We start from the raw sequence: 576,716 nt of genomic DNA, 5'->3' as shown, positions 1-576,716 counted from the left end.
CTCCACAAGCTGCTTGGGCAAGAAACCAGGTGGGGGAAACTGAGATTATAGAGAAAGTGTGGTGTGCAGACCAAGCATGTGGAACCAGGAAGGCAGATGACTCAGAACAGACTGTCAGCATGGGACATGTGTGGGTCTGCCTGGCACAGCTGGGCCTGCCCCTCATTCTCTTGCTTCATGCCTACTTCCTCCTTTGCTTTCACATTGCCTTAGCGCTTTCCCTCTGGCTGTCAGATCCCCACCACCCTGGGGAAGGTGCGTGGTGCTTTCAGGTGAAGAATGAGGAAACATTGCACACTTAAGAAACATCCAGGCCTGCGCCATCCACCAGCAGCACTGAGCCTGAGGGTAAGGACAGGTGGTCGCGAGCCGCACCCTGGAACATTGTGGTCTTGGGGATACAAGACTGGATGTGGAGGCTGGCATCCTGGGTCCTATAATTGACTTTGCTGTTAATTATTATCACTGTACTTCCTAGACTCTATGACACCATCGATTGTTAGATGCACCATCAATTTAATAACTGCTTTTAGGGAGAGAAAAAGAAATGTGGCCATATCATATGCACACATCAACTCAAACAACCATCTTGATTTCATCTTGCAAATGGCCTTATTTTTTTAAAAGCAGAATTTACTTAGAAAACTAAACAAGAGGAAAGGTGGTCTAATTCTAGGGTTGAGATGCAAAACCAATTCCCACATTTTGGAGTATTAATATGAATGGGCTTTTTATATATGTCATTGCTATGTTTTTGAGAGGAAGAGGGTGAGTTGACCTGATAGACACTCACTCAAAAGGATGGTATATTAGTAATATTTATAGTCAGTGAGCAGTGCAGGGTTTAAATTGGTTACTAGATATTTGCATTTTTTAACTACCCAGCTGAAATAAGAGAACTAAAGGATATTTCAGTTTTAGAATAATAATGGCTAGTGTTTGTGGAGCATTATTTCTGTGCAGCTGCTCTTGGTAGCTCGTTTAAGCCCACAGATATCCTATGAGAAGATGCTATGATGGGGACAATGAGTCACAGAGATTAAACAAGGTTCTTAAGGTCCAGTAGAGAGGATGTAGACCTGAATCCAGGTGGTGTGGCTCCAGAGCCCACCTCTTGGCTGCACTATACAGCCTCTCTTAAAGCATTAAGGGAGGGAAATAACCAAACAAAATGGATAATTTCTAGTCATTGCCTATGGGCAGAAGGAAATGTTGGGTTGGGCTAAAAGTAGGTGTATGCTGGTAACCTGGCTTCCCTCGCTCCCCTGAAAAAGCCCTGGGTCATAACATTTGCCAATTTCTTTGGCATAAATGCTTCTACTTTGCCTGATTTCAAGATTCCAACTCACTGGTAAAATTCCCGAGTGTTTAACAATTGCCTCTCAGGAACTGGCATGAGCCGACTCTAACATACCACTGGCTCAAAGTAATTTTTCAAGTTAATGTAGGGCAGTTTGGCCAGGAATGTGTTTTGCATGATTTCAGTTAAAACAACCAGGGGCAGGACTTGGCATTTGTGTTCAGCGCTTGGAAATGGCTTTTCCTCCTCTGTGCCCCACCTGCTAACCAGGAAGTCAGCCCCTTGCCGGCCTCTGGGGGGTAAGTACATGCTTGTCACCCCTCCCAAAGCATCTCAGATGAACGCCAAGGTTCCCATTCAAAGGGAGGCATTTGGCTGGGTCACACTGGAGAAGGAGCATTTAGTGGCTGCTTAAGTGCCTCCTTCCTGGAGCAGATCGTCGGTGGTGACACAAGTGCAGGGTTAGGAATTGGCAGGTGAGTTTTGGCCAGTGTGGGTAGAAGGGAGAGAGCATGCCTTATATAGCTAAATAACTGGAAAATATTTAGGTTACTGTCAGGACAGCTCCAGAAACAGTCATGAAGTAGGAGTCACAGATGCCTACAGAGGCCAGGTGGACAACCTAAGTGGGAAAATTAGACAAGGTATGAAAAAATAGGGAGTGGCGGGACCTGTGGCAAATTGTGAGTACATGTCCAGCCAGAACACACTGAAGTGTTTTGTTTTATTCTGTTTTTAACATTATAGGCCAACCAAAATAGGTTCACGTGCTGGATGCAGGCTTCTACTTTCTCGGTTCTGTCACCAAGCCTCTCCTTGCAAGTTTTAAAGGCCAGACTCATAGGCTGTCCTGCCAGTATCCAGGGGCTACAGTTACCTCTGCTCCTGATCTGAGCAGTGGGCAGCAGGGATGGGAGGACAGTGTAATCTGTCCATCCTAGGCGCGTGTGTGCTGTGGCAAATTTTAAAACAATAATAAACTAAAATTTAGTCTGCTTTTTATTATCAACATGTGCGGGCAATTCTGAACAATGCCATTGATAAATAATACCTTCCCTGAAAAAAAATCCTTTTGTTGGTCTATGTTCTAAATAATTGTTATGGTTACTGTTGAGTTTTAATAATACATATGTAAGCTTCAAATGAACACATTTAAATAATTTATGTATTAATGAACACGGTATTCTGCACAAAAGTGAATTTGAGAATGAACCCCTGACTCCAGTGAATTCACCCACAAGCATTTGTTTCCAGAATAAATACCTAATGATTAGGGGTCCTTCAGTTCCAAACCCTGTGGAACCACATATTCCTGTGTTTAAATAATAGATGAAAAATAAACAATGGTAGCCCATGATTGTAAACATGGAACAGAATCCTGAGTGAGTTCAATTTTGTTTTTCTATGTGACCATGCCAGAACTCAAAAGGGCACTGTTTAAATGCTTGGATTGTTTTCATCAAGAGCTGGATGCTTGTTCTCAAGCAGTGTATCAAATAATGCCAGTATTCATGGTTACTCAGCCATTTTCTCTGTTTTTTTTTTTATAGAAGCAAAACTTCAGAAGTTTACCAACTATAATAGAAATTTATGGTGAGTTTTCTGAAGGTACATTGGCAAAAATTTTTGACTGTTGGAGACATTTGAAAGCAGCTAAAATTGATCCCAAGGAAATAAATACACAGACAGTATTGCAACTTCTAAAATTAATTGTGACATGGGATTTTTACGAATCTCTGACAAACCTATCCTTGCACTCAAGACTTCCTACCTATTTGTGTATCTGTTGGTTCATGAAAAGAAGTTTTTCTAAGTGAAAATTGATTACTAGGAGTGAAAATAGTTCAATAAACTTTCTATTGAAATGAATTTGTGAAGATAAGTTTTGACAACTTCATTAATAAATTTATAGAGGTTAAGCCTGGAAAACAGAAAGTAGAATATTCACTGCAACAGACCAATATGTAGGTATGCTTGTTTGAGTTTTTTTAAAAAATTGATGTAATTAAAATGTACCAATGCATTGCTTTTCCTCTTTTTAAAAATTTTAACACGGATTGATTTATTACTGCCATATTTATAGAGAGGAAGCTCAATAAAAGAAAACCTTTACTGTCAGTGTTCCTTTTCTGGCCATTATTATTATTATGTTTCATTTCGTGGTTATTACTGAAAGTTCTCATGCAGAGGAGGAAGACGTTAAAAGTGATTTGCCCATGGTGTCCCTGACATGCCACTGCTCTGAAGTCTGCCTTAGCCTTTCAGGTGAGGATGGCCTCCAGGCAGCAGGAACACCTGGGTCTCTCTAGGAAAGAGACCATGTGCAGAGAGGGTTTGTCCTCAATATTTTATTTAAAACTTTTTCCTACACTGGGATGGTTTTGAGACAACTGATCCTGACCATTTAATGGCTTGATTGGAGAGTCTGTCCTGGCAGCCCAGAATGGGTTTTGGAGCAGCCATGGAAATCCAGGTATTTAATTTTATCCCTGGCCGAGGAGTGGTGGGTCTTGTTCCCACTTGAGAATACAAATATTGTGGTGGTCTTTCTTGCCACGGTTCCAGAGAGAGGACATGGGGACTTTCATAGGCACAATGCCCTGACACTGGTAAAATGATGGAGGTGACCTGCTCTCCTGCTGGCTCCTGGCCCCCAGCCAGACCATTTTGCTGCTGGTTCCATCCTGGTTGTCTTTGCAGAATGGGAGGCGGAGACTTGTCAGCTTGATAAAGGGGCAGAATTCAGCAGCGAGGATGACCCCTAAACCAGCCGTGCAGACAGGGCTGGGCGGGGGCCTACTGCGGCCAGCCTGAGATGGGCAGAGATGGTGGCTTTCTCTGAAGAATAACTTGAAAGGTAGCTGGTCCAAGAGAGGAACCTTCCGCCCACCTCAGCCCAGCCCTCCCCATCCCCTACCCCCCACCTCCCAACCCTACCCCTGCCTAGGCCCTATGAAGTCTGGAATTCTCACCATTGAGGTATTACTACTACTGATATTACTACCACCATTTTTATTTTGCTTCTTAGATATCCTTGTGAATGCATAAAAGTACCATCTGGAGGGACAACTACACTCACTCTCAAAATGACAAGGCAGACCAGCTCCTCAGTAAACAGCCTGGTCACTCAGGGCCCTGGAGGCCAGGGCTGTGGAGCAGAGATGGATTTGCAAGGAGTCTGGGATGAGAGGAGATCTGGGGACAGGAAAAAAAGAATGGTAGGCGGGGAAAGGCCTGGGCTGCCAGGGCTGGGAGGAGGGCCCAGTGCCTGGGGATGGGACAAGCCAAGGGACTAGTTCTCACCACTTGGCCTGGTTTAGTGCAGGAATCTAAAATTGTTGTGTGTCAGGGAGAGCAGGAGGTGACATGGAGACGCTGCAAAGGCAACTGATTTCCTCTTGGAAACTGTTAAGGTTATTGATTTAAGTCATGATAGGCTCAAGGGCACTAAGCGATTCTCTCAAAAGGAAATCAAACTGCTTCTGCAGGTGAACATTTCTTTTTATTTAGACAGGGGTCTGAATCTATTTAGGTGAAAGCTACTGGGTCTCATTTCTGGAGCTATCTGGAGAGACCTATAAAGTTTATTGATTGGACTTACTTAACTTACACGGGTTAATAATAGAACAACCAGACCCATCAATCTGTCCCTAGACCCCCCAAGAGAGTGATTAGAGGGTGGATTTCTTCCTCCTCAGAGAAGTTGGTTTATGGGGAAAGCCCTGAGGGGGTTGGGACAATAGATGCTGCACGGTGACATTCAGGGGCAGCATACCAGGGAGGCCACGTCTCAGCCAGGTGAGGATTGTGGGGCAGGGACCCAAGTCCTCTGGGAATAGTCTGCAGGGACCTCTCTGGACAACAGAGTTGGACAGCTGCAACAGGAAGGTGCTGGGAAGCTGCATGATTTATGTTTGCCATGTGAGAAAGGGCAAGAGAATGAGGATACTGACGCAGGGCAAGGGAGGAGCAATGACTGGAGGGGGCAGACAGCCAAGATAACTGAGCAGTCAGCACACCTGCCTTCAAGTCTGGAGCAGGGCTCTCTAGAGCACATGCTGTGGGTCTGCCTTCGTGACAACTGGAAGGACTCAGAGAAGTTATTCGATCTGTCAAGTACTTCTCTTGCCTTGAGAAATAAGACATGTCCTTACTGGGGTCACTTGCAGTCTTGTTGGAGAGACAAGATATTCTCACTTGATGAGATAACGACCTGAAACTTTGGATGAAATGCCAAGTCCATGGCACATGTAAGCACTATGGGAATTCGGGAAAAGGCAAGCTCTGTGAGGGCTGGACGGGGTGAGGAGGGCCTCAGAGGGAGGGTGAGACTTGAACTAGGCTTTCCTAGTTCAAGAAGAGCAGAGGGGAGTTGGATGAATAAATCCTGTCCTAGAAATATAGCATTCATTGTCTAACTGGGCAAAGAAATACTTTAGGACTACGGGGTAATATACATAGTGGTTAAATGTGAGAGCTCTGGAGTCAATGTTTGCTTCCAGCCTGTGTCTCACCAATTACTACCCATATGGGCAAATAACTTAACATCTACAAGTCTTAGTCTCCTCATCTATAAAATGGGGATAATAATAGTATTTATATGGTAAAGTAGTTGTAAAGATTAAATGAGACTAGTGTTTGTAAAGCACTTAACACAATGCCTGGAGCATAGAAAACATCCAGTAAATGATAGTCTAGTCTACCATTATTATTATTAGTGGTGGTAATAACTATTCAGACAATGGCCACTTCTGGAGTGTTCTGATTCCATAGAGACTGCTTAGAGGGGTGGATAAAGGGCAAGAAGAGATTTTCTATCTTGAGGGAAATCACATAGGGAACCATATTCAAAATTTGAACATGCTCTCCCCCAGTAGCCAGAGCTTCCATGGAGCTCCATGATGCTATTTCTTTACCTTCTCAGAATGTCCTCCCTGACATCTGCCCTGATCAACCACCCCTCCCTCCCAGGGTCCACTGGAGCTCCTCTCCTCATGAAAGCTTCTCTTACAACCCCAGCCACCAGGTCTCTCTTTCCCTGAGCCCGTTGCCCTTGCCTCTCTGTGAGTGTGAAATCGGAGGGCTGACGCATATCTTGAGTCTCTTTCATGGCTGTGCTGCATTTTCCCAGTAAGGTGTGTGTTTCTCAAAAGTGGAAACTGAGCAGTGCATGTGCTCCCCAGACCTTAGAAGACTCAAATCTCACTGAGGCTACAGTGTTCTCCGCTGAGACTGAAGGGTCTGTGATCTCTCTATCCCATCCCACCTCCATTTTTTTCCACCAACTTTGTGCCTGTTGCTCAGTTCCTGGACCCAGGCACTCTGTGGGGTTCTGCTCTGCACCTCTGTGAACTTCCCAGGACGCCCGAGTTGCGCTGGTGAGGAGCCCCGCTAGGAGAGAGCAGTGCTGCTGGCCAGGCTGTGCTTTTGTGAATGACCAGGAGGGAACAGCTGCCAAGGCTCCAGGGCCAGACTTTGAGCTAATGTCTGACCTTTTTGGGCTGTTCCCAGAGAGATGGCCTCTCTAGGGCCAAATGGGTCGTTATCAGTTTCCAAATGAGAGTTGAGTCCCAGTCCAACCCGACAGGGAAGGCAGACTGGAGTCTGTGCTGGGAGGGCAAGGACTCACCACACCTTCCTGCTTTTCATGTGGCTTTCCTTCAGGGCTGGGAATTCCCGTAAACCACGTTTTGTATCTTGGTTTTCAACAATTGCCTGTTTGGGAAGCAGATCATTGTAATCATTACTGTTCCTCCTACCCCTGTTCTCCCACTCAGTGGGTTAGGCTTCAGTTGGGGGGAAAATTAATATGTAGGTAATATTGCTGGATGGAGAGAGAGGCTTCTGGGCCATCAGGAGATGACAGCTGAATGGGGGACAACTACGTCAGGAATAAATCATTTTAAGTATCATACAAGGACAGATACAACAGGTACATCATGCAAGGACAGGTAAGCAGGACAGGGACAACCAGTCGTAATAGAAATGACAAAAAACTCACATCTGGCCTCAAGGAGAGGCATTCTGGCCCAAATGTCATGCAGATTCTCTATATGGGTCCTCCAGTCCTGGCCTATGCCAACCTCTTGGAATTGTAGGTGTGGTCCTTACCTACAACCTGAAGGGCAGGGAGAGGAAGCCCAGGAGCCCACGGAGGAGGTGAGCATGGTGGTACCACAGCCAGCAGCCAGCCAGCTTAGCACCCACAGCGCAGAGGTAAGTGACCCCTGGCTTTCACAGGGCCTCCCTGAAAGGCTGGAGAGCTGAGAAAGATGTAATGAGGAGAGAATGCAGCTCTGGGTTTTAAATTTTATGTGGCTTAGAGAAAAAGTAGCTTGAAGAAACTCTGAGAGAAGATGGTCTTCTTTCTTGAGGCATAGCCAGGAGTGCTGGCTTCCCACAGCAACAATTACATAAAGGGCCTCCTAACCCTTGGAGGGATGAAAAAGAAACCAATACCCAGGGCAATGCCAGAGCACCTGAGTGACACCGCAAGCACGTTCAGGGCTGGGAGAAGGAGCAGGGGTTCCTCGCTGACCCGCTACCAGAGCTCCTTCGCTTTTCTCTGTGCAGACACAAGTCGCAGGACTAATAAGCTCCCAGAACAGGAGGAAATGGTATTCCCATATGCAGTATTTTCCACAGTTTGGTAGAGATTAGCCAGGATCTCTCAGAGATCAAGAGATACAGGGGCCACTTTCATTTTTTAAGGCTCCTGGTTGTATTATAAAAAAGAGAAATGTCAAAACAATCACAAAAATTGGGATTTTTTTGTAACTTTACATTTATAAATTGGTATAATTTAATACCAAAAGCGCTGAGTTATTCACAAGATATTTATGGACTTTGGAAAAATGTTAATTCATAATGTACTACAGGCAGTCTTATCTGGTAATTGGGACACATGTTTTAGCTGGATAAGGAACGCCATCTTCTTTCAGTGCTATCAGTGTGGCTCAGAGACTATCTGTAAAATCTCTTTTGGAGATGAGACAAAATATTGAATTTGAGGCCTTTAGCTGTCCTGGGATAAATGGTTTCCCCAATGCAACCCCACCCCTTGCTCCATCCCACCCCAATGAGAGTCCTGAGTTTAGCAGAAGTAAATATTTTATATAAATGCATTTTATGAAGATTTGGAAGCCTTAGAATATGTAATAAAGATTTCTTTGTTGAATTAGAGAAATACTAAAGAAGAGATTATTATGGCTTCTGGGACAGCATTTTGTGTGGGGATGGGTAGGAGGGCAGTCCCTTTACCTCCAGGGTGTGAAATGAAAGCTTTGCTAATAAGATTCAGTTACACACATGTTATCTCCACGAAAAGCTTAAAAAGACTGAGATAAAATGCTAAAGGAAGGGAAATAGTTGTTTCTTACCAGTGGATATGTATGATAGCTCTTGTCACTCACTTCAGAGGTATGTCTCACCTCTCCCTTATTCCAACTGCGTCCAGTTCCGTGGGGTTCCAGCCCATTCCCATAGGTGCAGTGGGACCCAACTCAGGCCCGCTCTTTCTGCCTCCGGACCCTTGAATGACTGGGAGTGGCAGTGATGGTAGTGCACTTGGCACTCATGCACGGGCAACATAAACATCCATGTGGAGAACTTCTGCCCAGTGGCCCGGGGAGCAATGGAGAGCTGCTGTCCCCTTTGATGGGTGCTGAGACACCTTTGAGACAGCATCTCCATGGTCTCCTGAAATTGTACAAGCAGGAACCTGTAGACATGGTCAACTCCATAACATAGCTCCACTTTAGTCCTTTTTTCTTCCCTCTTCCCTCCCCTACTTCCTCACTTTTGCCCCTTTGATCACATTCCCCAGGAAAAAGATTGCACTGTCTTAGGCAAAACCCAAAACCCTTTTCATAAGAACTGGTGGTGTACTTGATCTTCCTTTTACTATTTTCTTGCAATTGATATTTTGAACCCAAATGCAAGATTTGACATGGAGATTTATTATGTGCTGTCTACTGAAATATGTTTGAATTCTGATTTTGTCCTTTAAGAGTGTTAGCTGCCCTTCCTAGCCTTGAGTTATCTACAAATTTGTTTATAAAGAGGCTTTATTGACTTAAAAAAAAAATCTATCAATGACTAGCCTCTGTAACCTCATCTCATGCGTCACTCTCCTTGATAACTATCCTCTGGCAGCCTCACCTCCTACAAATGCACAAATGGGCCAGGCTCTTCCCCCTTGAGGTCCTGCACTTGCTATTCTTTCTGCTTGGAATACTCATCCCTCAGGCTCTTTGTGTGGACATCTCTTTGTCATACTTTAGGACTCAGTTAAATGTCACTGCTCAAAGAGGACTTCTATGGCTAGGCCATATCAGAGCACTTATCCCAATCCACCCATTCGTTTTTTTTTTTTTTAGTTGCTTATTGCCCTAATTAGAATGAAATCTACAGGAAGGCAGGGATGTTGTTGTTGTCTGCATTGCTATGTCCCCAGCAGAGAGCCCAGGTTCTGACACCTGGCAGGAGCTCAGTGGACATTTGACTCATACTCTCCTAGATCCCATCCCAGTTCAGCTACTCCAGGGCATTGCTTCTCCAGTCCTCCCTCCTCTCTTCAGTATCATCATTGTCCACCTTTACTGAATCATTCCCATCAGCAGGCAAACCTGCTGTAATTTCTCCTGTTTTAAAAAGCAAAACAAAACAAACAAACTGCTCTTGGTCTGCGCCTTCTTTCAGTTGACACACTACATATTTTATTTATTGTCTGTCTCCTCACTAGATAAGAGGCTCCATGAAGGAAATTTGTATCTGTTTTGGTTTTTGCTGTATCCCTCGTGCTTCAAAAGTGACTGGCACATAACTGGCACTCAGTAAAATTTATTGAATGAATGAATCATTCTGCAAATTGAATGAGTAAACCAATAAAGCTCTTTTGAATTAACAGAGAAAAAATCAGTCTTTATCTTGAGTGATGTCTAAATAACTTAAAAGATCAACATTCAACTAAGAAAGCAAATATATATAAGACAGCTTGGTAGAGATATACCTTGGCTATCTAACTGTGTAAGTGATGTGGGAAGACTTCTCTTTCATTCTCTGGTGTTGCCTTGTAATGTGGAAAGCTCCACAGCACAGGCTAATGCAGAAAGACTCCTCGGCATTCAGGTGATGGCTTTACCCGAGGGATGGAAATGCTGAGGCCTAGAGATAGTGATTTTCCCAAAGTCTGTGTTCTCCCCTCTGATAGTCTAGAGCATAATTCTCCACAAAACATATTCACATAAATAACCAATGGTAAAAGGAAAGTTCTTATGCTTGTTAGAAACTGGGTACCAGGAACTGCTTTCTGGAAAATTGGAATGCAATAATCATGCCAGCCAGGAGGTGGCGACTTGCCTTTCTCTCCAGAGGACTACACTCTAGGCAGCCACCGAAGGGCAGAGAGCGAGTGGGACCTGGCCAGTTCAGCACGCTGGGTCAGCCAGGGACCTCTAGGGAGGAGAGCCCCCAAAACAGGGCTCTGCTCCAGAATGCCTCATTCTTGTTGGCTGGATTCCCCTGAGTGAAATAATTGTTGCTGAAAAAGATATATATTTTTAAGTCTTCAGATGCCAGAGCAACTACAAATCCAGGATGGTTGGCAGGTACAGTCAGGATATTTATCTCAGATTCAGGGAGCTTGAGAATCTAGGACAGCTCCTTGGCAACCCAGCACTGAAGGTCCTTTTGTTAGACTTTTCTTAGGCTTAGGCAACAGCCTCTGGGAGCCAACCAGCTTTTCTCCAAGATGGAGACTCAACCTGGCCAGCATTCTACCACAGGAATTAGTAACCCAGGCTGTGAGGTTCACCAACCCCTACACCTTTGGGTGTTAAATTTTGTGTGACGGTTGGAGGTGGGGGATATGTTGATAGATATTTAACAGTTTCTAGGGAGAAAGTCCATTGTTTTCATCTATCTCTCAGTTCCAGGATTCAAAAAAGGTTAAGAAACGACTCTATAAACATTTACCCAGATTTTCTCCCCTGGAAGCCTCACTGATTCTTTACCCCAACAAGTTCCCTGAGGTACTCCCACTATCCATTTTTCATTGAGAGGTGTATCAGTCAAAGACCGGCCAAGAGAAAGAAACATCATCAGTTAATTGAACAGAGAAGGTAATACAGTCATTTTGGCTAAGAAGGAAGGTGTTAACTAGGTAACTAAAAAGGAAAATAAAGGACAATAGTGTATCACAGGTAGCAACGGCGGGAAGCAGACACCACCCCTAGGGCTGGGGTGGGAAGAGGTGGGAATTACCAAAACTTAGGAACCTAGAATTCAGACTTTGAGGAAGAGGCCCTGCTCAGCTGAGCTGGTGTCTGCTGGGGGAGGGAATGTGATGAGCAGATGATGTAAGAGTTGGAAATACTGCAAACCGCCCGCAAGTGCTGCCACAAGAGGGAACGTCCCCTGCCAGGTGAAGAGGTGAGGTGAAGGTGACCTCTATAGGCCCAGGAAACGAACAGGAAGCAAACAGTAAGGAACTAGTCCTGTCTTTCTCTTCCAGCCTTGAGGTCCCCCTCTAGTGCTTCCCATTAAAAGAGCTAACATGGAACCAGCTGCGGAACCAAAGTATGGTTTGGAAAGTCTCAGCCCCCGCGTCACAAGGCTGGGTACAGAAGCGTGGGTTTGGAGCTAAGAGACAAGAAGTTCAGAACATTTCCCAAAACATTTTGTTTGCTGTAATATTCACAGCCATTATCTAATCTATTCATCCAAAGGGATTCAAACTCTTAATAGACTCATCATTGGGCAGTCTCTGGGGGCACATATAGTGGATTTTTAGAGTGTTTGGGAACATCAGTGGTAAGGCAATAGAAGCCATTTGCCTCCAGCATCTTGCAGCAGTAAGAGCAGCGGTGCCTCCCTCCATTCACAGTCTCTGGTCAGGATATGTTCTTAGCTGGCTGAAGACTTCTCCACCATGGCCCTGCAGTGGCTGTGTGCACTGGCCTATTTATCTAGCTGGTATCACCCTGCCAGTGAAGTTCTCTGGGATTCTGAATCAGAGTCCAACTCATAAACCACAGCCCACACTTTTCTTGGGTACTAGGAAATCTCCCAATATTGGAAATATGAACAGTCATCATGCTGAATAAACATGACTCATGGAGTGTAATCAAAGCAAATGTTTTAGTCTCCCACTATACTTTCTCATTTGTCCTGGGGAGCAAGCTCTTCCCCTGCACCATATAAACTTTAGGGCAAGTCCCATGACTCTCTGGTCACACTGAGTGATACCAACAATCCTCTGATCACTTCAAAACACAGTAGAAATTTAATAATTGAAATATTCAGTCTTGTAACTTCTTGCTATTTAAGGTTGAAGCTTCCTGCCCTCTCCCAGCTCAGGATTGTTGAAATGTGGAGAGAAAGGTCTCTGAGGGAAGGGATACATGGTCAGCTGCCAACATTTCTCTCTCTCCTTCCCCAGCTTACTAATCAGACCCCTGACTCTTTTGGAGTTGCAGTTCTAGAAATGAGAAGAGGTGAAGGGAGCAGGAAGAGTCTTGCTTGACTGGCCTTGGCATGTGGATTTAGCATCTGCCATCTCTGGACTTGCAGATGTTGAAAGCTGACTCTTACAGGCTCTTTTTGATGATCTTCACTCCCAGTCACTGAGGATCTCTTCTCTGAAGTTTGCTTCATAGGACAAACACTCTCTACTCCAGCCATTCTCTTACTCATTCCTGACTGGGCCTCTATGAGTGTGGTGATACTTCAGACTTGTCTCTTGAGAAGATGTTTGTTTACTCCATGACACTGTCTTGGACAGATCTAAAATCATCTCTTATTGCTGTGGTGGAGGGCTTAGGGGATGGGCTATACCTCTACCCTTTTATATTCAGTCACAGGGACCTGCAAATTAAACTGAAAAAAGATAGACTAACGGGAGAAAAGGCTTATTTTGTGTGCACATTGGGGGGCCTCACAGAAAAGAAGTGAAAATCCAGAAAAGTGGTTAAGCCTGGGGGATTATATACCATTTTAACAAATGGTGATAAAATGGAGAAATGACAAGATGAAGCAGGTAGTGACTGAGCAAGAAGGTCTCCATTTTGGAATGAGCCTCCATCCTGGGATGTATGCCTAATTTGAAAACATAGTCTTAGAATAGCACCTGATCAAGCCCAAGTTTTAGGTCACTTGACCTCTGAGAGTTTATTATTAACATTCCTTTTTCCTGAAAGCCTCTATTCTAGAGCATCAAAAGAAATCTTTTGACTAACAGACTGTGAGATTATAAACTGGCATCTCACAGTTGTGAGATGTCAAAGCAGTGCCTCACCTTGAGACATACTGGCACAAAAACATAAAGATCAATCACTATCATATCTCCAAACCTCTAGACCTGCAGAGACTGCCTTTATAAACCCCACACCTTCTCCTTTTCTGTGGGCCTGACTTCTTTCCATCAGTCCCTTGTATACAAGCTGTCTCTAATAAACTCTGTCTGCTGTTTTGCTTTTGAGTCATGTTCATTTCTCTATAACATTGAAACTCAAGAACCCAGTCTTTAGGGGTCTGGTAACCAAGACAAGTTAAAGGGATCTGGGCTTCTAGGGATGGTAAATTTTGGGAAGGAATGTGTACAGGGGAAACTGATGGGAGAGAAGTGTTATTTTAGTGAGACTTATTATGCAGGTTCTAGCCAGTGCTTCCAGTGATTAAGCAGGAGAGGGGAGGAGGAATATACGCCCTGCTTTTAAGAAGAAAGAAGGAGAGCAAAGAGTTCCTTTTGTGTCTCTGCCTTTTCTTACTTGCCTTTAGCTCAAAATAATCCTTCTGTTAAAGTGGAATACTTTGGGGTGGCATATTCTGATCCTTTTCACTGGCAACCCTATCTTGGATGAAACCCATGTCTGTCCGTGCACGCACATGCCTTCTGTTGTGACAGATCTTGGGAGAGCCAGCTGTGATAGCTACCTCCTCTTGACCTTCCCCTTACTCCACAGTCAAAGCCATAGTTAGCCCATCACTTGTCCATTAGATTTTTCAGGTGGGAATTGGATATCTGCACTGTGTCCCCTAAGCTACAAGGGACATATATGAAGCTTCTCAGTGGGCAAGTTGAATCTCCTTTCCCTCAGCCTGCAACAGGGCCCTATACTCCTCTCCCTCATGTGTGGGAGTGGGACTCACAGCACACCAGTAACTTTGTTCAGAAATCCTCTTTCCTCCTCTTCAACTCCCAGCCATTTTATCACCATGAATGAGGGGTACACACAGTCACAAAATTGCCTTCCTTCCTGCCAAAGCCTGCATGGTGGTCTGGAATGTGATCTCTATTGCCTTCAGGCTTTAGTAGAAACTTCTGTTAACATCATGTTACATGTGCACGTTGAAATAAATGCATAAAGTAACTGGGTTGCTTTATTATCTCCAAAGCATCAGTATTCTTAAAGCTTCCAAACCTGAGTAAGATGGCCAGAAGTGGTCTTTCTAGGTCCACTGGGGACTGTTCAGGTGGACGTGACTACAGCAGAGCTTCCGTCAGGTCCTCGGAATGATTTCTCAACAAAAAATCACCGAACGATTTCTTATCCCTGGTAAAAGGATGGAAAACTCTGGGTTTGCTACAGAGGACTGTCATCTGCCTCACTGACTTACCACTAGCATTAAATGAGATTATATAAGCAGAAGTATTTTTTGTGACATAAACTAGAAGACACAGTGCACAGATACTCATGGGACTGCCATGATTATGGATACTTTCAGGGGGCCTTGATTTTCTAGAGCTTCTAAAGACAGTTCTAAGCAGGCACTTCCAGCTCAAAGAGGAAATTTGCTCTTTAAAACTAGATCCAGAGCAAACAATAGCGCTGCTTGACAAGTGTTTCTGAGAAAAAAAATATACCTGGAGTGTACATTGGCAACACTGGGCGATTACTGTGTAGTTGGCAGGCAGAGCCCCACCTATGGGACCTTGGCCTACCTACCCCCGTGTCACTGCAGTGTGTTCCCCAATGCACCAACAACTTCCTGCTTCTTGCTGCCGGCAGGTGTGCTCTGGGCCCTGGAGGTGGGTGGGGAGTGAGGCCCCTAGAGCAGCCCTTACGCATGGCGGGGGTGGTATGAGGTCCTCAGGAACTGTTCTGGGGTGTGTTCAGAGGGTCCCAGGCAGATCGAGCCCCTCTCTCACCAGTGGTAACCTGCTTCCTGCTCCATTTATTGACTTGCCTCCCTTTTCTGCCTCACTTTCTCTCACAGAGCTTTCTGGGGTCACACCCCAATCAACTATTTGCAACTTAAATCTGCCCCAGAGGCTGCTTTGAGGGAAGGGACTCAAGCTAAAGTAGAGGGTCTGGAGGGCTTATCTTTGGCAGGAAAATGTAAATTGTTCTAACTGAAATTGGTGCTTCTTTGTAAATCTAGCTATTTTGTGTTACTAGAAGTTAAATAATAATAACTAGCATTTATTGACAGCTTCCTTCATGTCAAGTATGATCCTAAATGCTTTTCACATACCTCATTCATAGCAATCTTAGAAGTGGGGGCTGTTCTTCTCCCTTATTTTAAAGATAAGGAAACTGAGGTCCAGAGCCTTGCCCAAGGTTACATAACTTGTGTTAAAAAACAAAATTCATCCAAGTAAATATGAAGATCTAACTGGCTTTATGAGGCAATTCATAAATCAGGCAGCATTCCCCCTAGCAAGCAGAGAGATGTCTGGAGGAATTGTACAAAATGGAAGGTTTTTATATACAGGAAGGTGGGGGGAAGTTATTAGTAAAAGAAAAGAAGGGATTTCAGGTCAGGCCATTTCCTCTTAGGGGAAGAGCAGTGACCTTATAATGCAAATCACCCCAACTTCTTTCAGGGAACATGGAGAGGGTTCATGTGACAGCTTATCTTCTCAGTGATGTTGACCAGAAAATTCCTGACTGACACATTTCTGGGGGGAGGCTGAGACTGTAACAGAGTTTATTAAGGCCGGTGTGGTGACTTGGCTGAGCAGAAGGGACACCATCTTGGGCCTCTATCTTTCCTTTTTAACAATTGTATGTGACAAAGCTGGGATTCTGACTCTAGCAATTTGATTCTAGAACCCACACTCTTATCTACTCACTGTACTTCTCAAACTACTGATCACTGAGTAGGCAAATAGCCGGGGAACCTGGCACCATTCCTCACACTGTTTGAGAGGCCTTACTCCAGTTTGCTGAGAGACAGAAGGGTCTGAAAGACAGTGAAGACTGAATGAAGATTTGAGAATAGCAAACCTGAACCTGAAGCTGAATCCCACCTCCACTTACCAGCTGAGTGACGTGAACAAATCACTTCTCTGACCCTCATCTTAAGTATCAGTTGAAACATGGATGGTGGGTGGCGAGTGAAAAATAACACCTAATGCATGGGCTTATGGGAGGTTCCAACAAGATGATGCTTGCGGAGCACTGCAAAAACTCTGAGCATGATGGGTGACTTTGTTGTTGTGACATTGGCCACAGGCTCCCAACTGTCCTCTGCAGGTCACTGCCCTTTTTAGCCCACCTCCCAGGACATGACTCTTGCCTGCTGCTTCCTGGTAGGAGATAGTGTGATGTGGGTGATGGAGGGTGGAACTTTGGAATCTGACAGAAAGGGATTTGAATCTCAGGATCTTTGCTTTTTCTACCGTTTTTTTAAAAAAAAATACATTGCCTTGGGCAGGTTATTTAATTTCTCTGGGCCTCTGTTTTCTTATATGAAAAATGGGACAATAAAACAGGGCTGTGGAAAGGGTTCAATAGGAAATGGACATAGAGAGCTTTCCATAGGCCTGTACCTGTCAGTGCTCAAAACATTGCACGTGCCTGTTGTTATCATTGATTTTATGAGAGAAAAACTTGAGCCCCATCCGAAGATAGGAAAAGAAAAGGTTGAGTTGACTGATTTTAAATCATATATAAAAGAAGAGAATTATTAGCTGTTTACATCTAGTTATAAGAAAATTGGAAAGCTTTAAACTGTAATTGCAGTCCTGTTTACATTCATATTCTACACATCTTACTGGTGAAAAAGATAAAGAAGATTTGAGGAGAACATAGTTTTGGAAACAATTATTGAAAGCAACAGTGATGTAACACAAAAGATATAATCTATAGCAATGGATGCACATGGATTCCTTATACATAAACAAAAGCTTTTATTTTTGAATCTTGTTCCCTTCCAGAAAAAAAAAAATCGAATGAAAAGGGTGTGTGGGAGGAGAAGGGAACTGGGAAGATGCAATGTGCTGAATTGGGAAAGACACAGCAAAGTAGAGAGATCTCCCTCAGTGCTCAGTCATGGATTTTGAAAGGAGCAGGGCAGGGGGGACATGTGGGCAAGGAGGGCAAGACGACTGGGGACACAGGCAGGAAATGGTGAAAAAGAAAGCTGGTGCTGGCCTCCTATCTTGAGACAGGCCCTCCGATGGATTGATTTCCTCCTCAACCTTCCCAGGGGCTCATGGGAGAGACCTGCTTGTGTCATTGGGCAGTTCCATCTGGGGAGGTCTCTCCCTGAGCACTAGGTGAAACCTCAACCTGGACATGGGAGGGTTCTTGACTCGGATTGAGAAAGAATTCTCAAACAGGTTGGACAAGTGTAGGTAAGGAAGGAATTCATTAAAGCAAGGAAGAACTGAGGGAGGAAAGCAAACTTCATTGAATTCCTGCTCGGCATAGGGCAGATCCCATGCCAACTGCTGAAGCCAGGCATCCAGTGCCCACTTGAATCTGCACAGCATGGGAACTAAGTCCCTACTACCCCAGCCAGGATTTGGGGGAGCTGCAGAGCACTGGATGTAGTGAGATTATGTTCTGAGAACTTCCCAAAACAAAGAAAGGAGATTTTTGGGAAGGCTACTAAAGAGTGTGATCATACAGTTGCAGTCTTGTCCAGGTCATCCATATGATGGGAACTTGCAAGCCTAGATCAGAGATCTTAGTAGCCCTTCCCTATGTGTCTGAAGAATAACAGAGAGAGTGAAGACTTGTACTTAAGTCTAGAAAATTGAATGAAATAGCAAAGTAATGAAGACACCACTGAGAAAAGGTGTCTCTTTTTAACTTCTATAAAGAGGCTTGGAAGAGCACAGAGACAAAATGCAGTAAGTTGATCAGTGAGAAGACTTTATCATAGCAAAGTACGCACTTGAAGAAAGTGGTGAGGGCAACCTCAGAGAGAGAGGTGTGCTTAGAGGCTTAGGATTCTGCCTTAAGACTTTCAAGAGTGGGGCAAACGGCTGGGGGTGGACAGGTGCATAGGTTTGACATATGGTCTCACGATGTCTGTCTCTGGTGAGAGACATTATGTCATCACCCATAGTCTGTCCTCTAGATATTCTGTAAGATAAACCTAACACAGGAATTTCTCAAGCAGTGGGGACATATCATTTAAGACTACTTGCTCAGCCTTAAGATAGGGTCGGTTATTGGCTGACTACCATAAAATATGTTAGGAATCTTACTTCCTAAATCCCTGGTTTTTTAAAATGGAATCTTAGTCTTAAGATGGAGTCTCTCCTGTTCTTATAATACTTTTTATATCTTGATATTTTTCATCATAGGCAGGAAAACAAATCATGATGCTTGTTCCATGTCCCTACCCTACATCACTTGGTCTCCCCAACTCCGTGTTTAGGAGGGCTTAAGTGCCTGTTGGAGACTCAGCACTTGTTACCTTGTCACAGTATGAAAGAAGGGAGAGAAGCCTGACATTTGCCAATCCCTGAAAGTGAAACAAAAAAGGGTCCTTTGCTTTCAGGGCCACATCCTGAGTGACAGAGGTCAGTGTTTGCAGCTGATCCGTGTGGGCGCAGGCTTCTAATTATTTCCTGGATAACCTGTTATCTATTAGCCATCAGGCTGCTTGCCAGAATATGCTCATGTCTCCAGAGTTCCTGGTCTAGATTGTGAGTAGCAGATTTTTTGTCTTGTTTTTTGTTTCTGGTTTTTTAAAGAAGTAGAAATTGGAGGACAGGCCACTGTGAAACCTGTTGGCAGAAAGGTTGTCCTCTCCTCTGCCTGTAGGCCATGCATGAACTCAGGGCATGATGCCTGCCAATGCCCTTGCAGAACCCAGCTGTGTCTCCTTTTCTGGCTCCTTGATTCACATGCCTGTGGGAGACTCGAGTTTGTTGGAACCTTCTGGAAAAGCTCCTGAAAGAAATGTTTCCTGGATTGATATCGTTTGCTTAGAGAACAAAGAAACTCTTCAAATAATCTTTTGTCTGGGGAAAGGAAGTAAGGGAGGGTATCAGAATTCAATAGGCCTGTTCTGTTGAGTAGGGGCAGAACTTGGCTGTCACCCAGGTGAGCTCAGTGTCCTCAACCATCAGTGACACCCATGGCCTCTATGTTTGTATGAAGGCAGAGTGAAATGTCATCAAATAGGGGGGATGCACAAACATAGGGTACCATTTCTTTTCTTACAAGTGCAAGTTCATTATTTAAAAGTTTAGAAACTCTAGAAAAGAAAAAAGAAAAACCACTTGAAATTTAATTCCTCAGAGATAATCACTGTTGACATACCAAAGAAACTTCCTCTTTTTTCCCCCTAATTTATACCTATCTATGAAAAAGGGCTTTTGATTTAAAAAATAAAATAGTACCCTCTAATCTTGTGAAAGTCTGGAGGATAATATGTCTGTCAGCACTGGAGTTCGGGATTAGCTCTCTATAATCCTCAGAGGGTCAGTTTTATGAGGCTAAGATAGAGCAGGGTTCACAGTCCAATCGGATTTAGTGGTGGCTAAAGTCCAGGACCTTTTGTTTTAAGCAGTTGTTTTCACAGATGTTCATATGGAGAAGGAGGTTCAGGTGGAGCTGCCCCAGAATAGAGAAAGAGGTCATGTCAATTTATGTGATCAAAGAGCAAGCAGGCAGATACTGGACCAGCCCTCCCTCTGTAAACATATAGAAAACAAGACAAAGCATTCAAGGCAACTGTTTTCACACATTTCAGACATTTGTTTCAGGGAAGGAAAACAAATAAGGTGGTCCTTAGATTGCTCCAGTTTTCTGCCTAGAAGTACATTGCAGACCGCAGCCCAGGGATGGGAAACCAGGCAGAATACATCAGTCTTGCTGAGTTGAGGAGACGGACCGGGGAGGCTGTGGAGAGTAGAATTTCCCGGGCAGAGTACCAGGTAGGAGGGAACCACACAGAGAAAGACTTCTAGAAAGCTTTACAGGAGTACTCTAAGGATTTGGCTGAATGCAAGGCGTGTGAGTAGGCTCCATGAGTCTGGACAAAGAACACCTGTAGAGAAAAGAACAAATACGGGGAAGTTATAGACTGAAGACCTCCAGAAGCTTGTATGGAGCTGGGAGTTATCTGAGCTCTAACCAGCTGGAACAAAGGGACCTCGGTAAACATCTGGGATATTCTGCAGAGACCCCAGAAAAACAAGGCCTGAGGAGTGAGTCCAAAGTAGCTTTAGAATGAAGGTTACTGTAGACCTGCTAGAGTAACCTGTTAGTAACCTTACTAACAAAGTTTGTAAACAAGCCTGGAAAGGATCATGATGATCCATAAGAAACGGAAACTACTCACTGAAACAAATTCAATATTCATCGAAGGAAGACAAAAAAGTCAGACCTTTGACGATAACTTTGTAATAATCAGCATGGATTAAAAAGTTACCTGTCATGCAAAAAAGCAAGAGAAAAGTCAAGAAATGAGAAATATGACACAATTAGCAGGCAAGAACCTTAAAAGCTTTTATAAATATGCTCAAGGATTTTTAAGGAAAAAAGAACTGAATGGAACTTTTAGAACTGAAAAGTACCAGCATCTGAAATGAAGAATTAGGCACTGCAAAGGAAAATATCAGTAAAATTGAAGCATAACAATAGAAACTATCTAAATGGAAGCACACAAATAAAAAATGCACAGAATGGACAAAGTTTCAATGACCTGTGGGACAATACTGCAAGGCCTGGCATACATGTAATGGAGAACTAGAGTAAGTGGGGAAGTAGAAAAAAATATTTAAAGAAATAATGGCTGAAAGACTTTCAATTTCAGTACATAGATTCACAAAATTCAAGCATTCCCATCTAGGACAAACCCAAAGAAACCCATACTGAGGCATATCATACTCAAATTACTGAAAACCAGTGACACAGAAAATTCTTTAAAATGGCTAGAAAGACAAAGAAAGCAAATAAAAGGTTGCCTGAGGCCAGGAGGGGTATAGGGGATTAACTGCACAGGGACACAAGAGTACTTTTTGGGGGTGATGTAGTGCTTTGTATCTTGACATTGATGGTAATGGTTATAAACAGTGTGTTTTTGGATTTTAGAAATCATGACCTCATAGTAACACAAGCAATTCCAATCCAACCAATTCCATAACAGCATGTTCCCTCTTCCATGATAAGAACAGTTTTCCAAAGAACTCTGGCTCCTCACAACACCAACATATTTGCCCGATAGTTTCAGAATTGCTACTAAACTACTACAGAACATACTGCTACAAAAGATAAGTTTACTAAACAAGGTTCAAGATGTTTTTTTCCCTCTAGATCGAGTGTATATACTCAGACTGTTGTGTTAAAAAATTACTTGGGTTAGTTCTCTTCTCCTTCACTTCAGTGTGGTTATGTTATAAATTTAAAATACATTTATATATATCTGCCAAGCTCCAGTCAAGGGATAGAAACCACAGAAGTTATTTTAACAGAGATAATTTAATATAAATATTTGTTAACTATGTATTAAGTTGTTAAGCAGGTAACTGAACAAGTTAAAAAGGAACTATAAAGCAGCTGTTCCCAAACTCTTCCCCAACTTTTTGATTCCAGGAATTTTTCATACTTTTACAAATTCCCTGAGGACCCCGAGGAGGTTTTATGTAGCTTAAATCCATTGATATTTATCACCAATATTGAAATTAAAACTGAGAACATTTTTGCATTTATTTTTTAATTCATTTAAAAATAACAAGTGAGGAGTATATTTTGCTCTATAGTGTAAGTGCTTCCAGTTATAAGAATATTGAAATGATGTATACGTAAGGATCAATGATTTAACAAAGTTACCAATTTTTACTGCTTCATCAAGGACAATTCTTTAGTGTAACTGGATTTTTTTCCTGAAAGCTCATGGTGGTGAAAAATACAATGACTATGAGTACAGCAATGCCTTTATTCATGCTAAAGGGCCAGCAATCTTACTCACCATTGCTTTTACGCTAGCAGTGCAAATGCCAACACAGTGGAAAAGGAAAAGAATGTCTAATTATTATTACTATCATGAAAATATTTTTAACCTCATGGATCCCTTGAAAGGCCTCAAGGATATTCCACAGGGTTCCATGAAACCCAGCTTAAGAACTTTTGCTCTGAAGTCTCATAGTAGCAATTGTAGGAGACAGTTACCAGCCCCAGGGTTGAGAGAATAAAAGGAGGAAGTTCAAATTGTTAAGACACAGAAACTCAGAAGAAGGGACCAGCGGAACTGAAACCCAGACTTCCTGTGAGGAAAACGTGCTACTTGACTGGGGCTGGTTTCTGTGAGTTTGGAGGAAGAGGCCCTTAGAGTTGGAAATGAGAGCTCTGAGAAGGTGGGTGCTGGTGCTTTTGAAGTAGTGTGATGAGGCTGGTTTTGCAAGTGTTGGAAAAACTAGAAGCTGCATTTCACTGCTTGCTACGAGAAAGAACTGCTTCTGGTGGGGTAAAAAACAGTTGCTGGAGTGAGGCCCACAGGATTGCAACCAAGAGGCAAACAGAAAGGAACAAGGCATTTCTCCCTCCATCCTCGCAGTTTCTTCTCCTGCCTCTGGTAGGCAGAGCGCAACAGAGACTGCAGGCAAAACACACATGGTTTGTGGAGCCTTTGCTCCCACATCACAAAGCAGAGTATAAAAGGTTGGGCTGGGAACTGAGAGACGATAACAGGCATATTTGGGTTTATTTGCTCTTGTTTGTATTAATAGTCTTCTATTTAATTTTTAAATTAAATTTTTATTTTTTGAATAACTAGGTCGTTAATATGCTTCCCAAGAATCAAAACTAAACACAGAAGTATATTCGGAGAAGTATCCTCACTTCTCCCTTCAACTCATATCACCAGCCCTATAGGTTGTTTGCTTCCTTGTTTTCTAGTTTATTCTTCCTGTGTGTGTGTGTGGCTTTTTTAAAAAATTAAGTATATATTTGTGTGTGTGTTTTCTTATTCCCTTCATCTTTTATCCAAAAGTATTGTTTATAATTCTCTGCACTTGGCATTTTTCATTTACTATAATCTGGAAATCAGTTCATAGGGATTTTTCCACCATCTTTTTTTATAGTACTTCAACCAAACTCCATTTATTTAACTAATTTTCTATGTTTGGGCATTTAAGACAGTAGTGGTTTTCTTGAAATTACAAATAATGTTTCATGAACAACCTAGTGCATGAATATTTTTAAATTGTTGGAGGAATACCTTTAAGGTAAATTCCTAGAAATGGGATGACTGAGTCAAAGGGTGAATTTTCTGTGGTTTTCTTAGATATTGCCAAATTCCCCTCCATAGAGGTCATGCCATTTTTCATTCCCACCAGCAGTGCGCATGAAAACTGCTATCTTAGTATAGTTTGAATTTGCATTTCTGTTATTTTGAGTGAGGTTGAACATCTACTCACATTTAAGGGCCAGTTTTATATCTTGTTGCTGTTAATTTCCTATTCATGTTTTTGCCCATTTTTCTACAGGATTTTTTTATCTTTTCCCCTCAATTTTTAGAAATTATTTATATACTAGAGATTTTGGTCCTTTTCCTGTGACAGGTATTATAAATATTTTTTCTAAATTTCTCATTTATTAAATTTTGTTTTTGTTCTTGTCCTGCAAAAGATTAAATGTTTTAAAGTAAATTCAGCAATCTTTTATTTTATTGCAGGTTCATTTTGAGAACTAATTAGAAAGCTTTTTTTTCCCATGCCCTGGTTATAGAGGAGTTTACCCACATTTTCTTCTAATACTTGTGCTGTTCAAGTTTTGCATTTAGATCTCTGACCCATTTGGAAGCCAGGGTATATTTTTCAAAATGGCTGTTTTGGTTGTCTATCCACATATCACAAACTACCTCAGAAGTGCGTGACTTGCGACAAGATCCGTTTTTTTATCTTCCACAGCTCTGTGTGCAGATGGGTTTGGCTGAGCAGTTCTTTTGCTAAGCTTGCTTGAGTTTTCTTGTACAGTTGCAGTGTTTGGTGGCTGGGGCTGGAGCTGTTTGAAAGCTTGGTTTGGCTGCTGGGACGCAGGGTCTGTCACCTTCCCCAGGCAGTTCCAGGGCCTTTGCTCTCCATGCGGCCTCTCCGTCTGGTCTTTCCAATAGATTATCTGACTGTTTCTTTTTCTTTCTTTTTTTTTTTTTTTGAACAATTTTATTGTGATAGTGTTTGCATACCATAAAATGTACCTGTTTAAAGTTTATGCAGTTCAGTGGTTTTAGTACAAAGTACAATCACAGAGTTGTACAACCATCACCACAATATAACGTTAGAGGATTTTTACCATTCCAAAAAAAAAACTCTATATCCATTAGCAGTCGTTCCCATTCCTGCTGCAGCCCTCAGCCCTGCTCCAGCCTCAGAAAACCACTAACCTCCTTTCTGGCTCCATGAATTTGTCTACTTTGGATATTTCATATAAATGGAATGATACAACATGTAGTCTCTCTTGACTCACTTCTTTCACCAAGTGTAAAGTTTTCCAGGTCATCCATGGTGTAGCATGCATCAGAAATGCATTCCTTTTTATATATGAAGAGTAATTCATCACATGGTGATATCACATTTTGTTTATCCAGTCATCTATCGGTGGACATTTTGGTTGTTCCAATGTTTTGGCTCTTATGCATAAAGCTTCTATGAACATCTTCGTATAAGTTTTTGTGTGGACATATGTTTGGATTTCTCCTGGGTATATATCTAAGAGCGGGGTTGCTGGGCCATATGGGTTTTTCTCCCTAGAACCATTAATATGTGAATTATATTAATGGATTACTTAATAGTGAATTATCCTTGTGTGCCTAGCATAATCCCCAGTAAATTATTTCTTGATGGTATCTCTTTGAGTTTCAGTTTTGTTATCTGTAAACTGTGGATAATAATAGTATTTACCTTATAATAATAGTTGTGAAGATTTAGTGAGATATGAATGTAAAGTGCCTTTCACAGTACTTAGCATATAATAAATGCTTGATAAATGGTAGCTATATATTACTATCTATAACTACCTTCTCCAAAATAGAGGACATTTCCCACTCAGGAAGTCAGAACCACTAAATTTCTGTGCAGAGAAATTTTCTGTGGAGAGCAATGCACTTAGTAGTTTAGGGCTGTCATATCATGATATAACAAGAAATATATACTTGGTATTGTATTAATAACTTGTGTATTTCCTGAGACAGAGCTCCTAAAAACTTTCATACTTGCTGACTGATAGGGGTGATAAGAGAGTCTTTTGTTATTCACTCTAAGCCCCATTGAACCACACCCAATATTAGAGGGTTAGAACTTTCAACTCTACTTCTGAACTACAGTAATTGAATGTAGTTGGAAATTGAATTAATCAACAATGTTCAATGAATTAATCAATTACACCTGTGTAATAGAACCATAAAAGCCCTACATGAAGGGGTTGGGAAATCTTTTGGGTTGGTGAATGCATCTATGTACCAGGCGGGTGTCCCATCCCAAACTTAAGCTCCAGCACTCAGAACTGATCTTGACCTTACTCCATGGACCTCTTTATCTGGCTGCTCCTTTGTATCATTTATAATAAACTGATCATAGTGTGTTAAGTACTTCCCTGAGTTTTGTGAGCTGTTATAGCAAATTATTGAAATTGAGGGGAAGATTGTGGGAACCCCAATTTGTAGCCTAGTTGGGCAGAAGTGTGGGTCACTTGGGAACCCATTACTTTCAGTTGGCGTCGTGTCAGAATTGAATTAAATTGTAAGACACCCAGTTGGTGTCCCCAGAAAACTGGAGAATTGCTTGATGTAGAAAACCCACACATGTGCTGTGGGAAGAGTTTTGAAAGGCTCAGGTGCTGCAATTAAGTAGACATGGGTAGGAATACTGGGGTTCCCGCTTACCAGCTCTGGGGCTTTGAGCATGCTTTGCTTAACCTCTCAGAGCTTCACTTCTGTCATCTGGAAAATAGGGGTATTAATGTTGACTTCAATCAGCTAATGTATGATTAATTAAGTTCATTTACATGAAGCACTTAACCCGTACTAATAATAGATAGTGAGTTGGGCCTTGAAGCAGTGAAATAGTCTGGCAAAAGAAGGATGTTCCATGAGATGGCAATACACTGACTCCCAAGAGGAACCAACTGGATCATGATAAACCATCTCCTCTCCATTCTTCTCTCTTCTCAAAAACAGAATTAAAACTTCCTAGCAACAATCTGACTACGCTAATGGACAGTGACTGCAATGGGGTATGGTGGGGGGACTTGATAATAGGGTGAATGTAGTAACCATATTGCTTTTCTTGTGAAACCTTTGTAAGAGTGTATATCAAGGATACCTTAAAAAAAAAAAATTTCCTAGCAACATAAAGGAGCTGGTCTGAGGGAGAGAGCATTGACCAGAGACTTGGGTTCTAGTTTTAATTCTTCGAGGAATGGCTACTTGACCTTGGGTAAATTATTCTGTAACTAGATCAGTGGCTTTCAAAGTTTTGATCACATTGCAAAACAAAAATGCCTTTTACACTACGGTCTAATACTTAAATATCTATATACATAACTGAAAGAAAGTTGCATGATATAATACTTATCCTTACTCTTGGAGTATTGTATTAGCTTGCTATTACAGTTTAACAAGTTACCACCAACTTAGTGGTTTAAAACAACATACATTTATTATCTGAGCTTTCACGAGTCAGAGTCTAGGCACAGGTTTTTCTGCTCAAGTTCTCACAAGGTCGCAATCAAGGTGTTGGCTGGGGTGCCATCTTATATGCAGCTCAGGGTCCTCTCCAAGCTTACCTGGTTGTTGGCAGAATTAATTTCTTTGCAGCTGTAGAATTCATGGCAACCTGCTTGTTCTTCAAGGCTAGGAAGAGAACCTCTCTTTTAAAGGGTTTACCCTTTTGATTAGCTGAGGCCCATTCAAGATAGTCTCTTTCTATTATTTCCAGGTCAGCTGATTATAGACCTTATTTATGCAAAACTCCTTTCCTTTCCTATGTAAGTATCATAATCTTGGGAATGAAATCCCATCATATTTGCAGGGCCTGCCCACAATTAATGAGCAGGTCACATAAGGTCATTGGGGGTCATCTGAGAATTCTGTCTCCCACAAATAGGATATACTCTGATATTTTCTACTCTTTCTTTTCCTTTAAAAATTAAATTGTGCCACCAGTTAATGAGTGGGGAACACCAGTTTGAAAACCCTGAACTGCATGATTTTCAATGGCCTAGAATCCATGCTCTTAAGCACAGACTGGACCCTTGAGCATGTGGAGGCCTCTGGCCAAAGGCGCAGGGGACAATTGTATTAATAACTTATGCAGAGAGCTTGAAGGTACCGGTGCTAACTTGACTGAGTTTCTTTGGCTCTGATCCTTACAGAAAACTCTTGTCCTTCCAAGTAGGAAGGTGAGCCTCTCAGCATGCTGGCAACTTTATCTGGACAACTCCCAAAAGAAGAGGACAATCAGGACAAGTTCAGAAGCAGCCAGCTGTCATGGATTCTGCCTGGCTCATCAGCTCAAAGGAATGTCCGGGAGGCAGGGCGATGTGGGGAAATAGGAAACAGGCCCAGGCCAAGAGCAGCCACTGGCCGTGTAACATGCCCTGGACAGTTCTCCTTTCTGGGCCTCAGTTTGCATCTCTGAGACAGGAATATGTAAGGACCCATCCCATCCAGAACCTTTGTGACACCGAGAGGAGCCAGAACTGCCATTTCACTTGGAGGCTGAAGTAAGAAGGAGATCATCTCCAGCCGGTGTCTTCATTCTGCTGGCTGGTGACCAAGTGTGTTCCAGAAACGTTCAGCTGTTAGAAGCCAGACTATGAACTCCCCAAAGCAGGGATGAGGGCCTCTGCATCTTTGGGATTCTGCCCAGGCATAGAGCCTGGCACCTAAATCTTTGGTTAGCTGAACAGAGGACTCTGGAATGAGGATTTTTTGTTTCTGTTAATAAACTCTGGCCTCCTAGACCCCACTTGAAAGGCACCAGCTTGGCTCATAGAAAGGATCATGGTCACTTCAGCCAGTGGGGCTGCGAATGCTGCCTTCAAAGGAGTTTAAAAGAAATCAGAATTCTTTTAATTGAGATGTAGCTGGGACCATGGGATGGTGCCGAAGCTGAGTGACAAGAGACAAGAGCACTAGTTTGTTGGGTCTGTCTGAGACCTCAGGAATCTGCATAGTGTTATAGAGTCTGGTCTTCCTTTAGAACCACTCCCATCTCCTGCCTGGCTGGGGGGAGGTGACACAGGAATCCAGGAAGGGAGGGAGAGGACTAATGAGCTAACTGGGAAATGGGGAGGAGGGAAAGGAGGGAGAGAGAGAAGAAGCAGAGGAAAAGGATTGATTTTTAACAACAGATTTCACCCCCTTGGAATTTTCAAAGGCAAAACCTTCCAAAAAACAAAAACCCCACAAAATACAAATATCTTTCCCCCAACCCTTTCCTAATAAGAGTTGGTGAGCTAGTGCAGAGGGATTCGAGCAGAGGCCTCCAACAATCCACTTTGGGACTAATAAGGGGAAGTTTAAGAGATTAACCACCCATGTAGAAGGCCCTTCTGTACTTCAGAATTAGGCAGCTCTAAGACAGAAACATATTTGCTAATATCAGCACTTATTAGTAATAAATATGGCCTCTGTTTGCTAACTCATCTGTAATTCATATGTTCTCAGCTGGCAGAACACTTGATAGGGAAGAGGGCTATAACTTGTCAGAGCCCTCATTTGCCCCATATGGTGGAAAACCCTGCCTACCTCTGGGAGGCAGGAGGAAGATGCTTCCACAGTGATCCCCAGTGTAATACAAAAGAAACTCACTTTAGGTTGACTCTGGTGTAAGTTCATGTGGTCCCTCTCTCCTCAGTGACATCTTGCCCCTCTCAGAAGTGGCCACTGTGAGGTGGGTGGAGGGAACATGTACTGGCCTCTGGGAGCTGCTCAGTCAGGAGAATGGACTGGAAGGAGGCTCGTCAGGGACACCTTGGGGGCTCTGACCTCAAGGCAGAGCCAGGGGCCGAAGCTCAAGCACTCGGAGATTCAGAACCAAGCTGTGGGAGCAGCGCTGTGCAATCCCAGGGCAAGGGCACAGAGACCTGACAAGAGGGGGTGCTCCAGGCTCCCAGTGCAAAAGGGGCCAGTGATTGTGCAGGGGCAGGGCCCTGACAACTCTCTGGACCCCAGCGCTTGTTATCCACTCTGGGGGCTCCCCAGGGGGACTTTGCTCTTTAGTCTTCTTCTGGGTCTCTTGCCCCTGCCACTTGCATGTATGCTTGGAAAGGCTCATTATTCTTGATGTCAACATAAGGAAAGCCAATTAGGAAGGTGAATCCACTGTAAAATAAATGCCATGATGCATTTACAAAGGAATGAATTATCTATTGTTTGGGATTGTTCTGTCCTGCTTTCTTTCCATGCCCAGCTATAGTGAGCCAAACGTAAACTAAACTTGCTGTTCCATAATGGAATAGTCCGTGATGAGGGTCAAAGGAGTGCTATAGACAATAGGCACAAATTAACTCCAAGGAGGAAGGCATCATTTGAGGCAAGGGTGGCCAGAAAAGGTTTCAGGTGGGGACTGAGCTGGGCCCCGAGCCTGGCGTGATGCTCTGTGATGTAATTCGTCAGGGCTACTATGATTTAATAGTATGATTTTTACCATAATTTACTTAATCAGTTCCATATTGTTGAACTTTGGACTGATTTCCATTCTTGATAATATAAATAACACTATAATGAACATCCTTATACACACATTTTTCAAACTTAACCGATTTTTTTAAGGGTGGTTTTCTCAACACTATTTGCAAATGTCAAGTCCATGAGAGCAGGGACTTGTTATACCCTGAGGGCTTAGATAGGTGCCTGACTTACAGTGTTTGCTCAATAAATATTTGTGAAGTAGTAGATGAGATCACTCAGGGAAAGTGAGAAAAGAAAGAGGCCTCGAGGAGAGATGCATGTCAACATACAGGAAGGAAGCAGTCACAGGAGGGGAGGCAGGAGAAGGAGGAGGAGGAAGTGGTGGATAATGTCAATGCTGTCAAGAACAAGTCAAGGGCGCTACAGCTGTCCAAGGGATTTTGGTAACAAGGAGGTCACTGGGACTCTTGGTGAGGTTATTTTTACTGACACATTGGAAACAAAGGCCCCATTTCAGATGACTGAGGAGTCACCAGAAAGGATGTAAGGGTAGACAGTGGTTACACTAACTCTTTTAAGAAGTTTGACTGTGAAGTAGGTATAAAAGGAAGTGAAAATAAGACATTTAGAGAAAGAGATGGAGACAGTGTTTTCTGCGATGTTGAGAGAACAGCAGAGAGGAAGAGGTTTAAGATTCAAGAACAAGAGAGGCTAATTGTTAAGAGAGGCCCCTGAAGAGGTGGGAAGGGACTGGATTCCCATGCAGATGGAGGAATTGCTGCAGGTTTGAAAAGAGACAAGTGTTCCATTTTAACCAAAAAAAAAAAAGATGAATGTTCAGATTTGCAGATGGGAAGTTGCAGGTGTTTTTCTGGTGGCCTCTAGTCTCTCTGAGAGGCCACAGAGCAATGGTAGGATTGGCTACCAAGGAAGGAGAAGCAGTAGCAGGGTATTGTGAGGGGAGTCATGGGAAAAGAGAGGTCCACCAAGGAGACAGAAGAAGTCATCTGGGCACAGACCACAGAGAGCAAACCCTGAGGGCTGATGAGGCACAGGGTGTGGTACAGTGGAGATTATTCCTAACGTGAGAATTCTAGAAACTGGAGGGTGGACCTTCTGCTGCAAGGATTTAACAAGTGATATTTGAGAAGGGAAGGCAGCAGTTACATATAACTGGAGAGAATCCTGGAAGGGGGAGACAGGGGTGGAAGGAGAGATAAAGGTCATTTGAACTTAATCAGCATAAAAATATGCAGGAAGGTTTGAAGAGAGGCAGGAGCCACTGGAGAAGGAAGGTTTGAAATGGAGAAGGAATAGAAGAGCCATATTAGATGGGGAAAAGATTGGTGAATGAGTTAGCCCTCAAAATGTGGAGGGAATCCTTCTCTTTAGTGACAGGAAAGAAGTTGGAGAGGATTGGTACACCAGCAGGGAACGATTCTGAAGTCAAAGCATCATTGTAATTTACAGTAAGAAATATGTATTTGGAATTCGTCCTGGCTCCTGATGCAGAGCTCCTAAAACCCTTGGGATTTCTTGTGATGAGAGCAAGAAAGATGTCTTTGTTATGCTAATCAGTTAACTTTTGGGACTCCCCCCCTCAACCAAGTAACTGATGGATGGGGACTGGTTACTAGGGAAGCCACACACCTGGTTAGAGAGTTGGAACTTTCAGTTCCACCCCTTAACCTCGGGGCGGCGGGGGAGGGGTGGTTGAGGCTCTGAGGATTGAGCTCCATCTTCAATGGTCAATGATTTAATCAGTCCTGCCTTTATAATGAAACCTCCACAAAAACCTGAAAAGGGCGGGCTTCACAGAGCTGCCAGGTTGGTGAACGTGCGGAGAATAGGGTAGAGATGCTAGCTCAGAGAATTTGGAAGCTCCACGCTTTTCCCATATCTTGCAACTCTTCCATCTGGGGTGTTTCTGTTACATCCTTTTATGATAAAACCATAATCTAATGAGTAAAATGTTTCTCTGAGTTCTGTGAGTTGCTTTAGCAAAGTAATTGAACCCAAGAAGGGGGTCATTGGGACCTCCAATCTCTCTAAGATAATCTACCTAATAACCTATCTATCTGTGGTCTCCATTTTAGGCCAATGAGTCAGAAGCATAGGTGACAACTGGACATGCGATTGGCATCTGAATAAGGTTGGGGCAGTCTTAGTTAAAGATTAGGACTAAGCCTTTAACCTGTGAAATCTGACCCTATTTCCAGATCTGACCCTATCATCAGAATTGAGTTGAATAGTTCTTTAGCTTCCCTTCAAGCCAACTCAGTGATCCCATTCCTCTTGCCAGCAATTAGTTTAAGAATAGGCATCTACCCAATGCTGGTCAATGAGACATAAAGGGAATTCTACAGGGGAGCTTTGGAAAAAGTTTCTGTGCTTCTAAGAAATGGACATAGGAAGTTGTCTTTTTCTTTCTCTGGATTTACTATGTCTGTTGAAGATATCTTGTTACCACAAGGGGAGCTAGCTGGAGAACAAAGCCAACATCTGAGGACCGCAAACTAGAATGATGACAATCTGGGTCCTTGACACCTTGAGCCACTCATTGTACTACACTTGGGACCCACTACTTCTGGAATTCCCATTAGTGAGATAACATGTTTCCTTATATGTCTGAATATGGGTTTTCTACTATTTGTGGCTAAATCATCCTAACCAGTAGAACATAGAACTGGAACTCCCACTTTAGCTGGCAGGAGCTTAGAGCTAATACAATCTGGGTATTAAGGGGATATAACTGGTATCTTCACAGACTGGTAAAGCCAGAACAGTGGGGTTGTTCATGCTTCCATACATGTCAGGTGTGACTCTTACTTTATAACCCAGATGAGCTAGGTACATTGTATTCCTCTGCATTTTTTCCTTTAATCTAACTCTGAGCCCCCAGTCCTGTTCAATGGGAAAACGATTAGTTTGTTGCTGTGAGGTGGGGCAGGGACATGGGACAAGCATCACGATTAACTTTTCCTGACTATGATGAAAAATGCTGAGATACAAACAGTATAGTAAGAACAGGAGGGACTCCATCTTAAGGCTAAGATCCCATTTTAAAAACCAGGGAGTTAGGAGGTAAGATTCCTGACATATTCTTTGGTAATCAGCCAACAATCCACCCTATCTTTAGGCAGGGAAGCAGTCCTAAATGGTATGTCCCCACTGCTTGAGGGTAATGTGGGTAAAACTGCAATATTTCCAGAATCTGTCACCTGGCCTTAGTCCATCTCCACAGCAATAGGTGATTACAAGGGGTAGTAAGGGCACATCTGGACTGAAGAGATTGGGTGAGGTCCCTTTTTGCAGCCAGGGCATGAGAGAAGAGACATGGGTGAGCAGAAGTGGATGATGGCTTGTAATAAATGAATGGGTTTCTCCCACTTAATTTCTCCTTTTGACTGATTTTGGTTTCAAAGGTAATTTGCCCTGGGCTGGGAACATATCTTCCCCCCAGAGTTACAGTAACCACTATCTTGGAGAAGAACAGGATCAAGAAATTCCTTGTGTTAGGTTTATCTTACAGAATATCTAGATGATTATGAATGATGACATAATGTCTCTCACCAGAGGTAGACATCATGAGATCACATGTCAAGCCTAAGCCCCTCCCCCCCCTTTGCCCCATTCTTGAAATCCTTAAAAGACAGAATCTTAAGCTTTTAAGCATGCCTCCTCTCTGAGGTTGCCTGCCCTTACCTTTCTTCGAGTGTGTACTTTTGCCTTAAAACAAAGACTTCTTTTTGTTCAACTTCGTCTGTGCACTCTTCCAGTAGTAAGCATCTTTGTTACTTCACTATTTCATTCAATTTTCCAGACTTAAGTACAAGTCTTCACTCTCTGTATCCTACTCAGACAAGTAGGGAGGGGCTACTGAGATCTCTGATTTGGGCTTGCAAGTTCCCACCTGGATGACCCAGACAGGACTGCAGCTGTACAATCATGCTCTTTAGGAGCCTGCCTGAAAAGCTCTTTTCTTTGCCTTTGGGAAGTTCTTAGAACATAATCTCACTTCATCCAGTGCTCTGCAGTTCTCCCAAATCCTGGAGTGGTAGGGGCTTTGTTCCCATGCTGTGCAGATTCAAGCAGACGCTGGATGTCAAGTGACCCTTGCTTCAGGAATTGGCAAAAGATTTGCCTTATGCTGAGCAAGAGTTCAATGACCTTCCCTTTCCTCCTTCTGTTCTTCCTCACTCTCTGCTGCCTGCAAGGCAGCTGTCATTCTCTGCTACTCTCGCTTGAAGGAATTCCTTCCTTACCTACACTCATCAGATGTGTTTGAGAATTCTTTCTCTTTCAGACTCAAGAACCCTCTCCCACTCCAGGTTGAGGTTTCACCTAGTGTGCAGGGGGAGACTTCCCCACATGCAGCTGCCCTACAACAGTTATGGGGGCTCAAAACCCTGAAAGATTGTGCCTAATGGGGCAAAACTGTAGAGGTGTACCACCCACTCATCAGCCAATAGTCCACACTGAGTTTGCCTCAGGTCTCTTCCAGTTTGGTGATTTTGCTGTTTCTGAATCATACCTGAGGCTCAAGGAATTGGACAGGCTGGAAACCCAATGCCTACACCTCTGTCCTCTGAGATCTGGCCCTTACCCAGGACCCTGGAATGCATTTTGTTATCATAATCAGGGTTGTTTGGTATCTTGTCTCTGAGCTCTCTCCTTTCTCTTTCCTTGTCTTTCAAATCCCTCCCCATACCCCTTCTTCCTCGGGGTATCTGCATCTTCTCTTTTACCAAAGACAGGAAAATCTATTAGCTTCAAGCAACTTCTGCTTTCTGTCCTGCAGGAATTCCTAAGGAAAGAGAAAACAAAATGCCTGACTAGCAGTGTCTGCTTGGAAAGAGAAGGCAATGGAAAAACACAGCAAATGAGTTAATATCACAATATCTTATCACAGGTACCTCAGAGATGACATGGGAGAACTCAGCCCCATAGGAGGGCTGGCTCCATGATGAATGGCAGTGAGCCAACCAATGAGGGTGGGACAAAGAGGAAAAAGATAGGTCTTGAGCACTGCTGGGGAACCTTTCCTGTTAACTTGTGAAACCTGCCTCACAGCCTGGAATTGAGAGCCTGGGAATTTGACTCTTTTCTACCTCTTTCCTACCTGGGTGGTCTAAAGTTACATTTCCACTCCTCTAAACATTCTCTCTGTCTCTGCCTTGCAGTCACACTTTGGGGCTACTATAGATACTAACCTGTATGGGAGTGGGAAGGATCAAATGAGGTCATGCACATGAAAGGTCTTTGAGTTTAATGTGTAGGGAGGCACTGGCATCTCACCCAGGGCTGGAGCAGTGCCCAGTCTTCCCCGGGCTCCTCTGTGGAGTTCACCCTTCTTATGGCTGTTGGAATGGAGGAAATTTACTCTTCAAGATTCTTCTAGCTAGTCTAAGAATCGAATTGACATGAGACAGATTAACAGGAAAAAAAAAGTTTAATTATGTACGTATGGGAAATCCATAGACATAGATTCCAAAACTGTTTAGGGACAATCATATATATGTCATCCTGAACTAAAGGGAAGGGAGGTAAGGGTTTGAGACTTCAGAGGAAAAGAGAAGCAATTCACAGGAACATGAAATTCACAGGAATATGAAAGAACAAGGGTTTGGTAAACAAATACTTGATGAACCACACACAGAAACAATGGGGCAAAGAGTAATTTTTAACAGACTTAGCCATATCCCTCCTTGCCTACCACACCTAGCTCACATAATCACGTAAGTGTCTATGGTGATAGATCTCCTGAAGTAGTTCCTCCATCTGAATTCTTTTCATACAGTTAAGGTGAGAAAGGTCAAAGTTGCTTTCTGAGTCTTTTGGGCCTTGTTTTTGGCTCTGAAATAATCTGCATGTCACAATGGCACATCTTGGGGTGGCCTGCCCTTGACCCCTATGGCCTTGGTGACCCCATCAGCCTGTATCTGTCACAGCACTCCAGGTGGCCCAGAACCCCTGGGCTTCTGGACTTGTCTCAGAGGTAAATAAGAGCAGCAGAAATATATGCCTTGTGGATTTAGATAGTATCTTCCCACCATAGCTGAAAGGACCTTTGAGATCATAAAAGCCAACTCCCTAATTTTAAAGATAAGAGCCCTGAGACCAGAAGGCAAGGGGACCTGGCTGAAGTTATAAGGGGGAAGCATCAGGGTGCAGGCTATTTGTTCTCAGCCTTCCTTTATCACCCTGACCTCCCAGTCCTGGTTCTGCCCCTTCCTTGTCCCCTCAGGTGCTTTTGAATGATGGACCTGTGCAATTGTGTTTGTTTTTGAGGCCAGCACACCTCCTTTTGAAGGCTCTCTCCAGGCTGTTGGGTTGTGGGGTGATTAGTTCAAGGGCAGTGAAGGTGTGTAGAGCCCACTTGCCTCGTGCTTTGGGCTTAGCTCTTGTTAAATCTCACTGTCATCCTCAGAGCATTTTTGGAAAGGAAATGAATGGGACTGTGGGTTACTCAGAAGACAGCCCTGGGCTGTTATAGGTACCTTCTGGGCATGCTCATTTGTTACTTTCTGACCTGAAGCATTTTCAGCCTGGAAATGACCTTAAGTCAAACCATGAGGCAAACAGGTCTTGGGGTCTCTTGACTTCTATTGTCTTGATTAGTCTAACAAACTCAGGGGATTCTCATGCATGTACCCCATAGAGCACACTGTAAGAAACATGTACCCAGTGTATACTGGGTTGGCAAGCTGGGGCAAAGCCTTTACTCTCTATAAAATGGGGATATGGATGCCTACTTCATAGAGAGGTGGTGAGGATTAAATAAAACAATGGGTTGTAAAGTGCTGAGCACAACGCAAGGTAACCATTCAACATGTGTTAACTGTTATTGCTATTGCAATTATCTTAATGTGTCACTGTTCAGCTAGGCTTCTTGGTACTACTGCCGGCTTCAAATCTATGCTTGGTCTGAGAGATCTTCTGTTAGTTCTCTTTCTCAACCCTCTACTTCCCAATCCCATCAAAAAAATGTTTTTATCACTTACTCCCTCCCCAAGTGGACTAAAATCTAAGACTGCCTCCCCCTCCCCCACCTCTCAGCCACAGCCACAGACACACACAGACACACGTGACCTGTTCTCCAGCTCTGCACATGTCTCCTGCAAAATCTGGTTGTCAAGGTGTTAAGAGTGTTAACAAAAGTTGTCTTTGGGTAGGCAAGAATGTAGGCGTTTTTTTAAAAATTTCCTTTCTTTGCTTGTCTGCATTTTATGGTTTGTTTGTCATGGCATGCATTACATTTGTACCAAGGAAATAGTATTTTTTAATTTTTATAAACTCTCCCTATCTCTTGGTGACTTTCCCTGAGGAGTTCTGCTGCATTTGGAGCACTCCTTTTAACTGTGCACCCCCTCAGCCGTCCTCTGTGCTCTGTGCTACTTTCGCCTCTCTGGTCAGTTGCTCTTATAGGGGTTCAGTATCCCTGAGCAGGCAGGAGGCACCTTCAGGGTAGAGGCTGTGTCACTTTTGTAGAAAGAGTTTGAATGTTTCTGAAATGGACTGCAGCTCTCCATCCTTTTCTCTGCACCATTGAACCCAGGAGATTGAGAGAGCTCAAGGGTACATGGTTAGAGCAGGGTTTGATTACACCAGTTGACTTCCCCATTGTTCCCATTTGGCATCCCTGAACTAGGGCTAGCAGCAGAGCGCAGCTTCTGGGGAGCCCTGAGGGATACACAGGGCAGCTTTCAGCAGGGATTGGCTGTGTCACAGGCCCTGGAGCAATGTTTTAGCCGGGCATGAATTTAATCTAGATCTTGCAAAATCTCCAGACAGCTAGTCCTGTGACACAAAGGACAGAGTGAGTCTACAGTAACATAGCCACAGGGGGAAGGTAGTGAAATTCTCACAGTATACGGAAGTGTTGGGAGCATGATACCAAGGGGAGCAGAGTAGGGAGTCTTCAGAAAGAAAGAAAGTCTTGGCTGGAGAGATTGGGGTGAGAAGAAAGGCAGGGGGTAGGGAGCAGTACAGAGGAGAGAAGGCATGTGGGCTGGAGGTTAGCAGCTGGCTGATGGCACGTATGTAAGACTAATGGTTAAGAGCTTAAGCTCTGGAGTCAAAAGACCTGTATTTGAGTCATTAACTAACTCTGTGATCTTGGGAAGGTTACTTACCCTCCACAAGTCTGTTTTCTTATTTGTGTAATCCAGCTAATGTAGTTCATTCCTACTAGGATTTTTATGAGGAATTAATGAAATAATACTATAAAATGCATTTTAAACATCTAATATGCTAGCTAAGGTGATGGCTATAATTGTATTGTAATACTTATAAACCCATATTTGGCATTTGTTTTCCAGAAGAATCCCATTTCACATCCATTGAGGCCCTTCTTTTCCATGCATTTATTTACCTGCATTCATTTATCTAACAGATAATAATAAAATATAACAAATATATGATATATGTAATAATAATATAATAATAGCTCACATTTAAACAGCATGTTCTATGTGACAAGCATTGTACAAAGTACTTTATGTATATGAAACTCATTTGATCCTGCCAATAATACTATGAAGTAGATGCTATTATCATCCACATTCTATTGAGGATGAAACTAAGATACAGAGAACTTGCCCAAGGTCACACAACTAGTAAATGATGAAACTAGAATTTTTGGTTCCAAGGGATCTAGTTCAGAATCGAGGCTCTTAACTACTTGACTATTGCACACTCATGCAGTTTTCAGACTATAGGAAGAACTGAAGGACAACACTGTGAATTAAATACTAATCCTACCAGCAGGGAGATGGTAATCAGGAGGAGTGACAAGATACTAATAGTAAGATCAGACACACCCAAAGCAGTGGGAACATGGTTGCCTGGAGGTCTAGGTAGAGTCCATGTATGCCTCTTGGCATGCCTGGGTTGTCAGCTACAATCAGCTTAGGCCCAGAAGTCCTTTTATAGGCTCTCTAAGAAGACCCCATCCATTTAGCGTATTGCTGATACCGCTTGGCTGCCTTTGGTACCCTTTCCCTATGGAAGACCGGATGACATAATGTGGTTGGATGGGTATAAACACACTGCACTACTGATTGAAAAAGTAACTCAAAGTAAGAGCCTATCGAGTGCAGCTTGGGGCATTGTATCATTCATTATATTATTTAAAATAATGTGGCCACTTACTTTTTAGTAGTGCTCTGTGCTGGACTTTACACTCAAAACGGATTTTTTCCCCCTCTCCTGAGCACACTTCCAAAATCTCTAGGATTATTCCATTTGGCCCTTCTCAGCTTCAAATGGCTTATGCTTCAGTATAAAATTTAGAATGTTGGTGTTAAAAATATCCCATATATTGGCATCCTGGAGCTGTTCATACCAACTTGTAAGAACCAATTGCTAAATGTTCCAGAATTTTGAAAGCCAACTGCTAAACACAACCATTATCAAACACTGAATTATATGAACTTACTACTAAATTATATTAAAAATAAAGGTAATAAATGCTCAACATCCATTCACAGTTGCTTTACCATACAGCTATGCTGCTGTATGCCCAAAGCTGCATTCAGTGATGTGACACTGGCGGCTTGAATGCAGTCATGGTGGTAGTATTTACACCACAGAAATCAGCAAACACTACAATCAGCACTCTTCCTCCTGGCAAAGCCCACTGTGAAACATTTCCCTGCACATCTAGTGGCTTCTGCCAGGTTTCAGCCAAAGGGATGCACTGAGAGTCCTGGTTGCTGCCTGGAAGAGGAGGAAGAGGTGTTGGGCAAGACGAGAGAAGGTGGGGCTCTGCCCACCAGCCCCAGCCTTGAGCTAGGCTAGTGGTACTTTTGCTTGTTGTTTTTAATATGAATTATATAAGATTTTGTCTGAGTAAAGTTCTTTCCACAGTTAAAAACAATGGAAAGTGACTAATCTCATCTAGTCTTATTTTATAGTTCAGGAAACAGAAACTTTTTACAGTCCAGATCCACAGGAGTGCAGGGGCTTCACACAGCCTAGTCCACTGCCGGTATGAAGGAGCCGACCCAGGCGCCCCATCGGGCTCCTGTGGCACTAACTGGGGACTTCCCTGGCCCCCAGCCTCAGATAGTCTCTCATTGCCCCTCTCAGGGTCCTCCCCAGAGCACCATCACTGTGCCACTTTGCCCTGGAGATGGAGGGGCTCCCATCCAAGCTTTGCAGGTGTTTTACTCCCATAATAGAAATTGCTCCTGATACCTCAGAATGACTGGCTGCTTTTCTGAACCCACCTTCCCTGATTTGAGGCCAAGCTGAAAATCTTACTCTCACAAACAGGTTTTTAAACTTGCTCCTGACACTTGGTTGGGGAAATCTGCTTAAAGGCTTGAAAAACAAACAAAACAAAACAGCTATTTTATTTTTTATTGAGCAAAGCCAGAAAAGGATGCCAGGGCCTGCTGGAGGGCAAGGGAATGTGGTAGCAGTAGGCCGTGCAGATGAGAGGAGAGAGGGGAAGGAATGCGGAATGGGGAGGAAAGTGGTTATGGGAGTGAAAGACAAAAAGAAACATTTAAAATAATATTTTTTAGAGGTTATAAAATTATGTCAAGAAATACACAGTTTCCTGAGGACTTATCTCCTGTGTTATCAGTCAGTTGGGCTTTATTATTTAATCCCAATTACACAACACCCCATGAGTACATGAATGTGTGGCACAAACACATCCTTGTAACATGACAGTGAGGAATTCTATTATAAATGTTGTATTAGTTTGCTAGAGCTGCCATAATAAAGACCACAGACAGGGTTGCTTAAACAACAGAAATACATTTTCTCACAGTTTTTGAGGCTAGAAGGCCAAGATCAAGATGTGGACAGGTTTGGTTTCTCCTGAGAGCTCTGTTCTCGGCTTGCAGATGGGCAATCGCGTCTCATTGTGTCCTTACATGGTCTTTCTGCTTTGCATGCAACACATCTGGTGTCTCTGTGTGTCCAAATTTCCTCTAAGAAGAGGATTGGATTAGGGGCCATCCTAATGGCCTCCTTGACACTGAGAGGTTTTATTATCCACACAAATTCACAGCCATGCCTTGGGCTGAGAGCTCACTGGGTGAAGTGCTGTAAAAAAAAAAAAAATTCTTGTGTTGGCTTAAAGAATTTTGAAAGTTCTCCCTCTCCTTTAAATTGGCTTTTTGTTTAGTTTTTACAGGAATTGATTTTCATGGGTAGGAAGTATTTTCAATATTGTCAGAAGCTCCTGATGACATGGAAACAGGAGCAGTGGCTGAGCATGGCTGAAAACAGTAGCACGGAGGGATCATTGGTCAAGGTGGACACGAAGAGTGACTGTCAAACTGTCCCATCTAAAACAGGTAGTGAGTACTTCCTCTTGTGCTGTGTCACCTGTCCCCCATTCTTTCCCGAATCCATTAGTATTTGCTAGGCATCTGAAAGGGGCTGAGCAACTGTAGATACAAAGTTGACTGATGTTATCAAGTCCCCATTTTTATGAGTTTATAGCTCAGCTCTGTTAACTATAAAAGAAAATGTTAAGCACAGTCCTTGCCTTACAAGCAGAGAGAATCCTAAAGGGATGGTGAACAGCAATTCTCTTGGACCTGGAATAGTGGTTTCATTCAGTCTCCAGAAAAAGATTTAAAGGGGTGCTGTATAAGACTTTTTAATGAGCTGAAGTAAAACTCCTTCCTGTTTCCCAACACAGACACATTCAAATGATTCAGAAATGTGAATTTTAGGTATCCCTTTAATGATCTGGGTAGTGAAAAATAAACAAGGAAAAACATGATGTATACATGTCTTCACCTGACCCATTGGATTAGAAATCATTTGAGGATAAGAACCAAGGTATGTACTCTACAGTCCCAAAGGTTCTTTGCAGGCAGGGGAAATATACTCAATATATATTCACTGATTTGACCTCAATCTCCAGAGGAAAGATAGTTTAACAAAAACCACTACAATACTCAAAAAATGTCATCACTCTCTTGGACTGCAGAGGGAGGAGAGGCCTGATTACACCAGAAAAAAACAGCCTGAGTGATGGGAAAGTCAGCATTCTCCTTCCTTCAAGGGCACTGGCAGAAATGAGTTGGAGATAAGGGGTGGGTGGTGAGTTTCATCTGAATTTCCTATCACCATTCCAAGGTATGGGCTTCATAGCCTATGACTTTGGTGTGATTGTTCTGTGGACTGCTCTCTATAAGCAGTAACTTAACTGTGGATAGCCCCGGGCTGCCTGAAAGTGCCAGATTCAGAAATTAAATCAATTCGATTCAACAGACATTTATTGTGTAGGTCAAGACAAAGAGTGTTCTCAAACAGCTTAGATTATAAATGGAGAAGGAACCAGGAATCAGGAGAGGCAGATGAGCAGAAGATGGGCCTTTGTATGTTGAAGATTTCTTTCTAAGCTCTAGGCACAGGACCCCAAAACAGGATAAATAGAACCTGGGTGGCTAGCTGGGAAATTGTAAGTCTAGAAAAGTGGAAAGTTCATTGTTCCTCACAATGGTGACTTGAAGATTAGTATCATCTGGACAAAAACTTGGGTTCCCTTGGCCAGTGATGGTTTTAGGTATGGGCATTAGGTTTAGGCATTAAACACTCTAAGTGAAAAAGGATTTACTTTAGGAAATTAGGTATTTAAAGATACACCTAATTAAAGATGCTGGGCCACAGGAGCCAGTCCCAGTCTACACCTCCAGCAGTACTGTGGAAATGTGGGTGAGGCTGCCTGCTGCCTGTCACAATCCAGAAGCTGGGGGAATCAGGGAGCACCACACAAATATGGCTCCAACTACACCACTTTACCTCCACCCAGAGATCAGGAAACCACCTCCAGGGCCAGACTGAGCCTGCTTGATCTGCCTGGGCCAAACATGGGTGCCCTGCTTCCTGCTACTGTGAACCCAGGAAGCTGGTGATGGGCACCAGGACTGACAGGGCCCTGAAAGTCTAGTGCTGCTGTGACCAGGCTTGCCAGGAAACAGCAGACAAAACAGATCACAGTCTCCTCTCTGATGTGCACTCTTCCACGTGGGAGGAGCTCTGTTAGTGCAACCCTCCTGCCCTCCCCGCATCCCTTCACTTGCTCCTTCCCAGGTGAGATGCGGTGCCCTACCTGACTGGTAAGTTTGGAAGAAGAAACTTGACATGCATGGAGCAGTGTCCTCCTCTTCTCCTTTTTTGGGAGTAAGTTGACCACAGGGAGTATGTGCAATTCCAGGGACAAGCATTCCCCTTCAGGGGAGGAATGTGGTTTTCTCTGTGACTGGCCAGGTATGTAGGCCTAACACTGGAGTTCAGTATCAGGAAGCTCACTTGCTCACACTTACACTTATTAATACAGATTTACCAGGAATAAGGGTAATGTTTTGATCTCGATATGTCAACTTTTTCTTTCTTTCCCTCCCTCTCTTCCTTCCTTCCTCCCTCCCTCCCTCCTTCCCTTCCTCCCTCCCTTCCTTCTTTTCCTCCTTCCTTCCCCCTTCCTCCCTTCCCCCCTTCCTCCCTTCCTCCCTTGTTTCTCTGTTGATTCAGGAATGTGGTGAAGAAACTAGGGCTAGGAACAAGGAATCAAGCTCTCCTTGCGTTACTGGCTTACCCCAGGCATGTGAGCTGTCATCATGCCTCCTGTTTGTAAGATTATCAGCAGTTTTCAAAGCATTTCACACTTATATCTCATGTGATCCTCACAATAGCCTGTTGACAAAGGCAGGACAGGATTTATTAGCTTAGAAGCTAAGACTGCAACAATTTTCCATATCATGATACACATAGAAAATTGAAAAATAATATATAACACATACATATATACAAATATGTCTATATCATATCTACATATACCTATATCTATATCTATATCTATATTTATCTATATCTCACTATGGAAAAGAGATGAGGTTGCTGGTGCCAGGGTGATTAGCCCAGAGATTTGGCTTATTAACTTCTTATTTAAACTTAAAGCATATACAGGTATGTTCAGGCACTATTTTTTAAGTGTAGGATCAAGGCACTTTCTTGGAGTAGACTTCTATTAACTGAAGTTTTATTTTATCTTTCTTGTATTAATTGTACTAATAATCCATTTATTCTACATATATTTATTGTCTTCTTTCTCTGTGCCAGGCATAGTCTGGGTGCTGGGATTGCAGTGGTGAACAACACAAAGTCTCCACATTCATGGGGCTTACTTCCCATTGGAATCTTCCATAAGTAAGTTCCAGTTTAGGTTTCTTTAAAGTAGAGTGAGAATTTAAAGACACAGGCAATCTGAGTATAGAATTAACTTAAGATGTTTACGATTCTTTTTTTCCAAGTCTTTTTCACAAGTCTTTCCCACAGCAATTCAATAGTAACTTTTGGTATGACTTATGCTTATCAAGCCTTTCCAAGGCATACAAAGTCAGTTTTCATAGGAACAAGAACTCTTTTTTTTGCACTCACATTTCATTGGTTTTATAGAGGAAACTGAGCATCCCTTAACCTGGCAACTTGGTTAGATGAGGTCAGTTTTAAGAGCTTCTGACTCACCTGTCTTCTTCTCCAGACCAAATGCAGTGGACTTTGAGAGCTGCTTACACCACTCTTTACTGACAGGCTCAAGTACTTATCCAAAGCTTTACAAAGGTGGGGCAAACAAGCTGTACCTTTGTTTAGCTAGGTTCTGTTTTGTTTTCTAAAAAATTCATAAAGGGGAGAATATTTTTGTGTGTTGTCTTTTGTGTGACATCTCATGTGAATATTCTCCGTGTCTCCACAGTCCTACCTTACCTACCCCCCAGGCAGACACTGTGAGCCCTGCCTCAGGCACACCTCTTCTTCCCTCAGGATAATGTAGCCCCAGAGCCAGTCTTTTCTTGTGCCTTATAAATCCTGTCCTTTGGGCACCAGTTTGAGAATCTGTGCATTTTTCCTTAGCTCAGGCTTCTTCAGGCTCTGCAGGTGAAAGAGGTAAACCCAGGGACCTAGGCGGGAGTCAGGGAGGAGCACTGGGAAGCCTAGCTTCTTTCCATCTGAAAGCAAATGTAACCACCACCCTAAAAATGTAGATTTCTTCAGAAAACCAGCCGGTCTGGGCTCCTTTAATTTTCATGAAAAATGCATTTTCCCCATACATATGATGACTTGGCCCCTATTTTCCTGGCCTGATTTCATGTCAAAGAGTTCCTCCCTCACCCCTCCCATTAGTGAAAATGTCCCTTCCAGAAGGATTCAGACAAATGGCACTGCGTTCAAATTTCATATCTCTGAAGTCCAAGTTTCTCCCTGATAATAGAGGGAGTACTTAGTTCATCCTCTACAGTAAAACACCTGCTCTATGGGACAGCCAGTTGCCCTCCCATTTGTAAAGGGATAGGAAGAGAGTATGCGCCTATATATCCTGACAACAGCATGTCAAAGAGAGGAGGCCACATTAGAAACAAACAGGAAATAATAATGAGAAGATATCAAAGATAAAGATTGTTCAGTGTCTCTCAGAGCTCCTAAAATGTCAGTGAGATGATAGGGATTATTTAATCCAACCTCTTTATGTTAAAAATATGGAAATTAAGACACTTGAGTGAAAAAACTTGCAGAAGACAGCTGGCCTGAGGCAAAGCTGGGGTAAGAACCCTGACATTTAATCATTTACTGCAGCTACTCTACCTGCCGTTCTCAAAATGTGGGCCACAGGCCCATGAGGATTCCTGTGATACTTCCTGGGTATTCATGAGTTAAAACTGCTTTCATAACAATGGTGTAATGGTTTTTGTCTTTTGCACCATGTTGACATATGCTCTGAAGGTGCCAAAGCAATGGTGGGTAAATTCCTAGCACCTCGTCATAAATCCAGGTGGGCACCAAGCTGTACTAGTTGTCATTGTTACACACCCTCAGTGAAGCAGAAAAATGGTTCATCTTATTAAATGTTGACACTTTTCAAAATATTCTGTATAACAAAATGGGAATATGCAGAAAGTACTTTTATTGCATTCCAAAATATGACGGCTGCATCTAGGAAAAGCACTTAGGCCACAGAACTGTGAGTTGAACTAGCTATTCTTTTTAATGGAACATTTTTTTTTTTTTTTTGCTTGAAAAACTAAATGACAAAGAATGTCTTTTCTGACTGGGTATTTGGCAGACATCTTCTCAAAATGAACAAAGGGAGTCTGTCACTTCAAGGAAAACAACTGATGGTATTTGTTGCCAATGATAAAATTTGAGCTTCCAAGGGAAAATGAGAACTTTGGAAAACTTGTATCTGCTACTGTGAAGCTTGACAGCTTCCTAATATTTAATGACTTTTCTAATGAGATGGATGGTGATACTAATGAATGTGATTTTTTTTGATACTGTGTAATGAAGTGTGTCAACATTTGGAATAGCTGCATAACTCAATAAACCATGATTTCCCAATGACCAATACATGGCATTACCAAATCATACACAGGCAAAAGATCCATTCAAAGTACATAATAAACCAATGGATTTTAATGTAACAGAATTCCAAAAGTTCATTGATATGCTTTCAGATTCCACACTGCACCTAACCTATAAGAAACTTGTTACATTTTGGTACAGTATCAAAAAGAATATCCATAATGATTTAAAAAGGCTATTCAATACTGTTTTTCCAGTCATATATCTATGTAAAACTAGATTTTCTCCATCTACTTGAATAATATACTGTAACACATTCACTGCAGAAGCAGATATGAGAATCCAGTCACCTCTCTTAATCCAGACATTAAAAATTTTGCAAAAATGTAAAACAATGTTACTCTTCTCACTAATTCTTTTTTTTATTTTGGAAGATTTATATTTTTTCATGAAAATGTTATTTATGTTAGCATGTAATGAGGTTATTTTTGTTTTTTAATTAATCAACATTTTAGATTTTCTACTGACAGACATAATCCACATAAATATTAAGAGTGTAAAGTGGTCCTGCGACTAAAATGTTTGCAAACTACTATAGTACACCATTCTGCCTTCCAGAAAGTGGACTGGAGGAAGTACTTCTTTCCCCTTTACCCAAATAAGCCAATGCTGTTACTGTTTGTTTTAAAATCCAACCTGCCCTTTTATTCCAGAACCGTTTAGAAGTAAAGAAAACTGCAAAAGAACTACGGATTCCTGAAATTAAACGATTCGAACTGGAGTGAAGGCAAAACAAGTGAACAAAGGATTTTCTCCTTTGGCTCCTTGTCTGACCGAGGACCACCTACCGTCCTGACAGCCTGGTGGGAGTTGACTATTTCTTTTAGCTGCACTGGCCTGACCTCATGCCCATCCACCCATTCCCACCCCCTAAATCTCAATCCTATCCTGGAATGCTGCTATTCTCCCTGTTCTGCAGGGCATCAGAACATAAATAGACTTATTAAAGCTTTGGGCTGATCCCCAACCCCAGACCTCTTACTGCTGGCACCCTCTCTAGGGTAACTGTGCAGGAAAGGATATTCAGATTGTTTCCACCTGCCTCCTGTTCTCAGACTTAGGGCTGAGATAAAAAGAGAACGCTCCTGTTTCTAGACTGAAAAGGAAATGTTAATCTTCTCTGGCCACTTGTGAAGCTGCCAGGAGACCATTTCCCTGTTAGTAAACAGGGCCTCCCAGGCCATCTTTCTCTTCTTTAATAACCTGTGGGGCCTGCATTGATTGCACATGCTGGTCTCTTATAAATTAGAACAGGGATGCCTCCTGGTTGCTCTGGAGCTGTGTGGATGGAGAAATTGGCTCACTAATACTTCATGCTCATGGAGCACAGTGTACTGCACCACATAAACGTGAAGACTGTATCATCAGGCACTGAGGACACATGGGTAACAACTCCAGTGGCTGCAGAGGCTACTGGGCATGCTGCAGACTTTAATTAACAGTTTCTTCCACTTGTACCGGAGACAGACAGAAATGCTGATTGCATGCCTCCTGCTCCGTGTGCTCTGCTTTTAAATGGGAGGGAGCTCAAGCTCTGCTGGGTGGGAGGCAGGCCCTCTGCCACCTCTGCCCCCTCACCAAGGTGGGAGACAGCAAGTAAGAGGGAATGGTTGTCTTTTGTGCTGTGATGGAAAGAGCACCAAGTTAAGAATCAAAAGACATGTTCTAAACTCATGCTTCAACCACTCTGTGTCCGTGGGCAAATCCTTTCATCTCGCTGAATCTCTGCATCTCATCTGGAAAGTGGACAAATTCATAAGACCTAGTTGGTTGTGAGGTTTGAGGAAGATGAAGCCTGCCTGGTGCCCCTGTATGCTCTACTTGCTAAACCTGAATTTGAATCAATTAAAGGACCTGGTGACAGGTATAGGTCTGAAACTACCTCTTTCTCCCACATCCAAAATCTCACATCAGGAACTTTCCACCACTACCTCTAGCCAACACCTTGCTCTTTAAATAAGAAGTGAGACCATGGAACTCATGCTTGATAAATTGGAAATGTTTTTCTCATCCCTTCTGTCTTCCTGTGCTCCTCCTGACTTGGCTTCTGCATTTAAAATTCGTTTCACAGGGAACCTCTCTAAAGAGGATAGTAAACAGAACACATGTTAGCATAGCTTATCACTCTACTAAAAAAGCTTGGTACCCACATGCCCACACTTGGCAGAACTGTCAGAGTTTCTCTAACTTTAAGCAGGCCCTGAGCAATTGGGTCCACTTAGGCTTTCCCAGAGTGAGCACTGTCGCCATTGTCCCACCATGGTCCTTTTGCCATTGGTAATTAAGATGAATTGGAAAGGACAGTGTGTATAGCCCTATTTTCCACCCCTTCCCCTGGCACTGGAAACAATATCTCCTGCTCTGGAATGAAGTGTGTAGTGGGCTGAATGGTGGCCTAGCTTGCCGAGCACCTTTTGGAGCAAGGTGTGGGACAAAGTTCGGGCCAAGGAAGTTTAAGCGAAGAGATGTAGAAGACTTCTACAAAATCTTGTCGGAGAGTGTTAGGAGTTGAATTGTGCACCCCAACACCCCACCAAATTCATGTGTTGAAGTCCCAATCCTCAGTTATCTAAGAATATAACCTTATTTGAAAAGAGGATCCTTGCAGATGTGATCAGTTAATTAGGGTGAGAGATAATACAGTATGAATGGTGTCTTTACTAAAAAAAAAGGGAAAATTTGAACACAGATACATGCACACACAGGAGAACGTCCCTTGAAGACCCAGGCAGGGAATGCAGTGATGGTCCACAAAGGAAGGAATGTCAAAATTGCCAGCAAATTTCCAGAAGAAAGGGGAGAGGCAGGGAACAGAATTTTCCTTGTGGCCTTAAGAAGGAGCCACCCTGCTCACACCTTGATTTCAGACTTTTAGCTTCCAGAGCTATAAGATAATAAATAATTCTGTTGTGTAAGCCACTCAGTTTGTGGTAACTTTGTTACAACAGCCATAGCAAATGAATGTAAAATATGCCCTTCTTCACCACTTTTCTCATCCTGCTGCCTGGAATGCAGAGAAGAGGACTGATCCTCCATTAGCCATTTTGGTCCACGAGGATGAGGGCCACATTCTCAGATGGTAGAGAGGAAGAGTTAGAAGGAGACTGGGACCCTCAAAACTTAATGGAGCTGCATACTAGCCCTTTGGGCTACCTACCTTTGGGTTTGTTTCCCAAAAAATAAGTAAACTTGAATCTTTCGTTGTTATTGTTTTGTTTTTTTCTTGAAACATGTAGCTGAACATAATATTAACTGATACACAATTTTGATAAATTAGTTATTCTTTGGGGAGAGGACTAGGACTGGAATATCAGTGGGTAGGGGAATTTTAGCTTTATCTGTAATGTTTCAATTTTGATATGAGGAATGTATTCATGCATTCTTTTGTAATTAAAAAAACTTACTTTATAATAAAAGACAAGGAACAAAAGAATGAGAACCTAGGAAGTATATCAACAAATTACAATGTCTGAACATTATTTGGGTCCTGATTTAAACAGAATACATTTTAAAAAATCTATGACACAATCAGGGAAATATAAATATTAATTGGGCACTTGATACCATGGAATTATCATTAATTTTATTCATGCTAATAATATTGTAGTTATGTATTTAAGTTGCCCTTACCTTTTAGATTCTAAAACACAGTTTTTCAAACTCAGCCCTATTGTCATTTTGAGCCAAATAATTCTTCACTGTGGGGTGCTCTCTTGTGTACTGTAGGGTGTACAATCCCTGGATTGTACCCACTAGAGCCAAGTAGTACCCCTACACACAAGTTGTGACAAGCAATAATGCTTCCAGACCTGGTTAAATGTATCCTGGGTGGGAAAATTGCCCTGGGTTGAGAACTACTGCTTTACAACTTAGAGCTATTTTAGAGAAATTTACTAGAATATTTATGGGTGAAATGATTTATGGGTTTTCTTCCAAATAATCCAGGGGAAGGGAGTGGGCAAAATGTTCCATAACAAAAAGCTTAAAATAACACACAAAAATCTTTTTTTAAAGAGTCTTGTGGACTTCTCTTTCTATCAATTTGATGAACTCATTCCAAAATATTTTCTCACCATAAAATCTGAATATACTGGATAAAATAAATATTTCCTTGACTCAGGATCTTGTCTCATGTCTCCTACATGACCCTTATCACCCAAGGCTCTAAGTTCTGGATTGACTGTGGGCTGGGCAGGCCCTTCTTCCCCCACCTGTCACCATATCACTAACTCAGCTCCACCCTGGGCATCCTTAGCTAGGGGCTCCTCTTGGGTCTACTTAAGTTGCCTGCTGACCTAACTCCTCAGTGGGCCTCCTCCCCCAGTCTCCAAGCTCTAGCCCAGAGTGGGTGTGTTTATAGCCAGATTCACTGGGACCTTGCCCATCCGGATCTTCAGAGAGTCCAGCCCTTTAGCCTTCTGCTGACTGTTTGTGGAAGCCTTCTGCCTTGGCAGATCACCAGGCCAGCCCATACTCTTTAAACATGCACCACACCTGTGCCTATCATCTCCACTAGCTGCTTCACTTGGCCACCTGCTGCACCACATGGCCACCTGCTCAGGATATGCTAGGCCTCCACGGTGCTCACGGCCCCCAGGGTGTCTCTGCTGAGGCTTTCAGGCCCACCTGGTCCTCCAGAAGCCCTCAGCCATCAGCAATTTAGTCAGGATTGCACGAGGTGGGCTATGGGTTACCGCCCAAGTCCGCTAGGAGTTGGTGGGAGTGTGGGTGGGAGGAATGGCCTCTGAGCTGGACGCAGCTGGGGTTGGAAGTTCTCTGTGGAGGGGCCGTGGAGGGGCTGTGTGCTCAGCTGCCAACCTGAAGTCTGTGGGGCAGCCTGGTGTGCGCAGGGGACGCTGGGGGAGCCTGGAGGTGGCTGGGCGAAGTGACTTGGCTGGAGTAAACCAGGACTGCAGACATTTTTCGGCCAGAGCAGTGGAGCAGCTGGGTGAGATAGCCTGGCTATTTTTACACGGACACTGACTGTTCCAACCACAATGACAGTTTTCAGAGGTGGGCGGTATCTATCTGGTGGAAGGATCTTTGAGGTGAGAGGGCGGCAAGAGGCCTGAGCACCACGACTTCCTCTACTTTTCTGAATGCATTTTATCAAACCACCAATCCTGGTTCTGCTCCACGTTTCTGCACCTTAAAGAACTAGAAGGGGATGAAATCTGGCCACCTAACTGCCCGGGAGGCAGTCAGCACAGTGGGGAGTTCCCTGTGCTTTGAGAGCATAGATGGACTTGTGTGAGGCGCCATTTCCCTGTCCTTCACAGAAATCCAACAATGTGTGTGTTTACAGCAATGCTTAGGATTTGCAGAGCCCTGGTTCAGATTCTGCATCCTCTTTTATCAGCTGCGTGAACAGCAGGCAAGGTAATGAACATCTTTGTGCCTTGGCTTTCCCAGGTGAAATGTGAATATCTTGCTTACTTCACAAAGTTGTTGTATGAGTGTTATATGAGATTACATATATATCTAAAATATATTTTTAAATATATATTCATATATTATATAAAAATATAATGCAGAAGCAGGCTAGGAAAGGGTAATATGACCTCTTCCAGTTGTCCTCAAACTCCTGTTATTAATGAACGTCGTTTCAAGTCTGAGGTGGGGGACTGTCCTTAGTCTACACACCTTTCCCACCACCAGTTCAGTAGGTACCTACTTGTGATATTTTAGGTGTCAATAACGCACTTGTTATTTTTATCCAGAGCTATGTAATCATGGGCATATGGGCTGAGCCCATGGCTGTGGCTGTCTGTAACAGCAGCTTTGCCCTATTGGAAGCCTGCTCACAGAGACAAAGACCCTTCTCATCCTCAGGTTCCCTCGTCAAGCAAGTGAAGTAGACATGGAGAAGGAGGAAAGGGGACTGGCAACGGGGGGCACTGGGAGCCATTTAAGATGTTTGAGAAAGAGTATCATTGAAATAATCAAATATAGGCACAACAGGACTAAAATGTTTTGAGGGTGGAGGCCAATTAATTACCCAGAGATGTAAGGTGGGGTCAAGGATCAACAATGGTGCTCCTGGACTTTGGCCATACACACTTGTTGTTTTGCCTCCCCACCACCCTTCCCCCAACCTTAATAGCAAATGGTCCTTGGGGAACCACCCATTTTCTACTCTCTTGTAGTTTGGGGGGGACGACTCCTCCTGCCCTCTACCTCCAGGGCTGATGTATGACCCAGGCTGGGCTAACCACAGTTGTACTTGAATGGTTGAGGAGTAAGTCCTCTGTCCAGGGAGGGTCAGTACAAGTCAGCATGGGGACTTTTTCTGAAAGAGGCACTCTTTTCTGTGGAATTGCTAAGCTGAGGAGATGAAAGCCAAAACTACTGCTGGCCACCGTTGCCAGTACTTGGGCAGAGGATTGCCTGAAAATAAAGACAGCAGAGAGAAAAGGCAGAGCTGAAAGGTGGACACACTTTGATTTCTTACTGCCCTTGCTGAGTATCCGGAACTAGCCATTCCTGAAGATGTAGTGTTTTAAAGTACATCAACTAACATATTACCTTCTAAAGACAGCGTGAATTGGCTTTCTGTTAATGACAACCAGAGTGGTTCTGATTCCTCTTTCTATTTATTTTTTATTTTGATGAAAAATTGTCAGTTTTTACATTGTGACATAAAAACAGAACTCTGACATGTTTGGCAACATATTTTTGACAGTTCTGTCTGTTTCTGACAAGGACGTGCTGGGAAATTGTGTGAACACGTCCCCTGGGTCTGTCCCCCTCCTCTCTAAGTACACTTTTATTCAGAGCTATATAAACATCTGCTAATAGTCTCATGGTGATGACAATCAGAACTGTGTTCCAAGAAGACTACAGCAGTTGTGAGTAGGACTAGTAGGGAGAGACAAGAGGCAGAAAGACTACTCAGGAGGCCATTGTAATGAATCGAGTCAGAAGTAAGAAGGATCCTTATAAGGCGGTAGCCACAGAGGAGAGACCCTGCAGAAATGGGATTATCATGGTTTGGCAAAAGATTAGAAGGTAAATGCATAAATATAAAATGTTTTCATCTACAAGGCCCTCCAGGACCTGAATCCCCCTTTCTGCTTTGTTCCTGATTCATCTCTTACTACTCCTTCCCTTGCCTGGTCTGCCCAGCTCTTCTGGCCCGTGACTTCACCATGCCTAGTGGTTGGGACACTCTTTCTCCAGAGAGCCCCTGGCTTATTTCCTCCAAGCCTCTGTTCAGATGACATCACATCTGAAAGGCTTCCCTGAACTCATCCACACCCCTCTATTATTATAGCTCCCATCTTCAGCTTTCCTTATATATCTGCTTAATTTTTTTCTATTAGTACTTAAGTCCTGTGGACCCTGTATAGATTTTTCTGTCTCCCTTGACTAGAACACAAGTTCCAAGAAGGCAGTGACTTTTGTTCACTGCTAAGTGCCCAGAATCTAGACAGAATTGGGCACAGCGTGGGTGGAGTGGAGGAGGGAGGTGGTGAGTCAATTTAGTCCCCATGGAATTTAAGGTGAGATGTGCAAACAGCACTATCAGGCTGGTGGCTGAAGCGCTGGTCTGAAGCTCAGGAGGATCTAGTGCAGAATTATGCATCAAAGGCTGGTGGCAGCCATGGGGTCAGTGAAACCCCTGCGGAGACCATGAAGAGAGGGATAAGAATCCCAGAGAAGGCCTAGGGTCACCAACTAGTCCTGGTTTGCCCAGGACTTCCCTGGTTTGAAAGTCAAAAGTCTAGCTTGGGAACCTTTTTGGTCTCATGCAGACTGAGGGGGTTGGTCCCCCTAAGAAGGCCTTTCCTTCCTTTGAGGTAGAAGGAGGGGAAGGACTGGTTGGAAAAGATAAGGGAAAAGCAGCCTGGAGCTCCCTCGCAGAACGCAAGGGAGAGGAGGGCTCTGGCAAGGACAGGTCTCTTTCCTTCTCGCTGCAAACCAGCTTGGTTCTGACCTTCTGAGCCCAGGAAGGCTGAAGGTCTGTGATTCCCCTTCTCCCACCTCCCAGCAGCTTTCAAAGGCTTCCTGGTAAGCTGGGTAATTGGTTTGGTTCCTAGACTGGGGCCTCAGCTCAGATCAACTGGACCAAGTGTGAACACTTAAATTCTGGTGTCTGGGCGCTGAAGTGATATCCTGGGTAAGGGGCTCTCGGTCAGTGATCATTTTCTGCTTGTCCCAAGACAGTGTTTAAGAGGGTAAACAGCTAACTCTGCATTTGCCTAGCCACTGTGGCTGAGGAAACAGGAAGCTGCCTCTTCTCTTGTAAACAACAGTAGCCAAGATTAGTAGCACTGTAGGTACCAGCTCTTAGCAGTGGGCACTGAGTTGTGCCTAGGACTACCTTTCAAGTGAGGGAAATGGTTGCTGGGTACATAGAGATACAAAAAAAACTCTAAGGGACATTTTCAAACCTATTTCTGAACTTGGTAGTGGAGTGAGTTCTGAACAAGTATTTGGAACCTTGATTATTGTACGGAGAAAATGAATTAAATTAATTAATTAATTAAATTAGTACCTTAAGTTGTGTAATTTAATTACACAATTAAAATTGTGCAATTATTCTAAATAATTACACAAATACAAGGTCTTATTACTGGGTCTTAACTGAAAAAAAGAACTATCACTATGTTGTCTATAGAAAACATGGTCCCTGTCTTCAGAGAAATTTATGGCTTAGCTGTGGAGGCAGAGCATATACCAAGCTTATGATAAGACCTTAGCGCTATTTTACTAAGCAATATATAAGGAAGTAGAAATGTTGTGTCAACTCCCTGACTCTCTCACTCCTTCCCAGCTTCCTAACCTACAACACACTTATTTACCTTTCTAATGACCATGGAGAAAAGGCCCTAATTCTTCCAGGCCAGAGCACGGTAGTGTTTCTAGCCATCTTTCTTTATCCACAGCCCTGCTCTGGGAAGATGGGGTCAGGAATGATGTAAGCTTGAGCATAAATACATTGCCTGGAAGTTTAATTCAGGAAATACAGGCCATGTACTTGAGGCCTAATGCTACATTTGGCCCTGTGAGTGTCCTGCCTTTAATCCCACTGGAGGTAAAAAACTAAGGTCTCTTAAACGAAGTCCCATATTATTAAGTGCCACTGTCAGTTATATGTGCAATAAGATTCTAGAAAAGGGAAACATTAATATTTTAAGCAGACTTTATATCTCATGGATGCTGGCCCATGAAGTGGACAGAAGGAAACCTGATATGAGTCAAGGTGTAAGAGAATGAATGAGGATGCCATTTGGAAAAACAGTGGCAAGACTTTTGCTGAGATCTAGCTTGAGAATGGAGGGGAACTGTTTTACTGTTCCTTAAAAAATATGAATTGTGTAAAAAGATTTCTTAAGAAATCAAAAGGCTTAAATGGAGAGGCCTCCATACCCTAGGACGTAGGCAGATAACCTGGCACTTAGACATTTAAAACCCCAAGTCTTTCTGGAATCTGAAGGCTGACTGTACTGAGAATAAGCACCTGTAATAACTGATATGACTTTATAAATTCATCAGGATGCACAAGGCTATGCTGTAGTGATAATGAACCTCTAAATCTCAGTGCATTGATATAATAGATGTTTATTTCTAGCTCATGCTAGATGTCCAGTAAGGATAAGGGTAGAGTGGGTGGGGAGAGCTCTGCTCCATGGGATTTCCCAGGGACCCAGGCTGATGGAGATTCACCATCTTGAAATACTGCCATCTCATCATGTGGCTTCCAGGGCTGCTGTAGCAGGGAAAAGAAAACTGGAGTATCATGCAAGATGTTTGCAAGACCCAAGTCTGTGCTGGCTTGTATCGCTTCTACCAATGCCCAGTTGGCTCACACCTATGAGTGAAAGGAACAATGGGTTATATCATCTCCCTTCATTCCCTGGAACAGGGAAAATGATTAGGATTTGGTAAACACGTAGCATTATATTCATCATGATGTATGATCCAAAACATCTTCCTTGATTAATAATAGTTAACACTTATATTTTGCTAATCTTTATAATATTCCTGTGAGGTAGTTCTTATTATATTTAAAACTCTCCATTTTAAAGATGAGGAAAGTGAAGCAAAAAGAAGTTACATCACTCATTCAAGGTCCCACAACTATTAAGTAGCAAAATAGGGCTACAAACTCTAGTTTTTCTCCAGAGTCCACACTCTAAACCACTAGGCTATATTACTTTTGTCAAGGAGTTAGTCAAAATGGGAGGCAAGCATGACCCCATGTAGACCGCACCTCTTACACTGGGGTATAGAAAGCTTCCAGCAATGATATCAAGCTTGACTCTCACCAGATATCCTTGCCAATAGTCACACAGCGTCAGTTGTATAAATATATTCACAATACTCTTGACCTGCCTATCTTGGTATCCCATCTGTTCCAAGAGATGCAGATGGGAACCTGATTGTGTATAAGCTATATGTGTAGATGCTATGTCTAAATGCAGCACACTCTTGCATAGTCTCAGCAATTGTCAGAAGCATTGTGTTCTCTTTTTTTGTCCTTGAGTAAGGCATTCTAGTTCCCCTGTCCTTAACTGCTGTCCACATAAGTTCTTCTTCATTCTTTGGAGAACAGAAGTTAAGTGAACTATATTTTTCTTCTAAGTCAATGTAATGGAACAAATTATGTACAGACAAGTGGTGGGGAAGATGTTGGCAGCTGGCTCTGAGCATGGCTGAGTAATAGATGTACTAGGAATTCAGGTTGTCTCAAGAGTCAGACTTATTCAAGTTTCCTTATATAATCCATGTGTCCAGGTCAGCCTAGCCTGGAAATATTATGGCTATAATTTAAGTAACATACAGATTTTAAGCCTAATATGAGATAGGGTTTTGTTTATTTTGTTCATTGCTGTATAGTGAGCATCTAGAACAGAGCCTGGCATGAGTAGACATGTATGTTTGTTGAGTGAATCTGCTGAGTAAATTCTTTTCTCTTTGGAGACACTCTGGTACTTGGGAAGAATACTGACTTTGGAATCTAATAGGCTTGGGTTCAGCTTTCACAAGCTGCATGTCCCCTTATGAGTTATTTACCCTCCCTAACCTCTTTCTTCTTCACTGTTAAATGAGGCTAGTATTACCTACCTCTTGGATAGTTATGAGAATCAAATATCTTAATTCAGGTCAAACTCTCGAATGCTGTAGCTATGGCTTTTAACTCTACCAGAAGAATTCCCCAAAACCCCTGTTTTTCGTCATTCCCCTCAAACCTTTCTGAGTTTTCAGGGATATCTTAGGTATGTTCAGTAGTAAATCTTAGCTACCAAGTGTCACATTCTCCTGCATTCCCCACCAACTTTGTCCTCCACTGCTCTGGTTTCTTTTGTCTTGTCTGATGCTGAGTTCTCCACTGCCACTTTGCACTGCCTACCGTATGGGGTGCTAATGTCTGACTTAATGGCATCGCCTCCTACTTGAAGCCAATGATGTCAACACCGAGTTAACAGAGGTGAGGCCAACACGGGCCACCATCCCACAAAGCTTCAGGTGTTTACCAAAGGCACCACCACCACCCATTAAAGACTCATTGTGCTTCTCTGCTGGGCCACCTCCCTGGGCTCTTTCTTCCTAGGGTGAGAATGCAGCTGCAAAGAAGGAGGCATTCCTAGGCTGCTCCTATAATTCTGGTCCCAGATGGCTCTGCTAAGTGAGGAGTATTCCTGATACACACTCGCTTCCACTCGTCCCCATGGTGCTGTTTGTGCACTCCCAATGTCTTATGGACATTTTGTGTGACTGTGCCTACTTCAGTTCTCTGCCACCCCAGGCCCTTTCCTTAGGACCTAATCCCATCCTCAGGGCACTGGCTTGGGAACTATCTGAGGCATATACCAACTATTACCTACAACCACTTGTTCCTCCCAAAGTCAGGGACATCATCACCAGTGGCAGCTTGTGTCTGCCAACTTCCCTCATACAAAGAGTCCTTGCTTCATGGCTCCTCAGTCCCTCATACAAACAGCTTCCTGACAGGTCACCCCCCCGACCCTCTAGACAGGTCCAGCCATGTCTGAGCCCCAGTATAAACATGGCCGTCTCCAGCCCGGATCCTCTTCACTTCTGAAATGGACAAAATAGACATTAAAAAGTGGAATGTGTAACTTTTGTGGGGCCTTCAGAGCTGATCAACAGAAAATTAATACTGAGATTATAAAATAAGGACTTCTTGGATAAGCATTAGACAAACCAAGGAGGCACTGGTTGAGATGATTTGGTAAAAAGCAGAGGTAGAAACTCCCAGCCTTTAAGAACAGATGGGCGAAGGTGCACCAAAACCAGGAAGAAAGGAATTATCTGCAGAGCTGGCCTCCCATCTGAAAATGCTGATGAAGTGGAGAGCTCAGAGGATTCTGGGGAGGCCCCCTTTGGGGCAGTTTGATAAAACAAGGGCAATCACAGAGCTAGGGCCTGCTTAGGAGCTTCACATACCCTATATCTAATCTCCTAACAGCCCTGTGTTTCGGGAAACAACCACCCGCCCACACCCACTCCTCCCCCACTCACCGGATAGGGCCTGGCAGGAAAAGAGCCCTGTCTCAGAGTGAGTGCAGCCTGGCAGCCCTTACAAAGTACAACTAGTCATTTTACAGCTTTTACAGAGTCCTTGGACATGTTGGAGGAGAGCAGCATTTGCAAGTAGGGACTGGAGAGAGATGAATTGGTTGCATAAGATAATAGGAAGAATCTGGTTTTCCTCTTGGGGGTCGGGGCAGAGAAGAAAGAGGGCAGAAGAGAAACAAGAAGGGGTCTGTAAGAGGATGGTAGGAGGTGAATTGTGGGAGATGCCTGGGGACCTAGAGCCTGAGAGATGGAATATTCACTTTTCCATATGCTTGGCTGGAGGTAAAGCCCCCAGGTTCTATACAAAGGACTTGGGTGAGTGAGTTTTTGTTAAAATTAAAGAAAGGGCAGAGCCCCACAACTAGCAGACATGGTATAGATCTGAAGCAGCATGTGGGGATGATGAGAATTTAGTCCAGAATTCAAATAACCAGGAGCTCACAGAGAGATCATACACATCCCCAGACAGCTTTCCCAGGGACAGTCTGGGACTGTCTATACTTGCATGATGGGTGTTTGAACACATCAAGGCCCTAAAAATTAAGGGCCAAGAAGCCATTATGATTGACCTTTGCTTATTTATACTTGAACTCACATGGTATGTATGGTTTTTTGACAAGTTTTTCATTTTGCAAAACATTTGTTAACATTTCCATTGTCATTAAAATCTCTTTCCAGGAAACAGCTTTTTAAAGTTTTTGCACAGTCTGGACAACATGGATGCACCGTAGTTTTCTAACTCTTTAAAATTTGGCATTCTGGTTACTTCCTGTCTTGTTTTGTTTATGTGTAAATTTTGTACTGAACAGCAGTTTAACTATCCCAAAATGAAATTGGGTAAGCCAGTATATCTTGGGTTTCAAGTTTTGTCTGTCTTGGGGGACTGACTATATAAATGAACAATGGTTAGACCATATATGAAAACTGAACTCTGACCCACAAAACCTTTGCAGCAACCAGCCCAGCGAGCCAAACTACAACCTCTATACCAAGCAGCCTGTAATTGCCAACTCCCCCGAATTTTGCCCCTGTTTCCAACTCAGGACCAACCAGATAAAGTCAAATATGCTCCCAAACTGATCACATAGGATGCCCGGCATCTAGTTAGCCCACCTGCAGCTTCCTGGCCGGCGACCTCCCTGCTGATCAGGGCACACCTTCCCTAGTTTTGGCTGTGCAGCTTTCTCACTCCCCTAACTATCTTTGAGTCTCTGCTGAAAGCAAGTAATGGCAGCTGACTCCATTGCCATCAAATAGTCTCTGCTTGTTCTCATTTGGGTGGTCATTTCTGTGTCCACACTTCCCTCAAGGCTTGTCTCAGGTTAACTTGGTAGACGCTGAACCCAAAGGAATATCACAGGCAAAAACACTGCATCAAAGCTTTTTCCTCTGTGAGCAATTGGAAAACCCCTGGCTATTTCTAGAAGGACGTCTATGAGAAAAACACCACCTCCACATCCCACACCCGCCTATCAGACATAGATAGGTCCAGGGCCTGGTGTCTTCTCTGACTACATGATGCCTACAGTTGCACAGCAGCACAGCAGGAAGCCACAGAAGATAAATCAGCTGCTGAGTTCCAATTGCTCCAGTCTGTCACACTGCCACATCGCTAGCCTGCGGTGCCATGCCAATTACCACCACAAGCACCGAAATCACTTTTCAAAACATGATCAACACACCCCATAAGGGCCAGTCAGGCATTAAAACACTCAGACACAATTGTCAAAGAAAAGAATTATGTGCCAGAAAGTGTGAGTAGGGGCTCCAGTTAAGCAATCACCTGCATGACAGCCTGCAGGGTAGCCCTTTGTGGAGAGACTGGCCTGTCACCACTGCAGTGGGGCGCGGCTAGAGAGAGGCCAAGAAGGCATGAGGTGGGAGGCACCGGGCATGGGCTTCAGTCACACTGAAACTGGGGTGGTTTTCTGCGCTGTCATTGCTGGGCAACCACAACTTTGGGGGCTGTGGGCAACCCTGTCAGCTCCGGTCCTCTGTGAGGTAGGTGGAGGTGTTTCACATGCTTTCTTAAGACTCTTGGCCAGGCTTCACACAGTTACCCAGAACCATCGAGAAACTGACAAATGTTTCCTAACAACCTGCTGTATGCCCAGCACTGAGTTTCCTTTGTGGCTGCCCTTGGAGGCACATGACCAGAGCCCCACCTTTACCTTCTCCAGGATCCTTCTCCAGGGGTTTTATTACTGCCCCTGCAGAACCTTAGCTTACATTCTGGGCTCCAAGGAAAATTCTGAAAAGCTCCTTTCAATTCTGAGAAACATTTTAATAAGCTTTCGAAGTCTGTTAAGCACCATCTACAAAACCCTCTAAGTTTATCTCTGAAAATCTTCCAAGTTGGTAGAGTCATTGTTATTGGTCTTCTGAGACTCAGAGAGTTTAAGTAACTCATCCTTGATCACACAGCTAGGAAGGTAGACAGCCAGGGCTCTTCTGACTTGACTCCACAGTGCATACTTGTTGTGGGGCGCGGCGCGGCTGTGGAACTGCAGTGGTGGGGTGGTGGTAGGATGTAGAGCTCACACTAGAGCCAGAGCTGTTTGCCCTAAGCTTCCGGATACCACGGAGGGTGGCGAGTGTGGGGCAGCCGTGGGGTGGGGTTTACAAAGCTCACAGGTAGGCCCGAAGCTGGAAATAGCCTCTGGGTTCTCTTCAAGCCCTAGAAAGGGAGTGCCCAAGTGAAATCACTCTTCTGGTATTTTAATGGAACGAAAAGCAGGAAATAAAAGGAGTTAGCTAGTTGCTGGGGCGGCCCCTAACATACCCTTCAACTACAATGAACTGGTCATTTCCTGAACACAAGAGAAAGGTTTAAGTGAGGGAACAGCCTCCCACTCCCAGCCCCCAGCCCAGCCAGCTGCAGAGAGGGAAACAAATGAGCTTCTATAGATGGAATCCTTTGTTTCAATAGAGGTTAATTGTGGCTCTCTGCTTATAACCTGGGGTGGGGAGCTAACGCCCTAAAGCTTCCCCCAAGACAGTAGCCAGGGACCTCTGAGGAATGACCACGGTGGGGCCCCTGAGGGGATCACTTATGTGAAAGGTGGTGAATCTGGAGAAATCAAGGGATCAGGTAAGATGTTGTGAAGGGCAAGGAGCCTGTGAGTCTGGGAGACAGAGGACATTTTCCTGCAGTCTCCCCTCCTTGTCTTCTTTCCATGCTGCATTTGGGTAACAAGATCAAGTGATAATAAATGCCACCCCCCAGCCAAAGTAGGAGTGCCCAGGGTAGCAGGCAGCTTCTGCACAGAGTCCAGAGGTACTGGCCAAGTGCGAGGGTGCCCATGGAGGGGCAGAGCAGTTTCCCTGCACACCCTGATCCCAGCACCGCCACTCACCAATGTGGAGAGCGAGTGCCTCCAAGGGGCTGGGAAGGCAGAGACCCTACCCAGCTCTCCCTCCTGTCCTTGTCCTCACCCATTGCCTCTGCCTAACTTTCTCTCACCAGCTCCTCACACCGTGACAGGTTTTCTCACACAGGGGTGCCAGCAGGAGCAGTGCATAAGTTTAGACTGACTCTGTACTTTCTTTCTGACTATGTCACCTAGGACATGGTCTCCTCAGGGTACTAAACTCCCTCCTGGCCTGGCAACAAGAGAGAATGAGGAGCTGGGAGCGGTGGAAGCCATCCTGCCTTTCTCGTACTCTGTTCCGATCCTCCCCTGGCACCTTGGCCAGGTGGTGCCCCAGGAGTGGCAGCTTCCTGCTGGTCAGTGATTCTGGCTGTGAAACCAGCGTCAGGGCACTGGGCGGTGTGGAGGCAATGGTGCCCGGTGACGCAGAAGGGGGGAGGAGATCTCTCAGGGCCATCTTCACAGGTCCGGGTCACGTGTCTCAGAGACTGCTGGAGAGAAGGGAGCATGGGATGCTTGAGTGGGGGACTGAGTTCTGACTTGAAGACTTGAAATCTTTGGGAAGGGAATAGAAGACACATAGGGCAATGTACAGTAAACCCAGATTTGAGAGTCCGTAATGGTTTGGCAGGAGGCAAGAGCAGCTTTAGGGCAAATGGTTACTTAGTTATGGGAAAACAAATGTAATGACCCATTTAATTATGCAACTATAGGAATACAGTAGCTGGAAGGGAAAAGTGCTCTGGGTGAGTGAAAGAGTGCATCTCTATTGGAGTTTGATAGAAGTTTCTGCTATGCTTCCTTTGGAAAAAATTTGCTGAGAAAGGATTTGGCCTGTGCCAGGCTAATGCCCCACTGCAACTTACCTATGTCTTTCTACAACTCATCACAGATGAAGGACCTGCTCTGGCAAGGGCTTTATGGTTACTGGCATAAGCAACACAGACTTGGAGAGATTCTGTGCTTTGCCCAGGTTGCTCTGGTATCTCCAGGAAAGACTCCCTTGGCCAGGACCTTGGTAATCCAATGATGGGCACCATTAGCCAGAGAGCCCTTTTGAGGAGCTTCTCTGGTATTAAACATTCACTAAACTGGGTGCAGGAGGTCTCACCCTAGTCTATGGCCCCCAAAATGTCAGTGAATAGAATTCAGAGACTCTGTGTACTTGAATGGAAAAAAAAATATTTTTATGAACTTTTAAATGAAATTTAGCATTTCCTTTAATAATGATGTAGAAAATAAACTGTGGTAGTATTAGCAGAATTTGCAACTTTGTTGCTGTTATTTTGAATTATTTTTAATGCTCATCACTGTTTCAAAATTATAGTAACTATTAGACCTGGCATCAGAACCTGGCAGGATTCAACCAGCCAGCTCATTGGAAATCAGGTAATAGAATCATTTGTAAGAGACTTAGACTGGAGCAGACTGAATCCTTGGCTGGGGCCATCCTGAAGGGCATCAGCTACTGAACTGTTTGAGCAAAGGTACAAATAGCTACAAAATATTTGTAGTCAGTGCCCTTGCCTTGAACACAATTCATTTTACCAGTGAAAAATAATATCTAACATTTACTTGCTAATTAATAAGCCCTCTTGTGTTAATACAGATAAAGTAGCTGGAGTTGTAGTACCCATCTCTCCTTAGTCTTTTTTTGTTTAGAGTTCTGCTTATCTTTCAGAACGTATTCATTGCTGAAGAGTGCCTCTCGTTTACGGAATCCAAATTTTAATTAACTGCTTCAGTGCTGTAGATGATATATATCATATTAGCTATGCTGAAATTTTAAAGTAAATGGTAGCAATATAACACAAATCTAGGCTGACCCAGAAATTTGGTAGGAGTTGTAGGTTATCTGGCATCCCAGGAATACTTGTGCTTCTCTTGGGTAGCTAAACATCAATCTTCTCCATGAATTTACAGTATAAACCACTTGAGAGACAGCACCAGGTTCACATACTACTTTAACCCCGTGGACATGGTGGACTGCCTCCAGGTCAGGCTTGGCAAACTCTGTAATGTCAGGCTATTAGAAAGAGTATTCCAAGCTCAAGACCTCTGCTGCACCCCCTTGCCCTTTCTTTGGGAAGAAGCATAGTATTTCATAGAAAGTCAGTAGGTAAGTGCTGAATGGCTGCCTTACCCTGCTCTTAGCTCTGTATTACAAGAGTCCTATCCCAAAGGCACTAGATCTAGCTAAAAATAGTCCAGGTACTGAATATAAGAGCTGCGGATGCTAATCTTCACCACCCCTGGTATCACTCTCAAATGTAAAGAGGCTCAGTGACCTTGAGCAACTAGAGCTATAGGATTCAGCTTTCTACTTTCTGAAATGGAACCACTGCTTGACTAAAAAGAAGTTATTTAAAACCTTAACATTATTAATGCAAGAAGGGACTGCACAGAGCAGTTCTCCATTTAACAGATGAGGAAACAAAGGTCAAGGAGAGAGCTTAATAGCTACATAATAGGCATGCTGGCCAGTCTGAGGGGATCTGTCTCTCAACTCAAAGGTCTAATCCCTATTGAGATGAGACAGTTGGAAATTATGAAACTGAATCTTCAAAGTAAGCATATAGTCTATATACTAGCAATAACCACTCAGAAATACAGTGGAGAAAATAATGTCACTTCTAGTATCAGCAAAAATGATAAAAATCCTGTAGCTAGATTTCTTCTTTGTATCAACACAAAAATAAATTCTGGATGGATTAGAGATCTGAATGTAAAAAACATAAACAAAAACACTCAGAATAATAAAAGTGCTAAAAGAAAGATTGGAGAATATTTTCATAATCATTGAGTATGAATGAATGACTTTCCTAAGCAAGACAGAACCTAAAATCATAAATGAAAAGATCTACAGATATGTCTGAATAAAAATGAAAAATCATTGTAAACAAAGGCAAGTGAAATGCAGCAGTTTAAGAGAAAATGTTTGCTATATATATATATATATATATATATATTAAGCAAAGGGTTAATATTCACAGGACATAAAAATTTCAACAAAAAATAAAAATAATTCACTAGAAAAGTGGACAGAAGATATGAACTCGTCAATTATATAAGAAATACAAATTGTCACTGAGCATATGAACAGATGATATGATAGATACATCTATTTTAGGGAAATAGGTTTTAATTGTGGTTTCAGACCACACTAAGTTTCAGAACTATTCAGATCAGAGAATTAAGTCATAGGCAAGGGATGGTCTTCAGTGAAATGGGCTTTCTAGAAAGCTATAAAGGTGTAAGCAGAGATTATCCTGGGTGGGCCTGATTCAATCAGGTAAATGCCCTTTAAAGTGGGCCTGGGCCCTCCCTTAAGTCAGAGAGACTCCCTCTCCATTGCTGGCTTTAAGGAAGTAAGTTGCCAGGTGGTAATAAGGCCTAATGGAAGGACCGCTTGGCAAGGAACTGCAGGTGGCCTCTGGAAGCTGCCAGAAGCCTGCAGACAACAGGGACCCCAGTCCTATGACTACAAAGAGGTAAATTGTACCAACAGCCTGAGACTGCAGCCCCTGTTGGCACTCAGACTTCAGCATGGTAAGACTCTGAGGCAGAGAACCAGCTAAGCCAGCCCTGGACCACAGAAACTGAAATAAACAACTGGGTGTTGCTTTAAGCCGCTGGTTGTATGGAAACGTTGAAGAACAGTAGACCACTTGTACAGTTTCCCTCTAGCTCTTCTGCTTTATCCTGAGATGATAATAAAGAGGATGATGAGGATAATGAAGGAAGGAAGAGGAGGAGCAACATGAAACATTTGCTGATCACTTATTATGTGTCAGGCACATTAGTCATGATCCTGAAAGGCGATAAATGGGACACTCAAGTGGTAAAATGAGAGCATCTGCCAAACGGACTATATGCAGAAGTGTGTGCAGGATTAGGGGGCCTAACAAGGGATACTAGGCCATTGGCATCTCTAGGTGTGAAGGGGTAAGGAGGAGAAAGCAGAGCCAATGGAATGCTTAGAGAGCTCAGTTACAGGGGAGGGCAGCCTGGCAGAAGCTGGGATGGAAGTAGAGGTATCCAGCCTGTGATGAAATGGTGACCCAGCATTGTGAGAGCCCGGGGTATAAATTGCCTGGGCCCTTATTCTTACTAGCAGCCCATCTTCTGCTAATGTCTTCCTCTGGCTGAATCCAACCAGGAGCCAGAGTGCAAAGGTCACTGGTTAATAGTCTTAGAGGTCCATCTCCAGGGCACAGAGTAGGGATGAAGAAAGGATGGAGAATGAAACTGAAAGAGCAAAAGGAGGATAATAAACTGTCATGGGGATTATCAGCTCATTGATTTTCATGACTTTTGATACATGAGCACTGAAGCACAGAGATGTTACAGAACTTGCCCAGGGTAAGCTAACTAGTAGGTGGCATAACTAAGGTTGGAATCTAGGCATATCTAGTCTTGGAGCCTGGACTCTTGACCACTACAAATACATACCCAAGACTCTTGTCTGCTCCCTTTCTATTCTGGGCTTTCCTTTGGGGCCAGGAAATCCCTTCTATTCACAGCAGCTCTGCAGACCTGGGTATCTTTCTTCAAAGTGGCCACCTTCATTTCATCACAATCAGGTACTGGCATCTTGCTTGAGGATGAGCAGAACAGGCCCTGCATGATCAGCACGTGTGACCAGATGAGAAGAAACAAACCTTTGCTCATGAAATCTCGCCTCGTCATTTAGGACCAACAAGATCAAAAAACTCTCCAAAGTTTTAAGAACCACAGATCAAAGCCTTTGACATTTCCTCCCAGTCATCCCCAGATTACTCCAAAATGTTGGTCTACAGCTGGTGGAGGAAGCTCGGGACCATCTGGGGGGATGTGCAGCCTTCACTTTCATCAGTGAAGCTTCCCCCTTGGAAGAGTTGATGGACTCAGCTATTTCAGGAGAAAGAAGATGGATGTGACCCTGGCTCAGCTTCAAGTAACTGCCTGGAGTTCCCAACAATATCAAAAAGAAAGGAAAAGGCAAGTTAAAATGAAAATCTCTCAGCCTAGTTCATAAACCTACTAAATGCTTGATTAGCTTCTTTACAGGTGTGCAGCCCACTTTCTTGCAGAAAGTGTCCTGGTAGGACAGCAAGGATATGGGATCTGGGGTACAGAGGACTTGGTTCTAGTCTCAGCTTGGCCACATATTAGCTGGGTGACCTTGGGCAAGTCATTCATTCAGCAAACATTTATTGAGGGCTTTATCCTTGAGAATTACAGAAATGGAAGATGTAGTTTCTGTCCTGAGGGAGCACAGAAAATTGAGGAGAAAATTATACATAAGCAAGTAACTGCATCATGATAAGCAAGTGCGATAAATGCGAAGATAAAGATTCCATGAGGGGAGTTTGCAGGAGAAATACTGGATGGGTTGGCTGCTTAAACTCTCTGGGTTTCCATTTCTCTGCTGGGAAATAGGGACATTTTATGTATTTGAGAGGGGAGCAAATATATTGGAGTATGCCACACCTTGCTTCCCAAATGAGGCCCCTTCAGTGACATGCACCTGCTTCTATTTGTGAATGGGAAAGAAAGCCCCACATGCCCCACTATCTCTCTGTTCAGGATGTCGTGAGGAAAAGCTCTTGCCTCTCCCTGCCCCTGCCTCAGTTCCCCCTCTTGGCACCCCCCGCCCCACCATACACTCAAGTCTCCTCTTGGTAATCCTTGGGATGCTGATGTACTCTATGTAAATGTGCTAAACTGAGAGAGATGAGATTTGCTGGATTGGCAGAAGCTGCTGAACAAAGAGAGTCAAACCTTAGCTGGGACAAGACAACGAACAAGGGAGAGAGGACAGACTAGAAGGGAGGGAACCAGAAATGCTGGAGGAAAATGAGGCCAGCTCCCTTGAGAACTCAGGAACCCAAGCTGTGTGTGCCCAGACAGGAACAGAAGAAATGCCTTGATGGCTCTATGTATTCAGGACTGATCAACTCTTTATGAGGATGAAGAAAAGCCAGTGGAACTTTACCTTTTCAGAAGCCAGATTAGTTTAGCCAAAGCTCTGTCTTCTAAGGGGATAAAATCAAAATAATATTAGACTTCTTGAATAATTAGGGAGATGGTACAGGCACTGCTTTCTGTCAAAGGCAAAACTAAATCTCTGCATTTCTCATTCATTAATGTCCCCAGTGTTCATTTATTTAGAGGTGGGCACTGTATAAAACTCAGCTCCTGCCTTTAATTTTATTCTAACAAACATTATTGAGCATCCACTATGTGCCAGGCACTGGCCAACATCTTAGAATTCACATATAAAGCATAATTTCTTACCTCAAGGAGCTTATGATCTAGTCAGTTTGCTAATAAAATGTCTCCCCACATGCCAAATTCTAAACTCTGACTTGAACAGATATCTATTTCTTTTCTGTGATTCTGTCAGTCCTCTGGCCTTCTTGGCAGAATAAATCCTCAGGATTTATTCTAGAAGCTTGCCAGTTCAGTTCTGAGCTCACAATATTTATGACTGACAGAAGAAAAAAATGGTCTTTTTTCCTATCTCTTCCCAACAGGCTTAACAATCCACCTGACTGGACCGGGAACATCCACTTTGTTCTCCAAATGAGATGTTACACGCACTGAGTTATTTTTCTGGCTTTTTAAATAGCTCAGTTCAACCCTTCAATTTCCCACCTTTCTCTTCCACCTGCCTTGTTTAATAAATAGGTTATTTAATAAATGCTTTTGATGAGAAAGAGGTGGGAGAGAAAGATGGTCATCATGAGGGTTTACAAGTCCCTGGGGAATACCACAGCTGCTTCTACTGAGTCAGCACGTTCTGATTGTTGCCTGGGCATTTTGCTGAGTGAAAAGGCCAAAGACCTTTCCTGCTTCAGGGCCCAAGCTTGACTAACCTTAAGTCATTCTGTCCCCAAGGGCCCTGCCAAGGAACCAGGTTTGGCTCTTACCTTTGTTGTTCCTGCTCCTACCTCACCTTTCATTTTACTTACTTGAAGCTTTTACTAATAGCAGATGACCACTCCTCTTCAAGTACACATTGGGTTTGGAAGATAGCAGATTAGCCTGGGTATAGGTAAGGAAAAACTTCCATGCCAGTTTATGATGATGCAGAAGAGCCCAGAGGCCTCATGGGAGAAGCACATTTCAGTAGGACGGCACTCAAAGCATCCACCTCAGGAAGAGAAGTGGTAAGTGCCTATCCATAGACAAGCGGGAAACCCATGGCACACTGAGGGGCTACAGAGCCGAGGAAAAGAACACTGGTTGGAATTATAGGGATGTGGGCTCAGATTCCAACTATTCCACTTACTATATGATCTTAGGCAAGTCACTTAGTCTTCTTTGGCTTCAGTTTGGAGCTAGCTTCTAAAATACACATCCACCTCAAGATTAGCTCCTCAAGATGGAGCTAATCATACCTATCTCAAATAGTCATTGTGAGAACTAGTAAGAAAATATGTCAAATTATTTGTGTGCAGTAGGCACTCAATAAATGGTAGCTGTAGTTATCTCTTGGGTACCTATTATGTGTTAGGTACTTAGCTAGGCTTGGGGGATATGTATAGAAAGTGTGATGTGACAAGTAGGACTGACTGACGAATGATCCCAGGGGCTTTCTCTGGAGTTGCCGGTAATGGGCTAGCTTGCTCTTTCTCCAATAGGACTTCCTATGGGACTAGGAGACCTCAAGGCCTGTAGCTGAGTATTTCAAGCATTTCCCTCAGCAGTAGGCCCCTATGTTCATATTGCTTAGTCTCTGAACCCCCAAATATTTATCCATCCCTGCACCCCAGCAAAGCCTCTACCAAGCTGACCTATAAAAAGGAAGAGCAACAAAGGATTTTGCCTCAGGAGCGCTGCACTATGGTGTATGCAGCTGCACCCCAACCTGACACCATCTCTCTGCAGGATCCAAAGAGAACAGGGACCTGTGTAACTTTCCCTTTCTTTTCACCTTCACCAATGATGCTACTGTTAGTGAGTCCTTTGTCAGAGCAGAAAGGCATCTTTATTTAAGAAAACCACAACTCTCATGCTGTGTGGTAAGTACTGTGATAGTTATTTCACATGGTCCTATTGGAGCACAGAGGAGAAGCATCTAATTGCCTTTTGGAGAAGGTGTTACTTGAGCTAACTTGGAAAGAAGAGCTGGCTTGGCAGAGATGTTCATGGGGAGAGACATTCCACTCAAAGGGAAGGGCATATGCAAAGCATGGAGGTGAGAGAGGAACTCTAAGGAGTTCCATTCATTCAGAATTACGTGAGAAGTGATGTGATAGGAGATGATCTAGAAAGGTAGACAAGTCTTTGAGCACTGTGCTGAGAATTTGGAATTTATTTTGGAGGTAATGGAAAGTCACCAACATAGTTGAGGTAGATGTGCATTTTAGAAAGGACATTTTGCAAGTTATGTATGTGTAGAATGTTTTGGGAGGGGTAAGACTAGATGCAGTTGCAACAGTTCAGGTGAGAGGTGGTGGCTCCATGAAAGAGGGTGGAGCACTGGGAACAGAGGAGAAAAGATATGAGAGAGGGGGTTATACACATAACATGACATGTTAGAACTGCCAGAGAATTTCCAATTTTTAGTTCTTTCTTTTTACAGCTGGGGAAATTGAAGACCAAAGAGAACTTACAACTTCCTGCAAATTGAGTCTGAGCACCAAAACCCTCCTTTTTCTAAGGAATTTCCCAAATGGTTAGGAAGATGTGTCATGCTTTTTAGGGTCTACTTCCCTAGGTATGTTATTCTTGGTGTTTGGAAGTGTAAAGTGGGGAACGTCTAACAAAGATTAAATTAGGAAAGGAAAAAAAGCCAATTGTGGGAATCTTTTCCCTTCCTCTGACCTTTTAAAGCACCTTTCTTGTTAGAGGGATATGGAGTTTATTTGCAGAACTGCAACTCTTGTGTATTTGTTGAAGAATTGACTAATAGTGTTATTTCCTGAAGAATAAAACACACACAATTTATTCATATTTGCAAATGCATGGGAGTGACCCTAGAGTGTACACAAAGTGGCAGGAACACAATCTGACTCTGTGAATGTGAGATACTGGCAAAGTCTGACTGACCAACTAGGGGGCTTCCCAGCTCTGACAATGAATAACTCAGCATAATTTCTATAGCATGCAACTTAAAATGTGGACATGAAATAATCTTGTGGTATATGTACTGGTCACATTTAGTATAGAGGGAAACCAAAGCCCAGAGTGGTTAGGTCATGCCCATGGACCCAAATAAGTAGTGGTGCTGAGGTTCAAACCCAGCAGTGCCTCATTCAGTTCCCCTCTTCTCCCCACCACACCTGATGACCTTCCTGGAAGTTGGCACAGGACTTGCCATAATTTCTATTTCAGACCTATCATGTGTAAGCCCACAGCTGTCTGATTAGCTGCTCAGAGGCAGGGTAGGTATAGTCTTCTGCTTTTTGATCCCCTGACTCAAATGTGGACTGGGCCTCCCATGAATAAGTTTTGACTTGTTCTCAGGAACAGAAGATGCCATTCCTTGCAACACAGCTGCCATGCTAGTCCTTGGGAGGCATAGGGTTTGTATAGGGCCATGGGGACTAAACTCTTGGAAGGGTTCCTTCCTATCAGAGCCCTTCTCCCTTCTAAGGCCTGTGTCCCAAATACAACACAACCTAGACCTTTAACAATGCAATAACCAACTCTTTCTTTAAGAGAGAGTGGGAAAAAGAAATGCTAAATCCAGTTAGATTTTTTTCTCCCATTCTCCTTCCACCAGATTATTTATTTATTTATTTATTTATACTGAGGTATAGTTGACATATAACATTATATTACTTTCAGGTGTACAACATAATGATTTGACACTTGTATATATTGAAAATGATCACCACAGTAAGCTTTTCTTCTTAAATGTACCTTATAATGTTTTAATTATAAAATGCTGTGTAATATAAACATTATAAATATATATAACAAAAATAATGTTCATTTTAATATTGTATATATGTGTGTATAAACATTTACACAGATATATAGATATATGTTTCAGTACTGACATACATATATCTATGTATTTGTGCATGTGAGTGTAGATACAAAAAAAACTATCTATCTCTATACGTATACAGCCATACTTATATTTCTTTGACACAGAGGGGTTCACACTGTACAAACTTTCCTGCAATTTGCTTTTTTTCAGCTAAAAGTAAATTGATATTCTTCCTAAGATCGTTCTGTTGGCTTTCCCTGAGACAAGTTCTGGAGAGCTTCAGTACCACCACTATTTCCTGATGGCTCATGATAGTTGCACACCTTGACAAGGCTTGTGTGTAACTGGATCAAATAAGATAAAGTATCTGAGAGTGCTTTACAAACTGTAGGTTTGTAAAGTGCTATACTAATATTAGTTATCAAGATACATGTAGTGTGAAGACCACAGTTATACAGAATGGATTGGATGCTTCTCATAAGGTTCTTGTGCAGTAGCTAGGGGGAAATGTTTGCACTTTGGATGGGGGAAGAGCAAACGCTGTGTTTGATAATGGAGTTGGGCCTGCCTGCTGTCCAGTGCTCACTGAGGAAAGAGCTTTTAAAGCCTCCCTATGCTTGCCTCTGGCTGCTTCTGGTCTGGATACCTCTGTCCCCCAAACCACCCAGCTGATGAATCTGAGGAGGTTACCTAAGCACATCTGTTTCACCAAACCATAAGACTGGTGGCCACAGAGGGAGCAGGGATTCCTCCCAACATCTCCTGGGAGCCCAGGGGCTGAGGGAAGCCCTCACTGTCACTTAAGGAGGGTTGACTTGGTGGAGAAATGGGGGCAAATGAGCTTCTTATCTCCTTAAAACACCTCTCCCCAAATTCCAGATCTCTTTTGGGTTCAATTTAATATTTTACTTCTCTGGACTTCCAGTTGACAGCTTGAGAAAAACCAAATTGGTGGTTGGCTGGCCAAGTTTTTTTACCCTGATGACAAGTCTGGCTTAGAACTATTCAGCCATTCTTCAGCTCCCAATATTGTGTGTCTATAGATAAACAGGTATATATATTATCTACTTTTGTTTACTTCTCCCCAAATGGAAGTCCATTAATTTCCCAATATATTTTCCAGAATGAGTTGCCTGTTGCCAGCACTGGGAGGATGTATTAATCCTTAGTTCTGAAATGTTTAAGTTAGAAAATAATGGGAGCAGGAGAAATGAAAGAACCAAGATGACTCATTTATCTCAGATGTTTGCACTAAACTACTTCAGAAATGCCAACAATGAATTAAAACCAGAATTCTAGAGGAATGACCTAAATCACACTTCTCCGGAGAAACTCTTTAGTTCCTTAGCAAAAATTGTACTTTATGTCTAGAATGGAGGAGCTTGATGATGGCTTTAGTCAAGTAGCATGAACTTAGCTCCAACTGGTCTGGGGATAAAGAATCAATATAGCTTTTCTATGGGCAGAAACCTCTTTAGAAGACAAAGGGAAGCCACAGTCAAGTATAAGATACTGACATCCTGTGATATGTTAGTGTTAAGAAGCTGGCTTGGAGAAAGAACAAGATCTTTTCTTACTCACTGGATACAAATTTGCTCCTATGTTTTTTTGTGGTACTCCTCCTGCATTCGTTTTCCCACTGTCAGTGAAAGCGGTGTCCCAGCTGGCACTGGCCCTCTACCTGCTGATTCCATCTTATCAGTCCACCTGGCAGTGTGCAGGCTCTACTAGGGTAGACAGAAACAATACAGGGCACCCACATGAATTTGAATTTTAGATAACCAACAAGTAATTTTTTAGTACGAGCATGTCCTATACAAAACTTGTATTTGTACTTGTTAAATCTGGCAGCCCTATCCATTAATTAATTCACCAGAGGCTTATTTAAGATTCAGGATGCCAATGGGTGAATTCACAGGGCAAGGCTTGTGCACATTCCATGTATCAGAGCCCTGTGCCTATTCTTTGTATCGCTCTCTTCTAGATGTTTGGAAAACCAAGTTTGTCATCGTTTGGTGAATGCCAGCTGTAGTAAAGCAAGTTAAGTATTCTCATGGGCTGTGCATCCAGGCTGAGGCAGAACACGGGAACTCTGGGGTTCTGACTGCAGAGACACCACCCAGAACCTGAAATAACAATCCAGTCAAGCAGAGAGTATCTCTCTCCCTCAGACAATGCTGCAATAATGCTGCATTTCAACTCTACTTTTTCAATACTTATTTTTAAAAAATTTTTATAAGTCATCAGAAACTTATTCCTCATTATGTACATGCTATTGTTTCCAAGATATTTGCTGATTAAATCTTCTTTATATTGATCATGGTGCCATTTTTTAGGGAGTTACACTCAATATTTCTGAGTTTTAGGAAAGTTTATAGTTTTAATTAGTAGATATTAATTTTACAAGATAGTTTCAAATGTATGCATATGTACTTTTAATTTTCTAAGAACATAATTTTTATCAGGCTTCCATTCTATGTAATGCAGAAAAAATTCATCTAATAACTACCAAGGAGACTAATTCACACTCACTCTCTCTCCCTTGCTTTCCTTAAGATGGAATCCCAGTGGTAGGGGTGTGAAGCTCACTGGCAGGGGAATGGGAGGAGGGACCCATACAAGCACTACACATTCTGAGTCGGTAGTTCCCAAGATGAGTAACTGCCTTATCTTGTCCCTGCTCACAGAATCCTTCCCCCTGGCTTCCAGAATAATCCTCTAAGGTGGCTGCGTGTCCACCCAGTTTGCTCAGCTCGTGCTCCCATCTGTGGTGGCCCCTCCATGGCGTGACTCCTTGGAGCTGCTGGCAGTCACTCTCAGCTAACTTCTGAGCTCTTGTCAGGGTATGAGCGCAAGTGAGCCAATGTAGGGAAGACCAAGAGGGAATACATTTTATGTTAAACCTCCATCTTGGGGCTTAAAGGTAAAAGGTAAACTCAAAATGTCTTTTAAGAAAAATTTATGGTAAGCCAGCAGTATGGTCAACAATTAACTGACCCTATCTTCAGCCAGAACCAACACCCATGACGACCCATGACCAATCTCTGGTTTTTGCAAGGAAAATTATTGCCTTGGGGGAGAAAGAGAAATTCAACTTGTGTCATAGAAACATCAAAAAGGGAGGTCCCTGACCACGTTTGGGGAAAGCTAGTGAGTCAACATCTGCTGACCATGAAGTGATTGGCACCACGTGCTAAATGCAGAGAAAACACCATGAAACAATTCAGCAGTGCCTTTCCTCCCGAAACCCTCACCCTCTGAACCTGCCTTTACAAGCCTTATTCCCAAACACTCCACGAGCTTGATGTTCCTCTTTCCTGTTGACTCCCTTGTATCCAAGCATCTCTAATGAACTGCCTGCTTGCTTTCTTTTGAGTTCAGTGTTCATTTCTATCACACTGAAACTTGACCTGGTCTTTGGGGGTCTGGTAACATGAGGCGGGGGTAGAGCTATTCTATCACACCTCTTGGAGCCACAGGAAACAAAGCTGTCATTGAGTTCTCTTCTCTTATGACCTGTACAACCATTTCTTCTCTGTTGGCTCCATAATCACTGTGGTATAGGCACATCCGCAGGGTTAGATGCCTTCCCTAGACAGAAAGGAGACACAAGCCTCTGTCTTCTGTTTCCTCAAACCTTACCTGGTAGTCTAACCTCAACCACAGTTTCTTCTCTTCTGAGGGGATTTGTCCTGGGAAGATGATGGGGTGGGGGTTGGGGTGGGGCCTCTCTTGGAAGGCCCACCTTCCTACAGCCCACGTAACCTTACTATAGTGCCTGAGGGCTGTTATCACGGATGGAGAAGCAGGAAGGAGTTCTTCTGGACCTGTCTTATTTGCCTACTGGGTAGACCCAAATAGTTCCCAAATGTTCAGAAATTCTTTTCTCCAAGTCTAGCTTTTGTGTTTAGTAATCTCATTTGAATCTCAAAAGCTAAACAACTGACTTTCTTTTGAAGGCATCCAGCTCTGGCAATTTCACTTTTCTCTGGGGCAGGGCAAGTCTTGGACTGCAGAGATCTCTTAGAGAGGGCAGTGAAATGTGTGGTGTTGATGGTAGCAGGAAGGCCTGGTTAATGTCTCCAAATGTCCTTCTGCTGTACTGACAACGACTGGTCTCTGCACTAAGAACAGTTCCCAAAACGAAGTATTATCATTCGCATGTCCAGAAGAAGAAATGGAGTCTTAGAGAGAGGATAAGTAACTTGTTCAAAGATTCCAGTTAGAAGCGGTGTAGAAATACTGAACCTAGGATAGTTTAATTCCAAAGCCTTCATTTTAAATCCAGCAGCAGTTTCATTTCCTTGGTGAAAAATGGACTCTCCAGGGAGTTTGTTAAAAATAATTTTTATAAAGACCCATTCCAGAAGATCCTGCTCCAATTGGTCTATGATGGAGTCTGGTTGTCTGTATTTTGAACAGTCTCTGTCGGTAATTCAGAGGCACATTTAAGTTTGAGAGTAAGCTCTGCCACTTGTTAATTGTGTGATTTGGGATAAATTACTTCATCTCCCAGTGCCTCAGTTTCCTCATTTGTTAAATGGGCAATGATGACAGGACCCATAGCATTAAGTTATTGTGTGAATTAAATGAGTTTAAAATGAAAAGCACTAGAATGAGTACATGGGACATAATAGGTGCTCAATAAGCATTTAAGACAATTGCTTTTGCTGCTTCTTAGCAGGCAACTTACATTTTTTAGAAGCACTATTTCCTGGACAGATACACAAGTGCAATTACAAAAGGGTAACTGCCTACATTTACATAGATTTTGATAGTCTGTGTCTCAAAAAGCAACATTTTTTTAGCCCTTTTCTCCAAACCTGTGTTTATGCCTAATTTGGATCCCCCCTGGTCTCCTGTGTTCCTAACCATCAGGAGGCTATGTTGAAGGTAAATTGAAATTAGGCTAGAGACATAATGACAATGGCAGGTAAAAGAGGAGAAGATCAATAGTTTAAACCTTGACTGTGCCTTAGAATTTTCTGGAGAGCTTTAAACAATGGCCAAGTCACACCCCATACCATTAATATCAGAATCATTGGAAATAGGTCCCAGCCATCAGTGTATCTCAATCTCCAGGTGATTCCAGTGTATGGCCGTTGGGCCCCACCCCAGCTCTGCTGAAAAGAAACTCTGGGGGTGGTACTCAGTGATCTTTGTACTGACAACTATTCTACAAACCTCAGGACCTTGGTGGGAACCATCCATATTATCCCCATGTTTGGGCCCCTGTTTTTGCTTTTCTGCCCATTAGGGTGTGATATGAAGGCAAGGAAAAAGGTGTATTGACCCTTAGTTTCTTAAGAAGGTGCAAGCAGGTCAGTAGTATTTATCAAATTGGTATGTATTTGTTTTAGCCAGACCTGCCTAAGTCTGGGGGAACTGAGGATCCTTCAGCCTAAAAGTCTACCAAGTAAGAGAGGGCCTACTCTCTGAATGGAGACCCTGTCAGTATTTGCCTGAAATACACCTTCTCTCCATACCTAACTCTGCCCTGGAAGCTTCATGGAGGCGAATAATATGTAAACAAGTTTCAAACCAACCCATCTGCTTTTCAATTCCAGCAGAATGTTAAAATGAGTCTTTTAAGGTTGCTTAAAATGCATCCCTCTCCTCCCACCCTGGCCCAGGTAGTGGTTGGGGGGGATTTGCTCTGCGTCCTCAAACCACCTCAGCTCCTGCCTCCTCCACCTGGGTCCCTTCAGTACAGATTTGGCTTCAAACAATGATCACAGTTATTTCCAGCATTTGATTTTCTGGTTTAATGCACATCTGATATCTTTTTCTTCTTTAAGGCAGTGTCTTCATCTCCTCATCTGTCCCTTTCTCCTTAGCAAGTGTAATGCTACTGCCATTTAAAAGTGGCCTGGTTCCCATGAGTCTGGTAATTGGCCTTGGTGCTAGAATTAGCATGAGAGAACTATGTGCAGAAGCAAGGGCTTGGGCTAACAGGACCTGCTCTCCCAGGGCTCACATGCCCCACTTGGGACCTCTACAGTGTACTTGGGAAGTCTGCAGGGGTGGGACCTGGAGTTAAGTGTGAGTTTCCTCCCAAATTTGAGCAAGGACTCCCTGTGACCTTAAACAACTCAGGGCTTTGCTCTCTGCTTCTGTTTTGCATCTGTGAAGTAGAGACCTTTGCCACTAATGAACAAGAGAGAGGCCCTTTTTAGTTGCAAAGTACTGCTATATTATAAACAAACTTCTAAAGATAGTTCCCAGGGAAATTGTGGGGTAGGAGAGGTGCCCTTGTATTCTGTATCAGAGGGGTGCTGCCTTCCTCTTTCTCAAGGACTTAATTTGGATCCTCTTCTAGGGCAGAATCCCACCCTCTCCTAAATGTGCTGTGCTGTGTTGTCCAGTATTTCATCTTCTCAGGGTCCTATAAAGTACAGGTTAAGTAAAATGGTAACAACTATTGCCCTAATGTATCTTCCCTCTAAATCTGCCAGCAACAAAAACTGAGTGCCTTTTTTTATACCAGCCATTGTGCTTTAAGACTCAGCTCTGGCCCTTAAGAAGCTTGTTTCCACTGAAGATATATGATGTCTCTTTAGGCCAATCATGGCAATTTCTTGTTCTTGCCAGCAATTGGTTTAGAATGTGCTGGTTTAGGAATGGGCATGTACTACATTTCTGGACAATGGGACAGGAAAGGGAACTCTGGAGAAGGGACTGCTGGGAGATTCCCTAAGTCAGAGATTCCTAAGTGCTTACCTAAAGGGGTAAGGAAAATTCTGAAATGTCTTAAATTAAGTGACATTAAGGGCCAGAGGATGAGGGAGAGAGACAAAGGAAGATAATTAGTCAATAGCTGTAGCTAACTAGAAACTCCACATTCCTGGATGAAGTCATTTCAAAAATCCTCTAGAAGTTCCCCAAGATCACTGAGTCCCCTTTGCACATGACCAGTGTCTGACCATCACCACCAAGTAACCCACAGGCCTCCTCTGTGGACTAAACACCTACCCCTGGCCTTTCTCCACTTCTTGTTAGCTCTCCTTCCTTCTCTATAGCCAATGTGATTTTTAAAGAACTTTCTTTCTTTGACACCTGCTTTTCCCACAGCAGTACAACTCCTTCTGGGTTCCCGGACCCAAGTCTAATGTGTGTGTGTCAGAGGGGAGGGTCCCCACGCACAGCACCAGCATGGAGTCTGAGAACTCAACTCAGTTCCGTTGCTGTCTGCCCAGGGACAGCACCAGACTCCCCAGGTTAGGGGCTCCATCTCACCAGACTGCCCTCCACTGCCTATTCCAGACACTAGTTGTGTGCCCCAGGCTGTTCCATGTGCTTCTGGCCAACTTGCTACAGATTGGAGGTTTCCACAATCTCCCACTTAGGCTTGATTAATTTGCCAGAGCAGCTCACAGAACTCTGGAAAACACGTTTACCAGTTTGATAAAGGATTCTGTAAAGGATACAAGTTAACATCCAGATGAAGAGATTCATAGGGCAAGGTCTCAAATAAAGGAGTCCCTATCCTCCAGGAGCCTGGGGCCTGGCTCCATGGTCCACAGAAGCTTTCTGGTTCCCCAAGCACAGAAGTCCCTCTAAGAGGGAAGCAGGATGCAAGAGGCGGATTGGCTTTTCTCAGGGGGTTTGTGAGAGCTTACTGCATAGGCATGGTTGACTAAATCATTGGCCATTGGGTGATTCACCTCCAGCCCCTGCCCTTGGGTGGGGTCCAAAAGTCTCTCATCAACATGACAAGACACCCTTTCACCTTTAAGATTCTGAAATGTTTTGAGGAACTGTGAATGGAGACCAGATACAGCTGGAAAACATATGTTTGGTCACCTGAATGACCAAATATGTGTTTCTTATGACTCATTATATTGCAGGAGCCCTCATAAATGTGCTCTCTTTCTTGAGTCTGGAGGACAAGTTGTTTCTCATAACTGGCCTTGCTGATGAAGAAGCAGAAACTTCCTTATCTGGCTAGTGTCTGTAAAAGTCTCAATAAACCCTTTTATTTCAGAGACCTCTCTGTCTCTTGGGTGTTGGATTTGTCAAAGGACATAGTGGTTGAGCTGCTGTCACCATCTTGCACACATAAAGGGGGAAGCTGAGGTAAACAGCTGACATGTTGAGGGTGGCAGAGGAGAAAGGTTGGAAAAAGCATGGTTCCTTGAAGCCATTGTTGATCCACTGAGCTACCCAACCCTCCTTATATTCTTCTTTCACTCCCCAAGATTTTTTTCCTTGTCTTTAAAATTTTCCTTTCTCTCCCTCCTTTTGTCATAGATTTAAAAACATCTTCCTGGATTTTTTTAAACAAGACACTGTTAAATCTCTAACTTAAACTGTAGGAAACAGGTGTTTATATAATATTTAGGCTTCCCATCCAGGAACATCTATTTTTCCATTCATTCACGTCTTTTCAGACACATAGAATGTTTTGTAGCTTCCTTTGTAGAGATGTATGTATGTTTGCATACAGACTTAGAAACTTAGATTCGGTTCCATAGAAACAGCCTGTGAGATAGAAAGTTGTTCTGTAACAAGCTGGCCTGCAATGCAGTTACTATGGGGGCTTTAAATGAATCTAGGGGGGGCCAGGGTGATGGGGACTGGGAAAGATGCTCTGAAGCTGGTTTAGCAATTTTCAAATAAAATACAATCCTTGAGTGAATCATATGCTTAACTCACCTGACCATCAAATTTCTCTCTGTAGATTAGCCTCAGGGACAGCTTGATTATCAGGAAATACTTATATTGCCAAATTGCCTTTCATAGATTTATACTATTTATAATTCCATCAGTAACAAATGAGTATATTGGTTTGTCCTGATGATATTAGATGTTATCAAGCTTTTTGATCTTTGTCATTATGGAGATGAAAAATGGCATTTCATTACGGTTTTAAAGTGCATTTCTCTTTAAGAGTGAGGTTGAGTTTTTCATGTTTACCAGTCATTTTATCTGAAGTTTGTAGCATTGTATGATCTGGCCTTTGCATCCCAATTCCTGCCTTACAGAACCAGAATGTGCCTTTTCTATCTCTACAGCTTTTCCATCAATGTAGGTTCATTTTGATTGCAAGTAACATAAAATCCTGACTCAACTGACTTTAACAATAAGGAAAACCTTTTATCTTACATGATCTCATGCCCTGAGATAGAGTAGCTCTAGGGTTGGTTAATTTAGCTACTCACCAAGGTCACTGAGGTTCCTGGTTTTTCTATATTTCTGATTGCCACCCTCTAAGTAGATTACCTCATGGTCACAAGATGGCTGCATCACAGGCAGGCATCCTGTTGAGGCAATAGAGCATCCAGTAGAAGAAGAAGGGCTGTTTCTTACCATAAGTCTCTTTAAGAACAAATAAACTTTTCTTGAAATCCCCTACTAGAAGGTATGCCCTTGAATCTCATTAGCCAGACCTAAGGTTTACGTCCATTCCTAAACTAGTAACTGTCGAGGAGTGTGGGACCATCATAACTGGCTCATGTTAATTAGAGTTTCCCCAGGCATTATATGGAGTAGCAGTGGACACTCCCCCATTTTCCCCCACCTCCAAAGAACTGGGGCACTGCCAGCAAGGGACGTGTGGATTGGATGTAGAGTGACAATAAACTATGACTGCCACGACTTTGCACATGTTATTCACTTTGCCTGATACTCATCCTCTATTCATCCTCCTGTCTACCTAATATTGGTTTTTCAAGTAGAGGCTTGGAGTGGATCCTAGGAAACCATCTTTGTCTCCTCTAGGGTAGATAGATAACGCTCCTCCATTCCCATGGCAGCCTGTGTCAGGTCATCACACTGAATTGTCATTGTTTTCCTCTCAGTCTCCCACCACAACCCAGCTCCTTAAGGGCAGGGACTGGGGCTGATTTGTTTCTGTATCTCTACCCCTAGAACAGTGCACTTAAACTTGCCTAACTACAGAACAGACACTTAACTCGTGTTTGTATAATTTAATCCATTTGCTAGTTTTTTACTTCAGAATTTCAGGTCTAGATTCACAACAAAGATCACCTTATAATTTTGTGTTTGTGAATGATTTGTTTGTTGAGATCTGGAATTATATTTTTTCCACATAAAGCAAACTAGAGAGTTTCTACAAAATGTTATTTAACTTGTGGATTATTTGTTCCTTTAAAGCCTTATAGTTCAAAAAGTATTTCCTGAACACACGTGCTGGGCACTGGCCCAGTTGGCTATTATTACAAGAATAGTAGGAGAGCTTATCTCTGAATGTAGAGTTTATGCTTTAAGGCAGCATTTTTCAAACTGCAGGTCAAGATCTATTCATGGGTAATATCAATTTTGTGGGTTAAAGCCATCATTAAAAGGAAAAGGAGAATAGAATAAAGTAGAACAAAATATATCAGAATGCATCACTCTTAGTAAAACTTTTGGTCTAGATACATATGCTTCCTTAAATAGAGATATAAAGTTATAGATATTTGGGTATTTATTTATGTGATGTTCTGGGTCAAGATATTAAATGTGTTTTTGACTATAGAAGATGGTCAAAAAGTTCAAAGCCTTTGATTTAAGAGCCAGTATATTTTCTTTCTTTTCTCTCTTTAAACTGTGTGTTTTTTAATTCTAATGTCTAGGCCCCCTAAAAAGAGAGAAAGACAAGGCTTTGAGATTCTGCTTTGTCACACAACATTCACGCTCTGAGCCTGCCGCCGCCTGACGTCTGTTTAGCCTGGCACCAATTTTAGAGGCTGAGGCAAACGTTCAACCCGAGGCTCCAGGACTTAGGATCCAAGCAGCGTGAGCAGGTCACAGGGCCTTTTGGAACATCCGTTTCTCTCCTATGAGATGGAGGTAACAGCAATAGCTGTGCCACAGGGCAATTAAGAGAATCGAGGTAAACGTGAAAATGCTGAAATGCTGTGCTGTTTAGGAAACTCCCTCACGTTCTTCAGAGAAGAAAAGCAAAGTTAATCCCTGGGTTACAACAATAGTCTCCTGAGAAAAGAGGAAGGACCTCAGGGATGACCACCAGAGAAGGGTGCGAGGGGACTCCGGCCTCCCAGGGCTGCAGCTATTCATGTCAAAATGAGGGAGTGTCACTAGCAAGAGCAGGGCTCTCCCATTTCTCCAGGGACCATTTGTTGGTTCATTTCTCCACGGAGCACACATCGGGCATCTGGAGGTGCTGACAGCTCACACTGCGGAGCCGCTGGGGAGAGCTGCTGCTGATGTCCCCTGCATAAGCTTCAGGAGAAGGACTGGGCCCTGGACTCTGCCCTCACTTTACCTCTTGCCGGAGGTGTGGTGGGGGTTGGTGGTTGAGGGCTAAGGTGGGATGGGGTGGGGCAGGGTGGGCAGAGGGCTGAAAGGAGAGGAAACCAACCCATGTGCTTGGTCTATCTTGAGGGTCATTCCCCATGCCTTGGAAATTCTCTCTTGTGTGACAGTCTCTGAGCAACAGTCACAGAGGATGCGCTAGGCACAGGCTGTTGTGCCAGCTCATTTTCTCCAGCTATAAGCAGTCTGCTTCCCTGGAAGCCTCCACACTCTTCCTGGCCTGGGTTCTGCTGTTATGAGCTGTATTACCAGGAAGACATAGTTGTGCTTCCTTCAATAAGGAGTTATTTGTAGTTGTTTGCTGTTACCCCTGAATTGTTGGGATGCAGGAGAAAGATTCTGTAGGGGATCCTCCTCCCTCCACCCCAAAACACATGCACATGCACACACACACATACACCTTGAGACAAAGTAAAGAAAATGGGGAGTTGGTTTGCTGTGGCTGGCAGCTAGAGAAGTGGAGGCTGGTGTCTGGTGGGGATTTGTTCTGAACTGTCCCAAGACAATGCAGAACAAGAGGAAGGTGTAATTCCAAGGGTTTTAGGCAAAGACTGTGGATCCCCACGAACCTTGTGGTTCTCTGCTTGTTTGTTCAGTTGTTTTTTCCAGGGACTCGATCCTTGAGGAGTCCCATCCAGGATCTTGGCACCTCGTTCCCTGTGTCTCCAGACACATTGCAAACTAGTCTTGGCCCCGAGCGTTCCAGTGTTCACCAGCATGCCCAGTGGAAGGAGGTGGGGAAACAGGCAGGGCAGACATACCCACTGTCAGTACTGGGCAAGGAGGAAGCCCCAGCCATGTGTGGGCAGCTATAGCTGAGCAATACCCACAGCACAGCTGGTGTGTCTGCCTAACATGATTTGTCTCTAGTTGTGCTTTCCTCAAGTTTACCATTGACCTGTAAGTCACCAGGTCTGGTGGCCTGTTCCAGGCCTCATCTTCTGATAGCCTCTCTTTCTGAAATTCTCACCTGACTGAGCTAGTCTCACCCTATTTCTGGATGTTCTTTCTTTGTTCCCACCCCACCTTTTTTTCTGAATCCTAAATTTATGACTTCCCTAAGCCTGTCTCTAGCCCTTGAATTTCTCTACTCTCCCTCTCTCTGGGCACTGACTAAGCAGCATTTTGTTGAGACTTTTAAATTGTTTTTTCAAATAATAGTAACTAGCTTAGGCAAAGGGAGGGCCTTCATTATACTGTGTGTACAGAACCTAGTGCACAGGGGAGGCAGGGTCTCAGAGGGGGCTGACCCCAGGACCTTGTAGGCTCCCAGGAATCCAGGCAGTTTACTCAGGCACTGGTCTCTGTCCATCTGCCTATCTGCTCATGTTCTGCTTCCTGGATATGTCTTTATCTCTCCCCTCCTCTCCTTTCCTGGACGAGGCCTTCACGACCTGTTGAGGGCTTCCCTTCCTGTTGATTGTACCCTCCTTCTAAGCTGTCCTCTTTCAACAGTACTCCTTCTGCCTTGGGCCCCATATTTTAAGGGGGCCCCCAGTTTGGCCCACTTTGGTTGTACCTTCCCATGGTGTAAGGAACCTACAGGGACAATGGGATGTCCCCACCCAAAGCCCCTGCTCCCCTTCTGGAGCCTCTTTCCTGGGCTTAGGCCAGCCTTTTCTCCAAGTTCTTTCTAAGAATAGACCATACCGCTATTCTTCTTACCATCAGGACTCAAAGGTGCCCAAGGAGTAGTTGTTTATTGTAGAGGGGTATGGTGAGATGGGGGCAGGTGTATGGACGGAGCTTGGACATATCCACTGACATGTGCTCAAGGTCCCCTGTCATGTGGGACACAGCCTGAGCTTTGAAGAGGAGTGGGAGTGGGCCAGGGGCCAGGGACTGGCTTTCCCCTATTCCACCACATCACAATATGGAACTCTGAGAAACTGAAGAATTATATATTTGAAATTGGCCTCCCACATTGTTAACAAGGTTTATGTGTCAGCATAGGGGATGGAACATATTTTGTTTAATAGTTTATTAATTTGATTTATAACTTTGAGATGTGTGGCATGTGGGGCTCCATTTGTGCTCATGCCCTGGGACCCACAGATCTTCAGGGGAAAGTCTGTATTTTACTATGGCAAATTAAAAAAATATATGTATTCTGTATGCAAAGCTCTGTTTATATCATCAGGTGCCTCAAAACTTTTGATGATGACTGCAACTGCTTACTAGGAAGAAAGTGGCTCTGGTTGTTCATTATTCTGGGTCAGATGAAGCTCACAGTCAAGTGCGACCTGCCTTTCATCAGAAATAGGGTCAGGCCAGGTTTGAGTCAGCAAGGGAGCTGCATGCTGGTTGCAGCTCACTGGGGAAGCTGAGAAGACAGAAGCCAGGGCAGTCTGACAGCTAGCAATTGGAGCCTCAAGCAGAGATGGTGTAAGTTCATACAGACGAGTGATGGAAAAGCAAAGGCGAGTCTAAGGTAGGCTGTCAAGAAGTGAGTCTGAAGTTGTTGAGGAGGGCAGGGCACAAACCAAGGTAAGGAGACTTGATTCCTGAGGTCATCTTTTGTCTCTGTTCCAGATTTTTTTATAGTTGCCATTTCTATAGTTGCTGGAACTTGTCCTAGCCTAATCTATGCAAGGCCCATCTAGGGAGTGGGAGTGGACAGCAGGAACTCAGAAACAGCTTCTAAAGAGCAACTCAGAACAATAATGAGCATATTATGCTTATAATCAATCTCCTTTTGAGTATCTTTTAAGGATTGAATTTGGGAAACAATCCATTGAGACCAGGGAAAGGATAAGTGGGTGGGACTGAAGCCGGGGGAGGTAGACTAGGGGAAGATGACATCCCATAACCTTCTCTATGCTTCTGAGGCTGAGTCAGGTGCTTATGCTAGGGAAGAAAATGGAGGACTGAATCCAGGCTCGGCTTCTGTTGGGCACAGCTCCACCTGCCAAAACACTGCCACTTGCAATATTCTCCTTCCAGATGTACAAGGATCAAGAGCTTCACAGAGGAAGTGTTGTGGAGCTAGGGAGACAAATAGGTAATTTTAAAAACAGGGAATATGGAGGAATGTGTATTTTAGGAAAAGTCTTGAGTTTAAGACTTAAAAAAAAAAGTATGCCCAGCTTTCTTGGATGGCAAAAATAGACATTATGGACCAACTCTCCAAAATCCATCTATCAGGTTGTTCTTTTACATAAAATTGTTTTATCTCAAACTCATTGATAAGACCCCTCATGAGGGACATGCTGGTGCTTAGGAGGGAATGCTGATGTCCTGTGCCTTGTGAAACACTTTAAGGCCCTACTTAACTCAATGCTTCTTAAACCAGCTTGTTCAAAAGGCAGTTTACAAGAATATTTTTTCTTATTTATCCAGAATTATCTCTTGAAAACAACTATAGTAAGGGTCTTTTACCAAGCCAAAAATTATTTTCTATATTAAAATTTTTTTTAAAGCTACTTTAGCTTTACTAAAGGAAAATTTCACTAAAAAAAATCCCACTTGCAGAAGATTAGGAAAGGGCAAGATTAAGTTAAAAATTTCTTCATATTAATTTAGAAATAGTAATAAAAGCAAAATGTTCTAAAGGTTACAGCAGTCAGGGTGCTGGCCAAAAATAGCCTTATATTGACTCATTTGAGAAGAGGGTAATAAAGGATCTCTTTACAAAACATGGGCTGGGCTTAGACAAAGAAAAAGGGATGGTACACCATTGTTGAGCTGAAGTGCAGGAGCCATTGCCACCACTAGTCCTGAAGTGGTGAGGGGGGTGCAGAACCAGTCAAGGGAGCCTAGAAAGAATGCTGATGGAGAGGGAAGCCTGGCAGGAAGGAACCAGAGAAATAAACACGCCCACCTCATTGGCCAACCCTCCCAAAGGTTGGAGGGCAAAGGGAGCCTGCTGGTATAGTCACTGTGGCTCAGTTTCTTGGGGCAAAGAGAAGGTGGAGAAGGGTGGAAAGTAGATCCCAAGGGGCAAATGGAGTCAAATCCAACATCCATCAGAGACAGCCAAAGGACTGGAGTGGCTGCTGTGTATTTTCACAAGCACTGAGGAAAACAGTAAAGTGATTTCCTTTTCTGTCAGCTCGTTTATATCACCTGGCAGTATAAGAAACATTATTATCATTAAGTGTTCTGTGTTGGGGAGGGGGCAGAATCCTACACCCTATCTGTAGACCTACAGAATTAAGTCTTACTCCAGAAGGGGCCCAGAAGTCTAAACTTTAAACAAGCCTTCCAAATGATGCACTTCCAACATTCAGAACCACCAAACTACAAAGGCTGTAGTAGTTATCATCTTAGGAAAGTGGAGCAGTTATCTGTGCTGAGAAAACAACTCTACACCAAGTATACACACATGGACAAGAATGGGAGTGAGAACAATTGGTTAGTAAGCGTGTTCAGAGTTTAATTTTCTTTGTTTGTTATAATAATATTCATATAAGAACTTATTAAATGAAAAACACTTCTAAGAGAACTTGGAACAGGTGGAAACTTAGGTCACCACAAGGGTCTGACCCTACCCCTGAGGAGTCCCTGGAAATCAACCACGGTATCTAGGTTCTTTAGGTGCTGGTTAAAGTTGCTCAGAATCCCAGGCTCCCAAACCAGCTTTGTCCTGAACAAACATCTGGAGGGAACATGACTGGCCTGACAGAGGAAGGTTTAGACCCTAATCTGGCTTCACAGGGACCCCCAAGCCTTTTAGGTGAGAATGGGCAGGCAACCACCATTGGCAAGGCTCCACATTCCCCAGCTCCTGGGTGAGTGGCTAAGCTTAGGTACTTGGGCTGGGGAGACCCCTTCTATTGGTTTCCTTGTCAGCAGTTCTCAGATGATAAAAGTTACCTGCTTAAGGTAACCTTAGCTGCAACAGAAATAACTCTTGTGGCTAGAGACAGCAAGCCTGTACTGGAGGTTTCCAAGGTTGCATGGCTCTTGGGGCTGTGTCCCTATGGGGGTACTGGGCTGGGCCTTCTGCCTCTCCTTGAAGTGTTCTTTCTTTTTGTCTGCTGGCAACCTGTAAAGCTCAGGGCAGGGCATAGGAGGCCACAGGCGAAGCCTGGCTTCCCTGCAGAGGCCAATTGCCTACAAAGAGGAAGTTCAGCTTGCAGACCTCAGGCAGGGAGAGAGGCCCTCTCTAACCCCAGCAGCCAGGAAATGCTCATTATATTCTATGTAAAGGGACCCTCAGTGTTTTCTGGGCTGACACAGAAAGGACTATTTATTTCTCAGTGATGCTTGTCGGAATTGGCAAGCTTGGGCAGGAGCAGGCAAAAGCAGATCCAAGACAATCATGTGATGGAATTATACCTGCTGAAATAAAGAATGGTGCAGCTCCCCAAACAAACATGCTTGCAGTACAAACTCCGGTTCAGGAGGCACGGGGCTTAATATGTCTTTTGCCAACTAAAGGCAAATGAAGGCAGGCAGAGCCTGGCAGCTTCTTCAGCTGCCTGATGATTTGAGGATCACTCTAACTATTCCCCTTTTCCACCACTGCCCTCTCACTGCTGCTTAAATAATAGCTATGAATTTGCTCCACTTCATCAAGGAGCAAAGGAATGCACGTATCTATTTTTCCAAATCGACGGAAATTAAGTTCTGAGATCTTGCCTTGGCTCAATAGGCTGGTATGATCCTCAACATTATTATTGAAATTCCATCTTCCTCACCACTGAGTGGTGCTAGAAGCCAGGGGCCTACTTGGTAACAGAAAAATGGGACAGGGGTCTGAGAGTTAATAAAATAGCTACCATTATTCGTATTGCTTCCTTTGTTATTTAATGCAGCTATTGGACTAAAATGTTTCCAATCATAGGGTTTATTTTGCCTGTAAGCTCTGCTGCAGAGGGGGCCCTTGCCAATGTTTCCAAGGTCATATAGAGATTGTCCCAGAGGCATTAATTATGTGCCACGTTTGGGGGTGGGGAGAGTGGAAGGAGCTTGGAAACTTTAGACCTTCCCCCATAATCTGGGTCAGGGTCCCCCATTCTTCACTATAGATAATTAATATTTGCTCATTTCCATGTATATCGCCACACAAACAGCTTGGAGCCTCCTCCATATCTCTCAAGATTGCTGCCACCGAGACCCTCTTACACAGACGTTTTGGACCTGATGGCCAGACACCAACTGCCTCCCCAGAACCATGCACAGAAGAGGCCCAGGTTTTCACCACTGGAGGATACGCCCCTTGAATGTCCTCCCAGATTTATAGAATTCAACTCTCTCTCTCATCCAGGAAGCCCCAGCTTCTCTCCATCCTCCGAGCACCTTCAGCTTAATTCCTTCTTGGGCTTGACCCTTGAATTATAGAAAAACCATTGGCTAACTGCCACCACCACCCCATACCCCCTAAGACAAAACCAGGAGCTGAGACCCCAAACACAAAGCCTTGGTTGATTCGTGGGGCTAGGAGGCTAGTGAAGAGGAGCAGAAATGGTTCTTTTTTCTTTCTTTTTTTTTTTTCCTATAGCAGGAAGGAAAGTAAGCCTCATTCAGTTATCATGCCTGACATCCTGTCACCAGAGAGTCAGTCCTTTGGGTGGGATATTGCTGGGATCTTCAAGGGATTTTCAGATGTCCCCTTGGGAGAGGTAACAAAGTATCACCAGCACTTTATTGTAAGGGGTTCATTTGACACCATGGGATAGTGCACGTGGGAGGGGGTGGGTGGGGATGTGGTAGAGGACCTGTTCTGCCCTACTTTACAACCAGGTCCAGCAGGTGGCTTTGTGGTGGGCTGTATCAGGTGACACTGACCAGGAACCTTCTCTTTCTGTTGAAGATCAGCTTGCAAGTTTCCCATGGTTTGTCAGGGCTGGGCCACCACATCCTATGCAGGTAACAAGGTGGGGTGAATTAACTCAGACAGCAAACCACCTGGGAGTTATTCCTGTCTTGTAAGAAACAGAGACCCACAAAGCCAAATTCCCAACAAGGAGGGAATCAGAACACAGTTTCACATATCTGGCAGAAGCCCAGATGGCAGAGGCCTCCTTTAGTGCCCCCCAGGGTGGGGGTCGGAAGTGACTTGATTGAACTCACATGGTCAGGGGCAAGCACTGAGACAAGGTTCTCCCCAGGACTGCCAAGAACTGCTAGACAGCTCTTGGGTCTCAGCTGAATTAACAGAAGTCAGGAGCACGCTCAGTTGGAACCAGGTTCCTTCACTTCTGTCTGTGCCGCCTTGGGCCACTTACGTATGTTCTGTGCCTTGGTGTTTCCATCCCAAATATAGGGATAATGACATACCTACTCAATAGGGCTGTTGTAGGGGTTTGTTAGTATATTTAAAGCATTTAGAAGAGTGCCTGGTGCAGAGCAAGTATTACAAACGTGTTAACTGTTGTAGTTACTGTTGTTCCTGTCTAAAGTCAGGTGGATCACAGAGCCCAGAGCCTCAGGCAAACCTTTGGAGCTGCCTCTACAAACAATTATTTAGACTTGCTCTCAGGCGGCAGATGGGCACACAGCTATAGAATAAGCGGAGTTTTCCTGGGAGGGGCCAAACCCCCAGATTCATTACTAAAACCCAGGTAACAGAGGCTTTTACTTTTGAGCTCTGCGGTCTGACCCCACCCCTAGGTGATTGCACTACCAGCTTAATGGCCATGGCTTGAGGGGCTTTGAAAGGTTTCCTAGTCCCAGTGCATCTCCATCTGGGCTTGACTCAATGCCTAAAACAGTCTTCAGTGTTTCCAGGAGTTCTGAAGTGATAAACCAGCCAGACCCTGTGTGAATCCTGATGCTTCTCACTAGCTGAGAATCTTTAAGTTACTTAATCTCTGCACCTCAGTTTGCTCATCTGTAAAAGTGAGGCTAATGAGGAGTAAATGAAATAGTGTGCGTAAAAGTTTGGCAGGCTGCCTGGTGCACCCTGAACACTTAGTATCTGATGGTGATGGTGGTTTTGACTAGAGGAGGCATAAATTAGTGATTTAATATTTCTTAATCCATGAATACTCAATTTTTAAACATTTCATAATAAAATTACTAAATATGCAAAAATGTTGAAAAAAGTTATACAGTGAACATCTTTATTCATACCATTTAAATTCAGTAATTGCTTTACCTATGACTGGTATTTTTGCTGTTAAATTTGTGCAGTTTTGAAATTCTATTTCATTGTCATTTATTTGTGTGTTTGTCTAGTCTCTCCACCTGGGCTCTATATGCCCTCAGACTACCTGTATGAAAAATGACAAAAGAAGGATGGAAATCCACCATGAGCTGCAGCCAGCACTGGCCATCCAGCCCACTGTGAGGACAAGATGTTCAGTGTGTACAGATTTTCCTATTGTGTATATAGCTATTTCTCCCCCTCAATTATTTGAAAGCAAGTTGCAAGCATCAGAACACTTCACCCTTAAATACTTAAGCATGTAGCTGCTCTAAATAAGGAGATTCTCCTACATCATCACAATATTATTACTATGCCTAAAACAATTGACAATGATTTAAAAATATTATCTAATATTGAATCAATATTCACACTTTTTCTGTTGTCTTTGAAATGTCTTTTAGAGTTGTTTTTTCCAACAAGGAACCAGTCATAGTTCATGTGTACATTGTCTTTGGTTAGATCCCCTTAAATCTAGAAGAACCCCCCATCTTTTCTTTTTCAGGGGTACTTTTGAAGAGGTCAGGCCATCTATCTTATAGAATGACTCCTGGATTTGACTTATTGCTTCCTTGCAGTGATGTTTCCACCGAAATTTTTAAAAAGGATGAAAAACATTTGGAGTTTGAACTGAAGACCCTGGGCTGTCCCAAGGCCATATAACCTTCCAAAAAACAGGGTACACTCATTTTTAAACTTTTAAGCTTGTTAAACACTAACATCCCATTCATCCCTCCCACCAGCCACCAGCAACCACTGTTCATTCTACTTTCTGTCTTTATGAATTTCACTACTCTAAGACCCTCTTACAAGAAGAATCATGCAATGATTGTTCTTCTGTGACTGACTTACTTCATTAGCATGATGTGTTCACGGTTCATCCACATTGTAACATGTCAAAATTTCTTTCCTTTTAAAGGCTGCGTGTTATTCCATTGTACGTATACACCACATTTTGCTTGTTCATTATCTGTTCATGGATATTTGGGTTGCTTCTGCCTTTTGGCTATTGTGAAAATGCTGCTATGAACATGGCTCTACAAGTATCTGTTCACATCCCTGCAAGGCACACTCATCTTTACCCTTTGTCCTGAGGCTTGCCATTATGCAGCCTCTAGTAACTGATAATTTTAGAAATCATGTTTTAAATCCAGTTTTCCTTTACATTATCCACTCCCTCTACCAAAGTCCAACATGAAACTACTCCTTCATTCTTGCCATTATCTGGAGCTTACAGCCATCTGCCCCAACAAGAGAAATCTGGATGCTACTTAAAGCAAATATTTCTACGCTGCTTACTGTGGCAAGCTATTGATTATAATACCAAAGCAAGCCAAAAGCTCTCAGCTTCTAAAGCCACTACATGTAAAAGGCCAGAGATGCCTTTTTAAATCATTTAATGAATTTTTACTCTATTAGGTTCCCATATTTCAGAGGGCTGGTTTGTTAAAGGTATTTATTACAAGTTTCCAAATTAACGTGTGATTTATATCTAGCTACCCACAAATTATGAGAAGAACTAAGGTAAAGTAGAATGAACTCTGGACTGGATGAAAAGGGAGATGGGGACCCCATATCTGTTATAACCATGTGACCTGGGGCAAAACCTCAACTTTAAGTGCCCCATTTTACCCATTTGTCAAGCGGGCGGTTGGCTTATAACCCTCAAATGGTATGATTGCCTGTGCTACATCAATAATAAGGAGGCAGGTGTGAAAATGGGAAAGGCCTGAAGTTGAGTTACAACTTCTCAACAAATGAGTTGGGTGATCTTTGGCAGATCCCTTAATTTTAGGAGCCTAAATGTTCTCACTTATAACATGGGGATGATAAATATTACAGAGCAGTGATAAAGATTATACCTAAAGAAGTATGGTGGAAGGGCTTTGTAATTTAAAAGTGCTATAGGATCACATGAGAGTGATTCCATGGAGGATTTTAAGCCATCTGGATCTACAAATGTAAAGGATTACAATAGCAGTAAGGACATTATTCTTTGTGACTCACTTACGCTTATACAAACTCACAGTATTTTACGTAAAAAGTAAATTCTAAATTCTGCTCCTCTTTTCCCAAGAATCCATTCTCCATGGGCCCTGCTATTTTCTTAAATTGCTTTGGATGTTGTGGTAGAACCTCCCCCATCTCTACTTTGTAAACTTTCACCAGCTGTTTGAAAATGCCTGCTTTCTTTTGCTCCAGAACTTGTTGCAGCATATCTTGTTTCAACAACCCTCCAGCTTGCCAACGGAGCTTTGGTTTTGGCAGTTGCAATGACTCTAAAGTTCTTTGTCAATTCTTTTTAGTCCTGGAGCACTTGATCAGCTAGTTGGGTTGCATGTCTCTTCAACCACTGAAGAGCAGAATCCCAGGCTTTGCCATGTTTTACAATATGCAATCTAATTATGATTGTTTTAACAAGTGTTCCTCACCAGAGCTTCAAATTATCAACAGTTCTTATCAACAGTTGTTCACTCTTCTCTTTACAACCACGTAACCCTTCAAAGAGACTTGCTGTGTTTCCAGTTCAAAGGAGAACTGAGAAAGAGACAATAGCAATAGATGAGCTCAGAAATGAGCCAATTCTCAATAGATTATAAATTGTTTTATTAGAGTCAAGGATGGTATCCCAGGCTAAATAATTAGTAAGCATAAGAATCATATTTTCAGTTTCCAAGAGAGCTCTCATTTTCTGAACTTTGTTCTTTTCCTCTTTCCCTTCTTTTCAATAGAGTGATATCCTTGTTTCATGGAAGCAATTTTTCTCTTATCTTTCTGATGACAGTCATTCTAGTTTGTTGAGTTCTATTCTGGTCCCTTCATTGTTTCTGTTTCTTCTGAGTTCCTTTGTACCATTGGTTGGTTTTGCTTCTGTCTTTCCTGTCAGTGATGTTTTTCTCATGTCTGATGGTTCTTAGCCTTTGTTCCTATGTAAGATGGAGGCATTAAGAATTGGGGGTGGGAGATAGAGATGCCAGATAAGATACAGGGTGCCCATTTTAATTTTAATTTCAGAAAAACAGTAAATAACTTTTTAATAAATAGCTCAAATACTGCATGGTACATATTTATACCAAGAAATTTTCTGTTGTTTATATGAAATTCTAACTGAATTGGGAATCCTGTATTTTTATTTGCTAAATCTGGCCACCTTAGATGGGATCTGAGTCAGCAAGTGAGACTCCAGTTTTTCTTGAGCCTGGAAGTCTTCTCAGAGAAAAACTTTCAGTTTGCCCTTTGGGACTATAAGCTTAGCTGCTAAAGTGCCACCAACCAATTGTGGGGAAAGGAGCAGTGCTCAGACTGTCTTCAATGGCACCAACCACCTCTCTTCAAACCGTCTGGTGTCTCCCTCCTGAACATAGTCCTACGAGTGATGGGAAGGGGCAGTTGCCTAGCAGGGAAGGCTGGGGTGGGCAGTGGGATCTAAATGAGTTTGGTTTTATACATACTTTCAACCAATCCTCCTGTTTTCAGGCCTGCCTAGCACTCTGACTTTGGGAGGTACCCATTGCCCCAAGCGCTGAAACTTTCAAGGGTTTTTAGACTGATTGATTTGTTTCTCCTGTAGGTTTAGGTTTCAGCTTTCTCTGAATATTGTTTATTTCTCCCACTAGCTGTGACTTTGTCTAGTGTTCTTGTAGTCTTTGTGGGTTTATGTCACTTAAAAATTCCTTTGCTGAATTTGTTTTGTGAAAATAGAGATAAATATGTGTGTTCAATCCACCTTGTTTACTTGGACAACCATGATTTTTCCATTTATTTTACTGGTAAATATACCTGGAGGAGAAATTGTCTCTACTGTGTTGCATACTCAAATGTCCTGGGGAAAAGGTGTTTGGATAAACCTGGCATTTTTTCTTCTTCCTTTTCTCCCCTGCCCCCAGTGAAAGATCAAGGCTGACCCTGATAGAGGTTATTTGGCCTTCCAGACTTGGTACTTCGCACTGCTGTCTCCCCAACGAGAGCTAGACTAGAATGCCAATAAATCTTCAATCTTAACCACTGTGAGTTTTAAATCTAACCATTCTCTGTAGGTCTGTGGCTTAGAGCAATGAATTTAGATAAGGGCAAGGTTTATTGTTGTTTATTGCTTTGCAATAAGTGCTGTTTGCTCATGGTAATTGGTTTACAAAAGCTCTTCAGTCACTAATAAATAAAGACCCAGGGTCATTTGTTAAGTTGGAAGGTGAGGGTCCCGAGGCTCAGTGAGGAGTGAGAGCCCTGGTCTTTGCCTCATTCCTTAGACACACCATCTGAAGTGAGCCTAGGGAATTTCAAAAGTACTCTGATCACTTCCAAAAAGTTATTTGCTACCAACTCATACTGTCACAATTAAACTAGTTGCTACCAGTGGCAAATATTGTAGGCAATAAAATTCAGGCAGATAATCACCGTACCAAGGAATGGAAGTGAATAGCCAGAGTGTGGCAGGAGTACCAACAGCTCTCACTAGATTTGGCCTCATTTTACAGATGAAGAAATAGCCTCAGAGAGCCCTGTAGCAAGTTAACATTGCTACTGGTATTTAAATTCACTTTTGTCAGACACTAACTCTTAGATTTAAGAGGATTTAGACCCTCTTTGAATTTAGGAATCTTAAAGGCCTGTATTCATCCTGGGAATGCAAAGGGTAAAATCAAAGAACTTTCTGCAGAGGGAAATTTCCTATTCTATTTGCCAAACATCATTTTCCGCAATAAATTATTTCTCTAGCAGATATTGCAGGACAGTGGGGTTGGGAGGACAGTTGTCAAGAAGACTTCTGTTTTGGTGGTGGTACCAGGCAAACAAAATCAGGAAGAGTATATGGTAGCAAGAGGCAAGAACTGGAAATCTCTCTTGGTTCAGTCCACAGTTAAAGAGCACTGCTTTTCTTTTACAGCAGGCAAGCTCATCTTCAAGAAAACTAAGAGGCCTTTTCCCTTGATCAAAAAAACCCGAACAAAGCCCAAACTTGCTAGGACTCAGACCTGGAATCTTCTGTCACCTCTAGTTAGGGAACTATTGGAGGGAGAGGTGAGTTCCTATAAAGAGTTTCTTGTGAGGGGAAGAAAGATGGATATGTCAGTCATTCTCAGGTAGTCTAGAAGAGTCTGGCAATATTAGATATTTATGTTCGATTTAATTGTTTTGATGTCTTAATCTAGTAATAAATTGTCATTTAATCACTCTTATGCACTAATGGCAAGTGCATAAAATGTTAGTGTGCTTTCTGCTCAAGCCTCCTCCTCAGAATGGAGTGTTATTGAGATACATTTCATTCAGGTAAGTTGGCAATTTTATCAGAGTATAGAGGACACTGACAATTACCTTTTATGCTGCAGCGGACAATATAAAGAGCCTCCAATTCCCTCTGGCCCCAAGAAGGAGCAGCTGGGTGGACCTGGAGAGTCTGGTCAACAGGTTACATTATTTTGATTTTAAAGAAAGCCACATTCCTGCTTCATAACTTAGAGGCTAGGGTCAGTTGGATAGGATAAGTGATTAATAAATGTGATAAAATGGTCATTCTGTGTTAAGTCTAAGCTTCATGGTTTTTAGACCAGGTTTATATAAGAACATTCTTGAATTCATTCCAACAACCAGTGAGCGCCGAGTGCCCAAGGAAAGCCACCATGCACAGACACTGGGACACTGGAAAAATAGTAATTTCTGGTTCCTGCCAATGATCGCAGGATGTCCTTGTTTATGTCTGATGTTTTAGTCCCTTGGTTTAAGTGGAGAGGAGAACCCTTTTTACCAGGTTACCATGTAGAGCAGTCATTGTCAACCTTGATTTTGCAAAAAGCAAGCATCCTTCTGAGGTCATCGCAAATTCTCAAGAGATTTCAGTCTGTCCTATTGCACTTCTCCCACCAAGTGCATGACACCAGGAGCACCTGTGAAATTAAACAATAATGGGGTGTTGCAACTCCAAAGGTTTTGGAAATTCTTGGTAGAATAAGGTTGTAGAGCTACAGAGTAAAGGAAGGAGTGATGTGACTTTGGGATGACTGATATAACAATCTCAGCACTTCACTGGTTTGCTGTTGCCCAAGGAGGAGGGGCAAGAAGAAAAGGGAGATGAGGGGCACAGGGAGCATTGCCTCAGTTGTGACAGTTCTACTAGACCATAAATTAGGCTAATTATTAGTATCAGCTGTTACTTATGATTTAATTCAGTAGCACCACTCTGTAATTCTACAACTCTTAAACTGGCAAAGCATTCTGTAGTGGAGCTGTATGAGAGATTCTACATAAAATTAAGCTTTCTATTCTTGTTGTTATAGTTTAGGAGTCACCCTACCATGCTGGTATGGTCATGAATTAAGAGGGTTAGCTGCTAATGAAGAGGTTGAGAGAGAGCTGAAGTTTGTTTCAAGCCAGTTGTCTATAATCCTAGCCGCCAGGAACACGGGCCAGTGGATAAAGGTTAAGTCAGATGAAGTCTGTGATAAAGCCAAAAACTGAGGGTTCTATTTCTGATTCTGTCATCATTTTGACCTTTTAGAATGGCGATGAAATGAAAATGTTTGTCTTCTATCTACCCATTCAGGATGTAATAGAGAGGAACAGACTCTAAGAGAGAAATGGAGACTCCCCTAAAGAGATGCATTAAGAAAATGTCAGGTGATATTACCCTTGACGGAGTTCTAGCCACAACACTTTCACTTGAAAAGCTATTTATTTAGGAAACAGAGGATACAAAATCCTGGAGTTTCATATTAATATGCCCTCACTGTACCTATGTTAGAACACTTCCAGAACTATAGGCAAAGTAAGTCCATGGGAAGACTAGTGTGGATAAAATGAAAGTTCCTGTGGCCAGGATTCTCACCTGGCCCTGGTCAGCTATCTGACTACACACATGTGGGTAATACGTTGCTATTGACTCTATATAAAGAGCTCTGCCCAGTGGTCTGGGCGACATGGTGGCAGGGCTGCAAGGCTGCAGGAGAGCAGAGCAGAGGCTGGAGTGGTGGCAGTGCCGAGGATAGAGGCCCAGAGGATGGATGGCAGTGTGGGACGACTGTGCAGAGAGGTTCAGAGGACGGCTGTGCGGACAGAGAAGCCCAGAGGCAGAGACTGGCTTGCTGCATGCAAACTTACTTTGAGTGAATGGGATTTTAGTGATTGACCTGCCGCCATGGAAATAAAGTTGGGTATAACCCTTTCACCCCAAGAATGTTTACTGTTATTTTCTTTGGTCACACTGAATCCATAGCGAACTTGCCGGGGGGCTGAAACTCATTGGCAAGACAACTAGGCAAACATCTTCATGCCTACACAGTGACTCTTACAGCATCAATGTTTCTTTGACTATTCCATGTGTGGATAAAATGAGAGTTCCTGTGGCCAGGATTCTCACCTGGCCGTGGTTGACTAGCTCACTGCACACCTGTGGGCAATACATGGCTGTTGACTCTATAGAAAAGAGCTCCACCCAGTGCTCTGGGTGCAACACAGTGGCAGGGCTGCAAGGCTGCAGGAGAGCAGAGGCTGGAGTGGTGGCAACACTGAGGACAGAGGCCCAGAGGATGGCTGTGTGGGACAACTGTGCAGAGAGAGGGGCCCAGAGGCAGAGACTGACTTGCTGCCTGCAGACTCGCTCTGAGTGAATGGGATTCTAGGGACTGACCTGCCACCTGGAAATAAACTTGGATATAACCCTTTCACCCCAAGAATGTTTTGCTGTCAATTTCTTTGGTCACACTGAATCCATAGTGAACTTGCCTGGGGCTGAAACCCATTGGCAAGAAACCATGTAAAGAATTATGAAAAAGTATAGTAGCATGTTACAAAACACTTTACAAGGAAGTTTTAAAATAAAAATAATATGTGGAAACATGAGAAAGCAGGATTGTATGAGCAAAGTTCAAAGCTACAATAATTATCTAGTGAGTACCAACTACCTTATGTGCCAGGCACTGTGCTTCGAGCTGAGATCATAGTGGTGAGTGATGTAAACCAGGGTCCAGTTACCATAAAACTGTAAAGCCACATACTGTTCTGGGTTTAAGAGAGGGAGGGCTAATTATCTGAAATCTGTTTTTTTATATAGGCTAGACATAAATAATTAATGGATTAGGGATGAAATAAGGTAGTCTTCTAAGGCAGGGCCCAGAAATCTATGGCAAAGGGTCCAAGAGCAGCTTTGCAAAAAATTTATAGTGGTTCAGTATTCAAGCTGTGGAGAGCCATGTAGGAGTGCTGCTCTGTGTTCATCCCAGCCGTCTGCAACTTTACCCCTACCTCCACTCCCATTGGATTTGCGGCAGCTGAAGGATCATCCCTCTGGGGCCTCCCTCCTGCACCAAGGCTCATTCAGGCAGGTTGGTCAAATTTCCTGCCTTTCCTTGAAGTTACAGTCATTCTCCAACTTGGTTTTCTGGGATGTCAATGAAGGAAGCCTTTGGCAGCTACTTCTGAATTTACTGATCCCAATTTTGGAAAGTGTTTCCAAGAGAAAAGGACAGCCAGAGTCACAAGTTTCCCATCTAAAGGCTCCATTTGCATCTGGAAAATTGGAAGTCATCTACTTTGCTGCCTGCTTGCATGTTCCACATGACATGGGCAATAATAGGAGGGTCTGGTAATGTAGGGTGGCTTGGACTTCAGTTGATAATTCCTGAGCCCACACAATTAGAAAAGGTGGCACGGTGCTAGCCCTTGATGGATTTGTTTTACATTTAAAAGAAGAACTTAAAAATATGCATGTTAATTCCACTTCCTAAATATTTATTGATTGCCATTAACTGGTACCACTAGACACTTATCTCTTGAAACCCCATCTCTCTTTGCCCTAACTAATGGAGTGTTCTCAGTAATAGGCTTTTTCTCTTTCTTAAATGTTCGTCTACAGCTCTTTCCTGTATACTAAACTAAGGAGATATTATCATAACTGAAACCTTTTCCTATTCAGCTAGAAATGAACACTTAACTTAAAACAAATTTCAGGTCAAGCTTTAAAGCACCATTAATCAGTAACGGTACCAGAGGAGCAAAGTGACTAGATGGCTGAAACTGGGCAGAACAGACCTAATTTTTGTATCTTACCCCAACTGACACTTGTCCTTCAAAAGCACATTTAATTACTGAATGAGGTAATAACTAGGTAGAATTTCAGCATGGTGCTTGGCACACGGGAAGCTCTCCGTAACTGTTCTCAGTCCCGTTTCCTTCTCCCTTCCACCTTCTTTGCTCTCAGAGTGACCCATGCCTACCATCTTGTTATGAAAACAATGGCTTGAACTCCCTCAACTTCAAGCTTGTCTCTTTGGTATTCCTCTCCTGCTCTGCCCCCATCAAGATCTTAATGTCACCCCTGCAGTTTCTTCTGTTGTCCTGCTCTTCCAGTAAGATAATAAGCATTTTCATTCTTTCCCCCTGTAAGCTTTCCTCACTTCAGTCAACTTACATGCTCTGAAAGTTCAACATGACTCTCAGTCCTTTTTCTTCTTAAGTTACTGGTGTTTTCTCCTACTTATTGCACCAAACTTCTTGAAAGAGCAGTCTACACTCCCTCCAGTTCCTCATCTAAAATCTGCTCTGTGCCTATAGCAATCTGGCTTCTGCAGCTACTAAAACTGCTTTCCCAGAGATCAGTAATGGCCTTCTATTTACCAAATCTAGTGGCCTCTTCTCAGTCCTCTTCCACATGGCATATGCTTATCTACTCTCTCCCCATCTAGGATAGAACTTCTGCTATCTTTGTCTGTATCTGCCACTCTTAATCACCTACACTCTTTACTATCTGCATGTTCCCATGTTAGGACCTAAGTGCTGGTGTCAAGCGTCCATTCTTAGGTGCTTCTTCCTTGGTTTTGCTCTGGATTAGGGCTTCTCAATCTGGATGCATATGCGAATTACCTAGAAAGCTCTTTACAAATACAAACCCAGCTTAAGTGCAATGAAATCTGATTAAATGCATACCAATTAAGTCTGATTTCTGATCCCATCCACAAACTGGATTTAAATGATCTGGAGTTGGAACCTGGCATTTATTTTTTAAATCCTCCTCAGGTGATTCTCAATTACAGTCAGCACTGAGGACCATAGCTCTAGAGTATCTACTTTCATCTTCAGTTCTTATCTTATTCCTGATACATCGACCCAAATTTCCAGCATTTTGCTGAGCATCTCAGCCTCAATGCTCCATAGTACTTCATTTTCTTAATAGTCCAAATCAAACTCATGTTCCCAATTCTGTGAACCTCTTCCTCTATGTTGACAGAGATACTGTTTTCCCATTCTCAGAAGCTGGAGACCTGGAAGTCATCTTTAAAAATTCCTATTGCTCTGCCTCCTCCATTCACTTATTTGCTGTGCCCTGTATATTTTATTGCTACCAATATCAAATCCACTCTCCTACCACCATCTAATGCCGCACCTTAATGCAATAACTTCTTAACTGGTCTCCCTGTTTTCAGTCAGTTAGCCCTCTTCATTCCACCCCCTACAGAAAGATCTTTCTGGAACACAGATTTGACTGTATCCACTCAATAATCACCACTGGATTTCTCCTATAAGAATAAAGTCCAAATTCCTTAGTGAGTTCCTCATAATCTGGCCCCAATTCTCTAAAACCGCTCTTCTCTGTCCTAGATTTCCCATCCCATAATGCTCCCCAGAATGTAGCCGTGGTTCCCCAATCGTGAAATGTGTTCCTTTTGTCTTTGCTTATGCTGTTCTCCCCATCTAGGACTGGATTGAACTATCACTCAGATGGCTCAAGTGAAGAGACTATAGAGATACAGTCAAGGGTAATGGGAAGCCACAAGAGTAAGACATCCAGAGACTAGCTCTTACCTTCTGCAGGCCCGAAGGCCCAAGTGGATGAAACTGTTACCACAGCTCAATAAGAGCTGGAGCCACAGGAAAGGGGGCCATCAGTGGAGCTGTAGGCCCTGGGAGGGGGAGAGGCAGGAGTGGGGATTGCAGCCACTTCAAACCACAGTGTTGAAGCAGAGAGGGCATAGTGAATAATAAACACCTCAACTTCTCTCTCCTCCTGCCCTCTAATCTCTAGTTGGTGTCTTTAGCCAAACTCAAGTAGAACCCAGCCAACCAACAAGATGGCCAGATGATGTAGTCTATAGATTACAGAGCAGAGAGAAGCAAAGAATGAATGGTGGTGTGAGGAAGGCGGAAATTAAATGGAGAATAACTACATAATCCCCTTTTATATATAGTAAAATCCCTTGTATCTTATAGGACACAGTTCAGATGTCACTTTGTATGTGAAATCTTCCTCCTTTTCCTATCCCAGGATCCAGTTATTATTTTCCTCCTCTATGCTTCTTTAGCTGTTGTTGTGTCTTTGTTAGTGCAGCTATCAGTCTGACTTCTGATACAATTATTTATGTATTTGAATCCATCTCTTACACCATATTTTGTGCTTCTGGAAGAAAAGGCTAGTAGTTCATTTGGTACAGTGTCTTGCAGGTAACAGGCACTCAATAACTGTTGGTTGAATTTAATTGCATTTTCATGTTATTTCCTTCTCAGCCTCTGTCAGGGAGATTCATATACTATGTAACCATAGCCCTCACATTTTTTATTTCCCACTTTTCTTAAGAGTTCCTTTTGTTCTTCTGTTTCTTCCTTGATGTTCCTCTTCTTATCTACATTTCCTAGGTTAGATATTTCAAAGTGCATCTCACCAACAAATTGTTGGAAATACTGCCATCAATGATCCTGGCAAGAGTCTAAAAATCTCTAGCTTTAATCCAGATCCTAAGTGGAACATACAAATTTTTTTTTTAATTTATGCATGTGCCAAGCTTAAAAATGAACTCACAGAACCCAATTTTTCATTCTTCATTGGACTTAAAACTCTTCTGAATAGAAGTTATGCTTGGCTTAACATGTTTTGCATAGAAAAGCCATGTACTTCTCCTACTCTTTATAAATACCAATAGCAAGTACAGCTAACATGTTTTTACTATGCAAACATTCTACATTGATGGTTTTGATGCACATTGGTACATGACTTTTTATATGAAAAAGGGTATTTTTACGCCCAGTGAAAATATTATTTTACACTTATGGTGTTAATAATGATAGAAATAATGGCAAACATAATTAAGTTCCTTGGAAACAGTTTGATCCTTTTGAGGCTTTCATTTAAACTCTGATAGGTGGGTGGGGGGCAGGGCTGCCTTTATTTTAGGGCTAATTTGACCTGCTAATGATGCAATACTTTTGTGATACTCAATCCTAATGCCTGATGTGTTAGAAAGTTTCTCCATGCAGGCTGTTGGGAATGTGAACTATATCCAGCTCTGTGTGAAAGCCAGTAATTTCTCCTTCCTAATGTTTGCTGCCTGGCCTCAGTTGGTTTCCTCACACATGTGTGTTGATCAGTCTGCAGCTGATGACTGAAGGATAGGCCCCTGCAGATCTCTAGGACTCTCTACCTGTGCAGGTTCCGTCTCTCTGGTAATCTCTACAAATTCTAGCTGCCTTAGCCAGGCTGAATTCGCAACTCCATGTCTTCAACTCAGCAAAACTGCCAGGTTTTGTTGGGGGTTCCCTTTCTTGTGCTGTGGCCTGGGATCTCTCCAGGCTGTAAGCTGGGAGATTGTAGGTTCACTCATCTGTTTCTCTTCTTTCAGAGATCACTATCCAGTGCTGCATGTTGTACAACACCCGGAAACTGTTGTTTAAATATTTTGTCTGTTTTTCATTTAAGATAAAGGGTAAATCAAGTCCCTGTTATTCCATCATAGCCACAAGTGAAAGTCATAGCTTTAATTTTTAAATGGGGTATGTAGAAGTATATTGAACAAATTTTGTATCAGAAACATAAGCTACAGTACAGCCATGGCTCAGTCATTTATCCTCTTCTTAGCTTTACTTTCTTCATCTATAAAATGAAGAGGTTGGTCATTATGTTCTTCCCTGGCCCTTAAATTCTGTAATTCCATAATTAAGCACAGTTGTATCATTGCAGAGAGACTTGATATATAGTCTCCAAAGTGATAGTTTGAAGATTCAGAACTACCAGACTCCCATTTTGCCAAGTAAATTTAGAAGAGAAGATTTGTATTCAAATAGATTGAAAAGGAGTCTTCAGTTACAAACTTGGGAAAGACAGTACAAATCCTACAGCATACACATGTAAAATGACCAAACAATTTGAAGAGGGGGAAATGTATAGGAATATTTTTAGTTTCATTATTGTTTACAGTGCCTATCTGATATTCAATATAGTAGGTATTCAGTAAATATCTGTTGAATATCTCAGTGGTACTCAAAGCAATTTCCTAACAGAAAGAAGTAGTTGAAAAAGCTTCCACTATAACAAAAGTTGGAAACAAACTAAAAATCCATCATTTTTGGGATTGGTTGGTGGTATGTCGATATAATGGAATGTTATACAACAACCAAAAATACTGAAGCAGAGTAGAATGCTTTCAAAGATATATTGTTAAACAAAAAACCCAAGATCACTATATATTTTTTTATACTCCTTTTTATGTATTTCATAATTTAAAAATTTTTTAAGGAATAGAAAAGGCAATGTATATAACAGTATATTATATACGATATATCGTATATAATATACATAAATAAAATCTGTTTTCAGGCAATATATACATTCATGCTTATATAGTCAAAGAATACATCTAGAAAAATATAGAAACTGTTGACACTGGTGCCTCAGGGGAGGAGGACTAGGGGACAGTGTGGATGAGAGACTCACTTCCCTTTTTGACTTTTCATACACCCTTTGAATTTTTCATTATGTATATAGTTTCTGGTTTGTTTTTTCAGCAAAGTAACTGAAATTCACCAAAAGGGTTAGATTTCCATAAAGCAGTCTGGGAAATTTTCCCTATCTGTAGATTTTATGTTTAAAGGAGCCAGACCATACCCATTCTTTCTCCTTTCACTCCAGGAAACTACATGGCATCTCCATGGCTGTGATTAAGTTTTTGTTCCTTATGAAGGGAATCATCATGCTAGATACCTAAGTGACTGTCATCTGGAGCATAATGCTTGCTTGAATATGGGTGCTTAAGAGAGGAAACAAGGCCAGTTGTTTCTAAGGGTCCTATATACAATTTATGGCATTCAATTAAGCATTATAATCTAACTAACTCATCTTTCTGGCTTCCAGAGGAACTACCAAGAAAGCACAGAGTTCAGAAGCTGGACAATGAGGCTGTGTGATTCACAAGATGTTAACTTGTGGCCAGTTTGCTACTTTCAGTGCTTCAGGTAACATGTAAATATGTATTTGGAGGAGAGTGAAATAACATCCACCAGGTGGGGATGCTACCTTCTATGTTTTAGGCAGAGAGTTACACCCCTGGCAAGCTATCATAAAAGAATGACTTCTACCTATAACCTGTGTTCCTATGAGTATCTGATGCACTTCAGGTAAAACCCAACTAAGTATTTCCTGGAAGACATGGGGAGATATTTTGAAACCTATGCACAAGTCCAAAATTAAAAATCCATGGCTCATTATGCAAGTCAGAAAAAGCACTAGGATTTGCTATTACACATGTCCAAAGAATTGTCTTCTGCCTCTGTTATTTGCTTTCACACTTCTGGCACTATTGCTGAAATGCCAATGTAGCAAATAGATAATCTGTGCCAGAAAGATGCCTCCAATACCCAGCCAGCCAATGAAAGGATCTGAAGAATAATATCCCTGACCTCAAGAAACTTATTTTTGTCACATGGGAGGTATTGTTGTGTACAGATTGCTATAACATATGAATGATAGGAAGGAAAGCATTGCTGTTGGGAGGGAAAATGTTCTTAAAAATGGTCGTGTTTTTGGTGGATTATGCATTGGCGGGAAGACCCCTGCTTTCCCCACCAATCTGAGCCACAGATCAAGAATTTAACAAAAGGGAGGCCACTACTAGATTTAACAAATAAAAATGCAAGATGCTCAATTAAGTTTGAGTTCTAGATAAACAACTAATTTTTTGCATAAGTATGTCTTATGCAATATTTGGCACATGCTTACATGAAAAAGTGATTTGCTATTTATCTGAAAGTCAAATTTAATGGGATATCCTGTATTTTATCAGCAGTCCTAGCCCCTATACAGAGTAGGGGTAGGAACAGATGCATATATGTTGTCTTTCCATCACTTCTTGGCTTCCTCATGGTAAGACAAATTGCTACTCATACTGTCCACACAAGTAGAGTCAAATCTGGGGGTGAGAACACAAATGAATTCTTGTTATGCTGCAGGAGCAGACTATAGAGTGCATTAACTCCAGAACAACTGTGAGACAAGCCCCCTTCTTCCCTGAAAATAAATCAGATGGTAGTATCCTTGTAATATATAGAATGGAAGTTGAGCCTTTTAATTTGGATATTAAAGGAAAAGGTGATTCCAGAAGGCTGAAGGACTTGAAGAATTTCCTATAATGGAAATTCTTGGAATGAGTGAAGGTAGATGTCCCATAAGCTAAGTCAATGAATGCTGGATAGGAGATGGGATGCACTTGCTATGTGGAATCAGGCTGGGGGAGCTCCTGCCTTCATGCCATGCTAGCTTCCAGAGCTGGAGAAAACAGGGAGGTGAAAAGACACAGGTAGTGATTGGATTCATAGGTGGATTTATTCAACAAATTTTGAAGGGTCTCGGAGAGCATGTACATGCTTAATCCATGAAGCAGTGGAGCCCCCTCTGGGAGTTTCTGAGCAAGAAATGGCACAATCAGAGTTGTACTTTAGGAATATTAATCTGGAAACTCTTTATAGAAGAATTGTGAAGTGGAGGAAGAGTGGAGACAGAGTGATCAATTGAGAGGGAATACAGTCAGTGGTACTGTTAGTCCATATGGCATCTGTATATGAATGACAAAAGGCACTTCCCTGAGGGATGTGGACCAGCACACTTATTTTGGCAAATGACTGTGCCAAGGCACGTGGTTTGGTGATTAAATCAGGGGCTAGCTTTCTAGCCTCCTATTATCCTTTCAGGTAGCATAGTAGTTGTTAATGAACACTAGTAGTTTAATACAATAAAGGTTTATGTTTGCTCATGTCACAGTCCAATACGTGTAGGGTGGCTTTACTCCTAGTGGGCACTTAGGGATCCAGGCCACGTACTACTATTTTATAGTGAGACCATCTGGCATATGTTGCCTTCCAGATCACCAAGGCAGGGGAAGAAAGAGCTGCAGGTTCTCACAGGAGCACTTATGACCAGATTAAGAGGTGACTCACATCACTTCTCCATATCCCATTGGCTAGAACATGACTCCAGCCTGACTACCAAGGAGTCTGGGAAATAAAAGGGAGGATAGTACCTTGTGCTGCTCTGATTCTAGAAACCACTGGGAGATATTCTAGCAGTTGGAGAATATTGTAGGGATACTAGGGGAAATCTGATGCTCTTTATTCGATTTTCATTTTGACTATAATAAGAGGAGTAATATCCTTTCTCTTGCGTGAAGCAATTTAATGAGCATCCATATCTAGCAGTTTGGTTTTTCTACAGCTATGAATGTGGAAAATTATGAGTCACAAGTATGGGAGGAACATCTAGACATTATATGGTCCATGTTACTATCTCAGAGCATGACTGATGTAAGTCTAAAACCATTAAAAAATATATACACCCAAGTTAGTGTCTATCTATAAAAATATCTTCATCTGTGTGATAGTTGAGTTCTAGATTTGATGTGATGAAAGTGAAATTTATCCCAGGTCCTTTGGTGAGCAAAAGGGTAAATGGTAACTGGGAGATAGTAAAGGAAGGATACAATTCTATCATAAAATCAAAATTATCTCTGTGCAACCCTGTTTACCAGAGCTTCAGTTAGTCCCTCTGTTACTAAGTTCCTAGAGGACAAAGAAAGATATTCTCTGAATATTCAAGGCAGAGCCTAAATATTTCAGACTCATCCCTATGGTGTCCATGTGTCTTAGATGTTCTAGGAAAATTGAGATTTTTAAGTACCAGATTTAGTTGTTAGATTTATTTTCACTCCATTTGGTGAAAAAAATATCATCACCACAGCTATATCTATCTGGAAGGAGCTGGAAAATGCATTCCTTGTAAGTTGTAGAGGAGAACTAATCAAGCACATTTTGTTTTAGAGGCACACAGAATATTAAAAGTGAAAGGGCTGCATAGATTATTTTATTAGGCCGTTTTAAAAATGAAGAATACTCCTATAAAAGGAAAGACAAAGTTAATTGGATTTCTTCTATTATTTAAGAATGTGGACATTAAGTATGTACATATAAGGTTTCCTATGATACTTTAAAAATATCTACTAAAGGGTTTTGGAACTTTTTTGGAAACCATTTTCAGGATCTAACAACATGTAAAGACAAAACTTCTTTTCTTCAGTCAAATCCTTTCTGTTGAAATAAAGTCCACTTTTTTATTTATTCATTCATGCATTCATTCAGTAACTATTCATTGAGCATCTCTCATAGGCCAGGCAGTATGCTAGATACTGGGTATGCAATGGTGAATCCATCTGACTCAATGATCCTTTGTTAGGATTTTGCTTTTTTGTAAAATGAAATATTGAGCATGACAGAATGAGCAGAATGTTGGGTTTGGGATTAGAAGACCTGAATTCTAAATGTAATCAATAGAAGGAACCATGGATTATATTAATGGTATCAAAAAACTAGTTACCCAAGCCCCAGATCTCATTCTTCCTTAGTTTCCTTTTCACCTAAACATTTACCATGTCCATCACAGTTTGTGAAATTATCCTACTATCCATTTCATCTCTTGGTTATTTGTTGATGGAAGAAGAGAGGTAAAAATATCATGTGAATATTAGAGGGATTAGTAGAGTTGTAGAAAATTGAAGGAAAAGAAAGGGAAAGGAGTATAACAGGGGATCAGCAATGTCAATTCTTGTGTGTGCACACCTCCTACTTCTATGAAAGGGTCCTATATGCTCACATCCATAGCCCCTGCTGAAAGGGCAGCCACATCACCTTGATACAGTAGTTTGGACCAGAATTAATACCTGACTGAAGGCCAGAAGACCTCTAAGATGACTTACCAGAGAAACATATGAAGACCCAACAGAATTTCCATCTCTGGAGAGTGAACAAAGAAACTGAGAATGTGCAAGTTAAGATAGTGTCTTATGCCTTGAAAAAGATGAAATTATCAGGGAATAAAAATTAGGAGCAAGCAGAAGCTAAAAGCAGTATAAAGAATGGAAGTCAACTGGTACTAAGAGAAGAGCAGGAGAGTGGAAACAACACGGAGAACCTGAGAGAGTTGGAGACCTGGAGAGGCAGGCCTCCAGCTGCTTCCCTAGCTGATGGCAGGTTAGCCCCAGGGTAAATTTTAGTTCAAGAACAGAAAACAGTTCTCAGTCTTTTTTTCCTTGAAGTCACCTCAGTTACCCAGTTCCTTGCACTTTAAAGAGCTCACAGAAGTTGGATGGAGTTAGTTGTTTGATATAAGAGCTCAGAAGGTGGAATGTATTTCAAACTAAATGATCAGCCTTGAAATAAATATGCTAGCTCCACTTGACCCTATCTATGTGAGTTTAAAAGTCTACTTGTAAACTGTGCCAGCACGATTTATAGGGAGCTGTTTTTAGAACCTTTATTCTTTGTTTTAAATACCAACAGTTGTGTTGTACCATGTACTGCAGAACTGAAGTGACATTTGGGCTTTGGTCCAGGAGATCTTGTCAATCGCCTATTTCTTTTCCTTTTGAGATTGTTTTTTTCATGTTATCTTGACTTTGGATTTATATCAGATAATAACAATAGTATCCACAAAGGTTCACTTTAGCTTAAGGTTTTTGTTGAGCTATAAATGACTAACCTTTATTATGTACTTACTCTGTGCCTGGCACTGTTCTTCAGGGCCTTACACATAAGAAGTCACTTTATGGTCATGACAACCCAGTGAAGTAGATAATATTATCATTCCCATTTTCCATGAATGAAAAAATGACACAGATAGAGGTTTAAAAAGTTTCCCAAGGTCTCATCACTGTTAAGTGGAAAAGCCTAGATTCAAATATTGTTAGAATCTATGTTCCAAACCACATCTCTAAACTGTCTTGTTCCCATAGAAACTGTAGAAGATTCTGACTACTCAGAGGTTATGAGTTTCTTGAGCCCCTTGGCAGTTATATTGCAAGGAAAATTAATTAACTCATTCAACAAATACGATATATAGTGGTCAAGACAGACAGGTAGGATCTCTGCCCTCAAGGGGTCTTTTGGAGTTTCAGACTTTTGTCAATTTGGTTAGTTTTTCCCCTCAGATTCTAATTTTCCATCTGGTGAACTTATAGAATAGAGCTATTGCCTGTGCAAAGTACAACACTGGAACTCTGGTGACTTCAGCAAGGCTCATTCTTATTGGAGCAAGTATTTGCAACATACTGACAGTGGTAAACTTTTATTTTTTTGGCTGGAATTTTTCTGTCTCAATTTTTTTTTTCTTGTACTTATCATATCCTTCCCCAGTCTGTGTCTTTATTTTTGGACTTTAAGTATAGTAACATATACTTGTATTTGTTTCATTTCTTTCAAATCTTTTCATATCATTTTGGGTTTGTTTCTCTTTTTGTAGAGCATTAACAATCCAGCTTAACTCAGTATAATTTAGCAAACTACTATGGCATTGTATCAAGATTAGGTTCAGTGGCATGTAACAGAAAATCCTAAAGGATATCGGCTTGAATAAGATAGAAGCTTGCTTGTTTCTTTTTCATATAAAAGAAATTTTGGAGGTAAGCAGCTTAGGATTGACATGAAGGTTCTGCAGAGTTGTCAGGGAGTCAGTCTCTTCCTCACTATTATACTGTCCTCAAAGTATGGCTATTCTCTTCATGGTTCAATATGGCTGAAAGGGTTTCAGTCATCACATCATGTCCCAGTTAATATGACAGAGGGAAGGGATAAGAAGGGTATATCCTCTTCCTTTTTATGACTTAAAAAAAAAATAGAAGTCCCATACAACATTTCTCCTTAGATTTCAACAGCCAGAATTTAATTATGTGGCCATACCCATGCAAAGGAGACTGGGAAATGTTATATTTTAGCTGAGTGGTAATAGGACCATCTAAAAATTGGGGGTTAGTTATTATGGAAGAATGAAAGAATAGACATAGGGAAGATAATTTAAGTCTCTGCCACAGGTACTTTACATATACTTTGTATTTGATAAAAATTTATTTTATCATTTTTATAAACTTGATGATAATATTGTTAGAGGTATCTCTAAAATTGTTAATAAAGAGACTGAATCTACCCATAGATCAGTGGAACAGAATAAAGAGCCCAGATATAAGACCATGTATATATGGTCAGTTAACATACAATTAAGGAGCCATGAATATACAATGTGGAAAAGAAAGCGTCTTCAATAATTGGTATTGGGAAAACTGGGCAAGCTACATACAAGAGAATGAAACTGATTACTGTCTAACTCCATACAAAAAGTAAAATTAAAATGGATTGAAGACCAAATTTAAGACATGAAACCATAAAACTCTTAGAAGAAAACATAGGCAAAAATCTATTATTTTCAAATTGAAGTATCATTGATAAACAAAAATCTCTTGAGCATAGGCATGTGCAATTTTTTCCTGGACAATTTTTTCCTTGGGCAAGGGAAACAAAATAAAAAATGAACAACTGGGATTACATCAAACTAAAAAGCTTCTGAATAGCAAAGGGCACCATCAATAGAACAAAAAGCAACCCACAGGATGGGAGAATTTGTAAATGATTTATCTGAGAAGGGATTAACATCCAAAATATATAAAGAATTCACATGACTCAACCCCAAAGGAACAAATATCCTGATAAAAAATGGGTGGAGGACCTGAACAGATGTTTTTCCAAAGAAGAAATACAGGTGGCTACAGGCACAGGAAAAGATGCTCCACATTGCTAATCTTCAAGGAAATGCAAATCAAAACCACAATAAGATATCACCTCACACCAGTTAGAATGGCCACTATCCAAAAGACAAGAAATAACAGGTGTTGATGAGGATGTAAAGAAAAGGAACCCTCCTACACTGTTGGTGGGAATGCAAACTGGTGCAGCCACTGTGGAAAGCAGCCTGGAGGTTCCTCAAAAAACTAAAAATAGAAATACTCTGTGACCCAGGAATTCCACTTGTAGGAATTTAACTGAAGAAAAGAAAATCCTTAATTAAAAAGATATATGCACCCCTATGTTTATTGTCATATTATTTACAATAGCCAAGATATGGAAGCAACCAAAGTGTCCATCAGTAGATGAATGGATAAAGATGTGATACATATACACAATGGAATATTATTCAGCCATAAAAAGAAGGAAATCCTGCCATTTGCAACAACATGGATGGACTTAGAGGATATTATGCTAAGTGAAATAAGCTAGGCAGAGAAAGACAAATTCCATGTCATTTCACTTATTTGTCGAATATAAAAACAAAATAAAACTAACGAAACAGCAGTAGACTCATAGAAACTGAGAAGTGACTAGTGGTTACCATGGGGGAAGGGTTGGGATGAATGAGTAGGAAGGGTGAGGGGGATAAGCGGGCACAAAATTCTCAACCATAAAAAGTTGGTCTTGGGGATGATAGTACAGCATGGAGAATATAGTCAATGATTCTTTCACATCTTCTATGTTGACAGATAGTAACTGCACTAGAGGGGGTGAGGATTTAATAATATGGGTAACTGTTGAACTACTGTGTTGTACATTCAAAACCAATACAAGATTGTGTATCAACTATAGTTCAATTAAAAAAAACAATCTAAGATTTTCCTTTTTTAAAACTTTATATAAAAATATGGCATATAACTTTAATTGTATCTGATTAATAAACCCCCTGTAATTAGCTTATGCAAAATGGAGAATATATTATAAGGATATGGGGGAAATCCTTGAAAGAGACAAGCTTAAGTAGATGGAAGGTAGAGATTCTGCCAATGGTCAAGAAAACCTTAACTAAGAATTCCAGTATAACAAAGACAGTTTCTTCATTCTGCTTTCCTCTTCCATCGACTTTATTCTCTCAATGCAGAATGTGTTTCTCCACTTGGCAAAAAAAACATGTCCAATAACATCTACCAGAGGCTTGAGATGACCTCTATTCCAAAGTTTAAAATGGCTTCATTGGCCCATCTGGGGTTAGGTGTCTACCTTTTGACCAATTAGTTGGGGTTAAGGAACGGTCAGCAGTAACATACGTTTCTTGCTGTGATCATATGATACAAGTGTGGGAATGGGAGGAAAGGTGGGTGCTTGCTACACAATTGTATAGGGTACACTATACATGATGGAAAAACACAGATCAGTAGTCTGAATTAAATGAGTGATAAAGGAGAACAGGATCTATCCTAATACAAAAAATTGATGTAGCTATGAATAAAAATCATCTGATAGGGCTGAAATATATAGAATGTTTACTTTGTGTTAGGCCTTGTGCTAAGTGTTTTTTACATGTTCTGTAGTTTATTCCTCACAACTCTATGAGCTTGAGATTATTATCCTCTTTTACACAAAACCAGACCTCAAGTAGGTGAGGTAACTTGTCCAAGATTATATAGCTAGAAAGTAAGCTATGTTTACCTTAACTTCAAGTTCTTAATTATAAGGGTAATACAGTGTGTGGTCGCTCCTCTTGAGTTGGAAACTCTAGTCATTTTTGATGAAGCTTTTATTAGTTTTTTTTTTCCCCTTGGTTCTGCCATAACAAAGCTATGTGAACTGTATAAATCTTATAAAGTGTCTGGGTCTTAATCTCTTCCTTTGTAAAAAGACTGGGTTGAATCAAATTATTTTTCCCTTTGTTAATGCAGTTAATATTTTATTTCTGAAGAATGTGACCTATTATTTTTTAATATTTAATTCATCCCATATTTTTGAGTGCTTCTTTAGCTACATCTGTGTGAGGAACAGTGATGAAATTAAAGATATTCGAAATGTAGTTTCTGCTTACAGTTTCCTGGAAAAACAAACAATTATTATTTTGCAGAATTAGAAGTCCAGAGAAGAGTAACTTTCAGGATTTCAGGAGCAATATAGCCATCAGCTCAGTCCTATCTTCAAGGGTTTTTCTCTTTGCTATTCTCAGTGTGCTGACTTCGTTTTCCTATTAGTTCCTCTCATGATTGTTAAGATTGTTGCCAGTGGCAATCTGGGTTACAGGCTGACTCTTTCATACCCAGTAAGAAAGAGAATCTTTTCCCCTAAGCATGGACTAAAATTCCTTCCCTCAGTCTGATTGGGCCAGTTTTCCCCAGGACTATAATGGTTTTCAGGTATATCAGCAAGTGCCTGAATTAGAATTAGCATTAGAATAGTCTAGGACCTAGCATAACCTAGATTCTAGGTCATACTGCAGTAAAGCAAACAAACAGAAAAAAAAACCCACCCAAATCTCAGAGGCTTAAACAACAAAGGTATACTTTTTACTCAAACTGTATATCTATCCTGACTTGATGAGTGTGGAAGGTGGGCTGTTCCACATTCTTTTTTTGGGGACCTAGGCTGACAAAGGCTTTATCATCTTCAGTAATACCGGTCTTGAGAATGGGATAGAACAAACACTATAGGACTTACAGTTGCAATTAAATGTTTAACCTGGAAGTGATGCACATCAGTTCTGTCCACAACCTACTATAGACTAGTGGCTCTAATTAGTAACATGGTTCAGTCCACTGCAACAGTGGGTTTGGGTGGTCAGGATGTTAATGTGTGAAAATCTCTATACCCTGGAAAGGAAGGGTAAGCATTATAAGCCTATACTGTCATACAAGGAATTAATTTACTGATTGACTTGGGCTAATTGAGTTGTCTTTCTGTAGCTGAGAGTTGGTTACCTAAAAAACAAATTGAAACAAACAAACAAAAGGAATTGTATTAATAAGGATGGGATAGTAGTAGATGTTGAATAAGAAATCAACAGTGGGAATTACATACTTTATCCTGATGGAGAAGACAAATTTCAGTTATGGAGGCAAGTAATAAGAAGGGGGAGTTTAGCTAATTTCATCAGCCTTTAAATCAATCACTTTATTTACTCTTCTGACTGGAAAGACTGGCCCTGGCTCTTTAGTGAATCGGTTGAATATCTATTTACGGAGTTTGCTCAAAAGTGACTTAAAACATTATATTTGAAACTAGACTATTTTTGTATTATTTCATTGTTGTGATTACTGTCAATGGTATGTCACCTTTGGATTTATAGTTTTAGAACTGACACACAACTAAAGGTTATCTAGACCAATCCCTTTATTTTACAGATATGAAAACTAAGGGCCAAGTGGATAAAGTGATTATCTCAAGATCATATTGTCTTGCATGTAGCAGTAACAGTGCTGTCCTTTAGATGATTTCTTGGAAAATGGAAACCTCTTAAGTAAAATGTAGGTAAAACAGTAATTAGAAAACAAGCACAATAAAAAATTATTAAGACTTTCCAGGTTGACATTCAGTCAGTCCACATTGGTAGAGATGGAAAAATTTCTAAATTATTTGGTGAGCAGCTGCTGCTCAACTTTCTGAGGGCCTCCTCAACCCTTCTCTGTGTCCTCATAGATCTCCCTAATAAGAGGACCTACCTCAAACAGCTGATTTGAGAATTAAATGATGGAGGAAAGAGTTTATCATGGCTCCTGGCACTCTGCAATATTACACCTTGGCTATTGTTTTTATTATAGTCATTAATAAAATGGTAGTAAACTCCAACCTAGTTCCTACATGAACGTTCACAATTTTGGAAATGTGATAGTATTCAAGTTCGTTAACTTTGATCTAGCTAATCTCTCAATAAAGTGACTACTGGTGTACTCACTTTTAACTTTCACTTTCATCTTTTCCATATGGTTGACTCCTTGCCCCACCTCCAAGACCCCGTAGCTCTAGTTGATGACTAAGAATTTGACCTAGACTGTGTAAAAGAATATAAGGTGTTGACAAGGTTCTATAGCTTTCTGTACAATATCACATGAAGAATGTACTGTACAACATTTTTTTTAGCAGAACTTCTAAGTTTTTGGATAAGCAAAGATAAGCCTGAAGCCTAGTTGATGAGGGAGGGGTGGAGGAAGTGGTAGAGTCCTTCTATTTGCTTAGAAGACACAGTATCGGAAACTAGGAGTGATGAGAGGCAGAGTCAGGCAGCTGAGGTGAGAAGAGAGAGAGCACACCAGAGGGCTCAGCAGCAGTGCTGGGCAATGGGGTGGGGCTTGTGGAGAAAACATCCCTTGATAGAGCTGTCTTCTGGTGGCTAGTGATGTTTAGAACCCTTTGGGGGTACCTTCTCTTTCAGAAATTTAATCTGGCAAGAGAAAGGCAGAGTTTTTGTAATATTTCATTTTGGAGAGAGTAAAAGAAATGCGTTTTTAAAAAGCTGGGATTGTTGTGAATTCTCTGCAACTTTACTGGCCTGGAACGAATAAAAAGTTTATTGTAAAGACTGTTCTAAAAAGTCAGATGTTTAACTGATACTTCTAGTATGGGGGCAGCTTAATCCTGCACATGTTCTGGAATGGCCTTTAATAAGTGTTCTGTCCCAGGCTGAGAAGCACATTGATTCAGCAGAACACAAATGGAATCACTAAATAACTAGTTTCTGAGTGTATTCTAGAGAAACCAAAGTTGCATGGTATTTGAAATAATTATACTGTCCTATAAAAATGTGCTAAATCTTGGACAAACATCCCTAGGACAGTTTTTAATTTTTTTGAGCATTAGAAAGTAGAGAAAGTAAGTATTTTAATTCCAAGGCTTTTGGAAAGGAAAAATGAAGGCTATATAATAAACTGAATGGTTCCAGGCAAATGCAGAGTAGAGCTTTGATGTGTAGACCTTTAAGTATTACACAAGGTAACCCTTAAAGTTAAGCATGCTTGCTAAAATATTTTCTAAAATGTTTAACTAAAAAAAAAAATCCACCTCACTTCTAACTTCTAAAAATTATCAAAAGTATAACTAAGATTTTGGCCTTTAATCCATCTATGTCATAAACCTAAAATTTATGTTTATTTCCAACAACCAAAGTATGTGGCCCTTACAGCACAATTTTGTTGTTTGCAAGTTTAGTGAAGATACGTTTTTTAGTGGAGAGCAATCATGCACAATAAATGATTGTTGAATGATGACATCCATGTCCTCTAAGCTAGAACATAATTCTGGCAAAGAATATTTTTTTGTGTGACCTTAGATAAATTACTTTGCTTTTCTCTCAATTTTCTCTTCTTACAGGGAGATACCAATCATAAAAATGACTGTGAACTACTTTGTGGAGAGCTTTTTTTTAGAGGGTTGACAAATACCAGAGTCACAAGGTCCAGCAAACTTCCCTTAAATGCATCTGAGCTTCTTGAGGACAGAGAACTATTTTTTTATTTGAATCTTATTTGTATTTGTAATGCAGTTCCTGGCCTATACAATGTAGTCTCTATAAATACTGTAAATTTATGAATTTTATTAGGCAGATTGCAGTCTTGGCGGGCCCTTGTCTCTTAAATCTCTTTTCTGTGATCCTTTTCATACTCAGTATCTACAAGGCTGCCGCTATTTGCTCTGGGTTAAGTACCCAAAGCATTTACTTACAAAACACCAAGTCTAGAGAAATAATTGTTCGGTCTTTAGGGCACCATTTAGCTTTTCCGCGGTACTGAGCTCCAGGCTTGGGATCTGGGTCTGGAGGCTACAGGGAAGAGTTGGGGACGGGAAGCTCATCCTCCGGCCGTCTGATTGGCCGGTTAGCACTCCACTCACGCTGCTCCCGGCCCTGATTGGCCACTGTGGCACTCTCCCCCCAACTCAACTCCCCACTTCGGCTCGCGACTTTGTGTGCCCCGGCGGCGCGCTCAGGTCCAGGCTCAGCTTGCTGTATGGACTCGTCTGAGCTAGCCCTTCGGCCCACGGCTCTGCATCACGGGCGCCAGGAGTTTCCCGAGTCCGAGCGGGTAGGAAGCATCCTAGGGAGCCCCCACCCTCCAATGTTCTCTTCCTCGTACTGAATGAACTTCCGCTTCAGAGGGGCTGTCCAGTCGCGGGTCGGGAAAGAGGCCAGGCATCAAACTCAGGCTCTCGTGGGGGAGTCCTGTGGGGCGAATGTGGAAACAGCTCTCACAAGATACAACAGGGCTTCGCTTCTTGCATGTGGGTGCGATACCATTCTACGATCGCTCCGCGAGCTGCAAGCCGAGTGGCCAGTCCTAGGTTGCAGGGGCTGAGCAGCAGCGATCACCCCAAAAAGTAGCAAGGAGCCTACTCCAGATCAATAATACCTTGCTCCTCAGGGCCACGGGCTGAACTGGCACGGGCCGGCTGTTCCCGAGCAGTCGAGAATTCCCTGGAGATGGCGCTCCAGGCGGTGGGGAGTCTGGCTCGATTTGCGCCTTCCTCAGCCTCCGGCCTTCAGGCGGTAGAGGGCGGCCTACGCTCGTGTTGGAGCCGGCACCGGAGCGCAGCTGCTGCTCTGCTGGAAGTCTCCCGGTCCCACTGAGGCCCTCCCCTGTGCCGGGCGGTGGATGCTGCGGCTACGCTATCCACCCGCGTAGACAGGAGGCGGGCTCTACCCCTGGCATGTGCAAGGGTAGCCGTAGGTGGCAGCGGCCGGCGCATGCGCGCCTTATCCCAGGGGCCTGGAACGCTGAGGGGCGCGCGCCCCCATCCGCGCGCGCACGCTTGCGCTGGCCGAGGCTTCCCCGCCTGCGCTCCCGGTCAGAGCCACTCCGGCGCGTGCGCGCGTTATCTCCAGAGGACCGAAGTAGCCTGGGTTCCCTCAGCTCCAGGCCCCCGCCCCCCGCCGCCTCCTCCCAGCCCTCAGCCAACCCGTCCCCTTCCTCTTCTCGCGGAATGGGGCCGGCGCTGCTCGGGGTCGCGCGCCCGGGACCCGGCTCGCGCTCGGTCTCGCGCTGTCAGCTACTGCCCCGCTCGCGCCGCCTCGCGCTCTCCCTCAGTCAGTGGCGCCGAAGGCTCCGTTAAGCGGCGGCGGCGGTTCCTGTTTCCGTTTCTTCCTCTCCCTTCAGCCGGGAGTAGCATCCTCCACCCAGCCACCCCTCCCACTCCCCAACGAGCGGCAGCTGCGGCTGAGGGCTGTGGCGGCGGCGGCAACTGGGGACCGCGGAGACCGCTTCTGCTCTCCCCTCGGGTAAGGGGGCTTATGGGAGCCGGGCCCGCGCGCCTCGGGGGGCTGGGGCTGACCAAGCGCGGGATCTGAGGAGGCTCCGGGGATGTGACGGGGCTGTCGCTGCTCTTTCTCGCCAGGCGGTCCCCGGGCCTGCTGCTCCAACTGCTGCTTGCTGATCCCGCGGCTCCGGGAAAAGTGGGGTGGGAGCCCTCGGGACGCTCTGGCGGGTGTCTCTGCGCGGTCCGGGGGGCGCGGGCAGGGGGTGAGGGGCACCTGGCGCCCCTGCTGGGACGCTGATGGGCGCCGCTGCTGCTTTCGGCATCGCGCATCCCAGCTGAGGGCAGGGGCCGAAGCCAAGGAGAGGAGAAGGGGTGGGGGCGGGGGTGGGAGGTGTCCCTCCTCTCTCCTCGCCACCTACCTGCCCTTTCGCCAGCAACTCAGTCCCTGTAGTGGGCAGCGAGGAGGTCGAGGCAGTGCGTTCTGAGGGTTTCTCGGGCCAGAAATCCGGGAGTGGACCCGTACAAAGATCCGCTCCCGGCAAGGGGCCAATGCCCCGGCAGTTAAAGCGTGAGTGCCGCTGTCCGTCCCCTCGACCCCCGGCCCGCATTTGATTTGGAAACGATGAGCCGAGGGCTTTTGAGTAAACTTCATATTTATTAGTTATGGGAGGTTTGTCCTGCAAGACTGAGTGGATTGCCGGGTGCAGCACCTGTTCTCTCACTGTGGGGATTGCAATCTTCGGTCACACAGAGCGTCAGAGACGCAGTGTATTTCTTAAGCTAATACATGGCAATGTCATGGTTAGGGTTTATCCCTAGTGAACTTTCAGTATTTTGCCGCATATTCGCCTTTTGATTGAGGCCTTGGATAAAGGCAGAGAGAGGTGTTTCTTTTTCCCATGTTTGAATTAATTTACGGTTAATTTAAGCCAACTCAAGAAGGTAGACCCAGGAAAGCCAGAATCTACGCTAGATAACTCCAGACCTCAAGGTATTGCAGAACAGATTTCAACAAAAGTTTTCTCTCAGTTTAGAACTAAACTCATCACAAGTAATTGACTGAACTTTGACTTGGCTGTCTTTAGGAGTTGTAGGCAAGGTTTCATTAGTTTTTTTTTTTTCTCTTTAGTCCTGGGGTTAAGTGCACATTAATTTTCTTGATTAAATATATATTTCATGTTTTTATGCATGTTTCTTTCAAAGTATACATCGTATAGGAAAACATTTGGGAGAGAAATTAAGCACTACAGAACTATACTGAAATAATGGAGTAAGTTAAGTTGTATTCTTCCTTGTTTAAAGCAGTTTAAAAATAACCTAAAATCCTCTGCCAAACAGTAAGGCTCTGCACATTGCTAGCCCTGTGAACTATACCATAAAAATGTTATAGGAAGTCTTGATTACTTGATTTATAAGTATTAGAATAGTAAGAATAAGGTGGGAATTAAAACATTTGAAGTTGTAATTTTACAACTTAGTATGCAAAAATGTAGAGAGAAACAAATAGGCTATAAGGAACATAGAGGGTAGTTTGGAGGCATGGATTTTACTTTTGTTGCTTTTATAAAGTGAGGATTGTACTTGAAGAGGTTAACAGCTGGAATGAAACTTTCATAGATTGCAAAACCAGATGAAAAATATACCTTTGCTCAAGCAGTGAGTTAACATTAAGAGAATATTGTGTTTTATTAGGATAGTGATTCAAAATGATTTCCATAAAGTAATAGCACTATATAAATTGTATTGTAGCATATTTTTAAATTTAAAGAGTCACTTGAAGTTGTTTTCTGACAGGTCAGTTCTATGTGAGATGTATGGAATTGAAAAAACAATTGGAATTACATTCTGTAGTTTGGTTACAAGTTTTAATTAGTTAGTTTAGGAATTAGAATGTCTTTAAAAGAGGTAAATTTTGAAGTGTGCTAGTGGCTTGGAGAAACTTGTGTTCCTTGTTTATTTTTTTAAGTGCAGTTATGTTAGTAGGTTGGTCTGGAGGGGGAGCTAGTGCCAAAGCAAAGCATAGCTTAATATATTTTAGAACTTTTAAAACATGCAAAACCAGATTTTTATGACCAGAAGACACATATATTTTTAATTAAAAGAGTAAAGGAATTGATAGGGGCATATGTCTATCTATACATAGTTATTTGTGAAGTATATTTATTGTGTATTACAAATTAGTTAAATTTTTTTCATGATCTGAAATAATGGAAAATAAATGCTTAAGGTTTAGAATTTCTCATTTAAAATCTCTGAAAAATAAATCCTAAAACTTAGAGTGTGTGATAGTAGTGTCTTAACCTTGTGTATTGCACTGAAGGGAAGGAGTCTATTTTGACCCTTTGTGCATGTTGCATGTTCTTGAATTTTTTTCTTTGTTTTATCTACAGTCCTAACATTTCAAAACAGCTTTAAGTAGAGTCTTATTAAGTCAAAGGTATCATTTGGGTAGTAAGCTAGGTATTTATCAAAAGTAAAGATACTTTCAATAAAGAAATGGACCCTTCAGAGATTTAGAGAGAGGATCCCAAGGTCACTTCTTAACCTCTGTCGCCTGTGATATAATGCAGTATGTCCAGCTGACCTATTAAATGAACTTGTCCCTTTGAACATGCAGTTAATTTTTGGTCTTTGCAACTTTATTTAGATTTCTAACCTGTGATCAGTTAAGTATGTGAATTTATTTTTCACAGTCCATGTATTCTTCAAGGCTAGAAATTTATATATATATTAAAAACATTAGAATATTTAGTTTTCTGAGAGTAGTGGTTGGGCTGTTCTGCATTGCTCTTTATTATGTAAATAGAATCTCAATGCTGATAAAATAAAAATTAGAATCTTTGAAAGGAATGACATTACCTGTGAGATACATAATAGTGAGGTGATTACCGTGTTTAAGAGGTTATTGCTATAAATTAAACAGTTTTATAAGACAATGCCAGAATATTTTTATATATCTTTTCCCATTTCTTTAATGATTATTTTTTATTTACTATAAGCTAGTAAATTTCTTGTTTGATTAAGTGGCAAATAAACTCATTTCATGTTACAGCACATTTATAAAAGTGTTTCCATTTTATAATCACAAGATTAAGTAGAAAAATAAACATGTAAATAAGTTTTTTTAACTTAAAAATAAAGCAGATTCTAAACAACTGTGAAACTAAAAGTATTACTATTACGGTATTTTTATACCCTGAATCAATACTGGTGCTCCTATTAGTTTCATATGCACTATCAACTTCCAATCTTCCATTATCCACAGTAGTGTAGTAGATGTGGCATTTAGAGGACCAATACAAGATTTCCTTTGATTCTCCTCTTAGTGATTCTCTGGCTTGTATTTCTGTACCATATAGTATGTGGTTACTTTTTTGCAGTGTGAATCTTTTTTAAATTGTAGTTTCTTACAGTCAGGCAAACATATTTAAAAGCAAAAGATACATACAGCTGATTGTTAAAAACACCTTCTAAAAATTCCCAGCAGAAGAACATTACATGGGGATATGTATGCATTTAAGATAAGTTTTTAAACACATTAGTCTCAATCTCTACCTTCCTTTCTATTTACATTCTACTCACCTGCCTACATTTTCCCTTCTTCAAGGGAGATTGAGAGAGGCAGAGAGGATCCTTCCTCCTGGCTGATGAGCCTGCCTCACCATCCCACAACTTTTTCTTTGGAATAATTATGAATCAAAACAATAAAATGAACTATATCACTCACCTGGCATAGGTTTTTTTTCCTTCCTTAAATAATTTTATATCAGTCTTTACCAGTATTCCAAAAATATAAGCTATATAGACTTTATATGATATTGTACATTTTCCTTCTAATGGAAGAAGACTAAATAGGGCCTATGGGGTTATGCCTTACCTTGTATTTCAACATGAGTTACTCATACTCTACAGAAAGCAGACCTACTGGGTTCATTTCAATTAAGTTTTCTTTTAAAAAGCCTTTATTTGCCAAAACCTAATACCTTACTCATCTTCTTCTCTTTTAAAAAAATCTTCTTGTAATAGATTTTTGGTCAGAAAATGACATGTGAAAGGAAATATGTTTTGAATTTTAAGTTTTTTAAAAAATTGACAAATTATACCAATAAAAGGCTTGTACTGCTTGGTAAACTTGCTTTTACTATTATTCTCTTTTGTGTTGGTATTGTCTCCTCACTGAAGCACTGGAATAGAACTTGAAAGATCACTACTGAAATGTTCTCTGTTTTTGTTGTTTCTCCAAACTTAAAATTTTCAAATTAATTTTTCCAATGGGGTAAACTGAATTAATATGACAACATATCTATATTAGGAAAGTCAGACTTAACAGTTCTGCTTGTCAAGTTTTGATGGCTGATTAGTGTAAATAAAGTTCACATTATAAAATAAACAAAAGGTTGATAATTCATCTTATACATGGAAAATTAAGCTAATGTTTATTTTAGAATCTGAGTTTTGAGAAGTATTACATGATACAAACTTTAAATGATATATTTATGATTATAAAAGAAACAAAAATAAATGAAAATGGGGGATTCTTCTATTTGATTTATCTTAAACTAAAACGAACCTGTTTTGTGTCTACATAAATATTTTTATGCAATTAAGACTGTTAATGAACCATGAATAAGGTTCAAATTTTTACTAATTTTGTGGCTAGTTATTTATATTATACCCCTTAAATAAGATATAAAATCCCGTTAGTGCCTAGAGCCAAAATAAATTTGCCTTGAGTAAAAGCAGTATTTGCAAACCATAAACCATAAAAGCATACCAATGTTATTAGATGACTTAAGTCAGCATTCCAAAAGCTAATTTTTAAAATCATTTTTATAATTTTTAAAACATAATAATTGATTGTAATATCTTGGTTAGTGGTAAAGGTAGAAAAATATAATTTGTAGCTTCTGTGTTGTATACATTGTTTCCTACCTTAGCTATTCTTGGAGCAGTCGGGGAATGGAGGGAGAGACAGAGATCCTGCTGGTTGATGAGCCTGCCTTGTATGGGGGTGAGGGAGATTTCTTCTTTAGGTTTTCTTCAGTTCCTTCTTCCTGTTTGTCATCTTTCATCTCCCAGCAGTAGTAGGAAATGTGGGAGTTACCATCTTTATAGGATTTTTTTCTAGAGTTCATAGAACATTTCCTGGTAAAACATTAGTTTTTTTGTTACAAGAGGTTTATTACAATGATTTTATTTCCTTTTGAGGCAGTAGGCAAGAGACTAGAAGAACTTCAGCTGGTGTAGGATTTAATATTTTTTTATTAAAAAATGGTTCTGTAGCTATATTCTGTAACTCCATGTAAAAAGGGATGTGGGTCTGTTGTTGGTTCATTGTTAAAGGTCCTCTTGTATCAGTCACGTTATTGCTTTACTTCATATAGTGTAATTCCCTCTTCTAGTTTCCTGGAATGTATTCTTATATTTCCACTATTATTTCTGTCTTCATCCGTGGAATTTCTGACTACAAGGAATTGGTTTTTAGAACATCTCTTCACCTACTTTGTGTGCCTCATTACAGTAGTACAATGTGAAAAAAATTACCATGTCCATTGAAGAGAACTAACTCTTAAACTAAAATGAACAGCAATGTTCTCACATTCATGGGAATATTATTAGCAGGTTTGTGAGTTATGTGAAAAGTTCACAAGGAGGAAGTGTGTGTTTGATAATTAGGGCCCTAATAATTTGGAATCTGACTGATTCAGTTTCTCTAATGCATGGAATTGAACTTGTACCTGAAAGAGATTGGCTCACCTGAGGGGGTTTCAGCCCTGGACAAGTTTACTCTGGGCTCAGTGAAACTGAATAACAACAGTGGAACATTGCAGGTAAAAGGGTTTATACCAAGCTTTATTCTTGTGGTGGCAGGTTGAATGCTAGGGTCATGTCTGCCTCTGGCAAGTTCACAGTCTGTCTCCGTCTCTGTGTCTGGGCCTTTCCACCTCTGCGCAACCCATGGAGGAGAGCAGGGGCAGAGCTCCTTATACAGCAGCTTGCAAGCATTGCACGTGCATGAGGGCAAGTAGATTAGGGTCAGGTGAGGATCCTGGCCATGGTAACTTCCATTTTACCTACACTCCACCCCTCCAGGTTTCTTGCCTTACAGTCTGTGCACCCTCAATCTTCTGTGATGGTCCTTGTGAGAGTAAGCTGGAACATTGTAACTAGATTCCATAACAGCAACAGATGCTATAACAACATAAAAATAACAACATAATTATGATAATAATAGTCTTCCTCAAGCCTGAGAACTGATGATAAAAATTATGGAAGTCGTCCTCAAGCCTGAGGAGATTGATTGCCACAGTGGTCATTCCAGCTATATGACTTGCATTTTCCACAGGAAGCTGGTAGCGGAAATTGTAGGGAGCTCTGTGCACACCCAGCAAGCAGTAGTTTTTGCTAGGGTGTGTGCCCAAACCACAAACACATTAGAGGAGATTAACCTTAAGGGCCATAAGACACATGTTTTAATGATGCCAGAATAGTCAAATCTTGTCCATCAGGGAGGATGCATGTAAGAGAGTGCTCCTGTGATAGGACTGTGGCATGAAGTGGGTCCTATCCAGGTCTAATATACCATACCTTTACCCCTTTCTCTGTAGGGGTTAGTGAGGGATCAGTGTATAGTGCTACTGGATATGTACATACACACTGGCCATAACATAAAACTCCCCAGTAAGGTGTTCTTACCTTATGGCCATTTAGGGTACACTACAGTGATCTGTGGGGAACACTCTGCCATTATTCTAGAAATACATAGGAGGCCAGCCTCTAGGCCTTGTCCCCAAGTGTCAGAAGGTCCAGCCATCGCTGGTCCATGTGGTGAAATGTCCAAGGCCACGTCTATTGAACAGAGTCTCCAGGGGGTTTATTGCAGTTGGTGCTGGCTGCAAGATATTATTCTGGTGGCCAAACCTCAGCTTCAACAATTCTTCCTTGGTTTGCACTTGTATAGGGGAGGCAGCAATGTGTGTTAGCATGTCTATGGGGCTCAATGCCCCTTTCTGGGGCTTTTCAATCAAACACTGTCCCACTGTCCATAAGTGGACTAACCATCCCCATAGACTATTGGTGTCTGACCTCAGACCAGATTTTAACAAACTGTTTTATCCTATCATGCCTGCCCTGGTAGGATTATATGGTAGATGAAACTTTGTCCCTAACTGCTGCACCCATTAATGTAGTGCATGTCCAGTAAAGTGGGTGCCTCTATCACCTCTTAGTACCTGTGGTTGGCCATAAACTGCAAAGATAATGCTCCAGGCCTCTTTTGGTCATCTGATCTGCACAACATGCAGGAAAACAACCAGAAGTCCAGTAGCTGTGTCCACACACATCATGGCATATTGGTATCCCTTTGACACAGGCAAAGGCCCATTATAGTCTATCTGCCACCTGATGAGGGGTATTGTCCCCTTAGCTATTGCCCCATGTTGTTGTGGGACTTGGTATAAGTCCCTTTTAGAGCATACAGTGCACTCCTGCCAGGCTCTGACAGAAGGTCAAAGGCAGACCCCACTAATGGGCTGTAGCCCACATTGTCTTTTGCTCCACATGCAGAACATTGTGACCATTGGGCTACATCAGAGGCAGGCTTTCCTTCTAATCAATGTACCTGAGCCATTGTGTCACATGATATACTGTAACTATTTTAGTCTGACCAGAGGCCCATAAATCTTACCACAAGTCTTGCCTCCTAAAGGGGTCAGTGACCAACCAACCAGTTGGCATGGTACTGTGTCAAGAGTCAAGCTTCAGTAGACAGCCCAGCTATAGACTACTACTGGGGAGGGCTCCTGGCTGATCACAAGCCAAACTACCCATAACAGCCTTTAACTGCTCTTCCCCTCACCATCTTCCATCCATATTGTCTCAGTCTCAGGATGGAAAGCTATGGTCCTCCATTTCAGAGGGTGCCCATGGTTGGAGCAATTTGTGTACCATGCATCTTTGGGTACAGGGACTCTTCCCTCCTGACAAGGGCTGTCGCCTACTAATGGCTCTAAAGGAAATTTTTCCTGCCTTTCACTGGCCCCAATAAATGTTGGAGTTCTTTACTCACGGGGCTAGTAGAAAGGGTGCTATGCTGCTGTAGGTATGCGTCCCACTTGACCAATGTAGGCATCTGTGCCACACTATGCTGTGGCTTTTGGGTCCAGTCTCATACCCACCCATGACGGGATAGGTGGTTATTACCTTTATCAGGCCATTCTGGTGATGGGTTCTGTAGCCAAACCTACCTTCTAGGTCTCTAAAAGAATAAGAAGTAAGCATGATATCATCAATTTAGTGGTACAGCTGTGCTGTTGGCGGTTTCTCCCATGCTGCCAACTTCAGGGCTATGAGTCTGTGAGAGAGGGTGGGACTGTGGAGATACGTCTATGGAAGGACAGTAAATGTCCATTGACATTTTTCCTTCACAAAAGCAAACTGTTCCTGATTTTCCTGCTCTATGTCACTGGAAAAGAAGGCATTAGCAAGGTCCACAAAATAACAATATGTCCTTAGTTTGTGACTGAAGGTATCCATGAGGTCTGCAATGGAGAGTATAGCAGCATGCAGAGGGGGTATGACTTTATTCAGTTCTTTGTAATCCATGGTCACGTGCCAGGAGCCATCTGGCTTTTTTACTGGCCACACCAGGGAATTAAAAGGACTATGGGTGGGCTTTACAATACTCACCTTCTCCAGTTCCTGGAAGGTTTTTCTGCCTTCTAGGTAGTTTGTATTACTTGGTATTAGTCACTGGCTGAGGCACAGGTAAGGCTATAGCTGGTGGTTAGCATATCCACTCAGAACTGCCTTCACCACACATATCCTTGGTCTGAACTCACCTGCAACCATAGGCCCTGCAGGGTATCTGTCCCAAAAATATACTCAGGAATGGGAGAGATATACACAGTATACTCCTTTGGAGGTAGCTATTCCCAAAGGGATTTGGGCTCATTTCACTCTGATAGCTTTACCCCTGTATCCATCTATAATAGTGGGAGTCCAGGGAAACTGCTCAGGGTTGCCATAAATCAGCATGCAGCTCCTGTGTCCACCAGAGCCAGGACACATTGTACATTCACCGGCGACCAATAAATTGATATTTCAACATGTGGCCTCCAGTCCCCACCTGGTCCCCTAAGGCGGGTTCCTTGACCCTCTCCTCCATCAAACCTTATCTCCCAATTGTCTTCCTGTGAGGGTCCAGATGGGTCCACTCACTCCCCAGTAGAAAGTCCTGTAGTATATGGTCCAGACCATTTCTTGGTCCTCTTGTTAGCCAATGGCCAAAACTGCTGCTCTGGCTTAAGTTGTTGCACAGCCCCAGTAAGATTTTATTTGACTTCTCATCCAATTTCTCTGTCTGTTCCTGCCTTTATCAAATCAACACACATGTGGGTCCTCATGACCTTTATGGGGGCCTTTAAACTCTTTTTCTGAGTAGTGGAGTGCACTTCCTTCTATGACTGCATCGCTTTAGCATCCCCCAAATCTACCACAGTACAGGTGACCTCATTTATGGGTTGCTTTAAATGAGGAGCAAGAGTGGCCACTGGGGGCCCAAAGAGATATGGGCAAGCCATTTGCAGCACCATATCCCTCATCCCTGTGGTTAACACCTCATCCGGGCCATAATTTCCTGGGTTATAAATGGCATTTTTCATGCCCAACTCCCATAGCACCTGTTGGAGCTTGGCATATGTCTGCCATCTAGCAGGGGAAGATGGCAAATCACCCTGATTCGGCCATACAGTGAAAAGTGTGGCCATAAGCCAATCGAGGAGGGAGTTGTTGCTGGGGGTCTGGTATGCATTTTGTAATTGCTGCCTCAAGGCAGGATGAGTTGCCAGGGAAGCCAACTTTCCCATTTCTAACCTGGACAGAATAATCCCATCCACCTGTACATCCCAAAGATGCAGGAGCCAGGCTGACATGGACTCTGAGGGTTTCTGCTGAAACCAGGAGCCCAAGTCCACCAGCTCTGCCTGAGTATAGGGGAAGAGCATAGCATGCTCCATGACCTGGGGAGGGAGCTGCACCTCTCCTGGAGGAGCCCATGGTTGCTGCATCTTTATTTTCTTGACTACAGCTGGGAGGGCTTTCAATAGAAGGTGGGCTTTCAATCTCCTTGTCCTTCTCTGGTGTATCCTTTACTGCTTCCAGAGCTTATGACAGCTTCCTCACTGTTCCTCCGAGTGCCTCCTCTGCTGCATCCTTTACCTTCCCCACAGTGCCTCTCGGTGATGCTGTTTCAGCCTGCAACAACTCTCTTACTTTCTCAGTACTTCTCAGCTGGCATTCTCTTGCTGCCTCTTCTCATGCTTCACACAGGAGCATGTCCTCCTCCTTCATGGCCTTTACCTTTTCCTCAATGTTTTGCTGTGATGCCTTCTTATTCTCCAACAAATCTTTTTCCTCCTTCACGGCACCTTGTAGCTTGCATGCTCATGTTGCCTCTTCTTGTGCTTCTTGCAAGAGTTCTTCCTTCTCCTTTATGGCCTTTGATAATACTGTGAGGAATAGCCAACCCACAGTTCCTGCCACCTCGCAGGCACCCTATTTCTCTGAAGATCTCCCCTTCTTGTGGGGGGCCTCTATCACTGCCTCAGGGATCACCTCCAGTCCCAGGGAGGGACCTATTCCTTTAGGAAGAAAGCCACATTGGTCCACATGCCCACTGGGACACACCTAAATTCCTCCTCATTCATAATGGGTTCCTGCAGTATTTTTCCAGCCTTAAGGACAGCCTGCTGAAGCATCCCTCCCATGAGGGCAGTTTGTTTTTTCTCTCATTCTGCAGAGAATCCTGTCGACTACACCAAATGTCTCTCCTGAGGGGTATTTCAGCCCTGGGCAAGTCCACTCTGGATTTGGCGAGACTGAATAACAACAGTGGAATGTTTGGGGTGAAAGGGTTTATACCAAGCTTTATTATCGTGATGGTAGGCCAAGTGCTAGAATCATGTCTGCCTCTGGCAAGTTTGCAGTCTGTCTCCATCTCTGCATCCAGGCCTCTCCATCTCCATGCAACCCTGGGGGAGAGCACCAGGCAGAGCTCTTATATAGCAACACAGACAGCTACTGCTTACTGCCAGTGGGTGTGCAGGCATGCTCCTGCAAGCATTGCATATGTGCATTGGGCAAGTAGATGAGGGTCAGGTGAGGATTCTGACCATGGTAATTTCCATTTTCCCTACAGATATATTCAGTAGAGATTGTGTTATATTTTTCACGTCTTGAGTTCTTTGAATAACTACTTGATTCATTCAGTTAACAAACGTGAAAAGATTGTAATTTTGAGAAAACGTATGCTTTAAAATTAGAGCTTAAGCTAGGGTAAACATTTTGCTTTCTTCTAAAGTTTCAGATTTTCCTTCTCTGTCAGAAAGTTTAGTGAAACTCTAGAGCTTAGGAAGGTAGTGATGAAATTCTTGAAGCCACAATGTCTTTTCTTGGCCTTGGTAAGCTTGAGCAGCATGAGAAATGTAGGTTTATTGAGTAATCCTGACTACTTCATCTGACATAATTACAGACATCCGGGCCTTCATTAATTAGAACTCTGTTTATTTCTAAGGTCCAAATAGTACCAGTAGCAGCTTGATACTTCTCTAGCATTCACAGAAAGAAAGATATAACTGTTGTTTTTGAATTGTAAATAAATAAAGAATATGCTCTTAATGCTGAGTAAGCTGAAGGGAGATGTATATGTTAAGGATGCATAAATAATGAACCAAAGAAACTTGCTAATATGCAATTTGGAATGGTTCTTCTTAATGAAAGGACTCTATGAGTGTTTAAATTAAAATGACATGAAGTTGTCATGCAAATGAAATAACCAAAGAATTTTATTTTGGGGCATTTTGTCAGACCAGATAACAGATAAAGGAGTATATGCTCTATTCTGTAACTGTGTGCAGAGACTCCTTAGAGCAGGACAGATCATACCTAACAGGAAATAATGTGCTGTTATCAATAACCAGAGTTTTTACAAGAGTCATGCACATTTCCTATGTGTATATTTGTGCAGTACCTGTTATTTTCTGTTTGCATGATAAATGTAATGTTGGAAATAAGGTGCCTAACTTGTGGAAATTTTCAGGGGGAAAAAAATCTTATGTTTGGAAAACTGGTTTCTCTGTGTTTTAGCAATACTTTTTGGTGTAAAATTCCCTGAGAGCTCCACACTTAAAGTTAACATTTGAGTTCCTTAGTAATTTTTGGAATAGTTTTTGGAATAGTTATTGAAGTATAATTTCTATACCATAAAATTCACATTTTGGATTTTAGTAAATTTATATTAAATTTAGTAAATTTATATTGTGCAACAGCTATCACAATCCAATTTTAGAACATTTTCATCTTCCAAAAATTTATCTCTTTTGCCCACTTGCCCAGTTCCTGCTCTTACCCCTCTACCCCTATCAACCACTGATTTTGTGTGTCTGTTGTTTTGTCATTTCTGGAAATTTGGCCTTAATGGAATCATATAATATATAGTCTTTTGTGTCTGGCTCCTTTCATTTAGCATAATCTTATTTAGTAATTTGAATGAATGGGTAAAGTAGAAAAACTTTGAACTTGTAATTAGGAGACTTGGATATTAGTGTTGGCTTTGCCACCAAGTGTATACATTTCTGTAAGTCACTTGTCCTCTGGTGGAGGAGCCTCTGCTTCTTTCTCCATAAAATGAATTATTTTGGTTTCCTTCTGTTCCAGTTTTCACAGCTGGGTAGACATTCACTGACCTTTTCCTAGAATGTTCCTTAACTCTTCCCTTTTAATATAGTCACTGTGTTTTTTTCCTGAATCAAAAATGAGGCTTATGGTCTATGTCCAGCAGTGGACAAATTTGGGACTGTCCTGAAGAGTCAAGATAGCGACTAAACTTTTTCTTGGGCATATCTTATTCAATGTGTGCAACTTTGAGAATAGGGATAATCTTAAGTGCTGAGTTAATAATAAAGATATTTGAAGAGATTAAAGGCAAAGTTGAATAATTATCAGAATTAGAGCTCCAAAAGTGATCGATGCTTCTTATGATCATAAGAAAAAACTATGCTTTTTAGTTTGTTGTTTTAGGAGGTGGGATGGAGTGATTCTGGTTGAGTTGAGCAAAGTTGGGCTCAAGGTAGCCGAGTAGGATTAGGCTTAGTATGGCTGTCCTTGGGAATACGGTCCTAGGGCTCATTTGTTGGCAAAGCTGACAGGTAACATTCAGGTGACAAGCTAGGAGAAAAAAAAATCATATATATAGGAAATTAAAAACAGAGCTATACTTGTGTATATATATGTATTAGTAACAGGAGTAGACAACTGACTGAGTAGGCTGTTACCAGGTATAAGCCAAAGTGGTAATGTGCATTTTCAGTATAATATTAAAAAAGGGACTTGAATAGTAACTAGCTAAATTTAAAAAGGAGAGTGCTGTAATCTGTTCAAATATTCAACAAATTGACTTTTAAAAACCATCAGAGCTTCTTATATTACCTAAAATAGTAGGAAGTATGGCTATAAAATGATTGAACTTTTGTTTTTACCCAACATACTAGAATGTATGAGTGTAACCCACATTGTAGAGGCGGAGAATGTAAGTATATCTTTTAATGATGGTGTTATTACAGCAGCACAAGAAAATTTATTTCATGATTTATAGTCACACTTTTTGTTCAAAAGTGGTATTTCTAATTTACATATACTACTTATATAAGCAGAAATATCTCCAAATCAAACTAGTATTTAATGAATGAAGATTTGTCACTTTTTAATATAAGGATTATGTTCAGACTTTAAAGGAGTTCCAAAAGTTGAATCCCAAAGCTTTTTATGCAGTGGCAGCATTCTAGGAAAAAGTATAGCACTTTCTAAAGGACTGTTTTTATGGCAACTGTATTCTGTTGAATATATGCTATGCCATATTTATCTTTAAAGGGCCCACTGAATTTGCAATGCATATGAAGTACCTAAATATGAATTATGTAACTGGAAATATTTCATTGTAAAGGAAAAGAGACATTTCTTTGTATAACTTTTGAGGCTTCAGAATATTAAATATCATCATTCATATTTCCCAGGGAATTTTTATTTTTAATCATAATAATAAATGAGCAGCTGTCAGAAGTTATAGTCATTTCTAGGTTTAGAATTCCTATTCTTTATATAGGTCTCTCAAATACTTGGCTTTAAGAAAACAGACGTTAATGGTTTCTTTTTTTTTGATGTACAATATTATATTGGTTTCAGTTAATACAACTTAGTGATTCAATAGTTACGAACATTATTAAATGCTCACCCCAGCTAGTGAGTTACTAGCTGTCAACATAGAAAGATATTACTGAACTATTTATTGACTGTGTTCTCTATGCTTAACTTTCCCCTCCCCCATGGTAACCACCAGTCATTTCTCAGTGTCTGTGAGTCTACTGCTGTTTTGTTCATTTTGTTTTTTGTTTTTAGATTCCACATATAAGTGAAATCATACGGTATTTGTCTTATTTAACTTAGCATAATACCCTCTAAGTCCCTCCATATTGTCATAAATAACAGAATTTCTTTCTTTTTTTTTATGGCTGAATGATACTCCATTGTATATATATATATATATATATATATATATATATATATATATATATATATATATGTACCACATCTTTATCCATTTATCTATAGATGGACACTTGAGTTACTTTCATATCTTGGCTATTGTAAAGGATGCTGCAATAAACGTTGGTGTGCATATGTCTTTTTGAATTAGTGATTTTGTTTTCTTTGGGTAAATTCCCTGAAGTGGAATTGCTGACTTGCATGATCATTTCTATTTTTAGTATTTTGAGAAACCTGCATACTACTTTCCATAGTGGCTGCCCCAATTTACATGCCCATCAACAATGTAGGAGGGTTCCCTTTTCTCAACATCCTTACCAACACTTGTTAGTTCTTGTCTTTTGGATAGTGGCCTTTCTGACTGGTGTGAGGTAATGTCTCATTGTGGTTTTGATTTGCATTTCCATGATGATTAGTGATGTTGAGCATCCCAGTAAGGGCTTCTTGAGTAATCAGATACTACTTTGATATTTAAGCAAAGCATCAGAGCAAGACTAGGAGCCACAATAATGCAGTAAAAGTGATTAATTTAGAAGTTTTGTAGCATAGCAAGGGAAAAAGGAGTAATAAGCAATGGAAAAGAAGACATACAGAACATTTAACCTCAGGTTAAATAAAGAGTGCTGTCTTTACTGAAGAATTTGTGCCTTTCTACTAGTTAAGTGAAAAATGAGATGAACAGTTTATTAGAAAGTGTGCTCCAAAATACTTGCTTATATATGTTTGGCAAATTCTTTCTAATTGACTTTCTACAAGGACTGTTTCAGCCCTTTTCTGTCTCTTTCCAAGCCCCCAATTCCAGTATATTGCTCTCAGGCTTGGTACGTTGTTTCAGTTATTTATTTATTTATTTATTTTGAGAAGAGTAAGATTAAGACCATCAAACAGAAGCTTCTTCAGCTTTGCTTTTCTTCACCTCTAAATTGTATAATTTTCCTTCTGTCTTCCATTTGGTGTCAGGGATGTGGCTTTTAGGCTTTCATGACCACTTCATGACTACTACTTTTATCCTTTCTACCTGTTAGCATATATAGGTTCATTAGTTAACTCCTTTATCATTTTTATTTCAGTCTCCCCTAACAACAATCTTTAATGACCTGACCAAAAAAAAAAAAAAAATCTAAAACACCTTTCCATATTCTTTCTTTCTCCTTTTTTTGTATTACCCAGAAGCCCAAAGGAAGAAGCATTATGTCTATTGTGAAAATTTTGCTACTTTTTTTTTTAGTAAGACTATCTTCTGTGTTGTTCCCAGTAATTTGAGTTACTAAGTGGGGACTTTTGCAGTAGTATTTATTGCTTGTTAGTTCTTCACATTTGACACCGTGAACCCCTTTTCCTCTTCTCTTATTATAATTTTGTTGTTCTCCTGGCTCTCCTGTGTATTCTGACCAACTTGTTTCTTAAGTATTTGCCCTACACAATTTTCTTAATTGAGATTCTTTCCCTTGGGATGTTAACCTGGTTCTTTGGGTCCAATGAGTACCTCTTGTTTTCAAATGACTTTCATACTGTGTGCCTGAACTTCAGTTTCCATCTGGAGAGCTCCACCTGTTTGTCATGCCATTAAGCTCAACAAGCTCAAATCTGAATTTTCTTTCATTTTCTTTGTCCTAAAATGTATTCTTTTTCCAACTTAACTCTTTGTGTTGGTTTATCCTCCCATTGCCCAAACTTGAATTCTGAGGCATCTTTGACTTCCCCATCAAATCCATTCAGTTGTTAAAACTGAGTTCTGTTAATATGGTGTTTCTCTATTTCATCTGCTCTTTTCTGTTTCATTTTTTATCACAAAAGTTTAGATTCTTATTACCACTGGCATATAAATAATTTGAATTTGGTAATTACTGTGATAGAGAGGAGGTAGAGGCAGTTCTGTAAGGGTAAGAAAGGTGGGGAAGGCTGTATTGAAAGGAGGTGACATTTAAGTTTAGTATCAAATAGTAAGTCGAGGCATTCTAGGCAGACAACTGAAGACGGACTTTAGAAGTTTCTTATACGTTGTCAACTCATAAGACTTGCTTTAATCCTTAATTTGTGTGAATGTTTTTCTTACTGGTATATGCAATTGCCTTTCTTCAGATACTGATAAATGTTCAGTCAATGAACAATGTAAAGCCAGAGTGACACAAAGTAATACATATCTTTATTACCTAGCTTTGAATGAGTAGAGTGGTTAAACCTAAAGTGGTGAAAATTGAGTACTACCTGTACCTGCATTGAAGACTTAAAAACCTGGTTAAAATTTACAGTAAAAGCCATCTTTAAGGTTCCTGACATTTTGGATATTGGGATGTAAATCTTGAGAACTGTTTTCACTCTACTTATATATGCCTTTTATCTTTCTTTTTCAACCTCTTTTCACACATGTGATTGCCTACAGTAGGGCTGAGTACTATTTTTATATTAATAATCACTAATACTGAATATAGGTTAACTGAAGACCACAGTAAGTAAAGAGATAATTTACTATTTTTGTTCCCTTAGACAAGCAAAATGTTTCTTAGAGAAAACAAAATATGCTTCTAAAATTGGGAGAATTAAAAACAACAACAATTCTAAAATGGCTTAAACAAAAAAGTGATGTATTGGACTTTTAAGTAGGAAGAACAGAGGTGGAGCAGTCCAGGAACTTAAATGATGTTTTCAGGATATTCTCTATTTTCTGATGTGACTTCTTTCTGTTTATGTTGGAAGGCTTCTTTCATGGCAGATATGTATGGCCTCAGACCTCTGAGAACTTAAAGTTTCTGAAGGGAAGGCCTTTAATGAGGCTCGTTCATCGGTTAATCACTGTGGGGAATTGTCATTGGCATTGTCATCAGAACCACATAAACTGGGGGAGGGCTTAGTTCCACAAAGGATGGGAGTACTATTAACTAGGTAAATGAAGAATGAATGTGAAATAGGCAAAAGCAATCTATAGTCATTACAGAGGAGGTGGAAAGAAGGGAGTGGTAGACACAGGGAAAGAGAAATGCATACATAGGAGGGAGAAGAAGGTAAAGGGAAGGGAACTAGTATTAGTTGAGAATTTACTGTGTGGATGCCTTGTGTTAAGCATTTTACCTTTTATTTCCACAGCTCAGCAAAGGCAGATGTGTTAATTCCAGAGAACAAACATTTCTAAAGCTAGAACTTTTTAAAAACCTTTTCCTTTTCTTTCATCCTTTTTTTTCATTTGGCATATTTCCTTTATTTTTCCATGCATTACAAATTTTTTTGCAATTTTTAAATTAGCACACAGTAAAACTCACACTTTGTGTTATACAATTTTATGGGTTTTGAAAAAGGCATATGAGTATGTATCCACCACCATTATTAAGACAGAGTTTCTGTTGCTATTTTGTAGTTAGCCTCTCACCACTATCTTCAACCCCTTGGAAAACACTGATTTCTTCTCCATGGCTATTGATTTGTTTTTTCTGGAGTGTCGTATAAGTGGAATCAGAGTTATTCAGAGTTATGTAGACTTTTGGGTTAGTTTCTTTCACTTAGAAGATGCTTTTGAGATTCATTTATACTGTTGCATGTGTCAATGGTTTGTTCCTTTTCATTGCTAAGTAGTAGTCCATAGTATGCTTATACCAGGGTTTCTTTATCCATTCATCTTTGAGAGACATTTGGGTTGTTTCTAGTTTTTAATAATTATGAATAGAAATGCTGTAAACATCTGAGAACAGCTTTCTGTATGAACATAAGTTTTCTTTTCAGTTGGGGCAGACATCTAGGAGTGAGATTGCTGAATCATATGGTAAGTGTATCTTTGATTTTATAAGAAACTGCCAAACTCTTTTCCAAAGTGGCTGTACCATTTTGCATTCTTATGAGCAATGTATGAAAGTTCTAGTTGTTCTGCATCCTTGCTAGCACTTGGTATTGTCAGTTTTTTTTTTGATTTAGCTCTTTTGTACAGAATATCATTGTGGTTTTTATTTGCATTTTCCTAATGATGCTGAGTATATTTTCACGTGCTGGAAAATATTTTTTTAACATTTTGAGAATGCTAATCTGCTTTTTAAAAAATGATTGCAGTTTTTTTCCAAAACAGAACAGTAAATGGCCTTGACAAGGCTTTTGACAAGCATCTGGGTTATAACTGCTTCATTGCGCAGTCCAGAGGACACTATTCACATGAAAAAAAAAAACTTTCTAGAGTTGTGTATTATAGCAGTCTTGGCTCTATGTTTATATATTATCTAGAATTATTGGTGATTAGGCTGCATAGAAAGTTGAGTACTATCAAATGATGCATTTAAAAATCATTTTTCATTGTTGCTCTGAAATAAGATTTTGTCCAGGAGCAATTTGTGAAGAAATGCCCTATAGGCAGTATGTCTAATGGATCAGACTTGAGAGAGAGAAAGCCCTATTTCAGATACTCAGTTCCTCTATTTACTGCATGATGACCTTAGGCATCTTATCTAGCTACTTTGAGCCATTTCTTTATCAGTGAAACAGGGTTGATAATATCTCCCTTTTGTGGATGTGGTAAGAATGATCAATACCTGGCACACAGTAGACCTCCTCAAATTGCAACTGCTTTTACTTCTTTTTCTTAGCACTTCTTAGTGCTAATTACCCAAAATGCTACCCAGCAAAGGCTTACGGTACCAGCAAAGTAGAAGAAAAAAATTTGAAAAAAATTGAAAGCACTTAATATTTTAAAAAATTGGGAGCAGTAATCTGAAAAGAAATAAGAATCTTACTGGACTAAATATTAGCTGTTTAGAATTTAATAAGGAAGCATATAAAGGTTTCTGCTATTATATTTTCTATACTGGGGGCCTCTGAAAGTCTTAATTTGATCTTTAAACTATGACCATGGCCACCTCTGTATCATGCCTATGTTAAAGACACTTAGAAATATATTACCTAGGAGATTCAAGATGGCAGCGTGAGAGGTGAGACAAAGGACTCCTCCCAAAACCACAGATAGTGTGAAAATATAGTTAATACAACTAACCCTAAAACAGCAACAGGAAAGAGGGCTGCACCAGACTGCACACAGACCTCATGAACAGAGCAGACCTCACAAAACAGGGTAATGTACGAAAGCCTTGATCCAGCGGGACCTGAGCCCTTCCCCCACCCCAGCTCATGGACTGGAGGAAGAGAACGGAGCGGGGAAGGGGTGGAAGCCTGGGACTGCTGAACACCTGGCCCTGGAGATCTGCCTTGTGAGCAGAAACCTACATTGGTGGCGCTCTGGAGGATGGGGAGCTGGGACAGGCGGAGTGCTTGAGAGACAGATTCCGGCCGTTTGTTGAGGATGGGATCCACACCTGGCCACTCTGAAGGGAAAGGCAGGTGGTCTGACAGGCTCCCTAGCAGCAAGAGGGCTGCTGAAGGGGCAGGGTTTGCACAGAGCTTGCTGTGTGGGAGAAGGGACAGGGGGCACAAGGTTGTCTGGGCACGCTCTGCCCAGCAGATTGGGAACTTTGGGGAGCTTCAGACGCTCCATCCCCTGGCTGGCTACTCTGCTCCGAGGCCCCCCACTGTGATAAGCAGTCTGCCAAGCCTTCTTTCTGGCCTGACAGTACTGGTTCTCAAACCCGCAGTCATTGTGCTGGCATTGGGCCAGCTAGAGGGAGGCCTCACCTACAATAGCTAGAGATGCCAAGCACAGAAGCTTACACCTGTGTACTCAGCCCACTGGCTCTGATACAGGAGACAGGCAGGGCAGACGGGAATCAGGAAACAGATCTTTCCTCCCCCAAGGCACCAGCTCTGCTTGCTGACGACCGCCAACATCACTCTAGGGGATGAGCAGCTCCAGAGACTAGAGCTTCTGGGCAATAGAGGGCACCACACAGAAATATGAAATGTCAAAAGAACATGTTTCGGACGAAAATCTCACAAACCCCAGAAAAAGAGCCAAATGAAATGGAACTCACCAATATTCCTGAAAGAGAGTTCAAAATAAAAATCATAAACATGCTTATGGAGGTGCAGAAAATATGCAAGAACTCAGGAACAAGTTTTTTTATTCTTATTCTTTATTTTGGTAAAATTAATCTACAATTACATGAGGAACATTATGTTTACTAGACTCCCCCCATCACCAAGTCCCCCCCACAAACCCCATTACAGTCACTGTCCATCAGCGTAGTAAGATGCTGTAGAATCACTGCTTGTCTTCTCTGTGTTGCACAGCCCTACCCATGCCCCCCCTTGCATTTTACATGCTATTTGCAATGCCCCCTTTCTTCCCCCCCAGCTTTATCCCTCCCTTCCCACCCATCCTCCCCAGTCCTTTTCCCTTTGGTAACTGTTAGTCCATTCTTGGATTCTGTGTTTCTGCTGTTGTTTTGTTCCTTTAGTTTTCTCTTTGTTCTTATACTCCATATATGAGTGAAATCATTTGGTATTTGTCTTTCTCTGCCTGGCTTATTTCACTGAGCATAATACCCTCTAGCTCCATCCATGCTGTTGCAAATTGTAGGATTTGTTTTCTTATGGCTGAATACTATTCCATTGTGTGTATGTACCACATCTTCTTTATCCATTCATCTGCTCATGGACACTTAGGTTGCTTCCATTTCTTGGCTATTGTAAATAGTGCTGCGATAAACATAGGGGTGCATCTGTCTTTTTCCAGCTGGGCTGCTGCATTCTTAGGGTAAATTCCTAGAAGTGGAATTCCTGGGTCAAATGGTATTTCTATTTTGAGCTTTTTGAAGAACCTCCATACTGCTTTCCACAATGGTTGAACTTGTTTACATTCCGATCAGCAGTGTAGGAGGGTTCCCCTTTCTGCACAACCTTGCCAACATTTGTTGTTGTTTGTCCTTTCGATGGTGGCGATCCTTACTGGTGTGAAGTGATATCTCATTGTCGTTTTAATTTGCATTTCTCTGAGGACTAGCGATGTAGAGCATCTTTTCATGTGTCTGTTGGCCATCTGAATTTCGTCTTTGGAGAACTGTCTGTTCAGATCCTCTGCCCATTTTTTAATTGGATTATTTGCTTTGTGTTTGTGAGGTGTGTGAGCTCTTTATATATTTTGGATGTCAATCCTTTATTGGATCTGTCATTTATCAGTATATTCTCCCATACTGTAGGATGCCTTTTTATTCTCTTGGTGGTGTCCTTTGCTGTACTTTTCAGCTTGATATAGTCCCACTTGTTTATTTTTGCTTTTGTTTCCCTTGCCTGGGGAGATATGTTCATGAAGAACTTGTTCATATTTATGTCCAAGAGATTTTTGCTTATGTTTTTTTCTAAGAGTATTGTGGTTTCATGACTTATATTCAGGTCTTTGATCCATTTTGGGTTTACTTTTGTTTATGGGGTTATACAATAATCCAGTTTCATTCTCTTACATGTAGCTGTCCAGTTTTGCCAACACCAGCTGTTGAAGAGGCTGTCATATCCCCACTGTATATTCCATGGCTCCTTTTCATATATTAATTGACCGTATATGTTTGGGTTAATATCTGGACTCTCTATTCTGTTCCACTGGTCTGTGGCTCTGTTCTTGTGCCAGTACCAAATTGTCTTGATTACTGTGGCTTTGTAGTACAGCTTGAAGTTGGGAAGCGAGATGCCCCCCACTTTATTCTTCCTTCTCAGGATTGCTTTTGCTATTCGGGGTCTTTTGTGGTTCCATATGAATTTTAAAACTATTTGTTCCAGTTCACTGAAGAATGTTGTTGGTATTTTGATAGGCATTGCATTGAATCTGTAGATTGCTTTAGGCAGGATGGCCATATTTACAACATTAATTCTTCCTAGCCAAGAGCATGGGATGAGTTTCCATATGTTAATGTCCTCTTTAATTTCTCTCTTGAGTGTCTTGTAGTTTTCAGGGTACAGGTCTTTCACTTCCTTGGTTAGGTTTATTCCTAGGTATTTTATTTTTTTTGATGCAATTGTGAATGGAATTGTTTTCCTGATTTCTCTTTCTGCTAGTTCATTGTTAGTGTATAGGAATGCCACAGATTTCTGTGTATTAATTTTGTATCCTGCAACTTTGCTGAATTCAGATATTAGTTCTACTAGTTTTGGAATGGAGTCTTTAGGGTTTTTTTTGTACAATATCATGCCATCTGCAAGTAGTGACAGTTTGACTTCCTCTTTACCAATCTGGATGCCTTGTATTTCTTTGTTTTGTCTGATTGCCATGGCTAGGACCTCCAGTAATATATTGAATAACATTGGGGAGAGTGGGCATCCCTGTCTTGTTCCCGATCTCAGAGGAAAAGCTTTCAGCTTCTTGCTGTTAAGTATGATGTTGGCTGTGGGTTTGTCATATATGGCCTTCATTACATTGAGGTACTTGCCCTCTATACCCATTTTGTTGAGAGTTTTTATCATGAATGGATGTTGAATTTTGTTAAATGCTTTTTCAGCATCTATGGAAATGATCATGTGGTTTCTGTCCTTTTTGTTGATGTGGTGGATGATGTTAATGGAGTTTTGAATGTTGTACCATCCTTGCATCACTGAGATGAATATCACTCGATCATGGTGTATGATCCTCTTGATGTATTTTTGCATTCAGTTTGCTAATATTTTGTTGAGTATTTTTGCATCTATGTTCATCAGGGATATTGGTCTGTAATTTTCTTTTTTGGTGAGGTCTTTGCCTGGTTTTGGTATTAGAGTGATGCTGGCTTCATAGAATGAGTTCGGAAGTATTCTCTTCTATTTTTTTGGAAAACTTTAAGGAAAATGGGTATTATGTCTTTCTATATGTCTGATAAAATTCAGTGGTGAATCCATCTGGTACAGGAGTTTTGTTCTTGGGTAGTTTTTTAAATACCAATTCAATTTCTTTGCTGGTAACTGGTCTGTTTAGATTTTCTGTTTCTTCCTTGGTCAGTCTTGGAAGGTTGTATTTTTCTAGAAAGTTGTCCACTTCTTCTAGGTTTTCAGCTTGTTAGCATATAGATTTTCGTAGTATTCTCTAATGATTCTTTGTATTTCTATGGGTCCGTCGTGATTTTTCCTTTCTCATTTCTGATTCTGTTGATGTGTGTAGATTCTCTTTTTCTCTTAATAAGTCTGGCTAGGGGCTTATCTATTTTGTTTATTTTCTCAAAGAACCAGCTCTTGGTTTCATTGATTTTTTTCTATTGTTTTATTCTTCTCAATTTTATTCATTTCTTCTCTGATCTTTATTATGTCCCTCCTTCTGCTGACTTTAGGCCTCATTTATTCTTCTTTTTCCAATTGTGATAATTGTGACATTAGACTATTCATTTGGGATTGTTCTTCCTTCTTTAAATATGTCTGGATTGCTATATACTTTCCTGTTAAGACTGCTTTCTCTGCGTCTCACAGAAGTTGGGGCTTTCTGTTGTTGTTGTCAATTGTTTCCATGTATTGCTGGATCTCCATTTTAATTTGGTCATTGATCCATTGATTATTTAGGAGCATGTTGTTAAGCCTCCATGTGTTTGTGAGCCTTTTTGCTTTCTTTGTACAATTTATTTCTAGTTTTATACCTTTGTGGTCTGAAAAGTTGGTTGGTAGGATTTCAATCTTTTTGAATTTACTGAGGCTCTTTTTGTGGCCTAGTATGTGGTCTATTCTGGAAAATGTTCCATGTGTGCTTGAGAAGAATGTGTATCCTGCTGCTTTTGGGTGTAGAGTTCTATAGAAGTCTATTAGGTCCATCTGTTCTAGTGTGTTGTTCAGTGCCTCTGTGTCCTTACTTAATTTTCTATCTGATGGATCTGTCTTTTGGAGTGAGTGGTGTGTTGAAGTCTCCTAAAATGAGTGCATTGCATTCAATTTCCTCCTTTAATTCTGTTAGTATTTGTTTCACATATGTGGGTGCTCCTCTATTGGGTGCATATTTATTTATAATGGTTATATCCTCTTGTTGGGCTGACCCCTTTATCATTATGTAATGTCCTTCTTTATCTCTTGTTACTTTCTTTGTTTTGAACTCTATTTTGATTCCAGTACTGCATCACCTGCTTTTTTCACCCTATTGTTTGCATGAAATATCTCTTTCCATCCCTTGACTTTTAGTCTGTGCATGTCTTTGGGTTTGAGGTGAGTCTCTTGTAAGCAACATATATATTGGTGTTGCTTTTTTATCCATTCTATTATTCTGTGTCTTTTGATTGGTGCATTCAGTCCATTTACATTTAGGATGATTATTGACAGATGTGTACTTATTGCCATTGCATGCTTTAGATTTGTGGTTACCAAAGGTTCAAGGTTAGCTTCTTTACTATCCAACTGTCTAACTTAACTCGCTTTTTAATCTATTATAAACACAGTCTGATGATTCTTTATTTCTCTCCCTTCTTATTCCTCCTCCTCCATTCTTTATATATTTTGTGTTTTATTGTGTGTTCTTTTGTGTTTCCTTTTACTGCTTTTGTGAGTAATTGATTTTGTTTTATGCCTTTAGTTAGTATTTGGTTGGTCTGCTTTCTTGGCTGTGATTTTATTTTCTCTGGTGACATCTATTTAGCCTTAGGAGTGCTTCCTTCTAGAGAAGTCCGTCTAAAATTCCCTGTAGAGGTGGTTTGTGGGAGGCAAATTCTCTCAACTTTTGCTTTTCTGGGAATTGTTTAATCCCTCCTTCATATTTAAATGATAGTCATGCTGTACACTGTATTCTTGGTTCAAGGCCCTCTGTTTCATTGCATTAAATATGTCATGCCAATTTCTTCTTGCCTGTAAGATTTCTTTTGAGAAGTCTGATGATAGCCTGATGTGTTTTCCTTTGTACGTGACCTTTTTCTCTCTCTGGCTGCCTTTAATACTCTGTCCTTGTGTTTGATCTTTGCCATTTTAATGATTATATGTCTTGGTGTTGTCCTCCTTGGGTCCCTTGTGTTGGGAGTTCTGTGGGCCTCCATGGTCTGAGAGACTGTTTCCTCCCCCAGTTTGGGGAAGTTTTCAGCAAGTATTTCTTCAAATACACTTTCTATCCCTTTTTCTCTCTCTTCTTATGGTACCCCTATAATGCGAATATTGTTCTCTTTGGATTGGTCACACAGTTCTCTTAATATTCTTCCATTCCTGGAGATCCTTTTATCTCTCTCTGCCTCAGCTTCTCTGTGTTCCCCTTCTCTGATTTCTATTCCATTAATGGCCTCTTGCACCTCATCCAGTCTGCTCTTACATCCTTCCAGAGATTGTTTTATTATTGTATTCTTCCTCCCACCTTTATCCTTTAACTCTTGTGTATTTCTCTGCAGATCCATCAGCATGGTTATGACCTTTATTTTGAATTCTTTTTCGGGGAGATTGGGTAAGTCTATCTTCCCAAGCCCTCTCTCGGGCGTTGTCTGTGTAATTCTGGACTGGACCATGTTCTTCTGCCTTTTCATGGTGATAGAGTTAGCTGTAGGCGGGTTGCGCATGCATCAGCTGGGAGAACAAAGTCCTTCCCTGCTTGATGGTTGCCTTGCCCTTCTCCACTGCCTGTGTTGGTTATGCACACCCCTGGAGCAGCCTCTGGGTTAATCCCCTAAGCTGCTGTGGGCAGTTTCTCCATCAGGGTAGCACAGAACCCTGTGGGGTGTGGCAGTTGCACCGGGTGTGCTCTCCTGTGAGTGTGGTGCCCCAGCTGGGCAGCTGCACTCAGGCGGCGGCCTTTGGGTCTGGCCCAGTTGGCTGTGCGCCAGAAGAGATTCTGGGTGGCTGCTGGGGGCATGGCTGCTCCCAGGCTGCTCAGCTGCTGCCGCTGGCTCACACAGGCCGCTCCTGGGCCGCTCAGCAGCCGCCGCCACTGGCTCTTGCGGGCCCCTCCCGGGCCCATCTGGCGCCACCACTGTTGGCACAAGCGGTTCACTCCCGGGCTGCTTGGCCGCTGCTGCCACCCATTTGCGTGGTCTGCTTCTGGCCGTTCAGTCACCGCCATTGCCAGCTCACGCTGGCCTCTCCTGGGCCCCTTTGGCACTGCCGCCACTGGCACGCATGACCTCTCCCCGCCTCTGGTGCACGCAGCCGCTCTCCCGCTACTCAGCCAGTGTGTTGGGGTCCGCGCCAGCCGGGAGAATGACTGGCAGGCTGCTTATCACTGTGAGGAGCTTCAGAGCTGCGCAGTCACCCAGGGGGTTAGGTCACCTAGAGTTCCCCGGGATTCCCAGCTGCTTAGCTGAGTGTGCTGCGATGATTCTCTCCAGCTGTGAGGTCCCTGTCCCTTTAAGACTTTCAAAAAGCACTCACTTTTCTTTTGTCCCGGGTAGCCAGTTGTGGGGACCCGCTCTCACGTGTTGCTTTTCCATTTCTCTAATATCCAGCACACAATACACTGTGTATCTGTGCTCCTGTTGCAGATTACTAGAGCTGGTTGTTTAGCAGTCCTGGGCTTTCACTCCCTCCTCGTTCTGACTCCTGTCTTCCCACCAGGGAGCTGTAGTGCGGGGATGCCCGGGTCCTGCTGGGCTGTGGCTTGTATCATACTCCCTTCCTGTGATGCTGAGTTCTCACAGATGTAGATGTAGCCACTGGTCTCCCTTTTAGGAATAGTTGTATTTGTTGTATTTTTTTTTTTTTTTTTTTTTTAATAATTATTTTTTATTGAAGGGTAGTTGACACACAGTATTACATTACATGAGTTTCAAGTGTACAACACAGTGGTAGAACATTTATATACATAATTCTAGGTTCCAGCTATCACCCTACCAGGCTGTTACAATATCTTGACTATATTCCTTATGCTATACATTACATCCCGGTTACTAATTTATTTTACCATTGGAAGTCTGTCCTTTTTTTTTTTTTTTTTTTTTTTTTTTTGTGAGGGCATCTCTCATATTTATTGATCAAATGGTTGTTAACGACAATAAAATTCTGTATAGGGGAGTCAATGCTCAATGCACAATCATTATTCCCCCCCAAGCCTAATTTTTGTCAGTCTCCAATCTTCTGAGGCATAACAAACAAGTTCTTACATGGAGAACAAATTCTTACATAATGAATAAGTTACATAGTGAACAGTACAAGGGCAGTCATCACAGAAACTTTTGGTTTTGCTCATGCATTATGAACTATAAACAGTCAGTTCAAATATGAATACTGATTTGGTTTTTATACTTGATTTATATGTGGATACCACATTTCTCTCTTTATTATTATTATTTTTAATAAAATGCTGAAGTGGTAGGTAGATACAAGATAAAGGTAGAAAACATAGTTTAGTGTTGTATGAGAGCACATGTAGATGATCAGGTGTGTGCCTGTAGACTATGTGTTAATCCAAGCTAGACCAGGGCAATAAAACATCCACGTATGCAGAAGATTTCTCTCAGAACGGGGGGGTGAGGTTCTAAGCCTCACCTCTGTTGATCCCCAATTTCTCACCTGATGACCCCCCTGCGACTGTGCCTGTCTTAGGTTGTTCCTCCCTTGAGGAATCTTACCCGTCTCTGGCTAACCAGTCATCTTCCGGGGCCATACAGGGAAATGTGAAGTTGGTAAGTGAGAGGGAAGCCTTATTGTTTGAAAAAGTTAGCTTTTTACTTCTTTGCATATTTATGCCCTGTGGCTTCTATGCCCAGCATTTGTCTTGAGGTATCTTTACCACTTGGAAGAATTATGATACTCGGTAAATTTGATATGAGGCACAAATTCTATTTAAGGGTTGTAATTAGGAAGGAAGAAGAAAAGCTATAGAAGTAGCAGGCGGAAGAAGACATGGGAAGATTGATTATTTCTTTGATATATCTTCTTGTAGAGTAACTTCAGCATGTATAGGTTTTAAGCTACTACTTAAATTGCACACACACATTAACATAATAGGAGTATAGTTACATAACCAAAGCATATCTGTAATTACCAGCCATCTGCAGTGAAACCAAGAAAACCAGTTAGGCACCTTAGGCATTTGTGAAAACTTATCTATGATATGGTGGATATTGTCCAAATGAACTTGAACAGTCTGAGAGAAATCAGACAAATTAAAACAACCCATTCCTGGGGACTGTTCACATGCCATATGTTCTTTTAACAATAAATAGTTTGTAGTTGTAAGACTTTGGAGCGCTACAATTTGCACTTCTCCAAATTCTTGGTTGAGTTCCAACAGTATAGATCCAGTCCAATTTTGTTGTTTTACTGTATGCACAGGCCAGCTTAGATATCTCCTTCCTCATTCCCATGGCAGGTCCAGGAACTGGTGGGATGAGTGCATCTACAGCTGTAGCAGTGCGTGGATCTTTGTTGGGGTTTTTTGATGATCATCTTCTGGCATGAGTCTTCCAGAGGGTGCAGATGTTGGAAGTTCTTTTTCATATCGTATCTTAGTTCATTTTCGGGGTAGCCCAATTAGGCTTTGATCCTCTGTATAAACACAAACAGACCCTTTGCCTACACTTTTATATGCCCTTTATACCCTTGTGTAGAACTCGTTGGAGGTTACCACACAGGAACTGCCCTTTTTTTTTTTTTTTTGCTATCACTAATCTACACTTACATGACGAATATAATGTATACTAGGCTCTCTCCTATACCAGGTCTCCCCTATAAACCCCTTTACAATCACTGTCCATCAGCATAGCAAAATGTTGTAGAATCACTACTTGCCTTCTCTGTGTTGTACAGCCCTCCCTTTTCTCCTACCCCCCCATACATGTTAATCTTAATACCCCCCTACTTCTCCCCCCCTTATCCCTCCCTACCCACCCATCCTCCCCAGTCCCTTTCCCTTTGGTACCTGTTAGTCCATTCTTGAGTTCTGTGATTCTGCTGCTGTTTTGTTCCTTCAGTTTTTCCTTTGTTCTTATATTCCACAGATAAGTGAAATCATTTGGTATTTCTCTTTCTCCGCTTGGCTTGTTTCACTGAGCATAATACCCTCCAGCTCCATCCATGTTGCTGCAAATGATTGGATTTGCCCTTTTCTTATGGCTGAGTAGTATTCCATTGTGTATATGTACCACATCTTCTTTATCCATTCATCTATTGATGGACATTTAGGTTGCTTCCAATTCTTGGCTATTGTAAATAGTGCTGCGATAAACATAGGGGTGCATCTGTCTTTCTCAAACTTGATTGCTGCATTCTTAGGGTAAATTCCTAGGAGTGGAATTCCTGGGTCAAATGGTAAGTCTGTTTTGAGCATTTTGATGTACCTCCATACTGCTTTCCACAATGGTTGAACTAACTTACATTCCCACCAGCAGTGTAGGAGGGTTCCCCTTTCCCCACAGCCTCGCCAACATTTGTTGTTGTTTGTCTTTTGGATGGCAGCCATCCTTACTGGTGTGAGGTGATACCTCATTGTAGTTTTAATTTGCATTTCTCTGATAATTAGCGATGTGGAGCATCTTTTCATGTGTCTGTTGGCCATCTGTATTTCTTTTTTGGAGAACTGTCTGTTCAGTTCCTCTGCCCATTTTTTAATTGGGTTATTTGTTTTTTGTTTGTTGAGGCGTGAGAGCTCCTTATATATTCTGGACGTCAAGCCTTTATCGGATGTGTCATTTTCAAATATATTCTCCCATACTGTAGGGATCCTTCTTGTTCTATTGATGGTGTCTTTTGCTGTACAGAAGCTTTTCAGCTTAATATAGTCCCACTTATTCATTTTTGCTGTTGTTTTCCTTGCCCGGGGAGATATGTTCAAGAAGAGGTCACTCATGTTTATGTCTAAGAGGTTTTCGCCTATGTTTTCTTCCAGGAGTTTAATGGTTTCATGGCTTACATTCAGGTCTTTGATCCATTTTGAGTTTACTTTTGTATATGGGGTTAGACAATGGTCCAGTTTCATTCTCCTACATGTAGCTGTCCAGTTTTGCCAGCACCACCTGTTGAAGAGACTGTCATTTCGCCATTGTATGTCCATGGCTCCTTTATCAAATATTAATTGACCATATATGTCTGGGTTAATGTCTGGATTCTCTAGTCTGTTCCATTGGTCTGTGGCTCTGCTCTTGTGCCAGTACCAAATTGTCTTGATTACTATGGCTTTATAGTAGAGCTTGAAGTTGGGGAGTGAGATCCCCCCTACTTTATTCTTCTTTCTCAGGATTGCTTTGGCTATTCGGGGTCTTTGGAGTTTCCATATGAATTTTTGAATTATTTGTTCCAGTTCATTGAAGAATGTTGCTGGTAGTTTCATAGGGATTGCATCAAATCTGTATATTGCTTTGGGCAGGATGGCCATTTTAACGATATTAATTCTTCCTAGCCACGAGCATGGGATGAGTTCCCATCTGTTAGTGTCCCCTTTAATTTCTCTTAAGAGTGACTTGTAGTTTTCAGAGTATAAGTCTTTCACTTCTTTGGTTAGGTTTATTCCTAGGTATTTTATTTTTTTTGATGCAATTGTGAATGGAGTTGTTTTCCTGATTTCTCTCTCTGTTGGTTCATTGTTAGTATATAGGAAAGCCACAGATTTCTGTGTGTTGATTTTGTATCCTGCAACTTTGCTGTATTCCGATATCAGTTCTAGTAGTTTTGGGGTGGAGTCTTTAGGGTTTTTTATGTACAGTATCATGTCATCTGCAAATAGTGACAGTTTAACTTCTTCTTTACCAATCTGGATTCCTTGTATTTCTTTATTTTGTCTGATTGCCGTGGCTAGGACCTCCAGTACTATGTTAAATAACAGTGGAGAGAGTGGGCATCCCTGTCTAGTTCCCGATCTCAGAGGAAATGCTTTCAGCTTCTCGCTGTTCAATGTAATGTTGGCTGTGGGTTTATCATAGATGGCCTTTATTATGTTGAGGTACTTGCCCTCTATTCCCATTTTGCTGAGAGTTTTTAACATGAATGGATGTTGAACTTTGTCAAATGCTTTTTCAGCATCTATGGAGATGATCATGTGGTTTTTGTGTTTCTTTTTGTTGATGTGGTGGATGATGTTGATGGACTTTCGAATGTTGTACCATCCTTGCATCCCTGGGATGAATCCCACTTGGTCATGGTGTATGATCCTTTTAATGTATTTTTGAATTCGGTTTGCTAATATTTTGTTGAGTATTTTTGCATCTACGTTCATCAGGGATATTGGTCTGTAGTTTTCTTTTTTGGTGGGGTCTTTGCCTGGTTTTGGTATTAGGGTGATGTTAGCTTCATAGAATGAGTTTGGGAGTATCCCCTCCTCCTCTATTTTTTGGAAAACTTTAAGGAGAATGGGTATTATGTCTTCCCTGTATGTCTGATAAAATTCCGAGGTAAATCCATCTGGCCCGGGGGTTTTGTTCTTTGGTAGTTTTTTGATTACCTCTTCAATTTCGTTGCTGGTAATTGGTCTGTTTAGATTTTCTGTTTCTTCCTGGGTCAATCTTGGAAGGTTATATTTTTCTAGGAAGTTGTCCATTTCTCCTAGGTTTCCCAGCTTGTTAGCATATAGGTTTTCATAGTATTCTCCAATAATTCTTTGCATTTCCGTGGGGTCCGTCGTGATTTTTCCTTTCTCGTTTCTGATACTGTTGATTTGTGTTGACTCTCTTTTCTTCTTAATAAGTCTGGCTAGAGGCTTATCTATTTTGTTTATTTTCTCGAAGAACCAGCTCTTGGTTTCATTGATTTTTGCTATTGTTTTATTCTTCTCAATTTTATTTATTTCTTCTCTGATCTTTATTATGTCCCTCCTTCTGCTGACCTTAGGCCTCATCTGTTCTTCTTTTTCCAATTTCGATAATTGTGACATTAGACCATTCATTTGGGATTGCTCTTCCTTTTTTAAATATGCTTGGATTGCTATATACTTTCCTCTTAAGACTGCTTTTGCTGTGTCCCACAGAAGTTGGGGCTTAGTGTTGTTGTTGTCATTTGTTTCCATATATTGCTGGATCTCCATTTTGATTTGGTCATTGATCCATTGATTATTTAGGAGCGTGTTGTTAAGCCTCCATGTGTTCGTGAGCCTCTTTGCTTTCTTTGTACAGTTTATTTCTAGTTTTATGCCTTTGTGGTCTGAAAAGTTGGTTGGTAGGATTTCAATCTTTTGGAATTTTCTGAGGCTCTTTTTGTGGCCTAGTATGTGGTCTATTCTGGAGAATGTTCCATGTGCAGTTGAGAAGAATGTATATCCCGCTGCTTTTGGATGTAGAGTTCTATAGATGTCTATTAGGTCCATCTGCTCTACTGTGTTGTTCAGTGCTTCCGTGTCCTTACTTATTTTCTGCCCAGTGGATCTATCCTTTGGGGTGAGTGGTGTGTTGAAGTCTCCTAGAATGAATGCATTGCAGTCTATATCCCCCTTTAGTTCTGTTAGTATTTGTTTCACATATGCTGGTGCTCCTGTGTTGGGTGCATATATATTTAGAATGGTTATATCCTCTTGTTGGACTGAGCCCTTTATCATTATGTAGTGTCCTTCTTTATCTCTTGTTACTTTCTTTGTTTTGAAGTCTATTTTGTCTGATATTAGTACTGCAACCCCTGCTTTCTTCTCACTGTTGTTTGCTTGAAATATGTTTTTCCATCCCTTGACTTTTAGTCTGTACATGTCTTTGGGTTTGAGGTGAGTTTCTTGTAAGCAGCATATAGATGGGTCTTACTTTTTTATCCATTCTGTTACTCTGTGTCTTTTGATTGGTGCATTCAACCCATTAACATTTAGGGTGACTATTGAAAGATATGTACTTATTGCCATTGCAGGCTTTAAATTCGTGGTAACCAAAGGTTCAAGGTTAGCCTCTTTAGTATCTTACTGCCTAACTTAGCTCGCTTATTGAGCTGTTATATACACTGTCTGGAGATTCTTTTCTTCTCTCCCTTCTTGTTCCTCCTCCTCGATTCTTCATATGTTGGGTGTTTTGTGCTGTGCTCTTTCTAGGAGTGCTCCCATCTAGAGCAGTCCCTGTAAGATGTTCTGTAGAGGTGGTTTGTGGAAAGCAAATTCCCTCAGCTTTTGTTTGTCTGGGAATTGTTTAATCCCACCGTCATATTTGAATGATAGTCGTGCTGGATACAGTATCCTTGGTTCAAGGCCCTTCTGTTTCATTGTATTAAATATATCATGCCATTCTCTTCTGGCCTGTAGGGTTTCTGTTGAGAAATCTGACGTTAGCCTGATGGGTTTCCCTTTATAGGTGACCTTTTTCTCTCTAGCTGCCTTTAACACTCTTTCCTTGTCCTTGATCTTTGCCATTTTAATTATTATGTGTCTTGGTGTTGCCCTTCTTGGATCCTTTCTGTTGGGGGTTCTGTGTATTTCCGTGGTCTGTTTGATTACTTCCTCCCGCAGTGTGGGGAAGTTTTCAGCAATTATTTCTTCTAAGATACTTTCCATCTCTTTGCCTCTCTCTTCTTCTTCTGGGACCCCTATAATACGGATATTGCTCCTTTTAGATTGGTCACACAGTTCTCTTAATATTGTTTCATTCCTGGAGATCCTTTTGTCTCTCTCTATGTCAGCTTCCATGCGTTCCTGTTCTCTGATTTCAATTCCATCAATGGCCTCTTGCATTCTATCCATTCTGCTTATAAACCCTTCCAGAGTTTGTTTCATTTCTGCGATCTCCTTTCTGGCATCTGTGATCTCTTTCCGGACTTCATCCCATTTTTCTTGCGTATTTCTCTGCATCTCTGTCAGCATGTTTATGATTCTTATTTTGAATTCTTTGTCAGGAAGACTGGTTAGGTCTGTCTCCTTCTCTGGTGTTGTCTCTGTGATCTTTGTCTGCCTGTAGCTTTGCCTTTTCATGGTGATAGGAATAGTCTGCAGAACTGGGACGAGTGACGGCTGGAAGGACTTCCTTTCTTGTTGGTTTGTGGCCCTCCTCTCCTGGGAGAACAGCGGCCTCTAGTGGCTTGTGCTGCGCAGCTGCGCGCAGACAGGGTTTCTGCTTCCTGCCCGGCTGCTATGGAGTTAATCTCCGCTGTTGCTGTGGGCGTGGCCTGGCTCTGGCAGCTACTCCAAAATGGTGGAGTCGCGTTGGAGCAGGAGCTGCTGGGAGGATATTTATCTCCGTAAGGGGCCTCCCTGCTCCCTGCAGCCCAGGGGTTAGGGTGCCCAGAGATCCCAGTTTCCCTACCTCTGGATTAAGTGGCCCGCCCTGCCCCTTTAAGACTTCCAAAAAGCACCCGCCAAAACAAAACAACGACCACAAAAAAAAACAAGAAAAAAAATTTTTTTAATTAAAAAAAAAAAATTTTTTTAATTAAAAAAAAAAAAAGGTGGTCGTTCGTTTTTCTTTATTCTCCGGTGCCAGCCTCAGGCCTCTGCTCACCAGTCTTTCTGCCCTGTTTCCCTAATATTGGGGTCCCTGTCCCTTTAAGACTTCCAAAAAGCGCTCGCCAAAACAAAGCAGCAAAAAAGCAAAAAAAAAAAAATGGTCGCGCGCTTTTCTTATGTCCTCTGTCGCCCAGCCTCCAGTGCCTGCTCACTGTTCTTGCTGCCCTGTTTTCCCAGTATCGAGGGCCCTGCACTCTGGCCCGGATGGCTGGGGCTGGGTGTTCGGCAGCCCTGGGCTCCGTCTCCCTCCCGCTCTGCCTGCTCTTCTCCCGCCGGGAGTTGGGGGGAGGGGCGCTCGGCTCCCGCCGGGCCGGGGCTTGTATCTTACCCCCTTCGCGAGGCGCTGGGTTCTCTCAGGTGTGGATGTGGTCTGGATATTGTCCTGTGTCCTCTGGTCTTTATTCTAGGAAGGGTTGTCTTTGTTATATTTTCATAGATATATGTTGTTTTGGGAGGAGATTTCCGCTGCTCTACTCACGCCGCCATCTTCCGCCCCCCTTTGTTGTATTTTCAAAAATATATATGTTTTTGGGAGGAGATTTCCACTGAACTACTCATGCTGTCCTCTTGGCTCCTCCCTCAGGAATGAATTTAAGACAGAGATTCAATCATTAAGAAATTCCATATCTGAAATGAAACATACAATGGAGGGATATAAAAGCAGATTAGATGTGGTAGAAGAGGTGGTAAATGGAATAAAAATTAGAGAAGAATACAAGGAAGCTGAGGCACAGACAGAAAATAGGATCTCTAGGAATGAAAGAATAATAAGAGAACTGTGTGACCAATCCAAATGGAACAATATTTGCATAATGGAAGAATATTTGTATAATCAGAAGAAGAAGAGAGAGAAAAAGGGATAGAAAGTGTCATTGAGGAGGTAATTTCTGAAAACTTCCCCAGTCTGGAGAAGGAGATGGTCTCTCAGGCCATGGAGATCCACAGATCTCCCAACAGAAGGGACCCAAGGAAGACAACACCAAGACATATATAATTAAAATGGCAAAGGCCAAGAATAAAGACAGACTTTTAAAAGCAGCTAGAGAGAGAAAAAAGATCACATATAATGGAAATCCATCAGGCTATCATCAGATTTCTCAACAGAAACCTTACAGGCCAGAAGGGAGTGGCATGATATATTTAATGCAATGAAGCAGAAGGGCCTCAAACCAAGAATACTCAGCCCGGGAAGGTTATTATTTAAATTTGAAGGCGGGTTTAAACAATTTTCAGATAAGCAAAAGTTGATAGAATTTACCTCCCACAAACCACCTCTACAGTGCATTTTGGAGGGAATCCTATAGATGGAAGTATTCCTAAGACTAAATTGATGTCACCCAAGAGATAGACAAAGAGTACAGAATATCGTTCATAAAATACAAAGAATGGAGGAGGAAGAAAAAAGGAGGAAAAAAAAATCTTTAGGTTGTGTTTGTAATAGCATACAAAGTGTGTTAAATTAGACTGTTAGATAGTAAGGGAATTACCCTTGAACCTTTGGTAGCCACAGATTTAAAGCCTGCAATGGCAATAAGTACATACCTATCGATAATCACCCTAAATGTAAATGGTCTGAAAGCACCAATCAAAAGATGTAGAGTCACTGAATGGATAAAAAACAAGACCGATCTTTATGCTCCCTACAGAGACTCACTTCAAACCCAAAGACATACACAGACTGAAAGTAAAGGGATGGAAAAATATATTTCATGCAATTAATACCGAGGAAAAAGCAGGAATTCCCGTACTTGCATCACACAAAATAGACTTCAAAACAAAGAAAGTCACAAGAGACAAAGAAGGACATTACATAATGATAAAGGGGTCAGTCCAACAAGTTGGTTTAACTATTATAAATATCTATGCACCCAACACAGGATCACCTATATATGTGAAACAAATACTAACAGAATTAAAGGGGGAAATAGAATGCAATGCATTCATTTTGGGAGATTTCAACGTACCACTCACTCCAATGGACAGATCAAACAGACAGAAAAAAAAGTAAGGAGACAGAGGCATTGAACAATGTATTAGAACAGATGGACCTAACGGACATCTACAGAACACTCCATCCAAGAGCAACAGGATACACATTCTTCTCAAGTGCACATGGAACATTTTCAAGAATAGATTATATACTAGGCCACAAAAAGAGCCTCAGTAAATTCAAAAAGATTGAAATTGTACCAACCAGCTTCTCAGATCACAAAGGATGAAACTAGAAATAAATTACTCAAAACAAAAAAGCCCATGAACACATGGAGCCTTAATAACATGCTCCTAAATAATCAATGGATCAGTGACCAAATAAAAACAGAGATCAAGCAATATATGGAGACAAATGACAACAATAATTCAACACTGCAAGATCTGTGGGATGCAGCGAACACCATACTAAGAGGGAAATATGTTGCAATACAGGCCTACTTCAGGAAAGAAGAACAATCCCAAATGAACAGTCTAAACTCACAATTAATGAAACTAGAAAAGGAAGAACAAATGAGGCCCAAAGTCAGTAGAATGAGGGATAATGAAGATTAGAGCAGAAATAAATAAAATTGAGAAGAATGAAACAATAGAAAGAATCAATGAAAGCAGGAGCTGGTTCTTTGAGAAAATAAACAAAATAGATAAACCCCCATCTATTTTAGATCTGTAGTTTTGGAGTGGATTCTCTAGGGCTTTTTATGTACAATGTCATATCATCTGCAAACAGGGACAGTTCGACTTCTCCCTTACCAATCCGGACGCCTTTTATTTCTTTGTGTTGTCTGATAGCCATGGCTAAGACCTCCAGTACTATGTTGAATAATAGTGGGTAGAGAGGGCAACCTTGTCTTGTTCCCAATCTTAAAGGAAAAGCTTTGATCTTCTCTCTGAAACTTATCAAGGAAAAAAGAGAGTCTACACACATAAACAGAATCGTAAAGAGAAAGGGAGAATCACTCTGGACACCACAGAAATACAAAGAATTATGAGAGAATACTATGAAAAATTATATGCTAACAAACTAGATAATCCAGAAGAAACGGACAACTTTCCAGAAAAACACAACCTACCAAGGCTGACCCAGGAAGAAACAGAAAATCTGAATAGACCAATTACCAACAAATAAATTGAATTGGTAATCAAAAAACTACCTAAGAACAAAACACTGGGACCAGATGGTTTCACTGCTGAATTTTATCAAACATTTAGTGAAGACCTAATACCAATCCTCCTTAAAGTTTTCGGAAAAGTAGAAGAGGAGGGAATACTCCCAAAATTATTCTATGAGGCCACCATTACTCTAATACCAAAACCAGGCAAAGACACATCAAAAAAAGAAAATTACAGACCAATATCCCTGATGAACATAGATGCAAAAATACTCAACAAGATATTAGCAAACCAAATTAAAAAAAATATCAAAAAGATCATCTATCATGATCAAGTGGGATTCATCCCAGGGATGGAAGGATGGTACAACATTTGAAAATCCATCAACATCATCCACTACATCAAAAAAAAGAAGGACAAAAACCACATGATCATCTCCATAGATCCTGAAAAACCATTTGATAAAATTCAACATCCATTCATGATAAAAACTCTCAACAAAATGGGTATACAGGGCAATACCTCAGCATATAAAGGCCAAATATGACAAACCAACAGCCAACATTATACTTAACAGCGTGAAGCTCAAAGCTTTTCCTTTAAGATTGGGAACAAGACAAGGATGCCCTCTCTCCCCACTATTATTCAAAATAGTAGTGGAGATCTTAGCCTCAGCTAACAGACAACACAAAGAAATAAAAGATATCCAGATTGGTAAGGAAGAAGTCGAACTGTTCCTGTTTGCAGATGACATGATATTGTACATAAAAAAACCTAAAGAATCCACTCTAAAACTACAGATCTAATATCTGAATTCAGTAAAGTTGCAGAATACAAAATTAATACACAGAAATCTGTTGCATTTCTGTACACTAGCAGTGAACTAGCAGAAAGAGAAATCAGGAAAACAATTCCATTCACAATTACATCCAAAAGAATAAAATACCTAGGAATAAACCTAACCAAGGAAGTGAAAGACTTATACTCTGAAAACTAGAAGATACTCATGAAAGATATTAAAGAAGGTACCAATAAATAGAAACACATCCCATGCTCTTGGCTAGGAAGAATTAATGTTGTCAATATGGCCATCCTGCCTAAATCAATCTACATATTCAGTGCAATCCCTATCAAAATACCAACAGTATTCTTCAGTGAACTATAGCAAATAGTTCTAAAATTCATATGGAACCACAAAAGACACTGAATATCCAAAGCAATCCTGAGAAGGAAGAATAAAGTGGGGGGAATTACACTCCCTGACTTCAAGCTGTACTACAAAGCCACAGTAATCAAGACAATTTGGTACTGGCACAAGAACAGAGCCACAGACCAATGGAACAGAATTGAGAACCCAAATATAAACCCAAGCATATATGGTCAATTAATATATGGTAAAGGAGCCATGGACATACAATGGGGAAATTACAACCTCTTCAACAGCTGGTTTTGGCCATAAAGCTCTTAGAGAAAAACATAGGTAAAAATCTCTTGGACATAAACATGAGCAACTTCTTGAATGTATCTCCCCGGGCAAGGAAAACAAAAGCAAAAATGAACATGTGGGACTATATCAAACTAAAAAGTTCCTGTACAGCAAAGGACACCATCAACAGAACTGAAAGAAAATCCTACAGTATGGAAAAATATATTCATAAATGACATATCCAATAAGGGGTTGACATCCAAATTATATAAAGAGCTCTCACACCTCAACAAACAAAAAGCAAATAATCCAATTAAAAAATGGGCAGAGGAGCTGAACAGACAGTTCTCCAAAGACAAAATTCAGATGGCCAACAGACACATGAAAAGATGCTTCACATCGCTAGTCATCAGAGAAATGCAGATTAAAACCACAATGAGATATCACCTCACACCAGTTAGGATGGCCGTCATTGAAAAGACAAACAACAACAAAAGTTGGTGAGGATGTGCAGGAAGGGGAACCCTTGTACTGCTGGTTGGAATGTAAATTAGTTCAACCATTGTGGAAATCAGTATGGAGGTTCCTCAAAAAAACACAAAATAGAAATACCATTTGACCCAGAAATTCCCCTCCTAGGAATTTACTGAAAGAATGCAGCAGCCCAGTTTGAAAAAGACATATGCACCCCTATGTTTATTGCAGCACTATTTACAATAGTCATGAAATGGAAGCAACTTAAGGGACCATCAGTAGATGAATGGATAAAGAAGATGTGGTACATATACACAATGGAATATTATTCAGCCATAAGAAGAGAACAAATCCTACCATTTGCAACAATGTGGATGGAGCTAGAGGGTATTATGCTCAGTGAAATAAGCCAGGTGGAGAAAGACAAGTATCAAATGATTTCACTCATCTGTGCAGTATAAAAACAAAGCAAAAACTAAAGGAACAAAACAGCAGCAGAATCACAGAACCCAAGAATGGACTAACAGTCACAAAATGGAAAGGACCTGGGGAAGATGGGTTGGAAGGGAGGGATAAGGGGGAAAAAGGGCTATTACAATTAGCATACATAATGTAGTGGAGGAAGAATACAAGTAAGGCAGTATAACACAGAGAAGACCAGTTGTGATTCTCTAACATCTTACTATGCTGATGAACAGTGACTGTATTGGGGTATGTGGTGGGGACTTGATAATAGGGGGAGTCTAGTAACCATAATATTGCTCATGTAATTGTACATTAATAGCAAAAATATATATATATCACCTAATGCTTAGGGTCTTGGAAATGCAATTTATTTGTTTGTGAAAAAAGATATGTGAATGAATACTAGTTGATACTGTTCTGTTCAGTGAGGTGAGAATGTGTTTGTGGTCCCAGGGAATTGTTTTATAAGATTTTTTTGAACTTTATAATTTATGATTATTCTTCTTGTAATTCCACAGTGATTACAGTAAAATCCTTAGAACACCAAGGAAGAAGAAGCAGGGAGATTAGATCTGCTTTATGGATAGAATCAGAAAAGTTTAACAAGCTATAGAGTGGGTGTGGAGAGGAGCTGTTTAAGCTGAATTTCTGGATCTGGAAAGTAACGTAAAAGTCTTCACTGTAGAGGAACCATAGTATGATTTTGTTGATTTGTTTGGTTTTAAGCTGTCTCTACCTTGGTGTTTTCTGTTTGTTGGACATGTTGGTTTCATACCTCTATGCAGTAAGGAGGTTTCACAACTTGGAGCCAAATAATTTTGGCAGTAGTATGGGGAGGAGTAAGAAATAGTCTAACAAATAGAATTAGAGGTCCTCTTCTTCTTTCTCCATTTTTTCTCTCTCAGGTAAGAAATACATAAAAAAATTTCATTCTAGCTATTTTATAGCTTGAGATTGGAGAAGTAAAGTTTGCATTCATATCTCTTATATTCATCTGCCTTTCTTGCCTTTCACCTACTATGGCAGATTCTGTTTTCCTCAAATCAACAAACCTAGAATTTCAGTGGACACTGATCTCCGCTTGTTGAAAAGACTAAGTTTCTGAGGTTCTCTTGCAACTAGTAATAACCTTGTGAAGAGACTGATCAGTGATATGTAAGTGGAAGTGTCTGATACTTTCCAAAATTCTACTTAAAGGGAGAAGTGTACCTTTCTTACCTTTTTCTTCAACTGCCAACTTAGAACAGCAGGATGGGGACTATAATACTCTAGGGATGGTGGAATGGAGCACAGAATGATTTATGTGTTGATGCATGATGGTAGAAGATTCCTGGTCTGCCTAATTTTCAGATTATTTTATGTCAGAGAGAAAGAAATTCCAATTTTTTTGAAGCCACAGTTAATTTTGTTGTTGTTATGTATAGCTGAATCTGTTACCACCCCCTAGCCCTCCTCCCCCAACCTAGCACCTCCCTGCTAAGGCAACTCCCATTCTCCTATTTCCTGCTCTGTGGTTGAACTCTTAATGCCATTTCATTTCTCCACTTCTAAATCCCTGAAATCTCTGCTCCTAACATTTTCACAATTTTTGGGCACAGCATTGCAGTTAGAAGCTGCTGTAAATGCTAGCTTTAGTTTCTGAAATTTTAATTACTTTAAAGAAACTTTTTAGAAAGAAATATAAAAGAATGTTTAAGGGAAGTTACAAATATTTTATTTCCTAATGAGAAAGATATAATTTCTAAAAAGTAATGTGTAGCCATTAAGTCTCCTGTTCTCCTCTCCCCCAGTGGTGGTAGACCTAGATTGGTTTGGTTAATTGGCTACCAGCAGCTCTTTCAGTGATTATGTCTAGATCACCAATATCCCCCTTTTATCCTGCCTATTGGAGCACTCCTCCTACCCCTACTCTAGGCACATGTTAATGGAATAATATGGGGAAGCTTCCAAATGGAAGCTTATTACCAACACAGTTATTGATTCAAGGATGGTTATGTGAGATAAGCAAATACTAGTGCTGTTCTGGGATTTTGGAATTGCTCCTAGGAGGGAAAGAGGTCCTCTCTAGTCTTGAAGCTGTAGGATGTGGAAAAGCTGGTTTAGGAGAATCATACTAATTTTCATAGAGAAGCAGAAATGAGGGATGGAAGAAAACAATCAGTTTTCCTCAGAAAATGGACATTGTACCTCATTTGGGCTCAGTAGAATCTCTTTTCTAGAAACTTGATAACTTGCAGTTGAGACATAATTTCAAGTCAGATTGTGTTGGGCACTTGAACTAGAGGGTCAAATGAATGGATGGAAGTTTTCTTAAAACCATATTCCTAAATATTCCTGAATAAATAAATGCATTAAAAAAATTAAAGGGTCATAGAAACTCTGTTCTTTGTCACTTTAAAGAAAGTTCTTGCCTGCTACAAAATTTTTATTCTCAGTTATATAAGCAGATTACTAATTTGATAGACTTGAGTATTAACATGGTGAAGAAAAGAAAATGTAAGTTTCTTATAGGTGCAGAATATTTTTAAGGGAAGAAACCTCATGCCCCTCTAAACAACAATAGCAACAATAAAATATGCACAAAAACCTCCTAGTGCTAAGAACCATCCATCATATAAATGCTGAGTGCTTTAGTTGTACTCTTAGACTTCTTTACAAATAGAAAATGATCTTGTTTTTATTTTAGGAATACTGTGTAGAAAGTTATGAATGAATAGTTACACTGGTTCTTTGAAGTGTGGGATGGTAAATAATAGAATCTGATTAGGGCTTAACAACACTTATTTTTCTATTTCTACCATTGATAATAATACTGTCTTTTATAATTCATTTAATATTTATGTCTCTTTCCTAATATAAAAAGTATTTATTTTGTGGTAGAATCATCCATGGTTTCTGAAGCAGCATGATTTACTTTTCTAAATTACAACTAGAGACTTTTTCTAAAGTCTTTGCTGTTGATAGAATGATAGGCAAATGAAAGAAAATTTGTGAAGAGTGATGAGAATGCTTTTAGTGATGTCATATTGGTTTAAATATGGTTTAAATATGGCTGAAGAAAAATATAGATTGTAGTATAGAGAAAGAAGGCAATATATGAGTCAGAAGTTTTTTTGCTGGGTATCATCCTAAGGATGTGTTACGCCTATTCCAAAATGTTGTAATTTCCCATTGTGGTGACACTACATTTTCTTCCTGTTGTTCCTGGGCAACCTTTCCCTGTATTTCTGAACTTTTCCCACTTCTTTAATTAGAGTATATTTAAATAGCTTTTCTTTTGTCTTTGAAATTGCTGCTCCAATATTGGGCAATTTCTTAAACTTGTTATTAGTACTGCTGCCCAGGCTTGATAGAGTGGCATATTTTCTTAGAAATTCATTCACCTCCTTTGAATGGGTCACTTTTATATCTAAGTTGTCTGTTCTCCTCTTTGATGAGTCAGTTCAATAATTTGTTTAGCAAATGTTTGTTGAGGAAGTACTGTATGACATGTATTAGGTCCTGGCCATGTGGTCAACAGTAACTAAATTGCTTGAAGGGAAGACATTTTAATCAGTAGGTGTTAAAGTTTTACTTATTTTATTTACTCATTTTATTTATAATTTTAAGCCTCAAACAGATAGAGATTGTTTTGAATCCTCATGTGCCATCACTTGACTTTGAGTCTGCCGTTTCTCAACACTTTTTTATTGATGTATTTTCAAGAACATGGCAGAGATAATGCTATTTTATCCATTAATAGTTGAGGATAAAACTTAAATTTTTTTGTAGCATAATCACAATGCCATTATTATGCCTCAAAACAATTAACTGTTACTCCTTAAAATTAAATAGTCCATGTTAAGTGTCAATCATGTACAGAAAGTCATCTTATATTTGGTTTGTTTGAATCAGGATTCCAGAGGATCTACTACTCACTGTAATTGGTTGTGTAATGTCTGTTTTAAGTTTCTTTTAGTTTAGAATAGTCCCCTCCCTTCTTTTTTTCTCCTGTGCTATTAGCTTGCAGAAGAAGCTTTATTTTGGTGGTTTTGTTCTGATAGAATTTAGATTTGGAATAATTAGCACTTGCTGCAACACATTTGATTTGTATTATTTTTCCTTCATAAAACTTAGTTTTCTAAGCTTGTCAGTGAGCTGTAGAAAATAACTTCAGCATCTTAAGTGAATTGTCGAAACAACTACTTTTAGATGCATCCCTCCAGAGACCCTCTTGCTGGGGATGACTTAACTTCTTCGGTGAGTTAAGGTCCTTTTTTTTTTTTTTTTTTAAATAAAATCTTCTTAGATTGTATGACATCTGTATGTCATAAGCATTAGAATTTATTAGGGCATGTGAAGAACCAATAAAGGCAACAAGTGATGTGCCATAGTAAGAATTAGGGGAAAACTGTCTCATAGTCAGTTATTTGTTGTAGAGTAGATATACCTTTGACCTAAATGAGATTGAGGAGAAACTTCCTTACCTGTGCAAGGAAGTTATTTTAAATTTAACCAAGGTAACAGAACTAGAATTATGTTTCATAATGCAATCAAAACTACTTGTGCCATTTAAATAGAGGACAAAAATGAATAAATATAAGCAAGTTATATACCAAGAAATGTATTTTACACAAATTTTTAGTAGAAGAGATCAGGGTTGTTGACAGATGTCAGTTTAATTGTAGTTTATAATACTGCACCTTAAAATACTGGTGACCATTTCCTATTTTCATATCTTTATAGAAAAATATGAAATTTTTTATAATTTAAAGCCTCAAACAGAAAAATACAGATTATATTGAATCCTCATGTGCCATCACTTGACTTTGAGTCTGCCGTTTTTCAACACTTTTTTATTGATGTATTTTCAAGAACATGACAGAGATAATGCTATTTTATCCATTAATAGTTGAGGATAAAACTTAAATTTTTTTGTAGCATAATCACAATGCCATTATTATGCCTCAAAACAATGAACTATTACTCCTTAGAATTAACAAATAGTCCATGCTAAGTGTCAATCATGTACAGTAATTAAAAATTGATTGGTAATTAAAAATTTGAACCAAACTTTGGTTCATGATGAGATTTATTTAATGAGAACAATTTTTTAACTTTAAAAGTGAGTATGGTATAGAGGGACATAAAATATATTAACTGGTGCTTCTCAAAACTGTTAAGTCATTAAAACAAGGATAGTCTGAAGAACTGTCACAGCCAGGAAGAACCTAAAGAGACAGGACAATTAAATATAACATGGTATCCTGGATAGGTTCCCAGAACAGAAATAGGGCATTAGGTAAAACCTAAGGAAATCTGAATCAACTAAGGGCTTTAGTTAATAATAGTATAAGTATTTATTAACTCTGACAAATGTACCATACTAAGATATTAATAATAGGGGAAATTGAATGGGAGGGCATTATTTGGTAACTGAGTATTATTATCTTCTGAGTTTTTCTTTAAATCTAAAACTAAAAGAGAAAGGCTGTTTAAAAAAATGAGAAACTAGTTAATTTAAAAAATTGTGAATAATATAAACTGCTTAAGGGCAGGGTCATTTGACATATTAATATTTGTATACCTAAGGTCTAGTATTATGCCTAGCACAAAATAAATACTCCATAAATGTTGACTGACATCAATACACTTAGGTTATTTTGTGGAAGGAACTTTGGAAAGATGGGAAGAAGGAAGTTGAAAAAGAAGCCATTGAATTTTCTCTTTTTAGTAAAAAGCCCCTAAAATTAAATTTAATACAAGTTGAGTTCATTTTAATACATTTTTATATCTGACAAATTAAATAAAATTTCTATTATTGCTTGTGAGGCCAATTTAAATCCTTACTATTGTACATGATTATGAAAAGACATCAAGCTTCACTTAGTTTATAAAACTATTTCATTCCATTAACAGGCTGAGTGCTGAAATATTAAACATAGTCCTTTAACAGGTAGAATTCAATATAGTATTAAAAAAAACCCGAGTATATCAACATCATAGGCTGTTAGGGAAATGCAAATTAAACGCAAAAACTATGAGATTTTGTAAAGCTGACAAGGATGTGGAGCAACTGGAACTCTGACACATTGCTGATGGTAATGCAAAATTGTGTAGCCACTTTGGATAACAGTTTGGCAGTTTCTTGTAAAGTTAAAAATACACTTAGCATATGACCCAGAAATCCCATGTTTAGGTATTTGGGCAAGAGAAATATAACTCTGTTCCCTCAAAAACTAATACATGAATGTGTATAACAGCCTTCTTCATAATTGTCAAAAACTGGAAATAACCCAAATGGCAACGTGGGAATGGATACACCATAGGATGGAATTCTACACAGTAATAGAAAGGAGCCAACTGTTGATACATGCAACAACTTAAAAGCTTCTTTCTTAGTGAGAGAAGCCAGTCTCATGCTTCTATTCTTGAAAATACAAAACTGAAGTAATGGAGAACAGAACACTGGTTACCAGGGGTCATCAAAGGAGGGAGGAAGTGACTAAAGGGAGGTAGAATGAAGGAGTTTTCTGGTGTGGTGGAACTGTTCTGTATCATGAGTATGGTGGTAGTTACACAAATTTATATGTGTTGAAATTCATAGAACTGTATAGTCATCCCCTCCAAAAAGTTAATTTTACTACATTTTAATTTAAAAAGTAGAACTGAAGACTATATATATATATATATATATTTATACACATACACACACGGACAATATATGTCTGCTTTATAAAGTATTTGATTTAACTACTGGCTAAATAAACCTATGGAAGTACTGTTTGATTTTTTCTATTAGATTTTTTTTTAACTTTGAAGGATTTGTATGAAAAGTGACCGATACACAGAAAATCTTTTATTTTAAAATAATTAGTACTATTATCATTCTGTGCAAAGAATTTGGGTGATTACCTAGTACAACTTCACATTTTTGGATAGGTAATAAATATCATTTATTGAAATAATATTGTCCAGTGGGCACTTTGCTTAGCATTTTAAGTATGCTTTGCTCATAATTATGGTTAAGTATTATTTTCTCTATTTTACACTGGAGGAAATTGAAGCTTAGAGGTATTAGATAACTTGTCCAAGATCACACAATGGGAATGGATTAGAGCTGGAATTTCAACTATGTCTGTGAGACTCAGAATCCTTTAAAAAAAAAAATTTATTGCAAAATAAACACAGATTCAGAAAACTACACAAACAAATGTATTTAATGTATTATAAAGTGAACACAATTATAATCACCATCCAGGTCAAGAAGCAGAACTTTGTTAGCTCTCTTGAAGTTCTCTGTGTACTCTATCCGAATCATAACTGCCTCCTTTCCCAGTAGTAACCATTATTTTGATTTTTATGGTGATCCATAGTTTCATCACCCAAGTGTCTATCTCTTGAAACTATAATTTAATCTTATCAGTTTCTTTTTGAGTTTGATTTGTCTTTTGAGCCTCTTACCTACCTATAGGTTCCCCCTTTCATTTCTTCCTTTTTCTTAAAATTTAACTATTGTACCCTGGATTCTTTAATTTGTAGAGTTTCCCCAGTTTGGATTCTGTTGATTGCATGGCAATGGGATAATTCAGCATGTTTCTCTGTCTCTGTGTGTCCTGCAGATTTTCTGTGGGCTCCAGAGGCTTGATCAGAATCAGGTGTGATCCCTTTGGGACAATTACAGATGTTGTGTTCATCAGGAGGCACTTGATATTTGGATGAATCTTTTTTTGTGATGTTAGCAGCCATTGATATTTAATACCTAGATCTGATAAATCATTGGGGGGGGGTTGCAAAATGTTGATATTCTAAATCACTTCTCTTTATTTATGACTTAGGATACTTCCAAGGAATACTCTTCTTCATCTGCTATTTTGTTATTTGAATAGTACAATTTACTTGAAAGGAAGGATAAATACTTAGTTCTTTATTTTTATTTACCAGTTTTCAATATAATGAATTTGTTTCCTACAAACCCATGAAGGTGTTTTGGGTTTTTTTTTTTAAGGATCATTATGAACTCATGGATTTAGACATATTTGGATTTTAATCCACTGCAATTAATAACGTTAATGATGCTCAAGTTGTCCTGTTTTTGATCAGTGGGAGCCTCTTTGAGAGGTTTGTGAATCCTTTTACATGACCCTGGTAGTCTTTGATGACTTTCTTGCTACAGGTTTGACAAGTTGTTCGAGGTTTATTTTTTAATTTCCTGCTGATTGTGTGGGATCAGCCATTTCTCCAAAAATCCCTGCCAATGAAGATTATTATATTTATTATATTATAGAGTTCGTAGTAGTTGAGTAGAGCCTCAACCAAGAGCCACTGGTAAAATCAACTTCTTAAAATAGTACCTGAAACATAGTAGGAACTCAAGAAGTATTTGGTGAATGGATGTTAGGATATGTATAGGTTAAGGATTATGATTTTGTACCTCTTTTTTGCCCTTTACAATGCCTGGCTTCTAGGTGCTCAGTAAATGTAGTGAAGTGAATAAGATCATGGTCTTTGTTGGCAGACCTCATTTTACCATTTATTAGTTCTGTGACCTGAAGGGAAAAATTACTTTACCAAACTTCTGTTTCTCTGTCTGTAAAATGGATTAATAGTTAGCTCATAGGGTTATTGTTATGAGGCTTAAGTGAAATAATCTAACATTAATCAATAATTTAATCAACATAGTGGTTGGTACATGATAAATATTTAATAGAATATGGCTGTAATTATTATGACTGTTGTTACTGGGTTTATATATTCTGTTCATCTCATTATCTAATTATATTTTACTTAAATCAATGAAAAGCCAAATGTGTGGAGTATACATACCAGTTGGTGACTGAAATCAGCCAATCTGTATTCTCGGTAATAAAAATTAACTAACTTGGCGTTTAGACTCCTTTCGCAAATGAATGTAGATAATAGTCGCACAGATTAATAATTTAAACTGTAATGTTTGCCAGATTGGCTAGTAAGCATTGTATTTATATTTTTATGTTCCTCAAAAGAAATGGACAAAAAGGAAAGTAAAGGTGTATTTTCTACACACCCAATTAACTTGTAATACAGTTAGTGTTTGCCTTACAACACTGTAGATTTAAGTGCTGCATAGAATAGAAATTGCCTGGAAGTGAATAATCCCTGTGTAGAGGAATGCTGTCTCTCATGATTGTTCAGATTTTCCAGCAGACACTATTAATCTCTTGAACCCCAGATTCTGCTTCTGAGTCTATGCCTCTGTTGCAGGGCTGCCATGCTGCCATGGGTGTCAGAGACATCTCTGTTTTCACTGACAAACAGGGAGGCAAATGAATTCCTGCCATTACAGTTTGGAATTCAGTATTGATACACTCACCCACCCCCATGCACATACACATAGACACACACATGTGTATTTCCCTGTATTGATAAGTGGTAGCTAGATATAGTTGATAAATTACTGTTTAAGTGTACGATGACCTGGGAATAGAATTACCATTTTTAGCCATTGTTTTCATATGCAAGGAAAGTACATTCTAAGTTCTGAATAGATTTTGGTAAAGCCTGTTAATTCATGGAGGCCTGCCTATGTTTATATATGAGGACCTCATTGCTTGTACAGTGCCAAGCATGAAATGTTTGGTGTATTTTCTAGGTTGTAAATCATCAGGGATTATATATCTGAGTTTGGGGTTAAGCAGTGTACTGCAGATAATTTACATTTTTGTGTAACTGAGACTGAGTGATAGTGATATTTTGCTAAAGAGTGATTGAAGATTAACTTTCAGCCTGTAACTTGATAGAGTGGAAAAAACTTTTTTGTGTCAGATAAGAGTTCAAATTCTAGCTCCACCATTTGCTAACTGAATTTATTTCCTCAACTGTAAAATGGAGATAGTAATTACAGGGTGGTTTATGAGAGTTTAAATTATTTGACAGTAGCCCATCTAAAGTGCTTAGTTAAAACACTTAGTCAAGTCACTCAATAGCATACCATTAAATCTTTAATTCCTTGTAGTTAGTTCTTTAGAAACTTGACGTACATAAAAACATAGAATTATGTTTTAAAAGGCATACTGCTAAATAGATATGACAATATATGTTGAAACCTCTTTGGCTATGTTAAGTAAAAAGATGTCTTATTTTAATTGTTTGCATTTTTATAATGCTCATAAAAAGCATTTCTTAAGTGTTTATGTATTAAGGAAAGCTCAAGTAGCAAGTAAAAACAGTGAATAAAATAATGTGCATTTATTCTTCAGATTATTATTTTATACAGTGTTATTTGCTTTGGTAAGAAGTCTTATTTTATGGAGACACTGACTTACTTTATATTTTCTGTTACAAAATAGTAAAATTTTGAAGTGCATATATACTTCTGAAGTTCAAATGATAGTTTATAAATGGCCAATACTGACCTGCCAAGCTATTTCAATGAAAATGAAGTAGAAACCTTGGAATGTAAATAAATTTGGTAATTTTTACATGAACCTGATGATATAAATATAAAAGTTTACTGTAATATGTTTACAGTCTAGTTTTGGGTTAACAAGATAAGCACAATTAAACAAAAAGAATAATATTCCTGGCCTTGAATACTAAAAATGGTTGTGACCAAGTTTATCTTAGGTAAGAAATGCTTCTGTAGACTGTCTCAATTTGGCAAAAACAAAGTGACTTTTACATATCAGCAATATCTGCTGGTAGGAATTGTCTTCCAAACTCTATAACTAAGGATGTAAATAATCTCATCTTTTTCATCTCAGCTCAGATAGTAGTTTAAATTTTCTGTTAGTACTTTCAAAGTTACTGACTTAAAAAAAAAAGCGAGATATTAACCTTGTTGGTAGGCATTAATTATGATATTATCAGTGAAAATTAATCAGTATGAGTTTTTTAAAGACAAAAATGTGTATTTGATGGTATTATTTAAATAGCTACTTCTTAACTTGAAAATCTGATAAAGTTTGTTCATTTGTAGTTTTATATAGATCTAAAAGGATGATCATAATAGCCGCTAGATAATTGGTTTTGAACTTTAGAATTAATCCTATTCTCAGCAGTGCTAATTAGTAATACTTTAGGCATTGAATGTCAGTTTGAGCAGGGAGAGCTGACAATTTTATTTTCTTCTTTGAACTTTTTAAACATATTCCATTCCATCCAAAATTATTGAGGAATTTTCACTGTAAATGATACATTGGGAATAGAGAAATTCACAATGGGAAAATATTTAGGGATTCTAAAATTGTCTTTGTTATGTTTGAAAAAATAAGTTTGATTATTTACTGAGGGAAAATAATGTTTTAAGATAAATAGCATTGTTTAGTTAGTTATATTTTTTTTCTTTCTTTTGGTATCATTAATGTACAGTTACTTGAACAACATTATGGTTACTAGACTCCCCCTATTATCAAGTCCCCACCACATACCCCATTACAGTCACTGTCCATCAGTGTAGTAAGATGCTATAGAATCATTACTTGTCTTCTCTGTATATACTGCCTTTCCCATGTCCCCCCCCGCTACATTATGTGTGCTAATCGTAATGCCCCTTTTTCCCCCTTATCCCTCCCTTCCCACCCATCCTCCCCAGTCCCTTTCCCTTTGGTAACTGTTAGTCCGTTCTTGGGTTCTGTGAGTCTGCTGCGGCTTTGTTCCTTCAGTTTTTTCTTTGTTTTTATACTCCTTAGATGAGTGAAATCATTTGACACTTGTCTTTCTCTGCCTGGCTTATTTCACTAAGCATAATACCCTCTAGCTCCATCCATGTTGTTGCAAATGGTGGATTTGTTTTCTTTTAAAAGTTTTAGTTCTTATTTCTTATTTGTAGAAGTTAGAGTAAGTTTTTTGGCAAATCCGTCTACTGTTGTATAACATTGTTTCTCAAACTTGTTCTTAAGACCCATGTTATGGTCTTGAAAATTATTAATGGGGATTACAACAAACTTGCTTTTTGGGGTTATAATGATATTTATTTACCACATTAGAAATTAAAACTGAGAAATTTAAGATAATATTAATTCATTTAAAATAACAATAAACTCATTATGTATAAATGATATTTTTAATGAAAAAATAACTAATTTTGAAAACAAGTTGAGAAGAGTGGCATTGTTTTACATTTGTGCAAATCTCTTTAATGTCTGTCTTAATAGAAGACGTCTGGAGTTTTAGATCTGCTTCTGTATTCAATATATTGTGATATATTGAATGTATGAAATGTATGAAAATATGGCCTCACACACATGTTTTTGGAAAAAGGAGAAATAATATTAGCTTTTTAGATGATTATGGATATCTTTTATTACTACTATATCAAAACTTGATAAATGATTGTTTTCTAAACTGAAATCTGACTGTGTCTGTGAACCTTTTTACCTTACTACATTAAAATCCATGGCTATGTTGTGTACTTGGATCTTTAACCCATGCATGATTTTGTGGCATTAAACTTGGATCATTGGAAATATGGTTTATTGAGTTATACAGATCTTCCAGATTGTAGCACATTTCATTTTTCAGTATCAAAAAAATCACTGAATAGCACAACCAGTCTCATTAGAAAGGGAAGATGTTTAAGCTCATGAATGAATACATGTTTTTCCAACTTCTAATTTGAATTAGTTTGAATTTTATCATTGCGGCCGTCACATCAGTGATAGGCTGACTTTGTTTATTTTTAAGAAAATGTCTACGAAATACCCAAATCTGAATAACCATAGTTCCTTCAAGTAAAAACAGTGCTCCATGGAGAGTGGGTCTTTCAGCTTGCAACCCAGTCCCACAAGTAGTTTTAAGATAATCATTGTCCTTCCTTACAGACACAGAAATGCTTTATGTGTATTTCTATTTCCATACACAGAATATCAAAAATATATATTCTCAAGGGACGAGATGTTAAAACATAAAAATAATTCTTACTGTTTATCAAGGATACTGTTAAGCTAGCTCCCTCTCCCCCACCTCCCAATTGTGTTTCAGTCAAGCACACAATGACATCCAATATAGTTTTGTGCCAGTGTCTTAATTCATTTTAAATCACCAACATTTTCATCCACCTTTGTTTTTGCACTGTGCGTGCAAATGTCAACTGAAAGAGGGAAATAATTTCTCAGTGTTATTATGAAATAGTTTTGGCCTTGTGGATCACTGAAAGGATTTTGGGACTACCAATGGATTTGTGGACCGTACTTTATATACAATTTGTGTATATATCTTCTAGTTATTAGAGGATAGTTATTTACTGGTAATTTTATTTACCCAAATATTCCTTTTCCTCTTCTTGTCTTGAGATATAGCTTTAAGCTTCTGTGCATTTTTTATGGAATCCAGGTACAGAAGGGCCATAAGAACCAATCTTCAATATTGATTGTTTAAAAGTTCCTAAGACTTAGAACAGTGAAAAAGAAATGATTTTGCCTTGGGTTTGGGTGGTTCTTTGAATCAATCTTTTAGGAAAAAAAAGGAAAAGTTTGTATCAGTGGAGGATAGTAACAAAAGCTTCAAAATAAGACTATCCTTTCAACTTTAAATTAGGGAATGGGAGGGATTAAATAAGATGGTGGCATGAGAAGTGACACAGAAACCTTCTCCCAAAACCACATATAACATGAAAATATATCAAATACAACTAATCCTGAAAGAGTGACCAGAAAGAAGACTACAGCAGATGGCCTACATCTGGGTAAAAGAGAAGACCTCTTGGGAAAGGGAAAAGAAGCAAAGTCATGATCTGGCAGGACCCAAGCTCTCTCGCAACCCCAGCTCACCGACAGGAGGAAGAGAAATGGAGTGGGGAGGGATTAGAAGCCCAGTACTGCTAAACACCTGATCTGACCCAGGAGCATGAACGCACTTTACATGGTACTCTGGAGATTAAAAGGATTGAACAGCAAAAACAGGCAGAATACTTGGAGAGACAGATTCCAGCTGCTTGTGGAGAACCAGGTACCCATAACTGGCTACTCCAGGACAAAAGAAAGGCAGCCACTTTGAAAGACTTCCCAACAGCAAGAAGGCTGCTAAAGGGCAAGGCTTCTCTGCTCAGGAGAAAGGACAGGTGGACAAAATCGTCCCAGCACACTCAGACCAGCAGGTTGGGAACTTTCAGAAGCCTCAAGGGCTCCATCCCCTGGCTGGCAATGAAATGCAGTGCCAAGGCCCTCCACTGTGATATGCAGCCTGCTCCTCCTTCCTCCTGGCCAACACCAGTTTGCAAACCTGCTGCCCTCGTCTTCACATCAGGCCAGCTGGAGGGTGGCCCCACCTACAGCAGGAATAGGGGCATAATGCAGAGGCTTCATCCTGCACACCAAGCCCACAGGACCTGGCCGTGGAGGCAGGTACTGCAGCTGGGAAGCAGGAAAGAGCCCTTTCCTTCTGGCAGCCAATGGAGCTGCTCAACTGAGACCCCTGCCATCACTCCAGGGGCTGGGCAGCTCCAGAGAGTAGAGCTTCTGGGCACTATAAGGCGCTGGTTGCACAAAGTTATTATTCCATAGTAATCATTAGGGATATAAAGTGGCAAAAGAACCTTGTTCAAACCAAAATCCCTCAAACACCAGAAAGAGGATGAGGTGAAACCAAAATCACCAATCTTCTGAAAAAGATTTCAAAATAAAAATCATAAACATGCTCAGGGAGCTACAGAAAAATATTCAAGACCTCAGGGAGGACTTCAAGAAAGAGATAGAGACTTTGAAAAATACAGTGTCTGAAATTAACATACAATGGAGGGATTTAAAAGCAGATTAGATGAGATGGAGGGGATGGTAAATGAAATAGAAATTAGAGAAGAGGAATACAAAGAAGCTGTGGCACAGAAAAAAAAGGATCCATAGGAATGAAAGAATATTAAGAGAAACTGTGCAACCAATCCAAACAGAGTGATACTCGCATTATATAGGGGTACCAGAAGAAGAAGAGAGAGAATAGGGATAGAAAGTTTCTTTGAGGAAAAAATTTCTGAAAACTTCCCCAATTTGGGGAAGGAAATAGTCTCTCAGGCCATGGAAGTGCACAGATTTCCCAACACAAGGGACCCAAGGAAGACAACACCAAGACATATAATGATTAAAGTGGCAAAGATCAAGGACATGGACAGAGTATTAGAAGAGCTAGAGAGAGAAAAAAGATCACCTACAAAAGAAAACCCATCAGGCTATCATCAGACTTCTCAGCAAAAAAATTACAGGCCAGGAGGGATTGGTATGCTATATTTAATTCAATGAAACAGAAGGGCCTCGAACCCAGAATACTCCACCCAGCAATATTATCATTTACATTTGAAGCAGGGATTAAACAGTTTCCAAATAAGCAAAAGTTGAGGGAATTTCCTTCCATAGACCATCTCTACAGTGTATTTTGGAGAGAGTTCTGTAGATGGAAGTGCTCCTAAGGCTAAATAGCTGTCAGAGAGAAAATAAAATGGCAGTAAAGCTTGTAAACCAATTAATTACTAAGCAAATGCAAAAATAAGTCAACTACCCACAAAGTCAGTCAAAGGGTACACAAAGAGTATAGAATATAACACCTAATATATAAAGAGTGAAGCAGGAAGAAAAATGGAGGAAAAAAACCATTTACATTATGTTGGAAATAGTATACAAAGTGAGTTAAATTAGACTGTTAGATAGTAAAGAAGCTGCTCTTGAACCATTGTTAACCATGAATCTAAAGTCTGTAATGGCAATAAGTACATATCTATCGATAATCACACTAAATGTAAATGGACTGAATGCACCAATGAAAAGACATAGAGTTACTGAATGGATGAAAAACAAGACCCAACTATGTGCTGCCTAGAAGAGACTCACCTCAAACCCAAAGACATACACAGACTAAAAGTGAAGGGATGGAAAAAGTTATTTGATGCTACTAATAGGGAGAAAAAAGCACGTGTTGCAGTACTTGTATCAGACAAAATAGACTTCAAAACAAAGAAAGTAACAAGAGACAAACAAGAACATTACATAATAGTAAAGCGGTCAGTCCAAGAAGAGGATATATCCATTAAAAATATCTGTGCACTCAACATAGGAGCACCTGATTATGTGAAACAAATGCTAACAGAATTAAAGGAGGAAATAGAATGCAATGCATTCATTTTAGGAGACTTCAACACCCACTCAATCCAAAGGACAGATAAACCAAACAGAAAATAAGGACACAGGGGCACTGAACAACACATTAGAACAGATGGACCAAACAGATATCTATAGAACACTCCACCCAAAATCAGCAGGATACACATTCTTCTCAAGTGCACATGGAACATTTTCCAGAGTAGATCACATACCAGACTACAAAAAGAGCCCCAGTAAATTCAGAGGAATTGAAATTGTACCAACCAGCTTCGCAGACCACAAAGGTATGAAACTAGAAATTAATTATGCAAAGAAAACACAAAAGCTCACAAACACATGAAGGCTTAACAACATGCTCCTAAACAGCCATCGCAAGAGAAAATAAAATGACATTAAAGGAAGTAGCCCAATTAATTACTAAGCAAATGCAAAATTAAATCAACTACCCACAAAGCCAGTCAAGGGATACACAAAGAGTACAGAATATGACTATACAGGGTCTATGACCAAAGAAAATCAGAAACCAAGCAATATATGGAGACTAATGAAAACAACTCAACACCCCAAAATCTGTGGTACGCAGTAAAGGCATTTCTAAGAGGAAAGTATATAGCAATACAGGCTTGCCTCAAGAGAGAAGAACAATCCCCCCAAAACAGTCTAAACTCACAATTAATGAAACTAGAAAAAGAAGAACAAATGAGGCTCAAAGTCAGTAGAAGGAGGTACATAAAGATCAGAGCAGAAATAAGTAAAATTGAGAAGAGTAAAAAAAACAGTCAATGAAAACAGGAGCAAGTTCTTCAAGAAAATAAACAAAATAGATAATCCCCTAGCCGGACTTACCAAGAAGAAAAGAGAGTCTACACACATAAATAGAATCAGAAATGAGAAAGGAAAAATCACTATGGACACCACAGAAATACAAAGAATTATTAGTGAATACTATGAAAAATTATGCTAAAATTTGGATAACCTAGAAGAAATGGACAATTTTCTGGAGAAATACAACCTTCCATGACTGACCCAGGAAGAAACAGAATATCTGAACAGACCAATTACCAGCAATGAAAGTTGAATTGGTAATCAAAAACTACCTAAGAACAAAACTTCTGGACCAAATGGCTTCACTGCTGAATTTTATCAAACGTTTAGAGAAGATCTAATACTCATCTTCAAAGTTTTCAAAAAGTGGAAGAGGAGGGAATACTTCCAAACTCATTCTATGAGGCCAGCATCATTCTAATACCAAAACCAGGCAAAGACACCACAAAAAAGGAAAATTACAGACCAATATCCCTGATGAACGTAGACACAAAAATCCTCAACAAAATACCAGCAAACTGAATTCAAAAATACATCAAGAAGATTATCCATCATGATCAAGTAGAATTTATTCCAGGGATGCAAGGATGGTACAGTATTTGAAAATCCATCAACATCATACACCACATCAACATGAAGAAGGAGAAAAATTACATGATTATCTCCATAGATGCTGAAAAAGCATTCTACGAAATTCAACATACAATCATGATAAAAGCTCTCAACAAAATGGGTTTAGAGGGCAAGTGCCTCAATATAATAAAAGTCATGTACAGCAAGTCCATAGCCAACATCAGACTTAACATCGACAAGCTGAAGGCTTTTTCTCTAAGATTGGGGACAAGACAAAGATGCCCACTCTCCTCACATTTATTCAACATAGTACTGGAGGTCCTAGCCACGGCAATCAGACAACACAAATAAAAGGCATCCAGATTGGTAAAGAAGAAGTTAAACTGTCACTCTTTGCAAAGGACATGAAATAACCATACAGAAAAAACCTTAAAGAATCGACTCCCAAATTACTAGAACTAAAAACTGAGTTCAGCAAAGTTGTGGGATACAAAATTAATACACAGAAATCTGTTGCATTTATATATACTAATGATGCACTAGCAGAAAGAGAAATCAGGAAAACAATTCCATTTCCATTGTATCAGCAAGAATAAAATACCTTGGAATAAACCTAACCAAGGAAGTGAAAGACTATACCCTAAAAACTACAAGATCCTCATGAGAGAAATTAAAGAAGACACTAAGAAATAGAAGTATATCCCGTGCTTCTAATATTGCCAAAATGGCCCTCCTGCCTAAAGCTACAGATTCATTGCAATCCCTATCAAAATACCAACAGTATTCTTCAATGAACTAGAACAAATAGTTCTAAAATTCATATGGCACCACGAAAGACCCCAAATAGCCAAAGCAATCCTGCAAAGGAATAATAAAATTCAAGATCTACTACAAAGACACTGTAATCAAAACAATTTGTTAGTTGTATAAGAACAGACCAATGGAACAGAATAGAGAGCCTAGATATAAACCTAAACATATGTGTCCAATTAATATATGATAAAGGAGCCATGGATATACAATGGGTAAATGACAACCTCTTCAACAACTGGTGTTGGCAAAACTGGACAGCTACATGTAAGAGAATGAAACTGGATTATTGTCTAACTCCATATATAAAAGTACACTTTTTTTTACAGAACTTTTTGGTTTACAGAAAAATTGATGAGAAAGTACAGAGTTCCCACATTACAACTTTGCCTTCTTCCCCTCAGTTTCCCTTATAATTTATATCTTGCATTAGAGGGCCACATTTGTTATAAGTAATCAACCAATACTGATACATTATTATTAACCAAAGTCCATAGTTTACATTAATTTATGTTGTATAGTTCACTTATTTTGATAGGTATATAATGATGTATATACTACTATTGTATCATACAAAATAGTTTTACCATATCAGGCATCTTTTCTGACCATGGTGATATGAAGCCATGAGTCAATTACAAGAATAAAAGTGAAAAAGTCACAGATAAATGGAGATTAGACAACATACTGCAGTACATCCAATAGGTCAATGAAAAAAATAAGAGAAATAAAAAATTGACTTGAGACAAATGAAAGTGGAAGTACAACAAACCAAAACTTACAAGATGCAGCAAAAGCAGTTCTAGGAGGGTAGTTCATAGCAATAAACACATTAAGAAAAAAGAAAGAGTTCAACTAAACAACCTAACTGTACCTCAAGGAAGTAGAAAAAGAACAAACTGAGACCAAGTTAGTAGAGAAGAGGAAATACCAAACAGCAGAGTGCAAATAAATGAAATAATAACTAAAAAGACCATAGAAAAGATTTACAACATCTCAAATGGTGTTTTGAAAAGGTAAACAAAATAGACAAACCTTTAGCTAGAGTCACCAAGAAAGAAAGAGGACTCAAATAAAAGCTGAAATGAAAGGAGACATTACAACTGATGCCACAGAAATACAAAGGATTGTAAGAGACTGCTGTGAACATTATATGCCACCAAATTGGACAACCTAGAAGAAATGAATAAATTCCCAGAAACATTCTGCCTGCAAAGACTGAATCATGAAGAAAAAGAAAATCTAAACAGACCACTTGCTATAAGGATATTGAATCAGTAATCAAAAACCTCCCCCAAAATAAAACTCCAGGACCAGTTGCTTCACTGGTGAATTCTACCGAAAATTTAAAGAATTAATATGAGCCCTTCTCAGAATAACACTCCCAAACCTATTTTATGAGGCCAGCCTTATTATCTTTGTAACAAAGTCAAACAAGGACACTACAAGAAAAGAAAACTGCACACCAATATCCCTGGTGAACATAAATGCAAAAATCCTCAATAAAATATAAGTAAAGTGAATTCAACAATAAAAGGATCATACATCATGATCAAATGGGATTTATCCTTGGAATTCAAGAGTGGTTTAACATATGCAAGTCAATAAATGTGATAAAATTAATAGAATGAAAAATAAAAATCATATGATCATTTCAATAGATCCAGAAAAAGCTTTTGACAAAATACAACATCCTTTCAAGATATAAACTCTCAACAAGTTGGAGATAGAAGGAATATACACCAACCTATGGAATGAGAGAAAATGTTTGCAAATCATGTATCTAATAAGGGGTTAGTAGCCAAAAAATATAAAGAAGTCATACAACTCAATAGCATAAAAACCATTTTCTAATCTGAGTAAAAAATGGGCAGAGGAACCGACTAGACATTTTTCGATAGAAGACATACAGATGGCCAACAGGTACATGAAAAGATGACTAGCATTCGTAATCAAGGAAATCAAATCCACGAGGAGTTATCATCCCACACTTGTTTGAATGACTGTTATCAAAAATGGCTGTTATCAAAAAGACGAGGCAACAATGGTTGGTAAGGCCGTGGAGAGGAGAGAACCTTGTGAACTGTTGGTGGGAATGTAAGTTAGTACAGCCATCATGGAAAACAATATGGAGGTTCCGCAAACTATTAAAAAATAGGACTACCACGTGATTCAGCAATCCTACTTCTGGCTATATATCCAAAGGAAATGAAAACAGGATCTTTAAGAGGTATCTGCATCCCCTGTTCACTGCAGTGTTATTGACAATGCCAAGATATGAAAATAACTAAGTGTTCATCAGTGGATGAATGGATAAAGAAGATATGGTATAGATATAGAATGGAATGTTTTCCAAACATGAGAAAGAAGGAAATACTAACAACATGGATGGACTTTGAAGGTTTCATATTAAGTGGAATAAGTCAGACACAGAAGGACAGTACCATGGTATCATACAGAATACAGAATGCCTACTTGAACTGCATATGTGGAATCTAAAAAAGCTGAACTCATTGAAATAGAGTATAATGGCAATTACCAAGGGCTAGGGAATGAGGAGACATATGTTGGTCAAAGGGATTCAGACATCCAGCTATAGGATGAATAAGTTGTGGAGATCTAAAAAAAAAAAAAACAAAACGTTTCTTTTGATCTATCCTCAGGCTATTGACTTTTTCTTATATCATTTCCAATCTGTTTTTCTTGTTCTAGATAGTATTTAGCTGTTCAACAGTTTCTATTTGGTTCTTTTTTTTTTCTGGCTAGTATTTCTTTGTGAGCATATTTTCCTTTATTCATTGAGCAAAATTGTAACAGCTGTTTTAAAATCTTTGCTTACTAATAGCAACATCTGATTCCACAAGATGGATATTTATTGTTTATTTCATTTTCTTGGCCTTTGTACATAAAATAATTTTGGATTATAATTTTTTTTAAATTAATTAATTTATTTTGTTGTCATTAATCTACAATTACAAGAAGAACATTATGTTTACTAGGGTACCCCCTTCACCAAATCCCCCCCACAAACCCCATTACGGTACTGTCCATCAGCGTAGTAAGATGCTATAGAATCACTACTTGTCTTCTCTGTGCTGCACAGCCTTCCCCTTTCCCCCTCCCAACATTATACATGCTAATCGTAATGTCCCCTTTCTTTTTCCCCACCCTTATCCCTCTCTTCCCTCCCTTTCTCCCCAGTCCCTTTCCCTTTGGTAACTGTTAGCCCATTCTTAGGTTCTATGATTCTGCTGCTGTTTTGTTCCTTCAGTCTTTCTTTTTTCCTATATTCTTTGGGTTTGAGGTGAGTCTCTTGTAAGCAGCATATAGATGGGTCTTGCTTTTTTATCCCTTCTATTATTCTGTGTCTTTTGATTGGTGCATTCAGTCCATTTACATTTAGGGTGATTATTGAAAGATATGTACTTATTGCCATTGCAGGCTTTAGATTTGTGGTTGCCAAAGGTTCAAGTTTAGCTTCTTCAGTATCTTACTGTCCAATTTAACTCACTTATTGAGCTATTTTAAACACTGTCTGGTCATTCTTTATTTTTCTCCCTCTTATTCCTCCTCCTCTGTTCTTTATATGTTGGTTGTTTTATTCTGTGCTCTTTTGTGCTTCCTTTAACTGCTTTTGTGGGTAGTTGATTTTATTTTTTGCTTTTAGTTAGTATTTGGTTGGTCTGCTTTCTTGGCTGTGATTTTATTTTCTCTGGTGACATCTATTTAGTCTTAGGAGTGCTTCCTTCTAGAGAAGTCCGTCTAAAATTCCCTGTATGGGTGGTTTGTGGGAGGCAAATTCCCTCAACTTTTGCTTGTCTGGGAATTGTTTAATCTCTCCTTCATATTTAAATGATAGTCGTGCTGGATACAGTATTCTTGGTTCAAGGCCCTTGTGTTTCATTGCATTAAATATATCATGCCATTCTCTTCTGGCCTGTAAGGTTTCTGTTGAGAAGTCTGATGATAACCTGATGGGTTTCCTTTGTAGGTGACCTTTCTCCTCTCTCTAGCTGCCTTTAAAACTCTGTCCTTGTCCTTGATCTTTGCCATTTTAATTATGTGTCTTGGTGTTGTCCTCCTTGGGTCCTTTCTGTTGGGAGTTCTGTACACTTCCATGGTCTGATCGATTATATCCTCCCCCAGTTTGGGGAAGTTTTCAGCAATTATTTCTTCAAATACTCTTTCTATTCCTTTTTCTCTCTCTTCTTCTTCTGGTACGCCTATAATGCGGATATTGTTCCTTTTGGATTGGTCACACAGTTCTCTTAATATTGTTTCATTCCTGGAGATCCTTTTATCTCTCTCTGCATCAGCTTCTATGCGTTCCTGTTCTCTGGTTTCTATTCTATCAATGGCCTCTTGCATCTTATCCATTCTGTTTATAAATCCTTCCAGAGATTGTTTCATTTCTGTAATCTCCCTCATCCCTTCATCCCTTAGCTCTTGCATATTTCTCTGCAGCTCCATCAGCATGGTTATGAGCTTTGTTTTTAATTCTTTTTCAGGAAGACTGGTTAGGTCTATCTCCTTCTCAGGGTTTGCCTCTGTGATCTTGGTCTGTATCAATTTCTTCTGCCTTTTCATGGCGATAGATATATTGGTGGGGAGCTGGCACGTGTGTTGGGTAAGAGAAAGTCCCTTCTTGCCAGTTTGTGGCCTTCCTCTCCTGGGAGAACAGTGGCCTCTAGCGGCTTGTGCTGGGCAGCTGCGTGCAGATGGGGCTTCTGATCTTGCCCAGCAGCTATGGAGTTTATTTAGCATTGTAGTTGCTGTGGGCATGGTTTGCCTCAGGCTGCTTCTCCAATATGGCGGAGCTGTGTCAGAGGGGTAACAGGCGGGAGGCTGTTTATTGTGGTGAGGGGCCTCCGAGCTGCGCTGCGGGGGTTCGGGTGCCCAGAGTTCACCGGGATTCACAGCTGCTGGGCTAAGTTGTCCCAGGGCACTTCCGTCCAGCTGTGGGGTCACTGTCCCTTTAAGACTTTCAAAAAGCTCTTGCTTTTCTTTGTCCTGGGTGTGCTGACTGCGGGGACCTGCTCACAGGTCTTACTGTCCTGTTTCCCTAGCATCCAGCACCCCACGCCTGGGTGCGGATGGCTAGGGCTGGCTGTTTAGCAGTCCTGGGCTCCCTCTCACTCCCCGCTCCGACTCCTCTCCTCCCGCTGGGAGCTGGGCTGAGGGGCGCTCGGGTCCTGCCTGGCCGCAGCTTGTATCTTACCCCCTTCGCGAGGTGTTGGGTTCTCGTGGGTGTGGATGTAGTCTGGCTGTTGTCCTGTGTCTTCTGGTCTCTCTTTTAGGATTAGTTGTATTTGTTGTATTTTCAAAAATATATATGGTTTTGGGAGGAGATTTCCACTGCTCTACCCATGCCGCCATCTTGGTTTTTCCTGGATTATAATTTTTATGTTATGAATGTTATGCATTCTATATTATTTCTCTATAAAAGGGCTGATATCTTTGTGATAGCACGCAATTTGTTGTACTAATATTGTAAATCCCTTATCTTAGTAAGCAGTTCAACTTAGTTTTTTTTTTTAGTGATTGGCTGGTGTCTGTCCTGCATATATGCAGAATAGTTTGTCTGCCAATGATTTAGGCAGAGTTACACATAGGATTTTTGACTTCCTGTGTGTGACCCTCTTTCTCGCATTTCCCCCTCACTTTCCATTGTTGACAGTTGCTTTGAAAGCTTCCTGTGGTGCTGCAGCAAATAAAAATACCCTTTGTTGGAATTACAGTTTCTTTGTGTGGCCATTGATTGTGGCCTGCCATCAGGCTATACACAATATATTTGGAAACTTACCCTGCCATTTTTTTTTGCCAAGGATATATATAATTGCCCTCCAGAATCTGTTTCTGTTCATGTTCCTGTGCCTTAAGATTGTTGTTGTTTGTATTTTGTCAAGTTTTATTATCTGCAGTAGGATTGGTCTGAACAAGCTTATTCTACCACATTGGACATGGAACTTCTCTCTTCCCCCATTAAAAAAAAATACATAGTCGCATTGATTTTTATTTAATGTTTTACACTCATTAATAGTATTTTGATTTTTTTGACCAAATTTGGCCAACAGGAGCTCTTTCAAGCTTATTTTTGTATATTTGTTTATGTGTTCTGTTTTGATAGGCTTCTTTTAGGGTTTTCCACTCTTTGTTGGGCATCAAATGATGTCCCAAGTTCACTTTATATATTCCCTACTTCAGCTATGAGAACATGACCTGGGGTGCTAGGTTCTTTTTTTTCAGAAGCATCATTGCTTTTAAGACTTATTATTGGACAAAGCTAAGAAATACATCTTTTGAAAATAAATTCATATGTCAATTCAGATTTAACATTAGGGTCTATTTTGTCCTCTCTTCATTTTGTATTTCATGCTTTACTTACCATACTAAAAATCTTAGATCATATAATATATTTACCTATTTGATTTTTTCTACATCTTGCAGAAAAGGTATTTGCAAATCATAATGTCAGTATTACTACTAGAATAGAAACATAAAATTGAATTTCAGGATGTCTTTAGTATTTCTTTTTTTCCTTAGAATATATTCTACTAATACATCTTATAGCCTGAGTGCTGTCTTTGAAAGTTATTTAAAATAATTCTCTTGTATGTGTACTTATTTTCCCAACTCAGTATTTTTTTGTTTTGTTTTGTGGCTTTTGATTTTCCTTTGATTTATTTTTATTTTTGAATATTTAAAACATTCATTTAGTGTAGAAATCAAAACTATTCAATAATGTGTATTTTGATAAACCTTGCTACTTTTTTGCCTTTATAAATTTTAATTAATTTTTGATATTTCCTAGTTTAGATTTTAAAAAATATGTCCACTGCTTTTTCTTAAAAGTTGGCATACTTTGTATTCTGTCCTGTACCTTGTGTTTATTTACATGATAGTATATCTTGGAGAGCAGTATAAGCATAGAGATCTTACTCATTCCTTTCTTTTTTTAAGAGTGGTTAAATTTACTTATTTATTTTATTTAAGTATCATTGATATACAATCTTATGATGGTTTCACATGAACAACATTGTGGTTTCAACATTTACCCATATTATGAAGTCCTCACCCTCCCTGTTGCAGTCACTGTCTATCAGCATAGTAAGATGCTATAAAGTCATTACCTGTCTTCCAGAAGGAAACTTTTTTTTTCATTAAGGTATCATTTATATACAATATTTTGAAGGTTTCACATGAGCAACACTGTGGTTACTACATCCCCTCCTATTATCAAGTCCCCATCACATACCCCATTACAGTCACTATCCATCAGCATAGTAAGATGCTATAGAGTCACTACTTGTCTTCTCTGTGCTATACTGCCTTCCCCAAACCCCACCATATTATGTGTGCTAATCATAATATCCCTTAATCCCCTTCACTCTTCCTTCCCACCTACCCTCCCCAAACCCTTTTCCTTTGGTAACCGCTAGTCCATTCTTAGGTTCTGTGAGTCTGCTGCTGTTTTATTCCTTCAGTTTTTTTCTTTGTTGTTATACTCCACAAATGAGGGAAATTATTTGGTACTTGTCTTTCTCTGCCTGGCTTATTTCACTGAGCATAATACCCTCTAGCTCCATCCATGTTGTTGCAAATGGTAGGATTTGTTTTCTTCTTATGGCTGAATAGTATTCCACTGTGTGTATGTACCACGTCTTCTTTATCCATTCATCTACTGATGGACACTTAGGTTGCTTCCATTTATTGGCTATAGTAAATAGTGCTGCAATAAACACAGGAGTGCATATGTCTTTTTGAAACTGGGCTCCTGAATTCTTAGGGTAAATTCATAGGAGTGCAATTCCTGGATCAAATGGTATTTCTATTTTTAGTTTTGTGAGGAACCTCCATACTGCTTTCCACAATGGTTGAACTAATTTACATTCCCACCAGCAGTGTAGGAGGGTTCCCCTTTCTCCACATCCTCACCAACATTTGTTGTTCCTTGTCTTTTGGATGTTGGCCATCCTAACTGGTGTGAGGTGATATCCCTCTGTGGTTTTAATTTGCATCTCCCTGATGATTAGCGATGTGGAGCATATTTTCATGTGTGTGTTGGCCATCCAGATTTCTTCTTTGGAGAAATGTCTGTTCCAATCCTACACCCATTTGTTAATTGGGTTATTTGCTTTTTGGGTGTTGAGGCATGTGAGCTCTGTGTTAGTGCCATAGTTTATTCATCCAGACCCTCATGGGTATTTCTAATTTTTTTCCATTGCAAATGCTATCTCAAGAAATAACCTTCTACATATATTGTACTGTATTTGTGAAAGTGTATCTTCAGGATGGCTGCATAGTTGAGGAATTGATGGATAGAATATAAATTAATGCTCTCTTATAGAAATGTAATGTGGACCAGATATGCCTATTAGAAAAATTGCACATTAAAAAAATTTGAAAGCGAAGTTTTAATTAATTACAATTAACTTTGTTATAAATACAAATATTGTCACATATATTTAATGTATTAGCTAATGTTTAAACACTAGGCTATTATCATGATGTTATAAAAATAATTGATGAGATATTTTAATTCTTTATTTCTACCAGGACTTTAAAATCTTGTGTATATTTTGTACTTACAGCACATCTGAGTTTGGACTTGCCACAATTTAAGTATGTAGTAGTGCTTAGTAGCCACATATTTTCCCATGGTTTGGTTTTTGCCTTTTATTACAGGTTTTGGGTTTTTTTGGTCATGCATACTTTAGAAATAATTTTTATTGTTGAAATTATCGATTAAAATTATATAGTTTGGGAGGGGATTAAAGTTGGCAGCATGAGAGGAGAGGCAGAGGCTTCCTCCTAAAACTGGGTACAATTAGAAAATTTAATTGGCTCAAATAATCCTGAGAGAGCAACAGGAGAGAGGATGGCATCAGACTGCATGCACCTGGAGAAAAGAGCAGACCTCAGCGAACAGGGTAACGTACCAGAGCTGTGGCTCTAAGGGACCCAAGCCCTTCCCCTACCCCAGCTCACCAGCGGGAGGAAGAGAAACAAAGCAGGGAGGGAGTGGAAGGCTTGGGACTGCTGAACACCTAGCTCCTGATATCTGTGCTGGGAGCACAAACCTACATTTCATGGTGCTTTCATGAGAATCGCATGACTACCAGGTGGGAACGTTAATACAGGCAGAGTTCCTGGGGAGACTGGGATTCCAGCCGCTTGCGGAAAGCAGGGATCCATATCCGGCTGCTCTGGGACAAAAACTTATACCTATTTGACCGGCCCACTGGCTCAGGCAGTGGAGACAGGCACAGCAGCCGGGAGGCAGGGAACAGCTCTTTCCTCCCCGTAGGCACCAGTACCGCTCCCCTGCGACCCCCGACATTGCTTCAGGGGCTGAGCAGCTCCAGAATAGAGCTTCTGGACACTAGAGGGCGCCACATACAAACATGAAACACCAAAGGAACCTTGTCCAGAGTAAAATTATTAATACAACTCCCGAGAAAGATTTAAATGATATGGACCTCGTGACTCTTCCTGAAAGGGAGTTCAAAATAAAAATCATCAACATTTGAATGGAGGTAAGGAAAGACATCCAAGAACTCAGGAATGAATTCAGGTCGGAATCCAATCGTTGAAGAGCATGATGGAGGGTATTAAAAGCAGGTTGGATATGGTGGAGGAGACAATAAATGAAATAGAAACTAGAGAAGAGGAACACAAAGTAGCTGAGGGACAGAAAGAAAAAAGGATCTCTAAGAATGAAAGAATATTGAGAGAACTGTGTGACCAATCCAAGCAGAACAATATTTGCATTATAGGGATACCAGAAGAAGAAGAAGCGGGAGAAAGGGATAGAAAGTATCTTTGAGGAGGTAGTTTCTGAAAACTTCCCCAATATGGGCAAGGACATAGTCTCTCAGGCCATGGAGATCCACAGATCTCCCAACCCAAGGGACTGAAGGAAGACAATACCAAGACACATAGTAATTAAAATGGGAAAGATCAAGGATAAGGACAGCCTGCTAAAAGCAGCCAGAGAGAGAGATGAAATCACGTACAGAAAGGGAAGCCCATCAGGCTAACAGACTTCTCAGCAGAAACCTTACAGGCCAGAAGGGAGTGGCATGATGTATTTAATGCCATGAAGCAGAAGGGCCTGGAACCAAGATTACTTTATCCAGCAAGATTATCATTTCAATTTGAAGGAGGGATTAAACAATTTCCAGATAAGCAAAAGCTGAGAGAATTTACCTCCCGCAAACCATCTCTACAGCCTATTTTGGAGGGACTGCTATAGATGGAAGTGTTCCTAAGGTTGAATAGCTGTCACCAGAGGCAATAAAACCACAGTGAAGAAAGTAGAATTGCTAATTATGAAGGAAATGCAAAATTAAATTAACTATCCTCAAAGTCACTGAAGGGATAGACAAAAAGTACAGAATTTGATACCTAATATATAAAGAATGAAGGAGGAAGAAAAAGGAGGAGAAATAGAAAAGAACCTTTAGATTGTATTTGTAACAGTATACTAAGTGAGGTAAGTTAGAGTCTTAGATAGTAAGGAAAGTAACCTGGAACTTTTGGTAACCACAAATCTAAAGCCTGAAATGGGAATAAGTACATACCTATCGATAATCACCCTAAATGTAAATGGACTGAATGCACCAATCAAAAGACATAGAGTCACTGAATGGATAAAGAAACAAGACCTATCTATATGCTGTTTACAAGAGACACACCTTAAACCCAAAGACATGCACAGACTAAAAGTCAAGGGATGGGAAAAGATATTTCATGCAAACAACAGGGAGAAAAAAGCAGGTGTTGCAGTACTAGTATCAGACAAAATAGACTTCAAAACAAAGAAAGTAACAAGAGATAAAGAAGGACATTACATAATGATAAAGGCTCAGTCCAACAAGAGGATATAACCATTATAAATATATATGCACCCAAAACAGGAGCACCAGCATATGTGAAACAAATACTAACAGAACTAAAGGAGGAAATAGAATGCAGTGCATTCATTTTAGGAGACTTCAACACACCATTCACTCCAAAGGACAGATTCACCAGACAGAAAATAAGTAAGGACACAGAGGCACTGAACAACACACTAGAACAGATGGACCTAATAGACATCTATAGAACTCTACACCCAAAAGCAACAGGATACACATTTTTCTCAAGTGCACATGGAACATTCTCGAGAATAGACCACAATAGTAGGCCACAAAAAGAGCCTCAGTAAATTCAAAAACATTGACATTCTACCAACCAACTTTTCAGACCACAAAAGTATAAAACTAGAAGTAAATTGTACAAAGAAAGCAAAAAGGCTCACAAACACATGGAGCCTTAAAAACATGCTCCTAAATAGTCAATGGATCAATGACCAAAGTAAAATGTTGATCCAGCAATTTATGGAAATAAATGACAACAACAACACAAAACCCCAACTTCTGTGGGACGCAGTGAAAGCAGTCTTAAGAGGAAAGTATATAGCAATCCAGGCATATTTAAAGAAGGAAGAAAAACCCAAATGAATTGTCTAATGTCACAATTATCAAAATTGGAAAAAGAAGAACAAATGAGGCCTAAAGTCAGCAGAAGGAGGGACATAATAAAGATCAGAGAAGAAATAACTAAAATTGAGAAGAATAAAACAATAGAAAAAAATCAATGAAACCAAGAGCTGGGTCTTTGAGAAAATAAGCAAAATAGATAACCCTCTAGCCAGACTTATTTAGAGAAAAAGAGAATCAACACACATCAACAGAATCGGAAACGAGAAAGGAAACATCATGACGGACCCAACAGAAATATAAAGAATTATTAGAGACTATGAAAACCTATATGCTAGGAAGCTGGAAAACCTAGAAGAAATGGACAACTTCCTAGAAAAATACAACCTTCCAAGACTGACCCAAAAAGAAACAGAAAATCTAAACAGTCCAATTACCAGCAATGAAATTGAAGCGATAATCTAAATACTACCCAAGAACAATACCCCCGGGCCACATGGATTTACCTTGGAATTTTATCAGACATACAGAGAAGATATAATTCCCATTCTCCTTAAAGTTTTCCAAAAAATAGAAAAGGAGGGAATACTCCCAAACTCATTCTATGAAGCCAACATCACCCTAATACCAAAACCAGGCAAAGACCCCACCAAAAAAGAAAACTACAGACCTATGTCCCTGATGAATGCAGATGCAAAAATACTCAACAAAATATTAGCAAACCGAATTCAAAAATACATCAAGAGGATCATACACCATGACCAAGTGGGATTCATCCCAGTGATGCAAGGATGGTACAACATTCGTAAATCCGTCAGCATCATCCACCACATAAACAAAAAGGACAAAAACCATATGATCATCTCCATAGATGCTGAAAAAGCATTCAACAAAATTCACCATTCATTCATGATAAAAACTCTCAACAAAATGGCTATAGAGGGCAGGTACTTCAACATAATAAAGGCCGTATATGATAAACCCACAAACAAAATCATACTGAACAGTGAAAAACTGAAAGCTTTTCCTCTGAGATTGGGAACAAGACAGGATGCCCACGGTCCCCACTGTTATTCAACATAGTACTGGAGGTCCTAGCCATGGCAATTAGACAAAACAAAGAAATACAAGGAATCCAAATTGGTAAAGAAGAAGTCAAACTGTCACTATTTGCAGATGACATGATATTGTACATAAAAAACCCTAAAGACTCCACTCCAAAACTACTAGAACTGATATCGGAATACAGCAAAGTTGCAGGATACAAAATTAACACACAGAAATCGGTGGCTTTCCTATACACTAATGATGAACTAATAGAAAAAGAAATCAGGAAAACAATTCTTTTCACAATTGCATCAATAAGAATAAAATACGTAGGAATAAACCTTACCAAGGAAGTGAAAGACCTATACCCTGAAAATTATAAGACACTCTTAAGAGAAATTAAAGAGGACACTAACACATGGAAACTCATCCCATGCTCTTGGTTAGGAAGAATTAATATCGTGAAAATGGCCATCCTGCCCAAAGCAATATACAGATTTGATGCAATCCCTATCAAATTACCAGCAACATTCTTCAACGAACTGGAACAAATAGTTCAAAAATTCATATGGAAACACCAAAGACCCCGAATAGCCAAAGCAATCCTGAGAAGGAAGAATAAAGTTGGGGGGATCTCGCTCCCCAACTTCAAGCTCTACTACAAAGTCACAGTAATCAAGACAGTTTGGTACTGGCACAGGAACAGAGCCACAGACCAGTGGAACAGAATAGAGACCCCAGATATTAACCCAAACATTTATGGTCAATTAATATTTGATAAAGGAACCATGGACATACAATGGGGAAATGACAATCTCTTCAACAGATGGTGCTGGCAAAACCGGACAGCTACATGTAAGAGAATGAAACTGGATCACTGTCTAACCCCATACACAAAAGTAAATTCAAAATGGATCAAAGACCTGAATGTAAGTCAGGAAACCATAAAACTCTTAGAAAAAAAACATGGGCAAAAATCTCTTGTAAATAAACATGAGCGACTTCTTTATGAACATATCTCCCCGGGCAAGGGAAACAAAAGCAAAAATGAACAAGTGGGACTATATCAAGCTGAACAGCTTCTGTACAGCAAAGGACACCATCAATAGAACAAAAAAGTACCCTGCAGTATGGGAGAATATGTTCATAAATGACAGATCCGATAAAGGCTTGACATCCAAAATATATAAAGAGCTCTTGCACCTCAACAAACAAAAATCAAATAATCCAATTAAAAAAATGGGCAGAGGAGCTGAACAGACAGTCCTCCAAAGAAGAAATTCAGATGGCCAACAGACACATGAAAAGATGCTCCACATCACTTGTCATCAGAGAAATGCAAATTAAAATCACAATGAGATATCACCTCACACCAGTAGTGATCGCCACCATCCAAAAGACAACAACAAATGTTGGTGAGGTTGTGGGGAAAGGGGAACCCTCCTACGCTGCTGGTGGGAATGCAAATTAGTTCAACCATTGTGGAAAGCAGTATGAAAGTTCCTCAAAAAGCTCAAAATAGAAATACATTTGACCCAGGAATTCCACTTCTAGGAATTTACCCTAAGAATGCCGCAGCCCAGTTTGAAAAAGACAGATGCACCCCTATGTTTATCACAGCACTACTTACAATAGCCAAGAAATGGAAGCAACCTAAGTGTCCATCAGTAGATGAATGGGTAAGGAAGTGTGGTACATATACACAATGGAATTTTACTCAGCTGTAAGAAAAAAACAGATCCTACCATTTGCAACAACATGAATGGAGCTAGAGGTTATTATGCTCAGTGAAATAAGCCAGGCGGAGAAAGACAAGTACCAAATGATTTCACTCATATGTGGAGTAGAACAACAAAGAAAAACTGAAGGAACAAAACAGCAGCAGAACAGAATCACAGAACCCAAGAATGGATTAATGTTTACCGAAGGGAAATTGACTGGGTAGGAGGTGTGGGAAGGGAGGGATAAGGGCAGGGAAAAAGAAAGGGGGCATTATGATTAGCATGTGTTATGTGGGGGGGCATAGGGAGGGATGTGCAACACAGAGAAGACAAGTAGTGAGTCTACAGCATCTTTCTGTGCTGATGGACAGTGACTGTAGTGGGGTTTGTGAGGGGGGACTTGTTGAAGGGGGGAGTCTAGTAACCATAATGTTCTTCATGTAATTGTAGATTAATGATAATAAAATGAATTAAAAAAAAATAAATAAAATATACAGAAGTCAGTAGAAAACTGACCCATGTTTCAAATTTTAACCAGATATAATTATTTAAGAACCTATCAATGATTAGCTTATAAGACCTTGGCTACTTGGCCCATAGAAAGAAGCATGAAAAACTTTCAGAATCAGAAGATCTATATGAGCCTATTTATCTACACCACTGTGTAAGGAAATGATAATAAATCCTCGAAGCTTTTATGTGTGGTTTGGTTCAACTAGCTAAAAGTCTTCCTCAAAGGTTTTTATTTTTCCTTTGCCAAATAAGGGTATAAATAAAATGAATCCCCCCCCCCAAAAAAAATTATATAGTTTGCTTTTGGATTTTGAATCACTGCTAGACTTTCCTCATTTCCAGATTATTCTGGAAATCATTTGTGTTTTTTTCTAGTCCTTCATGGTTTTAATTTTTGTATTTTGATCTCTGATCCACTTGGAACTTAACTTTTTTATGTATTCTACAATTTTGGTTTCTGTTTTCCAATTCATTCAAAAGTTGTATGACAGATTTTTTTTGAACAGTTTCTTATTGAAATTTTGTTTATATACAATATTATATTGGTTTCACATGAAATAACTTAGTGATTCATCAATTATGTGCATTATTAAATGCTTACCATGGTAAGTGTAGTTACCATCTGTCATCAAAGATTTTTATAATATTGTGAGCTATATTCCCTGTGCTGTACTTCCATCTCTGTGACTAAATTATTTTATAATTAGAATTTTGTACCTCTTTGTCCCTTTTCACATATTTTACCTCCTCCCTCCTCTTATGGTAATTGTCTATCTGTTCTCTAGAGTATTTCTGTTTTATTTGTTCATTTGTTTCTCAGTTTCCACATATAAGTGAAACCATACTGTGTTCTTCTTTCTCTGACTGACTTAATTCACTTAGCATAATAACCTCTAGGTCCATCCATGTTGTTGCAAATAACAAGACTTCGTTCTTTTTTATGGTGATATTCCATTGTATATGTGTACCACGTCTTTATCCATTCATCTATCAATGGGCACTTCCTTATTTTGGCTATTGTAAATAATGCTGCAGTAAACAGAGGTTGAAGGTATCTTTTTGAGTTAATGATCTTGTTTTCTTTGGGTGGATTCCTGAAGTATATTTGCTGGGTTGTATGGTATTTCTATTTTTAGTTTTTTGAGAAACCTCCATATTATGTTCCATAGTGGCTGTACAAATTTGCAATCCTACCAGTTTATATTTCCAGGGCATGAGGGTTCCCTCTCCTCCATATCCTTGCCAATATTTGTTATTTCGTCTTGTTGATGCTAGGCATTCTGACTGGTATGAGGTGCTACCTCATTGCAGTTTTGTATTTCCCTGATTATTAGTGATGTTGAGCATCTTTTCATGTGTCTATTAAACATCTTTATATCTTCTTTGGAAAAATGTCTATCTTCAGGTCTTTTGCCCAGTTTTTAATCAGATTCTTTGTTTTTTTGGTTCTGAATTGTATGAGTTAATTATACCTTTTGGATATTAGCCCCTCATCATTTATATCATTTGCAAATATATTCTCACATACAGTAATTGCCTTTTCGTTTTGTTGATGGTTTCCTTTGTTGTGAAAAAGCTTTTTAGTTTGATGTAGCCCATTTATTTATTTTTGCTTTTATTTCTCTTGCCTGGGGAGACATCCAGGAAAAAATTTCTAATGTTGATGTTTAAGAATGTATTGTCTATGCTTTCTTCTAGGAGTTTTATGGTTTCAGGTCTTATATTTGGGTCTTTAATCCATTTTGAGTTTATTCTTGTGTATGTGGTAAGACAATAATCCAGTTTCATTCTTTTGTATGTAGCTGTCCAGTTTTACCAGCACCATTTACTGAAAAGACTGTCTTCACCCCATTGTGTATTCTTGCCTCTTTGGTCATAGATTAATTGACCATATAGGTATGGATTTATTTTTGGGCTCTCTGTTCCATTGGTCTATGTATTTGTTCTTATGGCAATAACCATACTGTTTTGATTTCTGAAGCTTTTTGGTACAGTTTGAAATCAGGGAGTGTGATATCTCCAACTTTGTTCTTTCTTAAGATTGTTTTGACTCTTTGAGGTCTGTTGTGGTATTTTGATAGGGATTGCATTGAATCTGTAAACTGCTTTGGGCAGTATGACCATGACCATTTTAACAATATTACTTCTTCCTGTCCATGAGCATGGAATAGCTTTCCATTTATTTGTATCATCTTCAATTTCTTTCATCAGTGTTTTATAGTTTTCAGAGAACAGGTCTTTCACCTCCTTGATTAGATTTATTCCTAGGTATTTTATTCTTTTTGATTCATTTGTAAATGGGATTGTTTTTTTAATTTCTGCTAATGTTTTCTCTTTCTGCTAGTGTATTATTTGTATATAGAAATGCATCAGATTTTTGTATGTTGATTTTGTACCCTGAGACTTTACTGAATTCATTTATTCTAGTAGTTTTTTGGTGGAGTCTTTAGGGTCTTCTGTACATAGTATGTCATCTGCAAATAGTGACAGTTTTACTTCTTCCTTACCAATCTGGATGCCTTTTATTTATTTTTCTTGTCTGATTGCTGTGGCTGGGACTTCTAGGACTATGTTGAGTAAAAGTGGTGAGAGTAGGCATCCTTGTTTTATTCCTGATGTTAGAGGAAAAGCTTTCAGCTTTTCACCATTGAGTATGATGTTATCTGTGGGTTTGTCTTTTATGGCCTTTATTATGTTAAGATATGTGCCCTCTATGCCCACTTTATTAACAGTTTTATGATGAATGGATGTTTAACTTTGGAAAATACTTTTTCAGCGCCTGTTGAGATCATATGGTTTTTATCCTTCCTTTTGTTAATGTGGTATATCACATTGATTGATTGTGGGTAGTGAACCGTCCTTGCATCCTTGGGATAAATCCTACTCAATGGGGTGAATGATCTTTTTTTAATGTATTTTTGAATTCAGTTTGCTGATTTTTTTTGATTTTTGCATCAGTGCTTATCAGGGATATTGGTTTGTAATTTTCCTTTATAGTGCGTTATCTGGTTTTGGTACCAGGGTGGTGCTGGCCTTGTAGAATGCAGTTGGAAGCTTTCCTTCCTCTTACACTTTTTGGAATAGTTTGAGTAGGGGAGGTATCAACTCTTCTTCAAATGTTTGGTAGGATTCACCTGTGAAGCCATCTATTCCTGGGATGGGAGGTTGTTGATTACTTATTCAATTTTATTACTAGTAATTGGCTTGGTTAAATTTTCTTTTTCTTCATGGGTTCAATCTTGGAAGATTATATGCTTCTAGCAATTTATCCATATCTTCTAAGTTGTCCAATTTGTTGGCATATAGTTTTTCATAATGCTCTTTTATAATCATTTTTATTTCTCTGGTGTCAGTTATAACTTCTTTCTCATTTCTGATGTTGAGTCTTCTCTCTTCTTGATGAGTCTAGCTAAAGGTTTATAAATTTTATTTTTCGAAGAACTAATTCTTAGTTTCATTGATCTTTTGTATTGTTTTTTTAAGTCTCTATTTCATTTATTTTCTCTTTCATCTTTGTTATTTCCTTTCTTCTACTAACTTTGGGCTTTGTTTGTTCTTCTTTTTCTAGTTCCTTTAAGTGTTGGGTTAGATTGTATATGTGAGATATTCTTGCTTCTTGAGGTAGGTCTGTATTGCTGTAAGCTTCCCTCCTAGGATTGCTTTTCCTTATCCCAAAGATTTTGAACTTTTGTATTTCTATTTTCATTTTACTCCAAGTATTTATTGATTTCTTCAGTGTTACATTGGTTATTTAGTAGCATGCTATTTAATCTCCACATGTTTTTGCTTTTTCCTTTTTTTCCCCTTGTAGTTGATTACCAGTTTTATATAATTGTGGTCAGAAAAGGTGCTTGATATAATTTAAGTCTTCTTAAATTTACTGAGACTTGCTTTGTGGCCTAATGTGATCTATTCTGGAGAATGTTCCATGTGTGCTCTACTTTTTTTGGATGTAATGTTTTCTGTGTATCTGTTATTTCCATTTGGTCTGATGAGTTGTTCAAATCTACCGTTTCCTTATTGATTTTCTGTCTGGATGACCTATCCATTGATGTTAGTGGGGGTGTTAAAGTCCCCTAGTATTATTGTATTACTGTCAGTCTCTCCCTTTATGTCTGTTAATATGTGCTTTATATAGTTAGGTGCTCCTCTGTTGGATGCATCGATATTTCTAATTGTTGTATCTTACTGGGTTGTGCCCTTAATCATTATATAACATCCTTCTTTGTCTTTTGTTACAGTCTTTGTTTTAAAGACTGTTTTATCTGATATAAATATTACTACTCCAGCTTATTTTCTTCATTCATATTTGCATGGAATACCTTTACATCTCTTCACTTTCAGTCTGTGTATGTTTTTAGGTCTAAGGTGAATCTCCTGTGGATAGCAAATAGATGGATCTTGTTTTTTTTTTTAATTCATTCATTCACCCTGTCTTTTGATCATATTACTTAGCCCATTCACATTTTAAATAATTATTGATAGGTATGTTCTTATTGCCATTTTGTTAAATGTTTTGTGGTGGTTTTTGTTCTTCTCTGCTCCTTTTGTTATCTCTTGCTGTTCCCTCATGAATTATGACTTTCTTTAGTTAGACATTTGGATTCTCTTCTGTTGCGTTTTATGTATCCATTATAGGTTTTTGGCTTGTTATGGTTACCACAGGGTTCTTGTTTGACATCCTGCATATATAGCAATTCTAACAACACTACACTTTTTACTCCCACCCCACATTTTTATGTGTATGATGCCTTTTACACGTTTTTATTTAGTGATTCCCTTAACTAATTTTTAGATGTAGTGATTATGCTACTTTTGTCTTTTTGGATTTCATACTAGCTTTTAAGTGATTAATCTTTTATACCCGTGACATACTTTTGCTTTAATCTATGGAACTTTTGCTTTCATATTTTTCTTCTTTCTAGTTAGGGTCTTTTCTTTTCCTTTTTTTTTTTTTTTTTTTTTAATAATTATTTTTTATTGAAGGGTAGTTGACGCACAGTATTACATTACATTAGTTTCAAGTGTACAACACGGTGGTACAACATTTATATACATAATTCTAGGTTCCAGCTATCACCCTACCAAGCTGTTACAATATCTTGACTATATTCCTTATGCTATACATTACATCCCGGTTACTTATTTATTTTACCATTGGAAGTCTGTCCTTTTTTTTTTTTTTTGTGAGGGCATCTCTCATATTTATTGATCAAATGGTTGTTAACAACAATAAAATTCTGTATAGGGGAGTCAATGCTCAATGCACAATCATTAATCCACCCCAAGCCTAATTTTCGTCAATCTCCAATCTTCTGAGGCATAACAAACAAGTTCTTACATGGAGAACAAATTCTTACATAATGAATAAGTTACATAGTGAACAGTACAAGGGCAGTCATCACAGAAACTTTTGGTTTTGCTCATGCATTATGAACTATAAACAGTCAGTTCAAATATGAATACTCATTTGGTTTTTATACTTGATTTATATGTGGATACCACATTTCTCTCTTTATTATTATGATTTTTAATAAAATGCTGAAGTGGTAGATAGATACAAGATAAAGGTAGAAAACATAGTTTAGTGTTGTAAGAGAGCAAATGTAGATGATCAGGTGTGTGCCTGTAGACTATGTGTTAATCCAAGCTAGACCAGGGCAATAAAACATCCACGTATGCAGAAGATTTCTCTCAGAACAGGGGGGGTGAGGTTCTAAGCCTCACCTCTGTTGATCCCCAATTTCTCACCTGATGGCCCCCCTGCGACTGTGCCTGTCTTAGGTTGTTCCTCCCTTGAGGAATCTTACCCGTCTCTGGCTAACCAGTCATCTTCCGGGGCCATACAGGGAAATGTGAAGTTGGTAAGTGAGAGGGAAGCCTTATTGTTTGAAAAGGTTAGCTTTTTACTTCTTTGCATATTTTATGCCCTGTGGCTTCTTTGCCCAGCATTTGTCTTGAGGTATCTTTACCACTTGGAAGACTTATGATACTCGGTAAATTTGATATGAGGCACGAATTCTATTTAAGGGTTGTAATTAGGAAGGAAGAAGAAAAGCTATAGAAGTAGCAGGCGGAAGAAAACATGGGAAGATTGATTATTTCTTTGACATACCTTCTTGTAGGGTAACTTCAGCATGTATAGGTTTTAAGCTACTACTTAAATTGCGCACACACATTAACATAATAGGAGTATAGTTACATAACCAAAGCATATCTGTAATTATGAGCCATCTCCAGTGAAACCAAGAAAACCAGTTAGGCACCTTAGGCATTTGTGAAAACTTATCTACGATATGGTGGATATTGTCCAACTGAACTTGAACAGTCTGAGAGAAATCAGACAAATTAAAACAACCCATTCCTGGGGAATGTTCACATCCCTTATGTTCTTTTAACAGTAAATAGTCTGTAGTTGTAAGACTTTGGAGCACTACAATTTGCACTTCTCCAAATTCTTGGTTGAGTTCCAACAGTATAGATCCAGTCAAATTTGTTGTTTTACTGTATGCACAGGCCAGCTTAGATATCTTCTTCCTCATTCCCATGGCAAGTCCAGGAACTGGTGGGATGAGTGCATCTACAGCTGTAGCAGTGCGAGGATCTTTGTTGGGGTTTTTGATGATCATCTTCTGGCATGAGTCTTCCAGAGAGTGCAGATGTTGGAAGTTCTTTTTCATATCGTATCTTAGTTCATTTTCGGGGTAGCCCAATTAGGCTTTGATCCTCTGTATAAACACAAACAGACCCTTTGCCTACACTTTTATATGCCCTTTATACCCTTGTGTAGAACTCGTTGGAGGTTACCACACAGGAACTGCCCTTTTTTTTTTTTTTTGCTTTGTTTTTGGTATCACTAATCTACACTTACATGACGAATATTATGTTTACTAGGCTCTCCCCTATACCAGGTCTCCCCTATAAACCCCTTTACAGTCACTGTCCATCAGCATAGCAAAATGTTGTAGAATCACTACTTGCCTTCTCTGTGTTGTACAGCCCTCCCTTTTCTCCTACCCCCCCATGCATGTTAATCTTAATACCCCCCTATTTCTCCCCCACCTTATCCCTCCCTACCCACCCATCCTCCCCAGTCCCTTTCCCTTTGGTACCTGTTAGTCCATTCTTGAGTTCTGTGATTCTGCTGCTGTTTTGTTACTTCAGTTTTCCTTTGTTCTTATATTCCACAGATAAGTGAAATCATTTGGTACTTCTCTTTCTCCGCTTGGCTTGTTTCACTGAGCATAATACCCTCCAGCTCCATCCATGTTGCTGCAAATGATTGGATTTGCCCTTTTCTTATGGCTGAGTAGTATTCCATTGTGTATATGTACCACATCTTCTTTATCCATTCATCTATTGATGGACATTTAGGTTGCTTCTAATTCTTGGCTATTGTAAATAGTGCTGCAATAAACATAGGGGTGCATCTGTCTTTCTCAAACTTGATTGCTGCGTTCTTAGGGTAAATTCCTAGGAGTGCAATTCCTGGGTCAAATGGTAAGTCTGTTTTGAGCATTTTGATGTACCTCCATACTGCTTTCCACAATGGTTGAACTAACTTACATTCCCACCAGCAGTGTAGGAGGGTTCCCCTTTCCCCACAGCCTCGCCAACATTTGTTGTTGTTTGTCTTTTGGATGGCAGCCATCCTTACTGGTGTGAGGTGATACCTCATTGTAGTTTTAATTTGCATTTCTCTGATAATTAGCGATGTGGAGCATCTTTTCATGTGTCTGTTGGCCATCTGTATTTCTTTTTTGGAGAACTGTCTGTTCAGTTCCTCTGCCCATTTTTTAATTGGGTTATTTGTTTTTTGTTTGTTGAGGCATGTGAGCTCCTTATATATTCTGGACGTCAAGCCTTTATCGGACGTGTCATTTTCAAATATATTCTCCCATACTGTAGGGATCCTTCTTGTTCTATTGATGGTGTCTTTTGCTGTACAGAAGCTTTTCAGCTTAATATAGTCCCACTTACTCATTTTTGCTGTTGTTTTCCTTGCCCGGGGAGATATGTTCAAGAAGAGGTCACTCATGTTTATGTCTAAGAGGTTTTTGCCTATGTTTTCTTCCAAGAGTTTAATGGTTTCATGGCTTACATTCAGGTCTTTGATCCATTTTGAGTTTACTTTTGTATATGGGGTTAGACAATGGTCCAGTTTCATTCTCCTACATGTAGCTGTCCAGTTTTGCCAGCACCACCTGTTGAAGAGACTGTCATTTCGCCATTGTATGTCCATGGCTCCTTTATCAAATATTAATTGACCATATGTGTCTGGGTTAATGTCTGGATTCTCTAGTCTGTTCCATTGGTCTGTGTCTCTGCTCTTGTGCCAGTACCAAATTGTCTTGATTACTATGGCTTTATAGTAGAGCTTGAAGTTGGGGAGTGAGATCCCCCCTACTTTATTCTTCTTTCTCAGGATTGCTTTGGCTATTCGGGGTCTTTGGTGTTTCCATATGAATTTTTGAATTATTTGTTCCAGTTCATTGAAGAATGTTGCTGGTAGTTTCATAGGGATTGCATCAAATCTGTATATTGCTTTGGGCAGGATGGCCATTTTGACGATATTAATTCTTCCTAGCCACGAGCATGGGATGAGTTTCCATCTGTTAGTGTCCCCTTTAATTTCTCTTAAAAGTGACTTGTAGTTTTCTGAGTATAAGTCTTTCACTTCTTTGGTTAGGTTTATTCCTAGGTATTTTTTTTTTTTGATGCAATTGTGAATGGAGTTGTTTTCCTGATTTCTCTTTCTGTTAGTTCATTGTTAGTATATAGGAAAGCCACAGATTTCTCTATGTTGATTTTGTATCCTGCAACTTTGCTGTATTCCGATATCATTTCTAGTAGTTTTGGGGTGGAGTCTTTAGGGTTTTTTATGTACAGTATCATGTCATCTGCAAATAGCGACAGTTTAACTTCTTCTTTACCAATCTGGATTCCTTGTATTTCTTTATTTTGTCTGATTGCCGTAGCTAGGACCTCCAGTACTATGTTAAATAACAGTGGAGAGAGTGGGCATCCCTGTCTAGTTCCCGATCTCAGAGGAAATGCTTTCAGCTTCTCGCTGTTCAATATAATGTTGGCTGTGGGTTTATCATAGATGGCCTTTATTATGTTGAGGTACTTGCCCTCTATTCCCATTTTGCTGAGAGTTTTTAACATGAATGGATGTTGAACTTTGTCAAATGCTTTTTCAGCATCTATGGAGATGATCATGTGGTTTTTGTGTTTCTTTTTGTTGATGTGGTGGATGATGTTGATGGACTTTCGAATGTTGTACCATCCTTGCATCCCTGGGATGAATCCCACTTGGTCATGGTGTATGATCCTTTTGATGTATTTTTGAATTCGGTTTGCTAATATTTTGGTGAGTATTTTTGCATCTACGTTCATCAGGGATATTGGTCTGTAGTTTTCTTTTTTGGTGGGGTCTTTGCCTGGTTTTGGTATTAGGGTGATGTTAGCTTCATAGAATGAGTTTGGGAGTATCCCCTCCTCCTCTATTTTTTGGAAAACTTTAAGGAGAATGGGTATTATGTCTTCCCTGTATGTCTGATAAAATTCCGAGGTAAATCCATCTGGCCCGGGGGTTTTGTTCTTTGGTAGTTTTTTGATTACCTCTTCAATTTCGTTGCTGGTAATTGGTCTGTTTAGATTTTCTGTTTCTTCCTGGGTCAATCTTGGAAGGTTATATTTTTCTAGGAAGTTGTCCATTTCTCCTAGGTTTCCCAGCTTGTTAGCATATAGGTTTTCATAGTATTCTCCAATAATTCTTTGCATTTCCGTGTGGTCCGTCGTGATTTTTCCTTTCTCGTTTCTGATACTGTTGATTTGTGCTGACTCTCTTTTCTTCTTAATAAGTCTGGCTAGAGGCTTATCTATTTTGTTTATTTTCTCGAAGAACCAGCTCTTGGTTTCATTGATTTTTGCTATTGTTTTATTCTTCTCAATTTTATTCATTTCTTCTCTGATCTTTATTATGTCCCTCCTTCTGCTGACCTTAGGCCTCATCTGTTTTTCTTTTTCCAATTTCGATAATTGTGACATTAGACCATTCATTTGGGATTGCTCTTCCTTTTTTAAATATGCTTGGATTGCTATATACTTTCCTCTTAAGACTGCTTTTGCTGTGTCCCACAGAAGTTGGGGCTTAGTGTTGTTGTTGTCATTTGTTTCCATATATTGCTGGATCTCCATTTTGATTTGGTCATTGATCCATTGATTATTTAGGAGCGTGTTGTTAAGCCTCCATGTGTTTGTGAACCTCTTTGCTTTCTTTGTACAGTTTATTTCTAGTTTTATGCCTTTGTGGTCTGAAAAGTTGGTTGGTAGGATTTCAATCTTTTGGAATTTTCTGAGGCTCTTTTTGTGGCCTAGTATGTGGTCTATTCTGGAGAATGTTCCATGTGCAGTTGAGAAGAATGTATATCCCGCTGCTTTTGGATGTAGAGTTCTATAGATGTCTATTAGGTCCATCTGCTCTACTGTGTTGTTCAGTGCTTCCGTGTCCTTACTTATTTTCTGCCCAGTGGATCTATCCTTTGGGGTGAGTATTGTGTTGAAGTCTCCTAGAATGAATGCATTGCAGTCTATATCCCCCTTTAGTTCTGTTAGTGTTTGTTTCACATATGCTGGTGCTCCTGTGTTGGGTGCATATATATTTAGAATGGTTATATCCTCTTGTTTGACTGAGCCCTTTATCATTATGTAGTGTCCTTCTTTATCTCTTGTTACTTTCTTTGTTTTGAAGTCTATTTTGTCTGATATTAGTACTGCAACCCCTGCTTTCTTCTCACTGTTGTTTGCTTGAAATATGTTTTTCCATCCCTTGACTTTTAGTCTGTACATGTCTTTGGGTTTGAGGTGAGTTTCTTGTAAGCATCATATAGATGGGTCTTGCTTTTTTATCCATTCTGTTACTCTGTGTCTTTTGATTGGTGCATTCAACCCATTAACATTTAGGGTGACTATTGAAAGATATGTACTTATTGCCATTGCAGGCTTTAAATTCGTGGTTACCAAAGGTTCAAGGTTAGCCTCTTTAGTATCTTACTGCCTAACTTAGCTCGCTTATTGAGCTGTTATATACACTGTCTGGAGATTCTTTTCTTCTCTCCCTTCTTGTTCCTCCTCCTCGATTCTTCATATGTTGGGTGTTTTGTGCTGTGCTCTTTCTAGGAGTGCTCCCATCTAGAGCAGTCCCTGTAAGATGTTCTGTAGAGGTGGTTTGTGGAAAGCAAATTCCCTCAGCTTTTGTTTGTCTGGGAATTGTTTAATCCCACCGTCATATTTGAATGATAGTCGTGCTGGATACAGTATCCTTGGTTCAAGGCCCTTCTGTTTCATTGTATTAAATATATCATGCCATTCTCTTCTGGCCTGTAGGGTTTCTGTTGAGAAATCTGACGTTAGCCTGATGGGTTTCCCTTTATAGGTGACCTTTTTCTCTCTAGCTGCCTTTAGCACTCTTTCCTTGTCCTTGATCTTTGCCATTTTAATTATTATGTGTCTTGGTGTTGCCCTTCTTGGATCCTTTCTGTTGGGGGTTCTGTGTATTTCCGTGGTCTGTTCTATTACTTCCTTCCCCAGTGTGGGGAAGTTTTCAGCAATTATTTCTTCTAAGATACTTTCCATCTCTTTTCCTCTCTCTTCTTCTTCTGGGACCCCTATAATACGGATATTGTTCCTTTTGGATTGGTCACACAGTTCTCTTAATATTGTTTCATTCCTGGAGATCCTTTTGTCTCTCTCTATGTCAGCTTCTATGCGTTCCTGTTCTCTGATTTCAATTCCATCAATGGCCTCTTGCATTCTATCCATTCTGCTTATAAACCCTTCCAGAGTTTGTTTCATTTCTGCGATCTCCTTTCTGGCATCTGTGATCTCTTTCCGGACTTCATCCCATTTCTCTTGCATATTTCTCTGCATCTCTGTCAGCATGTTTATGATTCTTATTTTGAATTCTTTTTCAGGAAGACTGGTTAGGTCTGTCTCCTTCTCTGGTGTTGTCTCTGTGATCTTTGTCTGCCTGTAGTTTTGCCTTTTCATGGTGATAGGAATAGTCTGCAGATCTGGGATGAGTGACGGCTGGAAGGACTTCCTTTCTTGTTGGTTTGTGGCCCTCCTCTCCTGGGAGAACAGCGACCTCTAGTGGCTTGTGCTGCGCAGCTGCGCGCAGACAGGGTTTCTGCTTCCTGCCCGGCTGCTATGGAGTTAATCTCCGCTGTTGCTGTGGGCGTGGCCTGGCTCCTGCAGCTACTCCAAAATGGTGGAGTCGCGTTGGAGCAGGAGCTGCTGGGAGGCTATTTATCTCCGTAAGGGGCCTCTCTGCTCCCTGCAGCCCAGGGGTTAGGGTGCCCAGAGATCCAGGATTCCCTAACTCTGGATTAAGTGACCCGCCCTGCCCCTTTAAGACTTCCAAAAAGCACCCGCCAAAACAAAACAACGACCACCAAAAAAAAAAGAAAAAAAAATTTTTTTAATTAAAATAAAAAAAAAGTTTTTCATTAAAAAAAAAAAAAAAAAAAAGGTGTTCGTTCGTTTTTCTTTCTTTATTCTCCGGTGCCAGCCTCAGGCCTCTGTTCACCGGTCTTTCTGCCCTGTTTCCCTAGTATTGGGGTCCCTATCCCTTTAAGACTTCCAAAAAGCGCTCGCCAAAACAAAACAGCAAAAAAGCAAAAAAAAAAAATGGTCGCGCCGTTTTCTTATGTCCTCTGTTGCCCAGCCTTCAGTGTCTGCTCACTGTCCTTGCTGCCCTGTTTTCCTAGTATCGAGCGCCCTGCACTCTAGCCGTGATGGCTGGGGCTGGGTGTTCGGCAGCCCTGTGCTCTGTCTCCCTCCCGCTCTGCCTGCTCTTCTCCCGCCGGGAGCTGGGGGGAGGGGCGCTCGGCTCCCGCCAGGCCAGGGCTTGTATCTTACCCCCTTCGCGAGGCGCTGGGTTCTCTCAGGTGCGGATGTGGTCTGGATATTGTCCTGTGTCCTCTGGTCTTTATTCTAGGAAGGGTTGTCTTTGTTATATTTTCATAGATATATGTTGTTTTGGGAGGAGATTTCCGCTGCTCTACTCACGCCGCCATCTTCCGCCCCTCTCTCTTTTCCTTTTAAGGAAGACCCTTTAACATCTTTTGTAAGGCTGGTTTAATGTTGGTGAATTCTTTTAACTTATGTTTATCTGTGAAGCTCTTTATCTCCCCTTCCATCCTGAATGATAATCTTGCTGTATAGAGTAGTCCTGGTTGAAAGTTTTTCCCTTTCAGCACTCTGAATATGTCAGGTATGACACTCCCCTCTGGCCTGTAGAGTTTCTGATGAAAAATCAGCTGTGATAGCCTTCTAGTTAGGGTCTTTCTTTTCCTTTTAAGGAAGATCCTTTAACATCTTTTGTAAGGCTGGTTTAATGTTGGTGAATTCTTTTAACTTATGTTTATATGTGAAGCTCTTTATCTCCCCTTCCATTCTGAATGATAATCTTGCTGTGTAGAGTAATCCTGGTTGAAAGTTTTTCCCTTTCAGCACTCTGAATATGTCAAGTATGACACTCCCTTCTGGCCTGTAGAGTTTCTGATGAAAAATCAGCTGTGATAGCCTTATGGGGTTTCCCTGGTAGGTAACTTGCTGCTTTTCTCATGCCAAAAAGTCTCTCTTTGTCTTTGATTGTTATCAATTATGATGTCTCTTGGTGTGGACCTCCTTGGGTTTATCTTGATTGGGGCTCTCTCAGTTTCCTGGACCTGGATGTCTTTCCTTTCCCAAGTTAGGGAAATTTTTAGCTATTATTTCTTCAAGTAAATTTTCTCCTTTTACTCTCTTTTCTCCTTTGGGGACTCTATCATGTGAATGTTTAGATGTTTGATATTGTCCCAGAGCTCCCTTAACCCATCTTCATTTCTTTTTATTCTTTCTGCTGTTCTGCTTGAGTGCTTTCCATTACTCTTATCTTCCAAAGAGCTGATCTATTCTATTTCATCTTCTAGTCTGCTGCTGAGACCCTGTACTGTATTTTTCATTTCATTTATTGTATTCTTCATCTCTGGTTCTTTTTTACATTTTCCCCTTGTAATAGTTATTACTGAGTTCCTCCATTCTTCTTTCAAGTCTGCTGGGCATATTTATAATAACTAATTTGAACTCTTTATCTGGTAGGTTGCTTAACTCTGTTTCATTTAGTTCTTTATCTGAAGGTTAATATTAGAAAATGTTAAATACTAATGTGTGTCAAGCCAATGTGCTAGAAACCAAGACAGTATACAAAGATGAGCAGACATAGTCTTAACTCTTACGTTACACACAGTATTTGGGGGATGGGGTGGGAAAGCAAGTTGAAAAAGATTTAGAAATTTGAACTATTTCTCTTGGGAATTTAAAAGAGTGTTGGTGTTATATAACTGATGGAAATTTTAGTGTTTGCCTTCTGATTTCAGGTTAGTAGAAAGGACAATAACTGTAAAAGCATCTTTTTTTGCTTTATAAAATGTAATTTTATTTTATGTTACTCTGCTGTTTTATAAGGCAAATCATAACATTTTCACAAGGCTTTTTTTGTGACTATAGTCAATGTGCAACACACAATAGTGGTCCAGCTCTAAATAACAGTCACTGGACAAACTGGACACCCTCTTACTTATGCACAAGTCTGCATGGATAAGTACTAAAGTTTTAGACTTGTGTGCTTTATTTTCCCCTATAGTGTATTAAGAAATGACTTGCACTTTAATTTGCCAAAAGCAATACATATATTCTGGCAGCAGTATGCTCCTTCTGTTACATAGTAAAGTGAATATCAGAATTTTTAAGGCAAGAGGAATTGGTGAATTTTTATTGGGAAGGAAAGTTATCAACTTAAACAGCAGCAAATGGAGAAGAAAGAAACTGTCTATTGTCACAGATATACAATACCTTCATCATATATGATACAGGATGTATTTCAGTTTGTGACCTCTAGCCCACAAATGTCAAATGCTTTTCCATTCAATCTAATACTTCTGGATTCCTACCAAAAAGGAACACATTAAGAGCATAGCAAGGTTGCTTAGTAAAGGGAAACCCCCAGAGAAGAGTAAGAGAGGGAATATCAAAATTAAGAAGTTTTGTAGCACACTCTTTAAGTTGTAATTAACTAATTTTCATGTCTTCACAGTAATACAGGACAATTACTTGCAGAACTAGTTCAGATTACTTAAAAATCAGATACATTTTTAGTTTTCTATATAAGTGTTTGGAGGTTACTTAGGTTTATATGAAATGAAGCTATTAATACTTTCCTACAGCAGTAACTGTACAACAGGAGGGCCAGGACAAACACAAATCAAGGAATGGAGTTTTCCCAAAGCTGTAGGGTGAAAAGATTATTATAAACACTGTGAGATTCCATGCACATGAATGGGTTTCTTTGTGATAAGAAATCCAAATGGAATAAGGAGTGGAAATATGTAAAAAGGCAATTTGAGGGGAAGAAGGATGACACCCTGTATGCACTTAGTTTTTCTGCTCTTTCTGCCACATTACATTCTTCTGTACTGTCTGATGTCCATGATGCTAGGTTGTCTCTAAGCAACTGCATGATGAGGGTGCTGTCTTGGTATTTGGTGTGTAAGGTTCTGCAATGGCATCGTCAGAAGTTGGCCAGTGTGCAGGCAAACTCTGGATTATTACGGATCTCATAGTAAAATACAGAAAAGTTAAGAGCCAGCCCCGGGTAGATTGAGTATGTGGGTTGCATCTCTTCCTCACATACATCAACAGCCTCTTGGTAAGCACTTGGTAATTATCTGCTTTTTGTTCTGGATCATCACCACATATAACAACTTCAACAAGATAATAATCCCTTCATTTTCAGATAGAAGACCTTTACTCTCTGGATTAGTTGCATTGGCTATTAAATAATTATTCGACAAATAGCATTTTACTATTTTCTGATTACTGGGTGCTGTTTATTTGCACTGAGCTGGTATTTGCCTATTTCATTTTCATGATTGCTATTTTTTCGCTACATATTGTGCCTTCATTATGTGCTGCAGGACAACTTATTAACATATAAATGGTATTAATAGAATACATCTAATTTTTGGAAATCTTTAGCATTCAAGTGCTAATCCCAAAGTTGATTTAACTCATAGTACCCCTTTAAAAGAGTTAAAATAGTGCTTCTAGCCAAGACAGATATTTGTGTCCTTCTACCTGACACAACTAACTGGACAAAAGATATGAAACAACAGTTCTTAAGACATTTGCCATGAGGCAACAACACAGAACATTGACCCCTGAGACAGGAAACAAATTAGATGAGACCTGAAATTGCTCTAACCTTGAGAGAGTTTTTAGTCATGGAGCAGGGCAGCAGAGTCCAGGAGTTGTCTAGAGATCTTGAGTTGAGATAGAGTTGGGAGGCTGGGGAGCCAAGTAGCTAGAGTTCACACAGCAGAGTTCTAGAGAGGAGAGAGTTCTAAGAGAATTTTGCAGATTTGCAGAGATCCCTTTGAAAAAACCCTCTGAGTACTGATCAGTACATACCTGTGAGTAAACTACTTGAGGCCAAGGAAAAACCACCCTAAAGGAACTAAGGAAACAATACAATACTCAGCTCATACAACACCAGGAATAGAGCCTGAATCCATGAGAGTCGAAAATCTCATAATTCACTGAGTGTCAGGTAGAACATCTCCAACATTCTAGTTTTCTTTACTGAATATTGGATTTGGGTATTTTTTTCCATGTCTTTCTTTAAGATAAATTCAGTCTTTACTCCAGCTTCTAGACCATAAGGAACACGTTTATAATAACGTTTTTAAATTTTGTTATTAATCTACAATTACATGAAGAACATTATGTTTACTAGGCTCTCCCCTACACCAAGTCCCCCCCACAAACCCCATTACAGTCACTGTCCATCAGCATAGTAAGATGTTGTAGAATCACTACTTGTCTTCTCTGTGTTGCACAGCCCTCCCCATGCCCCCCCCACATTATACATGCTAATCATAATACCCCCTTTCTTCTTCCCCACCCTTATCCCTCCCTACCCTCCCATTCTCCCCAGTCTCTTTCCCTTTGGTAACTGTTAGTCCCTTCTTGGGTTCTGTGATTCTGCTGCTGTTTTGTTCCTTCAGTTTTGCTTTGTTCTTAAACTCCACAGAGGAGTGAAGACATTTGGTATTTGTCTTTCTCCGCTAGGCTTATTTCACTGAGCATAATACCCTCTAGCTCCATCCATGTTGTTGCAAATGGTAGGATTTGTTTTCTTCTTATGGCTGAATAATATTCCATTGTGTATATGTACCACATCTTCTTTATCCATTCATCTACTCATGGACACTTAGGTTGCTTCCAATTAATGGCTATTGTAAATAGTGCTGTGATGAACATGGGGGTGCATCTGTCTTTTTCAAACTGGAGTGCTGCATTCTTAGGGTAAATTCCTAGGAGTGGAATTCCTGGGTCAAGTGGTAAGTCTATTTTGAGCATTTTGAGGAACCTCCATACTGCTTTCCACAGTGGTTGAACTAATTTACATTCCCACCAGCAGTGTAGGAGGGTTCCCCTTTCTCCACAACCACGCCAACATTTGTTGTTGTTTGTCTTTTGGAAGGTAGCCGTCCTTATTGGTGTGAGGTGATATCTTATTGTAGTTTTAATTTGCATTTCTCTGATAACTAGCCATGTGGAGCATCTTTTCATGTGTCAGTTGGCCATCTGAATTTCTTCTTTGGAGAACTGTCTGTTCAGCTCCTCTGCCCATTTTTTAATTGGATTATTTGCTTTTTGTTTGTTGAGGTGCATGAGCTCTTTATATATTTTGGATGTCAAGCCTTTATCGGATCTGTCATTTACGAATATATTCTCCCATACTGTAGGGTACCTTTTTGTTCTATTGATGGTGTCCTTTGCTGTACAGAAGCTTTTCAGCTTGATATAGTCCCACTTGTTCATTTTTGCTTTTGTTTTCCTTACCTGGGGAGATATGTTCATGAAGAAGTCGCTAATGTTGATGTCCAAGACATTTTTGCCTATGTTTTTTTCTAAAAGTTTTATGGTTTCATGACTTACATTCAGGTCTTTGATCCATTTTTTTTTTGAGAGGGCATCACTCTTATTTATTGATCAAATGGTTGTTAACAACAATAAAATTCTGTATAGGGGACTCAATGCACAGTCATTAATCAACCCCAAGCCTAATCTGAACAGTCTCCAATCTTCTGAAGCATAACAAACAAGTTCTTACATGGTGAACAAGGTCTTACATAGTGAATAAGTTCTTACATGGTGAAAAGTGCAAGGGCAGTCATATCACAGAAACTTTCGGTTTTGATCACGCATCATGAACTATAAACAATCAAGTCAGATATGATTATTCGTTTGATTTTTATACTTGTTTTATATGTGAATTCCACATTTCTCCCTTATTATTATTATTTTAAGTAAAATGCTGAAGTGGTAGGTACATGCAAGATAAAGGTAGAAAACATAATTTAGTGCTGTAAGAGGGCAAATGTAGATGATCAAGTATTAATCCAAGCTAGACAAGGGCAACAAAACATCCACGGATGCAGAAGATTTCTCTCAAAACAGTGGGGGGTGAGGTTCTAAGCCTCCCCTCTGTTGGTCCCCAATTTATCACCTGATGGCCCCCCTGCGACTGTGCCTGTCTTAGGTTGTTCCTCCCTTGCAGAATCTTACCTGTCTCTGGCTAACCAGTCATCTTCCGGGGCCATACAGGGAAATGTAAAGTTGGTAAGTGAGAGAGAAGCAATATTGTTTGAAAAGTTAGCTTTTTACTTCTTTGCAGATTTATGCCCTGTGGCTTCTATGCCCAGCATTTGTCTTGAGGTATCTTTACCACTTGGAAGAATTATGATACTCGGTAATTTTCGATATGAGGCACTAATTCTACTAAAGGGTTGTAATTAGGAAGGAAGAAGAAAAGCTATAGAAGTAGCAGACGGAAGAAAATATGGGAAGATTGATTATTTCTTTGACATATCTTCTTGTAGAGTAACATAACCATGTATAGGTTTTAAACGACTAATTAAATTGCGTGCACACATTAACATAATAGGAATACAGTTACATAACCAAAGCAGACCTACAATTACCAGCCATATCCAGTGAAACCAAGAAAACCAGCTAAGTACCCTAGGCACTTGTGAAAACTTATCAATGATATGATGGATATTGTCTAACTGAATTTGAATAGTTTGAGAAAAAATCAGACAGATTAAAACAACACATTCCTGGGAACTGTTCACATCCCATGTGTTCTTTTAACAGTAGATAGTCTATAGTCGCACCATTTTGGAGCACTGCAACTTACACTTCTCCAAATTCTTGGTTGAGTTCCAACAGTATAGATCCAGTCAAATTTGTTGTTTTACTGTATGCGCAGGTCAGCTTAGATATCTCCTTCATTCCAATGGCAAGGCCAGGAACCGGTGGGATGACTGCAGCTACAACTGCAGCAGCGCCAGGATCTTTGTTGAAGTTTTCTGATGTTCATCTTCTGGAATGACTCTTCCAGAGGATGTTGATGTTGGAAGTTCTTCTTCATATCGTATCTTAATTCGTTTTCTGTGTAGCCAAATTAGGCTTTGATCCTCTGTATAAACACAAACAAACCCTTTGCCTACACTTTGATATAACCTTTATACCATTGTGAAGAACCTATTGGAGATCACCACACAGGAACTGCTTTTTTTTTGTTTTAAGAGAAAGGAATATTATCAGAAAAATGTACTTCCATAGCTGATCATCTGACACCCTTTGAAAGATCAAAATTAAGGATATGGAAAGTATGCATTAATCGTTGATTTGCAGCTAGTTTTATCCTATCAGGGAGTAATCCCCCTTTTCTTTCACTTTTTTTTTACATGAAGAATATTATATTTACTAGGCTCTCCCCTATACCAAGTCCCCCTCACAAACCCTATTACAGTCACTGTCCATCAGCATAGCAAAATGTTGTAGAATCACTACTTGTCTTCTCTGTGTTGCACAGCCCTCCCCTTTCTCCCACCCCCCACATTATGCATGCTAATCATAATACCCCCTTTCTTCTTCCCCACCCTTATCCCTCCCTACCCTCCCATTCTCCCCAGTCTCTTTCCCTTTGGTAACTGTTAGTCCCTTCTTGGGTTCTGTGATTCTGCTGCTGTTTTGTTCCTTCAGTTTTGCTTTGTTCTTAAACTCCACAGAGGAGTGAAGACATTTGGTATTTGTCTTTCTCCGCTAGGCTTATTTCACTGAGCATAATACCCTCTAGCTCCATCCATGTTGTTGCAAATGGTAGGATTTGTTTTCTTCTTATGGCTGAATAATATTCCATTGTGTATATGTACCACATCTTCTTTATCCATTCATCTACTCATGGACACTTAGGTTGCTTCCAATTAATGGCTATTGTAAATAGTGCTGTGATGAACATGGGGGTGCATCTGTCTTTTTCAAACTGGAGTGCTGCATTCTTAGGGTAAATTCCTAGGAGTGGAATTCCTGGGTCAAGTGGTAAGTCTATTTTGAGCATTTTGAGGAACCTCCATACTGCTTTCCACAGTGGTTGAACTAATTTACATTCCCACCAGCAGTGTAGGAGGGTTCCCCTTTCTCCACAACCACGCCAACATTTGTTGTTGTTTGTCTTTTGGAAGGTAGCCGTCCTTATTGGTGTGAGGTGATATCTTATTGTAGTTTTAATTTGCATTTCTCTGATAACTAGCCATGTGGAGCATCTTTTCATGTGTCAGTTGGCCATCTGAATTTCTTCTTTGGAGAACTGTCTGTTCAGCTCCTCTGCCCATTTTTTAATTGGATTATTTGCTTTTTGTTTGTTGAGGTGCATGAGCTCTTTATATATTTTGGATGTCAAGCCTTTATCGGATCTGTCATTTACGAATATATTCTCCCATACTGTAGGGTACCTTTTTGTTCTATTGATGGTGTCCTTTGCTGTACAGAAGCTTTTCAGCTTGATATAGTCCCACTTGTTCATTTTTGCTTTTGTTTTCCTTACCTGGGGAGATATGTTCATGAAGAAGTCGCTAATGTTGATGTCCAAGACATTTTTGCCTATGTTTTTTTCTAAAAGTTTTATGGTTTCATGACTTACATTCAGGTCTTTGATCCATTTTTTTTTTGAGAGGGCATCACTCTTATTTATTGATCAAATGGTTGTTAACAACAATAAAATTCTGTATAGGGGACTCAATGCACAGTCATTAATCAACCCCAAGCCTAATCTGAACAGTCTCCAATCTTCTGAAGCATAACAAACAAGTTCTTACATGGTGAACAAGGTCTTACATAGTGAATAAGTTCTTACATGGTGAAAAGTGCAAGGGCAGTCATATCACAGAAACTTTCGGTTTTGATCACGCATCATGAACTATAAACAATCAAGTCAGATATGATTATTCGTTTGATTTTTATACTTGTTTTATATGTGAATTCCACATTTCTCCCTTATTATTATTATTTTAAGTAAAATGCTGAAGTGGTAGGTACATGCAAGATAAAGGTAGAAAACATAATTTAGTGCTGTAAGAGGGCAAATGTAGATGATCAAGTATTAATCCAAGCTAGACAAGGGCAACAAAACATCCACGGATGCAGAAGATTTCTCTCAAAACAGTGGGGGGTGAGGTTCTAAGCCTCCCCTCTGTTGGTCCCCAATTTATCACCTGATGGCCCCCCTGCGACTGTGCCTGTCTTAGGTTGTTCCTCCCTTGCAGAATCTTACCTGTCTCTGGCTAACCAGTCATCTTCCGGGGCCATACAGGGAAATGTAAAGTTGGTAAGTGAGAGAGAAGCAATATTGTTTGAAAAGTTAGCTTTTTACTTCTTTGCAGATTTATGCCCTGTGGCTTCTATGCCCAGCATTTGTCTTGAGGTATCTTTACCACTTGGAAGAATTATGATACTCGGTAATTTTCGATATGAGGCACTAATTCTACTAAAGGGTTGTAATTAGGAAGGAAGAAGAAAAGCTATAGAAGTAGCAGACGGAAGAAAATATGGGAAGATTGATTATTTCTTTGACATATCTTCTTGTAGAGTAACATAACCATGTATAGGTTTTAAACGACTAATTAAATTGCGTGCACACATTAACATAATAGGAATACAGTTACATAACCAAAGCAGACCTACAATTACCAGCCATATCCAGTGAAACCAAGAAAACCAGCTAAGTACCCTAGGCACTTGTGAAAACTTATCAATGATATGATGGATATTGTCTAACTGAATTTGAATAGTTTGAGAAAAAATCAGACAGATTAAAACAACACATTCCTGGGAACTGTTCACATCCCATGTGTTCTTTTAACAGTAGATAGTCTATAGTCGCACCATTTTGGAGCACTGCAACTTACACTTCTCCAAATTCTTGGTTGAGTTCCAACAGTATAGATCCAGTCAAATTTGTTGTTTTACTGTATGCGCAGGTCAGCTTAGATATCTCCTTCATTCCAATGGCAAGGCCAGGAACCGGTGGGATGACTGCAGCTACAACTGCAGCAGCGCCAGGATCTTTGTTGAAGTTTTCTGATGTTCATCTTCTGGAATGACTCTTCCAGAGGATGTTGATGTTGGAAGTTCTTCTTCATATCGTATCTTAATTCGTTTTCTGTGTAGCCAAATTAGGCTTTGATCCTCTGTATAAACACAAACAAACCCTTTGCCTACACTTTGATATAACCTTTATACCATTGTGAAGAACCTATTGGAGATCACCACACAGGAACTGCTTTTTTTTTGTTTTAAGAGAAAGGAATATTATCAGAAAAATGTACTTCCATAGCTGATCATCTGACACCCTTTGAAAGATCAAAATTAAGGATATGGAAAGTATGCATTAATCGTTGATTTGCAGCTAGTTTTATCCTATCAGGGAGTAATCCCCCTTTTCTTTCACTTTTTTTTTACATGAAGAATATTATATTTACTAGGCTCTCCCCTATACCAAGTCCCCCTCACAAACCCTATTACAGTCACTGTCCATCAGCATAGCAAAATGTTGTAGAATCACTACTTGTCTTCTCTGTGTTGCACAGCCCTCCCCTTTCTCCCACCCCCCACATTATGCATGCTAATCATAATACCCCCTTTCTTCTTCCCCACCCTTATCCCTCCCTACCCTCCCATTCTCCCCAGTCTCTTTCCCTTTGGTAACTGTTAGTCCCTTCTTGGGTTCTGTGATTCTGCTGCTGTTTTGTTCCTTCAGTTTTGCTTTGTTCTTAAACTCCACAGAGGAGTGAAGACATTTGGTATTTGTCTTTCTCCGCTAGGCTTATTTCACTGAGCATAATACCCTCTAGCTCCATCCATGTTGTTGCAAATGGTAGGATTTGTTTTCTTCTTATGGCTGAATAATATTCCATTGTGTATATGTACCACATCTTCTTTATCCATTCATCTACTCATGGACACTTAGGTTGCTTCCAATTAATGGCTATTGTAAATAGTGCTGTGATGAACATGGGGGTGCATCTGTCTTTTTCAAACTGGAGTGCTGCATTCTTAGGGTAAATTCCTAGGAGTGGAATTCCTGGGTCAAGTGGTAAGTCTATTTTGAGCATTTTGAGGAACCTCCATACTGCTTTCCACAGTGGTTGAACTAATTTACATTCCCACCAGCAGTGTAGGAGGGTTCCCCTTTCTCCACAACCACGCCAACATTTGTTGTTGTTTGTCTTTTGGAAGGTAGCCGTCCTTATTGGTGTGAGGTGATATCTTATTGTAGTTTTAATTTGCATTTCTCTGATAACTAGCCATGTGGAGCATCTTTTCATGTGTCAGTTGGCCATCTGAATTTCTTCTTTGGAGAACTGTCTGTTCAGCTCCTCTGCCCATTTTTTAATTGGATTATTTGCTTTTTGTTTGTTGAGGTGCATGAGCTCTTTATATATTTTGGATGTCAAGCCTTTATCGGATCTGTCATTTACGAATATATTCTCCCATACTGTAGGGTACCTTTTTGTTCTATTGATGGTGTCCTTTGCTGTACAGAAGCTTTTCAGCTTGATATAGTCCCACTTGTTCATTTTTGCTTTTGTTTTCCTTACCTGGGGAGATATGTTCATGAAGAAGTCGCTAATGTTGATGTCCAAGACATTTTTGCCTATGTTTTTTTCTAAAAGTTTTATGGTTTCATGACTTACATTCAGGTCTTTGATCCATTTTTTTTTTGAGAGGGCATCACTCTTATTTATTGATCAAATGGTTGTTAACAACAATAAAATTCTGTATAGGGGACTCAATGCACAGTCATTAATCAACCCCAAGCCTAATCTGAACAGTCTCCAATCTTCTGAAGCATAACAAACAAGTTCTTACATGGTGAACAAGGTCTTACATAGTGAATAAGTTCTTACATGGTGAAAAGTGCAAGGGCAGTCATATCACAGAAACTTTCGGTTTTGATCACGCATCATGAACTATAAACAATCAAGTCAGATATGATTATTCGTTTGATTTTTATACTTGTTTTATATGTGAATTCCACATTTCTCCCTTATTATTATTATTTTAAGTAAAATGCTGAAGTGGTAGGTACATGCAAGATAAAGGTAGAAAACATAATTTAGTGCTGTAAGAGGGCAAATGTAGATGATCAAGTATTAATCCAAGCTAGACAAGGGCAACAAAACATCCACGGATGCAGAAGATTTCTCTCAAAACAGTGGGGGGTGAGGTTCTAAGCCTCCCCTCTGTTGGTCCCCAATTTATCACCTGATGGCCCCCCTGCGACTGTGCCTGTCTTAGGTTGTTCCTCCCTTGCAGAATCTTACCTGTCTCTGGCTAACCAGTCATCTTCCGGGGCCATACAGGGAAATGTAAAGTTGGTAAGTGAGAGAGAAGCAATATTGTTTGAAAAGTTAGCTTTTTACTTCTTTGCAGATTTATGCCCTGTGGCTTCTATGCCCAGCATTTGTCTTGAGGTATCTTTACCACTTGGAAGAATTATGATACTCGGTAATTTTCGATATGAGGCACTAATTCTACTAAAGGGTTGTAATTAGGAAGGAAGAAGAAAAGCTATAGAAGTAGCAGACGGAAGAAAATATGGGAAGATTGATTATTTCTTTGACATATCTTCTTGTAGAGTAACATAACCATGTATAGGTTTTAAACGACTAATTAAATTGCGTGCACACATTAACATAATAGGAATACAGTTACATAACCAAAGCAGACCTACAATTACCAGCCATATCCAGTGAAACCAAGAAAACCAGCTAAGTACCCTAGGCACTTGTGAAAACTTATCAATGATATGATGGATATTGTCTAACTGAATTTGAATAGTTTGAGAAAAAATCAGACAGATTAAAACAACACATTCCTGGGAACTGTTCACATCCCATGTGTTCTTTTAACAGTAGATAGTCTATAGTCGCACCATTTTGGAGCACTGCAACTTACACTTCTCCAAATTCTTGGTTGAGTTCCAACAGTATAGATCCAGTCAAATTTGTTGTTTTACTGTATGCGCAGGTCAGCTTAGATATCTCCTTCATTCCAATGGCAAGGCCAGGAACCGGTGGGATGACTGCAGCTACAACTGCAGCAGCGCCAGGATCTTTGTTGAAGTTTTCTGATGTTCATCTTCTGGAATGACTCTTCCAGAGGATGTTGATGTTGGAAGTTCTTCTTCATATCGTATCTTAATTCGTTTTCTGTGTAGCCAAATTAGGCTTTGATCCTCTGTATAAACACAAACAAACCCTTTGCCTACACTTTGATATAACCTTTATACCATTGTGAAGAACCTATTGGAGATCACCACACAGGAACTGCTTTTTTTTTGTTTTAAGAGAAAGGAATATTATCAGAAAAATGTACTTCCATAGCTGATCATCTGACACCCTTTGAAAGATCAAAATTAAGGATATGGAAAGTATGCATTAATCGTTGATTTGCAGCTAGTTTTATCCTATCAGGGAGTAATCCCCCTTTTCTTTCACTTTTTTTTTACATGAAGAATATTATATTTACTAGGCTCTCCCCTATACCAAGTCCCCCTCACAAACCCTATTACAGTCACTGTCCATCAGCATAGCAAAATGTTGTAGAATCACTACTTGTCTTCTCTGTGTTGCACAGCCCTCCCCTTTCTCCCACCCCCCACATTATGCATGCTAATCATAATACCCCCTTTCTTCTTCCCCACCCTTATCCCTCCCTACCCTCCCATTCTCCCCAGTCTCTTTCCCTTTGGTAACTGTTAGTCCCTTCTTGGGTTCTGTGATTCTGCTGCTGTTTTGTTCCTTCAGTTTTGCTTTGTTCTTAAACTCCACAGAGGAGTGAAGACATTTGGTATTTGTCTTTCTCCGCTAGGCTTATTTCACTGAGCATAATACCCTCTAGCTCCATCCATGTTGTTGCAAATGGTAGGATTTGTTTTCTTCTTATGGCTGAATAATATTCCATTGTGTATATGTACCACATCTTCTTTATCCATTCATCTACTCATGGACACTTAGGTTGCTTCCAATTAATGGCTATTGTAAATAGTGCTGTGATGAACATGGGGGTGCATCTGTCTTTTTCAAACTGGAGTGCTGCATTCTTAGGGTAAATTCCTAGGAGTGGAATTCCTGGGTCAAGTGGTAAGTCTATTTTGAGCATTTTGAGGAACCTCCATACTGCTTTCCACAGTGGTTGAACTAATTTACATTCCCACCAGCAGTGTAGGAGGGTTCCCCTTTCTCCACAACCACGCCAACATTTGTTGTTGTTTGTCTTTTGGAAGGTAGCCGTCCTTATTGGTGTGAGGTGATATCTTATTGTAGTTTTAATTTGCATTTCTCTGATAACTAGCCATGTGGAGCATCTTTTCATGTGTCAGTTGGCCATCTGAATTTCTTCTTTGGAGAACTGTCTGTTCAGCTCCTCTGCCCATTTTTTAATTGGATTATTTGCTTTTTGTTTGTTGAGGTGCATGAGCTCTTTATATATTTTGGATGTCAAGCCTTTATCGGATCTGTCATTTACGAATATATTCTCCCATACTGTAGGGTACCTTTTTGTTCTATTGATGGTGTCCTTTGCTGTACAGAAGCTTTTCAGCTTGATATAGTCCCACTTGTTCATTTTTGCTTTTGTTTTCCTTACCTGGGGAGATATGTTCATGAAGAAGTCGCTAATGTTGATGTCCAAGACATTTTTGCCTATGTTTTTTTCTAAAAGTTTTATGGTTTCATGACTTACATTCAGGTCTTTGATCCATTTTTTTTTTGAGAGGGCATCACTCTTATTTATTGATCAAATGGTTGTTAACAACAATAAAATTCTGTATAGGGGACTCAATGCACAGTCATTAATCAACCCCAAGCCTAATCTGAACAGTCTCCAATCTTCTGAAGCATAACAAACAAGTTCTTACATGGTGAACAAGGTCTTACATAGTGAATAAGTTCTTACATGGTGAAAAGTGCAAGGGCAGTCATATCACAGAAACTTTCGGTTTTGATCACGCATCATGAACTATAAACAATCAAGTCAGATATGATTATTCGTTTGATTTTTATACTTGTTTTATATGTGAATTCCACATTTCTCCCTTATTATTATTATTTTAAGTAAAATGCTGAAGTGGTAGGTACATGCAAGATAAAGGTAGAAAACATAATTTAGTGCTGTAAGAGGGCAAATGTAGATGATCAAGTATTAATCCAAGCTAGACAAGGGCAACAAAACATCCACGGATGCAGAAGATTTCTCTCAAAACAGTGGGGGGTGAGGTTCTAAGCCTCCCCTCTGTTGGTCCCCAATTTATCACCTGATGGCCCCCCTGCGACTGTGCCTGTCTTAGGTTGTTCCTCCCTTGCAGAATCTTACCTGTCTCTGGCTAACCAGTCATCTTCCGGGGCCATACAGGGAAATGTAAAGTTGGTAAGTGAGAGAGAAGCAATATTGTTTGAAAAGTTAGCTTTTTACTTCTTTGCAGATTTATGCCCTGTGGCTTCTATGCCCAGCATTTGTCTTGAGGTATCTTTACCACTTGGAAGAATTATGATACTCGGTAATTTTCGATATGAGGCACTAATTCTACTAAAGGGTTGTAATTAGGAAGGAAGAAGAAAAGCTATAGAAGTAGCAGACGGAAGAAAATATGGGAAGATTGATTATTTCTTTGACATATCTTCTTGTAGAGTAACATAACCATGTATAGGTTTTAAACGACTAATTAAATTGCGTGCACACATTAACATAATAGGAATACAGTTACATAACCAAAGCAGACCTACAATTACCAGCCATATCCAGTGAAACCAAGAAAACCAGCTAAGTACCCTAGGCACTTGTGAAAACTTATCAATGATATGATGGATATTGTCTAACTGAATTTGAATAGTTTGAGAAAAAATCAGACAGATTAAAACAACACATTCCTGGGAACTGTTCACATCCCATGTGTTCTTTTAACAGTAGATAGTCTATAGTCGCACCATTTTGGAGCACTGCAACTTACACTTCTCCAAATTCTTGGTTGAGTTCCAACAGTATAGATCCAGTCAAATTTGTTGTTTTACTGTATGCGCAGGTCAGCTTAGATATCTCCTTCATTCCAATGGCAAGGCCAGGAACCGGTGGGATGACTGCAGCTACAACTGCAGCAGCGCCAGGATCTTTGTTGAAGTTTTCTGATGTTCATCTTCTGGAATGACTCTTCCAGAGGATGTTGATGTTGGAAGTTCTTCTTCATATCGTATCTTAATTCGTTTTCTGTGTAGCCAAATTAGGCTTTGATCCTCTGTATAAACACAAACAAACCCTTTGCCTACACTTTGATATAACCTTTATACCATTGTGAAGAACCTATTGGAGATCACCACACAGGAACTGCTTTTTTTTTGTTTTAAGAGAAAGGAATATTATCAGAAAAATGTACTTCCATAGCTGATCATCTGACACCCTTTGAAAGATCAAAATTAAGGATATGGAAAGTATGCATTAATCGTTGATTTGCAGCTAGTTTTATCCTATCAGGGAGTAATCCCCCTTTTCTTTCACTTTTTTTTTACATGAAGAATATTATATTTACTAGGCTCTCCCCTATACCAAGTCCCCCTCACAAACCCTATTACAGTCACTGTCCATCAGCATAGCAAAATGTTGTAGAATCACTACTTGTCTTCTCTGTGTTGCACAGCCCTCCCCTTTCTCCCACCCCCCACATTATGCATGCTAATCATAATACCCCCTTTCTTCTTCCCCACCCTTATCCCTCCCTACCCTCCCATTCTCCCCAGTCTCTTTCCCTTTGGTAACTGTTAGTCCCTTCTTGGGTTCTGTGATTCTGCTGCTGTTTTGTTCCTTCAGTTTTGCTTTGTTCTTAAACTCCACAGAGGAGTGAAGACATTTGGTATTTGTCTTTCTCCGCTAGGCTTATTTCACTGAGCATAATACCCTCTAGCTCCATCCATGTTGTTGCAAATGGTAGGATTTGTTTTCTTCTTATGGCTGAATAATATTCCATTGTGTATATGTACCACATCTTCTTTATCCATTCATCTACTCATGGACACTTAGGTTGCTTCCAATTAATGGCTATTGTAAATAGTGCTGTGATGAACATGGGGGTGCATCTGTCTTTTTCAAACTGGAGTGCTGCATTCTTAGGGTAAATTCCTAGGAGTGGAATTCCTGGGTCAAGTGGTAAGTCTATTTTGAGCATTTTGAGGAACCTCCATACTGCTTTCCACAGTGGTTGAACTAATTTACATTCCCACCAGCAGTGTAGGAGGGTTCCCCTTTCTCCACAACCACGCCAACATTTGTTGTTGTTTGTCTTTTGGAAGGTAGCCGTCCTTATTGGTGTGAGGTGATATCTTATTGTAGTTTTAATTTGCATTTCTCTGATAACTAGCCATGTGGAGCATCTTTTCATGTGTCAGTTGGCCATCTGAATTTCTTCTTTGGAGAACTGTCTGTTCAGCTCCTCTGCCCATTTTTTAATTGGATTATTTGCTTTTTGTTTGTTGAGGTGCATGAGCTCTTTATATATTTTGGATGTCAAGCCTTTATCGGATCTGTCATTTACGAATATATTCTCCCATACTGTAGGGTACCTTTTTGTTCTATTGATGGTGTCCTTTGCTGTACAGAAGCTTTTCAGCTTGATATAGTCCCACTTGTTCATTTTTGCTTTTGTTTTCCTTACCTGGGGAGATATGTTCATGAAGAAGTCGCTAATGTTGATGTCCAAGACATTTTTGCCTATGTTTTTTTCTAAAAGTTTTATGGTTTCATGACTTACATTCAGGTCTTTGATCCATTTTTTTTTTGAGAGGGCATCACTCTTATTTATTGATCAAATGGTTGTTAACAACAATAAAATTCTGTATAGGGGACTCAATGCACAGTCATTAATCAACCCCAAGCCTAATCTGAACAGTCTCCAATCTTCTGAAGCATAACAAACAAGTTCTTACATGGTGAACAAGGTCTTACATAGTGAATAAGTTCTTACATGGTGAAAAGTGCAAGGGCAGTCATATCACAGAAACTTTCGGTTTTGATCACGCATCATGAACTATAAACAATCAAGTCAGATATGATTATTCGTTTGATTTTTATACTTGTTTTATATGTGAATTCCACATTTCTCCCTTATTATTATTATTTTAAGTAAAATGCTGAAGTGGTAGGTACATGCAAGATAAAGGTAGAAAACATAATTTAGTGCTGTAAGAGGGCAAATGTAGATGATCAAGTATTAATCCAAGCTAGACAAGGGCAACAAAACATCCACGGATGCAGAAGATTTCTCTCAAAACAGTGGGGGGTGAGGTTCTAAGCCTCCCCTCTGTTGGTCCCCAATTTATCACCTGATGGCCCCCCTGCGACTGTGCCTGTCTTAGGTTGTTCCTCCCTTGCAGAATCTTACCTGTCTCTGGCTAACCAGTCATCTTCCGGGGCCATACAGGGAAATGTAAAGTTGGTAAGTGAGAGAGAAGCAATATTGTTTGAAAAGTTAGCTTTTTACTTCTTTGCAGATTTATGCCCTGTGGCTTCTATGCCCAGCATTTGTCTTGAGGTATCTTTACCACTTGGAAGAATTATGATACTCGGTAATTTTCGATATGAGGCACTAATTCTACTAAAGGGTTGTAATTAGGAAGGAAGAAGAAAAGCTATAGAAGTAGCAGACGGAAGAAAATATGGGAAGATTGATTATTTCTTTGACATATCTTCTTGTAGAGTAACATAACCATGTATAGGTTTTAAACGACTAATTAAATTGCGTGCACACATTAACATAATAGGAATACAGTTACATAACCAAAGCAGACCTACAATTACCAGCCATATCCAGTGAAACCAAGAAAACCAGCTAAGTACCCTAGGCACTTGTGAAAACTTATCAATGATATGATGGATATTGTCTAACTGAATTTGAATAGTTTGAGAAAAAATCAGACAGATTAAAACAACACATTCCTGGGAACTGTTCACATCCCATGTGTTCTTTTAACAGTAGATAGTCTATAGTCGCACCATTTTGGAGCACTGCAACTTACACTTCTCCAAATTCTTGGTTGAGTTCCAACAGTATAGATCCAGTCAAATTTGTTGTTTTACTGTATGCGCAGGTCAGCTTAGATATCTCCTTCATTCCAATGGCAAGGCCAGGAACCGGTGGGATGACTGCAGCTACAACTGCAGCAGCGCCAGGATCTTTGTTGAAGTTTTCTGATGTTCATCTTCTGGAATGACTCTTCCAGAGGATGTTGATGTTGGAAGTTCTTCTTCATATCGTATCTTAATTCGTTTTCTGTGTAGCCAAATTAGGCTTTGATCCTCTGTATAAACACAAACAAACCCTTTGCCTACACTTTGATATAACCTTTATACCATTGTGAAGAACCTATTGGAGATCACCACACAGGAACTGCTTTTTTTTTGTTTTAAGAGAAAGGAATATTATCAGAAAAATGTACTTCCATAGCTGATCATCTGACACCCTTTGAAAGATCAAAATTAAGGATATGGAAAGTATGCATTAATCGTTGATTTGCAGCTAGTTTTATCCTATCAGGGAGTAATCCCCCTTTTCTTTCACTTTTTTTTTACATGAAGAATATTATATTTACTAGGCTCTCCCCTATACCAAGTCCCCCTCACAAACCCTATTACAGTCACTGTCCATCAGCATAGCAAAATGTTGTAGAATCACTACTTGTCTTCTCTGTGTTGCACAGCCCTCCCCTTTCTCCCACCCCCCACATTATGCATGCTAATCATAATACCCCCTTTCTTCTTCCCCACCCTTATCCCTCCCTACCCTCCCATTCTCCCCAGTCTCTTTCCCTTTGGTAACTGTTAGTCCCTTCTTGGGTTCTGTGATTCTGCTGCTGTTTTGTTCCTTCAGTTTTGCTTTGTTCTTAAACTCCACAGAGGAGTGAAGACATTTGGTATTTGTCTTTCTCCGCTAGGCTTATTTCACTGAGCATAATACCCTCTAGCTCCATCCATGTTGTTGCAAATGGTAGGATTTGTTTTCTTCTTATGGCTGAATAATATTCCATTGTGTATATGTACCACATCTTCTTTATCCATTCATCTACTCATGGACACTTAGGTTGCTTCCAATTAATGGCTATTGTAAATAGTGCTGTGATGAACATGGGGGTGCATCTGTCTTTTTCAAACTGGAGTGCTGCATTCTTAGGGTAAATTCCTAGGAGTGGAATTCCTGGGTCAAGTGGTAAGTCTATTTTGAGCATTTTGAGGAACCTCCATACTGCTTTCCACAGTGGTTGAACTAATTTACATTCCCACCAGCAGTGTAGGAGGGTTCCCCTTTCTCCACAACCACGCCAACATTTGTTGTTGTTTGTCTTTTGGAAGGTAGCCGTCCTTATTGGTGTGAGGTGATATCTTATTGTAGTTTTAATTTGCATTTCTCTGATAACTAGCCATGTGGAGCATCTTTTCATGTGTCAGTTGGCCATCTGAATTTCTTCTTTGGAGAACTGTCTGTTCAGCTCCTCTGCCCATTTTTTAATTGGATTATTTGCTTTTTGTTTGTTGAGGTGCATGAGCTCTTTATATATTTTGGATGTCAAGCCTTTATCGGATCTGTCATTTACGAATATATTCTCCCATACTGTAGGGTACCTTTTTGTTCTATTGATGGTGTCCTTTGCTGTACAGAAGCTTTTCAGCTTGATATAGTCCCACTTGTTCATTTTTGCTTTTGTTTTCCTTACCTGGGGAGATATGTTCATGAAGAAGTCGCTAATGTTGATGTCCAAGACATTTTTGCCTATGTTTTTTTCTAAAAGTTTTATGGTTTCATGACTTACATTCAGGTCTTTGATCCATTTTTTTTTTGAGAGGGCATCACTCTTATTTATTGATCAAATGGTTGTTAACAACAATAAAATTCTGTATAGGGGACTCAATGCACAGTCATTAATCAACCCCAAGCCTAATCTGAACAGTCTCCAATCTTCTGAAGCATAACAAACAAGTTCTTACATGGTGAACAAGGTCTTACATAGTGAATAAGTTCTTACATGGTGAAAAGTGCAAGGGCAGTCATATCACAGAAACTTTCGGTTTTGATCACGCATCATGAACTATAAACAATCAAGTCAGATATGATTATTCGTTTGATTTTTATACTTGTTTTATATGTGAATTCCACATTTCTCCCTTATTATTATTATTTTAAGTAAAATGCTGAAGTGGTAGGTACATGCAAGATAAAGGTAGAAAACATAATTTAGTGCTGTAAGAGGGCAAATGTAGATGATCAAGTATTAATCCAAGCTAGACAAGGGCAACAAAACATCCACGGATGCAGAAGATTTCTCTCAAAACAGTGGGGGGTGAGGTTCTAAGCCTCCCCTCTGTTGGTCCCCAATTTATCACCTGATGGCCCCCCTGCGACTGTGCCTGTCTTAGGTTGTTCCTCCCTTGCAGAATCTTACCTGTCTCTGGCTAACCAGTCATCTTCCGGGGCCATACAGGGAAATGTAAAGTTGGTAAGTGAGAGAGAAGCAATATTGTTTGAAAAGTTAGCTTTTTACTTCTTTGCAGATTTATGCCCTGTGGCTTCTATGCCCAGCATTTGTCTTGAGGTATCTTTACCACTTGGAAGAATTATGATACTCGGTAATTTTCGATATGAGGCACTAATTCTACTAAAGGGTTGTAATTAGGAAGGAAGAAGAAAAGCTATAGAAGTAGCAGACGGAAGAAAATATGGGAAGATTGATTATTTCTTTGACATATCTTCTTGTAGAGTAACATAACCATGTATAGGTTTTAAACGACTAATTAAATTGCGTGCACACATTAACATAATAGGAATACAGTTACATAACCAAAGCAGACCTACAATTACCAGCCATATCCAGTGAAACCAAGAAAACCAGCTAAGTACCCTAGGCACTTGTGAAAACTTATCAATGATATGATGGATATTGTCTAACTGAATTTGAATAGTTTGAGAAAAAATCAGACAGATTAAAACAACACATTCCTGGGAACTGTTCACATCCCATGTGTTCTTTTAACAGTAGATAGTCTATAGTCGCACCATTTTGGAGCACTGCAACTTACACTTCTCCAAATTCTTGGTTGAGTTCCAACAGTATAGATCCAGTCAAATTTGTTGTTTTACTGTATGCGCAGGTCAGCTTAGATATCTCCTTCATTCCAATGGCAAGGCCAGGAACCGGTGGGATGACTGCAGCTACAACTGCAGCAGCGCCAGGATCTTTGTTGAAGTTTTCTGATGTTCATCTTCTGGAATGACTCTTCCAGAGGATGTTGATGTTGGAAGTTCTTCTTCATATCGTATCTTAATTCGTTTTCTGTGTAGCCAAATTAGGCTTTGATCCTCTGTATAAACACAAACAAACCCTTTGCCTACACTTTGATATAACCTTTATACCATTGTGAAGAACCTATTGGAGATCACCACACAGGAACTGCTTTTTTTTTGTTTTAAGAGAAAGGAATATTATCAGAAAAATGTACTTCCATAGCTGATCATCTGACACCCTTTGAAAGATCAAAATTAAGGATATGGAAAGTATGCATTAATCGTTGATTTGCAGCTAGTTTTATCCTATCAGGGAGTAATCCCCCTTTTCTTTCACTTTTTTTTTACATGAAGAATATTATATTTACTAGGCTCTCCCCTATACCAAGTCCCCCTCACAAACCCTATTACAGTCACTGTCCATCAGCATAGCAAAATGTTGTAGAATCACTACTTGTCTTCTCTGTGTTGCACAGCCCTCCCCTTTCTCCCACCCCCCACATTATGCATGCTAATCATAATACCCCCTTTCTTCTTCCCCACCCTTATCCCTCCCTACCCTCCCATTCTCCCCAGTCTCTTTCCCTTTGGTAACTGTTAGTCCCTTCTTGGGTTCTGTGATTCTGCTGCTGTTTTGTTCCTTCAGTTTTGCTTTGTTCTTAAACTCCACAGAGGAGTGAAGACATTTGGTATTTGTCTTTCTCCGCTAGGCTTATTTCACTGAGCATAATACCCTCTAGCTCCATCCATGTTGTTGCAAATGGTAGGATTTGTTTTCTTCTTATTGGCTGAATAATATTCCATTGTGTATATTTACCACATCTTCTTTATCCATTCATCTACTGATGGACACTTAGGTTGCTTCCAATTCTTGGCTGTTGTAAATAGTGCTGCGATAAACATAGGGGTGCATCTTTCTTTTTCAAACTGGAGTGCTGCATTCTTAGGGTAAATTCCTAGGAGTGGAATTCCTGGGTCAAGTGGTAAGTCTATTTTGAGCATTTTGAGGAACCTCCATACTGCTTTCCACAGTGGTTGAACTAATTTACATTCCCACCAGCAGTGTAGGAGGGTTCCCCTTTCTCCACAACCTCGCCAACATTTGTTGTTGTTTGTCTTTTGGATGGTAGCCATCCTTACTGGTGTGAGGTGATATATCATTGTGGTTTTAATTTGCATTTCTCTGATGAGTCGCAATGTGGAGCATCTTTTCATGTGTCTGTTGGCCATCTGAATTTCTTTTTTGGAGTACTGTCTGTTCAGTTCCTCTGCTCATTTTTAAATTGGATTATTTGTTTTTTGTTTGTTGAGGTGTGTGAGCTCTTTATATATTTTGGATGTCAAGCCTTTATCGGATCTGTCATTTACAAATATATTCTCCCATACTGTAGGGTAACTTTTTGTTTTATTGATGGTGTCTTTTGCTGTACAGAAGCTTTTCAGCTTAATATAGTCCCGCTTATTCATTTTTGCTTTTGTTTTCCTTGCCCTGGGAGATATGTTCAAGAAGAGGTCACTCATGTTTATGTCTAAGATATTTTTGCCTATGTTTTTTTCTAAGAGTTTTATGGTTTCCTGACTTACATTCAGGTCTTTGATCCATTTTGAATTTACTTTTGTGTATGGGGTTAGACAGTGATCCAGTTTCATTCTCTTACATGTAGCTGTCCAGTTTTGCCAGCACCATCTGTTGAATAGACTGTCATTTCCCCGTTGTATGTCTATGGCTCCTTTATCAAATATTAGTTGACCATATATGTTTGGGTTAATGTCTGGAGTCTCTAATCTGTTCCACTGGTCTGTGGCTCTGCTCTTGTGCCAGTACCAAATTGTCTTGATTACTATGGCTTTGTAGTAGAGCTTGAAGTTGGGGAGTGAGATCCCCCCACTTTATTCTTTCTTCTCAGGATTTCTTTGGCTATTCGGGGTCTTTGGTGTTTCCATATGAATTTTTGAACTATTTGTTCCAGTTCGTTGAAGAATGTTGCTGTTAATTTGATAGGGATTGCATCAAATCTGTATATTGCTTTGGGCAGGATGGCCATTTTGACGATATTAATTCTTCCTAGCCAAGAGCATGGGATGAGTATCCATGTGTTAGTGTCATCTTTAATTTCTCTTAAGAGTGACTTTTAGTTTTCAGGGTATAGGTCTTTCACTTCTTTGGTTAGGTTTATTCCTAGGTATTTTATTCTTTTTGATACAATTGTGAATGGAGTTGTTTTCCTGATTTCTCTTTCTATTGGTTCATTGTTAGTATATAGGAAAGCCACAGATTTCTGTGTGTTAATTTTGTATTGTGTAACTTTGCTGTATTCCGATATCAGTTCTAGTATTTTTGGAGTGGAGCCTTCAGGGTTTTTTATGTACAATATCATGTCATCTGCAAATAGTGGCAGTTTAACTTCTTCTTTAACAATCTGGATTCCTTGTGTTTCTTTGTTTTGTCTAATTGCCATGGCTAGGACCTCCAGTACTATGCTGAATAACAGTGGGGATAGTGGGCATCCCTGTCTTGCTCCCAATCTCAGAGGAAAAGCTTTTAGCTTCTTGCTATTCAGTATGATGTTGCCTGTGGCCTTATCATATACGGCCTTTATTTTGTTGAGGAACTTGCCCTCTATACCCATTCTGCTGAGAGTTTTTATCATAAATGGATGTTGAATTTTGTCGAATGCTTTTTTCAGCATCTATGGAGATGATCATGTGGTTTTTGTCCTTCTTTTTTTTTATGTGGTGGATGATGTTGACAGATGTACGAATGTTGTACCATCCTTGCATCACTGGGATGAATCCCACTTGGTCATGGTGTATGATCCTCTTGATGTATTTTTGAGTTCGGTTTGCTAATATTTTATTGAGTATTTTTGCATCTACATTCATCAGGGACATTGGTCTGTAATTTTCTTTTTTGGTGGGGTCTTTGCCTGGTTTTGGTATTAGGGTGATGTTGGCTTCATAGAATGAGTTTGGGAATATTCCCTCCTCTTCTATTTTTTGGAAAACTTTAAGGAGAATGAGAATTATATCTTCTCTGTATGTCTGATAAAATTCCAAGGTAAATCCATGTGGCCTGGGTTTTTTTTTCTTGAGTAGTTTTTTGATTACCACTTCAATTTCTTTGCTGGTAATTGGTTTATTTAGATTTTGTGTTTCTTCCTTGGTCAGTCTTGGAAGGTTGTATTTTTCTAGGAAGTTGTCCATTTTTCCTAGGTTTTCCAGCTTCTTAGCATATAGGTTTTCATTGTATTCTCTAATAATTCTTTGTATTTCTGTTGGGTCCGTCGTGATGTTTCCTTTCTCGTTTCTTATTCTGCTGATGTGTGTTGATTGTCTTTTTCTCTTAATAAGTCTAGCTAGAGGCTTATCTATTTTGTTTATTTTCTCAAAGACCCAGCTCTTGTTTTCATTGATTTTTTCTATTGTTTTATTCTTCTCAATTTTATTTATTTATTTTCTGATCTTTATTATGTCCCTCCTTCTGCTGACTTTAGGCCTCATTTGTTCTTCTTTTTCCAAGTTTGATAATTGTGACATTAGACTATTCATTTGGGATTGTTCTTCCTTCTTTATATATGCCTGGATTGCTGTATACTTTCCTCTTAAGACTGCTTTCGCTGCGTCCCACGGAAGTTGGGGTTTTATGTTGTTGTTGTCATTTATTTCCATATATTGCTTGATCTCTATTTTAATTTGGTCGTTGATCCATTGACTATTTAGAAGCATGTTGTTAATCCTCCATGTGTTTGTGAGCCTTTTTGCTTTCTTTGTACAATTTAATTCTAGTTTTATACCTTTGTGGTCTGAAAAGTTTGTTGGTAGAATTTCAGTGTTTTTGAATTTACTGAGGCTCTTTTTGTGTCCTAGTATGTGGTCTATTCTAGAGAATGTTCCATGTGCACTTCAGAAGAATGTGTATCCTGTTGCTTTTGGGTGTAGAGTTCTATAGAAGTCCATTAGGTCCATCTGTTCTAGTGTGTTGTTCAGTGCCTCTGTGTCCTTACTTATTTTTTGTCTGGTGGATCTGTCCTTTGGAGTGAATGGTGTGTTGAAGTCTCCTAAAATGAATGCATTGCATTCTATTTCCTCCTTTAGTTCTGTTAGTATTTGTTTCACATATGCTGGTGCTCCTGTTTTGGGTGCATATATATTTATAAAGGTTATATCATCTTGTTTGGACTGAGCCGTTTATCATTATGTAATGTCCTTCTTTATCTCTTGTTACTCTCTTTGTTTTGAAGTCTATTTCATCTGATACTAGTACTGTATCACCTGCTCTTTTCTCCCTATTGTTTGCATGAAATATCTTTTTCCATCCCTTGACTTTTAGTGTGTGCATGTCTTTGGGTTTGAGGTGAGTCTCTTGTAAGCATCCTATAGATGGGTCTTGTTTTTTTATCCATTCATTGACTCTGTGTCTTTTGATTGGTGCATTCAGTTCATTTACTTTTAGGGTGTTTATTGATAGGTATGTACTTATTGCCATTTCAGGCTTTAGATTCGTGGTTACCAAAGGTTCCAAGTTACTTTCCTTATTATCTAAGAATTTAACTTAACTCAGTTAGTATGCTGTTACAAACACAATCTAAAGGTTCTTTTCTATTTGTCCTTTTTCTTCTTCCTTCATTCTTTATATATTAGGTATCAAATTCTGTACTTTTTGTCTATCCCTTGATTGACTTTGGGGATTGTCAATTTAATTTTGCATTTGCCTCTCCGTCAGCTGCTCCACCCTCCCTACCATGGTTTTACTGCCTCTGATGACAACTGTCCAACCCTAGTAACACTTCCATCTATAGCAGTCCCTCAAAAATACACTGCAGAGATGGTTTGTGGGATGTAAACTCTCTCAGCATTTGCTCATCTGGAAATTGTTTAATCCCTCCTTCAAATTTAAATGATAATCTTGCTGGATAAAGTAATCTTGGTTCCAGGCCCTTCTGCTTCATGGCATTAAATACATCATGCCACTCCCTTCTGGCCTGTAAGGTTTCTGCTGAGAAGTGTGATGTTAGCCTGATGGGTTTTCCTTTGTATGTGATCTAATTTCTCTCTCTGGCTGATTTTAACAGTCTTTCCTTATCCGTTGATCTTTCCCATTTTAATTACTATGTGTCTTGCTGTTGTGTTCCTGGGTCCCTTGTGGTAGGATATCTGTGGATCTGCGTGGCCTGAGGGAGTATCTCCTTCCCCATATTAGGGATGTTTTCAGCAACTACCTCCTCAAAAACACTTTCTATCCCTTTCTCTCTCTCTTCTTCTTCTGGTATCTATAATGCAAATATTGTTCTGCTTGGATTGGTCACACAGTTCTCTCAATATTCTTTCATTTTTAGAGATCCATTTTTCTTTCTGTGCCTCAGCTACTTTGTGTTCCTCTTCTCTAGTTTCTATTTCATTTATTGTGTCCTCCACCGTATCCAGCCTGCTTTTAATACCCTCCATCGTGCTCTTCAACGATTGTATCTCTGACCTGAATTCGTTCCTGAGTTCTTGGATGTCTTTCCGTACCTCCATTCGAATGTTGATGATTTTTATTTTGAACTCCCTTTCAGGAAGAGTCATGAGGTCCATATCATTTAAATCTTTCTCGGGAGTTGTATTAATAATTTTACTCTGGACAAGTTTCCTTTGGTATTTCATGTTTGTATGTGGCGCCCTCTAGTGTCCAGAAGCTCTATTCTGGAGCTGCTCAGCCCCTGAAGCAATGTCGGGGGTTGCAGGGGAGCAGTATTGGTGCCTGGGGGGAGGAAAGAGCTGTTCCCTGCCTTCCGGCTGCTGTGCCTGTCTCCACTGCCTGAGCAGTGGGCTGGTCACACAGGTATAAGTTTTTGTCCCAGAGCAACCGGATATGGATCCCTGCTTTCCACAAGCAGCCAGAATCCCAGTCTCCCCAGGAACTCTGCCTATATTAACTTTCCAACCCAGTAGTCATGTGAGTCTCATGAAAGCACCATGAAATGTAGGTTTGTGCTCCCAGTGCAGATCTCCGGAGCTAGGTATTCAGCAGTCCCAAGCCTTCCACTCCTTTCCTGCTCTGTTTCTCTTCCTCCTGCCGGTTAGCTGGGGTGGGGGAGGGTCCCGGGTCCTGCTGAGCTACAGCTCTGGTACGTTACCCTGTTCGGTGAGGTCTGCTCTTTTCTCCAGGTGTGTGCAGTCTGACGCTGTCTTCTTTCCTGTTGCTCTCTCAGGATTAGTTGTGCCAATTAAATTTTCTAATTGTCTCCATTTTTAGGAGGAACCCTCTGTCTGTCCTCTCACGTCGCCATCTTTAATCTGTAATAACTTTTAATGTTCTAGTTACCTACTGGTATCAACTGTGTAGTGTCTGGGCTGGTTTTGGTTGGTTGATATTTCTCTTTATTATGGCTCTATTTTCTTTCTTTCTGTTTTTTTATTTAATATGCTTCAAAATCAGTTGACGCTTCTCAGGCATGTAAAGAAGGCTGAAAATATTACCTTGTTGGGTTGCTGGATATTTCTATATTCCTAAAATATTCTTGAATTTTTTTCTGGAATGTATTTAAGTTGCCTGGAAGTGTTTGATCCTTTAAATTATTGCTTTTAATCTTTGTTAAGTGGGATCATTTAGTTTAATTTTGCCCTAATACTGAAGCAAAACCTTCCTGAATATTTTTTTTGATGCCTTGTGAATTACGAGGTTTTCCATTTAGCTAGCCTTTGTTAGAGATGTTGAGGATCAGGTCGTTGTTTCAAGGTTTGTTTTAAGCTCTGTTGAAGTCATTATAGAGCAGTCTTTAATCCAGGACTAATTTAGCCCTGCTGAAGTCTTTACTTATTGCCAGAAGTATACAAGATCTGTTTACTCTGGTTGAATGGAACTCACATGTCCCCAGCTCTGTATGAACCTTGCTTGTTCAGTTTTTTACCTTCTTGGCAGTTGTTTTTTGCCTGACCTCATGGAATTTGATCTTAAGTGTGTGCAAATTAGTATTATGTTGTGTAACTCCCTCCCCTCTGGTACATAATTCCGGAAATTTTTGCCAACTGTACCTTTCTGAACTGTGATCTTTGTCTTTTCAAGTTAGTTATTTTGCTATGCTCTGTTTTGAATCTCCCTCCCTCACTGGTGTATAGAACATCTCTTGGCAGAAAATCAACGTGTTCATAGGGCTTATTTAGCGTTTTCCCTTCTCTAAGGGAATGCAGATCTATACTAATTGTTCAAAGTCTACAACTGTTGTATCAAATATTTTGAGTAGTTTTGAAGTTGGTCACAGTCTAAGGGTAAATCTGGTACTATTTTCTGTAATGGCTAGCAGCTTAAATCCTATACTAGCGGATTGTTTTGGGAGTTTGGTAAAGACTTTTGGGTGAAGTTACAGGAAAGGATCACAGTGAACCTTGGCTGGCTTTATAGTTAATGGCCATTTATGAATTGTATGTGTATGGGCCCAGGGAGTAGTTGACTTGGCAGTGCTTTGTTCTTCTCCACCAGTTGTATCAGGTGAGATAATGTAAATAGTAAAGCTTTATACAAATGTACTTGTTACTTTTGGTTTAGAGTAATTTATTGAATTCTTATAGGCTGTCCTACTTCAGAATATATTTTTGACTCTTGGAATTTAAAATGAAAATAGTTGGATTGCCTTTTTGGTAGGGGAGTTGGAATTGGTAATGATGCTTCTACATTATTTCTAATCACCAAAAATTGATTTCAGTAGGCTTTGATGTCATTGGAAAAAGACTGCATCTCACAGTTAATAATAATGTCAATCTGAGATTAATCTTGCATTGTAGCAACAGTAGAATTACTGGCAGAAAGACATATTTCCCAAGAATGTATTGTAACTTTATATTATTCTTGGGTTTTGTATTTAGTGACTTGCAGATACATAATAGTGAACATTTGATGTGTGAATCTTTATTAAGACCATTTATTGGTTAATCATAATGATTACTTTCTATGTGTCAAACATGGTAGTAGATGATGGACAGGCAGCAACAAAAGTGGGGAATAGGGTCCTTAATAAGAAGACTGCATTAGATGGTGTGTATATAAGACAGCAACGTTGCCTGTAAATGATTAATGGAGTTCAGAATGATCATATCAGCCCTCAGAGAGGTATGGAGGGGCTGAATTTTGAGAAAGTTGGTTAATGTTCATTGATAAAGAGGATAAGAGAGAAAAAGTCTGTTTTAAAAAGAAAGAATAATGTGTTGCAGGGAGACAGCTGAGGATGGCACAATTATTCTGTGGAAAGCAAGCAAATTAAATGGGCTTGAATGGAAGTCTGTGTAGAAGATAGAAATTAGGCTGAAGAGCTAGTTGGGCATGGGGGGATGTAGAAGATTTTGAGTGTTAGTTTGAAAAGGGACATTTCTGATTGCTTTATATGTTAAGCAGTAGACAAAATTAAAGAATTTCATGTTTACAAATCAAGTTTTATGGTGCTGACTTATTTTAATATGACCTATGAAGCAAACTAATAACCACTAAGTGTTACTGTGTTTGAGTATAATTTGTAGAATGAAAATCCATTCCCTATTGGGATTTGAAAAGCACTGCTTGCAGAGTAAGTGAATATACAGAAGTTTTAACATGTTATGTATGACTGGCTACTTAAGGAAAAAAAGGGGATTTTAAAAAAACGTATAATAATGCTAGCTAAAATTTGAGTAGAACTGAAGTTAATATATTTTTCTTGTTCCAGGTTGCTGCTTTTGCTGAGAGATTCCCCATGAACTTGATGGTGTTTTCATTCAAGATACAGTGCTCAATATATTGTCTTTATTGATTAACTGAACAAATTCAGGTTAGTACAATTTGTGGACAGCATTTCTCTGTTCCAATTGTATGTTAATATTTTGAGAAATGGATGTACCAGTGAAGTGAAAAGGCCAAGTCAATCTAAACTCTATTACATTGTGTATTAGTTAACAAACATTTTCTGACTATCTACAATCTGCAGTACATAAATTAAAAATGTTTTACTTCTCATTTAACGGTTTTGTATTTTTAAGTGAGGGACTAGACAAAACAAGTTGTGGCTGAATATGGCATATTGTACTTTTGGCATTGTGTGCATATGGTGCTGAATAATAACTCACCTTAAAATATTTTGACATTTTAAGTAGTTGACTTTTAAAGGTTTCATTCTTATACAGATTTCAATCATACATTAAATGTTTAATTTATTTGTTTTTAGTGTTTAGTCTGTGAATTTTGACATATGTATCTTCATCATTGTAATAGTCTGAATTCACTCATGTTGCTTCTTTGTAGTCAGACTCTCCCTCCACCTCAACCCCTGGCAACTACTGATCTGTTTTTGTTCTTGTAGTTTACTTTTACCAATAAGTCATTTAAATGGAATCATTTAGTATGTAGCTTTTAAAATCTGTCTTCTTTCAGTTAGCATAATGCATTTGGATTTATCCATGTTATATGTACTAGTAGTTTGTTCTTTTTCTTTTTTTTATTGGTGAATAGTATTCTACTATATGAATTTGGTTTATCCATTCGCCAGCTGATGGATGTTTGGGGAGTTTCTTGTTTTTGGTGATTATTGCAGTCATGCTTTTCTTTCTTTTTTTATTGTGATAAAAAAACACATAAGAAAATTAGCAATCTTAACAATTTTTAAGTGTACAGTTCATGGTGTTAAATACATCCCCATTGCTGTACGGACATCACCACAACTCTTTTCATCACCATAACTCTTTCTTGTAAAACTGAAACCCCATACCTATTAAGCAGTAACTGTCCAGTCACTGTGCCCTCTAGCTCCTGGCAACCACCATTGTACTTTCTGTTTTTATGATTTTGACTATTTTGAGTACCTTATATGAGTGGAGTCATCAGTATGCCTTTTTGTGAATGACTTTTTTCCATTTACCATTTAGCATAATGTGTTCAAGGTTCATCCATGTTGTAGTATATTGCAGGATTTTTTTTAAGGCTGAATAATATTCCATTGTATATATGTGTCACATTTTGTATATCCACTTGCCAGTTGATGGACACTTGTGTTGTTTCTTATGATTGTGAATAATGAGGCTATGAACATAAGTTCTTCAAGACCCTGATTTCAGTTCTTTTCGGTATATACTCAGAAGTGGAATTGCTAGATAATATGGTAATTATATATTTAATTGTTTGAGAAACTACCATACTGTTTTCTACAGGGGCTATACCATTTTATATTCCTGTCACTAGTGCACAAGGGGGCCAGTTTCTCTACATCCTTGGCAAGACTTTCATTTTCTTTCTTTTTTTTTTTTTTTTTTTTTAAATAATTATTTTTTATTGAAGGGTAGTTGACACACAGTATTACATTACATGAGTTTCAAGTGTACAACACAGTGGTAGAACATTTATATACATAATTCTAGGATCCAGCTATCACCCTACCAGGCTGTTACAATATCTTGACTATATTCCTTATGCTATACATTACATCCCGGTTACTAATTTATTTTACCATTGGAAGTCTGTCCTTTTTTTTTTTTTTTTTTTTGTGAGGGCATCTCTCATATTTATTGATCAAATGGTTGTTAACGACAATAAAATTCTGTATAGGGGAGTCAATGCTCAATGCACAATCATTAATCCACCCCAAGCCTAATTTTTGTCAGTCTCCAATCTTCTGAGGCATAACACACAAGTTTTTACATGTAGAACAAATTCTTACATAATGAATAAGTTACATAGTGAACAGTACAAGGGCAGTCATCACAGAAACTTTCGGTTTTGCTCATGCATTATGAACTCTAAACAGTCAGTTCAAATATGAATACTCATTTGGTTTTTATACTTGATTTATATGTGGATACCACTTTTCTCTCTTTATTATTATTATTTTTAATAAAATGCTGAAGTGGTAGGTAGATACAAGATAAAGGTAGAAAACATAGTTTAGTGTTGTAAGAGAGCACATGTAGATGATCAGGTGTGTGCCTGTAGACTATGTGTTAATCCAAGCTAGACCAGGGCAATAAAACATCCACGTATGCAGAAGATTTCTCTCAGAACGGGGGGGTGAGGTTCTAAGCCTCACCTCTGTTGATCCCCAATTTCTCACCTGATGGCCCCCCTGCGACTGTGCCTGTCTTAGGTTGTTCCTCCCTTGAGGAATCTTACCCGTCTCTGGCTAACCAGTCATCTTCCGGGGCCATACAGGGAAATGTGAAGTTGGTAAGTGAGAGAGAAGCCTTATTGTTTGAAAAAGTTAGCTTTTTACTTCTTTGCATATTTATGCCCTGTGGCTTCTATGCCCAGCATTTGTCTTGAGGTATCTTTACCACTTGGAAGAATTATGATACTCGGTAAATTTGATATGAGGCACGAATTCTATTTAAGGGTTGTAATTAGGAAGGAAGAAGAAAAGCTATAGAAGTAGTAGGTGGAAGAAAACATGGGAAGATTGATCATTTCTTTGATATATCTTCTTGTAGAGTAACTTCAGCATGTACAGGTTTTAAGCTACTACTTAAATTGCACACACACATTAACATAATAGGAGTATAGTTACATAACCAAAGCATATCTGTAATTACCAGCCATCTGCAGTGAAACCAAGAAAACCAGTTAGGCACCTTAGGCATTTGTGAATGATTTATGAAATCTATGATATGGTGGATATTGTCCAACTGAACTTGAACAGTCTGAGAGAAATCAGACAAATTAAAACAACCCATTCCTGGGGACTGTTCACATGCCATATGTTCTTTTAACAGTAAATAGTTTGTAGTTGTAAGACTTTGGAGCGCTACAATTTGCACTTCTCCAAATTCTTGGTTGAGTTCCAACAGTATAGATCCAGTACAATTTTGTTGTTTTACTGTATGCACAGGCCAGTTTAGATATCTCCTTCATTCCCATGGCAAGTCCAGGAACTGGTGGGATGAGTGCATCTACAGCTGTAGCAGTGCGTAGATCTTTGTTGGGGTTTTTTGATGATCATCTTCTGGCATGAGTCTTCCAGAGAGTGCAGATGTTGGAAGTTCTTTTTCATATCATATCTTAGTTCATTTTTGGGGTAGCCCAATTAGGCTTTGATCCTCTGTATAAACACAAACAGACCCTTTGCCTACACTTTTATATGCCCTTTATACCCTTGCGTAGAACTCGTTGCAGGTTACCACACAGGAACTGCCTTTTTTTTTTTTTTTGCTATCACTAATCTACACTTACATGAGGAATATTATGTTTACTAGGCTCTCCCCTATAAACCCCTTTACAGTCACTGTCCATCAGCATAGCAAAATGTTGTAGAATCACTACTTGCCTTCTCTGTGTTGTACAGCCCTCCCTTTTCTCCTACCCCCCCATGCATGTTAATCTTAATACCCCCCTACTTCTCCCCCCCTTATCCCTCCCTACCCACCCATCCTCCCCAGTCCCTTTCCCTTTGGTACCTGTTAGTCCATTCTTGAGTTCTGTGATTCTGCTGCTGTTTTGTTCCTTCAGTTTTTCCTTTGTTCTTATATTCCACAGATAAGTGAAATCATTTGGTATTTCTCTTTCTCCGCTTGGCTTGTTTCACTGAGCATAATACCCTCCAGCTCCATCCATGTTGCTGCAAATGATTGGATTTGCCCTTTTCTTATGGCTGAGTAGTATTCCATTGTGTATATGTACCACATCTTCTTTATCCATTCATCTATTGATGGACATTTAGGTTGCTTCCAATTCTTGGCTATTGTAAATAGTGCTGCAATAAACATAGGGGTGCATCTGTCTTTCTCGAACTTGATTGCTGCGTTCTTAGGGTAAATTCCTAGGAGTGCAATTCCTGGGTCAAATGGTAAGTCTGTTTTGAGCATTTTGATGTACCTCCATACTGCTTTCCACAATGGTTGAACTAACTTACATTCCCACCAGCAGTGTAGGAGGGTCCCCCTTTCTCCACAGCCTCGCCAACATTTGTTGTTGTTTGTCTTTTGGATGGCAGCCATCCTTACTGGTGTGAGGTGATACCTCATTGTAGTTTTAATTTGCATTTCTCTGATAATTAGCGATGTGGAGCATCTTTTCATGTGTCTGTTGGCCATCTGTATTTCTTTTTTGGAGAACTGTCTCTTCAGTTCCTCTGCCCATTTTTTAATTGGGTTATTTGTTTTTTGTTTGTTGAGGCGTGAGAGCTCCTTATATATTCTGGACGTCAAGCCTTTATCGGATGTGTCATTTTCAAATATATTCTCCCATACTGTCGGGTTCCTTTTTGTTCTATTGATGGTGTCTTTTGCTGTACAGAAGCTTTTCAGCTTAATATAGTCCCACTTACTCATTTTTGCTGTTGTTTTCCTTGCCCGGGGAGATATGTTCAAGAAGAGGTCACTCATGTTTATGTCTAAGAGGTTTGTGCCTATGTTTTCTTCCAAGAGTTTAATGGTTTCATGGCTTACATTCAGGTCTTTGATCCATTTTGAGTTTACTTTTGTATATGGGGTTAGACAATGGTCCAGTTTCATTCTCCTACATGTAGCTGTCCAGTTTTGCCAGCACCACCTGTTGAAGAGACTGTCATTTTGCCATTGTATGTCCATAGCTCCTTTATCAAATATTAATTGACCATATATGTCTGGGTTAATGTCTGGATTCTCTAGTCTGTTCCATTGGTCTGTGGCTCTGCTCTTGTGCCAGTACCAAATTGTCTTGATTACTATGGCTTTATAGTAGATCTTGAAGTTGGGGAGTGATTTCCCCCCTACTTTATTCTTCTTTCTCAGGATTGCTTTGGCTATTCGGGGTCTTTGGTGTTTCCATATGAATTTTTGAATTATTTGTTCCAGTTCATTGAAGAATGTTGCTGGTAGTTTCATAGGGATTGCATCAAATCTGTATATTGCTTTGGGCAGGATGGCCATTTTAACGATATTAATTCTTCCTAGCCACGAGCATGGGATGAGTTTCCATTTGTTAGTGGCCCCTTTAATTTCTCTTAAGAGTGACTTGTAGTTTTCAGAGTATAAGTCTTTCACTTCTTTGGTTAGGTTTATTCCTAGGTATTTTATTTTTTTTGATGCAATTGTGAATGGAGTTGTTTTCCTGATTTCTCTTTCTGTTGGTTCATTGTTAGTATATAGGAAAGCCACAGATTTCTGTGTGTTGATTTTGTATCCTGCAACTTTGCTGTATTCCGATATCAGTTCTAGTAGTTTTGGGGTGGAGTCTTTAGGGTTTTTTATGTACAGTATCATGTCATCTGCAAATAGCGACAGTTTAACTTCTTCTTTACCAATCTGGATTCCTTGTATTTCTTTATTTTGTCTGATTGCCGTAGCTAGGACCTCCAGTACTATGTTAAATAACAGTGGAGAGAGTGGGCATCCCTGTCTAGTTCCCGATCTCAGAGGAAATGCTTTCAGCTTCTCGCTGTTCAATATAATGTTGGCTGTGGGTTTATCATAGATGGCCTTTATTATGTTGAGGTACTTGCCCTCAATTCCCATTTTGCTGAGAGTTTTTAACATGAATGGATGTTGAACTTTGTCAAATGCGTTTTCAGCATCTATGGAGATGATCATGTGGTTTTTGTCTTTCTTTTTGTTGATGTGGTGGATGATATTGATGGACTTTCGAATGTTGTACCATCCTTGCATCCCTGGGATGAATCCCACTTGGTCATGGTGTATGATCCTTTTGATGTATTTTTGAATTCGGTTTGCTAATATTTTGTTGAGTATTTTTGCATCTACGTTCATCAGGGATATTGGTCTGTAGTTTTCTTTTTTGGTGGGGTCTTTGCCTGGTTTTGGTATTAGGGTGATGTTAGCTTCATAGAATGAGTTTGGGAGTATCCCCTCCTCCTCTATTTTTTGGAAAACTTTAAGGAGAATGGGTATTATGTCTTCCCTGTATGTCTGATAAAATTCCGAGGTAAATCCATCTGGCCCGGGGGTTTTGTTCTTTGGTAGTTTTTTGATTACCTCTTCAATTTCGTTGCTGGTAATTGGTCTGTTTAGATTTTCTGTTTCTTCCTGGGTCAATCTTGGAAGGTTATATTTTTCTAGGAAGTTGTCCATTTCTCCTAGGTTTCCCAGCTTGTTAGCATATAGGTTTTCATAGTATTCTCCAATAATTCTTTGCATTTCCGTGGGGTCCGTTGTGATTTTTCCTTTCTCGTTTCTGATACTGTTGATTTGTGTTTACTCTCTTTTCTTCTTAATAAGTCTGGCTAGAGGCTTATCTATTTTGTTTATTTTCTCGAAGAACCAGCTCTTGGTTTCATTGATTTTTGCTATTGTTTTATTCTTCTCAATTTTATTTATTTCTTCTCTGATCTTTATTATGTCCCTCCTTCTGGTGACCTTAGGCCTCATCTGTTCTTCTTTTTCCAATTTCGATAATTGTGACATTAGACCATTCATTTGGGATTGCTCTTCCTTTTTTAAATATGCTTGGATTGCTATATACTTTCCTCTTAAGACTGCTTTTGCTGTGTCCCACAGAAGTTGGGGCTTAGTGTTGTTGTTGTCATTTGTTTCCATATATTGCTGGATCTCCATTTTGATTTGGTCATTGATCCATTGATTATTTAGGAGCGTGTTGTTAAGCCTCCATGTGTTTGTGAGCCTCTTTGCTTTCTTTGTACAGTTTATTTCTAGTTTTATGCCTTTGTGGTCTAAAAAGTTGGTTGGTAGGATTTCAATCTTTTGGAATTTTCTGAGGCTCTTTTTGTGGCCTAGTATGTGGTCTATTCTGGAGAATGTTCCATGTGCAGTTGAGAAGAATGTATATCCCGCTGCTTTTGGATGTAGAGTTCTATAGATGTCTATTAGGTCCATCTGCTCTACTGTGTTGTTCAGTGCTTCCGTGTCCTTACTTATTTTCTGCCCAGTGGATCTATCCTTTTTGGTGAGTGGTGTGTTGAAGTCTCCTAGAATGAATGCATTGCAGTCTATATCCCCCTTTAGTTCTGTTAGTATTTGTTTCACATATGCTGGTGCTCCTGTGTTGGGTGCATATATATTTAGAATGGTTATATCCTCTTGTTTGACTGAGCCCTTTATCATTATGTAGTGTCCTTCTTTATCTCTTGTTACTTTCTTTGTTTTGAAGTCTATTTTGTCTGATATTAGTACTGCAACCCCTGCTTTCTTCTCACTGTTGTTTGCTTGAAATATGTTTTTCCATCCCTTGACTTTTAGTCTGTACATGTCTTTGGGTTTGAGGTGAGTTTCTTGTAAGCAGCATATAGATGGGTCTTGCTTTTTTATCCATTCTGTTACTCTGTGTCTTTTGATTGGTGCATTCAACCCATTAACATTTAGGGTGACTATTGAAAGATATGTACTTATTGCCATTGCAGGCTTTAAATTCGTGGTTACCAAAGGTTCAAGGTTAGCCTCTTTAGTATCTTACTGCCTAACTTAGCTCGCTTATTGAGCTGTTATATACACTGTCTGGAGATTCTTTTCTTCTCTCCCTTCTTGTTCCTCCTCCTCGATTCTTCATATGTTGGGTGTTTTGTGCTGTGCTCTTTCTAGGAGTGCTCCCATCTAGAGCAGTCCCTGTAAGATGTTCTGTAGAGGTGGTTTGTGGAAAGCAAATTCCCTCAGCTTTTGTTTGTCTGGGAATTGTTTAATCCCACCATCATATTTGAATGATAGTCGTGCTGGATACAGTATCCTTGGTTCAAGGCCCTTCTGTTTCATTGTATTAAATATATCATGCCATTCTCTTCTGGCCTGTAGGGTTTCTGTTGAGAAATCTGACGTTAGCCTGATGGGTTTCCCTTTATAGGTGACCTTTTTCTCTCTAGCTGCCTTTAACACTCTTTCCTTGTCCTTCATCTTTGTCATTTTAATTATTATGTGTCTTGGTGTTGTCCTTCTTGGATCCTTTCTGTTGGGGGTTCTGTGTATTTCCGTGGTCTGTTCGATTACTTCCTCCCCCAGTGTGTGGAAGTTTTCAGCAATTATTTCTTCTAAGATACTTTCCATCTCTTTTCCTCTCTCTTCTTCTTCTGGGACCCCTATAATATGGATATTGTTCCTTTTGGATTGGTCACACAGTTCTCTTAATATTGTTTCATTCCTGGAGATCCTTTTGTCTCTCTCTATGTCAGCTTCTATGCGTTCCTGTTCTCTGATTTCAATTCCATCAATGGCCTCTTGCATTCTATCCATTCTGCTTATAAACCCTTCCAGAGTTTGTTTCATTTCTGCGATCTCCTTTCTGGCATCTGTGATCTCTTTCCGGACTTCATCCCATTTTTCTTGCGTATTTCTCTGCATCTCTGTCAGCATGTTTATGATTCTTATTTTGAATTCTTTGTCAGGAAGACTGGTTAGGTCTGTCTCCTTCTCTGGTGTTGTCTCTGTGATCTTTGTCTGCCTGTAGCTTTGCCTTTTCATGGTTATAGGAATAGTCTGCAGAACTGGGACGAGTGACGTCTGGAAGGACTTCCTTTCTTGTTGGTTTGTGGCCCTCTTCTCCTGGGAGAACAGCGGCCTCTAGTGGCTTGTGCTGCGCAGCTGCGCGCAGACAGGGTTTCTGCTTCCTGCCCGGCTGCTATGGAGTTAATCTCCGCTGTTGCTGTGGGCGTGGCCTGGCTCGGGCAGCTACTCCAAAATGGTGGAGTCGCGTTGGAGCAGGAGCTGCTGGGAGGCTATTTATCTCCGTAAGGGGCCTCCCTGCTCCCTGCAGCCCAGGGGTTAGGGTGCCCAGAGATCCTGGATTCCCTACCTCTGGATTAAGTGACCCGCCCTGCCCCTTTAAGACTTCCAAAAAGCACCCGCCAAAACAAAACAACGACCACAAAAAAAAACAAGAAAAAAAATTTTTTTAATTAAAAAAAAAAAAAAATTTAATTAAAAAAAAAAGGTGGTCGTTCGTTTTTCTTTATTCTCCGGTGCCAGCCTCAGGCCTCTGCTCACTGGTCTTTCTGCCCTGTTTCCCTAGTATTGGGGTCCCTGTCCCTTTAAGTCTTCCAAAAAGCGCTCGCCAAAACAAAGCAGCAAAAAAGCAAAAAAAAAAAAAAAATCGTCGCGCGCTTTTCTTATGTCCTCTGTCGCCCAGCCTCCAGTGCCTGCTCACTCTTCTTGCTGCCCTGTTTTCCCAGTATCGAGGGCCCTGCACTCTGGCCCGGATGGCTGTGGCTGGGTGTTCGGCAGCCCTGGGCTCCGTCTCCCTCCCGCTCTGCCTGCTCTTCTCCCGCCGGGAGCTGGGGGGAGGGGCGCTCGGCTCCCGCGGGGCCGGGGCTTGTATCTTACCCCCTTCGCGAGGCGCTGGGTTCTCTCAGGTGTGGATGTGGTCTGGATATTGTCCTGTGTCCTCTGATCTTTATTCTAGGAAGGGTTGTCTTTGTTATATTTTCATAGATATATGTTGTTTTGGGAGGAGATTTCCGCTGCTCTACTCACGCCGCCATCTTCCGCCCCTCTCCATATTTTCTTATAAGGACCTACCCTAATCCAGTATCACCTCATGTTACTTTAATTGCATCTGCAAAGAGTCGATTTCCAAAAAAAGTCACCTTCACATGTTCTGGAGCTTTTGGATCTTTGGGGGTACTATTCAACCCCTTACAGGGAGTATGTGATTTCGGTCCTCAGTGTACAAGTCGTGTATGGCTAGATGGTTTTGATTCTCCGTATCCATGAAACTATCTCAGTTCTGTTTGCTTAGCTTGCATGTGAGCTGAAATCTCAGGTTCTTCAGAGTTCTTGACAACAGCATTGATGTAGTGGGAAGAATTTAAGTATGGAAATCAGGGTGCCTTGGTTCTAATTTGTGCCCTGCTGTTAATTACCTTGAGAAAGTTGCTGTATTCTCCAGTTGGTAGTTTCTCGATGGAGAAAATGGGAGGTCTGGAAAAAGAGAAGAGGAATGGAGCAAATGATCCCTAAGGGCCTTTCTAGCTCTCAGATTCTAAAGTTCAGTAATTGTTGAGTGTCAGGTATAGTGAGAGTAGTTTTGTTGGAGTGACTGAAAAAAAGGAGATAGAAAATGCTTTAAGTGCTGATCTGATAGATTCTGACTTGTGATTGTAGCCTTATTTATGTTTCATCTACTTGGGTGAAGATTATTAATGAAGGTAAACATGAATTTAGCTCTTATCTCTCTGACTTAACCATATTTTATTTCTCAATTTGAATAATGTATTTGGAAGGGAGACATTCTTCTGGTCAGTTAATTTACTTAAAGTTGGAACAATGTATTGTTGCTTCATTCTGTCAGCTGAGTTCAGAATGAAATGAACCTTTCTGAAATGAGCATGAGAGTGTAGCTCTCCATTGCCCACTTTTCTCTGTCATAGCATTCCTGTGGTCAAGGGATCTTAGAAAAATTCTTACTAGAGAATGGTATTAAGTCCTGTGAGGTGAGCATGGTGCTAGTGACAATAGGTATATGAGGTCATTCTTCTTAATGTTGAGTTTTTCTTAATGTTTTGAATAAGTCACTGCAGTACTGTTTGAATTGTTTCTTGGAGTAATGTTGAAAATATATAATTACTTCATAGACATATTGTAGGCACTAGAAAGGAAATTCTTTGGTAATACTAAAGTTACCTGTGATTGTGTTTTTGTTTTTTCTTTTCAAGGTACAAATTAATAATGTCTGTATATTGGTAGTAAGTATAAATAGAGGTTGAAACAGCAACTTTGGATTTGCATGCAAGTGACTGAAGTGGAAGAAAACTGGAATTTTTTATTTATTCCTTACAGTAGAATTTCAAATTCATCTTTCAGAAGATGCTGGGAATATTCCAACACTTGAATTTAAGGATCTTCCAGCACGCATCTCTTTAATTACAGACAAATTTTCTCAAGCCTCTGTGTTTTCGTAGTACTTGGGTAATTCAGACATTATCACTTCATGTTGTAACAATAGTGGTTTTGCTTTTTTGTAAATTTTTAGAAGCCACATTAGAATATAAAATTTGCAGTAACACTGTAGCAGTACCTGAAATAGGATGTATTAAAATGATCAGAATGTAGAAACTAAGTTTAAATAGATATTATATAATAATAAAAAAGATACAATCTTGTATTGGTTTCAAGTTTACAACACAGTGGTTCAACAGTTACCCATATTATTAAATCCTGACCTCCACTACCTGTCAACATAGGAAGATATTACAGAATCATTGACTATATTCTCCATGCTGTACTACGATCCCTGTGACCTACTTAGATTTTTATGCCCCTTTATCTCCCTCACCCTCCCCACCCACTCATCCAGCCCCTCCCCTATGGGAACCACCAGTTACTTCTCATTGTCTATGAGTCTACTGTTTTGTGCATTTTGTTTTGTTTTGTTTTTTATCTTCCACAAATAAGTGAAATCATATGATATTTGTCTCTCTCCACCTGGCTTATTTCACTTAGTTTAATACCCTCTAAGTTCATCCATGTTGTTGCAAATGGCAGGATTTCTTTTTTTTTTTGAATGGCTAAATAATATTCCATTGTGTGTATGTGCCACATCTTCTTCAACCATTCATCTACTTCTGGATACTTTTGTTGCTTCTATATCTTGGCTATTGTAAATAATGCAGCAATAAACCTAGGGGTGCATATATCTTTTCCAATCAGGGATTTTGTTTTCCTCAGGTGAATTCCTAGAAGTGGAATTACTGGGTCTTGTGGTATTTCTATTTTTAGTTTTTGAGGACTGGATCATTTTCTATTCATAGTTCCATCCTTCAGTGAATAGGAGATGTTGATACTATATTTTTTTAATGTGCTCTCCACATCAGTAAGAATAACTTAACCCTTAAAAGTCAAGAATTTTTTGACCTGTGGGCCATTTTGATTATTTCTGGGGAGGCTTTTTTGGGAGGCATTGGGTTGGGCATGGTGGCTATCATCCAGGTTTGGATTAAACTTTCCCTTTACAGTTTTCCCTCCTCATTTTAGACTTTGAAGTTGGTCTAATGATATATACTAACAAGATAAAGTTCCTCCACTTTGTTAGAAACATTTTCCAGTTTCAGAGAATTATGAATTGGCAAAGATTATAAAGTAGGTTATGGATATGTTTGATTTATTTTATAATTAAAATCTTCACTTTCTATTTGGTGCTTATTTTTTGTTGGATTCATAGAAGTCCGAGAAATGAGAGGAATCCCTGTCCCAGCAAGCACACTCTAGCTATCTCTGCTGCCTCATAGGAAAAATAAAGGAAAGAAAGAAAATCATGTTCAACACAGTTTTTTTCTGGAACTTTTATTCTGAATTAGTGGATTACTGTGTAAGTAGTTTAGTTAAAGGTTTTTTTCCCTAAATAGATGTTATTTCTTAGAGAAGTTTTAGCTTTACAGAAAATTTGAACAGAAAGTACAGAGGTCCCTTGATATAATTGCTTACTACTTCCAGAAGTTTTTGTTTTTTTGTTTTTTTCAGGTCTTTGGGATTTTCTATGTAGGTGAAAATGCCATCTGTTAACAAAAACAGTTTTATTTTTTCCTTCCTAATTTGTACGTTTTTAATATCCTTTTTTTTTTTCTTACTGTACTAGCAAGTAGGACGGTGGCCAGTATGATACTGAATAGGAGTGGTGAGAGGGGAAATCTTTTCCTTGTTCCTTATGGTGGGAGAAAGTATCTAGTTACTTATCATTAAGAATTGATATTTGTTATAGACTTTTTGTGGATTTTCTTTATCAGCTTGAGGAAATTTCCCTTCTATTCCTGTTCTGCTGGATTTTTATCATGAATGGGTGTTGGATTTAATCAGATTCTTTTTCTGCATTTATTGATACCACATGATTTTTCTTATAGCCTGTTGAAGTTGATTTTTAGATGTTGACTTGTATACTTGGAATGAATCTTCCCTCATTGTAGTGTATAATTTGATTTGCTAATATCTTGGAGGTCTTTGTATCTATATCCATGAGAGAACTGGCTTGTGGTTTTCCTTGTAATGTTTTGTAGCTTTGATATTAAGGTAATGCTGACCTCATATAATGAGTTAGGAAGTACTCCCTCTGATTCTATTCTCTGGACACAGTTGCAGAGAACTGGTATCATTTGTTCCTTAAATGTTTGGTAGAATTCACCCAGTGAAACTATCTGGGTGTGGAACTTTCTGTTTTGGAAGATTTTAAATCAATTATTCAATTTCTTTGATAAGTGTAGGCTTAGTCAGGTAACTTGTTTTTCCTTGTATGAGCTTTGATAGATTGTGTCTCTTAAGAAATTGTTCATTTAATCTAAGTTATTACATTTGTTGGCATAGAATATTTAAAATACTTCCTTATTGTCCTTTTAATGTCCATAGGATTGCTAGTGGTGGCCCATTTCATTTCTGATGTTAGTAATTTTGTTTCTTCTCTCCTTATTGCTGGGAAGCCTGGCTAGGGGTTTATCCATTTTTTGATTTTTATCCAAATTACTGATTTTTTCCCAAAGAACCAGCATTTAGTTTTGTTGGTTTTCTCTATTTCAATATCACTGATTTGTGCTCTGATTTTTATTATTTTTTCCTGCTGCTTATTTTAGATTTAATTTACTCTTCTCTTTTACTGACTTTGTATTTGTGGGTTTAATTTGATGTCTTTGTCAGGATTACTTATTAGAATTCTCTGCATTCTTTTGACTTTTCCTTTGCCCTATTGCTTGTGTTTAGAGTTTAATTGGGTTCAACCTTTTGAGTGGAAAGTCAGTACTAATAGAAACTTCTAGAAACTTAGTCTACTGAGTTTGATGATCCTGAATCCACCTCCTTACCCATAAAACCCATCAAAGATTTTTTCAAGATCTACTATACTGCATAATTCCTTCTTGATTTCTTTGTTAGATATTTTATAAATGTATTAATTTTTTTTTTTAATTCTCATCATTTGCAATATATTTTACCATGATTGAAAAAAAATCATCTTTCTACTAAGACATAGGTGAGCCTAAGGAAAGGAAAGGATTGTACAGAATTATTATACATTATATAGAATCACTTAATTATAAAAATAGTAAAATTCCTTAATTGGAATTTGTTCTTTGTGGTTTTTTCAGGGGAGATAGGATTAAAAAAATTTTTTTCATTAAGGTATTATTGATATACACTCTTATGAAGGTTTCACATGAAAAAACAATGTGGTTACTACATTTACCCATATTATCAAGTCCCCCCCATACCCCAGTGCAGGCACTGTCCATCAGTGTAATAAGATGCCACAGATTCACTGTTTGCCTTCTATGTGCTACACTGTTTTCTCCGTGACCCCCACACCATGTGTACTAAACATAATACCCCTCAATCCCCATCTCCCTCCCGACCTGCCCTCCCACACCCCTCCCCTTTGGTAACCACTAGTCTCTTCTTGGAATCTGTGAGTCTGCTGCTATTTTGTTCCTTCAGTTTTGCTTCGTTGTTATACCCCAAAAATGAGGGAAATCATTTGGCACTTGTCTTTCTCCACCTGGCTTATTTCACTGAGCATAATAGCCTCTAGCTCCATCCATATTGTTGCAAATGGTAGGATTTGTTTCTTTCTTAGGGCTGAATAGTATTCCATTGTGTATATGTACCACCTCTTCTTTATCCAATCATCTACTGATGGACACTTAGGTTGCTTCCATATCTTAACTATTGAAAATAGTGCTGCAATAAACATAAGGGTGCATATGTCTTTTTGCATCTGAGAAGTTGTATTTGGGTAAATTTCTAGAAATGGAATTTCCGGATCAAATGGTATTTCTGTTTTGAGTTTTTGAGGAACCTCTGCATTGCTTTCCACAATGGTTGAACTAGTTTATATTCCCACCAGCAGTATAGGAGGGTTCCCCTTTCTCTTTATCCTCACTAGCATTTGTTGTTCTTAGTCTTTTCGATCCTGCACATCCTTACTGGTGTGAGGTGATATCTTGTTGTGGTTTTAATTTGCATTTTCCTGATGATTAGTGATGTGGAGCACCTTTTCATGTGCCTGTTGGCCATCTAAATTGCTTCTTTGGAGAATTATCTCTTCATATCCTCTGCCCATTTTTTAATCAGGTTGTTTGCTTTTTGGGTGTTGAGGTGTGTGAGTTCTTCATATATTTGGGATGTTAACCCCTTGTCGGATATGTCATTTACAAATATATTCTCCCATACTGTAGGATACCTTTTTGTTCTGTTGATGGTGTCCTTTGCTGTACAGAAACTTTTTAGTGTGATGTAGTCCCATGAGTTCATTTTTGCTTTTGTTTCTCTTGCTCAAGGAGATGCGTTCAGGAAGAAGTTGCTCATGCTTCTATTCAGGATATTTTTGCCTATGTTGTCTTCTAAGAGTTTTATGATTTCATGACTTACATTCAGGTCTTTGATCCATTTTGAGTTAACTTTTGTGTATGGAGTTAAACAATAATCTAATTTCATTCTCTTGCATGTAGCTGTCCAGTTTTGCCAACACCAGTTGTTGAAGAGGCTGTCATTTCCCCATTGTATGTCCATGGCTCCTTTATCATATATTAATTGACCATATATGGTTGGGTTTATATCAGGGCCCTCTAGTCTGTTCCATTGGTCTATGGTTCTGTTCTTATGTCAGTACCAAATTGTCTTGATTACTGTGGCTTTGTAGTAGAGCTTGAAGTTGGGGAGCATAATCACCCCAGCTTTATTCTTCCTTCTCAGGATTGCTTTGGATATTCAGGGTCTTTTATGATTTCATATGAATTTTAGAACTATGTGCTCTAGTTCATTGAATAATGCTGTCAGTATTTTGATAGGGATTGCATTGAATCTGGAGATTGCTGTAGGCAGGATGGCCATTTTGAGAATATTAAGTCTTCCTATCCATGAGCATGGGATGTGTTTCCTTTTATTGGTATCTTCTTTAATTTCTCTCTTGAGTGTCTTGTAGTTTTCAGGGTATAGGTCTTTCACTTACTTGGTTAGGTTTATTCCTAGGTTTTTAATTCTTTTTGATGCAACTGTGAATAGAAGTGTTTTCCTGATTTCTCTTTCTGCTAGTTAATTTTTAGTGTATAGAAATGCAACAGATTTCTGTGTATTAATTTTGTATCCTGCAACTTTGCTGAATTCAAATATTAGATCTAGTAGTTTTTGAGTGGATTCTTCAGGTTTTTTATGTACAACATAATGTCATCTGCAAACAGGGACAATTTGACTTCTTCCTTGCCAATCTGGATGTCTTTTATTTCTTTGTGTTGTCTGATTGCTGTGGCTAGGACCTCCAGAACTAAGTTGAATAGAAGTGGGGACAGTGGGCATCCTTGTCTTGTCCCCGATCTTAAAGGAAAAGCTTTCAGCTTCTTGCTGTTAAGTGTAATGTTGGCTGTGGGTTTGTCATATATATGGCCTTTATTACGTTGAGGTACTTGCCCTCTATACCCATTTTGTTGAGAGTTTTTATCGTGAATGGGTGTTGAATTTTGTCGAATGCTTTATCAGAGTCTATGGAGATGATCGTGTGGTTTCTGTCCTTCTTTTTGTTGATGTGGTGGATGATGTTGATGGATTTTTGAATGTTGTACCATCCTTGCATCCCTGGAGTAAATCCTACTTGATCATAGTGGATGATCTTTTTGATGTATTTTTGAATTTGGTTTGCTAATATTTTGTTGAGTATTTTTTGCATCTATGTTCATCAGGGATTTAAAAAAATACATATTACTTAGAAGTATCTGTATTGGTTTGGAATTTGAAGTGGTGTATGCAAGGGTGCTCATCATATTTCTGTCTTTGCCCCTTCTTTCCTGTAGTCTTGCTGTCCTGCCTTTTCACCAAGAAATTTAATGAACAGCTACTATGAGTTTGGAATGCAAAATGATTAAGATCCTGCCTTTAGGAAGCTGATAATTTAGTAGGTCAACTGGAAATGTAATTAATAATTGCAGTACAGGAAGTCCCCTAATCTCCTATGTAATATGTTTCCCAAAATGTGTTTGAAAATAAAATATTCACATGACAATTGAGTAGGAGGTATTTGGGTGTTTCTATGAAGAGTTATTACACAGAAGTAAAATGTGTTATTATAAAATATCTAATTCCAGTTCCTGGGCATGCTGTCCCCCTTGAGATCAGAAACCCTATAAATGGTGCATAACATTGGAAGTGTTTGAATGGGATTGCTAGCTGTCCTTGGGGCTGAACAAATGGATCTTGGACCCAACCTCCTTGTAGAGGGGGCATAAGCCTTTGGGATTTGAGCCTGTTACTGGGATGGTATATATAGGAAGCTGAGAGGAAAAGTATCTTTGTCACCCTGCTATGACAATATGAGCTGGCTGCTTAGTGGTTACCTACCAGTCATATATATGATTACACAGATACCTGCTTTCAACCCAGTAATACCTGTAGCTCTGCACTGTCCCAAGGAAGAATCAAGGACTGACTGTTGGAGGGGAAGAGTTAGGTCAGACAAGATGTTACCTGCAGGATATTAGAATGACCACTTCAGTCACCTCTTCACCCTTACCCACTCCCAACTTCTATATATATGTGGCCAGACTTTATCCATAGGGGGACTAGTAAATGGGGTAGGAAGAGTTAACTTTTTTCATCATAGACCAGGATAATAACAAGTATTCCCCTAACATCGAGGGAGGTCTGGCTTCACACTTTTCCCAACTTCTTTGCATTTTGAGATGCCAGAGCTTCATGCAGTAACTCAAAATCATCATTACAAAGATGATGACTCAAAGACTGAATATAGCATTGTGAAGGTAGTTTTGAGGGTGTCAGCCTATAGTGTGTGAAACATGTTGAATTTAATCCTGACTTGCATAGTGTGATAAGTACAATTGAAGTATCTGTAAAACTCAGTAGTATATACAGGGAATAAAAATAAATTGTGCCTAGAAGGTAATGAAGGGGTTCACAGAGGAAGGGATACTTGAACTCTTGAATAAATATATGGCTTTACTGGTGGAAGTTTCTGCCTCATAAAACTGAGATCTTGAAACCTTACTCAAATCAGAAAAGGGGTCTGGTTCAGAATACATTATTTGGGACTAAGCTCAGTTAAATATCTTTCTACCCTAATTCTGTATGCATAAACTTCAGCAACTTCTAAGCTGCCATTAGTAAGTTGTCTTTGTAAATTATATGCTAGATGACTGAATGTTTTTACATGGAACAATTGTTAATTGAACTTTTATTATGATTCAGGTACTCTGCTGAATTCTTGAGACCCTACATGGATAAGACATGAATAAAGTCTTAAAGAGGCGAAAGTCCAGAGGAAAGACAGAAATCTCTACAGTTATGCAAATAGGGAACTGTGTTCATACAAAATGTGCCTTTTGTGAGCATGGGTAATGATTCCCACTGGAGTGGAGAATTAGGAAGGTAGAGAATGATGCTTAAAGGAGATGGCAATTGAGTTGATAGAGATATTTTTAAAGCTAAACTTCAAGTACCTGGTGTCTAAGGTTTCTTTAATTCTAAATCTAGTGTTAGACTTTTCTGGTTAAATCACAGTCTCCCACAACATTTACTTAACTTATCTGTACAAAGAGAATTACTACTTTTTAGTAAGGACCCTGAAATTCTGCATGGTTCAGGATCAGCAAAGCAATATGTATGTTATGCTTATTAATAATCTTACTATAACTACTACTATATTACCATTACTGCTACTATAACTACTTCTGTCATTACTACTACTACTACAACTTTCTAATGCTATTACCCCTCCTCCTTCTAGTGCTATTACTACTTCTACTGATAGTTGTTTTTACCAGGAACTGCTTTAAGTTCTTTACAGTTTTAAGATGGGAGATATATCAATTTTCAGGAAAGATTTTCAAGAGTACTGATTTAAAAAGTGACTGTTTCACAAAAACTTAATAATAAAATTATCCCCATTTTCAAAAAGTATTCTGATAATTTAAATTCTAGTTATGAGTGGATAATTTAAATTCTAGTTATGAGTTTCTTGGTAATATTTTATGCATGGTGGTATAATTGAATTTTTATAATTAGATTTATTCCAAATAAAAATCAGCTTACATATAAAGCTTTTCTCTACTTAAATATATGCTTTTCCATCACTCTTGAAGATTTTCATTATCAGTCAAGGTATTTTTGTGTTTTAGAATTGCTCTAGAGAGTGGGTGGGTCTTGGTTACTGACTTGGATTTTCTTGCTATTCTTAGATTGTTAATTTAGATGCTTAATTTCCTCATCTGTAAAATGTAGATAAGTAATAAACGCAAAATCTTTAGCCCAGTGTCTGGCATAAAGTAATGGCTCAATAAGTGTTAACTGTTACTATTGTTAACTGAATAGGAGTTCCTTAGTAAGGAATAGGAATCCTGGAATAGTAGTTCCTGACCTTAAATTTACCAACCTTGGAAACTGAATACTTTGGGGCCACTTTGAGCCAAGACTAGATCTAGGAAGCACCTTTTCATTTAGGTGTTTATTCATTTGAGCACATACTTTTGCATTGTTTTAACTTTAGCAAAATACCTAAGACAAGTCAATTAATTTTATTTCTATACTTATATACCTACTTATACTTATACACCTATAGAGAAGACTGCCTGTAGGATGACCTGTTCTGGGTGTGCCTTTCTGACCTGAAGCTAATCACATGCCTATGGGCTTTGCTGAAAAATTTAAAAAGAATTCTAATATTGCAAAATAGTATGGAAGACACAGGCTCTTGATATACCTATAAATTCTGGCATAGGATGTGACACAGGTTGGCTAGGTTTCCCTATGATGTAATAATAAGCATAATCATATAGTAAGAGTTGCTGAGAGAATCTTGGTAAGTTTGTCTCATTTGGGATAAGTTAGAGGAGTATGAACTATATATGTAGGGAGAGATTCCTTTTTTAAAAAAGAACTTCTAGGTTAAAAAGCACCTTGTTTCATATGTTACCAGGCATCACTGATAACTGATGAAGGCAGCAGAAAATGTCAGCCAACTGTAGCAAAATCTAAGTTATATCTCCTATGATGATCCTTTTAGTCAGAAGATCTAGGTTCTAGAACTAGGTCTGTAAAATGTTGAGAACCTGTAAAGAGGGGTCTGTGATAAGTCAAATGTTTGAAGGCTTTGATTTTTCTTTGTCCTACTCCTTAGGGAGTGGAGGTTGGAAGTACACTCAGGGTCACAGAAAGCTGTGTGTATGGCTAATGTTCTTAAAAGAGATAGTCAGTTCTCTACCCCAGATAATATCTATCTTAGATACTTAGATTTTTAGAATAATAGTGATACTATACTTTAGGTTCTGCTGGCTAGAGGGAATTTGATATAGGCAGTTGCAGAACAGCAGATAAATCTTGTTTTAAAAATATTTATGACTTAGTGTGCCACTAGTTAATGTGACTTATGATGTGGAAACATTCTTCAAAATCCTAGGAGACTTATACTTCATGGTAATTTAATTTATTTATACACTTTGTATTTGGGGCTTTAAAAAAAATTGCTACATGGGAAGGATAAGGCTTAAAAACAAGTTGGCTTCTTTAAGACACCAGTAAGTTACTTGACAGTTTGACTAATTATAATTGAAGGTAGAGTTTTTAATTCATTTAATTCTAGTTTCTAGAGGATGCTACAAAACACCTAGTCAATCAATAGAGTGGTACTTTTAATATGTATTGTTAAAAGCCAAATTTGTGGAGTAATAACATTATATATTAATACTTTATCTATGAGATTTTGTTTGTTGACAATTTCAGATAAAGTTTTCCTGATCCTGAAATAAATATCTAGTTACTTTTTATCATAGTTATCTTATGTATAACACTATTATGTTTTCCTATTTGTGTGTGTGTGTTTGTATTTCTTTATTGACTATTTTCTTACCAGAATGAAAGTTCCATGGGGAACTTCTTTTTTCCCTTTATCATCAAAACATTTATTAAATGCCAGTTTCATGTGGCCTGAGCTATGTATAGGCTGTTTAAAGCCTAGTGCCTGGTTAAATCCATAAGGATTTCTTCCCCTTTTCCATGTTCACAGAGCAGCTACATCTCACAGTTGGGCTGGTGCTATTGCCTTCAAAGGAGGGGATAAATATACCAGAGCGGATTCTGCTGAACCGGAATGAAGGCAGGAAGAAGGGCATTGAGCTAGCTAATAATCCTTCTAACCAACACTTCAGGACATATCTTCAGCTCCTAAAATAGACCTGACACATAGTAGGTGGTCAATAAATACTTGATTAATGGAGAATTTTCCTTTCTTTTCTTTGAGGGGAAGAGTAGCAAAGTTCAGATTTGAGTGAACTATCAATAAGTTTTAATTCATTTCATAAAAACTGTGCCAGGAAAATATATTTGCACAATAAAGGAATACATTTCAACACTTTAAAGATAAAGAATTAAAAACTCATTAGTTTTAAGTCTCACTAGTTTTCATAACTATAATCTGTTAAAGGAAAATATAAATTGTGATAATTAAATTGAGAATTCAAGAGAAATTTTGATTGTTGAAGTGATAATACCATTGTAATAAAAATTATTAGTGCAATTAACATTTTAGAAAAACTTGAATACCATGAAATCACTAAAAGCTGAAAGCCAAAACAAAATCTCTGAAGTAGACCTTTATTCTAGCATCGGGAGGAGAAAAGGAATAAAGCTTAGGTTATAAGTAGGATATGTATTGCCAAAGCAGGGCAATCTGAGGCGAAATGTTGTCAGTCAAGAGAAATGCTTTACAATAGATATTAGATGGAGGAACCCAGAAATAATACCTTGAACAGACTGTTTGGGGCCTATCATAGAATCTCCTGAAGAGTGTGACTAAGTGCATTTAGTTTAGTGCTATCGCCAGTGCCCAGTGCAGTGTCTGGCACTGTGTTCCCTGCACAAAGTTTTTTCTTGAAAAAATGAATTAATCTATAGGTGATAGATTTCTGAGAGCTGACTTCAGAAGATGTTTCTAAGGTGTCTTTATTCTCAGATTGCCATAGGTTTTTAGTCATAGCTGCTCCTATGTCATTTTTCTTTGAGTTTCTCAACCTTTTGGAGTGAGGGATCAGAATTTATGCTTTTGGCCCTTGCTAATAATATGCTTTAAATTATTTTCTGCCTTGTTCTCATCTACAGCTGGACCCTTGTTTTCATGAAAGATAAGAGGACAAACCTCTCTAGTTTTTTAAGCTCTACTAGCTGAAGTATGAATCTGTGGCTAGTGCACTAATCTTGAGATAGAAAGTCTTATATTTGTTTTCTTAGTCAAGTTACTTTAAATAAAGTTCCAGTGGGTTTAATTGTCCTGCTAAAGAAGTTTGTCATACTTATATAAAGTTATGATGATTGACTCAAGAGATTAGGAATGAGTCATTAATGCTTCTTTCTTGCAGTTAGTGATTTCAAACCTTTTTTGTTTTGGTAGCAATGAAAAATCATTTAGTCCTTGCTGGATATGAAGAAACTTACAGAATTACCATTGTTTGTATCTTCATGGAATGAAAGAGGTAGATTAAATTGTACTTTTACCAGTGTAAATAAAGGACTTACTCCAGAGTTCTATTCCTAGGCTTTTACTTCATTACAGTTTTTTTTTTCTTTTCAAAGACATACTCCTGTCATTTTAATACATCCTAAAATGATGAGTTCATTTAGTATGTTAGTGTGCCTCCCTTTTACTCTTATTTTAAGTGCTCTATAGCCATTTATGAGTAGGGGATACCATATTGGATAGTGTAGATACACAACATTTCTTCATTGTAGATACAGCTGATATAGACATTTTTTCTTACAGACTTTAGTGATCCAGATAATTATGATTTTTAAGATAAGAATCTCAGTATTTTTTGGTAAGCTATTTGTACTATGAAATTTATTTTGATTATGTTATAGGTATATGATTAATTTTTGTTATTCTGTGTTTTTAAATATCATTTTTATCTAATTTTGAGACTAGCTCCCATTTTTGTAATATAAATTGGAAATTTTGAGGTGTAATTAGAAATTATCCTTACAGGTAACAAAGAAGATTAATCTTGTTAAGTGAGATAATGAATATAATAGTGAAAATCCCTTTTAAGGTTCTTAGTATCAGTGTTTAGGTAATATGGGGGCTTTTGAAACATCCCCTCTAACTCTTAGTGTGTTTTGGCTAAACATGATAATGTATTTGCCAGTATAGGGCCAGGCTCACAAAAGTTGCTGATTAAATGTTGGTTCTTTGAATGCAGATATCCATTCATTTAGGCATAGTTCCCATACTAGGTGATCATAAAAATTTCCTGAGGAACTTTGTAAAAACACAGATATCCATGGCATATGTACACAGATTATATAACATATGTACGAGTGCACACAAAGGAGTCTGTCTAATTTTTATTAGCATTAACTCCTGGAGATAGAATTGCTGGCTCAGAAGATTGAATTATTTTTGAGATTTTTGATACATGGAAACAAATCCCCTTCAGGAAGGTTGTACCAATTTACAAGCTTTTCCTCACATCTTCTCTAGACTGAGTCTTAGTGAACTTTTAATACTTATCAGTTGATGAAAAGAATCTCTTATTTTAGTTTGCATTTCTTTTATTATGAGTGAGATTCAGCATTTTTCATATTTTTTGATATGCATTTCTTTCTCTCTTTTTTTTATTTTTTCTTTTTTTAGTGAATTGCCTTTTTTTGATATATGTTCTCTCACCTACCTTAGGTTCTTAGTGTTAATCAGTAATGAGTTGAATGATAAGACTAAAAGGCAATGACTGAGAACATGAATTGGTATCCAGAGGGTGGGATGATTTTGATTATCTTGCCTGGTGCAGATATAGGCAAGATGTTAAATCTATCACAAATTTTCAGTACTGCGGTACGTATTTCCATCTATTCTCTCATAAATGTTGTCTTTCATGAATGGTCCTTTTCAGTTTGAGAGTGGGGGAATTGAATTTAGAATTTTCTTATATGAAGAAACCACATATTTTGCCATTATCATTTGAAAATTGATCATTCTAATTTGGACTTGGGTGGTGTGGGGATTAGTTTGAAGTAATGTCAGTAATAATACCATCTGATAAAACCATTTGATTTCTTGCCTATGTATATATAAATGCAATTACAACAGAAACCCCTTAGTTATGAGGACTGTTTATCTTTGAATCCCTTGTGCCTCATAGTATCTTGCACTCTAAAAGAAAACTCATTTCCTCTCTTCACAGTGCTTCTGTTACCAGATGTGTAGGTTTTCCACACCAAGCAATTCTCTAATTCTCTGAGGACACCAATAGTTAGCACAGATCCTACAGATTAAAGGCTTAGTCCCATAAGAATACCCCTCATTTCAGACATCAATTGCAAGTATGGCTACCCAGGTTACCTACATTTCTGTCTGACTTGGTGACAGACTGTTGGGGGGGATCCCACACTCTCCTTGTAAAGTTTGATAATTTGCTATCATGGCCTGCAGAACTCAGAAACACATCTACCAGTTTATTACAGAGGATATAATGAAAGATAAAGATGAACAGCTAGTTGGAGAGGTATGTAGGAGAGGTCCAAAAGAGTCCTGAGTACAGGAACTTCTGTCTCTGTGGGGTTGGGGTGTACCACCTTCCCTGCATGTGCATGTGTTCACCAACTTATAAGCTCTCCAAACCCTGTAGTTTAGGTCTTTTTATGGAGGCTTCATCACATAGGCATGATTGATTATTAACTCATTGTCCAGCCCCTTTCTGCTACCTGGAGGATAGGGAATGGGGCTGAAAGTTACAAGCTTCTAATTATGGTTTGGTCTTTTTAGTGACCAGCTCCCATCCTGAAGCTATCTGGGAGTCCACCAAGAGTAGCCTCATTAGAACAAAAGACTCTCATCAGGACATTCCAAGGGATTTAGGAGCTCTGTGTAAGATACTTCTATCACCCCATTACTCAAGCATTTAAAAGGTTTGTGACCTCTGTCAGGAACTAGTGTCAAAGACCAAATATCAGAATAGAAGATACTCATAGCACCCCTATGACTCAGGAAATTACAAAGGTTTTAGAGCTCTATGTGGGAACTAGGGGCAGAGACAAAATATGTATTACTTACTATGTTACACCATGACTGGGGGCTTTAGAAGTGCTTGTTTATCATGTTTACTTTTTTTAAATTTGAATTTGCCCTTTCTATTTCACTATCATGATAATATCTCCATTTTGGGGCTAATGAAACTATTGTGAAGTGTGAAACATGGGTGTACAAATATCTCTGAGATCCTGTGTTCAGTTCTTTTGGATATATACCCAGAAGTGGAATTGCTGGGTCATTCGATTTTTTAATTTTTTGAGGAACCACTGTTTCCACATTGGCTGCAAAACTTTACATTCCCACCAGCAGGCACAGGGTTCTAATTTCTCCACGTCCTTGCTAACATTTGTTACTACTATTATTTTTTTAAAATAATTGCCATCTTAATAAGTATGAAGTAATCTCTCATTATGGTTTAGATTTTTGTTTCCGTAATGATTAGTAATGTTGAGCATATTTTCGTGTGCTTATTGACCATTTGTATGTCTTTGGAGAAATGTTTCCTCAAGTTCTTTGCCCATGTTTGAATTTTTTATTGTTGAGTTTTAGGAATTCTTTATATATTCTGGATATAAATCTTATAACCTCTATTCTAAGTGATTTATAAGTTTGTAGCATATACTATATTTTACTGATAGTCTTCAATATAGTCCCTTTTTTTGGGGTGGTAAGGGAGTATGGTTTTATTATTTTAAAAGCAGCCTTATCGAGGTATGATTGACATAGAAAGAAAGCACTGAATATTTTGAAATGTGCAACTTGGGAAGTTTTTACATATGTATACATCAGTGAACCCATCACCCTAACTAAGAGAGTGTACATATCATTCATCTCCCAGAATTTCTTCCTGCCCCTTGTTAATTCCTGCCCTCATCCCTTCTTGTCCTTCCCCCTTTCCTAACAAATACACATATACTTTCTGTCACTAAAAGTTAGTACATTTTCTAAAGTTTTAAAAAGTATCATCTATTGTTTTTACTTTTGGGAGGGGGCTGACTCTTTTCACTCAGCATACTTATTTTGAGATTCCTCCATGTTGTTGCATGTATTTTATTTCTTTAATTTTTATTGCTGAATAGTATTCTCTTGTATAATACAGCAGTCTGGGTCCAGTCAGGAGATGGAAACCACACAGTAGGTTAAACAAGGAAAGTTTAATATCAAGAATTATCAACTATGGTAAAAGTAACTATAAGATATAAGGAAGAAACTTTATATGGTAACCTAGGGCTGTGGGAGAGTACCCAAGGAGGAAAAATTTGGAAGCGGTTTGGTCCTCACTGGAGATGTAGTTCAGTCCACTGGATAGCAGAGAAGTTTGTACTGGCTGGAGGTTGTCTGAAGTTGCTTGATAAGTAATAGGCAGCTCAGTGGAGTGCAAGAAGAGGAGCAGGGGATCACCAGCTGGTGGCATGGGTATGTAGTGGGAGTCCAGGTGCCAACAGGGGCAGGAGACTTTTGGAATGTGTGGGTTGCGTTGGGGGCTTGCAGAAGAGGCATCTTGGTGTGTGTCCATCTGGGTCATAGATGACTGTTTAGTCTAAATGGGGGCTTGTAAAGGGAGTGTAGATGCTGATGTTGGCAAGAGGCGTTGAGAGTGCTCAGGGGCTCTGGTTTCCATGTTAAAAGGGATGTTGACAGCTTATTACCAGGCTGAAGCTTCCAGGTTGCCAAAGGATTGTGTTCTCTTCAAGTGTCTGGGACAGTACTCCATCAGAAGTCCTTACACCTACATATCAATACTCCTTCCTACCAAGTTCCTTCAGGAAACTGCAGGAGAGCCTCTTTCTACTTCAGTGTCCCCTGGTACTCTACTGAGAAAGCTTAATATGGTGCTCATGTTAAATACTTAAAGGAATTTTGTTGTTTATCACACAGCATATATTGAATGATGTATTTGGAGCTAGGGGCAATAAATTGATAACTGACGTATGGATATATTGCAGTTTATCCATTCACTTAAACATTTTGGATTCTTTCTATTGACTTTTACAAGTAAAGCTGCCATGAACATTAACATATAAGTTTTTGTATGAACATATATTTTCATTTTTTTAGGTAAATGCTTAGATGTAGATTGACTAGATGTAGGTGTGTGTGTAACTTTTTAGGAAATTGCTAAGTAGTTTTCCAAAGTGGCTATATCATTTTTTTGTTCTTGCTCTGTGTATGAGAGTTCTTCTATGTCTTACTAACATTTGTTATGGTCATTCTTTTTAATTTTAACCATTCTAGTAAATTTGAAGTTATATCTCTTTGTGGTTTTAATTTGCATTTTTCCAATGACTAATAATATTAAGTTTCATTTCATGTGTTTTTGTTTCATTTGTATATTTTCTTTGGTAAAATGTTCAAATCTCTTATCATTTTAATTGGATTGTTTTCTTAACTGAGTTTTGAGAGCTCCTTATGTATTCTTAATTGTATGCTTTCTGGAGGTTTTCTCCTGGATTGTGGCTTATCTGTTCCTTCCCTTACCAGTATCTTTTGAGGAATAGAAATTTTTAATATTGATGAAGCCCACACTATCATTTTGTTTTATATGGATAATGTTTTTGTTTTTGTATCTAAGATATATTTGCCTAATCCACTGTCATAAAGATTTTGTTTTATGTTATCTTCTGGAAGTTTTATGGTTTTAGTTTTATGTTCAATGCTATGATGCATTTTAAGTGAATGTTTTTATATGGAATGAAAATTGGGGATAAGTTCATCTTTTGCATACTTTTATCTAACTGTTTTAGTACCTTTTGCTGAAAAGGCTATCTTTTTGACTTCAGTCAATAATCAGTTGATCATGTATGTGTAGGTTTATTTCTGACTCCCTAATGTGTTCCACTGAATTCTTGTCTACCTTGATGTCACTACTGTTTTGTTAACTGTGGCTTTATGAGAAGTCATGAAACCAGATCATGCTAACCATCTTTCTGTTCTTCTGTTTCAGTGTTATTTTGGCTATTGTGCTGGTTATTGATTTATTGCCCCTCCAGGTGTACCCTTTTTGCTTGCTCTGTGAAAGTTGGTTAGGCTCTTTACATTTTTTTTTTTTTTTTGCCAGCTGGCTTAATATTTAGCTTTGTCAATATAGACTTCTTAAAGAGATGTTGCAGTAGGAAAAAGTTTTGCTTCTTGGTTCCTATGAATTCTTGGCTGATTCCAGCAGCACACTCAGCTTCTCCAGCATTAGCCTACATGGCTTCCCCAGTGTATAGCTAATGCATTATGTGGAACTTTACCAGCAGTAGGTTGCTACAGTGAGTAGTTAGAGGGCAACAGTAACCTAGCAGCCAGTGACCCAAGGCTAGCAGCTTTTCCTTGTACTTCTCCTTCATGTGAGTTTGTAGCAGAATGTTTGATGGAACACTTTTAGGTGAACAGCTTTTCCAAGCACCCTGAAGGATGGATTTCTAGCAAGTTCTACAGGACAGATTTCCAGCAAGTTCTGCTGGCATAGTATCTGAGCAATTTCTTTGCCATTTGTGTGCCAGGACTGACTGTACCCTCTCCAACAAGGTCTGATCTCAGACTTAGAATGGTTGTGGAGTTGAGAGAGAATCTTGGGCACTGTATCTCAGCCCTAGATGATACTGGCTGCTCTTGTAATCTTCAGAGTTCTTCTTACTTCTAACTAGTTAATTGTTATTACTTCAACCCCTGTTATAGTTAGTGATTCTTTTATATTTAACTTTTCAAATATCTGTATAGCTTCTCTCTCCTGTTTGGATCCAGAGTGATGCACCTGTTCTAGGTCCTTTAAATTTCCATTTGAATTTTAGGAGCAGCTTGTAAATATTTGTAAAAAAAATAAAAGCTCACTGGAATTTTTATTGATTCTGTAGATAAATTTTGGGGAATTTTATTGGCTCTATAGATAAATTTGAGGAGAATCGACATCTTAACAGTATTGAGTGTTTTGAACATGAATAAGGCATCTCCATTTAATTTAACTTTCAGTTTCTTTCAACAATGTTTTACAGTTTTCATTGTACACATCTTTCCCGCCTCTTACCAGATTTATCCCTGAGTGTGTTATATTTATGCTTTTATAAATGGTACTTTAAAAAAATTTCAATCTCCAATTGTTTGTTGCTAATATATAAAAATGCAATTGATTTTTATATATTAGTCTAAGTGCCCTACAGCCTTGCTAAATTCATTTTTTAGTTCTAATAAGTTTTTTTGTAGATTTCATTGGATTTTCTACATAGTCATGTCTTCGGTGAATAAAGAGTTTTACTTCTTACATTGCAATCTGGGTGCCTTTTATTTCTCTTTTTTACAAAAAGGTATAATGTTGAATCAAAATTGTGAGGCTGGACATCTTAGTCTTGCTTCTGATCTTAGGGGGAAAGCATCTACTCTTTCATAAATAAGTATGATGTTAATTGTAATATTATCATAGATAACATTTATTAGGTTGATTAAATTCCATTCTATTTTTAGTTTGCAGAGACTTTTCAAATCAGGAATGAGTGCTGGATTTTGTCAAATGTATTTTTTTGTGTGTCTATTGAAATGAGAGTTACTGTTTCTTTCTCTTTTAGCCCTAGCTAATGCAAGTGTCTGTTGTGCACAATTTTGTACTGGTAATTTTTTTTCCCCAAAATGACACTGCCCCGTCAATTGATCTGCATGTTTAATATCTCTGTTTTAAAAAGTATTTTATTTCCAAAGTAATTTCTGATTGGTTAAACTATGAACTATATTGATGGAGTCTACTTAATTGAACTGTGGTGTGAAAAATTGGAGTGAAAACTGAGAAGTATCCAGAAAACACATATCTACTAATGAGATTGTTATTGAGTACAGTTTTAATTGTAAAGTTTTGTTCAGCATTACTTGCGGGAGACAGCTAGCTATAGGATGTAAGTTGCTTTGGTGAATGTTTAGGAAGAGGTGAAAACAATGGACAAATTACAGGAAGAATTTTTTAAAGCATGGAGGCTTAATTGAAATATTGAAACGGCAAGTAAGTAGACCTAACAGAAAACAAGGATCTCAGAAGAATGCAGTTGTTCAGATAGACAGTAGGTGGAGTTAAGGCAGTGTTGTTGATGGCTTTGGTGAAATGGAGAGTTGTCCTGGGACAGTTGGCTTTAAATCCTCATTTACCACTTGCTCACTGGGTGAGTTTCTTAAGCTAAGTTTCTGATTTTTCTTCTGTAGAATGAACATAAGAATATTTATCCCAAGTGTCGTAATGAGAATTAAATAGAAACAATTACATAAAAGTACATAGCAGTATAGTTAGGTGCTTAATAAATGCTTGTCTTTGTCTTTATTATTTTAAATGACCAGTGGAAGCTTTACTTTTATTTTGTCTATTTCTCTGTGATGATATATGGTTACAGAAATAGTGCCCATAGTTACCTTGGATCCCATCAAGAAAATAAAAATGAAGCAAATTCCTACTGTGTTGACCTCCTGGAACTTTTCACAGTTTGAAAGAAAATTAATGAGAGCACTGTTAGTTTAAGACTATATTAGAAAGTGCTGGGCATGAGAAGGCTATAGGAGAGGTCTAACTTGGGAAAGGATGGCAGAATTTTTTTGTGGTGTTTTAGCAGGATGGGATCAGGCATTTCAACTAGTTTTGGGACTAGTTTCTCTCTCAGAGAGTTGATCTTGTAGATTAGTAGCCATTGGGTACTTTGGATTTTATCAAGAAGCAGCTGTTGGGGGCAAGGTCAGGAGAGGACCAATGGAAAATTTTGAAGTTTTAGTGTCTTCAAAGTGGTTTTTCTGTCATTGACTCTTGTAGTCTTCTTTCAACCCTCCCCACTACCTCCCTAGTATAAGGGCTTTTATCCTGGTTATGATTTTAGATCCCTTCTAACTCTTGATCTCAAAAGGCAGTATCTTTATGAAATTTCAAAGAACAAGAAATTAAGTATTTTGTAGTGCTGGAAAGTTTTCTCAGTCTTGGCTCTTTGCCTTCTTTGCACTGTTTTGGATCCTGTTTTATAGTTGCTCAAGAGTAATATATAATGAAAAGCTTCAAAGTAGACACATGGCTGGAAGGTAGATTTGAAGAGGGTTTTGCAGCAGCTATTTTAAACATCTTCAACTTAAATTGCAGTTGACTTTTTAAATTTTGCCTTTCTCTGATGATTCTAGTAGAAGGCAAATGAGATCATTTTTGATAGCTGCACTGCAAACTTTGGTAAGTACAGCCAACCTTCTAAAGTCTACCTATACTTTTCAGGGAGCTCAGCTTGTAACTGAAAGGATCAGCTATTCTCTTGCATCTTAAATGTATTACTTGTTTCAAGCAGCTGGTGCTTAACACTGTTCGTTCTTGGAGTTGATGAATTGTTGTCTGTGCCTCATGGGATTGCATTGCTTTCTTTTTTTTTCTTTTGGTATCATTAATGTACAATCATATGAGCAACACTGTGGTTACTAGACTCCCCCCATTATTAAGTCCCCACCACATACCCCATTATAGTCACTGTCCATCAGTGTAGTAAGATGCTATAGAGTCACTACTTGTCTTCTCTGTGCTATACTGCCTTCCCCGTGTTCCCCCCCACCATGTTATGTGTGCTAATCGTAATGCCCCTTATTCCCCTTCTCCCTCCCTTCCTACTGACCGGCAATAGTCCCTTTCCCTTTGGCAACTGTTAGTCCATTCTTGGGTTCTGTGTGAGTCTGCTGTTGTTTTGTTCCTTCCATTTTCTTATGCTCCACAGATGAGTGAAATCATTTGGTACTTGTTTTTCACTGCATGGCTTATTTCACTGAGCATAATACCCTCTAGCTCCATCCATGTTCTTGCAAATGGTGGGATTGTTTTCTTCTTGTGGCTGAATAATATTCCATTGTGTATATGTACCACATTTCTTTATCCATTCATCTACCGGTGGACACTTAGGTTGCTTCCAGTATTGGCTATAGTAAATAGTGCTGTGATAAACATAGGGGTATATGTTTCTTTTTCAAACTGGGCTGCTGCATTCTTAGGGTAAATTCCTAGGAGTGGAATTCTTGAGTCAAATGGTATTTCTATTTTTAATTTTTTGAGGAACCTCCATACTGCTTTTCACAATGGTTGAACTAATTTACATTCTCACCAGCAGTGTAGGAGGGTTCCCCTTTCTCCACATCCTCACCAACATTTGCTGTTGTTTGTCTTTTGGATGTTGGCCATCCTAACTGGTGTGAGGTGATATCTCATTGTGGTTTTAATCTGCATTTCTCTGATGATTAGTGATGTGGAGCATCTTTTCAGCTTGATATAGTCCCAACTTGTTCATTTTTGCTTTTGTTGCCCTTGCCCGGGGAGATATGTTCATGAAGAAGTTGCTCATGTTTATGTCCAAGAGATTTTTGCCTATGTTTTTTTCTAAGACTTTTATGGTTTCATGACTTTCATTCAGGTCTTTGATCCATTTTGAGTTTCCTTTTGTGTATGGGGTTAGGTAAAGATCCAGTTTCATTCTCTTACATGTAGCTGTCCAGTTTTGCCAACACCAGCTGTTGAAGAGGCTGTCATTTCCCCATTGTAAATCCATGGCTCCTTTGTCATATATTAATTGACCATGTATGCTTGGGTTAATATCTGGATTCTCTCTTCTGTTCTACTGGTCTATGGGTCTTGTCTTGTGCCAGTACTACCTGCGGCTTTGTAGTAGAGTTTGAAGTTGGGAAGTGAGATCCCCCCTGCTTTATTCTTAATTCTCAGGATTGCTTTGGCTATGCAGGGTCTTTTGTGGTTCCATATGAATTTTAGAACTATTTGTTCCAGTTTGTTGAAGAATGCTGTTGGTATTTTGATAGGGATTGCAATGAATCTTTAGATTGCTTTAGGCAGGATGGCCATTTTGACAATATTAATTCTTCCTACCCAAGGGCATGGGATGAATTTCCATTTGTTAGTGTCCTCTTTAATTTCTCTTAAGAGTGTCTTGTAGTTTTTAGGGTATAGGTCTTTCACTTCCTTGGTTAGGTTTATTCCTAGATATTTTATTCTCTTTAATGCAATTGTGAATGGAATTGTTTTCCTGATTTCTCTTTCGGCTAGTTCATCATTACAGTATAGGAAAGCAACAGATTTCTGTGCATTAATTTTGTATCCTGCAACTTTGCTGAATTCAGATATTAGTTCTAGTAGTTTTGGAGTGGAGTCTTTAGGGTTTTTTATTGCAATATCATGTCATCTGCAAGTAGTGACAGTTTGACTTCTTCTTTACCAATCTGGATGCCTTTTTTTTCTTTGTGTTGTCTGATTGCCATGGCTTGGACCACCAGTACTATGTTGACTAAAAGTGGGGAGAGTGGACATCCCTGTCTTGTTCCTGATCTTACGTGAAAATCTTTCAGCTTCTCACTGTTAAGTGTGATGTTGGCTGTAGGTTTGTCATATATGGCCTTTATTATGTTGAGGTACTTGCCTTCTATACCCATTTTGTTGAGAGTTTTTATCACAAATAGTTGTTGAATTTTGTCATATGCTTTTTCAGCATCTATGGAGATGATCATGTTGTTTTTGTCCTTCTTTTTATTGATGTGGTGGGTGATGTTGATGGATTTTCAAATGTTGTATCATCCTTACATCCCTGAAATAAATCCTTCTTGATCATGATAGATGATCTTTTTGATGTATTTTTGAATTTGGTTTGCTAATATTTTGTTGAGTATTTTGCATCTATGTTCATCAGGGATATTGGTCTGTAATTTTCTTTTTTTGTGGTTTCTTGGCCTGGTTTTGGTATTACAGTGATGCTGGCCTCATAGAGTTAGTTTGGGAGTATTCCCTCGTCAATGAAACCATCTGGTCCTGGTATTTTGTTCTTCGGTAGTTTTTTGATTACCAATTCAATTTTGTTGCTGGTATTTGGTCTATTCAGATTTACTTTTTCTTCCTAGTTCAGCCTTTGAAGGTTGTATTTTTCTAGAAAGTTGTCCATTCCTTCTAGGTTTTCCAGTTTGTTAGCATATAATTTTTCGTAGTATTCTCTCACAATACTTTGTATTTCTATGGTGTCTGTTCTGATTTTTTCTTTCCTTTTTATGATTCTGTTTATGTGTGTAGACTCTCTTTTTTTCTTGATAAGTCTGGCTGGGGGATTATCTAGTTTGTTTATTTTCTCAAAGAACCAGCTTCTGCTTTCATTGATTCTTTCTATTGTTTTATTCTTCTCAATTTTATTTATTTCTGCTCTAGTCTTCATTATGTCCCTCCTTCTACTGACTTTGGGCCTCATTTGTTCTTCTTTTTCTAGTTTCTTTAATTGTGAGTTTAGACTGTTTTTTTGCAATTGTTCTTCTTTCCTGAGGTAGGCCTGTATTGCAGTGTTCTTCCCTCTTAGCATCACCTTTGCTGCGACCCACAGATTTCGTTGTGTTGAATTATTGTTGTCATTTGTCTCCATACATTGCTTAATCTCTGTTTTTATTTGGTCATTGATAAATTGATTATTTAGGAGCATGTTATCAAACCTCCATATTTTTGTGGGCTTTTTTGCTTTCTTTGTGTAATTTTTTCCTAATTCATACTTTTGTGATCTTAGAAGCTGATTGGTACAATTTCAGTCTTTTTAAATTTATCAGTGCTCTTTTTGTGGCCTCGTGTATGATCTATTCTTGAAAATGTTCCATGTGCACTTGAGAAGAATGTGTATCCTGTTGCTTTTGGATGGAGTGTTCTGTAGATACTTGTTAGGTCCATCTGTTCTAATATGTTTTTCAGTGCCTCTGTCTCTTTACTTATTTTCTGTCTGATTGATCTGTCCTTTGGAGTGAGTGGTGTGTTGACGTCTCCTTAAATGAATGTATTGCATTCTATTTCCCCCTTTAATTCTGTTAGTATTTGTTTCACATATGTAGGTGCTCCTGTGTTGGGCGCATAGATATTTATAATGATTATATCATCTTGTTGGATTGACCCTTTTATCATTATGTAGTGTCCTTCTTTGTATTTTGTGACTTTCTTTGTTTTGAAGTCTATTTTGTCTGATACGAGTGCTACAACTCCTGCTTTTTTCTCCCTATTGTTTTCATGAAATATTTTTTTCCAACCCTTTAGTTTCAGTTTGTGTATGTCTTTGGGTTTGAAGTGATTCTCATATAGGCAGCATATAGACGGGTCTTGTTTTTTAATCCATTCAGTGACTCTGTGTCTTTTGGTTGGTGTATTCAGACCATTTACATTTAGGGTGATTATCAGTAAGTATGTTCTTATTGCCATTGTAGGCTTTAGATTCGTGGTTACCAAAGGTTCAAGGGTAATTCCCATAGTATCTAACAGTCTAATTTAAGTCACTTAGTATGCTATTACAAACACAACTTAAAGGTTTTTTTTTTTCCTCCTTTTTCTTCCTTCTCCATTCTTTATATATTAGTTATATTCTTTATTCTTTATCCCTTGATTGACTTTGGGGGTAGTTGATTTGATTTTGCATCTGCTTATTAATTAATTGTTCTACTTTCTTTGCTGTGGTTTTATTTCCCCTGGTGACAGCTACTTAGACTTAGGAATACTTCCATCTATAGCACTCCCTCCAAAATGCACTGTAGAGGTGGTTTGTGGGAGTTAAATTCTCTCAGCTTTTGCTTATCTGAAAATTGTTTAATACCCCCTTGAAATTTAAATTATAATCTTGCCAGGTATAGTATTCTTGTTTCAAGGCCCTTCTGCTTCATTGCATTAAATATATCATGCCACTCCCTTCTGGCCTGTATGGTTTCTCTTGAGGAGTCTGATGATAGCCTGATGGGTTTTCCTTTGATTATGATCTTTTTTCTCTCTCTATCTGCTTTTAAAAGTCTGTCCTTATCCTTGATCTTTGCTATTTTCATTCTTATATATATTAGTGTTGTCCTCCTTGGGTCGCTTGTGTTGAGAGATCTGTGTACCTCCATGGTCTGAGAGGCTATCTCCTTCCACGGATTGGAGAAGTTTTCAGCAATTACATACTCAAAGACCATTTTATCCCTTCTTCCTCTCTTCTTCTTCTGGTACCCCTGTAATGCAAATATTGTTCCATTTGGATTGGTCACACACTTCTCTCAGTGTTCTTTCATTCTTTTTTCTGGTGTTAGTGAGTTTTTTGTTTGAACCAGTTTCCTTTGATGTTTCATATTTGTATGTGGTGCCTTCTAGTGCCCCAAAGCTCTAGTCTCTGCAGCTACTCATCTCCTGGAGTCATGTTCAGGGTCGCAGGATAGCAGTGCTGTTGCCTGCAGGGAGGAGAGAGCTGTTAACTGCTTCCCGGCTGCAGTGCCTGTCTCCACTGTCAGAACCAGTGGGCCGAGCAGACAGGTGTACACCTCTGTGCTTTGTGTCTATAGCTGCCATAGGTGGGGCCTCCCTCTGGCTGGCCTGATGTCAGGGCACGGACTGCCAGTTTGTGAGCCAGTGCCAGCATGCCAGAAGGAAGGCACAGCAGGCTGCATATCACATTGGGAGGTCCTCGGAGCTGAATTGCCAGCCAGGGGGATGGAGTACCTGAAGCTCCTGGAAGTTCCCAACCTGCTGGGCAGAGCGTGCCCAAACAACCTTGTCCCCCATCCCTTCTCCCGTGCAGCAAGCTCCGTGCAAACCCCGCCCCTGATGCAGCCCTCTTGCTGCTAGGAAGCTTCTCACCCTCCTTTCCTTTTATCTCAGAGCAGCCAGATGTAGATCCCTGTCCTCCACAAATGGTTGGAATCTCAGTCTCTCTTAGTATTCCTCCTGTCTTAGATTTCCAACCCCACTAATCTCCGGAGCACTATGCAGTGTAGCTTTGTGCTCCCAAAGCAGATCTCCAGGGCTAGGTGTTCAGCAGTCTTGGGATTCCACTCGCTCCCTGCTCCATTTCTCTTCCTCCCGCTGGTGAGCTGGGGTGGAGGGAAGTTTGGGGCATGCTGGATGAAGGCTTTGGTACGTTACCCTGTTTCGTGAGGTCTGCTCTGTTCTCCAGGTGTATGCAGTCTGGTGTAGCCTTCTTTCCTGTTTTTCTTTCAGGATTAGTTGTATTAACTATATTTTGTATTATATCTGGTTTTGGGAGGAGTTCTCTATCTCACCTCTCATGCTGCCATCTTGAATCGCTCTCCATTGCTTTGCTTTTACGGGTACTTTTTGACTACAGGTGGATCCACTCTATTGTAAATATAATCTGTGCTTTGAAATTAAATTATCTTTGTCCTCTTTGAATAGGTAAATCCTTTTATTATTTGTTTGCCTCTTGTTTTGTGTCTTCCTGTGTTTCTCTTGTAATGCTTGGTTGACTTTTAATTTAAATACAGGGATGTGTAGTTAGCATCTGTGGAAGATATTGCTTATTTAGACATCAAGAAAGTTTGAGTACTTGGCCACCAATTGAGAATTATTAGGACATGTCTTCCCAAGTTACTGGAATATAGAGAAAGAGGTGGCTTTCTTACTTTTTCTTAATTAAGCTCATTATAGACCTTGCACCATGGAAAATGTATTTGATTCACTGTGAGGCTCTCAGGGTAAATGTGTAACATGTAGTCAATATTTTAGTATTGTCATGTATAGTTAAGTACTTTTCCTAAGTTATCAGAAAGTTGTTTGTTTTTGTTCTGCAAAATAGCACAAAAATTTCAATAATATAGCTTTCTCTTTTTGATATTCTGAGAAAGTTATAGAAGATTTTTATCTATGATTTAACTGTAAGTCTCTGGTGAGAGCCTTTTCTTTGTAGTATATTTCTTTTCTACTTAAACCTCATTTCTCTTCACTGGTAACATTTGGTAATATGAAGCAAATGTTTCCTATCCTAACTTTAATTTTCTAGGAACTACCTTTTTTAGTCTCCTTATTTTTAAATCTTGGAAAGTCTGAAACGTTTCTTTATTCTTTTATCTTCTCAAGAAAGTAACTTTATTTACTCTTGATGTTCCTGTAGAAATCCCTGCTGCTCACTGGTAGAAATAAAAACATGCAATGTAAAATATCAGCCATTTAAGACACCTTTAAAATTAACAACTCAGTTATTTAAAAAGCGCCATAGATTTGTGATTTTTTCTCTTTTTTTCCTACTTCATTGAGGTATAATTGAAAAAATTGACATATTTAAAGTATACATCATGGTGACTTAATATATGTATACATCATGAAAAGATTCTCCCTATTTGGTAAATTAACACATCCATCACCTCACCTGTTTATTTTTTGTGTGTTATGTAAGTTCTCTTCAAATTTTAATTGCATAATACTGTGTTACCAAGTATATCCATTACATCTTCAGACTTTATTCATCTTATAGCTGAAAGGCTGTGCCCTTTTCCAACCTCTCCCTATACATGCCACCACCTAGTCTTTGGCAACCACTTTTCTAGTCTCTGTTTCTATGAGTTTGACTTTTTAAAAAAAGATTCCTCATATAAGTGATACCATGCAGTATTTGTCTTTCTTGGTCTAGCTTATTTCACTTAATATATTGTCCTCAAGGACCATCCATGTATTTGTAAGTGGCAGGATTTCTTTCTCATGGCTGAGTAATATTGCATTGTGTATGTGTGTATATATATATACCACTTTATCCGTTCATCTGTTGATGGACACTAAGGTTGTTTATATATCTTGGCTATTGTGAATAAGGCTACAGTGAACATGGGAGTGTAGATATCTCTTCAAGATCCTGTGTTTATTTCCTTTAAATATATACTCAAAAGTGAGTGTCCTGGAATATATGGGTAGTTCTATTTTAAATTTTTTGAGGAAACTCCATATTGTTTTCTATAGTGTCTGCATCAATGTACAATGCCGGCAACAGTACATAAAGGTTTCCTTTTCTCTATATCCTCACCAACAGTTGTTATCATTGTCTTTCTGATGATAGCAGTTCTACTAGGTGTGAGGTGAATATCTCATTGTAGTTTTGATTTGCATTTAACTAATGATTAGTGATGTTGAACATCTCTCATGTACATGTTAGCCATTTACAGGTATTCTATGGGAAAATGTCCAATTTTTCATTGGATTGTTTTTGAGTAGTTATGAGTTGTATGAGTTCTTTAATATTGAGTGGTGTGAGTTCTAGTGTAAATCTTAGATGTTAGCCCTATATCAGATATATGATTTGGAAATATTTTCTCCCATGTTGTAGAGGTTGCCTTTTTATTTTATTGATGGTCTCCTTTCCTTTGCAGAAGCTTTTTAGTTTGATATAGTACCATCTGTTTATTTTTGCTTTTGTTTCTTTTACTTTTGGTGTTCCCAAATACAAAAAATCATTGCCAAGACTGATGTCAAGGAACTTGCCTCCTATGTTTTCTTCTAGGAATTTTATGGTTTCATGTCTTACATTAAAATCTTTAATCCATTTTGAGTTGATTTGTGTTTGTAATGTAAGATAGGAGTTCAATTTCATTCTTTTGCATATGGCTGTCCAGTTACTCCAGCACCATTTACTGAAGAGACTGTCTTCTCCCCATTATATATTCTTGGCTCCTTTGTCAAATATTGGTTGGCCATATGTATGAGGATTTATTAATTGATCACATGTTTACGACGAGCTTATTTCTGAGCTCTCTATTCTGGGCCATTGATCTGTATCTGTTTTTATGCCTGTGCTGTACTGTTTTGATTACTCTAGCTTTGTAATAAAATCAGGAAGTGTGATTCTTCCAGCTTTGTTATTTTTTCTCAAGATTGCTTTGGCTATTTGGGGATTTTGTGGTTCCATACACATTTAGGATCATTTGCTCTATTAGAATTTTGATAGAGATTGCATTGAATCTGTAGAATGGACATTTTAACAATCCTAATTTTCCATTCTGTGAGCACAGATTTATTTGTGCTTATCATTTATTTGTGTTGTCTTCAGTTTCTTTCATTAATGTCTTAAAGTTTCAATGTACAAACCTTTCACCTCCTTGTTTAATTTATTCCTAGGTATTTTATTCTTCTGGATGCAATTGTGAATGAGATTATTCTCTTAATTTATCTTCCTGACAGTTTGTTGTTAGTATATATAAACAACTGATTTTTGTATATTGATTTTGTTTCATGCAGCTTTCCTGAATTTGCTGATTACTTCTGACAGTTTTTTGGTGGAGTTGTTAGGATTTTCCATATATTATATCATGTCTTCTGCAACTAAGTGACAGGTTTACTTCTTCCTTTCTGACTCAGATGCCTTTTATTTCTTTTTTCTTACCTAATTGCTCTGGTTAGGACTTACAGTACTATGTAAGGACTTTCAGTCCTATGTTTAGCTTTTCACTGTTCAATGTGATATTAGCTGTGGGCTTGTCGTATGTGGATTTTATAATGTTGAGATGCCTTCCTTTTACATCTACTTTGTTTAGAATGTTTCTTATAAATGGATGTTGAATTTTGTCATATGTATTTTCTGCATCTTTTGAGATGATCATATGTTTTTTATCTTTCATTTTGTGTGTGTGGTATATCACATTTATTGATTTGCATATGTTGAGCCATCTTGCAACCCATGGATAATCATGCTTGATCATGGCTTAGGATCCTCTTAATGTATTGTTGAAGTCAATTTGCTAATATTTTGTTCAGAATTTTTGCATATGTTTTCATTAGGGATATTGCCCTGTAGTTTTATTATATTATCCTTGTTTGGTTTTGGTATCAAGGTAATGCTAGCTTTATAAAATGAATATGGAAGTGTTCCCTCCTCAATTTTTAGAAGAGTTTAAGAAGGATTACTTTAATTCTTCTTTAAATGTTTTGTAGAATTAACCAGTGAAACCATCTGGTCCTGTAGTTTTATTTATTGGGAGGGTTTTGATTACTGATTCAATCTCCTTCCTAGTTGATGTGTTCAGATTTTCTACTTCTTTATGATTCTGTCTTAGTAGGTTATATAGTTCCAGGAGTTAATCCATTTTTTTCTAGGTTGTTCACTTTGTTGGTGTATAATTGTTCATAATATCTTATAATCCTTTGTGTGGGATCAGATGTAATGTTTCTCTTTCATTTGTAATTTTTTTTTTTGTTGTGAGGGCATCTCTCATATTTATTGATCAAATAGTTGTTAACAACAATAAATTTCTGTATAGGGGGGTCAATACTCAATGCACAATCATTAATCCACCCCAAGCCTAATTTTCGTCAGTCTCCAATCTTCTGATGCATAACGAACAAATTCTTACATGGAGTACAAATTCTTACATAGTGAATAAGTTACATGGTGAACAGTGCAAGGGCAGTCATCACAGAAGCTTTCGGTTTTGTTCATGCATTATGAACTATACACAGTCAGTTCAAATATGAATATTCATTTGATTTTTAAACTTGATTTATATGTGGATACCACATTTCTCTATTATTATTATTTTTAATAAAATGCTGAAGTGGTAGGTAGATACGAGATAAAGGTAGAAAACAGAGTTTAGTGTTGTAAGAGAGCAAATGTAGATGATCAGGTGTGTGCCTGTAGACTATGTGTTAATCCGAGCTAGACGAGGGCAATAAACATCCATGTATGCAGAAGATTTCTCTCAGAACATGAGGGGGGAGGTTCTAAGCCTCACCTCTGCTGCTCCCCATTTTCTCACCAGATGGCCCCCTGCGACTGTGCCTGTCTTAGGTTGTTCCTCCCTTGAGGAATCTTACCTGTCTCTGGCTAACCAGTCATCTTCTGGGGCCATACAGGGAAATGTTAAGTTGGTAAGTGAGAGAGAAGCCTTATTGTTTGAAAAGGTTAGCTTTTTACTTCTTTGCATATTTATTCCCTGTGGCTTCTATGCCCAGCATTTGTCTTGAGGTGTCTTTACCACTTGGAAGAATTATGATACTCGGTAAATTTGACATGTGGCACGAGTTCTATTTAAAGGTTGTGATTAGGTAGGAAGAAGAAAAGCTATAGAAGTAGCAGGCAGAAGAAAACCTGGGAAGATTGATTATTTCTTTGACATATCTTCTTGTAGAGTAACTTCAGCATGGATAGGTTTTAAACTACTAATTAAATTGTGCACACACATTAACATAATAGGAATATAGTTACCTAACCAAAGCATACCTGTAATTACCAGCCATCTCCAGTGAAACCAAGAAAACCAGTTAGGCACCTTAGGCATTTGTGAAAACTTATCTATGATATGGTGGATATTGTCCGACTGAACTTAAACAGTCTGAGAGAATTCAGATAAACTAGAACAACCCATTCCTGGGGACTGTTCATATCCCATATGTTCTTTTAACGATAAATAGTCTGTGGTTGTAAGATTTTGGAGTTCTACAATTTGCACTTCTCCTAATTCTTGGTTGAGTTCCAACAGTATAGATCCAGTCCAATTTTTTGTTTTACTGTATGCACAGGCCAGCTTAGATATCTCCTTCATCATTCCCATGGCAAGTAAAGAAACTGGTGGGATGAGTGCATCTACAGCTGTGACAGTGCGTGGATTTTTGTTGGAGTTTTTTTTTTTTTTGCTGATCATCTTCTGTCATGAGTCTTCCCGAGAGTGCTGATGTTGGAAGTTCTTTTTCATATCGTATCTTAGTTCATTTTCGGGGTAGCCAAATTAGGCTTTGATCCTCTGTATAAACACAAACAGACCCTTTGCCTACACTTTTATATGCCCTTTATATCATTGTGTAGAACTCATTAGAGGTCACCACATAGGAACTGCTTTTGTTTTTTTTAAATCATTAATCTACACTTACATGACGAATACTTTGTTTACTAGGCTCTCCCCTATACCAGGTCCCCCCTATATACTCCTTTACAGTCACTGTCCATCAGCGTAGCAACCTGTTGTAGAATCACTACTTGTCTTCTCTGTGTTGTACAGCCCTCCCCTTTCTCCCACCCCGCTATGGATGCTAATCTTAATACCCCTCTTTTTCTGCCCCCCCTTATCCCTCCCTACCCACCATCCTCCCCAGTCCCTTTCCCTTTGGTACCTGTTAGTCCATTCTTGAGTTCTGTGATTCTGTTGCTGTTTTGTTCCTTCAGTTTTTCCTTTGTTCTTATATTCCACAGATGAGTGAAATCATTTGGTATTTCTCTTTCTCTGCTTGGCTTGTTTCACTGAGCATAATACCCTCCAGCTCCATCCATGTTGCTGCAAATGGTTGGATTTGCCCTTTTCTTATGGCTGAGTAGTATTCCATTGTGTATATGTACCACATCTTCTTTATCCATTCATCTATCGATGGACATTTAGGTTGCTTCCAATTCTTGGCTATTGTAAATAGTGCTGCGATAAACATAGGGGTACATTGGTCTTTCTCATACTTGATTGCTGCATTCTTTGGGTAAATTCCTAGGAGTGCAATTCCTGGGTCAAATGGTATGTCTGTTTTGAGCATTTTGATGTACCTCCATACTGCTTTCCACAATGGTTGAACAAGTTTACATTCCCACCAGCAGTGTAGGAGGGTTCCCCTTTCTCCACAGCCTCGCCAACATTTGTTGTTGTTTGTCTTTTGGATGGCAGCCATCCTTACTGGTGTGAGGTGATACCTCATTGTAGTTTTAATTTGCATTTCTCTGATAATTAGCGATGTGGAGCATCTTTTCATGTGTCTGTTGGCCATCTGTATTTCTTTTTTGGAGAACTGTCTGTTCAGTTCCTCTGCCCATTTTTTAATTGGGTTATTTGTTTTTTGTTTGTTGAGGTGTGTGAGCTCTTTATATATTCTGGACGTCAAGACTTTATCGGATGTGTCATTTTCAAATATATTCTCCCATACTGTAGGGTTCCTTTTTGTTCTATTGATGGTGTCTTTTGCTGTACAGAAGCTTTTCAGCTTGATATAGTCCCACTTGTTCATTTTTGCTGTTGTTTTCCTTGCCCGGGGAGATATGTTCAAGAAGAGGTCACTCATGTTTATGTCTAAGAGGTTTTTGCCTATGTTTTCTTCCAAGAGTTAAATGGTTTCGTGACTTATATTCAGGTCTTTGATCCATTTTGAGTTTACTTTTGTATATGGGGTTAGACAATGGTCCAGTTTCATTCTCCTACATGTAGCTGTCCAGTTTTGCCAGCACCATCTGTTGAAGAGACTGTCATTTCGCCATTGTATGTCCATGGCTCCTTTATCAAATATTAATTGACCATATATGTCTGGGTTAATGTCTGGATTGTCTAGTCTGTTCCATTGGTCTGTGGGTCTGTTCTTGTGCCAGTACCAAATTGTCTTGATTACTATGGCTTTATAATAGAGCTTGAAGTTGGGGAGTGAGATCCCCCCTACTTTATTCTTCTTTCTCAGGATTGCTTTGGCTATTCGGGGTCTTTGGTGTTTCCATATGAATTTTTGAATTATTTGTTCCAGTTCATTGAAGAATGTTGCTGGTAGTTTCATAGGGATTGCATCAAATCTGTATATTGCTTTGGGCAGGATAGCCATTTTGACGATATTAATTCTTCCTAGCCACAAGCATGGGATGCGTTTCCATCTGTTAGTGTCCCCTTTAATTTCTTTTAAGAGTGACTTGTAGTTTTCAGAATATAAGTCTTTCACTTCTTTGGTTAGGTTTATTCCTAGGTATTTTATTTTTTTTGATGCAATTGTGAGTGGAGTTGTTTTCCTGATTTCTCTTTCTGTTGGTTCATTGCTAGTGTATAGGAAAGCCACAGATTTCTGTGTGTTGATTTTGTATCCTGCAACTTTGCTGTATTCTGATATCAGTTCTAGTAGTTTTGGGGTGGAGTCTTTAGGGTTTTTAATGTACAGTATCATGTCATCTGCAAATAGTGACAGTTTATCTTCTTCTTTACCAAGTTGGGTTCCTTGTATTTTTTTGTTTTGTCTGATTGCCGTGGCTAGGACCTGCAGTCCTATGTTAAATAACAGTGGGGAGAGTGGGCATCCCTGTCTAGTTCCCGATCTCAGCGGAAATGCTTTCAGCCTCTCGCTATTCAATATAATGTTGGCTGTGTGTTTATCATAGATGGCCTTCATTATGTTGAGGTACTTGCCCTCTATTCCCATTTTGCTGAGAGTTTTTATCATGAATGGATGTTGAACTTTGTCAAATGCTTTTTCAGCATCTATGGAGATGATCATGTGGTTTTTGTCTTTCTTTTTGTTGATGTGGTGGATGATATTGATGGACTTTCGAATGTTGTGCCATCTTTGCATCCCTCGGATGAATCCCACTTGGTCATGGTGTACGATGGTTTTGATGTATTTTTGAATTCGGTTTGCTAAAATTTTGTTGAGTATTTTTGCGTCTACGTTCATCAGGGATATTGGTCTGTAGTTTTCTTTTTTAGTGGTGTCTTTGCCTGGTTTTGGTATTAGGGTGATGTTAGCTTCATAGAATTAGTTTGGGAGTATCCCCTCCTCTTCTATTTCTTTGAAAACTTTAAGTAGAATGGGTATTATGTCTTCCCTGTATGTCTGATAGAATTCCGAGGTAAATCCATCTGGCCCGGGGGTTTTGTTCTTTGGTAGTTTTTTGATTACCGCTTCAATTTCGTTGCTGGTAATTGGTCTGTTTAGATTTTCTGTTTCTTCCTGGGTCAATCTTGGAAGGTTGTATTTTTCTAGGAAGTTGTCCATTTCTCCTAGGTTTCCCAGCTTGTTAGCATATAGGTTTTCATAGTATTCTCCAATAATTCTTTGCATTTCCGTGGGGTCCGTCATGATTTTTCCTTTCTCGTTTCTGATACTGTTGATTTGTGTTGACTCTCTTTTCTTCTTAATAAGTCTGGCTAGAGGCTTATCTATTTTGTTTATTTTCTCGAAGAACCAGCTCTTGGTTTCATTGATTTTTGCTATTGTTTTATTCTTCTCAATTATATCTATTTCTTCTCTGATCTTTATTATGTCCCTCTTTCTGCTGACCTTAGGCCTCATTTGTTCTTCTTTTTCCAATTTCGGTAGTTGTGACATTAGACCGTTCATTTGGGATTGCTCTTCCTTTTTTAAATATGCTTGGATTGCTATATACTTTCCTCTTAAGACTGCTTTTGCTGTGTCCCACAGAAGTTGTGGCTTAGTGTTGTTGTTGTCATTTGTTTCCATATATTGCTGGATCTCCATTTTGATTTGGTCATTGATCCATTGATTATTTAGGAGCGTGTTTTTTAGCCTCCATGTGTTTGTGAGCCTTTTTGCTTTCTTTGAACAGTTTATTTCTAGTTTAATGCTTTTGTGGTCTGAAACGTTGGTTGGTAGGGTTTCAATCTTTTGGAATTTACTGAGGCTCTTTTTGTGTCCTAGTATGTGGTCTATTCTGGAGAATGTTCCATGTGCACTTGAGAAGAATGTGTATTCTGTTGCTTTTGGATGTAGAGTTCTGTAGATGTCTATTAGGTCCATCTGTTCTAGTGTGTTGTTCAGTGCCTCTGTGTCCTTACTTATTTTCTGTCTGGTGGATCTGTCCTTTGGAGTGAGTGGTGTGTTGAAGTCTCCTAGAATGAATGCATTGCATTCTATTTCCTCCTTTAGTTCTATTAATATTTGTTTCAGGTATGTTGGTGCTCCTGTATTGGGTGCATATGTATTTATAATGGTTATATCCTCTTGATGGACTGAGCCCTTTATCATTGTGTCATGTCCTTCTTTGTCTTTTGTTACTTTCTTTATTTTGAAGTCTGTTTTGTCTGATACCAGAATTGCAACACCTGGTTTCTTCTCTCTGTTGTTTGCTTGAAATATCTTTTTCCATCCCTTGACTTTAAGTCTGTGCGCGTCTTTGGGTTTGAGGTGAGTCTCTTGTAAGCAGCATATGGATGGATCTTACTTTTTTATCCATTCTATTACTCTGTGTCTTTTGATTGGTGCATTCAGTCCATTTACATTTAGGGTGATTATTGAAAGGTATGAATTTATTGCCATTGCAGGCTTTAAGTTTGTGGTTACCAAAGGTTTAGGGTTAGCTTCTTTACTATCTTACTGTCTAACTTAAGTCGCTTGTTGAGCTATTATAAACACAGTCTGATGATTCTTTATTTCTCTCCCTTCTTATTCCTCCTCCTCCCTTCTTCATATGTTGGGTGTTTTGTTGTGTGCTCTTTTTAGGGGTGCTCCCATCTAGAGCAGTCCCTGTAGGATGCCCTGTAGAGGTGGTTTTTGGGAGGCAAATTCCCTCAACTTTTGCTTGTCTGGGAATTGTTTAATTCCTCCTTCATATTTAAATGATATTCATGCTGGATACAGTAGTCTTGGTTCGAGGCCCTTCTGTTTCATTGCATTAAGTATATCATGCCATTCTCTTCTGGCCTGTAGGGTTTCTGTTGAGAAGTCTGATGATAGCCTGATGGGTTTTCCTTTGTAGGTAACCTTTTTTTTCTCTCTGGCTGCCTGTAATACTTTGTCCTTGTCTTTGATGTTTGCCATTTTAATTATTATGTGTCTTGGTGTTGGCCTCCTTGGATCCCTTGTCATGGGTGTTCTGTGTACCTCTGTGGTCTGAGAGGCCATTTCTTCCCCTAGTTTGGGGAAATTTTCAGCACTTATTTCTTCAAAGACATTTTCTATCCCCTTTTCTCTCTCTACTTCTTCTGGAATACCTATAATTCTTATATTGTTCCTTTTCGATTGGTCACTCAGCTCTCTTAAAATTCTTTCATTCCTGGAGATCCTTTTATCTCTCTCTGCATCAGCTTCTCTGCGTTCCTGTTCTCTGTTTTCTAGTCCATTAATGGTCTCTTGCATCTCGTCCATTCTGTTTTGAAGTCCTTCCAGAGCTTGTTTTATTTCTGAATTCTCCTTCCTTAGTTCTTGCATATTTCTCTGCAAGTCCATTAGCATGGTTATGACTTTTGTTTTGAATTCTTTTTCAGGAAGACTGGCTAAATCTATCTCCCCAGATTCCTTCTCAGGGGAAGATGTAGCAGATGCCGAAGCTGTCTGGGTTAGTCTTGTCTGGATCATATTTTTTTGCCTTTTCATGTTGACAGGTGCTATTGACTGTCAGCTGGGAGGGCCAAAATTTTCACTTGCTACTGGCCTTTCTTTACTGGGACAACTGCGACCCCTAGTGGCTTGTGTTGGGTAATTGCGTGTAGAGTGGGTCTTTGTGTCTTGCCTGGCCGGAAGGGAGAAATTTCCCTTTCTGTGGGCGGAATTTGTCTCAGGCTGCTTCTCTGCTTTCGCAGCGCCCGGTGGGGTAATGGATGGGGGGGCTGCTTGACTGTTTGCCTCCGTGAGGGGTCTCAGAGCTGCTGCCCAGGGGGTTAGTGCACCCGGTTTTCCCTGTAATTTCCAGCTGCTGTACTGTGACCTGGGTTTCCGTCAAGCTGTTAAGTCCCTGTCCCTTTAAGACTTTCAAAAAGCCCCCACTTTTCTTTGTCACAGGGGCATCAGCTTCGGCATCCGCTCAGAGGTCTTACTCCCCGTTCCCCCAGTATCCAGGGCCCCCTGGGCACGTACTGTGTCTGCGCTGTGGCCCAGATGGCTGGGGCTGGGTGTTCAGCAGTCCTGGGCTCCGTCTCCCTCCCGCTCTGCCTATTCTTCTCCCGCCGGGAGCTGGGGGGAGGGGCGCTTGGGTCCTGCCGGGCCGGGGCTTGTATCTTACCCCTTTCACCAGTCGCTGGGTTCTCGCTGGTGTAGCTGCAGTCTGGCCACTGTCCTGCGTCTTCTGGTCTCTCTTTTAGGGCTAGTTGTGTTTGTTGTATTTTCAAAAGTATATATGTTTTTGGGAGGAGATTCCCACTGTCCTACTCATGCCGCCATGTTGGCTCCACCTCCCATTTGTAATTTTGAGTCCTTTTCCTTTTTTCTTGCTGAGTTGAACTGAAGGTTTGTTTATTTTGTTTATCTTTTCAAAAAGCTGGCTTTTAGTTTCATTGATCTTTTCTATTATCCTTATAGTTTCTATTTATTTCTGCTCTGATCTTTGATATTTTCTTTTTTCTACTAACTTTGGGTTTAGTTTGGTCTTCTTTTTCTAGTTCCTTTAGGTTTAAACTTAGGTGGTTTTTTTTTTTTTTTAACTCTTCTTAATTTTGGGCATTTGTTTCTATGAACTTCCTTCTTAGACAACTTTTGCTGCATTCCATAAGTTTTGGTGTTATGTATGTCCATGTTCGTTTGTTTCAAGATATATTTTGATTTCCCTTTTGATTTAGTAGCATGTTGCTTAATCTCTACATATAAATTTTCTAGGTTTCTTCTTGTCTTCAGAAAAGATGCTTGATATGATGGCAGCTTCCTTAAATTTTTTAAAACTTGTGGCATAACCTATGATCTGTCCTGGAGACTGCTCCATGTGTGCTCTTTAAGAATGTTTTCTACTGTTTTTGGATGGAATATTTGTAAATGTTAAGTCCATCTGGTCCAATGTATAGCTTAAGTCTAATGTTTCCATATTAATCTTTCTAGATGATATATCCATTGTTGATAGCGATGTTTTGAAGTCCCCTTCTGTTATTGTATTGCTTTTTTTATTTCTTCCTAAAGATGAAATATTGCTACATTTATATATTTAGGTGCTCCTAATATGTTGGATGGATAAATATTTTATATCTTATAACCTTGTTAGATTGGAGTGTCTTTTTCCATCCCTTTACTTTCAATCTGTGTGTGTCCTTAAGGCTAAAGTGGGTGTCTTGTAAGCAGCATATAGTTGAGTATTATTTTATTTTAATTCATTCAGCCACCCTTTGATTGGAGAATTAGCACACTTACATTTGAAGTAATTATTGATAGATATGACCTTAGTATTGCTATCTTGTTAATTTTTTTCTGGCTGTTTTGTTATTCTTCTGTTCCTTCTTTTCCTTTGTGATTTGTTGATTTTCTGTATTGCTATGCTTAGACTCCTTTCTCTTCATCTTTTTGTGTATCTCACATAGTTTTTTGCTTTGTGGTTGCCACAAAGCTTATATAAGATGTCTTACATTTCTAACAGTCTGTTTTCAATTAATAGCAAAATAGTATGTTAAAGCACATACTAAAATTCTATATTTTTACTCTATGTTTTAGGTTTTTGATGCCATATTTACATATTTTTACCTTGTGTATCCATTAACAAATTATTGTAACTATAGTTGTATTTACTGCTTTTGGTTTTTAACCTTCATACTAGATTTATAAGTGCTTTACCACTACAAATTAGATTAATCTTAATTTAACTGTGTATTTAATTTTACCAGTGAAATTTATCTGTAATGCATTTTTCTGTTACTAATTAGCACCTTTTGTTGCAGCTTGAAGTCTTCTTAACATTTCTTTTAAGGCTGGTCTAGTGTTAATGAATGCCTTCAGTTTTTACTTGCTTGGAAAACTCTGTATGTCTTCCTCAGTTCTGAAGGTCAGCTTTGCCGAGTAGAGTATTCTTGGTTGGTATTTTTTTTTTCATTCAGCACTTTGAATATTGCCACTCCCTTCTTGCCTGTGGAAATTGTTCTGATTTTGCTGAAAAATCTGCTGGTAATTTTATGGTGGTTCCCTTTATGTAACATCTTGTTTTTCCGTTGCTGTTTTTAAGATTCTGTCCTTGTACTTAACTTTAGACAATAATATAGTTTGGACTCATATTATTTGAAAGGCTTTGGGTTTCTTGTATCTGGATGTGTGCCTTCCCCAGGTTAGGGAAGTTTTCAGCCATTATTTGTCTCAGTAGGCTTTCTGCCCTTTTCTCTCTCTCTCCTCCTCTGGAAACTTAATAACAGATATATTGGTATAGTTGATGATTTCCTATAATTCCCTAAAGCTTTATTTACTCTTTTCTTTCTTTTTTCTCTTTGCTTCTATGATTGGATGAATTCCACTGCCCTGTTTTCAAGTTTGCTGATCCTTTCTTTCACTTAATGTAGTCTGCTGTTGAACTTCACTGTTGAACTTTTCAGTTCACTTATTTTCAGTATAGTTCTGTGATTTCTATTTGGTATCTTCATATATTTTTAAATTTTTTGTTGAAATTATCACTTTGTACATGCATTATTCTCCTAATCTTGCTGAGCATCTTTATGAACATTATTTTGAACTGTTTATCAGGTAAATCACTTTTATGTCCCTTTCATTAAGGTCTGTTTCAGGCCTTTTTTCTTGTCTTTTTGTTTAGAAGTTATTCCTTAATTTCTTTATTTTCCTTGACTCCTTTGTTGATTTCTGTGCATTAGATAAAGCAGCCACCTCTCTGTCTTGACTGATCTTGTGTAGATGATGAATCTTATCATTCAGCTGGGCCTTAGCTCTTGGTTGTTCTTAAACCTCTGTGATTATCCAAGCCACCTTCTTCATGGATCCCAGTAGGTGAGGATATGCCAAGATCTGTCATTATCACTGCGGGTAAAATTGTAACATTTCCAGAATATCTCGCCTGGCTTTAGTATATCTGTATATCAATAGGCGTTCAGAGGTGGAAAGAAGTATGGCTTTAGTGCATTTGCATCTTTCCTCAGGGCTGGAGAAGTTCATCTCCATATCTATGGGTGATTACCTAGGCAACAGAGGGCTTATCTGTACCTGAGGGGTGAGGGGGAAGGCCTGCGTGGTTGCTGCAGAAGCATAGAAGAAAGAGGGACTGGGACTGCAGTTTGTGAGAAATAAACTTTTAAACTTTATTCCTCCCTTTGACTGATTTTAGTTTTTAGAGGTATTTTGCCCTGAGATTTCCTTTCCCCGGACTGACAGTCACAAAGAGGAGGAACAGTCAGCACCTGTATTCTGGATGAATGGAAGCTGGACTGTCAAGTAGTAGCTTTTAAAGCATGCAAGTAGATGTCTTTCAGGAAAAGACTTGCATCTTGGTGTTTCTTTCTCCTTCCTCTGCACTGAGCCTGGGGATTAGCCACGTAAGAACATTTGTTTCTTTGTTTGTTCCTGTCTTGTGGAACTTGTGAGCATAAGTGTTGATTGATGTCAGACGAGGCAATTAAGAGTGAAGTCCCTAGGTGGCAGCCACAGTAGGGTACCAGGTGTGTGTGCAGTGTCCTTCCAGGAAAATATTCATGTTTTGGGGTGAACTCTGTGGAGACTGCAGAGATTGTGTCTGCTGGCTTCCTGGCCTTCATGGAGGTTGGGCATCCGTCCCTAGATGTGTGCTAAATTAGAAGCCTGACCTTCAGGCAGCAGCTTTTAAAGTATGTAAATAGGTCTCTTTCAGGGAATGACTATGAGATAGGTGTTTCCATCTGCTCCTTCTGCATCAAACCCTAGGGAGATAGTTAAGAACTATTTTCTTTTTTTTTTGCCACAATCCTTGAACCCACAAACATAAGCCTTGCTGACCACTGGAACCAGGCTATCAAAGGATGTGTCCCCTGGGTGGCAGCTGCAGAAGCCATATGTGCCAAACCCCTTTAAGGGAGTTAACCTGAAACCTGGATCTCTGTTGAGAGACAACGTGAAGATGGTGTCCACAGACATCCCTCATCTCTGGGCCCCTAGATGCATGTGAAATAAGCCAGACCCTCAGGCTTCAGCTTTTAAGATGCAAATAGGCCTGTAATAGGGAAATACTGGGAGATCGGCATTCCTGTCTGCTTCTCTGTGTTGAGCCCTTAGGGGGATAGCCGAAATGAGTCCTTGAGAGCACATCAAGAACTGTTTTTTTTTATTTGTTTGTTTGATCTAGTCTTGTGGGTCTTTTGGATACAAGCCGCACTGGCTTTCAGACTTAGGTGTTTTGGGGGCCCATCCCTCAAAAGTAGAAGTCTTAAAAGTTGGGTGTTAGATGTTGGGTCCAAACCCTTACTCTTCAGGGAGTAGTAGTTGTAAGTTCCCTCCCAGTTACATTGCTATATGGGGAGACTGTATCTCAGCCTTTCCTATCCATTCAATGTAGGTTTCTTTTCATTCATCCTATGTGCAGTAGCCATTCAGCTAGTTTCTGGATTTCTTTCAAAGGGACTTATTCAGTGTTTAGTTGCAGATTCAGTGTGTGTGGGAGGAGGTGATGTGAGACTCTTCCTATGTGAACATCTTGGAACAGAATCAAATTTGTGATTTTTAAATAATTGTCCCTTTGAATGAATAATTATTCGGGAAATTAACTGAGAAGTCAGTTATGTCCAAAGTATAAAACAAAAATTAATTTTAGAATGTTTGTAACTTCATTTGTATTGGTGTATGGTGCCTTTTTTTTTTTAAATTGAATACGCTGTTGGAGAATATTGTAGTCCCTCCTTATCGCTGGTTTTGCTTTCTGCAGTTTCAGTTACCCACAGTCAACCATGGCCCAGAAGCAGATGATCTTCCTTCTGACATATAGTCCAAAGGTCAATAGTAGTCTAACTATATCACAATGCATACATGATTCACCTCACTTCATCTCATCATATAAGGCATTTTATCATCTCACATTATCACAAGAAGAAGGATGATAAGATATTTTGAGAGAGTGACCCATTCACACAACTTTTATTATAGTATATTGTTTTAATTGTTCTTGTAAGATAAATTCCAACCGAAATAAGCAGGTGACTAGAGGCAACAAAGGGCCAGGCAGTTAATTTGAACGCAATCCACGGGTGATGTTCCTCGGTCTGAAACACAGGCCGGGGAAGTCACACCCAGCAGGGCAGGCAGCAAGTTTTTAAAGAAGGCAGGGGGAGGGAGAGCAAAGGTGTACAGTGGTGCGAGGATTGGCTTGCCTAGGGTACGTTTGGGTCTCTCATTGGCCTTTAGCCAGGTACTGGAAAGTTACCACTAATCTTTTAGCTTGGGGGAAGGGCTCTAGTTGGGAGTGTTATCCAGTCAGGCTCTGGAATGTTGTCAGACTGGAACCTGTTGATCTCTTCTCCTCATTTGGTGAGGCCTGAGCTTGTCCATCAGGCTCACCCCTTCCCCTGGTGCTTCCAGCCTTACATTCCAGCCTTTTGGTCTTAATGGGCAATTACTCGATCTGTCTACTTCCAGCTGACAAGGGGCGTCATGGGGGGGCGGTTTAAGGCTGGTTGACGGCCAGAGGAGGCTCAGTCGGGAGGGGCGAGTACTTGTGCAGCAACAGTTGATTAACTTTTATGTGTGAAATTTCTGCCATGCACTGTTGAAGGAACTTGAAAACACATGGGCAATTAAGAGTAAACCACAAACTGTTATTAAGGGGCCTAGCAGAGGCATTAGCCAGGTCATTATGGGAGACTGAAGCCACCCATAAGGGCCGCCTTCAGGTACTCGTGTTTTGTGGAGGTCTTTTTCTAGTTTTTTTACACTTTGTTCTATGACTTCAGACTCATTGATATAGTAGCAGCATTCTTCCTGCAAGAAAATACAGGTTCTGCCCTTTTCTGCGGTAAGCAGATCTAAGGCCTGCCGATTTTGAAGGGTGACCTGGGCAAAGGAAGTAAGTTGTTGCTGGAGGGAAATAAGGGAGGTCGAGGTCTCTCCCAAGGTTAGGCTCACTCTATCGTCTAATGCTGCCAATTGACTTGCTAGACCCTGAGAGCTGACTAAGCTATGGCCTAACGCTCCTGCCCCTGTGTCGGCCACGGCCACTGCAGTAACTAGGTTCACTCCCACTAGAACAGGTAGAAAAACCGCCCTCTTTTGTTTTGATACATAGACCATTCGTCTAGTGCCTGTCTTACCTCAGGTTTGCTGTACAATGTTAGTTGAGGCACCAGCATCACCAACAAGCAGGGTCCTACCATGGTGCTGTTGATGCACTGGCTAAGCATATTATTGCACCAGAAGAACCCACCCCCTTGAAGGGAGATTGGTGTGTCTATGGTTACCCGTTGTCGTCATTGGCTTCCCATTGACAATTCTGAGATGGTGGAATGCTGGGTCAGGTAGCAGGTCAGTGGGGATGATGGTTCTTCGTGTCGTTTTCTGGTGGCGCTGGACCTATGTCGAGCTTTGGGCTTGAGGCTCGTTTTCCACATCGGTACCTCACTTAAAGGGAGACCACAGTCTTTTTCAGAGTTTACTGGTTGAGCCTGAAAAAAACTAACAGGAACTGCCACCACCCGGTTGGGGGCATTGGAGGGAGGCTCAGAGGAAACAATCAGACACATTGCTGAGAATATGTGAAGCATTAAGAAACTGCACTTTTTCTCTAATGACTCTGGCCTAGGAAAGTGGTGCTCCTGCTGGTCGTAGAGAGTCGGGGTAGAGGTCCGACTGAATCTTCTGTTTTAGTTCCTGTTCTTTTTTTAGAATATTAGTTGATATCTGTGCCTGGGTGTTTAGAACTTCCATGAGAGTAGGATTTACAGTGGTCCATTCCCTTTTGATGTATATTGTGCCCTGTGGGGACCATTGGTAACTATTGTACAGCTTGCCTTGTACTCTTTTTTCCCAGCGTGGATCTCATGGGTCACTAATGGTAATGTATAGCTTGTCTTGTATTCTGAAGAACATGTTGTCAGAGAGTCCTCTTGCTGTTTTTTCTACTGCATGAACTCTACATGTGTCTAATTCAGGATGACATCCCCCATACATGTTGGACTGGAAAATACATGTATGAGAGATTTGGTCATACCTAAAGCACAGCATAGGATTTGAGAAAGTGTTTAAGATGTCTGTTTGAATTGGTGCCTGACAACCTACATGTGGGCAACTTTGGGTGCCTACTTCTCGGTTGATTCCATAAAGAGTTAGTTGGAGCTTAAACTTCCATGCAGAATAACTCTGCCTGGAGACCACCGGGCTATTCATCTGGCTGGTTGTACTTGATATGACTAACCCGCAGCTTAAGAGGACCCACCTCACAAGACACCCACTCATCATGTCTGGGTACCCATTTGAGCCTAGAAAGGTGATACTAGGAGGAATGCCCATGTAGTTTGACTGCTGAGGGTGTAATGAGGATTACTGTATAAGGCCCTGTCCAGTGGGGTTGGAGAGATTTTGTCTGGAGTTCTCTTAGGAGTACCTCATCTCCTGGCTGAAGGATCACTATGTCTCCTGGGTTGTTGGATAATGTAGGTTGGGGTAGGAGCTGGTCTGCGTGTTCCCTAAGAAGATGTCTCAACAGTGTAAAGTAAGGAAGGTAGGAGGCCAAAGGAGGAGAGGTAGCAGGCAGGCCTGTGTTTAGTAAGAAGGGCCTGCCATACATCAGCTCAAATGCGCTTAGTCCAGCTAGTCCCTGGGGGGCAGCATGTAGCCAAGCGAGAGCAATGGGGAAAAGATCAGGCCACGAGAGCTTTACCTCTAGAGACAGCTTAGTTAGTTGGTCTTTTAAGAGACCATTAGCCCTTTCAACCTTACCTGACGATTGGGGGTGGTAGGGTATGTGGAGGTTCCAGGTGATATTGAGAGCCTTGGCTGTTAGCTGAGTGACCCGAGAGACGAAAGCAGGCCCGTTGTCCGACTGTAGCGAGGCAGGCAGGCCAAAGCGGGGGATGATAGGCACCACCAATGTCTGTGCCACTACTGAAGCTGTCTCTTGGTTGGTGGGGAAGGCTTCAATCCATCCTGAAAAGGTATCAACCCGAACTAGTAAATACTGGAGCTTTTTATGCTTAGTCATGTGGGTGAAATCGACCTGCCAGTCCTGTCCAGGGATGGTTCCTCTCATCTGGTGGAGTGCCATCTGGATCTTCAGAGCACCTTGAGATGAGACATGATGACAAGTAGTGCAGGCTTGGTGCACCTGATCTATGGCCTTGCAGAGACCATAATGGGCAAATATGGGGGAGAGAAACTGGTGCATGGCTTCTGGCCCAATGTGTAGAAACTGATGAATTTTGGATATGACATCTCTGCTTTGGGCTTGGGGGAGGGCAATTTGTCCCCCGATATATATCCATCCCTGATCTCCCAACGTCCCCCCTTGATGTAGAAGCAGTTGCTGTTCGTCATTGGGGTATTGGGGCAATAGAGAGGGGGAAAGAAACAGCACAGAGAGTTGCCCTGACCCGGATGTTAATTTTTGGGCCGTGGCATCTGCCAATGCATTACCTCTGGTTACTGGATTGTTTCTAGTGTGATGTCCCTTACAATGCACAATGGTCCCTTCTTTGGGGTCTTGTAGGGCCTGTAGCAGGCAGCTGATAGCCCTACCATTGATGATCGGGGTTCCCTTAGTGGTAAGGAAGCCCCTTTCTTTCCAAATTGCAGCATGAGTGTGTGTATTTAGGAAGGCATATTTAGAGTCAGTATAAATTGTGGCCCTCTTCCCAGCTGCCAGCTGTAATGCCCAGGTAAGAGCTACTAATTTGGCTTTCTGGGAGGTGGTCCCAGATGGGAGTAGGTTTGCTTCTATCACCTGTGACAGAGTCACCACTGCATAGGCTGCCCTTCGCATCCCATCACTCCCCTTCACCAAGCTTCCATCCACAAAAAATGTCAAGTCAGGGTCTTTGAGGGACAAGTCCTGTAGGCCCTCTCTAGGTTTCCTAAGAGCCTCTACAACTTCTACATAGGAATGAGTGGGCTGATCTGCCTGATCGCTGATGGGAAGCAAGGAGGCTAGGTTAAGGGGTGGAGAGACTTGTAGGGTTACCTGCGGATGTTCAATGCACAGAAGATGGAATTCTTGTACCCTTGAAAGACTCAAGGAGGCCAGGGATTTATGACTCAGAAGATCCTGTAACTGGTGTGGGGAATACACAGTAATGGGCTGTTGGAGGGTTAATTTCAGGGCTTCTCGGGTCAGACTTCCCACAGCTGCCAGGGCTCGGAGGCAAGGTTGCCACCCCTTGGCGGTGGTATCTAACTGTTTGGAGAGAAAGCAATGGGACGGTACTCCAGCCCCACTGGCTGTACCAGCACTCCAGTTGCCACTCCTGCCCTCTCTGCTGTATATAGGGTAAAGGGCTTAGTTAAGTCGGGGAGCATCAATGGGGGAGATGAAAGCAATGCATCCCGCAACTGATTGAAAGCAGAAGCCACCTCGGTGGGTGAAGTCAGTGGCCCAGTAGGAGTCTCCGAGGCAGCCACATAAAGCGGTCTGGCCAGAAGGGCAAAGTTAGGCACCCAGTGTCTGAAAAATCCCACCAATTCTAGAAAAGATAATATCTCGGCTCCTGAAGTAGGTGGCAGGAGAGCTTTAATTGCAGCTGCTCGGTCCACCATCAGGGCTTTAGTGTTGGGAGTTAGAGTTAGCCCAAGGTATGTAACTTGGGGTAGAGACAGCTGTGCTTTGGCAGGGGATATCCTGTATCCCATGTCTGCTAGGAAATTAAGAAGGGATGTGGTGTCCAGGACCGAGGCCTCCTTTGAGGGGCTGCAAAGTAAAAGATTCACATATTGGAGGAGAGTACTCTTGCCCATTGAATGTCATGAGAGGTCCTCTGCCAGGGCCTGTCCAAAAAGATTTGGGCTATCTCTAAAACCTTGAGGTAGAACTGTCCAGGTCAATTGTCTAGATTGACAGGTGTCAGGGTCTTCCCTCATAAAGGCAAATAGTGGCTGCGAGTCTCAGTGGAGAGGTATAGTGAAAAAGGCATCTTTAAGGTCCAGCACAGTAAAATGAAAGGTACCAGAAGGGACCTGAGACAGAAGAGTATATGGGTTAGGCACTACTGGGTGTAAGGGAATAACAGCCTCGTTAATTATTCGGAGGTCTTGAATGAGGCGATACACTCCAGAAGGCTTTTTTACCGGCAAGATGGGAGTATTGCATGGAGAGTTAGTTGGTACTAAAAGCCCCTGCAAGAGCAGACGATTAACAGTAGGCTGTAGTCCCCTTCGATGAGCCTGTGAAGTAGGAAATTGAGGCCGAGAGGGGAAGCGGGATGGGTCTTTAAGGCGTATTAAAACTGGGGTGTGGTGGGTTGCCACCACAGGGGTGGAGATGTCCCACATGACCGGATTGACAGCAGTCCAGGAAGTCGGGAGACTCAGGTTACCATCGTCTAACTCTCCTTCGCCGATCAAAGCAATGAGGGAGTTTCTGGCATCCTGTAAGCATTTAAAAGGTGGGAGGGAAATAGAGGCTCCTAACTTATAGAGCAAATCCTGTCCTAACAGAGGGGTAGGACAGGAAGGCATGACTAGAAAGGAATGGGTAAACGGGATGCCTTGGAAGGTGCAGGCCACCGGGCCCATCTCTATAGGCTTGGAGAGGGTTCCCATGACCCCAACTATGGAGACCTTGGCAGGGTTCAAAGGCCCTTTAAAGGAGGGGAGAACAGAGTAGGTAGCCCCGGTATCCACCAAGAAGGAGATGGGCTTACCTGCTACCCACAGCTTGGCCCTGGGCTCAGCGAGGGTGATTGGGGTGTCTGAGTCCAGGTGTCTTCAGTCTTCGAGGATGCCCAGCAGGTCTGAAGGGTAGTCCTTCGAGGGCGTCTGCCCCCTGCGGGGCTCTGCCGCCAGAGGAGGACCACCCCCGGGTGGACAGTCTACTTTCCAATGACCTCGCTTACCACAACTGGAGCACGGTCTGGTCGGTCTGTGTGGTTGGTTGGGGCACTTCCATGCCCAGTGCCCTTCTTCGCCGCACTGAAAGCAAGGGCCCAGAGGTTTGAGTTGATCTTCAGGGACACCCTGACGATCTCCACAAGCCGGCCGCACAGCAGCTGTTATGGCGCAAGTCTGTTCTGCCATTCAGGCAGCTGACCTCTTCTCTCTCGTCCTCTCAGGCATGAAAAACTTTAAATGCCATATCTACCAGGTCTCCTAGAGGGGTCTGGGGACCATCCTCAGCCTTTTTAAGCTTGCGTCTGATGTCGGGAGCTGACTGAGTTATAAAATGCATGGCTAGGAGAGAGGAACCTAACGCTGAGGCCGGGTCAATTTTAGTAAAAGCTCCTAGAGTTTCTTTTAGGTGCTTGAGGAATTCTGACGGGTTTTTGTCAGACTTCTGGGTAATCTCTCTAAGCTTATCATAATTGATAGCCTTTTGGGTGGTTGAGTTCATACCTGCCAATAAGTAGCGGACCATGCGATCCCGGCACGCCTAACCCTCGGGAGTATTCTAATCCCACATGGGTTCCTGTAGAGGAACAGCTTCCCAGCCCATAGGTTCCCGTCCATCGGTGGCATGGGCTTCATTGGCACAGTGCTGTGCTGCTGCCTTGACACGGTCATATTCCTCCGGGGTTAGAGTGGATTGGAGGACTTCACGCACATCGTGCCAGGTGAGCTTCTAAGCTCGAGTGAGATATTTAAACTGCTTAGCGAACTTTATGGGGTTGGAGGAAAAGAACCCCAATCACTGTTCTACTTGGGATATGTCTGCCAGAGAAAAAGGAACATGAACCTGCACTACCCCTTCAGCCCCCGCTACCTCCCTCAGGAGCCATCACATGAGCTTGAGACCGCTGTGACTTAGAGCGGGTTATAGGAGGGCTAGACCGTTTGGGCGCCAGCCGTGGCGAGTAAGACGGTGGCGGGTTTGAAGGAGGGGATGGAGGGGGCGACCTTGGCAGTGGGGGATACAACTTGGGAATTGATGCATAGCTTGAAGGCAGGGGACTGGGGTATGTGGGAGTTTTATCTGTTTTATCCAAAGTGGAGTCGGCACCTGTGGAGCAAGATGGCGGCACGACTAGAAGAGAAGGGGAAGAAGATGGTGGAGAAACCGGAAGAGAAGGAGAACAAGGTGGCGGAGAAACCAGAAGAGAAGGAGAACAAGGTGGTGGAGAAACCGGAAGAGAAGGGGAGCGAGATGGTGAAGAAACTGGAAGAAAAGGAGAACAAGGTGGTGGAGAAACCGGACGAGAAGGAGAACAAGATGGAGGAGAGATACATTGAGGAAGGGAGCTGGCCCCCACAGTGGGCCTGGAGGAGCAGAAATGGGGGTAGCCAAGATCCTCCACTGAGTCTGTGAGAGAAGAGCCTCCCAGTAATAGGAATGGTAGAGATCGGCGGTCCTAGGCAGAGGCCTGGGCTAACAACACTTGGGAAGGAGTACACTTAACACACAAATCTGGGTGGGTGTGCAGAGTCCAAAAAGCTTGCACATATGGGATTTCACTCCACTTTCCGCTCCGAAGGCAATAATTAGTTAAGTCAGTGAGGAAGCCAAAATTGAAAGTTCCCTCAGGGGCCAGTGAGATTGGTTGTCCAAGGGATACTGAGACCAGGCCTGAGAGCAAAGGAAGACCAGCTTCCATTTGCGAACTTCCCGGGACAAATATAGAGTAGCCAAATTAGAAATGAGACACCGCAATGGGGTCTGGGCCTCCGCTTTTGAGGGCTGGTTTCCCATGTCTGCTTCACCCCCAACTAATCCTGCTGAGAGGAGCGCCCAGCGTCCCAAGTGCGCCAAGTCAGGGAGACATCCTGGGAGCCTGGGTGAGGGACGTCTCCCACACCGCAGGGCGAGGGGCAGGCCAGATGCCCGCAGACGGCCTGGGGCCTGGGGTAGGGAAGTGTCCCATACCTCAGGGCCAGGGGCGAGCCAAATGCCCACAGAGGGTGGGCTGAATGCCCAGGGGCCGGATGCCCTCCTGGATGTAGTTACGCTTTCTAATGGACCAGGTGAAATGGAGTTAGGAAGGGAAACAGACCGGGGGAAACTGAGGGACTCACCAGAAAATAGTCCATGCAGCGGAGAGCAGGCTGAGGTTCCGGGTCGGGGAAGGACGGGGCGGGGCCGTCGGGGCCCTGCACTCATGCTCCTTCTCGGGTATTGGCACCAAATGTAAGATAAATTCCAACCGAAATAAGCAGGCGAGTAGAGGCAACAAAGGGCCAGGCAATTTATTTGAACACAATCCCCAGGTGATGTTCCTTGGTCTGAAACACAGGCCGGGGAAGTCACACCCAGCAGGGCAGGCAGCAAGTTTTTAAAGAAGGCAGGGGGAGGGAGAGCAAAGGTGTACAGTAGTGTGAGGATTGGCTTGCCTAGGGTACGTTTGGGTCTCTCATTGGCCTTTAGCCAGGTATTGGAAAGTTACCAATCTTTTAGCTTGGGGGAAGGGCTCTAGTTGGGAGTGTTATCCGATCAGGCTCTGGAATGTTGTCAGACCGGGACTTGTTGGTCTCTTCGTCTCGTTTGGTGAGGCCTGAGCTTGTCCATCAGGCTCACCCCTTCTCCTGGTGCCTCCAACCTTACAGTTCTATTTTATTATTAGTTATTGTTGGTAATCTCTTACCGAGCCTACTTTATAAATTAAACTTAATCATAGATATGTATGTATAGGAAAAAACAGTATATATAGGGTTTAGTACTATGCATGGTTTCAGACATCCATTGGGGGTCTTAGAACATATATCCTGAGGATAAGGGGGCACTACTGTATATTTGGAGTGCTATCAGAAGGATTCTGTGTGTTGTTTATTAGTATTACACAAACATGTAATTTGGGTCATAGACTTGTTTTCATAGTTACATAAAATAGCATGGTGAGGGAGAGGGAATGTAAAATGGAAGATTCTTCAAAAATACCAAAGGAAAGAAGGGTATTGTACTTTCTAAGGCAATTTTTTAGTGTTAAAAAAATAAAAAACTCCAAAACCCAAGGAAGCTTGAGAAAGCTTCTTCGTTTATATAAAAATTTTTATCTGTTAGTTGCAGAGCAAAAACAATACAATATTCATTAATAACATAGGAAAAAATAGCTTTTGACCATTCAGAAGTCCTCTTATCAAATTCTTCAGTTCATTAAACCTACTTTTGGTTCTTATTTTTAAAAAATGTAATTGTGTAGTTCCAAGAAAAGCTTCAGAACAGCTGTAATTACAGCTGCAGATTTAGTCAAAATAGGGGTTTTTAAAGGCTCCTCACTCCCCTTTCGTATCTCTTTTCCCTCACCCCAAGTAACCCAAATTTAGTTGTAAAAGTTTTGGTAAGCTCAGGATTCCCGAAACTGGAGTACAGTATGTTTAACTGCATGCAGATGTGACAATCATAAGTGACTCTTTATTGTTTCCTGGAACCATTTTATCTATCCTATTTCTCTATGGACAGTTAAACAATTTTTGTCAGCTTGTTTCTGTATTTAATTTTATAGATATACTGTATTCTAAACATAGTTTAGTGATTTTTTATCAAGGCCCAGGCATTTGCTAAAACTACTTAGAGGGATAATAATTTTTCAGTCTAAATTTGAGCTAATGTTGACATTATTACAAGTTGACTGGAAATATTTGCAAAATCTTAATAGCTATGTTTTAAAAAGAATTTTTCAAATTTTACTCTAATAGAAAATTATAACTTTGTTTAAAAACAAATTTGCTGAATCTGTTAGTTTTTGGACAAGTTCTGTTATAATACAGAAGTCAAATACACATCCATGTTAATGTTCCCCCTTACTCTCCCTTCCTGTAGCTTTACTATCTAGGGATGTGAATGTCATTCTATGGTCTGGTTTTTAATTCATCAGTCAGGGATTACATATAAGGACTATGAAAAGCTGTGGCTAAGAGCACGGTTTGGGGCCAATCTTCCTGTCCCAGTTAATCACCATATCTTTTACAGATGCTAGTTATGCTGAATATCTGTCATGGGCTATCATAACATAACTTTAATTCTAACTGTAATTTTATGGTGTTGTTCAAAATTGTAGTGATTTGCTGTTAAATAACACATAGGGAAATTGAGTCTTGCCAAAGCTAACAGTTTAACATTTTCAGGTAGAAAAGCAAATAGAACATGTCTGTATGTACATAGCACCATGTTCAAAGGGATAAGGGTACAATGATATATGGTTTTTACCATCAAGTACAGTGGATAGAAAAGGTACAAATACATGCACTAAGATAACAAATCAAGTTTTAAAGGCTAAGTAAACTTAGATTTAAATCCCTGGACTCAGGAACTCTCTTGATCTTAAAGAAATTGCAGAGATCTAGACCAAATTTCTTATTACACATGGGGAAACGGATTCAGAGAAGTTGAGTAAATTACATTGTCATTGATTAAATAGAAGATTTATAGGATATTCTAAACATGAACTCAAGAATGACAATAGGTAGCAAGTTAACTTTTATAATCTTGGGTGTCACCTAATGGTGATTGATTGTCCATTGTAGGTACTTTTATAAAGAAACTGAATTTATGAGAAAAAAAGAGTCTTATTTGAGTCTAGTGGGAATATCAACAGAAAGTTGACTTATATAGTAGATTATTTTTAGAGAGGATAAAATTGAACAGAAGACATTTCAGAGAATACTGAATAGTTCAGTTGAGTAGTAGAACAGATTCATTAAGACAGAATAAGGAAACTATATATACAAAATAACTTTGAAGACATAGGTTGGTATATAGGTATGAATGAAGATGGTAGGTAAAATTTGAGATGGAGTATAATTTTGATGATGAAGGTACAGCTGCTATGTGAGGATAAAGGAAGAAATTTAACACAGAAATTTTTAGGAAGGAAAATAAAACTCTGGGACTTAATTAAGATAGCAAAATTGGAATGTGAAAGGCAATTTAATTTTATTTAGGGACTGGCCATACATTTATCTTATTATCAAACTTGTTGCTGTTGTGTTTTGTCTCCCCTCCTCTGCTAGTTCTCTTTGAGAAAGGCTCTAGTGTGGTTGGTGTGATGCAGTGCACTTCGTCAGTTTTGACTAGCCTGGTCTTGGACTAGAAGTTTGCTTACTAAGACATACAAAAGTGAATAATTTTGAATTAGTTACTTAGACTTCTGAGCTTCAGTTAATGGTACTTCATACAAAATGAGACCATGTCTTTAATGTGACTATAGGGTTGTTGGGACAATCAAATGAAATCATGTGAAAGTGTTTTAAAAACTGAAGACTTCACAAAGGTAAATAATACTATTTTTATATGTAACTATAGATACAGTCCAGCCATGAGAAACATTTGAGTATCCAATACAACAGAATCAGAGTTGTTTGTAGACTTTTGAATCCAGAAAATATAGTCTTTGCCTTTAAGATATTTTCTTTCTAATTTGGAGAAGAAAATAAAATGTATAGTGCAAAATATCTACAATATATGACAAATATGAAAAGGGTAATGAAATGTTCAGATGACCTAGATTTTGGCGTAAGTTAAAGAGCTACCACCTGAATCTGCATTGTTAAGTCTAGGAAACTAGGCATGTCACAAGAGACAAAGTTAGCATTTTGACCTTTTCATATATATCTTTGGCTTTTTGAGTTTTTAAGAAAGAGTGGACAGATTTTTTAACTTGGGTTGCCATGTGGTGAGAATATAAATTTGGGCTCTCCAGTAGTTGTAGATAAGAGCTTGTTATTTTTTCGATGTACAGATATGAGTCAGTAGCTGAGTCAAGACACCACAAAGAAGGTATAATTTTTAGACGTCGAGAGTATTGTCAATGGGATAGGTTCTGGATATTAACATCTGGATTGGATACATTGACAGGGCATAGAGGAATAAAGGGGGACTTCAGGAACTTCTATTCCAACCACCTGAAAGGTACCTTTTACAGGATCCCAGAATTAGCTTGACTATTTCTCATAGTGAGGGATCTTTCTATTATCTGATGTAGTTTACTTTCTTGTGGGCTCTTATGTGTGGAATTCTTTGTTTTTGTCAAACTCAAATGACCTCCCTCTCTAACTGTTTTTCTGCATTTTTAACATTTTATTGGATATGCTGCAGGCTTGACTGAGGAGAGAACCTGTTGATGTGGCAGTCAGGAAGAGAAAGAGAAGAATGATAGGTTCAGGAAGCAGGTCAAAAACAGAAATGTGAAAAGAATAATAGCTAGTACTTATTAGCACTGAAGTCCTAGGTGTTGTTTAAAATGTTTTTCTTATATGATCTCAAAACAACTTATAGTACTGATAACTTAATATTAAATATTAGTTAAATGAAATGTTAATTTAATATTAAATGAAAACTTGATATTTACCCTGTTACAAATGAGGGACTGTGCTATATATATAGTGCTTGGAACAGTTGGGGACAGAGTTTATGATAGGGCCATTTGATTCTAGAGAGCAAATCCTTAATTTGCTTCTTAGAGACAACTGGCCAGCCCCTTTGGGAAAAATTCTCTGTTTCCCCTTCTGTAAGTGTGATACTCATTAGTGATAAAAAAATGAATATTTTAAGGCCAGTAACTTGGGTGGGGCAGGAGTGAGAGTATCAGAAAGGAAGGAACCTAAATATGAATATGATCTACTTTGAAAATCAGGGGAAAGGGCATTTGGTTAGGTTATTGTAATGATTAGATTTTATGATGCTGTATAAAGCATGAAAGCTAGCTATGGGCTATAAATAAGCATGAAAGCTTGCTACAGGAATAGTTTAGGAAGAGCTTAAGATCACGAGTTTATAGACCAGCACTGTCCAGTAGACATATACTGCGAACCATGTATATAGTTTTAACTTTTCTGGTAGCTGCATTAAATAAAGTAAAAAGAAACAGGAGAAGTTAGTTTTAATAATATATTTTATTTAACATATATTCAAAATATTTTAACAACTATATTAGTATAAAAATATCTTTGAATTAGTTTACATTCTTTTATTCCCACTAAGTCTTTGACATCAGAGTGTACTTAACACTTACAGCATTTCTCAGTTCAAACTAGCCATAGTTCACATGCTGAATAGCCACATTTGGCTACCTTACTGGACAGTGTATTTATATACCATTAGAAGATGAAAGATCTATGAATTTCTGATTGAATTATGAATACATGGCTTATTCTCCCTCTGTGTATAGCAAACACAGAATAGAAATGGAGAGCAATTGGCCTGAAGGGCATCACTATTTAGTTGTGTCCAGAGAATCTGCTCAGGGCTGGGAGTGGGGGAGTGGAGATGATGATGACATATTTTTTTTATACTTTGTAAGAAGGGATGGGGTAAGATTTACCATATGTTTAGGCATCCTGCTGATTGAGGTTCTATGGGTGTTACATAGTTAGAGGGACTTCCAGGGGACTCCAAAGAGTTTCTGCTCTCACATGAGTTATTGGTTTTGATTTTATATAATGAACAACTGTGGTATTTCTGTAGACAGAGCTCTAGAGGAGAAGCATTCAGTTCTTACTCTTGCTCTTGAAACATAGCATTTTTAGGCTCAGGGACTTGTGTCTTTGTCTAGAACCCTTTACAACCTCACTGAATTTCTTTTTGTGGGATTTCATATGTTTAAGGTTACATTACTTTGGCAAGAATACCTAAAATATGCTTTTCCTTAAAAAAAACAAAAACAAAAAAACTAATTAAAACATCACTTGCAGACAATAAATCTTTCTTAAGTGTAATATGCATTCCTTGTAAAGATTTAGATATTAGAGATACCTACTTTTAAATGTTTATTGAACAGATCTGCAGCAGAAGGAAGTGTTCTAACTTTGGCTTCCTCCTACAGTACTGGGCTTTCTTGGGCAGTAGCACTCCAGTGAATCAGAGTCTCTCTTGTTTGCATGAGTTGGGCAGGTAGTGAAGATTTTATTTCCTTTATGGGGAGAATGAACAAATGGGAGGTATGTGTTCTTCCTGGCTGAGTTAAATTTGTATATTGTTCTGTGTTATGTATCATATTTTATTTTCACTGAGAGCCTAATTTTAATGCATTTTATTAAAAATCTTCTTAGAGAGTTACCTGTAAATTATAAGATATATAAAAAGAATCTTGTATTAACTTTTTGACTTTTTGGGGAGATAACAGTTTAAAATAAAGGTTTACTATGTACTTTTTAACAGAGTAGAATGCAGTTTTGTCATCAATTTCCATTTTCTGCATTTGTAGTTTTAGTGGTATGGTGATATATATAAATATCTTCCCTGCCATAACTAATTGTGTTTTATTTGTTGTGAATATAGTTTAAGTTTAAGTGGGGATAAGGGAGTTTTGTGGAAACTAAAGCTTACCATTTTGAGGATGGGTGGTGGGAACAGGCAAGCTAGAAATATACTTGGCAGAAAAAAACAACAGCCAATTGGGAGGAGCTTGAGATGAGGGGAAAAACAGGTTTTGAGAAAAGTTAGAGAGTGTTTTAAAAAATAAATGATTCATGCACAAAAGATGATCATTATGAACAAAATAAGATTTTACAAAATTTGAGTAGAAAATGTCATATCAGATAACTTTGAATTTCATATTTTTTGTGTTTATATTTTGTATATTAGATGAAATATAGAAGTCTCTTGGTTGTTTTGAATTGACCGCCTTTTGGTGTCTTAGACTCTTTAACAAAGATCACAGTCCTTAGATGTGGAGAGTCGAGTCACAAGACTGAGTTTGTAATGTCTGAGTAAACAGCTAACACGGAATGACTAGATTTCGACTAGATTCTATTAACCTGTCTGTTCATATTTTCTGCTGGAAGGTTAACAGTCATATTGACCCTTGCCATGGAGTTATTACTAATTTATAATTCTAAAGTGCTGTGAAAACATTAAATACTCTAAATATTAAGTATTATACTTATTAGGACATTCCTTAATACAGTGTAGTTAATTCATTAACCCATACTTATTTTTGGTTGTTATAATGATGTGTCCTGAGCCACCCATCGTAGTCATATGCCAGTTGTTCTTTTCATAGCCATAAAGGAACATTTGTGAATTTGTACCTCGGCCATGATTGACTGGGGATGACTCAGGAAAATTCTTGTAAAGGGGGTTATGACTGTGGAACAGTCTTTCACCTGCTGTTGTTGCCCTTCTGATTCAAGAAGTCAGCCTAGGTTAAAGTTCAGGTATTGGAATTATGTGGATGATCTCGAATCCTGTCTCTGCTCCTTAATTATCCCTGGACATGTTACTTGCAAGTTACTAAACTTAGTGTCCTCAACTAAAACTTAGAAGTAAAGGAACCACCTCACCTCCAGGATCAATATGAGGACCCATACAAAATAATAGCTCTGTTATTAGGGATAATAGCAGTTTACTGTCTTTTTTTTTCTTCTTAAATAAAGATTTAATTTTTTTAGAGCAGTTTTAGGTTTACAGCAAAAGTGAAAGGAAGGTACAGAGATTTTCCATATATCCTTTGCCCCTACGTATTCATACAGCCTCCCCCATTATCAATATTCCCCAACAAAGTAGTACAATTGTTGTAATTAATGAACCTACACTGACACCATGTTAATGTACTTTACATGAAGTATATAGTTTAATTCTTGTGTCTGTAATAGATTGTGTAAAGTTCATGGCCCATGGTAATGTATGTCCAGTAACTGGTTGCTATTCTTTTGTGTTAGTTCCAAGCATGTAGAGTAATCAGAAGTTGACGCTCTAAAATCATTAATACCCAAAGTCCATACTTTACCTTGGGCTCACTCTTGGTGTTGTGTTTTCTGTGGGTTTTAACAAATGTATAGTGACAAGTATCTATCATTATGATACCATTCAGAATATTTTCAGTGTCCTAAAAATCCTCTGCACCTATTCATTACCCACTACCCCCACATTTCCAATCCTGATTTTTTTGTACTGTCTCCATTGTTCTACATTTTCAGAGTATCATATTGTTGGACTCATACAGTATGTAGCTTTCTCAGGTTGACATCTTTCACTTTAAGGTTCTATCATGTCTTTTCACTGCTTGGTATCTAATTCCTTTTTAGCTATTCCATTGTCTGGGTGTATCAAAGATTGCTTATACAGTCACCTACTGAGGGACATTTTGGTTGCTTCCAAGTTTTGGCAGTTTGATTAGAGTTGCTAGAAATATCCATGTGCAGGTTTTTGTGTGGATATTAGTTTTCAACTAGCAGTTACTTTTATTGAGCATTTATTTATTTTAGTCAGGCACCATGTTAATGTACTTTACATGAAGTATATAGTTTAATTCTTGTGTCTGTAATAGATTATGTAAAGTTCATGGCCCATGGTAATGTATGTCCAGTAACTGGTTGCTATTCTTTTGTGTTAGTTCCAAGCATGTAGAGTAATCAGAAGTTGACGCTCTTAAAAAGGGAGACAGGAGTGAGCATTTTGATCAGATCTAAAGGACTTAATGGGAATTTGCAATGGTTTGAAGGTGAAGTATATACTAACGTGTAGTTAAAGGATAATCTGTATGGTAATCATTTAGGAAGCTTATTAAAATGTAGAGTTGTGGGTTATCCTCAGAAACTCAGATTTTATGAATCAGAATCTCTGATCATGGAGCCCAGATTGTGCAATTTTACGAGCTTAATGCATAATCCTGATTCACTAAGAAGTTTGAGAACCATCTTTTTATTCTTCCTGATGATTAAAAAGTGATTCTAATGGTTCTTAAATAGTTATATTTCATTGATATAGTAAGCTTTTTATTTTCTTGGTGTGGAGATGGTAAATTTTTTCCTTTAAATTTTTACACATGATGTATGATAATGATAAATAAGATTTTTCTATGGTATGAAAGTAGGAGGGGTAGTTAACATTTATTCTTTCAACTAGTGTTTAGAAAATATCACTTATTTGAGGTATATTTTTGTTTTTAAAAAAATATGTCATGTTTTATTTTTACTTAAATAATGTAGACTTTTTAATTAAGGTAGGAAAGAAAGGCAGATTGAGAACATATTATTTTGAAGATAGGTGGACAGGCAAAGAGTGGTTTTTCTGGTGCTAACTAGAGGAAAAAATAACTACAAATAATTTACATAGCTAATATAAATAATTAAAACCTGATGGAAATTTTCAAGGAGTTTTGGTATGGGTCATTTTGTTAGTCATAACAGTTAATGAGAGTCATATCAGGAATACTCAGCTTCTGTGTTTTTTGACAGTTGCCTTGCCTCCTAAGAACATCCTTCTTTTGGGTTTTGTCTGTGTTGGCTTCTTGGGAAGTCTTATTTCTCTCTTTTGGAAATCAAGTTGCATCCCTAAAGTACTTCGTGTGGACCTCAGCTTTCTTAGATTCTTCAGGTAAAGCCTCACTCAAAGGAACCAATTAATTGCTTCATATCATAAATTTTAAACAGGTGTTTAGCAGACTTCATTTCAGTGAGTCTTTACATTGGTATTTTTAGCCCCCAGATGTTCCTGGCTCCAGAATCCATTTTAATAACCATTATGGATTAACGAACTCTATTTTTAATATTTGTAGTTTTGTTCATTCTCAGGAACTAGGTTACCAGGGCTTTGTCACTGTTAATGAAATTTTTCTTAGGAGTATCTTTGGATTGAATGAAGGTAAAACATCTTAGAAATTGTATCTCTGATTTAAATACTTATAGGATATAATTTTTCATATTTTAAACTCAATTGATTTGCCAGTACAATAATATTATTTATTTCTGAGAACTTGACTAGTTTATCCTGCTATTTAGAATTATTAAGTGAATCATTACATGAATTATTAAACATGAACTATTAAAACTTTCTAGTAGATGTTTTACTGATAGCATCTGATTGTCCTCTCCTGTAAAAGTTGTCTTCAACATTTTCAGAACTAACATTTGGGTATTACTGGGACTGGAATTTTTGCTTCTGTAATGACAGAAACAGAGAGCGGACTTTTTTAGAAGTTAGGAGCAGTGGCGTACAGAAGAGGAGAAAACTCAAGAGTAAATTTATATCATGCCTGTTTTTTTGTGAAAAGAAATCACAGCATTAAATACTTTTCTGAGGGTAGTGGTGGCAGTAGTAGGAGCAGTTGTAGGGGTGAAATTAAGGAGACGTTGAGGAGAATCTATCTCCTAACAACTTTTTCCTGAATGTAGATAGCAAAGTAGTTACTACCAAAAACTTTTCTTCCATAGGATGGTCTCATGTTGGCTTGTTTATCACTCACTCCAAAATATTGAGTGTATTGGCATTAAAGGTAATCTCCTGAGTTGCTGTCTTCTCTGTCATGTTTCTTTCTGTTTGAGGTGTGGGCTACAGACCCATAACAGTGTCAGTGTAATTATATCACTGTTATAACTCTGTTGATTTTTTTTTAACAAAAGGAAAGCACACTAATTTTTTACTTTACAGTGTTTTTATTACCAATCGTTATACTTTCCTCCAGAATGATTTCAGAATTTTTGGGGATGGTATTGGTAAAATAGTATTTTGTGGCTTAGAGTATAAACTCTTAAACAAGACTATCTGGGTTCAGTTCTCAGCTTTGCCGCTTAACTGGTTGTATGATACCTGGGCAGGTTATTTATTTCATATAAATCTTGCCTTGGTTTTCTTATCTGTGAAACACAGATTATAAAATTACCTACTTTATAGACTGTAGACCTGAGTATTAAATCATTTTGTAAAGAACGATGCTTGCAAATACTACAGGCTGAATAAATTTGCTGTTAAAATTTAGTTACTCACTAACTAAAATAATGTTCTCAGTAAACTCTAATAGATTTTAAAAGTAAATAATTTAATACTACAGCTTTCTTTCTTTCCAGGTGGGCTGAGAAGGAGCCCTATACCTCTAAATAGGTTGAGTTTTCTTCCATATTTTTAATGCTACTCCTGATGCAGAGGCATGTCTTGTAATTTTCTTGGAACATCTGAGGCTTGTACATGTTTAAAAGAAACTGACTAATGGGAGACAGGGTAGGAGGACAATTAGTAAATTCATGCATTGGATATCCTGCCTTCATTAAAGCCATTTTTCTTGATTAAACAGGACTATCTATGGATTTCAGAAATTATATTTGGTTTGAATTTCATACTAATTTCATATCCCCACTTTGACACTTTGAATACACTTAAACTTGTCATCAAAACATAGGGTCATGTCTTGATCCAAATAAATGGTAATCTATCTTAATAGAACTTTGAATAGAGCCCAAACTATTAAATTGTTAATTGTTCTTTACATTTGATTTTATTTTACCAAGGCTTACCAAATCATATGAATAAAAAGTTAACCTTTAATCAGTTGCCATCCTCCAGCCCCTATTTGCTCCCCACTCCCACTTCTAGATCTTTCCTTTTGTTTTTACAGACATAAGTTTTTAAAGAGTATAGGTATTTTAATTTTTTCTGTTGATGCTTTATATGAATGTTAAATTTGTCATTCAGCTATGGATAATAACTTAGGCTACAGATAGAGAGAAATAATTGGTCTCTTTGTCAGCTGAGGTAAAAGAGTTAAAATGAAAGTCTACAAATTGAGGGGATTCCTACAGAAGAGAAGGGTGAAAAAAAGCTTATTTTTGGATCCTAAACAAAGCATTTGATTGGCATATAGAGACCCTTGCATGCACACAGACGCCCATATTTGAATATTTATAGAAGATAATCTGTCAAAATTACTGTTATTTTAATTTGCCAAGCTTGGCTGATTGCTGCAGTTGGATGTTAGTTGAATTCTAGATGAGGAACTGTAAATATGATCTGGTGTGGAACATGCTTTTTGTCCTTGAAGCTGTTTGGTTACCCTCCCCGACCTTTTATTTATTTTTTACAGTGGTGCCTTTTTGTATTAGCTGAACTTTCTTGTTCTTTTTTAGGGGAAAAAAATTAAAGTAGGGTGAAAGTAAGGTGATGACAGTATATATTGAAAATAATTTTTTAGTTTAAAAAATCTAAATCACATTTAGTGATCAGGAATTGTTTAAATAGTTTTGAATATTCAGTCTACGTAAAAGGAACTATCTGGAGATTTCAAACATAGGGACATAGTATCTCATTTGAATGTACTGTGAGGTTTTTGTGTGAGATATATTTTATGCTAACAAAGAAAGTGTATAATTGTAGATAACTAATGTTACCCCTTTCCTTTTGTCTCATTTTGAACAGTTGATAATTTTAGTGAACCAGATTCAAGCAATATCTTCCTTTGGGGGGAATGTCATATAGTTTCATCAGCTTCTTGTGTTCTAGGAGGAGGAAGGTAATCATTTTTCACAGTTAATATTGAAATAACTTTGTTAATAAATAAAATTTTTATCTTTTTAAAAGTTAGGAAATGCTTTTCTCTCTAGGTAGTGTCTTCTTACCCAGAAAACACTATCTGATTTATTGATTCTGTATCACTTTTCTTCAAAAGATTCTACCGAGACTACATTATTTAGCTCTAAGGATGATATGGGGAATTTCTAAAAATCATGACTACTTTGGAAGCAGGGCTACATGCTGTGCTCTATCTACTAGACTATCTTGTCTCTTTTACATAGCCACTATCATCTGAATAGTTCATTTTTATACATATAGCCACCAGACATGACCAGATAGTCTTGATTTTTTTATTTTTGTTTTTTGCTTTTGATGTTTTCATTTACCTCTTGTAAACTAACATAATTGGATCCATTTTAGTGGTTACTACTTTAGGTAGAAACTATGTCAAGTACTAAGTCTAAGTTTACTTAGATATTGACTTTGTTTTGACTTTATATTCTCAGGAATATATTTTAAATTTAGCAAATTAATTTTCTTTTAGAGCATTCTTTTGTATCTTTCACAAGCATCTTATCTTCATTCTCACTTGACAACCCTTTTTTGGGTAGACTAATCTTTTTTTCTAGGAGCTTTTATATAATCTTTCACTTGTTACTATGGTACTTCTCCAATTCTTTTTTTGACCGTCCCCAAACATTTCCGATATATTTCACCCTAATTCCTCATTATGTTTTTAGGAAAATTATCTGTGCAACTCTGTAGCTATCCTCTGGCTAAAGAGCAAGATTATTTATAATTCCTTTAGATGTTATCCTCATTTGTAATTCTGTCATTCACCGTCTGTTTACTGTATGAAGGGCTCAGAAATGTCTGTTGTACCTATTGCGTCACAGATGTGGAAATAATAATAATAAAATAAAACTTACGTATAAGTAAAGTGAAGATACTGTTAGTACATTCCCATGATTTTGGACATTCTGATATTCTTGCTATGTTTGGAGGCTTATTTTGCAATATGCTTTCAAATTTCTTAAGGTGAATTAGAGATGTTCTTCTTATTTAACCAGCATGCTTTTGGTTAAGTAACTGTTGAATAAAATTTAAGTCAGTAATACAAAAAGTAATGAGCTGTTTTACAGTGTGATTTTGTAAGTAAGTTAGCTGTATTCCTTGCTATAAGAATAGCAGACAGCACTGTAGAGTGGACTAAGATTTCCTAAATACATTACTTTTCATAAAGGTTAATTCCGTGGTGAGAGCAAATGTTAAGAATTGGTATCCAAACACCAAATTTCCCTACAAATTTTAGCTTTCAGAAGTTTTTAGATTTTTTTTCCTCCAGAGGAAGAATCTTAGAATGTACATTTGTTTAGAAGGCATAAGAGTGCTATTTTAGGAATTAAGAAAGAGGGTATTTATTTACTTATTTTGTATTTGGTTTTTAAACTGAAGTATTGATATACAATCATATTGGTTTCAAGTATATAACACAGTGTTTCAACAGTTACCCATATTATTAAATCCTTACCCCCATTAGTGCAGTTACTTTATGTCAACATAGGAAGATGATACAGAATCATTGACTATATTCTGCATGCTGTACTAATATCTCCCTGACCAACTTAAATTATGGTTGAAAATTTTTGTGCCCCTTTATCACCCTCACCTTCCCACCCACCCACTCTAACTCCTCCCCCATGGCAACCACCAGTCACTTCTTAGTGTCTATTAGTTTACTGCTGTGTTTTGCTCCTTCTGTTTTGCTTTATTTTTATATTCCCCAAACAAGTGAAATCATGTGGTATTTGTCTTTCTCTGCCTGGCTTATTTCACTGAGCATAATACCCTTCAGGTCCATCCATGTTGTTGTTGCAAGTGGATTTCTTTTTTTATATGACTGAATAATGTTCCATTGTGTATGTGTACCACATCTTCTTTATCCATTTGTCTGTTGATGGACACTTAGATTGCTTCTGTGTCTTGGCTATTATAAATAATGCAGCAATAAATATAGGGGTGCATATATATTTCTGAATCAGGGATTTTGTTTTCTTTGGGTAAATTCCTGCAAATGGAACTACTGGGTCCACTAAATGTAGAATGGTATTTCTATTTTTAGTTTTGAGGAACCTCCATATTGCTGTCCACAGGGCTGCACCAATTTGCATTTCCACTAACAGTGTAGGAGGGTTCCCATTTTTCCACATCCTCACCAACACTTCTTATTTCTTGTCTTTTGGCCAGTAGCCATTCTAACTGATGTGAGGTGATACCTCATTGTGGTTTTAATTTGCATTTTCATGATGATTAGCAAAGTGGAGCATCTTTTCATGCGCCTGTTGCCTATCTGTATTTCTTCTCTAGAGAAATGTCTGTTCAGGTCCTCTGCCCATTTTTTAATTGGGTTATTTGTTTTTTGGGTGTTGAGGTGTATGAATTCTTTATATATTTTGGATGTTAATCCCTTATCAGATAAATTGTTTACAAATATATTCTCCCATACTGTAGGTTGCCTTTTTGTTCTGCTGATGGTGCCCTTTGTGGTACAGAAGATTTTTAGTTTGATGTAGCCCACTTGTTCATTTTTTATTTTGTTTCCCTTGTGTGATGAGATGTGTCTAAGAAAAAAATTTTCTCATACTTAATATTTTCAAGAGATTTATGTCTAGGTTTTCTTCTAAGAGTTTTATGGTTTTACATTCTTTGATCCATTTCAAGTTTATTTTTGTGTATGGAGCTAGACAGTAATCCAGTTACATTCTCTTGCATGTAGCTGTCCAGTTTTCCCAATACCAGTTATTGAAGAGGCTGTCTTTTCTCCATTGTATATTCATAGCTTCTGTATTGTATATTAATTGACCATATATGTGTGGGTTTATATCTGGGCTCAATATTCTGTTCCATTTGATCTATAGGTCTGTTCTTGTACAGTACCATACTATTTTGATTACTGTAGTTTTGTAGTAGAGATTGAAGTCAGGGAGCATTAATACCTCTAGCTTTGTTCTTCTTTCTCAGGATTGCTTTGGATATTGGTTCCATATGAATTTCAGAACTATTTGTTCTAGCTCATTGTTCTTGTACAGTACCATACTATTTTGATTACTGTAGTTTTGTAGTAGAGATTGAAGTCAGGGAGCATTAATACCTCTAGCTTTGTTCTTCTTTCTCAGGATTGCTTTGGATATTGGTTCCATATGAATTTCAGAACTATTTGTTCTAGCTCATTGTTCTTGTACAGTACCATGCTATTTTGATTACTGTAGTTTTGTAGTAGAGAGTGAAGTCAGGGAGCATTAATACCTCTAGCTTTGTTCTTCTTTCTCAGGATTGCTTTGGATATTGGTTCCATATGAATTTCAGAACTATTTGTTCTAGCTCATTGAAGAGTGCTTTTGGTATTTTGATAGGGATTGCATTGAATCTGTAAATTCCTTTGGGCAGGATGTCCATTTTGACAATATTAATTCTTCCTGTCCATGGAAACAGTCTTTATTTCTGTGCAAATTGAGCACTGAGGGTAACTGGTGAATCGCAGTACTTACTGATAGATTTTTTGAAAGCCCTTATAGAAACTTAATATTTGGGTGTTTAGTTTGTAATAATTATACAGGATCTAAATAATTATACAGGATCATAAGGTAAATACTATGATTAATCATTCTTTAGGTAATTTATGTGCCATTGTGACAAATTCAGGTCTCCATTGTTTTCTCTCAATATCAGAAACTGTTATATATCACTTTATCAATTAGTAAGATGTGAAGGTAAAAATTAAAAAGGGAGGTCTTTTTTGTTCTTTCTGATCTGACAAGTAAAAGTATTCACCCTGTCCTAACAACAAGTAAAAAACTGGACAACTGAAAAAGCAACTATTCTTCTTAGAGCTATCTAAGAAGTGAGGTCCCAGGGTAGATTCCTTCTCCTCAAAGTGGAGAAACAGACAGACATACAGAGAATGACAACTTTCCCTATTAGAAACTCAGGAGCAGAAAACTTCATAGGAACCAGTATTGGGTGGGAAAACCTAAAGTGTAATTAACCTAAAGTGAACTGGAGGCTCCATGTGAACAAGTCTGAGGTAAAAGTTCTAGGGGAACACAGTCATACAGAACCCCACACTTTTGTGATTTTACCTCCAGGAACTCTACCAGGTTTTTACAGTAGATATCAGAGAAAAATCCCTTGGTGCTTCTTACAGTGGAAGGAGAAAGCAATGAAATATGCCAAGGCATTCTCTTTTTCTTAACAATATCTGCCCTTAAAAGAAAGTATTGTACCAGAGTCTAATCTGTTAGGTGTCTTCAGAGCCTAATTGACCTGGACGAAGTGAAATAGCCAACTGTAGATCTAGCCTTCCATGTGAGAGAAGGAAAATATCCAATTCCAGCCCCCTCTAGCCATCTTCTTCCACCTAAGAATGAAAAGAACTTGTGAAGCTCACAGCTTGGAAATGCAGGCTCACTGAAAGACTGAGACCTATTCATAAAACTATGAAATATTAACAACCTTTCCCCTTACCACCTCCATCCCTCCCCGGTCCCCCCTGACACATACCTACACCTTACCACATTACTAAGTGCCTATTTGATGTAGTTCTCTTTATTCAATGCATCATTTCTGGCTTCCAATAAAAGAAATTACAAGGCATACTAAAAAGCAGAAAACATAGTTAAGAGAGACAGAGCAAGCATCATAATCAGACTCAGACATGGCAGAGATGTTGGATTATAAGACGAGGAATTTAAACAACCATGATTAGTGTGCCAAGGGCTCTAATGGAAAAAGTAGAGAACATGTAAGAACAGATGGATAACGTAAGTAGAGGGGAAATTCTAAGAAGGAGTCTAAAAGGAATGCCAAAGATCAAAAAACAGTGTAACAGAAATGAAGAATGCTTTTGGTGGGCTTATTAGTGTAGACTGGACATGGCTTAGGAAATAATATCTCTGAGCTTGAGGATATGTCAGTAGAAACTTCCAAAACTGAAAAGCAGAGAGAAAAAAGATTGAACAAAAAAAGAAAAAATGTCCAAGGACAACTGCAAAAGATATGACATATGCATAATGGGAATACCAGAAATAGAAGAAAGAGAAAAAGGATGAGAAGAAGTATTTTAAGCAGTGATGATCGAGAATTTTCCCAAATTAATGTCAAACTCCAAACCATAGATCCAGGAAGTTCAGAGAACACCAAGAAGAATAAGTGCCCAATGACTTTACCTAGGCATATTGTATTCAAGCTGCAGAAAACCAAAGATACCAAAAATAATCTTGAAAGAAGCCATAGGAAAAAAAAACACCTTATTTATAGAGTAGCAAAAGTAAGAATTTTATCTGACTTCTCTTCAGAAACCAACAAGCAAGAAGAGAGTGGAATGAAATATTTCAAGTGTTGAGAGAAAAACCCCCAATATTCTAGAATTCTGTGTCCTGTGAGATTATCCTTCAGATGTGATGGAGAGGAAATACCTTCTCAGAGAAACAGAAACTTAGAGAATTTGTTGCTAGTGAACCTGCTTTGCAAGATGTGTTAAAAGAAGTTCTTCAGAGAAGGAAAATTATACAGGCCAGAAACTCAGATCTACTTTTATAAAAAGAAAGAATATTACAGAAAGAATAAGTCAAGGTAAAAGAAAAACTTTTATTTTTCTTATTCTTAAATGATCTAACAGATAACATAATTTGTTTAAAATGATAGTAGCAACAATGTATTCAGTGATTATAGCTTATATATAAGTGAAGGATGACAACAATGTTATGAAGATGAGAGGGAAAAATTAGGAATATGCTAAGTTACTTGCACTATCTGTGATGTGGTATAGTGTTATTTGAAAGTGGTCTTGGATTAGTTGTAAATGTATAATGCAAACTCTAGGGCAACTATTAAAAAAAGTGAAAAATGTATAACTGGCATAAGTAAATGGAATCATATAATGTGCTTAGTTAACCACAAAGGACAGAAAAAGAGCAGAAGACAAAATAAAAACAAAGAACAGGGTAATGAATGGTCAGAGGAGCTGAACACACAGTTCGCCAAAGAAGAAATTCAGATGGCCAACAGACACATGAAAAGATGCTCCACATTGCTAGTCATCAGAGAAATGCAAATTAAAACCACAGTGAGATATCACCTCACACCAGTAAGGATCACCACCATCCAAAAGACAAACAACAACAAATGTTGGCGAGGTTGTGGAGAAAGGGGAACCCTCCTACACTGCTGGTGGGAATGTAAATTAGTTCAACCATTGTGGAAAGCAGTATGGAGGTTCCTCAAAAAGCTCAAAATAGAAATACCATTTGACCCAGGAATTCCACTTCTAGGAATTTACCCTAAGAATGCAGCAGCCCAGTTTGAAAAAGACAGATGCACCCCTATGTTTATCGCAGCACTATTTACAATAACCAAGAAATGGAAGCAACCTAAGTGTCCATCAGTAGATGAATGGATAAAGAAGTGTGGTACATATACACAATGGAATATTATTCAGCCATAAGAAGAAAACAGATCCTACCATTTGCAAGAACATGGATGGAGCTAGAGGTCATTATGCTCAGTGAAATAAGCCAGGCAGAGAAAGACAAGTACCAAATGATTTCACTTATATGTGGAGTATAAGAACAAAGAAAAACTGAAGGAACAAAACAGCAGCAGAATCACAGAAACCAAGAATGAACTAACAGTTACCAAAGGGAAAGGGACTGGGGAGGATGGATGGGAAGGGAGAGATAAGGGCAGGGAAAAAGAAAGGGGGCATTATGATTAGCATGTATAATGTGGTGGGGTGCATGGGGAGGGCTGTGCAACACAGAGAAGACAAGTAGTGATTCTACAGCATCTTACTACGCTGATGGACAGTGTCTGTAATGGGGTTTGTGGGTGGGATTTGCTGAAGGGGGGAGCCTAGTAAACGTAATATTGTTCATTTAATTGTAGATTAAAGATAACAAAATAAAAAATAAATAAATAAACAAGGGAAAAAAAAGAACAGGGTAATGAATAGAAAACAGTAAGAAGTATGGTAGATATTAATCCAAGCATATGAATATGAATAATTACTTTAAATGTCAGTGGTTTAAATATGCCAATTAAAAGACAGATATTATCAGAGTGAGTAAAGGATAGGATTCAGCTATATGTTGTCAACAGAAATCCACTTTAAATATGAAGACACATAGAGATTAAAAATAAAGGGATGGAAAAAGATATACCATGCTAACACTAATGAAAAGAAAGTTGGAGAAGTTAACATTACTTTCAGACAGAGCAGACTTCAGAGCAAGGAATATTTTCAAAGATAAAGAGCATTATATAATGATGAAGGGGGTAAATTTTTCAAGAACATAACAATCCTTAACGTGTGTGTACTTGATAGGCTGTCAAAATAATGTGAGGCAAAAACTGATAGAGTTGCAAAGAGAAACAGATGAATCTACTATTATAGTTGGATATGTCAACATTTTTCTATCAGAATGGACAGATGTAGTGGGCAGAAAATCAATAAGGACATATTTGATTTCAACAGCACCATTGGTCAACTAGATATGATTGACATCTATAGACTATTTCATCTAACAATAGCAGACACATTCTCCTCAGTAATAAAAATGGAATTATTGAGAAACTTCAGAGTTCTTTTTAGACCTTTTTTTCCTATAGGATTTGCATCATAAAAAGTTACCAGAGAAAAGAAAGATCAAGAAGTAATTTTTAAAAATACAGCAAACTGTCACCTGCCTCTACTTTTTACATACTCTAGGGTAAGGACTTCAAAACTTTGATCTTTTGTATTACTTGTAATTTTTCTTGCCTCAAGTTTGGTATAATGAATAAAAGAGTTATGGGGGTTACATACTTTTATAAATGAAACCTACCTGGCACTCTTTCACTCATGGGCTACTAGGAATAGTTCATACAGCTCTTTGGTGCTATATAGCAAAATTTGAAAACTACTGTGAAATATGAATCCCTAATGGCTTAGCCAGTATTTGATAATTATTGACATTTGTTCCTGAATAATAGAGCTTCAGATGTCTCATTGCCTTATTATTCTTCTGAGTGATCTAGAGAAAGAACAGAAGCAGATGAGAAAGGACAAGGTAGAATTTGTAAAGGAAGAGGATATTCTAACTGTATTTAGAAGGTGGTATGTGTTAGTAGAACACAGATACTTTGAAATGATATATTGCTGAATTTCCTAAAGGAGAGATGAAAATGGCTTCAGTTTGATGTTTTAAATTTAAAATGGTAATGTTTCTTTCCCATTCCAAGACCCTCCTTTTTTTACCTCGTATCTAGAGCTAGGCTAGTGGGCAGAAGGATTATAGGCTTAAATTAGTGAAATGTAGGGGCATTGGGTAGAATGGGAAGTATTTCAGTTTCCTTCAAACTTTCTCATTCTTCACTGCTCTAAGTACTGTTTCAAGAATTGGCACCTGGTTCAAGAGAGGGCTGATTTTTGCCAAAGTTATTTTTGTGATAAAAGGCATTCACAGTGTTTTCCAAACTGGATTATTGGTTTAATATTGAGTTGACTTCTATATGAAATATTAAGTATTTCTATATGAATACTAAGTGCTTTATCATTGTTATCACCTATCTGCCTGGAATATTTATGATAGTGATCCTATAGAGATTACCAACATACATATGATTCTCTCATGGAATTAGAAATCTTATTAAAATTGTTTAGTGAAATTGTTCCTTTCTCTTCAGAAAAAAACAAAAATACAAGAATACATCAAATGACCTTCCCTTTTTGGATCAGAAATAGTGGTTTGAAGACAAAATCTGTGAATGTGTAATCCCAGGTTTTCTGTCCTGTCTTAGCTGCTGCCTTGCTGTACAAACCTTGATCAAGTCAAATCACTTCTTACCTCAGGTTTCTCATCCTCAAAATGGAGATAATGCTTTCCTTACAAGGCAATGGTAAGAATTAAATGAGGAAATGTGTGCAGTGTACCTGGCTCATACTTGGCATGCAACAGAGAAGGTGTTACTTCTCTTCCTCCTTCCTCTGGCTCAGTAATACCTGGATCTGATCCTTGAATTCACTGGTTAGCTGCTTGTGAGATCAGACTGTTTTGTTATGGAACCTCCTTTTCCTTAAAGATCATTAATACCCACTTTATAAAATTATGGTTGGAATTCAGTTCCTAGTATAGTCTAGGAAGTTTTTGTTGAATCTGAATGCGAATGTTATGCTGCTAAAAACTTACATAAATATGTTTTGCTGTAGATATTTTGGACATCAAATCCACAATATTTTTTTAGGCATACATAGTAGGAAAATATAATAAGCAAAACAGATCGCAAGTGTATCTTTTTTTAAAATGGGAGAAGTGTACTTTTGCTTAATGGAATTTGTCGAAAGAACAGGAAAATTATAGATCAAAGGATTGAAGTAGCTATCTTTAGAAGGAATATGCATAGGGTACCAAGTTAAGGAGTCAAACACTTAAATATACCTCTTTTTTATATTTATTCTTTTTATCTTATGTGACTTTTTTTAATGAGACATCAGTATGCAATAATAATTTCTTGGGCACATCTTGGTAAATTAATCATTACTGAAAATTTTCTAGTTTGGTAATTACCAGAAAAAAAACTAACACACCAATATTGAAGTTTAGTTGGTAAATTAAGGTCAAGACCACAAATGAATCATATTAAATGAATTATGAGTTAAATCAATAATTATTGTTGAATTTAACTATGTGTTAAATCCAATATAATTTCTTTGACATAATCACATAAAATGAGTTGATGTATGCGTGCTACATTGTATTGAAGGGTTGCAAAGTGATGAACTTCGAAGTTTGTATTTTTAATGATGTTATATATAGTTCCATGAATTTCAATTACATTTGTTTGAATGTGAATCACTCTTATAAAAAACAAAAATAACTTTGCCTTTGTGTTTTGGAGCAGTTGAATCAGTTTTTGTATATATTGAGATGAATGTAAACTTTAAGTTATTTTCTTAAAAATTTCCCAAAGCTTAGGAAATAATTTGGCAGTGTGAATCACTTTCAAGAATTCCTAGTTTATCATTTCATTTGACATGCTATATTCCTTATTAGATGCTTGTTAACCACCCCGAAAGTGTTACACAAGGAATATCCTTTGCACACATGGTCTTTAACCCTAAGTAAAAGGATGAAAGAAAGTAGAATCAAAATTGAATTGGCAAAACATTTATTGCATACAAGCTTCTGCAAAGAATGGAGATTAATTTATGTGTGAATATTAAGAACATTTACATATACTGATACTGGTCATGTTTAAGTGTTTTTGTCCTAAGACAAAGGATTTACAGAGTTGGAAGAAACACATTATAGTTGAATGCTGAAATCAAAATAATTTTAGTGTTTCTTCAAGTTTTTTTTTAGTGTTGTGTTTGTTTTTTAATGAAAGCAGGTACTTAAATAAAAAACTAGGCAATTATTTTTTAACAATTTTTTTCTTAATAATTTAATGCTAAGAACTATTAGAATTCTGTGATTGTATATTTACAGAATATTATTTAGGTAACTTGTTCATAAAGTAATATGATGATATATATTTTTCTCCTTTTTTATTTTGGTAAAATATATATAGCATAAAATTTACTATTTAACCATTTTAATGTATGATTCAATGGCATTAAGTATATTCACACTGTTGGCAACTATTGCCACTATCCATCTCCAGAACTTTTTCATTATTCTGAAATGAAACTCTGTACCCGTTAAACATACAGTCCCTGTATCCCCTCACTCCTAGTCCTGTAACCACCATTCTGTTTTGTCTCTATGAATTTGACTACTCTAGGACCCTCATACGAATTGAATCATACAAGAGTTGTCCTTTTGTGACTGACTCTGTTTGCTTAGCATAGTGTCTTCAAGGTTCATCCATGTTCTACCATGTATCAGAATTTCATTCTTTTTAAGACAGGATAATATTCTCTTTTATGAATATGCAGCATTTTGTTTATTTATCTGTAAATGGGCATTTGGATTGTTTCTACCTTTTTGCTGTTGTGAGTTTTGCTGCTGTGAACATTGGTGTTCAAGTGTCTGTTCAAGTATAAAATACATATTTATATATATTGGTGATAGTGTTATAAAATCATGATACTGTTTTTGAAGATCTTACAATCAAATAACAATAGGGTGTGTTTATAAAAACACACGACTTGGTACTATATGCTTTTTGAAGAAGAAGAGCTATTCATGATTTGATCCAAATCAGCATCCTCTTTCACTAAGATTTTTGCATGTAATCCTTACCAGTCAGGAGACAAAATACATGGGCATAATCAACATGCATATTCCATTCAAATGTATGTATTTAACATAAGCATTTAATATTCGAGCATAAATTTTGGGTGATCATACTAAAACGCAGTTGGATCATGGCACTTCTCTAAACAGTCTTCTCCAATGACAGCATCTTTGTAGTGGTTTGCATTACTTTTTCCAAGCTCCCATCTTAACTCTGACCTAATCTCCTATCCTCATCTATGAACTAGGTAATTCTTTGTTGTGGATACGTTTCTTATGTATATAAGCTAGCTTTAATGTAAATGAGTAAAAGGCAGAGGATGAACTCCATATATGTCAAAAGGTTCTTTCCAGATTGGTAATTCTAATTTAATCCCTATAGTACTTGAATTTTTGCAAATGAAAGAAAACAGAGTGAGTATATATAAAAGTTTCTCAAATCATTCCATAGTAATTTCAAAGACAAAATTTGATTGGAATAAAAACATTTCAGTATATGTGTTTTGGTGTTTCAGTGGTCCTTTTCCCTCTAGAGTATTTTTTCTGAAAAAGCAAAATAAATTTTTTATGAATTTAGTCATAATTTTGTAGTTTAATTGCATTTTTAGGGTTTTTCTTTGTGTGCCAACCAGACCTTTTGGAGACTGTTTCTATTTTCTTTTTTCACTGAAATATTAGAGACACCAAAGGAAAACACAACCAGCTATTAGATTCACATTTCCAATGGATGATGTTCTGAAGCTGCAGAAGGAGCTTTGAAAATTTTAAACACAGTTGAACAGAGGTTCCAAAAGGTAAATTGCAATACTACTTTTTTTCCATATTCATATACTTGGCTCCCAGTAGTGAGCCTGAATTGTGAGTGGTGAAGATATTTTACCTATTTATTACTCTGTAAAGTGAAAAAAAAAAAAAATGAAAACAGAACTAATTTCAAAGTTCAAACTTAAAAAAGTAGTTTACTGGGACTCTCTTGTAAGTCAGGAGTTCTGTCCTCTCACTTTATCTCTAAAAAGCCTCTCCCTGGATCTCCTACCTTGGGTGTTTGCTAAATTCATTCTTTGTCTCTGCAAACAAGAACCCAGGCATCATTTTTGGGGGTTCATCCAGGATAACTTCGGAGACTGGTCAAAAGAATGGATTTCTACAGAGGCTTACTCTCACATGTGCTCCACAGTTGGACTTGCTGCCAGGGAAGGAAACGTTAAAGTCTTAAGAAAATGGCTCAAAAAGGGACATAGCATTGATGTTGCTGATAACGGGATGGATGCCAATTCATGAAGCAGCTTATCACAACTCTGTAGAATGTTTGCATATGTTAATTCGTGCAGATTCATCTGAAAACTACATTAAGATAAAGACTTGAAGGCTTCTCTGCTTTGCATCTTGCTGCAAGTCAAGGACATTGGAAGATCGTATACAAATTCTTTTAGAAGCTGGGGCAGATCCTAATGCAACTACTTTAGAAGAAACCATGCCACTGTTTTTAGCTGTTGAAAGTGGACAGATAGATGTGTTAAGGCTGTGGCTTTAACATGGAGCAAATGTTAATGGATCCCATTCTATGTGTGGATGGAATGCCTTGCACCAGGCTACTTTTCAGGAAAATGCTGAGATCATAAAATTGCTTAAGAAAGGAGCAAATAAGGAATGCCAGAATGACTTTGGAATCACACCTTTATTTGTGTCTGCTCAGTATGGCAAGCTAGAAAACTTGAGCATACTTATTTCATCAGGTGCAAATGTCAATTGTCAAGCCTTGGACAAAGCTACTCCCCTGTTCATTGCTGCTCAAGAGGGCCACACAGCATGTGTGGAGCTTTTGCTCTCCTGTGGGGCAGATCCTGATCTTTACTGTAATGAGAACAATTGGCAGTTACCTATTCATGCAGCTGCACAAATGGGCCATACAAAAATCTTGGACTTGTTAATACCACTTACAAGCCGGGTTTGTGACACTGAGCCAGATAAAGTGAGTCCTGTTTACTCAGCAGTGTTTGGAGGGCATCAAGAGTGCTTAGAACAGTTACTCCAACATGGCTATAGCCCAGATGCCCAGATGTGCCTTCTCTTTGGATTCCGTTCTCCCATGTGTATGGCTTCCCAAAAGGACCTCTGTTCCATCCCTCACCCATCTTTGTCGTTTGGTAATTCAGTCCAGTCTAAAACCAGAACATCTACAATATGACAGTTTTATCTGTCAGTTACCACTTCCCAGAGACTACATAATTATTTTCTCTATGCAGAGGTTCTGAGGATGAATAAAGTTCCAGAACTGGCAGTTATCCAAGATGGAGAACTCAGTGAAACTACTTAACACAGCTCAGGTATTACTCTTTAAAATCGCCAAGACAAAGAGCCATGGAGTATAAATTCTTTATGATTTTATAGTCACAGAAGATGATTTTTGTTTGTGTGTGTGGTTAGGTTTTTTGGGGTGAGTGTTTACAAACTGGGCTTCTTGGTAAAAAAATGTGGTAACTTCATTTATGTTACTTTATTGCAGTTTTATCACTGGTACATTTCATTTTGTAATGTTCATTTACTAACCTTTTTTCTGCTTTATTCTGTTAATGAACTGTGATGCTGCCTCTAGTGACAGACATGACACATTCCATGATTCTGGTCTACCTAGGGCTAGGAGCTTATAATGGAATGCATAAAACTTCACTGAAAGTGTACACATAGTGGGTTTGAATGTGTTATTATTATTACTTTATTTGAGGTTGAATATCTCTTATGTTTATAAAAGGATTATCTTTTATCCCAGTCTCATATCTTAATTCAGTCACTTTCATGAATACTGTTCATTGGATTTTCATAGGTAATCTCAGGGGAGAATTTTTTTTAAAAAAAGATAGAAAATGAATCATTTTGCTGTTGTTTTTTTTCCCCATAGTTTCTTGATACTATCTTAAAAAAGATTCCATTTCTGCAAAGGCAAGAACAGACCTAAACTCAAAGATATGCTTAGCTGGAAAAATACTAGCTTGATGTTGAGATAAATGAGCATTTTGCTACATTAGAATACTAATCTGGAGACTGGGAGGGGCAATTCTGTGGTCCCATCTTTAAAGAAAGAAAGGTATGTATGTCTGAGTCACTTCAGTATGAAATAATCATTAAAGCTTCTTCAGTGTCCAGTTCAGAGGTCAGCTTTCATCCTATAAAGCAATGGCTGCCAGTTTTATTAATATTAGTGTTTTCTCTTTTTATTGTTTAGATAGATTACCAGATAGTATGTGAAATTTAGACCTCAGAATCCTAAATTAATGAGAGACTGCTTTGTTGGTTTTACAATTAATTTTTCTGAGTCTGGAGTCAGGACTAAATACTAGATCAAGTGACTATGATAAGAAGCTGTGAAGACCAAATTTGAGAAAAGGTTATGAAAGCATTACTGTCATGAGAGACAACTAGAGATGAGGTCCAAAGGAGGGCAAGTCTGTCCTATTGGGGTCCTGTGGCTTAAAATAAATGGGAGTAGGTCAGCGAGGTCCACCTCTGGTAGCCTGTTGCTGTTTGATAAAAGCAGTGTTGAAGGTGGACCAAAGGATGGAGGCATCATAGGTCCAGAGAGATGACTGAGTTCAGTATAAATGAGAGCTGTATTTGCTGAGTTTGAATGTGGTTATAACAGGCAGAAATAAGGGTACATAATGGAAAACCAGATGGACATTCTGCTACTTAGAGAGATTCCAAGAATGTTTATACTATGTGGTAATTTTTAAATGTTGTCCTTATTTTTCTTTTTCCAAACTCTAACTCTCTGATTTTTCACATAACCAGTTTTTTGTTAGGGCCAAATGTACAAAGAATGTTTACATTTGAGGGTGAATCTTTTTATGTGTTTTTGTTTATGTTTAAATATGTAATAAAAATTCAACTATCCAAAAAAAAAAGTAGCTAACTATAGGCATAAAGGATGAATGGACAAGGATGGTTGTCCATTCATTTAACAAATATATGAAAGTCTACTATGTAACCAAACAATTCTCTAAACACTGGAAATAAAGCAATGAATAAAATAGAATCAGTGCCCTATACTCGTGGAACTTAGCTTGCCTAGAACAGTGAGTGGGACATAATAGGCCCTTAAAAATATTTGAGTAAATGCCTGTATTGTGGAGAAATATTTGGAGTAAGGGGCATTTTAGTAAAGAAGTGTAGTATCCTGTTCACTTAATAGGGATATTTCATTTAAAAGAAAATGGAAAGAAATCAAAGATCTATTAGTAGGGAAAATGGTTAAGAAAATTACGGTAATACACAGAATGTAATCACTAGAGCCCTTAAAAATATTGGCTGACATAAAAGATGTTCTTTACCTAATGTGTAAAGTAGGCTATAGAATAGGATGTATGGGATAATTCCTTTAATGTAAGATTATTTACATTTATGTAAAATGAGAGATGGTGGAGAAATGGTAACAATGAATTATTCTTTCAGGAGGTGAGTTTCCAGTGATCTTTTATCCTTTGTGTTTCTTTGTTTCTTTTGTTTTATGATGACCTGTGTGCCACTGTTTAAAAATAAACTAATTTAAAATGTTTCTGGATAAATTAATTTTTTTACTAAACATCTATGTCAATAAACATAGTTATTGGTCAAGGGCCCATTGTCCTGCAAATGTAAAACATATCTGCATTATAGAATTCTGCATTTCCTTTCTGGAAAATATGATTAACCAGAGAGAAATGCTTACTTTAAAAAATAATTAATTAATTAATTTTGTTGTCATTAATCTACAATTACATGAAGAATATTATGTTTACTAGGGTCCCCCCTTCACCAAGTCCCCCCCACAAACCCCATTACTGTACTGTCCATCAGCATAGTAAGATGCTGTAGAATCACTACTTGTCTTCTCTGTGTTGCACAGCCCTCCCCATGCCCCCACCCCCCACATTATACATGCTAATCATAATGCCCCCTTTCTTTTTCCCCACCCTTATCCCTCCCTTCCCTCCCTTTCTTCCCAGTCCCTTTCCCTTTGGCAACTGTTAGTCCACTCTTAGGTTCTATGATTCTGCTGCTGTTTTTTTACTTCAGTCTTTCTTTGTTCCTATAGTCTTTGGGTTTGAGGTGAGTCTCTTGTAAGCAGCATAGAGATGGGTCTTGCTTTTTTACCATTCTATTTTTCTGTGTCTTTTGATTGGTGCATTCAGTCCATTTACATTTAGGGTGATTATTGAAAGATATGTACTTATTGCCATTGCAGGCTTTAGATTTGTGGTTGCCAAAGGTTCAAGTTTAGCTTCTTCAGTATCTTACTGTCCAATTTAACTCACTTATTGAGCTATTTTAAACACTGTCTGGTCATTCTTTATTTTTCTCCCTCTTATTCCTCCTCCTCTGTTCTTTATATGTTGGTTGTTTTATTCTGTGCTCTTTTGTGCTTCCTTTAACTGCTTTTGTGGGTAGTTGATTTTATTTTTTGCTTTTAGTTAGTATTTGGTTGGTCTGCTTTCTTGGCTGTGATTTTATTTTCTCTGGTGACATCTATTTAGTCTTAGGAGTGCTTCCTTCTAGAGAAGTCCGTCTAAAATTCCCTGTATGGGTGGTTTGTGGGAGGCAAATTCCCTCAACTTTTGCTTGTCTGGGAATTGTTTAATCTCTCCTTCATATTTAAATGATAGTCGTGCTGGATACAGTATTCTTGGTTCAAGGCCCTTGTGTTTCATTGCATTAAATATATCATGCCATTCTCTTCTGGCCTGTAAGGTTTCTGTTGAGAAGTCTGATGATAACCTGATGGGTTTCCTTTGTAGGTGACCTTTCTCCTCTCTCTAGCTGCCTTTAAAACTCTGTCCTTGTCCTTGATCTTTGCCATTTTAATTATGTGTCTTGGTGTTGTCCTCCTTGGGTCCTTTCTGTTGGGAGTTCTGTACACTTCCATGGTCTGATCGATTATATCCTCCCCCAGTTTGGGGAAGTTTTCAGCAATTATTTCTTCAAATACTCTTTCTATTCCTTTTTCTCTCTCTTCTTCTTCTGGTACGCCTATAATGCGGATATTGTTCCTTTTGGATTGGTCACACAGTTCTCTTAATATTGTTTCATTCCTGGAGATCCTTTTATCTCTCTCTGCATCAGCTTCTATGCGTTCCTGTTCTCTGGTTTCTATTCTATCAATGGCCTCTTGCATCTTATCCATTCTGTTTATAAATCCTTCCAGAGATTGTTTCATTTCTGTAATCTCCCTCATCCCTTCATCCCTTAGCTCTTGCATATTTCTCTGCAGCTCCATCAGCATGGTTATGAGCTTTGTTTTTAATTCTTTTTCAGGAAGACTGGTTAGGTCTATCTCCTTCTCAGGGTTTGCCTCTGTGATCTTGGTCTGTATCAATTTCTTCTGCCTTTTCATGGCGATAGATATATTTTTGGGGAGCTGGTGCGTGTGTTGGGTAAGAGAAAGTCCCTTCTTGCCAGTTTGTGGCCTTCCTCTCCTGGGAAAACAGCGGCCTCTAGTGGCTTGTGCTGGGCAGCTGCATGCAGACGGGGCTTCTGATGTTGCCCGGCCGCTATGGAGTTTAGCATTGTAGTTGCTGTGGGCGTGGCCTGCCTCAGGCTGCTTCTCCAATATGGCGGAGCTGTGTCGGAGGGGGAACAGGTGGGAGGCTGTTTATCCCGGTGAGGGGCTTCCGTGCTGTGCTGCTGGGGTTCGGGTGCTCAGAGTTCCCTGTGATTCCCAGCTACTAGGCTAAGTGTCCTTGGGCACTTCCGTCCAGCTGTGGTGTCCCTGTTCCTTTAAGACTTTCAAAAAGCTTTGTCCTAGGGGCGCCGGCAGCGGGACCCACTCACAGGTCTTACTGTCCTGTTTCCCTAGTTTCCAGCACCCCATGCAAACACTGTGTGTTTGCACTCTGGTGTGGGTGGCTGGGGCTGGGTGTTTAGAAGTTCTGGGCTCCCTCTCCCTCCCTGCTCTGACTCCTCTCCTCCTCCTGGGAGCCGGGGTGAGGGGCGCTCGGGTCCCCGCTGGGCCGCGGCTTGTATCTTACCCCCTTCACCAGGTGCTGGGTTCTCGCAGGTGTGGATGTGGTCTGGCTGTTGTTCTGTATCTTCTCGTCTCTCTTTTAGGATTAGTTGTATTTGTTGTATTTTCAAAAATATATGTGGTTTTGGGAGGAGATTTCCGTTGCTTTACTCACGCCGCCATCTTGGTTCTCCTAGAAATGCTTACTTTTAACATTTAACATTTACCTTTAACACTCAGAGGATATAGTTTTAAAATGAACAGTAACATTTTTAAATTGTGTAATGGTAGGAAAATATTTAATCGTAATTGTAATTTCCTTTTGTAGATACTTTGAGGAGTGTCTACATAATTAGACAATGAAGAACTGAGGAAATTGTTTATTTAGCTTCTTTGTGTTTGAAAACTTAGTTTGGATAGTGTGGAGCAAATGGGAATGGCTGACCATGATTCCCTCCTGGCCTTAAAAGTGCCCATTGTATATGCAAATAAGAGCCTGTTTGCACATCCATGGGATGTTTACTGGGGACAGAGTGGCTGGTCAGTCATGGAAGTACTGGCCCAGGGTTGGGGTGGAGAGGAAAAGCCCATTCTCTCCTCTCCTCAGTTCCTTGTAGGTAATTGGTCAGGCTTCCGCCAGTCACCAGAGACCTGCCCACAGAATTCCTCCTGGTGCTGGGGTGGGTCTTGGGTGGGGGCGGCAGTGGAGAGAGCTGGGAGAGCAGGGAGAGTGCACAGAGAGCTGTGGAGCCCCGGTGCTCCTGGAGAATTCAGCTAGAGCTGGGGGCAGGGAGCTTGGACAGTGGGGAGTGAGGAGCAAGGAGCGACTGGGACCTACTGCCGTGAGAATAAGCCCCCTTTTAAGCCCCCAACTCCTTGCCCTTGTCTATTCCCGGTCTCACCAAATTCACTGGGAACTTGCTTAGGATGGGGGACTCCCTCCTCCCTGAGCAACAGATGTAGTTATTAATAGATAATAGATTGAATGTATTTTTTATTAAAAGATTTGCCTTTACTCTCACCTTTTCTTAGTATGACTTTTGACTTTCCTAATTAGGGAAAGAATACATGAGTTTTGGGAGTCCTGGTTATATCTGTTCAATATTCTTAGGTTTTCAAAGTATAATAGGGCAAATCATATTAAATTATTATTTCATGACTATTTTCCTCTCAATTTCTTGAGTAACTTGTGTTTTTCTCAGGAGAAATTAATTGACTTATGAAAAATGTTCCATTGTGCATGTAGATTCTTCATAACAAACTCATTTTATTAGAAATATAAACTTATAGAAGCAACTTAACTTTTTTTTATTCTCTGAAATATAATGTTGACTTCAGTTATTGGAGTTTCAGATGATAAGGTGACTGAATTTGAAAACTGTATCCTGGGGTCTGTTTATCTTTTTACATGACAATGTTAAAAAGTTGTTCAAATGATAATGTTAATCTTTAGAGGTTAACATTGCTTAGATGTAAATAGTAAATAGAAGTATCATTCCTCTTCAAAAGAAGAGTTTTGTCAGGTCTCATAGTCCTTGAGACTGTGATACACCAAATTTAAAACAATTTTTTTCCCTGGATGTTGAGCTGTAAGTGCTATGATTGTATAAAATCTTCACATACTGAGGATATGAAACAAAGCCATCAAACAATAAAATAGATTTTGGATCCCTTTCTAAACTTTCTTTACTTTTTCATTTCTGTAAAATAAGATGCCTGTTCCAATTCAGTGAGTATGGTAATACCAAATCCAGGTAGAATAGCACATCTCATCTTGTCTTCATTTTTTTTTTTAAGGTGAGATAGTTTATAGAATGGAGAATAAATCATTTTATTAAATTTTAACTCCCTTCTAGTATAAAAATATGAATCTTTTTAGCAGTAAGTCTACTTATTTTAGATACTTTAAAAATGATTTATAAGAGAGGAATTACAGAAAAATGGCAACAAATGCCTAAATAAATACCATAGAAAAGAATTATAGATAGCATTTATAATTGGTATTTTAATTGTTACATGAGGATATGAATATAGATAAAAACATTGTGTCAGGCTAAAGGAAGTTAGTGGTTTCTCCTTTTATACACTCTCACAATACTTGTACATTCCTTCATGGCACTCATTTATTCATTATTCAATAATATTTAATAAGGCACAATTTTACAGGCACAATTCTAGACTGAATGATAGCAGTCCAAAATAGACAAATTATTGATGTCATGGAGCTTATATGCTAGTGGAGAAACAGATACTAAATAAATATGTGTATCAAATGGTGAGAAGTGTTGTAGAGAAAAGTCAGTACACCAGGAAAGGTGGGGGGGAGTGTACCATTTTTATGTAAAATGGTAGGAAGGGTTTCACTGAAAAGGTGAATGGGTATAAGGCTATAGTGGGTATTTGAGCAAATGACTTTTAGGCAAGTTTAAAATCACTGTGTTGGGTGTAGGCTCATCATATTTTAGAAACGTAAGAAATAATTGTGTAGCTATTTGTTTCATTTTTGTTTTCTCAGTAAATTCTAAGATCCACTAAAACAGTGGTGATTATCTCTGTCTTGCTCATCACTGTATCCTCGTCACTCAGTATAGTGTCAAGCACATGGTAGTCAAGGAGCTGTGGATAAATATGGATGAATTTATGAATGATGAATGGGAATTTTGAAGGAATTTTAAAAAATTTTAAAGTTTATACTATTAAAATATTTGAGCTGCAAATGGTCTTTATAGGTCATAAGAAAATGAGAGCTCTTTAGGTAGAATGATTCTTCCAGAAGTCACTTAATTAGTAGCATTCTTGGGATGGCAAGGATTTTTATGTCTCATTCTAACTATTGATAGGGAATCCTTTTGTTTCAGGTGTCTGGTCTGGATGCAGGAAGATACTCTCTGTGGAAGACCTCCTTGTGGTAGAATCTGGAATCAGATAACTAGGTCGAAATTCCTGTTTGACACTTGGCTAGCTGTGTGACACCTCCATCTCCCATTACTTTATCTTTACATTCCCTGGTTTTCCTTTCTGTGAGACAGGTATTGTTATATCCATTCCCGTATTCTTTATAACATAAACATTTTTTCTTGCCTAATGGGACTTTTTTCATTAAGCTTCTAATTACTACTCATGTAGACTCTTCTTTTTTTTTTTTAAAGGGAGTTATGATTAAAGCAGGATTAGAATAGGCATACTTTGGTTCTATGAAACCCTCTTAAAGTTATTTGTTAACGTGTCAAAGTTTTATCTAATGAGGGAGCAATCAGGAAGACAGAGTATGTAAGCTACAGGAGTTCGTGTATTCATTTAGGAAAGGGATGTCAAGGTAAAATTGCTAAGCTAAATAGAAGTGTGCTTTCTAGGATAAGGAGGCTATTTCACTTTTGGGGTTTAATCCTCAGAAAAATTGGACTGTAAAACATTGAGTTAATTTATGTATCTTTATGGTCTTTATCATCATCTCCAGGATCATCAGACTGGATTTCATCATTATCTCTAGAACAATTTCTATCTGTTTCATTGATTTTAGTATGTTTTGGAAGCTTGCCATATGCCTTGAAACTTGTAATTCATCAGCACTGTATTTTAAAATTGCATCAGCTGTGTTATCCTGATAGTCTGGCAGAGCACCCAGTAGGATGTGTGAGGTATTTATTCAGTGACCATTTTTCTGTTTTTTTTTGATATGACATAACCTCTTTACACCATCTAAACACATTGTTTCTAATCATCTACTTTCCATCATTTTGATTATCTGAGCACACTCTTATTCATCCTCTTTGCACACCAGTTCTTTTTGGGCTTATTCTCATTCTTATCCTTGCACCTCCTTTATATTACTCTTGGGTATGGTAATGCCTCGTGGAATCTTGGACTCTTTTCCAGTGGCTGCTTCTCTGAGTGCCATGGGAGAGTTTTGAGACCAAGCTTTCTCTGAGACAGGCTCAGCAGCAGCAAATTTCTTTCCTTCCCTCTCCCTTTTCCGAGTGCCTTAATGTTTTTAAGGTTTTCTAGGTGGACCTCTTTTCCTAGGTCTTTGCTGAACGTACCAAAGATTCAGTGAGGACGCATTATCTTGCTTGTGAGAACTTGAATGTTTCTTGGCCCTGTGTGAGCTATCAGAATTATTCAGCTAAGCTGCTTTGTAATTTTTCTTTCCCAGAAGTTGTTTTTGCTCAGCATATTGTGGGTTTTTACCTTATGCACATGAGGATTGGGATTCAGGTAGTTTAAGGTGCTCCTTTTTTTTCTTTAAACAGGTCTTTGTGCGTGTGTATGTGTGTTTTTAAAATAGATCTCTAAATAGGTCTTTTTAAAATAGCTCTCTCATTTCAGGGATTTCCCGCCCAAAATAACTATTGCCTTGGCCTTTGTGTCTCTGATGTTTGTCTTTTCAACTCAGCAATGCATTGGATTCTCTTTGGGTTTCCCCTCTAAAATACTGCAGTAACAAAAATGCTTTTAGAAGGACATCCCAGGTAATTATAGGGCTCACCTGTTTTGTTTTCCTTTTTTTAGAATCAGTTTTGAGCTTCTTGTTGTCCAACGTTATATACATCATTTGCCTAGTTTTCTAGATGTTTGTTTGGAAGCTAATTTTGTATCCTGTTATTTCCTCATGGGTGAAAGTAGAGGTCTCTTAACCCTTTTAAAATGAAGAATTACATTCTTAGCAAGTGATACATCCTGCCCATTTCAAATTATGTTCAATTATCATTATATGCAAAAATTTGTGTTTTAAATGTTGCCCAAATTAAATTTATCTTAGTAACAACATTTCTGCTATTCTTTAACACATAGCTGTAAATAAAACCTACTTTGGCTGCTTTTCATCTAATATTAGTTACCAGTCAACTGATGCATTAAATTAAAGTTGGTGTAATTCTTATGATTTATAATAGCTAATTGTTTTTGGTACTTTTATGCCTCACTGAAGGTCACTGGCTGTTTTATGGTACTTTTTTTAAAAACAACATTCAGTATAACTAAAAGAGAAAAGCTTTAATGAATTCTTACTTAGTATAGGAACTTCTTACTAATAAAAAATGTTTTTATTTTCCAATTATTGAGGTACAGTGAAAAGTTTTAAGTTTGGCACTGATCACTATTTTCTTTAATATTCCTCCAGTTAGTTTAAAAACATTGGCAGTTGAAGTAGACTATAAGCATAAACTGGTATGAAGCTAATTGAGAATGTCTCATTAAGTTTGGAATTATGACAAAGGGATGTTTTTTGTGAGGAGCATATACTGAGTCTAAATTTTATTTTAAAGAATGTGAGATGCTTATGAAAGTTAACAGTTATCACGCTTATAGTTGATTCAGTTGGTGACATGAGCTTCATTCTTTATCATTAGTGCTTACAATGTTTCAGTTACTATACTAGGTGCAAGGTACCCTATCTGATAGTCATTATGTGTCTATACTATTCTTAAAAGAGAGAATTGAAATTCTTAGGGGAATATTTGATAATGAGCCAGTAGTAGCATTGTGATTTGTATGTTGTGTGCTCAGGCTTAAGAAAGGCATTTTGACTCTGGCTTCACAATTGTACAATGTAAATCTTAAAACCTGAAGAAATTCATCGCCATAATTTACTTATCTCTCAAGGAATGAGGTTGTAATTATAGGTGACAGAAGTATAAATTGATTAATTTTAACAGATGGCAACAAAATGTCTGAATTTGATTCTGTTACTTTCTATTATTTCTTTAATGTTTTCTGATACCTTTACAATCACTGTTTTTAGATATATCCTTTGAGTTTGGTGTAGCAAAAGACTTTAATATTTTGATAGCAGATGTAAAATGCAGACATCTAATTATTCAAGATCTTTAGATACTAATGACTGTTGAGGTCTTTTAGATAATGATGACTATTCAAACTGGTGTATGACAGCAGTAGGTCCATTTGCCAAAGCCACCTTTGCTTTTAGTCTGTTACTGCTAAAAGAGATGGGTCTACCTATCGTATTGCTTAGGCAGCATGGAAGTACTGCATTTCATCTTCCTAAATTGCTTACCATTGCAATTCATGTTTGTTATTTTGGTTTTGTGTTTCCTTGTAATTCCATCCCCGAAGATTTATAATTTTATAATCCCTTGGTCAGCCAAACCATTGCTTTGCTTTGATTCATTTGGGGTCAAGAAAAGGACTCCATAGTTAAATAGATCTAGCTGTGAATCTTGGCTTCTCCTGGTTTTTTGACCTTAGGTGAGTTATTTAACCTTTTTGCTGGTGTGTTTGATATTAGTTTAATAGTTTAATAGTTAATTAGGTAGACTGTGGAGTCAGTTTGTAAGGATTCAAATATTAGCTCTGCTACTTAAAACTGTGACTTTGAGCAAGTTACTAACTTTTCTGCATCCTCTTTCTCATCTGTATATTAAGGATAAAAATTGTGCTTATCTATAACAAAGTTTGAGTAAACCTGGCATATAGCAAGCAATCAACAAATGTTTGCTCTTACTATTTTCTATAAAATGAGGATTAAAAATAATAGAGGTTTTTACAGCACTGAATTATGTTTTCTATCTTTATCTTGCATCTACCTACCACTTCCACATTTTATTTAAAAAAATAATAATAATAATAAGGGAGAAATGTGGGGCTCACATATAAATCAAGTATAAAAATCAAACGAATAATCATATCTGACTCGATTGTTTATAGTTCATAATGCATGATCAAAACTGAAAGTTTCTGCGATATGACTGCCCTTGCACTGTTCACCATGTAAGAACTTATTCACTATGTAAGACCTTGTTCACCATGTAAGAACTTGTTTGTTATGCTTCAGAAGATTGGAGACTGTTGAGATAAAGGCTTGGGGTTGATTTAAAAAAAAAAAAATAGGAGGACAGCCCAGTGGAATCCTGTCTAGAACGATTTGCTACAGGTAATTCAGCATTAAGTAGGTTCTCCTTGTGCTCTTGCTCAAAGAATAGAGCTGTTTAGCAAAATGATGTGCAACTAGACTTTTGTGGTACCGTAGTGTCAGTGTCAGAGTAATGTCCTTTAAATCCACACATGCTAATATCAATTCCACAAACACACACACATGCACACACACAGCCCTTATGACTAACAGCTCGTATGTACAAGGCATTGCCCAGAGTCCAGGGAAGTTTGTGGCCTTGGAGAGTAGAAGCCAATTGAATCAGTGGCGTGAAACCCATGCCCCTGAACTAATTAATACTGTGTGATAAGAAGCTCAACTAGACGTCATCAGAATAGAATAAAAGAATATCGATAGTACATGCTTTGACACATATGCCAGCAAACACATGAAAAGATTCTCAGCAGCACTAATCATCAAGGAAATGCAAATCAAAACCACAATGAGCTTATCATCTCAGACCAGCCAGAGTAATTAATATCAACAAGACAAAAAATAACAAGTGTCGGCAAGGGGGTGTGGGGGAAAGGGAACCCTCGTGCACTGTTGAGGGGAATGTAAACTGGTGTATCCACTATGGAAGGGAGTACAGAAGTTCCTCAAAAAACCAAAAACAGAACTACCATATGACCCAGTAATTCTGCTTCTGGGAATTTACCTGAAGAAAATACAATCACTAATTTGAAAAGACGTATGTATTCCTATGTTTACTGCAGCATTATTTACAACAGCCAAGATACAGAAACAACCTCTAAGTGTCCTTTGATAGACGAATGGATAAAGATGTGGAATAAACAATGGAATATTATTCAGCCATAAACAAGAATGAAATCTTGCCTTTGGGACAACATGTATGGAACTGGAGGTATTATGCTAGGTGAAATAAATCAGAGAAAGGCAAATACCATATGATTTCACTTACATTTGGAATCTAAAAACCAAAAGAAATGCATAAAACAGCAAAACAGACTCATTAACACACAAGAGAGTGTGGTTGCCACAGGAGAGGGGGTTGGGGAAATAGCAAAATTGGTGAAGGGGATAGATTAGTGAGAATTAAAAAAACAGTATGTGTTGATAACAATTCAACAGGATCCAGCTTTCATAGCACTTTGGAGATTTCAGTCCCCCCTTGGGTTTCATACTGGCATTAGATAGTAAATCATGTGCTTTCCACCAAATATATCTAAATTTTTAAAAGAAAAAAAAAGAACTTCTCTGTCTCATGTACTTGAAGATAGCAATATATATGTATGTATTATTGCAGTGTAGTGGACAATGTTATATTGGTTTTAGGCATGCAACATAGTGATTCAACAATTATATGCATTATGAAATGCTCACCGTGGTGAGTGTAGTTACCCACTGTTACCATTCAAAGATACTACAAAATTATTGGGTATGTTCCATATGCTATGCTTTTCATCCCCATGACCAATTTTTTAATAATTGGAAGTTTGACCCTCTTTATTACCTTCTCCTATTTCACCCAGCCCCCTACCTAGTGTCTTATATTTTCATGTAAAATTTTAAAACTTTGTCTTTGGTCCTTGAAGTACATGGAGTTGATTGTTTTTAATGCAGTGTGAAGTAGAGATTCATTTTAATGTTTATTCATACTAAAAATGAAGTTTTAAAAAATAAGTCATTTATAAATAATAATAATAATAGAGGTTTTTATGGGGCATGAATGAATAAATAAACACTGTACAGGGGACCTACTACATGTTCAGTGAATTATGGTACTGTAATTGGATTGATGATAATTATGATGATGTAGCAGATGTGTAGGTGAAATAAGCATAGGTCCAAGATTTGTAAAGAAGAGACCACACTGGAGCTCCATTGCTTTGCTGATCGGTCAAGACACACAGAGTGAGTTCCAGCATTCTGTTTAGCCACTTGTTCAAAATAAATAAATTTTTCTATCCCAACTGGTACATAAAATGTGGTAGATGAAAGATCTTGTCCAATAATGCTTACTGTACTTACTGTGATATCAGTATAGTTGGGAATGGCCACATTCCACAAATAACCAAGGAAATAAAAGCATTTTTGGGAAAAGCTTTTATATCAGCTGTATTAAGTTAAAGATATGATATAAAACTTATTGCAGTATTTAGAGTTATTCATAAGCTGAAAAATGGATAGGGAGTCATGATGCAGGTTGCTAGTATTCTACCCAACTCTAAACTCTGTTTTCCTCTTTTTCTGTAGTAATAGAATCCTGATTTTTTTAGCTAGGCACATTTATGCCTGGAAGAAAAGACTGTATTTACCAGCTTTGTGACTAAGTTCTGGCAAAAGAGATAAAAGCAGAAGTATTATGTGTGTGCTTGTGAAGGGCAATGACTCAGCTGGAAGAGACCCCATTTTGCCATTCAGTTTCTCTTCTTCTTTTTGACCTTCATTGAAGACATGGTAACTGGAGCTTTAGCAGACATTTTGGACCATGAAGTGATCTATCTTGATGATGGAAACCAGGCACCTAGAATAGTGGAAGAGAAAGTTGGAAGCACAGGTTCCTGAGGATACTGTGCAACCACCATCTCTACATTACCTCTCCATCCTAGACGACTTTTACAAAAGAAGAAAAGGAAACCTCAGTCTTATTTTAAGCTAAGATGCTGCTGTGTTGGGTATTCTGTAATGTGCCGAACCATAACCTTATACTAAGGGCAAGAGGTATAAATAATAGAGAGACATTGCACTTTAATGGTTTGTGTACAAAGGGAGCTGTGTGGGGGGAGTTAAGGTAGAAGAGTATAAATGACTAAGAAATTGAGAAGATTGTGGATTTACTTTGATCATACTGGTGAAATCTTTTTAGATTAATGGGAAACATGAAACTTATTTTATAGAAAAAATGAATATACTTAATAATTCAATGACATTTATACAACTAGTTATCAAATCACATTTTGTCACATATTGAAGGTAGTTAGAAGAAATGGTGAAATTCATGGGGGCCATAAGTCATTCTTGTCATTAGAATATTGTTTTTTATAGGTTATTATTGTTAGCTTGTTATTCCATTGTTAAATGAAGTAGTTATAACTTTGTAGATTTTTCTGGTAAATCCCTTTTTATAAATGACACAGTGTCTTTCAAAGTTTTGGATTGGCTAATGTGAAAAATATGTTAGAAAACATTGGATTAGCCATTTTATGTGAAAGAGATTGAAGGAAGATTATTTTGGAGCCTATACAGCAAATGATTGATATGCTTCCACTCTTTTACATAAAGATGATTCTAAAAAATTGTGTTTGTATTGATACTTGGGCCCTCACTTTTTAATGGCTTTTATGACACCAAAATAATTGATTTAACACATTTAATTCAGTAGCTTTGTATAGACAAAGGTTTAGATGTTTAAGATGAGAATTTTACAGTCTCTTAATCATGTTGCCTAATATATGATTTGGTTTTACTTGAACATTGTGGAATTATATGTCTAGAAAGACTACAGGAGGTCATCTATATCAATTTTAATTTGTTAAAAGTACTTCCTATATAGTTTTTACCTTTGATTTTTCCTTTTGGATATATTAATTCCTTTCCATACAAATTGTTTATTTAAAGGTTAGTTAATATTAAGTACTCTACATACTTTACTCATGTCACTTTAATCACCTTATTTCCTGCTTTGTATTTAGAGTTTCCTAGGTAGTACATACAACTTGAGTGGTGTGGAAATACCACATACCCTTAAATCTCTAACTATCCATTCTATGGGATAGAATATCTTCTTCAATAATAAATTCCTTTTGGTACTGGTGGTATAATACTCCATTGTATTAGTTTTTTCAGTTGCTGACATACATGTTTACTTATTTGATGTATCTAATGTTGTAATTTGATGTATTTTAATGTGTCTTTAATTATTAATGACCTTGAGCATCCATTTATATATATTTTAATCATTTGTATCAACACATAAGATACTCCTAGACACATATAGTCTTAACTGCTTCATTTTGAATCCTGTCTTTTCTAGTTACTAATTTTATTACTTTGAATATTTTCATCTGATTGGCAGGATAGTGTTGCAAAAGGGATGTTAAATAAATTTACAGATTCTAGAAAACCTGTATTCTTACCATAGCATATAATAGCTTGTAAATGAGCAAATTTTTTGAGCAAATTAGTTAAGGCTTGTGAGCTACAATTCCTCACCTACAAAAGGGTGGTAAATTATAATTTTTTTTGAGGAATAAGTTAGAATCATAAATTATTTAGAACCATAGAAATATAAAATGATAAAATACCTACATTGTTTTCACTTTTTAAAAAATACAGAAATATTTTATATGAGATCTTTTTTCCTCTGGATGTGTTCATCTTGTAACTGGAAGTTTGTATCTTTTGGCTATCTTCACTTAGTTTGCCCACCTCCCATCTCCTGCCTCTGGCAACCACGGATGGATCTGTTCTCTCTATCTATGAGTTCAGGTTTTTGTTTTGTTTTTGTTTTTGTTTTATATCCACATGTAATTGAGATCATACAGTATTTGTCTTTCTCTATGTGATTAATTTCATTTAGCATAATGCCCTCAAGGTCCATCCATGGTGTTGCAAATGGCAGGATTTCCTTTTTAGTGGTTGTATACTATTCCATTGTATATATACCACATTTTTTTAATGCATTCATATGTTGATGAATACTTCGGTTGTTTCTATGTCTTGACTATTATAAATACTGGTGCAGTTTTACTTATTATAAAAACATGGGGATGCAGATATCTTTTTGAGATAGTGAAATATTTCCTTTGTATAAATACCTAGAGGTGGAGTTGCTGATCATATGGTAGTTCTATTTTTAATTTTTTGAGGAATCTCTGTACTGTTTTTCTTTGTGGCTGCACCTCCAATAGTACACAAGGATTCTCTTTTCTTCATATCTTCACCAGCACCTGTTAATTCTTTCTGTCTCTCTTTTCTGTCATTCATTCTTTTTTCTTTCTTTCCTTCCTTCCTTCCTTCCCTCCCTCTTTTCTTCCTTTCTTTCTTTCATCACAGTCATTCAAACAGGTGTGAGGTGATGTCTCATTGTGGTTTTGATTTGCATTTTGCTAGTGATTAGCAATGTTGAACACCTTTTCACGTACCTATTGGCCCTTTGTATGCTGTCTTGTGAAAAATGTCTGTTCAAATTCTCTGCTCATTTTTGAAATGGATTATTATTGTTTTTTCTCTTGAGTTATATGAGTTCTTTATTTATTTTGGATATTAACCCCTTACCAGATCTATGACTTGTAAATACTTTCTCCCATTCTGTAGGCTGCCTTTTTATTTTATTGATGGTTTCCTTTGCTTTACAGGAGTTTTTTGGTTAGCTGTGTCTCACTTACTTATTTTTGCTTTTGTTTCCTTTGCTTTTGGTGTCAAATAAAAAATATCATTTCCAAGACTGGTATCAAGGAAGTTATAAAACTTTGTGGTACAAAGTCTTTGGGATTAAGGAAAGGGCTAACTCTAACTTCTCTATTTACTAATAAATAATTGTAGCTTTCATTTATCAAGCCCATAGTTCATGCTGGTTACTGTGACTAGCACTGCACATACGTAGCAGTTTGAGACTACTTTAAGTATTCATTTAAACAAGCAAAAATGAATAAATTAGACAGGGTTAATAGTCTAACCCAATCAAAATATAATAATTAATAATTGCAGCTACTATGCTTTAACTCTAATTGATGCAAAATGGATGTTATTAACTGTAAAATTAAATAATTTGGCCACACTCAGCAGCCAGAAAATAGAGGAAATGGGGAAACACTGTTCTAGAGTCTAAAACTCACTTTATTAAACCTCTAATGTTTATATTGACAACTGTTAACTGAGTGCTTATCTTTGTATAGATGTTTTAATAGTTGCTTTAAGTATTGCCTTAAAAACACATAACTTACCAGTCTACAGGTATTTATGTTTTACCAGTTGGAATGAAGTGTAGAAACTTTACCTCTCTGAAGTCCCTTTACCTTCTCTCACTTATAATTGTCTTAAATATTTCCTCTACACATATTTAAAACCGTAAGAGTGTTAAACTTTTTGTCTCAGCTGTCAAACATAATGTAGAAAACTTAAGAGAATGGAAATTATATTTACCCATATTTTTTCTCTTTCTGTTGTTCTTTCTTCTGGGATATATAAGACAAAAAGAAAACCCAGAGTACTCACTGCCACGTTGCTCCTTTAGCTCCTAGATCCCTAGCAAGTCTGCCTTTTCTTTCCACCTTTCACAATCGTCTTGTATTTGTTTAGAATGTATTTGTTTCCACCTTTCACAATCGTCTTGTATTTGTTTAGAGTGTCTAGGGTTTTTAGCTGTTCTTAGTGGGAAGGATAGGGAGAAGTGTGTCTTCTCTGTCTTGGGCTGGAACCAAAAGTTGCTTTACTTAAAGATAAAAAAATTAAGTTAGGTGGAGTTGTTTCATCTAGTTTTCCTAACTGTTATTTGGGAGGAGATGTTTGAGGCCATTAAATATCTGGATTAAATTATACTTGACATATCCTAGTTATATAGTTGCCTGTCCTTGGGTTGAAAAATATGTGTAGAAGGAGATTTTTCTAGCTTACCTTTTAATTCTTAAAGTCAGAAGGTTCTTCTTAATAACAATAAAAAAAAATAAGTGTCATTGATTTTGGTTTTGCCACTTATTTGGTTTACAAGCTTGGGAAAGTTATTTAAGTTTTATTTAATATTTAACTTCTTCCACTTAAAAATGGGAATAAAGTACTTATATCATAAGTTGTTGAGAAGATTAAATAGTATTAAAATTGTGAAGCAATGAGAAAAGCACTGTGCGTTCAGAAAGCACTATATAAATACAGCTATTATTGTTACACTTAAAATGATATACCCATATCATGGGAATTATTACAGTCATTTCAAGGATAAAAAATACAGGCTCTGAGAAGATAAGATGCCATGCCTGATTCTTTATGGCCCAATTCTACATTGGTATTGCCAGGATTTATACCCAGTTCTGTCTGATCTTAGAGCTTACACTTTTCAGGGTATCATGTCAACATCATCAAATCTCTATGACTCCCTGCATTTTCACCTAACATTGTATTATGTGTGTTTGTCTTCATACTTAACATTTTAAACTGAGCCAGCTTCTCTTATTTTAGGATATATAAATTATGTCTTTGTCATCCATCTGGCTCGTGTATTCATAAATTGAATACCAGCCAATAATGTCATTATGATATTCTTCATACATGCTGTAGTAAAGATTAGCCTTTAAAGGGCTTTCATGCCTCTTATATAAAGATTGAAATATATATATATCTCATTAAAATTTTCAGTAGCATAAAATGTTTATTATACATTTGAATCTCTGTTATTCTGTAGAAAATTTTTTGAGTCTGATTTTTTGAATCTCTGTTCTTAAAGAGTTTTTTAGAAAGACTGAATCTTTATTCATTATTTGTATTGTACATAACTTGGAGTTTTTCAATATATCTGTTTGCTCTTATTAATTATTAAATGTAGTGTTTGAAGACTGAAGCTTATTGAGAGTTGGATTGAATACAAGTCTTTAGTTTGAAATTGTATGTGTATATATTTCTAAGCTCCTATTTTTGATACTTTCTGCATATAAAAATAAATAAACATGAAAATGACTTTAAGTCTTAATTCTCATTCTTCTAAGAGTTGATTTCATTTGCTATTTTGTCTAGGATTTTGATTATAGATATTGATATATGTGCTCTTGGGTCATATTCATACACTTAGTTTTCAATTCAACAAATATTTAATAAAGGGCTTGTTCTGTTTTAGGCACTGTGCTCTAAGTTCCTGCTCTACTGGCACATATCTTTTAGTATAAGAAATAAACCAATAAGTGTTTTGATAGAGAATAATGAGGGATAGTGATGTCCTTTTTTTTTTTAAAAAGGTGTTGTAGCATTCCTGTAGGATCTTATAGTTATTCTTTCATTCTTTCTTGCTTTCAGTGTCCCAGTTTTATTCTGGAACCTACCCTTAGAGATAAATCCTGGTTAGTCTAAGCCATAATGGCAATCCCATTCCACTGTCTGTGACTGATTTTGGACAAGTTGATACTGGATAATAAAACGGAAAATCTTCTTGGGAGACTTCTGTCAGTAGTTTACTCTCCCTTAAAAGGACACAAACTAGGAAAGATTGCCAATTGTTCTTTGGTAATGAACCATCATTACATGTGGCTGGAATTGAGGCAGCCAACTGGTTACCATGAAGAGCAAGCCTGAGAACAAAAGCTGACATGCCAACAGGGTAGAGTAGAATAGAAAGATGGGAAGAGATTCTTGACAATTTATGGAGTGGTTGAGTTATCTTTTAACAATTGAGAAATTAAAATTTCCTTACTTTTTAAAGCCATTTTGAGTTGGGTTTTCTCTTGCTTGTATCTTAACAGGTCATAATTGATGAATGTTCTGGGACTGTCTCTGCAAGGAGGTGACATTTAAATAGAGATCTGAATTACTAGAACGAGCCAAAGGAATTGAAGGTCAGGTAGAAGGAACAGCAAGAATGAAGTCCCCATGATAGGTAAGAACTTGGAATATTCTAGAACCTGGCAGAAAGCTGGTTTACCTAGTTTCTAATGAACAAGGGAAAGACAATAGTAACTAATATTTATAAATTGCATTACAGTTTATGAATCACTTTTAAATATATTGTTTCACATGATCTTCACAGTTAAGTGAGGATATATTATTATTTCTACTTTATAATTGGGTAAACTGCCTGTATATTTATAACCAGTGATTGATTTGAAATGGATGCTCTTTCTGCTACTGTTATCATGCTGTCAATCAATTATATATTATTTATTATATATATTTGATAAACAGTTAACATGGTAAGAGTTCACTTTTAAAAAAATTTATTAGTACTATCACTTTTTGGCCATATTAATTTATTCAGGGCCAAAGGCCAGATTTCTGAACCCATTTGAATAGTATAAATTAATTGCATCAGTAAACACAACCTGATATGTTATCCTGAGTTAAGGTGAGTAAGGTACTTCTAATAGAAACCTCATAAATATGATTATTTGTTTGCATTTCATAACTTGGGAGAGTAATTTCCAAGATATTGGTTGTTTCAGTGAATTTAAATGAAGTATTTTGTGCTCCTGTATTCAGGATGCCTTCCTGGCATTTTAAATTCACATGTGCATATACTGTGACCTTCCTGATAAGTAGTATGAAAGTATGATAGATGATTCTGTAAGTAATGAATGAAAATTGAATTTGGTGATCATGGTAGGGGCTATATGATAATTGCCTTTTCTTTCCTTTCCTGCCCTCCCTTCCTTTCTCCTCTCCTGCCCTTCCCTCCTCCCTCCCTTTATTCTACATTTCAGTTTGGTTGGTTTCACAAAGTGCTTTTGCATAAATAAAAGTTGATTTCAACTAACTTTAAGGGGCCATTTTAATTTGTGATAACTATTACTGCTTTTTTTCTATTTCTTTCTTAATATACTCATAGCTTTTTTCATTAAGGTATTATTGATATACACTCTTATGAAGGTTTCACTTGAAAAAACAATGTGGTTACTACATTTACCCATATTATCAAGTCCCCCCCCACCATACCCCAATGCAGGCACTGTCCATCAGCGTAGTAAGATGCCACAGATTTCACTGTTTGCCTGTTCACTGTTGTGTGAGTTCTTTAATTTTGCATGTTAACCCCTTGTCAGATATGTCATTTACAAATATATTCTCCCATACTGTAGGATGCCTTTTTGTTCTGTTGATGGTGTCCTTTGCTGTACAGAAGCCTTTTTAGTTTGATGTGATCCCATATGTTCATTTTTGCTTTTTGTTTCCCTTCCTCGAGGAAATGCATTCAGGAAAAAATTGCTCATGTTTATATTCAGGAGATTTTTGTCTATGTTGTCTTCTAAGAGTTTTATGGTTTCATAACTTACATTCAAGTCTTTGATCCATTTTGAGTTGATGTTGGCTGTGGGTTTGTCATATATGGGCTTTATTATGTTGAGGTACTTGCTGTCTATACCCATTTTGTTGAGAGTTTTTATCATTAATGGATGTTGAATTTTGTCAAATGCTTTTTCAGCATCTATGGAGATGATCATGTGGTTTTTGTCTTTCTTTTTGTTGATGGTGTGGATGATGTTGATAGATCTTCTAATATTGTACCATCCTTGCATCCCTGGAATAAATCCTACTTGATCTTGGTGGATGATCTTTTTGATATATTTTAAAATTCGATTTGCTAATATTTTGTTGAGTATTTTTGCATCTATGTTCATCAGGGATGTTGGTCTGTAATTTTCTTTTTTTGTGGTGTCTTTGCCTGATTTTGGTATTAGAGTGTTGCTGGCCTCATAGAATGAATTTGGAAGTATTCCCTCTTTTTCTACTCTTTGGAAAACTTTAAGGAGGATGGGTATTAGGTCTTCACTAAATGTTTGATAAAATTGAGTGGTGAAGCCATCTGGTGCAGGTATTTTGTTCTTAGGTAGTTTTTTGATTACCAGTTCAATTTCGTTGCTGGTAATTGGTCTGTTCAGATTTTCTGTTTCTTTCTGGATCAGCCTTGGAAGGTTGTATTTTTCTAGAAAGTTGTCCATTTCTTCTAGATTATCCAGTTTGTTAGCATATAATTTTCATAGTATTCTCTAATAATTCTTTGTATTTCTGTGGTGTCTGTAGTGATTTTTCCTTTCTCATTTCTGATTCTGTTTATGTGTATAGACTCTCTTCTTTTCTTGATAAGTCTGACTTGGGGTTTATCGATTTTATTTATTTGGTTCATAGCAAAATAGGCAAAGCTCTTAGTCATTTCATTGTACAGCATATTGTCATACACTTATCTTTTGGTGTCAACATTAAATTGAAGCCACCTGAATGTGACTCATGGAAACATAATTTTCACATAGTCAGGTGATAAAGGAAGTGGCTCTTGGTCATTTTCTTATTTTAGGTATTAGAACAGTGAATTTGACAGTGTTATGAATGGTACTCTTATTTTTTTTGGTTCTAATGGAATGAATAAATTATTGCTATCTTTAAGAAATTAATTAGATTATATAGTTTATATTCATTTTCTCCTATACTACTCATTATGTTAGTAGCTGCAAGAAGAGGCTTTTTTGGATTTAGTGGCATTACTACCCTTTGCAATTAGAATCCACTAGAATATTACCTCTTGAGGGCAGAGATTTTTGTCTGTCTTGTTCACTGCTATAACCCTAGTGCCTAGAAGAGTGTTTATGGAATAGGGACTCAATAAGTATTTTTTGAAACAGTGAATGAATGAATCATGGTGTTTTTTAGAATTAGGTCAAATACATGGTAAGTTTGTTCCAGATGCTTTCCATTGTAAATATTAAAAACCATGCCGTATATTTAAAAACAAATAGAGCTTAATATTATGAATGACTGTATTGAGTGAAGTAACTTATTTAGAAGGTAAACTACTAATTGGTAGCACAAAAGAGTATCCTTCAAACAGGATAATTGTAAAGAACAAGACGTTTTCTTATGCCATTTCTCTTTTTTCAAATGTGAGAGCTCCCTTCTCTAAGCAACTGTGAAATTTTTCCTGATTTTCAAGGTACTAAAATCTCTTTTCTCTAAGAAATCCCATAGCAGATATCCTCTGTTTTCACTGTCTATTTTGTATTTTGAAGTACTCTTTCATTTTTATCTCTTCTTATTTCCACTGTTGTTTTTTTGTTACATTTATTTTTATTTTTTAATTACATGTTGCTCTGGGGAAATGCTGTCTGATTCATCATGAGATAGTGGAAATGTTCTGTATCTGTACCATACATAAAGGTAATAGCCACCAGACACAAGAGCCATTGAGCAATTGAAATGTGATTAATGTGGTTGAGGAACTAAATTTTTTATTTCATTTCTAATTTACATAGTTGCATATGGTTAGTGGCATTGAAGCAGACAGTGCAGCTGTAGGGCTTATAATATACATCTTAAGTTATCAGTCTACCTTCAAATAACATGCCACTTAATGTGTAGTTGTAACTTTATTACAGTGCACTTCCATTTCCTTCCTCCCATTCTTTTGTGTTTTATAGTCATATATTCTACAGATTTATAAACCCGATGATTAATTGTGGCCATTTTTTTAGACAGCTTTTTATTTTTTATCATGATTAAATTAAGGGAAAATATGCCTTTATTTTCTTCAGATTTTACCTTTTCTGCTACTACTTATTTCTCTGTGTAGATCCAGATTTCTATGTGGTATCATACTCCTACTTAAAGGACATCAACATTTTTTGGAGTATAGTTTCTCTGGCACAGCGTATTGTCAGTTGTCTTTTTTTCTGGAAAAGTCTATTTTTGAAAGATATTTTGACTGGGTATACAATTCTGAGTCAAATCTCCCCTTCCAGTATTTTAAAGATGTTTCTCCATTATCTTTTTGCTGACATTGTTTCTGACAAGATGTGTGATCTCACTCTTTGTTTCCCTGTATGTAATTTTTCTTTTTTTCCCTAGCTACCTGTAAGATTTTTCTCTTGGTTTCTCAGCAGCTTTGCCTACACTTTAAAATTTATCCTAATGGCAGTTCTTTGCATTTTTTGGATTTGTGGTTTGTTATTGTTCATTGATTTTAGAAAATTGATCAGCTAACATCTTTTGAAACATATTTTCTGCCTCATTTTCTCTCTCCTTTCCTTCTGGAACTCCAGTTACATATGTATTAGATCATTTGGTATCCTCCTACAGCTTTTGAATTCCTTATTCTTCTTTTGTTCATTCTTTTTGCCCTCTTTAGAGTTTCATTTTGGATAATATCTACTGACCTGTCTTCATGTTCACTGATACTTTTTCACCTTTGTCCAGTTTTCTGATGTCTGTTGAAGGTCCTCTGGTATTATTTTATTTTATGTTTATTTAGTATTTCATCTGAATTATTTAACACAAGATCATTTACTATCTCAATTACAATTATTCTAAGTTTTCTATTTCATAGTTCCAACATCTGGTTCATTTATGGGGCTTGCTCTGCTGTTTGCTTTATCTCTTGAAAATGGTTTGTTATGTTTTGCTTTCTATATATGTCTAATATTTCCTTGTTGCATACCAGATATTACAGGTAAAACCAGTGAAGACTGAGGTCAATAATATGCCCAGAAATGGGCTTTCTTCTTCTTTGAGGCTGTTTGTCTGTATGTGACAGAAACTGAGTCAGCTTATTCAGTGATTGAGTTCGGTTTGGTTTTCTGTTGTTATTGTAGTAGGTTCTTTCACTAAAGCAGAGGCTTAAAATTCCTGCAGTAGTGGACTACTGCTGTCTCATTCCTGGTTATGAGCCCTGGAGTGCTAGAGTGTTTCTTTACTATTCTAATCCATCCATAGCCTTTAGCATGTCTTTGGATGCCTAAATCACAGGATGATTCCTTCTTTGTAAGTTCTGATTAGTTGTTGGACAGTATGAATTAAAAATTTTTAAGTGTCTGTATTTTGTTGTCTTTCTGTGAAGAATGTTGAGTTTTATTTTGATAGACATCTAATTTACTTTCAGATCACCTTGTTCCTTTTGTAGCTTGTTTTTAAGTTTTGTTATGACTCTTGTTAGCATATGCTTTATTCCATGGCTAGGGTTGTCAAACTTTTGCTCATGAGCCAAATCTGGTCCACAGCTTGTTTTTGAATAGATTTAGAATGGATTTTACATTTTTAGAATCCAACTTCAGAATGGATTTTACATTTTTAAAGGGTTATAAAAAAACAAAAATAAAAATGAAAAATATGTGATGGAGACTGTATGTGCCTCACATAGCTAAGATATTTACTATTTTACCCTTTATAAAAATTTTTCTGATCTCTACCCCAGGGCTTGCTTAACCCTAACTTCAAAGATGCTTTTTTTCTTGGGTTTCTACTGTATGCCCCATGTGGGGGTCCTACTGAATGCCACATTTTCTATGCGGTATTTTCATTGTATTTTGTTGGAACTCATAGATCTGCCCTTTATACAATCTCTAAGAGATGTTCAGCTTTCAGCTACCTAGTATTTATAATTTTTCTCTTCTTGATTATGATTCTTTGCCAGCCTCATAAGGACCTACTATGTATGCAGAGCTTAGTATCCAGCCAAGACTCAAAGGATCACCTATGCAAATTTCTGGAGCCTATTCTCTGGACAACTACCTCTTCTTTAGTACACTGGCTTGCAGATTTCAGCCACCTTTAAACTCCTGGAGCTTCAGTCTTTGTTTTCACACTTCAAGAAGATGGCTCTGCTTAACCTGGGTTATCCTTGTTTATGTGGATGTTTGGTAAATTATAGGCAGAAAGCTAGAGTAATTATAAGGCTTACCTTTGATTGTTAGCCTTCTCTTAAGCAGTCTTGTCTGGCCATTGCCCAATATCTACAAGCAGTTTTTCTAAATATTTAAGTTTCCTTGTTGTTTACATGGGAGGTCAAATCTAGTATCAATTATTCTGTCATGGTTTGGAGTGGAACTCTGTTTAGAAAACATTAATAAAAATGCATTTAGGCTTTTAGTATAGTATAAAACTAATAATTTTCTTTTATCTATTGACTCTCTTATTTGCTGTGAGTTGATTATAGTATTTGTAAGATGTAAGCAAGATAATATAAGAAAATATAATTAAGATTCAGTTCTGTCTTACATCTTTAATTCTTACTGTATGCTGTTGACTTCATACAACTTGCTCAAGACAGAAAGAATAACTTGACCAGGTTACTTAGCCTAGCAGGGAAAGTAGACATGTATGTTAATTATCTATTTCTGTGTAACAAAATATCCTAAGACTAAGTGGTTTAAGACAACATTTTATTATGTTTGTTGGTCAGGAATCTGGACATGGCTTAGCTGGATCCTCTGGCTCAGGGTCTTTCAAAACCCCAAAAATAAAAATTTGTGGACCAAGCTACTGTCATGTCAAGGCTTGACTGGTGCAGGATCCATTCCCAAGCCTACCCATATGGTTGTTGGCAGGATTCTGTTCCTGTCCACATGGGCTTTTTCATAGGGCAGCTCACAATATAATAGCTTATATCATCAAAGTGAACAAGAGAGAAAGTGGACAAGATAGAAGTTCTGGTCTTTTGTAACCTTATCTAAGAAGTGAAATCCTATGACTTTTGCAATATTCTATTTAAGAAGCAAATCACTAGGCTTAGCCACACTCAGAAGGAGATTGTATAAGGATGTGAATACAAGACACAGGAATCATTAGCAGCCATTTTAGAAACTTCCTATAATAACACATGGTGTATAAATTCTATAAAATATTATAATTGGGTCTATAAAATGATATAACAGCATTAGCATATGTAGCATAATAAAAATTTGCTACTGGCATACCAACTGCTTCCCATAGATTATTTTATTTAAGCCTCTTCCAGGTATTCTGTGGGAGAGGTAGTATGTATTATATCTGTTTTACAGATAAAGAAATTTTAGTTCATCAAGATTGCCTAGCTGTGATGTAGCAGAACCAAGACTTCAGCCTAGGCTTTGCCAGTTCTAGCACTCATATTTTTAAGCTCCATGTCTTGTCAGCATTAAAAGAGTATTACCTTTTATTGAGCACTCCTTATTGTGCCAAATATTACAGTAAATGCTTGTATATGAACTTCATAGAAGCCTCACAGTAACTCCATTAAAGCTCCCAGTCTTACTGATTATGTACTCTAGCTTTCAGATTCAAGAAACTATGAAAACTTACATATATTCTTTTTTTCAGAGACATTAAGTAAATATAACCCAAATAGTCACTATAAGTACCAAAAGAAATGAGTCATTTCATTTCAAATACCTACTACCTTATAAAAAGTGGTATCGCTAATCAACAAGTTCACAGAAGGGAGCCTAATACACTTCAATTCATTTAATATTCTGCAAATAAAGGGTAGTGTGTGAATTTCAAACAGGAAAGAATTCATAAATACTTGAAAAGAAAACAACCTACTCCCAGAAGAGATTTATATAAATATATAAATACTATTATATAAATTTTAGTCAGATTTAGCTCATGTAGTTAATGTTGAAATATTTTACTAATACATTTGAAATATTTTCACTAGTAAGTTGTTTTAACAAATAAATTGAATGGCTTTCATATTAAAGGTTGTATATACTTTCTTCAGTCAACCCATTGTCTTTGCAGAGTCTAGATGAGGAAAATGAGACAAAGTAAAAAGAAATTGTTTTCTCATGCTTAAAAGGTAAACATAAGACTGCTGATATTATGGTCTTTCAGACCAGTTATATTAATCATTGGAGGGGTGTCTTGTAAGGTATATGTTGACAACAATAAGTTTATAAATGATTTTATTTTTGAACCATTTTCCTTATTAATAGCACTGTCTCACTTTCTACATTCAGGTTTTCTTTCTCAAGTGGGGCATGCAGTATATTTGAATGTTAGGATTCTGTCATGTCATACTAGCATATTTCATGTAAGACATTCTTCCTTTACTCATTCACTTAATTCATTTATTGAAAAACATTTATTGGTGCCTACTGCGTGCCAATCACTGCTGTAAATACTTGGGAGCAAGATGGACAAAAATGATGAACTTTATATTTTAGCAGGCATGGGTCAAACAATAAACCTAGTAAGCAAGAAGGCAGGCATTCATTATGGCTAGGGAAAAAATTCTAAACCTTTAAAAATTCTTTAAACCATACTAAAGAAAATTACATAGAAAACTACTAGGTTTTTAGCTTGGCTTATTTTTGTTCATCCCATTTTAAAATACTGGCTAAGAACAATTAAATTTGGAGAACCAGTCTCTCTAAAAACAAAGTTAAAATGATGCTATTAAGAAAATGGCCGTGTTTGCTCCTACAATTTATGGCTTTTGCAGCTCATCTAATATCAATATTGCTATAAACTAGAAATTTCACATCCTGGATTATTTTAATGGTGGTTTATAAAAACTTTTCTAAGGTACCCTGTGTAACAAAATATATGTTTCTACAATCTTTTATTTCTATTCAAGTTATACTTTTGCTGACTTTGAATACTTATGATAATTTTTTTTTTGTAATTCTAAGTAAAATGATTTTTGTTTAGAAAGCTATCTTTCCTTTAGTTTATTACAGTTGTCTTTCTAAGTTAACTTTTGCTATGAAGGGAAAGATAAAAATATTTTTAGTGTCTGAAAATTGGTATAATTTGGAATTAACTATATTAGAAGTTCAGCATATGGTATGATAGCACTTTACAGGGTTGCATATGTTGCCACAGCAGTAATAACTCAAATGTTAATACTTAATTTATTTTGTTGATTTACTGAATTATAATCATTCCCATAGATCATAAGATGGATTAATTTTTTATTTTTTTTTAAGCTGGAAGCCTTGAATATCTATCTGCATTTTTCCTACATAATATGAAAAGTAGACTTCAGATGGATCTTTTATCTGATACATTGAATAGATTTTAATTATTACTATGTTTTAGTGAATAGGGTACCTAAGATTAGAGGAACAGGGTTTTGTGAAAGACACATGATGAACTGGGAATCAATTAAGAGTGTTCTCTAGATTTAAAGAGTAGTTATTAAAACAACAGACAGAACACCAACTTTTCATTTGGATTATTGCCTTTTTTTTTTTTTTTTGGTTCTTAATTCTCAATGAGTATAATTCTTTTCATTCTGTGTTTTAGCTATTATAAGCCAGTAACAATGAAGAAAACAGTGTAGGAATATTATGGGAAGGAAGTAGATTGTTTTTAGGACAGTTATTTGAAGAGATTTTCTTCTCTTTGAATACTTTGGCCATTTACAAAACATTTGAGATTGGAGAGTCAAAAGTAAATAAATAGAAACTCTGTGCTCTACTTTTGAAGCCTTTTCTCCAACTTTGCTATCTAGTCTTTAATAATTGTTTTATTAGTGGTCATGGGCTTATCACATTAAGTCTTAAATAAAAAATATTGTCTTTTCTCTCTTTGTTTTACAAGGAACTATGTGTCTAGAGATATGATTTTTCTTACATAGTTCTGGAGTTATCAAATGGTATTAAAGTTATAACTTTTCCTACAAATTTTCCTTTTGGGAAAAGAATGGTTTTATTTCCAAAGGTAATTTTAAGTATAATGATGGGGAAGTGATAAATGAAACCCATAGCCAAGCCTGAGAAAGCATATGCTTTGGTAGTTTAAGATACACAGTAACTAAGTTTTAATTGATATTAGGTTTCTGTTGCAATCACTGGTATTTTTAAATAAATCTAAAGAAAGAATAATCTAGCCTAATCCATATGAACCTCTCCTTGTGATGTTTGGAGTGGTTCCAGCTGCCTAATGACTTTGCTTCCCTAACAGGCATGTTACTTTAAGAATTTATCCAAAAAATGACAATTTGCCTGTCACCTGCAAAGCGATACAATCGTAGCAGAGCAGTGATATGGAGGGAGGTATAGTTGAGATTTTGTAGGAATTAACTCACTCATAGAACATGCTGCTGTCTGAGATATGGAAACATTAGCCCAAAGTACGTAGTTGAATACACTTTGTTTGTTTTGGTTTTGATTGATTACTCAAAGATACAGTATTTAATCTCCATATATGATCTGTTGTACAATAATGTAAGAAGGAAAAGTGATGATGGCACTTAGAGGACTTTCGGGCTAATTCATTTATCTGGTAGAGCTCTGATATGCAAGGTTGATTTAATATGTAGACAAAAGCTTTTGCTTTTTACCTGTTAGTGGGCAGTTAGGTTATTCGCTAGCCTGTTGGCTAGCCAACAACAATGTTGTTTCCTTTAACTCCATGATTCTCAGCATATGCTATTTTACATATCCTAAATAATGTAAATAACATTTCTTACTCTTTCCACAGCATGTAGAGTACATGAAGTACAGGACTATAAAGCTTCCTACTCGTACCACCAGGAGGATCTCTTTGAAGGATTCACCTCAGGACTACCAGAGACACTAATTTGAAGCATCATGTGGTAAAACAACAGAAGGTGACTACCTTTGGACTAGCTAGAAACAGAGTTACAATGTTTTCAATTCTTTGAAATCCAGGAAGCCAAGGGAGTGAATTAAAAATCTGAAAATGCGGCCATGGACTGGTTCCTGGCGTTGGATTATGCTCATTCTTTTTGCCTGGGGGACCTTGCTATTTTATATAGGTGGTCACTTGGTACGAGATAATGACCACCCCGATCACTCTAGCCGAGAACTGTCCAAGATTCTGGCAAAGCTCGAACGCTTAAAACAGCAAAATGAAGACTTGAGGCGAATGGCCGAATCTCTCCGGTAGGTTCTGAAAAACTGAAGGAAGAGTGTTAAGAGTGTTGAAATATTGTACTCTTTTTTGTTTGTTTGTTTTTAGGTACAGGGCTTCATCCACTTATTGAAAATTAATGATTTCTATAAACTGCTTTTCTAAAAATGTAAATATTAAGGTACATAATTTATGCCAATGACACTTCTATATATTTAACAAAATTTCTCCATAGTGGCAAATCTTATTTTGTATATTAATTTTAATATTAAAAAACCATGCCATTTAATTTATGTGCTTATATTTCATTTATAGTTATCTTAAGCATTTTGATAGTTTTGATACATTAAGTACAAACTTTGATTTAAATTAGTGTATATTAAAATTTTTATCATATGAACTATAACAGACATAATAATTGAGAAGCTGAGTTAGTGTAACTATAACTTATGAAAATGAAAAAACAAAAATTCATACTTATATAAAACAACTGGATATGGAATTGAGGTGTGAAAGTGGAAATATCTTGTTATACATAGAGCCTTCAGAGTAAAATGGGAAAGAGCTAGGGAGAGAGCTTCTTCTAGTCTGTTAAGAAAATGTGACATGTATCAGAAGGCGTCAGCTGTTTAGAAAAACAGTCTTGCATTTTCAGGAAGCAAGTGAACATAGTGTTATATAAATAATCTCTCTGTTTGTTTTCAGTGTTACTGAGTTTAAAAGTTATGTTATCTTCAAATTTGTCTATTTTATATGTGAAGGTGATCATGTATTTAGTGCTTGCTGTCTTTCAAGACAGAGGTTGAAGATTTGAGAAGATGAAGAGTTGAGAGTCATTATGCCAAAGGCAGTTATTGACCCTAAGGGAAGTAGTATAGAGAAAAAGAGCACAACATTAATTTCTTTTTGAGAAAGAAAGAATTGAGGTGTGGTAAGTGGAAATAATCCTGTTATACATTAAGTCTTCAAGGTAGATGGGGAAAGAGCAAGGAGAGAGCCATGTGTGGAAGCTGAGGAGCTTTCTGTGAAGAATATAGTTGACAGTGTCATAAACCCTCAAGGCTTTAGAGAGGGCTTCCATGGTCCTTCCATTTCCCCACTCTCCCTGCCCCGATTGTCCTTCACTCTTCATTCTTACCCTTTGTTTAGTTTCTTAACTTTTTCCTCACCATAATACTGTTTTGGTGTTTTTATGTTGTATGGAAGACAGTGCTAGATGTGAAGAATTTTACAACAATGAATGAAATATCGTCCTTGTCATTTGTAGTAGTAGTAGTACTGTTCATCAAGATATGAAGTAGGGATTAGAAAGTAGATAGATAACTTCTTGAATTTATATATCATTTTGTTTCCTTGTGGAGAAGAGTCAGGGAGTATCATGGAGAAGGTGATCTTTCAGTAGAGTTTTACTCACTCATTTTTATGGGGACCAAAATGATAATTTAGAGGTTAGTAATAATCGCTATCATTTATTGAGAGTTATTCATATGCCAGGTACTGTGTCAAGGACTTTTACATGGATTATCTTAATTGAATTCCACAACTTTGTTATGAGATGCTGATAATGTTTTCATAACCATTTTAAAGATGAGGAAACAAAGGGATATTAAGTAATTTTTCCCAATATCACACTCTTCACAAGTGGTTGAGCTTACTTTAAATCCTGGCAGTATGACTTGAAAGCCTGGGCTCTGAATGAACTGTGTTGCCTCTCTGAATAGAAACCAGAGAGAAGTCAGGACTCAAAAATCTCAACTAAAAGTCTGATGCTGTAGATCATCAAGAATAGCTGCTGCTCTAGTTAATGTTGTAGTATGCTTTGATTATAGTAAAATCTTGTTCTGCAACTTGGGGATTTTCCTCAGAAAAGATTTTGCTTCTTTACAATTTAGACTCAAAAATAACTGATCACTTTTCTTCTACTTACAGTGTCAATACTGAGAATTTCAAGTGGCTTATTTCTGATTGCCAAGTATCTTATTTTTATCATGTGAAGGAAAGCTTGCCTTTCATGTGGGTTGTTCTGTCTGCAAAATAATCTTTGGGTCTCTTAAGTCACTTTATTTATATTCTTTCAGGTTGAAATTAAATTCTCAACTACTACATTCAGATGTGGAGACAACTTCTTAAGAGCTGAGACTCTTAATATATCATGCTGTATTATCAAATACAATCAATCTGAAAACAGTCTGAGCAAATGAGCCTATTTACATAGATATATATGTGTAATTTCAGGAAATTTTACATATATATTTATGTATGTAAAATTTTGGGGAAAGTTAATCAGTAATTATTTTCTGTCATTAGGAAGGAAACCTCTTCAGGCCCTTCTGTCAACTACTGGTAGGGCCATTTGTGTTTCATCCAAAGGCATTTCATTTTAGAGCTCCTGGCATTAAAGGAAGAGCAGTGGAGGTACAACTAGCACCTTCTTATAATATTTTGTACTGAATTGTTATGCCATTTTCTTAAAATATGTTTGTAAGCCAGACAATAGGGATTCATTCAGATGTCTGTATATGTCATTTCTTTGAGATAAAGCATATTGATTGGAGTTGGGAAGCAACCCAGAACCTGCATCTACAATTTCAAAGATTCAGGGCAATAATTAAAAAAACTCTTGACCATCCCTCCAGCTAGAACTTGCTGATTTTGTGGATAAAACTATAAATTTAGGAAAATAATTTCAAAATCTCTAGTCTGAGGGGTGCAAATGTTTGAGTACAACGTATGAGAGGTTGCTCTGTATGTGTGTGTTAATTCTGACTTAATTGATGAGTAATTTCTGTACAGTAAAATACACTTTTTCTAAGCATACAGGACTGTGAATGTTGGCAAATGCTTAATGTAACCATGATCACAATCAAATCATAGAAGAATTCTACCTTCCCCCAGAATCCTGTTTGCCCCTTTGAATCACATTCTATCCCTACCTTCTGTCACTGGCATCCACTGATCTGTTTTCTGTCCTATATTTTTTCTTGTTCCAAAATGTCATATAAACAGAATTATGTGATATGTAGCCTTTTTAGTCTGGCTTTTTTCACTTAGCGTAATATACTTGAGATTCATCAATGTTATTGTGTGTATTGGTAGGTTTCTTTTCTTTTTTTTTTTTTTTGCTGAGTATTGTTTCAAGTATTTTTTATTTAATGCTCAGTATTGTGTAGTATGGATGTGGTGCAGCATTGACATTTTTTAAAAATGCATTTACTGCCTGAAGGACATTAGGATTGTTCCCATTTTTTGTCAGTTATAATAAAACTGCAATAACCATTTGCCCTGTAAGTTTTTGTGTGAGCATGAGTTTTTATTTCTCTTGTGTAAATACATAGGAATGGGATTGCTGGATCATTTGTTAAGTTCATGTTTAACTTTATAAGAAACTGCCCAAATGTTTTCTAGAGTGCGTACACCATTTTACATTCACACCAGCAATGCTTGACAGTTCCAGTTGCTCTCATTCTTGTCAGCACTTGCTATTGCCAGTTATTTTTATTTTAATAGTTTAAATAGATATGTAGTATTACCTCATTGCAGTTTCAGTTTGCATTTCCCTAATGGTTAATGATGGTGAGCATTTTTGTTAGGTGTGTATTTGTCATTCATGAATCTTCTTTGGTGATGTGTCTATTCAGATTTGCCTATTTAAAAAAAATTGAGTTGTTTTCCTACTACTGAATTATTTTTAAAAATTGGGGTTTTATATATGACATAAAATTATATATATATATATATATATATATGCATATATCTAAGAGAATAAAAACAGTGGCTTAAAACAACAAAAATTTATGTGCTTTTAATTGGTTTGTGTTGGTCTCAGCTGGGCTGTTTTCTGGTTATATCTGGGGTCATTCATGTGGCTGGTGACTTCATCATGATTGGGCAGTACAGATGACCTACTCACATGTTTGACTATTAGCTGGTTCCCTTCCATGTGGCTTCTCCACCAGAATAGCCCAGGTTTCTTAAATAGTAATGTTCTAAGAGGGCAAGAACAGAAACTGCAAGTCTGTTTGAGGCCAAACTACGGCAAACAGTGTCACTTCAGCCACCTTCTGTTAGTCATATTTAAACACCCCATATTTGGAGAATAGGGGTAAGAATTGTAAAGAATGTATAGCCATATTTAACCCACCATTCTCATTTCTAGAAGTAATGCTGAAAAGATTAGATTAGGTCAAATCAAGGTGGTTCTGAACAGCCAGAGTTTACTCTAAGACTTGGTTGATAGATAATGGGGTCCCATAATTGTATTTTCAGCAGAAGAATGGTACAGTGAAAATGGTTGAGGAAGATTTAGATTTTCAGGCGAATTTGGGGCATGTGCTTACTAGAGTGAAAATAATGGAAGCATGGTGTTAATCTAGACCTGAGGTGATACTTGCCTAGATTAAATTAATGTTTTAATCTGTTGATTTGGGAATCATAGTACCCCTGCTTCTTTTTCCGTGTTTCCTATGTGCTTTAATTTGGCCTTCCCCAGGCATTCCTTTCTTACTTGTTAATGGAAACATGTATTATACTTTCTTTTAACAATTTAGAAATTAGCACTTTCTCAGCCTCCCAACCTACAAGAATGCCTTCCTATGCTTCATGTTTTTTTTTGTCTCAAGCTTGAGTAATATTAAATTACTATCAATTCATAGAAGCTTTGCTTCTTGCAATTTGAACCTGTCACCTAGCCTTTCAGTTAGAGTTGAAATTAGCTGAAAACATCCAGAAAATTTTTGAAATTTTCTCAGAAACCCCTTGAGCAGTGAATGTGTTTGTATATCTAATAATTTTTATTATATCAGATATTTATTATTTAGAAAGTTCTGTGGAGGTTACAAAGGCTTCCCTCTCCTAAGGATATAGTATCTTTGGGCTTCTTATCCCAGTCTTGTGTGGTCAGGGATTGAGCTGGATCATTGCTGCATTGTGGTTTTAGTAAAGCTTAGCCCACTTCTGTTTCTTCCCTGTTCCTCAGGCATAATTATTCCTTACTTACATTGAGAACTTGGTAGAAATAATACAATCTACCTTTAGATATTTAAGCCTTGTTCTTTGGCCTCTTACCTCATTAGTATCTAAACTTGGCAAATACTGAGGAAAAGACTTGCTGTGAGTTGAAGATAAGCCTCAAACAGGACTTTGTTTTGTAATACCACAAGACTATGAGAAATTTCAGTCTGTCTCAAAATTGTTCTCTAGCTTTCCTTGGAGCCCTAGAATTCAGCAGATGTACCATGGAGAAAACCTAGGTATGTGGTTAGTGCTCCTGCAGTTTCCAAATCTTCATACTAACCTTCTGTGGGATCTTAAGTCTGTTCCTCACATTATACCCAGAATCAGCAAGTATTCTCCCAATAAGAATATGGCTAGTTGGATATTTGTTAATTTAATCCTGCACTTAACATACCTCTCTGATAGCTTTAAAAAAGGCTATATTTATGTTATCTGTTTTTGTTGTTTGTTTTGGTGATGATTCTCATTATTACAGCAAGAATAGGGTTTGCCATTAACATACTACATTCTACTTGCAACTAAAAGTACTCTACCTGGATTGAAAATGGTTGGAGTATCACTGTCATAAAGAGTTTCCCATTAGTTCCAGTGCCTAAATCCCTAGAGCTGTTTTGGTTCTGCCATTTTAAAATCTTGTTCTTCAGATTTTCCTTAGATTAGTTTTTAACTTTCTGTCTCTTTGTACCCTTAGTTGGGTGGTAAAGGAAAAGAAGCATTTGGGTGGATTGGGAATATTTAACTATCAAGAGTTAAATCTGCTACATTGACTAATACAGTGAAATTCACTAATTTCACAATTAGAAAAAGAGATCAGAATGAGACTAAGGTAAATTAAGTTTGCTGAGCTTGCTGAACCTAACTAGTAGAAAGTTGGAAAGTGAGTCTAGACCTCAAAGAAAAAGCTAGGATGAGAAAGAAAGGTACTTTTGGAAATCATCCTTATGGAAGTGATTGCCAAACAGTATGTTATACAAAGCAGAAGTTACTCAGTTCACCTCAGATGACTCATAGTTGTCATAGATTTGGAGAGGAGAAAGGTAGGAATAGCATTAACATACTCTTTATTTTCAGGGCCAGCAATAATCTCACATAGCAGGAAAATTCATTTTTGAGCCACTGCACCTGTTCCCTGGGTATAGCAGTTGGTTATGTGGCACAGAAGCATAGGATCACATGTATTTTTCCATACTAATGTCATTACTAGCTTTTATGGGGACAACTTTTTTCTTAGTAGAAAAGCAGCATATTGAGAATGTAATGCTATTTTCATCATCATTTATTATGTTGTCATAATTTTCTTCTTCATACCCAGGGTTCCTAAGCATTATTTAAAATACAAGAATTTTTATTATTATCACTATCCATAAGGGCCTGTAGGGAAGAATGCATCATTCTTTAAGAAAGGTGTCACATAACTAAAAATATTACAATTTTAAACAGCAAAATTGAAAAAACTTAAACTTTTTATTTATTTCCTCCTCCATATACAAATGCCATAGAGTAAAGTGAATTGTATTAAATATTTTATAATGTATGAATTTAAGGTTAGGGACTTGATTAAGCATTCCTTACATTTTATTCTTTATTTTTTTATTCTAGTATTACTGAGATGATAATGGCCCCAAGCTCTTCTTTGTAACTGAAGATAAGTAATAGCAGGGAATATGGACATAGTGGTTCATAAATTTTAGTGTCACTTGATTTATAGATGACACATAATCTGGTATTAACTGTTTAAAGAAAAAAAAAGACTTCGTGAGTTATTTCTCACATTTCTTTTAGGCAGATTTTTATCTTACTATGAGGATTTTTGTTTGTCTAGATTTTAAGATTGCCATATTGACATTAGTTTAGGTAAAGTCATGAAACAAAGTAGTTGTTTAGTTGACAGATCAGTATTCTAGACAAAGGTGTCTGAAAGAGAATAAATGTAAAAAAGATTTTAACATATTAGAGTTAGCCTATGAATTACAATGGCAAGAAAGAAGTATAGTATAAAATAGCACACTATGCTTTTCTTGTTATTGTTGCTCAAGTCAAATAAAATGAGTTTGTTTTTAATCCGATCTTTTTGTTCTTTAAAAATATATGCAAAAGCTGTTGCTTGGCAGAGATGATTCACATCAGAAATGCATAAGAGATTGTAATAAGATTTGGAGAGAAACTGAGGTACATTTAATAAATACAGAATGCTGTATCTGCAAATAAAGACAAAAAGGGCATTCAGCAAGTATAGTTTAATGTTAATTCTTATTAATAGCACTTCATAAATGTCTTTTACCACATGATATGTACAGAAGCTAAGTGACTTAGTCATTTTTCTGCAGTTAGTGGCAGAAGCAGAAAGAAATTATGAAGTTGTATCTAGTTTTCAGTACATGCCAACAGTATCATTTTTTATACTTTCTCAATTCCTTTTCCTTTAAGTATTAACTCAGGACAATATGTTTTACTTGCCTACAATATCCTATGTAATATTGTAATTACCTTTGGTAGTTGTTGCATGTGATCAGAGGTTTCCTTATAACGATATTAGAAATGGCCACTTGAATCATCACATCTTTGAGTTATGTAAATATACATGTATTAATATATGGGGCTATGTTTAATATTTGTTGAATTAATACCTTATAATCTGTGTAAGTAAATACAAATGGCACATTTGATGCAGAAATTTGCTATGATCAGTACTTGCAGTGTTTCATGTGGGGTCATGGATTTGTGGGAAGAAATCACATACTATAAATTTATTTTATGTAAGTAAGTTCTCTATTTGGTCAGTCATACATAAGTTTATTGGAAGTGATGTGATCACGTGGAGTAGGAATAGATGTAATATATCTAAATGTGGCTTCCTTTGGCCCTTGAGAGCCCCTGATGGAGTCATAAACTGCCTGTGCAATTGTTCACATCAGGTAATGTCTTTCCAGCTCTAAGTTCATTTCTTGCTGTACCATAATCCTTTTATACCTGGGGCTAATGTCACCTTTTTGAAAGAATGTATACAGTTTGTGTATTTCCAGTTAGGAGAACGTGTGCAGACTTTGGGATCTAGTAGGTTTTGAGCCAAACCTAACATCCGTAAAGCTCTGTTCTGATCCTTAAGAAGAAAGAAAAGTCATTTCAAGGCATCTCAGTATGACTGTGGCTTCTCAGCATTATGGGGAATACATCTCTCCACAACACTGATAGTGCTATATACCACACACACACACACACACACACACACACACACAGAAGATGGTTGCAAATCAATGTAGGCCTCTTCATCATTCATTGTTATTTGATTATTTTTGATAGCTGTTGGTAGCTTCTAAAAACCATAGGTCAGTGAGGAAGACTGGCTTTCTTCCCCATACATTTAATATGTTAAAGTGAAGACAAGGCTCAGATTGAATTCTGCCACACATATAGTAAGCAGGTGGAAAAACATAGATCTGTAACTCTGTCAAAGTCCACACTTTATGTCCTTTTAGGTGTTCCTGTAATGTCTTTTATGAAAGGTTCTCTTGAGGCAATTATGACATTACTCTAGTAACAGAACAAAATCTTCTGTTTAGGTGTTAGAGAATATCTGAATCAGCCCCTGGACTTGTATAGTTTTGGAATCCGCCTAAGACACCATACCAAAGACTAATATTTACTAAATTCTTACATGTTTTTCACAAAGTTGTTTACAAAGTGCCTCCATAACATAATGAATTAACTATAACAATGAAATAATACTTCTAGAGTCTACTTAACTAATAACAAACTGCCTTTGATTGGAAATAAAGCTGGATGAAAAGCCTAATATTGCTGTTTTCTTTGGAATATGGGCTTTCAAGCTTTACTGAAATATAATTGATACATAACATTATGTAAGTTTAAGGCATGCAAGTTATGATTTGATATATGTATATATTGAAATGTTTACCACAATATGGTTAGTTAATTAACACTTCTCTTACCTCACATAGTTACCTTGTGTGTGTATGTGTGGTAACAACTTTTAAGATCTACTCTGTTAGCAATTTTCAAGTATACAGTATAGTAGTTAACCAGTCACCATGCTATACATTAGATCCCCAAAACTTATTTATCTTATGACTGGAAGCTTGTTTCTCTTTGACCAACCTTCACCCATCCCTTCCCCCCACCTCCACCTCTGGCAACCACCAATAGATTCTTTGTTGCTATGAATTCAACTTTTTTAGATTTCATATATGAGATAATATAGTATTTGTCTTTCTCTGATTTATTTCACTTAGCATAATGCCCTCAAGGTTCATGCATGTTGCTGGAAATGGGAGAATTTCCATCTCATTGCTGAATAATACTTAGTTGTATGTATGTGTGTGTGTGTGTGTGAGTTCTTTATATATAATTTTACGTATTAATGCCTTATCAGATATATGATTTGCAAATACTTTCTCCCATTCAATAACCTGCCTTTTAATTTTGTTGTTTATTTCTACCTCTATGCAGAACTTTTTAATCTGATGTAGTCCCACTTATTTATTTTTACTTTTTTTGCTTGTGCTTTTGGTGTTATTTCCAGAAAATTAGTGCCAAGACTAATGTCAATGAACTTTTTTCCTTATGTTTTCTTCTACATGTTTTATGGTTTCAGTTGTCTTTACTCCATTTCAAGTTAATTTGTGAGTGATGTAAGATAGGGGTCAAGTTTTATTTTACTGAATGTGGCTATCCAGTTTTCCCAGCACCATTTTATTAAAGAAACTGTCCTTTCCCCATTAAGTATTTTTGGTTCCCTTGTCAAATACCAGTGACCATATATGTGAGGGTTTATTTCTGAGTTCTTGATTCTTTTCCATTGGTCTATGTGTCTGTTTTTATGGAAGTACTATACTGTTTTGGTTACTATAGCCTTTTCGTATAATTTGAAATTAGTAAGTGATGCCTCCAATTTTGTTATTCTTTCTCTAGAGCTATTCAGGGTCTTTTGTGGTTTCATACAACTTTAAGGATTATTTTTTCTATTTCTGAAAAATGTCATTGGAATTTTGATGGGGATTGCATTGAATCTATAGATGACTTTGAGTAGTATGGACATTTTAACTATTAATTCTTCTGATCTGTGAACAGGGGATATCTTTCCATTTGTATCTCCTCCTATTTCTTTCATTTGATGTCTTGTAGTTTTCAGTGTACAGATCTTCCACCTCCTGGGTTAAGTTTATTCCTAAGTATTTTATTGTTTTTAATGCTATTGTGAATGGGGTTTAAAAAAAATTTCTTTTTCACATGTTTTGTCATTAATGTATAGAAACACAACTTGTTTTTATATGTTAATTTTATATCCTACTACTTTACTGAACTTGATTATTTCTAAGAGTTTTTTGGTGGAGCCTTTAAGATTTTTCTATATACAAGATCATATCATCTGCAGACAATTTCACTTCTTTTCTGATTTGGGTGCCTTTAATTTCTTTTTCTTACCTGATTGCTCTGGCTTGGCAATCCTCTGCTATGTTGAATAGGAGTAGTGAGAGTGGACACATCTGTCTTGTTCTCATATTACAGGAAAAGCCTTCAACTATTCAGCATTGAATATGATACCTGTGAGTTTATCATATATTGTGGCCTTTAATATATTGAGATATGTTCCTTATGTACCTAATTAGTTAAATATTTTTAATCATGAAAGGATATTGTATTTTGTCAAATGCTTTTTCTGCATCTATTGAGGTGATCATGTTTTTATCTGTCATTCTACTAATGTGGTATATCACATTTGAAGATTTGCCTATGTTGAACCATTCTTGCATCCTAGAGGAAAATCCCACTTGATCATGGCTGTGGTCATTTTAAATGTGCTGTTGTATTGGGTTTGCTTATATTTTCTTGAGAATTTTTTCATCTGTACTCATTAGGGATATTGGTCTGTAGTTTTCTTTTTTGTAGAGTCCTCATATGGCTTTTGTTTCTGGGTAGTGTTGGCCTCATAAAATGAGTTTGGAGTGTTTCCTCTTCTGCTGTTTTCTGAAAAAGTTTGAATTATTTGCATTAATTTTCCTTTAAATATTTGGTAGAATTCACCAGTGAAACAATCTGGTCCTGGATATTTCTTTGTTGGGAGGTTTTTGAGTTCTGATTCAATCTCCTTACAGGTTACTGGTCTATTCAGATTTTCTATTTCTTCATCATTCAATATTGGTAGGTTGTAGGCTTATAGAAATTTATCCATTTATTCTAGGTTATTCAATTTGTTGGCACATTATAGTTCATACTAGTTTCTTAAGATCCTTTGAATTTCTGTGATATCAGTTTTGATCTCCTTCATTCATAATTTTATTTACTTGATCCTCTGTCTTATCTAGTGCAAGGTTTTTCAATTTTATCTTCTCATAAAATCAGCTTAGTTTCATTAATCTTTTCTAGTTTTTCTGGTTTCTGTTACATTTATTTCTGCGCTGTTCTTTATTTCCTCCCCTTTGCTAACTTTGGGCTTAGTTTGTTCTTTTTCTATTTCTTTGAGGTGTAAAGTTAGGTTGTTTGAAATGTTTCTTTTTTGTTAATCTAAGTGTATATTGCTATAAACTACCATCTTAGAACAGGAGTTGCAGCGTCTCATAGATTTTGATATATTTCCTTTTTCATTTGTTTTAAGATTTCTTTTTCATTTCCCTTTTGATATCTTATTTGACACACTGACTATTCAGGGCAGTGTTGTTTAATTTCCACATATTTGTAAATTTTCCAGCTTTTTGTTTTGTTACTAATTTCTAAAGTTTCATATTATTGTGGTCATAAAAGATACTTAGTATGATTTCAAAGTTCTATTTTTGTAACTTATCCTATGATCTACTCTGCAGAATGTTCTGTGTACATTCCATGTTCCATGTTCCTTAAATTTGAAGTGAGGCAACATATAGTTGGGTTTTGTTATTTTATCCATGTAGTCATTCATTACCTTTAATTGGAGAATTCAGTACATTTATACTTAATTACTGATAGCTAAGGACTTACTAGGCCACCTTATTAATTGTATGGGCTGTACCCTTAAAGAAGAGGGAACACTCCCAAACTCATTTTATGAGACTAGCACTAGCACTGCCAAAATGAAAGCCAGGTTAAGGACTCTACAAGAAAGAAAACTACAGACCAATATCCCTGATGAATATGCAAAAATTCTCAACAACAAAATAAAAGCAATTATGGAAGTGTTTATTTCCAAATAAAGTATTTTACTACTCCTAGAATGTAGATTTGAATGCACATTTGCCAGTACACATTGACCACCTAAGCTATGTGAGTATATTACTGACATAGTAGCATAGTTGTATAGAGATTATTATTGACAATCCTTTAAGGCTAGTTATATTTGGTTTTCATCTTATTTTTGTTTCTGTTATGTTTCCAGTGACATTTGTATATAGACAGTCACTCATATCAGATGTCATGTATTTGTCTGGTTTACTTCATTTAAAGGAAATCAGGTTTTGTAGAAATCATAAATTATGTAAATGGTTCTTTAATGACCACTTATCTGAACTATAGTATACAATATTATAATCATCAATAAAGTAATTATCTGTAGTCAGATAAGAAATCTTAAGTTAGATCTAAGAGCAATTAGTATTAGTCTAAAAAGTGGAAATAAGCATATGCTAAACTGAATTATGGGTTGTATTAATGTTCAAAGACATAATAAACTTAATTGAAATATTTTGAATTCCTGTATTTAGGATCGAGAAGAAGTTAAAAAATGCATCTCGCTCTCAAGGCTCAAACCCCCATAAAACAGAGTTTTTTGGATTATATGTTTCTATGGATGTGTAAATATGCATGCATTCATATTCTCTTCCTCTCCCCTGAGTTCTGTTTGTTGAAGTCCTGCCAATTTTTCATGGCTCTTGTCAATAAACTTCTTCCCAAAGCCTTTCCTCAGTTTCCTTCTTGCATAAAATCACTCTCTTATAGTCCTTTTTGGTACCTCTAAAGTATGCCACTAGATAGTAAAACATCTATGGATTTTTTAGTAAAATACTTTATTTGGAAATAAACACTTCAAGACTTGCTTTTATTTTGTTGTTGATAAATCAATGTTTTCCTTTCTAACTACCTTGAAAGTAGGGGTGATTTCATTCATCTTTGTATCCTCTGTAGTATTGAACACAGTGCCTCCTAATATAGAGTAAGTTTTGAATATGTTTTTAGGAATGCGTTTGTTTAGAGTTCTAATGCCAAATATCCTAGAGAAATTAATTGTAAAGGTAACTTTCTCTCTCTTTTTTTTTTAAACTGATTACTCTGACTGGTTTTCATTTTTCTTTCTGTTGACTCCAAACTGCTGCAAGGGAAAATTCTTGGAATCAATAAATTTGGGGAACACCCTCATATTTCCCATAGATGGTATCTGGACTTTATGGGGAAAAATTATGTATATCTTTACATCAAAGTATAAAAATTGGCAAGATTGATTGTAGATGGATGTTTAAAGTATATGCCACACCATGTAGGTTGCCATTGTGCTATTCTTTACTGAATTCTACCTTCTCCCTCCTCAAGTATCCAATCAGTAGGAAAGTAGTAGGCTAAGATATGTTTCTTTGACTTTAACTGTTCAGGTTACTAACGATTTTAAAAACTTAGTAAGACCATGATCTGTTCTTCCAGTTGATGAATATTTTTGTAACTTTATAAATAGGAAGTAGGTAGGTTTATATGTTGTAGTTAATGTAAAGGAAAACTTGAAAATAATTTTGAACTCGGTATTTATGTTCTTTGCCAGAGTAAACTTTGTTTCCTTTTGATATTAAAAAATTGGAAGGAGGAGGATGCTAGAATCATTTATAACTAGACTTCTGTTTTCATGAACATCCTAAAGCAGTGGTTTTCAAACTGTGATCATTTGACAGTAACATTCTTACAATGCTACTGAGGACTTCTTATAAATCCAAATGCTCAGGCCCCTCCCCATACTTATTGAATCATAAACTCTGGAGATGATGGCTCAGTAACTTTTATTTTAACAAGCTCTCCAGATGGATCTGATGTATACTAAAGTTTAGGAACCATTGCCCTAACATATAAAATTTTGATATTTAAATTCCTGACAAAGAAAATTAGTAATAGAAAAGGAAATAGTTACTACCAATGAGTCATCTTTGGGAGTTCATCATGATCAGTTAGAGTAAGAAATAAATACTTACATCCTGTTTCCTGTTAAGTGTAGAATTTCATACAATATGATGGAAGTGAGATTCATACTAGTTCAAAAGCATTTATTGGGCATTTTATATTTATTCATTTTAGGAAGGCTCCTGCTTTTCCAAGACTTGTATTAACTCCTTTATCCAGCTGGGCTTTTATTAACAGCAAGAGCCTTGAAAGAATGTAAATTGAATACTGTTGTACATGTTTGTTGCAAAGAATATAAACCAACATGTGTAAATTTTCATTTAACCATTTCAGTCTTGCTTTCCACTTAAAACCTACTTGGATCTTTTTCTTCATAATCTATGTCTGATATGTATGTTGGTATGTTTTATCATTAATAGACGTCAGCCATTTTTACCTGTTCCACCCATTTGTCCTTCCTTGAATCATGCCATTTTTGCCAAATCACCAAGGAGATATTTACTGTGATGTCTCTGTTTTCTAATAAGACTTTTGCCTATTTACATAAAAAATTGTGGTTCAAGAAGGTATGTATTGACATTTTGAAAGATTTTTATTTTCTCAGTCTTGTCAGGCTACAACTTATTTTGTTAATTACATTTTGCTGAGACAATTAGAATCTTGTTTCTGTGACTGTAAGTCATGGTGTTAAATTTGCCTTTGAGGTACAGAAAATACAGCAGTGTACTTGAGTGCACTTTGCCCCACAGAGGCATAGCTTGAAAGGAATATAAACGTCCAGATTTTTTTCCTTCTTTTCAACTAAAGTCATGAATACCCAGTTTTTGTTGTATATCCATATTCTATTTATGATGAACATATATGACATCTTTTAAATTTGGGGTTTTTTTTCTGGAAATTTTATGCTCTCTGAAATATTTTGATACAAAATGTTACTTCATTATTTTTAGATAGATTTATAATAATGTTGATATATATAATATTGGTATAAATATAATATATAATGATATATAATATAATGTTAATTTCATGATCTCTGCCTCACTAACTTAATGGCTAATTATAATTTCACTAACCTAACCTAATCATTTAATTTGCACCCTAAACTTCCAATTTATTGAGCAATTCATAGTTCTCCAAAAGCAGTATGCTTCCTGCCTTTGTGCCTTTGCACGTTTTACTATTTTGCTGATTTAGCCCCACTCCCATATTTCCTAAGCACTTTTTGTAGGTCTTAGTGGTCCTTTAGGACTCAGCCCAAGCATGTCCTCCTCTGAGAGTCCTTTCCTGATTCCAAGCATCTAGATTAGGTACCCTTTCTGTGTGTTCTCCTAGCAACCTCCTTGTCCTACTTAGCACAGTGTGAGTACTTTTTATGTACTTGTCTCTTTGACTGCATATTAAGTAAGAATCACTTGAAGGAGTGAATCATGCCTTATTCATCTTTGTATTATAGTGCCTAGCTCAGAACCGAGTACCGTTAATCAAATACCCATCAAATGAATGAGTGAGTGAATGAATGAACTTGATTGATTTGGAGAGCATCTTTATTTGACTAGAAATCATTCCTGTATGTTCTGGTAACTGTCATCTTAGACATGCAGATGCATGCTTCTTATATCTTTAGTTCCATATGTTACTTTAGCTTAGTACTGTGGACATAGTGAAGGTTGTTGTATAAATGAATTGGAATTTAGGATGATATTTTGTATAGACCATACAATAGACATATTTACTTGTAGAGTTAATTTATGATTGAAGTTTAACATCTTTAAATGACATCTTTTAAAGATTTGTTGTTCTTGTCAACAGTTATATAGTAGTTCCCTCTGAAATTTTGTATTCTCCTGCCATTGTGGAAAATTTTAGGCATAATGTTTTTTGTAGGTCAGGTAACTATGATAGTTATTACTGTGATAAAACATAAAAACATGCACAGCTATTCATAACCAATAGGAAGACCTAATAAGCTCTGATAAGTGACAAGTGCTATATGACTGACATAAATGATATTAGATCTATTTGAATTGCTGACTATAAGAAGCATAAAAAGAGAAATGAGAACCCTGTGCCAAATGTAATGCATTCAGCATATATAATAATTTCATTTTTAATGGTTAGTCAGACAGCACATAGAGACTTTTGGTGCTTTCTAACCCCTAATTTAGTACTGAGGATTTCATCTTATTGTGTAGAGTAGGCAGACACTTAGGAAGAAAGTGCTTCACATTTATTTTCTGTAAAATTTTTGAATTAGATTCAAATTAGTGAGCTAAGAATCTTTGTTTACTTAATACCAAACCTTGAGACTTCTTATTCGGAAGATAAAGAGGGTGAGTTGCTATCTATCACTGTTGCTGTTTGCTTATTAAGAACATAAAAGAAAAATGGAACAAAGATGGAAAGATGGTACGTTAAGGTGGTAACAATTAGAAAGTAGAGAAACTGAAGAGATTGAAGACATTTAAATTCTGAGCCAAGTTCCAATATGCAACCTGTGTCCCAGGATCTAGGTACTTGCATCTGTATTAGCTTTAATGTATTTAATTTTAGGTGAAAATTATAGTTTATTTTTCTTGAGGGTCTTCTTTTACATCTTCTTAGCACCTAGCCCTTTAGTTTGTATATTTTTGTATTTGGCATTCTGGTTTGTCAGACTTCATTTAATCATTTATTCATACATTCAATCAGGCTTTGTAGTCAGAGATATCTGAATATTCCATCTCTGCTCTTTAATTATTAGCTAGGTGAGTTACTTGTCCTGAGCCTTAGCTTTTAATTTGTAAACCAAGAAATTAAACTTCTTGGTCAAAGTTTTTTGGTTCCAGGTTACAGAAATCCACTTAATAACAAAGTGGCATTGTTTTCTAGGAATACATGGATATCTTTTGAAACTCAAGGGCAGAAAGCAATTCAGACCTCATAAGAGTGTGGAAGCAGAATTTGAAAACTGGTGGAAACACAGAACTTTAATCTCTGTCTCATCTGTTTCATCTATCTTTTCCTTATTTATTCTTTCTCTCATCTCTCATTTCTGATTCTCTTTGTATGTTTACCTTACTCTTCTTTCTTTCTCAGCTTTTGTTGCTTTAGTGTGCACCTGGCCAAAATATAGGAGCACCCCACAGGCCCTCTAAATTTACATAACAGTTTGAGTGACCAGATGAGACTAATTAGTGGCTTTCAAACTATATTCTTAATTTTCAGGAGAAAGAACCTAATTGGTCAAGCTTGTATCAGGTGTGTGCACCCTTTCCAATCAGCTATGGGGGAAGGAAGGAAGGAAGGTTACATGGCACAAACATGGCTACTCCTAGGTGGTGGCAGGGTTGGTGCTGAAAGAGTCTGGTGGCTGTCCACTTAATACCTATCTCATTAGAGCTGCTGTGATGAGTACATTAAGTAAGACATGAACATCTGAGTTCCTAATACACAGTGGAGGTACAGTAGAGAATACTATGTATCACCATAAAGTGGATACCTCTCAAATATTAATTGCTTGCCTTAATTAGCTGGGCTTAATCTTTCTGTGTTAAAGGAACAGGAATAACTCACACTTTCTTGGTGGTCACATAAATATTAATAACCTGCTTAATATCAAAGAGTAAAGTCATTTTGGATTTAGAAATAGAAGCTAAGCATGTAAGTTTTTGCTTTCTCTTCATCAAAAGGCACTTACTTAATTCCTAATAGCTTATGAGTCTATGCCAAGAAAATTACTTTGACCTTCCCCTGATCTCAAGAAGCATATAATTAAGACATGCATTAGACATTGCAGATAGCCAGTAAGAAGTACTAGTTTTGAAAGGGCTAGTGATGCACTTACATTTAATGCAATTCTATGGTGCATACATATCATTAGAATGCAGTAGTTATATTAGAAACAATATTGGGGTAAATACTAAATTGAAGGATGGCCATGGGAATTACACATCTCACTTTAGTATGGTAAGGAGTGTCATTGATAAAGTACACCTGGATTGAAGCATGAAACCTCTTCTATTATTAAACACACACACACCTATGTATCAGATTCAAAATTTGGATGATTGTTTAAAATTAGAAAACCTATGTTAGTTAATAATTAAGGGTCGTAGAATTTCTGAACTAACGTATTGCTAGGCAGTCTTTGAAAGGAAGAAAAGATCAAGAGATTGGCCTAAAGGTGGGTGTTATTTTCATTGCTAATACTGTCCCTGTCTGCTTTATCTGTCTGAAAGATGAATGAATAGTAAACTCATTTAGTTAATTATAAGTTATACGTAGGCACTATCATTGATTCTTATTAGTCATTAAAATAATGTTAATTACACTGTATATATACATAGTTAATGCATAAACTGGTAGAGGCCTAACCTTGAAGGTCTCTTCTCTTGGCATTTGTGATGGTGGAGAATAAATCATTCATTCTACTCAAACATGCATGCAGCATTGGAGTAAAATTCCTTTAAGGATTTTTTTCCAGTACTATGAAAGGATTGATTAAGTACTGTTTTTAAGATGTAAGAGAGAGTATTATCCTGTTTGTTCAGAAATATTAAGAAAATAACATCAAATGGTGATTTCTTTAATGAGATGGCAAGTTTAGAAGAGACCTTGATGATTGAATTCATTAAAATGTGTGCTGTGGTTAAGTATTATGAAACAGTTTTCAGTACAGCAGGTCTGAAAGTGATAAAATTACAGAACAAGGGAGAAATTATTTCATTAGCTCATATGTTGCTGTTGATTGTATTGTATAATGAAGCTAAGAAATTTTACAGAAAGATGTGGCTCCCATTCCTGGAGTAAAGCTTTCTGTTGAAGATTGATCATTTTATGCAAGACTTTAAAAGAGAGCTTATAGGTCAGAATAAAGATAAAGAAATGTCTAAGTTTTAGGTGTGATTTGAAATAGAAGATAACATATTAAAGAGGAAAAGGAGATACTGGTTCATTTTCCAAAGTTTACACTTAAAGTTTTAGGAAATTGTTTCTTATGTTTTTGAATAGATTATCAATCATAAATGTATCTTTTTCCAGTTAGATGGTGTTATGAGACCCTTTGGAAACCTTTAAAATATTTGTAGCCTGATCTATTATATGCACTATGATTATACTAAAGTTTATTGAGGAAGGAATTAATATCAAAATGACTGTCAAATAAAAAAGTTGTTAACTGGATATTTGTATAAAGGAAATCAGAATACATAAAGAAAATGGGACTGGATAAAAATGGAGACTGGATAAAAAATGCTGTTGCAGCATTTTCTCTTCTCTGTTGAAACTCAAAAATTTAGTTGGTTTGTAAATATTTAGACCATGCATTACCTTCTGCTTAAAGAGCAATATAATTCTACCAAGTTTATAACACAGGCAGCCCTATCTAATGTTAAAGGCAGAGTTACGATTTTAGGGATCATATAGTTAACTACAAATTTATCAACTGCAATAATATGAGCAAAGTGACTATGTGACTATTCCTCTGGCTGGTAAAGACATTAGTGTTTACAAAGTAAAGCAGCAGCCTCGATTAGTTGAGGTTTATGGCTCAAATGTAGTATATCATTTTACAGAGAACATTGCTTTGCACTTTTATTGACAAATCTCCTTAGCTTCAAAATGAGGAGGGGCTTTAAGGCACTCTTTTTTCCATCAGAGAAGAGAAATGGAGAATATCTTGCCGAGTGATCTTTAGAATTTATTAAATCATAGACATCTGCCCCAAATACTACCTAGTATCTCTGAGGTGTAAAGGATCTTTCTTGACAGTTTATATAAATCAATTTAGGTATTTAGTTGTCCTACATAAATGCATTGTAACTTTCAGAATACAAAACAATCTAAAACCATTTCTTACAAAAGCAGCTACCAAAGTTTACTTCCCAAGCATTAGAATGACGAATTAAGCTTTTTATTCAAGATAAAATTTTCACATATGTAGGAAAAAGTTATGACTTGCACAGATGAAAAAAAAAGTGAGGCCCAAAAATGGCTTGATTTAAGTCAGGTGCTTTGTTTTATAACTAGGCCAGTAGTCTTATCCTTCTGATTCTTTGTCTACTGTCCTTTTTACTCTCTTACATAATCATAGATGCAATTAAGATGTTTCAACGGTAGTGGCATATAGAGCCACAGTGTATCACAAAAAGAATAAATAATAGATACTGTGTTTATGCTCATGTGCATGTGTGCTTATGTGTATATGTATGAAATAGGCTGGAAAATTTAGTAAGACAAACTTACTACATGGGCTATTAATATTTGTGAATAAATTTATATTTAGGTAATATTTGAAAACTTTATAAATAGAAGGCATAAAAGATGACAACACAGTCTTAACACTGAATCTCATGGATTCTTCTGTTAAAATATTGCTAAATACATTACTGGGGCTTAAATTTACACAGTTTGTATGTATGCATGCCTGATTTTATAAAGCAAATCTGCCTGTGTATTAGTTGTGTTTAAACATTACTAAATTGCTTGTTCTGTGGGAAGGTAATAAATCTGAGTTAATAACTATGAATTATATAAAATATTATGTATATTTGATGATAAATATAGCCATACTGCTTTCAAGTTCATATAAACCAAAATAAGTCTTCAACTATTCCAAGTCAAGAGTCAACTGAACCTGATATAATTAATGGAAAAGGGTAATAGGTAAATAGTACCATATGTTTATATACGATTAGTGTAACTGTGTTCTGAAGAAAATTGTTCTTTCAGTTAAAATACTACCACTGATTTTTTCATCATTGTATATTTACACAATTAATTTACTTTTAAAATGAATATTTTTCTACTCTTTAAGAAACTGACCCTACCCACCGTTGTAATTTAATTTCCCACTACTCTTCATTCTATATTAACCTCCCTTTTCACTTTCCTTTCTATTCTCCTATGTATGCTCCATATGTTCCAGCCATTAGAATTATATTTATATTTACTATATACAGTGTACTCTTTCATACTGCTATTCCTTTGCTCATGCTGTTCCTTCTGCTTGAAATATCTTTCTCTTCTTTCATCACCCTAAAAATTCTTCCTTAACTCTTAGGATGGCTCAGGTGTGGCTGCCCTTTTTAAGCTCCTTAACTCAACAGTCTCTTCTTGATTTAGTCTGGACCCTCATCCCAAATCATAACTGTAATTCATAATTCATAATTTGTGTCTGACTTTACTACCAGATTGTGAACTCCGTAAGGATAGTAGCTGCTTCTGATTCATGTTTGTGTCCTTAGTTACCTGGCATATAACAAGCATCGGACCAATAGGATTTTTGAGTGAATTGTGATTCTTAGTCCTGCATAAATCATCAGATTTTTCCCTGCCTGCCTCCCTCCCTCCCTCCCTCCCTTCCTCCCTCTCTCCCTCTCTTTGTGTCTCTGTCTTTCTTTTTTCTTTCTTCCTGTCCTCTTCATCCCCTTTTCACTCTCTCCCTATTCTTAGTTTTATTCTTTTCTTCAGAAAAGAAAATTCCTCCTTTAATATCAAAGCATTATGTAATAGCATTAGTTCATCAATAGCATTATTTAATTGTGTGCACATAAAAGAAATAAGGAATAATGGGCCTTTACAAACTTAAAAATAAGAATTTGGCACAGAGACATAATTCTACAAAGAATACCATGGTACCTTCCAGCTCTTTGATTTTTACCCAAGGCTTGTCATGGGCCTTGCCTTAAGTGTGTTGACTCAAAGTTGTTCACCTTTACTCATTGAGTATGTAGATTACTTTTCTCATTTCTTACCTTTCCTCTCACAGTAATAAGGTATATGTAACTTTAATAGTTTTTGACACAAGAAGAGAAAAGTATTTTTTCAAAGGTGATCCATAGACATGGTAGAACACTCAGGTAGTACAAAAGGGTATACAGTGGCAAATAAACTTCCTTACCAACCAACCTTCCAACCCCTCAGTTCCTCTTCCCATGGATAGTTGCCTCTACCACTTTCTTGTGCATCGTTTCAGAGATATCCTCTCTATATGTGAGGAAATAGATTAATTAATGATATACCAGTGGATTGCCTTATTTTTGGAGTAATCTCCCAGTTATGTATATGGTGTTTGTGAGCTCTGCTTACTTGTTTTGTCTTTGTAAGTTCACTTTTTTTTTTCTCTATAACTGCACAGAAATAAGACTCACTTGTTGACCATGAGTTTGTGGGCAAAAAATAATATTTTATAGCCACTTGAAATGTGAAAATAATCTTTGGAATTGGAAATGACTGCACTGTTTTCAACTCAGTATAGCCAGTTCATTTGTCATGTGGGGTAAGAAGAGACAGGAAAGGGTTAGAGTTTGTACTCTTGGTGAAATTGGAACAGACTGACTTAACCTGCAGAATTGTTCTTTTATCTTTGCATCGTGGGGCCAACAAATAGATTCCATTGGGGAGATACCTTGAGATCTCTCTCTCTCCTTTAGCAAACCATGGGCAATACTAATAATGGGAAAGGTTTCATTGCCTAGATGTCAGCATGTTACAACCCATTTTGTCATTCATTCTTTTTCTAAAAGTGGATTAGTGTTTGGAATACATTAAGTATGTGGGCGAACTATAGTCCTGCAGAGAACTGCAGAACTACAGGATTCTTACCTCTGAAAGTAGGTTTTTCAAGACACTACCATGTAACTTTAGGGTTCAGGACCTCAATAAACGCCTCCTTTAAACCTTGTTGTCCTAGTCTCCTGTATTTGTTAGAAATAGGTTTCACACTTCATATGCTTGAGGGCAAATGATAGTAATGTTCTTTCACCCCCTTCTGCCACTCCATCTGTCTTGATAAAAATCTCCGTGGGGAGAAGATGTGGTGTCAGTGCTGTATTTTGGGAATTTTACACATTTGTCGTTTCATTGTAGGGGAAAGACAAAAGCATTTCATTATTTACTTGGGTAAGTACTGTATCCTGCAGGTTGGGTTATTTTATCTATTTTGTTAAAACACGCTGTCCAATAATGGAAGAAAATAGCAATTTTGTTGATACTTTGGACACAAAGCCTAGTCTTTTTGTGCAAACAATGAATTGTTGCCTCACAAGAATAGTTGTGTAAATACATTTGTTAAAAAAATGTGGAGTTAGTTTTAAATTTCCCTATTCAATATAAAGAAGCTGAATTTACCTTGAACTTGATATTGAGAGTCTTTGTGGCTTTCTCTGCCTATCACTTATTATTGTTTTCAATGGAAGGCAAAAAAGAAGTAAATAATTAGTTCAGGTTTAGGTAGATGTGTTCAGGAATGTGAAAGCAGCATGAGATTCTACTTCTGAGAGTCTATAATCCATTGTATCTTTGAATTTAAACGTCCTTATTCTGACAACTGTGTTATACTTCAGTCAGGCAGCAAGATGATATACAAGAAAAATCCAAGTGTTTCTTTGGAAGGATTAACCCTCAGTTGTTGGTAATGCTTACCTCACTGGGTTTTGTATAGCTTAATTAACATTGGCAAAGCAGCTTGATACCATAGATTAAAGGTAGTTATTAAAAGTTAGATAGTGCTGTAGTGATTGTGAGTTTGCAAATAAGTGATCATTTTTTCATTGGTGTTATGAGGGGAAGCTAAGGACAATCTTTGTCTTGGTCTTAATCTCTTGGTTTAGTATACTTTGAAGCTAGAATGCTATATGAAGTAAGCCCCATCTTTAATGTCTCTACTGAAAATTAGCTGTTGCCTTTCTCTTAAAAGATCCTGATTAAGAAATGTACAGAGTTAAAGCAGGCTTTTGTGTGGTATGTGTGTGCGTGATGTGTAATCTAGTAGCAGCTCACTTTACTGATATGGTTAACATGGCAGGCAAGTCAGAGATTGATTATAATAATTCTTTGCGTGACTTGGTTGTTACTAAAATATATTGCAAGACACATTTTTTTTAAAACTGGGGATAAACAAAAGGTCATTGCTTCTAAATCTCACCTCCTAGTTCTTCAGAAAGTTTCCACTTGTTTATTAACTGAGGGATTAATTATGAAGGCTTTTTTGCAGCTTTGTGCATTTGCAGCCATATGTGCAATTGATTTTTGCCAGCTCTGTTTTTAAAATAGGCACTGAATGCCTTTGGATTATATGTGAAGATTTTTTATTTGGTTTTGTGTCATAGTTGTTTTACTGCTGAAAAGTAGTTCACAAAAAATGATTGTGTGAGGATGACTTGAAATAAAGTATACATTTGTAATTAATGGACAAAAGAATGACTAGGTTTGGTGGGAGAGAGGGAGTGACCTATGACCTATTTTATTCCCCTTCATTCAAGCAATGGCTTCTTATAGGGGACAGAATTGTGTTCTCTTAGAGAATGAATACACAAGTGATGAGGTTGTCCCTAATTATCAAAGATATAAAGGGTTGTTTAAACTTGAACCTTCTGTTGCTGGTCAGCTGCATCTGGGAAGGTTTTTCCTTGTGCACCAGGTGAAACCTCAGTCTGGATGGGGAAAGGTCCTTGACTCTGAATGAGACAGAATTCTTGAGCAGGTTGGAACAGTGTAGGTAAGAAAGGAATTCATTAAAGTGAGAGTAGCAGGAAATGGCAGCTTCTCAATGCCTTGCAGGCAGCTGAGATCAAAAAAGTGCAGAAGGAGAAAGGGGAAGCTCGCTGAACTCCTTCTTTGCATAGGGCAGATTCCCATGCCAACTCCTAAAGCCAGGGTCACCAGGCGTCCTGTGTCCACTTGGATCTGCACAGTGTACGACTAGCACCTACCATCCCAGGATTTGGGGGAGCTGCGGAGCACAAGATGGAGTGAGATTATGTTCTGAGAACTTCCCAAAGAAAGTAGATTTTCAGGGAGAGTACTAAAGAGAGGATTGCCCAGCTGCAGTTCCCTCCAGGTCACCCAGGAGATGGGAGTTTACAAGCCCAAGTCAGAGCTCTCCATAGTGCCTCCCTACTTATCTGGAGTAAAACGGACAGAGTGAAGACTTGGAAATAGAATGAAATATCATAGAGGCGAAGATGCTTTCCACTGGAAGAGCTCAGAGACAAAACGCAATGAGTTGAGCAGTGAGAAAGCTTTGTTTAAATGTATGTACTTAAAGAAAGGGGGGCGGGTGCAGGCAACCTCAGAGAGGAGGTACACTTAAAAGGCTGGGGATTCTGTCTTTTAAGAATTTTCAGGAGTGTGAAAAAGGGCCAGGGGGTGTAGTTCTGTTAAGCCGTCTCAAGATGCTTATCCCCAGTGAGAGACATTATGTCTCTTCTCCTCCACTATCAGTCCTCCAGATAATTCTGCAAGATTAATTTAAGAAATTGATCAGTTACTCTCCAGGATAGCGGCTTTCCTCTGGGAACATATCAATCAAGAACTCCTGCCCAATCCCCAAGATGGGTTGAGTTATTTTCTGTTTACCAAAGTATATGTTAGGAATCTTACTTCCTAACTTACTGGTTTTTAAAATGGAATCTTAGTCTTAAAATGGAATCCCTTCTGTTCTTACTATACTGTTGTATCTCAGCTTTTTGGAAAATTAATCATGATGCCGTCTCCTGTCTCTGCCCTATCTCACTTTGGTGGAAAGTAAAAGACAGGACTATTAGAAGATGAGCTTGCACTTAAGGGATATTATTTTTCTCATGCTGATAGTGTAGTTCTGTCTAATAATGATATTGATGAACATTTCAATTGGTCATAGGACAGTTTATCCTCTGGGATCAACCTCACATATTTTAGGCATACTCAGTCACCTTTCCCCCTAAAATAATCCCTGTGGATCTACTCTTCATTGATTGCAACTTTCTTTGAATCTGAGTGGGTTGTCAGCGTTGGGAGCAATGCATGCATTTCATGTATTTCTGTTTTTTGTGGAGAAATTCTTCTCTTTTACTCATTGGGAAACTATCTAGTCATTCTTCAATGCATCTTTCATTCAGTAGGCATTTCTTAAGCACTAATATACCTGCAGTTGGGCTGGGCCATGCCAGTGCATGGAATTGAGTAAGACATGGTAGCTGCTCTCCAAGTGAGAATTGTTATTTGTGGATGTATTGGTGTTTTTTCTTCCTCCCTCCCATATTCCCTCCCTTATTTTCTTCCTTATTTTTCTCCCAAGCCACAAACAAAATTTACATCTTTCACATGCTGCTGCAGCATATCTTTGCTGAGTCTTCCAGAATTTCCTTAACTAAAAGATGGTTATTGTTCAGTACTTTTTATTTTTCAAATGAAAGCCAGTAATATTTCACTTTCTTCTTATTGAATAGGATAGGAAAAATGAGAAATTAAAAAGCATAAAATTTCCTCTGAGTAATTTTAGGATACCTTTCTTGCTATTAAGAGTAAATATTCACTATCATTACTAGTGGCTGCATCCAATTCACCACCACCTTTTCCCCATCCTAGTGTGAAACTTCCCCTTTTTCCCATTGTCCATGTCTTGTTAGCAGTTATCAAGTATGTTCCAGTGCTGAGACTTGACATCCACCCTACAACTCAGAAGACTGTTTGGCTCACTTTGTGGCCCTCAGCAGAGTTCCAAATAGGTGAGGCATTACAAACCACCAGTATATGGTATAATTAATTTAGAGGTATCTTATGAACCTGTCTCCCCCACCCTATTTTTTAAAGCATTCTGTCATGTTAGATTCAAAATCGGTGATTTAAAATCAGGGTGATGAGAATTATCTGAGATTTTTTAAAAATAAATTTTTAAAATTAGATTTCTGGAGCACTTTAAAAGATTAATTTTGTTTCTCAAGGGAAGAAACTTGATCACCTTGCCCTCCACCGTTAATTGTTTTTCTGTAAATTTCTGTCAGCTGTAATCTAAAGGCAGTATTCTTGATTCACTTAGGAATCTGACTCCCTAAATTGATTAGAGAGGGCAGCTCCTGAAATTTCAGCTCTCTCCTTTTATTTCTTGGACATTATTTCTCTCCACTTCTGTATTTTTGATAATTTTACTCTGGACTTGTTAAGGAGGTAGGGGAGCAGAAATAGACTCTGTCCCCTGATTCTTCCTATCTAGTATGCCATCAAACTCCTCAACCTCTCTAGCCATAATTACTGCTCCTTTAGTTCTAACTCTTACTGCTATAGTAGCTTATCTGTTTCCCTTCCTGCCTTCTATTCTCTATATTATAGCTGAATTGAATACTTTTGACTCTACCATCTAACCAAATTTTTTTTAAAACCCTTCAATGACTCCCTATTACATATAGTAATAAACATTCAACCTTCTTGGATGACAGAAGAGGTCATTATGACCTGTCCCTTTCCTACCTCTTTGCTTTCATTTTTCCACCACTTCCACTCAAAAATCAGCGGGACTGAACTGCTTTCCCATTCCATTTTATATCACCAGTCCTTTAAACATGCTGTTCTTTTTACCTAGAATGCTCTCTATCCCCTTTGGCTTAGTTCTTGTTTATCCTGTAAAATATAATACTGCTCATGCATTCATTGTCTTTTCTGTAAATCTACCTTTGACTCTTCTCTGTTCATCTAGTCACTCTGTAGTGTTAATCACTTTCTCTTTCTGCTACCTGGATGCAAGTTTGCTATTGCACTTTTCACATTGGGTTTTAATTGTTTCTTTACTTTCCTCCCTTCTTTACTATACTGTGAGCTTCTTAAGGGTAAGATCCATGTCTTACCTATTTGGCATACCCCAGAGTTGTTCCAGTGTATAATTAAAGCCTACAGTAAACATTTACTGAATAAAATTGAATTGATATAAAATTGAATTGGACTAAAGACCCAAACACATTAAAAGATTAAAGTACTCTGAAACCATTCTGAGGCTGTATTTGATGTTATTAGTCAGTGAAAATCCCCCATAGATTAAATCAGAAAGCAGAGTGATCAGTTTAAATTATTGGGGTGTTCAGTCTGAGATTCCAGAATTCTGACACTCAGAAATGTAATATAAATGACCCCTTTTAGGGAAGGGATATCCCTGTAAATTATATCATTGGTTAAATCAGTACCACACAGGGTTGTTAGAGCATAGTCTGCAAAGAGAAAGTTCTGTGTAAGGTATTTTGCCAATTTCTTTTACATTTTCTTCACATGTCATCCACATAAAGCATGATTTCTTTCAGCTAGTCTTCAGGAAATTGGTCAGTTCTTCCAGGCTTCAGTAAAGATTATAATCTCAACATAATTCCATAGGATTTCCAGTCTAATCCTATATTGGCTATTGGTCTTTACCACGTTTTTCTTGGATCATTTATTTTAATCACTGTAAACAGTCACTTGCACTCCATTCCATTTGTCTTTGTGTGTCAATGCTGTATACCTTTTATTTTCTTTTTTGAAGTGAAAAAGTAGACTAAGGAAAATATCCACTTTTAAAAATACAGAGTAATATAAGTTAACTAAAGTAAATCTTGAGGTTAAGTAGGAAATTAACTGCATTTATTTTGAAACAGGAATGCTTGCTACTTTAGTAAACCAAATTTTATTTTGTTCTTAAAATGTTCAGATTTTTATCATGAACTCTATAGATTCTGTATTTCAGAGTTTGGATATAGACTAAACTTGTTTGACTAATATCCACATAAGACTATCTCATATTAATACAGAAATTAAAACAGTTCTGAGATGATGTGCTTTTCTAATTATTTCACAGTGCCAGTTTTACTTTTAAGAATTTTCTATTAAAAGTATTTAGCAAATAATTAAAGTGAAAAACCACTTTCAAATGTGAATTCTTAAAATATAAATTAGAATACTCAACCTTTGTCAATGACATTTAACTATCATGTTACATTTACTGTATTTATTAAGTAATAAACCTTAAACTTCCTAAAAGTATCTGAGTATTGTTAACACGAGTGGATTTAATAACTAGAATTTCATCAGCCAGATTTCAGGATAATTTAGATAAGGACTTCCCTTGAATCCTGTTACGTCTATTTGACTACTTTACTATGAGCTAAAAAATATTAGAATTTCTTTTTTGAGATGGAATGATAAAGAAAATTTGTTTCCAAGGTTCATTTCATCTTCCTTAAAACTAAAGTATCATTCTTCCTCCTTTTCAATATATATCTCTGCCTGATTTTGAGAAGAAAGGCCACTTTGAATTAAGTAGAATTGACCCATATTCTTTATCAAAAAACTTAGTAAGAGGATCTTTCTGTTTATTTTCCACAGCATTTTTTCTATCATTTCTAGTCTAAAACATTTCTGCTGTGGCTGAAAATTACTCTATTTTTTAAAAAAGTATCAGTGTAAATAATATCGTCTGGGCTAGAAAATGCAGATTTACTTAATAGCAATGGAAATAAAGTTTGTAAAATGACCTGACAAACTGGTGATCTGGAATCTAAAAACTTTGACAATAGAATTGAAATTAACTTTTCTCCCTGTTAGATTCTGCTGATTTTTTTCCCCTTTTGACTAATTTTTTTTAACTGAGTTAAATATACCACAGAGATGATCTCATGCACATGTATATGCAAATGAAAGTTGTAATTTTGATGTGTTATGCTTTTGACTATAGATTTACTATAATAAAAACCACATTTTTTACTTGGATGTGAGTATGCATAGTTTGAAGATTAAATGTACTTACTAATCATTGCTTTGATAGTAGCAGTATTTAATTAGAATGCTTGGTATTGTTATATAATTTATATACTATTCTTTCCAAAGCTGTTAATTCATTTACAGCAATTATCAAGACTATTATTCTGGAGAGGGATTGTTTTCCATTCTTTTTTCTTTTTTTTTTTTTAAATAATTATTTTTTATTGAAGGGTAGTTGACGCACAGTATTACATTACATTAGTTTCAAGTGTACAGCACAGTGATAAAACATTTATGTACATAATTCTAGGTTCCAGCTATCACCCTACCAAGCTGTTACAATATCTTGACTATATTCCTTATGCTATACATTACATCCCGGTTACTTATTTGTTTTACCATTGGAAGTCTGTCCTTTTTTTTTTTTTTTTTGTGAGGGCATCTCTCATATTTATTGATCAAATGGTTGTTAACAACAATAAAATTCTGTATAGGGGAGTCAATGCTCAATGCACAATCATTAATCCACCCCAAGCCTAATTTTCATCAGTCTCCAATCTTCTGAGGCATAACAAACAAGTTCTTACATGTAGAACAAATTCTTACATAATAAGTTACATAGTGAACAGTACAAGGGCAGTCATCACAGAAACTTTCGGTTTTGCTCATGCATTATGAACTATAAACAGTCAGTTCAAATATGAATACTCATTTGGTTTTTATACTTGATTTATATGTGGATACCACATTTCTCTCTTTATTATTATTATTTTTAATAAAATGCTGAAGTGGTAGGTAGATACAAGATAAAGGTAGAAAACATAGCTTAGTGTTGTAAGAGAGCAAATGTAGATGATCAGGTGTGTGCCTGTAGACTATGTGTTAATCCAAGCTAGACAAGGGCAATAAAACATCCACGTATGCAGAAGATTTCTCTCAGAACAGGGGGGGTGAGGTTCTAAACCTCGCCTCTGTTGATCCCCAATTTCTCACCTGATGGCCCCCCTGCGACTGTGCCTGTCTTAGGTTGTTCCTCCCTTGAGGAATCTTACCCGTCTCTGGCTAACCAGTCATCTTCCAGGGCCATACAGGGAAATGTGAAGTTGGTAAGTGAGAGGGAAGCCTTATTGTTTGAAAAGGTTAGCTTTTTACTTCTTTGCATATTTATGCCCTGTGGCTTCTATGCCCAGCATTTGTCTTGAGGTGTCTTTACCACTTGGAAGAATTATGATACTCGGTAAATTTGATATGAGGCATGAATTCTATTTAAGGGTTGTAATTAGGAAGGAAGAAGAAAAGCTATAGAAGTAGCAGGCGGAAGAAAACATGGGAAGATTGATTATTTCTTTGACATATCTTCTTGTAGAGTACTTCAGCATGTATAGGTTTTAAGCTACTACTTAAATTGCGCACACACTTTAACATAATAGGAGTATAGTTACATAACCAAAGCATATCTGTAATTACCAGCCATTTCCAGTGAAACCAAGAAAACCAGTTAGGCACCTTAGGCATTTGTGAAAACTTATCTATGATATGATGGATATTGTCCAACTGAACTTGAACAGTCTGAGAGAAATCAGACAAATTAAAACAACCCATTCCTGGGGAATGTTCACATCCCTTATGTTCTTTTAACAGTAAATAGTCTGTAGTTGTAAGATTTTGGAGCGCTACAATTTGCAATTCTCCTAATTTGGTTGAGTTCCAACAGTATAGATCCAGTCCAATTTGTTGTTTTACTGTATGCACAGGCCAGCTTAGATATCTCCTTCCTCATTCCCATGGCAAGTCCAGGAACTGGTGGGATGAGTGCATCTACAGCTGTAGCAGTGCGTGGATCTTTGTTGGGGTTTTTTGATGATCATCTTCTGGCATGATTCTTCCAGAGAGTGCTGATGTTGGAAGTTCTCTTTCATATCATATCTTAGTTCATTTTCGGGGTAGCCCAATTACGCTTTGATCTTCTGTATAGACGCAAACAGACCCTTTGCCTACACTTTTATATGCCCTTTATACCCTTGTGTAGAACTCATTGGAGGTTACCACACAGGAACTGCCCTTTTTTTTTTTTTTGCTTTGTTTTTGGTATCACTAATCTACACTTACATGACAAATATTATGTTTACTAGGCTCTCCCCTATACCAGGTCTCCCCTATAAACCCCTTTACAGTCACTGTCCATCAGCAGAGCAAAATGTTGTAGAATCACTACTTGCCTTCTCTGTGTTGTACAGCCCTCCCTTTTCTCCTACCCCCATGCATGTTAATCTTAATACCCCCCTACTTCTCCCCCCCCTTATCCCTCCCTACCCACCCATCCTCCCCAGTCCCTTTCCCTTTGGTACCTGTTAGTCCATTCTTGAGTTCTGTGATTCTGCTGCTGTTTTGTTCCTTCAGTTTTTCCTTTGTTCTTATATTCCACAGATAAGTGAAATCATTTGGTATTTCTCTTTCTCCGCTTGGCTTGTTTCACTGAGCATAATACCCTCCAGCTCCATCCATGTTGCTGCAAATGATTGGATTTGCCCTTTTCTTATGGCTGAGTAGTATTCCATTGTGTATATGTACCACATCTTCTTTATCCATTCATCTATCGATGGACATTTAGGTTGCTTCCAATTCTTGGCTATTGTAAATAGTGCTGCAATAAACATAGGGGTGCATCTGTCTTTCTCAAACTTGATTGCTGCGTTCTTAGGGTAAATTCCTAGGAGTGGAATTCCTGGGTCAAATGGTAAGTCTGTTTTGAGCATTTTGATGTACCTCCATACTGCTTTCCACAATGGTTGGACTAACTTACATTCCCACCAGCAGTGTAGGAGTGTTCCCCTTTCTCCACAGCCTAGTCAACATTTGTTGTTGTTTGTCTTTTGGATGGCAGCCATCCTTACTGGTGTGAGGTGATACCTCATTGTAGTTTTAATTTGCATTTCTCTGATAATTAGCGATGTGGAGCATCTTTTCATGTGCCTGTTGGCCATCTGTATTTCTTTTTTGGAGAACTGTCTGTTCAGTTCCTCTGCCCATTTTTTAATTGGGTTATTTGTTTTTTGTTTGTTGAGGCGTGTGAGCTCTTTATATATTCTGGACGTCAAGCCTTTATCAGATGTGTCATTTTCAAATATATTCTCCCATACTGTAGGGATCCTTCTTGTTCTATTGATGGTGTCTTTTGCTGTACAGAAACTTTTCAGCTTAATATAGTCCCACTTACTCATTTTTGCTGTTGTTTTCCTTGCCCGGGGAGATATGTTCAAGAAGAGGTCACTCATGTTTATGTCTAAGAGGTTTTCGCCTATGTTTTCTTCCAAGAGTTTAATGGTTTCATGGCTTACATTCAGGTCTTTGATCCATTTGGAGTTTACTTTTGTATATGGGGTTAGACAATGGTCCAGTTTCATTCTCCTACATGTAGCTGTCCAGTTTTGCCAGCACCACCTGTTGAAGAGACTGTCATTTCGCCATTGTATGTCCATGGCTCCTTTATCAAATATTAATTGACCATATATGTCTGGGTTAATGTCTGGATTCTCTAGTCTGTTCCATTGGTCTTTGGCTCTGCTCTTGTGCCAGTACCAAATTGTCTTGATTACTATGGCTTTATAGTAGAGCTTGAAGTTGGGGAGTGAGATCCCCCCTACTTTATTCTTCTTTCTCAGGATTTCTTTGGCTATTCGGGGTCTTTGGTGTTTCCATATGAATTTTTGAATTATTTGTTCCAGTTCATTGAAGAATGTTGCTGGTAGTTTCATAGGGATTGCATCAAATCTGTATATTGCTTTGGGCAGGATGGCCATTTTGACGATATTAATTCTTCCTAGCCACGAGCATGGGATGAGTTTCCATCTGTTAGTGTCCCCTTTAATTTCTCTTAAGAGTGACTTGTATTTTTCAGAGTATAAGTCTTTCACTTCTTTGGTTAGGTTTATTCCTAGGTATTTTATTTTTTTGGATGCAATTGTGAATGGAGTTGTTTTCCTGATTTCTCTTTCTGTTGGTTCGTTGTTAGTATATAGGAAAGCCACAGATTTCTGTGTGTTGATTTTGTATCCTGCAACTTTGCTGTATTCCGATATCAGTTCTAGTAGTTTTGGGGTGGAGTCTTTAGGGTTTTTTATGTACAGTATCATGTCATCTGCAAATAGTGGCAGTTTAACTTCTTCTTTACCAATCTGGATTCCTTGTATTTCTTTGTTTTGTCTGATTGCCGTGGCTAGGACCTCCAGTACTATGTTAAATAACAGTGGAGAGAGTGGGCATCCCTGTCTAGTTCCCGATCTCAGCGGAAATGCTTTCAGCTTCTCGCTGTTCAATATAATGTTGGCTGTGGTTTTATCATAGATGGCCTTTATTATGTTGAGGTACTTGCCCTCTATTCGCATTTTGCTGAGAGTTTTTAACATGAATGGATGTTGAACTTTGTCAAATGCTTTTTCAGTATCTATGGAGATGATCATGTGGTTTTTGTCTTTCTTTTTGTTGATGTAGTGGATGATGTTGATGGACTTTCGAATGTTGTACCATCCTTGCATCCCTGGGATGAATCCCACTTGGTCATGGTGTATGATCCTTTTGATGTATTTTTGAATTCGGTTTGCTAAAATTTTATTGAGTATTTTTGCATCTACGTTCATCAGGGATATTGGGCTGTAGTTTTCTTTTTTGGTGGGGTCTTTGCCTGGTTTTGGTATTAGGGTGATGTTAGCTTCATAGAATGAGTTTGGGAGTATCCCCTCCTCCTCTATTTTTTGGAAAACTTTAAGGAGAATGGGTATTATGTCTTCCCTGTATGTCTGATAAAATTCCGAGGTAAATCCATCTGGCCCGGGGGTTTTGTTCTTTGGTAGTTTTTTGATTACCGCTTCAATTTCGTTGCTGGTAATTGGTCTGTTTAGATTTTCTGTTTCTTCCTGGGTCAATCTTTGAAAGTGGTATTTTTCTAGGAAGTTGTCCATTTCTCCTAGGTTTCCCAGCTTGTTAGCATATAGGTTTTCATAGTATTCTCCAATAATTCTTTGAATTTCCTTGGGGTCCGTCGTGATTTTTCCTTTCTCGTTTCTGATACTGTTGATTTGTGTTGACTCTCTTTTCTTCTTAATAAGTCTGGCTAGAGGCTTATCTATTTTGCTTATTTTCTCGAAGAACCAGCTCTTGGTTTCATTGATTTTTGCTATTGTTTTATTCTTCTCGATTTTATTTATTTCTTCTCTGATCTTTATTATGTCCCTCCTTCTGTTGACCTTAGGCCTCATCTGTTCTTCTTTTTCCAATTTCGATAATTGTGACATTAGACCATTCATTTGGGTTTGCTCTTCCTTTTTTAAATATGCTTGCATTGCTATATACTTTCCTCTTAAGACTGCTTTTGCTGCATCCCACAGAAGTTGGGGCTTAGTGTTGTTGTTGTCATTTGTTTCCATATATTGCTGGATCTCCATTTTGATTTGGTCATTGATCCATTGATTATTTAGGAGCGTGTTGTTAAGCCTCCATGTGTTTGTGAGCCTTTTTGCTCTCTTTGTACAGTTTATTTCTAGTTTTATGCCTTTGTGGTCTGAAAAGTTGGTTGGTAGGATTTCAATCTTTTGGAATTTTCTGAGGCTCTTTTTGTGGCCTAGTATGTGGTCTATTCTGGAGAATGTTCCATGTGCACTTGAGAAGAATGTATATCCCGCTGCTTTTGGATGTAGAGTTCTATAGATGTCTATTAGGTCCATCTGCTCTACTGTGTTGTTCAGTGCTTCCGTGTCCTTACTTATTTTCTGCCCAGTGGATCTATCCTTTGGGGTGATTGGTGTGTTGAAGTCTCCTAGAATGAATGCATTGCAGTCTATATCCCCCTTTAGTTCTGTTAGTATTTGTTTCACATATGCTGGTGCTCCTGTGTTGGGTGCATATATATTTAGAATGGTTATATCCTCTTGTTTGACTGAGCCCTTTATCATTATGTAGTGTCCTTCTTTATCTCTTGTTACTTTCTTTGTTTTGAAGTCTATTTTGTCTGATATCAGTACTGCAACCCCTGCTTTCTTCTCACTGTTTTTTGCTTGAAATATGTTTTTCCATCCCTTGACTTTTAGTCTGTACATGTCTTTGGGTTTGAGGTGAGTTTCTTGTAAGCAGCATATAGATGGGTCTTGCTTTTTTATCCATTCTGTTACTCTGTGTCTTTTGATTGGTGCATTCAACCCATTAACATTTAGGGTGACTATTGAAAGATATGTACTTATTGCCATTGCAGGCTTTAAATTCGTGGTTACCAAATGTTCAAGGTTAGCCTCTTTAGTATCTTACTGCCTAACTTAGCTCGCTTATTGAGCTGTTATATACACTGTCTGAAGATTCTTTTCTTCTCTCCCTTCTGTTCCTCCTCCTCGATTCTTCATATGTTGGGTGTTTTGTGCTGTGCTCTTTCTAGGAGTGCTCCCATCTAGAGCAGTCCCTGTAAGATGTTCTGTAGAGGTGGTTTGTGGAAAGCAAATTCCCTCAGCTTTTGTTTGTGTGGGAATTGTTTAATCCCACCATCATATTTGAATGATAGTCGTGCTGGATACAGTATCCTTGGTTCAAGGCCCTTCTGTTTCATTGTATTAAATATATCATGCCATTCTCTTCTGGCCTGTAGGGTTTCTGTTGAGAAATCTGACGTTAGCCTGATGGGTTTCCCTTTATAGGTGACCTTTTTCTCTCTAGCTGCCTTTAACACTCTTTCCTTGTCCTTGATCTTTGCCATTTTAATTATTATGTGTCTTGGTGTTGTCCTTCTTGGATCCTTTCTGTTGGGGGTTCTGTGTATTTCCGTGGTCTGTTCGATTACTTCCTCCCCCAGTGTGGGGAAGTTTTCAGCAATTATTTCTTCTAAGATACTTTCCATCTCTTTTCCTCTCTCTTCTTCTTCTGGGACCCCTATAATACGGATATTGTTCCTTTTGGATTGGTCACACAGTTCTCTTAATATTGTTTCATTCCTGGAGATCCTTTTGTCTCTCTCTATGTCAGCTTCTATGCGTTCCTGTTCTCTGATTTCAATTCCATCAATGGCCTCTTGCATTCTATCCATTCTGCTTATAAACCCTTCCAGAGTTTGTTTCATTTCTGCGATCTCCTTTCTGGCATCTGTGATCTCCTTCCGGACTTCATCCCATTTCTCTTGCGTATTTCTCTGCATCTCTGTCAGCATGTTTATGATTCTTATTTTGAATTCTTTTTCAGGAAGACTGGTTAGGTCTGTCTCCTTCTCTGGTGTTGTCTCTGTGATCTTTGTCTGCCTGTAGCTTTGCCTTTTCATGGTGATAGGAATAGTCTGCAGAACTGGGATGAGTGACGGCTGGAAGGACTTCCTTTCTTGTTGGTTTGTGGCCCTCCTCTCCTGGGAGAACAGCGACCTCTAGTGGCTTGTGCTGCGCAGCTGCGCGCAGACAGGGTTTCTGCTTCCTGCCCGGCTGCTATGGAGTTAATATCCGCTGTTGCTGTGGGCGTGGCCTGGCTCGGACAGCTACTCCAAAATGGTGGAGTTTCGTTGGAGCAGGAGCTGCTGGGAGGCTATTTATCTCCGTATGGGGCCTCCCTGCTCCCTGCAGCCCAGGGGTTAGGGTGCCCAGAGTTCCCGGATTCCCTACCCCTGGATTAAATGACCCGCCCTGCCCCTTTAAGACTTCCAAAAAGCACCCGCCAAAACAAAATAACGACCACCAAAAAAAAAAAGAAAAAAATTTTTAAATTAAAAAAAAAAAAAAAAAAAGTTTTTAATTAAAAAAAAAAAAAAAGGTGGTCGTTCATTTTCCTTTATTCTCCAGTGCCAGCCTCAGGCCTCTGCTCTCTGGTGTTTCTGCCCTGTTTCCCTAGTATTGGCTTCCCTATCCCTTTAAGACTTCCAAAAAGCGCTCGCCAGAACAAAACAGCAAAAAAGCAAAAAAAAAAAATGGTCGCGTGTTTTTCTTATGTCCTCTGGCGCCCAGCCTCCAGTGCCCGCTCACTGTTCTTGCTGCCCTGTTTTCCTAGTATCGAGCGCCCTGCACTCTGGCCCGGATGGCTGGGGCTGGGTGTTCGGCAGCCCTGTGCTCTGTCTCCCTCCCGCTCTGCCTGCTCTTCTCCCGCCGGGAGCTGGGGGGAGGGGTGCTCGGCTCCCGCGGGCGGGGGCTTGTATCTTACCCCATTCGTGAGGCGCTGGGTTCTCTCAGGTGCGGATGTGGTCTGGATATTGTCCTGTGTCCTCTGGCCTTTATTCTAGGAAGGGTTGTCTTTGTTATATTTTCATAGATATATGTTGTTTTGGGAGGAGATTTCCGCTGCTCTACTCACGCTGCCATCTTCCGCCCCTCTTGTTTTCCATTCTTATATGACAAGTTATTTTACTGTTACTGAAGTTTTTAAAAGCCTTCATTCTCCTTTCCATTTTCCTAGGAGACTGTGATATGGATGTGCTGAATATGAATAGTTAGGGAAGTTACTAAATCTTAAATATTTATTCTTGTGATAGTTTTTAATAACATCTCCAAGATAGCATAATAAGAAAGCAGATAAGAAACTACAACATTCTTTGATGATATAAGATATTCTTATTTTAAAGAATCATAGCTTAAAATTTGTGATTATTTTATCTCATAGGACTTAATAAATTCTAGTATATTGAGTTTTTTAAGTATAGCCCTTGTGTAAAGACTTACTTTGATACACTCCACAGTATTATGTGCTATTCCACAATACAACACAGTAACAATATTAGTAGGTGACATTTATTAAGCCGTCAAAATGAGTCTTTGTGGTGCTGTTGTTATTTTCATAGCACAAATAAGGATACAGGGGCCTAGGTTAAATAACTTGTTTAGAGTCACTCATAACTTGTTTAGAGTCATTCTCTAATTTAACTAGGACCCTGATGAAGGTCTGTTTTCCTCTAAAAATGGGATTTTAACCATCGGACTGCTGCCCTAGATAATGCAGTGATCCAGCAGTTAAAAATCCACTGGTTATGATCCTTACAGTGATGGTGATGAACCCATCTGATTTATCCACACTAATTAGAATGATGTATACCCCAGAGTGGCTTGGCTTGGGATAAAGGGCATGGTAGTATGATGAAAATTTTCTTTGAAGGCTTAGAAACTCCACACCTATCTTAAAACATCTGAAGATAATTGGTTCTAGCATCACTGACCAATGTAGAGAGCTAAATCAGGGTAATACTGGGTCATGTATTTATAATTCATCTCATGGTGAATCTGTTTTTAAAGTGTTTTAGTTCAGTCTTACCAGAGAGGAAGAATAATAAAAGCCTGATTTCCAGTTCTGGGTCTACCACTTATTTAGCTTTGGAACCTTGAATAAAGTTGCTTAACCTCTCTGAACCTACATTTCTGTATCTATAAGGATATCTCTTTCTTCATGATTATTGTAGGCTGTTGTAAATGAAATAATTATCTTAAATGTTAAACAGACTGCCTTGAAGATAATGGGAGTCCAATATATGATAATAGCTGTTATTACTGTATTATCATTTTCATTGTTGATATTAGAACAAATGAGTATGAAATAAATCTTTTTTTAAAAACTGGTTTTTCAGAAATTGAGCCCTTTGTAAACCAGCAGTTTGGTGATAAGCATTTAGATGGACTAATGTGCCCTACCCTTACATTAAAAACATTATGGTCCTAGTAGTCTGTCAATTTGTTTAATTTAAAAGAGTTATATTATAAATAGAAGCACATATGTTTCTACTTTTGGATGTATCTGTATTATGTATACATATATATATATATATTTCATTTCCTTGCTTTTTTTAGAGAAAGAGTATATGTATGCATCTTATTTAAATCTAGACTAATTTTGCTTTGAGTGATTTTGTTGGTAGAGGTCTTAATCCTCATTTTCTAATTTAACTTAGTTAATCATTGAATTGTGGATGAAGATAATGTTATGTTTCTATTATCAAACACCTGTTCCAAAGACTGAAATATAGTTAGAAGATATATTTTATTCAGAAGTTAAGTAAAAATTTACAAATATTTTAATGGTTTTTAAAATGTTGAAACTTAATTTTTGCCTAAGCCTAGTTTCCCACCTTATAAATGAGAAATAAGCAAGAACAGAATCAGTAATTAGCACTAGTGAACAGAAAAAAAAAATGTTTTCAAAATAATGTTGTCTACTCTTGTTACTGAAAACCAGTTCTTATCACCGAGGTCAAACCACAGAACACAATGACAGGGTTTTAAAAAAGGGAAAGGAATAGTTTATTAATTTGCCAGCAAAAAAGGAAGTAGCAGTCTCATGCCTTAAAGGACCACTGTCCTGAAGCACAAGAAGTTACAGTTTTTAAAGGGGAAGTTGTGGGGGAGAGGCTGTGTTTTTCAAGGGTCCTTTCAAGGGTCCTACTTTCAAGGGTCCAAGCAGACATTCTTGGACTGATTTTAAATTTCTTTTTGTTTTTATTGGTTCTTCCTCGTCTGCCCTGGGACAAGATGTCTTGAGTTCTGTAAAATCAGCTTTCTGTGTTATCTCTGACCCTAGAAAATAGGAAGAACAAAAAGAAACTGTCATCTGTTAATGGTTACAAGGTTTTGGGGGCTACTTGAGTTCATTTTCCAGTTAATATTAGTGTTGAATTTTAAACCCAGGGATTTAATTCAGTTTTCTTCTGTTATACTCTAGTAATCAGGCATATAAATGAGATAATCATTTTTCTGAAATGAAATTGAAGAGAGGAAAAAAGAAAACAACCTAAACCCACTGAAGATTACTTGTGTTTTCTTTCTTCCATGCACGCTTTTAACACTGTTCAACTCTGCTTTATCTTAAATTATTTCTTAAAAACCAAAGGTGTGCCAAGGGAAAGGGGGTGGGGAGAGTGGGTGGGGAGGGAGAAGGGGATTAATGGGCATTATGATTAGCACATATAGTGTAGGGGGTGCACGGGGAAGGCAGTATAGCACAGAGAAGACAATTTGTGACCATAGCATCTTACTACGCTGATGGACAGTGACTGCAATGGGGTGTGTGTGGGGGACTTGATAATATGGGTGAATGTAGTAACCACAATGTTTCTCATGTGAAATCTTCATAAGATTGTATATCAGTGATACCTTAATTTAAAAAAAGAAGAAAATTCACTGAGAAATACCCCAGTGGTGCCCATTAAAAAAAAAAAATCGAAGGTATACCTGAAAAGAGACAAAAGTATCTTTTGGAAATTTATTTTCTAAAAAATAATTTTACTTATTTTAATATGTATTTTTTTGGTATGAGTAGTTTCAGAAATGTTCTAAATTCTTACTCATCCTAGGGAATGGCTGGCATGGGGCTATAAGCAAGCTACCTGAGTTTGGGCCTGTCTTAAAGGCTTTATCACGTTGTTGCAGAATGCTTATGCTTATAAGAATTTGAGGATACATTCCTGAGTCAGGCATCCTGAGATACTCTGATTGTAAGGTTCCCAAGGCTCTTTCCAACATTTGTCCTAAGGGTTCTGCTTCACATAGAAGACTAATAATTGTAGTGTTATTTTGTCCTTCCTTTGAACCTTGCATCTAAAAGATTTGCAGTAGTGTGAATTGGCATACAACCCAAGCCCAAGTCTATTTCTCAATAAAGCCATTTCCTGCTTTCTTAATTTGTAAGATTTCCAGTTATAGTTTGTGTTATCAGGTCTATTTGGTACATAAACCCTGACAAAAACTAGGTAATCTGCTATAAATCCAATGCTCAGGTAATACTCTCATCAAAGATTCCTGCCTTTTGAGTACATGAAAAAAATTAGCTCTTAACTATAGATAAATATTGTTGGAATGTAGACATTTCATCCAAAAACCAATAGATGTTAAAAGTAGAATAACTTGAGAAGGCCAGTATCAGATATTATTTAATCAAGAAAAACTAGAATAATATGTCTAAATTTCCTACAACAATCTATATCTTGGACATTTTCTTTCTTTGAAAGTATTCATTTCTTATGACATGGATGAGTTTGTTAAAGTATTTTTGAGTTTTCAAAGCATGAGTTTGTAAAAAAAAAAGTGTGTCAATTGGATTTTTGAGAAAGTAATTGGATGTACCCATATTTCAATTTTATGAATGCTTTATTTTCACTTCTCACTAATCTTTAGCTGGCAACATGATAGAGCTTTGTTACTTTTCCCTACCTTTACCACCTCATTCTTCTTTTATCTCTTGGCTCTGATAAATAGTCAATGATTTTTTGTTAGTTCATTCAAAAAATTTTATGGAGCAAATACTGTGTGTTAGGTACTGGATATAAAATAGTGCCATCACAGATTGCAGTGTAGCAAAGAAGAGCTCCTAAAAAGCACTTACATTAACCAATGGATAATAGTAACAATCTAAAGCATCAATAGGGGATGGATTAAATAGGTTATGGTGTTGTGATAAAATGAGTATTTGTAGCTGTTAATATATATTTATAGAACATTTATAGAACAATGCCTAAGACACTGTCAACAGTGATTGCCTCTACTGTGGGGCAATCCTGAGAGTCTGTGGAGACTAGACTTGTTATTCATTGAATGTAATCTCATACCTCGAACAAGAAGCAAACCTCTATGGATTATATTTTCACTGAAACACTAAGTAAATAAGATTTTTAAAAAATGAGCAGAACACTGAACAAGTAAATAAATAAGCAGTTACACTTTTGTCTAAAAAAAACCTGGAGGTAAAACCTTCAATTATTAAAAAAAAATCACTAGTTATGCTAATTTGTGTTGTCTTGTCCAAAGTGACTTCTGTTAACAGGTACTGTTGTCACATTTGAAGTGAGCAGGGACTGTGATCAGTGTAGTCTTCTGCTTTTGGCCATTGGATGATAAAAGAATGGTCTAATTTACACTTCTATTTCACTTGTCAAAAATAAACATAGTCACAGATTTCCTTGAAGAAATGAACCTGAGATCTATTTAATGTTGATATCATAATATCTTTGAGCTGAATTTGGAAACAGATTATCCTTTATAATTATTCTGTTAAAACTGATGTTGCTAGACCAAAGTCTGTTCCATCTTTGGTTCCATTTTGAATTTTTACACATTAGGTAAAATGGATAAATACAGCCATAAGGAGCAGATCATTTGAATAAAATTATATTTTCTTTCGATAGATGGAGGGTCTGGTCTGGCTTTTCCATCTAATTCAACACACTCTTGGAAAAGCTTGACATTTGAATAAATATAATTATTTTTTGTGCTTTTGCTGGGAATATTTTAGTCCCAAGAAATTCTAACAGAAAAACAATATCTGTGAGTTTTTTAGTATAATTCCAATTTTCAGCTAGTTTAGTTTATATTTATAAATGGCCTTAATTTATATTAGTAGTTTATTGACAATATGCCACTACTGTAGATTCTTTTTATAGATTTTCTTCTCTTTTTTTAATTATTTTTATTGGGTAAGATGATCTTAGCAGCCATAGTCATATATATAGATGATTACAAGTTTAGGTAGATGATGGTCAACTATGTTGGTTAATCTCTTCTAAATAAAAGACATTCCACCTCAAATTTTTATAGCAATATTCTCATATGTAGTATTTTATGATGCTAGAAGTTGAGAGCTACCATAGCATTAATGATGAGCATCTACCCATTTTGCATCTAGTTTTATTAAGTGATGTTCTCTATAATTAATTAGAGAGTACTTCTAATACGTGTATGAAGCTCAGAAAAAAATATAATCTCATGTCCCTATCACTCATACTGAACAATGTTGATATTTTTCCATATTTGCTTCAAATTGCCTGAAAAAGTACATATTACTCCCTTCCTTAATCCTATTTTTCTTCCTCCCTTCCCAAAGATAATCAGTATTCTGAGGCTTGTATATACCTCCTGTCCACAGTTATATTCTTATATTATGTAAATATGTATACATAAAGCATATTGTTTTGTGTTATTTAAATTTATGTGTCATACTACATATATATATTCTTCTGTGACTTTTTTCACTCAACATTGTGATACTTATACAAGGTGATTATACATGAGTGATACTTGTAGACATAGCCATTCTCTATTGACAAATATCTGGTGTTGCCTTGTGTGTGGGTGCTAAGTCTTCTCTATAGTGACCTGAAAGGGCACACAGGCTGAATTTTGGTACATCTTGAACTTTGGAGCAATTTCACTGTATTTTGTAAATGGATTGTTCAAGTTTTACATCTCTATCTTTAGTATGTGTTATGGACTGAAGTATCTACCTTTAGTATATATTATAGTCTGAATTGTAGGTACTCTGCCACCCCAAATTCATATATTGAAGCACTAACCCCAGTAGCTCAGAATGTGATTGTATTTAGAGAAGGGTTTTTAAAGAGGTGCTTAAGTTAAAATGAGGCCATTAGGCAGGCCGTAATCCAATCTGATTTATATCCAAATTCTCCTTATGAGAAGAGGAAATTTGGACACAAAAGACACAGCAGGGAGTTACTCACAGGGAGGAAAGAACTTGTGAGCACACAGAAGGTGGCCATATGCAAGCCAAAGAGGCTTCAGAAGAAATCAAACCTGCCAAATGCCTTGATTCTGGACTTTTATCCTCCATTTGTGGGAAAATAAATTTCTGTTTAAATACCCAGATAACAGTATTTTTTTATGGCAGCCCTAGCCAACTGAAACAGTATGTAAGAGTTCCAGTTTCTCTATATCCTTAATATCAATATCACACTCTAATTGTCAGTCTGATAGGTGAGAAATGGTATTTGTTTTAATTTGAATATTCTGGTTACTAATAAAGTTGATCACTTCTCAGGATTACTAATCAACAAAGTCCTCTTTGAATTGCTAGTTCATATATTTTGCATATGTTTCTATTAGACTGTCTTTTTCTTAATGATTTGAAGAAGTTCTTTATATAATCTAGGTAATAATCTAGGATATTTTCCATTATTCTATCTCCATGTGTCTGTCCTTTGACTTGTCTATGAACTTTATTGCATAGAATTTCCTATTCCTATTCAAGGAAGTTAGATTTATCCATCTTTCTTTTTATGACTTGGACTTTTACAATCTTATTTAAGAAATTCTTCTTTTTCCCAAGGTTGTGAAGAATGTAAAATTTCTTCTATAATTTGATTATCAGACTATTAAATTTTCTCATTTTCCAAGTTGGAAGCCAGATGTCTCATTGATTATTTATTGAATTATTTTTTTTTTTCTTAGCAATTTAGAGGATAACTTTGTCATATATGCTGTGATATACTTTTAGGTGCTTTTTTTCTGTTCCATTAGTCTATTTTTCTGACCTTCTGACAATACCACATTGCTTTCATTAATCTAAAGTTAGGTTTTAGTATCAGGGCAAATCCTCTCTCCTACTTATTATTTTACAAAGTTACCTAGTCTATTTAAGGATTTTAGTCTTTCATATGAATTTTAGGGATCACCTTGTCAAATTCAATTAAAAAAATTTATTTTGTAATTTGTATAAAAATTTTATCTAATTTATAGATCAATTTGAAAATAATTACTTCTTAGGAAAATGTAGAATGTTTTTTCCCATACAAATCCTGTTGCTCTTTTGTTAGATTAATTCCTTAGAACTTTATTATTTTGTTGTTGCTATTTTAAGTGTGATTTTTAAGAAATACACATTTGTAATTTGTGATTATTGCTTGGGAACATTAAACTAATTTTAATACTTTAATATATAGGAAATTAGCAATTTCCTTAAACTCTCTTTAGTGCAATTAGTTTGTACATTATCTTGTTTTTGTACATTAAAGATCATATCATCTATGAATAACAATTGTTTCTTACCTTTCCTATACTTGTAATTATGTCTTCTTTCGTATTACATTGCCTAAGACTTCCAGCACAGTGGTGAATAGTAGTGATAGCAGACATTCCTTCTGTTGTTCTTAACTTTAAAAAGAATACTGATTATTTGATCTATCAAATGTGATACCATGAATTTTTGATACTCTATCAAGTTAGAGTTTACTTTTCATTCCTTATTGTAGAATTTTTAAATGTTTAAAATGATTAAAATTTAAAATTTTGTCAAATCGTATTTTTCCTGTTTGTTTTGATTGTGATGTTATTTACTTCCTTTAATTTGTTAATGAAATGAATTTGCACTAATAGCTTTTCTAATCATAAACCATTTATATTCTTGGTATAAAGTCTAGATGTTTAAGATGTATTTTTTAATGCATTGCTATATTTATGATTATGTCATTAAGGATTTTGAAAATAAGTTTTTAATTGAATTGGCCTTTAATTTTCCTTTCCTTGACCTTTATGCTACTTCTGTGTCAATCTTATACCAATCTCAGGAATGAATTTTGGTACTTCCTCCTTGGAAAAAACTGATCCAGAGAACTGTTTTAAGAAGATTTGTGAAATTCATATATAAAAATACCTAGACCTAAAATTTTTTTTAATTCAATAGATTTTTGAATACTAGTTCAGTTTCTGTTTCTTCTTTAATCTGTTATGGTAATTTAATTTCCTGTAGAAATTATTTATTTTTTCCATGTTTTTAATAAGTGCTTGAAGATATTCATAGTATTTTTTGATGAGTTTTAAAATTCTTTATTTGTGTTTATAATTCCCTTTTCATTACTAATATTGTTTATTTGTGCTTAGATTCTTTTTCTTAATTAAGATCTTTATTGTTCTAACATTTGTCACATAGGGGTTGAAAGTGTTTAAGAAAGGTAGCCTTTTGCAAAGGACACCATCAGCAGAACAAAAAGGCATCCTACAATATGGGAGAATATATTTGTAAATGATGTATCTGACAAGGGGTTAACATCCAGAATATATAAAGAACTCACACACCTCAACACCCAAAAAGCAAATAACCCAATTAAAAAATGGGCAGAGGATATGAACAGACAATTCTCCAAAGAAGAAATTCAGCTGGCCAACAGGCACATGAAAAGATGCTCCTCTTTGCTAATTATCAGGGAAATGTAAATTAAAATCACAATGAGATATCACCTCAGACCACTTAGGATGGCCAACATTGAAAAGACTAGGAACAACAAATGCTGGCGAGGTTCCTCAAAAAACTAAAAATAGAAATACCATTTGACCTAGAAATACCACTCCCAGGAATTTACCCAAAGAAAGCAAGATCTCAAATTCAAAAAGACATATGCACCCCTATGTTTGTCATAGCACTATTTACAATAGCCAAGATATGGAAGCAATCTAAGTGTCCTTCAGTAGATGAATGGATAAAGAAGAAGTGGTACATATACACAATGGAATATTATTCAGCCATAAGAAAGAAAAATATCCTACCATTTGTAACAACATGGATGGAACTAGAGGGTATTATGCTCAATGAAATAAGACAAACACCAAATGATTTCCCTCATTTGTGGAGTCTAACAATGAAGCAAAACTGAAGGAACAAAATAGCAGCAGATTTAGAGTCCAAGAAGGGACTAGTTACCAAGGGGGAAGGGTGGGGCAAGGCAGGTGGGGAGGGAGGGAGAAGGGGATTGAAGGATATTATGATTAGTACACATGGTGTTGGGGGAGGACCATGGGGAAGACAGTATAGCACAGAGAAGACAAGTAGTGACTCTGTGGGATCTTACTACACTGATGGACAGTGACTGCAATGGGGCACGGTGGGGGAGACTCGATATATGGATGAATGTAGTAACCACATTGTTTTTCTTGTGAAACCTTCAGAAGAGTGTATATCAATGATATCTTAATAATATATATATAAAAGCAAATACAATAAAAAAGGTAGCCTTTTAAATGAACTATTAAATTTCATGAAAAATTTATTTCTAATGAGAATAGTTAATTACTCTGAAAGCTTTATAATCATTAGACTTAGGCTACAAATTCACTGTTTTTTCATACTCTAACTGCAAAGCTACTGCTTTTCATATTTTTGGACAGATGCACTGAATTCCTTAAAGAGGGGATATGTATGGGTATTAGAAGGGCAATTTGATATTTGAATAAAAAATTTTGTCAAATGTTGGATTTGATTTGCTAAAATTTTTTGAGTTTTTATCTGTATTCATGAGGATATTAGTCTGCAATTTTCTTTTCTTATGACATCTTTCCCTGCTTTTGCTATCAGAATAATACTGACTTCATAGAATAAGTTGGGAAATATTTTATCGACGAATTTCATCAAATGCTTTACCAGAATGTTTTGAGATATAATCTATGATATGTCTTATTCTATCAGTGTGGTGTATTACATTTAATTATTTGAATATGTTGAGCTATCCTTGCATCTCAGGGATGAATTCTACTCTGTCATGATGTATGACCCTTTTAATGTGCTGTTTAATTTGGTTTGATAGTATTTTGTTGAGAATTTTTTCATTTATATTCATCAGGGATATCAGCTTGTATTTTTCTTTTCTTGTAATGTCTATATCTGGCTTTGGTAGCAGGCCACATAACTCTGGCCACATAAAATGAGTTTTGGAGAGTCCCCTCATCAATTTTTTGGAAGAGTTTGAGAGAGATTAGCATTAGTTTATCTTTAAATGTGTTGTAGAATTCACCTGTGAAGCTATCTGGTAGGATATTTCTTTGTTGGGAGGTTTTTATTGACTCAGTCTCCTTACTCATTTAAATCTATTCAAACTTTCTATTTTTTCATGATTTAGTCTTGGTAGATTGCCTATTAGGTATTGATCCATTTCTCCTCAGGTGTTCAATTTGATGGCATATATTTGTTCATAGTAGTCTCTTATGATCCTTTAAATTTCTGTGGTATCAGTTGTAATCTTATCATTCCTTCTAATTTTATTTTTTTGAGTCCTCTTTTCTTGGTAAGTCTAGCTAAGTTTATTAATTTTGTTAATATTTTGAAAAACAAACTCTTAGTTTCATTGATCTTTTCTATTGTTTTCCTCTTCTCAGTTTCATTTATTCTGCTCTGATCCTTGCTATTTCCTTCCTTCTGTGAACCTGGCATTAGTTTGTTCTTTTTCTGTTTCTTCGAGATACCAATTTAGGTTGTTTATTTGAGATCTCTTTTATTAATCACTGTCAGCTGTCCTCTTAAATCTGCTTTTCTGCACTCCATATGTTCTGGCATGTTGTTTTTCCATGTTCACTTGTTTCAAGATTTTCTTTAATTTCTCTTGATTTTTTCTTTGATCCATTTTTTATTCAGGAACATGTTTAATTTTCATATGTTTGTGATTTTGCAGTTTTTTCTCCTGTTATTAATTTGTAGTTCATACCACTTCGTCAGAAAAGACACTTGGTATAATTTCAGCCTTCTACATTTGCTAAGACATTTTTTTGTGACCTAACATATGAGCGGTCAGGAGAATGTAGCAGAAGTTCTTGAGAAGAATGTGTGTTTTGTTGCTGTTGGATGGACTATTCTGTATCTGCCTATGAGGTCCATTTTGTCTAAAGTGTAGTTCAAGTTCAGTGTTTGCTTATTGATTTTCTGTTTCTGTGATCAATCCATTTTTGAAATTGGAGTCCCATAATACTAGTGAAAACTTCTACAATTGTATTGTCTACTTCTCCCTTCAGATCTGGTAGTATTTGCTTAATATATTTAGGTACACTGATATTGGGTATGTATATATTTGCAATTGTCATATGAGCTTCAAGGATTGACTCCTTTATCATTCTGTAATGAACTTCTTTGTCATATTACAGTTTTTGACGTAAAGTCTGTTTTGTCCAATGTGAGTATAGGTACTCCTGCTCTCTTTTGGTTAACATTTTCATGGAATATCTTTTTCCATTCCTTCCAGCCTGTGTTTATCTTTAAAGCTGATGTAAGTCTCTTATAAGTAAGCAGCTTATAGTTGGATCTTGCTTTTTAATCTATTCAGTCACTCTATTGCCTTTTGATTGGAGAATTTAATCCATTTAAATTTAAAGTAATTATTGATAGGTAAGAACTAACTAATACCATTATAATAATTATTTTCTGGCTGTTTTAAATTCTTTTTTCCTTTCTTACTCTCTTGCTGTTTTCCTTTGTGACTTTTCATTCTCCTTGGTGGTATTCTTTGATCTCTTCTCTCTATCTCTTATGTACCTACTGTTGGTTTTTGTTTTGTAGTTAACATGAAGGTTACGTTAAGCACCTTATATATAGATATAATCACCTATTTTAAGCTGATTACAACTTAACTTTGAGAATATTAGAAAACTCTACCCTTTTACCCCCTCCCTCTATTTTAGTTTTTGATGTTACAGTTTACATCTTTTTAAATTGTGTGGGGATTAACAAATAATTCTAAAGTTATTTTTAACATGTTAACCTTTATACCAGGATGAAATGATAAAAAAAACCCCACCATATTACAGTATTGTAGTATTCTGAATTTGACTATATACTTTCTTTACCACTGTAAATATTTATATTTTCATATGCTTTCATTTACTAATTAGCATTTTTTCATTTGCGCTTGAAAGTCTTTCATCATTGAAGTCCCTACAGTCCTTGAAGGCTGGTCTAGCGGTGATGAACTCCCTGAGCTTTAATTTATCTGGGAAAATATCTATCTTTCATTTTTGAAGGACAACTTTGACACATAAAGTATTCTTGGTTGGTAGTATTTTTCTTTCAGCACTTTGAATACATCATCCCATTCTCTCCTGACCTGGAAGTTTTCTGCTGAGAAAACTGATAGCCTCATGGGGGTTCCCTTGTATGTGAGCTGTTTTTCTTTCTTTTGCTGCTTTTAAATTCTCTCTTGTTTTTGTTTTAAACGATTTTATTGTAATGTGTCTTTGAGAAGATCTTTTTAGGTTGAAACAAGCTTCATGAACATGGATGTCAAAATGTTTTGCCAAATTTGGGAAGTTATTTCTTTAAATAAGCTTTCTTCTCCTTTTTCCTTCTCTTTTACTTCTGGGACTCCAATAACCAGATTGTTTCTCTTATGGAATCCTATAATTTATATAGTCTTTCTTCACTCTTTTTCATTCTTTTTTCTTTTTGTTCCTCTGTCTGGATCATTTCAGATGACCTGTCTTCAAGTTCACTAAATCTTTCTTCTGCTTGGTCAAGTCTGAGTTGAAGGTCTCTATTAAATTTTTCAGTTTAAACATATTTTTCAGCTATAGGACTACTGCTTTTTGTTTGCTTGTTTATGGTTTCTATTTCTTTGTTGAACTTTCTATTTTATTCATGCATTTTTTTTCAAATTTTACTAGTTGTCCATCTGCATTTCTTCTAATTCACTGAATTCCTTTTGGAGGATTATTCTGAAAGATTCATAGACAGTAGATCTTCATTTCTTTAGGGTTAGTTATTGGAGCTTTATTACTTTCTTTTGATGGTGCCATCTTTACCTGATTCTTAATGATCCATATATTCTTGTGTTTGTATCTGCTCATTTAAGGAAGCAGTATCTTTTCTAGCCTTTATAGGTTTGTTTCAGCAGAAGAAAGAACTTAACAGTCAGCTTAGCTTTGGGCTTTGGACAGGTAGCTGGTAGAGGCTTGGGAGAAGCAGTGCTTGCTCTCATGTCACTAGCTGGATGGAGCCAATGTCTGTGCTCTGAGGTTTGAGTGGGGGGTTTGCTGTCATTGTTCTGCAGTCAGATGTGTCTGATGGCTGGGCTCTGCATTTGAGCATAACCACTGGCTGGGATCTGTGTTCAGGCAGAGTTGCATGCTGGGCTTTGCAGTCACCTCTGGTTGGACAGGTTACTGGCTGTGCTCCACTGTTTGGCAGTGTCTTTTGCCATGCTTTCTGTTGGGCAGGGCTGCCAGCTATACCCCACAGTTGGGGTGCATGGGTGCTGGAGGCTGTGCTACATATTTGGGTAGGATTGCTTTCTCAGCTCACTGGTTAGATGGAGTCATAAGCTATGGTTTGTGATTAGGTGGGATGGCTGGCTAGCTACTCTACCTGGGTGAGTTTGCAGGCTATGCTCAGCAAATGAATGGGGCTGGAGGCTGGCCTCCACTGACAGGCGGTACTATAGGCTAGACTTCAAGGCTTTCCAGGGTCATTGTTTGGACTCCTTGGTCAGTGCTCATGCTCTGCAGTTGTATAAAGTTGTTAGCTTAGAGTTCTTCCTAAGTGTCACTATAGGTTGGGCTCCAGAGCTGGCCAGGTTCTGGAGCTGGGCAACCTAGTAAGGCAGTGCTGGAGGCTATGCTAAGAAATAAGGTGGTGCTGCTGGCTTGGCTCCCTGTCCAAATGGGGCCATAGAATAGGCTCTGTGGCTCCTTGGGGTCCTGGCTAGGATTCCTGGTCAGGTGGGGTTGGAGGCTATGCTTAGCAGTTGGGTGAGGCTACTGACTTCCTTTCCTGCCCAGGTGGTAGTAGGATGTGCTGCCCATGACTGCTTGGCATCTTGGACCAGGCTTCCTTCTTCCAGGTTTGCAGTTGGGTGTGGCCAGTAATTTGCTTCCCTGCATAGGTGGCCTGTAGGGTGTTCTGCAGTTGAGTGGCACTGATGACTGGCTTCCTTGTCTAGGTGAGGCTCTAGAATGGACTCCTCTGCTTAGACAGCATTCCAGTTAGGGACCCAAACCAGGCAGAACTGCCAACCTAACTTCCTGGCTAGTTGGGTCCAGTGCCTCAGCTCTGCAAATGGCCGGAGTTGCAGGTTGGGATCTCCACTCAGGCATTAGTTGCCCCACAACTAGCAGAAACACAGTCTGCCAAGATTACACACTTGTTGTTGTGAGCCCCTTCACCCTTCTCTATCTCTAGCTGAATCCTTAGTAATCCCCCTGATGTAGTACTTAAGTAGGACTCCCCAGAAGCATTTGGAATGATGGGAAGTTTGAAGTCCCCTTGTACACTCCTTTACCCATTGAGGAAATTGCAGGCCTGGGGGAGACCCTCAGTGCTGCACAGCCCTGACCTGGGAGAGGAGCAAAGTGAAACTGCCTCTCTTATGCTTCTACTGTAGTTTCTCTTGTTTTTTTGTGGTCCAAAGGTATGCTTTAGCCTCACTACCATGTCCTGGGATCTTCACACAGGTATCTTGTTTATGGATAGTTGCTAGTTGCTCTTTTCCTGAGGAGTACCAAAGTCAGGAACCACTATTTTGCTGTCTTTCTAATGTCAGTCTCCTGATTCCAGTTTTATTAAACCATGTCTCATACATTTTTATGGATTTCCAGTTGTTTCAGGCATAATGGAATATCTGATCTCTGTTACTTCAACTTGGCCAGGAGATGTCCTATATATTTTTTCATAGTGAGTATAATTAAAAAAAAAATTCAGTTCCCAAATATTCAGATAAAGAGACTATTCTTGCAGATTGACTCATTTATGGATGGGCTTTGGAAAAAATATACTTTTTTTTGCATTGGCATCTCTATTTTCTTTATTTACAGGTTATCCACAGTTGGATTAGATTTTTGTATGTAATAATATAATAAAATCACTAATTTGTTTATGTGTTATAAAAATTAGATTGCACTTAGTACTTAATGGAAATCTGCTGAAAAGATCTTATGCTATTTTTTTCATGCTTGTTTGTCCCTGATGTTATTTCATCAATGTGTGAAGAAATGAGGTAAAAAAGGAGAACCTGGACATATCTTTCTATTCTCTGAAATTTTATATCACTAAATTGTGTTCTAGAAAAGGACATTCTTGTCCTGTGGCATATTGCTGCCAAAGTAGATTCCAAGAGGTAGTAGTTTTATTCTGTTTTTAAATTATTTCATAGGAACTAGCTATCTGTTTCAGAAAGAGATTAAGAGGCAAATTTTTAAACATATATACCTGGAAATGCCTCATTTATAAATGTTTACACATTTGTGCTCATAAATTGGGTAATTGTACACCTAACAATTCTATTTGTTTTATCATTATTCACCTTCTGTGTATACAAATGAAGGCTTTTTAATTCAAATTCTGTAGCCTGGGACACTTGTGATTGGAGAATGGTTATTTTTCATGTTCCTATTTAATGTTAATGCATACAATTTCATGTCAAATTATAGAATACCATATTTACTCTGGTATAGCTGTAACAAGAGCTTCTTTACTAACCATGTAGTCTAAAGTGGCAATAATAGTGTGCTTTCATCTGTTATAATTTTTAGTAATATAAAAATTTTTATAATATAAAAAAATTTAGAAAAGGTATTAAAAAATCTCATTAGAGTATTTACATCAAAGGACTAAGTTAACATCTGAATTGCAGTTCTGCTAAGTATAATTAAAAAATTAAGTTCCATTAAAATGATTTTGGTGGTAAGGATAGGTACTCCAGACATTTTGAGATTACAGCTCATCTCTAAGATGAGTGAACTCAGATACAATAGTCCTGATAGTTTATTGCCAGGCACTGTGTTAAGTACTTTTATGGACATTTTTTCATTTAAGTATATTTTGGAAGAAAAATCATCCATTATTTAATTTCCACAGCAGTTTTGCAAAAGTACATATGCATATGCATGCGAATATATATATGTATTAGTTTCTGGTTGCTGCAGTAACAGATACCACACACTTCATGGCTTAAAATGACAGAAATTTTAAGTTTGAGATCTTTTCAGCAGATTTCCATTAAGTACAAAATGTTATCGTCTTATAGTTTGGGAGAGCAGATGTCTGAAATGAGTTTCACTGGACCAAAGCCAAGGTTTCAGCAGTGCTACATTGCCCAGGGAAGCTGGAAGGGAGAATCTGTTTCCTTGACTTTTGCAACTTCTGAAGAAGCATTCCTTATATGTGTTGCTCATGATCCCTTCCTACATCTTCAAAACTAATAGTAACATCACCTTTTCCTGTTTTGTAATTAAACCTCCCTCTTATAAGAACATCCGAGATTACAGTTATAGCCCACCTAGATAATCCAAGACTGTCTCCCCATTTCAAGATTGTTAAACTTAATCATATGTTTAGAGTTTCTTTTGCTATATGAGGTAGCACTTATAGTTCCAGAATTAAGATGTAGCTATCTTTTACAGCCAAAATGGAGTACCAAATACTGCCAAAAGTCACATAAAAGCAAAATATGTTGGAAACAAGTACAGTTTGGAAAGAAGTTGTAAGACAGGTTGCTAATATAAGCAAGAGATCCTGGAATTCCTCTGCTGGGTTCCAACATTTTGTATCGTTGACTGTTATTTTTAGTTTCTGATAGAAACAAACAATATTAATCTTCAGGGTTTTTTCTGATATAATTTATCCTCTACTCTTGTTTCTCCCTTCCCTGTAAAATCAGTGCTTAGTAATCTACGATAATGAGTTCATGATCAGACAACAGATTTACATAACCCAATATTTTGTGATTAATTTAGAAACAACTTTCTTAGATATTTGAGCATAGAAGCATGTTCAGATATGTGCTTTCTTACTCCCTTAAGCCTTTTTGTTACTCTCCTCTTCACTTTCGTTATTCTCAACACTAATGAAGAACTGACCACTTTGCCACTGATGGTGTTATTCTATGTAATACGATGAGAGTTTTTAGGAGACAGTTTTAAAGGTTCCTTAGTTTCCAGAAGATCATATAGATCTCTTAACTAGATTATTTTTTTTCTGTTTTTGTTCATTATCATACCAGTGTTTACAATTTATCTTATACCTTTGGAGAAAAAATTTAATTTCGTACTTCTAATATATGGTTTAGTGACTTCTAGAATTACCAATAAATCTGTTTTAGCAAAGTGAGCATGTATTTGGTGCATAATTTATAAGCTAAATGTTTACATTTTCTTCACTAAACTACAGGATACCAGAAGGCCCCATTGATCAGGGGCCGGCTTCAGGAAGGGTTCGTGCTTTAGAAGAGCAGCTTGTGAAGGCCAAAGAACAGATTGAGAATTATAAGAAACAGACTAGAAATGGTAGGTGACTATACAGTGTTTTTCCTCTTAAATGTAATTGATATTAGCATAAATAAATAATAGAAAATTTTCTTTCATCGAAATATTGGAAATATTGATATTCTGTATTCTTTGCCCATAGGTCTTGGGAAGGATCATGAAATCCTACGGAGGAGGATTGAAAATGGAGCTAAAGAGCTCTGGTATTTTCTACAAAGTGAATTGAAGAAATTAAAGAATTTAGAAGGACTTGAACTCCAAAGACATGCAGATGAATTTCTGACAGATTTAGGACATCATGAAAGGTACCACTCTTCCTTTACATTTCATTTGGGCTTTAGTAAATATTATAATCTAAAAATGGGAAACTGGAACTTTTGTTAATTTCCCTGCTGAATGGTAAATGATACCTACCATATCCGAGAACAGGAGAGTACCTGAGGCCTCAAAGGACAATAACTACCAAATGTAGTCTATCAATTAAAATATATCACCAGAAAAATACTATTTAAAATGTGTTTCTAGAAATCTTTATGCCCTAAGTAAACTCTGAAGTTAGTGGAGTTAGCCTACACTACATTAAAATACTTTCCTGCAAATTTCATTTATATATAATCAATATTTTAAGTGGAGTGTGCAGTTTTACATTATAGTACATTGGAATGCATAGTGAGGCTGGCAGATACGTTTCTAATTCAAACATTTTAGAACTTTCAAATAGCACCTTCTTAGGATTTCTAATTAAAGTTTAATAGATTTTTAATAAAAGGGAGCTTTCTGTAAATAGTTCTTCCAGTTAGTTGCTAGAAAGAACCTAAAATCTGTCTAGTTAGATTTGTTTCTCCTGTTCACACATTTCTGAAAATAATGTAGTTTATCTTTCATAGAAAAGAAAACATTTTGGTGCTGGTATATTCTTGCAGAACAAAATATATCTGAGAATCATTATAAATACAGGGAAAGCTGTCCTTAGCCTATTATATCTACAAGTCTCTGTTCCCAGTAGGATTATGATGGCAATTACTGTCTTATTAGTAAGCATTAAAAGAAAAATTGTTGTATTAATATGACTTACCACTGTGAAAAGGAAAAGGATTACCCCACAACCAAGAGATTCACATATATTAGCATCATCAACAATAGAGTGGCAGTTTTGAAATACTGCTCTACTATTTTAAGTGAAATTACAAATAAAATTTGTCAGTTTGTTGGGATCATTTTAGTATTAATGAATCTACAGAAATAAGAGAGCACAAATTTAAGGGGTATTAAATTATAAGGCCACGCATTTGGCATTGAATTTGAAAGGTTTAGTCTAGTGTAATCAAGCCATACTTAGACCATTAGGCCAAATGCTGACTAATTTTATCCTTATTGCTTCTCTTCCCTAAAGCTGATTCTAGGCACTAGGATTTTGTTAATTGGGTCTGTGTTCCTTGTGCTTCACTTATCGAAGTTTTATAGGAAAATGCAGATCTGAAGATGGTTTGAGTTGGGTAGACTATGTGAATTTTGGCTACTGACTTCTAATGGAATGTTTAAAGTTTGAGTGATTAATTACTTGAGAATTTAATGTTCAGGTCTTTTCTAAATCAAAATAATTATTTAAATAATTATTTTGTACATATAATTTGTGCTTATAATTTGTGGCTATATGTAAAAATGGAAAAATATGTACAAATGGATGAAGTTGGGCCCTGAAAGATTTTTGCAAATTGAATTCCACTTTAAATGTATTACAGTTCTTGACATTACCTTTTGTTAAATAATAATATTTCACTAGAAACAAAAATGGAAAATTACCTGAAGTACCCACATCAATTTCTTTGCTGACTTAAGCAGAAATTATAATGAACTTGGAATACAACTTAATTTTGACAACTTAAAGTAATTTAACTTCAGGCAGCCATATTAGAATGCAGTGATAAAAATAATGAGCAAAGCACATTAGAGAAATAACCTTTATAGTAATGAATGTGCAAATAGGATTTGTATGTATATAGAATATGCCATCTTAACTGATAATTTTCAAGATCCTTAAGTGTAAGAATCGAAATTAAAACAGACTTTTATATTTGCCTCTGGTGACTTTTACATTACACAGAAGTCCCTATTTCATTTTTAAACTTGCCCCAATACAGTGTATATGTTGTCTCTGGGCTGACATAGCTTGTGTTCTCTGAGAAGTCAGAGGTTGAGTCCATCCATTTTCTTATTCAGATTTTTCTATAAATTGCTCTTACCATTTTTTTGTTTCAGAAAGACATTAATTATAGTTGACCCCTGAACAACATGGTTTTGAAATGCATGGGTCCACTTATACATAGATTTGTGGCAATTTGAAGAAGTGTTTTTTCTCCAACTTATTTTAAGAATATAGTACATAATATATGTAACATAGAAAATATATGTTAGTTAACTCTATATGTTAACAGTAAGGCTTCCAGCTGTTAATAGTTAAGTTTTCGGGGAGTCAAAAATTATACATGGATTTTCAACTGTGCAGTGGTTGGGGATGGGAGTTTGGCAGCCCTAATCCCTGCATTGTTCCAGGGTAAGCTGTATAGGGAGAAAACTTACAGGCTTTTGTTTCTTCAGGAGGAATTTCTTTCTTTCTTCAAACTTTGTTCTGATAGAAACACTCTTTTTTCTTCCTAATTAGCTTTATTATGGCATAACTTATATACAGTAAGACATATGTATCTTAGTTTATAGTTATGTGAGTTTTGAAAAGTGCCCAGAGTTTAGTTTTGTAAAACCATCACCACAATTAAGATATAGAACATCGCTACTTTCCTAGGAAATTCCTCATGCCCCTTTGTAGTCAACACCTCCCAAATCCCTACTCCCTGGCAGTCACTAGATCTGTTTCCTGCCCCTATAATTTTGCTTTTTCCAGAAATTTATGTAAATGAAGTCATACACTATATAGTTTTTTGAGTGTGGTTTCTTTCACTTGGCATAATGCATTTGAGATTTACCCCTGTTGTTTTGTATATTGGTAGTTCATTCCTTTTTCCTTGGCGATCATGAGTAAACCATTATAAACATTAATGTATGTGTTTTTGTGGAAGTATGTTTTCATTTCTTATGGATTAATATCTAGAAGTGGGATTGATGGGTCATATGTTGAGTATGTGTTTAATTTGATTAGACACTGCCAAGCTGTTTTCAAAGTGATGGTACTCTTTTGCATTCTCATCAGCAATGTGTTAAGATTTCCAGTTGGGTCTGTATCCTTGTCTGCACTTGGTATTGTTAGCTTTCATTTTCCCCTCACCATCCTAATAGGAGTATAGTTGTATATCTTTGTGGTTTTAATTTTCATTTCCTTACTAATGATATTGAGCATCTTTTAATATGTTTATTTGCCATCCATATCTGATCCCTGGTAAAGTACTCAAATCACATGCTTAATTTGGGTGGGGGGAGTGTTTGTCTTATTACTGAGTTGTAAGCATTCTTCATTTATTCTAGATACAAGTTTTACTGGTGCATTTTAGAAAGCTGTTTCTGAGAGCCATGTGAAGGAAAGCCTTGTGTCAGGAAATTAGGATTTTAAGAAATCCAAGTAAGTAATAATGAGCTTCTGGGTACTTGCACCAGGGATAGAGAGAAAGGGATAAGTGTGTGAAAAATAGAAGCTGCAGGATTTGGTGACTGATCTGATGTTGGGAGAAGGGGGAGTCAAAAGTAATTGAGAACTTGCATTTTGCTAGGAGGATAACTTTCTTGAGTGGAGATCATTGTTTCTTGTGTAGTAATTTGACTTTTCTCCCTGACAAATTATAATCTCCTGAGGACTAGAATTCTTAACTTCAACATCTTCTCTTCTCCACAGTGCTAAGTACTCACTATTTAGTTAGCATTCAGTAAGTTATGTCTTTTTTATTGGTTGGGTGACAGGTTTGTGCCTTCTTTGACTGATTATTCCACACTCTACTTTGTGCTTTTATGTAAGAATAAAATTTTGTTCCATTGAAAGATCTGTGAAAATTATGCAACTAAAGAAAATTATGTAATTGAGGTCAAAATATTCTCCAGCAACTGAGAATCCAAAAAGGTGTGTATAGCAACTTACAGGAGAAAAGTACTGAATAGAACTGGAAGCTCTAATTAATTTTAACAGTGGTTTGCAAAAGGAAGTGTATCAGTTAGAAGTCAAAGAGTGTATAGAGAGAGAAAACTGAGGGTTAATACAAAGCATTAGCAGGGTCATATGGATAGGAAGTATGGGACTAGAAGGAAACCTGACATTGAAGGATTTTTGTACTTAATGCCCTTGATGTCATGTTTGATTCACTTTGAAGGATTGAAGTGATGCCTGCATCTAAAAGTAGTCTTAAGACATAGTTACACATGAATCCCTAAAAATATCATAGATTTTCTGGTTCGGAGTGCATTGATACTAAGCAATAGGGAATGGACTTTCTTTTAACTGACTGTGCCTGATAAAAAACAATGTTTTTTTACCAAATGTATCTAATCATGTGTTTACATTTCATAGACTGTATGCTCAGTGGTTTTTTAATGCATCTATAAATTTGTTAAATTTTTTTTAGGAATCTTTGCCTACTCACAAACTCATTAAAGTTGTAAGAGGCAGAGAACTGGTTTAGATTTCATGTCTTATTCCATGGTGCTACTATTCCTTGAAAGGAGAGAAGAAAGAGTAAAATGAATGTGGAACATTGTTTTCTTTGGATGGCTGTGAGCTCTTGGGGTCAAACTATCTACTTGTTTTATAAATAAAACTGGAACTTGAGTTTAATATTGAAAGAGAAAAGAAATGTCTCCTAAATTGTTTATATATATTTTTCACACTCAGCTTTTATTGGCCTTATAGCTTAATGTGATAAAGTTACAATCTTTCATTTTAATTCTTCAAAAAGTAAAACACTATATTGAAAGAAGACCTAAATCTGAAATCTTTTTATATGTTTATCAGTATTTCTCCTTATTTGTGTGAACAATATGAATAGTCTATCATTACTATGAAAGGTATATTTTAACTCCATTTTAGAAGTAGAAATCGTTTTCTAAACAAATTCCCCAGAAACCTAATATAAAAAACTAAATGTAGTCACAAGTATTGCTAATATCTTTGTCATACTAAGCAGAAAAGTTTATTTTTCAGATGTTTTAACTCATAAAGACATGCCATATATGTATTAAGCAATTTGAAATGCAGTTCTTACTGTCTGACAAATAGAGGCATATCTCACAATGGTCTCTTCCCAACAGATAGGTAAATTAGAAAGTGAGTGGGGAAGCCCAAAACACTCTGTCCTAATTGTTAAGAATTTTTGTGTGTCATTGTTGTTATTGCAGTGTTCTCAAACTTCAGAAGCATCAAGATCACCTGGAGGATTTCTTAAAACAAAGATTGCTAAATCCTATCCCAAGTTTCTGATTTAGTAGGTCTGGAGTGGGGCCTGAGAATTTCCATTTCTAACAGGTTCCTAAGTGACGTTGAAGTTGCTAGTCTTTGAAAACTAAGACTCTACAGAATCCCTTGTTCTCTTTATGATTGCTGCCAAAGAGATCATCCACTTTTCTTGGACAAAATCACATTTCTCTATAGGTTAGTGGACCTCATCAGAAGCTGTGGAGGAAGACTCTTAGTTTACTCCCTACTTGATGCTGTTCCTTGTAGTGAGGAGACCATGTTTCTTTTCTGGAATGTGGCTTCCATTGTTCATTACTCAAAATACCAGTCATTATAGCATCTGGAAGCCAAATAATCTTATGTTCAAATTGGGGATTGAGATCACCTGAGATTTTTAGCTTAACACTATTTACCTGATTAGGCGATTACTTTGGAGCTAGTAACTAATAGAGTCTAATCCCTGCCTGCCACCACAGTTGAGTGATCAACTGCTAGTTAATTAGAAAGCTCTTTGGGTTTTAGGGCTTTTTAAGAAGTAGAGGGGTTGATTATATAATAAATAAATATGGGGTAGCATATTAATATTACCTGCTGTATCGATTTCAAATACTAGTGTCAGTAAACTTTCAATTAGTGATTGCATATGACCATCTTCTTAGTAATGCAGTCAAATTTACCTTTGGATAGCATTGGTCATGAGTTGACGTTGACCTCTGTCTCTTTGAAATAGTGAGAGGGAAATCAGTTTCAAGTGCTTGTTTTTGTCATTGGTACAGGTTCAGTGCTTTGATTTATGGCCATATAGACTTGTCCCTCAACCTCTGAGGATCTCCTGGAAAGTTTTGTCTCATCATCTGTTTAGGTTGCCTGGAGACATATATAATTTAATCACTTTTGCTTTGGTTCTTTTTGCCATCTTTATGTTGCCACACACCAGTTTATGAAATAGTTACTGGAGCTCCTCTTTCTGATTTTAAATTGTAGCAATTATTAAACTTCAAACTGAAGGACAGGAAGGCTCACAGGGCCAATGAGCTATTTCTCAATTAAGTTGACCGAAACTATTTAGAAACAATCTGGTAGAGCAGCAGTCTCATTGCCCCTGCCTGTTCTGCACCATCTCATTATCAGTAATATATAAGGCAGCTTTGATATGAGGGAGGTCAGATATATTTCCCATATGATGAATGATAATTGTAGCTAATTATGCTGATTGGCTTTTTGTTACTGTGTATAGGGGATTATATAACAAAGGAACGGACTTCAATTCACCTAAGGGGTACAACATATGACAGGTTGTAGGGGAAGATTGGCAAGTTAATAGCTTGTAGATTTATTTGATCAGAATTTCTGGTCATAACTATTGTACATAACTTATGGTCTGCATTTTCACTTTTTTTGTAAGGGAGACTCCCTATGACTCTCTTTGAAAGGCTCAAGAATTGTGTTTTTCATTCTGGAAAAGTTAAGTTTTGTGAACCTTCAAATCTACTTTTCTTTGTTTTTGTTATCACGTATACACACACACATGCACGCACACACATACACACAAAGCAGTAAAGGAAGATCTTAAGTTCTTTGAGATGAGATTCGATTTGAGACTTACATTAAACTGGAATATAGATACTCTTTCTCCAGTTTTTAACTGTTTGAACAAAATATTTTTGTATGACTATCTTTCTACCAGTGAATCCCGGCATATTTTCAAGTGGTGCTAGATCATTCCTCCTAATATCCATGGACAAAGTGAGACAGTGTCTTAGGAGTTGTCTTTGTTCTGCACATGCTTAGTCTCTATCAGTCAGATCAAGATACAACATCTACTGTAAAGGAACATTCTCCCCTAAAATAAAATTTGCACTGGAAGGAAAATTTACAGGTGGAAAAGAGATCTCACCTAGTGGCCCTAATTCTGTTTTGTCTGCCCCTACCTTACATTTCCCTGGGTGTGGCTTCCAAACTCAAGGATGATTCTGACATTAAAAATAATCACTTACTGAGGATTTCCTGTGTGCCAGTCAATGTGATAAAGCCTCTCCATTCATTACCTTATTTTATCAGCATATTAGTACTTTGAGACAAGCTTTATTATTCCCCATTTTATAAATAAAGTTATACTCAGGCCTCAAGATATTAGATAGCTTACACAAGGTAGGTGGCAAAGTTATTTTACTCCAAAATTCTACCTCTTAATTGCTAAATACTTAGCTTCTGTCAGCTTTATTTTCCTCTTCTACACATGGGGATATAATTTCTATATCATAGCATTCTTATAATTAAATGTGAGAAAATATATAAAACACTACACAGTGACTGACACATTGTACATTCTCATAGACTCTAGTCAGACCTTTTAAGGAAAGTTCCATAAGAGGATATGAATAAAAAAACTCATATCCTGCAGGGCAAGCACAGATAAAGGGAAACTGCCACAGTACTCAATAGAAAGATTAATTTCAAGTCTGGAACCTAAACAGAAGTCTACTGGACATTACTAACCATGTTGCATAATTATTGCTTTATACAATTGTAAAAGCTATTTTTGCTGTTGCTCGAAACTCTTCTCCCCCCATGTGGACTATCAAAATGATGGTATCCCAAAATTCCTCCTTGAAACAAGGGAGGCAGTGGTCACACTGTCTTCCTATTTGTCTTGTCATGTTTGTATCCTTTACACTGCTTATTTGTGCCCTGGGAGCAAACCAAAGTAAAAACAGCCTTGGACAAAAGCCAAGTAAGTAAGTTTTCTTGATCTTGATCCTTATTTACCTGTGGATTAGACTCTGTGGTATAGCCTTAGGCACATTTACTTTAATAAATGTTAGTTTCTTCACCTTGGAATTTTCATGTTTGAATTATATTGCTCTATGGTGGCCCTCAGGGGGAATTTCTCTCTTTAATGTTTTGAATCAGGTATAAACAAATATTCTTGTAGTTCTTCAGTGGCATAATTGAAACAGACTAGAACATTTGGAAAGAATTTTGTAAATATTAAAATATAAAAATAGGAAATTTGACAGAAAATACAAAGAACATAAATGTAACCCACCTTTTGAAATAGAGGCTTTAACACCCATCACAGCTAGCTTGCTCTGAGTCATAGGTTCTGTTATAATCTACCAGTTGTCTTCAGGCATCTGTACTCTACCCTCAAATACCAGTACTGTTTTGCTACCTGGGTTTGTATTTCCTGGGCTTGACCTGGCCTCATAGCAGGCTTTTAGATTAATCACCCACTTCCCAGATTTCTTGATATCTTCACAGTTAAAACCAAGGCAGTCAGATTCCCAGCTTTTGGGATACTTCTAAGAGATGTGGTTTCAGAGCGGAGTCACTGAAAACCCAGGTTTTCTGTAGAATGACTTAGAGTCATCATGTTTCCTAATAATGAGCCACAACTGAAACTTTGTGTTTGATTTTCCTCCCATCTTTGGCCAAAAGTTTTACAGGATGGTAACTTCTAAACATTACTGAATTGGAAAAGAGTGAATTTTAATTAAGGTCATTTCCTGGGCTTGTCTTCCTTACATGGTCTCTAATGGGAGGCTCCACCAAAATAAGATTTAAAAAGCAAGCTTCGTTTTAGTTGACAGCTGGAGTAGAGTGACTTATATTGAGATTCTGCACTGTCATAAAAAATTTGTGTATCTTTTTTTTTTTTTTTTTTTTTTTTTTTGTATTTGATCTCCTAGTTATAAGCTTGGTTATCCCACTTTCGTGGCAGAGATTGGGATGAGCGTGAATAACTAATTGTCAGGACTTGGTACTGATGTAACTTTGGGTAAAACCATTCATTTTTATGTTTTTAACTTACTAAAAAAAAAAGAGATGAGCTTTCATTCCCAGCAGTAAAGGAATAGCTTGATTACCATGACACGAAAGCATAAAGCCATGCCAAAATTTATATTTCAAAGAAATTTCCCTTCCAAATTAGAACAAATGTAGTTTTTACTTGCTTAATGCTATGGAATGATGGACAATGAAATGTACACTCTTTGTGTGTGTGTGTGTGTGTGTGTGTGTGTGTGTGTGTGTGTGTGTGTGTTTAACATAAAGCCACAAAGCATTGAATTTCTTTTTTTCCTTCAACAGGCATTTGCTGATAGGTTATTTATCCCACTCGAATATATTTCCAGCCATAACACTGCTTTTTAAAGTTGAGGATTGTAACAGGTTTTGTGATCGCTTCTATTTGATGAGTAGGAAAAAGTAAATGACCACATTTAGATATGATGAAACCTATGAAACATAGAAAATTATGAGTGTGATAGAGTGATGGGAAAGAGACTTATAAAACCCCAACGATAGACTTCCATCTGAGCCCTGTAACACCATTATAGTTTAAAACTTCTCATGTGTTTGCATGATCAACTTATACGATATCATATGGGTGGTCACTTTTTCCTCAGTAACTATAAAAGAGTACTGTAGGCTATATAACAGTCTATAGAGGCCTCAGTTTTGTAATCTGAAGGAACACAGAAGTTGAACTTCTGCTCAGTGTGTAAGACTGCAAGTTAATTTCTTAAGGAGGCAGTAGTTTGTGGGTTTGGTTTTTCCAGCTAACATCAGTTTTTCATAAAAAAATGTTTTGAACCTTAAGTGAAAATAAGAAGTATAAAAAATGATTAAGCATCACATATTAAACTCTACCCTACTTAAAAAGAGTAACATGGAAATAGTCAAGCTGTGAGGTCCTTTGTGTGGATAATGTTGACACATTAAATAAGTGCCTACAATGCTTCACAGATGACCCTGTTGTTCCAAAGCATTGTGTAAAGCTGTTCCACTCTTTGTTAGGTGAGGATTCTACACTGTGGCTATAGTTTTTAGTTTGATTTGTGTATCATTGATAGTTTTGCTTTATTCAAAGGGGCCGTTATTAGGTATCCTCTGTTAATTGTGTATAATCCTAATGGTTTTCTACAATAGTAAATGAGAACTTTAGTTTTTTCTGTGGGCTGCCATTGTTTTGTTACGAATGGTTTAGCATCTACTTAAGAATGAGGAATAAAAAAGAATTGAGACGATGTCATGTATTCCTAGCTAATTCAGAATTGTTGAAGGCTGGCTTCATCATCTGTTAAAAGAGTCCTCCCTGATCATCTACTTCTTCAGGGTGCTTTAAGGCACAAGGTATTGGATCCTTTTTCTGACTGACCTTCAGTCCATATATTACTATCACCCACACCCAATGGATCCTTCCTCTTAGTTGTAGGATTATTATTCGTACTCTTTATACATAAGGCAAAAGCTGTGAAACAGCTCTCTGAAGCATTCTGGTACAAGTAGCAAAGTCTCAGTCTGTTTAGGCTTGCTGTAACAAAAATAACACAGACTGGGTAGCTTATAAACCTGACAGTTCTGGAGGCTGGGAAGTCCAATATCAAGGTGCCAGCAGATTTGGTGTCTGGTGAGGACCTCCTTTCTGGTTCATAAACAGTACCTTTTCACTATGTCCTCACATGGTGGAGGGATTGGAAAATCCTATGTAGTCTCTTATGAAAACACTAATCTCATTCATAAGGACTCCACCCTCATGACCTAAGCACCTCTCAAAGGTCATGCCTTTTAATACCATCATATTTGGCATTAGGTTTCAATGTAGGAATTTTGGGGAGGACAGTCTGAGTAAGCAGGCACCACATCTATTACTACTTTGTGTATGTTATCACTGATCCTTTTTTAAAAAATTATATCAAAGGTATTATATAGGAACCTTAAAATTAAGTTTCAGAGATGTCAAAACTTGTTTAGGACATAAAGCTAGTAAGAGGTAGAGCTAAACTAAGAAATGTGACTGCCTGCCTCCCAAAGCTCTTTCTCTTCTGATTCAGACTTTGATTTTGCATATTTACATTGAACAGAGTTCACATTTTTGGACTCCAGACCCCTTACTTTGATTTTTGTCAGTGCAGTAGTTAGAAGCATGAGCCTTAAAATCACACTGCTTGGGTGTGAACTCCCACTGTGCAATTCTGAACTTTGACTTGGAGCAAAGTATTTAATTTCTCAGCACATCACATTCCTTACCTAATTTATAACTTAGTTGTGAGGATTAAATGAAGTAATATAAAGCACCTAGAATAGGTGGCCCATAGTAAACAAAATACCTGTTTGTTGTTATTATCACTTAATACTAGAAATCAACTTTCTTAGAAATCAGTTTTCTCAAAGTACTTTTTGAATCTCCAGCAAACGCTTTGTTTTTAGTTCCTCTATCATTGTAGCTGATTTCTGGAAGCGTATGTATGAAATATTTTATTTATGTGTATACTTTTTTTGACAAATAAATTTCTAACTTCACAATATCACAAGCAAATACATGTACTTATAAGAATTCCTTTAACAGAAGATTTAATAAAAAGTGTAGAGAAGTGTGAGAAACGCACTCACTGGTCCAAACTTAGTCAAAGAGAACAGCGGAGCGAGGCTTTAATGACGGTCTTGGAAGATCGGGTGTCTGGTGAGCGGGCACACTCAGCACGGTTACAAGCAATTTATTCCTTAGCCCGTGAGTCCCTTACCCTGGTTCCTCACTGGCTGAGTACTACAGGGTTCACGTTCTTTCCCAGACATCGCCTAAGCATATATCTATATTAGGCTTTTTTTCCCACATTTTTCTTAATTTCATTGGCTAGTTTAAAACTTTTTCTGCATTTTTTTTTTTTTTCAAAGAGATGCGCAGCCTTCTCTTTCTTATCTTAACTTCCCTCCCCGTCAAGCTGGAGTGACTCCCTGGTACATGTTCTGACAAGTAGGCTTTTTGTTAATACCCTTTGTTTAAACATTAATTCCTCTGGGGATAAATCACATTTAGTTTTATGCCATTTCTAACAAGAAGGGGTGAAGCTGGAGCTGAAACTCGTAAAGGATTATTTCCCAAACCTTTCAAAACTGGATTTGTGAAAGGTGAAAACTTTATCAACATTATCTCATCCAAAATTATTGAAAATTTTTCTTTTGCTACTTTTTCATTCACTTCATCTCTTTCAAAGATATTTGTTGAACATCTGTGTGACCAGCACTGTTCCAAATGCTGATTAAAAAAGAAAAAAACAGTTAAAAATTCTGCTCTCATGGAGCTTAAATTCTAGTAAGGGGAGAAAGAAAATAAAGAAGTAAATGATGTAAATTAGTGAAAGGGTATCTCACCGCGACCCCCCTTACCCAGTACAACTCAGGAGACACGGGCCCACGCAAGAGATTTTATTATCTGAAAGAGAAAGTGGCTGCCCCCAGAGGGGGGTCAGGGGAGAGAGAGAGAGAGAAAGAGAGGGAGAGGATAAATTACTATTTTCTTTTAATTAGAGGTTGGTAATTGCTTTAAGAAAAATAAAGCAAGGAAGGAGGAGAGGGAAAACCAAAGGGTAGTGATTGTAACTTGGTGTTTAATTTTGAAGTGAGATAGTCTGGGAAAGCCGTAAGGAAAAGGTGACATATGAGCAAAGATTTTAAGGACATTTGGATGAGCTATGTAGATGGGTATCTGGGAAATGAACATTCAAAGGGAGGGAAGAGCAAATGCAAAGGCCTTGAAGTAGGAAGGTGCCTGACATGTGCAGGGGTTAGTAACAAGACTGTAGCTGAGGTAGAGTAAGCAAGGAAGACAGTGATGGAAGATGAGATCAAAGAAGCATTAAAGAGCTATATTGTCTGAGGCCTTGCAGGTCAGAGTAATAACTTTGGGTTTGACTGAGTGAGATGAAGAGCCATTCAATGTTAAGAGCAAAGGAGTAACATTATTTTACGTATTTTAACAGGATCTGGCTGCTATACTGAGAATAGACTCTAGAGGTAGGCAAGGGTGGAAGCTGGGAGACCTGGTCAGAAGCTACTGTAATAATTCAGGTGAGAAAAGATGGTCACTCAGTAGCAATACCAGTGGTGATACATAGCCAGAAATTGGCTAAATGTTTGCTGTTATATTGGTGGGGTGTGTTAGAGAAAGAGAAGAATCTTTCTTTTTATTTTTCTCTATTGATAAATTCAAGTCATAGCTTTTATTTAATGCAGTATAAATAAGACTATCTGCACCAGACCCAAAGTTTCTCTCCCTAGTTTACTGAATATTTTAGTTTACTTTGCAGGAAATCTGGGCTATTATAATTGAAATTAATCATGCAACACAAAGTGGAAAAGTGTCCTATCAATCATTTTATTAGTTTAGACCAAGAATTGGGAAATTATGGCCCAAGGGCCAAATCTGGCTGATAGCTTATTTTTGTGAATAAAGTTTTATTGGAACACAGGCACACCCACTCATTTACATGTCTATAGCAGCTTTCCTAGTACAAAAGCAAGAGGCCCACAAAGCCTAAATATTTACTATTTGGATTTTTTTTTTGAAAAAAGTTTGCTGAACCTTGGCTTAGACCATTGTTTGAGATTTAGGTCAGAATTTTCCTCTTTATTTTTTTGCAACTACCCCAAGTATTTAAGTATGAAGAGAAAATATAAAAGGGGACAGGAAATGGCAGAGAACAAAAATAAGAGACAATAAATTGTAGTATTCAAATATTAGCACCAACTTCTCTCCCTTTTGTTTATCTATACCTATTTCTTTGCCCTGGATATCCACTTTCCTCTGATATCTGTTGTGCTTTGTTTTGGGAAATAAGAACAGCTAACTGGCCTTATTTGAGAAAAAGGTATGTTTTTCTCAACAGTAAAAATTTATTATAAGAATGAATCTTATATATTAGAAACTAACTATTGACTTTCACTGTTTTGATAGAAAATAAAAAATGAGTACCAGCATCATGAACTTCAAACATTATGAAGAATTTTACTTTCTTCTTATGTTGTTGTGTAATCCTGTGATGAATAAGTTAGATCTGCAATGTTGTTTGCTTTTATAGGTCTATAATGACAGATCTGTACTACCTCAGTCAAACAGATGGAGCAGGTGATTGGCGGGAAAAAGAGGCCAAAGATCTGACAGAGCTGGTTCAGCAGAGAATAACCTATCTTCAGGTAAGAAGATTAGGTTAAGAAATAAACTTGAGCAAAAAAAGAAGAAATATAACAAAACTAAAAGTAAGAGTTGCTATTAGGTTTTAGTCTTTTTATCCTTTGCTTTTTGGGTATTTACTCATTCATTTTACATACTTATTCAAAAAGACACTATGGTGTGCCTTAAAGTGGACTACAAAGATGTCTAAAACAAGGTCCCTGTCCTAACAGGGGCTACTTCTTACACACACACACATACACACACACAGACTACATTTTATACCAGAGATACAGATGAAATGTTCATTGGAGGAAGGTATGTCAGGGAAAGCTTTGTGGGAAAGGTATTACTTGAACTGAGCTATAAAAGGATAATTAGGTAGGATCTAGATACACAGAAGTTGAGGAGAATAGCATACTAGCTGAAACATCTGATGTGAGTAATGGTTCATAGCTAGAAAAGAGCAATATAGCAACCCAATAGGAAATAGTATATTTTAGTTTGTCTGGAATTTTGGGTTGTGTGAAAAGGAAGGTTAGAAAATAAGCTGGAAAATGTAGGTTTGGAGCTGGATTGCAGAGGTCTTTATTCAGTCAGTGGTTGCTGAAAGATTGTATTTGCTACATAAACATCATTAAAACAACAAATAGGAAATACAAATCAAAGATAAGCCTCAAGTTCCAGACCCTTTGAAATTTATTCTCTTCATTTTTTGTGTTATCTTCTAGTTCTTGTTAATATGCACACCCAATCTTATATATTTGTAAGGATAGAATTGATTTACTTTAAGAAAATTTTTTATGTTGAGATATATACAATAAAATGCACAAATCTTAGTATATAGCTTGATGAATCTTGACATGTGTATTTACTCATAATTGTACATGAGTATTATACTCATAACCATCACCCTCATCCAAGATACCAAACTTTCTCGCTAATTTTTTTCCTTTTCACTTAGTTCATCCATCCCACCTCCTCATCACTCCCTGGCAACCACCAGTCTGTTCTCTGTGTTTAGGAGTCTATCTCAGTTCTGTTTGTTTTGTTTTTCAGATTCCACATATGTGAAACCATAGGGTATTTGTCTTTCACTGTCTAACTTATTTCACTTAGCATAATACCATCTATATCCATCCATGTTGTTGCAAATGGCAAGATGTCATTCTTCTTTACGGCTGGGTAATATTCCATTGCATGTATTTATTACATCATCTTTATCCATTCATCCATTGATGGACATTTAGTTTATTTCCATAGTTTGGCTGTTGTAAATAATTCTATGATAAACATTTGAGTGCATATATCTTTTCAGATCAGTGACTTTGTTTTCTTCAGGTAAAATTCCATTGGTGGAATTACTGGATCATATGGTCTATTTTTAGCTTTTTTGAGAAATCTCCATACTGCTTTCCACAGTGATTGCACCAACTTGCAATCCCACCAACAATATATGAGGATTCACTTTTCACCACATCCTTGCCAACACTTGTTATTTATTGTAGAATTGATTTACTTTTGAATTTTGTTTTTTGCTTAATATACTGTCTCACCAGAGGGTTTCAGCCCTGGGCAAGTTCACTCTAGATTTGGTGAGACTGAATAAAAACAACAGAATGCTGGGGGTAAAAGGGTTTATACCAAGCTTTATTCTCACGGTGGCAGGTTGAGTGCTAGAATCATGTCTGCCTTTGGCAAGTCCACAATCTGTATCCGTCTCTGCCTCTGGCCAGAGCACTGGGCGGAGGGAGCTCTTTATATAGTGACATTGACAATAATGACTCATTGCCAACAGGTGTGTAAGTATGGGCCCATGCAGCAGCCCAGTTACATCATCAAGTAGATTAGGGTCAGGTGAGGATTCTGCCCATAGGAACTTCTGTTTTCCCTGCATAAACCATAAGCTTTTTTCTATTTTTGAGGCTGTGGGTAAAATGAAAGTTCTTGTGGCCAGGAATCTCACCCAGCCCTGGATGGCTAGCTCACTACACACATGTGGGCAATACATTGCTATTGACTCTATATAAAAAAGCTGTGCCTAGTGCTCTGAGTGACACGGTGGCATGGCTGCAAGGCTGCAGGAGAGCAGAGCAGAGGCTGGAGTGGTGGCAGCACCAAGGACAGAGGCCCAGAGGACGGCTGTGAGGGCAAACAGGCCCAGAGGCAGAGACCAGCTTGCTGCATGTAGACTAACTCTAAGTGAATGGGGTTTTAGTGATAGACCTGCCACCATGGAAATAAAATTGGGTATAACCCTTTCACCCCAAAAATGTTTTACTGTCATTTCTTTGGTCACATTAAATCTATAGTGAACTTGCTCAGGGCTGAAACCCATTGGCAAGACAGAGGCACAACCTACTTTTGAAAAGTTTTTACACATAAGAGTCATATGATGAGAGTGGTACTTTAATGATATTTATCTGAAAATAGTATCTTGGTTAAACTGGTTTAGTATTGGAAGAGAGTAGAAGCAAGAAGATCATTTAGGACAAGAGGACCATACTGAGAGTGAGAAATACTGTGGTATATGGTAGTTGGCATTGGAAGTGAAGAGACGCATTTGAGGGAGGTTGGGAAGATAGAATTGATAGGCCTTTCCAAGTAGGTGAAAGACCTGAAATGACTGGAATATTGGGGACATCATTAATTGACAGGGAACTTAAAGATAGAATAGTCTTTAAGGGAAAGCATCAGATTACTAAGTAACTTCAAAATGCTTGAAGTTGAACTGACTATGCCTATCCTTTTCTAATACTATTGATGGTATGCTTTCTGTGTACAGTCATTCTACTTCCCTTTCAAGATTAAGGTGTTTTATAAAAGCTAAATAACAGTATGTGACTTGATTCTGTATATTTTAAGGTACACTTTTTCCTACATTTAGATAGGAAAAAACAGAAAATCAAGTGTTTAAAGAGATCATTAAAAAACAAAACTGATCTTGGCATATTGTCTTGGTCTCATACTCCCATGGCCATTCATCAGAGGTGTCTGCAGAATGAGAAACACTTGCTTCCTGTAGGGAAGACATAATTATCTTCTATCAAGTGGATCCTCATTCAGTGAACTATAAACAGCTGGTGGTGCAGAATGATCATCCTCATTTAAAATGGAAATAACTATGGTTTCTGAGTTTCTTCCATTTCCACATATTCATTAAATTTTCACCCAACAAAAGTTATATTTAAACTATGATTTGGTCATATCAGCTCTTCACACTGGAACAAGTACCTGCCACCTGCCTTAGTTTCTTTTTTCCTCTTGGATTTTAAGTGGCCAAGCACTTCACCTATAGTGCAAGTTGATCTTTATGTGCTGATGTCTTGCCAGTGGGTTTCACCCCGGACAAGTTCACTATAGATTCAATGAGACCAAATAAATGACAGTAGAACGTTCTTGGGGTAAAGCGTTTATACCCAATTATTCCCACGGTGGCAGATCACTCACTAGTATCCAATACACTCAGAGTGAGTCTGCATGCAGCAAGCCGGTCTCTGCTTCAGGGCCTCTCTACCCCTGCAGCCATCTCAGTCTCTGTCCTTGGCGCTGCCACCACTCCAGCCTCTGCTCTCCTGCAGCCATGCAGCCGTGCAGCAGCCATGTCACCCAGAGCAGTGGGTGGAGCTCTTTATATAGAATCAATAGCAATGTATTGCCCACATGTGTGTAGTGAGCTAGCTGACCAGGGCCAGGTGAGAATCCTGGCTTAGAAAATGAGTATTATACTAGGAAATAAAGCTAAATGGGGTATAAAGAAAAAAATCTTCGACTTTCTTCTTTAACTGACATACATACAAAAAATGCACAAATCTGTGTGTACAGCTTGATGAATTTTGACATGTTTATACATGCATGTAACCATTACCCAGATCAAGATAGTAAACATTCTGATTTTTTCCCCTTCACCTGATTGGCGCATCCTCTCTCTTTCCTTGTGGCAACCACACTACTCTCTTCTTCTCAGTGTTTATGAAAATCTTTGACCTTTGATAACTATATTCAAACAAAAATAAGCAGTTAATGTAACTTACTAATGGAGATTTTAGAAGGTGCTCTTTGTTTGCCCATCAGCTAGCAGTTATATAAGAAATGATAATTTGTATCTAAGTAGGAAATAATAGGGAAAAAATAAACTAAAAACATGTTTTTAATGTTTTAAATAATCTATTTGGGAGATTCTAGTCATTTAAGTACCTTATTTGTATTCCTGATAAATAATATAGACAATTTTTAATTTACTTTCAATGATTGGTTTGGATAGTTGAAAACATTTTCAGTTTTACTAGATTTTTATTCATACCAATGAAGTTTATAATCCGTTCTCATTATCACCAATCAGAATTTTTTTATAACTAATTTGTTTAAGGTACCATGCAAGACTAAGTATAAAGAAAACAACCTAAATTAAACCCCTGTCTTAATCCATAATAGGTTTCATTTTAAATCTAAGCCTTTCATTTTGCACCTCTCCAGTCCTTTGAATTAAGCAAATATCATTATGTCTCATGAAAATCCTGCTCGATTTAATAGTCATATGGTTAAGTTTGGTCTCAATTTTAGATTTCCATTAATTTATCCTATGCCTTGGTTTTACCTGGAAAAAGTAATTTCACAAAAGATAATGGAAATAAAAAGATACTTAGGGCAGCTAGAGTTCAGTGGGACAAAGTTCCATATTTGTCTGAGTTAAAATTATTTCCTCTTTAGAGTTGAAGCCTCATGGCATGGTATAAAAAGACTAAACTGGCTAAAAGATAATCTGATTAAGGACAACCCAAGATATGCTATTAGGCTCAAGTAGAATGGACCACTTAATTCTCTTAAGGTTTTAGTCTTTTATATGTTTATCTAAAAAGTTCTTTATCCATGAACTGAATTTGTAATATCAGGTTGTTTTAAATACCATTTTGTATTGGTCTTTACTCTTGTGCTGTAAAAATCATAACAAACTGAGAAAATGCTTTGTTTATATTTGTCTAGTTTCTGATACTTAAGTTAAGGTTCATTTTAAAAACTGCATGCTGCTGATAATTTCATTATGAGTACGCTTATTACCATATTATAAGCCATTTTTCTAGACTTCTCAATGACAGAAGAGATTATCTTTTCATTATGGTTATTAAAATTTACTTTGTAGTTTCTAATCAGTTCATATTAAATTCTAATCAGCTCACATTCAACAAACACAATGAAAGAGATCCCAGTGCCTAAGTTTCTTAACTTGTTTGGAACAGTTGGTGTTGGCAACTATTATCAAGAGAGCTGGTAGTTAGGGAATGTGGCTTATGGTGAAAGGCATTTCCCAGTTTCACTTGAAATGATCAGACCTCTGGTACTTAGATTTTTTATTTCTGCCTAGCCCCAAAGTTGACATTTTAAGCAAGATTTAGCCCAATTCAGCTAGAATCTAAACAAAGCATATAACAAGTAGCCATAAGTAAAATATTTTTTTGTTTGTTTGCTTTGGGGATTTTGTTTTGTTTGTTTATTTATCATTAGGAGATTTTGACTAGGCCTTTTACTGAAAGTTGGTAGGTTAATAATTTTCCTTTTTTTTTGATAGAAAACTAAAAGATGAGAAAATGGAAAAAAACTGTTTTACTTTTAAAGGAGGATAGATATTCATTTTTTTTTCCATTCAGAATAGCAGACTGGTTGGAGAAATATCAAATTTCTCTCTTCATGTATGGATTCCAGTGACCAGATGGTCTTTGGAATGGAAAGTGGCCAAGTTGCACTAGTGTTACAGGCTGAGATGCTGTTTTTCCCAGGATCATGTCTTGGAGGTGATGAAGAATGAAATCTGCAGACAAGAGTATGGAACAACCAGCAAAGTTTAATAAAAGAGTGAAAGAAGAAAGAAGAGCTCCTGACTAATGGGAGGGGGCCCAAGGGAGGACACTGTTAAAGCTGCAGTGTCTAAGGTTTATAAGCACAAAAACAAGAGTAAACCATGCAAGTGGCTGGGAGTTGTTGCTAGGGCCTATTGCTATGGCTGAGCTCCTGAGGATCAAAGGAAAAGAAAAACTCCCTTTTTTCTCAGGCTGATTTTCCCAGTTGTCCAGGATGAGGCTTCTTATTTACTGTGAAGCCTTGATTCTAGTTCTCTTCTGCCTGTGTCTTACCAGGACCTTGAGTTCTATCTGCCTCTGTCTGACTAGCAACTGCCTTACTAGGAATACATTATTGACACTATTAAGCATATATTTCAGATTGTGGAGAAACCTTCACTCCAACACAGGTATGTCTGATCCCATTTTTCTTGGACAGCATAAATTATTTAAAATAGATTTAAGGCCAGAATATAACTATAAACTTCATTTGTCTGCTAGTATACTGACAATGAACTCAAACCAATCATCAGGTGTTCTCAGTGTTGTGAAGTGTGTTCTACCAAGTGATTCAGACAACAGTTGATTTCTGCCCAGAAGGGATGAGAACCAAAATAAAGCCAGAGGTAGTAATAAGTGTAACTGATTATTAGGAAAAGTCATTAGCTTTGCTGTATCAAATAATTATTACATATTTAAAACTGAGGCAGGGAGAAACCTTCAGGACCTTCGTGTTTGAAAGACATTATTAGTTTGAGATGAGATCAAATAGGGAATAGTGGACAGTTTCTCAAAACTAGACCTAAGGATATTCTGAGAAAGAGAATATCTTTCCCAAGATCAAAAATAAAAACTCAGTTGATGAAGAAAGAACTTACTGTGGTAAGTACAGTATGTTGGCATGGGTAGCTTTCATGAAATGAAAAAGGGGATTGCTCAACTAGAAGTCGACTAAGGACAAAGGTGGTAGTCAGAAGTAAAAAAAAGAAAAGCATTATTAAAAACTATGTTATCTTGAATTCTTTGTTGATTTTCCAGAATCCTTGCATGTGGGAACATGGGTCTGACTGAATAGTTTGTTAATTTATTTAATAAGTATTTGGATGTGTTCAATGTCCTGGGCACTTGGTATGTTGCTAGGGATATAGTGGTGAAGCAAACAGCTATGGTACTGTATCTGCCCTCAGGAAGCATAAAGCATAGTAACATCCTCAGAGTATCTCTGAATGAATTATCCTCAAACACACACACACATACATTTTTTTAAATCCCTACAATGTTTTGTTACGATGTTTATTTTTCTGACTATTTGGATCTTTTACTACTTCCTCTATCTCTACCCTATTACATTAATTTTCCCTATAGGCAGGCACCTTTATCACTCCTTTTAAGAAAGATTTTATTATGGGAAACTTCAACATATCTATGAGACACTACTGAACCCCTGTGTACCCATTACCCAGCTTTAACAGTTACTGATTCATGGTCAGTTTTGTTGCATCTATACTGCCACCATTCCTTAGGGTGCCACCATCTCTAGAATCATTTTGAAATAAAATCCCATACATTTTATCATTTCATTTGTAAATATTTCAGAATGAATTTCTAAAAGAGAGATTCTTCTTCAAAACATAAACTACATACTATTATCACACCCAAGCATATAAGAATAGTTCTTTAATATCAAATAATCAGTCATTGATCAAACTTTCCTGATAAAAAGTGATTATTTGCAGAGGGATTCAGAGAAGATAGCAGAGTAGAAAGCACTAGGACTCCATCTCCCCACCTAGACAACAGTTACACTTGCAGAAACTGATAAGCTATTTTGGAACTCCAGAGTCTGTTGAAGGCTTGTAACTTCTAGGGGAACACTTGGGCCATAAATTGAAGTTAATTTTGGTCAGTTTCAGCTCTGGGCCCTGTAGAAGTCATCTATTTCCCAACCCCAGCTGCATGGGAGGCAGCTGTGCCCCTGTTCCTGGAATGTAAGAATCCTTAGTGAAATGTCAAATCATTGTAAAAGTAATATGTCAAATCAACAAAATAAAATAACTCTTGATTATCTCAATTGATGCAGAAAAAGCAACTGACAAAATTCAGCATGCAACAAAAAAGGAAAAGAGGAAACTACCACGACATAATAGACACCTGATTTTTGTATATTGATCTTCTATCCTGTAACTTTGCTAAACTCACATATTAGTATTAACAGCTTTTTGTAGATTCCATCAGATTTTCTACACAGGTTACCATGTCATATGCAAATAAGCACTTTCATTTCTTCATTTCTAATCTGGATTCCATTTTGCAGTAGTCTCTTAGTAGTCATTCACCCTAATTAAATAGTATAATTTACTACTAGCATGGTGTACAGTAAGCCATAAATTTAGTTCCTTCATTTAAATTTCTCATCAACATCTGATTTGGGATTTAGGATTTCTTAGCAAGAGTTTAAAAAAATATTTAGATGACTCATGGTTATGGAGGAACTTATAAAATTCCTAGCATTGCACTCAGCACTATTCCATCAGCATTTTGTCATTTTTTTACATTTATGTGTTTCTTATATGTTCATATCTTCTTATCAGTAATGAAGTCTTTTAAAACATCATTCCTTATTAAAGGTAAATAAGTGAATGCATATGAGATCATTGACATCTATTACCTAGAAATAAAATGAGCAACTGATGGCATTCTAGATGCTACTCACTAAAGCAATTTTATCTTTGAGAATAGCAACACATAATAAAGATTTTATCTTTTTTATTTTCTTGAATATACTTAAATTTGACTCTGTTTAACTTAGATATATCAGCCCAGCACCTGCTTGTTTTGAAAAGTATTCTATTTTTTCAGTAGTTTTCTATTTCTAAGAAATATGTCTCCCCCAACTCCCACAAGAAATTGCAAATTCCACTATGGTTTGACTGTGCTCTAAGTCACAATATACACAATGTAGTTATAGAAACAATTTTTAGATCTTAAAGCAGGTCTGTTTTCCACATAGGAATAGTATTAAAAAGGGATTTTGATCTTGACTACCAAGTCCCAGGTCAGAGAGATTCATCTTCCAGAATCTCAGTGTCAATTCCAGTGAGGCAAGAATTAGGGAGTAGCAGGCTTCCATTAAGGGAAAATAAAGATTACTGACCAGGAGTCCATTCAGATTTGGGGGATGACCTTGAAGCCTCTACAGTTTTGGGCACTTTCTTTTGTGAAAAAGCATACACATTTAAATATTAAAGTAAATACTTACAGTCAATTCTTATTATTTGTGTCACTTTTGTTCCATAAAGCCACTGTGAACACTGAATTAGTGAATACAGAACCATTGCTCCTAGGTTCCTGTGAGTCTCTAATCACATTTTCAGCATCTGATCAATATATAACTTAGTTTTGTGTTTCTGTTTAAAAACACTTTATATAATATGTATAATTTATTCATTAACATTGAACTCATAGCTGATAGCACTATAACTCATACTTGAATGAAGCTTATCTAACATTTTCTCTGTAAGGCACATCACAGCTTTCTTGTGCTTAGGAACACTAGACAGTGCTTCAGCACCACACTTGGGGCCGTTTTAAACAATGAAACTGCCAACAAATGCACAGAAATGTAAAAAATAGAGCAATAAATAGACTGCAAAAGGGACACTTATTCACAGTATAACAGTTGGAATAAGAGGAAAAGAGCCACCTTGTTTGACCTCAGCTGAAAACTGTGTGCTTTAGGCAGCTCACATTTTTTACTGTATTGCACATGTCTGCAAGTGATCCTGAAATCATCTCAAATATTCATTTTGAGGTTTCAAACAAATTTTAGCTAGGAGGCAAATTTGCAAATATGGCATATGCAAATAGTGAGGATCAATTATTAATAATAAGAAAGAAATCCCATCAAATCACAAATTTTGTGAAGTTGACAAATACTACAAACACAAAAATCTCCAGCAAAATAAACATTTTTTATTAACTATCTGATATTCTTTATAATAGTTTTCTCCATATTTCCTAGCTGCATACTCTTTGATTATCACATAATATTTTCTATAAAGTGAATTGACAATGATTTTATAATATTTCCTATAAAGAGAATGGAAAATTGAATCAGATTTTTCTCTAGCACGTTTAATCAAAAAAGCTTTTAAATTAATAGTTGTGATGCATAAATTTTCCAACTTCATATTACAGACATACCTCATGTTTGAAGTACTGCTATAAGCTTGTGCCTTACAAAGGAATTCATATAAATTTTATTTCATATGATTCTCATCAAAAAAGGAAAATAGAATGGTACATACAATTGTTTGTGTTATGCTTTTAATAGTACACTTTTTGATGATATTAATGACAAAGAGAGCTTCTTTGTTAGTGAGGCATCATTGAGAACTACCTCCACATCTTTTTTTATATTTTCTGTGCTGGGACACATTTACATCACAGCATCTTGCTCTATACCTATTTATGTCATAAAAATATCTTGTGTGTAGAAACAACCATAAACCACAAATATATCTTTCGAAATCTAAGCTAAATGAATCCCCAGCTTAATTTTCCCATAACAGGATGTCAGAAATACTGAAGGCTACTTCACTGCTGCCTGGATACTGACACCAACACCAGAGAAGCAAGATGGGAGGGAATTCCAAATGGAAAGAGACAGCTATCTTAACTCATTATGGTTAAATTTTTCATAAATTTATGACCAGGTGAATATATTATACAGGGTCTCCTCCCAGGGCCTTTAAAGGGACTTGGGCAAATAAGGATCCCTTCAGCTTATGTTTCAGTAAATCCATTTTACCCTGAAGGAAGCCCTTCTCACCGAACTAGGAAGGAAATTCTTCAGGGGTTCTCAGTCTTGCTTCAAAGACATGAGCTTTAGTAGAAGCCTGAAATAGAGAAAGACATATTGCAAAATTGGATGAAAAGTAATAGATGCTGATCATTTAAGATTCAGTGGGTTCTGTCTTAAGTACACAGATGTAACAAAGGAAGACCAGGTTGGCTCCGATTAAAAATTTGCTTTAATCTAATAGTAGAACACAGCTTTCTGTTAAAGAGTGCTAACGTCTTACTAAAACTTGGCACTCTCCATCACTTCCTAGAGTGTGCAGCACTTTCTCAAACTGCCCAGCCTACAACTGATTATTAGCTATTCACTGACTACCCACAACCTTTGTGTAAGAGCTATGCTCTCAGTGTGAGTCCTGGTTACCATATACCATAACCAAGTGGGCTTTCCAATGATATTTTGGTGTCTGTTCAGTGAGCTTCATTAACCCCCCTTTTCCTGCCCCCTGCCCCTAATTACTTATTACTAAGACAAAATATTGACTAAGAATCTAAGATCAAATAAGTCATAGGTATGGCTCAGTGGTAAGTTATAAAACCATGCAACTACATGTCTGTGCAATCAATTAAAACATTACAGATACACCCTGACCCTAGAAAATGGCATGATAGTTATCACACATTGCTTATAGTACTGTAGTAGCCTTCCTAAAAAGTCCTTGGATGTTTTAGGACAGTCCGTTTAAACCAAAAATAACCATTGTGATAAATATTTCTAAGGGAATGGTGTATATGACTTGCCCAGCTCACATCACTTCAAAATCCATCTGAAAAGGTTAATATCAACTCTTCCATCTGTATGGAAACTTAAGGCCTTCACATTATTATATTGGTTTTATATTGAGCTCAAGGCTTAGGTCAGTCATTTTGAAAACATGAAACATCAAAATATTTCAAGGTCTCATGAAAGTCCTTTAGTTGGGAAAGTAAAAAGGGCAGATTTTCTTCTTATTCTTGTGGTACATTAAAGGAAGTTGTGAGGTTGAATATTATTAAGCTGCCATTTCTAAGCACTTTGTGTAATCCTAGGTATCACACAAACTAACACCTACAAAGCAGGTTTTGTTATATTCAATATGCAGGAGAAAAAATTGAGATTTAGGGAGGTTTGTATAACTTGTGTAGTAAATGGCAGAGGGAAAAGGAAGAATATTAACTCCAAGCCTTTATATTTACCATTAACAAGTAGTTTGAGCGGCCAGTACTTTTGATTTGTGTTCCTAGTGCTTTGTTGAAGGTGACTAACTGGGTATAAGCTTTAGGGCTGCTTTTAATATTGACTGGTGAAGCCATATTATATTTGGCATCTACCCATCACTTGCAACATGGGACTTTGCTACAAAAACCTTAAGCAATTAGATTGATTTCTGATGTACCTAGTTAATAGAGGAAAATAAAGTACAGGCACACCTTGGAGATCCTGCAGGCTGGGTTCCAGACCACTGCAACAAAATGAATATCACAATACAAGAGTCACATTACTTTGATGCTTTTTCTAGAGCATGTAAAAGTTATGTTTATACTATACTGTAGTCTATTAAGTGTGCAATAGCATTATCTAGAAAAAAATGTACATACATGAATTAAAAACTACATCATTGATTAAAAAGGCTGACCATCATCTGAGCTTTTAGTGAGTCATAATCACTAATCACAGATCACCATAACAAATAATAACTAAAAAGTTTGAAATATTACAAGAATAACCAAAATGTAACACAGAGACACAAAGTGAGCAAAGACTATTAGAAAAATGGTGCTGATAGACTTGCCTAATGGAGGGTTGCCACAAACCTTTAATCTGTAAGAAGCACAATGGCCTGTGAAGTGCAATAAAGCAAAGTGCAGTAATGCAAAGTGCAATAAATGAGGTATGCCTTGTAAGTTAAATAGCTAGATGAGAAGAATCATAAAATGTGAAGTTTCTAGAAATGGGTTCTACCTATATATATATACATTTTCTACTTCTTAAGATGGTTTCTTCATTGTCATTATAATAGATTATCAACTTTAAAAACACACAGAAGGTTTTCTTGTTTTGTTTTCGCAGAAGTCAGTAGAGAATATAAACTTTTTTTTCAGGAATGGAGAGATCTGAAGAAAAAAATAGATTAGTAATATGGATATCCTATAAAAATCTTCAAATACTTGTGACATTTGTCTTTAATTATTACAGTAGTTGTGAGAAGTTATTTTCTTTCTCTGGATTATAAAAAATTTAGCTTTATGATGATAGAATGTATAATCATATGCTAAGTAGATTAAACTCAGATAGAGGTCAGAATAGAAAGTCTGAGTTTTTATGGAAGAAATGCTAAACATATCCTAACTTACCCATACCTCTATTGTAGATCTTTCATTCCAGCTGTTTAAAAATGAGTATCAGTTGTTCCCTTTCAGTTTTCAATTCTGTTCCATACATAGGAGAGGTATCTTCAAGATTCCAAGTATATTTATGGACTAGGTAAATGTCAGAAAGATGAGTTAAGATTTTAGCAGCTGAGATATTAGGAAAATATTGCTACTAGTATAACTAGAAAGTAATGTCGGCATTGGAGAATCTCCTTTAGTTCTCCTTTGGAGAACTGAATTTATGTGGCTCACTGATGGTAAAAGATCTCAGAAGTTTCATCAACACAGAATTCAAAACAGAACAATACGTAGGTTCCTATATCCTCAGGGAGCATGTATGCCTACCCATCTTGTCTGATGTTGCTTTTCCTTTTGCCAGCCTGGTTTTACAGATTTTATTGCCCTATACCAGAGGTTAGTAAACTACCACCCTCAAGCCAAATTCATCCCAGCTGTTTTTGTAAATAAAGTTATTTGGAACATAGCCATGCACATTTGTTTATATATCGTCTATTACTGCTTTCAGGCTACAATGGCAAAGTTAAGTAATTTTAACAGAGAATATATGTCCTGCAAAGCCAGAGATATTTAGTGTCTGGTCCTTTACAGGAAAATTTTGCCAACTGTGGCTTAGACAGTGATGGAAATAGTTCTTTAATATTTTTGCTTTTATTTTCCTTTACTTTCTCCTCCTGTTCCTTCAACCCTATATGAGCTCTTGTCTGTATCTGAGATGTCAGCTTGCTGGGCATATGACTATCTGCCTTGTGGTTAAGTTCCCACCCTAAACAATTTTTTCCATTTATGAGGTGAAGAATTTTTATTGATTAAATCCTGGGACTAGATACGAAGCATATGTAAAGATTCAAGAATACACTCTTTGCTCTATCAGACTTTGGCCACTGTTTGCTTGCTTTAGATCATTAGTAAGAGCATAGTGATTTTCTTAAAATATAGTGAGGAATAATGTTAATGATGGTAAAGCTTTCATATGTAAAATGATACCTGTTTAAATATTAGGAACAAATCTGATTTATTCTGAATAATACCAGGTTCTACAAGAGGGGATTTGAAGCATCTGTGCTAATGAAATCAATTTTCATTTTACTTCTTTGTCTTTGATTTCTTGTATGTTGGAGGTAGGGAGGGAATGAGGGTTAGTAACAATTTTCTTGTAGTTCATAATTTTCTTCTCTTTTACTCTAAAATAGTTTTTCAGGTATATTTGGGCTATTGTTGTCATTGCTATTACCAGAGGTTCTAATAGCCAGAAAGATTGATGCAGATAGAAAATGAAGCATATAGAGATCTCAATATAGAGAAGTAGGGAGTCAGACTATATCTGAACAGGTAAGAGACAGGTCATTATTTTTACCATTGCTTATTAACTATTTTCTCTCAACTATTACATTTCTTTCCCATAACTATTGTTCCTTTTTTTCCTCTCTCTCTTTATTGGCATAAACATTGTTCATTGTTAAACAAAATATAGTACCTCTAAAAACCCAACATTTTTATATATGCACACACCATCATTTCTTATACCAAGTTTAAGCATATCAGACACTGTCTGGGATTGTTGGAAGAATTCTAGTTAACATTCTGCCAGTGAAATAGCCCTGTGACTGTGGACATTTCTCTTGCTCAGATCTACCTGAGGTTGGTGGTTTTTTATTTATTTGCCATTTTGGAGATGTTTTTGGTTTGTTTATTTGTTTTATTTTGAATTTTGGTCTGAGACTTCTTCCCCTGGAATCATTACAGTGTCTGGACTTTGCTGAATTTCTAAGTGTCAGGGCTATTAGAGTAGACCATATTGTGAAGCTGCAAGTATCATCAGAAATAAAGAGTAGGGTTGTTAAAGTATGCCATGTGAGAGGGTTGATTATGTTTAAAGAGTTAGGAGCAGGATGTATGTATGTCTGTGTGGCTTTGCAACCAAAAGACCTAGTGCCGTGCTCTTTGTATGAATATAGTGGATGAAAATGGAAATAAAGCTGAACTCTAAGAGAAAGGCTTTAGATGTAAGAAGGCCTTCCTATGTCTAAAGCCGACATCCCATAGAGGCTTTAAATAATTTATTAAAGTGTTCACTACTAAAATTCCTTTCTTCAAAGAAATGTTATATTTTCATTTTGCAGAAGAAGATATAGTATCATATTGTTCTTAAGATTAAAATTGTTGCAAAAATGTTGGTTTACCAGTTTTAAAAGGAACTTATATGAACAAATACCTCTAGAAACACAAAGTCATTAGTCTGCCAATAAATAAGTAGCATTATAGCTGTGAGTTAAATGTGCATTAAATGTTTGAGAATATGTTGGGCTTAAAATATAGGCTTCTGTTTCTGGATAAGATACAGTGAATACATTATACCCTATTGTTCCCACTGATAACAACAGTAACAAAAATCCTGTTCAAAGTGAATTTCTTCTTGTTTGCTTGCTTGTTTTGCCTCCTATGTATCCCAGTTGGGGATGCTGGAGAATCCTCCAACCTAGGAATACTGGTGGATGGAGCTGAAAAAAAAAATGCATTTTGATGATATTTACCCTGTTCCAGGTAAACAGTATGAAAAAAAGCTGCTCTGTGCCCTTCCCAGACACCATAGCTGTGGAGACTGAGCACACCTCTCCACCATACCCACCCTGTGGTAACGAAGGCAGCTGTACTTCTCCCAACCGGTGTTACCCCTGCTACCAGAGACTTTGGACACAGTCCCATCCACCATTACCACGCTGCAGCAATGAGGCCGTTCCTATTCCCCTCCCAGCTGTAGTGGAAGGACAGTTTTTAAGAGGACGGAGAAAAAGAGATTTTTAAAACCTATATTTGAAATCCTGGGCAGACCTCTGACATCCAACACATGAAAGTCAGCAGAATCAATGCAGAAAAAGGTTTGAGAGCTGTCTTGTGTGAATTGTGCCCAGGCTTCTGACGCGCCTCTGTGTAGCCCACAAGTGGGGCAGAACAAAATAACACTGAAAGGCTTTAACAACTAAATTGACATTTGAGCCACAGCCTGTAAAAGTGAGCTAGAAATCTAGTTTGACTGCCTACTAAAATGGATAATTTAAGAAGAAAGCAGAGTCTTATAATATTCACCATGCACCAAGAACCAGGAAAATCTTAATTCAGATGACAGAAGATAATGAGCAGACAGCACACTGTGATGACACAGATGTTGGAATTACCTGACAAGGATTTTAAAGCAGTTATAATAATAAAAATGCTCCAGTAAGCAATTACTTGAAACAAATGAAAGAATAGGAAGTCTCAGCAGAGAAATAAATGATATAAAGAAAAACAAAATGGAAATTTTAGACTTGAAAAAATACAATAACCCAAGTAAAAAACTGGCTTGTAATAAAATAGCTGTAACAAAGGGCAGAATCAGTGCACTTGCAGGTGGACCATAGAAATTATCTAACTTGACAACAGAATGAAGATTGGGGGAAAGAAAAAAATGTCAATAGAACCTTAGGGACCCATGGGGCAATAACAAAAAAAAATCTTATGTTTGTATTTTCGGAGTCCCAGAAGGAGAGAAGTAAGAGTGAAGAATTGAAGAAGTGACCAAAAACTTCCTGAATTTGACAAACCAACATATTGAAGTGGAGTAAACTCCTAACAAGAAAAGCACAAAGTAATCTACTCCGAGACACTTTAGAAATACTTTGCTGAAAACTGAGACAAAGAAAAAAATTATTCAGAGCAGCTAGAGAGAAGCAATGCATTATCTACTGAGGAACAATTTGAATGACTGGATTTCCCGTCAGAAGACAGAGATCAGAAAGAAGTAGTGAGATGTTTTTAAAGGGCTGAAAGAAAAGAAACTGTCAAACTAGACTTCTTCCTCTAGTGAAAAAATATAATGAGGTGAAATAAAGACATTTTCATATGAAGGGAAACTTTTGTAGAGAATTCATCACCAGTAGACCTGCTCTAAAAAAGAAAATTCTTCAGACAGAAAGAAAATGATGACAGAAGGGAACTTGGAATGTCAGGAATGAAGACACTGTAAATGAAAGAGTGGATACAGGGTAATTTAATAGTTTTCACTTAAGTTTTTAAAATGTTTGATGGTGGACAGCAGAATTTATAACATTGTCTGATATAGTTTTCAATGTTATAAAGGTAATTTTAAGAGAACTATATGATAAAAGGGGAGAGTGAGAGTAAAGGGACCTAAATGTTAGTAATGTTTCTATATTCCACTTGAAGTAGTAAAATGTTGACTGTAAATGTAAAATGAATAGACTAACAAATTATATATATATATATATATATATATATATATATATATATATAAATAAACCCTAGAACAGCCATTAAAAATACACCATGAAGGGATATACTTAAAAAATACTATAGATGAATCAAAATTGAATACTAAATGATGTTCAAGTTACACACAAGAGAGTGGGAATGGGTTTTAGATTTTGTCAAATGCTTTTTCTTGACAAATTGGTATGATCATGTGGGTTTTCTTCTTTAAACTGTTAATATGGTAGATTACATTAAATGACTTTTGAGTACTTAAACAACTTTGCATTCCTGGAATAAATCTTACATATACAGTATGTCATAATATATATATTTTCCATATTAAATACTTATCATATACCATATATATGTATATATGATAAAATATGCTGATATAATGATAAAATATACTGATAAAAAGATAATATATTGACATCTAATAATAAACCTTGACAGAATCCAACACCCATTCATGATAAGGAAAACTAAAGACAGACTAGGAATGGAAGGGGCATTCTTCAATCTGACAAAAAGCATTTACAAACAACCTACAGGTAACCTCACATTTAAAGGTGAAAGACTAAATGCTTTTCCCCTAAATATTGGGAATGAGGAAGGGATATCTGCTCTTACCACTCCTATTCGCCATAGTAATGTTAAGTTTTATGCATTTCAGTAAGGCAAGACAAAGAAATAAGTGACCTACATGTTAGAAAGAAAGAAAGAAAATTGTCCCTATTTACAGGTGACATGATTGTCTTTGTAGAGGAACTCCAGTCATCTACTAACCAGCAACTACCACCACATAACACACAATAAAACTCCCGGAACAAGTAAGTGGATATTGTATACATGATCAGCCCACAAAAATTAATCGTATTTTTGTGTCCTAGCAAAAAGCAATTGGAAACCAAAATTTTAAGACATAAGACTATTTGCAATTGCTCCAAAAAATAAAAATGAAATACTTAGGTAGAGATACTTACAAAATGCTGGTGAAAGCAATCAAAGGTCTAAATGAATGAATGGACATATGTGCTCATGAGTTGGAAGACTCAACATAGAAAAGATGTCAGTTCTTCACAAATTGATCCATAGGCTTACTGCAATTCCTATAAAAAAATCCCAGGAAGTCTTTTTTCTTTTAATATATATAGATAAATAGATTCCAAAATATATATAGAAAGGAAAAGGAACTAACATAGCTAAGGCAATTTTGAAGAAGAAGAATAAAGTTGGAGTAATCATACTTTTCAGTTTTAGAACTTAAAATTGTAGCTACGATAATCATGATAATGTATGGTATTGGAGGAGGGGTAGACACATAGATGAACAGAACAGAGTAGAGTACAAAAGAGACCCACAGAGGTATGCTAACTTGTTTTTTTCCCATTGTGGTGAAATTTACAGAACATAAAATTAACCATCTTTAAGGTAAACAATTCAGTGGTACTTAGTTCATCCACAGGGTTGTACAATCACCATCTCCAGCTATTTCTACAACATTTTATTAGCTAATAAAAGAAAACCCCATATATGTTAAGCAGTTGTCTCCCTTCCCCCATTCTCCATTGCTCCATTTCCCCTTCCCCCAGCTCTTGGACACCACCAATCTGCATTCTCTATGGATGTAGCTATTCTGAATATGTCATATAAATGGAATTATACAACATATGACCTTTTCTGTCTGACTTCTTTCACTTAGCATAATGCTTTTTGAGTTTCATCCATGTTGTAGCATGTATTAGAACATCATTCCCTTTTATGGCTGAATAATATTCCAGTGTATGTGTATATACAAAATTTGTTCGTCCATTCACTTTTTGATGGACATTTGTGCTGTTTCCACCTTCTGCTATTTGAGAATAGCACTGCCATGGGCATGCCTCTACAGGTATTCATTACTTTTCAGTTATTTTGAGTGTATATACCTGTGAGTGGGCAATTGATTTTTGAGAAAGGTGCAAAAGCAATTCAATGGAGGAAGCATAGTCTTTTCAATAAATGGTTTTGGAATAATCAGGCATCTTATAGGTGAAAAAATGACCATTGACCTTACCCTCACACTTTATGTCAAATTAAGTCAAAATGGATAGTAAGCCTGACAAGTAAAATAAATGTGACATGTAAAACTATAAAACTTTTAAAGGAAAACATTAGAATTTTTTTGTGACTTAGGCTAGAACTTCTTATAGTTGGCACAAAAAGAATGGTTTCTAAAAGGGAAAAAAATGAGGAAGTTGAACTTTATCAAAATTGAAAACTTGATTTGTGAATGACCCTGTTAAAGAGCATGAAAAGACTAGCCATAGAATAAGTCTTTGCAAACCACATATCCAATAAAGGTCTTGTATCCAGAGTGCATTAAGAATGCTTTAATCTCAACAGTAAAAAACAATCCAATCAGAAAATGGTCAAATGGTTTGAACGGACAGCTTTACCTAAGAGGAGATACTAATGACACATACTACCGGAGTCCAGCTCCAGCAGGGTGTGTGGGGGGGTGAAACCCAAAAGGATGAGACGGAGTCGGCGCATGGAGAGACAGGACACAGAGTCAGATGGAGGTGGTCTCTTGACAAAGTGCCGATGACAGCTTTATTTATACCATTTTGCACAAGGATATGATTATTTTTTATTATTCTGATGATTAATTGGTATAGGCAGTTGATTAATAGGTATAGGCAAGCTTTTTCCTTTCTTTTTCGTTCTAATCTATTCATTGTTGGTCAAGTGTTAGACAGGTGATGTTTTTCTGTTCTTTGACCGAAACTTTTCCTATCAACATGGACTCTATTGTGTTTTACGTTTCTATGCAACGCAGTTTCTAAGTAGTGCATATGACTGTAGGAGCGTGCAGTATGTAGCAGCGACTATGGAGTCTATCAGCTCAGGGTGAAATACAGGTCACCTAGTGCCACAGTTAGCTAGGATTCTTTCCCACAAAAATATTCTTAGAGGCTTTAATAAATTTATATTCAATCTAAAATCATAAACTCATATCTTCACCTTATACCCCTTTATAGGGCACAGTAGGCAGCAAACTAAATTTCCCCTTCTTATCTACATTTCTCTTTCTTCTGTGTGGATACCAAAATCTCTCTGACATAATACACAGGTCTCCATGACTCCACTACTGCAGGGACTGAACAAGTTCTTACATGGTGAACAATGCAAGGACATTCATAACATAGAAACTGTTTCTGCTTTAACTACAAACTTTAAACTATAAACAATCAAGTCAAATATAATGTATGATTATTCATTTGATTTCTATACTTTATATATGAATCTCACATTTTCTCTTTTATGTTTCTAATAAAATGCTGAAGTAGTAGGTAGATGCAAGATATAGATAGAAAGCATGATTTAGTGCTGTAAGAAGGCAAGTGTAGATGATCAGGTCTGTGCCTATAGACTAGGTATTAATGCAAGCCGAATAAGGGCAACAAAACATCCATGGGTGTAGACAATTTCTCTCAAAATTGGGGGGATGAGGTTCTAAGCCTCACCTCTGTTGCCCCCATTTTCTCACCTGATGGCCCCCCTGCGACTGCGCCTGTCTTAGGTCGTTCCTCCCTTGAGGAATCTTACCCATCTTTGGCTAACCAGCCATCTTCTGGGGCCATACAGGGAGGTGTAAAGCTGGTAAGTGAGAGAGAAGTAATATTCTTTGAAAAGGTTAGTTTTTCACTTATTTGCAGATTTATGCTCCTTATGCTCCGTGGCTTCTATGCCCAGCACTTGTTTTGAGGTATCTTTACTTCCTGGAAAATTATGGTATTTGGTAATCCCACATATAAGGCACAAAGTTTAGTAAATGGCTGTAATTAGGAAAGAAGAAAAACAAACTATAGAAGTAGCAGAGGGAAGAAAACATGAGAAGATTGATTAAGTGTCAGACAGGGTTATTCTATTCAACATTCTCTCATAACTCTATTTCTAGAAAACTTTCCATCACTAGTTTCACTAGCATTGTAAACAAGGGGGGCATTCTCAGTGGAAATGGGGTGATCAGTGTTTGACTAACAGTAGGTTTCAGTACTTTATACCAAGATCGCCATTTGGCCCCTGGGTGTTCCATTCTTCAGGACCACTGTCCTGAAAAGCTCCTGGGAAACTTATGTTCTCATCCTTTCCACACTGCTCAGCAAAGGTTAGTTAACCCTTGGCAACAATGCAAGCAAAAAACAAAACCAATAGTATAATGGAGAAAAACAAAATCAAGGTGGGTAATAGGGAGAGTCAGCTGCGAAGGCCCCTGCTTTGTGGGGGCTCTCCCTCCAGCCTGAGCTTTGCTACACAGCTTGAGTAGCATGGCTCCTGGCATCACATACGCACATGAAAAGATGTTCAAAATCATTAACTCTTAGGGAAATGCAACTTAAGGTAGGGTAAGATACAGCTACATATATATATATATGGCTATATATATATATATATACCAGGAATGTGGAGCAACCAGGTCTTTCATATATTCCTTATGGGAATGTAAAATACAGCCTTTCTGGGAAACTGTTTGGCAGTTAGCTATTAAGTTAAATATACCCTTACCATATGATTCTGCAATTAGTCTCCTGTGTATTTATACTAGAGAAATGAAAAGTCATGTCCACACAAAAATCTGTACACTCACATGAATAGCAACTTAATTTGTAATAACCAAAATCTGAAAACAAATGTCCTTCAATGGGTGAATAAACTGTGGTTCAATCCATGTAATAGAATACTACTCAATAATAAAAAGGAATGAACTATTGAATACACAAAAACTTAGGTGGATCTCAAGAACATTATGCTAAGTGTTTTAAAAAAAACCACCATCTCAAAAGGCTAAATACTGCCTGATTCCATTTATAATATTCTCACAATGACTAAATAAATATCATGGAGAACAGATCAGTGGTTGCCGGAGATTAAGGTTTGGGGATAGGTATGACTCTGAAGGGGGTAATGTTAAGAGAGTTTCTTTGTTTTGATTCAACAATTTGTATCCTGATTGTGGTAGGGGTATATAGGTCTGTTCATGTAATAAAATTTGATAGTATTATACCTCCCCTAATTTTAAAAGAATACATGTAAAACTGGTAAAATTCAAGTAAGGTCTAAGATAAGGTGTTCTCATTGAGAAAGATGTGTGGAAAGCACGTGGCAACTCTCTGTACTGTTTCCAAAATTTATTGTAGGTCTTAAATTATTTAAAAATAAACAGCAAAGAATGTACAGTGTTAAATATTTGAAAAGTAAAGAAAATACATGAGTTGGTTAATACACTGTTAAACTTAGGCAGTGAGAAAAGTGGTCTTGGAAGGGTTTTTAATTAAAAAGTAATAATATTAACTGGAGATTCCAAAGAAATGTATGCTTAGCTAATAGTAGATTCTCAGTGCATGGATTCCTGCATGGAGAAGTGGAACAAAGCCTTTATTAGGGAGAAGAAGTAGTAGTAGCAAGACTTGGCATCTGGTTTAATTATCATTGATAGTTTTATTTAAAAGCCACTGAGTATGCAAATGCTGCAAGTACTAGTACAAGCCCAAAGAATGGCACATTGCAGAATGGAATAGTGTAAGTTCCTCTGACTTTTATTTAAAACAAAACAAAACATGTGCAGCAGACTTTGCACAAGAGCAAAGTTTCAACTAGTTGTTTCAATTTTGTGTCTGCTATCTCATCTTTTGATCCTATAATAAAACAGGGTTAACCATCCCAGTTTTCTTTTCTCTCCTTTCCCCCTTCTCCCTTCTTCCTTTTTGTATGCCCCCTCTCTCCTCCTCCGATTCCTTCTTCTCCCTTTCCTCTCTCTCTCTTCCTCTCTTTCCCTTCACTCCCTTCCCTGCCTTCCCTCTTACCCTTTTCCCATACTATTTCCTCTTCTGGGTTTTCCTTCTCCCTCTTTTTGTTGTTTCTTTTTAAGAGTACCTGCCATTTCATCCCTGTATTTTGTTTTTGACGGAAGAGCCTAGTGTGTCCTGTTAAATAAAATGATGGTGGAGGACATTTCTGAAATTCAACTTTAATTTTGTAAAGCATGCTATTATTAACTTGAGGAGTTAAACTGGTTCTGAGACCTGGGAATCAGGCAAAAACTTAAGAAAAGTTGGGGGTGCTTGAGGAGATACATCATCCGTGCATTTGTGTAGGATTGGCATAATCTGGCTCCTCAGGTGACTTAACTCTTCTTCTCTAACCTTAAAAGGAGTTTTGTTACATCAGATTATTGAATGAGAGAATTAGATGCATCTCATTTTTTCTCTTCCTTTCCTTTGTGGCCCTATGGTCTGGTGTACATGCTTCTTGAACCTGAGACATGTTTTTTTCCAGGTTTTTTAGAGACCACCTGGAATATTCAGCGATGACCAAATACTGTCTCAAAGACCCTCAGAAGAACAGCCCCACATTTGTTGGTTGCTTTCTATTGGATTTGTAGAATTTCCATCTTTATAAAAAAAGTCTTTAAAACATTCAGTAGAGACTTCTGAGCAAAGAGCAAAAGTTTTTAAAAGGCATTTATAGTAAGCCAATTATTGTTTTACTTACCAAGATAAAATCCCTCCTCTTTAACTGTGTAGTAACTGCCTGCCTTTGCCTCTGTCTGTCAGGATAATACTCCGTAAACTATGTATCTTGATATCTTTTCTCCATTAGGTTTCCACACTTAAAATTTGATGAAATACCAGCAGGGAAATTGACTTCCTGAAGCACTTGGTAGCTTACTTGTGCCTCAGCTATCGTGTTGTCCTACTTATAGCAGATTGTTCTTTCCTAGAGGGGTGGAGAGGACACCTTGATACACTCTTAACTCAATATTCTTGTTTAATATGTTAAGAGACAATAATTTCCAGTTTTGGATTTTTAAAATGGGAGTGCTTTGTAACTTTCTCTTTCATAGTTATTAACTATGCTTAGAGTCTTTATTTTAATTTAACACTATGCAGTTCTTCAGTTCTCTTGTTTTATTAAACCTTTTCTGCTTTGGTTTTGAAAATAATTTTAGAAAAAATCAGATTGCTATCAATACAATTGAAATGTTTTCACCACACTGTTGATATATCTTTTCTTCATTACCAACACAAAGCTAGATGTTGCAAGTCTTTTTAAACAAATTAAAAACTCTTTAGATTTGTTATTAGAGAAAAGACCACAATAAAATTTAACTTACCTGGCTCATTCCCTGTTTTTTACTAACCTCTCTTCATTGGAAATAGGAGGTATCTCCTTCCTGTAGAAAGAATGTTGTTAGGTAGATGCTGGAGAGATCCCTAGGGTCCTAACTCTTAATCCTTAAGTGTAATACCTGAAGCCATAAAACTTCTAGAAAAAAACATGGGACAAGCTCCTTGACATTGGTCTTGGCAATGATTTTGATATGACACCAAAAGAAGAAGCAACAAAGGCAAAAACCAAGTATAACATCAAACTGAAAAGCTTCTACCCAGCAAACAAAAATACAAAATGAAAAGGCAATCCATGGAATGGGGGAAAATATTTGCAAATCGTGCATCTGATAAGGGTTAACATCTGATAAGGGTTAACATCCAAAACATGTTAGGGACTGACAAAAACAAACAAACAAACGAATAACAACTAAAATATGGGCTAAGGACCTGAGTTGAAATTTCTCAAAAGAACACATATGAATGATCTACAGGTCACTAATCATCAGGGAAATGCAAATCAAGACCACAATGAGATACCACCTCACACCTGTTAGAATGGCTGCTATCAAAAACACAGAAGGTAACAAGTGTTGTTGAGGATGTAGAGGAAGGGGAACCCTTGTACATTGTTGCTGGAATGTAAATTTGTGCAGCCACTTTGGAACAGTTTGGAGGTTCCTCAAAAAATTAAAAATAGAATTACCATATGACACAGCAATCCCACTTCCAGGTATATATCTGAAGGAAATGAAAACAGTATCTTGAAGACACATCTGCACCCCTCTGTTCATTGCAGCATTATTCACAATAACCAAGATAGAAACAACCTATGTGTCTCTAGAGGAATGGATAAAGAAAATGTGACATATATGTGTACACATATATGACATATATATGTGTGTGTATGTTTGTATACATATATGTATATATGTATATGCATGTGTATCTGTATATATAAAATGAAACGTTATTAAGACAAAAAAGAAAATCCCATTTGTTACATCATGGATGAACATAGAAGACATGGAAATTCAATAAGATAAATACTGTGTGATCTCACTTGTATTTGCAATCTAAAAAAAATCAAATTCATAGAAGCAGTGAGTAGAACAGTAGTTCCTGGGGGCAGGGAGGTGGGGGAACTGGAGAGATACTGATGTACAAAGGTTCAGTTATGTGGGATGAATAAGTTCTGGGGGTTTAATGTACAACATAGTGACTACAGTTAATAATACTATGTTGTATACTTGAAATTTGTTGAGAGTTGATTTTAAATGTTCTCTCTATGAAAAAATAAAGCATAACTATATGAGGCAATAGCTATGTTAACTAACTGTTTTAATCATTTAACAGTGCATACATATATTAAAATATTATGTTATACACCAAATAGATAGAATTTTTATTTGTCAAGTGTATGTCTATAAAGCTAGGTGAAAGAAATGACTAAGTAAGTTTTCTGAGCCTGTGCTTCTTGCTGCATCTTATATTGCAGACATCATGGGGGAGTGGGGTAAGAGCACTAGACAATGGATTGAGAAACCTGAATTCTAAATTCTGACATACCACCAATTAATTTACTTTTGTGACTATGAAGTTGACATTTACCTTTGTCTCCATGCATGAAATTCATTTGAACTAATAGTTACTCGATATTTATGCTTTGCAAGAGATACCTGGAAGTATTGTTTCCAGTTTGTCTTCCTAAATATTTTCGCTCATTGTTGAATTAGGTTTTTTCTACAATATTTTGGTCTGTAGTAACTCTGGGCAGATAAATAAGGGAGATTACATTGTGGCTAGAAAGTTTTCCTCTGAAGAGACTTTTATTTAGGTGTATGGAAAAATCTGAGTAGTCATGGTGAAAAGCTTTATCTGTGATTTAATTTAAAAGCCGAAAAATCAGTATTGTTTTGTAATATTATGACATTAATTCACAATTACTACTAATTTACTAAGTTAAGGCAATGGAAACCTCTAAATCCTAGCAGTGACTAAGTAATATAATAATGTCAGGGGTTTGCTAGTTGACTCAAAATTATTCATTTTTAGCAAAGTAGAGGTTAAGCTGGTTTCCTAATTTGAAACATCAAATTGTAACTATTTTCATATTTTAACTAAAGTAAAAGAGACTAAAATATTTCAGCATTATTTTGGTGCCTTTAGTGAGTTAGTAATTACTTAGGTTTAAGAGATGCTGCTTCCCTTAGTATACCTTTTAGTTAGGGGCATACTGATTTAAATATATAGTACTTGCCAGTGTTGACAGTAAGAGAGGACAAATATAGTTTTCAGTTCTGTTGAGATAAGGTCATTCTTGAAAAATAACAGTGTCAGAAGAAATGTCTCAGATAATGTTAAAAAGAAAAAAACGGAGAAAAGGAGACAGAATACAGAAGAACTCTATTTTAAAGTCCTTATTTGTTAATGTAAAAGTAATGTAAAATGGTGGTAGCTTTGCTGCAGAATTGTAACTATAAAAATGTTAGTTTATAATGGCCCATGATTGGGCCAACTTGTAGCACTAAATATAAAAAGTAATGCATTTATCCTATGTGAAATAATGTCTCTTGAGATTATGAGGATAAATGATATAATATGTTTAATTAGCTTTCAGCATATGCCATATTTAGTCTCAGTATGTCTAAGAAGGAAGGGATGGATAGGTGAGCACAGAGAGGTGGATGGAGGTGATTTTATCACAATTTTAAATTAACAAATTGAAACAAAATCGTACAATTGAATTCACAACAGAGCCTAAATAAGAACAAAGTTTTATCTTAAACTTCTCTATGCAAAGTTCTTTAACTAGAACATGCTATCTCAAGTAATTTTGACAAATTTACCTTTTTTTAAAACCTGAATAATAATTATCCGTGCATGGAGCAAGAATGTATGTGCCTATTGATGAGTCTGACTTTAAGCCCCTGTATACAAAAATTCCACATTATAAATATAATTTATAGAGTTTATAATTTTACTTTGCTCTCATAATTTTTTGTCTCAGTGTGGACTCCCATCGAATAATGAAAGTACATTTACTAAGCATTTTGTAGACACAATAAATTATAATTTTCTAAGTTCAGGTTAAATGCAGTTTTATTCATAACACTTTCCAGTCCAGCTGATAGTGATTTCCCCCTTCTATTCTTTAATTCTTTATCATTGTCTACTCTTGTCTACTATTATAGTTATTTATGCATATTAGTTCTTATTCTGTTGAATTGTCAGCTCCCAAGTTTCCTTGTATAAAGTGCTTAATAAATATTTATTGAATGAGCAGAAATTCACCTATACTTGATGAGAGAGTAACACTGAAAGTAGAAGGAGGGAAAAGTTCGTAAGACTTTCTCCAAGGGAACTTGGTTGAGGGGGGTGGGTAAGAGTGCATTTTTAATCTGTATTCCAAGTCTTCCACTCCCACATAAGAACTTCCTAGTGAGCCTCCTTCTGCTCAGAAAGGAGCTATTATATTTGTGTTCATGTGTGTGTGTGTGTGTGATGAATGGAGGGAGTTCCATAAAAGGTGAAGGAGAAAATTTGAAAGAGCTATAATATAAAACAAAACAATATGCCTCCATTCTTACATAACTGGTAGAGAAATGTAGAAGAGAGTGCATTAGGCACAGTAGATCATTTGAAAGCCAGATTTTATCAGAAATTGCTACCAGGTTAAAGTATTAGCATGATTAAAGCTTCTTTTAGAAATGAGGCCCTTCTATATATTCTTGTTATGCATAAGATATACCTTCAAGCCCTTCCCCCCCCCACAGAAAGTATAAAACTTTGATCAGTGGTAATTGACAAGCTATTGATAAGAAATTTGAAGATTACATACACATGTATATACACATATATAAACAATAGCTCTATTTACCTTTGATAGACTCTTAAAAGTCTCTTTTTGTTGTTGTTGCTACTCTGTATCAGTGGTGGATAACAAAGACTTAGCTCAGAAAAGGGGTGTCCACTAAAGTTCTTTTCATCAGAATAAATCCCTGCCCATCTCAGAGTTGTTGCTTTGTTTACCTTATAAAACTATCTGCTAGTTTTTTTCTAGATAATTATTCTGGTGAGCTTATTCTTGTATTAGGAACATACATTCTTTTTTTATTTCTCATTGTCTCTCTGCCTTTCTCTGAATCTTTCATAAACAAGATCCTTTGAATATTCCAGACTTTTAAATATTAATTTGGTAAAAAATTGGGCTGTGGCTCTAAGCATTTTCAGTGTTTTATTTACTGTTACTATTCCAAACAGTCCTTCATTTTCATTTCTCTTACCACTAACTCTGCTTTGGAGTCTTCCATTGCCTACCTTGTATATGGTGATCATTCTCATTCAACAACCAATGTTTTGTTTGCCCTTTGTCCGTGTTACCTATGACATAACAGAAAGATTTAATACATTCTTTCTTCAACTTGATTTGAGGCACACTTAATCTTGAATTAAGCTTCATTTCACAAATTGCCCTCTTCTTTCACTTAGGACTCAATTCTTGTACTCAATGCACTGGGTACTAGTTAAACTCTTAAGAAACACAGATGTGCTTTTCTTAAATACAAATGTATCTTTTAAATAAAAAATAGTTTCAAAAATAAAAGTCAGACTTTTCAATTATATTCCCTCACTCTTTTTTTCCTTAAATATGAAGATTAATGTAAAATAATAATAGGGATAACTGGGTGTGACATCTGTGAGGTCTCAGTACTGTCTTTGCAATAATTTTATACATCTAAAAACTTCTCTAAAAGGTTACTGAAAAATATATGAAGTTTTTCTTCATATGACTTTTAGAGATATTCAAGTGGTGTATTTCTTACAAATCATGAAAAATCAAGATGAATATCAATGTTCTTTGTTTGGATCAGTTTGAGAATGTTAGTTATTCCCAGGATCCTTGTAGAATATTGTACAGAAATAAATGATATTGGTCTCCCCAAATCCATAAAATACACCTTTCTGTTCCTCTCAAGGTGTATGTAGTGGCCATGGTAAATGGAGTAGGTAGGAATGCTTGATTGACTTAGGAGTCTGTCATGAGTTCAAAGTCTCAAGTGAAAAGAGTCAACTCTAGTACTGATTGGGGAAACAGTATTGACCAAATCTTGCTGGATTTTATTTGGACTCTTCAGAAGGCTCTTGATGGTATAGGTTCTGCTCTGGTCTTTTTAGATCAAAAGTGCCAGCTGTGGTACATTTGAATATGAAAAATACCTCATCTTAAAGGTAACTGTGTTGCATTTTCCCTTTCCTTCAGAATCATTTTATAGCTTCAACCGTCCTAGCTTTTGTTTCTCGGGCTTTACTTGACAGAACAGATGATATCCCTAGAAAATAGTTGTAGATTTGTGGTTTGGTGACTGCTTTATTCAAGTCTCATATAAATTGAGAACTGGCTATCCTGCTTCTTGCTATGTGGGAAAAAAGATCTATTCCTGAACGCACCCACCCTTTCTCTTCCCTTGTGGAAAACAGCTTGAAAAATTTCTTAGGCTAAGGAGTCCTTGTCAAAACAAATTTTTATTTGAGGAACTAAGATGCCTAGGGATTTAGCAACACCCCATATGAATTACAATGGAATTGAAAGTTTAGAATGGAGAAAAAGAAATTCTCACATTAGTTAACCCAGTTGCACCCCACTTTTAGATAACATTAAGTATTTTAACCATTTGCTGGTTAAAAATAGATCTTCTGTTTAAAAATTGGCATAACACATTCTCAAGACAGCCAGTATAGAATGTGTTGTACATTTTATTGTGAAAATTACCAGTAGCTATCAAGATTATTTAAAAAAATAGTTCCATGACTGATATTTTGTAATTGTTGAACTCACATATTCTTTTATTCAGTGGCTTTACTTCCATAATGGAAAAGTACATTTTATTTATGACATCTAGAATTATGAATAAAGATGGAATTAATAGGTAAATTATAGTTTTTCCTTTAAGATGATTTGAGTTTCATCAGGGAAGGTAACCTTAGAATGCTGAAGTGCAGCTGGAATAAACGAACTATTTTACTTCTTTCATAAAGATTGCAATATATGCAAATTTGAATTCAGAGATGATCACACGTCTGTTTTGAGTGATAGAGAAGTGAAAGAGTATTTAAATGTAACTGCTTAATTTCACATTTATTTAGTGAAGCTTCTAAAGTAACTGTTCTCCTTCACTGCCATCTCCCTAAGTATACACATACAGTGTTCAATGGTTTCTTTGAAATCTAATCCTTAAAGCTAGATTCCTTGCTTAATAAGATATACTCGATCAGTCCTGGTTTATTATATGATTTTTGACACTTGTCACTTAGACTGACCTCTCTGTACAGCTTATCTTCACCTTTGTCTCTCTTCCTCCCTTACAGAATCCCAAGGACTGCAGCAAAGCCAGGAAGCTAGTATGTAATATCAACAAAGGCTGTGGCTATGGCTGTCAACTCCATCATGTGGTCTACTGCTTCATGATTGCATATGGCACCCAGCGAACACTCATTTTGGAATCTCAGAATTGGCGCTATGCCACTGGTGGATGGGAAACTGTGTTTAGACCTGTAAGCGAGACCTGTACAGACAGATCTGGCATCTCCACTGGACACTGGTCAGGTAAGACCCTTGCACAGCATTTCACATCTGTGGTTGAAGTTGCCATATAACCAAATTGTCAGATTTCTAGGTACAACTTTATGGCTCACAGTCATCTTTTTCTCTGGACCCAGGAATGCTATATATTATCCAGATAAAATCTAGAATGATGTTTTATTTAAGAAGTGTTTTATGATTGGTTTCATTTCTGATGTTCATTTTTATCTAGATTTATCAAAATCACTAGGTTTTTTTCAAGGAACGTTAATTTATTATTTTAATGATGATGTTGATATACCTTCCATCTTTTAGGGTGCTTTCACATTATTGAACTCATATGATCCTCCTAATTATCCTGTAAGGTAGACCAGTGATTCTCAAACTTGAGCATGTATGAGAACCACCTGGAAGGCTTGTTAAAACACTAGCTTCTATTTCAGTAGATCTGGGGTAGAGCCTGAGAATTTGTGCTTCTGACAAAATTTCCAGGTCCAGGGACCACGCTTTGACAACCATTGAGGCAGACCATGCAGAGACCTTGTCTACATTTTACAGTTGAGGACAGTGAAGCCCGATTGGTTTATGTGATTTTAATTTTATTCAGGAAACATTTGATGAGGAATAATGTGGTTAAGGTACTATGCTAGGCATTATAAGAAATACAAAGATCAGCAAGAAATTTCCTTCTCTTTAAGAATGTAGTGATAGAGGGAGTAGAATATAGTTTTTCACCACTAGTCTATTATTGTTCTTTCTACAGTAATGATCTTTAAACAAGATCCAAAGTTTGGCTACATTTGTTAAAATCCTGGCTTTATCATTTTGTCATTTTGGACAAGTTATTTAACCTAGTCCTTAGTTTCCTCATCAGTAAAATGAAAAGTAATAATTTATTTACTCTTTGAGTACTTGGTAGGATTAAACAACTACTACTTGTTGGTAGGATTAAATGAAATAATATATGTAATACATTTTAGCACAGTACCTTATATATGAGTTCTTGTCATTGTTAGCTGTCATTAGCCTATTCATTGAGCAAATATACATTAAGTGCCTACAGTGTGCAGATACTGAACTAAATGATTAGGTTAAATGGCAAGCAAGATAATACACTCTCTTTGCACTCACATCTTGTGGGAAGTCGAACATTTCTTCAAAGACTAGAGGCATTTCAGTAAGTACAATTTCTCCTGGAGCTGAGCACCTTTTTACACAAGATATGGAATAAAGAGCTATGCCATTAGCAAAGTGAGTAACTTTAGTTGTTTGTTTCTTTTTGCCTCCTTTGGAAAGTATCACGTAATACCTGACTCTTCACGGAAGTGTCAGGGAAGTTGCTATATAAAAGGTCCTATATGGGTTTAAAGTATATCTTGTGAGTTTTGTCTTCCTTAGGATGATTTAGGATGCTTATTCTATTTATCAACATATCTTTTTCTTTGCAACTCTCTTCAGGTTTTAAAGTGGACCTCTTTCTGAATCTAGAACCTAGCTGTGCTAATTTACTTTTGAGGTTACATCTTCCATTGACCTGGTCTATAGTTTACAGGTGCTGTAAATGAATTAGGTATTAAGGTTAGGAAAAGACAAGAAAAGCAATTCTGTCAGGCTCACTGCAAGTAACTTTTTCATTTTGTGGACTTATTTCAGTTTTGAGCTTCTTTGATTGTGGAAGTGTATAGGCAGAGTAAGGCAAGATTCTTCTTGTGTTTCACTATTTCTAGGAGAGGCAGTTAGGTAGTAGTCAGTTAATAGAAAAGTGAAAAGCTGGTCTCACTAGACTTACACATTTAATGTAGTTTGGCCCTGCCTATATGCTACACTTAGTTGTTTGGTTTGTTTGATTTTTAATTCTTCCTCGTATATTTTGTAGTCTTTAGTGTCAACTACAGGCTATGAAGATTAAAAAGTTTGAATTTGAAATATTCAGCATTTCTTAATGTTACAATTAAACAGGTTCTAGAAATAATCCTTCTTTTATTTATATGAAATTTAAAGCATAATAGATAGTAAATGATTCATCCAGGATCATAGAGCTTATAAATACAGAATTCTGTTTAGTACATTTACTTCCACCTACCTCCTGTTTGAGTCCTTCCCAATAAATTCATACCAAAAACCTTACCTAGCAGAATAATATTAGAGGCAAAGCAACTGTCCTGAATGTCTAGGAACTAAATAAAATGTCTAACTTTAATATAATTACATTCCTTCCTCCACCATCCAACTTTTTTTTGTTGAAGTATAGTTGATACACAATATTCTATTGGTTTCAAGTATATAACATAGTGATTTGACAGTTTTCTACATTATTAAATGCTCACCCCAACTACTGTAGTTACTACCTGTCAACACAGAAAGATGTTACAGAATTATTGACTATATTCTCTGTGCTGTACTTACATCTCAATGACTAATTTATATTATGATTGAGATATTGTGCCTCTTTATCCCCTTCACCTATTTCACCCATCCACCTCAACTCCTCACACTCCCGTGGTAACCACCAGCCACTTCTAAGTGTCCATGAGTCTGTTACTGTTTTGTTCATTTTGTTTTTAGAGTCCACGTATAAGTGAAATCCTGTGATATTTGCCTTTCTCTGCCTGGCTTATTTCACTTAGCATAATATCCTCTAGTTCTATCAGTGCTGTCATAGATGGCTAGGTTTCTTTCTTTTTTATAGCTAAATAATATTCCATTTTATGTATGTACATCTTTATCCATTCATCTATTGATGGACATGTTGGTTGCTTCCATATCTTGACTATTGTAAATAATTTGACAATAAACATAGGAGTGCATATATCTTTTTGGATCAGAGATTTTGTTTTATTTGGGTAAATTCCTAGAAGTGGAATTACTAGGTTGTATGCTATTTCTATTTTTAGTTTTTTGAGGAACCTCCATACTACTTCCCATAGTGACTGCTCCAATTTGTATTCCTACCGACAGTGTAGGAGGGCTCCCTTTTCTCCACATCCTTGCAAGCACTTGTTAATTCTTGTGTTTTGGAAAGTGGCCTTTCTGACAGGTGTGAGGTGATATCTCATTGTCCCATCCAGGAACTTTTTCCAAACCTTCTATATAATTTCCAGTGCTGAAGAGCTATCAATGGTATTTCCTTCTTAATCATTTGCAGTCCCTGATTAAAGAAGTCATTTTATCATTGTAGCACAGAATGATAATTTTAATTAAATAGATCTTTCTTTTATAACTTTCCAGTTATACAATACAAACATTGTATAAAATTATGTTTTTCTTCATACTAATGAATTAAACTGTGCCTTTTGGACACCTTTAATTAATTAAACTAATAATTATTTTCTATATGTTTTCAGAACTCATCATACCTTAAATAATTTAGATGCTAATCTTGTATCCAAAAGAAGGAAGAGATTTACATTTGAGCTTAGAATATTTTTATTTTTATTTTTATTTAAAGTATGGTTGTCATCCACTTCTGTTTTTGTTTATATTTATTATCTGTATATGTACCTTTTAGAGAAACTAACCTATTTCTAGAATTAGAGAAAACAGAATTAATTTTAATCCTGTAGTTAACCATAAATCAACTACATCTGTTATTGTTCTGACTTGTGCAGAGAATCTTGGGTTATATCCCTTGGCAACACTGCCATGAAATTATTATTGTTCATATACACTTGACATGATGTGCCTGCATGTGAAATTTAGTGATTCCTATTCACATCTGTCACTAGTACAGGAATTACTGTACACATGTGACCTTTCAATAGCTAAATCATATCTTGTTGTGGGCTGAGTTCTGTTTTTCTCTTTCATTATTTTGTATATATGTATGAAACCATACCCTTTGAGGTAAGTAGTTTAGTTAAGTGAAATAAAATATAGAAAACTGTTTCCAGTTAAAAAAATCTTTCCCATCTCCTGTAGGTGTCATGTCTATTCTAAAGTTGTTGATGAAATGGTTAATTTATTTTTCTGTATTACAAAATATTTCCTAAACCCAAACTAACTATATATAATAGGCCTGATTTTTCCAAGTAGATTTCTTATAGTGATTCAGAATGGGAATCTCGGTATTTAATGGGAATCTTGGTATTTAATGGTTTGAAGTAGCTTTCGACAATTACTGATCTGTTTTTTTAAGTATTTGACTATTTTAGTCTTTTATGATGACCAGAATCCACAATGCTTTTCTAAGTGATACAGATACTCTTGAATAGATGATATAGCAATAGAGAACCTCAACCATTCAAACTCAATTTTCCACTGTCTTTTCCATTCTAAAAACTGAACATTCTCCGAGATTAGCAGATTAAACCACTTTAGCTGTTTTGTATTTCCTTTTCTTGTCCTTTCCCCATGGTCTTTTAATAAACTAACTGAATTAATTAATTTAGTCAATCTACCTGGAGAATTTTCATTTAAATGAAAATAAAGAAACTGTAAATATAATAAAATTGATGCCCTAGAGGTGCCTGATTTAAGTACATGTTTAAGTAGATTGCCATTTGCTATATTTACTTATCTAAACTGGTGTCTAAATGGTTACCTTCTCTCCATATGGCATTTCAAAAAAGAGTTTGGTCAAAGAGTTTTATTTAGCATCTTTATATGGAGATAGCCTTAAAATAGAAGTAATTTAATAAAAGTGCTTGCTATGTACCAGGCACCATGCTGGTCTACATGAAGAAGACAGACAGTCCCTGCCCTGTGAGGGGCAGTCTAGAAGGAAAGGCAGACAATTGGATGAACTATTAAAATGTGTTATGTGTATGTTGATGGTAATCTGAAGCACATATCTAACACATATTTGGGATTCTTCTGGAGGAAGTGATTTTTAAGGTAAGACCCAAACAATGACAAGGAGTCCACCAGGTAGATATTTGGTAGAGAATTCTGTCAGCATGCACAACATGTGGAAAGACAAGCAAGAGAGCATGACGTCATGGGGGAACTAGAAGTATTTCATTGTAAAGTTTGAATATTGAGAGACTAGTGTTTGTTTTGAAAACACGTATCATTATAGGGTTGTTCGGATAGTTGTGTGATTTTGTTTCTTCCTAAAACCAGCAGATTTTAAGTCAAGAGTCAAAGCTCTTTTTTTGTTTTTGCTTCAGAGAGTGGGAAAATTATAAGTTAATTTGCTTTCAACTGGCTCTTAGTATTATTCAGAAACCATTAAATTCTTTTTCTAATTAAATTTTTGGTAAATTTAACAAACTCTTGGTAAATTTTTAAAGTAACAGTACCAAAAACTCCTAATACCCAGAAAAAACCAACATGTTTTTATTAAAAACATTTCTGTAATGTATATTTCCTGCATTTTAAAATTTGAGTACACTCAATAAGACAACTTTGCATTAACATTTATCACTTATACAAAGAGAATAAGAAAGTAATTCAATCTTCTAGCTTGGTTGATCGAATTTTATTCCAGTTTCACTGAGATAAAATTGGCTTATAACATTGTATTCGTTTAAGGTGTGTTATGTAATGATTTGATATATGCAAAAAGATTACTGCAACAAATTTAGTTAACATTCATTACCTCACATAGTTTTCTCTTGTGATGAATTTATCTTTTATCTGGAAGTTTGAACCTTTGGCCACCTTTATACTTTTCCCTGAGCCCTCCCCACTTCAGGCAACCACCAATCTGTTCTCCATTTTAATTAGTTTAGATTTTTTTAGATTATGCATATAAGTGAGATCATATAATATTTGTCTCTCACTGACTGAGTTATTTCACATAGCATAACACCCTCAGGGTCCATCTATGTTTTTGCTAATGGCAAAATTTCCTTCTTTCTTATGACCAAATAATATTCTATTGTATGCATATACCATATTTTCTTTATCCATTCATACATCAGTGGACACTTAGGTTGTTTCCATTGTCTTGACTATGTAAACAATGCTGTAATGAACGTGTGGATGCAGATATCTCTTCAAGGTAGTGATTTCATTTCCTTTGGATATATATCCAGAAGTGGAATTGCTGGATCATCCATTGAATACTTTAAGCAAAACTCTCATGTCAAAAGGAAAATCTTTAACAAGCAGAGCACAAATTAAATTATACTTTAAAATTTTCCTGTGAAACTAGTATTTTTAACATTAAAAAAGCTACTAAGATGTCTATTGGAATCATCTAAACATTCTAGCCAGCTTATATCGTTAATAATGGCTGATCCCAGCTAGACTGATTGATAAACTAATAAAGTAGTTGAGAATCTACAGGCATACTATACCTATTAGGATAGGCTTTGGATATGCTTCTATGAAGTATTTTTACAGTAATATTTTCAACCTTTAGTGACTGAGTAATAGCAACTTGAAATTAGTACATATTTAGATCCTTTATGCTGCAAAACCGTCATGATTTCTATGTATAGGTAATGTGAGGAAGAGGAAAGGATACTGGACTGTGAGTTTGATACCAGTTGTTGTTTTTAGCTTTCTGAACTTTTGTCAATTAATTATAGCTTCTGAACCTCAGTTTAGCTCTAAAAGCAATCTCATGATACTCTCAGTACCTACCTTCCTTATCCATTTTTATAGGTCTATAATCACAAGGGAAAATTATTAAGAACTATAAAAGATGTTAAGGTAATTTTCACATGGTTTATTTTCATTGTCTGTGTTTGGCCCCCAAATTTTAAAACACAAATACGATAGTAGAATATATTATTATATTAACAACAGGAAAGTTATCCTTTTACTCTTAAGATGAAAATTAAGCATTTACAAGAGCTTCATACACAGTTTTCCCCTTTTAAAAATATAAAGTTAAATGGAAAAATTGAAAGCGATCCTGAAAGGAGAAATAACTTCTGAAAATAACTTCTTAATGCTAAGGTATAGCTGTGCTTAATAAACCTACCACTTAATCATCATAAAATTCTGGACCAGGCAAAGAGTCTCTCTGCTGCTACCTTAAGCCTCCATTGGTTCTCAGTACTTTTTCTATACTCACATACCTGAGATAGAAGGTATATTCCCACCTATAACAGTGGTTCACTGTAATTAATGATTTAAAAACTGGCTGTGTTTTAGGGGGAAGGGGTGGAGGTACAGTGAGATTTGGAGAGTGTGTTGGCATATATAGTGAAAAGTTAGCTATTCCTGCTTTAAGATTCTAATAGGTCTCTCTGCCCTATACCTCACACCTTTGAGAATTACTGACCTAAGCAAGTATCATTACCGGTACATAGGACTATGTTTCATCCTGTATGAGCCTTTTGCTTTGCTATTCGTGGTCTGTAAAAGAAAGATCTTTGTTTCAGAATGTAAAATACCAACTAGTATATATGTATGTCTCAGAAGAACTCAAAACTGCTTTTCACTATAACATCTCCTTTATCTTCAACTTTTCACTTAAGGAGCTAGAAAGAAGTCTATGGTTTCTCATTTATAAATAAGAAAAATAGAAAATAGGAGAATAGGAGACTGAAGCTTTGTCCACACAGCTGCCTTGCCCAGAATGAGCCCAACTCTTAAATACAATTATAGGTATTTATTTCCATATTTATCATACATGCTTCTCAAATTGAGTTATGAGTAAACCTGGGGAAAGTGAGCCAGACATTTACAAACTGCCAGGATAAACATAGTACGTTTTCCTGTACTGTCAATTTTATTTGCTGGTATGTAAGTTAAATTATTTTCAAATATTAAAACAAGAAGGATTTATTAATGGTATAAAGTGAAAAATATACACCATCAAACTTCCACCTATTAATTTAGGCCAAACTTCATACCCTCAGTAATATAAGTTTACATCCTCTCCTACTGGGAGCATTTTGGTAGAAAACTTGAAGAAGCACATTCTATATTTTTAGGTATTTATTTTATCTTGAAGGAGACCTCAGATGGCAACAGGGCCTACGTGTTCTGAATTGTTTACCTAATGTGAAGCCCTAGACCAGAGCACAATAAATGCAATAAAAGAAACATAAAACCTGCCTCTCCAGAATCCTGGTCCAAATTTCAAACTATTAACTTAGAAGCTGTGTGAGACACTTAACATTTTTTTTAATTTTTAAAATTTACTAAATTGTAAATTTTGCTTTTTTACAAAATGATTTATTGCTGGGAATGAATCTTTTCAGCAATACATTCTGCCCTTTTATAGACAAAGGTCTGGCAGAATGAGTTCAGAGATAAAAAGAGGTATGGTTTAGGAAGTAGCAATACATAATTAGCATCAAAGTCATTGTTGAGTGTAAACAAGTTCATTGGAGAAATTTTTGAAAAATCCTGTTAAGTCTATTTAGAACCTATCCAAGGTTGCTGGAGCTAGAAATAGCATCCAGATGTTCTTATTTCCTGTAGGATGTCTGGGCCACATGGCCTTGATACTTGCTTCAGAAATTATTAGTGTTTATGTAAATACTGATAAACCTTTTATGTTACAAGTGTGTTCCTTAAAGATTTGCTATAAATTGAATTATTACAAATCAAGTCATGTTTTAAACATTCTAGTGGAACTATGTGAAGGATTCCCAAAATCCTTCCATAAAGTAAAGAATATGTTTTCTGATGTGAGTTAGGAGTCCCCTGATTATTGCTCGTTTTCCCTCCCTTACTCTATTCCCTCCCTCCCTCCCTTCCTCTCTTTCTTCCCTCCCTTCCTCTCTTCCCTCCTTCCTCTATTCCTTTCTTTCCCTCCCACACTCTACCACCCTTTCTCTCTCTTTCTATTTCTCTCTGCCCCTCCTTCTGTTCCTCCCTTCCTTCCTTCGTTTTTCAAATGTTTGGGTTTTTCTGTTTTCCTGAAGCACACCTATGATAACTCTTCCATGTTGTCACGTTTGGCTTTTGGTTCAAACATCAAAGCATATAAAAGGAGGAATGCAGTCATTCAGTAGCATTTTGATAAAGAGACTTACTTGTTCAAAGCATGTAGATCACATTTAAGTTTTGAATGATTCTGCAAATAAGATAATTGTGGAAATGCTAAAGAAAGTTAAGAATTCCTCTAGCCTTTTTGGTTATTTTTATGTGCCAGAGCTCTGGGCATGCTGTAACTCTGGAATTTCCTCATCTTTCTTCCTTAGGTTTGTATAAAATATGGGCTAATTCCATAGAATAGTAAATAATAATAGTTGATGATCTTTAGTGAAATTTTACATATCCTTTTTATCTCTCCAAAAGGATGTTGCTCAGTAAGAAAGATCAATAGAGGTTTATACATTAAGTAGCAGTATATAAAATATGTTTTATATATATGTAATTTATTTCAGTAACAGACTTTCCTTCTCACACATTTTCCTTACCTTTAGCAGAAGGTCAAAAACAGATTATAGCATTGCAACATCCCTAGCTGGTACTTTGGTATCAGGATTCTCCTGTTTTGCTTCCTAAAATGCAAGGTATAAAAATATTCCTGGCAGTATTGAAAAGGATTAGAGTTGAGTTCCCCACCTTTTCCTAAAGAGATGTTCCTTTTGATTCAATCAAAGTTTGATCTACTAATAAGTAGCCTTTAAACAAATAGTTGATTTTCTCAAAAGATAGAATAATTAGAATCTAGTTGATTTTCTAGGTTCTAGAAATCCAGTTGATTTTCTCAAAAGATAGAATAATTAGAATTACTATAATTCTTGTTCAAAAGTCTGATGTCCAACTTTATTTTTTTTAAGTACAAATGTTAAATGAATACTGTATATTTATGTAGGCATTGATATAAAAGTGATATTTATATTTACAATATTTTTTATTAGAAAGTTTCCTAAAAAAAGTGGATTACCACATAAACAGGGAAGTGTACATTAGTCATCAAGTGAACATTTGAGTATTTCTAGATGCTATGGGGTATATAAAGATAAATACGACCCAGTCTCTGCCCTTCGGGAACTTATACTGTGTTAAGACTCATAGATCCATACATGTAACAAAGATAGAATGTGTTAAGTGTCAAAGACAGGTATGAGTTCTGTGGGTCATCAGAAGACAGATGAACTGTTCTGACTGAAGATATTAAAGGCATCACTGGGAGCATAAATTGAGCCTTTATAAAATGAGGAAAGGCATAGTCTACGAGGATAGATCACTGTCGTTGATTTTGAAACAGAACTTATTAGCTGTGTGACTTTAGTGCCCCAGGACCTTTCTTAATACCTGTTCTTTGTTATGAGAATTCAAAGTGATAATGTATTTGATGCCACTTTATGTGTTACAAATGACCCTATGTGTTGTTGTTAACACTTTAGTCTTACAGGAAGAAAGCAAAATACAATAATAGCATAACTGGGTTATGGTATTCAGCAAGGCTTCTTTTTAGAAACTTTAACAACCAGCATTAATGAAACTGAAAATAATATGATGACTTTTTATGAAGCTCTTTAAGAAATGTAAATAAAAAGAGAAGAGATAAAATTATGATAGAGAAACAAGGTGAAGATGATTATTCCCTTTGCTCATTTCCCACAGAGAGCCAGCTTTAGCTCCCCAGCATCCCCAGCCCATGTGAGGGTCATTCTCCACTTCTCTTGGGTATTATTTAGATTGCCTAGAAAAATCCCAGCATCTAAACTGATTAGGCATCAGAAATATGCTCCTCTCAAGGAAAGTTGACCAGTTTCCCTTAGTTTGGGGACTGGGTTGCCTTCTCAGCTAGAGCCAGCACTGACCATAGTCAGGGAACCTTCCTGACAAAGCAGTTAGTCTTCAGTTAGTGCTTTACATTCCAGGCTCATAGGATGGTGATTTTTGGAGGGAGGAGAGGACTTGGAATAAAACATGCTATCTTGGAACTCTAATATATAGGTAATATTAAAAGAAATAAGAATAAATTCCTGTGAAAGTTCTAATTCATGGGAGCTGTGTCAAAATTGATGCTTACGAATCTGAACATACCCCTGGTGTTAATTTCCAAGTGACCTGCCTAAAAGTGGAGCTAGGCTTCACTAAAGAAATTTTTTTTTTAAACACTAACAATGGAACTGAACAAATCTGAGGATGTGAATATTAAAAATACATGAAAAGTAAGGGCCATCCTGCTGGTGCCTATCTGTTAACTAGATGGAACTACATGTGCCAAGACCAGCAGAGATTATGTTAGGTAAGCAACCCAAAATATAGTATTGAAGCACTGTCAGCATGCTCCTCTCCTCTCTAGTTTTTGGGCATCAAATTATATTTGAATCTATTTTCATTCTGGAAGAGTGTAGTGTATTTAGTAAGATGTGTCTAGGTGTAGTTTGGAATAAACCAGCCTAGTACACTCTAGTGGGATTGTAACGTGTGGTGGAAAAAGCAGTTAATAAAAGGTAATCACCAGCATTTTCCTTTCTCTGCTGCCACTTTGCTGTGTCCACTGGAATTTGACAGTAAACAGTAGGAATTACAGAGGAAGCTGGTTTAGTAGCTGCTTCTGCTGCTATCTTTGGCCAACCTTGATCCATGTAGTTCAGAATATCCAAAAATAGGATAGGATTAGCTAAGGTAGACATTACACTCTGTGTCCCTTCTTTCTAGATTATATCCAGTATCAACCATAGGGCAACACAAATTGAGATTTTAAAATCTATAGAACTATCCATCTGCATCCTTTGGAAATGTGTAGCCATTAGTACCTGGACTGAGTTCAGGGGATTAGATAGCCTATTAAGAAAATGATATCTGCATTTTAAAAGTGATGTGATATCTTTTTTTTTTTTTTTTAGATAATTATTTTTTATTGAAGGGTAGTTGACGCACAGTATTACATTACATTAGTTTCAAGTGTACAACACAGTGATAAAACATTTATATACATAATTCTAGGTTCCAGCTATCACCCTACCAAGCTGTTACAATATCTTGACTATATTCCTTATGCTATACATTACATCCCAGTTACTTATTTATTTTACCATTGGAAGTCTGTCCTTTTTTTTTTTTTTTTTTGTGAGGGCGTCTCTCATATTTATTGATCAAATGGTTGTTAACAACAATAAAATTCTGTATAGGGGAGTCAATGCTCAATGCACAATCATTAATCCACCCCAAGCCTAATTTTCATCAGTCTCCAATCTTCTGAGGCATAACAAACAAGTTCTTACATGGAGTACAAATTCTTACATAGTGAATAAGTTCTTACATGGTCAACAGTACAAGGGCAGCCATCACAGAAACCTTCGGTTTTGCTCATGCATTATGAACTATAAACACTCAGTTCAAATATGAATACTCATTTGGTTTTTATACTTGATTTATATGTGGATACCACATTTCTCTCTTTATTATTATTATTTTTAATAAAATGCTGAAGATGTGATATCTTTATTTCAGAGGAAAGATTATTTTATGGCTTGCCATGTATGACCATCCATCTTAAAGGTGTTGGGGGAGCTTTGTGTATTTTCCTTGGTCCTTCTCCCCACCACACAAAGAACTGAAGGGCAGAGACACAGTAGTGAAGCAGAGTAAAAGTTACTTAGAGAGAAAAAAAGTGCAGCAGGCAACCTCAGTGAGGAGAGATGCCCTGAAAGGTTGGAAAGAGAAAGTTTAAGATTAAAAGGTTACACACTTAGAAAGTGTGAACGACCTCAGAGAGACAAGTACTCTGAAAGGTTGAGGGTTCCCCCTTCTAAGGATTCTTTAGGAATGTGACTAAGGCCTGGGGGTGTAGACCTGTTAAGGGGCCTTTGAATACTTAGAATTAACTTAACACAAGGAACTTCCTGCTCTGATTTCTCCCTGGGATACCAAAGTCTTGATCCAGGAGCATATCAAACAGACTGCCTGCCCAGCCCCCAAGGTGGGCTGAGTTATTGTCTATTTGCTGAAGAGTCTAAGTTAAGAATCTTACTTCTTAACTTCTTCGGTATTAAAACACAATCTTTAAGATGGAATCCTTCCTGCCTTTTACTGTGTTGTTTTAGGCTGGGCCCGCATGCTAAATTAGTTGCCTAGGTTGCAAACTACTTGATAAGGGCTGGAAGGAGAAAAAAACCCAGCATATATGTAAAGTTAAAAAATAAGCTGGGCCTGTATGATTAACATAATAAAGACATGGGCTATGCTGAGGTTCCCTCTTTTATCTGGGGAATATTCAAACATTCCAGGCCCAGTTGCTTTTGGCTTTTTGAGCTTTAATTTATTAACTTTGGGTTTTTTTAGTGGACTTTCCTGGCCTTTTTCTCTTTCCACCCTGCTCATATCTATTTTCCCGCCTAACAAAGGTATTTGTGTTATACATGTCCAATAGTACAATCTATTTTATTGTACATATGTGTCATGATTTATGTATTCCTTCATTGGATGTTTAAATCATTTCACATTTTTGTCATTGTAAACATTGATGTAATAAATATCTTTGTGCATGTCTCCTTATGCATATGTGTTTCTCTAAAGCAGTCATTCTCAAATTTTTTTACATCATACCATATGTTAAAAGATATCTTTGAGACAGGGACTATGGGTGTAGTCAGAGTAGGGTGAGGGCCTCTAGAAAAAGCAAAGCAGGTATTTACAGTCAAAGCAATGTAACTACATGCAAGGAAACCCCCTACCAAAACTCTGTGTTAAACATTAAGCTGGAGTCATTCTTCAGTGAGATCAGTTGTTACTCCCCAGATCAAGGAAAGTAGCCCATGTTTTTATTAGGCTAATCATTTAGCATGCTAAAAGGGACTTAATGTCTCATCAAGGACAAACATCCTACAACCACTTTTAACAAGTCCACACTCTAAGCCCTTTATCAGTTCCCCCAAATCCTCAACTGCCTATAAATCCCCTAGATAACACACCACCCCCAGCTCACTTTTCCCCTTCTGGCATGAGTCAGGAGCTCTGTCCTCTCATTGCATCTCTCAATAAAAGCCTCTTACTGGGTCTCCTACCATGGGTGTTTTCTAAATTCATTCTTCGACTCTGCAAACAAGAATCCCAGCATCATCTTTACTGCCCATATTATTACCTGAGGGGTGGTGGTGTATGGTAAAGGTACAGAAATCTCTATAGCAGTGTGTTGCAAACAAAATCTTATTCTCTAAAAAAGGAGCTAGCAAACTGTGGTCCTCATCCAAACTCAACCCACTGCCTATTTTTGTAAATGAAGTTTTACTAGAACAGAGCCATTCCTGTGTGTTAACATACTGTCAATGACTGCTTTCATCCTGAGGTGGGGCAGATACATGGGACAAGCATCATGATTAACTTTTCCTGCCTATGATGAAAAATGATGAGATATAAACAGTATAGTAAGAACAGGAGGTACCCCATCTTAAGGCTAAGATTCCATTTTAAAAAGCAGAGAGTTGAGAAGTAAGATTCCTAACATAATCTCTGGTAATCAGACAATAACCCAACAGCCTACTTTAAGGCAGGGCAGGCAGTCTTAACTGATATGTCCCCACTGCTTGAGGGTAACCACTATCCTGGAGAAGAACAGGATAAATAAATATTTTGTGTTGGGTTTATTTAGCAGAATTACCTGGAAGACTGATAATAAAGGAAAGGAGACATGGTGTCTCTCACCAGAGATAAGCATCTTGAGACCACAAGTCAAGCCAACAATCTCCCTTCTGTGCTTTGCCCCATTCTTGAAAACCTTAAAAGACAGAACCCCCAAATTTTCAGTGCCTCCTCTCTGAGGATGCCTGCACCTTCCTTTCTTTAAGTGCTACTTTCAAATAAAACTTTCTCAAATTATTATGGTTTGTTTCTTTGCTATTTCATTTTATTTCCAAGTCTTCACTCTGTCTCCACTTTACTCCTAGTAAGTAGGAAGGGGCTGCTAAGAGCTCAGATTTGAGCCTGCATGTTTCCATCACCTGGGTGACCTGCATGAAACTGCAGCTGTGCGATCTGCTCTCAGTAGCCTGCCTGAAAATCTCCTTTCTTTGGGAAGTTCTCAAAACATAATCTCACTCCATCCTGTGCTCCGTGGCTCCCCCAAATCCTAGAGTGGTAGGGGCTAGTCCCCATACTGTGCTGATTCAAGTGGACACAGGATGCGGGGTGACCCTGGTTTCAGGAGTTTGCAAGGGAATCTGCCCCAGGCTGAGAACTTTCCCCCTTTCCTTCTGCACTTACCTGTTCTCTACTGCCTGCACTGCAGCTGCTTTTCCCTGCTGCTCTTGCTTTAAAGAATTCCTTCTTTATCTACACTCTTCTGACCTGCTTAAGAATTCTTTCTGATTCAAAGTCAAGAACCCTCCCCTGTCCAGGTTGAGGTTTCTCCTCATGCTTTATCTAGTGAACAGGGTGAGTTCTCACCAGACACAGCTGCCTGGCAACAATACTACAGTGACGGAGTTGAATAGTTGCAACAGAGCCCACATGGCCCACAAAGCCTAAAATATTTACTATCCTACTTTTTACAAGAAAAATTTTGCTGACTTGAACTCTAAAATAATAATACTGAACAAATATAGTTTCAACTATTAGAAATTTGTAAATAGTGTTTTTAAATTTGATCTTTTTCATGTGCTTATTAATTTGCATTAAAATTAATTTATGGAGAAGTAACAGATCTCAAATGTGTAATTTAGTGAGTTTTGTTAATGTAACCAATATCCCTAAGTCTTTTACTAATTTTTAAAATTGGGTTGTTTGTCTTTTTATTTCCAATTCATAGGAGGGATGTTAGTGTGTATATATTCTGGATACAAGAAATATGATTTGCAAATATTTTCTGTCAGGCTGTGGCCTGCCTTTCCATTTTCTTGCAAGGGTCTTTTAAGATAAAAATTAAAAAATTTTTTAAAGTCCAGTTTATCAATATTTTCTCTGTCACTATAAAAGTGCTGAGACCTATGAAATTCTTTGTATCCTAAAATCACAAAGGAATTCTTTTATGTTTTCTTCCAGAAGCTTTGTGATTTTGGCTTTTACATTTATGTCTGTGATCCCTCTTGTAGTAATTTTTGTGTATAGTGTGAGTTAAGAATTAGGTTTATTGTTTTCCATATGTTTATCCAGTTGTTCCAGCTTCATCTGTTGAAAAATTTGCCTCCCCGTATTTGAATTGTCTTGGTGCCTTGGCCAAAAATATAGATTGATGGCAGTATGGTTCTATTTCTGGTCTCTCCATTCTGTTCAACTGCTCTATTTATGTCTTTATTTAAACCTTAAATTTTTATCTTCCATCAAATATTTTGCAGCATGCTGATTAGAAAGCTATACATATGCCTTGCAGTGGTATTGCTAGTTCATAGTAGGGTATACATATCTTTAACTTGTCTACATATGCCTAATCCCTCTATGGGAAAACTATTTCTACAGTCTCCTAATTATTCCCTCTGCTTTCTTTTTTTTAAAAATTGGGATATAGTTGATATACAAGATCATACTGATTTCAGACATATAACATAGTGATTCAATAATTATGTATATTACTAAATGCTCACCACAGTGTATACAGTTATCCTCTGCTACCATACCTAGGTATTACAGTATTATTGGTTATATTCTCTGTGCTGTACTTCCATTCCTATGACTAATTTAATTTATAATTTGAAACTTGTACCTCATTATCCCCTTCACCTACTTCACCCATCCCCCCGCATGGTAACCAACAGTCTATTGTCTGTATTTTTAGGTCTATTTCTTTTTTGTTGGTTTGTTTTGTTTTTTTAGATTCCACATATGGGTGAAATCATATGGTACTTGTCTCTCTCTGGCTTATTTCACTTAGCATGATACCCTCAAGGTCCATCTATGTTGTTGCAAATGGCAAGGTTTCCTTCTTTATGGCTAAGTAATATTTCATTGTATATATGTACCACACCTTTATCTGTTCATCTATCAATGGACCCTTGAGCTCTTCCCTATCTTGGCTAATGTAAAGAATGCTACAGTAAATATAGGTGTGCATATGTTTTTTTCAAATTAGTGATTTTCTTTTCTTGTGGTATATTCCCAGAAGTGGAATCGCTGGATTATATGGTATTTCTATTTTTAGTATTTTGAGAAATCTCCCTACTGCCTTCCACTGTGGCTGTCTCAATTTGCATTCCCACCAAAAGTTCCCTTTTCTCCACATCCTCACTAACACTTGTTATTTCTTGTGTTTAGGATAGTGGTCATTCTGGTGTGAGGTAATATCTCATTATGGTTTTAGATTTGCTTTCCCCTGATGTTTAGTGATGTTGAACATCTTTTCATGTGCCTGTTGGCCATTTGTATGTCTTTGGAAAAATGTCTATTCAGATTCTCTGTCTATTTTTAATTGGGTTTTGTGGTTTTGGTGTGTTGAGTTGAATGAGTTCTTTATACATTTTAGATATCAGACCCTTATCAGATCTATCATTTGCAAATACATCCTTCTAAACAGTAGGTGGCCTTTTCATTTTGTTGACGGCTTTCTTTGCTGTAGAAACCTAAAGTTTGATGTAATCCCACTTGGTTTGTTTTTGCTTTTGTTTCCTTGATCTTGGGAGACATATCCAGAAAAAAATTACTCTTGCTGATGTTCAAGAGATTCCTGCCTGTGTTTTATTCTAAGAGATTTATGATTTCATGTCTTACCTTTAGGTCTTGAATCCATTTCAAGTTTACTTTTGTGTTTGGAATTAGACAGTGATTCTGTTTCATTCTCTTGTGTGTAGTTGTCTAGTTTTCCCAATAGCATTTATTTAAGAGACTGTCTTTTCCCCATTGTATATTCTTGCCTTCTTTGTAATAGATTAATTGACATACGTACGTGGTTTTATTCCTGGGCTCAACATTCTATTCCACTGATCTATCTGTTTTGTGTGTCTGTTGTTGTGCCAGTATCATACTACTTTAATTACTGTAGCTTTGTAGTGTAACTTGAAACCAGTATCATACTACTTTAATTACTGTAGCTTTGTAGTGTAACTTGAAACCAGGGAGAGTAAGACCCCCAGCTTTGTTCTTCTTTCTCAGGATTGCTTTGGCTATTTGGGGTCTTTTGTGGTTCCATATAAATTTTAGGATTATTTGCTGTAGCTCATTGAAAAATGCCATTGGTATTTTGATGGGAATTGCACTGAATCTATGAATTGCTTTGGGCAAGATGGCCATTTTGACAATATTAATTCTTCCTATCCATGAGCATAAGATAGCTTTCCCCCTTTGCTTTCAGAGTCTATCTCCTTTTAATCCATTCTCCACACTGCCATCAGAATGATATTTCCAAAATCAAATATGACTTCGTTTCTTAAAATTGTTCATGGCTGCTCAGTGTCTAGAAAGATTGGTATAAACTCCTTACTTAGACTATAGGAAATAAGCCCCTCCTCATATACTACCCACTTCTCAAAATATGCCAGTACTCCTGATCTCACCAGTCCAACTACAGATTTATACCTTGAAAGTTATGTGCACTTTTATTTCTATGCTGAGAATGTGTTCCTTCTTTCTAGAATGTCTTTCCTCCATTTCATCCTATGAAATCCTGTTTATTTTTTATCATTATTTTCTTTGTGATATTTCTCTCCAGTTAACTACATGTTCTCACTTATAAATGTACTATATTTAGATAATTTGTTTACTTTGACTATATTGTGAGTTCTTTGGGAAGCTTGTCTTATTTTTGTCTCCTTTTTGCCTAATAGTACTGACCAGTTGTTGTTTTTCAGTTCTTTTTTTAAAATTAAATTGCCTCTAAGCAAAACGGTCCTTGATAAAATTCAATCTCCATTTCCAAATTTAGCAGATAAAGGAAATATAGCTTAATCTATTTCTGATGAGGACCAAATGAGGCAATAGGCATGGAAATGTTTTAAAAGTGTGATATCCTTATTGTTGCTTACAACAAAATTCCAGTAGAGTTAACCCTCTTGTTGGCTTACAAGTTTTAATGTGATGGATTTCACCCTCACATCTTTATGAGTTAAAATAACCCTAATATTAACAGGCTATTTTAAAATTTGTGTCCCTAATATTTTCAGTAATACTGAAAAATACCAAGTTAAAATATAGCTAAGTTTAAAAGTACTTTCTGAACTAAATAAGGCATTTTCCCATACAGAATCTCAGATATGTGAGTGTGTGTCTCTGGATATCTTTGATTCAGTAAACTTTATTGAATACTTTCTCAGTTCGGACATTATGAAAGTAATAGCAATAGCTAATGTTCAGTGAAACTTACTATGTAACAGTGCTTAAGAATTTTGTATATGTTGCCTTGTTTAATATTTGCAATAAATTCATGTGGTAGGAACTATCTACTTACCTTTTAGATAGGTAAGTAATTTGCCAAAGTAATATGAAACCCTCAGTCTGACTTGATGACTTGATCTTTAAATGATACACAAGAGATCAGCAAACCATAATGCCTAAAGTCTGGTTTTATAAATCCTTCTACATTTTTTAAGTTTTTTTTTTTTTTTAAGAAGAATATGTGACAGAGATATATGTGGCCTGCATAAAGTATTTGCTGTCTGGTCCTTACAGAAAATGTTTGCTAGTCTCCATATAGATGATTAAGACAGAGTCTCTGCTCTCAAGAAGTTCCCAATCTGTATAGGAAATTAACAGACTTATAAAAATCTATCTAATAAAGCAAAAATGTGGTTAGTGATATTATAAAGATATATATAAGAACCTCATGGGATTGGGAGGTACAGTCATTATAGCCAGAAAAATGAGAAGAAATGGAATTTGAGTTGGTCTTGAAAAAGTTGTAAACTAACCAGAAATCTTTAGATACAGAATCCTGTACACTTGGAATATTAACATGATGATAAAAATGCTATGTGCCTGTCATATCCTACTTAGAGAGTGCCAAAGTATCAGAACTCCTGAGCATTATTTTTTGTTCTGCCTTTGATTTGCTGAATTATGTGGAGGTAAGCACTGAACCATCTGCTGCTCAGTTTATCCTTTAGTAGAATGATTGACTAAAATAGAGACTAAAAAATTGGTCTGATATCTAATTATGTTGCATTTCTCAAGGGACTCCAAACAACTGAGATAGAGGGTGCTTAGGTACAAGTATTTTTTTAACTATAGAAGTAGGAAAATGGTAGTACTTTAGTGAAATAAACCTTGCATTTTGTATTTATTGTTAACTGTCATTGAATAAGCTAAACTGAAAGCCAATGTTTACATTCAGAGTAATTGCATTTTTTTGTATTAGTTTTCTTATTTATAGGAATTCAGCATGTAATTTTATAACACATTAGCAATGATTTGGGAAAAACAATAAATAAATGCCACAATGCTTTTGAAGAATATTGGCAAAAGTAGTCAAATTATATATAGAATTGCTTGTTAGGAAATTTTTTAATTGAATTGAGGAAATGCGTAGAATTGGCATTGTTAGTTATTATTGCTCAACCCTTTGTTGTAAGCAGTGGCTAAGATATAAGCACTAAATGTCACCCTGAAAGATTTGTACTTTCTAAATTAAGCACACAGGAAAGTATTAAACTACATCAAGAGGTGCATTTTCTGCTAACATAATTTAGAATATGACAGTTAAATAATTAATCCAATGGTTGGATATGGAGGGATTTTTTTTTTCAAAGAGAGAAAAATGTTCCATGTCAATTGAACAATATTCCAAAGGCCAAAAATAAAGGCAGAGGAGGCATAAAGATTCCCTAGTTTTGTAGTTTGTGCAGACTGGCATCCATTGTATAATAGTAAATTTTATGTCTATATTCATGACATTTAAAAAAAAATCTGATAATGCCTTTAAGCTAATTCTTTGTCTGGATATCATTAATATTAATATGTAATTATTGAGCTAATTAATGCATATATGGACAAATCACTGTTCTCTGGTCTGCTCTGGATATATAATTTAAATGTTTCTCATTTGATTAAATGAAATCTTTTTTGAACATTTTTCTTAGGCTGAAAGAAGTACACATTAGTAATAAATAGCAATTTTGGTTTCTGTGTTCTGTGTTGGTGCAGATGTCTTGTCTGACATTGATTTCATATAAAATGTATATTTAATGGCATTTTCTAATATATGTTCTATTATAACAACTATAATATGTCCTTAACTATTTATTTATACATTTTCATGTCCTTCTTTATAGTGGAATTATCTATGTACCTGAGTAAGAACAGGAGTGGCCACAGATGCTTGCAAAAACATTTACATAAATTAGTGCATTTACCATACCATTTCTTAAAGACTTCCTTGCAGTTCTGTCTCATTGAAATGAATTGCCTGGGTTTCTAGAGTATGATGAGCAGATTAAAGAAAAAGGAAGATAAGGAATTATTTGGAGAAGGTTTGAATGAAGTCTTTGCATTGTGGTGGAAAAATTATCTGAACTCTATCTAGCCATGTTATTCTTTAAAAATAATGGAAACAAACAGTTTCATGGCTATATTTTGACAGAATTATCTATTGTTAAGGGCAAATTGGCACTTTAAAGCTATTGCTTTTTTAGTAAAACATAGGTTGTTATCCAGTCTTATGCTTACTTGGTTTAATTTAATCAAGTATTATTTTGTACCATGGATCACAGATAGGAAATATTTAGTGTCCAATTTGTGGATTTTTAAGAAGGCCACTGCTCTTTTTCCTGTCCTTCCTTCTCTCTGTGTTTAGGTTAGTGACTAGCAGAAATAAGGAGAAGGTAAAAGTTGAGGCTCTTCTTATCCTTGTCATTATACAATCTCATTTGTTTTTGGGATGTGAAACAACACATTTTTTCAATCTGCTACTCAATTTCCAATTTAAAAAAGAAGTTTGGGCACATTTTTCCCTTAGCGGCATTAGATGGAAGAATTCACTTACTATGAGTGGTCATTACATAAAACAGAATGATGCAGTCAACTGTCTCTTAATTTAAATAAATGTGATTATAGATAATTTTAAATGATAGATAGTTAAAAAGTCACTTACCCTTCATTTTGAATACTTTTATGCCATGCTGTAGTAACTTAAACCCAAAGTATGGAAGTGATATGCAGGTACCAAAATCCACCATGTGGATAAGATACACCTCAAACAATAAAGAGCTTTTGTGTGTTTGATGCAAGACATTGAAAAGCTGTAACCACAATAGAGTTTGCCCTTTTAAGCAGCTGGCTTTATTTAACATTTTAAAAAATTGAATTCTATTTGCCTAGGATTCTTCAATTAAAATTTTAAATGTATTCTTACCATCTCCTAACACAAAGCTCGCTTGTGCAGTCCTGAATCTAGCCAGAGACACCTGTTCTGAATCCATTTTTTTTTTTAAAGTTCAATGTGAAATAAATCTCTGTGCTGTGTCATGCTGGAATGAAAGAAAGCACACATTATTATAATGGAACCTGACCAAGCTACTTAGATGAACTTAAATGAAGGCTGAGGCCTTAATGAACATGAGATATTATTACATCAAAGCCATTTAAATAGAGTATTAATATTTAAGAGTTTGTTTCTGTTTTCTTAATGGCCTGGAGACAATAAATAAGGAAAGGGTCTTCTTATTTATTCTTATTTAATAAGAATCTATCTAATACCAATAGATGTTTACCACACAGAGCCTCTTTTAAACCTTAAAATTCCATCAACTAAGAATTGTTATATGTGAAGGCAAATTTTATATATCTTTGCCATAAAAGAAAAAGGACTGTGGAAAAGCTGTATTTCCACTTACATTGAATTACAGCCTTCATAAAAATATTGAAGAGAAAATTTTTACAGTTGTGAACTTAAAGATATCTACACTGAAGTAGAAATTAAATACATTCAGATTGAACAAGTTTCTTCCTGTGGAGAGGTTTCCGGTAACCTATGACTCATATTTTATTGAGTTTAAGCGATTTCTCCATATAGCCTTACAGTTGGACTGAAAGAGCTTTGGATTTAGTAAAGTGCTGTCTTTGTGTGTATAATTTATGATGTTTAGCCTTTGTTAGCTGGTTAGAGCTTTCATTGAACTTTTCTAGCCCTTTCTTCCTCTTCAGTCAAAGCAAGCGCTTTATCTTTTACCATCATTAATAATTTCTAGCACTCTTCATGATACCATTTAAAATAACTTTTTAAAGAGATTTCCTCATTCTTTCCAGAAAACAACAGTATGGGGAGGTAGCATAATTTTTAACTAATATACAAGAAAAACAAGGATTAGAGATAGTGTGAAAAGGACACCAGTATGAGAAATCAGAATTTTCTGGATTTAATTTCATCTGGATCATATTGTCATTCTATTAATGCCGAATTTATTAATTCTATTTGGAAAAATTATTTTGTTGGTCTTGAAAAAGTTCTAAACTAACCAGAAACACCTTGTAGCTCCAGAGGTAAGGGGGCTTCCCTCCCAGGACAAGTTCCCTATGAATCTGGTAAAACCAAAGGAAGACATCAGGGGAAGAGCAGGTTGGGAGAAAGTTTTTATTGCTCACATCTTGCTCGAGTTCTCTAACCAGGCCTTGCCCCAACCGTCTCCTCCAGCAACAGCACACATTCTCCCCACACACCTTCCCCTTCGGACCGGAACTCCGTGGGTGGGACCAGAACTCCGTGGGTGGGTCCTTGGTGACGGGAGCTCCAGACCAATTAGGTACCAGGAAGGGAGGAAAGGAGAGAATGGCCACTTTCCCTACCCACTGTGACCCGGATGTAGGAGAGGCTCTGTGTGGTAAACATCTATTGGTATGTAAATGGACTAAGGCCACACGGGAAATTCTGGACTTTCTGGGTAAAAACTTCCATTTACCCATAACCTACTGCTGAAAAACCCAAAAAGTGTAGTAACAATGAAAATACTACTTAAATGTATGACTGTTTATGTGTGTTCTTTTAGGGCTTTTTTAAAAATTAATAGGCTTTATTTTTTAGAGCAGTTTTAGGTTTATAGAAAAATTTATTATAAAGTACAGAATTCCCATTTACTCTCTCCTCCTCTTCATTCTCCTCCCTTCCCATGTCCAACTTCCCCTATTATTAACATTTGCATTGGTATGGTACATTTGTTACAATTTTGATGAACTGATATTAATATACCATTATTGACTAAAATCCATAGTTCACATTAAGGTTCAGTCTTTGTGTTTTATGGTTCCATGGGTTTTGCCAAATGGACATCATGTATCCACCATTAACATAATCAAACAGAATAGTTTCACGTCCTAAAAATACCCTGTGGTCCAACTATTAATCCATCTTCACTCCCTTTAACCTCTGGCAATAACTGTTGTTTTTCTGTCTCCATAATTTTGCCTTTTTCAGAATGTCATATAGTTGGGATCATACATTAGGAAGTCCCTTCTGACTGATACTTTTTTTTTTAAAGTTCCTCTGTGTCTTTTTGTGACTTAGCGGCTCATTAATTTTTTTTTAAGTTATCATTGATATAAACTCTTAGGAAGGTTTTACATGAAAAACATTGTGGTTACTACATACACCCATATTATCAAATCCCCCCCATACGCCATTGAAGTTACTGTCCATCAGTGTAGTAAGATGCCACAGAGTCACTACTTGTCTTCTCTGTGCTACACTATCTTCCCCATCACCTCCCGACACACACACCATGTGTACTTATCATAATTGCCCTCAATCCCCTTCTCCCTCCCTCCCCACCCATCCTCCCCCACCCACTTCCCTTTGGTAACTGCTAGTTCCTTCTTGGAGTCTGTGAGTGTGCTGCTGTTTTGTTCCTTCAGTTTTTCTATATCATTATACTCCACAAATGAGGGAAATCATTTGGTACTTGTCTTTCTCTGCCTGGCTTATTTTACTGAACAGCTCAGTAATTTTTATTGCTGAATAATATTGAATTGTATGGATGTACCACAGTTTCTTTGTCCATTCACCTACTGAGGGACATCTTAATTGTTTCCAGTTTTTGGCACTTTTGAACAAAGCTGGTATAATTATGTGCAGGTTTTTGTGTGGGCTTAAGTTTTCAATTTACTCAGGTAAATACCTAAAGGATTGTTTGGTTGTATGGTTACCATCATGTTTAACTTTGTACAAAACTGTTGAACTGTCTTCCAAAGGAGCTGTCTTAGTTTGAGCTGTTTTAACAAAATACTGTGCACTGGATGGCTTAAACAGAGGACATTATTTTTCACAGTTCTAGAGGCTAAGAAGTACAAAGAGTGCCAGCAAATTTTGTTTCTTGGTGAGGGACCTTTCCCTAACTTGCAGATGGCCAACTACCTGCTATATCCTCACATGATAGAGTGAAGAAACTGGTGAACTCTTCTTACAAGAGTACTGATCCCATCATGGGATCATCACTCTTAACCACCCTTATGATATCTAAACCTGATTACCTCCCTTTGGCCCCCACCTCCTAATAGGGTTACATTTGGGGGGGCTTCAACATAGGAATTTGGGGAGGACACAAATGTTTAGTTCATAACAGTTACTGTACCATTTTGCATTTCTACCAGCCATAAATGAAAGTTCTACTGTTCGAAATCCTCCCTAGCATTTGGTGGTGTCACTGTTTTAAATTTTAGCTATTCAAATAGGCATGTAGTGGCATCCGGTTTTCATTTGCAATGCACTAATGACCTATGATGTTGAGCATCATTTCCTGCACTTATTTGCAATCTGTGCTGTGTATCTTCTTTGGGGAGGTATATATTCAGATCTTTTGCCCATTTTATAATATAGTTGTTTGTTTTCTTATTGTTTAGTTTTAAGAATTCTTTTCATATATTCTTTGAATGTATAAGTCCATTTTCAGACATTGTCTCCCAGTCCATGGCTTTTCATTCTTTTAACAGTGTTTTTCACAGAGCATAAGTCTTCAAGTCTAATTAAGTTCAGTGTTTCAGTTTTTTCTTTCATGGATTGTGCTCTGGGTGTTGAATCTACAAACTCATTGCCAAACCCAAGCTCACCTAGATTTTTCTCCTGTGTTTATCTTCTGAAATTGGTATTAGTAATAGTTTTGCTTCTTAGATTTAGGTATATGATCCATGTTGAGTGAATTTTTGTGAAAGGTATAAGGGAGTGTCTAGATTCTTTTTTGCATATGGATGTCCAGTTGTTGAAAATGCTATCCTTTATCTATTAGATTGACTTTGTTCCTTTGTCAAAGATCAGTTAATTATATTTGTGTGGGTCTATTTCTGGGCTCTCTGTTGTATTCCATTGGTCAATTTGTCTGTTCTTTCACCAATACCAGACTGTCTTGATTACTGCTGCTTTTTAGCAAGTCTAGAAGTTAGGTAGTGTTACTCCTCTGACTTTGTTCTTTTTCTTCAATATTGTGATGACTATTCTGAGTCTTGTTGCCTCTCCATATAAACTTTAGAATAATTTTATTGATATCTACAAAGCAATCTGCTGAAATTTTTAATGGGATTGTGTTGAATCTATAGATCAAGTTGTAAAGAATTGACATCTTAACAATATTGAATGTTCCTATCTATGAACACTGACTATCCATTTATTTACATCTCCCCCTTTGATTTCTTTTTCATAAGTTTATAGATTTCCTCCAATAGATCTCATACATATATTTTTTTAAATTCAAATATCTTCCTTTCTTTTTTGGCTCTAGTGTAAATGGTGGTATGTTTTTTATTCCAGTTGCTTATTGGTGGAAAATAGCGAAGCTATTAGCTTTTGTATATTATCTTTGTTTACTGTGACCTACATATAATTGCTTATTAGTTCAGCAGTTCTTTTGTTGATTACATGGGATTTTCTACATAAATGATCATGTTATCTGTGAACAAAGGTAGTTTTATGTCCTCCTTTCCAAATTGTATAAATTTTATTTCCTTTTCTTGTCTTACTGCATTAGCTAGCACTTCTAGTACAGTGTTGCATAGGAGTGGTGAGAGGAGACATCCTTGCCTTGTTCCTGATCTTATGGAAAAGATAGCAAATTTCTCACCATTGTGTATGTTGCAAGCTATAGTTTGTTTTAGAATATTCCTTATCAAGTTGAGCAAATTCCCCTTGCTGAGAGTTTCTATCATGAATAGGTGTTGTACTTTGTGGAATTCTTTTTCTTCATACATACAGTGATACTATTATATGATTTTTCTTCTTTAGCCTGTTGGTATGATGGATTGCATTAATTGATTTTCAAACATTGAACCAGCTTTGAATAACCTGGAATAATCACACTTGATCATGGTGTATAATTCTTTTTCTACATAGGTAGATTTAATTTGCTAATGCTTTCCTGAGGATTTTGTGTCTGTGTTAATGAGAAATATGGGTCTGTTTCTTTCTTGTAATGTCTGTGTATTTTTGGTATTAGTATAATTGGTGGCCTTATAGAATAAACTAGGAAATGCTCTCTCTGCTTCTATTTTCTGGAACAGATTGTATAGAATTGGTTCTCAGTTTTCAGAATTGGTTCAAAGTGTAGAAAATATAATTTTTCCCTTAAATATTTGGTAGAATTCACCAGTGAAAATATCTGGATATGGTGCTTTCTGCTTTGGAAAACTATTATTATTTGTTCAATTTCTTTAATCAGTATAAGCCTATTTCAGATGATCTGTTTCTTCTTGTATGAGTTTTTGTTGATTGTATCTTTCAAGGAACTGGTCCATTTCATCTAAGTTATCAAATTCATGGGCATAGAGTTGTCCATAACATTCCTTTGTTATCCTTTCAATATCCATGGGATCAATAGTGATATTCCTTCTTTCATTTATCATATTAGTAATTTGTGTCTCCTCTCTGTTTTTCATTACTAAGGGTTAATCCATTTTATTGATCTTTTCAAAGAATCAGCTTTTAGTTTTGTTGATATTCTGTTTTTCCTGCTTTCAATTTCATTGATATTTTTCCTGCTTACTTTGGACTTTATATGCTTTAGTCTTTCTAGTTTGCTAAGTTGGATGATTGATTTTAGCTTTTTCTTCTTTTTTAATTTGTGCATTCCATACTATAGGTTACCCTTTTAAGTATTGCTCTTGCTATATTCCACAAATTTTGATGGTTTATTTTCCTTTTCACTTACTTGAAAAAGGCTTTTAATTTCTCAAGAGACTTCTTCTTTCACCCTTACGTTATTAATAAGTGTGTTGTTTAATCTCAAAATATGTTGCAGTTTTCTACCTATGTTTCTGTTAATGATTTCTTGTTTAATTCAGTGTGGTCTAAGAGCATACTTTGCTGTCTGTTCTTTTAAATTTGTTAAAGTGTGTTTTATGGCCCAGAATGTTGTCTCTCTCAATGAATGTTTCCTGTGATCCTGAGAAGAATGTGCTTTCTTTGTTGTAGGATGAACTATTCCTTGTCAGTTAGGTCCGGTTGATTGATGATACTATCCTCTTCAATTGTATGTTTATTAATTTTCTATTAGTCAATTGCTGATAGAATGGTGTTGAAGTCTACAACTATAATAGTAAATTTATGTATTTATCCTTGCAGTTCTATCATTTTTCCCTTACGTATTTTTACACTGTATTGTTAGGGGCATATAAAGGAGAGTTATGTCTTCTTGGAGAATTAGCCATCTATCATTATATAATGCCTCTCTTTATCACTGATAGTTTTGCTTACCCTGATGTCTGCTTTGTCTGAATTTAAATGTAAAAGCTATTCCAGTTTTCTTTTGGCTAGTGTTAGCCTGGTATCTCTTTCACCATCCCTTTACTTTTAATATATCTATGTCTTCATATTTTCTTGTAGAGAATATACAATTGGGGCTTGCTTTTTAAATCCACTTTGACAGTCTCCTTTAATTAATGTATTTTAGATCATTTATATTTAAAGCTATTATTGATATAGATGCATTGATATAAACCATATTTGTGACTGTTTTCTGTTTATTGATCTTGTTCTTTCTTATTTTTAATCTTTCTCTACTCTTCTGCCTCCCTGGTTTTAACTGATCATTGTATATGATCCCATTTTCTCTCCTGTCTTAGCATATAAATATGCTAAGTGGTTGCCCAAGAGTTTGCAATACACATTTTACAACTAATACAAGACTATTTTCAAATAACACTATATACCACTTCATGGGTACTGCAAGTATTTTATAAGAGAGTAGTCCCAATTCCTTCCTTCCATCCCTTATAGCATTGTTGTCATTCATTTCACTTATCTATAAGCTACAATCACTAAGTATTTTGTTGCTAATATTACTTTGAACAAACTGTTATCTATTAAATTAAAAATAAGTAAAACAATTTTGTTTTACTTTCACTTATTCCTTCTGTAAAATTCTTTTATATATGTGTGTATGTGTATATATACATGTATGTGTGTGTGTGCGCATGTGTGTGTATGTCTGTATGTGTGTGTATGTTGCTGACCAAAATTGTTTTCCTTTCTCTGAAGGTGGCAACAAATTCCATGAACTTTTGTTAGAGGAAGTTTTTATTTCTCCTTCACTTTTGAAGGATAATTTCACTGAATATAGCATTCCAAGTAGATGATTTTATTCTTCAAAAACTTTTTGGAGTATTTCATTCCACCCTCTTGTTTGCATGGCTTCTGAAGAGAAGGCCAATGTAATTCTTATCCTTGTTCCTCTTATGTTCACTCCCACCTCCCCAACTTCTTTCAAGATTTTTTCTCTGATTTTCTGTAGTTTGAGTATAATATTCCTAGAAACAGACTTTTCTTTTTCTTTTTGGTGTTTTTCCTGCCTGATGTTCTCTGAGCTTCCTAATCTGTGGTTTTGTGTCTATCATTAATTTTGGAAAATTCTCAGGTATTACTATTTCAAATATTTCTTTTATTCCTTTCTTTTTCTGTTCCTCTGGTATTCCCATTACATATGTGTTCATCTTTTGTAATGGTATTACAGTTCTTGGATATCTATTTCATCCTTTGTATTCATTTTTCTCTTTCCGGTTTTGTAAATTCATATTATCATATCTTCAGGATTACTGATTCTTTCCTTTATCATATCCAGTCTACAGTTGAGCCCATCAAAGGTATTCGTCATTTCTATTACAGTGTTTTTTATTTCTAGTACTTTTTTTATTGTTTCTGAGAGTTTCCATCTTTTTGCTTGCATTATTCATCTCTTCTTGCATATGTTCCACTTTTCTTATTGGAGTCCTTAGTATATTGGTCATAGCTATTTTAAATTCCCACTCTGATAATTCCAAAATCTCTGCCATCAGCCTATATCTGATGGTTGTTTTGTCCCTTCAGTCTGTATCTTTTGTCTTTAGCATATCATGTAATTTTTTGTTGAAAAATGAACATAATATATAGGATAAAATGGAATTGAAGTAGATAGGCCTTTAGTGTGAGGTTTTATGTTTATCTGGCTAGGAGTTAGGCTGTGGGCTGTTAGCTGTATCTGTGATATCAGACACTAAATTTCCTCTAGTGTCTGTTTTTGTCTCCCCTGTTGTTTTGGGTTTTTCTTAGAGACTCCTTAAATAGGCAGTTCTTTTAGCTGTAATTCTTTAATGTAATTAAGCAGCCCTATTAATGTAGTGGTATGGTATGGGGGAAGAGAAGTATTCTATAGTCCTATGATTAGGTCGGTTTTTCTGTGAACCTGAGATGGGCATTTCCCTCCCCTCAAGTTGGTTAGTCTTTGGTAAAACCTGAGTAGGTAAGGCTTTGCCAAAGTAGCTTCACTTGAAGACAGGCCTTAAGGAAAACAGAAACTCAGTTGCAAATAAACTGAGCTAAAATGTGAAAATTCTCTGAAACTGGAAAAAAAGTACCGTATGTTTTATTACAGTGATAGTAGTGATCACAAACAGCAATAACAAGAGATATTAAAATGTTACCTTTAAATGTAAAATTTAATTCATTTTTATATTTTTTGTTATGATATACAGAAATACTTTGAGATTCTTCTAAATTCATTTCATCTTTTTAAAGTAAATATACAATGTGAAACCTACAAAATTGTGAATGAAGAGTTTGTTCTAGCAATAAAACATGCTAAACATAATTTCTAGTTCCATCAGGCTCTGTACATCAAGTAAAAATAAACTATAAATTATGATATTGCTGAACAACTAAAATATAGGTTCTATTGTGTTTGTTACTCTCAAAAATAATTCTTTATGTCCAGGAAATTACATTCAACTTCCTGGAAAAGTGTATAGTAAAGTCATAACAAAACAGCAAAAGCAAAAATTATATCTTCTTCCCTATTTAGGTAGTAGCTACTTTTAAAAAGGTTGATAGATTGAAGGTGAAATGCCACCTTCAAGTACTGTGCAAGCAACAAGAATAGAGGTGTTATTATAAATATAGCTTAGCAAGAATTCATACACCATTTTCCAGTATTTGTTATCTAAGAGACAGGTTAAGGTCTTCATTAAAGGTAGGACCTGAGTAACATTGACTGTTTTGCATCTTAAAGTAGTAAAACAAGTAATATTCCCAATTCTCAAATTTTACCCATAGCATTGAAATTGTGATGCTGAATGGCAGGCTTACCTGCTAACTACTTAAGTGATTATTTCCTACAGCAGACTGTGGGATCCATGTTAATTATAGTATTTTATATATTAAACTTATTCATTCAATTAAGCACTTTGTGCTTTTTATATGTCTGGGGTAGTGGTAGTTGCTGAGGTAACAGGATGAATAGATTAAAGTTTATGTACTCATATCATACTTATGGGGGAGACAAATACACATAAAAACTTAATTATAATGCAGCCTGGAAAATATAGTGATAGAAATGGATACATGGATTTTTCTTTAAATTGTCCTATGTTCTGAAAGTTAGATTCCTAAAATTTTGAATTCCAGAGAACCAACAGTTTACTATTTAGCAGTTATTAACTCCCCATACCCCATCTAATAACATCTCTTTGGGGAATATAGCCCTTGCTGTGTTAAGTATATCATGTAACCACTCCTCCCCTCTGTCACACAGACACACATGCATACACACACACATACACATATTAGCAGCTATACAGGCCAAGGTGATTACCTGGCCCTGGGAAACTAATCTTTCAACTGGGCTGTGACAGTTTAGATTTCCTGTTGAGGGGTAATCTAATCTTGTAGTTGAGTACTCCCACTCTGGAGTCTGATGGATTTGGATTCTAACTCCTTCATTAATCATTTATTTGTAAGTGTACTTACCCTATGCAGTTGTTTCAGTAATTAAAAGAAATAATATTTATAAGCCTTTAGATAACACTCAGCACATGGTCTCAGTAAATGTTAGTATTATTATAAGACAGAGACTCTAGCTTCTATGAGAGTGAGACTAAGTTGTAAAATCCCACAGACTGAGGCTGATACCTGTAGATGGACCCTAAGCAAGAGAGAAGTCAGTGAGAAGAAAAGAGAGTTTAGCTGACCTGCACAGACCGTGAGGCCACAGAAACATGGTAAAAATTACAGGTTTCCCATTTCTTATAAGATACAGTTGCACTTCCTGCTCTTTGTTTCTTGGCAATTCCCTTGTATTCTATTAGTAATCTCCTTTTCACTTTAGCTAATTTACCAGGTTTTTATTCTGTGTATCCAGTGATTTTTTGGCTAAAACAGTGCTCAATAAATATTTTTTTCATTGTTTGATACTTGTGAGAGGAAATAGCCGTGTATTAGTTTTGTTCCAACAAAACTATGTAGTAGTAGCTTGAGAACTCATAATACCTTGGTTTTATGAATTCTATTCTCTCTAACCAAGCAAGCAGTAACAGCAGACATAAGTAATGTTCTATTCTTTCTCTTCTTATCCTTTTCTTGTTTCTATGGTATATCTACCTCTTATATCCATACTTCAAGGAAAAGAAATAATAGTTTGTTGGTACACAAATTAAAAGCATCATTTAGAGCCAAAATGTAATGTAGTCATATTATCTTATGTTGTTTCCTGTGCATTGAAGCCTAAGCATTTTTGGTCATATCACTGATTGATCCAGTTCAGTACTCTGATTTAATGTTACTTCTCAGTAGCATGTTATAGGAAATATTGTTGCCATCCAATAAAGCTTGTTATGCTGAATGGCAGGCTCACCTACTAACTATTGATGTCAACGTCTCAGCATTCATATTTTTCCTCACACCTACTATTTTTTAATTTTATCTTCTCTTGGAATCATGAGTTCTGTAAAAATTTTTCCTATTGTGTAAAAATAGGCTTTATTTTATTTATTCTTAAACTACTTCTTTTATGCACCAGTGAAAGTCTCAGATTCTAAGATTTGGTGAACACATTCTTGAATGCCTTGTCTAAACCTTGTCTGTGATTTTGTAGACATTGAACATATCGCCCTCTCTGCACTCATCTTTTCACATAGAAGAGAATCATCCTGTTGTCATTTAGATCACCATCCTCTTAAATAACATTATTTCTCTTTATTCTTGAGATGTAGTAGATGAACTGCACAAACACAATTGTAGTTGTCTTCATTCGTGCATGTTCAGTTTAGTAATCTATTGAATAGACTTAAAAATTACCTTTATGATTAACTCTAAAAGTCCTTTCTCTGATTTCATAAATCTTTTAGAAATTCCACTGAAATGAGAAAGGCTAATTATTATAGTAATCAAAAGTGAAATGTGTTTCTGAAAATACAAAATATTTATATTTATTTTGTGATTCATTCTGGATACTATCAGTTACTGTATCTGGAGTTTGGGAGCTTATTATCAGGGTAGATACTTCCATTTATAACGCCTTCATGAGTAGATTGAATTTTTTTCATTTTTATCTTTCCCTAAATACACCACTTCAGAAAATGAAAGAGGAAATATTTTTTAAGGAAGGCAGTATTTTAGGTTGAAAAATATTTTTGCTCTAGTGTTTAATAGTTTGAAATATATAAATAGGTAAAGGGAGAGTGGTTTATAAGTATAACAAATTTCTTAATGATAACTTTGCTTTTAGATTCTTTGTTCTGAAGTAGGCTATGTCTCCTTCATGGCAAGCTTATTACATGATTATTAAGAAATAAGACTGTCATAGGTTAGTTAATTCACATTCTCTCTTTACAATCAAATTGTCTAGCAATTATTAACTGTGATATAGTGAGTTATAAAAAATATATATTTGATCATTCAGATGATGAAATATATATATTTCCCAGGTATATTTAGTGTTCATCCATAGTTCCTGAAAACACTGCAGAGTCTTAAAGGTGAAATGATTGTCTTGTCATATTGATGAGAGTCTGGGGCAGGGGACTGAATCAGCCAATGGCCAACGATGTAGTCAGTCCTGACTACCCAGTGAAGCCCTCACAAAAAGTCCTGAGAAGAGCTTATCATCACTGTCTGCTCCCTTGGATTCTGCTTCTCAGTCTGGGAGAGCTTCCATGCTTGGGGAACCAGAACACATCCACATGCCCCTGAGCCAGGCTCCAAGCTCTACAAGGATAGAAAGTCCTTTATTTTGGGACCTTGCCCTGTGTCTCTTCATGTGGCTGTTAACTTGTATCCTTTACAGTATCCTTTCTTAAACTGGTAAATATAAGTGTTTTCCTGTGTTCTGTGAGCCGCTGTAGCAAATTAATCAAACCAAAGGGGGAGGTTGTGGGAGCCTCCAATCTGTAGACAGTAGGTCAGAAGCATAGGTAACTGCATTGGGCTTTGTGACCGGATTCTGGAGTGGGGGTGTGGAGGGCAGTGTTGTAAGATGGAGAGTCTTTAACCTGGGGAATCCAGGGCTGTCTCTATGCAGATAGCATCAGAATTGAGTTGAATTCTCAGACACCCTACTGGGGTTCGAGAATCGCTTGGTGTTGTGAATGGGAAGACCGCCCTCCCCTCTTTCACGCACACACACACACACACACACAGTCACACACACTGAAATTGGGTCTAGGAACCTGAAAGGAGTTATACTATTATACTGCTGTATACTACTGTTAACTGCTGTAATTTACTATTGTTGTGTGTCTGTGTTGGAAAAAATACATTAACTCTTAACAATGATTTTAAGTTGACTAGAAACCCTAATTGTTTCATACAAATAATTTAAATTCTAGATAAGCGATCTTTCGCTATTATTTTTGTTGCTTCAGGAATCTCAGTATGAGCCCAAAATGACAATGAATGAAATTGTTGTATCGAGCCACAATTCATCTCTAATTGCTTTATATGGGTACACAAAGTCAGTGCTTTAAGCTTATGTCCTTTACTTAATATTAAACTCCTAGCTCTAATACTATGGAAAGAAATCTGTACTTTACGCATTGGAGTTACCTCTTCCTTTGTCTTGTATTTAAACTCATATGTGGAGCCCCTCTCAGCCACCCCCTATCCCCCCACCTTTTTTTTTCATGAAGAGTCTCTTCAGCTTTCTCTGAAACTTTAAGGTAATAGAGTAAGAATGGAGTAAGACTTCAGATTCCATAATCAGAATATCTGGGTTCAACTCCTGTTTCTGATTACTAAGCTGGGTGAACTTGAACAAGTTACTTAACTTCATCTGAAAAATGGTGGTAAGAGTTCTCACCTCATCAAGACTTTGATGGATGAATTAGAATAATGTATGGAAAACTTTTAGTGTAGTACCTGGTATGTAGTTGGTGGTCAGTAAATGTTAGCTCTTAAATTGAATTTGCTGATAGGGAGATGGGGTGAAGAGTGGGTGGATACAGGAGCTTTTTAGAAATGGCTTATAGCATGGGTCATTGAGAAGGAGTAAGGTATATGGGAAGAACAGATGCAACCCTCATCCTTGCCAGAATCTTTATGATTTGAGATGAAGGTATGATTATGGTAAAATGACATTCTCTGATTTGTAGATCTACCGGGTGAGACTTTGGCTGATTGATAGATAACTGTCTGCAGGTTTAAGACTATGTTGCATATGATGAGAAATAGTAGTTAATTTTCTTGGCAAGGGAGTGACAGAAGTATTCCTTTGTAAATTCTGGTCCAGGTCCTAAAGAAGGTGGTGGTGGTGGTGCTGTCTCTGATTCAGGCATAAATGAACAGTGTCATGGGAACCATAGCATGAAGTATAAAATCTGTACAAAGTGTTACTTTTTAAAGCAGTAAGAGGCAAAACACTACTTCTGACCGTCTCAGGCATCTCTTCTTCACCGTGTTGGCTTCATTTATCTTCTTCCTTAATCCCCTTTCCATGCTCCATAGTTAAGGTTTCATGCCTTGTGTCTCATAGTTGTTCTTCATTTATGGATATCCCCTACTCTTACTGCAGTTAAACCAAAAAGAGTAAAATAGAGCCATTTTTTTTAGTAATGTCTTTACAGTACTTATCTCAGCCATGTCACCAGAGGCTCTACAGATTGTAAAGTATTAGCTCTCTTTCCAGAGATGCAACTCAACACAGAAGAGGCAAAACGGAGGGTCCCTTAGACGGGATTGACAGCAGTGACAGTGGGAGCTCTGAAACTTTCTCTGAAAAGTTATTTTTTTTCCTGCCTCCAGCATGACTCTGTATTTTCATTTTTTTCTGTCACTGTATAACCAGAGTATTAGGACTGACCTTTACCCTATCATTAGTAAACCCAAATTAGACCTTTCTTATTTAACATAATTGGATGATAATGTAGCAGAGAAATTACAAATAGGTATAAATCCAACATGAAATATTACTTTTCTAATTCTCCAACTATGTACTAATCACAGAGGCTGCTATATAATTTCCCCAAAACACAGGGAACGCAGTGTGCCAACTGACAGTACTGCCCTGTGAGAGCCCGATGGCACACCTGCACACCCAAGTCACCTCTTTCAGAGATGCATAAGAAATAAAAGGCTATTATTACATAAGATCCTATCTCTTGGTATTTCTTTTAAGGAGATATGACATAGGGTGAAGGAATAAGAGTATGAAAGTGGGATTGTGATTTTTTTATAAGAGTGGGGGAAAAACAGGTGGGGATTCACCTTTTTAGTAAATCTGATTAAATTAAGCCTCATTCTTTCCATGGTTTTCCATTCCTCTATTGTCTTATTTTTCACCAATGAGAAAGGCTGTTCTAGGATTCCTTCAGAGAAAGCACTAAATTATTAAAAAACAAACAAAAAACATCCCCAAAGTGCTAGCCATGGAGTTACAGGGCCTATGGCATTCTGAATCATCAAAGAAACTGTTGGCAGTATCCCCTTTATGAGCAAGCAGTGTGTGGACTGTCTGGAACCTCTTAGCAAAGGAAGTTATATATGTATATAAAAGTTAAGTGACTAAATTTGTTTCAGAAACATTTAGAATGACTGGAGGGAATCTTCTATTTAGTGGCATGAAAGAAACAAATCTCTCTGGTCTTTTTTCTTTTGACGCTGTCCGGCCTGCCTTATCTTGGACTGCATAAATCACTAAAATATTACACATTTTCCATTAGCTATTCTTTTAGACCCCTATCCAGAGTTAAATCCATCAGAATATCACTGAGGTCAGTAAACCAAGAGTCTGGTTGCCTTTGAAAGGCATTTCCATTGCTATTAAAGGCAGCAAGCACCTCCTAAGAATGCTGCACAATCGTTCCCATAGTGTGGTATGCTAATTCTTAAGAATTTTGCTAACACTGCACTGTGTTTCATACAATTGAATTTAGAACATTCAATCATTTAGTTGAAGGCTTCAAACTGGCACAAGTTTTTAGAGTGTTGTTTAAGTAGAGCAGTGATGGACTTCATGTGGCAGGGATGGAATTCATGTGACAGGTGACAGTTGCTCGTAAAGTTCCAGAAGAGATCTCTATCAACTGCAGTGGTAGGAAAACAAAAGGAAAGTAGCTCAGGTGGTCGCTTTTTAATGGAAGATCTTTCCTCTGTATTTTAAATGAGAACAGAACACATTCATTAAGTGAGGATATAAATATTAATGTCCTCATTGTTAAAAACCCTCATTGTTAAAGAACAGACCTCACATGTATTTTTTTTTTTGGTATCATTAATGTACAATTACATGAGCAACATTATGGTTACTAGAATCCCCCCATTATCAAGTCCCCACCACATACCCCATTACAGTCACTGTCCATCAGCATAGTAAGATGCTATGGAATCACTACTTGTCTTCTCTGTGTTAATACTGCCTTCCCCATGCCCCCCCCCACATTATGTGTGCTAATCTTAATGCCCCATTTTCCCCATTATACCTCCCTTCCCACCCATCCTCCCCAGTCCCTTTCCCTTTGGTAACTGTTAGTTACCATTCTTGGGTTCTGTGAGTCTGCTGCTGTTTTGTTCCTTCAGTTTTTTGCTTTGTTCTTATACTCCACAGACAAGTGAAATCATTTGATACTTCTCTTTCTCTGCCTGGCTAATTTCACTGAGCATAATGCCTTCTAGCTCCATCCATGTTGTTGCAAATGGTAGGATTTGTTTTCTTCTTATGGCTGAATAATATTCCATTGTGTATATGTACTACATCTTCTTTATCCATTTATCTACTGATGGACACTTAGGTTGCTTCCATTTCTTGGCTGTTGTAAACAGTGCTGCGATAAACAGGGGTGCATATGTCTTTTTCAAACTGGGCTCTTGCATTCTTAGGGTAAATTCCTAAGTGTGGAATTCCTGGGTCAAATGGTGTATCTATTTTGAGTTTTTTGAGGAACCTCCACACTGCTTTCCACAACAGTTGAACCAATTTACATTCCCACCAGCAGTGCAGGAGGGTTACCCTTTCTCCACATCCTCTCCAACATTTGTTGTTGTCTGTCTTTTGGATGTTGGCCATCCTAACTGGTGTGAGATGATATCTCATGTGGTTTTAATCTGTATTTCTCTGATGATTGGCGATGTGGAGCATCTTTTCACGTGCCTGTTGGCCATCTGAATTTCTTCTTTGGAGAAGTATCTGTTCAGATCCTCTGCTCATTTTTTAATTGGATTATTTGCATTTTGTTTGTTGAGGTGTGTGAGCTCCTTGTATATTTTAGATATCAACCCATTATCAAAAATGTCATTTATGAATATATTTTATCATAATGTAGGATGCCTTTTTGTGCTACTGATGGTGTCCTTTGCTGTACAGAAGCTTCTTAGTTTGATATAGTCCCACTTGTTCATTTTTGCTTTTGTTTCCCTTGCCCGGGGAGATAGGTTCATGAAGAAGTTGCTCATGTTTATGTCCAAGAGAGTTTTGCCTATGTTTTCTTGTAAGAGTTTTATGATTTCATTACTTACATTCAGGTCTTTGATCCATTTCGAATTTACTTTTGTGTATGGGGTTAGACAGTAATCCAGTTTCATTTTCTTACGTGTAGCTCTCCAGTTTTGCCAACACCAGCTGTTGAAGAGGCTGTCATTTCCCCATTGTATATTCATAGCTCCTTTATCATATATTAATTGACAGTAAATGCTTGGGTTAATATCTGAAGTCTGTATTCTGTTCCACTGGTCTGTGGGTCTGTTCTTGTGTCAATACCAAATTGTCTTGATTACTGTGGCTTTGTAGTAGAGCTTGAAGTTGGGAAGTGAGATCTCCCATGCTTTGTTCTTCCTTCTCAGGATTGTTTTGGCTATTTGGGGTCTTTTGTGTTTCCATATGAATTTTAGAACTATTTGTTCCAGTTTGTTGAAGAATGCTGTTGGTATTTTAATAGGGATTGCATTGAATCCATAGATTGCTTTAGGCAGGATGCCCATTTTGACAATATTAATTCTTCCTACTCAAGAGCATGGGATAAATTTCCATTTATTAGTGTCCTCATTAATATCTCTTAAGAGTGTCTTGTAGTTTTCAGGGTATAGGTCCTTCACCTCCTTGGTTAGGTTTATTCCTAGGTATTTTATTCTTTTTGATGCAATTGTGGGATTGTTTTCCTGATTTCTATTTCTGCTAGTTCATCATTAGTGTATAGGAATGTAACAGATTTCTGTGTATTAACTTTGTATCCTGCAACTTTGCTGAATTCAGATATTCGTTCTAGTAGTTTTAGAATGGATTCTTTAGGGTTTTTTATGTACAATATCGTGTCATCTGCAAACAGTGACAGTTTGGCTTCTTCCTTACCAATCTGGATGCTTTTTTATTTCTTTGCATTGACTGATCACCATGGCTAGGACCTCCAGTACTATGTTGAATAAAAATGGGAAGAGTGGGCATCCTTGCCTTGTTCCCCATCTTAGGGGAAAAGCTTTCAGCTTCTCACTGTTAAGTATGAAGTTGGCTGTGGGTTTGTCATATACGGACTTTATTATGTTGAGGTACTTGTCCTCTATACCCATTTTGTTGAGAGTTTTTATCATGAATGGATGTTGAATTTTGTTGAATGCTTTTTCAGCACCTATGGAGATGATCATGTGGTTTTTGTCCTTCTTTTTGTTGATGTGGTAGATAATGTTAATGGATTTTCAAATGTACCATCCTTGCATCCCTGAGATGAATCCCACTTGATCATGGTGTATGATCCTCTTGATGTATTTTTGAATTCGGTTTGCTAATATATTGTTGAGTATTTTGCACCTATGTTCATCAGAGATATTGGTCTGTAATTTTCTTTTTTTGTGGTGTCTTTGCCTGGTTTTGGTATTAGAGTGATGCTGGCTTCATAGAAGGAGTTTGGAAGTATTCCCTCATCTTCTACTTTTTTGGAAAACTTTAAGAAGAATGGGTATTAAGTCTTCCCTAAATGTCTGATAAAATTCAGCAGTGTATCCTTCTCATCCAGGGGTTTTGTTCTTGGGTAGTTTTTTGATTACTGATTCAATTTTTTTGCCATCTAAAAAAAATTTGCCAATCTAAAAAAATTTGTCTGTTTAGATTTTCTGTTTCTTCGTGGTCAGTCTTGGAAGGTTTTATTTTTCTAGAAAGTTGTCCACTTCTTCTAGGTTATCCAGTTTGTTAGCATATAGATTTTCATAGTATTCTCTAATTTTTTGTATTTCTGTTGTGTCCATCATGATTTTCCCTTTCTCATTTCTGATTCTGTTTATGTGTGTAGATTCTCTTCTTTTTCTCTTAATAAGTCTGTAGGGGTTTATCTATTTTGTTTATTTTCTCAAAGAACCAGCTCTTGGTTTCATTAATTTTTTCTATTGTTTTATTCTTTTCAATTTTATTTATTTCTTCTCTGATCTTTATTATGTCCCTCCTTCTGTTGACTTTGGGCCTCATTTGTTCTTCTTTTTTCCAGTTCCAATAATTGTATTTTCAGACTTCATTTGGGACTGTTCTTCCTTCTTTAAATAGGCCTGGATTGCTATATACTTTCCTCTTATAACTGCCTTCACTGCATCCCACAGAAGTTGGGACATTGTGCTGATGTTTTCATTTGTCTCCATATATTGCTTGATGTCTCTTTTAATTTGGTTATTGATCCATTGATTATTTAGGAGCATGTTATTAAGCCTCCATGTGTTTGTGAGCCTTTTGGTTTTCTTTGTACAATTTATATCTAGTTTTATACCTTTGTGATCTGAGAAGTTTGTTGGTAGAATTTCAACCTTTTTGAATTTACTGAGGCTCTTTTTGTTCTATTCTGGAAAATGTTCCATATGCACTTGAGAAGAATGTGTATCCTGCTGCTTTTGGGTGTAGAGTTCTATAGATGTCTGTTAGTCCATCTGTTCTAGTATGTTATTCAATGCCTCTATGTCCTTACTTATTTCCTGTCTGGTTGATCTGTCTTTTGGAAAGAATGGTGGGTTGAAGTCTCCTAAAATGAATGCATTGCTTTCTATTTCCTCCTTTAATTCTGTTAGTATTTGTTTCACATATGTGGGTGCTCCTGTATTGGGTGCATATATATTTATAATGGTTATATCCTCTTCTTGGACTGACCCCTTTATCATTATGTAATGTCCTTTGTCTCTTGTTACTTTCTTTTATTTGAAGTCTATTTTGTCTGATATAAGTACTGCAACACCTGCTTTTTCTCCCTATTGTTTGCATGAAATATCTTTTTCCATCCCTTGACATTTAGTCTGTGTATGTCTTTGGGTTTGAGGTGAGTCTCTTGTGTGCAGCATATAGATGGGTCTTGCTTTTTTATCCATTCTACTACTCTGTGTATTTTGATTTGTGCATTCAGTCCATTTACATTTAGGGTCATTATCAATAGATATGTATTTATTGCCATTGTAGACTTTGGATTTGTGGTTACCAAAGGTTCAAGGGTAACTTCTTTACTATCCAAATGTCTAACTTAACTCACTTATTATGCTATTGTGAATGCAGTCTGATGATTCTTTATTTCCCTCCCTTCTTTTTCTTCCTCCTCCACTCTTTATATGTTAGGTGTTTTATTATGTACTCTTTTGTCTTTCCCTTGACTGATTTTGTGGATAACTGATTTTATTTTACATTTAGTTAGTATTAGGTTGGTCTACTTTCTTTGCTGTGGTTTTATTTTTGGTGGTGATATCTATTTAGCCTTAGGAACACTTCCATCAAGAGCAGTCCCTTTAAAATATACTGTAGATAAAGTCTACACACATAAACAGAATCATAACTGAGAAAGGAAAAATCACTATGAACAGTACAGAAATACATAGAATGATGAGAGAATACTATGAAAAACTATATGGTAGCAATCTGTATAACCTAGAAGAAATGGACAACTTTCTAGAAAAATACAACCTTCCAAGACTGACCCAGGAAGAAACAGAAAATCTGAATAGACAAATTACCAGCAAAGAAACTGAACTGGGAATCAAAAAACTACCTAAGAACAAAACACCAGGACCAGATGGTTTCACTGCTGAATTTTTTTTTTTAAGAACATTATGTTTACTAGGCTCTCCCCTACCCCATGTCCCCCCAACAAACCCCATTACAGTCACTGCATCAGCATAGCAAGACGCTGTAGAATCACTACTTGTCTTCTCTGTGTTGCAAAGCCCTCCCCTTTCCCCCACCCCCCACATTATACATGCTAATCATAATACCCCCTTTCTTCTTCCCCACCTTCATCCCTCCCTACCCTCCCATTCTCCCCAGTCTCTTTCCTTTTGGTAACTGTTAGTCCATTTTTGGGTTCTGTGATTCTGCTGCTGTTTTGTTCCTTCGGTTTTTCTTTTGTTCTTATACTCCACAGATGAGTGAAAATATTTGCCTTTCTCCACTTGGCTTATTTCACTGAGCATAATACCCTCTAGCTCCATCCATGTTGTTGGAAATGGTAGGATTTGTTTTCTTCTTATGGCTGAATAATATTCCATTGTGTATATGTACCACATCTTCTTTATCCATTCATCTACTGATGGACACTTAGGTTGCTTCCATTTCTTGGCTATTGTAAATAGTGCTGCAATAAACATAGGGGTGCATCTGTCTTTTTCAAACTGGAGCGCTGCATTCCTAGGGTAAATTCCTAGAAGTGGAATTCCTGGGTCAAATGGTAAGTCTATTTTGAGGAACCTCCATATTACTCTCCACAATGGTTGAACTAATTTACATTCCCACCAGCAGTGTAGAACGGTTACCCTTTCTCCGCAACCTCACCAACATTTGTTGTTGTTTATCTTTTGGATGGTGGCCATCCTTACTGGTGTGAGGTGATATCTCATTGTGGTTATAATTTGCATTTCTCTGATAACTTGCGATGTGGAGCATCTTTTCATGTGTCTGTTGGCCATCTGAATTTCTTCTGTGGAGAACTGTCTGTTCAGCTCCTCTGCCCATTTTTTAATTGGATTATTTGCTTTTTGTTTGTTGAGGAGCATGAGGTCTTTATATATTTTGGATGTCAAGCCTTTATCAGATCTATCATTTACGAAAATATTCTCCCATACTGTAGGGTACCTTTTTGTTGTATTGATGATGTCCCTTGCTATGCAGAAGCTTTTCAGCTTGATATAGTCCCACTTGTTCATTTTTGCTTTTGTTTTCCTTGCCCAGGGAGATATATTCATGAGGAAGTCGCTAATGTTCACATCCAAGAGAGTTTTGCCTATGTTTTTTTCTAAGAGTTTTATGGTTTCATGACTCACATTCAGGTCTTTGATCCATTTTGAATTTACTTTTGTGTATGGGGTTAGACAGTGATACAGTTTCATTCTCTTACTTGTAGCTGTCCAGTTCTGCCAGCACCATCTGTTGAAGAGACTATCATTTCCCCATTGTATGTCCATGGCTCCTTTATTGAACATTAATTGACCATATATGTTTGGGTTAATGTCTGGAGTCTCTAACCTGTTCCACTGGTCTGTGGCTCTGTTCTTCTGCCAGTACCAAATTGTCTTGATTACTATGGCTTTGTAGTAGAGCTTGAAGTTGCGGAGTGAGATCCCCACCACTTTTTTCTTCTTTCTCAGGATTTCTTTGGCTATTCGGGGTCTTTGGTGTTTCCATATGAATTTTTGAACTATTTGTTCCAGTTCGTTGAAGAATGTTGTTGGTAATTTGATAGGGATTGCATCAAATCTGTATATTGCTTTGGGCAGGATGGCCATTTTGACAATATTAATTCTTCCTAGCCAAGAGCATGGGATGAGTTTCCATTTGTTAGTGTCCTCTTTAATTTCTCTTAAGAGTGTCTTATAGTTTTCAGGGTATAGGTCTTTCACTTCCTTGGTTAGGTTTATTCCTAGGTATTTTATTCTTTTAGATGCAATTGTGAATGGAATTGTTTTCCTGATTTCTCTTTCTATTGGCTCATTGTTAGTGTATAGGAAAGCCACAGATTTCTGTGTGTTAATTTTGTATTGTGCAACTTTGCTGTATTCCGATGTCAGTTCTAGTAGTTTTGGAGTGGAGTCTTTAGGGTTTTTTATGTACAATATCATGTCATCTGCAAATAGTGACAGTTTAACTTCTTCTTTACCAATCTGGATTCCTTGTATTTTTTTGTTTTGTCTGATTGCTGTGGCTAGGAACTCCAGTACTATGTTGAATAATAGTTGAAATAGTGGGCAACCCTGTCTTGTTCCCGATCTCAGAGGAAAAGCTTTCAGCTTCTCGCTGTTCAGTATGATGTTGCCTGTGGCTTTATCGTATATGGCCTTTATTATGTTGAGGTACTTGCCCTCTATACCCATTTTGCTGAGAGTTTTTATCATGAATGGATTTTGAATTTTGTCGAATGCTTTTTCAGCATCTGTGGAGATGATCATGTGGTTTTTGTCTTTCTTTTTTGTTGATGTGGTCGATGATGTTGATGGATTTTCGAATGTTGTACCATCCCTGCATCCCTGGGATGAATCCCACTAGATTGTGGTGTATGATCCTTTTAATGTATTTTTGAATTCGGTTTGCTAATATTTTATTGAGTATTTTTGCATCTGCGTTCATCAGGGATATTGGTCTGTCATTTTCTTTTTTGGTGGGGTCTTTACCTGGTTTTGGTATTAGGGTGATGTTGGCTTCATAGAATGAGTTTGGGAGTATTCCCTCCTCTTCTATTTTTTGGAAAACTTTAAGGAGAATGGGTATTATATCTTCTCTGTATGTCTGATAAAATTCCAAGGTAAATCCATCTGGCCCAGGGGTTTTTTTCTTGGGTAGTTTTTTGATTACCGCTTCAATTTCTTTGCTGGTAATTGGTTTGTTTAGATTTTGTGTTTCTTCCTTGGTCAGTCTTGGAAGGTTGTATTTTTCTAGGAAGTTGTCCATTTCTTCTAGGTTTTTCCAGCTTCTTAGCATATAGGTTTTCATAGTAGTCTCTAATAATTCTTTGTATTTCTGTTGGGTCCGTCGTGATTTTTCCTTTCTCATTTCTGATTCTGTTGATATGTGTTGATTCTCTTTTTCTCTTGATACGTCTGGCTAGAGACTTATCTATTTTGTTTATTTTCTCAAAGAACCAGCTCTTGGTTTTATTGATTTTTTTCTATTGTTTTATTCTTCTCAATTTTGTTTATTTCTTCTCCGATCTTTATTATGTCCCTCCTTCTGCTGACTTTAGGCCTCATTTGTTCTTCTTTTTCCAATTTTGATAACTGTGACATTAGACTATTCATTTGGGATTGTTCTTCCTTCTTTAAATATGCCTGGATTGCTATATACTTTCCTGTTAAGACTGCTTTCTCTGTGTCTCACAGAAGTTGGGGCTTTCTGTTGTTGTTGTCAATTGTTTCCATGTATTGCTGGATCTCCATTTTAATTTGGTCATTGATCCATTGTCTATTTAGAAGCGTGTTGTTAAGCCTCCATGTGTTTGTGAGCCTTTTTGCTTTCTTTGTACAATTTATTTCTAGTTTTATACCTTTGTGGTCTGAAAAGTTGGTTGGTAGGATTTCAATCTTTTTGAATTTACTGAGGCTCTTTTTGTGGCCTATTATGTGGTCTATTCTGGAGAATGTTCCATGTTCACTTGAGAAGAATATGTATCCTGTTGCTTTTGGGTGTAGATTTCTATAGATGTCTATTAGGTCCATCTGTTGTAATGTGTTGTTCAGTGCCTCTGTGTCCTTACTTACTTTCTATCTGGTGGATCTATCCTTTGGAGTGAATGGTATGTTGAAGTCTCCTAAAATGAATGCATTGCATTCTATTTCCTCCTTTAATTCTGTTAGTATTTGTTTCACATATGCTGGTGCTCCTGTGTTGGGTGCATATATATTTATAATGGTTATATCCTCTTGTTGGACTGACCCCTTTATCATTATGTAATGTCCTTCTTTATCTCTTGTTATTTTCTTTGTTTTGAAGTCTATTTTGTCTGATACTAGTACTGCAACACCTGCATTTTTCTCCCTATTGTTTGCATGAAATATCTTTTTCCATCCCTTGACTTTTAGTCTGTGCATGTCTTTGGGTTTGAGGTGAGTCTCTTGTAAGCAGCATATAGATGGGTCTTGTTTTTTATCCATTCAGTGACTGTATGTCTTTTGATTTGTGCATTCAGTCCATTTACATTTAGGGTGATTATCGATAGGTATGTACTTATTGCCACTTCAAGCTTTAGATTCGTGGTTACCAAAGGTTCCAGCTTACTCTCCTTACTATCTAAGAGTCTAACTTAACTCAGTTAGTATGCTGTTACAAACACAATCTAAAGATTCTTTTCTATTTCTCCTCCTTTTTCTTCCTCCTTCATTCTTTATATATTAGGTATCAGATTCTATACTTTTTCTCTATCCCTTGATTGGCTTTGAGGATAGTCAATTTAATTTTGCATTTGCCTCGCAATCAGCTGCTCTACCCTCCCTACCATGATTTTACTACCTCTGCTGACAGCTATCCAACCCTTGGAACACTTCCATCTATAGCAGTCACTCCAAAATAGACTGCAGAGATGGTTTGTGGGATGTAAACTGTCTGAGCATTTGCTCATCTGGAAATTGTTTAATCCCTCCTTCAAATTTAAATGATAATCTTGCCAGATAAAGTAATCTTGGTTCCAGGCCCTTCTGCTTCATGGCATTAAATACATCATGCCACTCTCTTCTGGTCTGTAAGGTTTCTGCTGAGAAGTCTGTTGTTAGTCTGATGGGCTTTCCTTTGTATGTGATTTTATTTCTGCCTCTGGCTGCTTTGAACAGTCTGTCCTTATCCTTGATCTTTCCCATTTTAATTACTATGTGTCTTGGTGTTGTCTTCCTTGGGTCCCTTGTGTAGGGGGATCTGTGGATCTCCATGGCCTGAGAGACTATCTCCTTCCCCAGATTGGGGAAGTTTTCAGCAACTACCTCCTCAAAGACACTTTCCCTTTTTGTCTCTCTTCTTCTTCTGGTATCCCTATAATGCGAATATTGTTCTGCTTGGATTGGTCACACAGTTCTCTCAATATTCTTTCATTTTTAGAGATCCTTATTTCTATCTGTGGCTCAGCTTCTTTCTATTCCTCTTCTCTAGTTTCTATTTCATTTATTGTCTCCTCCACCATATCCAACCTGCTTTTAATACCCTCCATCGTGTTCTTTAACGATTGGATCTCTGACCTGAATTCATTCCTGAGTTCTTGGATGTCTTTCCATACCTCCATTAGGATGTTGATTATTTTTATTTTTGAACTCCCTTTCAGGAAGAGTCGTGAGGTCCATATCATTTAAATCTTTCTCGGGAGTTGTATTAAGAATTTTACTCTGGACAAGGTTCCTTTGGCGTTTCATGTTTGTATATGGCGCCCTCTAGTGTTCAGAAGCTCTATTCTGGAGCTGCTGAACCCTTGAAGCAATGTCAGGGGTTGCAGGGGAGCGGTACTGGTGCCTGGGGGTAAGAAAGAGCTGTTCCCCGCCTCCTGGCTGCTGTGCATGTCTCCACTGCCTGAGCCATTGGGCCGGGCACACAGGTATAAGTTTTTGTCCCAGAGCAGTGAGATATGATTTCCACAAGCAGCTGGATTCCCAGTCTCCCCAGGAACTCTGCCTGTATTAACTTTCCAACCCGGTAGTCATGCGCGTCTCATGAAAGCACCATGAAATGTAGGTTTGTGCTCCCAGCGCAGATCTCCAGAGCTAGGTATTCAGCAGTCCCAAGCCTTTCACTCCCTCCCTGCTCTGTTTCTCTTCCTCCCGCCGGTGAGCTGGGGTGGGAGAAGGGTTCAGGTCCCGCGGAGCCACAGCTCTGGTACATTACCCCGTTCAGTGAGGTCTACTCTTTTCTCTCGGTGTGTGCAGTCTGATGCTGTCCTCTTTCCTGTTGCTCTCTCAGGATTAATTGCACCAATTAAATTTTGTAATTGTGTCCAGTTTTAGGAGAAAGCCTCTGTCTCTCCTCTCACACTGCCATCTTTAATCTTCACTGCTGAATTTTATCAGACATTTAGTGAATACCTAATATCCATCCTTCTTAAAGTTTTCCAACAAAGAGAAGAGGAGGGAATACTCTCAAACTCATTCTATGAAGCCAACATCACTCTAATACCAAAACCAGGCAAAGACACCACAATATAAGAAAATTACAGACCATTATCCCTGATGAACATAGATGCAAAAATACTCAACAAAATATGAGCAAACCGAATTCAAAAATACATCAAAAAGATCATCCATCATGATCAAGTGGAATTCATCCCAGGGATGCAAGGATGGTACAACATTCAAAAATCCATCAACATTGAATATATCATCCTTAAAATAATTCCATGAATAAGATACTATTATTAATCTCATCCTACAAATGAATGAAAAAGTATTAGCAATGCCATTTTCCAGATGAAGAAATTGGAGTGAAGTTAAATATGACTTTTCTAAGGTCACACAACTGTTAAGTGATAGCAGATTTAAATACCAGCTTTTGTAATTCCAAAGCCCATACCCTTAATCACTGTGCACTGTCAAGGTACTGAATGAACAGGCATTTGCCCCACTATATTTTGTTTGGTGTCTCTCCCTGCTCCATCCTCAAATACCATGAGTTTCAGCCATTGGCCGTCCCTGGAATGGCAGGCAGGTGTGATGGCTTAGCAGCTGTAGCCATTCAAGGCAGCTCTTAGTACCTATTTGGGAGAAGTACTTGGAATAAAGTACTTTTCCCTGTTTGGAAGAAGTACTTACTTGGGTATCAAGGGAAACCTCTTATAAGAGGCTTGCATCCAGAAAGCAGACAACTTTCCTGGTTTAGAATCACCAAAAAGTTATTAATAGTCCCTTTCTCCTCCTGTAAATTCCAGGTAGTGATGTCATGTTGGAGATTATTCTCAACTGGCAACCCTATTCCAAACTTCTTTGCCTTGACCATCTGAGCTCTCTGAGTTTTGTCTTTGGGAGACTTCCCCCTCTTGATTTCTGCTTCTCTCACAAGTCAGAGTGGTAACAGTTAATGAGCAGCAAATGAAGAAAGAAAACAGTAAATGCAGGAGAAATCTCCTGGACTAGGACCCAAAATCTTTTCCACCCTTGAAACATTTTTTTGTTATAGCAGGACATGTTCATTCTAGTTGATGTTAAGCTTCTCAAAGCATTTCTGTTGTGTCTACTGAAGACTAATAATTCTAATGGACTTGTTTCAGGGCTGACATCTCTGTCTTAGGGCACTTGAAATGATGACCAAGTAAGTAATCCTTTTAAATAGGGCTGTTTCGAATGAACTCACAGGGAAGAGGGCTTCTCTAGAGGTACTTGCCTGCAGCTATGGAGAATGCTCCCTTTCAAAGAGCTATCTGTTCCTGGCAGATGGCTATAAGTATACTAACAAGCCCTTTGAGTCTGGTCTACCCTTAGTAAAGAGAATGACTGGATTATCAACAAGAGGAAGTAATCTTGTAAATGAATTCAGGAAATAATTAATAATGACCATATCAGTTCCCTAGGCAGTGAATTGGGTAACACCCAGGCTAGTTTGCACTGATTCTCTATAAATGAATAGTGTGGCTTAGGTATGACTTCTACTAATAAAACATTCTCTTGGTGGAAGTTTATTGCAGTGCATTTTTTTTTTTTACAACACTAAATTCTTAATAGAATGGCAGGACACTCTTGATTGATCCAAAGGACCATACTTAAATGCTTAAAAAAAGTAGGTTCCAGAAAACAGAATGTAATATAAGTAATAAACACTAGAGTCTGATCCTGGCCCTTTTATTAGCTGTTACCTTTGAGAAGTTTACTTAACCTCTCTTAGTCTGTTTCCTCTGTAAATGAGGGAGTTTAAATTAAATCTGTGTTTCTCAAATTCTGAAACCTACCACAAATTACCAGAAATATTTTTAGGCAGTTTCCTAATAAAACATTAAAAGAAACATTGAATCATATAGTTGAGAAAGTTATTCCTTTTTCAGTCTTTCTGATTATCCCCAAGATAAAGTCTTAATTTGGTATCAAAATATCTTTAATAGTTCTTTAACACTGGATAACTGTTTGGGAGTGGGGGTGGAGCTGGGCAGGGGCAGGCACTGTGAATTCTCCATTCTTTAAGAGTTTCTATAGAGGGGAAATTAATTCCATTCCTTTGAAGGGATAAGTACAGAAGTGCTTTTTTGCTCTTTCTGCCAGCCTCATTTCCCTTCCACTGGGAAGGAAAATAGTGCATTATACAAGTCGTGAGCTTGGGAGGAGGAATCAAACATGTCAGGCACAGCTTTCTGGTTTCTATCTTGGTGTGGCCCATTCTCAGAAGGCATGCTCCTCCTCCTTTACCATGTTGTAGGCCTTGGTTGACAAATTCTTCTTAGGACTGAATAGGAACTATTAGAAAACCCATGAGACCATAAATCCAAAACACAATACCACATTTTCCAACTCACCTTTATTGGTAATCAAGCTAATATTTTGATTGCCATTCTGTTGCTCCCTTTGTTTCTCATTTGGTTTAAAACTCATAGGAGATGATGTAAAGGGAAAAGCAATTATCACCTCTTAGAATCTCACTAATAATCTTTTTTCATAGAAATCTAGCTTGAGCTCAGAGCCCTTCATAAGCAATAAAATCTATATTAATAACAGTAAGAATTTAATAACATGATTTTGTTTTCAGTGAAGTTATAGTTGCCATCAGTAAAATAAATTCTTTAAGTTTTGAAAGTGAATTTTTAAAACATTTCATAGTACACATGGTACATGGTTGTGGTAAAAATTATAAAGGTGGTACATAAATGATGAAAGTTTAGAAGCACTGAAAGTCATCTCTAGGATCTGTTCCAGATTTAAATTATTTTAAATGTGTATTCTAATAAAATATACAATGTTAGGTGGCAAACCAAATAAAAGAAGGGACCTTCCTATAGCAGGTACTGTTATCTTCTGCATTTTGGAATATGTCATTACTGAGGAAGCTAAACTTTTATTATATGCCAATTTTTTACATGTATAAATACCCTTTTATTAATATATTACTAGGCATTTGAGTATTGAGATATTTTGATAGCATGTTTATTAGTGATGGTTATTTTTCCATTTATTTTTCTTTCACTGATAGCAGCCAGTTCTGGGTGAGGTTTTTGATCCTGAAATCTTGGAGGGCAAGAACCATGTCATCACCATACACTCCGCCTAGAGCAGTATTTATCACATAGTTGTGTTGAACAAATATTTGATCAAGTCAATGAATGAATAAATGAATGAAATGTATGAATAAAGAATCAATAAAAATAAACTGTGTTCTCTGTCTAAGCTATAGGCATAGTTTCCATTTCTGTCTGAAAGCTGTTAATAGGGCTAATTGTAAGGAAGTTGAGGCCTGGGGCAATCAGGGTAATACTTTGGTATATGTGAAATTAGGGACTCATTACACAGAACATTTAGAATAACCTTGTTAGGAAGAAATCAGCCCTACTAATTTGCTTTTTGTTTATGGTCATATATGAGAGGCTAAGGTCTTCCTTTCTTTCTCTTTGTTTTTTATAAAAGAAGAACTGTCTTCCTACCTTTCTCATTCATGTACTACTTATCTTACATCTCCACACTGGGGAAAGCACCCCAATTTTCCTTGCCTTAGGGAGAATATTAAAGCTTAGTTTAAAATGCAGCTCACTTTTTCCCCTCACATTCTTAATTAGTTTTTCATCTTAACCAGCACCCAGGATGAACTGCAATACTGGTGGTAAATTTTTTTATTGCCATTTATTCATGCAATAGATATCATATTTAAAGGAGTTTGTCTAAGAAGGTTAAAATGAGTTTTACATATCAAAGAGAGAGACTATTAACCAGACGTTTGTAATTCTTATTTATGCCAACTGACTTTCTAATAACCATGCTGTTGGTTTGAGTGATTACATTCCCAGATCATGTAATTTACTTTAAAACATTTTGTATATAAGTAGAAAAACAGAATTTGAGGACTGTGTTTCTTTCTGGTGAGTACATTTTAAATGTATTCTAGGTATATTCTCCACAAGTGCATTCTTTCTGTAATGGTCCAGTTATTAACTGTGATTCTAATTCATAATGCAAAATGACATCTTAACTAGAGTTATTTTCTATGATCAGCTTAATATTTTCTGTTAATGAAAATTTAATTCAGTACATTTTATGTTTGCAAAATCTCTCTGCCTGGTATCTTTGTGTCTCCTAGTTACTACTGTGTTATATTTAATATGTAAAGTAAACTCTGACGATGCTGACTATCATATTTTGGTGTGTTCTTTTCATTGCATTATAAAACTAATAGAATAGCAGTAACATTAATGGTGTGTAGAAGCTGGATTCTGAAACTAATAATCATCTATAAAATTAGCATATTTAAATTAATATCCAGGTAAATAACACATATTCTGTTACTGTAATTGAGAATAATTAAGGTCTATTTTGGTAAAGAAAAAAAGACTTCAGAATTATCTATTTTTTCTTCAAAAGAATTTAAAGAACAATTAATTATTGGCTTATAATTTTAATCTTTAGGTATCTCCAGAGTCATTGTTCTCTGCCGTGAAAGTAATGCAAGAGCCATTTGCTATAATGACAAGCTGGGAGTTTTTAGAGCACTTTATTATCTAGTTAAAAAACAATAATTACAAAAAACAGAGCTTTGCCTAGCTGACTGTGTCCAATGGCAATATGGTTATTCTCTGATTAAATAATTAGAGTAGTGGATACCATCCTTATCTGGTTTATGACATGTTATTAAGGCAATGTATTATGAAAGAAAAGAAAAGCACATGGCCTTGAGAAGCAGACCAACCTGAATGTGGAATTCATCTCTGTCACTGTTTGTGCTAGTACCTTGAGCAAGTTACTTAGCTTCCTCTGTACAGCAAAAATTACAGTACTTCTTTAGAGTTGCTGTGAAGATGAAAATGCTCAGAATGAGTTCTTGTTATATGAAGAATACAGTGTGGTGATGATGTTATGTTTTGATATTCTCTTAGGTGAAGTAAAGGATAAAAATGTTCAGGTGGTTGAGCTCCCCATTGTCGACAGTCTTCACCCTCGTCCTCCGTATTTACCCCTGGCTGTACCAGAGGACCTTGCAGATCGACTTGTACGACTCCATGGTGACCCAGCAGTGTGGTGGGTGTCCCAGTTTGTCAAATACTTGATCCGCCCACAGCCTTGGCTGGAAAAGGAAATAGAAGAGGCCACCAAGAAGCTTGGCTTCAAACATCCAGTTATTGGGTAAGAATCTGATTTGTTCTTCATGAAGTAACATGTAGTAGCAGGAATTCATATCTTTATAATATACTGTGAACTTTACAATATATAGTTTAATTTTCATAGCCCCACCCCAAAACAGAGGTTCCAGAGTTCACTTTAGGCCACAAGGAGACAATTCTTCCTTGTTTACTTAGACCAGCTGAGTCATCATACTTTGTCACTCTTACTCGTCTATTCATTTATTCATTCAACAAATACATTAAATGCATATTTCTGAGATTAGCTGTCTTTCCTGAGGAAACCAGCACTGTTGACACCTGTCTTACCCAGGGCCATGAGATGAAACTGTCACATTTACAGCTTTTCTATTGCTTCATTAATTGACACACTGGTAATTGTTTTGCATTTTGAGGTTCTGTTTTTTCTGTCCTGAAAGCTATTTTGAGAATAGGATATCATTTGTAATGTAAGATAATGTTAAAATTATTATTTAAAATTATCTCTTGGCCCACTTGGGAGTTATGTACATATATGCTCATTCTCATGCTCCTGTTAAGGAGGTATATCAAGAAATCCTGGGAACAAGAAAAATCCTAGAGATCATCTTTGCTCACAAGCATATGCTTCTGTACACATACATAAAAAGTTATGGAAAGAACAGTTTTCCTAGTCCTAATGCCAGATTTCACACCATGGGAGATATTCTTTGCCTAATGGAAAAAATAGTGGGTTACAAGTTAAGTTAGCTGGGTAACATTCTGTCTTTTTCCTAATTCTGGGCCAAGTTACTTAATAGTAATATTGAGCTTTGATTATTTTCATCTGTAAAATAAGGAAAGTAATAGCTGTCCTAAAAATAATGATGTGAAAATAAAGGATGATAAAAGGATTTTAATTCAGTGGAAAAAATGTCTGTATGATACTATTAGCTTTCAGAGAGGCTGATGCTAAAAGTAATTCCCGAAAGTAGACTTACTTATAGGTTAGACTCTAGCATTCTATAGCTGATACTGTTTATAATAAAGTCAGCTGTTGATTAATAATATATATGTTGACTCATTCACTTATTTGCAGAACATTTATTGAATACCTGCTGCTGTGGGGGACAGAGATTAATTTTTTTTTAATGGCTCCTTCCAGTTCATTACAGTCTATGGGAAAAGAGATTTACACAACTAACATTATATGAATAGAATATGATTAAATATCCTGAAAGGAGCTTAAAAAGTAGAGGTCAGGGAAGGGGAAGTGTACTTCCATCTGAATCAGGAAAGGCATCACAACTGCAGTGTTTGAACAGGGTTTGAAAGATGGAGAAAGGTAACAGTATAGTAGTTAAATTACCAAAATACCTTCAACTACATTACTTTTGTTAAAACAATCTTATGAAATGAGCAGAGATAACTATTTTACAGGTGAGGAAACTAAGGAAAGAAAATCTCTGCTCTAAGTTCCAGAGTTAATAAAAGCAAACCCCAGACTTCCTTCTTAACTTCTTTTGGATTTCCTATAGTTTTACATACCAGAAAGCTACCCTTATTAATTCTCCACGGACCATCCACCATATTGAGAATTGGGCAAATATGCAAATAGAAGAACCACAGACAACTAAGTTCATTCATACATTAAGGTAACATGCTGTAATAAAAGAGGAGTACAATAGGATTCAAGAATCTGGGGGTCCCAGCTAGCTTCCACCATGAACAAATTATGACTTTGGGCAACTTATTTGATCATTCTGGGCCTTCATTTATTGCCACTCTTTCCTCATTCATTTAAAAAATCAAAACCTAGATTAGATGGTATCTAAGGTAACCACTAACACTATATTAAACAATTAGATTTTTGTGTCTGCTTGTCATCCATTCATTCATTTATTCACGGTGGTACATTTGTGAGTAATAAAATCAGATTCCCTATGCCAAAAGAGCTTGATATCTAATAGTGAAAATCAAGCAAGTACACAAGTAACTTTTACTTTTGTGGAGACTGGGTGGAAACGTAAGAGAGAAACCATCTCCCTTTGCCTTATGTTGTCTTTTTGTTTTCTGAGATGTCTTCAGAAGCATCAGTTTTCCTAGCTATCAAATTAAAGAGTTACATCAAATTAAGTGACTTCCGATATTCTTCACAGGTCTAACATTCTGATTCTTCCATAGAGATTCCATTATGGTCCTCTCCCAAATTACTGATCCAGGCCTAATTTCAGGAGTACTTGGACAACTGAGAAAATTGTTTAGTAGTACTCTGCCACTGCCTCAAATGCTCCTCTTCCTTCAATTCTTCTTTCTATTATTATAGCTCTCCTTTGTTTTTATTTTTATTTTAATCTTCCCTTTTATCTTAGTTTTTATAAATATGAAAGTTACTTTCTAAATGTTAGAGATAGAGAAAATACAATGTGAAATCAGAGTATTAAATAGTGTTTCTTCTCATTAACTTTTCATTGAAATTCAGTGGACTTGTTCTTTCTGTCCCATATCATCTCTATGGAGCATAGTGAATAATTCCCATTTCCTGAGAGAAGCAGTGATTAAGAAGGATGTGGGAAGGAAAAGATGATAGAATAGGTATTCATATGATAGTATTCACATGTGGGCTCTAGTTTAGAAGGCAGAGGAAAGAATAGCCATGAAATTGTCAGAATAACTCCAATGAGATCAAACCCTCACTCCAGATTCATAATAAAAACTTGGCCTTCAGCTTGACCTAAGGCATGTCCATATACTATGATCTATAGAAAACAAATCTACTTTTCTCCTTTTCCCATATATGAATAGTGGTTTAATAGTTCAGGGAGGGGAGATGCAGGAAGGGCAAATTGAAGGGGAGTTTTAATTTATGAAAACAAACTATGACTATTATTATTATTATTTTCATTAAAATTACTTTGGAGGCACTAAGATAGGAGAAAACTGTGGAAGTCAATGCCTTACTCAGTTCAGGACAATGTAAATCTGTGTTCCCAATTTTACAATTTTGGAGATTTTCTTAAATAGGACAGATAAGATTGTTATCTGCTTGTATTTGATAGAGTGAAAAATAGAAAGGAAATTTATTATGCAAACAACAAAACGTCTAAAATGGTTCCATGAACTTAAAATAGTAAGAATCCTTGAAAGGTTTGCCTGCCTCAATTGCACTATAGAAAGAAACCATGAGAATCTGTGTTTTCATCAGACAACTTTATTTATTTATTTGTTTGTTTGTTTGTTTGTTTATTCTGCACATGACTTTAAATTGTAGAAGCTGACAGTTACAGGGACTATACAAGATGAAATGAAGAAATTGAAAACTTGGCATCAAAATGTTACAAATGATATATTTAATGTTCTATAATAATAACTGTGAATCTTTGGATCATTTGTCAAAAATCTTGAAAGTTATATCCATTTTTTTCTGAAAGGCCGATTGGTATTTTGCTGCCTGGTATATAGAGCATAAGTCTGGAATCTCTTATTTATTTTTGATATACCAATTGCTTTCTGTATAAGAAAGCATTCCTTTTCCTCAAAGTCTTCATTTATTTTCTAATTCTTTTTGTGTGTGTTACCATGCAGATATATAAATTATATATTTAGAATATATGTGTTTGAATTTGTTTAGTTAGTTTTTTTCTAACACTGAAAGTGAAAGACCAATTGGTTTAAATCGTCCATAATGCCACCATGAACAGGCATATAAAGTTGAGTATCCTAAAAGCACCTAGTGTACCAGAGTATTATCAGCATAATCTGACTTCCTCCCTGTGCCCCTCAGAGTCCATGTCAGACGCACAGACAAAGTGGGAACAGAAGCAGCTTTCCATCCCATTGAGGAATACATGGTGCACGTTGAAGAGCATTTTCAACTTCTTGCTCGCAGAATGCAAGTGGATAAAAAAAGAGTATATTTGGCCACAGATGATCCTTCTTTGTTAAAGGAGGCAAAAACAAAGTAAGTTTGATGAACTAGTGATTCTAGAATGAGATTCTTTTCAATAGAAAGGGATCCTTAATTCTCATGACTTGTGCTTCTTGTTATAGTATTATTACTGATTATTGGGTTTCTTAAATTCATACAACTGTATGCTTGTGTGACTGTTCATATAATCAAAGCACATTTGAGGTGCCAGTAGGATATAGATTTCATTCTGAATCCTCTTTTCTTGGCATGTAGGTAGCCATGTTCTCACTATGCACTCACATGACCTCTTTGTGCACTTGGAAGAGAGAGAGGAAGCTTGCTAGTGCTTCTTCTTATCAGGGTACTAATTCCATCATGAAGTCCCCATCTTCGTGCCCTTATTTAACCCTAATAATCTGTGAAAGCTCCCATCTCCAAATACCATCACACTGTGGGTTAAGGCTTAAACATATGAATTCTAGGGTGACATAAACACTCAATCTGCAATGCTAACCCATTATATAGCACTGTTGGCATTAAAACACACTGGTGCTTGCCCTTCTGCTCTCACTATCTAATTATAAACAACTAAAACATATGTAAGATATAAATTTTTACTTTATACAAACTTCTGTAATTTGGAAGTTGTATTAAAGAAAGGTAAAGAATCAAAAGCTGTGTTTTCTAAGTGAAAGAATATAACTGTTAGTATGTACTGAACAATAACCATCACTTACTGAGCCCGCCTATATTTAAGGCATTATGCTGAGTGCTGGGGATTCCATGATAAGCAAGATACTGTCAACTCTCAAGGAATTCCCAAAATAGTGAGGGAACAATTACTTTACAGTATGACTAGTGCTACTATAGAGTTAACATAGCGTGTTGTAAAAATACATAAAGCACTGATTCTAACTGGGAATTTATCATATTAGTGCTGGCCTTTATTCACTATCAGTAAATAAAAGATGTATTAAATATATATGAAAGTAAGGAATGAGGGGGGGAAAGCTGTAGTTCTTAGTTCTCTTTAGGTACCATCTACTCCAGAAATCATCCTTGAATACTTGACTAAATATCCCTTCTCTGTGCATTCCTCTTAGTGTTTAGCACTTGCTTACTCCTGTCTCCCTCACTAGATTACAAGCTCTTTAGACACAGTCCCTAGTTGGAATAAGTACCCAGTAAATATTGATTAGTGTTTATTTCAATCCCACCAGTTTGAAGACATTTTATTAACAGTTAATCATTTAAGCTATTTGACTGTTTAATTATTTTATTTCACTAATGGGTATTGGGAAGAAAACAACTTTATAATGAGGATTATAATGCAGGTGTTTATCCAAATATTATATAATAATTTAAATCTTATATCTGCCTCCTAAGAATACAAATTAACCTGACATAATTGATTTTTTAAGTCCCGCTCTAATAAATTTACACACACACACAGATACACGCACACACATAAACAAAGGACCAAGAAATTCATCATCCAAGTATAAGCCAAATTATATACTTAAAATTTGTATATAAGAATTACAAACATTTGGACACAAAACACAATAAAAAATTTTCACCGATACCTTTCCAGTTTAATATCCAGACCTGTTAGGGAGAAACAAAACAGAAATAGCTCACCATTCTCTTTTGAAATACCAGATTGAATTTGTAGCTTTGTTGAAAAAAATACTAAAATATTAGTTTTATCTACTCTTTTACTTGTTCTTGAATACATCACAAAGTTTTATCCTTAATTAGCAAAATAATTCATGCTCATTAGATAATAGACAAGTTGGTAAGTATATAAGCAAGCAAAAATATTACCCAGCATCCCATTACAGAGTGACAATGACTTTAAATACCAACATATTTCCTTCAGTCATTTATGTAGTTATACATTTTAGCAGTTGATCATATTCTATATAATTTGAACTTTTTTTTACTTAACACAGGAGAAGATCCATTTTTCCAGGTCACTAAAAAATCATAACTGTAAATATCTTTTTTAATGACTACATACCCAGTATATGGACATGCCTTTGCTTATTTGACCATTCTCCTAACATTGAACAGTTAGGTTATTTCCAAATTTTATTATTATAAATAATGTTATGATATATGCCTAAAATTGTCCATATTATTTCCTTAAGCTAAATTTATGGTTTTGGAAGCATTTAGATAAAAGAATATGAACATTTTATAGCTTTGATCCATAGGGCAGCATGATATTTTTATATCAAAGTGACCCCTGTAGTCCGGTTGGTGGTATGTACTTGGATTGTGGGAATAGTAAGACTTGAATTTCCTTTTTGTGGTCAGCAGCTAATAACCCCTCTCACCATGGTAGTCCAGGCAGCAGTTTTCTTCATATTCTGTTACAAATGGAGTACTAGCATTTTGTGCATATTATTTCCCCTTTGGAAATGCTTTTACTTTAATTTTATGAGTCATTTTGAGATTTTCTCAGAAATTTAAATGCTGTTTCTCTCCTTTATTATTTCACTTAAATTTTTTTCCACTCTGGATTACCTCTGTTTTAGGCCTCTTGGGATTCATTTTCATACTTAAGCAAATTATAAAACCTCTGCATTGTTTTAGGAGGCCAGGTGCATGAACTAATCTCTTATCAAAGTATATATGTCCAAAGTCTTTGTAAGACTTTTCTCTTTCAAGATGGTAAGGAGATGAAAAATTAAACTTAAATGTTGCATAAGATTCACACAGTCAGAGGAGAATCCTTTTTCTGGTTAGCTTATCCTTAAAAAAGGGGTCGAAGGGTGGATCCAAGATGGCAGCATGAGTAGAGCAGCGGAAATCTCCTCCCAAAACTATATATATTTTTGAAAATGCAACAAATAGAACTATTCCTAAAAGAGAGACGAGAAGATACAGAACAACAGCCAGACTACATCTACACCTGCGAGAACCCAGCACCTCACGAAGGGGGTAAGATACAAGCTGTGACCCGGTGGGACCTGAGCACCCCTCACCCCAGCTCCTGGCGGGAGGAGAGGAGTCGGAGCGGGGACGGAGAGGGAGCCCAGGACTGCTAAATACCCAGCCCTAGCCATCCGCACCAGAGCGCAGACACACAGTGCGTGGGGTGCTGGGTACTAGGGAAACAGGACAGTAAAACCTGCGAGCAGGTCCCCACAGCTGGCACCCCTGGGACAAAAAAGCAAGTGCCCTTTGAAAATCTTAAAGGGACAGGGGACTCACAGCTGCCCGGAAGCGCCCTGGTGCAATCAGCCCAGTAACTGGGAATCCTGGGGAACTCCAGGCGCCCCAACCCCCTGGGCGGCAGCACAGCTCAGAGGCCCCTCAAGGTGATAAACAGCATCCTGCCCATTCCCCTTCCAGTGCAACTCCACCATTGTGGCAGTGACCACGCCCACAGCAACTGGGCAGAGCTTCTTCCACAGTGGCCGGGCAAGAACCAGACACCCCGTCTGTGTGCAGCTTCCCAGCACAAGTCGCTAGGGGTCGCTGCTCTCCCAGGAGAGGAAGGCCACAACTAGCAAGAAGGGACATTCTCCCAGCCGACACACGCACCAGCTCCCCACAACTACCTCTATTGCCATGAAAAGGCAGAAGAATTTGATCCAGACCAAAATAACAGAGACAACCGCTCAGAAGGAGATAGACCTAATCAATCTTCCTGAAAAAGAATTCAAAATAAAGGTCATAACCATGCTGATGGATCTTCAGAGAAATATGTAAGAGCTAAGGGAAGAAGTCCAGAACGAGATTACAGAAATGAAACAATCTCTGGAAGGACTTAAGAGCAGACTGGACGAGGTGCAAGAGGCCGTTAATGGACTAGAAATCAGAGAACAGGAACAGAGAAGCGGATGCAGGGAGAGAGAAAATGATCTCCAGGAATGAAACAATATTAAGAGAACTGTGTGACCAATCCAAAAGGAACAATATTGCCATTATAGAGGTACCAGAAGAAGAAGAGAGAGAAAAAGGGATAGAAAGTGTATTTGAGGAAATAATTGCTGAAAACTTACCCAAACTGGGGGAGGAAATAATTGCTCAGACCACAGAAGTACACAGAACTCCCAACAGAAGGGACCCAAGGAGGACAGCACCAAGACACATAATAATTAAAATGGCAAAGATCAAGGACAAGGACAGAGTTTTAAAGGCAGCTAGAGAGAGGAAAAAGGTCACCTACAAAGGAAAACCCACCAGGCTATCATCAGACTTCTCAACAGAAACCTTACAAGCCAGAAGTGAATGGCATGATATATTTAATGCAATGAAACAGAAGGGCCTTGAACCAAGAATACTGTATCCAGCATGATTATCATTTAAATATGAACTAGGGATTAAACAATTCCCAACTAAGCAAAAGTTGAGGGAATTAGCCTCCCACAAACCACCTCTACAGGGTATTTTAGAGGGACTGCTCTAGATGGGAGCACTCCTAAGACTAAACAGATGTCACAGAAAAAAAAAAAACACAGCAAAGAAAGCAGACTAAACAAATATACACTAAAGGCAAAAAATAAAATCAACTACCCACAAAAGCAGTTAAAGGAAGCACAAAAGAGCACAGAATAAAACACCCAACATATAAAGAATGGAGGAGGAGGAATAAGAAGGGAGAGAAATAAAGAATCACCAGACAGTGTTTATAATAGCTCAATAAGTGAGTTAACTTAGACAGAAAGATGCTAAAGAAGTTAACCTAGAACCTTTGGTAACTACGAATCTAAAGCCTGCAATGGCAATACGTACATATCTTTCAATAATCACCCTAAATGTAAATGGACTGAATGCACCAATCAAAACACACAGAGTAATAGAATGGATAAAAAAGCAAGACCCATCTATATGCAGCTTACAAGAGACTCACCTCAAACCCAAAGACATGCACAGACTAAAAGTCAAGGTATGGAAAAAGATATTTCATGCAAACAACAGGGAGAAAAAAGCAGGTGTTGAAGTACTAATATCAGACAAAATAGACTTCAAAACAAAGAAAATAACAAGAGATAAAGAAGGACATTACATAATGATAAAGGGATCAGTCCAACAAGAGGATGTAACCATTCTAAATATATATGCACCCAACACAGGAGCACCAGCATATGTGAAACAAATACTAACAGAATTAAAGGAGGAAATAGAATGCAATGCATTCTTTTTAGGAGACTTCAACACACCATTCACTCCAAAGGATAGATCCACCAGACAGAAAATAAGTAAGGACACAGAGGCACTGAACAACACACTAGAACAGATGGACCTAATAGACATCTATAGAACTCTACATCCAAAAGCAACAGGATACACATTCCTCTCAAATGCACATGGAACATTCTCCAGAATAGACCACATACTAGACCACAAAAAGAGTCTCAGTAAATTCACAAAGATTGAAATCCTATCATCCAACTTTTCAGACCACAAAGGTATAAAACTAGAAATAAATTGTACAAAGAAAACAAAAAAGGCTCACAAACACATGGAGGCTTAAGAACATGCTCCTAAATAATCAGTGGATCAACGACCAAATTAAAATAGAGATCAAGCAATATATGGAAACAAATGACAACAACAACACCTAAAGCCCCAACTTCTGTGGGACGCAGCAAAAGCAGTCTTAAGAGGAAAGTATATAGCAATCCAGGCATTCTTAAAGAAGGAAGAACAATCCCAAATGAATAGTTTAACGTTGTAATTGGAAAAAGAAGAACAAATGAGGCCTAAAGTCAGCAGAAGGAGGGACATAATAAAGATCAGAGAAGAAATAAATAAAATTGAGAAGAATAAAACAATAGAAAAAATCAATGAAACCAAGAGCTGGTTCTTTGAGAAAATAAACAAAATAGATAAGTCTCTAGCCAGACTTATTAAGAGAAAAAGAGAATCAACACACATCAACAGAATCAGAAACAAGAAAGGAAAAATCACGACGGACCCATAGAAATACAAAGAATTATTAGAGAATACTATGAAAACCTATATGCTAACAAGCTGTAAAACCTAGAAAAAATGGACAAGTTCCTAGAAAAATACAACCTTCCAAGACTGACCAAGGAAGAAACACAAAAATTAAACAAACCAATTACAAGCAAAGAAATTGAAGCTGTAATAAAAACACTACCCAAGAACAAAACCTCTGGGCCAGATGGATTTACCTCAGAATTTTATCAGACATACAGATACCCATTCTCCTTAAAATTTTCCAAAAAATAGAAGAGATGGGAATACTCCCAAACTCATTCTATGAAGCCAACATCACCCTAATACCAAAACCAGGCAAAGACCCCACCAAAAAAGAAAACTACAGACCAATATCCCTGATGAACATAGAAGCAAAAATACTCAACAAAGTACTAGCAAACTGAATTCAAAAGTATATCAAAAGGATCTTACACCACAACCAAGTGGGATTCATCCCAGGGATGCAAGGATGGTACAACAATCGAAAATTCATCAACATCATCCACCACATCAACAAAAAGAAGGACAAAAACCACATGATCATCTCCATAGATGCTGAAAAAGCAATCGACAAGATTCAACATCCATTCATGATAAAAACTCTCAACAAAATGGGTATAGAGGGCAAGTACCTCAACATAATAAAGGCCATATATGGTAAACCCACAGCTAACATCATACTGAACAGTGAGAGGCTGAAAGCTTTTCCTCTGAGATCGGAACAAGTCAGGGATGCCCACTCCCCCCACTGTTATTTAACATAGTACTGGAAGTCCTAGCCATGGCAATTAGACAAAACAAAGAAATACAAGGAATCCAGATTGGTAAAGAAGAAATTAAACTGTCACTATTTGCCGATGACATGACATTGTACATAAAAAACCCTAAAGACTCCACTCCAAAACTACTAGAACTGATATCGGAATACAGCAAAGTTGCAGGTACAATATTAACATGCAGAAATCTGTGGCTTTCCTATACACTAACAATGAACCAATAGAAAGAGAAATCAGGAAAACAATTCCATTCACAATTGCATCTAAAAGAATAAAATACCTAGGAATAAACCTAACCAAGGAAGTGAAAGACCTATACCCTGAAAACTATAAGACACTCTTAAGAGAAATTAAGAGGACACTAACAAATGGAAACTCATTGCATGCTCTTGGCTGGGAAGAATTAACATCTTCAAAATGGCCATCCTGCCCAAAGCAATATACAGATTTGATGCAATCCCTATCAAATTACCAACAGCTTTCTTCAATGAACTGGAACAAATAGTTCAAAAATTCATATGGAAACACTAAAGACCCCGAATAGCCAAAGCAATCCTGAGAAGGAAGAATAAAGTTGGGGGGATCTCACTCCCCAACTTTAAGCTCTACTACAAAGCCACAGTAATCAAGACAGTTTAGTACTGGCACAAGAACAAAGCCATAGACCAGTGAAACAGAATAGAGACTCCACACATTAACCCAAACATATATGGTCAATTAATATACGATAAAGGAGCCATGGACATACAATGGGGAAATGATGGTCTCTTCAACAGATGGTGCTGGCAAAACTGGACAGCTACATGTAAGAGAATGAAACTGGATCACTGTCTAACCCCATACACAAAAGTAAATTCGAATGGATCAAAGACCTGAATGTAAGTCATGAAACCATAAAACTCTTAGAAAAAAACATAGGCAAAAATCTCTTGGACATAAACGTGAGCGACTTCTTCATGAACGTATCTCCCCAGGCAAGGGAAACAAAAGCAAAAATGAACCAGTGGGACTACATCAAGCTGAAAAGCTTCTGTACAGCAAATGTTACCATCAATAGAACAAAAAGGTACCCTACAGTATGAGAGAATATATTCATAAATGACAGATCCGATAAAGGGTTGACATCCAAAATATATAAAGAACTCACACACCTCAACAAACAAAAAGCAAATAATCCAATTAAAAAATGGGTAGAGGAGCTGAACAGACAGTTCTCCAAGGAAGAAATTCAGATGCCCAACAAACACATGAAAAGGTGCTCCACATTGCTAGTTATCAGAGAAATGCAAATTAAAACCACATGAGATATCACCTCACACCAGTAAGGATGGCTGCCATCCAAAAGACAAACAAAAACAAATGTTGGTGAGGTTGTAGAGAAAGGGGAACCCTCCTACGCTGCTGGTGGGAATGTAAATTAGTTCAACCATTGTGGAAAGCAGTATGGAGGTTCCTCAAAAAGCTCAAAATAGCAATACCATTTGACCCAGGAATTCCACTTTTAGGAATTTACCCTAAGAATGCAGGAGCCCAGTTTGAAAAAGTCAGATGCACCCCTATGTTTATCGCTGCACTATTTACAATAGCCAAAATATGGAAGCAACCTAAGAGTCCATCAGTAGATCTATGGATAAAGAATATGTGGTACATATACAAAATGCAACATTATTCAGTCTTAAGAAGAAATCAAATCCTACCATTTACAACAACATGGATGGAGCTAGAGGGTATTATGCTCAGTGAAATAAGCCAGGCGGAGAAAGACAAGTACCGAATGATTTCACTCATATGTGGAGTATAAGAACAAAGAAAAACTGAAGGAGCAAAACAGCAGCATAATCGCAGAACCCAAGAATGGACTAACAGTTACCAAAGGGAAAGGGACTGGGGAGAATGGGAGGGCAGGGAGGGATAAGGGTGGGGAAAAAGAAAAGGGGTATTACGATCAGCATGTATAATATGGGGGGTGGGGAATGGGGAAGGCTGTGCAACACAGGGAAGACAAGTCGTGATTCTACAACATCTTACTATGCTGATGGACAGTGACTGTAATGGGGTTTGTGGGGGAGACTTGGTGAAGGGGTGACCCTAGTAAACATAATGTTCTTCATGTAATTGTAGATTAATGATAACAAAATTTAAAAAGGGGGGGTCAAGATTAGCTGTAATTATGTGGCTTCTGTGTGAAGATGAGCAGTGAATGCTTTGCTGCCTGGTATCACCCCTCAGGTTACTCTAGGTTTAGTTCATTCATGAGATTTCAGCTCTCACATCCCAGTGACTGTGGCAGCTGCTGCTAATGAGGGGATCTCTCTCTTAGGTAATTCACTGTTAGAATATTTAAATCACAGACTCATTGGCAGTCAAAGAAATAAAAACTATTAAAGGTGTCTATCCAATACTGTGTTCTAAAATTGTGGAGATTGGGGATGGGGTAAAATGGGAAAAAACAAACCTTTAAAAATCTCTCAGATTAAATATTTACATATTTAGTTTGTTCTTTATCAAAAATGCTGGATGAGCTCTTCTAAAATTAGGTTCATTTAAATGAAGAGAGGCAAGAAAAATTTGTTTAAAAGTTTTTGTAAAGTGCTTGGTTGCCTGTGAATGAAGAATTAGCAACAGAGAGGGTAAGTTTCTTCACTATATATTGAACTGCAGTATGCTAGACACGGTACAGGGCACTGAGAATACAGAGCAAAATAATAAGGCGGCCTGTATCAGGAGTTCCCACTGGTAGGCTATGTACATGCAACCAACGATGGCAGTGTGGAGTTAGGTAAGCGTCCTAAAGGAGTTGTGTACCAGCTACAGTGAAATCAGGAAGAGGAGGGTCTCCCTCAATCTGAAAAAAGACTTCAGAAAAGGAAATTTGATGTTAGTTTTAAACTTCAAGCTAGTCCTTTGTGGGTGATAGAAAAATAAAAAGTTTTGAAGAGTGAAAGAAGAAAAAAATTTTTCTTTTATCATTGCCAATCTCTGTGACCTCACAGTGGAACAATTCCTCTGCTGACATACCTGCAAGCAAAGACAAGAAAGAAGCAAGTTTATACAGAAAGTTCCATCAGAGAAGCAAGATTTCCCTCTCCCATTATTCACTTTGTTTCTTTTTGTTTTATCCACCCTTAGTATCCTTCGTCAAGCACTCTTGTGGTTTGGTTCCAAGGAGGGGCATTTTAAGTTGAGAAGGGCATTAATGTTAGCGTCACTCCTCAGTGAAAGGATCAGTCTTTTGTTTCACTGAGTACCCATCTGCTGACAAAGTTAGTCTTTTTTCAAGGATAAAACCTGTACTGGTGTGTTTTAACAATTACCCCTTTCTTCCACCCTCCAGCATATTCATATTTAATGCTGCTGTTTCTGCCGCATACATAGGTATGCAGCTTCATAGGAATTATGTTAAAAAGTCTTTTTGATTGTTTTCTTTTTTAGAACAAATGTGTCATTTCCTTTCTTCCCCTGATTCAGAGCTGAGGAAGGCAAAATGTCAGCAATAATGAGGCCAAATGCATCTGTACACTGAATACCAGTCTGAAACAGTGCTCAGAAGCTTTGCCATCACAGTCCTTATTAGAAGCAATGACAGAAAGCTCCTTGGTGTCTGTGAAGTGTTAAAGAGCTGTTAGGGGATTAGGAAAATGTCCCAGACACAGGTAGCACTCACTTATTCATGTATTTACTCACATAAGCATTGTGTGGAGTGCTAGATGCTGGGATGCAAAGAAAAAAATTTGGGAAATACTGTGTGGGACACAGACATGTAAAGTGACTCCTAATGTTTCAGAGTTTATAAATAGAACTGTTAATCTTTCAACACATATTTATTGATCCTCTATTACATTCCAGATTATTTTCTAGGTGCAGAGAATAATACAGTGAACAAAGCAGATGAAATGCCTCACTTTATAGAGCTTACTTACATTCCAGTTAGGGGTGATGGAGGTGGGGAAGGGATGTAGGCAGTAAATCAACAGTAAATGTCAAACGATAAGATCTGTGAAGGAAAATTAAGTAGGTAAAAGGGACAAGGATTGTCAAAGTCCTCACCAGTAGAGCTAGCTATATTTGAACAGAGATCTAAAGGAAGTAAGGAATAAAATCAGGTGGATGTCTGAGGAAAGGATATTTAACAATCACAAATATTATTTATGGAACATTTCCTTCTTGTCAGGTACTCTTCTAAGCACTTTACATTGCTTAATGTATTTAATTCTTATGAAATTATATAACATCACCCCCCTTTTATGTAACTTCCCAAAATTTGCAACTTAACTCTGAAGATCTACCTCACACACTGAGAAAATTGATTCACTCTAGAGTATAATTAAACATCCAATTCACAGTAGAGTCATTTAAATATGCAGTAGACTTTTAAAAAGGCATGCTGTTTTAATATTTTTAAACACACATCCTGTCTCAAGACTACCACATATTGCTTGGTAGACAGCTACAAGGAATTTGCTTTCATGAACTTATTAGAATAGTTCTCCATTATGTTCTTAGTTAAAATCATGCTTCGGGAATGAGGGTTAGGGGAGACAAGGCTGAATTACCACAAATTCTAAATTAAAAATTTCAGTGCAGTTTAATCATGATTTTTGTTTTCTAAAGGAAAAGCTCAGTGACCAAATATGAAAACAGATTGAAAATTCATTATAAAGAAAATAAGGAGCTGTTTTCAACTCTGCCATGAATTAAGGAGGGACATTTTGATGCATATATGTGCCCTTTATATGACATGTCAGTAACATTTGACCTGAAGGGCACTCCAGAAGGGTTTCTCCCCCACTGATGGATTGATTCATAGATGCTTTGTCAACAGTGCTACTGAATGTCATAATTAAAGCTCTCTTACTGTTAGAAAGAGAGGAATTCTCAGCCACAGGAGCAGCTCTACCTCCTTCTGATGTGATTTCAGTGATTATGTGTAAATTTATTTCTTTTCTAGGTACCCCAATTACGAATTTATTAGTGATAACTCTATCTCTTGGTCTGCTGGACTACACAATCGATACACAGAAAATTCACTTCGGGGTGTGATCCTGGATATACACTTTCTCTCCCAGGCAGACTTCCTAGTGTGTACTTTTTCATCCCAGGTAAGTGATGGTAGGGCCTTTTTAAATGTCAAAAACATTATGGTTCTGTTGGAGTCAGGAAATTCATGGTTCTTTCAATGTTAGTTATCATGACTCAGGTACAGTTCTCTTACTATTTGGGAATGATCCCTTCTGTGAAAGAGTGAGAAAATTAAAAAAAAATTGCTATTTGAGTGCACTGAATATTTAGTTGTTTGTAAGAATTGGTTGAATACATCTCTTCTGAAGCCAGCTATTGCAGTTGTTTAAAGTACTTGGCTTGTTCACAGCATTTAACAGAAGCAGCAAGTAATTAAGCTTACTTAATACTTTCTGATTTTGCATATAGTCAGTATGTAACCAGAATCCGTCCATTTCTTCACATCAATGCACTGATACTGAGAAGCTTAAACACCCAACATTTTACTTCACTTGATTGCTTTATAGAAAATAAAAAGAGTAAATGTAATTCCTTTTCAAGTCCTATTACATTTCTAACAGGAAAGAAACTCTACATTAAATTCAAGCAATACCATATTATAATCATTCTTCAAGTTTAATTGTTACAGGTAATTATATGTGTGCTTGGTGTATGTATTTTTAATGAGTGGTCCAATAACCTTATACGCCCAGGGGATTATCAGCATAACAATATTTATTGTGGATTTTATTCTGTTCTCGTTTATGTGCATATTATTGGTGAGTTCATTCAACAAGCTGTTAAATGACTATTTTGTGCTTAGAATTATACTAGGTGAAAAGGGGATTTCAAAGAAAATTGAAGATACAGATCTTAGCCTAGTCCAGAATCTAGTGAGCAAAATACTCATATGAAATAGCTAGAGAATGATTATCAGGAAATATAAATCATGTAAGATAAATATATGCCTAAAAGCTTAGAAGAAGCAGAGAAGAGAAAATGTGAAAAGGGAAGCCACATCTTTTTCATAGGAGTATACTTCAGAGAGTACAAAGGAATAGTTTTTTTTTATTATGTGACAGTGCACATTGTCACAATGGGATGGTGATATGACTTTTGGAAAGATACCTACCCCTGCAAAGGCTATATGAGTTCCTTCAATATAGAATAAGAATACAATTTACTACCCAAAGACAGCTACACAGAAAAGGAGTCACAGCAATCCTAATCAAACGGGAAAACTTCCTTGTCCTTCAAGTTTCCATGGAGGCATCCACTGCTGATGTTTCTCCCTGACTGGGAAGAGGGTCCTGTCTTTGAGATGCCCCCTTTTCCATTCTCATGCTGGGTAGTGGGGAGCAGTTACAACTTCTCGGTCCCTCTCAACTGTTTTTGAGATTCTAGCTGTGTACCTACCTGATCAACAGATGCAAATAATCAGTAACCACACATTTTTGAATGCTTATGGTTAGAATGAGTGAATCAAGAGTCACTTTTCCAGATGTACCGCCTCCTCTGTAGGCCTAGATTTTAGGCCTGCCTAAAGTCTATCCCTCTAGCCAGGGTTTCGCAGCCTAGGCTTTGTTGATGTTTGGGCCAGATGTGTTATGAGGCACTGCCCTGTGCGCTGCAGGATGTTCAGCTGCGTCCCTGGCCAGTAGCTCCTCCAATTCAAGTCAGCAACTGAAAGTGTTCCCAGATAATGCCAAATGTCCCCTGCAGGGTCAGGGGGAGGGCCAAACTGCCTTTCTTGGGAACCCTGATCTAGTCATAAAGCTCCAACATTAAGTAAATGTGTACACGTCTGAACATTCACTGACCTTACAGGTGTGTAGGCACTGAGACTTACAGACATGTGCTCTGTGTTTGCTTCACTTCTTCCAGTCCTCCTCAGTGATACCTTTAGGCTCATTCTGGAAAGAAAATCATTTTTCCCCCATTTTCAAGGATGTGCTATGGAATTTTTGATCTTCATAACCTTAAAACTCTAATTTTGGTCCAGAAATCAGGATGTCACTTCATGGTAGTGAAAATCTGTTTAGGCTTGAGAAGCATATTGTTTATACCACTTTGTCCTATTATATGCATAATGCCAACCTCAACGTGTTTTCCACACCTCGGGTACAAAGAAGCAATTCACATGGAGAAAGAGTGGTGCTTCTTGTATCCAAAGGATGAGAGTCACACTCCTGTCACATTGTTCATGAAAACTCTTGGCAAGTCAGACAGAGCTCATCCAAAATAACTCCTGTTCATTTGAACCAAAGCAAAACCCAGACAGTATTTTGTATCCCAAAATAGACTTGAGAACATTTTATGTTAGAGTTCAGAATAAAAGTTTAACAGTAAAAATACCTTACATTTATAAAGGAAGTAGCAGTTTGCTAAACATGATAACCTACATTATCACATAACCTTTTCTTAATGACTAACAGCTGTACCCCCTGAGATTGTGGAGTAATTCCACATCTAATGAAAAATCTTTGAGCATATTTGTACCCCACTATTTTTTTGTTATCATTAATCTACAATTACACAAAGAACATTATGTTTACTAGGCTCCCCCCTTCACCAAGTCTCCCCCACAAACCCCATTACAGTCACTGTCCATCAGTGTAGTAAGATGCTGTAGAATCACTACTTCTCTTCTCTGTGTTGCACAGCCCTCCCCGTGCACCCCCAACACATTATACATGCTAATCGTAATGCCCCCTTTCTTTTTCCCCACCCTTATCCCTCCCTTCCCACCCATACTCCCCAGTCCCTTTCCCTTTGGTAACTGTTAGTCCATTCTTGGGTTCTGTGATTCTGCTGCTGTTTTGTTCCTTCAGTTTTTCTTTGTTCTTATACTCCACATATGAGTGAAATCATTCGGTACTTGTCTTTCTCCGCCTGGCTTATTTCACTGAGCATAATCCATGCTGCTCCTCTAGCTCCATCCATGTTGTTGCAGATGGTAGGATTTGTGTATATGTACCACATCTTCTTTATCCATTCATCTACTGATGGACACTTAGGTTGCTTCCATTTCTTGACTGCACCCCACAATTGTTTGAAAATATTCTTAGTAAAGATATATTTAGTACAGTTTAATTTTTTTGCAGTATGAATGAAATTGGTTGCTAGATTGTAGACATTCCCTTGCTATAAATCAAAGTTGGAATTTTTTGAAAAAATGTCCCAGGAATGCCTCATCATCATCAATGGAGTGTGAAAAAAAGTTACTGATAGAATCAAATGTCAAGCCATTGACTGTAGGCAGAGAACAAGAGTGAGGCAGACATGAACTCTGGAGCCAGACTGGGTTTAAATCCAACTTTGACCACATAGTAGCTGTGTGACATTTGAACAAATTACGTAGTCTATCACTGACTTTTTCCCCCCACCTGCAAAAACAGTAATAATAATATCTACTGAATAGAGGTTTTGTGAGGATTAAAGAGATATTTTATCTACAGCATTGAGAATAGTACTTAATAATATATCAAATACAATGCTAGCTGCTGTTACTATTTATATAGGAATAGGTATAGGAGTATCTTTGACTTTAGAGAGACTCTACAGTATTTATTTTAGCTGCTCTTTTTTACACAGCCCCATTTCAGACCGTGTGCTCTCATGTTTTAGAAGGAGCATGAAACATGCTATTCAGGGACTCCATTGCCTCTGCTTATAGTCATGAGTAATGCTTGAATCCCACCAGATTATCATGTGCATTGGATGGGTATAGCAATTCTCTATAAAGAAGAGTAATCAGTAACATTCAACATATTAATTTCTCTATGCCAGCAAGTCACCTCAACTCTATTTTATTTAGTTTGTTGAAAGAGAACCATCATCCCATAGGGTAAATTTTCAGAAACAAAAGTTCTTCATTCCCAAAGGGTGAGTGATAAGTAATATTATTTGCTTTAGCTAATGCAAGTAAACGTGTATGTGCTGACGTTAGGGAAATTTATCTGCATACTTTCCTATATATGCCACAGGCATGCTAGAAAATGGGAGCAGACTAAAGCCTTACATCCAGAAGAGTATCAATCCAGAATAAAAAAGGGACAATCGGGTCTCAAACTTTTCTTGATGATAATTTAATATTCTAAAAGATAACTAGAGAGTGACAAAAATTTAATATCTTGTTCATAATGTTTTGACAATCCTAAAATTTTAGTTATATAGCCTTTCTGTCTCCTATGATATCCTCTGAGGACTTTTTTACTATATGACAGTAGTGAGAAAGAGTTTATCTCTTGACCATGAGCTATTATAGGCAATACTGGAAGTCTGAAATGCCGTGCTAGAAGGAAAAATGCAAGGCTTGATTGATGTTTGAGGAAAAATTTGGCACAAATACCATGGCAACTTCAGTAAGATTCCTCATAGGGCTCTGGACCCATGTTCTTCAGTCTCAGGGCTGCTCATCTTTCTTGGTTGTATATCCTTAAGTGAGGTCTGGGAATTCTCTCTCCTTAAATGAAAAGTTTTTAAAAGCCAGTAACACAACTCTACTCTCTAATTTTGTTACTATTGTTGCTCTTAGTTTTCTGAATCCCTCCGTCAGTGCTGTTTCTCAAAGCCAAGTTTGCCCTAAAAGCCTCATTAATTGAAGAGAACAATCCTCAGATTAATCTGAAATTTAGAGGCAGTATTAACATTGTCCAAGAACATCAAGTAAGTTTTGAAAGCTATGCAATCACATTCCAAACTATCCGACCAAATACTCTGAGCTTATTCTCTGTTACTGGAAGCTGCCTATGCCCGAAAGCATCTGCTTTGTCATTTAAGTTATTTCCTTATTTAATGAAACTGTCTTAAATGTTAAGCAATGACATTATAGTTGGAAAAATAGCAGTGGTTGACAGCTCAGATATAGATAGGCAAAATATCAGAAAGTTTTTATTTTTTAAATGTTGTCTATGAAGTTTTGGAATCAGTTTTTATTTCTCTGGAATCTGATTTACAGAAATGGCTCTAGATGCTCACTTTAAAGACTTCGGTAATCAACTGTGTTTAAGGAGCAATCAACATTATCCAGTAGTTTCAACCATTAAAATTACCATAAGACAAAATGACTTTTTCCCCCCTGTGACACTTCCCTTTGTGGCACTTAATACAACATTCTTGTGGCATTCTTTGTTGTCTAATTCCAGATTCACACACAACACAACACAACTGGCCTCATTACACTTTGAATCAGATTTTGGAAAGCCCAGAGGGAAATGCCAAATACTACATTCATTTTCTCAGATGATTCTGAATAGAATTTCCTTTGAGGTATTGCTCATGAAGCAACAGTGGATACTGTTCCCCGATTGAGTATCAAAACAAAGTAGTTTATAGGAAAAGTACACAGACCTTCCAGCATCACCCAGTGAGACAAGATTCCATCTGCTCTGAGAAAGTTTTGGAGGTTCTTGCAAACTCAATCACTTGTTTTTCAAAATAAAATTCAGACTAATGGACCTTACTCCCCTTTTGAATTTTGTTGTTGATTCCTTTTTAATACAGTAATATCTGTGTTTTATTCTTTGGCAGGGTTTTTGCTCTTTCCATCACTCTATGCTTAGTGGTGTTCTAAAACTGATACAGTGCCATGTCAGTACAAAATGAAATAAAAGATACTACATGTAACCAGCTATTACTTTGCAAAAGTTTGCCCTTCTTAGTCATGTTACTTTGTCAAGTATCAAACCTGAATATTGACATCAGTTGAAAGCCTTCATTTTACCTGCCACATGATTTGGATTTATAAAGCCCAGAGAGGGTATAAAGCCAGTGATTAAATGCAAACATCAATGTTGTAGTAATCTTTCTAGCCCTTTGCAGTAAATTGCCCTATGGCTAATATAGAGAAAACCTTTAATTACTTACAATGTTCTATATGGATCTTAAGAATTAAGTATCCCCCATGAACTAAGCATCTCCACTGCTGGGCTGTATTCTGTCTGGATCAGTATTCATTCAAGATGACTTACTGAGTGCCTACCATGTGGCAGAGGCAGTTCTAGGTACTTACCTAAGGCAAGTTTAGTGTATAGTCGAGAACCAGAAAGAGTACTAATTGTAGCTTTACCATTTACTAGCTCCTTTTCTCATTTTTTAATTTTTTGGAAATTAATCTTTTTGTGGCTTAGTTTGTACAACTGTAAAATATGAAGAGTAATAGTAACCACTTCAAAGGATTATTTTGAGAGTCAAATGAGTTGAGAGAAAGAAAGAGCACTTGCAAGCACACTATTAGAACAGTGCCTGGCCCATAATCAATGCTCCTTAAGCTCAACAGCTCTACTTATCACCTTTATTGTGAGAAGGATAAAGGGTGTTATATTGGTCCACCTTAGGGTCTGAAATTTCTACCATTTATTTTTCTTTGGCTTAGGAAAATACATGTGTTATCCAGAAGGCTACTGTATCAGCAACAACTACTGATACCAAAATGTAAACTGATTATTAGGATTATTCCCCAAAAGAAAGCAGGTCCCTAAGGATGTGGGACTAAGGGCAATGTTGTTTTAATGAGAGTGATACACTTAATAGTGGAGAGGAGAAAATGTATCAGGGTTCATTGCCACAGTAAACATCGTGGTCATCCCAAGGGCAGCGCAAGGTCCTGCATTCCTACCTAGGGATAATTGAAGTGTGTGTGCAGGGCCTCTGAAAAGAAGACTCTCAGGTTTGCCCAAGGGCTTGGCCTTATGTTATATCTTTTTGATGTTATAATCTGTACCTGGAGAATAAGGTCTACGAGAAAAATATGCTTAGCAGTTAACAATCATACATAAACTGCCTGGGTTCAAAACCTGGATCTCCTTAAAAATAGTTTAACCTTCGGCAGATTCCTTAACTGACCTTTGACTTCTATAAAATGAGTATCATAGAATTTTATGGTGCTACTGAGAGGATTTAATTAGGTAAAACCTAAAAACAACATCTAACATCAAAAACTCAGTAAATATCAGCCTCTTTCATTATTACTATACTTTGCTATTATTGGAGCTGCTTTAATTATTTGGTTTTTTCCTTTCCAGTCTCCACTTGATATTGTTTGCCATCTGTGGGCCTTTGGCTGAATTTGAAGTTCTGGTGCCAAATAGTTTTGAACTCCATTTTGTTAGAGTCTTAGTATTCAATCAGTGATTTCAGTTGTACCGTGACATTCCCAATATATAATTAGTTTGTTGACAAAGTAACAAACTTGAAAGCAAAGTCATTATCTTGGTTCTATGTCTAGTTGAAATTCTAGCACTAGAATTTAGGCAGATCATTCAATCTTCCTGTATTTTTAGTCCCTATTTACAAAATTAAAAATACTATCTAAATTTAGTTTCATTTGCAAATTACATGTAGCATTTGAATAGCATCCCTCTAGTCCTGAAATTCAGATTCCTGAAGAAGTTAAGGTGATGATTAAACTAATCACATTCCATTTGCTCATAGCAGTTAAGAAGGAGCATCTCCATTCAGTTTTTGATCTCATGAATGGCAAAGTTTTAAAGGACTGCTAGGTAATCCTAAATTGCTCCACTAAGCAGATTAACAATTATTATTAGTAGTATCATTTTAAATAAAGGCAAAAGTTTTAGTGTAGGAATAATAAACCTCACCAACAAAGATAACCAGAGTTGGAGATTTAGGAAGATTTTACCTGAGTTGAATTCTATGTTCACAATGGATAATGGAAGAAGTCTCTGAGAAAAATGACGGTATTCTCTCGTTTTTAGAAAAGTTTTCAAAACCCGTTTACTCTATAATGAATATACTTATTAATTGCTTAAAATGTTATATATATATCAGTGAAGATTATAATAGTTTATCACCAAGCATTAAACTCAAGGAATGAAGCTCAGATTGTGGAATTTCAGCTGCCATCCAGTGGGCATGATAGGTATTCTTTGGACAGAAGAATCTTTTAAGTAGCTTTAAATGCATCAGGTAGATACATTTTCCCCAAAGCCCTAGCCATCTTGTTTCAGTCCTAGAATGCTACTATCTATAGAGCACACACTAAAAACTCTGGAGAATAAAAATGGCAGACATGGTTTAGCTTACTTGCCAATGTTAATTGATTGTAATTGAATTTTTGTTGAGAACAGTTCTGACATCACGTCCAACTTAGCAGAAAAAAGAATATGATTAACACTGAATGAAGGTAAAGGAACAGTAGTATTTGTGTAAAGAATTTATCATTCTAATCCTAAACCTTACATTTTTCAAGGGCATACATTATGTGTTACTCAGTTTTATACCACTCAACATGGAGTACTGTGTGGCTCTTAAATGTTCATTGGAATTAACTGATTCATGTTCTTAAAGTACTTTGTGTGATACACCTGACTTTTTCCTGAAGACCTTACTTGTAATAATCTCTTATGTTAAAAAAAAATGATATAAGCACAGAAAGAGTGATTTGTACCATCATCTGAAAACTGGTGACTAGAATCCACTACTTACACTCTCAATCCTAATCTTAATCTTGTTCTACTCTCTTTGGCCAAGGGCTTTCAGATTGCTATGAAGGAGATCTTACATATACTAAAAAATATTTGTTGTTGTTTTTTTTCCCCAAAAGGTCTGTCGAGTTGCATATGAAATCATGCAAACACTGCATCCTGATGCTTCTGCAAACTTCCATTCTTTGGATGATATCTACTATTTTGGAGGCCAAAATGCCCACAACCAGATTGCCATTTATCCTCACCAACCTCGAACTGCAGATGAAATCCCCATGGAACCTGGAGATATCATTGGTGTGGCTGGAAATCATTGGGATGGCTATTCCAAAGGTGTCAACAGAAAACTGGGAAGGACGGGCCTATATCCCTCCTACAAAGTCCGAGAGAAGATAGAAATGGTCAAGTACCCCACATATCCTGAGGCTGAGAAATAAAGCTTAGATGGAAGAGAAAGACAGCCAAAATCAGTTCAGTCCATTTGAGCCAAACAGTAGATGAAGAAGGCCCTGCCTAACAACACCTGGTTAAATGAGTAGACACCCTCAGCACCAGGAACAACTGAGAACTCACACTTCATTGGTGGAATTCCTCTTTACCAAGGGCTCTAATGCCCTGAATCCATGCACAGTCCAATAATGTACTCACATGTAACATGCAGATTGTTTTCTACTTTGCCCCTTCTTTCAAGATTATGTCCCCATGAAACAAACACTGCCACATTGTGTAATTTAAGTGACACAGACATTTTGTGTGAGATTTCAAACATGGTGCCTATATCTGAGAGACCTATATGACCTAATGGGAAGACCTGAATAGCTCCCTACTGTAGGGAGGTTGATTCTTAGCCAGTGGTGGTATTGAAACCACTGAATTCACTCCAGTCAACAGATTCAGAATGAGAATGGATGTTTTTGTCTGGAATTTTTTTTTTAAGTAATTGCATCAGTTTATCCACCTCATCATTAATAAGTGAAGGATACATCTGAAAATAAATATTCACATTCCATTAGGAACTTTTGTAAAACAATGCCATGAACAGTCTCTTTAGTACTCAATGTTTCTGGACATTCTCTTTGATAACAAAAAATAAATTTTAAAAAGGAATTTTGTAAAGTTTCTAGAATTTTATATTGTTGGATGATATGGTACGGTGGTCAGCTTTCTAGTGGAAAAGCTATGATAAAAAGAGGAGTTTATAGTTTTTCTGCCTCAATTTTTTTTTTCTGTTTCTAATCAAGTAACTAATCAGGTTTAGCTCAAAGAGTAATTGGTCCATTTTAACACTGAAAATGGAGTTTAGTTGGTCTGTATAACAAACTTGCCAGTAACACTCTTTAAGAGCTCTTATTCTCTCATTTTGGACATTGTTTACTTGTTTTAATTGAACTGAATAATCATGTTCCTTGCCCCCAGAACTATCACCTTCATTTCCAAACTTCATTTCCAACAACTTCAGGATTGTTAGTAACCTTTCTGATTATGACTATTGTCACTTTTTGTGAATTGGGTCCTGTTGTATCCAGAAGCCAATATGTGTCCTTTCCTATCATGTCCTGCTTTTGAAAGTATCAGGAATCTTTAGGGTAGGGAGCTGGCTCTGTTTCTGATGTATCTTGGAGAATATGGAATTCAGTGAACAAAGGAGAGAAGAACAAGTGTGAGACCCTAAATGGGCTTGGGATTGTTTCTTCCAAATACTTCCTTTTAGTTATGCCATGTTGGAATCATGGCAGAAAATAAGACTTTGATGCTCTCTATGCTTTCTCTCTGAACATTACTTTTCTCTATAAAAACACTTTCTGTTTTCTGTAGCCTGCCCCCTTTAGTAAATGCCTGGCAGGAGTATTTCATAGTTTGTGCTATACCTTCCAAAAGACAAATTGGTCCATGTAGGAACCAGTAGCAGGCCAGGTGTTGAATATCAGGAATCCCAAATAGAAAAGTTCTGTCCTTTACATCCTCACTAAAGGAAAATACAACCAGTATGCAAAATCTCTCCACCAGACTTCCCCAAATTCTTTCTACCTCTCCAATTGAGTCTCCCAAAGAGCAAAAACTACCTAACTGTAGTGTCAGTAAGCAATTTGCAATTTAGTTTTGGTACAAATAAAAGACATTTTAAACAAAAATCTCCAACTGACCAAAGGTACTTTTAAATATGAGTTGCTTTTTCATTCCCATCTCATTTGTCATCAGAACTTCAATAACTATGGGTTACTAATAATAACTGCTTTATATTCTCTGATGAAACTTACTGTTTTTATCCATTACAAACATGTTTTCCTTTACTTAATTGAACATAGTTATAATAACTGTTTTAAAATCCTTTTCTGCTAAACCCAGCATCCAAATAATCTCATAATTGATCTTCACTGTTTGTATTTTCTCCAGAGAAAAAGCCCTATCTTTCTGATTCTTCAAATATTGAGTAATTTTAGATTGTACTGTGGATGTTGTACATGTTTATGTTGTGTATTCTGTTATATTCCCCTGAAGAGTGCTGATTTTGTGGTTAACAGGCATTTAACTTCATTGGACTCAAACTGTAAACTGTGTCTTGGGCAGCAGCTCAAATATCAATTCAGTTACTTTGTCTTCAGCTGAACTATCCTGCACATGTATGGTTCAGGGATCAGCTATGGATTTGGATAGAATTTATGCACAGAATTTAGAGCCCTCTTTTCTTTGGCTGTTTTCTGATATTTCCCCCCTCACTTTCCACTATGGAAAGTAGCTGTGGTTGTTCTGATTCTATGGTTTCCTCTGATTCTTCAACAGAAAGACTGCAATTTTCTATCAGCCTAAAAACTATAGTATTGGGAATTCACCATGTGCCATTCCCTTCTTCTAAGTTTCAACCTCTCTCCAGAATTTGTCTGCTTTTTTTTTTTCATTCTCCAGTGCCTCTGGGTACTGTTTTGCATTTTGTCCAAATTTTATAGTTGTTATCCATTGGAAGATCTGTTCAGTAGAACAGAAGATATACAAAAAGTGATAGTCTGAGGCACAGACTTAAAATGAAAAGCATGTTAAGAAAGGGAGGTATTAGTCTTAGTCCTATGATAGCCTCTGTTAAGATTCTAGTTTAATAGCTAAACAACCAGTAGCCTTAAACAGGAAGATAAAGAACTAACCAAATAGTTAAACCAGTGGTATGAAGGGCTATTGAATACAACGTTGGAAAAGCTTTTCCAAGCTGCTTTTTTGCAAATCATCATATACATAATGGTGATTCCTCCTGTATATGCTGCCATTTGGGAGAGCTGCCACTTCTTCACCACTGTTGTACTTTATTCATGAGACCTGGTACTTAAGAACTCTGCATGGTTTTGAGTTATCAGTACTAGATTAGGAAGATTGGGGTCTTTTCCTCTTCTAAGCCTTACCTAGAACCAAATTATTAGCCTGGACTCATTGAATGTGGGTACCAAAACACTGCGTATTATTGACAAAGCAGTTGAAAAATGTCTTACCAAAGCTTTCCTGGTCCTACCACTGAAGTGTGATTTAATGCTGAGCTGAGTATATGCCTGTTGTAAAGGCTTCCAGCCCTAATCCAAGGTTTCTTTGTGTCAAATGAATAAGAGACTAATAGGTTTCCTCTCTGAACTATAGTTTTTTTCTATTATATAGATCCTAGCCTGTTTCCTGGGTTCCTTCTTAAGAAAGTTGAAAACATGAATGGCCTCAGCTTTTTGAGGAGGTTGAGGGTTAAAAGAGAAAAAACACATTTAAAAAGCTTTTCATAGAGTGATTATTGCCACCGTCATTTAGTTCTGAGAAAATACAATGTATATTCTGTAAGCAGGAAAAGTATTGGAGTCTAAATGGTGTATCTAGTAAAACCTCTGCCTCAATGAGAATAAATCTCTCTTACCTGAGGGACAACAGACAAGTCATCTTTGACCCATGGCCAACTGCCTGATACTTCATTTGTGCTCCCAGGAGGCTGGGCAATAGCCAGGATCAATAGACTTATACAGAATAAATGTGTGGGTTGGGGATTGATGAATCTGGGAACTTGAATATAACAACCTAATTTATGCCAGATACAGACTCCAGGGAATTTTCAAAATGCAGTGCCCACAGGGAGGCACAAATATGAATTTGCCTCTATACTTACTGGTTCCTAGCAGCAGTCTCCTTCATGAAAGCATGAGGAACTGTTCCACAATCCTTAACAAGTTCTTTAGCTTTAGCTGTCATTGATGCTATATGTGTTTGAGCACTTGCCCTTTGACAGTGCATTCATATTTGGTTCTTTATACAAGTCAGAATCTCTGAGTCTGAGTACCCACTCAGCTATTCAGCCCTACCATCTCCAGCCAAGGTCAGTCACCACCTGCTTTCTCCTCTCCTTAAGTAAAACAGTGTTGATTTTGTATTCCTACCACCTTTACAGAGAATGGTCTCACGTGAATGTTTCCCTTGTTACTATTCCATTCTTCATGCAGTTCCTATCCTAATTACTTACACAGACTATAGTTTTGTCATTGGTATACAGGGAATCAAATACTCCCTTGGACAATTCTAGGTGAGATTCCTAGGCCTGAGGTATAATGAAGTTACAATACTGTGTATTTGTGGCCATGTAAGCTAAACATTTTCACAAATCATTATTACTACAATCAAGGGGAACATGGTTAGGACATTGGGACATTCTTTGTGTTAAACTATGTCAATCTAGACAGAACTTTTACTTTTTTAAAAGCAGTGTATTGAAGGCCATAGCTAGAGCTATTTGCTGTTTGAGAAGAGAGTCAGAAAGAGAGTTCAGAGCTCCTATTGACCCGCTGTCATCTGTAACTCTTTTCTATAACCTCTCCTCCACCATCAATGTTCCGCGGAGGCAGTTGTTCCCTAACTGCTGTGTGGGTAGAGAAAAGGCATTAACAAAGGAAAAAGAAGTATGTTTGTTCATAACCCGGCTGGGTGTGAGAGCATCTGTGGAGGCTGGGAATGTGCAGTGCTTTATACAGAGAACACAGATAGTTTTAGACTGTATGTGTGGTCAGCAACCTAAAGAATGCTTGGACTTTGAGTTTCTGGCCTATTTCCCTAGTGGATTGTAGCCCCTAGGAATATCTGGTCCAGCAAAGGAAATGGAGGATGGTACAAAGGCAGAAGCTAGTTCTCAGTTTTGTCTCTCCTTGTCATAATGACTATAGGCAGGTAATGTCCTACTATCTCAGATTCTCTAGGGGAAGGATAACAGTACACACTGAAGATCACTGAACTGGGATTCAGAACACCTTGCCTTCTGATTTTGACTCTACCATTAAAATGTGGACAGGTTAAATAGTTTTTCAGAACTCCATTTTGTCTGTGGAATGAATTGGTTGGATTTAAAGAGGTTTAACATGTATTATCTGCAAACCACATGTCTAAAGAAGGTAGCTACTACTCAGCCTCAGCTGATTATTGACCTAAGGACATTATATGGCCACATCTTTGTTTTTCAAGGCAAACAAAATCTATTTTTTATACAAAATATTTAGATTTTTAAATACCAACTAATTCAAAATATATAAAACCCTTAGAGGGACAAATAAGGCATCTGTGCATGGTCCATTAGTTTACAACCTCTGGTCTAGATCTAGAAGGTTCACATGTAACTTCAAGATTCTGTCTCTGGAAAGAACTGGCAAGATGGTTAACAGCTGTACAATGCTTTCAGGTTCAGTTGCAATCCTTTGGAAATGTTTGCTTGGCTGCTTCTCATCTGGAATCAGAAGTAACTCAGTATGCTAAAGGAAAGCTGTGCTGTGAGAGCTCATATCCTGGGTGCCTCTCAGATTTGGCCTTGAAGATCCAAATTGGCTCTGTTTCAACTGTCTTGACCCCCAATCTTGATTTCCTACCCTCAGGCTCACGGACAAGCAATGATTCCACAGGCCACAAGCTGAAGTACCACCTTAGGGAGTTACTACTGTTTTTTCTCCATTATACCCAAATAACCAGTTACCAGCGTATCATCTGGTTCTCAGTGTAGCACAAGATAGCAGGACTCTTTGATACTCTTCAGGAAAGTATATGGTGAATGAGGAGATGCTGAATGATTGAAGATGAACAGATACTTCTGTTTTTAAAAATGAGAAGATAGATTATCAATATATGGATTTGTAAACTTGACAAGTCATGAGTAAGATTTTAGACTATTAAAAAGTTAATAGTGATAATATGCAAGAACTAGATATACCAGACTAATCATATTTCTTGTTTTCATATGGCTTTATTGTAATGAGAATTACAATAATAGTAAACAGTTACTGAGCATGTTCCATTTGCCTGGGGTTTCTCAAGGTACTCTATCTGTATTAATTATCACCATAATCATAAGGTAGATATTATCACTACCTCTGTTTTATTGACTTGAAACCTGAAGCACAGAAGTAATGGTGATAAAGAGGATGGTAGTGCCAAGATGCAGTTGGAGACTGCCTGTCTTTTACAAGGAATACTGTCTATGCACACTGTGTCTAGGATTTCAGCATGGCTTTAGCTAAGTTATTGTGGACAAGAAAAAGCAACTGAGGCTGCATGAGCCTAAATAGTCATATTAAGAATTAACTGTATTATTCAAAAGGTTTGGTTAACTCAAATCTTTGCTGGTTTGCATAGAGCTCTATCCTGACTTGTTCTCATGGTTTATTAATGCTTTGAAAAAGAACACTGATGGGAATAATATGATGTAGTAGTTAAAAATATGAGTTCACTTGTCAATCTGCTTGGTTTCAAATCCTGGATCCTCTACCTATTGACACTGTGACCTTGAGCAAGTAATTTAATCTTTGTTTACCCATAAATTAAATAAAAATAATAATAGTAACCACTTCATAAGGTTTTTGTGAGGATTAGGTTAGCATATGAAAATCTCTTAGCCCTGTGCCTGGCACAAAGCTCAACAAATGTGAGCTATTATCACTATTACTGCATTGTTATCAAAAATTTTAGTGACTAAACGCTGAAATAATAGTAAATTATATTTTTGGAGAGAATCAAGATCCTTAGAAGTTGTTTAAAAATTGAAACAAAAAGGTAAAACTAGCATATACTCAGGTCTGGGAATCACTGCAATAGGTAATGACTACTAGAGCACTTAACATCCTGTATAGCTCACAAATGTAGTTAATTCTTAGATCCAGAAGGCCAGTTATGCCTCAGTTTAGCCGGTGGGAGATGTAACTTAAGACTTGGAAAATTCAGTTGCCCATGAACTCAGTATTGCCAATAGTGTGTTGTGACCCCTCCTCCCACTCTACCCTTCCCAGCAGTCAAGTTTCCAGACAGAGAAGGTATTGGACTCTTGAATCTCAGCTTGAATCCTGTGCTTGGTATTCATTAATAGCGTCTTCAGATACTGGTAAGGCTGCTACATGAAGAATCAGGGAGGGTTGTTTTATGGGTTTGCAGTGTGCAGAAGCAGTAAGTTTAGCTGAATATAGGAAAGAACTTCCTAATGAATTTCATTGTTGATAATGACAAGCTAATTTAAGTGACACCTTCCTGTCCTTGCAGGGATGTCCAAGAATTGGATGATGTGAAAGGAAGCCTCAAGTATGTAATAAGGGATTAGATAACCCCCAGGTTTCCTTCCAGGCCTAAATTTCTAAAAAGGTCATGGATTTATGGTCATTTTGTAGAGACTGAAATTCCAACAAGGTCGTTAGTGGTGCCAACCTGAATCTGCCTGGGTTTAAAAAGTCTGGGCAGCTTGATCAGGTAGCAAGAGGAAAAAGGACCTGATTGCTATGTCAGGTCACAAGGTATTTTTCTAAAACTCAGTTACAATTGAGTAACTTAATTCCATACCAATTTAACAGGCTTAATAAATCTACCTGTTTAAATTTGGAAACAACTGTTTTGTTTTCTTTCCCACCTTTGTTTCCTGTTGTTAGAATCAGAGCTTTGTTTTCATCAAAAATGAGAAGAGGAGTTTGTAGAGACAAAGGCCAAGAGAACTAACTGAGGAGTCAGTTTCCTTGGGGGCCAAGAATGGGATGACATCTCCTTCTGGACTAGATTGACTTCTTCTCATTCAAGAAATCAAAACAAGTGTGAGTCTATTCTGATCTATTTCATTATTTTTAAAGCAATATCCATAAACATTGGAAGTTCTTTGAAAACATACCTCACCATTGATCACTGCATGTTGGTTGGTCACCATGCCAAGGAGAACATCTGACAAATATTAAGATGAAAGAACAAGGAGTTTGAATCAAATAGTTTCAAGTTTTGCTTCATATCTGTTGAGGGTCAACAGGTTCAATCTAACTGAGGTAATGCTCTTTAAAGAAATTCTTTTTGATAATTCAAATAACCAGAATTCTGTAAGTCAGTAATTGGCAAGCTATGGCCCACTGCCATTTTTTGCAAGTAGAGTTTTATTGGAACACAGCCACACCCATTTATTTATATATTGTCTGTGACTGCTTTCAGGATACAACAGCAAAGTTGAGTTATTATGGCAATGCCTGTATAGTCCACGAGGCTTAAAATACTGTCTGACCTTTTACAGAAAAAGCTTGCTGACCTCTGCTATAATTATTCCTATCTCTTAGATTCAAATTGATGCTCAACCTCCACAAATCCTGTTTGAATCATCAGAGAAAACTTTGCTTGTCGTAGTAGTATATTGGAGCCTCCACTAATCTATATATAGTACTCTTTGTGCAAATCGGATAAAGGTGCTCTTTTAGACAGTTGTTGTAATATACTTATTTTAAACAAAGCTGTTACTTCCATCTGCCAGATTATGTCATAAGTATACGATGTCTACAATATGAAATGCAATATGACTTGTACTCCCCTGTACAACCATATCCAGCAGTCCCAGAGTAATGTGATCTAGTTAAAAGAACATTCTACTTGGAGTAATAGACCTGGGTTCTATTTCCAGGTAATTAGCCTGCTGATATGTTGGGCAAGCCATATAATCTGTCTAAGCCTTATAATTGTTGTTTTGAGAAATTAAATAAGCTAATTGACATAAAATTGCATTGTTGTCTTACCCCTCTGCAATGTCAATCTCCAGTCATGTTTTGGACAGTTTCTATAGTTGTGAAACTGTAATAGGTCCTGAAGAAAATGATATCAGTTTAAAGAGTTTACAGTGTAACTGGAAAGTTATGCAGATATGAACTGCATTGGAAAGTTACAATCTAACATAAAAAGTTAGAACATTTGAACTAGTTAAAGCACTAGTAATACTGTTGCACATTTACTCACCTCCTTCTATATGCCAGATGCTCTGCTAAGCCCTGAACATGCTTTACCTAACATGGATAATGTTCACATCAGCCATGGAAGGTTGATATTATCTCTATTTTTATAGATAAGGAATAGTAGAAGGTGGCATTCATTATTCATTTACTATGTTGCAGACACTACCATAAATGCAAATGTAAAATGTAAAGTTACATATTTTAACTCATTTTGTCCCCACAATACCCTATGAGTGCCATTATTATTCCCATTTTTCATATGAAGAAATTTATTCAGGGATTAAATCAGTGCTTTTCAATCTTTTTCACATGATGATACACAGAAAATTCTAATATTTGTTGGTATTCTGGGATAAATTTGAGGTGATTTGCGGCATCCTATGGGGCTAGATGAAAAATTAAGTGCATCTGTATTAATAATTTGACTAACTGAAATGATTCATTAGAGGATCAGGACAGGTACACATGATGTAGTCACCTCAGACTACTTTCTGGCAGTAGGTACTAGGTGTAAACTATGTGACAAAATAACAGCCACTACATTCAAGATATCTTACCAGGAGCCATACAAATAGTATTCAAATATAACTTCAACTGTTATAAAATGTTAAATAGTTAGAAAAATTGCTTTAAAAGTTTTTATCATTCTAAAAGAATTTACAACTAACAGCATTTTGTAGTGCATCTGCAGCCTGCTTGCGCTTGGTAAGTGCTGAGATAAATTACTTGTAAGGCACATGGCTAAGAGGAAGTTGAATAGAACCAAGGCTTGAATCCAAGACAGTCTAACTTTTGAGTCTGGTCTTCTAGACTCTATATAATCTTGCCTTTCTGCAGAAAAGAGCCAAACTATGTGACCCAGACTCCATTTATCCTTAAGAATATTTGATTATTTGAAGTTTGACAATCCAGGCTCACTCTAAGTATGAACTTATTATTAACCAATGGTCTTCAGTCAACCTTGTTCCCTTACCACATTTTCCAACAGTTTTAGAACTAGCATGCTATGCTTCTTTCTATTCACTCTCTACCCATATCCATAACAGGAAATAGGTAGGCAGGTGAGACAAGTGAAGATTCTGTGAGTTGATAGGCAGCAGACTTCCCCTGTGTTCTGGAGATTCCTGCTTGGTCTCGCTCTCCCTTTGGCCCTCTGTTTGTCTGTATCCACTGGAAGGTGAGTCCTATCAGAGTGTCTATTCCCAGCTCAGCCTTCTGAGCTCACACAGAGATGCTAGATTATGATAAATGGCCACTTGAGCTATCACTTCCCAGGCCCTAAATGCAGGAGGAACTCTAGATGTGATTCTGTTTGCTTTCTGTGCTTCTCAAGATACACCTCTGAGCAGAAATGGTTTCCCCTGGTTTGCTTCAGAGAACCCACTATCTCGTGCAGGTGAATATTCTGTGACTAAAGTTGATGTTGGAAATACATAAATAATTTTGATATGAAGCTTGATACTGCATGTGGGTTTTACCTAATGATAGTTTGTCTAATTTCCAAGTCTACTTGTACTTGAATTTCACACTCCATGTGCAGAAGGTGGAAAATACAGATGGTATTTTATTCCTGGCTTTGTCTGGTATACTGAATGACTGGTTTGCAGGCAGTGATATGCGGCAGGACATCTGGGGCAAGGTTAGTGGCCCATTAGGGTGTCCTGAACTCTGATTACCCAGAGCTGGGAGCCAGCAGAGCTGTCAACACTGTTTCTTTTTGATTTAAGATTCTGCCTTTTAACACCTGGAGGCCACTTATCCTTCCCACCTTCCCACCTCCAAAAAAAAACAGAGTTAAAACTTGAGGTCATTGCTTAGTGGAAGCCCCAAGAGCTGATTGGGCCAGAAAGGACCTCTCTTAGTCTCTCTCAGCAGCCATTCCATTATCAGACTCCTCTACTGGTTGGTGAGCTCATGCCCTGTGACATACGGAACTCCTAAGCTAAGGTGGCTCTCAGAGGAGCAGCTTCTCAGGGATGAGTGAGGATGCTTACAAAAACCCACTGGGAGGTACAGCAGTCAGGGGAAAATAACGTTACTAATTATTGTGATCACTTTGACTGTTTCAGGGGTTTTTATTTTTGAGCCCATGCTCTGGAGGCTGTATCTTCCCAAATAAGAGAGTGCTACTTTGTATTTTCATTGTGATTTAGTCTAGCTTGTCTCAATAAGCTTTAGACTATAAGGTCTTCACTCAACTGTAGATCCTTAAAGACAAAAACTATGTCTTATCTTTGCATTCCTAGTTCATGTACAGTGACTGGCACATAGTAAGTGCTTGAACATTTACTATGCTGAAATAATTATAGAATTAATGATGCAAGAGCTTGGATTTGCTTTAAAATAATATGAAAGGAAGGGAGAATTAGGTAGAAGTATAGATGAAAAAAGATTAACTATGAGATTAAACATTTTTAAGATGAGTGATGTATCATGGAGTTTATTACACTATTCTCCCTAGGTTTGTTCAGTATTTTCCATAATAGAATTTGTTTTGGATTAAGTATAAAAATAATGTTGAAAGATGTGGCAAAGACTGACCCAGTGCTCTCCAAACAGTCTCATTTTCTTCCTAGGTGCAGAGCTAGATTGCGCTTTTAGTGACTTAAGTTGTGGCCAACATAATGATGACAGAAGTGATGTAAACCTCTCTGATCCTGTGACGCTTCTTCCCTTCCTGTGACCTCATTCCTTGCTTCTAGACTGGATGCAAAATGCTTAACGAGGAAGCCCAGACTCCTAGGCAGTGACATAGCCTGGGTGAATGAGCCTGGACTGCTGAGTGACTTCATGGAGCAGAACTACCTCCCACACTCTGCTGATGAACCTGCAGTTTTCTGTGATGTGACTAAGAGATAAGCCTTTGTTGTGTTTTAAAAAAAAAAAGTACAGCATGGAATTGCCCATAATCTAACAAACCAGTTTTTGAGCCTAGTTATTTTAGATGTGAGAGCAGGCTCCTAGTATTTATTTGACCTTTTAGTGTAACCAGACCCATAATTAAGTACCTCTGAAGATGATGATAATATTGATAATAATAACACAACAAACATTGGATAACCACTGTATGTCAGGTACTGTTTTAAGTGCTTTATATGTTTTATTCATTTATTGCTCACAACAACCCTATAAGGGAAAAACTAGTGTTGTTCCCATTTTGTAGAGAGGAGATTAAATGAATAAATAACTTGCCTAAATCAAACAAATTATAAGTGGCAGATCCAAGATTCAAATTCAGGTCTGGCTCCCAAGCTCTCTCTCTTCACCAGCCTTCAACACTGCCTCAGTTTTGGACTTTGCCATGGGAAGTGAATACTGACATGAAGTAGTATCTGGGCAGCAGAAGCAGGCTGCCCCTTGTTCTGGGGAGAAGTACACAACAGGGAGAGGTCCAAAGTCTGCTCCTCCCTGTGCTTGTAAAGGGTGGCCTAGTGAGCAGAATTTAATGATGGTGTCCTGGCCCATCTGGGATAAAACCAAGGGTGAGGGCTTCATTCACTCTGAATAGTTCTGATTTGATTCTGTTCCATCTACACTCAACCTTGGCCTCTGTATTTGCCACAAGAAGAAAATATCTGTCATCTGCTCTGCTTGCACCTCCCACTCCCCCACAACCCCAATCTGGCCTACCCTTTATGATCCCCTGCCCTTGATCCCTCCTGGAACCTATATCTCTCTTCCCTTCTAGGAAACTCAGCACATATTAGAGCAGAGAGTTATGTAAATGCTCATTAAACCCCCCAATGACAGTAGTAATTGATAACTCCCTTGCTTTCTGATGTCCCTTGCCTGCTGCAGGAGCTGCCAGTCCTCAACAGCCAGCACTGCTGAGGTAGGGCCCATCAAGCTGTTTCCCATTGCTCTGCCTAGGATGGGGGTTTCAAACTGCATTCGGTGGAGAGGCTTCAGGAGCATCTGAGTGGTTGTGGGGGATTAGAGCCCCACTCCCTCACCGCAGTTCCACTTTATCTGCTCATGTAAGATTGCGTTTGGAGAACTGGTCCACTCTTGAAATAGAGAGAAGAAACCCTTGCTCTGGAAGACCCTTTGAGTCTCCAAATCTGTGAGTCCTTCTTTACACCTTGAATGTCTCAGGTTTCACCATTCCTGGCCCACAGGTGGGAAAGAAGTCCAGATGACTGTCCCAACTTTAATATCCCACTCTCTAGACTCTGGATCCAAGAAAAATTATAGCAAAACAGAGCCCATGGGTGGAAAAATGGGCTCTGGGTTGCTACCCCCACAAGTCATATGTAGTCTTACAAAGAGCAAGTGCTAAAGGAACATGGCATGAATAGATGGACAAGCCAGTCTCTGTTGGTCTGGGTATACTTCCAGTTGCAGAGCAGGGATTGGACTTGGATCTCAGAATGGCCACAATATTTATTCTTCAAGATTCAGAGAGGCAATTTGGCATAGATATTGAGAATGTGATATCTAGATTAAGATCTTGGGCTTCAAATCCTGGCTCTGCCATTTTCAAACTGTGTGACCTTATCCTTGTAAAATATGAATAATATTTCCCTCATAAGACTGTTGTGAGAGTTGAATGACTTAATATGTGTAAAGCACTTGGCACCTGACATGATAGTGCCCAGTAAATATTAAATGTTAGCTCTCCTCACTATTGTTACCCTACTCAAATGCCTCCTAACTCACCTAAGCAAACTTCTTTATTCTCCTCTGCACTTGACCAGCACTTTGCTCAGACCTCAGATGAAACTGTGAGGACTTTTTTTTCTCAGACCCCAAATCAAGTTAGAAGGTGGGGACAATAAAACTTTGAAATCACGATACATAGATACTATAAGCCCTTAACTCCCTCCATAACTATTATGGTATATGTCTGTCTCTCTATCTCAGTCTCTGGCTCCTTCAGGGCAAATTCTACATTTTATTCATCGTTGTATCCCCATGGCCTGGTACTGTAAGTGCTCACTACAGTTTGATTGAATGGTGAGTAGTTTGGGCTCTGTGTGGAGTTGGGAATAATCCTGACCATTACTTGCTGGCCTTCCTATCTGCCTTACTTTCCGGAGGCTCAGCTCCTTTCTTTGCCCCAAGATGATGATGAGGGTAGGAGTCTGGGCTGGGTCCAGGGTACATCTTCTGGGTGTGGCTGTGACCCTATAGGAATTCAGAGCATGCAGAGGAAGATAATGTTTGCTGGACACCTACCATGTTCCTGGACTCTTTACAGCACTTAATTCTCACAGCAGTTTAGTGGAGGTATATTCTTGTTAGTCCTGTTTTCTAAATGAAAAATTAAGCAACTTCTCCAAGGTCACATAAATTTGACCTCTGATGTTTCTGAGGCAAAATCAAAACCTGGGTCTGACTCCTAAGCTTGTGCTCTTTCCACTGTCCTTGTAAGCTCCCACTGAAGCCAGCTGAGATCTGCACTCCATCCCACCTCCCTATTCCATTCCTCTTTACCTCAGCCTTTTTTTTTTAGTCTTCTGTATTAACCTTTCTAATGTTATTTTTCTTCTTGAGTTGTCTTATTTATCACTTGGCCATGTATCCCTATTAATATAACTAGAATTTAAACATTATGCATCCCCACTGCCTAGTTTGCCAGAACAGTGCTGAGCACTTACAAGCTTGGTAATTAGACTGAGCTCAGAGGGGCCATAACATCTGCACCTTCAGCTGCTTTCCTAGGGCAATGGGGCAGAGATGGAAGGATGGAAGATGGGCTGGAGCAGGGCACTGCAGAGTGTGTTCATGGAGGAGGAGGGACCAAGGGGGGCAATTGGGATGATGACACCAGCAGGCCCTTCTCCCTTGCTGTACTCAGTTTTCACTCAAAGTACCTGCTTGTGGCCTGGGGCTGTGAACCTCCAGGAAGACCATAAGATAATTTCTGCCAATATCCCCCTTGTACCTTATTCCTGTGCCTTCTGTCATCATCATCACCATCAAGAGGAGCAACCGCCACAACTACTTATATAGAGGACCTACCATGTGCTTTATGCACATCTCACAACAATCCCATGAACTAGGTATGAATATACTCCATTATATAGATGGGGAAGCTATAGCTCAGAGAATATAAGTAATTGTTCAAACTCACACAGCTAGCAAGTGGCAGAACTAGGGACAGAACTAAGGGCAGAAAGACCTGAAAATTAAGGAAGTGGGTTTGGGGTAAAGGGCACTTGGCCATCAGAGTAGGCCTCTCAAAACTTCCCCTGTTTGGCATCTGTCCAAGTGAGTTGGCAGAGTATAGGAGCAGCTGAATACCAATCAGCTCACCTTATGGCCTACCTGGGGAAGAAGGATCCCTGAGCCCCAAAAGCTGATGCTCTGATTCCTTCCTGATTTCCAAGGAGGCTGTAAAACTGGCAGAGGTTGTCCAGGGACGAGGAGGACATTATCCTCTAAAATCCATCATGCTTCATACTTTCTGGACCAAGACACTTTACATTTCCAATGGGTACCTTAACAGTTTCCCTATAAAAACACCTGTCCAGCGATTGATTGTTCTGCCCCAAGACTGTTTTTTTCTGGTGGCTTTTCCCCAACTCCCTTACTTCTTTAGTCTCTTACTCCAGGCTCATGACTTCCTGGACTCAAGCCATCCAACCCATTTGGAGTCCCTTACAGACAATTCCTTCTGAGTCATGATGCAAAACCAGTTCTTAGGAAATCCAGGCTATCTGAGACTTTATCAGTTACCCTGGAGTTGGCCTCACACTCCAGAGGTCTCCTAGAACCCAGCACTGATCCAGTTCACAGACTTAGGCTATTCCACAGAGCCTAGGAAAGTCAATCCCAAACATCTTTGTGGAAACAGCCACTTACAAAAAAGTAATAACCTTTAATGTAACAATTGGCTTTCTTTTCCATCCTTAAAATATATTCTTAATAGCTGATATGATTAAAAATGCAAGGCCAAGTATTGATAAGGCAGAACTTAGTAGCTCTAGTTGAAGCTGGCACCAGATAAGTAGACTAAAGTAAAATCTGCTTCTCAAGGAGATCAGTCTTGTGAGGACAGACCAAGTTGTTATTATTGGTTTTTATATGTAGGAGCTATACTGGAGGTATGTGTATGCAAGTTACCATGGAAGCACCATGGAGGATACACTTAATTCTGCTTATTGAAGTAGGGAGGCTTCCAAAAAGAGGTGACACCTAGACACCACACACCACTTGGCTCTTATGTCACTGGTTACTGACTTGTGTTGTTGATTATTCTGACTACCTTTCCCATTAGATATGTGTATATCTCTGATCCCTGGCAATATCTATGCCTGGCATATGGTAGTTGCTCTTTTAATGTTTGTTGAAAAAAATACAGCATATCCTTAAAAAGTGACCTAAATAGTGACAAATAAAGGAATGACACAAGCACACTAGTTTTGTAAGTCTTTCAGGGGCAGGGAGTCCAAAAAAAAAGGATTCTTCTTGATTTCCAGAAGGACAGTGTTTCTCACCTTAAGTCTTACTAATGGATGGTTAGAAGACAAGAAGCCACTCTTGGTATTCCAAGTAGAAAGGGTTTAGTACAGGGAATTAGAGACCTATACAGACATTGAATAAGCTGGAGGAGTGAATGTCAGGGAAGCCACTGCTAGAGGTCACAAAATCGCAACACGCTGGGATCTCAAAGAAGCCACTGCCAGTCTCAGCTGCTTGCACTACCAAAGCAAGTGATTTGCAGAAGCTTGCCCAGAAAGCAGTGCAAACCTTGATTCTGCCATCTACCTATTTATTTGCCCCCAATGGTCACCAGAGAAAAATGACTTATCTTCTGCTTTAATCTTCTTGTAAGTGCTTCCCATTGGCAGAATATAACCCAGAACTATATAGGCAGAAAGATCCTTAGAAATGTAGTTCCAGACTTCGCTGCTGCAATGCAGAGGAGATGTTAGAAGGGGGCAGTGATTATGCTGAATTGACAATGGACAGCTCAGCACAGAAGGTTTCCCCAAGCCTCATCTTTGAGAAGGGAGGTTTGCACAGCTCTATTAATGACTAGTTTTACTTCCCCTACCTTTAGGAAGTTGTCATGTTTGGTCCAGACATCTTCCTGCTGGAGCAGTATAACTTGTAACATTTTCATACAACCAAATCATGAATATCTGCTGCTTAGACTCAGGCAGTGGCAGGTGGCAGAAAGAACTCCAGTTTTGGAGGCAGACATATTTAAGTGCTGATCTCCACTGTACTGTTTATTATCCATGTGAACTTAAGCAGTTATTTAACCCTTCTGAAAAAAAGTGGAAATTTTAAAATAATTGGGGTTATATATATATATAAATGCATGTAAAAGAATATTTGTAAGAGGTTTTAAATAGAGAATTCATTAAATAATTTTGATAACTCCATATTAAACAATATCATGCATCCACTTAAAATAATCTTGTAGAAGAATAATATTAACATGGGAAAATGTTCATGATATGGTGAGAAGTGAGAAAAGTTACAAAATAGTCTGAAAATTATATAAAAATGAAAAGTAGGATTCAATAGGTTTAAAAGAAGTAAATCAGACAATATATGCAAAGTTCGTGATATACGTTCAATAATGATTCAATAAGTAATTCAATAATAGTTCGCTTCTCATTCACTTAAAAATGATTTACTTTATTTCATATTTTGAATTAGCAATAGTCACATCCAAACTTTTAAGGATATGAAAGTAAAAATTTTCCCTCCTTCTTCAGACCTCCAGCCACTCTCTTCCTTTTCCTGTAGGCAACCAATATTACTGGTTTCTGAGGTATCCTTTAAGAAATGTATGCAATAGGTAAACATAAAGTTATACATTCTTTTCACTCTTTTTTTATATTATACTACCTTTATGTCCCTTTGTATTTTTATTTTATACTCCTTTTATTGATGATCTTTCCATATCAGAAAATACAGCTATTACAAAAATTTATAGCTGTACGGTCATTTATTTAACCAGTCCCCCACTCGTGGATATTTCACCTAGTGATATCTTCTGAAGGTGGCCCCAGACACAAGGATGGCCTGCACTTTAGAGACAACCTGCCTTGTCTGTTCTCCTCTGGACTTGCAATCATCAGCCTTTCCCTAAGCTCCCGTCATATCTTGGCTTCAGCCTCTGGGACTGAAGGGCTCCAAGAGAACCTACTAGTTACAGTCTTTTTACCTATTTCTCTTCTTGGCAGTGACTGGGCCTGGCATTGTTCTGAAGGTATTCTTGTCTAGGATCTACGCATTGATAAGCCATATATCTTGAATTTAATGATCTGCCCACTCTGTGAGGTCCCCTTTCTGTATCACTGTCTGCTTCTGCACTGGCTCCCAGTCTCCTTTTCTGTGGAGAAGCCAGTGGCCCATAAATTCAGAGTTCCTTCTCCTACCTCAGTATTTCCCTCATCCTCTCTATCACCTTGGAACCTGAGAATAGGGTCGTGGTGTTGTCATCTAACCTCACACCCTGGGTGACAAATGGAGTGTAGTGACAATGAGGAGCCATGGTAGGGCATGGTGATGACACAGGGGTGGTAGCTGGGTCCTGCCAGATGGGTAGGAATGTGGATGTACAAGGTTAAGTGAGGAGTGTTTATACTATATGTTAAGCCTATATGTTGGGGGAAGTAGATAGTATCCAAGCCAATAGGAAAAGCCTAATCCCTCTCCTAACTTGAAGCTTGTAAAGAGAATCCCTTGGGTCATTGGTTATTTTCATAATTTAAAATGAGATTGATTGAAGACCTGTTACGTGCAAGCACTTCTGAAGTCTCTTTTATTGTTTTACACATTGTGGCTTTGCCTCTCTTGGTGGGGTCACTAAGTTATGCAGTCCCTTTCACCGTTGTCACCAAAAACTTGTGGTCTTTCAAAGCTGACACGTTTTTTTCTCAGGGCTCAGCCTGTAAACCAGAGTGCAAGTCCTTGAAAGTCACAGATTAAATGAGGGCAGTCATAGAAGTAGACATCTGATGAGGATGGCATGTAGAACGTGCTTAATCAATGTTGTCTAAACTGAACTGATCAGGGTCAATGAAAGCCCTTCTGTAGAACCACACAGGGTACCACGTGTCCTCACTCACTGGCGATAATGGCCTTGGAAAAAACTATAAACCTAATTTCTTTTTACATCAATGTAGATTTGATGTCCAGTAATATATGTGTTGTACCTTTAATGGCCTTTTAATGATGAAGAGGATCAAAAGCATTTTAGATCTGAACCTGCACCATTAGTTTCCATTCCAGAAATCCACTGTAATTACCGCAGCTGCTTCTCCAAGCCCTTCAAGAGCATTGCATTCCGTGACTGTATCCGCACAGTTAATCCCAATCAGCACAGAGACAGGGCTGATGCAGGTGTGCTGGGTGTGGGGCGCTGTGACTGAAGATTGAGAAGGACATGTGGGCTAGGGAAGGGAGTGGTGATGGGAAGGAGTGGAGGGCCGAGTTATCCAGGGCCTGGAGTGTCAAGCTTTCTCAGAACAGGGGTTCTCTCAGCCCTGGTCCCCTTCCCTCTCCTCAGAGAGAGTTCCAGATTTACAGGGTGAAATAGGAGTTGCTTTAAAACCCTGGATTTGGTTCTACAAATCATGTTGGAAAAAAACTAAGCATTCTTGGTAATTCTCCATTCTCCCCCATCTCATCTGTAAAGTTTGGCAGGGGCAAGGGAGGGTGTGGGGCATGTGATGCAGGGTATGCAGCTGAGTAAATGAATCTGAATAGGCAGAATTTGGAGGAGGGGGCACACATGGAAAGATCTAAGAGAGAGTGGTACTTCCAGGAAAGGGAGATATTCAGAAGGAATGTTTAGTGTGTTGTTTATTCTTTGAATCCCTATCTCTCCCATCCATTGTCTGCCATTCTCTGTGCCTTGGAAGGCTGACCACTGTGGACTGCAATCACCCAGGCTCTCTTGTCCTCTGGCTTCCAATTGGCTTTGGCCATAGGGAGGTATTGTCAGATGTGAAGGTAGAATATCAGGGAATTCCTTTTGCCATTCCCTAACTGCTTAGGTATTGCAGTTCTGGCAGTGTGCAGTCCTCCACAACTATAGCTTCTATCAGGAAGCCCTTAACCATGGCTTCCAACTCTTATTGGGGTCTAATAACATGCATTTCCCTCCTTGCTGTTAGAGTAGGTGTGGTATAAGCTTCCCGTTTTTGCTAGTTCCTGGATGCCTTAACCCCTTATAATTTCCCTTAACCCCATTCACAGCCCTATAAATAGAATATTCATTAAATTCAAAATCCCACCTAGGTATGTCACCTATTTGCTGTGAGAACCCTAACTGATACAGTGGGTATATCAAAGACTGATTCATGTTTACCAATCCTACTTCTTTTTCCTATATACACAAAAAGATTACACTTTCCATTCTCCCTTCCATTTAGGATGAGGCTGTGTGACTGAGTTCTGGCCAATGGGATGACACTTCCAAGCCTGGCCATAAAACCCTCTCTGTAATTGCCCCCACCCTCTTCTTCTTCCAGTGTAACATTGGAAGCTGTATGTTTAAGGTTACAGCATCTTAAGCTGGAAGAAGTTGGTATCGCTGAATCACTGCTTGGAGGAAAATTTCCCAACTATATTCAACTATCAGTTGACTGTGAGTTGATATGAGTGAGAAATAACCTGTATTGTGTAGTGCCACTGAGCTTTTGAGGGTGGTTTATCACTACGGTAATTAATTACCCTAATTTTGTGGAGATGTCAAATGAAGAGGCCACTCAGAAAAATGGAGTATTCAAGGCATTAATGTAAGAAATAGTAACATTGTTGCTTTGTGATAGGAAAGGGATTTTGACATCAGAGATGAGTTTAAATCCAGGTTCCACCACTTGTAGCTATGTGATCTTGTGCAAGTTACTTCATTTTTTAAACCTTGTAAAGTTTTCTTATCTGTAAGATAGGGAAAATAATGCCCATCTCATAAGTTTCTTTTGTGGATAGATGACTTATTTTTATAAGATAATAATTGGTACTTAATAAAAGTTCTCTTTTTTTTCTCAGCTATGAATTCTAAACTCAGTGCCTCCAGCAATTAGTAAATAATTTCAACTTTGCGGCATCCATTTCCTAATCTCTAATGGCAGAGGATATTTCACACTATCTTGAGCATCCTGGAATATAAATCATTTGAATATTGATCATGAAAGAGGAATTTTCTTTAGGTCTTAGACTAAGGCATTAACTCATTCACTTCTCTGCCCTCCAGAGCCCCATCTTGAAATTTGCAGGCCATGGAACACATGTGTCAAGTCAAGCAAAACTGAAATGTTAGACTCCCAGAACCATCCCTTACTTCATGAATGGGTGTGGAACCTGGCACTAATGTGTCTTCTGAAAAAGTAAAGAGGGAAGGACTCCCCATGGAAGCCTTTTCAGCATCAAGAGGACTTATCTGTTTGTCTATCCATCCATTCATCAATTCAGAAAATAATTACATGGTGCCTAGCATGTATCAGGAATACTTCTAGGCCCTGTAGTAGATACAAAGATGGATTAGACGCATCCTGCCCTGAAGAGCGCTTACGTTCTTGCAGAAGAGAAGATAATTTGTCTTCATAAATTACTATAAGACAGACCAGGATGTAATAAGAATGGAACACAAGGTACAAAGTACTGTGAAATTCAGAGGAAGGGAATCTCTGGCTGGAGGGATCAGGGAACATTTGAGTATATCTTGAAGGTCAGGTAGGATTTAAACCTGTGGAGGTGAAGGAAGGGTCAAATATGGGAATGTGGAGGAGACCCATGAAGAAATAATGGCCCTGGGATTAGTTGGGAAGGTAGCAGAGATGAGGAGACCAATTAGAAGACCTGAAGCCATTTAGGTAAAACTTAATGTTGGACTAACCTAGAATAGAAACTGTAAAGTGTAAAGAATTTTGGAGAGAATCATACAATTCAACATGTACTTAATATATCTATTATCTGTACATAATATATCTGTCAGTCACTCTGGGGGATGAAAACTCATAAGAAACACAACTATTGCCTCCTAGGTGCTTGGAGTATGACTTGAGGGATGAATCAGTCAAGGAAAGTTTGTCTTTCCTAAGCTCTTCCCTTTTATGGCCACATAGCATATGCATAAGCTGGTTTACTGCCCCCCAAATCTGTACCCCATCAACAGCATCCCACCTTCACCCTAAAAGTACCAAAGATGAGATAGGGTATAAAGTTTTAAGTTAAGATGTGGTCTGCTGTCCATTCCTATTTAATAAACATTATATAGCCATATGCCCTTTTAAGAGCTTTATAAATACTATATAATTTCATCGTCATAACAATCCTATTAGATACCTTTATCATTTTATAAATGAGGACACTGAGTTTCAGAGAAGTTAAATTTTTCCAAAGTCATACAGCTACTAAGTAGCAGATCTAGGAGTTAGAACCCACGGAGCTGGTTCCAGAATCCTTACACTTTGTTACATCATACTCCCTTCCTGCTTCACCGCTTTCCCTCCGTCCACCTGCAGTGAATCATAGCTGAAAAGGAACAACCTTGGACCTTACCTTACTGATTCAGTCTTCTCTATCTGGTTTGTGATACTGCCCAGGGCCACAGTCATAGCTAGAATCAGCTCACTGATCTTTGATGAATTGTTACGGTCAGGGCTCAACTTCACTGTCCCACCCCTCTAAGTAACCAACCAAGAAGATTGGTGGGGCAAATCAATGAATTGGTGAGGGACAGCAGTCTTAAGGGAAGGTGGTCCGAAACCTACAGGTTCTTTCACCCTCTCTTCAGAGCCGCCTAGTTAATGCTGCTGCGTAGCATGCCGCTCCAGCGAGGCTGTGCTTAGAGCTCGGGCTCTGACACTGACTACCTATGAGCCCTTGGTCAAGTTATGTAACTTTTCCAAGCATCAGTTTTCCCATCCATAAAGTAGGGTTATTACATGGGCTTCCCTCATAACATTGTGATGAAAGGTAAATGAGACACTTGCTATAAAGTGCTAAACATAGAGCCTGATGTACAGCAAGTGCTCAGAAAATGGTAGCTGTTGCCATCTCACCCAGTTAAGAACAAACTCTTCGCCTGATCCATGAAGCTGGACTCGAAGTACTCAGAAACCACAGGGTGGCTCTCTTGGCCCTTATTCAAGAAAAGAACTAAAATATCCCTGTAGCCTTTGGAAAGAGGGAACAAGAAGTTTTGGATCCTGCCGTGCAGAGGTGGGTATTATTATTACCATTGCACTGCACTGTGTGTTTTGTGCAGTGCAATACTGAATTATGGCCAAACCACTAGGCTCTGGAGCTGACAGCCTGATTTTAAATTTGGCTCTGCCAGGCACCAGCTGTGCGACCTTAGACAAAAGTGCATCTTTGGGCCTCAGTTCCATTGTCTTTAAAATGAGGTGATAGTTATGAGATCCTCCTCCTAGGGTTGTTGGAGGACAAAGTGAGTTAATACATGTAAAGTCGATATAAGAGAACTTGGCCCGTTGTAGATACTCAACAAGGATTAGCTATTATTGCATCCCTTTGGAGTAAACTGGCAAATTCCTTTTCTGTCAGAAAAGAAGGCTGAGGCAGATTTTTCTTCTTTTGTGAGGCAGGAAATCCAGAAAGGAGACAAACCAGACTTGGAGGGCAGGAGTTTTTCCCCATTCCACACCTGGGAGATGGGCAAGGAATCCATGCCTTCCAAGACTGTGGATGTGGACGTTAAACATAAGCCTGGCACAGGTGCCGGGCTTGACCCTAGGCAGCCGCTAGAAGGCCAGGGTGAAGAGGGACCTTTCGTCTGAGGTTTCTCAGGCCATCAGTGAGCAAGGCTGCCACACCTTGGTCTTCCTGGGAGACAGCACAAAGGCTTTGAAGTTCTGACATTCCTTTCACCTCGACATGGAGAATGGAGGGCTCATTACATAAGCTTTTCAACTCAGGCCAATTGTCCCCCTCAAAGGCCTTGTACAAGATGTAAGCAAAAGATGAGGCACACATAAAAGAGGCCACTGGTAACACATGGCAGTACATACTGTGTGACAAGGGACTGCAGGATGGGGAAACCCAGGTTCTAGTTCCAGCTCTGCTACTAACTTGGCTGGTAAGCCTTGGGTAAGTCACTTCACCTAGCTGAACGTCAACTTCCGTACCCATGAACACTCTCCTCCCAGCCCTCAACACACTGGATGATCCCTCAGGGGCATACTCCGAGCTCTGTGATCTGTTAAGTCTTTCTACAGTAATTCCATTAGGAGTTCAAAACGGGATGAAGTGGTCAGAGCAGGTTTCATGGAAGAGGTGAACCTGGAAGTCTTTGTATGCAGGCAGATTATTGGTCCCATGGCCATTCAATCCCATTTCTCTGAGAGCTGGCAACCTTTCTGGGTCCATTTATCAGGTCAGAAGAATTTCCCTCCAAGGAAACAGCCTGCCTTCTCACTCCAAGATGTTATACAGCCACACCAAGGAAACCAGCAAAGCCTCAAGCCAAGGTGTAAGCTGATGAAAATGGCACCTGCTTAGAGGCTACCTGGGACAGTCTCCTTTCTAGTAGAGGGATTGCTTTCCATTTGTCTCTCATCAGCTAAGCATTGCCAAGGTCAATGGGGACACATGTCCCTTCGATTGAAGAGATGGTCTTAAAACAAGACTGAGGCTGCTGATCAAGATTGGATCTCACTGTTATCTCTGAAGGGTGATGCTTATTCAAGAGTAGGGTTGTGAGTGAAGCGTACTCACTGGACTTGACATCTCCCCTTATCATCATTCCAGGAAGACCCCCCCAAGGAAGCTGTCCTGGACACATGCTTAAAACGACACCTGTCCCTGTACATTCCACCCCTTAAATTAGCTCAAACTGTCAAGCATTGCTGGCCTTCCTGGCAAATCCAATTTAATGACACAAAAGATGCTGGCTTTCCTCCCAAGTGAATTATACATCCAAGAAAGGAGAGAAATCAGACCCTGAGAAAATGGTACTTGTGAGAGGTCATGGAAAGCTGATGTGATGTGTGCCTTTGACCTCAAGTTTTTATTCCCAGCTCTTTTGGGGGCCCTTTGCTACCTTCTTGAAAAGCTGTAAAGTGAGGTCATTTTTCATAACAGGGGCCATCTGCCTATTGCTTGTGTTTGGAAGGTGACGTATTTCCCTTTTCTCCTGAGAGTCAAGCTAATTTACTCCCAGGTGAGAGAGCCCAGTGTGTTTGTCATGAATGATAGCTGAACTCTGATGTATGTCAAGTGGTTACAATAGCTTCAAGGCAGACACCTGCCTCTTTAGGGTAAGCAGCCAGGGGACTTGGCTGCTGCAGCCTGAGGGATTGGGTCCAAGTGGAAGTTCAGAGGCCCATGTAATAGCTGCCCTGCTGATGCCGGGGTTCTTGTTTACAGAGTCGAAGAATGAATGAGCTTAGCAAACACCCAAGTTAGGAGAGCCAGGGAGAAGCTTTTCTTTAGAGATACAGTGAGGGGACAGAGCTCCTGGCTAACACCAGGAAGGGACAAGAGAGCCAGTAGTTGTGTGTTGTCTAGGGGTTTTATAGGCAATTGAGGATTTTTAGGAATGTGATAAAAGGCTTAGGGGTGTGGACTTGTTAAGTGGTCCCTGAATATTTAGAATTAACTTAACATAAGGAACTTCCTGCTCTGATTTCTCCCTGGGATACTGGCGTCTTGGGCTGGGAGCATGTCAAACAAGGCCACCTGCCTAGCCCCCAAGGTGGGCTGAGTTATTGTCTGTTTGCTAAAGAGTAAGTTAAGAATCTTATTTCTTAACTTCTGGGTGTTAAAATGCAATCTTATCTTTAAGATGGAATCCTTCCTGCCTTTTGCTATGTTGTTTATGGCTGGGCTTACTCGCCATTATTAATTGCCAAGTTTGCAAATCACCTCATCAGGTCTGAAGGAGGAAGAAGGGCACATAGGCCTGGGCCTTTTAGCATGCTAAAGTGAATCTTACACATGATTACAAATGATTAGCATAATAAAAACGTGGGCTACTTTCCTTTATCTGGGGAGTATTAACTGATCTCACTGAAGAATGACTCTAGAGCTTAACGTTTTACATGGAGTTTTGATAGGGGGTTTCCTTGCATGTAGTTACTTGCTCTGACTGTAATTATCCTGCCTTGCTTTTTCCGGAGGCCCTCACCCTACTCTGACTACACCCACGGTCCCTGTCTCACCTCCATAAGCCCTCGTGATAATCAGTTTACTGCAGTTCCGTCCTTCTAGTCCTCAGTTCTTTCAATGACCTCCAGCGTCACTTGAGAGTAACCTGGCCTCATTAACTTCTGTTCTCTCTGGCTCCAGACCCAGAAGATGCCCTCAGCCTTGCTGGTTAGTGACACAGAGGGTTATCCTTGCAGATGTCACATACCCAGGATTTATCAGCATCTTCCATTGCCATGAGCACAGACTACAGTAGGAAAAAGCTGTCTCTTTCTGGGTCACTTATTTATTTTTTAAATGATACTTTAGAGTTAAGATCTTGGTTCCTCCCATGTCACACTATTTTCTAAACATGAGAGGTGATTAATGCTGACAAAACATTGTACTACAGCAAATGAGTAATAATGATGCCCTTTCTATGCTGAGAACACCTGCTCCTCACTTCATTTTTCTGGTCCCTCTTTAAGAAAAAAGCCCAATCACAGAATGACACAGCTGGAAGGAGCCTCAGAAGTCACTTGGTGCAGCCCCTTGTTTTCTAGATGAGGGAATGAGGCTGAGTGGTGAAGTGACTTGGACACCCAGGAAATAGAGCCTTAGAAACAGCTCCCACTGACCCTGCTCCTCCTATGTGGCCTGAGAAGAGAGTTAGATGCTCTTCATGTTCCTACCCTTGGGTTCTGACTCTGTTATCTTGGAAAAACATATGCAGAACAGAAATGATGTAAAACAGAGAGTAATACTTCTGCTTTGGAGTCCCAGGACAAGAACACCTCTTCTCTATCTTTCACCAGATCCACAAACTCTCCACCTGTAGTTCCTTAAGCCTGCGGGCTATCCCTTTCAATAGGTACTAGCTGGCTCGCTGTACAGGCATATCTGCTTTTGCTTCTCTCTCCATCCTGAGTGAGACCTCAGGTACAGCTGATCTGAACAGAGGAAGACACCATTCATGGACTGACCATTTGCCAGTGGCATGGCTGGTTCTAGTGTTGAAATTGTGGTTAGGTGGCAGTAGGCACTGGATCTAGAAGGCAGTACATATCTGGGTACTGGGGTGTCCATGTTGATCCTTACACAGAAATCATAAGCAAGAAAGGCTAGCTTTTTCTTTTTTTAAAGAAGCACGAGTATGGAATCAATAACAGAGACATATGGGCAATAGCGACCATGTTCCTAGAGAGGGAAAGAAGGGCCTTGGCTCTTGCTGATTTCTGGTATCCTGAGGCTCTGCTTTATTTCATTTTCTACCCTTGGCTGGCATGAATTTTCATAATCTCCTAGCCCCTATCCTTATTTGTATGGGCTTTAGTCCCTTACAATCATAACATCTAATCAGAACATTATCTTGTACCATCCACGTGTGTGTGTTAAGACTTGTTCCTCAAACCAGGAACAAGCTTTCAAAGGCCTAAGATTTATGTCTTAGCCTTTTGAAAAATCTTTCCAGTAACTTGTACGTGTGACACTGTTGAAAGATTGGGCCAAAAGGCTTTCTGAAAATCCAGTTCTATAAACCCTTTTAAACATTTACATCAGTTGGCTCCATGGAAGGCTTTTTGAGCTTTCCAACATAGAGTCCTCAGTATCAACTGTCCTGATTTTAAGGGAAATTCCAATGTGTTTTATGTGGTCCTAATTTCCCACGCCCCTTCAGATGGCAGATTGAGATGGGATTACAGGAATTTCAATACACTGAAGTCACTGGTTTATGAAGAACCTCAGCCCCTGAAAGTGTCCCTCTATCATTTTTGTGGGTCCCAGCGGATGGCTCATTTTGGTACATTGAGTGATTTGTTCCTCTAGGGCCGCTCATGGTCCACTATCTCCTGCCTATCTACAACTTACCCTTCTATTACCCTCTCACCTCCCACCCAGTCCTGCCATGCCGCTTCCAGACCTGTCTTCCAAATGCAAATCTTAATGTGATTCCCTGCATATGCTGTTACATGTATATGCACATATAACACATCTGTGGCATATATTGTTAACATGCTGTTCCTCAGCCATTCCCAACACTGCTCTTACTTGCTGACAGAGCTGGCCTTGTGTGAAAGATGCCAAAAGTGCCAAATTTTCAGCCTCCCAGATTCCCTTGCAGCTAGGGCATAGGGATATATCTACTTCTGACCAACTAGTCTTGAGGGGAAGATTTTTTGAGGGCTTTTTGGAAATATGTTCCTCTTTAATATAAAAGACACAAGTGAGAGAAGTTTTCTTTTTCTTGCTTGTGAATTTTGTGTGTTGAAGCCATGATACTTAGACCTGGATCTCCATTTTGTGGTCATGGAGGGAAGCTGACCCAGAGCCCTACACTGATGAATTCCAGAATCTTCCTACTGCTGAACTTTTTATTATATGAAAAAGTTAAATGTCCTTATAATTTAAGCCACTTTTAGATGGGCTTTCTTTTGTTACTAACAGGCAAAAGCAACCTAAGACATTATCCATAAATCCCTATAGGAGAATATCCAAATTCCCTAGCTCCAGTATTTTTTTTTTTTTTTTTGCCAAACCCACCTTGTATTCCTATTCACCAGCCACACCAAACTATTTGCTAAAATGGGCCAAGCTTTTATAAACCTCAGCCTAAATTTCCTTCCCTGCCCTGGTTAACACTTACTCATATTACAAGACCCAACACAAGCTTCTTTACCCTTCGCACCTTCTGTAGAGTGGAATGTCCCATTTTTTGTAGCCCTCTGTACCTATAAATACTTCCATAGTAGTGCAAGTAACACCTTTTTTTCTTTGGCTATTTATATGTCTAAAATTCCCTCTAGCTATAAGTTCTTTCAGGACCCAGCCATATTTCTTTTCAGCTTTCTATGTTCAGTGCAGATGCACAATAAATGTTTTTTTAATTCACAAATAAATAATTGAATGAGTGATTAAATTAATTAGTTGATCCCAGTTCCAACTTTCCTTGTTAACTAAATCGTTTTAGGGTTCTGTTTTGTTTGTTTTTAAGTGTATGAGTCTGTCAACCTGTTTTAGACTAGTGCTCCTCAAACTACCTGTGAATTTGTTAGTGTGTGGATCATGATACAGTAGGTCTGAGTGGAGCTTGGATTCTGCATTTCTAACAAGCTCCCAAGGTGCTACCACTTGTCCAAGGAGCATATTTGGTGTAGCAAAGTCACCAGGACAGCAAGATCCTAGAGGGCAGAGGTTGCACCTGCCTTTAAGTGGATGAAGCCCTAAAAAAACAGCTGGAGACTTAATGAAGATGACAGTTAGATGAAAAGAAATATACTTTGTATCCATCATTTCCATCCCAGAGCTTTGGTCCTCTCTGGAATTCATTCTCATCAATGATGGGCTAAGTTTTTCTGGAGCTCTTATTTCTCATTTTCTCTGGCTAGAGTGGAGTCCAGCGTAGGCCACAAGCATTGCTCCCTCCATACCTTTGTGATAACTGTCGGAGCGCAGCTGAACTGGGAGAGGTTCTGAGCCAACAGGGGTTGGAGCAGCTGATTAAAGCAACAAGGAAAAGCAAACATGAAAGTTAAGCCATTAATCACTTACTGCAGTGGTATGAGCAAGAGTCTAAAACTAGAAAAGGTAACAATTTCCCCTGTTCTGTTTCTCCAATGGAAATGTATACCACAGGGTCAGGTGGAACAGCGTAGATGTGGGGGTCATCTAGCTGTTGAGGGAACTCCTGAACAAAACACTTGTTTTATGGGCTGTACTGTTGGGGAGGACAGTGAGGGAAAGGGCCAAGAGTGGAAAAGTACCGGGTACTGAGTCAGAGGGGGGAGAGCGTCTTCACGGTTTCCTCCCTCCTCCTTGCCTTCCCCTTTAAGGAGGCCTCAGCAGAGACAGCTGCTGTGGGGAGGGCCCTTCCCCTGCTTCCCCTGCCAGGAAAAGCCTTTGTAATTGCCTGTGGTCTGGTGTGAAAAATCACACAGTCACACACAGGTTTTTAACCAGGTGCTGGCCTCCTCCATTGGTTTTCTCACCAAGTGTTCGCTTGAAATTCACTCATATTCTCCGTCTGTCTCTCTCTGCCACTCTCCCCCTCCACCTCCTGTCCCTGCACACCCTCCACCCCTTACCATTCTACACATCCTTCTCAGTTGATTTAGTTACTTTTTGCTGCATAACAAATTACCCCCAAACCTAGTGGCTTAAAGCAACATTTATTATTCCAATTTCTATGAGTCAGGAATCAAGGTGTGACTTAGCCAGGTGCCTCTGGTTCAAGGTTGCCTGTAAGGCTGAGAACCTTCAGCCTGGGCTGCAGTCTCCTCTTGACTAGGCGGGGCACTTCCTGGCTCACTCACATGGTGACTGGCAACCTGCAGTCGTTGCCAGCTGTCAGCAGGAGGACACCTCAGTTCCTTGCCATGAGAGCCTCTCTTAAGATCATCTCATAAAATGGCAACTGGCTTTCCCAACAGCAAGTGAGCAAGTGAGAGAGCGACTGAACACCCAAAACGGAAGGAACAGTCTTTAACAACCTTAGGTCAGGAGTGACATCCCATTACTTCTACGGTGTTCTGTTTGTTAGACCTACATCATTACGCCCAGCCCACGTGGGAGGGGATTACTGAGAGACTGAGTACCAGAAGGTGGAAATGCTGGGCGCCTTCTTACAGGCTGCCTACACAGAGGCCCAGCCAACACTTTGCTCCTTTCCTATTGCTTTAGCATGCTATGAGTCTGTTTTCCCTGTAACCAGGCTTTCAATTTTATTCCATTCTGTAGTTGTCTTATTACCTCCAAGTGACTGAGGCTTCTCTTCTTAATGGAACTCCAACTCCCTAGAAGCATAGACCACAACATCTTGTCCTTCACTTCTCTGACAGTCCCCTCTGAACCCATCCCCAGGACTAGAGCTATAATAACTATTTGTAGATTTTGATCAACTCTTAACTTCAACTTCACCTTTCTCTCTCTTACTCCAGTTTCCTGGAGATGTGTGTGGGAGCCTTTATATTCAAGCCTTCTCCTGCTGAGCAAACAGACCTTGTCTGGCTTGATAATCCTTGCTGGGAGGGTGACACCGGGTTATTGTTTATACTCCTAATGCCTTTCATGTTGGAATTTAGCTATTGAGAGAAGCAGGAATGGTTTGGAGCCCTTTAGAACAGAGAAAAGAGAACCAGCACTTTATGTTGAGCATTTCACTTAATTCTCCCAACAAACGTAAGCTGAAACCTGTCACCCCCACTTTGCAAATAGAGAGTTTAGGGCCCTGCAGTTCACAAGGAGCAGACCCAGAGCCTGAACTTAAACCTCACAGTTTCTCTCCCACTCCTGCCTTATGCCTCTAGGTATGATTTCCAGAGTGATTTACCCTCAAATCATGGTCCTTTCTGCTGGAGCTTTTGCAATATCCAGCCCCACTCTCTGTGATTTCTGTGGTCCCTGTATGTGTTGAGATGCCCAGTAAAAACCTGATGAATGAATGAATTCCTCCTCTGGAGCAGGGAGTAGCTGAGGACCTCCATACTCACACCTGCAGGCCAGACAGAACATTAAACCTGTCCAGCCAGTGCACCTGACCCCAGGAGTAGAGGAGTGGAGCCAGGCAAGAGAAAGCTGGGTTGGGTGAAGTGTGGCAAAATCTTGTCCAAAGCTCTGACACCCCAGGAAGAGAAGGTCACTTGAAATGTGTGTGTATGTGACTGTTTAACTTTGCCAAACAAACCTGTCTGCCCCTTTCAAAGGAGCCGCAGCAGTGGTCTCAGCACACTGAGTGAGACTCTCCATGGGGCTAGTGTTGTAGGAGATACTAAGCAGACCCCGGGGTGCACAGAAAGAGTTAACATAAGAACAGGGCTGAGACTGCTGTCTTTTGAAAGGCCTGTTGACACGCTTGGCCTCTGGGAACCTGGCTTTCAGGAGGACTCCCTGCACCCTAACTGGTAAGAGCCGCTCAGTACGCTTAAACCGTGCAAAAGGTGTGGCTTATGCTCAACAGCTGCTTTCTTTCTGGGAGTGTGGATTTGGGGGCATGCAAGCACCTACACAAGCAGCTCCCGGTAAAATCCCTGGACACTGAGTCCCTGTGGAGCTTCCCTGGTCTCATCGTATAGTACATGCATCACAATTTGTTGTTGTGAGAATTAAGTGTGTCTTGTACGACTCCACAGAGATAGGACGCCTGAAAGTTTGTACCTGGTTTCCCTTTGCTGATTTTTCCCTTTGTTTTGTATCTTTTCATTGTAGTAAATCTTAGCCATGAGTATGACTGGCTACCGAATCATGTGAGTCCTCCTGGCAAAACATTAAACCTGAAGTGGCCTTGTTGATGCCTGACACATTAGGGAAAGTAGAGCTGGGTTAAGTGCTTCTTCTGCCTAGATGTTTACAAATCCTTGTCACATCCACCTACCCAAACTTCTCCCTCCTTTCCCTCTCAGTGTCTCTAGTTTTCTCCTTCCCCTCAGTGAATAGTCTCATTATTCAAAATAAATAGTTGAGGGTGTCCCCCTGTGATTCTCATCTAGACTCTGAAATGGCAGAATGAGTCCAGGACTTAGTAATATGAAACATCTTGAATCCATGAATTAATAACTAAAATGATAATAAACTACTTGTAGGCACTCCATTTAAAATTCTTCTCTTCTTTAAAATATCTGAAATGGTGTCCTTCTATGAAAATGTAGATAGGTATCACTTACAGGGGTGTCACAAAGCAAAAAAGAGTCATTTGGCACCGACACAGAAGCTGGAACCCCACAACCCCCAGCGGTGTTCCCCAGACAGAATGTTCTTGTGGTGGCCAGGAATGTGACAAATGTGGGGTTCTTCTCTCAATCTGGGAAGGGACAAAGGTGAGAGCAGGGCCAGATCTGGTGGGTGGCAGAAGCCTTTTCCACAATTTTGAATTTAAATTCAGGTTGGAGGGTACTGGGAGTCACTGGATGGTTTTTAACAGAGGACTGAGATCTTGGGTATTTTTTTCTAGTTCAAAGACTATATAGATGAATACCTGAATGAATCAGGCAATTCCTGGAGTACAGGGCCATTTTGGAGAAATTGGTGCTGTAATTTTATGTCTTTTTATTATAATCTCTAGGAGCCGAGAGCCACTGAATCATTAGCCAGGCATCCTGCCTTCCTTGACATTCTCCTTTCTTCTGCTTCCTCACCTTCTCTTTAAGAAATGGTCCAGTCTGGGCTGAAAAACCAGAGTCCTCATTTCCTTCTCTACAGCATTGTCCTTCAAATTAATTCATTTAGTGAATGAGCCTATGATAGGCGTCTAGAAGAAAATCAGTCACTTAAGTTTTTACGCAGAACAGCCGGGTGGTGAATCAACAGGAACTCATCATAACCAGTCCCCAGTTCCCAGCAGAGTGGAAACCCCAACCTAGCTGCACAGCTGGGGAGCACCCCACTGACGGCAGTCATTTCCCTGCTCAGGCACTAACCTTTTCCTGTGATTAAGCCACATTTTGCCCTCTGAGCAAATGGCTAGAATTGGTTGATTAATAATGCTTTTGTGAAATACCAACATCACTAAAGCAATTGGAAAATGGTGAAATAAAAATCTTTCATGAGTTTAAAGCTAAACTCAACATTTATAATAGGATCTGCCTCTACTGCTGCTATGCACTGACTTTCCCAGATGACTTTCATTTTTTAAATATTTTATTGTGTGTCTACTGTGTGCCAGGCACCATTCTAAGCCCTTTACCTGTGTTATTTAATTCTCACAACAACCCTTTCTTTAGCAAGGGCAATTATTGCTCCTATCTGATGTTCATTTTATGTGTCAGCTTGACTGGGCCATGGGGTGCACAGATATTTAGTTAAGCATTAATCTGGCTGTGTCTATGTATTTCTGGATGAGATTAACATTTGAATCACTAGACTGAGTAAAGGAGATTACCCTCCCCAATGTAGGTGGGCCTCATCCAATCTATTGAAGGCCTAAATAGAATAAAGCCTGAATAAGAGAGAATTCTCTCTCGCTGCCTGTCTTTGAGTTGGGACATCAGTCTTCTGCCTTTGGACTTGGACTTGGCTTAGAACTCATACTACTGACATTCCTGAGTCTCCAGCTTGCTGACTGCAGATTTTAACCTTCCAGCCTCCATAATCATGTGAGCCAATTCCTTATAGTAAATCAATCAATCAGTCAATCTCTTTTTCTCTGTTTCTGTTTGAAAAATCTCTTTGTCTGGAAAAGAACAATGTCCTGTTGGTTCTGTTTCTCTGGAGAACTCAGACTAACACACCCCATTTCACAAAAGTGGAATCTAGGGCAAAGAGCAAAGATTAACATGGCTGTGGTAAGAGGACCCAAACTGATTTCTACAATGTATGATCCGGCTCACCACATATTCAACAAATGCAAATAATAAAGAGGATTTGGTTCTTTTGCCTCTCGAATCGACAAGTATAAGAGACAGTGAGAAAAAAACTATATTGGTGAGAAAGAGGAAAATGGGTATGCCTGTGCTGTGTTGGTGCAAATACCAACTAGTACAACCTTTCCAAAGAGCAAACTGAGGATCTCACAGTGCAAAATGTGTAGACTTTGTCAATAGCTGGCTCCCCAGGTATCACCAGCACAATCTACTGCTGGGAAAAAGCTGAACTTTTTGCTTACCACTATGAAGGGGACTGTCATTTTGAAAACCTTTGGCCATGTCTCAGAAAGGGAAAGGTAAAATCCGAACTTACTGAGAATGGAAGTTTGATTTAAGGTGGTTCTTTCAATGGAGGTGAGGAGAGGGATGACACTTGATTCGGATTGGTTAAGAACCGCTCTTCAATAATCCCGGTTTGGTGGACATGGCAAGGTGAGGATTTTGAGGGGAGGGATTCAAAGCACCCTACAGCACACTCTATTGATGTTTTTCATTGAAAAGCTGATGGGTCTTTGGGAGGTTCCTGTTATGAACAATCAAACCATTTGCTTATGCAGAGAGACAAACAGACCTCCAATCAACAGGGCAGAGCTGGGGATCATTGCTTGTTTTGTTATAAATTATAATGAATGGATTTTTAAACACTGATGAAAAATAAAAATTCTTCAGGTGGTTAATTTGAGTACATCACATAAACCAGTCCTTAATGGGTATTCATCACAGTATTTTTAATAATAAACAACATAAATATCCAGCAATAGGGGAACTGGTTCAGTAATGTGTGGCACATCAATACAGTGTTCTGCCATTCAGCCCTTAAATAAATGATTGTATAAAAGTATAACTCTATTAATATGATTCACCAACCTATGTAGATGTCATTTTTAAAAATCTTACAGTTGCTCAGGTTGGCACTGCAGGAAGGCAATCTCCAGAGAGCTAGAAAGTGACAGAATGAAGAGACACAGGCACTTGATGCAGATGGGCTTTGCTCCTACTATAGGTGACTTGGTCTAAATGAGCAATTCCAACTTTCTGGGGTGCGGGTGACATGAAGCCCTTGTGTTGGAAGACATGGAATGGAATCCCACATAGCTCCTAGGCAGTGAAAGAGTACTCCCAGTCCCTCAGCCAGCAGTCTTTTGGCCTCCAGGACCATGCTTCTAGCTCAGCGCCCTTTACATTGAGACTATGTCCCTCTCCTCTGGCCTCTGGATTTTCTCTTTTGGTCACTTAATTCTACTCAGCATTCTTGAAGCTTACATCCTCTTCCAACATATTTAACCATCATAGTACTTACTATACCATATTATGATGTCTCTATTCCTCCATCCCCCATCACATGGTGAGTTACCTGAGAATATGTCTGTGCCTTGTTCATTATTCCTAGTACCTGGCACAGAGGTGTCATTCAAAATAGCTTGTTAAAGAAAGGAGTAGATGAATACCTCTCATGGAATCATTTGAGGAATTATCTTTTTCTTTTCTGAACAGGTCATGAGATTATTTCTCAAGTGTATTTTGTGTCAGATTTCTCCTTTATCCAGAGGCTATAACAAAAAAGAAAGTCTGATAGCAGGTACCAGCTGATCCCCTATCAAGAACTATCCAGTGGCCCCACTCTCAGGCTTTCCAGCTCTTTCATCCCAAGGAAGCAAGACTTGTTTATCTAAAGCACAGGTTGGTGTCTCACACAGTGTATGAAAAGATGTTCCTCTAGGTCTGAGATGGGGACAAAGAATAAGATTCAGGCAGGTGCTCTGTGTCTTCCCTGAATTCTCTCAGAAGCTTGGATCAGATAAAGGGCAACAAATTAAAAATAAAAAAAATACCCACCAGTTTTCTGAGGAACCTGCTGAACTTTATGAGAGAGAGAGAGGACCCCTAAAGAAAGCCCAAGAAGAGCTTTGGAGAAACAGGAAAGTGATGAGAAACCTGGGGAATGGAAGTTTGTTTCACTTTGTTCTGGGATGGTCTGAGTGTGAAAGAGGCATGAGGCTAGGGAAGAAGTCAGTACTTGGATCTCATTTTCTTTTTCATCTTGGAGGAAATGACCCCACTTCTGAAAGAACTAGGGATCCAGGATCGGGAAGGTGGAACAGAGATCAGAACACCTGCCAGTATCACTGGTGAAGACAATGCAACAAAAGTGGTTTGGGAAAACAAGTCTTGTGAGCCTTCCATTGTCATGTCTGAGGGTTTGACTTACCTTTGTTTCCTCTTCAGTTTCCTTCTTTTTGGAACATTTCTCAAAGAGACAGAAGATTGAGTTGTTGGGATTAAGGCTTGTCATAACGAATGTCAAAAGGAATTTAGGATCCCATTTCTATCTTCATTTTTGTGCCATTTGGGAATTTTGCTTTTTTTAATTGAAGCATAGTTGATATACTATATTATATTGGTTTCAAGTATACAACACAATGATTGGATAGTTATCTACATTATTAAATGTTTACCCCAACTAATGTAGTTACTGTCAACATAGAAAGATATTACAGTATTATTGACTATATTCTCTGTGCTGTACTTTCATCTTATGACTAACCCCAACCCCTTCCCCATAGTACATCAATCACTTCTCTGTGTCTATGAGTCTATTTCTGCTTTGTTTTGTTTTTAGATTCCACAAATAAGTTAAATCATGTAGTATTTGTCTTTCTCCATCTGGCTTATCTCACTTAGCATAATACCCTCTAGGTCCATCCATGTTGTCATAAATGGCAGGATTTCTTTCTTTTTTATGGCCGACTAATATTCCACTGTATGTATGTATGTACCACATCTTTATCTGTTCATCTATTGATGGACACTTTGGTTGCTTCCATTTCTTGGCTATTGTAAATAAACATAGCAGTGCATATATCTTATCAAATCAATGACTTCTAATTTTGCTTATTGACAAGAGCTTTCATCTGTGCCTGCAGAAAATTATAGGGCTAAGTTACTTCATTATTCTATTGTGCTGTATTTCCCAGCTCTCTTCCCCTCCTTCTTTTCAAAATGATTAGGTCAGAAGAAATTGGGATGCTGATTTGTTCTATTCTGGGATGATCTGAGGATACAGCAGAATTTCTGAAGCTCTAAGAAGACCCAACCCTAATCACTTTAGGAATAGCAGAAATGATGCAGGAAATACCACTTGGGCACTGCCAAATGATTAAAATTAAGTAACTCTGAGTTTAGAATTTTCAAGAAGTAGCCCTTCATTGGCTTTGGTGTCCGCTTTTCCCTATATATTTGCATTTTGAGAAAAAGTGAGAATATGGAAATGAGAGGGCCTAAGTAAGTGAGGAAAGGGAAAGTATTCAGTTACCAGTCAAAGAAAAACTTGACTGAAATGGTTTAAATAGTTAGGGATTGTTTTTCTCTCGAACAAGAAGTCTGGAGACACTATTGCTGGTGTTGGTCAGAGGTTTGCTAATGGATCCCTTGGCACTTCTCACACAGTTGTCACAGGACTTCTCAGGCCATCATGTCTTCCTTCAAGACAGGACAAAGGCAGAAGGAACAAAAAGTTGTACAGTTGTTCCCCCTTACCAATGATTTTACTGTCTGTGGTTTCAGTTACCCATGGTCAACCACGGTCCAGAAGCAGATGATTCTCCTTCTGGTGGATTTTATCCTCTTACATCATCACAGGAAGAAGGGGGAGGATGGCACAATTAGATATTTGAGAGAAAGACACCACACTCACATAACCCTTACTACTGCATACTGTTGCAGTTGTCCTATTTTATTATTAGTTATTGTTGTTAATATCTTAATGTGCCTAATTTATAGATTAAGCTTTATCATAAGTATATATGTATAGGAAAAGATAGTATACATAGAGTTTAGTACTATACATGGTTTCAGGTGCCCACTAGGGGTCTTGGAATGTATCCCCTATGGATAAAGGGAAACTATTGTACTTTTTTATTGGGAAAAACAAGAACCTTCCAGGAGGTCCTAGCAGACATCATTGGCCAGAATGATGTCACATGACCATTCTCACCTTCAGGGGAGGCTGGGAAAAAGATACTTTAGCTTTCCCACCTGTTTAGGAGAGCCAGTCTCAGGAGAAAGGGGTTGGGAATGTGTGTTGATTCCACCAGTTGGTTTTCCATGGGGGCCCATAGCCTCAGGTCTAAAACCTTCTCTGCCTACCTTCTGTTTGCGGTTCTTTGTTCTCCTTGCCGGTTTGCTTTAGTCAGCACAAATTGTGAAGTTTACCTAATGAGTTAAGCAAGCTATTTCAAAATGAGAAAAGCGTGCACTTGTATAAGGGCCGAGATGTGCAAAGAACGCTGGGCGAACACATGGAGAAAAGCTTGGAGGACGATGTTCTGAGTGCTGTTAGGCCTTGAACCATTGTTGGAGTCCAGCTCCAGCCGAATGGTGTGATGCCCAAAAGGATGATTGGTGCACGGAGAGACAGGACATGGAGTCACTTGGAGGAGGTCTCTTGACAAAGTGCAGATGAGATCTTTATTTATACCATTTTGCACAAGGATATGATTCTTTTTAATTTGTTCTTTTGATTAACAAGCACAGGCAAGCTTTTTTCTTTCTGTTTCTTTCTAATCTATACATGGTTAGCCAAATGTTAGACAGGTGATCTTTTTTCTGTTCCTTGACCTAAACTTTTCTTAGCAACATGTACTCTATTGTGTCTCTCGTTTCTATGCAACGCGGTTTCTAAGTAATGCATGTGACCACAGAAGCGTGCAGCATGTAGCAGTGACTATGAAGTCTATCAGCTCAGGGTGAAATACAGGCCACCCACTGCCACAGTTAGCTAGGCAGGTATCATCATCTATATTTTTAATGCAATGGGTACATTTTATCCCCTCATAATATTTATTCTATTGTAGGTAGATGCAAGATAAAGATAGAAAGCATGATTTAGTGCTGTAAGAAGGCAAGTGTAGATGATCAGGTCTGTGCCTATAGACTAGGTATTAATCCAAGTTAGACAAGGGCAACAAAACATCCACGGGTGCAGAAGATTTCTCTCAAAACTGGGGGGGGTGAGGTTCTAACCCTCACCTCAGTTGACCCCTATTTTCTCACCTGATGGCCGCCCTGCGACTGTGCCTGTCTTAGGTTGTTCCTCCCTTGAGGAATCTTACCCGTCTCTGGCTAACCAGCCATCTTTCGGGGCCATATAGGGAGATGTAAAGCTGGTAAGTGAGAGAGAAGTAACATTCTTTGAAAAGGTTAGATTTTCACTTCTTTGCAGATTTATGCCCCGTGGCTTCTATGCCCAGCACTTGTCTTGTTGTATCTTTAGCACTCAGAAGGATTATGGTACTTGGTAATTTCACATATGAGGCATGAATTCTAGTAAAGGACTGTAATTAGGAAGGAAGAAGAAAAGCTATAGAAATAGCAGATGGAAGAAAACATGAGAAGATTGATTAAGTATCAGACAGGGTTATTCTATTCAGTATTCCCCCATAACTCTATTTCTCTAATTTTCCTATAAAACTCTTCATCACTAATTTCACTAGCATTGTGAAAAAGGGGGGCATTCCCACTTAGGTGGAGATGGGGTAGTCAATGTTTGACTAGCTACCTGCAGGTTTTGGTATTCCATGCCAAGATCACCATCTGGCCCCTGTGTGTTCCATTCTTCAGGAGCACTGTCCTGAAAAGCTTCTGGGAAGTTTATGTTCTCCTCCTTTCCGTGCTGCTTAGCAAAGGTTAGCTTAGCCCTTGGCAACAATGTAAGCAAAAGCAAAGCCAATAGTATAATGGAGAATAACAAAATCAAGGTGGGTAACAGTGGAAGCCAGCTGCAAAGGCCCCTGCTTTGCAGGGCTCTCCCTCCAGCCTGAGCTTTGCTACACAGCTTGAGTAGCATGGCTCCCACCAAACCATGTCTGCCTAAAATCCTCTGTTGTCACTCCCCAAACAGGTGAAAACCAGTCCTGGTGTGAACCAGACTGAGGTGCTTACAGCTTTGGGGTGTGTCCTCTGGGGATCCAATCTATCAGAGGAGAAATTGGGCTCCTCTTTGATCAGTTGAAGTCAGAATGCTCAGGGGAAAATTGTAGACTCCTTCAGTGCATCGTTGTAGGGCCTGTTAGAGCATGAGGAGAAAGAGACTCGCCGGAGCCCAGCACAGCTCGGGGTTGTGAGGGGGAGCAGGCAGTGTTTAAGCCGAGTATGGACAGGCTGACTTTCCATCACCAAGGCTCTCTAAGAGTGTGGTAAGCGGGCTGAACAAGCCAGTTATTTTCTCAGATGGGAGGCACTGTGGTGTCCTCTCTGCACTGGTCCATCCATAACTCTGCAATTCAGTCCTCAGCCCCAGCACCTCCTGAGGCCACATCATCAGAACTGTCCATTGCCATAGCAACCTCAAGACTGGCTTCAAATGAGATCTCTGTGATCCTCAAGGATGCAGTGTCTTTCTCCCCACCCTCCTTCCCACCCTTCCCCTCCCTCCCTCCCTCCCTCCCTCCCTCCCTCCTTCCTTCCTTCCTTCCTTCCTTCCTTTCTTCCATCTCTCTCTCTCTCTCTCTCTCTCTCTCTTTCTTTTTTTTCTTCTCTTCCTCCCTTCCTTCCTTTCCTTTCCTTTTTGTTTTTCCTCCATGAGGCAGGGCAGGGCAGGGATGGAAAGACATGAAAGGGAAGGCTGAGATCAGCCCTTGAAGTTGCCCACTCCAGCACGCGGTGGTAGGTGCCTTGAGGCAAAGGACGAACAGATGGTGTGTAACTAGTACTATTAGCCTCTTGAAGCATCTGCCCTCACACAGATTCTCAAATCTTCTTACAAGGAAAAGGGGATTTGTGTTATGGCTGCAGGAAATAAGAGAAATGGGATTGCTCTCCTAGGTAGAATTTAGATACATAAACAAGAAAATAAGGAGAACATTTTTCTGTTAGTGCTCTCTCTTGTGTTTACTCGTTTTTCAGAAGCAGTCTGGTTTATGTGGAAAGATTCGACAATTCAATAAATTCAGCAAACTGTTATGGAGTGTCTTCTCTTTATTTTTATTGTTTATATCTCACTTCTTCCAACAGGAATTCTAGGTAGCGTACAGTCAAGGACCTAAAAGGCAAGGCTAATAGAATGGAAAATAAGGACCAAGGAGAGAAAAAAAGCAAATATTATAATCACAGGGTAAACACAGTGGCAACTGAGGATTAAAATTTAGCTTTGAGAATCCTAAAGACAGGGACAAAAGAAATGTATATTTTCATCAGCTTTTCTTGGTGAAAAGAGTTTTTCTCCTACTAAATTCTGAAAGAAATTTCTCTTAGGGAATTAGCACTTAGTTGACCTTGAGATTCCTCCTTCCTCCACCCCTTTTTCTTTATCATCATTGTCACTGACATTTATTTATTGAGAGCTATTTATTGAGTGACATTTATTTATTGACACTTATTGAATATGACAGACACTGTCCTAAGGCACTTTACATATGCTATCGCGTCTGTAAAATAATCCTATGAAGGATGTGCTTTACTGTGTCCTCACTGTATAGATGGAAAACTAAAACATAGGTAGAGTCTTCCACAGATTTGGTTTCTGCCAAGAAGACATGTTCATCTGCTGAGCCTAAACTAACACTAAGGGTATCCTTAAGGACCAGCAGTAACTGTGTCAGGGATCCTTCAGGCCGCCCACATCCCATGTGCTTTCTTAGGTAGAAAAACAGGGGTTTTTGCTTCCATCAAGATGACCTTCACCTTAGCTGATAGCAGAAGGTTGATTCTGGCCAAGGTCAACTATGTCCTTTTGGGAGTAAGAACTGGGCAATCAAGGCACATTTATGACATACGGGCACACCTCATGGAGACTCAGCATTCTGTGACCTGCTCAAGTCAGTGAGGTCTGGGCTGCTCCCAGTGTATCACTCAGCCTCACTTACAGTCTAGGGGCTATGGATGCTGTTCTATCCCAGAAAATCCTCTGACATGAGGACTTGCAGACATCCAGCTCCAGCCATACAAGGCAGGGTAATCTGGAGCAGTAGCAGGGTCCCAGGGTGAGCCCCAGAGGCAGAGGGGCCTGTAGCCCTAAATGGAGAAGGCTGTCCCCAAATATTTTTGCTTTATCCAAGGTGTCACAAAAGCACTGTGATACCAGTGAAGGCCTGGACTGGCTGAGAAACTATTTACATTTTCTTTCTCTCACTTTCACAGAATTAGAATCTTTTCCATAGGTCCTTTGGTTTTGTCATGGAAAGGATTCAGCAGCCTGTCTTTTTAACTCTAGTGAATGGTACTTTCTTCCAAGTCAGTCCCCAGCTTTCTCTTGCATTGTCCACATTTCGCAGATTTCTCCTAGTGCAGTGGTGTAGCATAGCCAGTGATCCTTCACTCTTTCCAGATGCTCCCTCTCCCGCCTTCCACCCCTGTCATGATTTGCATGGGCATATTTGAAATTTGTCACATTCCTCTTCATAATAATCATTACTGTTTCTCAAGTGCTTGTTATGCAGCAGGCATGGAACTAGAAGATTCACACAAATGAATTCACTTAGGCCTCCTCTCTGTAAGGTAGAAGAATGATCATTTCCATTTTACACGAGAAAAACTGAGGTTCTGAGAAGCCACGTTAATGCCCAGGATCCCAGAACTAATAAGTGACAGAACTGCGATTTGACCTCAGGACACTGACTCTGAAGCCTGGATTTGCACCACTACACAGACCGCCTTCACCTTAACCATTCATTATACAACTGTGATGAAAAGTTTTAACAAAATGGAGCACAGGAGCTATTTTGCAGAAACCATGACAGGTTGCTTACACTGAAAAGACAGTTTTAAAATCAATATTTTACTCAATTTTAATTATGACTATTAAGTCATATTTGCATAAGTTGTCTTTTAATTTTTTATGAATGGATATTTACTCCAGAAAATAAATCTCTTAGTACTCAACATGAAAAGAACCTTTCTTAAATATTTTGTTGAAAATCATTTTGTGTTGCTGCTAAAGCAACAGAAAACAATTAAATTCCTATGTGTTTTATGATATAATTCACATAAGCGGTCATGCCATTCCCGCCTGTGAATGTCGGACTCCTAGATTGGGTCCCTCTGGTGGTCTTTGTTGCTGCAATTGTGATTTCAGCATTGTGAGACCAGGTTGGGTGGTGACTTTGCAGTTCATCTGATGCTCAGGAGTCTCTGACTAATTCACGGAAACGGACGATGTAAACCAGGGCTGGGGAAATGTTCCTGTCAGCCCCCAAAGCCCTGTGAAAATGCAAAGCAAAGCTGAGTCCCAGGCAGCTCTCGCTGACAGCTCTCCCCAGCCACTGTCTGCCCCGCAGGGACTGCTTGGCACACCCTTGCAGGTCGCCTGCACCCAGCACGTTCTGGGGAATTCCGGGGGCTTTTTCTTATTCTGTTCCTGGCTCCAACATAGCCATGGGCTATCTTATCTTCTATCTGTGCTTAGCTTTTTCCATTTTTCTAAACTGTTTTCCTCTCCTGTATTAGGAGATGACAGCTTTGTAAAAGGGTTTGCATTCATGAAGAGAGGTCACTCTTCAAATAAAAAATACTGCATCCGT

The 576,716-nt window shown here is 38.1% G+C and overlaps 1 protein-coding gene and 1 pseudogene across 6 annotated transcripts; both read left to right on the top strand.

Annotated features, from left to right (window-relative positions):
• The first annotated feature begins 118,490 nt into the window (after positions 1-118,490).
• On the top strand, positions 118,491-533,666 carry FUT8 (fucosyltransferase 8). Of its 6 annotated transcripts, none has more exons than XM_036906028.2 (12): positions 118,491-118,615; positions 236,420-236,521; positions 343,491-343,624; positions 353,914-354,338; positions 409,498-409,613; positions 409,735-409,897; positions 423,843-423,957; positions 454,773-455,010; positions 508,267-508,513; positions 512,252-512,428; positions 524,063-524,213; positions 532,679-533,666. In XM_036906028.2, exons 4-12 carry the CDS (start codon positions 354,136-354,138, stop codon positions 532,994-532,996), a joined length of 1,728 nt encoding a protein of 575 aa, XP_036761923.1. In that variant the 5' UTR covers positions 118,491-118,615; positions 236,420-236,521; positions 343,491-343,624; positions 353,914-354,135; the 3' UTR covers positions 532,997-533,666. The 6 variants fall into 6 exon arrangements, with proteins under 6 accessions (XP_036761923.1, XP_036761920.1, XP_057344359.1 ...); XM_036906025.2 differs by lacking the exon at positions 118,491-118,615 and adding an exon at positions 118,780-119,805; XM_057488376.1 differs by lacking the exons at positions 118,491-118,615; positions 236,420-236,521 and adding an exon at positions 321,873-322,011.
• LOC118922813 (ankyrin repeat and SOCS box protein 3-like) lies at positions 322,289-324,579 on the top strand (annotated as a pseudogene).
• Positions 533,667-576,716: the final 43,050 nt, after the last annotated feature.

The sequence above is a fragment of the Manis pentadactyla genome, chromosome 11 (assembly GCF_030020395.1).
Source record: "Manis pentadactyla isolate mManPen7 chromosome 11, mManPen7.hap1, whole genome shotgun sequence".
Lineage (NCBI taxonomy): Eukaryota > Metazoa > Chordata > Mammalia > Pholidota > Manidae > Manis > Manis pentadactyla.
Note: the sequence above shows the minus strand (reverse complement) of the source record. Positions and strands in the feature narration are given on the sequence as shown.

What these genes read in the sequence shown, in the direction of transcription:
- FUT8 (XM_036906028.2), top strand. Translation starts at nt 354,136, where the DNA reads ATGCGGCCATGGACTGGTTCCTGGCGTTGGATTATGCTCATTCTTTTT. An exon ending in TAAGAAACAGACTAGAAATG is followed by an intron (nt 409,614 to 409,734) that starts GTAGGTGACTAT and finishes CTTTGCCCATAG; the next exon opens with GTCTTGGGAAGGATCATGAA. An exon ending in CTCCACTGGACACTGGTCAG is followed by an intron (nt 455,011 to 508,266) that starts GTAAGACCCTTG and finishes ATATTCTCTTAG; the next exon opens with GTGAAGTAAAGGATAAAAAT.